Here is a 576,716-nt window from a genome sequence, read left to right as displayed (position 1 = left end):
TAACGAGACCATGACATATGGTGAGGCTCTGCGTATAGCCCTGCGGCAGCACTGTGAGAGTCCACAGTCGCCTTCCCGTGAAGGTAAACTGTTCCTGGCTTTCTGGAAAAGAATGCATTAGCCAAGTCCACCACATAGTGGTATGGTTCCAGTTCTACCGTCCATCAAATCCATGATCAATGGCATAGCTGCCAAGCTGTGTAAAACAGCCACCTGCAGAATATATCTGCACTGGTGTCTACCAGCACCAGCACTTGCTGTACGTTGGTGGGGGACCAGTGAATTGCTAATTTCACATGTGGCCTCCCGTCATCCGGTGTTCCCCCAAGTCGGGCACCTCGGTCAGCTCCCTCATCAAACAGAAAAGGCTTTACACCCCCGTCTGGCTGCAGCACGTAGTCTTTGAGCTGAAGCACCCAGGTGGGACCGGGTCACACAGCAATGTCCTTCTTCCCCTTGGACATTTTCTGGAATTGCTGCTCTGGAGACAACTGTCTCCACAAAGTTAATAGTACTTCATTGGGTTGCTTATTAATTTTCTCTCAGTCAACCCCAGCCAAAATCAAATCTGCCCACATCTGTAAACGTGTCACTGGTTGGTACCCCCTTTCCTCCCATCGGGGAGGGGGGGCCCTGCGAGTGGGGCATCTTCTCCTTCTTTATGGTGCAAACCCAGACCCAGTGGGAGTCTCTCCGGCCAAGATGACGGACGCAGGATAGCATTCACAGCAGCTTCTAATTCCTTTTCCAAGCTCTGTGGCCAGGCCTCCAGGCACTCCACCTATGCCTGGAGGTCCCCATTCATGGCAGCTTCTAACACTTTTTCTGAGCTGTGTAACCAGGCCTTCTGGCACCTGGGGGGCCCTTACCTCTGCTGCATCCCTCAGGGACTGGGTGTGTACGTCTCATATTGCAGTCAAAAACACCCATTCAACTCTGTCGGAAAGGCTCACTCCTTCTCAGTGCTTTGTGCTTCCAGATGCTTCAGCGCCTTCTCCATGCTCGCAGGGGGCCTATCTACTGCTGCTCAGGTTTCCACTAGAGCCCATCTGAGCAGCACAGCTGCCACCAGGTACCACCACCCATGTTGCGGCCACATGGCCGACCTGGACTCAGTTGGGACCAAAGGCTCACTCACTCCAGGATCGTGTTCATGATGCCAATTGTCATGTTCTAACTGAGGTCTGAGGGGAGTCAGTGGACAAGTGGTGGCCAGCTGAAAGAACACTCAAGGAATCGTAGCGAGTTTTGACATAGCATTTTCTCTGTCTCTCTGGGCGCAAGCGAGCTTGGGCACCAGCCTCTTTGTGAACCGTGGGCACAAGCCAGGGGCACAAGCCATAGGTACAGTGTCAGCTGGGTAGTTATACCTTTTACAAACAATAGTGGCTCAGTCAAACACGAGCACACGTGAGTGGTTACCTAAAGCGCCTCATGTGGTGTGGCTACATAACGTGCAGAGTTGTGTGCCTGTGCTCCAAACCTGTTTGAGTCACGCTGTGCCAAAAGGCTGCCTTGGCCTATTCCTGACTAAAGCGCAGCCATTCCCCTTACATAAAGGTATAAGCAATGTGTAAGGGAGTCGCAAGGGATAGTGAAGTAACTACTTCTAGCCAGAAGAGACAGGGAAGGGAATGGCAACTGGAAATGAGAAGGAGAGAGTCATGCAAAGAAGGCTGCACAACTGAAGGGAGCCAAGGGAATAAACAGTCTGATCTCATCCTCCTTCCTCCCTCCGGTCTCCTACTGGGGCATTTATTGGCAACTGGAAGCCTGAAGGCATGGAGCCTTATTGATGTAGCCCATACATTTCAGCTTCCTAGGAAAAAGAAGAGAGTAGAAAAGGGTGGAAAGTATATTTTACATGTTAAATGAAAGAGGTTCTGCTTCTGGAATAGTGGAGTAAGGAGCCCCCACAGACCCATTCCCCAATGAAACAACCTTAACTGGTAAAAATTATTAAGCAATCATTTAAAGTCTCCGCAAATTGGCCAGGCATGGTGGCTCATGCCTGTAATCCCAGAACTTTGGGAAGCTGAGGTGGGAGGATCACTTGAGCCCAGGAGTTTGAGACCAGCCTGGGCAACATAGTGAGACCCTGTCTCTATTTTCACTATAATTTTAAATTTAAAACAATGAAAAAGAAAAGGAAAAGAAAATAAAGTCTCTGTGAATTTTTCCAAGACATACAACAAATGAAGAAATGCTTATTCAAGAAAATCTACTAAATCGCAGTAATAATAACGAGAATTTGTGGCACTTGAGCCATGACCCCCTCCATTTCTCATTGCTCCCTGCCCTGCCTTCAACTCAGAGTGATGGAAGCTCCATCCAGAAGGTGTGGCCAGGAAGATGGGGCTCCCACTTCCCTCAGCTCCAAGTAAAGGAATACAGTATATTACCATGAGGAACAGGTCACCAGCATTTTTCATCATTTCCAGCTCTGAGTTGCAGAAGCTAAATTCCTGGCAAGTGCAGCCAAGAGGTCAGGGGCTTTCTTCTTCCACTCAGTTCTCACTCATAAAAGGAGGCCCCTCCACAGATGCAGCATGCTGAGAATACTGGGACTCTGATTACTCTCACTCCACCTTGCTGATAGAGAGGAGGTTCCATTCAGGAAGCAGCAAGCCTAGAAGAGGAGAGGCTATCACCTCCACCAAGAGTCTGAAGCCATGGCTCAGAGATTTTGCCCAGGAGAAGAGGCAGTCTATAAGAACAGAAATCTCTGAAGCTCTTCCCAAAGGGACTGGCTTTACTTGAAACAAAGTGTGAGAAGTTCAAGTCTAGCATGCTCTTGACAACAACAAAAATTTGGAGGGTAAGCAGTTAAGAGGAGGCTGGTAATTCTTGATAGCAACAAGCTAAGCCATAGGTCTGCTATTTTATTAGAGAGAACCAGGGAAACAGCAAAAAGAGACTTCCTGGGGTTTGAACAAACCTCAAAGACTAGCTTCAAAATCTACTCCTGCAGAGATCTGGATTTAATTAAATCAGACTGTAGCACCATTTATGCTTCAGGGCATAAGTGAGCAATCAGCCAGCAACTGGTAGAGCCTAAAAGCTGGGTGTGATACCAAATGAGGCAGACAGTTTAACAGGTCAGGGAAAGAGACAGAGTCTTGCTAAAACCCCTGTTATTCAAGGGTAACTGGGCGCAGACCTAAGGCTGTATCCTTTGAGGAGTGGCACTAGAGTCTTCACACTGTGGGGGAATTAGACTTCACTAAAATATTCTGGCCAAATCACTAAGCAAACAACAAAAACAAGCCCCACAGAGGGAGAAGGGAATCAGTGCCTACAGCCGTATGTAACTGAAAGCGTCTAGTTTTCACCAAAAAATTATGAGACATGCAGAGAAACAGAAAAGTGTGATCAGCCCACAGGGAAAATTTAGGCAACAGGAGCTGCCTGTGAGAGGGCTCTGATGGCAGATTTAATAAAGACTTCAAAGCAACCATTATGTTCATGCATTCAGTGTTCAAAGATCTCAAAGAAAAATAAACATGCTTAAAGTAGTAAAGAAAGATATGATGATTGTCAGGCCTCTGAGCCCAAGCTAAGCCATCATATCCCCTGTGACCTGCACGTATACATCCAGATGGCCTGAAGCAAGTGAAGAATCACAAAAGAAGTGAAAATGGCTGGTTCCTGCCTAAACTGATGACATTCCACCATTGTGATTTGTTTCTGCCCCACCTTAACTGAGCGATTAACCTTGTGAAATTCCTTCTCCTGGCTCAGAAGCTCCCCAACTGAGCACCTTGTGACCCCCGCCCCTGCCCGCAAGAGAACAACCCCCTTTGACTGTAATTTTCCACTACCCACCCAAATCCTATAAGACGGCCCCCCACCCCTATCTCCCTTCACTGACTGTTTTTGGACTTAACCCACCTGCACCCAGGTGAAATAAACAGCCTTGTTACTCACACAAAGCCTGTTTGGTGGTCTCTTCACATGGACGCACATGACAATGATAATGTTGCATCCAATGAAAAATGTCAATAAGGAGATAGAGAAAAATAACAAAATGGAAGTTCTGGAGCTGAAAAATATAATAACTAAAATGAAAAATTCACTAGAGTAGCTCAACAGTAGGTCTAAACCGGCAGAAGAGAGAATCAGCAAACTTGAAGATAGATCAATAGAGATTATGCAATCTGAAGAACAGAGAGAAAGAAGAATTTAAAAAAATGAACAGCCTCAGAGAATGTGGGTCATCATTAAGTGCATTAAGTGATGGTAGTTTCAAAAGGAGAAGAGATGGCCAGGTGCGGTGGCTCACACCTGTAATCCCAGCACTTTGGGAGGCTGAGGCGGGCGGATCACTTGAGGTCAGGAGTTCAAGGCCAGCCTGGCCAACATGGTGAAACCCTGTCTCTACTAAAAATACAAAAATTAGCCAGGCATGGTGGCGCATGCCTGTAGTCCCAGCTACTAAGGAGGCTGAGGCAGGAGAATTGCTTGAACCCAGGAGGCAGAGGTTGCAGTGAGCTGAGATCGTGCCACTGCACTCCTGCCTGGGTAACAGAGCAAGACTCCATCTCAAAACAAACAAACAAACAAGCAACAACAACAACAACAAAAAACAAAAAAGGAGAAGAGCCGAACAGAAAAAAGGTTGAAGAAATAATAGCTGAAAACTTCCCAAATTAAATGAAAAATATTGATTTTCATATTTACATAGCTCAATGAATTCCAAGTAGGATAAAAACAAAGAGGTGCACACTTATATATCGTAGCAAAAATGCTGAAAGACAAAGATTAATTTTGAAAGCAGCAAGAGCAAATGATTTATCACATACAAGAGAACCTCAGTAAGATCAGCAGATAACTCCTTATAAGAAATAACAGGCCAGGCATGGTGGCTCACACCTGTAATCCCAGCATTTTGGGAGGCTTTGGCAGGAGGGTCACTTGAGCCCAGGAGTTCAAGATCACCCTGGGAAAAGTAGTGAGACCTTGTCTCTATGAAAAATTTAAAAAATTAGTCAGGTGTGATGGTGCAACCTGTGGTCTCAGCTATTCCAGAGCGTAAGGTGAGAGGATTGCTTGAGCTTGGGATGTTGAGGCTGCAGTGAGCTGTGATGACACCACTGCACTCCAGTCTGGGTGACAGAGTGAGACCCTGTCTCAAAAAAAAAAAAAAAAAAAAAAAAGATGTTAGAAAACAGTGGATGATATATTCAAAGTGCTAAAATTAAAAAAATCTGTCAACCAGGAAGTTATATCCAGTAAAACTATCTTTCAGAAATGAGAGTGGAATAAAGACATTCCTAGATGAACAAAAGATGGGATAATTTTTTGCTAGTAGACCTGCCTTATAAGACATGCTAAAGAAAGTTCTTCAAACTGAAAGCAACTGACCCTACATGGTAATTCAAATTCAAATGAAAAAGCAAAGAGTACTAATAAAGGTAATTATGTAATTATAAAAGATAGTATATTTCTTCTCCTTTATTAAATGATTGAAAAAGCAATTGTATAAAACTATATATATATTTCATAGATATGACACAAAAAGTTAAAAGAAAAAATAAACTGGACATTATCAAAATTAAAAACTTATGTGCTTCAAAGGACACCATCAAGAAAGTGAAAATACAACACACAGAATGGAGGCATTAAATAGTTCCTCCCACTTTTATGATTCTCTAAGTACTATTCTTATTTATTTTTGTTTTTATTTTTATCTATGAATGGGTCCTGGCTTCCCTCACAGACAAGTATGTCTTCTTAGTCATCCTAGCTTAGCTTAGCTTAGCTCAGTGGCTACTTCAAAACAATTGTTGATGTTTGAAGATAGTCTGAACCTACCACTGCAGGGAGAAGAAAATTTGAATGGAAGAATAGTTACACGTGGACTTGATGGAGTACTTTGGAAAGTTTGCCAACTCCTATTGTAACCTCCTGTGGGAGCCGGACGGGAGGTACCCTGAGCCAGCTATGACTCCATCAATGTTAATGGATTATTCAATTTAAAAAAAAACAAACAATGCCACAGGCTAAGGAACCTTTCTTTCCTGATAGCCATTTGGCTACTTTGAAGTTCCTGGTAAAATGCCCTACAAAGTTCAGATGGAGAACAAGAAAGCTGGCCCTGGGTTCCTGGGAGTATATGACAGGAGGTGCCATGACTTCCTGGTGGGGTCATATCTGCAGCACCCACCAAAACATGGCACCATGTAGATAGGTTTGTGGAGTGAATGAAATTTCAGGGAAAAATAATTCAAGGCCAGAAACAATCTGCAAGAGAAATTTTAAAATAAAGAGATTTTAGCCTCTATGAGACAACATCAGGAGAAGATATAAACGTCATCTTGGGCTGGGTGCAGTGGCTCACACCCGTAATCCCAGCATTTTGGGAGGCAGAGGCAGGCAAATCGCCTGAGCTCAGAAGCTACACACCAGCCAGGGCAACACAGTGAAACCTCATCTCTACTAAAAAAAATATATAAAAAAAATTAGCCGGCCATGGAGGCGTGCGCCTGTAGTCCCAGCTACTTGTGAGGCTGAGGCAGGATAATTGCCTGAACCCAGGAGGTGGAGGTTGCAGTGAGCCGAGATCACCCCACTGCACTCCAGCCTGGGCAACAGAGCAAGAATCGGGCTCAAAACAAAACAAAACAAAACAAAACAGAGTCATCTTCAGGTGTTTATAGCCTGGGACCAGTGGTGCTGGTGAGAGAACAGGCACAGACCCTCTCATATTGTTTTATATTGTTTTATACTCAGAAAAGAAAAAAAAGCGAAACAAAAGGCAGGTAGCCCGGCGCCTAGGAACCAGACCCGAAACCAGGCCTGGGCCTGCCTGACCTAAGCCTGGTAGTTAAAGATCGACCCCTGACCTAACTGGTTATGTTATCTATAGATTCCAGATATTGTATAGAAAAGACATTGTGAAACTTCCCAGTCTGTTCTGTTTCACTCTGACCACCGGTGCATGCAGCCCCTCTCACGTACCCCCTGCTTGCTCAATCGATCACGATCCTCTCACGCGGATCCCCTTAGAGTTGTGAGCCCTTAAAAGGGACAAGAATTGCTCACTCGGGGAGCTCGGCTCTTGAGACAGGAGTCTTTCCCGATGTTCCTGGCCGAATAAACCACTTCCTTCTTTAATTCGGTGTCAGGAGTTTTGTCTGTGGCTCGTTCTGCTACACTGGTAAATCTCTGAGGGAAAAAGTCCCTCATTTGTAGCTTTGCTGATTTCCATGGTGTAAATACACCTACCATGGCTGATTTCAAACTATTGACATAAACACAATCGGCTCTGACAGCCAATTCATTGCTGGCTGCACCATAAAGTATTTCAACACTGGAGCACATGTGTGTGATCACATTATTTTTCTTTTCTTAGTTTATACCACTCCAGACTTTCTTGCTACTTTGCACTTTGAGCTCCATGATATCTTTTGCCTCTAGCCTTCTCCCAGTGCCTAACTTCCCATGTCTTTTAACATTCAGTTCAGGAATCTCTTCCTTTGGAGCACTTTGCCATGTCTTGACTACTCCAATTGGATTAGGTGCCTCCCTCTGCATTCCTACCATCTCCTGATGTTTCTTGTGTCACAGCACTTATCACAGCTGCATTTTTTTTTTTTTTTTTTTTTTGAGACAGACTTTCACTCTTGTTGCTCAGGCTGGAGTGCAGTGGTGTGATCTTGGCTCACTGCAACCTCCACCTTCTGGGTTCAAGTGATTCTCCTGCCTCAGCCTCCCGAATAGCTGGGATTACAGGCATGTGCCACCATGCCCAGCTAATTTTTTTTTCTTTTGAGACGAAGTCTCGCTTTGTCGCCAGGCTGGAGAGCAGTGGCGTGATCTCGGCTCACTGCAACCTCTGCCTCCGGGGTTCAAGCAATTCTCCTGCCTCAGCCTCCCGAGTAGCTGGGATTACAGGCGCACGCCACCACACCCAACTAATTTTTGTATTTTTTAGTAGAGACGGGGTTTCATCATGTTGGCCAGGATGGTCTTGATCTCTTGACCTCATGATCCACCCACTTTGGCCTCCAAAAGTGCTGGGATTACAGGCGTGAGCCACCGCGTCCAGCAAATTTTTGTATTATTAGTAGAGACGGGGTTTCTCCACGTTGGCCAGGCTGGTCTCGAACTCCTGACGTCAGGTGATCCTCCCTGACCTCAGGTGATCCCCCCACCTCGGCCTCCCAAAGTTCTGGGATTACAGTAGTGATGTGGTTTCGATGTTTGTCTCTTCCAAGTTGCATGTTGAAATGTGACTCCCAATGTTGGAGGTGGGGCCTAGTGGGAGGTTATTGGATCACGGGGACTGATCCCTCATGAATGGTTTAGCACCATCCCCTTGGTGATAAGTGCATTCTCCTCAGTTAGTTCATGCGAGATCTGGTTGTTTAAAAGAGTCTAGGACATCCCCTTTCTCTCTGTTGCTCCTGCTCTCGCCATGTGATATGCCTACTCCTCCTTCACCCTCTGCCATGATTGAAGGCTTCCTGAGGTCCTTACAAGGAGCAGATGCTAACACCATGCTTTCTGTACAGCCTGCAGAGCCAAGACCCTACATAAACCAATTTTCTTTATAAATTACCCAGTCTCAGGTATTCCTTTACAGCAAGAACAGACTAATAGAAATACGTGGTGCAATGCAGAGCATTCAAAAAAAACACCTGGTCTGAATAAGTGCTTGATAAATGTTAGTGATATTTATCGTTAAGTGACATATTTGATCTCATATTCTCTTATTCTCTGTGCTCAGTTTTTTAAATCATTAAATTTTCTCTATTCTAACCTGCCGTTGATTATAAACCAGACCATAGATTTAATATCAGCTTTTCCTAAAGATAAGGAAATAATGCCACATTAAATACATGATAAGGCAGTACAGTTTAATGATTAAACATGTGGGTGTTTAGAGGCAGATCGCCTCTCTCGTAACGACCTTTGACAAATTAATTAACTCCTCTTAGCTTAGTTTCCTCATTCAGAAATTGTAACTGCTCAATATATGTCAATAAATACTCTTACTTATTTATCAGTAGTAACATGCAACAATAATTCACAGGGCACCATACAGAGAGGAGAGAGAACTTCACCCAAACAGAACTCCAGAGATCTTCAGAAGGTCTTACTTGAGTCTTTCAGTTGATTAATGATCAGTGTGCATGTGTGAGGAAACTACCAAGGCCAAGGAAGGAACCATCCTGAAGGACTAGAGGTGACAATGCTCAGCGCTATCCAGGAATAGTGTCTCTTCCCACCAGCCAGACTGGAAAAACATGTTTCACAGGGCATGATTCACTGGATGGAGAATCAGGAAGGTATTGGCTCAGTAGTGCAAATAATTATCCCTAGAATGAGCACAACTCTAGACCCACCTTAAAAATCATAAAGGCAAGACCCAAGAGGATCAAACTGTTTCAAACTGTATCCCAAAACAAAGCTGAAGATTATTTATAGAAATTAAAAAATATCCAGCACTCAAGAAGGCAGAAATCGCAGTGTCTGACATCTAATTAAAGGTTAGGAGACATGCAAAGAGGCAGGAAACCATGACTCAAAATGAGAATAATCTGCCAATTGCAATTGACCCAGAACTGACACAGATGTTAGAATTATCAGAGAGGATCTGAAAATAGTTATTATAACTTTATTCCATATGTTCAAAAGTTAAATAGAAACATGGAAAACATAAAAGAGATACAAATCAAACTTTTACAAATGAAAACCTCAATGTCTATGCGGCACATTGGTGGGATTAATAGCAGATTAAGCCCAGCAGAAGAAAAGATTCGTTAATTTAAAATTTTAGCAGTATAAGCCATACAAAAAAGAAATACAGAAATAAAAATGAATTAAGAATATTATTAATGGGCTGGGTGCAGTGGCTCATGTCTGTAATCTCAGCACTTTGGGAGGCCAGGATGGGTAGATTGCTTGAGGCCAGGAGTTCAAGACCAGCCTGGCCAACATGGCACAACTCCGTCTCTACCAAAATTACAAAAATTAGCCGGGCATGGTGGCACAGGCCTGTAATCCTAGCTATGTCTGGAGGCTGAGACAGGAGAATCATTTGAACCCAGGAGGCAGAGGTTGCAGTGAGCCGAAATCACGCCACTGTACTCCAGCCTTGGCAACAGGGTAAGACTCTGTCTCAAAAAAAAAAAAGAAAAGAAAAAGACAACTTCAATCAGTCTAATATACATGAATTGGAGTCCCCAAAGAAGAGGCCCCCAAAGAAGGCAACAGAAGAGATATTTGAAGAAATAATAGCTGAAATTTTTTCAAATGTGATTAAAATTATAAACCCACAGAACAAAAAAGCTCAACAAACACCAAGCACAAGGAACATGAAGAAAACTGTACCGGTCACCTCACAGCCAAATTATTAAAATCAGTGATAAAGAGAAAATACAATCATGCATTACTTAAATCTGGGGATACAGTCTAAGAAATGTGTTATCAGGTAATTTCCTTGTTGCATAAATATAGAGCATACTTACACAAACCCAGATGGTATAGCCTACTATACACCTCTACTACGTGGTATTGTAGCAGGACGAGCCGCAGACAAAACTCGTCAGACACCGAGGAAGGGGTTTATTTGGCCGGGGGCATTGGCAAGACTCCTGTCTCAAGAGCTGAGCTCCCCGAGTGAGCAATTCCTGTCCCTTTTAAGGGCTCACAACTCCAAGGGGGTGCACGTGAGAGGGTTGTGATCGATTGAGCAAGCAGTGGGTACGTGACTGGGGGCTGCATGCACCGGTAATTAGATTGGAACAAAACAGGATAGGGATTTTCACAGTGCTTTTCTATACAATGTCTGGAATCTGTAGATAACATAACCAATTAGGTCAGGGGTGGATCTTTAACTACCAGGCCCAGGGTGTGTCACTGGGCTGTCTGCTTGTGGATTTCATTTCTGCCTTTTAGTTTTTATTTTTTCTTTCTTTGGAGGCAGAAATTGGGCATAACTCCCTTGGTATATCTATTGCTCCTAGGCTATAGAGCTGCACAGTATGTTACTGTACTGAATACTGTAGCCAACTGTAATAGAAAGGTAAGTATTTGTGTATCTAAATATATCTAAACATAGAAAAGGTATAGTAAAAATACTGCATAAAATATGTAAAAGATTAAAAAATGGAGCCAGGTACAGTGGTGCATGCCTATAATCCCAGCTACTCAGGAAGCTCAGGCAGGAGGATTGCTTGAGCTCAAGAGTTCAAGACCACCTGGGCAACATAGCAAGACCCTGTCTCAAAAAAAGTATTTAAAAATGGTATACCTGTATAGGTCACTTACCATGAATGGAGCTTGCAGAAATGAAAGTTGCTCTAGGTGAGTCAGAAAATGAGTGGTGATTAAATAGGAAGGCCTAGGACATTACTGTATACTACTGTAGGCTTTATAAATGCTGTACACTTAAGTTACTCTAAATTCATTTTTTTAAAAGTAACTGTGCTACAACATTATGATGGCCATGACATCATATCATTGATAGGATAAAGTGATAGAAAATTTTCACAAGGTGACAGAAATTTTTCAGCTCCATTATAATCTTATGGAATCACCATTGTATATGCAGTGTGTTATGCAGCAAATGACTATCTTGACAGCAGCCAGAGAAGAAAGGCATTACATACAAAGGAATAAATGATGACAACTGATTGATTTTTTGTTGGAAACAATGCAAGTGAGAAGACAGTGCAGCAACATCTTGAGGATATTGAACAACAACAACGAAAAAAACACTTGTGAGCCTAGAATTCTATACCCAAAATGATGTTTCTATGGAAATATCATTTGAAGAAATCAAAACAAAGTTGTTTTCAGACATATAAAAACTAAAGTATTCATCACCAGGAGACAAACTTTGTAAGAAATGCTAAAGGGAGTTCTTCTGCAAGAAGTAAAATGATACCAAACAGAAATATGAATCTATATAGAGGAACGAAGAACACCAGAGGCCAGGTGCTGTGGCCCACACCTGTAATCTCAGCACTTTTGGCGGCCGAGGCAGGAGGATTACTTGAGCCCAGGAGTTTGAAACAAGCCTGAGCAACATAGCAAGACTCTGGCTCCACAAAATTTTAAAAAACTAGCTGGGCATGGTGGCACATCCCTGTAGTACTATATACTCTGGAGGCTGAGGTGGGAGGATTGCTTGAGCCTAGGAGTTCAAGGCTGCAATGAGCTGTGATTGCCCCACTGCACTCCAGCCTGTACTTTAGTCTGGACAACAGAGTGAGAACCTGTCAAAAAAAAAAAAAAAAAAAAAAAATCACCAGAAATGCTATCTCTCTGGGTAAATATAATAGAATTCTTATTATTTACATTTCCATAACAGAAAATTAACTATTTAACAAAAATAATATGTGTGACAGCATAAACACAAAGGGCTGGAGAAGAGAAATGGAAGTATCCTGTTTTACAATTCTTATATTGTATGTGAAATGGCATAATGTCACCTAGACTGTGAAAGCTAAACATGTATACTCTAAACCCTAAAGTAATCACTAAAATAACGAAACAAAGCATTCTAGCTGATAAGCTAACAAAGGAGATAAAATGGAATCATAAAAAAATTTAATTACACCGAAAGAAGAGTGAGGATTCTCAGGCTCACTTTCCACATACAAAAAAGCTGATTATGGTGTTTTTTAGAAAAAAAAAAAAAATATTGTCTCTACTGATGAATATGACATTCCCTGGAAGACAAACATAACTATGGTAAATTTTGTTTTCAATATCCATTTTCCCCCTTCTTGCTACAATGTATGAACATATACTAAAATAATCTCAGGAAGTACCCTGTTCCAAGAAACTTAATCTGGCCACAAGTCTCATGCTGATGTTTTGCTACAGCTTTCGAGACATAGAATGTTAAAGACTGGTAGGACTTCACCAAGCACCCAATCCACATCCCCCTACCCCATTTTCCAGAGCGTGGGGCCCAGTGAGGCAAAATGACTTGTTCAAAGCAGACACTGTATTTGCAGGACAGGGGTTGGAGGCCAGATCTCTTGGCTCCATTCAATTCATTCAATTTAACAAACACCCAAGTGAGCCCCTGGGGATCTGGCCAAGGAAAAGGAGTGGTGGGGGTTTTCAGGGAAGAGGTTCTGGTTGTGGGTGACTTCACTGGGTGGGGACTCATTTGATTGTTCCCAGACCTCTGATAATTTGCCTTCATCCCTCGCCCCCTGAAAAGGGTGTGTCCTGGGTAAATTGACCCTGTATCAGGCAAAGCTAGATTAAATTCCTGCAATCCACAAGGCCAAACAAAAGGTATGAATGAACACACAGGAGGAGAGCTTAATTCTGGTAAGGGTCTTAAAAGGCAGGCAATATTTTCACAGGTGAAGCTGGCAGGGCATGAGTAACGCGTGTGCAATGGTCACAGCAAAGGCAGTTTGTATGTTTGAGAGTTAGGTTTGAATCTCAGTTCAGTTATCTGACAAACTCCCTTCACCTCTCTAAACTTGTTTCTTGAGCTATAAAAGTGGGATAAACTATCTCTGTGTAGACTTACTGGGAGGATTAAATGAAAGAAAGTAGGAAATGTGTCTAGTGTTAATGGTGACTATTCTAATTTTTTTTTAAGAGATGGTCTTGCTCTGTTGCCCAGGCTGAGTGCAGTAGCATGATCATAGTTCACTGAAGCCTCGAATTTCTGGGTTCAAGCAATTGTCCCTCCTCAGCCTCCTGAGTGGCTAGGACAACAAACATGTGACACAATGCTTAGCTAATTAAAAAAAATTTTTTTTTTTTTTTGTAGAGACAGGGTCTCATTATGTTGCCCAGGCTTATCTTGAACTCCTGTGCTCAAGTGATCCTCCTGCACTGGCCTCCCAAAGTGCTGGGATTACAGGCAGGAACCACCTCACCTGGCCTGGAATTATTACTGTTGTATCCCAGCATGTACCCATTCGATATTCACAACAACCCTGAGAGGTAAAGTATTATTAGCCTGACGGTTTTACAGATTAGTAAACTGGAGCTTGGAGAGATTAATAACTTTACCTAAGTTGTTTAGTGAACCCTGCTAAGGTATCAACTGCATGGCTGCAGCAGAGGGTGTATGTTGGAGGGCAGTGGAAAGGGGTAAAGTACACGTCAGCTGTGCCTAACCCTGGAAGATGCAGTTACCTCCTAGAGGCCCTGTGCACTTTTTTTTTTTTTAGCTATATGATAATAGGTTATGGTTCTTCTTTTTGGAGGTCATTTTGACCTAAGGTGGCAGCAAGAAGGACTCCCATTAAACTAAAAGAAGAGCTTCTAAACAATGAGGATTGCTAACCAAGCAACTAACAGCATGTTTCTCAAACTCAAGTAATGGACATGCCCCTGTTCAAAATTCTTACAGATTCACCCCAAAGTTGACTTAAATTTTTTTTTTCTTTTTTTGAGATGGAGTTTCACTCTTGTTGCCCAGGCTGGAGTGCAATGGCGCGATCTCGGCTCCCTGCAGCCTCCACCTCCTGGGTTCAAGCAATTCTCCTGCCTCAGCATTCCGAGTAGCTGGGATTACAGACATGCGCCGCCACACCCAGCTAATTTTTGTATTTTTAGTAGAGACGGGGTTTCTCCATGTTGGTCAGGCTAGTCTCGAACTCCCGACCTCAGGTGATCCGCCCACCTTGGCCTCCCAAAGTGCCGGGATTACAGGTGTGAACCATCACGCCCGGCCAACTTAAATTATTTTAATATCACTTGTATACTTACAAGCACAAAACTCAGTATAAATTCCTTATGTTAATAGCTGTTCTATAACTCTAAACCAAGATAAATGGAAAATAAACACAATTACTAACCCTATAAAATTCAAACAAACATTCTAACTTAGTATGCCAGAAGATGTTTTACTGAAGTTAAATTGCCATTTGAAGCCTGAGTATGGGGCAGACTGCTATGGCACAGGCTTTTTTAGTACAGCACACCCAGAGCACTGTGGACTGCAGGCAGCTCCCACCATGCTTCTCTGGTCAAACTCCTGGAAAGTCTTCATTTTGACTGTGCACCAAGTCCCCATTTGACTTTTACTTGGCATAGAAGTATCATCTACATTAAGCCCACCTCTATTTTCCTTGGTTGGGCTATAACAATTAACATAAAGCACTATCTGGTTTCAAAGTGATCAGAAACACAAAGTCAGTGCCCAAATGCCATGGCAGGTGGTAGCCTTCCAGACAATTCAGAACATGCTGATTTTGTTTGGATTACCATCAAAATGAAACATAACATTTAAAAGTTTTCATAGACACATTTCAGGCTCCTCACAATATATTTATTTATTAACCTTAAGGGGTTTATAGTCCCAGGTCTGAGAAACTCTGATCTAATCATTTCCAAAACCCTGGGATGTGTTTATCTGAATTGCTGTAAGGCAGGACATTGGTGCCCTGGGATTGGAATGACTTCATCATACAGCAGCACTTGTGCATATGCTGTTCTGCTGTTTCCCCCTTTCTCTACCTGAAGAGCTTCTACTTATTGAGTAGATTCTTCATCTGGAAGTCTCTCCTGGCCTCCTCAAGCTGAGCAGGTCTCACCCACCCTGCACCCCTACCATACCCTGCATGTTCAGACCCCAGTTCATAGCCCTTGGTAACATAACCACTCACTTACCTTCCTGCCTCACCCCCAGGTTCCCTAGATTGAGAGCTCCAGGAAGGTAAGGAATGAGTCTGATCCATTTTTGGTCCTCACTTCCCTACACAGAGCCAAGCTCAAGTAGGAATACTGAGTGGGTAGATGGATAAATGGATGGATGGATGGATGGATGGATGGATGGATGGATGGGATGGGCTGGGTGATCTCTCAGATTCTCTTCCAACTCTGAGACATTCAGTTCCACCATCCAGCTCAGCATTTTCTTTCCTCATCAACTCCCATTGTTGTTCTTTCAAGGGCTTGAAAAGAGTATATCCTAGAATCATGAGTATTAGAGATATTATCTGAGATGGAAGCACCCTCAGAGGTCATCTGGTGGCTCCCCTCATTCTGCAGATGAAACACCTGAAGTGCAGAGAGGGAAGGTGACGTGTCCCAGGTCACCCAGCTAGGATGTGAACACACCAGGCCAGAAGCCATGTGCCCTGATATCCACTTCAGTGTTTCTTCCAGGACATTGTTTATTTATCATTTATTCATTTATTTATTTATCTTTGGTCACAGCTGCCTTGGGGAAAAGCAATGTTCCCTTGTGACCTCAGCTCCCCATGGCAGTGTTTTGGGAACAAACTGGATTCTCACGGTTTTCCCAATGGTGGCAAGGTGCCCATGTAAGGCAAGGTATTTTTCATAATGAAAAAGAAACAAAGATAGCGTCAGACCTCATTTGTAATTTCCCCATAGCAGCCGGAATCTACAATCTCTTGTTTCCCTTCTCAGCTTATTATGCTGCCCTTGTCCTTGGTGAAGTAGAGCAAGAAGGTGGAGTTGAGGGCTTTAAAAAAATCTGTACTTATTTATTTACGTATGTATTTATTTCTAGATGCACTTATTTTTGCAACATAGGCCAATATAGACATCCTGCAACTCCCGCCTGCCTTTCCTCCTTAATTTAGATATCTTACTTCTCTCCCATGGCCAAAAACACCAGTGTCATCCCCGACCCCCGGACATCCTTCTTCCTTTCAGGCGGGGAGGCAGCTCGCCTCCTCATGCCTGGCCTTTCCAGAGGGCAGTCCTGGCTTTGACCCCACAAACACCATATCCTCGTTCAACATTTAATCACTTCCGCTCCTGACACCCGTTCTGCTCTCCCTCATCCTGCATCTTGGCCATGGCCCTGGAACCCAGGTGGAGAGAAATCCAGAAGGGAGGAGGAAGGAAGCTCAGACGTATGGATCATCTGCTGTGTACCTGGAACCATGCTGAACCCTTTTTGGGCAGGGGACAATGAGGGAAGATCTTTCATTCAGCATATTTATTTATTTTTATTGTGGTAAAATACACACAACATAAAATGTATCATTGTAACCTTTTTAAGTGTACAGTTCAGTGGGATTAAGTATATCCACATTGCTATGAACTGTCACTACTATTCATCTCTAGAATATTTTTATCATATAAAATATAACTGAACTTCTGTACCTATTAAACAATAACCCTCATTCTCCCTTTCCCTGACACACTTTTATACACATTATTATTTCACTCAGTCCTCACATCCACCTCGTGAAGCAGGTACTGTTATCTCCATTCTCTCACCTGAGAAATCTGAGGCTCAGAAAAGTGAAGCAACTTCTCTGAGGTCACCCAGCTCACAAGACTCCAGGCTGAAATTCCATTCTGCCTGACCAGGCTCACCCTTGCTTTTCATTTGTGTGCTCTTTCTCAGGCTGTGAAGGAGCAAGAAGTGATGTGGAAAGAGTGGTCTTTGCTGTTAAAGAGCCTATTCTTTCAAGAAGACCAAGTTTAGTCTGTCTAAATTTGTGACTTCCACATGCACAGAAGTCATGGAGTGAGCGTGGGGCTGTGGTAAATCCAGTCAGGATGCTGCCTCACCATCTAGTCCTTTAAGATTTACTGGAACTGCTCCATGCCAGGGCCTTGCTTGGCCCAGAGAGCCACCAGCCCCTGTCCCTGACTGGGAGGAGTTCACAGCCTAGTGCAGAAAGCAGGGATCTAAACAGAGACACACAAGGCAGGGTGCTGTCCTCTGTTTGGAGGAGCCATGGAAAACAGGGTGGGAGGCCTCAGGAGGCAGAGACATGCGAGATGGCTCTGAAGGACAAGGAGGAGGGTGGCCAGTGGAGAAGACATGAAAGGGCATTCCAGGTAGAGGGAATAGTGGGTCCTGAAACACAGAGTGATCAGGGATCCTGGCAGGGAGCTGGAGGGAGACACGTGGAAGCTGAATGATAACCTAAGGGAACTGCAGGGCCAACCTAAGGGAGTTTGGACTTGATTCCGCAGGCAACAAGAGTCAACAAGCTCCATCTCCAGCTCAGACCTCCCCTTTCAACTTCTATCCATAAACCTTTGATTCACATGCTTCCTTCTCCAATTCTATCAGCGGTGACATTTAAAATATTGAGGGTTACAGGCACTAGCAAGTCCCCCTGGATTTGGATCAGCATCCTGAAGACCCATTACTGTGCCAGTGATATGCCAGGTATTAACCATTTAGTTGCTGGAGAGTGGGAGGATCTGAGGATCCCAGGGTGAGGGCCAGGTAGCTTGGTGGCAAGAAGGCTCAGAGCAGCAGCGGTTTTTTTTTTTTTTTAAATCAGTATTGCACTCCTGGAATGCACCAGCTGAATACCAGCCTTGCCCCGACCAAGCCTAATCCTCCTGGGCTTTCCTCATCTCTGTAAATGGCACCAGCATCTGTCATTTACCTACTCCTGCAAGAAACCAAGGCATTATCCTTGGGGCCCAGGGTGGAAATACAGTAGGGCCCACATGTGATAAGTCTAAATATTTAAAAGTTATGCATCAAGTTAAATAAATTATTTATTAAAAGATAAATTCAGCCTGGCGTGGTGGCTCACGCCTGTAATCCCAGCCCTTTGGGAGGGCCGAGGCAGGTGGATCATGAGGTCAAGAGATTGAGATCATACTGGCCAACATGGTGAAACCCTGCCACTACTAAAAATACAAAAATCAGCTGGGCGTGGTGGCGTGCGCCTGTAGTCCCAGCTACTTGGGAGGCTGAGGCAGGAGAATCACCTGAACCTAGAAGGCAGAGGTTGCAGTGAGCCGAGGTCATTGCCACTGCACTCCAGCCTGGCAACAGAGCGAGACTCCGTCTCAAAAAAAAAAAAAAAAAAGATAAAGTCTTCCCAAAAAGAAAAGAAAAAGAAAAAAAATTTAAAAACACACAAAAAAAGATAAAGTCTTCTTAATTAACTTTACTGAGGTACTGAGGTGTATTTGCATACAGCAAAATGCACATACTTTAAGTACATACTTTGAGGAGTTTTAACAAATGTATATATCTGTGTAATCACTGCCCCAATCAGTTATTGATATAGAATATTTCCATTACCCTAGAAAGTTTCCTTATGCCTACTTGCAATCAATTTCCCCTCCCTTTCACCCCAGGCAACCACCCATCTAATTTCTATCACTATAGGTTAGTTTTGCCTATTCATATCAATGTTCTAAAGTTCATATCAATGGAATTATATAATATGTACTCTTGTGTCTGACTTCTTTCACCAAAAACTATAGATTTTTTATTAGCTGGGTGTGGTGTGACATGCCTGTAGTCCTCACTACTTGGGAGCCTGAGGCAGGAGGATCATTTGAGCCTGGGAGTTCAGGGCTGCAGTGAGCCAAGACGGTGCCATTACACTCCAGACTGGGTGACAAAGTGAGACCCTGTCTCAGAAAAGAAAGATACCTACAGATTTTTTAAATTTAATTTTAATTTTTAAATTTTGTGGGTACATAGTAGATATATATATTTATATATACTTATTTTATATATTATACATTTTTATATATTTGTATTTATATATACTTATATGTATATTTATATGTATATAAATATAAGCATATATTTATGAATATATATAAGTATATATAAATATACATGTAAGTATATATATTTGGTATATGAGATACTTTGATACAGACATGCAATGTGTAATAATTACATCAGGGTAAATGGGGTATCCATCACCTCAAGCATTATCCTTTGTGTTACAAACAATCCAATTATACTCTTTTAGCTATTTTAAAATGTACAATTACATTATTTTTTACTATCGTCACCTGTTGTGCTAGCAAATACTAGGCCTTACTCATTCTTTCTGTTTTTTATACCCATTAACCATCCCCAGTTCCCTCCCCTCTACCCCCAACTACCCTTCCTAGCCTCTAGTAACCATCCTTCTATTTGCTATCTCCTTAAGTTCAATTGTTTTAATTTTTAGATTCCACATATAAGTGAGAACATGTGATGTTTGTCTTTCTGTGCCTGGCTTATTTCACCTAACATAATGACCTCCAGTTCCATCCATGTTGTTGCAAATGACAGGATCTCATTCTTTTTTATGGCTGAATAGTACTCCATTGTGTATATGTACTACATTTTCTTTATCCATTCATGTGTTGACGGACACCTGGGTTGCTTCCAAATCTTGGCTATAGTGGGTAGTGCTTCGATAAACATGAGAGTGCAGATATCGCTTCATTATATGATTTCCTTTCTTTTAGATAACATACTTAGGAACGTGATTGCTGGATTGTATAATAGCTCTATTTTTAGTTTTCTGAGGAAACTCCAAACTGTTCTCCATAGTAGTTGTACTAATTTACATTCCTACCAACAGTGTACAAGGGTTCTCTTTTCTTCACATCCTCAAAAGCATTTGTTATTGCCTGTCTTTTGGATAAAATCCACTTTAACTGGGGTGAGATAATATCTCATTGTAGTTTTGATCTGCATTTATCTGATGATCAATTATGTTGAGCACCTCTTCATAAACCTGTTTGCCATTTATGTCTTTCCTTTATAAATATCTATCCAGATCTTTTGCCCATTTTAAATCAGATTATTAGACTTTTTCCTATAGAGTTATTTGAGCTTCTTATATATTCTGGTTATTAGTCCTTTGTCAGACAGATAGTTTGCAAACAGACAACCCACAGAATGGGGTTCATTCAATAGGATTGTCTCTTTGTTGATTGTTTCCTTTGTTGTGGAGAAGTTTTTTAACTTGATGTGATCCCATTTGTTCATTTTTGCTTTGGTTTCCTGTGCTTGTGGTGTATTACTCAAGAAATCTATGCCCACTTCAATGTTCTGGAGAGTTTCCCCAATATTTTATTTTAATAGTTTCATAGTTTGAGGTCTTAGATTTAAGTCTTTAATCCATTTTGATCTGATTTTTTATGTTGTGAGAGATAGGGATCTAGTTTCATTCCTCTGCAAATGGATATACAGTTTTCCCAGCACTATTTATTGAACAAAGTGTCCTTTCCCCAATGTATGTTCTTCGCACCTTTGTCAAAAATGAGTTTACTGTACATGTATGGATTTATTTCTGGGTTCTCTATTCTTTTCCACTGGTCTATGTATCTGTTTCATTCCAGTATCATCCCACTTTGGTTACTATAGCTCTGTAGTATAATTTGAAGTCAGGTAATGTGATTCCTCCAAGTTTTGTTCTTTTTGCTTAGGATAGCATTGGCTATTCTGGGTCTTTTGTGGCTCCATATACATTTTAGAATTGTTTTTTTCTATTTCTGTGAAGAATGGCATTGGTATTTTGATAGGGATTGCATTGCATCTGTAAATTGCTTTGGCTGGTATGGACATTTTAACAATACTGATTCTTCCAATCCATGAGCATGGAATATCTTTCCATTTTTTGGTGTTTTCTCCCATTTCTTGCATCAATGTTATATAGTTTTCATTGCAACAGTATTTCACTTCTTTGGTTAATTCCTACGTATTTAATTTTATTTGTAGCTATTGTAAATGGGATTACTTTCTTGATTTCTTTTTCAGATTGTTCACTGTTGACATATAGAAATGCTATCAATTTTTGCATGTTGATTTTGTATCCTGCAACTTTACTGTATTTATCAGTTCTAATAGTTTTTTGGTGGAGTCTTTATGTTTTTCCAAAAAAAAGATCATATCATCTGCAAATAAGGGTAATTTGACTTCTTCCTTTCCAATTTGGATGCCCTTTATTTCTTTCTCTTGTCTGATTGCTCTAACCAAGATGTCCAGTACTATGTCGAATAACAGTGGTGAAAGTGGGCATCCTTGTCATGTTCCAGATCTTAGAGGAAAGACTTTCAGTTTTTCCCCATTCAGTTTTATATGAGCAGCAAGTCTGTTGTATATGGCTTTTATTATGTTGAGGTATGTTTCTTCTATATCCAGTTTTTTGAGAGTTTTTTATTTTTATGAAATGCTTTTTCAGCATCAATTGAAATGATCATATGGTTTTTTTCCTTCGTTCTGTTGATATGATGTACCACACTGATTTATTTGCATATATTGGACCATCCTTGCATCCCTAGGGTAAATCCCACTTGGTCGTGATAAATGATCTTTTTGATGTGTCATTGAATTTGATTTGCTAGTGTTTTGCTGAGGATTTCTGCATCAATATTCATCAGTGATATTGGCCTGTAGCTTTTTATTTATTTTTATTTTTGATGTGTCTTTGTCTGGTTTTGGTATGAGGGTAATACTGGCCTCATAGAATGAATTGGGAAGTATTCCCTCCTCTATTTGTCAGAACAGAGTAGGATCGATATTAGTTCTTTAAATGTTTGGTAGAATTCAGTGAAGCTAATGAGTTGTGGGTTTTTCTTTGCTGGGAGATTTATTATGGCTTCAATCTCGGTACTTGTTATTGGTATGTTCAGGTTTTGAATTTCTATGGTTCAATCTTGGTAGGTTGTAGGTGTCTAGAAATTTATTCATTTCTTCTAGATTTTCCAATTTATTGGCATATGGTTTCTCATAGGATCTACTAATGATCCTTTGAATTTCTGCAGCATAAGTTGTAATGTCCCCTTTTTTAGCTCTAATTTTATTTATTTGGATCTTCTCTCTTTTTTTCTTAGTCTGGTTAAAGGTTTGTCAATTTTGTTTATCTTTTAAAAAAAACCCACCTTTTGTTTTATTGATCTTTTGTATTGTTTTCTTCATTTCAATTTCAATTACTTCAGCTCTGATCTTTAGTTCTTTTTTGATGTAAGTCCTTATAGCTATAAACTTCCCTCTCAATGTTGCTTTTACTGTATCCCATAGGTTTTGGTATGTCATGTTTACATTACCATTTGTTTCATGAAATTTTCAGTTTTCTTCTTAATTTCTTCATTGACTCATTGGTCATTCAGGAGCATATAGTTTAATTTCCATGTGTTTGTATAGTTTCCAAAATTCCTCATTATTGATTTCTAGTTTTATTCCATTGTGGTCAGAGAAGATGATTAATTTTATTTTTTTAAATGTTTTAAGACTTGTTTTGTGACCTAACATATGGTCTATTCTTGAGAATGATCCATGTGCTGAGGAAGAGAATATGTATTTTTTAGCCATTGGATGAAACGGTCTATAAATATTCATTGGGTCCATTTGGTCTATAGTGCAGGTTAAATCTGATGTTTCTTTGTTGATTTTCTGTCTAGAAAATCTGTACAATGCTGCAAGTAGGGTGTTGAAGTCTCCAGCTATTATTGTATTGGGGTCTATCTCTCTCTTTAGCTCTACTAATATTTGCTTTATATATCTGAGTGCTCCAGTGTTGGGTGCATGTATAATTACAATTGTTATATCCTCTTGCTGAATTGACCCCTTTATTGTTATACAGAGAGCTTCCTTGTCTCTTCTTACAGTTTTTGTCTTGAAATCTATTTTGTCTGATATAAATGTAGCTACTCTTGCCCTTTGTTGGTTTCCATTTGCATAAGTTATCTTTTTCCATCCCTTTAGTTTCAGTCTATATCAAGCTTGTCCAACCCACGGCCCGAGGGCCACATGTGGCCCAGAATGGCTTTGAATATGGCTTAAAACAAATTCATAAACTTTCTTAAAACGTTATGAGGTTTTTTTGTAATTTTTTTTTAGCTCACCAACTATCATTAGAGTTAGTGTATTTTATGTGTGGCCCAAGACAATTCTTCTTCCAATGTGGCCCAGGGAAGCCAAAAGATTGGACACCCCTGGTCTATGTATATCTTTATAGGTGAAGTGTGTTCCTTGTAAGCAACAGATGATTTTTTTTTCTTTTTTTTAACCACTTAGCCACTCTGTGTCTTTTGTTGGAGAGTTTAGTCCATTTACATTCAATGTTATTACTGATAAGTGAGGACTTGCTCCTGCCATTTTGTTATTTGTTTCTGATTGTTTGTAGTTTTATCTTCCTTCTTTCCTTCCTTTCTGTCTTCCTTTTAGTGAAGGTGATTTTCTCTGGTGGTATGATTTAATTTCTTGCATTTTATTTTTTATGTATCCACTGTATGTTCTTTGATTTGAGATTACTATGAGGCTTTCAAATACTATCTTATAATCCATTATTTTAAACTGATGACAACTTAACACTGACTGCATAAACAAACAAGCAAAAAGAACACTAACAAAAACTCTACACTTTAACTTCATCTCCCCACTTTTAAACTTTTTTGTTGTTTCTCTTTATGTCTTATTGTATTGTGCATGTCTTGAAAAGTTGTTGTAGTTATTATTTTTGATTGGTTCATCTTTTAGTCTTCCTGCTTAGGATAAGAGTAGTTCACATACAATTACAGTGTTATGATATTCTGTTTTTCTTTTTTTTTTTTTGAGACGGAGTCTTGCTCTGTTGCCCAGGCTGGAGTGCAGTGGTGTGACCTCGGCTCACTGCAAGCTCCGCCTCCCAGGTTCATGCCATTTGCCTGCCTCAGCCTCCCAAGTAGCTGGGACTACAGGCGCCCGCCACCACGCCTGGCTCATTTTTTTGTATTTTTAGTAGAGACGGGGTTTCACCATGTTAGCCAGGATGGTCTGGATCTCCTGACCTCGTGATCTGCCCGCTTTGGCCTCCCAAAGTGCTGGGATTATAGACGTGAGCCACCACGCCCGGCCTGATATTCTGTTTTTCTGTGTGCTTACTATTACCAGTGAGTTTTGTACCTTCAGATGATTTCTTATTGCTCATTAACATCCTTTTCTTTCTGATTGATGTACTTCCTTTAGCATTTCTTGTAGGATAAGTCTGGTGTTGATGAAATCCCTCAGCTTTTGCTTGTCTGGCAAACTCTTTATTTCTCCTTCATGCTTTTAGGATATTTTCACCAGATATACTATTCTAGGGTAAAAGTTTTTTTTTTCCTCAGCACTTTAGATATGTCATGCCATTCTCTCCTGGCCTGTAAGGTTTCCACTGAAACGTCCGCTGCCAGTTGTATTGTGGCTCCATTTTACATTATTTTTCTCTTGCTGCTTTTTGGATCGTTTATCACTGACCTTCAGGAGTTTGACTATTAAATGCCTTGAAGTAGTCTCCTTTGGGTCAAATCTGCCTGGTGTTCTATAACCTTCTCGTACTTGGATATTGATATATTTCTCTAGGTTCGGGAAGTTCTCTGTTATTATCCCTTTGAATAAACTTTCTACCCCATCTCTTTCTCTACCTTCTCTTTACGGCCAATAATTCTTAGATTTGCCTTTTTGAAGCTATTTTCTAAATCTTGTAGGCATGATTCATTCTTTTTTATTCTTTTTTCCTTCATCTCTTCTGACCATGTGCTTTTGAATAGCCTATCTTCAAGCTCATTAATTCTTTCTTTTGCTTGACCAATTCTGCTATTAAGAGATTCTGATACATTCTTCAGTATGCCAATTGCATTTTTCAACTCCAGAATTTCTGCTTTTTAATTATTTCAATCTCTCTGTTAAACTTATCTGATAGAATTCTGAATTCCTTCTCCATGTTATCTTGAATTTCTTTGAGTTTCTTCCAAACAGCTATTTTGAATTCTCTGCCTGAAAGGCCACTTATCTCTGTTTTTCCAGGATTGGTCCCTGGTGCCTTAGTTTGTTTGGTGAGGTCATGTTTTCCTGGATGGTCTTGATGCTTGTTAATGTTCATCAGTGTCTGGGAGTTGAAGAGTTAGGTATTTCTTATAGCCTTTACCACCTGGGCTTGTTTGTACCTGTCCTTTTCAAGTATTCAAAGGCTTTTCAAATATTCAAAAGGATTTGGGTGTTTTGATCTAGACCCTATCTGCATTAGGGAACACTCCAAGCCAGTAATGCTGTGGCTTTTGCAGACTCATAAATGTACCACCTTGGTGGTCTTAGATATGATCAGGAAGAATTCTTTGGATTACTAAGTGGAGACTCTTGTTTTCTTCCCTTACTTTCTCCCAAATAAATGGAGTCTCCTTCCCTGTGCTGAGTTGCCTGGGGCTTGGGTTGGGTGACATAAGCACTCCTGTGGCCATTACCACTGGGACTGGGCTGCATCAGACCTGAAGCTAGCACAGCACTGAGGTTTGCCCAAGGCCCACTGTAACCACTACCTGGCTACCATCTATGTTCACTTAAGGCCCTAGGGCTCTACAATTAGCAGGTGATGAAGCCAGCCAGACTTGTGTCCTCCCCTTCAGGGTGGTGAGTTCCCCCAGGCCCCAGGCAGATCCAGAGATGCCATCCGGGAGCTAGGGACTGGAGTCAAAGATCTTAGAAGTCTACCTGGTGCTCTACACTACTGTAGCTAAGCTGGTACTCAAACCATGAGACAAAGTCCTTCCCATTCTTCTCTTCCCTTTCCACAGGCAGAGGGGTCTCATCCTGTGGCCACCACCACCACATGCCAGCAAAGACTACTGCCACGCTACTGCCAATGTTCACTTAAGGTCCAAGGGCTCTTCAGTCAGCTTATGGTGAATGCTTTCAGGCCTGGGACTCACCCTTCAGGCAGTTGGCTTCCCTCTGGCCCAGAGCAGGTCCAGAAATGCTGTCCAAGAGCCAAGGCCTGGAATCAGGGACCCCAAGAGCCCGCTTGGTGTTCTAACCCACTGTGGCCAAGGTGGTATCTAAACTATAAGACAAAAATCCCCTTTACTTCTCCCTCTTCTTTTATCAAGGAGAAGGAGTCTCTCACCATGGCCACCACAGCTGGGAAGGTGCTGGGTCTCACCAGAAGCCAGCAAGTCTCAGAGTTTCACCCAACACCCACGGTGTGTACTACATGGTTACTGCTGCTGGTTATTCAGGGACCAAGGGCTCTTTAGTCGGCAGATGATGGATCCTGCCAGGACTGGGTCCTTCCCTTCAAGACAGCAGGTTCCCTTCTGGCCCAGGGTGTGTCTAGAAATGTCATCCAGGAGCTAGGGCCTGAAATGGGGATCTCACAATTCTGACCAATGCTCTATCCTGCTGTGGCTGAGCTGGTCCTCTTTACTCTTCCCTCTCCTCTCCTTAAGCAGGAGAAAGGGGTCTCTCTTGGAGCCAGGGGATATGCTGCCTGGCAGTGGGGGCAGGGTGGTACAAACAGTCCTTTAGCTGTCCTGGCTGATGTCTAAGTATGTCATGCCCCCCAAGCCCAGCTCAGCACTAGGATTTGTAGTCTTTGTGGCCTAGACTGCCTTTCAAGTTTATATTAGGCTCCAGAGAACTTCAGCCCATGGTGGTGAGGCTTCCTGGAACTCAAGTTCCTATTGCTGGGATGGGTGATACCCCACTGGCCAGGGTTGGTCTGAATGTTCCCTTCATAGGCAGACGTCAGCTGAGCCCAGCCTGGTTTTGCTTTCTGCTGTGAGAGGGCAGCACTGAATTCAATGTAAAGTCTCACAATTGCTGTGCTGTCTCCAAAGCACATAGATTTCTCTGCAGCGGCAATGGGGAAGGGGTGGCATCAGCAACTCAAGACTGTCTTTCCTATCCTCTTCAGTGTCTCTTTCCATGATATGAAGTAAAACCAGGTATTTTGAGTGCTCACCTGATTTTTGGTTCAGTGAAGGTGGTTTTTTGTGTAGATAGTTGCTGAATTTCTTGTTCCTGTAGGGAGGACAATTGGTGGGACCTTCTAGTCTTCCACCTTGCACCATCTTCTATGGTACTTTTTATTGAAAGTAAGCAAAATATCAAAGATGACTGAATTTAATGGATGTCATGGAAAGGAACGGCTCATGGACAGGAATATATGAGTAAAAGGAAATATATGGTTCATCAATAATTATATATTTCATAACTTTTGGACAATAAGGTCAAAAAAAAACCTTTATTGGGACACTGTTAAGTTTTATAGGTTTTTTTTTAGTCATTAATTTCAATTTGGAAAAAGTTTGCTCTGCTAAGGCAGTAGCAACAGGGATTGTCAATAAAAATCTTAAAGTAATGTTAGATTTTAAAAGTAGCATGAATTTTATATATTATGGTCAAATATAGGAACACATAATTACACAATACAAATGATATTTATATGTTAAAATAGATTTATAAAATGGTAAATACATATAATACATTCTACTTTTATTTCATCATAAAAATCACTACCACTCATATAATAATTTTCATTATTCCTTAACACAATAGCTAAGTCCATAAAGAATCAATATCATGTATATGTAGGTCTACAACTAGATCTACATACACAACAATATTAGAGTAGTATGAGTTGTTTAATATTGCAAAATATTTATTAGCTGCCACATGCAACTATTGCAAATAGTGAGCAATTCCTGAATTCCTCCAAAACTACAAATTGGAACACAAAAAGAAGCAAGAAAATGGACTATGCTTTTCTGGAAAATGATACCCAATTAGGCATTTATGTTATGTGAGAGAAAATACTTCACAGGATTAATTGATGTGTGCTTTTCTTACCCAAGAGCTTCTGCCACTCACTTGCTTTCCTTATTCGAGAGCAGTGGCTGTTTCTGGTGTGAACAGCAGCACAACCCACAGAACTTTAGACACAGTCATGTGGTGGAAATGATGGAAATGGTCTCTACCCATGCTTGAGTGGGTGGTGGTTACAGAGGTGTATACACTTGTGCAAGCTCCTCAAACTAGGCACTTACATGTGAGAATTTTACTGTATGTAAAATACATGATTTTTTGTTTTGAGGATGTAGGGCAAGATATGTGGGAAAGTGTTTCCCTGGGGCCTGAAGGTTGGAAGAAGGAGTGTTAGGTGTATGGAACACACAGTAACCATACTTAGCACAACTTCTCAATGTCATCTCTCACTTGGACTATAACAATCTTTTTTTTTTTTTTTTTTTGAGACAAGGTCTTGTTATGTTGCCCCAGGCTATAGTTCTGTGGTGTGAACACAGTTCACTGCAGCCTCAACCTCTTGGACTCAAGGGATACTCTTGCCTCAGCTTCCCAAGTAGCTGGGACCATAGGCATGCACCATCACACCTGGCTATTTTTTTACCTTTATTTTTTGTAGAGATGGAGTTCCACTATGTTGCCCAGGCTGGTCTCAAACTCCTGGGCTCAGGCGATCCTCTCGCCTCCACCTCCCAAAGTGCTGGGATTATACATACATGAGCCACCATGCCCAGCCAACAATGTCTTCTTAATAGGCCTCTCTGCCTTTACCCTTGCCTTCCTCCAGCCTGTTCTCCACATAACAACCAGCTTGATCTTAAAACAAAAATGGCACTGTGTCACTATCTTATTTAAAACCATTCAATTGCATTCCCTTTGCTCTTTAAGATGCAGACCAACAACCTGGAAGTGATTTTTAGGTCTTCCATGACCTGGCCTCTGTGCATTTCTCTGGCCTCATTTCACAGCACCATCACTGAGGCTTCTGTTTTCCTAAAGCTGCCACCCTAAACCTTAACACAGGCTCTTCTCTCTGGCTGAATGGTTTTCTCCTGGATGGCACTGGTTTGTCCTTCATCCTCCTCAGACCACTCTCCTGTTTTAGGCTCTATCACCAGACTCTGTTTAGTAATTTATTTTATTGTGACCAGGTTTGTTGGCTCCCCTACCACCACAAACAGGCAACGACTGCTATAATCATTGCATTTCTAGCTCCTACTTCAATTCCTGCCACAATGAAAGGAGCTAGAAGTACAATGAATATAATAGTCCTTGTGTAAATATTGTTGGATAAATGAATTTATTTCTGGTGTTTATTTAAGATAGGGTCTTGCTCTGTCACTCAGGCTGGAATGCAGTGATGTGGTGACGGCTCACTGCAGCCTCGAATTCCTGGGCTTAAGTGATCTTCTCACCTCAGCCTCCCAAGTAGCTGGAACTACAGGCATACACCACCACACCTGGCTAATTAAAAAAAAAATTTTTGTAGAGACAGGGTCTCACTATGCTGCCCAGGCTGGTCTCGAAATCCTAGCTTCAAGCAATCCTCCCACCTTAGCCTCTCAAAGCACTGGGATTAAAGGAATGAGCCACCAAGCCCTGCCAAATGGATGTTTTTAAACTGGAGGGTAGCAAAGACAGACCTGGGTTTTTGAAAGGTCTCTGGCTGTAGTGAGGAAGGTGAAGGAAGTGGGTGAAACAGGCCAGAGGGAAGTAGCTGCCATTTCTGCACGGGCTTAGGACCTCACTGGACCAACTTCCCCTGTTGAGATCTAATGGTAAAAAATAAGACAGGTTTATTAGAAGTGACTTAAAGGCTGAGACAGGGAGGCAGAGGCCAAGACGGTGATCTTTTGGATGCTCTAACTCTGCTTCAGGCAGAGCCATTCTGCTTTATATAATGGTTGAGATTTCATGAAGGCTTCATTACTGAAAATGAATTCCAGACCCCCTTTTTGTAGCGGAACGAACGTCAGACTGGGATCAAGAGCCCTGAAGTCCAGGTCTGTCTCTTTCACTGTATGCCCATTCCAGAGCCTCAGGGTAGGCAGGGACCTAGATGATATCTGAGGCCAGGCCAGCTCTGACAGGCAGAGTATACACAAGTGTGGTTGAGCCCTCAGGGACCTGCTCCAGCCTGAGTCCTTTCTTAGTCTGGCCTGAATTTCCTTAGAGGCTGAGGAAGGGGTCAATGAAACTGGCAATCATGTAACTGAGAGGTCCCAGGTCTGTATCTTAGCACATGCCTAGGGATATGCCATATGTCCTCCCACCCTCACCCCACCCCTCGCACCCCCAGCTAAAAGGGAGAGACCTGAAAGGATCTCGCAAGTGGGCTATGCTTGGCTGTGAGCCTGGCACTAAAGGCTCAGGGTCAACACTCAGAACCAGGGTCCAAAGCATATGGCTCAATCTAGGAGCATGGCAGCCGACAAGAGCACCAGGATTCAGACCATGGACAGAGCTATGGACTCCCCAAGGCAAGTTTGCAGCCAGCAGCTGTAAGGACAGGCTGTTCTGTCTCCAACTCTATGGGCTGGGGTCAGGGAGGACCCTGGCCCACCAGGGACCTGGAGACAGATTTTTTAAAACCCAGATCGAATCTCTGTCCCATAGACTAAAAAGTATTCTCTGACCCTGTCTGGGCAGCAGAGTTAGTGGTTCTGTCTTCTGTGTAGCTTATGTGATGCTGGACTGCCACTGCCTGTGAATAAGTCCATCTCTGTCTGTGCCAATTCAGTTTTGTATCCCTGGTCCCAATGTGGGATGATGGGGAGGTGGGTTAGGACAGTAACTACTCATTGAATGGATGGATGGACAAGTGAGTGGATGGATGGACCAACAAACTAACTCAATATGTTGGGGAAAGGTTTGAGAGGCCCAACAGGCAGATGGGTATTTGGGGAAACTCCATGCCCTTCTGATACCCTGCTTCCTAGTTTACTGCATTTGCTTATTCATTTATTTGGCAAACATTTACTGCATACCTACTATGTGCTGACCATGGGATGTTTATTATGGGGTATTTAAAGATGAACAAGACAGGGAACTGGTTAAGGACTCTGGAGACTTATTACCCAGATTTGAATCTTGTCCCTGCCACTCACTAGCAGCCTAATGGTAAGAAAGTTACTCACTCCGTACCTCAGTTTCCTCATCTCTGAAATGAGGATAATCATAGCACCTACTTTCTGGGTCATCAAGATATTAAATGCACTGACGATTTTAAGCCCTTTAGAGCACCTGACACATGGTAAATTCTACCTAAGTGTTAGCTTTTACTCTGTGTTTTCAGGTCACACGCCTGAGGGGGTAAGGAAAGGTAACGAACTCAACTGAGAATAACCAAGGTAGAAGAGTGTCAGCAGAGGCACAATTTGTTGAGGGAAGGGGTAGGGGAGGCATTGTGGAGGAGGCAGTCTTTGAGCTGAGACATGTGAATTGAGTTCAGATTGGGTTTTGCACGCTATGAGGTGCACTTCTTAGTGTGACGGTAGCCAAATATCAGTCCTCATATCCTGAAAATTTGAGGTTACTAGGGACCTGGAGGCCACCTTGACCCACTGTTTCCTTTTAGGTTTAAGACCCCTGGTAAAAGGTCTCAGTTCAAGGATACACAGCAAGTTATTTAACAAATTGTTCATTGATTCTGTAAGAATTTACTAAGAACTTAGTAAGTGCCAGGCACTAGACTAGGTGAGGATCCAAAGATGAAACTATGCATCACCTACTCCAAAGGAGCTCACATTCTCAAATAAATAGTGATAGAGGCCGAACATGAACCTAGATTTCCGGCCTCCCGGCTAATGGCTCCTACTTCATGTCAGGACAGTTCTCGGGCTGGAGCATCTTCTATAGGAAACAGGTCATTTGAGTTACTTTCCCCACTTTGGACATATTTATTTATAAACTGTAGATGTCCTGAGGCAGGACCTTGTGTAATCCAACCTCTTTTTCCTTCAGAGCCCAGTGTTATCTAGACACTGTTTTTTTTTTTTTTTTTTTTTTTTTTTTTTTTTTTTTTTTTTTTTTTTTTTTGAGACAGTCTTGCTCTGTCGCCCAGGCTGGAGTGCAGTGGCGCGATCTCGGCTCACTGCAAGCTCCGCCTCCCGGGTTCACGCCATTCTCCTGCCTCAGCCTTCCGAGTAGCTGGGACTACAGGCGCCCGCCACCAGCCTGGCTAATTTTTTTGTATTTTTAGTAGAAACAGGGTTTCACCGTGTTAGCCAGGATGGTCTCAATCTCCTGACCTCGTGATCCACCCGCCTCGGCCTCCCAAAGTGCTGGGATTACAGGCGTGAGCCACAGCGCCTGGCTGACACTGTTTCTTTTTAAACAACAGCACTACCACCGATGACTCACAATGACTTTAATAATCTGCTCTGAAACCTATCATTGTGCATGTTTGTTCATGTTATTTTGTCTTCCTTACCAATTACTTGGCCCCGAGTCTCATTCTAGTTGTTATTCCCTTCTACCCTCCTCTCCCTGCTTCCTGTCCCACCCTCAGCCCTGCGGACTATAACCCCAGCTACATAAGGATCAGTTAATATTTGTTTGAGTGTCCACACTCCCTTAGCCCCACAAATTGCATACTGAATCTAGCCTACCCGCTTCATAAGGGCTGCCATCCTACCCAGAAGGGGGACCAAGCAGAGAGCAATCACAGCTGCCCTGCATTCCTTCTCTGGTTAGTGGCCTCATGATCCACAGAGATGTTGTATCCATGAGGCACAGTACTTGGAGCTGACAGATTTTTCAAGGGCCTAAAAAAAAAACACGTTTAAGAACAACCCTCCCACTTTTTTTTTTTTTTTTAACAGAACTAAAATACAAAAAACTATAAAGTCAAAAGCAATAAACTTTTAATTAAATGTCTACCAACATAAATTTATACCGATTTCATTACTTGTTTATGCAATTTAATTATGATAGTGACTACCATATATCCCCTTCTTCCTTTATAAGTAGAACTAGGTTTTAGGTAGGTGCAAGGGTCACTCAGTAAGACTATACTTCCAGCCTCTTTTGAAGCTAGATGTGGTCATGTGACTTAAGTTCTGAACATGGGAAGTGAGTACAAGTGATACCTGCCACTTCTGGTTGTGCAGTAGGGGATGAGCTCTTCATCTTTTTCCCTACACACTTGTGAGAGCTACTACTATGGACAACTCCAGGGGTCACATTAGCACTGCAGTCCGTGCAAATGATGCTCTTTGTCATTGTGAATGTGGCTGCTTTGTCCCTGTGATGCAGACCTTAAGGCAAGAGCTGGAGTGGATGCTGAGGTGGAAGCCTGTCTACCAGCCCTGTACTCTCACTGTACTAAGAAGTCTCTTTGTTATAGCAGCTTAGGCTATACTGAAGTAATACACTGGTATTTATAAACATTTTATTACATTTGAAAATAATTTGTAAGTTCAAGTTTCTCACTTTCGAAACATTCCACCCATGCACTGCAATTGCCATGAAATCAAATCCTATAATAACTTGAGTGCATGTAGCCAAGTGATTTCTAAAGAAAAATTTTTAAAATCCTTTCAATATTTTTTTCAGCAAAAAAATAATACTTGATGTGGGATACAGACAGACTTTAATATGGGATAGGACCTACAAATATAAATGTATCTAGCATCAATGAAATTCTCAAAAGGGCCTTGATCATTCTCAGTTCCCACAAGGTAGAAATTTCAGAATCACCTGTGATCTTTTCCTGTCAATTTATTCATTCAATAAATAGCATGTGGCAATAACTTTCAGACAATATGTATAGTAGAGAATAGCAAGACTGTATTCAGACATACCTAGGTTCCAGTCCTAATTCTGCTAGTTACTGTGTAACTTTGAGCAATCAATATAGGTCCCTATTTACCTCTAAAATGAGGACAATAATAATGCCTACCTATTGGCCAGGCATGATGGCTCACATTTGTAATCCCAACATTTAGGGAGGCTGCAGTCAGAGAATTGGTTGAGGTCAGGAGTTTGAGACCAGCCTGGCCAATATAGTGAGAACCTGTCTCTATTTTTTTTTTTTTTTTTTTTTTTTTGAGATGGAGTTTTGCTCTGTCACCCAGGATGGAGTGCAGTAGCCCAATTTTGGTTCACTGCAACCTCCACCTCCCAGGTTCAGGCGATTCTCTTGCCTCAGCCTCCCGAGTGGCTGGGATTACAGGTATGCGTCACCACACCTAGCTAATTTTTTATATTTTTGGTAGAGATGGGGTTTTACTATGTTGGCCAGGCTGGTCTCGAACTCCTGACCTCAAGTGATCCCCACCCACCTTGGCCTCCCAAAGTGCTTGGGATTACAGGTGTGAGCCACTGTGCCCGGCCTACTGTCTCTATTAAATAAAATAATAATAGTGCCTACCTATTGTGTAATAAATAACTTGACTGGCCTTTGTCCCTGGTTTCTGGTAAAAAGACTTTAAACCCTTAGAACTTCCTAAGTAGCAATAGTGTCTTTGTTATTTATGAGCTCCTTAGATTACATCTGAGTTTATGCTAACTGATGAGATGACACATGGTGAGGATAGTCACCAGAAAGACCAACAATGTAATTAGAGGGTTGGGTCAATCTCCTAGGAGAGGAGGAGGACTGAAGATTGAGTCCAGTCATGTGACCAATGATCCAATCAATCATGCCTATGTAATGAGACCCCAATAAAAACTCTGAACACCAAAGCTCAGTAGAGCTTCCCAGGTGGTGAACACATCAATGTGCTAGGAGGGTGATGCCATGGGGAGAGGTCATGAATGCTCTCCATTCAGAATACTCCCAGACTCTACCCATGTGGATCTTCATTTAGCTGGTCCTGATTTGTATCATTAGTGGTTTCCTGAGTTCTGTGAGTCATTCTAGAAAATTATTGTACCTTAGGGGGTCATGTGAAACTTTGAATTTACAGCCAGTTGGTCAGAAGCACAGGTGGCTTAGGGACCCCCCAAAATGCAGCTGGCATCTGAAATGAAAATAGTTTTACTGGGGATTGTGCCATTAAACCTGTGGAGTCCAATGCCAACACTGGGTGGTTAGCATCAGAATTAAATTGTATTTCGGTACACCAGTTTGTGTGAGGATGCTACCTCAGAGGGTAGTAAAAGTTAAGAAAATAAACACAAAGCACTTGGCAATAATAGTGATTATCTCATAAGGCTAGAAGGATTCAGTAAGATAAAATTCATGAAGTGCTTAGCTTAGTCATAGTACTTGAGACTGTTGTGAGCCACACACTATGGAACTCATAACTTGTCCATTTTAATTGCTAAGTAATATTCCATTTCATGAAAATACCACCATATATCCATTATTTTATTGATACTTCAGCAGTTTCCAGTTTAGGGTATTAGTAATAAATTTGCAGTGAACATTGTCATACAAACGTTTTTGTGGTGTAAGTATTTTCATTTATTGTGAGTAAATTCCTAGGATTAAAACTAAATTATAGGGTCAGTGTATATTTAGCTTTATAAGAAATGCCAGACCATTTCTGAAAGTGTTTGTGCCATTTTACACTACCATCAAAAATATATGAGAGTTCTGGTTGCAGTACAACCTTGCCAACATTTGATGTTGTCAGTCTTTTACATTTTAACCATTCAGATAAGTATGTAATGGAATTTCATTGTGGTTTTAATTTACATTTCCTTGATGATTAGTGATGCTGAGCACAGAAAATCAGAAAAAGAAAACAGAAAAACAATACACAGAACAAAGAGGTAACAAAAAATAAAAGGTAAGACTTAAGCTTTAATATATCAACATTATCTTAAATCTAAATGGTCAGAATACACTAATTAAAAGACAGATTGGCAGAGTGGAAAAAAGAATGACCCAACTATATGCTGTTTAAAAATACTCACTATTTAATTTATTTATTATTTTCAAAGAGATAGGGTCTTGGCTCACACAGTGGCTCACACCTGTAATCCCAGCACTTTGGGAGGTCGAGATGGGTGGATCCCATGAGGCCAGGAGTTCGAGATCAGCCTGGTCAACATGGTGAAAACCCATCTCTACTACAGCTACAAAAATTAGCTGGGCATGGGGGCATACACCCGTAATCCCAGCAACTTGGGTGACTGAGGCACGAGAATCACTTGAACCTGGGAGGCAGAGGTTGCAGTGAGCCGAGATCGTGCCTCTGCACTCCAGCCTGGGCAATGGAGTGAGACCCTGTCTCAAAATAATAATAATAATAATAATAATAATAATGATAATAAAGAGACAGGGTCTTGCTCTGTTTCCCAGGTTGCAGTGCAGTGGTATGATCACAGCTCACTGTAATCTCAAATTCCTGGGCTCAAGCAACCTCCCTGCCTCTGCCTCCTAAGTAGCTAGTACTACAGGTGAATAGCACCATACCCAGCGATTTTTTTTTTTTTTGTAGAGACAAGGTCTCACTCTGTTGTCCAGGCTACTCTGAAACTCCCAGCCTCAAGCAATCCTCACACCTGGGGCTCCCAAAAAACTCACTTTAAATACAATTATGCACTGCCTAACAACAGGGACACACTCTGACAATGAGCTGTTAGGTAATTACATAATTGTGTGAACATCATAGCGCATACTTAAACAAACCTGGATGGTATAAGCCTACTACACACCTAGGCTATATGCAATAGTCTACTGCTGCTAGGCCATAAACTTGTACAGAATACTATTGTACTGAATAATGTAGGCAACTGTAAAACAATGGTAAGTATCTGTGTATCTAAACATATCAAAACATAGTAAAGGGAGAGTAAAAATGTGGTATATAGGGCACTTAACACGGCTGGAAGTTGTCCTGGATGAGTCTGTGTGTGAACAGTGAGTGAATGTGAAGGCCTAAAACATTGTTGCACACTACTGTAGGTGTAAACGTTGCACACTTAGGTTATACTACCTTTAAAATATTTCTTTCTTCAAAAACAAGTTAACCTTAACTTACTGTAACATTTTTATTTTATAAACATTTAAATATTTAAACTTTTTGACTCTTTTATAATAATGGCCTAAAGCACACACTGTATACTTGTATAAAAATATTTTCTTTCTTTATATCCTTATTCTATAAGCTTTTTTTCTATTTTTAAATTTTTTATTTTTAAAAATTTTTTAAGTTTTTTAGTTAAAATTAAGACATACACATAGTAGCTTAGGCCTACACAGCATCAGAATCATCAGGTTGTCACCAGGCAACAGAAAATTTTCAGCTCCATTATAATCTTATGGAACCACCATCATATATGTGGTCTGTTGTTGACCAAAACATCATTATGTGGTATGTGACTGTATAACAATAAAGGCAGGTTGAAAGTAAGAGGGTAAAAAGGGATATATCATGCAAAACTAACCAACGGAAAGCAGAGTTACTACAATAATACCAGATAAAGTAAGCTTGAGGGGAAAGAAAATTATTAGAGACAGAGAAGGACACTATATAATAATAAAAGGGTCAATTCACCAGGAAGACATAGCAATCATAAATGTGTATGTACCAAACAACAGAGATGCATATGTGAAACAAAAACTTATAGAATCCAAAGGTGAAATACATAAATCCACAACAGGTGGAGACTTCAACACCCCTCTCTCAACAATCAGTAGAACAATGAGACAGAAAATCAGCAAGGTTATAGAACAACTCACCAACATCATTAACCACTGATTCTAATTAACATTTATAGAACACTGCATCCAACAACAGCAGAATACACGTTCTTTTAAAGTGCCCATAGCTTGAGGCCAGGTGTTTAAGACCAGCCTGGGCAACATAGTGAGAACCTGTCTCTTAAATAAATAAATAAATAAATAGGGGATGGGGGAAGCTCAACATCACTAATCATCAGAGAAATGTAAATCAAAACCACAATGAGACACCATCTCATGCCAGTCAGAATGGTGATTATTAAAAGGTCGAAAAATAACAGATGCTGGCGAGGTTGCAGAGAAAAAGGAATGCTTTTATACTGTTGGTGGGAGTGTTAATTAGGTCAACAACTGTGGAAGACAGTATGGTGATTCTTCAAAGACCTAGAGGCAGAAATACCATTTGACCCAGCAATCCCATTACTGGGTATGTATCCAAAGGAATATGAATCATTCTATTATAAAGATACATGCACATGTATGTTCATTTGCACTATTCACAATAGCAAAGACATGGAATCAATCCAAATGCCCATCAATGATAGACTAGATAAAGAAAATGCGGTACATATACATTATGGAATACTATGCAGCAATAAAAAGGAACCAGATCATGTCCTTTGCAGGGGCATGGATGGAGCTGGAAGCCATTATCCTCAGCAAACTAACGCAGGAACAGAAAACCATACACCGCATGTTCTCACTTACAAGTGGGAGCTGAATGATGAGAACACATGGACACATGGGGTGGGGGAACAACACACACCAGGGCCTATCGGAGGTGGAGTGGGGAGACGGAGAGCATCAGGAAGAACAGTTAATGGATGCTGGGCTTAATACCTAGGTTATGGAATGATCTGTGCAGCAAACCACCATGGCACAATTTTACCCATGTAACAAAACTGCACATCTTGCACATGTACCCCTGAACTTAAAAGTTGAAGATTTAAAAATTCATCTTATGAAGCTAGTATTTCCCTTCTACTCAAATCAGGCAAAGAAGTACAAAAGAAAGAAAACTACAGGCAATATCCCTCATAAACTTAGATGCAAAAAATCCTTAACAAAATATTCGCAAATCAAATGCAACAAAGTAGTAAAAGATTTATACAGCTGGGATTTATTCCAGCTATGCAAGGCTAGTCAACATTCAAAAATCAGTCAGTGTAATGTACACATTAATGGGCTAAAGAAAAACTGCGATTCTATCAATCAGTACACAAAAAATTTTCTCAAATTTCAACACCATTCATGATAAAAACTCTGAGAAAAATTGCAGTAAAGGGAGAACTTCCTCAGCTTGATAAAAAGCATCTACCAAAAACCTATAGCTAACATTATATTTAATGGTGAAAGACTGAATGTTTTCCCTCCAAGACTGGAAACAAGGCAAGGATGTCTGCTATTACTACTCTTATTCAACATAGTGCTAAAGTTTTAGTCAGTGCTCTAAGGCAAAAAAAAAAAAAAAAAGGTGGGGGTGATTACAGGCATACACATCAGAAAGGAAGAAAATAGAACTGTCCCAATTTGCAGATGACATGATGGTCTCCACAGAAAATCCTAAAGAATCTACAAAAAACTCATAGGACTAATGAGTGAGTTTAGTAAAAAGTAGGACCCAAGATAAATATACAAAAAATCAACCGCCTTTTTTTTTTTTTTTTTTTGAGACGGAGTCTTGCTCTGTCGCCCAGGCTGGAGTGCAGTGGCGCGATCTCGGCTCACTGCAAGCTCTGCCTCCCGGGTTCACGCCATTCTCCTGCCTCAGCCTCCCGAGTAGCTGGGACTACAGGCGCCTGCCAACAAGCCCAGCTAATTTTTTGTATTTTTAGTAGAGACGGGGTTTCACTGTGTTAGCCAGGATGGTCTCGATCTCCTGACCTGGTGATCCGCCCGCCTTGGCCTCCTAAAGTGCTGGGATTACAGGCATGAGCCACCGCGCCCAGCCAAAAATCAACTGCATTTCTATATACTTGCAGCAGACACAGAAATTTTAAATACCATTTACAATCACTCAAAAAAGAGTGAAATACTTAGGTATAAATCTAACAAAACACACACATGATTTGTGTGCTGAAAGCTACAAAGTGCTGATGAAACAAGTCAAAGAATATCTAGATAAATGGGGAGAGATATTGTGTTCATGGACTGGAAGACCCAATGTAGCAAATATGTCAATTCTCCCCAAGTTGATATAAAAGTATAATGCAATTCCTATAAAAATCCCAACAAGATTTTTTTTGTGGCCACCAACCCAGATCTACCAACAGTATTTTTTTTTTTTTTTTGAGATGGAGTCTCACTCTGTCACCCAGGCTGGAGTGCAGTGGCGCAATCTCGGCTCACTGCAAGCTCCACCTCCCGGGTTCACGCCATTCTCCCACCTCAGCCTCCAAAGTAGCTGGGACTACAGGCGCCCGCCTAATTTTGTTTTTGTATTTTTAGTAGACATGGGGTTTCACTGTGTTAGCCAGGATGGTCTCAATCTCCTGACCTTGTGATTCACCTGCCTCAGCCTCCCAAAGTGCTGGTATTACAGGCATGAGCCACCGCGCCCAGCCCCAACAGTATTTTTTAGACATACTTATCATTCTGAAATTTGTATGGAAAGGCAAAGGAACTAGAATAACTAAAACCATTTTGAGGAAAAAATAAAGTGGGATCAATCAGGCTACCTGATTTCTATATATTTATTATATAGAATAAATATATATTTATTATTTCTATAGATTTATTATATAGTTACAGCAATCAAGACTGCAGGGCAGGTTGAATATCCCTTTTCTGAAATGCTTGGGACCAGAAGTGTTTCAGATTTTTTTTTTTTTTTTTAGTTTGAAATATTTACACATACACAATGAGCTAGCTTGAGGATAAGATCCCAGTTTAAACACGAAGTTCATTTATGTTTCATATACACTTTATACACATAGCCTGAAGGTAATTTTATACAATATTTTAAATAATTTTGGCATGAAACAAAGTGTGGATACACTGAACCATCAGAAAGCAAAGGTGTTAACATCTCCACCACCCATGTGGACGATCTGTGATTGTTTGGCATCACCATCATTCCTGATTCTGAATTTTTACGTTACCGATAAGCAATCATTTTTTTACACTTATTCACATATAAGTACTTAACAGTAAAAAAAAAATGACAAACCAGTAATACAATGAAAAAAACAGTGTATTCAGGTTAAGTAAGCCAGCACAGTAGTGTCACCAGAATACCTGTATCAGCTGTTAAGCAACAACAACAAATAGCAGTAGGCTTTCAGTTTCCAAGTATGATGCTGTTTTGACTAAAAGGTTACTGTACACTGTATTTTATTTTATTTTTAGGTGAGAAGCAGCATCAGAAGCAGTTGAGGGACCAAGAAGTGGGTCCTGTAGAGAGGAAGAAGCATTCCTCTGGATGGCTTTTTTAAATGTTTCTTTCAGAGTCATCTGCCTCATTAACGATGCTTTTTGTCTTAGAAGTCTCTCTTTGATTTTATAAACTGACATGACTTCTTGCTCTGTTATGAATGCATGCTGCTCTAGTCCTTTAATAAGCCCATCACACATTTTTACCATGTCGTCTATAGGCACTTTTTCTGCAGTGTTAACATCATCTTCATTATCATTATTATCATGATCATCTTGATTCAGAACCATTTTTGTTACTTCACCATTGGACAATGAATGAACAACCGAAGCCTCATTATTACTGTTAAAAACGTCTTTGATATCCTCTTCTTCCAGCTTACTGACAGTCTCTGGATGTATATTTTTTGTATATGTAAGGAGGTCAGACATTATTTTTTTCTCACGTGACATATAGAATCCTTCAAAGTTACCATCTTGTTCATCACCATCACTGAACTTGCCAGTAAACTTCTCTGCTGCTTCATGACCAGCAGATGCTTTATTGCCACAAATCTTTAAAAATTTAATGCCGTGTCTTTTCTTAAATTTCTGCAACCAGCCTGTTGAATATTCACAGTTCCCCTCAATTTTTAGTTCATTGTGATAGATCTTTGCTTGTTTCATGATCAGCATACCATTAAGTGGCATGTGTTCACTGCGACGCTGACGGATCCACTCTTTCAATACACGATCAAGATCTTCATTTTTAGCTTTATGAAGTGTTTTTCTATTTTTCATTAATATCTGCTCATCACTTTCAGCATAAAACTTCAACAGTTTATCCTTCTGTTTCTTCAGGTCATATATGGTGGTCATTCCAACACCATACTCTTCTGTAAGATGTTTCACACTTACACCACTGTCCAGTTTCTCCAACAACTTGACTTTCTGTGCTATAGATAAACATAAATGCTTCCTCTTTTTCTTATCACTGGTATTCACAGGGGTATCTTTAGGTCTTTTTGACATTTTCAACAATATATTTACACCACACAGCAGAGAATAAGCAAAAAAATGCAGCGAGTAATGCACATAGGTCTTGGCCCCATGTGGGGCATTGTGGGAAACCTGTTGTTGGCGTGTCCAGCCTGCACACGTGCCATTTAATTACCTTTTGTGGGAATGCATGGGGAAATCCAGGTGTGAGCAGAAAAACTGCAGCAGAAGAGAGTGGGGAGGGTCTTTTTCCCGTTGGGGATGTTGCATGAACTGTGTCTTTTGCACCTGTGTTTTGACTGCAACTCACATAAGGTCAGGTATGAAATTTTCCATTTGTGGCATAATGTCAGTACCCAAAAAGTTTAGGATTTTGGAGCATTTCAGATTTCAGATTTTTAGATTATGGATGCTCAGCCTGTATTGGTAGAGGAATAAACACATAGATCAATGGAACAGAATACAGAAACTAGAAATAGGATCACATGAATATGTCCAACAGGTTTTGACAAAGGCATAAAAGCAATTCAATGGAGGAAACATAGCCTTTTGAACAAATGGTGTTGGCATAATGTAACATACATATGCAAACAAACAAAAAGGAACAACAGCAACAACAACCAAAGTTTTACACCTATTTTAAAAATTAACTCAAAATGTATTATAGACTTAAATGTAAAATAAAAAATCTTAAAAAAAATAGGCAGTAGAATGTCTTCAGGATCTAGGGCTGGGCAAAGAGTTATTAAACCAAAAGCATCAATAAAAGGAAAAGTGGATAAATTGGACCTTATCACAATGACAAACTTTTGCTCTGCAAAAGATACAGTTAAGAAGATGAAAATATAAGCCATACACTGTGAGAAACTATTTACAAAGCACATATTTGACAAAGGGCTAATATCTAGAATATATAAAGATATCTCAAAACTCAACAGTACAAAAAACAATTAATTAGAAAATGGGCAAAAGACATGAACAGACATTTCACTGAAGGGAATATACACATGGAAAATAAGCACATGAAAAGATGTCTTACATCATTAGTCAATAGGGAAATACAAATTAAAATCACAATAAGACACCACCACACACCTATTAGAATGGCTAAAATAAAAGCTAATGCTCATGAGGATGCAGACAAACTGGATCATTCATACACTGGTGGTGGGTATGTAAAATGGTACAGCCGCTCTGGAAAACATTTTGGCAGTTTCTTAAAAAACGAAACATGTAACTACCATGCAACCCAGCAACTGCACTCCTGGGCATTTCTTCCGGAGAAGTGAAAACTTATGTTCACACAAAAACCTGTACACAAATGTTTACAGTACCTTTACTCAGAATATCTGAAAACTAGAAACAACCCAGGTGTTCTTCAGTGAGTGAATGGCTAAACAAACTGAGGTACATTCATACTATGGACTACTACTCATCAATAAAAAGAAATGAACTATTGATACATGCAACAACTTGGATGAGTCTCCAGATAATTATGCTGAGTGAAAAAAATACTCTAAAAGGTTGCATTCTGTATGATTCCATCTATACAACACAGACGTTTGCCAGGAATTAAGAAGCAGTGTAACTACAAAGAGCAACATGAGGGATCCTTGTGGTGATGAAAATGTTCTGCATCTTGACTGTATCAATGTCAGTATCCTGGTTGTGATATTGTACTACAGTTTTGCAAGGTGTTTCCATTGGGGGAAGCTGGGTAAAGGGTACATATAATCTGTCCGTATTATTCCTTACAACTGCATATGAGTGTCCAATTTTCTCAAATAAAACATTTAATTAAAATAGTACATACGTGATTTCTCTTGTCCAAACCCTGATTGATAATTTGAACCCTTCATCAGACTGGAAAACTTCTCTTCTATTCCTAGATTGCTAAGTATTTTGGTCAGAAGAGGTGTTTATTTTTGCCAACAGATTTATCTGTGTTTTTTTAACATAATAATAGCTTTAATTTTAAAAAAAATTTTGTTTTATTATTCCTTCCAATGAAGGCTTTTCTCTTTTAAGGTAAATTACACTGTTTGATTTCAGAATGCAAAACCAACCTTGCATTCCTGGGATAAACCCTACTTCATCATGATGTATTAATCCTTTTATAAATTGCTGGATTTGATTTGCTAATATTTGCTTAGGATCTTTATGTCTATGTTTATGAAATGTTTTTCAGACACCTATGGTGTCTGAAAGGTCCTCAGTAAAAGTTCATTGAATTCAGACTTGTTTAAATGATATTCTAAATGCAACATAGCTGATGTTGTGGTCCAGACACCCCCTCAGGGCCTAGACAGTCATTCCCTCAGCTTCTGGAGTTGGTTGCTGATGATTCACAACTGAGTCCTTCTCTGGGGGCCGCCCTCCACCAAGGGAAGCAGTCTTGCAAAAAAAAAAAAAAAAAATCACAGCTCCTCCCCAGGTGTAGCCTGTATCCATGACTGGTCAATGCAAGGATACGAGTTTCTGGCCCCCTTGCTTTAATGTGGAACTACTCTGAAGGGTCATCCTAGGCGCCAAGCATGCCTTGGGATTGGTCAAGGCCTCTGCTGCAACTGTTTTGCAGGCCAACTTCTTCCCCTGCCTACAAATTCCTGCTTGCTTCACTTTCTTACAGGTGCTGATATTTAAGTTCTCCCTACCTCCACCAATAACCTTGTAGGCAAGCTAATCTCCCTCTTGCGTCCCCCAGGGGCTCAACACAGGACACACCACGTTACCCCGTTTTATTTTTCTTTTCATAGCACTTAACACCTCATACGTGAAATAACCTCATTTACTTAATACTTAAAATACTTATCGTCTGCTGTAAGAATGTAAGCTTACCAGGACAGATCTTTCTCATACGCTATGCACCGCTGTATCAAGCGCCTAGGGAAGGGCCTGCAGAGCTAGCAGGCACTAAATACTGGTTGTTGAATGAACCGATGAGGCCGGCCCCGCGCTTTTGGTCGTGAGAGCACACATCCCCGCTCCAGCTTTTAACACGCACCTGGGAGCTGCGGCTCGGGGTGTGCCCCTGAGTCCCTGCCCCTCAGGCCACGCCCCCAGGCCCAGGGAGAGGGCGGGGCCCCGCGGACGCCGCGGCGGGGACGATGCGGCAACCCGCAGTTCGGCTGGTGCGCCTGGGTCGGGTGCCGTACGCCGAGCTACTGGGGCTGCAGGACCGCTGGCTGCGGCGGCTGCAGGCCGAGCCAGGCACTGAGGACCCGTCGGGGACTGAGGCGGGCGCGCTCCTGCTCTGCGAGCCCGCGGGGCCCGTGTACACGGCCGGGCTGCGCGGCGGCCTGACGCCCGAGGAAACTGCGCGGCTACGGGCCTTGGGCGCCGAGGTGCGCGTCACAGGCCGCGGTGGCCTGGCCACCTTCCACGGCCCGGGCCAGCTGCTTTGCCACCCGGTGCTTGACCTGCGGCGTCTCGGCCTGCGCTTGCGCATGCACGTAGCGTCGCTGGAGGCGTGCGCCGTGCGCCTGTGCGAGCTCCAGGGCCTGCAGGACGCCCGCGCGCGGCCCCCGCCCTACACCGGCGTCTGGCTGGACGATCGCAAGATCTGCGCGATCGGTGAGCGCCGGGGCGCGAGGCGGTACCTGAGAGCCGGGGTCGGAGCTTGAGGCCTGGGGGCGGGGTCTGACGGGGCTGGACCAATGGAGGTGAGGGTAGAGCTCGGGCCGGGAGGAGGCGTGTCTAGCGCGGGTTTTGAATCACAACTACCCGCTGCGTTTGAGTTTTTAAGTCTCTCCTCAGATATCGTATATTCAGAAGCAGAAGGCTCCTCACATCAGTCCAACACGCATTTCTGTGAAGAGAGACAAAGAGAAGTGAATTGCCAGGTTACTTCCTGCGAATCACAATGTCATGGCAAATAAGGGTGCTAATGTTCAAACTTTTTTTTTTTTTGAGAGGGAGCCTCGCTCTGTCACCCAGGCTGGAGTGCAGTGGCGCAATCTCGGCTAACTGCAAGCTCCGCCTCCCGGGTTCACGCCATTCTCCTGCCTCAGCCTCCAGAGTAGGTGAGACTACAGGCGCCCACCACCAGCCCGGCTAATTTTTTGTATTTTTAGTAGACATGGGGTTTCACCGTGTTAGCCAGGAGGCCAGGGCGGATCTCGTGACCTCGTGATCCGCCCGCCTTGGCCTCCCAAAATGCTGGGATTACAGGCGTGAGCCACTGTCCCCGTCCCCAAACTTTTTTTTTTTAAGTATTGGAATCTGTTAAAAGACATTTCCTGGAATCCTCATGATGAGTGCACTGTCTTGAAGCCAAGCACCCCTTCCTTTCATTTGTTTCCTTTTCCCTTCTGGGTACAATCCCTTGTTTCTCCAGAAACAAAATTTGAAAACCAGTGATCTAGTCCAGTTCTCTCATTGCCCTGAGAGGGACACCAAAGCCCGGAGAGTGGAGGGTATCTACTCTAAGACCCTTTGGCTTGCCTTGCAGGAGTCCGCTGTGGAAGGCACATCACATCCCACGGCCTGGCTCTCAACTGCTCTACCGACCTCACGTGGTTTGAGCACATCGTGCCCTGTGGACTGGTTGGGACAGGCGTCACTTCCTTGAGTAAGGAGCTCCAGAGGCACGTCACGGTGGATGAAGTAATGCCACCTTTCCTTGTGGCCTTTAAGGAGATCTACAAGTGCACACTGATCTCAGAGGACAGCCCCAACTGAAGAGTACTCATGTTATAACAGCCAGGATGCTCCTGCCTTGGGAAGCACGAAGTCTGACTTGAGTCACCTACTGAAACCCAGATTTTAGACCTGGCCTGTCATTCACCGATCATGAAACTAAGGACATACCATGAGCTCTGAGCCACTGTTTTCATATGTATCCTGTTTTATTTATATCTTCCCCACCTACCTCAGAGATACTAGATGTGACAACAGTGAGAAAAGCAACACACGCTATATAAAACATTAGCACTGCTATTGACAGCAGTGTCTCAGCTTAGAGAAATTCAGATGTCATAGATTGTCATTTCTCGATTGTTGATGTCATAGATTGTCATTTCTCGATTGTTGCTTCCTCAATACTGTGTCTAACTGAGCAATTCTGGGCTCTAGTTCCTTTGATTTTGTGGGAATCAAATCTCTGAATGGCCCAGGTGAAGGTGATGTGATGTAGTGCTTTTTTCATTCTCAAGAGACCTGGGTTCTTTCTGCAATAAAGGGAAAAGGGAAGAACTTTCGAAGAATAAAATGGGATCTTACCTTCCTAGGTTTGATTCCCCAAGTTTGATAATTTAGCAGTTTTTAGTTGGGTTACCCTGAGCTAGGCTAAAGACTGCAGGAAGGATAAGAATAATTTCTCACACTGTACAAATGCCAAAGATAGAAGTGAGTTTTTCTTATATGAGACCTCTAAATTTGTAAGGCTGCATATTATCTGTTGCTGTGTAACAAATCACCAAAACTTAGTGACTTAACAGTAAACATTATCTCGTTTGTGGGTCAGGAATTTGGGGGAAGCTTAGCTGGGTGTTTCTAGGTTGGGGTCTCCCACGAACTTGCAGTTAAGATGTCAGCTGGAACTGCACTTATTCAAAGGCTTGGCTGGGCTGGAGGATCAGCGCCCCATATGGTGCACTCACTTGCCTGGTTGGTTATGGTTGCTGACAAGAGGCCTCAGTTCCTCACCATGTGGACCTCTCTATAGGGCTGCTTAATTGTTCTCATGACAGGGCAACTGGCTTCCCCTAGAGCAAGTCATGCCAAAGAAAGACAAGCTGGAAGCCACACTGTCTTTTATGACCCAGCCTCAGAAGTCACACAGGCATTTCTGTAGTCTTCTAACAGATGAGCCCTGTTCAGTGTGGAAGGGACTTCACTAGGGCGAGGTGAGGATTATTAGGGGCCATCTTGAAGAATGGCCACCACAGCCTATTAAGAGTGGAAAGAGCCTCAAATGAGAAGTCAGGGGACCCTGGTTCCAGTTCTGGCTCTGTGGAAAAGTCGTTTACTCTCTGGTCTTCAGTTTCTCCTTAAACCAGTGCTGTTCAATAGAAATACAATGCAAGCCACATTGTAATTTGACATTTTCTAGGATCCATGTTAAAAAGGTAAAAGAAATGGGTGATGTTATTTTTATTTTATTTTATTTAAGAAATGAGGCCTCGCTATGTTGCCCAGGCTGGTCTCAAACTCCTGGGCTCAAGGGATCCTTCTGCCTCAGCCTCACAAAGTGCTGGGATTACAGGTGTGAGCCACCATGCCTGGTCTATGATGTTAATTTTAATATTTTAGTTAACCCAGTATACAAAAATATCAATATAAAGCAATATGAATGTTTTCTTGGATATTTTATATTCTTTTTCTCATGCTGAGTCTTCAAAATATAGTGTGTATTTTACACTTATAGCACACCTCATTTTGGACTAGCCACATTTTAAAAGTGCTCATTGGTCACATGAGGACCGACCATTCTCACATCTAAAGTCCTTTTGAGCTCCCAGGGTTCTGTGGTCTCACTGGCTTCTAGGAAGAAAGATGAATCCTCCTACATCTGAGGTCTGATTTTTTTAATGCAAATAATTTATAGCAATTATTCAAGCTGAAAAGGACTTTAGAGGTATATTCCTACCCCCTCATTGTAAAGAGATGAAAGCAAGACTTAGGAAAAACCTCAAAGTCAAAGTAAATTAATGCCAAAGCCAGCACTGAGTCTTAGGCATAAGCCCCTTTCTCATGCTCTTTTTCTGCTGTGCACACTGATTTAGAGCTTGGAACAATATGGTTTATGTGTCATGGACATTCCATCAATATTACTTGATTGATGGTTTATCACCTGTAATTTGGTCCATATTCTTCCTGGGCCTTAGTTTCCCATCCACAGGGCTACTGCTGCTGTTGTAGGGGTGTGGGAGTGAGGAGTCATTGATAATTACTTTGTGTTATTATTGCCAAAAAGGAAAATAATTATTCCAGGAAAAGTGGAGTTAGATTCTCATAGATGGAAGGCCGTGCACAGTGTTTCTACCTATCTGATACTCAGCCTCCCTCTCTAGCAACCCTAACAAATGACCATACAACTTGTTCTTGAATGCTTCCAGAGACTGGAAAAGAAATAGACATGTACTCAGCACTTGTTTATAATGCCACATACGGTCATACTCTGTTAGCCTCTTAAGTATGTGCTCTCATTTGACAGCCTGTTCCATTCTTCTGGACCATAGAGAATCTGTACACAGTTGTAGTGGCTGATTTGCGTGACCTTCCTGAACCTCAGTTTCATTACATGAAACAAGGATAGTGGTAAGAATTAGGTGACATAATTACAGGTAAAGCATTGAGGGTAATGTTGGCCCAGAGTAAAAGCTCAGTAAATCTTATCATTATTATTACCATCTGTCCTCCATGAGCCTTCTCCAGGGAAATTATCCCCAGATCCTTTGAGTTCCCCTCAAGGCAATAGGCTCCGCAAGAGTAGAGCTGCTTCTGCCTTGTTTCCTTCTGCATTTCCAGCATGTAGCACTGGGCTTGACATACACAAGGCTATTTGAAAATATCGATTAAGGGGAATTGAACTATTTAAAGTCTCCTCCCATCCTGCCCATCTCTGTGTGCACCAGCCCCAGCTCATGTGTGTCCCATTAGGTGCAGCGCTCATGGCTGAGCACAGCAGTCTTGGTGTGGACAGACCAGCACAGAGTACAGGAAACTGTTGCTTCCTGTGCTGGACTTGGGGGATACAAACTGGCCCTCATGGTGCTGGCCTGCAGACGTGTTCTCTTTGGCTTATGGGATTTTATGTATGTGTGTATGTATCTGAATAAGTTTAGTAATTACCAACATTTAAAAAATGGGAAATTGTCATGTAAAAATTTGGTTTTCTGGCTTCTCATGAAAATTAGAGAGATCTGGAAACATTGGGCCATCTGCCTGACAATTGGAAGCAGGTATGGTTTTGTTGTTTTGTGTGTGTGTGTGTGTGTGTGTGAGACGGAGTCTCACTCTGTCGCCCTGGGTTCAAGCGATTCTGCTGCCTCAGCCTCTCAAGTAGCTGGGATTACAGGCATCCACCACCATGCCCAGCTAATTTTTGTATTTTTAGTAGAGACGGGGTTTCACCAGGCTGGTCTTGAACTCCTGGCCTCAAGTGATCCACCCGCTTCGGCCGCCCAAAGTGCTGCAATTACAGGCATGAGCCACCATGCCCAGCCAGAAGCAGGTATGTTTTTAAAATTGCATTTTCCAGTTACCTGCAGCACGTCCCCTCTCTTCCCCACTTGTTGACATTAGCTTCCTGGCCCCTGTAGGCATTTGAGTTGGTGACCCCTAATCTAGACATTTCCTTGTTCTGAGACACAGCAGAGTCTCAGTGGACCCATCATAGTATTGGTTTTATACCGTAGTCATTGGGAGCCCTTTAAGGAAGGGCCATGACTTACTCATTCCTGTGTCCCTGGCCCCTGCCTCAGGGCCTGGCATAGAATAGGCAGCAGAAAATGTATGATAGTTTTTAATCTTCACCAAATATTTCTGGCTGTCTGCTTTCTGGACACATGGCAGGATTGTGCTTTGTGGCCCCAACATGGGTGAGTAGGGGCAAGGTTAACTTCTTCTGGTTAATTTATGAATGGAAGTGGCATGTCACTTCTGAGCTGGAGCATTGACTAGCTGGTGCCAGGCCCTTCAGAGTTTCCCTCTGGAACAGTGACCAACAACACTGAAGATGGTGGCTGCTTCCTGAGGGACTGCAATGATCAGAGCCCCCTGCTGACGATGGACATGCATTGGAGTTCAGCCACTTATATGTCACAGCACAACCTAGCCTGCTGTAACTAATGTAATTGTTTATATTAATCAGAACTCACATTTGTAAGTGTAGAAACCCAATTCTAACATAAGCCCAAAAAAAGAACAAGGGTGGGGGTTATTGGAAAAGGTACTGGAGTCTCATAGAATCCAAGAGTAAGGAAGCAGCTGAAGAACAGAACCAGAGTGTGAAGCTCTTTAGGAACTTAGGTATTTTCCCTCCCACTCTCTGTCATGCTTTGTGGCATGTGTTTGCTTCATTTTGTCTCGCTTCAGTCCAGCTTTCTCTATTTCCCAGGCCACCTGGTGGAAAATGGCTGCTGCTGCTGCTCCTACCACTGCTGCTGCTATCCATGAATGTTGGGGTAGAGTCAAGGTTTCTTACTTGAGCAGCTGGGTGGATGGATGCTAAAGATACTGCTGGGATGGAGAACACCAGATAAGGACCAAGTTTGGAGAGGAAGATGATGAGTTCAGTTTTTGATAAATCAAGTTTGAGATACTCATGGGAGAGGCAAGCAGAGAGAGCCAAGAGGCAGTTGGGTCTGGAGCATGAGTGAGATGAGTGAAGGTTTAGGTGCAGAAGCTCTAAGACAGGAGAGCAGAGAACTGATAAGTGTGAGACATAGGCTGTGTGAGGCACAGGCTGGCAAGGAGGAGTAGGCCAAGTAGACTGAGAAGTAGAGAATAAATGGTGCAGGGACACAGAATGGGACATCATGACTGTCTCATCCTCTGGCAGTCTCTTCCTCCGGCAACCCGGCAAGATAGGCAAGGTTATTTTACGGATGAGAAAACCGAGGCTCCAAGAGGCCAAGTGCCTTGTGAGAGAGGTCATGTTGTTGATAAGGGCAGGGTGAGTCTGGGCTCCCAGTGTGGGCTCTGAAGATAAAGTGAGGCAGGCCTGCAGGAGGAGCCCCCAGGAACAGGTGGTCAGTGGGTAGGCAAAACGGGAGGATGTAGAGCAGGAGGCCAGAGTTAGGCTGAGGTCTAGCTGTGGCATCAGGTCAGGCTACTGCTGCGGGTTCCTGGCTCTCCTTCCTGCTTGGACAGATCCCACCTCCGGTTTCCCACTGGGGCCTTTCCTTAAGGAAGGAAGCTGAGCATATGAAGGAGGATATTTAACACCCTGGCTTTCCTCCTTTGAAAAAGCCTCCTCTTGTTTGTTCAGAGTCTTTTCCTCAAAATAAACAGATTGTCCAGAGTCTGGTGAATGAGTGCTGAGGGTGAGGACGTGACCAACTGCAGTTACTAGTCCAGTGTCTTGTTCCCCCACTGAGGCTGGCAGGAAACTGAACAGAGCCAGCTTTGGCAGCATGATCAGGTATCAGGCACCTCGCTTTGTGTAAAAGTCTCTGACAGGGTCTCCCTATGTTGCCCAGGCTGATCTCGAACTCTTGGGCTCAAGAGATCCTCCTGTCTCGGCCTCCTGAAGTGCTAAGTAGGATTACAGGCACGAGCCACCACACCCGGCTGTAAAAATGTACTTATTCTCCAGCCTCTTTTGTATAAACCGTAGTAAGGGATGGGAGTAATGATGTTATCTGTGAAAATAGCCACCATTTACCCATAAGATAAAACTTGTTAAAGCCTCCTGAGTCTAACCTAGTATATCAGGCCCTTTTTCACACACACAAAAAATCCTTTTCGGGATTTAACGGAATCTGTTGTTTCCCCTAGGTTGAAAAACAACTCTAAGACACTTTAAAGTACCTTCTTGGGCTGGGTTACATGGTTCCCAACCTAGGTTTGAGACTTTTGCTTAAGGCAGGTTTTAGAAACCCTTGAATTCAGAAAAGTTAATTCAGAAATTTGATAAACAGAACTATTTAAAAACTAACTGGAAAGATTATATGTTCTTTCTGAATTATTCAGAAATTATGCATCATTTTCCTTCAAGAATGACAGGGTCAGAATGTGGAATACCAAGATACCTCTTGACTTCCTCTCAAGCTCCGTGTGTGGTCAGTGGAGGCCCATGCGAGCTCAGCATGTGTACTGAGAAGTGTTAGTTTCTTTGGGGCCCATCTACCCTGACCACTTCATGATGTTCATCTGCAGCTATTGCAAGGTGTTCAGATTGTGTAAATACAAATGGCATAAAAACTTTAAAATAAGTGCAATTCTCGAAAGGTTAGGTGGACTAAAGCATTCTGTAAAGCAACTGGTAATAATGAGCTAACAGTAGATAATTCATTTGAATTTGAAAAATACAGAAATGAGCCTGTCAAATACCGGCAAGAACTATGGAATAAAACTACTGATGCAATGAAGACAGTTGAAAAGATCAAACAAATGCAAAGCTAAATTTATAATGAACAAATTGAAGAAAAAAAAAGGACTACAGAAAGTTCAGGACATCAAAGAAGTCAGGCAAAACTCATCTTGACACCTCTTGCAGGCAAAGGAAAGCAGCTGGAAGAAAAGATGATACAACAGTTATAACAGGATGCAGACATGGAAGAGGTTTCCTAAAAATCTCATTGTCTATAACCGTTTCTATATTTACATTTGAAAATCTCCTTTGGAGACTTAGAACCTCTAAATTATTGACTTATTTTTTAATATAAGGTCACTCAAATGAAAGGTGATTAAAAAATCATCTACATTGCTGTCTACAAAACATCAGACAATATGGATGTTAGATTGCATCTCATTGTTAACTCTTTACTGATAGATATGTTTGTAAATACAGAAGTGAAATGTGGACATAAAATGGTTATGCTATTTGGTTAATGGTACTAGGCAATATTTCTGTAATTAATGACATTCAAAAATTTATGGCTAGTGATATATATATTAAGTAAAATTTTCTTTGCAGTAAAATATGCCTTTTATTGTTATACAAGGGAGGATATAAGGAACCAACAGTTTGTATGAAAATAGCTCAAATAATATCTTCTATTTTGATTTTAGTATGTCTTATTTTGGTTTATTAGCATCTTAGAACAAAATGGCCTTATATAATGAAGCCCAGTTATGCTGGACTGTTTTGACCTGTTTTATTTGTTCTGACAGATAATTGGGGATGAGAGCCGAATAGTGTTTGCCTGAAATGACTGACACTATATAATTTCTGCTTTGGCAAATACTCAGTTCTAACTTGTGATTCCTGGTAGAACAAGCTTTATTTTTCTAGCCTAGCAGTGATCTAGAAGCAGATGTTATCTCAGTGCCTTTTAAAATTTGTTGTGTGGTTTTCTTTTAAAAAGCCACATAATAATTTTGGAAAACAATGTATGGGTAGAACATCTGTCTGTTATTTGCACACAAAACCACTTTTAATGGGTACAAAGTTAAATTAGGAGGAATATATTCGGATGCCCTGTTGCACAGTAGGGTGAGTACAGTTAATGAATGTTCTTGCTACAAATAAATGATAAATGTTTGAGCTGATGAGCATGCTAATTACACTGATTTGATCGATACACATTGTATGTGAAATAGTACATACACCATATTTACAATTATGTATCAGTTTAACATTTTAAAAAACATTTCTAATGTAAAAAGTATCTCTCAAACTGTAGATTAACTTCTTGATTTATATTTAAATATGAATCTTAAGCAAAATAGTGAAAATAATCATCTTGATTTAGTGTTTTTCTCCCATATGTGAATTGTATATACTTAGGTGAGGACAATAAAATCAACTGAACTGTAAGCTTAGAATAGGACTGAGGGGTAATTTTGCACAGCAGTTTTACTAAGGGTACATTGTTGCTTCAAAACTCTCTCTCTCTCTCTCTCTCTCTCAATAAATGGCCAAAGGGATTAGTACTTTACCTTTGGAGGTCCTCAAAGCGTTATTTGGAGTTGATAATACTTCAGCTAGAACCAAGTTGAATCTGTTTTTTTCTGAGGAGTATTGGTAGCATAAATGTGATTATAAACAAAGTAACAGTTAAGATGTATGTATGCAATGACTGCTATTTATACAAAATTTAAATCTGCAAATAGAATCAGCATGTTTATGGGTTATTAAAATTGTCTAAATTCTTAGGTTTATACTACATGTGTTGATTTACAAATAAATGATTTATTAAGTGATTTTTTAAAAAGTCTCTCTCTGAAAACTCCCATGGAAACCAGATTTTTGTAATCTAAATCTGATTTTTTTAACCAAATTTTTATCATATTATCATACCATTTTATAATATCTATAAAGTTAAAAAAACTTGTACTCCCACCTAACACAATCCTTTTCACTTATGTGTGTTTTCAGTATTTGATCATGAGCAGACATATTTTTACATACTTCTAATATGTGGACAAAATTTTGTATACTTTTTTTCATCATCTGTGATTTTGTTTTTAATTAAGTCTTATGATCACACATAATTTTTAAATTTGTGTATATCTCCTCTACTTTAATCCTTTTAAGTTGGCAAAAGCACCATTCCCAATCACAAATACACAGGAGTTCTACAGTTTTAGGTTTCTGAATGGCTGTTTAAAGACAGTCCTAAATTACAACTTAGTCTGACTTAGATTGTAAAGAATTGAAGACTGAGGTTTAACTTGCTACTATTTTTAAAGCATTTGACCTTATAGATCATCTATAAAATGTGAGAAGTGTTAAATAATCCTTATTTGATATTACACATAAACCACACTAAAATGCCTTTCAATAAGTAAAAGGAACCATTTTAGATAAAGGGAATCCAAATTAGATTGGCACAGTTAAGGCCAAAAATTTAAAGTATACATTGCTACCTTATCATCAACCCTTGCCTTTAAGAAGCAAATGAACACAAAACACAGGTGAACCTTGCTTGGTTCTGAGACAGTGAAGGAATTTCCCCAGTGTTTAAATATATTTACATATCCAGTTATATTAATCTAAATATAAAACCAATCTCCAATAAGTTTTGTTTTTTTTTTTTTTTTTTTGAGATGGAGTCTTGCTCTGTTGCCCAGGCTGGAGTGCAGTGGTGCGATCTCGGCTCACTGCAACCTCTGCCTCCTGGGTTCAAGTGATTCCTCTGCCTCAGCCTCCTGAGTAGAGTAGCTGGGACTGCAGGCGTGCACCACCATGCCCGGCTAATTTTTGTATTTTTACTAGAGATGGGGTTTCACTATGTTGGCGAGGCTGGTCTTGAACTCCTGACCTCAAGTGATCTGCCCACCTCAGCCTCCCAAAGTGCTGGGATTACAGGTGTGAGCCACCACACCCGGCCCAATCTCCAATAAGTTTTAAGATGGCATTCACCATCTTTGGAAAGTTGAACATTACTAACAAAGTCTAATCATAGCTTTAGAAAGAGTAAACAGTGATAGCATTTACTGAATCGCAATTACTATTAAAATTCAAAAAACCAAACATATTCATTTAATTACAACCCCGTCTTAGTTTTAAATCAGGACTGCCCAACAAAATATTCTGTCAGTCATTCATGATCTGAATTCTGGTGTATGAGACCTATCAAATTATGGTACACATAAAAAAGTCATGAGACATTTCTGTTTTGTAATAAATAAGGCAGTGGCCAATTATTACTCGTTAGTAGCTTTTTTGAGATAAGCTATCAAGTCTGCCCTTTCTGCCTTCTTCTTAACGTGGGCAAAGATCATTTTTGTTCCAGGGATGTACTTCTAGGGATTCTCCAAATGCTCCATCAGGGTATCCTCTCCCTAGGTGATGCCTTTGTTCTTACTGGCATCTGTTTAAGAGAATCCAATGGCCTGGACGGTGGAGATTAGGCCTCGTTTTGTACTTGCCTTTGTTTTCCGCGGTGTAGCACTGGGCACACTTCTCAGTACAAATCCTCTTGCCTTTCTCAATATCACCCATATTTAATTCTCTCTTTTGTCGCTGGCACTAGGAAGGTTCCCACTCAGAAGGCGGACGTCCCGCTCTGTGTACTCTTTTTTTTTTGAGACGGAGTCTCGCTCTGTCGCCCAGGCTGGAGTGCAGTGGCACGATCTCTGCTCATTGCAAGCTCCGCCTCCCGGTTTCACGCCATTCTCCTGCCTCAGCCTCCCGAGTAGCTGGGACTACAGGGGCCCGCCACCACCCCCGGCTAATTTTTTGTATTTTTAGTAGAGACAGGGTTTCACCATATTAGCCAGGATGGTCTTGATCTCCTGACCTCGTGATCTGCCCACCTCGGCCTCCCAAAGTGCTGGGATTACAGGCGTAAGCCACCGCACCGGGCCCTCTCTGTGTACTCTTTTAAACCAAATGTCATACTACAAACATTTTCCCACATTCCTAGTCTTTATATTTTTGAATGCCTTAATTTTTTTAACTTTGATCAATTTTTAATAGAGATAATCCATACATATGGAATAAAATTTAAAAGGGTGCAGAATAGTGGCATTGAAATGTAAGTCTTACTCCTCCCCCTCTGCCCTGTAAACCCAGATCCCTTCCCTGGAGGGCTACATAATGAAAAGTGTCTTATTTATATACTTCAGAGTTATTTTATACATATATAAGCACACATGACTATACACATTCTTTTTTATATAGTAGCATACCCTACGCACAGTCTTACACTTGGGTGATGGTTTCAGACCAGTTTATAAAGGGCATCCTCATTCTTTTTAGTGACTATGTAGTATTCCATTGAATGATTTACCATGACTTATTTAGTCTCTGTTGAGGACATTTAGGTTATTACTAATCTTAGGCTTTTACAAACAAAGCTATAATGAGAATTTGTGTGTGTGTGTGTTTCATACATGGTGAGTACAGAGGCTGCATTTCTAGAAATGGTTTTCTGAGTCAAAGGATATGTGTATTTTAAATTTAGTAGACATTGTCATAATTGCCTTCCATAAAAGTTATACCAATTTATACTCCTGTCAGCAATGTAATGATCTAATGCCTGAATTTTAAATTTCCAGCACCTTAGAATGCTTTTTCATTTTTTTTTCAAGGCAAGTTTTAGAGCAGGAATGAAAGTTAAAAAGTTTTAGAGCAGGAACAAAAGGAAGGAAAGTACACTTGGAAGAGGGCCAAGTGGGCGACTTGAAAGCCAAGTGTCCTTTTTTATTTTTAAAGATTTTTGTTGTTGTTGTTGAAACAGGGTCTCACTCTGTCACCCAAGCTGGAGTGCAGCAGCATGATAATGGCTCATTGCAGCCTTGACCTTCTGGGCTAAAGTGATCTTTCCACCTCAGCCTCCTGAGTAGCTAGGACTAGCTAGGCATGTGCCACCACGCCTAGCTAATTTTTTTTTTTTTTTTTCAAAGTAGAGATGAGATCTGGCTATTTTGCCCAGGCTGGGCAACTTCTGGCCTTAAGCAATCCTCTTTCCTCCACCTCCGAAAGCGCTGGGATTACAGGTGTCGTGTTTGGCCTTAAAGCTTTTTATTATAAAATATTTTAAACATACGATAATGAACCATCGTGCAGCTAAAGCCATTCTCAACTCACGGCCAGATAAGTTTATCTAAACCGGTCCCCACTTCCTGCCTCCCCCTGGATTATTGTGACCCAAATAACAAATATGCTATTTCATTCAGAAATATTTCAGTATGTATTCCCAAAAGATAAATACTCTTGGCTAGGCATGGTGGCTCATGCCTGTAATCCTAACACTTTGGGAGGCCAAGGTGGGTGGATCGCTTCAGCTCAGGAGTTTGACACCAACCTGGGCAACATGGCGAAACCTCGTCTGTACAAAAAATACAAAAATTAGCCAGGCATGGTGGTGCACACCTGTAGTTCCAGCTACTCGGGAGGCTGAGGTGGGAGGATCACTTGAGCCCATGAGGTCGAGGCTACAGTGAGCCGAGATTGCACCACTGTACTCCAGCCTGGGCGGCAGAGTCAGACCCTGTCTCAAAAACAAAAAAACCTGACTCTTTTTAAACTCTTTAACCACAATATCATCACCATATGTAGAAAATACTTCTTCATATGGTGATATCAACAAATATTCAGTTAATGTTCACATTTCTCCAATTGCTTTTTTCTTTACTTTTAGTTGTTTTATTCAAATCAGGATCCAAACAAGATCTAGACACTGTATTTGGTTCAAATGTCTCACAAATGTCTCTTAAGTCTTTTTTTATCTATAAGTTCCCCCTCCATCTTTTTATCTTTGCCCCTCTTTTTATTTGTCATTTATATTTGCCCCTCTTGTTATTTGTTGAGGAAACAGATGTTTGTCCTATCAAGTTTTCCACAGTCCGGATTTTGTTCATCGTGTCCTCCTGGTATCATTTCATGTCTCTCTCTATCTCCTCTATTTCCTGAACATTGAAAGGTAGCTCCTGAGGCTTGGTCTGATTCAGGTATGATTTTTTTTTTTCATGTCTCCTGCTAGGTGGTAGTGTGTTCTTACAGCAAGAGGGACGTAATATCAGGCTTTTTTTTTCTCTCTTTTATGTAATGATCATTTCTTAGATGCATTCTCTTATTAGATTCTATCATCCCTCCTTCACTTACCAGATGGAATCTTTCTTTTTTTTTAGAGGTAGGGTCTCACTTTGTCACCCAGGCTGCAGGGCAGTGAGTGACGCAATCACGGCTCACTGTATCATGGCAGCCTTGACTTCCTGGGCTCAGGTGATTCTCCCACTTCAGCCTCCCGAGTGACTGGGACTACAGGCACACACCACTATGCCCGGCTAATTTTTGTATTTTTTATAGAGACAGGGTCTTGCCATGTCAAGGCTGGCCTTAAACTCCTGGGCTCAAACAATCCACCGATTTCGGCCTCCCAAAGTGCTGGGATCACAGGAGTGAGCCACCTCACCCGGCTGGAATATTTCTACAGAACCAACAGGATGAGCTCAAAAGAATTCATCATGACCAGCAGCAGCAGCGGTGTTGTTATTAGTATTTTATTCATTTTTTAGTTTTGTTCATATTCAATGTTTGTACTGAGTAAAAATTGTTTATATAAAAGATTTGCTTTTACAGTTACATACATTGGAGTTTATATTGAGTTTAAATTTTAACATATTTAGATTAAGTCAACAATGAGTAACCCAATAATTTTTTTTCCTTTCAAAGGGGGGTCTGTACATTATTCTAGTTCAAGAGACACTGGTATCAGGCCATAGTGTTACATTTTAAAAATTTCTGTAAACTGTGAGCTTTTCTACTGTGAGCCAGAGAATGTTTCTTTTTTATTTTTGTCTTAATATCCCAGTACCTGACATACAGAAGGAAGCAGAGCTTTAATGGCTTGTCTTATTGTGAGGAATTCCCTGCAGCCTCCACATTGGTCCTCTTTGTTGATAAACATCAACATCCAGTCTGTTAAAAATTATGCTTTTCAATGGTAATTTCACTATTTAAAATGGTTCCCAACAGTAGTCCTGAAATGCTGCACAAGAAAACTATAACGGGCCTTGTGGAAAAGACACATGTGTTACATAAGCTTTGTTCAGGCACGACTCATAGTGCAGTTGGCTGTGAGTTCAGTGTTAATGAATCAACAATATATACGAAATAAGATGTTTTTAAATGGAAACACACATAAAACAAGGATACGCATTTTTCAATAGATGAAAATAGGCCGGGTGTGGTGGCTCATGCCTGTAATCCCAGCACTTTGGGAGGCCAAGGTGGGCAGATCACTTGAGGCCAGGAATTTGAGACCAGCCTGGCCAACATGGCGAAACCCCGTCTCTACTAAAAATACAAAAATTAGTTGGGTGTGGTGGTGTGCACCTGTAATCCTAGCTACTCAGGGGGCTGGGGTGGGAGAATTGCTTGAACCTGAGAGGCAGAGGTTGCAGTGCGCTGAGATGGCGCCACTGCACTCCAACCTGGGCAACACAGTGAGACTCCATCTCAAAAAGAAAAAAGAAAACAGTGTGACCAGAGACAAGCAGGAACCTAACTCTTTATTTCCTCTAGGAGCCATGGTTCAGTGTTCATGATTTCAACAACTTTATAGAACATAACTACCATAAAGTCAAAATAATACTACACAATGTGGAATTTATAGCATATATGAATGTAAAGTATATAACCGTGAAGATAGTAGGGTGGTATTTAGAAGTATACTGTTTTAAGGCAGGGCACAGTGGCTCACGCCTGTAATCCCAGCACTTTGGGAGGCCAAGGTGGGCGTATCACTTGAGGTCAGGAGTTTGAGACCAGCCTGGCCAACCCTGTCTCTACTAAAAATATAAAAATTAGCCAGGAGTGGTGGCACATGCCTGTAGTCCCAGCTACTTGGGAGGCTGAGGCAGGAGAATCTCTTGAACCTAGGAGGTAGAGGTTGTAGTGAGCTGAGATTGCGCCATTGCACTACAGGCTGGGTGACAGAGCAAAACTCTGTCTCAGAAAAAAAAAAAAAAAGAAGTAAGTATACTGTTTTAAGATTCTTTTTTTTTTTTTTTTTTTTACGGAGTCTCACTCTGTTGCCCAGGCTGGAGTGCGGTGGTGCAATCTCAGTTCACTGCGACCTCCGCCTCCCTGGTTCAAGTGATTCTTCTGTCTCAGTCTCCAACGTAGCTGGGACTATAGGCGCATGCCACCACACCCAGCTAATTTTTGTAGTTTTAGTAGAGATGGGGTTTCACCATATTGGCCAGGCTGGCCTCAAATTCCTGACCTCATGATCCGCCTGCCTTGGCCTCCCAAAGTGCTGGGATTACAGGCATGAGCTACCGTGCCCGGCCAAAATTCTTATATTCATAAGTACTAGAGTATTTTTGGCAGGCAGGCTATGATAAAAAGAAGATGCATATACATCTATACAGCAACCACCAAAAATAAGACAAATGGACATAAGCAGAAACTCAATAGTGGTGACACAAATTAAATTAATAATGATAATTCATATATGAGATAAAATTGAATAAGAATAATTTTCCAACTAAAGGTAGAGAAATGAAAATCTGAAAACAGAAATAGAAATCAAACACCATGATAGATAAATCCAAACATGAAACACTAATTTAATGTAAATGGATTAAATACTCTCATGAAAAGGCAGCATTTGTTGACCTTTTATAAATGCAAGCAATTACATGTTATTATCAAAAAACATACTTTAACATTAAAAGACATAGACAATTTGAAAATAAAATGATAAAAAAGAAAAAATATATATCCAGTCTGTTAAGTGGTTGTCCCAGCCCTGCTCACACACCTCCAGACATAGAACACTTACTGCCTCCTGAGGCAGCCTTCCATTCTTGCACAGTTCTGATTGTTAGAAAGTTACTCCTCAAAGCTAAAATGTGCCACCAACATTGTCATAATTCTGCCCCCCTGCACTAAGAGGACTTCCCCGGCCATGCCCTACATCCCTTTCTAGTGGTACTGACCACACTCTATTATAGTTCCTTGTTTCCATGCCTGATCTCATCCAGACTGTGAGCTCCCCAGGCAGGGACTATAGCTGTGTCATCCATGGCCTTTTCAGCCCCCAGTCCCAGGCCTCCCACAGAGGAGGCACCCAGAAACAGTCTGTGGAATCAGAGAATGGATTGTCTCAGAAGTGGTCTCTACTTCAAGTTAAACATTCCTTATTCTTATGTTCTTCATGGCTTCCAGACCCCACACCACTGCCCTCATCTCCATAGGCTCCAATTGGTTAATGTGCCCTTAATCTATGCAGCTTGGAGTTGAAGATAACATGTATGGTATGGTCTGGCCAGGTTCCAGCCTGTGCTGGACCCTGAGGACAGAGATGGATCCAACTTGGTCCATCTTCAAGGAGCTCACTGCCTTGTAGAGAAGACACACCTGTAAACAAGCACATGCAGTAAAGTGTTATACACACGGAAAGAAGCTTGCATAGGAAACTGTGGGGACATAAAAGAAGTACTAAGTCTTGAAAGGGAGGATGAGGGCAGAAAAGGCTGAAAGTGACACTGAATTAGTGAGGACTTTAGGTTGTAGGTAACAGGAAACCCAGCTCAAACTAGCTCAAGTGAAAAGAGAATATTTTAGATCTCATAACTGAAAAGTCTGTGGATAGACTTCAGGCAGAGATTGATCCAGGGACTCAAACAATGGCATCAAGACTTGGCTTTTCTTCCTCTATTCCTTAGCTCTGCTGACCTCAGAATTGGCTTCACTCTCTCCTGTGTGGTGCCAAAGATGGCTGTTGGTCACACCACACTTAGATTCTATAGCTTAGCCACCCCTACTTCCGTATACATTCAGCCTAAGACCCAGGAAGGATTCTGGATAAATCATCACTCCAAGGAGCGTCATGACCCTCTTGGAACCAACAGGTGGGGCTTAGCCCCACCTGAACCATATGGGCTGAGAGCAAGGGAGGGAAGGGTGGCTCCCCAAAAGGAAGAGAGAGGTTCCATTCCCAAAAGAAGGAATTCTGGGAAGGCCAAGACATCAGATGTCCACTATGGCCTCAGAAGATAAGTAAAGAATTGTGGGATAGATAAGAAGACATGGTGTGTTCCAGGCAGAATAAGAAACATGAGAGTCTCTGAGGTGTGAAGCTATTCTGGGGAACTCAAGTGCCTATCTTGCCCCAGACTATAGCAGGTGTTTTAGGTTCTCCATGTATATTTGCCTGGCCCTTCCATTTCAGTGCCATTTCAAATATCTGTTAGAAATAGACATTTCAGGCTGGGCGCAGTGGCACACTCCTGTAATACCAGCACTTTGGGAGGCCGAGGCAGGAGGATCACTTGAGCTCAGGAGTTTGAGACCAGCCTGGGCAATGTAGCAAAAACCTGTCTTTACAAAAAATGCAAAAATTAGCCGGGCATGGTGGCGTACACCTGTAGTCCCAGCTACTTGGGAAGCTGAGGCAAAAAGATTGCTTGAGTCCAGGAAGTGAAGGCTGCAATGAGCCAAGATCATCACCACTGCACTCCAGCCTGGAGCCTGGGTGACAGAGTGAGACCCTGTCTTAAAAAAAAAAAGAAGAAGAAGAAGAGAAATAGACATTTCAGTGTCTATTTCCACCTGCCAGCATCTGTACCTTTTTTCTCAGGACTTTTGGAGGGACCAGGGCTGTCAATCCATATGTCAGGCTGGACATGCTGGAGAATTCATGTCCCCCGAGCAGCCCTCAGCCAATGACTGACTCCCCTAGGCCCCTTGCCTCTAATGAGGGGTAACTCTGGATGTGTGTTCTACCCAGGCCTCTAGGGTTCCCTAGCAGGGCTAATCTTGCCAAGGGTACACCTTATTAAAGGCTCCATTCACTCCTGTGTTACTTCACCACTCTCCTAATTGTGTTTCCCGGGATCACGTCACACATGAACCACTTGTACTCAAATCCATGTCCCAGGGCCTGCTTCTGGGAGAATCCAAGATAGCCCCAAACACATTCTTCTAAAAACAAAGCTTAAGTCAGTGTCAACACTTTTTGTTCTTGTTTTGTTTTGTTTTGCTGCCACACTATCCTATTTACTTAGGTGGGATAACAAATATGCATAACATCTGAGGTACAGCCCCTCCTTCCAGGAGCTCCTGGTCTGAGGGGAAGGCAATAATAAGCATTTCATGGTTTTCAAAGTGCCTTCTCAGCCGTGAGTCCATTTGCTCCTTGGAACCCTGCAAGGTTTGCAGGACCAAGATTCTTGTTGTACAAGTGAGGAACACAGAGGCTCAAAGTGGGGCAGTGACTTGGCCCAGGTCCCAGGGCCGATGATCCTTGGCTGACCCCTTTCTTGGTTTGTGCCTGTGTCAGCACCATCCAGGTGGTCTCTTATCACTAAGAAGAATTAGGGAATCCCTCCTTTCTATGTAGGTTCAGCCAGACCTCCAGTAAAGACACCCATATCTGTTGCTTGTTTTCTAAACGTTGATGACTTTGGAGGTAGAAGATTAGAAGCACCAAAAACCAAACAGCATTCTGATCCCCCCAGGGGCTGCTTCATCTATTGTCCCCTCTTGGACTAGGGGCTCTCCCAGTGAGAGCAACGTTTTCCATGCAGTCAGGGCCATTCTTCCCATATCAGACTGTACCCTCCCCAAGAACAGGGACTTACACAAGGATGATACATATGAAAAAGGGGAGATACGTGGGATGGGAGCAGTCAGGGGACACAGACAAAGGCATCTAATTTAGGGAAGGGGAGATTTCCGGGAGGAAGTAGCCTCTAAGGGTGAGTTAGCCGGCCCCAGAGGGAAGTATGTTCCAGGCAGAGAGAACAGCACAGGCAAAGGCCTGACGATGACAGAGAGCATGTGGGTATTTGAGGAACTGAGATTGTCCCCTCCTGCTCCTTTCTGGGATGAAAACAAAAGCTCGCATCCTCTACCCACATTCCTTAGTTCTTCTACTCCTTCCTCCCACCCCTTGCCTGGGCACCCTGAAAAGGAACAGGGGAGGACCCTACTCATCTGACAGATGCACTGCCTGTGCCGGATCCTTCCACTTGTCCCTGCATGGGCTCACCACCCTTCTCCACCCACAGTACGGCGCCTGACTCTGGAGCTTCCGTCTGAGTGGAGCCAACAGGAGGCAGTGGTAGAAGACCACAGGATGGGAGGGGAGAGAGGGAAAGGTGCTTGTTCCCCTGTCTCTCCCTGCAAGAGGTTAGCCTCTACCAAAGGCCACAGCTCCAGCCCAGATGCCCTCCCCACCACTGCCCTCTCTGAGTTCCAGTAACCCCTTCCTCCCCTTGCCCTGTCAGCCCAGGTAGTTTCCATCCTCACTGTTGCTAGCCAGACATACTGCACTATTTTGTCTTGATTTCCTAAACCCTTGCCACACTCTGAATTACCCATTTTCAGGGTGCCATCTCTTTCCTACCTGGACCCTGGTGATGCACAGCCCTAATCCACAGTTAGAGGATGGATGGGGTGTGCTAAGACCTGCAAAATGCTGGGAACCTGGGAGGAGTTATTGAGTTATTGGTATTCAGCTCAATTCCACCTCACTTGCCTATCCTTTTTTTTTTTTTTTTTTTTTTCCCTGAGACAGAGCCTTGCTCTGTCGCCCAGGCTGGAGTGCAATGGCATGATCTCGGCTCACTGCTACCTTCACTTCCTGGAATTGAGCAATTCTCCTGCCTCAGCCTCCCAAGTAGCTGGAATTACAGGTGCCCGCCACCACGCCCGGCTAATTTTTTGTATTTTTAATAGAGATAGGTTTCACCATGTTGGCCAGTCTGTTCTTGAACTCCTGACCTCAGGTAATCCATCTGCCTCAGCCTCCAAAAGTGCCAGGATTACAGGCATGAGCCACCGTGCCCGGCCCCTCACTTGCCTCTCTCCACCCCAACTCATGAGGGTCCAGAGCTGTTCTAAGCACAACATTTGCAGCAAATAACAAATCCACAAGGATGTATTACTGACCCTGTTTTTAGAAGAGGAAACTGAGTTCAGAAGAAGAAATTGCCCAAATTCATGTAGTTAGAGGCAAGTCCACTGTTTGAACTCCAGTCTAGACTCCAAAGGACCAAATGAGACAGCAAGTGTGAAGATGCTTTTGCAACTATGAAGAGCCACCATACCTGTCTGAGCTAAGAACTGTGGTGTGGTGCCTGACCCTCCCCACAAGGCTGAGTCTTGAAGAAGGTCAGATCTGGCAGGAGCCCTAGAGATCAGACAGTCTCACACCATCCTGTGCAGAGAGGGAAACAGGTCCAGAGAGGACAAGTAGTTCCGCCAAAGATGAATATTTGCTGTTGGAATCAGAATGAGAATCCAGAACGCACATCTTCAGACACCTCATAAACACATCAGTCAGAAGGATGTAGCACTCCCCTTAGAGAGGGATTTGGAAGAGAGAGAAGAAGAGGGGATGGAGAAGAGGGAACGAGCTAATTTCTGGACTGTAGCATTTCAGATTTTGGGAATGCAAGGGATTAAGGACCAAACTGACAAGCCAGGAGGAGATAAGACCCTGGAGGCACAGACACGGGCTCCTCATGAATAACAGAATAAAGTAACTTGATGTGACTGTTAAACTTCCTCTGTGAGTCATACTGCATTTCCCCCTGGTGACCCAGGCTTCTGAAACTGTTGACAGGTACCATCCACACTCACCCTACCTCTCAATATTTTCCCCCCACTTCCTAGACCTTAAGTTAGGAACATCAAATATATCAGAGTCATCTGGTTAGGCATTACTGAAAAATCAAGATGTAACTCAAGGGATGCCATGGTGGAAAAGAAACAACTGGTCTCTGTTCTCATAGCGCTTCCAGTCCAATGGAAAAGGCAGGCCCCAAACAGATAAACAGAAGATTGGGTTGAGTTCTATGAAGAAAACAAACGGAACTGGACGGATGATGGTGCCATTGACTGAGACATAGAAAATTGAAAGGGAAAGAAGTCAAGAGTTCCAGTCCCCACATTATCCAAACAGAGACATCAGGGAGGTTGTTGGATATGGGAGTTCGATGCTCAGAGGAAAGGTTTGGGCCAGAGGTTGAAAAAGTCTCCTACTGACCTTTGAGGCTCTCTCAGGTTCTATCTCTTCTTGGGAGCTTTCTCTGATAACATAATTCCTAGGGGTCTTCCCTCTCATGACTATTATTCACTCACTCATATATTCAACACATTTTTACTAAGATCTCCTCTGTGCTAGGCTTGGTGCTGGGAATGGCTTAGTGCCCTCAATGAATTTATGTTCTAGGTGTGGAGTCAACCGATAGAGGAGACAATTATAACACCGAATGGTAAGTGCTGTGTGAGAGGAAAGCCCGAGGGGTTGTAGGAGCAGAGAAAGTGGGCCTCTGTGCCAGTCAGGTCCTGCAGGAAGAAGATGGCCATCTCATATGGATAATTCAAGAAGGCTCTATTCAGAGATGGGCAGAGAGTGGGGAAACCACAGGGGTTGTGAGGTATCCTGGAGCTGAAAGCACCTGGGCATCACTACCACCCCTAGGACTGAAGAGGAAAGAGAAGGAAGTGGTTACAGGAATCCAGACTCAGGGAGAGCTCTAAGATAGGGCTGAGGGCAGCGGGAGCTGTGAGCCTCAGTTGAAGATGCAGCAAGAACAACAACAAAAGACTTTTTTTTTTAAGTAAGTGAAATATATCAGAATCATCTGTTAAGGTGTTACTGAAAAACAAGGCAGGGGATGGAGGTAGGGAGGCAGGAGAAGGGAGGAATTAGCATTTATAAATTGGATGCTCAGGGAAGGCATCACCAAGAAGGTGACATTTAAGCCAAGACTTGTTTGCGGCATATCTCTAGGTGAGTCTTCCCCTCATCCCTTCAATCAGCTCATCCTACCCTCAAACTCCATCCACCCCACTCCCCCATCTTCCCCATCCCAGGGTCAGGGCCATGTCTCCAATGTCTTTGGATTAGGGAGCTCCTTGAAGTCCCTGTCAGACTAGAGATCCCTAGAGACAGGAACTCTGTTTCCTCCTGCTCTTTCTCATCCAGTGACAATGGAAGCTGCCATTTATTAAGCCTATGCCTCATGCTAGGCCCGACTCTAGGCATATTATAGACATCACCTCATCTAAGCCTCCTGGCAAGGCTCCAGGGCACAGGTGGGGAACATGAGGCAGCTCAGCCCCCTTTCTGATGGCCAGCTGCCTTCCCTGACATGGTTCCTGCCTTATCCTCACCCCAGAGAAGGGGGAGTAGAGGATAGACCTTAAATTCTTTTTTTTTTTTTCTTTGAGACAGAGTCTCGCTCTGTCACCCAGGCTGGAGTGCAGTGGCGCAGTCTCAGCTCACTGCAACCTCTGCCTCCCGGGTTCAGGCGATTCTTCTGCCTCAGCTTCCCAAGTAGCTGGGATTACAGGTGAGTGCCACCACACCCAGCTAATTTTTATTTTTTAATCTTTAGTAGAGACGGGGTTTCACCATATTGACCAAGCTGGTCTTGAACTCCTGACCTCATGATCCGCCCACCTCCCAAAGTGCTGGGATTACAGACGTGAGCCACCATGCCCGGCAAATTTTTTTTTCTTGAGATAGGGTCTCACTTTGTTGTCTAGGCTGTAGTGAGTGCAGTGGCACAATCTTGGCTCACTGCAGCCTCAACCTCCTGGGCCCAAGCAATCCTCCCACCTCAGCCTCTCAAGTAGCTGGTACTACAGGCACATAGCATCATACCCACCTAATTTTTGTATTTTTTGTAGAAATGAAGTCCCACTATGTTATCCAGGTTGGTCTTGAACTCCTGGGCTCAAGTGATCCACCCACCTCAGCCTCCCAAAGTGCTGGGATTACAGGCATGAGCCACTGCTCCTGGCCGACCTTAAATTCTTGAAGGACTGTAAAAGGGAACACAGATCAGACTTCTATTTTATGTCTCCAATGGGTGCAAGGACCAAAGGGTAGAAGTCAACAGGAGGCAGTTTTTGTTAAAATGTGAGAACATCCTAACAATCAGAGCTGCCTGGCTGCCTTGTAGGCATTGAGCTCCCTAGAGGTGTGCAAGAGAAGCTGGACAGCCTCATTTCAAAAATGAAATAGAGGCGGAGTGTGGTGGCTCACGCCTGTAATCCCAACACTTCGGGAGGCCAAGGCGGGCAGATTACCTGACGTCAAGTGTTCGAGACCAGCCTGGCTAACATGGCAAAACCCCGTCACTACTAAAAATACAAAAATTAGCTGAGTGTGGCGGTGCACCTGTAATTCCAGCTACTCAGGAGGCTGAGGCACAAGAATTGCTTGAACCTGGGAGGCACAGGTTGCAGTGAGCTGAGATCACACTACGGCACTCCAGCCTGGGTGATATGTTTCCAAAAATAAAGAAATGGGAGAATCTGTTAGGCTCATGAGGGATTTGACTAGGAAACTCTTGAGAGTTCTTCCAATTTACATTCCAGAACCCTAAGATGATATGATTCTGAGACTTTGGTTCTAAGATTTTATTAGAACAAAAGACAATCCCTATCTTCAAAGAACTCACAATCTAGCAGATGAGGTGGACAAATGGTTACTTTCTATAACTGTCATAGACAGTCCTACAGAGTAAATGCAAGGCCGTGGGCAGGATCTGAGAAGGAACTCTGACCAAGCCAGGACTGCTTCCTCATGGCTAGTCTCAAGAACCATTTGCATCAGAGTCATTTGGAAATCGTGTTTAAAAATGCTGATTTCTGGGCTCTACTCCAGATTTCCTGAATTAGAACCTCTGGAGTGGAGCCCAAAAGTCTACTTAGTAAAACAAGCTCCCCGGGGGATTCTTAGGCAGATTGAAAACTGAGGTTGCAGGACGGGCATAGTGGTTCATGCCTGTAATCCCGGAACTTTGGGAGGTGGAGGTGGGCAGGTCACTTGAGCCCAGGAGTTCGAGATCAGCCTGGGCAACGTGGAGTAACCCAATCCCTACAAAATACAAAAATTAGCCAGGCATAGCGGTGTGTCCCAGCTACTCAGGAGGTTGAGGGAGGAGGATCACCTGAGCCCAGGAGTTCAAGGCTGCTGTGAGCCATAATCACTCCACTGTACTCCAGCTTGGGTGACACAGTGAGATTCTGAAGAAGGAAGGAAGGAAGGAAGGGAAGGGAAGGGAGGGGAGGGAAGGAAAAGAAAGAAAAGAAAGGAAAGAAAGAAAAGAAAGGAAAGAAAGAAAGAAAGAAGAAAGAAAGAAAGAAAGAAAGAAAGAAAGAAAGAAAGAAAGAAAGAAAGAAAGAAAAGGAATGAAAGAAAGAAAAGAAAAGAAAGAAAGAAAGACAATTGAGATTGCATGCTTAGGTGATCAGGATGACTTTTCTGAGAGGTGATCTCCAGACTGAGAAAAAGGAATAGTTGGGTCAAAACAAGGTGGGTACAATATACCCACCTTGTATACTATATACAATATACAATATATCCACCTTGTAGTAGGTCTTTTTAAAACGATAGCACTTCTTAGATATATTCTGAGATTCTGTAATTGAGAGTATGTGCTTCAGATATCCTGGAGCAGACCTTTGCAAGGGAGTGAGAGAGCTGGCCTGAGGCTGTTATTAATTATTCTGAGGCAGTGAGCTGGTAAAAGGGCGCCCCACAGGGTCCCTGGGAGAAATTCTCTGCAACTGTCCCTTCCTTTGCCACTAGCCTCTTCGTTCTTATTCCCCAGCTGCCCCTGGCTGCCCCTGGCTGCCCCAGTTCTCTGAAGCCTGCAATGTCACCAGCAAGGAAACAACAGTTTGAGTGAGCGCATGGTGGTGGGAAAATAAACTGTTCTGGGACAGAGATGAGTAAGGTATGGCTGAACACAAGTTGGTCAGGCACTGTCAGGAACTTTTGAGGCTTGGTGGAGGAAACATTTGCTGGTGCTACTCAGAGACAGAGGGGTGTGTAGCGGATTTTGGGTCTGGGCTCTGCTACCTGGGCAAATCCCTTCTCCAACTGGGCCTCTGCGTCCTGTGTGGAAAAGAGTTTGTGTAAGAATCATATTATTTTGCTGTTGACCCTTTGGTTTTAATACTTTGGACTCAAAGGTCTCATCTGACCCCAACCATAAGCCTGTGAAGAATGTATGGAGGAACTGTACCAACTTTACAGCGAGACCAAGGCCCAGTGAGGGGCAGCGACTCGCCCACCACCACACAGCCACACTGGAGCAAAACCGACTCCTGGAGATCGGCCTCATGCTGGGCTTGCTGAGGCCCAGCGGAGCGAGAGGCTTTCGGTCTCTGGTCCAGGAAGCAGGCGCTGCAGGGGACGGAAGGGTCGGAGCCCACACCCGGGGGAGGCCAAGGAGCTGGGCGGAGGCACTCCAGGCCAGCCCGGGGAGAAGTGGGTGTGCTGGAGCCCGGGCGGGGCAGGGGGAGGAGACGCCCGGGGAAGGGAAAAGGGAGCCGAGCGCGGGTGCGAGCCCAGAGCCAGAGAGCGCGCTGGGCGGTGCTGGGCATCCGCGGAGTGGAACGGGGCTGGTGGAATGCACAGGGTCGCAGCGCTTGGGCCACCCTCGGTCAGAGGGAGCTGTGTCCAGCGAGCAAACGGGCGCCCCGGAGCCTTGCTGAGAGGCAGGTAAGGCACCCACCCAGCTGGGAAGGCTGAGCTGCGGCCTGGGGTGGAAATGAGGGGTCTTCCCGCCTCCCTTCCAAGGGCCACGGCGCGCTTTCCGTGAGACTGTGGAACCGAGGGTAGTGGGGGAGGGGTGGGCGCTGCAAATACCAAGCCAGTCCTCCCGGATCCTCCCCGATCCTCCCGAGCGCAGTGATCGTGGAGCAGCATGTGGGAGTAGGCAGCTGGGCTGTGCGCGCCCCGTCTGGAAACCGTGGGGACTTGCGCCGTTACTCCCAGCCCTCAAGACGGCCACAAGAAAAGTTCCTCCACACCCACAGACGTGCAAGCGAACACTTGCAGCTGGCAGCCAGTGCACACGCAGAAACGACACTTCAGGAACCAGCACAGTCTCATTTGGCCGGAGCCACCGGCTCTGCGGAGCTGACTTGCCCATTCCCTCTACACCTCACTGTGTCCTTCACCCTGTCTGACCTAGTCCCGGGAAACCTGGTGACTCCCAAAAGCATCTTCTGCTGCCAGTAACATAGGTCGAGGCTGGGAGTCGGGAGACTTAAGTTCTAGTTTACAGGCTGCGTAAACCCGGGCAGTCATCCCTCAGCACTGCGCCTTGTGCTCGCTTTTCCTGGGTCACCATTTGTAAAACGGGCCTCCTGCTCCTGTTGCCTGCATACCCCATGGGACAGAAGGGGAAAGGGGGATTGGACCTCGGAGTCTCTTATCTCGAAAATAAATGAGTTTAGTCCTTGCGTGAAAGCCCACCAGAGTATCCCCTCCTAAAATCGTCTCCTGACTCTCCACCAATTTGCATATAGGGAAACTGATGCCCCAGGGGAGATGATTTACCTAAGGTTACAACAGAGACCAAACAGAATTAGAACCCAAGTTTCCTCAGTCCTAGCCCAGGGCTCTCTCCACTTCACCTACAAAGGCATGTTGTAAACGTGTGAGCTCCTCCTTATTTCCTTGCGTCCGTCCACTTTGTCTGTTCCTGATGGAGGAAGACCCATGCTGGGGGCCTAGAAACTGCTTTCAGATTTTCTTGACTCCTTGAGATGACAACCATCACCTTCTCCATCCCTCACTCAGTCTATACGTCTCAAAGCACGTCCATAAACTTAATGTGCGAGTGCTCAAAATACCTTCTAAGAGGGAAGCAAGACAAGAAACTCCACCTTATTGATGAGGAAAATGAGGCCTAGAGGGATATAGACCTAGAGTGATAAAGTTACTTAACCAAAACGCACGGCTAGACATGTTGGCCTAGTAGGGGCAGGAACCCAGGTCTCCTGATTCCCCCTCTGATGTGTTCTCCACCAGCTACAGGACTACAGAATGGTACCCTTCAATGATAAGGGACTACGGGAATGATCAGAGAGGGTAGGAAACAAGGAAGGCTTCTGGAGAAGGTGAGGTTCCCGGGAATCAAGAAGAATAATAAGAACCTCCTGGCTGCTTCCGAGGCTAGGAGACCTGGGGTGGGAAAGGAGGCACAGAGATGGCTGTTCTTGGTAATATGGGGGGAAAGGAAAGATGTGGAGACAGAAAAGGCAACAGTGTGACCAGGCTGCCTGATAATTATCTTGTATGTTTGCAATTTCTAAAACTTTCCCATCTCTTGTCTCCTCTAGTTCTCATGTGTGGTAGGCAGGGCAGGGATCATTATCCCCATGTTATAGATGAGGTTCAAAGGAAGTAAACGCAGTGCTCAAGGACACAGAGCCAAGCATACAGCCAAGATTAGAATCATGAAAGGAACACTTGAACGGCAAGATCACAAGCTGAGGGACTGGGGAGTTGGACTGTGTGTGTGTGTGCAGTGGGTGGGTGTATGTGGCCACACCCTGGGTAGGTACACAGGGAAGAGGGTTGCAAAGCCATTGCTGGTGTTTTGAGGCCAAGAATGTTTGCCCTTTGGATTGAATGGGGTCCAGGTGCAGGGAGCATCTGGGCTTCCAAAGAAGGCTTAGAATTCCTCCTCCTCTGACTCACCCCACCTGACTGAGATGGCTTCTTTTCTTTGAGCCATCCCTTCCCCAGACCAAATGAAATCTGTTTTGCCCTGCCCTGGAGGTTGCTTTTTAAATATTGTAAGCTGTTTTCATGAATGTATATGCATGTGCCAGAGCGGGGGAATGTTCTTAGAGAAGAGGCATTGATTCATTTATTCTTGAATGCCTGCTAGGTATCAGGGCTGGGAAATAAAGAAATGTATGAGGCACAGGACCCTGCCCTCTTACCTCAAAGCACACAGTTACACACACACATACACACACACACAGTTTCAGTACAGTATAGTGCTCTAATAAGGCTTCGTGCAAAGCACTTTTGGGAAAAAACAAGAGGGAGAGACTAACTGGCTAGGGAGTGAGGGAGGAGGAGTCCCAGGAGAAGGTCTACAGAGATGAATTGGAGCTGGGTCTTGAAGGATGAGTAGGAGTTTGCCAGGCGGGTAAAAAGAGGAAGGGCATTCTTGTTTAAGAAAACAGCATGAGCAAAGGCAAGAGATGTGCAAGTGCAAGGAATATTTGGAGAGTGGCCTGTAGTTCTGCGTCGTGGGTGCAGGCCACTGAGAAGAGCTGTGAGGAGATGAGGCCAGTGTCAGAGTCACATTTCAAGGAGCTTCAGTGGTAATCAGAAGAGTTTAGAGTCTGCCCTACTGGCAGAAGGCAACTTATAGTGGAAAGGTCTGTGGAGGGGAAGTCAAGATACTTGGTTTCTGGCTCCAACTCTGCCACTACTGGACTGTGAGACCTTAAGCAGGTGATTCCCATGGGGAGGAGAGTCTATTTTCCCACTGGTTGAATGAGGGGGTTGCACCAACAACATGATCATGAAGATCTCTTCCAGCTCAGATTCTATTCCTTCGTCCTTCCAACTGGATGCTAAGGGCTACTCCTTCAACTCCTCTCCCACTCCACCAGCTCTCCAATCCACAGGAGTGGTAAGACCACCGAGGAGACAGTGGTAAAACTGTGTACCCCAGGAACTGTCTTTGGATCACCTACCTGCTTTATGTGACTTTTTCTACCTGCCTCTCTGTACTTCATTTCCAGACACTGAAGATGCTCATTCTGAAAGAGTAGCTGAAACGGAGCAATGGGAAAGAAAGACCCAAGGGTAGAGTTTCACTTTTCCCCAGAGCAACGTGAACGAAAACCCCACTAAGATCCCCAGTTCATCCCTCAGATCACAGCTTTATTCCCCAACTTCCAAGTTAGGGGTTGGACAAGTGCCAGGCAAGTGCATTTTGTGAGAACCTGTTAATGTGTGGGAAATAGCAGGAACAGAGAGTGAACCTGGCTCATCTGGGGAATCAGGAGTAGGTCTGGAGCAGTGGGGTGCATGGGAGATGAGAGCATAAACGAAGGCTAACTCCTCCTCCCAAGCTTACCAGCCTCCATCTCATTGGATCATTGACTAAGATTGGCGAGAATCTATGCTGCATGAAAAGGCCATAGTAACGAAGTTAGAGGAGATGATGCCCCATGACACTAACAGGCTGTGTCTGGTGTGATGTGAAGCTTAGGTGTGAGGAAACACTGCCATTTGTAGTGGAAAGAGCACCTGAACAGTACCCCAAACACCTGGGTTCTTGTCTGAGTGCTGCCATTTATGGGCCATGTCATTTTGGACTAGTCCCTTCTCCCGTCTGAGTCTCAGTTTCCTCATCTATGAAATGGAGGGGTTGGCCTGGAATCTAGATTCTAGATGATCCTTAAAGTCCCTCTCAGCTTGGCCGTCTGCTCACCTTCCTTCCTCACTGGCCTATCTTCTACTTCAAGGCAAGACCTCTCCAGGGCAGGAGTTCTGTCTCCCCCATCCAAGGATCTTGGTAATCAGGGACTCTCCTGGACAGGGAAGCCAAGGAGCTCAGAAAGAGGGGCAAAACTCCCCTGTTGCTGACTGCCAGTCCCCAGCTTGAGCCCCAGAGGCAGCCTCAGAGCCCCTTAGAGAACCAACCTGTGCCTTCATCAGCTTTCTGCCTCTCCTAACTCAGACAGGAGGCCCTTGCACCCAATCCCTCCCTCCCATACAAACCCAGCACCTAGAGATGTGGAACTATGGCCTCTTTCCTCCTCCTATCAGAATCACAACATCCTAGTCTATCCAGAGAGGCCCTGAGGCATGAGAGGTCTCATGAATCTTTATTCCCCTCATGGAACCCTGCCTCAAAGCCCACCCTACCCTCCACGCTCTCCCCTTCCCCCACCTTCTGCAGAGTCTATCTCCTCCTCAGGCTAGATCATCCTGGCAGGTGAGCTGTGAAGAGGAAAAATGAGCAAATCCCTCAGTTTGGCTTGGCTGGGATATTAGATGTAAGTCAGTCCCAGGGCTCGGAAGCATCTTAACCTGTGAGGAAAAGGTCCACAGCCTTCTCTATCTTGGGATTTGAGAAGCTCTAGAAAGCCCCCAAAATGCCTCTCCCATCAGCCTCTCCAACTTCCCATGGTCTCACAGCATGGTTTCATGATTCGTATCATCACAGGACGTTAGAACCAACTGGGACCCCTTCATTTTACAGATGCAGACAGAAGCTGAGGTCCAGAAAAGGGAAGTCTTATGTCTAAAGTCACACAAGGAGCAGCTGAGCTGGGACAACTCCCTGGGTTTCCATTTCCTTCACCGTAAAGTGAGGGCATATAGCCTAGATGGGCTCTGAAGACCCTTCCAGCTTGCTCTACAAAAAACAACCACCGTCTGTGCGTGTCTAGTGCCAGGCGCTACATGATGTTCTTTAATTTTCACAACAAAGCTGTGCTACAGAAAGTGTTCATTCTGTGGCCATGTTCATATCCTGTCTATCTGAATAGATTGGGTGGTAACACATCATTTGTTCCTATGTAAAATATCAACCCAGCTGCCAGGGCATTCTCCCACTCATGTCAATTCCCTTGGGATTCGAAAAGGACCTTGCTAAGGTAACTCTTAGGAAAGGGAATGTTTTAGGCTGCACCATCAGCTGGTCCCTGAGTGGGAGTCCACATGTTAAACAGGTTTCTCATGAAGTCACCCAGTGAAGACACTGTAAGTCTGGAGGTGCGGGACAGCAATCAGAGGCCCTTTGGTCACTGCACAGTTCCTTTAACTGCAACCCTAGGCTGGCCTGACCCAGCTGCTGCAGGAAGGGGAGGGGCTGTGGAAGGGGGTCAGAGCCCACAGCAGGACTGTTGCACAAACCTTGGGGCCTGGCCTTGGGCAATCCCCCCTGGTTCTGAAGTTTGTGCTTTGTGTCTGGTTCCTTCCTTTTCTGCCTTCTCTCCTGCTTTCTAGCTCTGGGCTTTCCCAGCTCCGAAGTCAATACTGAGATCCCAGATGTGTCCAGAGACATTCTGAAGAGGCTCGGGGGTGGAGGAGTCTTACTGTGTCCACAAAGAGACTCCTGAAACTGAGAGCCAGCGGATTTGCCAGCGGTCTGGTGAGTCTTCAGATTGAGATTTCCCTCCCTCTCCCTGTCAGTTAAAACCCCTTTCCAATGATACCTAAGAAAACTGAATGGTAACTGCCCTGCCCTGGGATGGCGCTTGGGACGACTAGGAGCTTTCACCTTCACTGTATGTGCTGCATCCATTCTTTTTTTTTTTTTTTTTTTTTAAAAACCTATGTGTACATATTTGCTTCTTGAAAATAAAAAAAAGTTTTTAATCCTCTTCTACATAATACAAGTATATGCTCATAGCAAGCCTTGAAGGAGGAGGGAAAGGATGATCATCTTTCTTTGTGGGTGTTTTTTTTTTTTTTTTTTTGAGACAGAGGTCTTGCTTTGCTGCCCAGGCTGGAGTGCAGTGACGTGATCTCGGCTCACTGCAACTTCCACCTCCTGAGTTCAAGCGGTTCTCCTGCCTCAGCCTCCTGAGCAGCTGGGATTACAGGCGTGTGCCTGGCTAATTTTTGTATTTTTAGTGAGATGGGGGTTTCTCCATGTTGGCCAGGCTGGTCTCGAACTCCTGACCTCAGGTGACCCACCTGCCTCACCTCCCAAAGTACCGGGATTAAAGGAGTGAGCCACTGCACCTGGCCTATTTTTTAAAATTGTGCTTAAAACACACACACACACACACACACACACACACACACAACATAAAAAGGTACCACCTTAGTCATTCTTGAGTGTACACTCAGTAGTGTTAACTAGATTCACCTTGTTGTGCAGCAGATCCCCAGAATCTCTTCATCTTGTAAAACTGAAACTCTATACCCACCATACAACAACTCCATGATAATCTCTTTTGGTAGATGAGGAAACCAAAGCCCAACCAGGGAAAGGAACTTATTTCCTTCAGAGTAGGCTCCTCAAGACACTTACACTGTTTGTTGTCTACCTATGAAATTGCCTGAGGCCCCTTCCTCCTTCAACCCTCACTTAGCCATTTCCTCCTCAGGTCTCACAACTGTCTCTACCCCCACTTCCACACTTTGTTATCCTCTCTGCCCCAACTCATGACTCAGCATCTTACACTAAACTATTTCAAGACTCTTGTAGCTGGGCTCACTGCCTCAATTCCAGCTCCCTCCAGTCCACATGACAGCCAGCATATCCTTTCCAGGCACAGATCTGACCATTTTATCTTCTTTTAAAATACCATTCCATGGCTTTTCCCTAGCTACAGAGTAAAGTTCCAACTCTACAGCATGGCACTCAAGGCCCCCCATGATCTGGATCCTCTCTCTCCTGTCCCACATCCTACGCTATTCTTCCACACATCTTATACTCCAACCTCTTTATGCTACTTTCCATTCTTCTAAACATTTACACACTTTCTTATTCTGCCTTTGCTCATGTTTCCTTCATCTTCTCTGCCTTTTAAAAACCCTTCAAGGTCCCACTCAAATGCCTCCATCACTGTGGACACTCTCTGAGCCCTGATCAGTATCCATCACTTACTCCTTTCAGCCTTAGTAGCTCCTTGCTTGTCCCCTGCATTGTATCAGAGCCCCTGGGCGAAGGCACTGGATCTGAGCCACCCCGAACTCCCATCACAGGGTGTGGCCCATATTGGTGATAACTATCTGGATGATTTTTTGAGTTATTTATTTCATCATGCTGCTCCTACTTGCTATTGGCCCACACGAGGGAAGCAGCAGCCACAGAGTTCTTGCCTGACACATGGGGTAGTAGATGAGAACGTATATCTCCTGGATCTTAACTCAGTGAGCTCTTGTTCTTTTCCCCTCCTCCATCCAGACAAGACAGCACAAGTACTAGATGGCAGAGGGCCCCAAAGGCCTTGCATAAAATGCTGCCCAGTCCTGGCTGATTGTGTTCATAGAGCCATTGATGAATATTTATCATGGTCAGAATGATCATCTTTTCCAGGGAAGAGATCTTATGGTTAATAGTCACATTAGTTAACTTTAGTTTGTTAACAGTTCTACCCATATGATGGACTGAATGCTTGGCCCATAGAGAATTCCTTAAAGTGAACATCTCTACTAGAAACTATTGAGAGAAGGAGAGCACCCAGCCAATCTAGAAAAAGGGAATACCCAGCCAGTCTCAGGGTAGTGCCCTGGGAAAGGAGAACACCGAGTCTCAGGGTAGTCCTCCAGCTTGGGGGAAGAGACATAGCCCTGCTGACCAGACGCATGTGGTCTGATGATATCCTTATCAAAAACAAGAGGACAGCCACATATTGCCTTATATGTAAGTGCTGGGGGGAAGGGAAGGCTGTGATGATAAAGGCGGTGTAGTGTGGCTGAGAGGTGGGGAGCACTGAATGGAGGCTTCCTAAAGGAAGTGAGTGTGGGGTCTTGTTTACAGGGAATGACATATGGTTTTTCAGAGACAAGAATGCAAGTCTGTTTTAAGGTGTTCTTTCTGACTGGGCGCGATGGCTCACGCCTGTAATCCCAGCACTTTGGGAGGTCGAGGTGGGCGAATCACAAAGTCAGGAGATCGAGACCATCCTGGCTAACATGGTGAAACCCTGTCTCTACTAAAAATACAAAAAAATTAGCCTGGCGTGATGGTGGGCACCTGTAGTCCCAGCTACTCGGGAGGCTGAGGGAGGAGAATGGTGTGAACCCAGGAGGCGGAGCTTGCCGTAAGCCGAGATTTCGCCACTGCACTGCAGCCTGGGCGACAGAGCGAGACACTGTCTCAAAAAAAAAAAAAAAGATGTTTTCTATATTATAGACTAAGGATCTCTGAGAAGAATGGAAAGGAACATTTATAATCACTTACTATATGCCGGGTACATAATGACTTTATTTCAGGAGACAAGATAGTTGGCGTGCTTGTGTCTTCTTTTTGTGGGCAGGTAAATCCCAAGCCAGACTGAGAACTCCTTTCACTCTCCCGCCCTCAGGCCCAAGCTGTTCTTCTCTTCTCCAGTGCCTGCAGTGGTTACCAACCTGTTCCCATTTCTCTGACCACCTCCTTTCCAACAGAATTTCTACAAATAGCTAAGAATATCTAGTCTTTGGGACACAGGATGCTTGAGAGGGCAAATGATCCAGCTTCTGGCCTCCAGGCAGGATGAAATTTAAACCATCCCCAGGCGTCTTCCGAAAGGTGCCCGTGGAGTCTTTTTTTTTTTTTCTTTTGAGACAAAGTCACACTCTGTGGCCCAGGCTGGAGTGCAGTGGCTCTATCTTGGCTCACTGCAACCTCCACCTTCTGAGTCCAAGTGATTATCCTGCCTCAGCCTCCCAAGTAGCTGAGATTACCAAGCGCTCACCACCACACCCAGCTAATTTTTGTATTTTTAGTAGAGACGGGGTTTCACCATGTTTGCCAGGCTGGTCTCCAACTCCTGACCTCAAGTGATCCACCCGCCTCAGCCTCCCAAACTGCTGGGATTACAGGCGTGAGCCACTGTGCCCAACCTGTCTGTGGAGTCTAAAGAGAACTGTGCTGAAGGAGAGTTGTGATGAATGTCTTCTAATGGTGCTGCACAGTCCTGCTGAGAGCTAGCATGGAAGTGGAAGCAGCTCTAAGGTAGCCACAAAGAGCAGGGCTTTCTGTCTTGGCTCTGCCTCCAATATTCTGTGATCATGGACAAGCCACTTATTCTCTCAAGGCCTCAGTTTCCCTGTGTATAAAATGGCAAGAGTTATATTAAATAATCCTTAAGGTCCTTCTAACCTAAAGTTCAGTGATTTATAGAATCCAAAGAAAGGAGAGATTAATATGGGTTCTGATGGTCGGGGAAGGCTTTGTTGTACAATTTATTGAGTACTTACTTATTGAATGCTGTCATAAGTGATTGCATATAGCAGTGAGTAAAACAAATATAGGCCCTGCCTTTATTGTTTAGTGTATGGCCTAATGGAGAAGACAAACATGTAATCAAGTAGCTAGAATAAGCTATTGTATTAGTCCATTTTCATACTGCCATGAAGAAATACCCGAGCCTGGGTAGTTTATAAAGAAAAAGAAGTTTAATGGACTCACAGTTCCACACGGCTGGGTAGGCCTCACAATCACGGCAGAAGGTGAAGGAGGAGCAAAGGCACATCTTACATGGTGTCAGGCAAGAGAGCAGGTGCAGGGGAACTGCCCTTCATAAAACCATCAGATCTCGTGAGACTTATTCACTATCATGAGAACAGCATGGGAAAAACCTACCCCCATGATTCAGTTACCTCCTACTGGGTCCCTCCCATGACACATGGGGATTATGGGAGCTATGATTCCAGATGAGATTTGGGTGGGGACACAGCCAAACCTTATCAGCCATGATGCTAAGATTTTACCTGGGATCTGAAGGGAGGAGGTCATTTGAGCTGCAGGTGACAGAGCCATCCCCTCTCTCTTTTCTCTTGCCACCAGAGCTTCTACCGAGTCTTCCCCCACCTCAATCCCTGTTGCTATGGAGACTACCAATGGAACGGAGACCTGGTACGAGAGCCTGCATGCCGTGCTGAAGGCTCTAAATGCCACTCTTCACAGCAATTTGCTCTGCCGGCCAGGGCCAGGGCTGGGGCCAGACAACCAGACTGAAGAGAGGCGGGCCAGCCTACCTGGCCGTGATGACAACTCCTACATGTACATTCTCTTTGTCATGTTTCTATTTGCTGTAACTGTGGGCAGCCTCATCCTGGGATACACCCGCTCCCGCAAAGTGGACAAGCGTAGTGACCCCTATCATGTGTATATCAAGAACCGTGTGTCTATGATCTAACACGAGAGGGCTGGGATGGTGGAAGACCAAGACACCTGGGGATTACGTCTGGGGCCTCCAGAACTCTGCTGTGGACTGCATCAGGTCTCAGTGTCCCTGTCTGTAAGATCAACAAGAAACATGGTTAAGGGAGGTCGTCACCGGGGTGGGAGAAGAGGGGCTGGTAGACCGAAGCCTTGTGCATAAGGATTTTTTCCCAGGAAAAGATAGACCTTATAAACAGTGGGAGCCCATGAACAAACATATACAAGTAGCAACAGATAATGACCAATAACTGATTCAGTGGCTGGAGTATTGGGGGCCTGGGGATTGGAGAACGGAGAAGAAGTTGTAGCAGAGGGAAATGAGACAGGAAGATGCTCTGGGGACACATTTTTTATGTGTTATCTTCAGCCATGAGAAGCAGTGATGATTATCCCATATCACAGATATGATTTACCACCACCACCCTGCTCCCCACTCCCATGAAGAAAGCAGGGCAAGTGCTGTGCTGCCCATTTGGGCCTGAGTAGTGCCATGATTGGAACCCAGGAACTCTGGCCTCCTTGCCTAGTGCTTTTCAAAACTCTGTGCCACACAGGAGTGGATCCAGGCCTGAAGTCATACAATTCTGGGGACTCTCTTTAAGAAAAAGAATTCTAAAATATCTTACTTTTGCAAACATTACAAAAATATACTGCCACATTAATATGTTGCTAGGGCCCCTGCTAGGACCTTAAGAAGGAGCTCATGTGAGTCAGGACCCTGAATGTTAGGCCTCGTTAGCTCTATGGTTCATATGCTTCTTGAACCAAGTCACAGGGCACTTCCCAACCACATTGCCAGGCAACAGGACTAAACTACCTCCAAAGCAAGCAGCCTTTTCAGTTTTGATTGAGTGATGTGAGAAACTTTTTTTTTTTTTTTTTTTTTGAGACAGTCTCCCTGTGTCACCCAGGCTGTGGTGCAGCAACCCAATCTTGGCTCACTGCAACCCCCACCTCCCAGGTTCAAGCAATTATCCTGCCTCAGCCACCTGAGTAGCTGGGATTACAGGTTCCTGTCACCACACCCAGCTACTTTATATATATATATAGATAGATAGATAGATATAGATATAGATATATTTAAGTAGAGAGAGGGTTTCACCATGTTGCCCAGGCTGGTCTCGAACTCCTGGCCTCAAGTTATCTGCCCATTTTGGTCTCCCAAAGTGCTGGGATTACAGGTGTGAGCCACCACGACTATCTGAGAGAAGTTTTCTGATGTCATGTTGAATCTGCTTCTAAAAGACTGATATTGCCAAGGTGGGCAGATCACCTGAGGTCAGGAGTTCGAGACCAGCCTGGCCAACATGGTGAAACTCCATCTACTAAAAAAAATACAAAAATTAGCCAGACCTGGTGGCGGGTGCCCGTATTCCCAGCTACTTGGGAGGCTGAGGCAGGAGAATTGTTTGAACCCGGGAGGCGGAGGTTGCAGTAAGCCAAGATCACACCACTGCACTCCAGCCTGGGCAACAGAGCAAGGCTCTGTCTCAAAACAAACAAACAAACAAAAAAGACTGATATCGCACCTAAAATATTATATTAAAAGAAGCAGAGTATGAGAGACAGGTACATGGTCCAGTAGGAAGAGAAGCAGCCCTGATTCTACCACTTAAGGTGATGTATGATCTTAGGCTGGACTCTTCTCTCTCTCATCCATTTTCCTCTTCAACCTAATGAAATAGACTTGGAAGTCTCTAAGGCTCTATCAGTTCTGACATTCTAGGCTTCATATACATTAAGTTGAGCCATATGTAATCGCTGTGTTTGTAGGTTAGAAACAGCTGAGTATCGTAGTTTCATATATGGTTCCAGCTAATACATGCAATGTGGCTGGTGAATACTTCTAAATTCAGAAACTACCCCAGATCTCAGCTAGAACCATCCACTATTCTGTTTGTCCAGTTTCAACTTAAGGGATCTCCATGTGGTCCCTGGAAGTACCCATTGAAACATGCATATCTGTGTATAGCAGAACTCTGAAATAATATTTTGATAGCAGTTATCTCTGAAGAATTGGGTTATGGGTGATTTTCCCTTTCCACATGATAAATTTATGTAATATTTCACTGACTTGACTGTAAGTATGTTACTTGTATAATAAAAGGAAAAAAGGTACTTCTATTTTGAAAAAATAAAAATAAAAGCCTTTGGGTTCTTGAATGGAGGATCATGGAACACATTTGCTGCCATGTGCAGTTATGTTGATGCTCTGCAAACCTGTGCGGAGCCCTGTTGCTCAAGCCCTTCCTCATCTCTTCTTGAGGGAGAAGGTGGAGACTTCCTTAAAGGAGATGTGACATATGGGAAGACAACAGATTCAGAAATTTACAGCGGATAGGACTTTAGACACCACCCAGCCCAAACTTCCAAATAAAATATGGAACGCAATTGGGTGTAAGAATGAATGGTTAGGTGATGAATGCCATAAGGATTTTGAGAAATGAAGTTGACTAGGAGTCAGACACTTGAACTCATTTAGCTTTTAAAACCCTCATAACAACCCTATGTAGTAAGTAAGTATTCCTTACAAGTACTTCCACAGAGGTGTTTCTGCCCTAGCACCTTCATGTACCTTCAGCCCAATTTGGGTCCCATGGTAGAACTTGAGAGGGGTAGAACTTGAACTGGGCTTTGAAAGCTAGGACAGAGCTAAATGGGCAGAGTGAATGAAGGGATCAAGATCAGGGAAGCTTGGAGGCAGATGTTGGGGAGCTCCCTCCTGGAGAGGGCAGGTAGGCTGGGGAGACAGCAGGAAGCAGGCTTCCTGGGGCTACTCCATGACTTCAGTGTCCCCAGTGGAGAAGGCTCCCCTTCACACAGTCCTCACACTCCATGGGCATAATCATAAAATAACACAAATTATTTTGGTTGTGAGTTACAGGCACCTGATGTATATTAGCATAAGTACAAAAGGGAATTTCTGAGGTGTATGGGGTAGCTTAAAGTTTAAAGAAGGAGCTGCAGACACCAGGGCAACTCCAGGGATCTCGGGGCCTGGAACAACGGATATGTCTGAATTCACAAACTAAGAACTTGTTATGTTTCCTTACATACACCCAGGTTGGACTAAATAAAATTCTAGGATTTGAAGGGAGTAAAATTTAAACATTCTAATATCCTATGGTGGCCAGGCGCAGTGGCTCATGCCTGTAATCCCCACACTTTGGGAGGCCGAGGAGGGTAGATCACTTGAGGTCAGGAGTTCGAGCCAGCCTGACCAACATGGTGAAACCCCATCTCTTCTTAAAAAAACTACAAAATTAGCCAGGTTTGGTGGTGCACGCCTGTAATCCCAGCTACTTGGGAGGCTGAGGCAAGAGAATCTCTTGAACACGGGAGGCAGAGGTTTCAGTGAGCCAAGATTGCACCATTGCTCTCCAGCCTGGGCAACGAGAGTGAAACTCCGTCTCAAAAAATATCTATATCTATATCTATATCCATATCTATATCCATATCTATATCCATATCTATATCCATATCCATATCCATATCCATATCCATATCTATATCCTATGGTATAGGCACTTCACACAGCCCTCCTTCCAACCCAGTTGTCTGGAAGCCTGTCCTGCGACCTCTTGTAGGTCAAAGCCTGTAGGAGCTTTGTCTTCAAAGGTTCTGCCCTCTGCTGGCCAAATCTTGGCACATCGCCTTAAGCCCTCAAAGCAAAAACCAATCATGGATTCAACAGGTATTGTTGAGTGCCTACTATGTGCCAAGCATTCGCCTAGGCACACTTGGAATACGTAAGAAAACAAAAACATCCCAGAAATCCCTGCACTAATACTTAAGAGCATTTACTCCATGCCAGGCATTGGTCTAAGCGTTTTACACACTTGAACTCATTTAGCTTTTAAAACCCTCATAACAACCCTATGTAGTAAGTAGGTATTCCTTACAAGTACTTCCACAGAGCCCAGTTGTTTTTGACCTAGCACCTTCATGTACTTTCAGCCCAATTTAGGTCCCATGGTACGCACAGCCCAGAACATGGATCTGAACAGTCTCCAGAGATGAATGAGAAAGTGATTTGGGAAAAGGATGGCAGAGTACTGACACCAGTGGCCTGAAGTCGGGTTTCCTAGAAACAGACCTTGAGACAGAATTTTTTTTTTTTGAGACAGGGTCTCACTCTGTGGCTCAGGCTGGAGTGCAGTGGCCTAATCAGGGTTCACTGCAGCCTCGATTTCCCAGGCTCAAGCAATCCTCCCACATCAGCTCCCCAAGTAGCTAGGACTACAGGCGTGTTCCATCATATCCAGCTATTATTTTATTTTAGTAGAGATGAGGTCTCGCTGTGTTGCCCAGGCTGGTCTCAAACTCCTGAGCTCAAGCAGTCCTCCCGCCTCAGCCTTCCAAAGTGCTGAGATTACAGACGTGAGCCACCACACCTGGCCATCCGACAGACATTTATTGATGGGAAGTATTTTTCAGGAAAAACCTGCAAGGGACAGAGTGGAGTAGACAGGAAAGGGAAAGTACCATACAAAGTGTGTCTCAGTCACATCTAGCCTTGGCCTGATCCACGGGGAACTGTTATATATGGGGGCATAAATCCCACAGCAGAATTACACTCCTTTGAGGCAAGGCAGCTGGCCTTTTGTATCCCCAAAGCAGTCAGTCATTGGTTGTGGGCCACCCTGGCAGGGAAGAGGGACAAGAGGGTTTTGAGGAGGTTCCCATCAGCTGTGGGGAAGGGAGCAGCTGTGAGCTACTGCAGAATAGAGCAGTGGAAGAAAGGTAAGCAAAGGAGTGCTCTTGGTTGGAGACTAGCAATAGCCTCGTTCCTTGGGAAGGTTCTGAAGCTCTTTTTTCATCACAGAATTGACCCCACCTTTTGTGACATTATTTTACTATCCTATATCAGTCATCAGCTGCTAGTTGCTACAGAGGTACTTACTCTCCCAGGGTGTGCTCATATTTGACTCAGGCCAAATCTCTGGGGATGGGGACAGCTCTAGGCTGATGATGGCAGCCTGGTGAAGGGGGCCTCTGGGGCTCCAACAGCATCCATGATAGCTGTGCTGTTGGGGAAACGAAAGTAGAAGCAGAGTGTCACATCTTGGGAACTCCTTCTAGTTTAAGAGACAAGAAGCACATACCAAATAATGAACAAAAATAAGACAATACCAAATAGAACTAAGTAGGAAACAGTATCATTAAGCATCAGAAAGTGTGGGGGACAGATACTAATGTGGTGGTCAAGAAGAGGAGAGGACATCGGGCACAGTGGCTCATGCCTGTAATCCCAGCACTTTGGGAGGCCAAGACAGGTGGATCACTTGAGGTCAGGATTTCAAGACCAGCCAGGACAACATGGTGAAATCTCCTACTAAATAAAAAAAAAAATTAGCTGGGTGTGGTGGCGTGCACCTGTAATCCCAGCAACTCAGGAGGCTGAGGCAGGAGAATCGCTTGAACCCAGAAGGCGGAGGCTGCAGTGAGCTGAGATGGCACCACTGTACTCCAGCCTGGGTGACAGAGCAAGACTCTGCCTCAAAAAAAAAAAAAAAGGGGGGGTGGGGGATGGGGAGGGGGAGAGGGAAGTTCATGCATGTTTCTGGGAAGAAGTAGAATTTGTGGTGGAATATGAAGAACTGGTAGGATTTGGTTAGAAAGCCCAATGAAGGGCCAGGTGCAGTGGTTCACTCCTGTAATCCTAGCACTTTGGGGGGCTGAGGCGGGTGGGTCCCCGGAGGTCAGGAATTCGAGATCAGCCTGGCGAACATGGCGAAACCTCATCTCTACTAAAAATACAAAAATTAGCCAGGCATGGTGGTGGGCACCTGTAATCCCAGCTACTCAGGAGGCTGAGGCAGGAGAATTGCTTGAACCAGGGAGGCGGAGGTTGCATTGAGCCGAGATTGCACCATTGTACTCCAGTCTGGGCAAAAATAGCGAAATTCTGTCTCAAAAAAAAAAAAAAAAGTCCACTGTAGGCTGGGTGTGGTGGCTCACACTTGTAATCTCAGCACTTTGGGAGGCCAAGGCACGAGGATCCGAGCCCAGGAGTTCAAGACCAGCATGGGCAACATGGTAAAATCCCATCTCTACTAAAAATAATTTTTAAAAAAGCCAGGCATGGTGGTGTGTGACTGTACTCCCAGCTACTCAGGAGGCTGAGATGGGTGGATCAACCTGAGCCTGGAAAGTCAAGTGGCTGCAGTGAGCTGTGATAACACCACTGCACTCCAGCTCTCAAAAAATAAATAAATTAATTAATTAATTAAAATAAAATAAAAAATGAAGATCCAATATGGTATGATCCAAGCTCAGTGTTCAAAGTAGGTGGATGGCTTTGCTCTACTCAAACGTTCAGAGACTGAAGATGGCAACTGCCATCTTCAACTTGTAACTTCCAAGGTCGCTCACCGTCAAAGCATTTTCTGGTTAGTGAGGAAAGAAACAGAATAGAATTCCAGGGCCAGGGACTTACTCTCAAGAAAGCAAGGCAAAAGCTGCGTACATCTCTTCTGCTCAGCTCCATTGACGAGGGCTTAAACAACATGGCCAACAAACTGTCTGCAAGGGGAGCTGGCAAATGAGGTGCCTATCTGAGTAGTCAAGTCCCAGCCAAACATCTATCACTATGGAATAAGAAGAGAATGATTTCTGGTGGACAACCCCAGAAATCTTCACCCCACCCTCCTCACGCTCCCCCACAGGCTCCTGTCTTCACCCCACCCTCCTAACTCTCCCCCACAGGATTAGTCAAGATAAAAACATTTATAACCCTGCTGGGAAGGAAGAAGTGCTGTTATTCTAATTAGATCATGTTTTGGAGGAAGGGGGTGAAGACGGGAGCCTTTTGAGAGTATAACTTAGCCTATCCTGGGAGTGTGACTTGTGCTCAATTTTTTTTTTTTTCCTAGCACAGGTGCATCTGGTCTCTCCTCTCATTGGAATAATATCCAAGATTTCGGTTTAGGCATAGGAGAAATAGACAAAGCAAGGCTTTCAGCCAACCTTGTATGGAAAAAGAATCTTCTTTCAGGTGCTGCTAAGAAACCAAGAACATTATTTCCCTGGATGAAATGAGAGAACCATCTGTGGCAGTGGTTGAACTGTGATGGAGAATGAGCTCCTGGGAACAAGAAAGTCAGAAATCATGAACAGGAAAGAAAAATTAATATTTGATGAACAACTGAATTCCTCACTGCACGTTGCCCTGGGACACAGGGAACTGTCTCACCAAGGTTACAGCTCCTTCTTGGGGTGGCTCACAACCAATGAGGGGCTGATACAGGGATCCAAAGGTCTGATTCCGTCACCGATGTGGGGCAATTCTGAGGGGCCATCTTAGTTCCAGAATTCCCCATAGGATCAGCTGAGGTTTCAGTGGCAACCACATTGTGAATTAGTTTCTTCCTGTGCCCACCCCTGCTTTCTCACTTCCTATTTCCCAAGAGTACTTCCCCCAACAACCTTCTGCATGCAATTCTCCATCTCAGTCTGTTTCCAAGAGAATCCATCCCTTCCTCAAGAACTGTGCCCTAACATGGAGTCCATTCCAAAGTCAGTACCAGTGATAATAGAGCAATGGGATGATAGAATGTAGATGAGGCAGTTAGGGGTTCCAGCAAACCAAGAAGACGACAAGGCAGTGAGAGACCAGCAGTGTAGGAAACAGCCAGCTATATTCATTGATTAAGAACTAGCCACTAGAGGGCCCAGCACTGCAGGTTTACAGCTCTGCTGCTACTTTTTATAGCACAGAATTTTGCCCTTCATCTGGCAGACATCCAGCATAATTGTCTACACAGTGGGGGAACATTGTTGGCCATGCTTCCTTCTCTTTTACCTATTCTGGAGACACCAGTGTCCTGGCCTGTTCCGATACCCTAGCACCAAGCCCCCATGCCATTACATATGAGCCTATTCCCATAAATCAAGGCTTCCAAAGCCTGTTTTTCTACCCACTGTTCTCATTGTTCCAAGGGACTCTGAAGAAGTGAAATGTGAAATCCAAATAATTGGTTGTGACCATCCTCACCTAGGAATGGAGAGAATCAGCAACATATTGTCTAGTCCTGCCACTTTCTCTACCCCCCATCCCCCCACCTACCAATTTGTAATAAAGATAAGACACATAGACTTAGATGCAAAATATAGCAGCCAAGGGAGAAAGGGGATATGAGAGCCTTCTCAGAAGATGAAAAAGTTTGAGAACATTGTGTAATTGAGTGAATTAATGAATTATTTCTACCGTGGATTTATTTAAAGACTTAAATTTTCTTCTGCACCCTATTTGGAAGGACAGTCCTTTGTAGGTTGGGGGACTTCCCTTACCTCAGGAGGAAAATACTCGGAGGTCTCTATAAATTTCTCAAGGGTCAGAGTTAGATTGTCTGTGAGAGGGAAAACTCTGAGGATTAAAGGGACAAGAGCTGGATTCTACAAGACCAGGAGGATGGAGGGGTGGTGGAAGTCAGCCCGTGAGCTCTCCCCCATTGCCCTCCTAGTATCTCTGGCAGTGATGACTACAAAGACACCTGGGGGATAATTACCAAACCATAGCTTTGGGACCATACAGGAGTTTTGGGTGGCCAGGTTTACAATGGAAGCAGTAAATGTCTTATGCAAGTGGGCCAGATACCTCTGGCTGCTCCACACCTGCTTGGACAATGAGCACCTTCACCACAACTGCAATGAACTGAGACGGTCCCCCAGGTTTTCTGGATTGGGTAAGCCCTGGGGTTTTTGCATCCCCACAAAGTCTCTGAAATTAGATGTTCCACAAACCTGGCAGGTGGGGGTGAAGCTAAATTTAATTGGATTTCAATTAGATAAAAGTTTGATTTGATTCAGAAAGAAGTAAATAAATATAATGTTCTTCTACTTGCTATAGAGCAAATTAAATGGGTTACAATATTGGGAGCTCTGATATCGCAATAGCAAACCTAGCCTGGCCCAGTTAATAAAAGAATAGTAATACTCTATTGAGGGGTTGCCATGTGTTAGGCAGTGCATTCTTTCATTTAATCCTCACAATATACCTATGAGGTAGACTGAGACTTAGAGAAGTCAAGTGGGTTGCCCAAGGTCACATGGTTAGTAAATGGCAAACCAAGTTTGTTGGACTCCATGTCTAACTTCTACAGCCATTCATTCCCTGTTGTCTAGCCATTCATTCACTGACATCTAATCCATCATTTACTAATGTGTTCAGTCAGATATGCACTCAGACAGTAAATACAACTAACAGTTATTCTGTTCCTTAACCATTGAGACAGATCTAGTTGTAGTTTAAAGAACAAAAGAATCTTAGAATCATAGAATGTTTGCACTGACAGCTGGTCTAGTGGGAAGAGCAAAGCTTTAGAACCAGGTAGACTAGATTGGAATCTTGGCTCTGCTATTCATTCTGTATGTGACCTTGAGCAATTTATTTCACCTAATTCCCAGCTTCCATATCTGTATATCACAAATATATGCACATTCTCACTAGACTAATATGAAGAGTAGAGATAATGTCACATGGAACCAGTACAAAAATGCAAGTCCCAGCACAAAATGAAAATGCTGGCACCTTGTTCAAAAATTACCAATAATTTAAAGATGGTGACAGCAGAGTATTAAACCAAGTGTGGGGGCCCTTGGAAGCATAGGCCATGATGGCACATCCACAGCCTGGCACAGAGTGGGTCTGCAATAAATTGTAGTCCTTTTTCTCTCTAGATCACTGATTATAACCCTCTCCTTTTGCAGATGAGGAAACTGGAGTCCAAAGAAGAGTTTAAAAATGCAAATCAGGGCCGGGCGTGGTGGCTCACACCTGTAATCCCAGCACTTTGGGAGGCCAAGGTGGGTGGATCATGAGGTCAGGAGTTCGAGACCAGCCTGGCCAACCTGGTGAAACACCGTCTCTATTAAAAATAAAAAAATTAGCCAGGTTCGGTGGCACGTGCCTGTGATCCCAGCTACTCAGGAGGCTAAGACAGGAGAATCACTTGAACCTGGGAGGTGGAGGTTGCAGTGAGCTGAGTTCACCCCACTGCACTCCAGCCTGGGCAATAGAGCAAGATCCGTCTTGGTGGAGTGGGGAACACAACTTAGTACCAGAGCCAAGACCACAACCAGACCTCCTTTGCTCCTAGCCAGTGGTCTTTACCCAGCATTTCCAAAGCGTGTGTTCCATATGATGATAATAGATATTCCATGTATAAAAGTTTCCATCAACAAGCAAGTTTATAAAACACTGGATTAAGATTAAACAGACATCTTTTGCAGAGCTCTTCAGAGACTTTTATGTGCAACAGGAATCTGCAAGACAGGGATATAATATGGAACATTGCACAAAAGTATTTGATGTGGGACCCTTTTGCAGGAGCATATTAAGCGTCTCTCAGAACTCTTTCAGAAATGGCACTCTAAACACTGCCCCAGGGTGATGGAAGTTTCCATGGGTTTTGATCTGTGGGGTGTGGTTGTTTTTATTCTAAATTAGAAGCAAATATATTATTTCCACTAGTCTTTTCTGTCAGCATCCCTGTCCCAGCTGACTTGTGAGCCTGAGGATATAAAGATAATGAAAACCAGACTCTAGGAAAAGCATACTTGTTTAGAGTCACCCAGCTGCATCCATAAGGCAGATGCAATATGCCTCTCTCCCAAGAGTAGAACACAGACAAAAGATACACTAGGATCCCAAAATTCTTTCCATTCTGGATAATTCGCTCACAGACGTCACATTGCAAAAGTAATAGCTAAAGTCCCCTATAAAGTCACATAACAAGCTGGGAAATCAGGATTCTTATCTCAGCACCTTCATTTATTAGCTGTTTGACCTAAATTGATCAATTCATCAGCTCGTCAATTTACTTTTATCAAATACCTTCTTGCATCAAATTAAATTAATTTCTCCCTTTGTTGAACTACCATTATTTCATCTGTAGCATTCTCCCCCCAGGACTTTGAGAATCTCTATAGAATGTAGTTTGAAAATCAGCAGATTGGATGATTACTGTAGGTCATCCAGTCTATATGGACGGATGAAATCTATATGGAATCTATAGGGAAAAGAACTATAGTTCCTTTCAGCTATAATAGTCTGTGATTCAAATTTATATACAGTTTTGCGACCTATTGCCTCTGCCTATTAACCAAGGACCCTAGTTCCCTGAGAAATGCACCTCTTAATTTCTGAGAGGCCTGGAGAGTGATTCTCACATGCTGAATTGATGAGATGCCAGGTGACTTGGACACTTCTGGAGTTCCCAGTACATAGCATCTATTACATGGAATGCATGGAGGTGTGGAAGCTCTCTCTCCCCGTCGTGCTATACTTTGTCACATGGGTTTCTAATGGGTAATATTTATGTCCTTTGCTTTCAGTAAAGCAGCTCTTCTGTATTTTGCTGATTCCGTCCTAACCCCAGTTTCCCTCTACAAATTCCTAAGCCTGAGCTGCAGCAAGGCCAAGAAACAAATCTGTATGACAAACCTAATGTTAAATGTTGGCTCATTCCTCCTTGATTTTGAAGATTCTATTACTGGATCCATGTTGCCTATTCACTTTCCTTAAGATGAGTTCTCTCCCAGGAGAGACCCAAAGCCCTCACAAAAAATGGACTTTGGGTGAGTTGGGCCTGCTAGGTCGAATATGCCCAATTGGGTCCTCCAGAAAGCAGATGCCAAAATGGAGTGAGAAATGCCAGAAACGTACTGGGGCGGGGAATGCCTGTGAGGGAGCAGGAGTAGATGGGGGAGCCTCAGATGGTGATGCAGATTTGACACCAGTGAAAAAAAGAGGGAAGGAAGAAGGACTGGGCAGGAGGAGCCTCAGGTTTCAATGCAGCTCTGAGAAAGTCTCAGCCAGGCTGATGAGGAGCCCCAGAGCAGAGACTGCCCATTACAGGAGTCCCATGTTGGGCAGGAATGGCCTGACTTTCATACATCTGCAGAGCTTGGTCAGTGGCAGGGAGAAGGCCAGGGTGAGCATGACCGGGGTATAAACACTGCAGGAGAGCCCAAAGGTGCTGCTGCCTGAGGCCGGCCACTAGCTGCTCTCCTCCCAGCAGTCTCCCTGTGGGAGACCTGAACAACTCACTCCTGGTGGCTGCCACATCACGAATACCCACACCTGTGTGAATTCCAAAAGTGGACATAATTTAAGCTCAAACGGAGCCCCAAGTGTACATTTATTACAATTTTTTGTTGAGTGTACAAAAAGTGTTGCACTTGGCACAGCAGCAGCCCCACCCTCACTAGTGGAACAATCGAAGCGAAAAAGGACTAGTCTGGGAAGGTTTCAGGTAAACAAGTGAGTTTTTCTTACCATGATTGTCAACAACAGCCTCCATTGTAGATTAACACTGTGTCAAGCTTAGTACGAGAGAACAATTCTCAGGGAGCTTAAGTTTGCAATAAAATATTCCTCACAAAAAAAAAGGCGCTCGGAGCAGACTTTTGAAGAGTTTACATGCCAATCACTGGATGCTCCAAGGAGGGAGGAGCTTCTTAGTAGAACTGGCCCTGGAGGCTACCAGAGAGACTTTAAAATTGATCTGGCAGCCAACTGGGTGGTGCAAGGATGTGCTCCACCCCTGGGACCCTGCCAGCCAAGCTGTAGGATTTGTTGAGAGGCAGGCCCAACACCTGTTGTGGCTGCTGGATGAGATTCAAAATATAAGGAGAAAAGACAGAAGAGGAAGGAACTGGAAAAGAGGAATTTGTAGCTAGAAGAGGAAAGACAGCACGCTTTTCAGAACCGTGCCAGAATTCATCCCAGGCTAATCACCTGCCAAAAAAGAGATAGTGTCAGCGGTTAGAAAGAACATTGGAGATGACACTTAATTTCTGCTGCTAACTCCCGGGCTGACCTTTGTCACTCAATGCCCCTCTGGGCTTGTGCTCCTTGGCTGTAATCTGCGGAGCTAAGCCAGACACCTAAAATTCTTCCATTTGAACAGTCTAGGATTCGAACAAGCTTCCTTAAAATAATCTTGGAAGAGCCTAGTATGAAATGGGCGGGGTAGGGGGGAAGGATAAAAAAGAATTTCCTGTGAACCCAGGAGAAATAATATAATATAATATAACCTAATAACCTAAGCTAATCATAGCAAGCATTACAACAGGCAGGGGAATCTGGGAATGGGAGCCAGTAACATCTCTAACGTAGAGGTAATTTCATGATCAAGACATCCAGTGCATTGAAACGTGACGCTGTTCTATCTTTATAGAGTGTGCAGATGGTTGGGAAGGAAAATAGTTCCACCTGTCAGCTGATTCTAAAAGATCTGAGCTTCATATACATTCCATCAACACATGAACCTCTAATGTCACTAAAGCAAAGAGATGGAACTGTCTCTGTCCTTTCCTGAACGCTCCTCCAGTTTTCTCTTATAAAAGCCGTTTCTACTCCCCTTTAAATCTGCATTCGCAGTTTGTTTTCACCTAGATAAGAATGCTGGGAGGGGAAAGCATACTGTTTTTTTTCCCCCAGTCCTACTATTTTAGGATTCTAACAACAACAGGGTTGCATGCTCCCTTATTTATTTCTCTCATTGAGCTAAGAAAATGCCACAGATAAAAAACCAAAACGAAATGAAAAACTGCAGTCAAGAGAAGAACATAATTAGCAGCCAATCAGGAAAAGGCTGTACAATCCCCAGGCCTTTAGATACTTTATCCTCTAGGCTGGGCCCTCCCAGAGAGGATCGGGTTTTCTCTTGGGGTTTCTTTTTGAATTAAGCCACTGAGGGCTACGGTCCAGAAACACAAACTCTTAATCTAGTCCCTGGTAGACAAACAGGTCTAGGGAGATTGAATAACCTTCAGGGAGAGAGTCCTCTGGGATCCATGGGAGACCAGACTGAAGCAAAAAAAAAAAAAAAAAAAAAAAAAAGGATTGTGGTATCAGTGAGGACACAGGAGCAGCCACAGGAGGGCTGTGCTGCCTAAATAAATAATGGCATGTTTGGCAGCAGACCCAATTCTCAGACAGGCCTAGAGCCGACAGGTAGGCTGTCTGCTAACACACACTCACCCTTTGGATCTTAGCTTCAATGTTATTTCCTCTGGGAAGCAGGGTGCCACACACAGTTGAACTGGTTGCCTGCTGCACATACCAAGGGTGTGCTGATCACAGAAAATATATTACAGATTTATATGTTTTTATAAAAATGTCCCGGCAGTTGGTGTTTTAAGGAAAGAGCACTTTTTTCTCTGATTCACAAAAAGGTATTGGACTGGCAGTGACCTTGCTGAGAATCCTTTCCTAATTCTTATCAGAACAGATTTAGTGCCCCTCCTATCTGTTCCAGAAGGACTCCATCTACCATGGTATTTACCACACTTTATTCTAATTGCCTTTTTACTAGTGTATACACAGTCTAGATTATCAGCTTTTGTGAGTCAGAGGCTGTGTCTCGTTTGACACTGTACTCTGGGCCCCAGAACGGTGCTTGGCCCTAGCACAGGCTCAATGGTATTTGTTGAATGAATAAGCAACATATTCTCAGCCATTACAATGCTCTTGCCTAAGTGGACAGAGAGCTTGTCATAATAGCGTACTAGTCATGTCCAGGGTTTGAGTCCTTGCTCTACCTCTAACTTACTACATGATGTTGGCAAGTCACTTCACCCCAGTATTCTTGATGTAAAATAGGGATAACCCTACCCTGTCCACCTCAGAGGGTCATTATGCAGAGTAGTTTAGAAGTATTACTTGGTAAACTTATGAAAATACTAAACACATGGGATGTATAGGCCATTCCAGGAAACTTGGACTACAAGGGGTCCAGGACCAGGAGTGACCTTACATCTGAACATAGTTAAGTAGTCACCTCCGGCAGAAAACTAAAGATTTTTGGGTCAGGCAATACTTTTTTGGTTGGTAAGGGTAGAAACCTCAAAATGTCAAAAGACACATTTTTTGTTTCATATAAGTAAAGGTAAAGTTATAGCTGGACCTCCAGGACAACTGGAAAAAGGCACAATAATACCACAAGGTAGAGTGCATGCTTGTCCTCCCCCCCATCCCCACCCCACCTCCCATTCCACCACACCCCATCTGTCTCCTTTCTGGAAGTCAGCCCACTAACTACAGACTGGCTTCCTCCACACAGCAAGGGATGTGGCTACCAATACCTCCAGGCTCCATCTCACACTTTTGCCATCTGAAGGGGACTGAGCCCCTCCCTTTACCTCTAATTTGCAAAATTTCTCTTTGGCCCTGGCTTGAAGAGACATATTCATCCTTGTGCCAAGGGTGAGAGATTCTATGATTTCCAGCTCTTACTGGAACTACATAGTTGAGGTGGGGGATCAGTGTTCAAAAAGAAGGGAGGTACTGTTCTAAGAAAGGCTGGGTACTAGGATTTCCACTACAGTTTTCTAAAGATCATTCCCCCACTGAGACCTCCCATTAGCAATCAATTAGCTTTGGTTTGGGCTGTGCTCCTCTAGGACCATTCTTTCATATACCCTGAGTTCCTTATAATAGAAGGAAGGGAACAGAAGGGTGCCAAGTGCAGGAGAGGGACAAGCAACTAAGTAAACTCACAGTCTGCTTTCCTCTGCAGACCTGCAATAAATAACCAGAGAAGTGAGCCATGTGTCTAGAAAAATTCATTCCCTTCCTAGGATTCATAGCAAGTGACTTCACCTGCTCAAAGTCAGTCCTAAATTCCTCTGTGCTTTGGCCAGGTTGTGGCTTGAGAGCAATGTTTCTGAACTACATGTCTGACCACTTTCACTTTTTGTACTGTAGCATCCCCTTCTTGTCTCCTTTTAAGCAGTCCAACTCACATATCTTATAAATGGACAAGCCAGAGTCCCAGAGAGGGAAAATTTATTATCTAACATCATACACTAAAAGGGAGCTCATGGTCAAGCCAAGATCAGATAGTAGGTCATCTGACTTGTGTTTTTTCTGTTATACCATCCTTTGTTTTTCTGCATGTTTATAACCTGAGAGATGTAGTTCACCTCTTAATCTCACCTTCTTCTGGTTCTTTTGTCTTTCTGGGCCACTTTTTAAGAGGACTTCTCGAGGTCAGCTTCACTATACTCCTATTTAGTCACCTCTGGATCCCAGTCAGCCAGTGGTCTTATCCTCCACTATCAGGAATGAAATTCCAATACCAGAGACCCCATCCTACTGATGCAGTATTCTCTTCACTGCTCTTTAGCAGGAGCTCACTATTTAAGCTAGTCTTAACTTGTAGCAAAATTGCAGGCATCATCCTGGCTAACTCCTACTTACCTTCCAGATATCCATTTAGATCACTTTATTTCAGAAGGTAATATATAAAATGTATACCAAGAATACTTTCTATAAGCAACTCATAGTACCCCATACGTATTAGTTCATTCTCACACTGCTAAAAATAACTACCTGAGACTGGGTAATTTATAAAGAAAAGAGGTTTAGTCAGCTCATGGTTCTGCAGGCTGTATGGGCTTTTGCTTCTGGGGAGGCCTCATGAAACTTACAATGACAGCAAAGGGGAAACAAGCCCATCTTCACATGGCCAGCAGGAGAGGTGGTGGGGAGGTGCTAAAACAACCAGATCTTGTGAGAACTCTATCAAGAGACAGCACTAGGGGGATGGTGCTAAACCATTAGAAACCACTCCCATGATTTAGTTACCTCCCACCAGGCCCCACCTCCAACACTGGGGATTACAATTTGACATGAGATATGGGTGGGACACAGAGCCAAACCATATCATTTCAGATGGTAAAATATAAAATATGTATGAGGAATACTTTCTATATGCAACTCATAGTACTCCACACCTCCCCCAATAAAACACTTAGCACTCTGGACAATCATTGCCTGCTTACTGTGTCTCTTTTCTTCATTCTACTATAATTTCTATAAGAACAGAGGTCATTCCTATTCCCTTTACTGTTACTTCCTCCAGGAAATGTTGCATAAATATTTGTTGAATGAATGACTAGAACACTGACTCTGTGCTTCCTAATTATTTGCACAGTAGCCATCAAATGACAAAAGGATGTGAAATACTTTATAGGTGAAGACATTATGTAGCTGTTGAGGATTTATTATCCTAAAAGCACTCATTATACCATCTATCACTATAATAAAAGCCTTCTCTGCTTGGAGATGCCAAAAAAAAAAAAATTCAGTAGTCCATCCACGAAAGTTTCCCAGATTCTTACATGATTGGAAGGGCTGTACTACTGCCATAGGCAAACTTCATCACCAGCATCAAACATTGCCTTTGTGACATTTCCCTCACCTCAATGGCAGGTTAGACTCTGCCTCTGGTCTCAGTCCACTTGGTGTCCCTGTCCTAAGTTTTTCCACATGTTACCTCATTTACAACAAGGCTGTGAGAAAGGTTCTATTTTTACTACCCTTTAACAGATGGGAATATCAAAGCACAGGGAGGTTATATGACTTGTTCAAAGTCACAAAGCAACTGAGTGGTGGAGCCAGGATTCAAACCCAGCTCTTGCTCTGAATCACTACGCTATATAAGACTCTTCTTTTGGCCGTGTGCTGTGGCTCACGCCTGTATTCCCAGCACTTGGGAAGGCTGAGGTGGGTGGATCACTTGAGCTCAGGAGTTCAAGGCCAGCCTGGGCAACATGGTGAAACCCCATCTCTATTAAAAAATACAAAAATTAGGCCAGGCGTGGTGGTTCATTTCTGTAATCCCAGCACTTTGGGAGGCCAAGGCGGGAGGATCACCTGAGGTCGGGAGTTTGAGACCAGCCTGACCAACATGGAGAAACCCCATCTCTACTAAAAATACAAAATTAGCTGGGCATGGTGGCACATGCCTGTAATCCCAGCTACTCAGGAGGTGGAGGCAGGAGGATCCCTTGAGTCCAGGAGATAGTTGCACAGAGCCACAATCATGCCACTGCACTCCAGCCTGGGCAATATATCAAGATCCTGTCTCAAAAAAAGAAAAAATAAAATAAAAAGACCCTTCTATTACTTCTACAGCAACCTTCTATCTTGTTTAGACTGCCTTCTTCCTGTTATCATAATAGACCTTGGACTTTTCCAATTCTGTGTGTCTGGAATATGATTTTATGAAGAATTCAGAGGACCCTTATAGATTATTTTATCAAAGACTTCTGTTATAGATGACAAAATGGTGGTATGTGTTATGGAAAGAACATCAGCTTTGGAACAAGGAAGCCCTAAAGTCAAAGTCTGGCTGTTTCAGTTATCGATTACTATATAACAAACCTCTCTATAACACAGCTGCTTAGAACAGCAGCAATTTCTTGTTTCTCACGATTACATGGATTGGCTGGGCAGCTTCTCTGTTGGTATCACCTGAGCTTGCTCACACTGCTGTATTCAGCAGGAGGGCTGGCTGGGCTGGAAGGTTGCCCAAGACCTCACATATCTTGCTTGACTGCAGTGACTTCCATGTGGACTGTCATCCTCCCAAAAGCTAGACCAGCTTTTTAAAATATTGGTCTTGATGAGAGGAGCTGAAAAGAATTTGTGGCTTTATTTAATCTATCTCATTTCCTAGATGGCTTACCTTGGACAATTTACTTTTTCTCTCCTGAGATCAGTTTCTTTGTCTTTACAATTGGGAGAGCAATCCCAATTGTCCCAGATTCTTGTAAGTATTAAAGGAGATAATATATGTAATTATTAAATGAGATAATGTAAAAACCTCCTGCCATACAACCACCATTTTTCCAATGTTAGTTTCCGTTGCATTTCTTGGGCCTGGAGTGAAGCCTTCCTCTTACTCCCCATAATCTCTCTACAGTCCACATAAATCCCTCACTCCAATCAAGATGCAGCTGTACTCTTGTGTCTCATGTTATACAATTTTTCAAAATTATTAGCTTGCAATAATTGTCTGTCTTAGGAAATTCCAAAGTTCTATGTATACATTAACTACTTTCAGGCTTTTCCCCATCCCCACAGGAAAAAAAAATCTAATAGATTAACTTTACATGTAAAATTATTTATTGTTAGGCACAATTTGTAATTTCTGTCTAGTTGGTGTCATAATTCTACCTCTTTATCCCCAATTTAAGAACACATACTGACATGCAAGTGAATGAGAATGTCTTTAGTATCCTTATTTGTTCTAAAGGGAAATTATTTGCAAAATTTGCATCTTCAATATTAGCAACACATTACTTGCCATGCTTCTCTGGTCTAAATCACTTATTTGGGGCTAAGCACACAGAACTTTATTTTTAAAATTCTTTTATGAATATGTCCTACCTTCCTAAGTAGATTAAAACTACCAATAAAACCAAGGACCTTAATATAGACATACATATGTGTAAACATGTGTACATATGTTTATCTTGCAGCTCTATTATAGGGCCCTACACATAATAGAATTCAGTAGTATTCAGAATTTCAGAATAGAAATCAATGCATGTTTCCCAGCTACTCCTTTTTGGGGCCCTGGGGACAATGTTCCATAAAGCAGCTATGGAACAGTGGGGAAAAAAACAAACTGGATTTAGAATCACAGGATCCAAGCTTATATACTTGCTCTAAGGCTGTAGACCAAAAAGTGACTTATTCCTTGAACTTCTCTGGTACAGTGGGAGAAAACAATGCATGAAAAGGCTGGGTACTCCATACTCATTATCTTAGGCCAGTGGGCCTTCAAGTTGTGGAAGTGTCACTTTTTATCAAAACACACAGGCCTGTTCCCTCCCTTCCCTTACTCATTGCGCTGTACCTCAGGATGGGACAGGGTAGGAGAGAGATATATTTAGAAAACATTACTTAACTTTTACAAACATTGTTGGAGAACCACCATAGCCTTAGACTCTGAGATTACTCAGTGTAGTTAACTCTTAACAGCTTTGTGAAGTTGCAGGAGGAAGCTTCTTTCTCCATCTCTCCATGATATTTTGATTACCAAAAGCTGTTGTTATTTAACTGAACCCAGCTACTGTTTTCTCAAAGTAGGGTATTCATCTCCAGGGGGCTGGAAAGAGAAACACTGAGATTCACAGATGTCCTAAGCTCTCTACAGTCGACTTACAAAACCCACCTTGCCAAATTTCCTAACCATAAAATCATTTCCATCAATGCTTTCCTCCTTATCACAGTCAACTCATAAAAGTCCATACATTGGTAGGAGCTCTCATAAGGCCTTGAAGGTAGCACAAGAAATGCCTGGGGCTTGACTAATCTTCAGTTGCATAGAAGCCTGCTTTCTCTGTGATAATCCACACTGACTATTATGGTTATGTTTGTGTCTAGTACAGTAGGAGACACCAGAAAGTGCTTAATAAGTACTTTTGTATTGACTGATTATAATGACCTGTATATTTTGGTTTTTGTCAGGGCAGTGGAGAAAAGCCTCTATTTTTTTCTTCTTTTTTTTTTTTTTTTTTTTTTTTTTTTGGTGAGTGTGAGGGGAATAGAGTCTCGCTGTGTCACCCAGGCTGGAGTGCAGTGGCACAGTCTTGGCTCACTACAACCTCCACCTCCCAGGCTCAACTCAAGCGATCCTCCCACCTCAGCCCCCAAGTAGCTGGGACTACAAGTGCATACCACTGTGCCCGGCTAATTTTTGTATTTTAGTAGAGATGGGGTTTCACCATGTTACCCAAACTGGTCTCGAAGTCTTGGGCTCAAGCAGTCCACCCACCTCAGCCTCCCAAAGTGCTGGGATTACAGGTGTGAGCCATCACACTTGGCTAAAAGCCTCTATTTTAATCTAGCTCTTAGCAGCTGAGAGAGAAGTTTCTTAAGAAAAGGGAAGAGGATAAAGCCTTAGGGAGGTTGTTAGCAATTTAGCATTTCTGAGTCAGGTGGGAGTATTTAATTTGCTCAATAAATAGAACAATATGCTCTCCGGGTATGGTAAAGGCACTGCTACTGTGCCTACAGATGACAATACTATATTGTACACTTAAAATCCCCTGTGTATACCAAGGGAGGACTGTGCAAAGCTAAGGCTATCATAATGCATCTCAGGCCAATGCAACAGTGTTATGATGGGCAACCACAGCATTACTTTTGTTATTAGATTATAACATTACTTCATTACTGTTAAAGCATTATTATTATTATTAAATTATAACTTAATGGTTAGCAGCAGGACCTTTGTAATTAGAGCAGTCTGAGTTTAAATTCCAACTCTTCCACTTATCAGCTCTATGAAATTGAGCAAGTCACTTATCAAAGCTTCATATATAAAATTTGGATAATAATTAGGATCTTATAGAGTTGTGAGGGCTAAATAAGATAATGTATATAAAGCAATTAGCACCATTGCTGGCAATAAATACAAGGGACTCTGTAAATGGTTTCTAGTATCGGAAGAAACTAATGGACTCTGCATATGCAATAGAACACATGCTGACCTTTGAGTCAAGAGAATGAGGTTCAAGCCTCAGATCAGCCTTTAAAAATTGTTGAGATTTGATGGGTGTCCCATCCTCTTTTGCTCTTTTAAATGCTGAAATAATTTGGAAATGGACATATATGTCAGGGAAGAGTTAAAACAGTATCTATTTCCAGGAAATTGAATTAGAGAACATGAGTTGGATCACCCTCAAAGACTAGGCTTTAAACCTGCACATGGGGAGCATTATTTCTGCAGAGCATAATTACCCAAGCAGACATATGGAAGACCAAAGTTGACTTCATGCTGTGTTGACCAGAGCAAAGGACTCAGACAACTGGCACCCAAGAGGGAGCTGTGCAAGAGTAAAGGATGCAAGAAGCAGCTTGGGCTTATGGCCCCCTCCCCTTATCAGAGACAGCATCAGGAATGCACCATCTATAGTGGGAACATCTGAAAGAGTTGGGGAAACTCTTTGAGGCTAGCTTGTACTCAAAGCTCCAAAGAGAGGGGAAAACTGGCTAAAAAGCTCAACTTGACCAAGCACAAAGTACAGGTGTGGTTCAAGAACTGCTGAGCCAAATACTGTCAACAGCAGTTGTGGCAGCAATAGCAACCACTGAGGAACCAGAACAGAATAGAGACATGCAGACAGGAGTGAGCCAGGAATATCATTCAGCATCTTTGCCAATCACATCCCATGGGAGTCTCAGGTTTCTGAGTAGCTTCTCCATCCAACCCTTGGTAAATTCCCACAGCAGCAGAATTTACTGCCTCCAACAGGGCACAACTTTTGTGCCATGAACTTTATGTCAGGGTCTAAAATTTTCCCTGGCCCCACTGAGCACCCCTCACACCTAGACCCCTGCAGTGGCTTCTACATCTACTTTCTCATGAGGCTTTCATCCCAAGCTGGTACTGACTCTCTAGAATTAAATAATTATACACTAGGTCCAATTTGAATTTAGAGAACAGTCTGGCCACTAAAATGACCTATAGATCTCTTGGGAGGGGAACCTTGGCAAACCCTATGACAACTATATATGTTTATGAGATTGTATTAGTCCGTTCTTACACTGCTATAAAGATATTACACAAGACTGGGTAATATATAAACAAAGGGGATTTCATTGACTCACAGTTTCGCATGGCTGGGGAGGCCGCAGGAAACTTACAGCCACGGCGGAAGGGGAAGCAAGCACCTTCTTCACGAGGCAGCAGGAGAGAGAGCAAGTCAGAGAGGGAAAGCAGAAGAGCCCCTTATAAAACCATCAGCTCTCGTGAGAATTCACTCACTATCACGAGAAAGGCATGGGGGAAAACTGCCCCCAAGATCCAATTACCTCCCACCGGATCTCTCCCTCAACACCTGGGGATTATAATTCAAGATGAGATTTGGATGGACACAAAGCCTAACCATATCAGAGATTTAGCCATATTTTCATGTACAGCTGTGGTTCATTAGTTTTCGTTGCTAAGTATTTCATTTTAGAAATACTCTACAAACTTATTTATCCGTTCTTCTGTTGATGGACATTTGGGGTGTTTCCACCTTTGAGCTATTTCCAATAATGATGTTTTTATATGCATTTCTGTTGGGTATACACCTAGAAGTGAAATTGCTTGGTCATAGGGTCTGCCTATGTTCGCCTTTGGAAGATATTACCAGTTTAATAAATTGATTCTCTTATACTTGCATTCAGTAGTGTATGAGAGTTCCTGTTGTTCAGCATTTTAGCCAGTATTTAAGATTAGGAGACAATCTTTTAAAATACTTGTTAATCTGATCCCAGCTACTCAGGAGGCTGAGGCAGGAGAATATCTTCAACCCAGGAGGCAGAGGTTCCAGAAAGCCCAGATTGTGCTACTGCATTCCAGCCTGGGCGACAGAGCCAGACTCTGCCTCAAAAATAAAATAAAAAAATAAGTAAAATATTTGTTAATCTGGTAACTATGTGGATATATTTCGTGGTGGTTTTAATTTGCATTTCCCTCATGACTACTGAGGTTAAGTGCTTATAATCTATTTATTGGACATTAACATTGGCCAATAAATATGAAGCACCTGTTTAAGTCTTTTGAAAATTTTTTTCTAATTAATTTGAACAAGTTCTTTTGGCTTTTTGTTTTTGTGTTTTAGACAGGGTCTCACTCTGTGACCCAGGCTGGAGTGCAGTGGCATGATCACGGCCCACTGAAGCCTAAAACTCTTAGGCTCAAGTAATCCTTTCATCTCAGTCTCCCAAGTAGCTAAGGCTACAGGCGTGTGCCACTACCACACCTGGCTAACATTTGTATTTTTTTGTAGAGTCGGGGGTTTACCCATGTTGCCCAGGCTGATTTCAAACTCCTGTGCTCAAGTGATTTGCCTGCCTTAGCTTCCCAAAGTGCTGGGATTACAGGTGTGACCCGCTGCACCTGCCCTGAACGAGTTCTTTATGTATCCTGGATACTATTCCTTTATCAGATAGTTGAGTTGTAAATATCTTCTCTTATTTTATAGCTTGTTTTTTCACTCTTTATGGTGACTTTGATGAAGACAGCATCTTGATATAACAGAGTTGTTATTCCTCATCCTTTAGATTAGTGCCTTTTTCCTGTTAGTTAAAAAGAAAAAAATCTTCCATAGAGTCTACACAAGACAATGAAGACATTGTGTTTATTATTTTCTTTTTTTCCTTTTTTGAGACAGTCTTGTCTCTGTTGCCCAGGCTGGAGTGCAATGGCATGATGCAGCCTCGACCTCCTAGGCTCAAGCAATCCTCCTACCTCAGCCTCCTTAGTAGCTGGGACTACAGCCGTGTTCTGCCATGCTCAGCTAATTTTTGTACTTTTTGTAGAGACAGGGTTTCGCCATGTTGCCCAGGCTGATCTTAAACTCTTGGGCTCAAGCAATCTGCCTGACTCGGCCTCCCAAAGTGCTGGGATTACAGTCGTGAGCCAATGTGCCCAGCCATGTTTATTATTTTCTAAAAGCTTTCTGGTTTAATTTTTGCATTTAGGTCTTTAATACACTTGAAGTTAATTGGTATGTGTGATGTGCATATTGTGAGGCAGGAATTCAATTTCAGTTTATCTGATGGATACTAACTAGTCTGCCACTATTTACTGAAAAGATCTGTTGTTTTCCCACTGATCTGCAACATCATCTCTGTCATGTATTATTGGTTTATTAAGACAATAGTCTGCTGCTGAGCTGCATATTTGGTTAGAGAGGTCTATATGTGTATTTTTTTTACCATTACAATATTGTCATTATTCCTCTAGCTTTATAATGAATCTTGATATCTGTGAAACTAAGTCCTTCTACCTTGTTCTTTCTCAAGAGCATCTTGGATTTTCTTGACTCTCTGAATTTTTTTTTATTTTTATTTTTTGAGATGGAGTCTTGCTCTGGTCTCCCAGGCTGGAGTGCAGTATGGCACAATCTCGGCTCACTGCAACCTCTGCCTCCCAGGTTCAAGCAATTCTTCTGCCTCAGCCTCCTGAGTAGCTGGGGTTACAGGTGTCCGCCACCACACTTGGCTAATTTTAGTATTTTTTGTAGAGACAGGATTTCACCATGTTGGCCAGGCTGGTCTCAAACTCCTGACCTCAGGTGATCCGCCTGCCTCGGCCTCCCGAAGTGCTGGGATTACAGGAGTGAGCACTGTGTCCGACTGAGTCTTTGAATTTTTATATAGATTATTTTAGAATAAAATTACGAAGTTTCATCAAACACCTGGTAGGATTTTAATTGGAATTGTATTGAATCTATAAATCTGTTCAGAGAAAATTGATTACATGGCTAAATCTTCCATTTCATGAATATAATTTACTTTTTCATTTAGGTTTTTCTTATATCTCCATAGTGCCTTCAACATCTTTATTTGATTTATTCCTAGAAACATTATATTGGATGCCATTTTAAAAGGCATATTTCTTGGCTGGGTCCAGTGGCTCACTCCTGTAATCCCAGCACTTTGGGAGGCTGAGGTGGGTGGATCACCTGAGGTCAGGAGTTTGAGACCAGCCTGGCCAACGTAGTGAAACCCCGTATCTACTAAAAATACAAAAATTAGCCACGCGTGGTGGTGGGCACCTGTAATCCCAGCTACTCGGGAGGCTGAGGTAGGAGAATTGCTGGACCCCGGGAGACGGAGGTTGCAGTGAGCTGAGATCGTGCCATTGCACTCCAGACTGGGCGACAGAGCGGGACTCCATCTCAAAAAAAAAAAAAAAGAAAAGAAAAAAGAAAAAAAAGGCATACTCCATCTCAAAAAAAAAAAAGAGAAAAAAAGGCATATTTCTTAATGTTTGTCCTCCATCTAGAAATTGATTAATATTTTGTGTTAGTTTTGGATCTAGAGATCTTTTCCAAATCTTATTAATTCAGTAGATTCTTTTAGACTTTGAACTTGAAAATCAATAAGCATCACTATGACTATGTTTTTTTTTAAGTGGTCAGAGAGAAAAGATAATGGATCTAGTCATCTTGCATATTATAATGTTAAATTCTAACATGTTACATCACTTAATAGTGACGCAACCAATGGAAGTCATGCTCTCATAATTTCTCCAATCAATTAAGTCCCTCCTTCTCCTGTGAGGGGAAGAAAGTTAGAGAGCTGGGGAAGCTTCTATTTTGTAAGTTGAGGCATGTGACTGGGAGAAGAGAAAAAGTCTTCCACACAACTATGAGACTATAATATAATATAATTTATAATATTAAAGGTACCATTTTGTTATTTCTTTGGGTATCACTTTCCTATTTGGTTAAATAGGAATAACAATACTTGTATAATCACAGGAAAATGCTGGGAGGGTCAAACGAAGATAAAGTATGATTAAGGTGATATTATAATTACTGATTTATATAAATTATTTTGTGATAATCCCTTTATAAAACATATTCACGTACATATGCACTGCATATATCAATTATCTTTTTAGATGGTAACTTTAAAAAAGATTGCTTAAAGACAGGACTTTCTATTTGAAATTATACTGCAGGCCTTAGCCAATGCAACAAGGTAAGAAAACACAAGGTAATATTTAAGGAATTGAAAAGACACAAAACACATTGTTTCCAAATAGTATAATATTTCATATAGAAAATCCAACAGACTTTATGGACAACCTATCAGAGACAATAGGAACATGATTGGTGAATACAAGAGCAATATACAAAAATCAGTAGCTCTCCTATGTACAGAAAACAACCACTTATATAATTTTTAGAGGGTTCACTCACAAGATCACAAATTGACTTACATATTGACCATTTACTGAGTGACCAAATTGTACAATTGGCTAAATTTAACAAAAATGTGTTTAACTGCTTATAAAGTTTAAAGCAATTCATATTAGATACCATGTCAGAGACTATTAGCCCCCCATTACCCACTTTCTTCTTATGTATTCTATGGAAGAGATTGGTAGACTATGGCTCATGGGCCAAATCAGGTCTGCCACCTGTTTTTGTAAATAAAGTTTTATTGGAACACAGCAAACCCCATTGATTTACATATTTTCATTGGCTAGAATGAGATTATAAGTCTTCCCTAGCAGAAAAAAAAGAGTGGGCCGGGCGCGGTGGCTCACGCCTGTAATCCCAGCACTTTGGGAGGCCAAGGTGGGTGGATCACAAGGTCAGGAGTTTGAGACCATCCTGGCTAACACAGTGAAACCCCGTCTCTAATAAAAACACAAAAAATTAGCCAGGTGTGGTGGCATGCGCCTGTAGTCCCAGCTACTCAGGAGGCTGAGGCAGGAGAATCGCTTGAACCCAGGAGGCAGAGGTTGCAGTGAGCTGAAATTGCGCCACCGCACTCCAGCCTGGGCAACAGAGCAAGACTCTGTTAAAAAAAAAAAAAGAAAAGAAAGAAAGAAGGAAGGAAGCAAGGAAGGTAAAGGAAGGAAGGAGGGAAGGAAGGAAGGTAGGAAGGAAGGAAGGAAGGAGTGGATAAGAGAGAGGCAGATTTCATGATTTACTCAGACAATTCATTATCCAGACAGGCAGTACTGCCCAGAACACAGAGTTCTGTTAGAAGGAATCAGTATTGTGTAGCAACTAACACTATCTGCCGGTTGACTTCTTTGGCAATCAATCATCCAAACACACTCTTTTTCTCCTGTGTACGCTTTACATAAAAATAAACCAGCCTGAAGTGAAAGATCTCTGAGTGATGTGCAATCCTTTTTACTAGGTCTGAATATGGATCCTGTGGTCCAGCAACCTAAGGCTAGAAGACAATTATCTGCTCCCAACACACCCAATGTACTGTAGCAGAGAAGGAACAGGATAATTGCAGTGAAAGTTCCCATTTGAGAAAGGGAAGAATGGAAAATGTGTAAATCATCTGTTCAAAGAAGATATTAAATCCTGCTGGGCTAAGTTCTCTGGTTAGCCAGTCTGGCAGCCCTTGAATGTGTCCTCTGGAAGAATCTTCTATTTTCATTGTCATCTAACTGCATATAAGGTTGGCATAGACCAGGGACTGGCAAATTTTTTCTGTAAATAGCCAGGTAGTAAATATTTTAGGCTTTGAGAGTCATACAGTCTCTATCACAACTACTCAATTCTCATTTTAGTATGAAAACAGCTATAGACAGTATGTAAATGAATGTAGCTGCGTTACAATAAAACTTTATTATGGATACTAAAATATTAACTTCACATAGTTTTCACATCATATTTTTCTTTTTTTTAACATCTAAAAATGTAGAAACAATTCTTAGCTCATGGGTTGCACAAAAACAGCAGTAAAATGGATTTGGCCAATGGACCATAGTTTGCTGACCCCTAGGTTAGTCCGATCATGATCCATTGCCTGGAGCTGAAGACACTGCTACACCAAACAAAATTGATATTCCGTTAATCAGGAAGAAGGGAGAAAAGAAGACATATTGGATAGGCATATTAGTAAGTTTCCTATTAGATATGAAAACTGTATAAAGCCATAATATGTGAAGCAATGTGGTATTGGTGCAGAGATAGCTAAATAAGTAATAAAACAACCTAGAAAAAGACCAAGACATGTTAGAACTAGCTGTATAATAAAGGTAGTATTTCAGGCTGGGTGCAGTGGCTTACACCTGTAATCCCAACACTTTGGGAGACCAAGGCGAGCGTATCACTTGAGGTTGGGAGTTTGAGATGAGCCTGGCTAACATGGTGAAACCCCATCTCTGCTAAAACAAAAAACAAAAATTTGTCGGGCGTGGTGGCACACAATGTAATCTCAGCTACACAGGAGGCTGAGGCAGGAGAATCACTTGAACTGGGGAAGCAGCGGTTGCACTGAGCCAAGATCGTGCTGCTATACTCCCAGCCTGGGTGACAGGGTAAGACTCTGTCTCAAAAAAAAAAAAAAAAAAAAATAGCATTTCAAATGGAAAAATTGATTATTTAATAAATGGTGCTAGAAAAATAGGCTAGTCTTATGAAAAAAATATGAAATTTATATATATATATAATATATATAATAAGACCTCTGTCTCTTACCATACTCAAAAATAAATTGCAGATGAATTATAAATCCAAGTCTGAGAAGCAAAACTTTAGAAGAAGGGTTTCTTTTCTAAAAAAAAGAAAATTGTATTATTTAGCTATTGCTCTGTAACAAACAACCCCATAACTTAGTGGCTAAAACAACCATTTTATTTGCTCTCAATTCTGTGGTCAGAAATTTGAGCTGGGTGCTGCTTATAGTGTTTTCACCATGCTGCAGTCATTGGGAGGATCAGCTTGACCAGAGAGGTCTATGATAGCCTCATTCACATGTCTGGCAGCTGGTGCTGGCCATTCACTAGGCCACCATCTCCAGCAGGCAAGCCTGAAGGTGGCTGTGATGCAAGAGGCAAGTTTCAATGCACAAGCGCTTTTCAAATCTCTGCTTACATCAATTTACATCAATGTCGGTTTGGCCAGAGCAGGTCACAGAGTTCATTTAGCCAAGTCCAGAGTCAATGTGGGCGGGAATTACATAAGAACGTGCATACAGGATGCTGTGATTCATTGGAGTCATTATTATAATATTCTATCACAAAAATATTAAAAATGTCTTTATGACATTAGAATTAAGAGAGTATTTTTTAAAAGAAAGCAGAGTGCACAAACCAAAAGGAAAAGACTGCTAAATCTGATTATATTAAACTGAAATCTTCTGTATGATACAAATACCAAGCGAAAAGACAAGTCATAAATTAGGAAAAGATATTTGCCACCAACAAAGCAATAAAGATTGTATCTGGAATATATAAATAATTCCTTCAAATCAATGAGAAAAAGATAAATGACAATTATGAAATGGACAAAGATGTTTTTAAAAAGGCAATTCACAGAAGAGGGAACCCCAAAGACCAATAAATATATGAAAAAAATGCTCAACATCATTAAAAACCAGGAAAATACAAACTAAAACAAAAATGACATACAATTTGGCACTCATCCAAATTGGCAAATAATAAAAACACAGAGTGTTGGTGAGAATGTGGGGAAATGGGAACTCTGATAGGTTGTCATTGGAAGTGTATATCGATACCACTATTTTGAAGGACAATTTATCAGTATTAGCAAAGTGAAGACATGCCTATCCTGTGACCTGATCATCCCACATCTACATATATACCCAATTGAGTGGTTCTCAGTTGCCTGAAAGAAATTTTTAAAAAACATACTGATAGCCAGGTGCAGTGACTCTTGCCTCTAACCCCAGCTACATGGGACGCTGAGGCAAGAGGATTTTGCTTGAGCCCAGGAGTTGGAGGCTACAGTGAGCTATGATCTCACCACTGCACTCTAGTCTGGGCAACAGAGCAAGATCCGGCCTCTAAAGAAAAAAAAAATTCAGATTCCACTTCAGACCAATTAAACCAGAATCTCTTGGAAATGTGAATCAGGTGTTTAAATTTTAATCTCTAATATGCTGCTAAGGTTAAGAACCATTGTCCTAAGGCAACTCTTGCATATATGCCCAAGGTGCACAAGGATGTTCAATGTAACATAGCCTATTATTAGGGAAAAGTTGGAAACAGTGTGAGTGTCTATCAATAAAGGACTGGATACCTTGAGGTTAATTTTTTCTGTGCCTCAAATAGGATAATTTTAACTGTCCTCTTAAATTCACTGAGTATTCTACCTGCTCAAATCTGCTGTTGAACCCCTCTAATAAGTTTTACCCTCAGTTATTATACTTTTCAGCTCTAAAATTTCCATTTGGTTCCTTTTTATGACTCTTTTTTTTATTACTATTCTTATTTTGTTCACACATTGTTTTCCTGGCCTCCTTTCATTCTTTCTTTTTTTTTTCTTTCTTTTTTGAGACGGAGTCTAACTCTATAGCCAAGCTGGAGTGCAGTGGTGCGATTCTCCTGCCTCAGCCTCCTGAGTAGCTGGGAGTACAGGTGCCTGCCACTATGCTAGCTAATTTTTGTTTTTTTAGTAGAGACGGGGTTTCACCATGTTGGCCAGGATGGTCTTGATCTCCTGACCTCATGATCCACCCACCTCGGCCTCCCAAAGTGCTGGGATTACAGGCATGAGCCACCGCACCCGGCCTCCTTTCATTCTTTGTCCATGGTTTCCTTTAGCTCTTTGAGCATATTTAAGACAGTTGATTTCAAGTCTTTGTCTACTAAGTCCAATGTCTGGGCTTCTTCAGGGACAGTTTCTGTCTAACTATTTCGTTCCTTTAAATGGGCCACTCTTTGATTTATCTTTGCATGTCTTGTAATTTTTTGTTGAAAACTGAGCGTTTGCAGCTGGGTGTGGTGGCTCTTTGGGAGGCTGAGGGAGGTTGTAATCCCAGCACTTTGGGAGGCTGAGGGAGGTTGGTTACTTGAGGCCAGGAATTCAAGACCAGCCTGGTCAACATAGTGAAACCTGATCTCTACAAAAAATACAAAAATTAGCTGGATATGGTGGCACATGCCTGTAGTCCCAGCTGCTCAGGAGGCTGAGGCATGAGAATTGCTTGAATCTGGGAGGCAGAGGTTGCAGTGAGCTGAGATGGCACAACTGCACTCTAGCCGGGATGACAAAGCAAGACTCTGACTCAAAAAAACAAAACAAAACAAAACAAAAAACCCACACACAAAACAGTATTTGAATAATATAATGTGATTAATGTGGTAACTCTGGAAGTCAGATATTCCCCCTTCCCCAAGTTTGCTGCTGTTAATTGTTGAGGACTGTAGCCATCCATTTATTTAATGATGCTTTCTAACTGTTTTTGGAAAGAGTGTATTCCTTGTCATGTGTAGTTACCAAAGCTTCTGTTCCATTATCTCAGTGCTTAGTGAAGTGACCTAACAAAGATTTTGTTTAAGTACTCGGGGTCAAAAGGAGAAAAAATACTACTCTTCTGGTCTTTGCATCTTGGTTGTGAGTGGAGACATTTTTTCACCCCTACACCAGGCCATCTACAGGTCTGCCTTTGCCTTTACTTCCTGTACGCATGGAGCCCACAGATCTTCCAGAGCTGCCAAGCCTATGATCCTGTAAGGCCTTTTCTTTTCTTTTCTTTTTGTTTTTTTTTTTTTTTAGACAAAGTCTTGCTCTTGTCGCCCAGGCTGGAGTGCAATGATGTGATCTCAGCTCACTGCTACCTCTACCTCACAGGTTCAAGCCATTCTACTGCCTCAGCCTCCTGAGTAGCTAGGATTAGAGGCACCCGCCACCATGTCTGGCTGTGCAAGTACATGGTCCTGGGAATGCATGGCCATCCCAGCACTTTGGGAGGCCAAGGCAGGCAGATCACCTGTGGTCAGGAGTTCGAGACCCGCCTAGCCAAAATGGCAAAACCCTGTCTCTACTAAAAATACAAAAAATTAGCTGGGTGTGGTCACGCATGCCTATAGTCCCAGCTACTGAGGAGGCTGAGGCACAAGAATCACTTGAACCCAGGAAGTGGAGGTTGCAGAGAGCCGAGATCATGCCACTGCACTCCAGCCTGGAGGACAGAGCAAGACACTGTCTCAAAAAAAAAAAAAAAGCCATAGTGCTCTCTTACCAAAAGTCAACCGCCCTTTTCCTTATTAAGCATTCCCCTGGTTGCTGTAAGTTTTGGATATTTCAGGGTCCCCAAAAAGTTGATTCTGTCAGTCTTTGACAGCTTATGTTTGTTTCAGTGGAAGCACCAATTCTTTGAGCACCCTACTGTGCCATTTTCTATAATGTCACCTAATGATGCTGTCTTGATACTATTTTCCTTCTCTCCCCAGGCCTGAATCGTTGGTCTGTAGTTTTGATCCATCTCTCCTCACTGTCTGTTCAGCCTGCACCTACCCAGTACCTTCAGGTTCCCAGCAGCTGCACATGGTGAATTCTTATCATGAAATATTATACATAATTTTAAATAAATGAACTAGAGCTACATTACCAACATAAAGATATCCCATAAATGTAATTTTGACTGAGACAAGCAAGTTACAAAAAGAGCATAAAGTATAAAACTATTTGTGTAATTTAAAAATACACAAAACTGGCCAGGTGTGGTGGCTCACACCTGTAATCCCAGCACTCTGGGGGGCCAAGGCAGGTGGATCACAAGGTCAGGAGTTCCAGACCAGCCTGGCCAATATGGTGAAACCCCATCTCTACTAGAAAAATCTATAAATTAGCCAGGCATGGTGGCACGCGCCTGTAGTCCCGGCTATTCAGGAGGCTGAGGCTGAAGAATTGCTTGAACTCAGGCCAAGGTTGCAGTGAGCCGAGATCATGCCACTGCACTCCAGCCTGGGAGACAGAGCCAGATTCTGTCTCAAAAAAAAGCACAAAGCCATAGATACATACCAAAATACTGATAATACTTCTCTGAGTGAAAGGACCACATAAAGTTTTTATTTTCTTTATTTTGCTTATATTGTTTATTTTCTATATGTTTTAGTTGTGCATTGCTGCTGTAACAAATTACCATGAACTCAATAACTTAACCAAATACAAATTTATTATCTTATGCCTGGAGGTCAGAAGTTCAAAATGGGTCTCATAGAGTCAAATCAAGGTGTCAGGAGGGATGAAGTCCTTCCGAAGGATCCAGGGGAGAATCCATTTCCTTGCTTTTTCCGAGTTCTAGAGGCTTCCTGATTTCCTTGGCTCATGGGCCCTTCTTCTCTCTCTAAAGCCAGCAATGATAGGTTCTCATAGCACATCACTCTGGCCCTGCTCCCATCATTATATTTCATTTTCTGACCTCTTCTTCCTCCCTCTTCTGCTGTTAATGACCCTTGTGATTACACTGGTGCCACTTGGATGATCTAGGATAATGCTCCTTATCTGAAGATCCTAAACTTGATCACATCTGCAAAGTCCCTTTTGGCATGTAAGGGAACATATTCACAGGCTCCAGGAATTAGGATATGGACATCTTTGGAAGGCCATTATTCTACCTGATACATTATAATAAATATGATATGCTTGATAGAAGGAAAAAAACATGAGTTCAAAGGCTTCTTAAAACTACCTGCATAATGTGCTTGGATTTGCACCAAAGCCAATGATCTTATGAAAATCCTCTAATCATCATCATCCATATTTACATTTTATAGGCCCAAAATAAAGAACAAGTAATAAACAAAAATCTACACAAAGGTTGTATATTCACCCTGCAGATAAAAGACCGATGCACCTGTTCCAACATTATTCATTTTTCCTGCATATAACTTTATATCATAACAGTATAAAAATATTATGTCAAAGGGCTTTTAACTCATCTTCACTGACTATAAAAGAAATGCAAATCGAGATGACCATTTTTTACAATGTTGGAGAGAATGTAGGTTAAGAGGCACTCTCACAGTTGGTAGGAATATAAGCACAGCTCCTAGGGAGAGCAATTTGACAGTATCTGTCAAAACTTAAAATGCACATACCCCTTGTCAGCATTAACTCTGTTTCTAGGGGATTTTCCTGTAGATACTCTCACATGTTCCCAAAAATATAGATACAAGAATATCTAAGGTCCCGTTGTTAGAATGGTAAAATATTGGAAGCAGTAAAAACGTCCATCCGTAGGAGAGTCGTTAAATAAATTGTGTATGTTCTGAGGTTAAGAACCAAGACTGCACCTTAAAGAAAGTGAAAAGACAAGCAACAAACTGAAAGATCCTACAAATATTGAGGATATATAAAGAACCCTTTACCAATTAATAAGGAAATAGTACAATAGTGAAAGGTACAATAGACAATCAAACATATCACAGAAGAAACACATAAGGCTAACAAACATATGAAAATACAATAAACCTTACTGGAATTTGGAAAAATACAAATTGAGATCTCAATGATATGCCATTTTTTATCTTTTCAAATGGTAAAAGGTAAGATGTCTGACAAAAGCAAGCATTAAAGAAAATATGAATCAAAGGATGCTCTGACACATTGCTGAGGGAGTATAAATTGGAACAACTACTTTGTTAAATTGTGTGATATTATCTCATAAATTGAATATTTGCATCCTCTCTGATCTAGCAATTCCACTCTAGATATACATCCAAAGAAAGCTTAGCATATATATACCTGGAAACACTTAAATAATGTTCAGAACAGCACCAATCATATTGCAAAAACTAAAAACAATCTAAATTTTCTTACTGTGTTCACACAATGGAATATTACACAGGAAAAAAATTAAGTCACAAGCAACAAAACTTTAGCAGCAAAGCAAATCCCAGAAGGTAATACAGATTATTAAAGTATTTTTGTAAAGCTAACAATGAATGTGATAAAAACACCCCAACTCCAAAAGGAATGATAAGAACACAATTCAAGAGGATAGGTGTCTTTGAAGGAAAGGCAAAGTGATGGGATAGGGATGGAGAACAAAGAAAGATGTGAGTTATTTGTTCTTGGCTTAGGTGGTGGGTTCATAGGTGTTCATTTATTAGTACAGATAAATGAAAATAAACGAGTAAGATGGCTCTGCATGGATCCAATGATGACAGTGTACCATAAACGAAGGATTCTATTTAATCCAATACTTTGTACTTAGGAAAAACAACATTCCTCAAGGAATGTTCATAGAAGCTTTGCTTGTAATAGCAAAAACCTGAAAATAACTCAAATGTCCTTCAGCTGGTGAATGGATAAACTCCAGCACATCCATTCTGTGAACTACTACTCAGAAATAAAAAGGAAAAAACTTGCAATACACACAGCAGCCTAAATGGACATCAAGGGCATTATGCTTATCAAAGAAAGCCAATTTCAAAAGACTATTCATTGTATGACTCCACTTAATAACATTCTCAAAGTGACAAAACTATAGATATGGAGAACAAATTAGTACTTGTCAGGAACAGGACAGGGTGAAGGTGTGAATTCAGAGGGGTAGCACTAGGAAGTTCCTCTGTGGTGAGGAAACAGTCCTGTATCTTGATTGTAGTGGTGGTTACACAAATCTATACATGAGATTACATTGCATAGAATTATACATACACTACCCCACAAAAACAGTATATAAGAAAGCTACAGTATTCTAAGCATGTTGTTTCAGGCACATGAATGGAAAAGAAAGACCAGTTATGGATCCAAAGTTGAGTATCTGATAAAATGACATTTTAAATTAGTGACAAAAGATGGATCATTTAATAAATATTCTCTGTCCTAAATAGATCTAAGACATATGTAAGTAAGAAAGCAAGCTAATTAAAGCTAGGAGACAGCATGGGAAAATTTTTCTTTTTCTTTTCTTTCTTTCTTTTTTTTTTTTTTTTTTTTTTTGAGACAGAGTCTCGCTCTGTTGCCCAGGCTGGAGTGTAGGGACCGCGGTCTTGGCTCACTGTAACTTTCGCCTCAGGTTCAAACAATTCTCTGCCTCAGCCTCCCGAGTAGCTGGGATTACAGGTGCCCACCACCAAGCCCAGCTAATTTTTGTATTTTTAGTAGAGACAGGGTTTCACCATCTTGGCCAAGCTGGTCTTGAACTCCTGATCTCGTGATCCACCCGCCTTGGCCTCCCAAAGTGCTAGCATTACAGGCGTGAGCCACCACACCCAGCCTAATCATTCTTAAATAATCAAGGAGAAACTCAAAAAATAAAATAAAATATTTATATAGATGACTTCATAAAAATTAAAAATAACACACAGTAAGTAATACAATAAATGAAGTCAAAGTATAAATAACCAACTGGAAATAATATTTGCTATATATAAGACAGACAAAAGTTGATTTCCTTAATATTTAAAGAGGACTTACAAATCAATGAGACAAATTACTAATATAAAAATGGGGAAAGACATGAACAGAAAGTTAGTAACAATAAAAAACTAAAAGCATTGCTGAAAGACATATAGTATGATGTGCAACGTCAACTACAATTTTTAAAATATGAATTAACATTAAAACAATTTTAAATTTGATAATAAATTGTATTGGCTAAGGTTTGAGGGGGAAATAATGAGCTAACTGACATTTTAGAAGGCTAGAGACCCCAAACCTTACAGGTAATTATCATTTCATTTACATGTTTATTAATTCAACAACTCACAATACTTAAGCATCAACCATGTGCCAGGCATTATTGGTCCTGGGTATGCAGCAGTGAACAACATAGATTAAAGACCCCTATCCTTATGAAACATATTCATTCAGGTAGAGAATAAGGAGATGTGGTAGGAATAAGCTTTGAATGAAGAGAGGATAAGGTGGGAGAAACAAGGATAAACTACCTACATCACATCTCTGTATACAGAATCTCTTCCGTCTCAATTTTCTGGCAATATCCTGCCCATCTAGGTTCATCTCAAATGAATCCTACCTCCTCCCTGACTACTTCCCACCTACCATACATTGTAAAAAATAGTTTCTTTAAGGCTGGGCACAGTGGCTCACATCTGTAATCCCAGCACTTTGGGAGGCTAAAGTGGGAGGATCACTTGAGCTCAGGAGTCCAAGGCTGCAGTGAGCTAGGATAGAACCACTGCACTCCAGCCTGGGCAACAGAGCAAGACCCTATCTATTAAACAATTTTTAAATTATAAAACATAATATCACGTAATGTTATTTTTTACATTTCTTTCAATAAATTCAATTGTGCCTTGGACATATCAGATGTTTAGGAAGCAAATGAATGAATTTTTATCAAAGACAGCATGTGAAATATGTAACCAGTAGAGCTGTTACAAGAGAAAGGAGACAGTTTGCAGGGGAGGGGCAGGAGAACAGATGACCAGGTTGCTACTCCAAGATGCAAAATATTTGCATATGAACCGTACCATAAATGTGAATGATCAATACTGTGTCAGCAAATATGAAATTACTTTAAATAGCCCATAATGTAGCTAAAGGAAACAATGAAACACAATAAAGGCAGCCCAACATGCACACCCATTTTTGTTTGACTATTTAAAAACTAAGTATTAATAGGTAAGGCCATGAGCACAAGAAAATATATCTAATTAATAGCTAAATAAAAGTACTACAGGATCAAAGGACTACCCTTTAGGCTTTTCACCACCCTACATTTAATTAACTGAAACTCTTTTGAAGTAGAACCAATTTAGTCTTTTTGAAATAAAATATTTTCCCCCAATGCTATAATTATAAATTCGGAACACAACATCCTTGTCTTAGCAAGTCATAAAAGCCGGTTTTTTTTGCGTATACTTGTAATTCAAGCATTTAGTAAGGAGAGATTGCAGAACATTCAGGAATTAAAAAAACTGAAAATAAGCACAAAAGAGACATAATAAAAAGCCAGAATCACAATGCTCAAATTACATGGTGCTGGGAAATGTGTAATAAATGCACTTTTTAAAGGTTACACATCACCAAACTCCCTTTTCACCAACATGAGGCCAGGGAACTAACACAAAAGGAGAGACAGAATAAATAAATGACATAATTCAAGTCAGTGATTCATTAGGAAACAGTTCCTGAGGGTCAAATGAGTCATCATCCATTTTAAGCAGTAAAATTTTCCAATTCTTATTTGGGGGGACAAGTACATTGCCCTATCCCTACTTCAAGTCAGTATTACAACAGATAAAAAGTAACACATAAAAACATAATTTCAAAATATGAAAATATTTTTTAAAATTCAAAAAGTAAAAAAAAAAATATGAGGGAATAGTTCTGCATCTGTGATGGGTAGAAACCAGAATCAGTTCTAAAATTCTGCTTATGGCTGGCAGCTGGATCCTAAGGCAGAATGTGGCTGTTCCCAGAGCAAAATTGGACACAACAGACTGCTTAGAAGGGCATCCTGTGTAAGGCCCAGTCACTACTAGCATGTTTCAAATTAGGCCAGTTCCAACTTGGGCAACAACAGCCCTTTTCTAAGTTAGTTTTGGCTTGCCAATTGTCAGTACCTATCCCCAGGGTCCCCATAGGAGACTGTGTACCCCAATACCCCTTGGCTGCTCCATGAGCTGGGGAGTCGGCTAGCTTCTGCCCTTCAGATAGGACCTATTAAGGCCACCTGTTGAAGTGGTTGTGTTCTTCTACTCAAGACACCCTGACAATAGGGAGTGGGGCCGGTGAACATATGGGTTGGTCACCAGTCCATGCCTGGCTGATGGACAGGATGGATCCAGCACTCATACTCTGTGGACAGCGGCACAGAATCTGTAGTGGGTGAGAGTGGGGGACACTGTGTCTACACAAAACTTTTCTGCCCCACTGGCCTTTGGGTTCTCCAACCTTACTTGTGTACTCTGCATTGTGATCTATTTCTTTTTTTTTTTTTTTTTGCTTTGCTTTTTCTTTCTTTCTTTTTTTTTTTTCCTTTTAGTTGTAGCTTTTATTTTTATTTTTATTTTTTTTTAATTTATGAAGTATTTATTGATGATTCTTGGGTGTTTCTCGGAGAGGGGGATATGGGAGGGTCATAGGATGATAGTGGAGAGAAGGTCAGGAGATAAACACATGAACAAAGGTCTCTGGTTTTCCTAGGCAGAGGACCCTGCGGCCTTCTGCAGTGTTTGTGCCCCTGGGTACTTGAGATTAGGGAGTGGTGATGACTCTTAAAGAGCATGCTGCCTTCAAGCACCTGTTTAACAAAGCACATCTTGCACCGCCCTTAATCCATTTAACCCTGAGTTGACACAGCACATGTTTCAGAGAGCACGGGGCTGGGGGAAAGGCCGGAGATCAACAGCATCCCAAGGCAGAAGAACTTCTCCTAGTCAGAACAAAATGGAGTCTCCTATGCCCACCCCTTTCTACACAGACACAGCAACAATCTGATCTCTCCTTCCTTTCCCCACACTTCCTCCCCTTCTCTTCAACAAAACCGCCATCATCCTCATGGCCCGCTCCCGATGGTCGCTGTCTCTTCGGAGCTGTTGGGTACACCTCCCAGACAGGGCAGCCGGGCAGAGGCGCTCCTCTCCTCCCAGACGGGGCGGCCGGGCAGAGGCGCTCCTCACTTCCCCGACGGAGCCGCCCGGGCAGAGGCGCTCCTCGCTTCCCAGACGGGGCCGCCCGGGCAGAGGCGCTCCTCACTTCCTCCCAGACGGGGTGGCGGCCAGGCAGAGGCGCTCCTCACCTCCCAGACAGGGCGGCCGGGCAGAGGCGCTCCTCACTTCCCAGACTGGGCGGCCGGGCAGAGGCGCTCCTCACGTCCTAGACGGGGTGGCCAGGCAGAGGCGCTCCTCACTTCCCAGACGGTGTGGCGGCTGGGCAGAGGCGCTCCTCACTTCCCAGATGGGGCAGCCAGGCAGAGGCGCTCCTCACTTCCTCCCAGACGGGGTGGCGGCCAGGCAGAGGTGCTCCTCACCTCCCAGACGGGGCGGCCGGGCAGAGGTGCTCCTCACTTCCTCCCAGATGGGGTGGCGGCCGGGCAGAGGCGCTCCTCACCTCCCAGTCGGGGCGGCCGGGCAGAGGCGCTCCTCCCTTCCCAGACGGAGTGGCCAGGCAGAGGCCCTCCTCACCTCCCAGAGTGGGCGGCCGGGCAGAGGCGCTCCTCACTTCCCAGAGTGGGCGGCCGGGCAGAGGCGCCCCTCACTTCCCAGAGTGGGCGGCTGGGCAGAGGCGCTCCTCACTTCCCATAGTGGGTGGCAGCCGGGCAGAGGCGCTCCTCACTTCCCAGATGGGGCAGCTGGGCAGAGGTGCTCCTCACTTCCTCCCAGACGGGGCGGCCAGGCAGAGGCGCTCCTCACTTCCCAGATGGGGCAGCCGGGCAGAGGCGCTCCTCACTTCCTCCCAGACGGGGTGGCGGCCAGGCAGAGGCGCTCCTCACTTCCCAGACGGGGCGGCCGGGCAGAGGCGCTCCTCACTTCCTCCCAGATGGGGTGGCGGCCGGGCAGAGGCGCTCCTCACCTCCCAGACGGGGTGGCCGGGCAGAGGCGCTCCTCCCTTCCCAGACGGGGCGGCCGGGCAGAGGCGCTCCTCCCTTCCCAGACGGGGCGGCCGGGCAGAGGCACTCCTCACCTCCCAGAGTGGGCGGCCGGGCAGAGGCGCTCCTCACTTCCCAGAGTGGGCGGCTGGGCAGAGGCGCTCCTCACTTCCCATAGTGGGTGGCAGCCTGGCAGAGGCGCTCCTCACTTCCCAGATGGGGCAGCTGGGCAGAGGTGCTCCTCACTTCCTCCCAGACGGGGTGGCGGCCAGGCAGAGGCGCTCCTCACCTCCCAGATGGGGCGGCCGGGCAGAGGCACTCCTCACCTCCCAGACGGGGCAGCTGGGCAGAGGCGCTCCTCACCTCCCAGAAGGGGCGGCTGGGCAGAGGCGCTCCTCACTTCCCATATGGGGTGGCAGCCGGGCAGAGGCGCTCCTCACTTCTCAGACGGGGTGGCGGCCAGGCAGAGGCGCTCCTCACTTCCCAGATGGGGCAACCGGGCAGAGGCACTCCTCACTTCCTCCCAGATGGGGTGGCGGCCAGGCAGAGGCACTCCTCACCTCCCATACGGGGCGGCCGGGCAGAGGTGCTCCTCATCTCCCAGACGGGGCAGCCGGGCAGAGGCGCTCCTCACTTCCTCCCAGACGGGGTGGCAGCCGGGCAGAGGCACTCCTCACCTCCCAGACGGGGCAGCTGGGCAGAGGCACTCCTCACCTCCCAGAAGGGGCGGCTGGGCAGAGGCGCTCCTCACTTCCCATATGGGGTGGCAGCCGGGCAGAGGCGCTCCTCATTTCTCAGACGGGGTGGCGGCCAGGCAGAGGCGCTCCTCACTTCCCAGATGGGGCAACCGGGCAGAGGCACTCCTCACTTCCTCCCAGACGGGGTGGCGGCCAGGCAGAGGCGCTCCTCACCTCCCATACGGGGCGGCCGGGCAGAGGTGCTCCTCATCTCCCAGACGGGGCAGCCGGGCAGAGGCGCTCCTCACTTCCTCCCAGACGGGGTGGCAGCCGGGCAGAGGCGCTCCTCACATCCCAGATGATGGGCGGCCGGGCAGAGGCGCTCCTCACTTCCCAGATAGGGCGGCCGGGCAGAGGGGCTCCTCACATCCCAGACGATGGGTGGCCAGGCAGAGATGCTCCTCACTTCCTAGACAGGGTGGCGGCGGGGCAGAGGCTGTAATCTTAGCACTTTAAGAGGCCAAGGCAGGAGGCTGGTAGGTGGAGGTTGCAGCGAGCCGAGATCACACCACTGCACTCCAGCCTGAGCACCATTGAGCACTGAGTTAGCGAGACTCCGTCTGCAATCCCAGCACCTCGGGAGGCCGAGGCAGGCAGATCACTCGAGGCCAGGAGCTGGAGACCAGCCCGGTCAACACGGCGAAACCTCGTCTCCACCAAAAATACAAAAACCATTCAGGCGTGGCGGCGCGCGCCTGCAATCCCAGGCACTCGGCAGGCCGAGGCAGGAGAGTCACAGGAGCCCGAGGCAGGGAGGTTGCAGCAAGTCGAGATCATGGCAGTACAGTCCAGCTTCGATAATAGTGGGAGACCAAAAAAAGAAGGAGAGGGAGACCGAAGAAAGGAGAGGGAGAGGGAGACCGAAGAAGGGAGAGGGAGAGGGAGAGGGAGAGGGAGAGGGAGAGGGAGAGGGAGAGGGAGAGGGAGAGGGAGAGGGAGAGGGAGAGGGAGAGGGAGAGATCGAGATCGAGATCTATTTCTTAGCATCAGGCCTGTCTTCTCTACAGCTAGCACGAAATGCCTAGCATAAAGACATCCACATAGCCCCTGGCTCTCATTGTTCCCTGACCTGAATTTACTCAGCCACTTCATGTTTCTAAACCCTCCCAAATCTTCCTCCTGCCCTCAATCCAGCAGTCAAAACATCTTTTCTCCCCCATGACCTCTCAGTTGTCATGGTAACCAAAAGACAGGTACAAAGAAAAATAATACATAGCAAGGCTAGATGCAAACTTGGATTATCCCCAGATAACTGGCTGAGACCACATTTCTTTTCATCTTGAAAACATGTAATAAATTAGCAACAATCTTTGTGGTTAGCTTTAACGGTTTAACATGCTTAGTTTAAAAAGGTAGAGAAAAACCGGCTCAACCTGTTTTAAAGAGGCCTCTTGGCAGCCTTTAAGGTTGCCTGCTTTAATTGCCTCAAGTTTTTAAAGACCTTATGGAAAAAAAAAAAAAACTTCAAAAGTGACTTACAAAATAATTTAATTAAATTCCAATCACTTCAGACAAATAATATTCCATTTCTTTTTTATTTTATTTATTTATTTGAAATAAAGTCTCACTCTGTTTCCCAGTCTGGAATGCAGTGGCATGATCACAGCTCACTGCAGCCTCAACCTCCTGGGCTCAAGCATTCCTCCCCCTCAGCCTCCTGAGTAGCTGAGACCACAAGTGCATGCCACCATGCCCATCTAATTTTTAAATGTTTTCTAGGGACGAGGTCTCCCTATGTTGCCCAGGCTGGTCTCAAACTTCTGGACTCAAGTGATCCTCCTGCCTTGGCCTCCCAATGTACTGGGATTGCAGGTATGAGCCACCACACCCAGCCCCCATTTCTTCATAAGAAGGCTGCTTTGCATAAAAGCAGGTTGTCCATAGAGATCCATCCTTGCTTACTTTGCCATGATTGAGATCAAACATAGAAACAATTTCTCCAATTGTTCAATGAGCAAATATTGTAAAGAGAATGGACTATACTCTTGGGACTCATTTTATACCAATTATTTGGAAAGGTACTTCATCAGGCCAGATTATTATTGACTCTAACATAAAAGTTCATGCACTCGAATATAAGAATTGAGGGCTGGGTGCATTGGCTCACGCCTGTAATCCCAGTACTTTGGGAGGCCGAGGCGGGCTGATTGCCTGAGGTCATGAGTTCGAGACTAGTCTGGCCAACATGGTGAAACTCTGTCTCTACCAAAAAAAATACAAAAAATTGGCCAGGCCTGGTGGCATGCGCCTGTAATCCCAGCTACTCGGGAGGCTGAAGCAGGGGAATTGCTTGAACCAGGGAGGTGGAGGTTGCAGTGAGCCAAGATCACGCCACTGCACTCCAGCCTGGGCGACAGAGTGAGACTCAGTCCCCCAACCCCCCACCCCCCCCCCCCGCCAAAAAAAGAAACAAAGAAAGAATTGAGCCCCTGTTAATCTCTTTAATCTCTTTATTAACTCCAGTCTCTTGAGGTTCCTGTGGGTGCTGTATGATGTGTTTATGTCTTCCCCAGGACATCTGGATGTCACAGTGCATTCAGGAGCTTAGGATAGTGTGGGCTCTCTCTCTTTCTTTGGCATGTTCCTCTCCACCGCTCTCTCTTTGTTGTTTTTCCTGTTGCAGGCACTTCTCCTTTTTCCCATGCTGGCAGAGCTCTACTTTTGGGTAAGTTCCATCTTCCTGCTAAGTCTCTCTAGCTCCAGGCCTACAGAAGGGAATTGGGACTGATCTAAGGCACTCATTCACCTTGCCAGGGATTAAATAGGCATATATCTAATTTGGGCAAATAGACCTGAGTAGAAAGCATCCAAGGACCTCTGGCAAGGTTTCTCAAGCTAATAAGTAGAGACACACAATCCTTTTCAGTCCTTGGACATCATTGGGTCCTGAGGATGGCAGATTTCTGAGCCATTGAATGAATCAATCCTGGAGTGGTGTTGTCCCAATGTAGAACTTCTTGTTATGGGAAGTAGTGCATTCCTCTGTGGTTGAAACCAATTGAGTTAAGGTTTGTTGTTACTTGCAGCTGAAACATCCTAACAAAATTTCTCACAAGTTTTTCATGGATAGCTAAGAAATGAATACAAATGATCAGTTTTCTATCCAATTTGTAAGAAACATTACTGATAGAAATAATACCAAATAAGGCCGGGTGCGGTGGCTCATACCTGTAATCCCAGCACTTTGGGAGACCGAGGCAGGTGGATCACTTGAGGTTAGGAGTTTGAGACCAGCCTGACTAACATGGTGAAACCCTGTCTCTACCAAAAATACAAAAATTAGCCGTGCGTGGTGGTGCATGCCTGTAATCCCAGCTACTTATGAGGCTGAGACAGGAGAATCGCTTGAACCCTGGAGGTGGAGGTTGCAGTGAGCCAAGATTGCACCACTGTGCTTCAGCCTGGGCGACAGAGTGAGACTCTGTCTCAAAATAAATAAACTAATTAATTAATAAAATAAATATTTAAAAAAAAAACACCAAATAAAACTGATGGCTAAAATTGCACATGGTAAAATTGGTAATTTTTAGAGAAACAAATCTGCTTCACAGGACTTATTTATGTATCTCATGTTTTATTATGGAAAAATTCAAAATATTCAAAAGTACAGAAACTAATATTATGAAGTCCCATGTACCTGTCTCTTAGTTTCAACAATTACTAACTCAAGGCCATTTTGTTTCACCTGTACGCACACCCACTTTTCCTACCTCCAGAATATTTTGAAGCAAATCCAAGACCTCATATTTATTTTACAAATATAATGAAATACCATTATCATACCACAAATTAGTAACTCATTAATATCCTTAAATATTCTGTCAGTGTTCAAATTTCCCAGATTGTCTCATAATTTTCTTTGATGGTAGATTTGTTCAAATCAAGATCAAACAAGATCCACAGATTGCATTTGGTTAACATGTTTCTTAAGTCTCTTTTGATTTATAGTTTTCTCTCTCCCTATTTTTTCCTTGCAACTTATTTGCTTCTCAAAAATAAAAAAAAAATTTAAAAAACTACTCCAGAAAAAAATTAGATTTTGTGAAAATAATGACCACAAAAGAAAGTGCACAATGGCGATGCAGAATGGATTTCTTGTCCATTTGATATGAACAAAATATGATCAATGAATCAAATCTGTGTTGTAAAGTGTAAAGACAGAGGAACTTATTTCAAATATAATTTTTAAAAAATAAAAGGGGAAATTTGAAGGAAATAGTTTAAAACACAAAATTTATCATGGCATTAAATAATTAGATAGATGTTACTCCATAAAGCCTTTTCTTCATCAATATTGACCTAATTTTGATGAAACTGTTTATACTTAGCATGTCCTTAGCATTGAAACAGAGGTGTAAAAATGGTAGTATTAGAATAACGGAGTCAGAATACCTAATATTGGCTGGGTGCGGTGGCTCATGCCTGTAATCACAGCACTTTGGGAGGCCGAGGCAGGCAGACTGCTTGAGCCCAGGAGCTCAAGAGCAGCCTGGGCAACATACTGAAATCCCACCCCTACCAAAAATACAAATGTTAGCCAGTCTCATAACCCGGTCTTTAAATAAATAAATAAATACTTAAAAATAAAATAAAAAAAAAGTTTTAAAAAGAATACCTGTCTATGAGATATCCAAGTGAAAACAGCTAACAGGGTTGGGAGGTCAGAAGACAAAGTGGTGTTATGGTTTGAGAAACATCATCAATTAATTCATAATTGAAGCCACTGGACTATAATAAATTACCAAGGATTAAAGTGAAGATTAAGAAAGGGGCTTCAGGCCGGGGGCGGTGGCTCACGCCTGTAATCCCAGCACTTCGGGAGGCCAAGGCGGGCGAATTGCCTGAGGTCAGGAGTTCGAGACCAGTCTGGCCAATATGGTGAAATCCCGTCTCTACTAAAATACAAAAAAATTAGCCGGGCGTGGTGGTGGGCACCTGTAGTCCCAGCTACTCGGGAGGCTGAAGCAGGGGAATTGCTTGAACCAGGGAGGTGGAGGTTGCAGTGAGCCGAGATTGCGCCACTGTACTCCAGCCTGGGCGACAGAGCGAGACTCCGTCTCAAAAAAAAAAAAAAAAAAAAAAAAAAAAAAGCCGTTGGGGGGGTGGTGGCGCTTCAGAAAGAACCAAAAAAATACCAACATTTAAATAAGGGGCTGATAGAAGAAAAGTCAGCAATGAAAATAGGAACAGCCATAAATGTAGGAAGAAAGAAAGGAGAATATGGAGTTCTGGATGCTGTGTCAGCCTTGAGAATACACCTCAAAGACTTTCGACTCTAGGGAAGGTAATTGATCAGGGCTTCCACTGCTAGACTGAAATCTACCGCTGCGCTTGCAACAGGACCAGGCTAGGCGCTGATCTAAGTGTTGGATAAATTATGCAGATATGCTCAGTAACTTTATGGGATACATGCTATAGTTCCTAAATAAGTTACTATGATAAATTCTTAATTATACACTATATGGTTTGTATTTTCTAGCTCTTGAGCTGCATTTTTTCCCCCTATTGCCACCCGTGGCAGCTCTGCTAATTACCTACCTAATATCCATTATTCCTGTTTTTCTTACCATCAGAACTTCTGTTTTGCTCAAGGCAATAGCATGTGCAGCCAAAAACTTGATTTCCCAGGAGTGGTCATAGGACACAGTTCTGGCCAGTGAGATGTAAGAAAAAGTCTACGGGGGGTGCAGAGCGGCGCGGAGCGTGGGAAAGCGGCAGTTGCTTTCTTCATTTTAAGAAGGGGCGCAGGCGAACTTGGCTGAAGTGAACTTTTTGCCTTTTGCCCTTCCCCCTTCCTCTTGCCTAGAATTCAGGTACAATGTGGAACGTGGCACAGTCATCTTTTGACTATGAGGGTGAGAACCACGTTAAGGAAGAAAGAGCAGAAAGATAAAAGGAGGCTGGGTGTTTGATGACGTCTTTGACTACCTACGCTTAGTCTGCCTTCCCTGGGACTTCTTGTTATTTCGAAAAGAAAATGAACCTCTCTTTGTTAAGCCGCTTAGTTTTGTTTTAGTCACATGCAGCTGAATGCTATCAAGATTGATACATACTTTTGGCCATTTCACTCCTCACTAATATTCCTAACTAAAGGGTGGGCAGAAAAAGTAAAGATAAAACTCGTATGTGTATAAATACCATCTATATCTATACCCATATCTATGTATATATGAGTATATTATAACTTGTTCCAAGTTATGATTTGCATAGTATTTTTAAACAATAAAATCCACAGAAAATCATATCTTTTAGTCCTCACCTTACCAAATAATGTAGTTTTTTCCCTGTTGCGAGTCCAGAATGAGTCATTTTCTTTTAATACTAGAAAATTTCCAGCGTTTAGCTGAGGATATAACATCATCATCAAATCATAGTTTCTCACCAAGAGCTGGCTCCAACAGATTCAATTTCCCTTTGTCTACAATATGCCATGCCTTCTACACATTATAATAAAAAAGGGATCTTGAATTTCATCAGAAAATGAAAAACTATTAGGGATAGAAAATTGACTACAGGCTACCAGTTCTTTTATTGAATAAATAGAACACACACACAAACACACAAGAATTATAGGAAAGCAAGATACCCTACAACAGCATAGTATAGTCATCTAGCATCCACAAACACAGACATTTAATAAAATAGAAAGCAACAATTTCAAAATGAGCTATCAGGTATGCAGAAAAGAAAATGGGCTGGGCGCAGTGGCTCACGACTGTAATCCCAGCACTTTGGGAGGCCAAGGCGGCTAGATCACGAGGTCAGGAGTTCCAGAGCTCCTGGCCAAGATGGTGAAACCCCGTCTCTACTAAAAATACAAAAATTAGCCAGGTGTGGTGGCGGGTGCCTGTAATCCCGGTTACTAGAGAGGCTGAGGCAGGAGAATCCCTTGAATCCAGGAGACGGAGGTTGCAGTAAGCCGTGATCCCACCACTGCACTCCAGCCTGGGCAACAGAGCAAGACTCCGTTTCAAAAAAAAAAAAAAAAAAAAGAGAGAGAAAAGAAAATGAACAAAAACTGGAGAAATCAAAGTTTAGAATGACACACATATATTAAGTGGCTCTAGGTACAGAATACTTTATCCCTAAAACTGAAAGGTTATTTTTGACCTTCCAAATGTAGCAGACTTAACTTTTCCTTTCAAGAGAGAAAAAGTTTCTTTACTGGTGATGTTTGGAAATGCCAAGATGTGGAGCTGGCAAATACTGCTTTTATAAGTGGGAAAATCATTCATGCTACAAGAGTACCAGGACTTTGATCTATTTACCATTCTTCTCTCTCATCCCTAGAACAGTGCATAGCACAACAGTAGGTGCACAATATAAAGTTGCTGAATAAATAAATGATCTTTTTTTTTCAGAAAGAATTGAGAAAAATGACTGGCAGATGGTAAAGAATTTGTTTAAAGTCAAGGAATAGATAACAAGTCATTATTAAAGGGATCTGTTTGTTTGGTTGTTTAGCATCCCTTTTCTTCATCTCCCAGTGACAGAACCCTGCTCTTCCTTTGTGGAAATGTCCCTTAACTATTCATTTTATGCGATTTTTATGGGGTAGTTCAACATATTACCCTCCTGGCATGGCCTTAGGGGTAGTGGGCTTATAACCCGATCTGGGCCAATTATTCCTTGAAATTTATATCTACTGAAGCAGAGAGATAAATCTTGTCTTTCTTTTTGGGGTTGCTAGCTGGGGTGATGTTTGCCTAGAGCTCTATGTAGTCACAACTGTCTTATTTTGAAAAATAAGTAAGGGAGGTTGGGAGGAAACAGAAGTGGAGCTGAAAGGTGAAGACAGAGTCCTCATGTTGGGATCCAGGGGTCCCTGAAGCTAACTCCACTCCTGCCTTTCTCAGGCACATATGCCAAGACATTTAATTTTTTAAATTTTGAATTATATATAAAAATAGATATTTGAAAATAAGTGTATAGTTCAGTGGCATGAAGTACATTCACATTGTTGTACCAAAATACAATTTTCTACTTAAGCTAGATTAAGTTTGTGTTGTCATTTGCAGTTTAAAAAACGGTAGATTTTTTGGGTTCGTTTTTGTCTTTTTATTATTGTGTTATAGGAATTCTATATATATTCTGGATACTACTTCTTTATCAGATATATATTTTGAAAACAATTTCTCCTAACCTATAGCTTACCAAATTAGATTCTTAAGACTGTCTTTTGATAAGCAGAAGTTGTTAATTTTGATGACAACTAATTTATCAATTTTATATTTTTGTGATTAATGCTTTCTCTATCCTAAGAAATCTTTACCTATTCCCAAGTTGCAAATATATTCTACTTGGTTTTCTTCTAGAAGCTGTATAGCTTTATTATTTTATTTTATTTTATTTATTTATTTATTTTTTTAGAAACGAGATCTTACTCTGTCACCCAGGCTGGAGTACAGTGGCACAATCAATCATAGCTCACTGCAGCCTGAAACTCCTGGGCTCAAGCAATCCTCCTGCCTCAGCCTCCTGAGTAGCTAGGACTACAAGTGTACCACCAGGCCCAGCTAATATATATATATATATTTTTTTAGATTTTTTTGTAGAGAGTGTCTTGCTATGTTGCCCAGGATGGTCTTGAACTCCTGGCCTCAAGTGATCCTCCTGCCTTGGCCTCCCAAAGTTCTGGGATTACCTGAGTCACTGAGCCCAGGCTAAAATTAATTTTTATATTTGGTGTAAGATACAGGTTGAGGTTGATATTTTTCCAGATGTATATTCTGTTTTTTCAATATCATATGTTGAAGGAATTTTCCATTTCTCATTGGCTTGCTTTGATGCTTTTGTTGAAAATCAAATGAATGTGGGTCTATTTCTGGGCCCGCAGAAATAGTCTGTTCCATTGATCTATTTGTCTATCCTAATACTAATACTGCACACTGAATTCCTGCATATTTATAAGTCTTGAAGTCAGATAGTGTAAATTCTCCAACTTTATTCTGCCCTGAAAGGGCTCAAACTAACTTAGCAATTTATTAGTTGTTATTGCTCCGTTATTAGATAATCATATCAATCTAATAGATATTACTAGATAGTATTATTAGGTGTATAGTTGTAGACCCTGGAATTCAAAAAGAAGAATATGCCTTCTTTGTTGTTTTTGTTACTCACCTCAGCAATATTTCTTCCATGTCAGCATGATAAAAGAGGTTTGTAGCAGACATTTGTAATATTGAGCTCTCAGCACACAAATATCCTTCTTGTTTTGTTTCCTTTGCCTAGCATGCCATATTCCTTTTTCCTAACTCCTATTTGTTCTTCAGTTCCAAGTTAAACTATAAAAATAAAACTATTTACATGTGCATAAAAAAACAAAATGTTTAGGAATACGTTGAAGACTTATAAGACCTCTGCACTGAAACTTACATTAACATTGCTGAGAGAAATTAAAAGTCTTCTTAAATTAGAAAGATAGATCATTTTCATGGATTGGAAAACTCAGTATTCTAAAGATGTCAATTATTTCTAAATTGATCTAGGAGTTAACATAATCTCAATCATAATCCTAGCAGGCTTTTTTTGGTAGAAATTAACAAGTTTATCCTAAAATTTATATGGAAACACGAAGGACCTAGAAAACCCAAAGAATCTTGAAAAATAAGGACAAAGTTGGAGAACACAGGGCACCTAAATTCAAGACTTACCAAGTTTAGCTATGATTTCTTCAAGGATACCTTTTATGCCCCTCCCAGTCTGGATTAAGTGCCCCTCCTCTGTAATTCCATAGTATTATCTATGAAAAGCACTTATCAGTGCATTTCAATAATGTGTTATTTGTCTGTATTCCTCGTCCTGGGCTTCTTAAGGGCAGGAACTAGGCTTGTCTATCTTGTTTATCCTGAATCTGAAACACCTAGAAAGATGTAACACGACAGACATACAAGTATTTGCCACATTAAGTTGAACTTAAATAATTTACATAAAAGAGTTAATATTTTAAAAGGAAACTCATAAAGGTTCATCTTCTGCTTGAGAACTGCTTAACCAGGTGACCAGGACTAGTTTATTGGACTTGGTCTTTAAAAATATTAATATTACTATGACAGAACTAAAAAGATTAAGATCATGCAATTTGATTCATAAGACATTAGTTCAACCGTTAGGAATCAAACCCTCTAAACATTTATAGTACATTGCTCAGCAGTTGTACTCCAAAGAATTTAGGTATGGAATACTGCAGAAGGCAAAAATGGCTTTATTCACAAAGATGTTCAATGTTATTGCTATTTACATAGGAAAAACAGAGACAAGCTAAGAAACCTATAAATGAGAATAATTTTTTTAAAAATACCATGGTAGATCAACTTGACATAATATTTTACAGCCATAAGATGATTATCAAAATAGTATAGTGTTCCCAAAATGGCAGATGAGGTTATTTGTATTAACCTTCTTGTTAAAACTAAATAATAAAGCTCAGTTATTATTTTTAACCTTCTTTTAAATCACAAAGAAGAAATGACAAGTCAGTAAAAAGTTACCAGGCCAAAAATGAAAGGAAAACGTTATCCCAAAGATGTAACTGTGCAAGATGTGACTTTTGCCCTGAGAGTATTTGCCAATCTTGAAAATTTTGAACCTTAATTTTAAAACTGTCACTGGCAAGACAGAAAGCAAAGCCAAGGTCCGCGTAAGCTTGAGGGTCTAACAGGAGAAACTTCTCACAATATTGGAACCCCAAAGAGCTACGCAATCCAAGTAAACTATAAACTAGAAGAGAAATATTTTACATAGAATTACAGCCAACATAGGGTCACCCGAGCACCAGATAATTTCAAGCCTTAAAGTAGTTGAACTACCAGGTACTTGGCAATTCCTCTCTAGAGAAAAGAACTTTCTCTATAAAGAGAAACAAATGCAAATCCTCTCTACAGAACTTTCATTGCAAGTCTAAATTTATTCCCACAAATATTTTTTCAAATACAATGTCCATCACAGACACACACACACACACACACACACACACACAGCTCGCAAAGAAACCAGACTGCAGAGCAGGAGCTAGCAAAAACATTAGACAAGGGAAACAGACTCATAAAGATTTTAGATTTTAAACAACGAGGCTGGCTATAGGTTTAAAAAGTGAAAGACAAGTTTGAAGATCTCTGTAGAGAATAGGAAACTAAGAAAAGTGCTGTAGTAAATTTACAAATGAATCTAAAATAATTCTAGAAATAGAAAATACAATAACCTTAATTAAAAACCCAAAAGTAAAGCTTCTGGATTGGTGGAACACATTGAGCCGCTAGGAGGGTGGTGTGCCCTGAGAAGCCACGGAAGCTCTGCGCCACCCGTGCTCCCACACCTTGCCCTATGCACCTCTTCCACTTGGCCATTTCTGAGTTGGAGGAGAAAAGGGTCATGTGAAGATAGAGGCAGAGGCTGGAGTTATGCAGCTACAAGCTAAGGAACACTTGGAGCTACCAGAAACTGTAAGAGGCAAAGAAAGATTTTCCCCATAGGCTTCAAAGGAGTTTGGCCCTGCTGACACCTTAACGTTGAACTTCTGGCCTCCAGAACCCCAAGATAATAAAATTCTGTTGATTTAAAGACAAACAACCCAAATGTCAGATCCCTGCTCTAAATCCATGGCTCTCAGCTTTGGCTGCACATTGGAAACCCATGGGAAAGCTTAAAACAAAAACCAAGCACAAACAAGAAAACCCCACTGATGACCATGCTCCAACCCAGATTAGTTAAATCACAATCTTAGGGAGTGAAGCCCAGCAGTTGATTCCTTTAAAAGATGTGCATCCTAAGTTGGGAACCATTACTCTAGATCAGGAATGGGCAAGCTGTGGCCCATGGGCAGCTGGCCTGCCGCCTGCTTTTGCGAATAAAGTTTCATTGGAATACACACATGCACACAAACAAAACCAAGGGGTCTGTTTAGTTACTTATATGCTGCTGGAAAGAGAATTAGTAAACTGGAATAAAAGAAATAATAATGATTAGAGTATAAATTAATGAGATTAAAAAATAGAAAAGCAGTAGAGAAAATCAATGAAACCTAAAGTTGGTTTTTTGAAAGATTGACAAAAATGATAAAACTTTAGCTAGATTGACCAAGAAAAAGAGAGAAGACTCAAATTACTAAAATAAAAAATGAAAGAGGACATTACTACTCACCTTACAGAAATAAAAAGGATTATAAAGGAATACTGCAAACAATTGTATGACAACAAATTAGATAATTTAGATTAAATGGACAAATTCCTACAAGGACACAAACTACTGAAATTGGCTATAGACAAATGAAGAGATCTATAATACATGAAGAGATTGAATTAATAATGAGAAAACTACCCACAAAGAAAAGTCCAGGTCCAGACAGCTTTACTGCTGAATTCTACTAAACATTTAAGGAAGAATTAATGTCAGTTCTTCACAAACTTCCAAAAATTGAAGGAGAAGGAAACACTTCCAGACTCATTTTGTGAGGCCAGTATTACTTTGATACCAAAACCAGGCCAATATATCACAAAAAAGATAACTACAAATGAATATCTCTATTGAGTACGAACAAATAAATCCTCAACAAAATACTAGCAACTAAATCTAGAAACATATGAAAACAATGATACACCATGACCAAGTGGGATGCAAGTTTGGTTTAACTTCCCAAAATTAGTAATTAATTATATCATACCAATATAATTTAAAAACTCATATGATCATCTCAATAGATATGGGAAAGCATTTGACAAAATCCAACACTCACGATAAATACACTCAACAAGCTAGAAACAGAAGGGAACTTCATCAATCTGATGAGAGCATCTACAAAAAACCCCACAGTTAACATATACTTAATGGTGGAAGATTGAATACTTTCCCCCTAAAATCAGGAACAAGACAAGAATGTCTGCTCTGGTCACTTCTATTCAACACTGTACTGAAGGTTCTAGCCAGAGCCAGTAGGCAAGAAAAAGAAGTCAAAGGCAACCAGCTTGCAAAGGAAGAAATAAAAAAATAAAATAAAAAATAAAAAATAAATAAAAAAATAAAAAAATCCCTATTCACAGAGGACAAGTATTCGCAAGTCATATATCTAACCTATATCAGGGACATATATCCAGAAATATAAAGAACATTTAAACTCAATAAGAGATAAATAACCAATCACAAGTGGACAAAATATATTAATTTCCTTCTCAAAGGAAGATATAGAAGTAGCCAATAAGCACATGAAAAGATACTCAACATCTTTAGTCATCAGGGAAATTCAAATCAAAACCACAACGAGATACCACTTCACACTCACTAAAATGGCTAGAATAAAAAAGTCAGATAATAACAAGCATTGGCAAATCTGTGGAAAAATTGGAAGCCTCATACACTGCTGGAGGGAATGTAAAATGGTACAGTCACTTTGAAAAACAATCTGGCAGTTCTTCAAATGGTTAAACATAGAGTTACCATATGATCCAACAAATCCATTCTTAGGCGTATACTGACAAGAAATGAAAACTTTTTTTTTTGTTTTTTGAGATGGAGTCTCCCTCACTCTGTTGCCCAGGCTGGAGTGCAGTGGTGCCATCTCGGCTCACTGCAACCTCTGCCTCCCGAGTAGCCATTCTCCTGCTTCAGCCTCCATTCTCCTGCTTCAGCCTCCCGAGTAGCTGGGATTACAGGTATGCTCCACCACACCTGGCTAAGTTTTGTATTTTTAGTAGAGACGGGGTTTCACCATTTTGGCCAGGCTGGTCTCTTACTCCTGACCTCAAGTTATCCACCTGTCTTGTCCTCCCAAAGTGCTGGGATTACAGGCATGAGCCACCACACCTGGCTAAAAACATTTTATACAAAAAACTATACATGAATGTTTACAGAAGCATTAATCACAATAGTCAAAAGACAGAGATGACTCCAATGTCCACCAATACGGCATATGCATACACTGGAATATTATTCAGCTGTAAAAAAAAAAAATGAAGCATATGCTACAACACAGATGAGCCCTGAAAACATGTTAAGTGAAAGAAACCAGCCACAAAAGACCACATATGATATAATTCCCTTTAGATGAAATGTTCACGACAGGGCAATCCACAGAGACACAAAGTAGGTTAGAGGTTGCTTAGGCCTGGGAGTGGGGAGATAGGGTGTTAGGGGGCTGATGGCTAAAGGGTATGGGGTTTTTTTTGGAGGTGATGAACGTTTTAATTGACTATAGTGATGTTTGTACGTATCTGTGAATGTAACAAAAACTATTGAATTGTATACTTTAAATGGGTGAACTGGTCACACTCTGGGCACACTGTCTATGAGTTAGCCCTGCTCTGCAAGGAGCAGTAAAAAATAATAAATAATAATAAATAAATAAGTGGTTGAATTGTACAGTATATGATTTATATCTATGTGAAGTGTTAAAAAATGTAATGAGGCACCAACTCTCAGGTGCCGACCCTGCACTTCACAAACCTAAGCGCAAAGGCCTCCTCACATTTTGCACCTTGAGTTCTTTGCCTTACTTCACTATATTCCTGGGTATGTTCTGCAACCATCCCCCCTTTCACAAAGATAACCATCTTTTTATTTGTTGTTCTTGTTGTATCCCTTTGCCTCAGAGGTTTTTATGTAAGAGGGCTAAAAGTAGAAAATTGCTTGTGAGATACTTCCTTTCTGGGCTCTCTCTTTTTAATAGAGTTCACTAGAGTTTATGACAAATATGTTTGTGAGCAATAAGAAAATACTTCTCTTTTAAGAGCAATCACAGAGCAGAATGATAGATTTTTGTCAAGATTTAAGTCTTAAAGTAGGCAGGTAATGAGAGAGAGAGGCCCTGAGCTCTGCCTGGTGGTAGCATTTCAAGGAATGGGCAAGATTTTAGAGGGGATGGCTATGTGGCAAACCTAGACAGACGCTTTGGGGTTCCTAACCTCAACCAAGTTTCCTGGTAATTGCTTACAAATGGCATGCAGGGAGAAAGCTGTCAGACTTCCAGTGTCAGTGGCCACTATGGCTCTGGACAATGCAGATGCTTGCAGAAACCTTAATGAACTCGAGCTACAGACCCTTCCTGTTTTCCAAGTATCAGATAAGGCCTGGGTGGGGAGGAAAATTCCAGATATTAATGAAAATTCAAATTCTTGCTGCCCTAACAGAATGAGAAATTCCAGTCTTTTAATCAAATTTTTTTTCTCTTTTTAGAGACAGGGTGCTGTTCTGTTGCCCAGGCTGGAGTGCAGTGGCACAGTCAAGGCTCACTGCAGCCTGGAACTTCTGGGCTCAAGGGATTCTCCTGCCTCACCCTCCCAAGTAGCTAGGACTACAGACATGAGCCACCATGCCCAGCCAACTAAAAAAAAATTTTTTTGTTGTCGTTTTTTAGAGACAGGGTCTTGCCATGTTGTCCAGGCTGGTGTCAAACTCCTGGGATAAAGCGATCCCCCTACCTCTGCCTCCCAAAATGCTGGGATTAGAGGTATGAGCCACCACACTTGGCTAGATTTTTTGTTAATAATAAAGAAATGTGTATTTCTTATACAGTGGGGGTTTTTCTTTTAAACTTTTTTATTTTGAAATAATTTCACATCTGGGTGTGGTGGCTCATACCTGTAATCCCAGCACTTTGGGAGGCTGAAGCAGGAGGATTGCTCGAGCCCAGGAACACAAGACCAACCTGGGCAACATGGCAAGATCTTGTCTCTAGAAATAATTAAAAAATTAGCCAGGTATGGTGGCGGGCACCTGTGGTCCCAGCTACTCAGGAGGCTGAGGTGGGAGGATCATTTGAACCCAGGAGGTCAGGCTGCAGCGGGCCATGATCGCGCCACCTCGCTCCAGCCTGAGCAACAGAGCAGGACCCAGTCTCAAAAAAAAAGAAAGAAAGAAAGAAAAGAAAAAAATAATGTCAAAGTTACAAAAATAAAAATAGTGCAAACAATATCCATATATATATTTTATATATATATTATATATATATATTTTTTTTTTTTTGAGACAGATTTCACTCTTGTCACCCAGGCTGGAGTATAATGTGCGACCTTGGCTCACTGCAACCTCCACCTCCCAGGTTCAAGCGTTTCTCCTGCCTCAGCCTCCCAAGTAGCTGGGATTACAGGCGCCTGCCACCATGCCTGGCTAATTTTTGTATTTTTAGTAGTGACAGGTTTTCACTATGTTGGCCAGGCTGGTCTTGAACTCCTGACCTCAGGTGATCCACCCGCCTCGGCCTCCCAAAGTGCTGGGATTACAGACATGAGCCATTCATATATTCTTTACCCAGATCCACCCACTATTAACATTTTCCTCTATTTGCTTTGTCCTTTGCTATTCATTTAACTATGTAATATATATGTTTGTATATATATACATATATAATAAATATTTGTATAGACATACACATGGCATTTTTCTAAATCATTGGAGGGTAAGTTATATATATTATGATTCTAAAATATTAGGTCCATTATATGTAATATTTGTAACATATATATGTAGTAAATATAATACAGTCATGTGCTGCATAAGGATGTTTCGGTCAAAGAACAGCATATACAATGGTGGTCCCATAACATTATAATGAGGCTGAAAAATTCCCATGACTGAGTGATGTCTTGATGATCCTGACCCAGTGTAGGCCTAGGCTAATGTGTACGGTGCTTATAAAGTCTACAGCAGTGTACAGTAGTGTCCGAGACCTTCCCATTCACTCACCACTCACTCACTGACTCACTCAGAGCTACTTTCAGTCCTGCAAGCTCCATTCATGGTAAGTGCACTATATAGGTGTACCATTTTATATTTTTTATATCATAATTTTTATACCAAAAGTTATACCTTTTCTATATTGAGATATGTTTAGATATCCAAATGCTTACAATTGTGTTACAGTCCCCTACAGTATTCAGTACAGTAACCTACTGTACACGTTTGTAGCCTAGGAGCAATAAGCTATACCATATAGCCTAGGTGGGTAGTGGGCTATACCATCTAGGTTTGTATACTCTATGATGTTAAGATGACAGAATCACCTAAGATGCATTTCTCAGAATATATCCCTGTTATTAAGCAATGTATGACTGTATACGGGGACCAAGAAGGATATTGTTTTTCATAACCACAGTTAATGTTGCCAGGCTTAGCAAATAAAAATGCAGGATGCCGTGGGCAAATTCCAACAGAAATGAAAGCTCTGAGCTTTCCCAGACTAGGGGAACTACTACACTTCCTCTGCTGAACACACTTAGACACTGTTGTTGGATTTGATGAGTTCTGGGTCTCCTTGGTTACCCTCCAACGTCCAAACAATAAACCTAATCCGCTGGGCAAGATTTCTGGTAACCAGTAAATATCTGCAATGATCTTGCTGATAAAAGTGAAGGTTACTTGACTCTTTTTTTCCATCTCTTGAAAGCTCTGTTGATTTGGTAGTGTTTCTCAGAAATGAACTGAATAAGAACTGTCTTATAAAAAACACTGTTTAACAAATTTAAATATAAATCATCATTGGATCTTGTTAAAATGTAAATTCTGATGCAGCAGAACTGGACTGGCGTATGAAATTTTGTATTTCTTAATAAGCTTCCAGAGGACATCACCACAGTTGTCCTCCTAATCACACTTTGAATTGTGACAGTCAACAGATATTTCAAATATGCAGGTACCTAGGCCCTATGCCAATGTATTGATTCAGAATCTCTGGAGGCAGTGTCCAGGAATATTAATTTAAACAAACTCCTAGGGAGATATGAGAACCACTGGTCTATGGGTTTGAAATATCCTCTACCTTATTCTCAACTTGTTTATTTTGTTTCTGAAAGCCCAATGCAGGTCCCTCCTGCTTGATGCTTTTTTCATTGAACACCTCAGATGTAAATTCATTAACAGTTGTTGGCAGCACTTGCTATTTATCATGGGCTTTCTTTTCTTACATATATCCTGTCTCCTCAGATGTTATTTCTCGAAATGAACAATTATATAGATTCTTGTAGCCTCAGCTCCTAGCTTAGCAGAGAGTAAATGTCTAATATGTATCATGGATAATAATGGTGATGGTAGTGGAAGATGAATTTCTCTCCAGGACACGTAACTGTTTCCCATGCCTTGTGTGATTAAAAGAACAAGAGTCCTGCTGACTCCACAAAAGAAACAATCGCTTAGCAAAAACTGCAACTCCCAACTATGGCGTGTTTTTCAGAAACTGGTGCCACAATCCTTTTGTACCTTGGTAGTTTGGATTTTATTATGGTAAATGGCACTTTAAAGGAAATAAAGTAATACTTTGAACTTATTATGTCTTTTATCTGTGAACCTCAAAGCAGCCTAATGCCATTTATTAAGTTACTGTACAGCCATGATGTAAATATTATCATACCCTCCTTACAAAAAAGCTGACTAGGGAAAGAGTTGTAATATACTTGGCCAAAATCATAGCCATTCTAAGAAGGCCAAACCAAGAAACGGAGGAGTAGCTAGGTGGCTGACAGGTCAGCACTTCTCAGCATTTCCCAGACCTCAACTTAGGTGAGCATTCCATAGGACAGACGGCTAAGAAGTAACGGAAGACTATTTCAATTTGGGTGAACCAATTTCCTCTTCCTCCGTATTCCCATTACCATTGCTCTTGGTATCCTGTGATGCTTATACATTCTTATATTAAGGTTAAATGCCGACCCATCTTTCCTCAACAACTTCCTCATCTATTTTTCAGTAATCTTGTTCTCCCTACCTCCTAGTTTACTATAGCAGCAGAGCTATTAGGTTGGTACAAAAGTCATTGCCGTTTTTGCCATTACTTTTAATGCCATTATTTTTAATGGCAAAAACCGCAATTATTTTTGCACTGACCTAATAAAATAACTGCCAGCTGAGGGGATCTGAAATGAGATTGGAACCCTAGTTTGACCGCTCACGAACTCGGCCTCAGGAGAGGTGTCTCAGGAAGTCAGTTTCTTCTTTGTGTGTGGAACGGGAAAGGACTACGCCCCTCTACCTTACTGAAGGATTGAAGCGATGGAACGCGATTCGTAAACTGCACAGCACTAAACGGATACCACTTTGTCCCCTTACTATGTCATTCCTTGTTTAATTTAATGCCAGGGCCACACAGCGTAGCATAACTAATAGGGATAGGGCGTGTAGGGAACTACCTCGAGGTAGATCTTTTTCTTTTGAGGAAAGGGACGGCGCGGAGCTGCTGGGAGTCGTAGTCTCGGCGGCGTCTCCGCTGGGCTCAGACAAAGGAAAGAACTACAACTCCCGTGAGGCAGTGCGCGGACAGCTCGCACAGCCCCTCCTTCCCCAACCGGCGCGTGCCCCCAAGACAAACTGGGGGCCTGCGGCGCGCCCTCGGGACCTGCAGGGCAAGCGCAAAGGCAGCTTACTAGTGGTAGCCGTGAGAGCAGATCGAGGAAAGGAGACCCTTGGCAAATTAAAAAAATAAAAAGAACCGTGCACTATTGCCTCACCACCCAGACGGGATGTAAACCCGCACTACTTCGGAGGCGTGGGGAGCGCGCTCCCGAGCTCCAGTCTAGAGCTTCGGGGACTTAAATCAGCAGAGGCGGGAAGGGGCGGGGCCTAAGGCGCGGGGCGGGGCCGTAGGCGGTGCGGGCGGCGGCGGCGGCGGCGGCGGGGCCAGGACCCAGACATCTGGGACTGTTGTTGTTCTCTCGCGGCGCGACCGCCTCAGTCACTTCGCCCAGAGACCCGGACCTGGTTCGCTGAGGAGCAGGCGGCCATAAATCCCCTCTCTCACAGTTCCCTGACGCCGCGGCAGGAGCTGTTACAAACACCCTGCGGTTGGTCTCCGATGCCCTTCAGTGAGGTGGGGACGCCTGGACCCTGGTGAGCGAACCCCAAGCCACCCCCCACCCCAACTCAGTGTCTTCGCCGGCCCCCGGCCCGTACACCTGTCTGGTCGCCATGGCTGAAAACACAGAGGGGGATCTGAACTCCAACCTGCTCCACGCCCCCTACCACACCGGGGACCCTCAGCTGGACACGGCCATCGGGCAGTGGCTCCGCTGGGATAAGGTGGGTACCTGGTAAGCCCGGCAAACGCCGTCGCCTCCCCGACACGGTCTGCTCTTTCCTGTGCCCACCCAGCGCCCCGCGGGCTGCAGAGGAGATGGCTCGGGACACCGAGCGGGGGGCAGCGGAGCAGGGCGTTGCCACCCACCTATGCGTGGGGTTCCTCCTTCGGACTGCCAGAGCCGGGCGGCAACATCTGCATCGCTTCCTTCTGCAGTGCTCTCAATTGTAACCTCCCTTCCTCTTTACCCTCTTTCCCTTCAAGTGCTGTCTTCCCTCTTTCTTCCAAAAAAAAAAAAAAAAATCATCATTATAAGTTATACCCTAAACAACGATTTCCTTTCCCTTTTTCTCCCTTGACTTCCTTCTCCACATACCTGAAAGTGGTTTCTGGCACCCTTACTGGGCGTTTCTAACCGCTATCCGCTTTAGTTCTGGTCTGGTGTGTTTCCTCCTTTTGTCGCTAGGTAGTCGCTGGTCTTTTATCACTCCCTGGTATTGTCTAGTATCACCTTTTGCTCTTGGGAAAGGCAAGGCGCTTACCTCTTCTTTATCCTGCTAGCAGCTATTTTCTGGAATTAATCTGTTCAAGGAATCGTGTTTTCCAGGTTTCATATGGTACTCTTAATACAGGATTGTTTTTGCCTTAACCATTACTTCTCTACCAACACCTCCCCACCCACCCTCCGCCCCCACCTTCAAGTTGTTGTGGTAATTAAACCTTGTGCGGGCATTTGGGATGGATTTGTGACAATCAGAATTAAAATGCAGCTATCTTACTTGTAAAAGAGGTCCCTGGTGGCTCCAACAGAGGAAGATAATCCAAGCTTTTGCTTTGTCACGTGCACAAAATACCTTTGTTGAAGTAGAGAAGGCAGCACATTTAAAATGGAATTAATGACACTGAATTAAGGAATTTGTATGGTAGTATGTGACATCATGTTGTACAAATGAATTTCCTTAAGGCTTCTCTTTCTGAAAGTTTTGTTTTTGCTTTATTCATTCATTCATTTAGCAAAAAAATATTGAATGCTGAGTGCGTGTTTTAGGTCTTGTTAGACCCAGGAAATACCTGTGAGGAAAATAGAAAGGGTTCCTGCCCTCAACAAGCCTCAGTTAGCAGATGAGGAAGACCAACAAATAAGCAACTACAATGAGGTATTTGGTGTTAATTGGTCATATGTGTATTGGACGAATAATTCTTCCTCTGCAGTCTAAACTAATGCTTCTCAAACCTTAATGTGCTTACAGATCACCTGGGGATCTCGAAATACAGATTCTGATTTAGGAGGCCTGGGGTGCGGCCTTGGATTCTGCCTAAGAATGAATTTACGGCCGGGCGCTGTGGCTTACGCCTGTAATTCCAGCACTTTGGGAGGCCAAGGCGGGTGGATCACGAGGTCAGGAGATCGAGACCATCCTGGCTAACATGGTGAAACCCCGTCTCTACTAAAAATACAATAAATTAGCCGGGCGCGGTGGCGGGCGCCTGTAGTCCCAGCTATTCGGGAGGCTGAGGCACGAGAATGGCGTGAACCCGGGAGGCGGAGCTTGCAGAGATCGCGCCACTGCACTCCAGCCTGGGCGACAGAGCGAGACTCCGTCTCAAAAAAAAAAAAAAAAAAGAATGAATTTCCAGGTGATACTAATGCTGCTGGTCTGTGGACCACACTTGGAGTAGCAAGACTTTTTGTTCTCTTTAGGTGCCAGTTTTAACTATACTTTTGCTAATGAGTCTCCTGATTGATTTTTTTTTTTTTTTAAACAGGGTCTCACCGTGTTGTCCAGGCTGAAGTGCAGTGGCGCAATCTCCGCTCACTGCACTCACTGCAGCCTTGAACTCCTGGGCTCACGTGATCTTTCTGCCTTAGCCTGCCGAGTAGCTGGGACTACAGGCACATGCCACCACGCCCAGCTAATTAAAAAAAAAATTTTTTTTTTTTAGAAATGGGGTCTCATTATGTTGCCCAGGCTTATCTTGAACTCTGGGCCTCAAGGGATTCTCCCACCTCAGCCTCCCAAAGTATTGGGATTATAGGCATGAACCACCACACCCGGCCCCTGAATTATTTTTAAAAGATTGTTTGAATGAATTTATATTTATTGATTGTCCATTCTATGCCTATATATTGTTGGGATATACTGAAATATTAAAGAAACCTGTAAAATGCACATAAAATAATAATGCTAGAGTGGTTTTGGTGGCAATTAAATGGTTTGTAGGCAGTCAGTTCTTATAGTTCAAAAGTAGGGGTAAACAGTGGACTGAGATGCTCAAGGAAGACTTCGTTAGAAGATAAGATACATATAAAAAGAATGAAGAGAGGTCAGGCATGGTGGCTCACACTTGTAATGCTAGCACTCTGGGAGGCCAAGGTGGGCAGATCACCTGAGGTCAGGAGTTCGAGACCAGCCTGGCCAACATAGTGGCCATAGTCTCTACTAAAAATACAAAAAAAAAAAAAAAAAAAAAAAAAAAAAGCCAGGCGAGGTGGCCTGTGCCTGTAGTCCCAGCTACTCGAAGGCTGAGGCCAGAGAATCACTTGAACCTGGGAGGCGGAGGTTGCAGTGAGCTGAGATCGTTCCACTGCACTCCAGCCTGGATGACAGAGTGAGATGCCATTTCAAAAATAAATAAAACAAAACAAAATGAAAATAATGAAGATAAAACTTCATTGAAAGTGGAAGATAAATTCTTAATTTGTATTTAAAGTGCCTCTGAATATAAGGCATTAGCTGAAACCTGTGAGAGATAGAAAGATGAAATAGATATGGATCATATCTTTAAAGAAAATAGAAGGGAAGGAAAAGCATAAATAATAGGGGCAGGTAATAAGTATCCTTAGAGGAATAGATTAAGTAATTTGTTAATTATTTAATAAATTAATAAATTTCTTCACTGATCCTCTCTTAATAGGAGAGAATACATTTAATGGAGAAATTGTATCTACTGTAGATTGATACTATAGGTAAGCTAGACTGTCTCAGGGCACTGAAATTTAGAGTGCAGAAATGTAAAATAAGATCAGACTCATGGCATTTCTTACATTATATATTGATGGCATGTGTAGTCTTTTAACATAGAGAAACTGATTTTAACACTGATGAATACCTATTTAATTAAAAAAGGAACCAAATGCCACCAATTCTTCATGACTCAGATGAGGCATATAATAAGTTTTAAATTGATTAGAGGTCAATTTGCTACTTGCATTGGTCACTAAAATTACTAATCTTAGTCTCGGTTGGTGTATTTGAAAAGTCTTTATGAAAAAATGTTATTTGTGCTTGAACTTTCAGAATTAGTTAAAATTAGACTTGCTAACATAAGGAGAACTATGACAAGCATAAAGAGAAATTTTAATGTGTGTATTAAGAACTTTTATTTCTGCTGTTGCGCAGGGTACATAGAAAATTTTGGAAGGATGTGTAAAGACCAGGTCATAGAAGGGCTTTAGTATGTCTTGAAGGGCTTAAATACACACAGGTGTGCGTGTAAATGTTAAAAAGAAAACAATGCAACAAGACAGGTGTTTATTGGGGCAGTTTGGGGTACTCCATGTAGTTTCTATGGGGTGGCTTTCTGTTGGTAAATTTACAAGTCCAGAATGTGACCTTCCATTCCTGAGCCTTCAGCCTAATTTGTTAGCCTACCTTGTCTCAGGATGTACTCACTGTGCCCAATGCCACAGAAACTGATGTCTGAATTCAGAATGTTTTATTAATGTATGGTACAGATGTAATAGCTAAGTAGATTTGTTTCTATTCAGGGCATTTTCTAGATGTACTGTAGGAGAAGTCAAAAGAAGATTTTTGGTGGTCATGAAATCAAATCACAGGGAGTCAGATATATGACACAAACATTTAACAGCATCAACCTGTAAATAAGTAAATGCACACATCTCCACAATGGGACTACCCTGCCACTAGAACCCAACAAGTCCTAGATCAAGGCATTTCTCCTCCAGGCAGCGAACAGATGACTCTACTATCAGTGCTCTCTCCTTCTATGCTCTAGGGCTAAGTCACTCACCTCCTTCCTAGTTCTTTTTTTCAGTGCTTTCATACATTCTGTCAAATTATAGACCAGTTTTGCTGGCCCAGAAGCAGGTTCTCCCAATATAGTGTGTCCTGTTCTTTATCCATTGTGAATTTTCTTTTTAAAAGCAGTCCTATATGTAAGATGTTAGGCACTGGCAAAGTGGATGGGTCAGTGGCTGGATGGGGAATAGAGCTGGGACACAGGGCAGAGCTGCTCAGCCTGCTACAAAGGTGTTGAACTTCCTATATATCGACAACGATGTGGAGGCAGGAATTGGCCATGGCATTTTAAGAAATAGCAAGTAGAGCACTGTGGTCTCAGACTGTAGGTCTGTGTTGAGAAAGAGTATCATGTAAAGTTCAAGTAGCGTAGGCTTATAAAAAGCCTGAAAATAGAAATAAAATACTTCAATCTAAGCCAGTGATTCAAACATTAGTCTAACGGTAGAAGTTTTTTTTCAATGTCACTCGCATGATTTTCTGTGCCTCCTAATGTAGCCCAGATAGAAAAGGTGGTGAGCGAATTTCCTTTTAAGTCATCATTATGCGATGGGAAATACACCTATGACATACCTCTACAAAGGTGGTCTACTCCAGGGTCATTGCGTAGAGACCCAAAGAAATTGTGGACATTATCCAGTTGGGGAGCTTAGATGGGAGCTTGGATCTGCCACCTAGTTCAATCCAATTTTTATAATACTAGTTTATATAACATTTTTTGTTCACATTTTTCTAATACTGAATTTGACATTTAATCAATGAAGAGTACACAGTATACACATATGGCTTTATTACTTTTGGGAAATGCTAGTCCTTATTCCTTGAATTTATTTTTGTAGTGTTTCAACTTTGGTAAAATGCTCTAAGTCTCATTTGCTATTCATAGCAACAGTGTGTTAGGCAGGTAGTAGTTGTCCCCATTTTTACAAGTAAAGAAACTTAAGCTCATAAAAGAAAAGTGACTTGCTCAAGGAGATACGGCTTTTAAGTGGTAAAATTGGGACTCAAACCTAGGTCATCTGACTTTTACTGTATTCTTATCACTATGGTAGACTCCATAAACCAAATGTTTAATAAATGTTAGTGACAACATAAACTAAGTTTCAAGGCCCTCACTAAAACCATTTTATTGGCTTTTATAAAGCTGGAGTAGGATGTAATATTATGCAGAATAAATTGCCATGGGTTTTTTTTTTTAAGAGCCGAACAGTTGCTTTGGTCTCCTTGGCAACACAGTATTCTCCTTCTGTCCAAGAAATTTAGTACATATAAATGAATATTTGAATTTTTCTTTTTAGAATTAAAATTCATTTTTTTCTTTTTACTTCCAAATTTCCTACATTTTCTCCTGTTTTCATCATTTTATCTGCAATTTTTTTTTTGAAGAAATACATGCTTATGATTTTAAAAAATAGTACAGAAGGGATTATAATGGAAAACAATGATCCTAACTGCCTCTTCTTTTCCTCAGTTTGCTCCTTATAAGTCATTTTAAGTTTCTTTTTAGTTATTTTTGTGGTTACCATGAAAAGACTAAGTAATATACTAGAAGCACTATTTCTTGATGTATTTTAAAGCTTTAGATATTATCTGCCAGATATATCCCTGTGCTATAAAAAATGGGAATTCACTCACTATTCTCTATGTCTCCTAAATTTTGATAGTTATGCTATTAGCATTAGTCATTTCAAAAGTTTAAACAATATAATTAATGCTAGCAAAGTTTGCAGGACAATAAGTGTAACTAACAAACAGGGCTTCCAACTGGCCATTCTATTTAAGAGGAGACTGGCAGAAAACATATTGTATACATAAAAACAGAGAAAACCCATACCAACTTATATAAGGTACCTAGCGTAGTCAAATACACAGAAACAGAAAACAGAATGTTGGGTACCAGCGGCTAAAAATCTATTGATGTTAGTAACTAACTAATGATCAAACTATAAAAAGGAAATAAGCTGCATGAAAAATAAGTAAAGCAATGGATACAGGAAAAAAACTGAGTTAAGTCAGGGAACACAAGAACTTAATGTTTTTTGATTAAATAAGACAATTATTCCATCAAATAAGGAAATATGCTATGAAAAAGGAACAGGAAACAATAATGAGCTCTTGGAAATTAAGAAAAAAACGTTACACCCCACCCCTGCCAAAAGCAATAGAAAATATAGAAGTTAAAGTTGAGGAAACATAGCAAAAGGAAATAGGAAATATGAGGAAGCTGACGTGGAGTAACTTCCCCAGAAATCCAATGTAAAGAAATCCTAGATGACAATAGTGTACTAATCCACACTGGGGTTCCAGAAATATGTCTTGAAAAAGAATTCAGCATCTATGCCATAAATAGTAAAAAGCTGGAAGATGTTAGTAATATGGTGAAGATGGCGTGTTGTTTCTGGTCAACAACATTAAAAAAAAAGAACAGAAAAGAAAAAGCAGTTACCCAAGGAAGGGACGGAGGGAGGTGGAAGACAGGAAGAAAGTAGGAAGGGAGGAAGGGAAGGAAAGAATGAAGGACCCAAATAAGCAAGGAAAGACAAAGCTGAGTAAGTTAAGTTATGGTCTAAAAATGAAGCCAACTAAAATCGGGCATCATTTTGAACAATTAATTGATGGATCTTAAGGAAAGAAAAACAGATCTCCAGAACTTTTTCATCTTGCTAAACTGAATTTCTGTACCCATTAAATAACTCCCCATTTCTTCGTCCCCTAAGCCTCTAGCACCCACCATTCTGCTTTCTGTTTCTATGAATTTGACTAATCTAGGTCCCTCATATAAGTGGCATCATACAATATTTGTCTTTCTATGACTAGCTTATTTCACTTAGCATGATGTCTTCATGGTTCATCCATGTTGAAGACAAGATTTCATTTTGATTATAGAACAAAATGTACATGTTATCAAGTTATTTTGGGTTTGGGCTTATTGCACTTTGTTTCATGCTACTTTTTGTACGTGGAAATTGCATCTACTCCTCAGTACCCACTGACCCCTTCCTCCAGTTCTTTTTACATTGTAGGTTTAGTCCTTTCGTTCCTTTACTATCACTGTAATAAGTTCTCAGGGAGGGGAGACAAGTGTTTAAGTCTTTTATCTTGACCCAAAAGTCTTTATACTTTTATTTCTTCAAATTAAAAATGTACTTGAAACCAAAAACAGCTAAGATGTCCTTCAATAGGTGAATGAATAAGCAAATTGTTGCATATCAAATATTATTCAGTGATTAAAACAAATCAGCTGTCAAGCCACAAAAAGAGATGAGCTATCAAGCTGTGAAAAGATGGAGAAACCTTAAATGTAGATTGCTTACTGAAAGAAGATGGTGTGGAAAAGCTACAGTGTAGTCATTTTTCCATAGATATATTTGAAAAGGAGTGATTCATATTTGAAAGCCCTTCCTGTCTCACCTGACAGTTTTCAAAATAGGTAGACTAGCACTTCTGTTTGTTATTTGGGGGACTTCTTTGCCCTGTTTTTTTTTTTTTTTCTTTCATAAAAGCTGTTTGTTCAGTTCCTTCAAGTTTTCTTTTCTTTCTTTTTTTTTTTTTTTTTGAGACGGAGTCTCGCTCTGTGGCCCAGGCTGGAGTGCAGTGGCGCAATCTCGGCTCACTGCAAGCTCCGCCTCTCGGGTTCACGCCATTCTCCTGCCTCAGCCTCCCGAGTAGCTGGGACTACAGGCGCCCGCCACCAAGCCCGGCTAATTTTTTTTTTTTTTTTTTTTTTTTTAGTGGAGACGGGGTTTCACCATGTTAGCCAGAATGGTCTCGATGTCCTGACCTCGTGATCCGCCCGCCTCGGCCTCACAAAGTGCTGGGATTACAGGCGTGAGCCACCGTGCCCGGCCAGTTCCTTCAAGTTTTCTACAAGGCCATTAGAAAACCTATTCGGATATGTCTTTGATCTAAAATTATTTTCCCGGTCGGGCGCAGTGGCTCACGTCTGTAATCCTAGCACTTTGGGAGGCCAAGGCAGGCGGATCACCTGAGATCAGGAGTTCGAGACCAGCCTGGCCAACATGGTGAAACCCCATCTCTGTTAAAAATACAAAAAATTAGCTGGGCATGGTGGCACTTGCCTGTAATCCCAGCTACCCAGGAGGCTGAGGCAGGAGAATCACTGGAACCCAGGAGGTGGAGGCTGCAGTGAGCCAAGATCGCACCACTGCACTCCAGCCTGGGTGACAGACAAAAAAAAATAAATTTTTAAAAAAGTATTTTTCCTGTCTCTTCCTCTCCTCTTATTTAAAAAAATCAAAGAATATGGAGAATCTAATAAAAAGGAATTTATCATCATTTGATTCTTCCAGGTTTTACTTGTGAGATACATTGAATTAACAAAAGAATATACATCTTATTATATTTCATTAGCTCAGGGTTTTTGTTTTGTTTTGTTTTGTAGAGAAACAGGGTCTCATCCTGTCACCTAGGCTAGAGTGCAGTGTGATCATAGCTCACTGCAGCCTCCTGGGCTCAAGTGATCCTCCCATCTCAGTTTCCCGAGTGGCTGGGACTACAGGCACAAGCCACCACACCTGGTTACATTAGTTTAGATTTCAATGATAATCCCTGGATAATCTAAATCAGAATTCTTTCATCCTTCCTTTTGGAGAGACAGCACAATTGGCTTGTCTCATGGAGAAACCTGTTTTTACCTAATTTATGTCTGTTTGGTTTTTTAGAAATATTTTCCCTCAAAATAAAAGGTTGATTAGTAATTTAGTGCAGATTTTACTGAAGGAGTATTGTTTTCATTAGTCAACTGTGGTCTGCATTACTACTAATTAGTACTGAGGCTGCTGACCTCTAGTGTCGGGAGTTAATGGAGAAAATGATCTATGCTGGTGAAGAATAGACAGGAAGGCAGTGAGATAGTGTTGCCAATCCTCATAAGATCTTTTACACCAAGTCATTTAATGAGGAGTGTATCTTACCAAACAAAACAATGGAAATGGTCATATTTAATGCCTTAAAGAGTATGAAGACTATAATATGGTAAATGAAAAATACCATATCTCTCTGATTCAAAGACATTTTAATGTCTACCTTGTTAGAAAACCTCTTTAATGTAAGTAGTGGTTTTATGTTGTGTTTCTGCTTCAGAATTTTTTCACGTCATTTTCTCTCTGAAATATTTCATTATTTATGTAAGTAAAAATGAGGGAAAAACCTAAGTGTCCATGAATAAATAAATGATAACATAAACTGCAACACTCTGGAGTGAAAAGAATAGCATGGCTCTATATGTATTAAAAGGACCTCCAAGATATATAGATATAAAGAGAGATATGGATACATAGGTATATAGGTTTATATTTTTTTAAATTTTATTTTATCATAGTAAGAACACTTAAATGAGATTTACCCTCTTAACAGATTTTCCAGTATTCAATATAGTATGGTTAACTGTAGGTACAGTGCTGCACAGCATATCTCTATAATGAATTCATCTGGCTTAACTGCAACTTTATGCCCCTTGCTTAGCAACTCTCCATTCCTCCTTCCCTCCCAGCATCTGGCAACCACCATTCTACTCTTTAATTCTATGAATTTGACTATTTTAGATACCTCATATAAGTGAAATCATGCAGTATTTGGCCCTCTGTGCAAGATATACATGAAATAAGCAAGTTATAGAACAACATGTACAATTTGATGCCATATATATAAAAAAAGAGTTAAAGCAAAACTGCATTTTACAAGTATGTAGATGTGTAGTAAAGGTCTGGAAGAATGTATTACAAGCTGTAAGTGGCACCTCTAAAGGTGGGGTCTGGGAATGAGAGTAATGGTCAACGATGTCGGTAGCTTTATCTGTATTATTAGTATTTTTAAAATAAGAGAAATGTGTTACTGTAATTCATAATAAAGTAAAATTTAAAATATAAATAAAAATTAAGTGGTCAACTGTCTGACATTGGCTTTTAAGGGCAATAGGAGTTCAAAGTCAGGAAGATTTTTTGTAAGAGGTAGAATTTGAGCTGGGACTTGAAGGGTAAGTAGGATACGAATAGATAATGGATATGGGGGCAAAAATTTAAAATGGGCACAGTAGAATAATAAAATGGAAAATGACACTGATGAGGGAAATGAAACTGAGCAGGAGGCATGCAGAAACCATGAACAGATTTCTTAAGTATAGCGTATGTATTGTGCTACTATGGCCAGTAAGTATAGGTGAAGGAAAACTAGTGTTTATGAGTGATCATGTACCAGACATGGTACTTAATAGATGCTTTCATGTAGAAAGTCTCTTAATTCTCCCAAGGATTGTTTGAGATAGTTGTTTCCATTTTTTTAAGCCTATGCACAAACCCAGGCTCAGAGAAGTGTAGAGAGAGGGAACTATTTGAATCCAAGAAGGTTTCAAACTCCTCTGCCCTTTGGGATCTGACCCCAACCTTTCTAATTTTTACATTTGATGTAATGAGAATTGAACTCTATTGCTGATTCTTGGCTGATTAATCTGGCTGCAGCATGTAATTAGGATGAGATGGAATGGAGTCGTGGAGGGGATCCTAGAAACTCTCATAGAAATGTAGATATAAAAGTTTTACATAAGGATGTTTGCTTTGTAAGAAAATCAGGAAAAGAAGCCATAAGACTCACTAGCAAATTGATCTCTGTCTTCTTTTTAAAAAGACAGAAAATGATAGCTCCCATTTCGTTAAATCATATATTTTGCTAACTTTGAATCACATCTTTTAAAAGAAATAAATTATAATTTAAATTCACATGTCCACCTCTCTGATTCCATTTTCCTCCCTTCTTCCTTTCTTCAAAGTAACCAAGGCATATCTAGGAATACTAGGGTTTTGTTTGATTTTCTTGTTCAGTTAAAATATCATTTTGTTTTTCACTTAAATGAAGATAACTGTGGGAGGCTGGGTGTGGTGGCTCATGCCTGTAATCCCAGCATTTTGGGAGGCCAGGGCAGGAGGATTGCTTGAGCCCCAGAGTTTGAGACCAGCCTGGGCAAAATAGGGAGACCTCATCTCTACAAAAAGTAAACAAAATTAGGTGGGCGTGGTGGCATGTGCCTATAGTCTCAGCTACTTGGGAGGCTTAGGTGGGAGGATTGCTTGAGCCTAGGAGGTTGAGGCTGCAGTGAACTGTGATGGCACCACTGCACTCCAGCCTGGGTGACAGAGTGGGACCCTACATCAAAAAAAAAAAAAAAATTTTTTTTTTGACAGATATTGCCTAGTTGCCTTACAGAGAGTGTGCACCGATGTATTCTTCTACCAACAATATATAGAAGTGCCTGCTTTCTCAAATTCTTGACTCTACCATGCAGTATCAAATATTTTTCTTACCATTGTGAAAAATAAAAACTATATTTTATTTTAGCTTTAATTTCCATTTTTCTTATAAGTGAGGTATATTTTCATATACTTAAAAGATAGCTGTATTTCCTTTTCTATGAACTATTCATATCTTTTGCTAGCTTTTCTATTGAGTTATTAATCTTTTCTCCTGTTTTAATGCTAAAGAAATAAGCCTTTGATTGATTTATCATATATTACAAATGTTTTTTCTCAGTTTGTCTTTTGAATTTATATATGTAATTTTATCATGTAGAACATAATTATAATTTTATTGACAGCATAGTATTTCACTTGGTAAATATATCATATTTAACCATTTCCTTTTTGCTGGATGTCTTAAAGTATTCTGATTTTTAAAAACTATTTTGAATAATGCTGAGAGCATCATTTTGCATATAACTTTTTCCCTTAAATTATTTCTATAACGTGTAAAGATGACATATACATGATATAGAGATATTTAACTTCTGGGAAATGCAGTCAGACCATAATTTTTGCCTATTTTTCAGAAGAATATGAAATTTGGGCTTTATTGAAAAAGAAAAAGCACATTATTGTTTCCTTTCTTGGTAGTTTTCATGCTGATGGGCAGGGTTCTCCTGTTGGTAGTATTTTCACCATTTCAAAATATGCATTAAATATCAAGCCATGAATCTTTTGTCTGGTATACAGGTATACGTTAAATTAAGCATAAAACTATGGAATCTCAGTTGACAGAAACCTAGATATTATCTTATTTAAGCTCCTACTCAGAATAAAAACATGTTCTGTAGTATTCCAAATAGGCAACTTCCATATGAGAACATTTCTGGTATAATGGAGTCTTGTCTTACTTAGGAGTTAGATTCCAAAGTCAATAAATAATGATAATGGTATAAAATTTTAAAATCACCCTTGTAAACCCTTAAATTGTCCAAGAACTACAAGATACATGATTTCAAGTATCTATCCTTATATAGTAATATATGAGAATATGTAACATATGTAGTAATGTGCCATATATAATAGAGCACATACACAAAATACAATTTTAATATTTAGGAGGCAGGGCTAAATACATATGGTGGAGTACATGTAAGTTAAATGTAATAAAGCCATACTATATAGTGTAGTGTTATAGGGTAGAAAGATTTCTGCTTCTAGAAATGACAGATGAGGTAATTTGGACAATCTTCCTCCAACAACTGGAAAAAATAGATAAAATATAGATTTAAAAATCTGTTTGAAGGTGTTATTTAATGTTAGTCAAGAGTTTCCAGTTCAAGATTTGGAAGAAGAAGGAAATTCCAGGCCATAATCTAGAAGAAGACAGAAATTCAGAGAGCTGAGTTTAGTGTTTAGGGCCACTTTTGCCCAGGGCACATTTATTGATCAGGATAGGCAGCTAAGAAGATTGGCAGTTTTTTTGTTAGCCTTGCTAGTATAGCGGGACAAAAATTGGAATCTAGGCCCTATTGTGGGTGGAGACCCTGAAAACACTCTTACTTTAGATTAGAAGTCCAAAGGGCTGCCCTGTGAATACTGGTGAACTCAAAGTAAACACTCCGCGTACAGACTATATTCCAGTTTTGAGTCATTTGGATGGCTTGGAAATTGGATTAAAGTGAACCTAGATTGCTAGTGCTTTCAGATGCCTAAGAAAAGCAAAACAACAGACAAACAACAAGTTTCCTGGAGGGAGGTAGCTTCATCTTAGTTTCCAAATTATTCCTACTAATAATATTTTAAATATAATACCTAATATTACAAAAATAATATAAATATAATAGTACAGAGTCAAAGATAACCAAACATATAAGGAAGCAAGTCAACATAAACAAGAACCTGCAGAAACAACAGATAATGCAAACTGACCTGCAAGGGCTCCTATATTTATCAAATGTAGACTTTAAAATAACTAAGATTGTCAAGATCAAGAAGATAAAATAGATTAAAATTGAGCAGAGAGCAGAAGTAAGAGTAATCTCATAAGTTAAAAAAATTGGTGGAGAAATGAAAATAATACAAAAAGTAAATTTTTAAAAATAGAAATTCTGAAACTGAAGAAATACAATAACCAAAATTAAGAATTCAATGAACAAATTTAACAACACTTTAGAGAGGAATCAGAGAGAGAATCAACAAACTACAAGATAGGTCAGTGAAAAATATTCAGAACAAAGCATGGAATGACAAAAGGATGGGGGGGAAGTGGGGGAGTGAAAGAGAGGCTATGAGACATAAGATGATACAGGAAAAGGTCTAACATGCTATTCATTGGAATCTCTTAAGGAGAGGAAAGAGATAGTTACTATGAAATTTCCTAAACTGATGAATGACATTAATCCACAGGTTAAGAGTTTGGGGTTACAAAGAAATATAAATCATTCTATTATAAAGATATATGCACACGTATGTTCATTGCAGCACTATTCACAATAACAAAGACATGGAATCAGCCCAAATGCCAATCGGTGATAGACTGGATAAAGAAAATGTTATATATATGTATATTTATATATCTCCATAGAATACTATGTATACATAAAAAGGATTGAGATCATGTTCTTTGTAAGGACATGGATGGAGCTGGAAGCCATTATCCTCAGCAAACTAACACAGGAACGGAAAACCGAACACCGCATGTTCTCACTTACAAGTGGGAGCTGAACAAGGAGAACACATGGACACGGGGAGGGGAACAACACACACTGGGGCCTGTCTGGGAGGTGTGGGGAGGGAGAGCATCAGGAAAAATGTGGGATTTAATACCTAGGTGATGGGTTGATAGGTGCAGCAGATCACCATGGCACACATTTACCTATGTAACCGGCACATGTATCTGGAATATAAAATAAAGGAAAATTTTAAATAAATAAGAGTTTGGGGTTAATTTGTATTCTGTAAACTTTTCTCCTTGATTACATAAGTAATCCTTCCCTATAAAGATATAAGGAACAATCACATTTTTTTTAGTTTTATTTTTCTGTGCATTTATGTATATTTTACAAATTTGGAATTGTATTGCACGTATGGTTTATATACTTACCCCCTTAATATATCTAAGTGTTTTTGCATATTAAAATTCTATTGCGATTTTTTAATACATTATTTTAATGTATTATTACATCAGCCTTTTTATTTAACTAGTTTTCTATTAACATGTGGCTTGCTTACTTTTTTATTATTATTACTTTAGTGAATATCCTTATGACTAAATCATAACGTGCATCCGTGATTATTTCTTTGGGATAAATTTCTAGAAGTAGAATTGCTAAAACAAAGACTATTTAATATTTAAGCTACTTAAAACATTGGCAAATTGTCATCTGAGATGTTGATTGATTTATAGTCCCTCTGTAGCAGATTGTATTTTTAAAGACGGCTGCACCTATATATTCCATTCCACATGCTCTTCTTATTGTGTGATTTTGGTACTCCTCAATTGAAAGGTGGGATCTGTGTTCCCTCTGCTGGAACCTGAGTGAAACTTTGTAACTGTCTAAAGAAATATAGTACAAAGCAGGTGCGGTGGCTCATGCCTGTAATCTCAGCACTTTGGGAGGTTGAGGCGGAAGTATTGCCTGAAGCTAGGAGTTCAAGCCCAGCCTGGGCAACATGGCAAGACCTGATCTCTACAAAAAATTAAAAAGTTAGCCAGGCACAGTGGTGTATGCCTGTAGTCCCAGCTACTTGGGAGGCTGAGGTAGGAAGATTGCTTTAGCCTGGGAGGCGGAGGCTGCAGTGAGCTATGTTTGCACTACTGTACTCCAGCCTACGTGACAGAGTGATGCTCTGCCTCAAAAAAATAAAAATAAAAATAATAAATACAGTGCAGTGGAAGCTAACCTGCCTTTCAGGGCTAGGCCATAAAAGGTAATATGACTTCCACTTGGTTTGCTTGCTCATGGGACACTTGCCTTTGGAACCCAACATTGCAAGGAAACCGAGGCCACAGGGAGTGGCCTCTGTAGGTGTTCCATTTGATGGCCTCCACTAGGCCCCAGGCTATAGTCAGCATCACTGCCAGATAGACAAGCCTACAGCAGGACACAGACAAGCCATCCTGGCTGTGCCCTTTCTGAATTCCTAACCCATAGAAACTGTGAAAGATAATTAATGATTATTGATTGAAACCATTAAGTTTAGAATGGTTTTTTACTAAGCCATAGCAATAAATATACTCTCATTCTCTAGTACTAGGCTTATTCATTTTAAAAACTCTTAATCAAGTTTTAGGTGAAAAAATGGTATCTTGTTTTGATTTTCATTTCCTTGGTTACTAGAGTTAATTTTCATTCCCCAGCACTGGGCTTACTCATTTTAAAAATTCTTAATAAATTTTTAGGTGAAAAATGGTATCTTGTTTTAATTTTCATTTCCTAGGTTACTATTGGTGGGGGAGAAGCAATGGTTAGCATGCTTGTTATAGATATTATTTCAAACTCAGTAAGTCTAATACTGAACTCATTATCTCTCTACTCCCAACTTGTTCCTCACCCTCCTTGCTCCACAATCCAGCTCCTACTAATCTTTCACTTTTCAGTTCAAGTATTACTTACACTGGGTGCAGTGGCTTCACACCTGTAATTCTAGCACTTTGGGGAGGCCAAGGCAGGAGGATCACTTGAGCCCAGGAGGTCCAGGCTGCAGTGAGCTGATATATCCCCACTGTACTCCAGCCTGAGCAACAGAACGAGACTCTGTCTCAAAAAAAAAAAAAAAAAAAAAGACAAAAAACAAACAAAAAACCCTACAAATACACCAAAGTTTCAGTGGCTTACACAGTGAAAGTTTATTTCTTGCTCACGTTACAGCCCAGGGCTGGTCCATGAGGTAGGAGGTAAAGGAGGGGGATTTTGCTCCGTGAAATCATTTATTCCATCTTGTTGCTACATACTCCTCTAGGTCCTTAGAGTCCTCTCTGTTTAATGGGTAAATGGGGAAAGAGGAGTGGTGGGGGAGTAGGTCTGGGGCTAGGCATGGAAGTGGTGCACATCTCTTTCATATCCAGTGACCACAACTCTGTCACATGGTCTCATTTAGCTCCAAGGGAGGCTGGCCATGGTGCCCAGGAAGAAGAGTAGAACATGATTCCTGTTTTTTACAGGTGAGGATACTGGAGTGAAATTACCTGTTCAAGGTCATAAAGCTAGTAATAGATGCTACTGGAACCCTTGAACTTAGTATACTTAGTGCCTTACATGATCACTTACTGACAAAACCTGTAGAGTTTGAAAAGTTAATCTCAAAAATCATCACATCTGCTTGGAATCTAAAGTCTAAGGAAAGGTGAAGTGACTTGTTCAGGATGATCTAGCTAAGCAATTGCTGGCTCAAGATCAGGGCCAAACCTTCTAGAATTACAGTTCAGTGATCTTTCTCTCCTGCAGTGGTCTACTGAGCACATTTGCCAATAATTGGATTCTTTGTTGGTCAAGAAAAGTGTGATGTGTCAGAATATTTGTAGAAAGACAGTAAACATTTGAAATATTTTATGTTGACTACCTTATATGAGAAATATTTTTTACTTAAAACTTAACAGAGACAAGTTTGACTATGTCATTGACCAGTAAAATTGAGCTCAATGTATGTGCTTTGTTAAAATTATAGTTTTTTTAAAAAAAAGATAGGTATTTTTTGAAACAAAATAATTAACTTTTAAAAATTTTTCACACTAATTTGGTATATCTAATATTCTTAAATGATAATATTTCAAGGATTATTTTCTACTTTGGGGGTATTTAGTACTTCATTTCGTAGATATCATTTTTGTGTTTATTAAGCAATTATTCAAATAAATCTCATTTTATATGATGAGTATATTTTATATTCAGGTTTTTTATCTAAGCCAAATTTATGTTAACTTCTACAAATTTTTTAAAGATAGGGATATTAAATTTAGAATTACACAAAAATTATTTAAATAGGAAAGAATGATTCGTTTAGCATGAATATATTTTGGACTTAATAAGGAAACATCTGATTTAGAAAAGCAGTTCTGCTCCAAGACTCTAGACTTGGATCTTCAAATTGGCTTACCCTCAGAAGTAAATGTCATCTGTGTTTACCTTTCAGATTTTCAGATTGCACTTTCCTATTTTAACTTCTGGTTAGAAATAAACTTTAAAATTTGTTTGTCTTTCATTCAAGATGAGGAGCAAAATAATAAATAGATAAACAAAATAAAAATGTTTTTCTCCGTAGTTATATAAAACTGGTATTTATTATTTAGACACAAGTCTCTGTCAGTAACATTTAAAAATGTTATGTACAATTTTGCAACTTTAGAAGTATTTGAGTTCTTAAGAGTCAATTTTGTATATTGGCTCCCCTTTAGATGTGTAACAATATTAGAATTTGGGATTTTTTTTTTAGACAGAGTTTCACTCTTGTTGTCCAGGCTGGAGTGCAAATGGCATGATCTCGGCTCACTGTAAGCTCCGCCTCCCACGTTCAAGCAATTCTCCTGCTTCAGCCTCCCGAATAGCTGGGATTACAGGTGCCCACCACCATGCTTGGCTTATTTTTTGTATTTTTAGTAGAGGCGGGGTTTCACCATGTTGTCCAGGCTGTTCTCAAACTCCTGACCTCAGGTGAGCCATCCACCTCAGCCTCCCAAAGTGCTGGGATTACAAGCATAAGCCACCGTGCCCAGCCTGAATTTGGGATTTTTACTATATATTATGTTCTTTTAGATCTGTTCCAATCTTCTAAACAATGCGATTCATGTTTTTGAGTGTATTTAAGCTGTTAGGTTTTGTACTAGAATACTAATAGAGTAGATTCAAATTGTGTTAGAATTATTAAAATAGTAGGTTTATAAGATAAGTAGGAAAAAAGATTTACAGGCAAACTCTTCGATATGGTTTGGCTGTTTTGTCCCCTGTAAATCTCATGTTGAAATGTGACCTCCAGTGTTGGAGGTGGGTCCTGGTGGGAGGCATTTAGGTCATGGATGTGGTTCCCTCATGAATAGCTTGGTTCTCTGCTGGTGATAATAAGGAGTTGTCACTCTGTTAGTTCACATGAGGGCTGATTGTTGAAGAGCCTGGCAGCTTTTGTTCCCTCCTTCACCATGTGATAGGCTGGCTATCCTTCCCTTCTGCAATGACTAAAAGCTTCCTGGGCCTCACCAGAAGTGGAGCAGATGCTGGTGCTATGCTTATACAGCCTGCAGAACCGTGAGCCAAATAAACCTTATTTCTTTATAAATTACCCAGCCTCAAGTATTCCTTTATACCAATGCAGACAAACTAACGCACTTCTCATTGGCAAACTTGATTACTTTTTTTACACTCTTTTATAAACATTTATATTTATTATACATAAATAATATAGAAGTCCCTAGTTATGAACAGAATAGGTTCAGAAAACTTGGGCAAGTTCAAAATGATCCTTCATAAGTGAATGTTAATACTTTCATTGGTCGGCAGGCAGAGTTGATGTGAATTTTGGTCTGGTGTGTAACGTTCTTCACATCTGTGAAAGTTTGTAAGAAGTTAATTTTTTTTAAGTGGTTTTAGAAAAATGAATTCTTTCATGTTTTCTTTGAATTGGGGCCTTATGGTTCTACAATATAGAAAAAAGAAAACTCCACAAGTATTATGTAAGAAGATTCTTTTCTTCATTTCAGCCATGTAAAGTTGAAGCAAACCACAGGATTAGAACCTAAAGGAAAATTTTTGGTATACAGGTAAAATTTGAAGATAATGTATGGCTTTTTTCTATATTCTGCACCTTACTGATTTCATACTAAACAACTAGCTTTATTACTGATGAAGTACAGAGAAATGCTAGTAGTCACTAATATCTTTTGGATTTTCTGCAGGATTACTTTTTTGGAGTACTAAAATTGTTAGGATTCTAAGATATGCTAGTTAAAAGCAAATTTATTTCAGATTGAATGCATTTACTTTCTAAATAATTAATTTTCATTTTATATAATAGGTCAGTATGTATATTTCTTTTTCTTTTTTTTTTTTTTTAATTGAGACGGAGTCTTACTCTGTTGCCCAGGCTGGAGTGCAGTGGTGCAATCTCGGCTCACTAAAACCGCTGCCTCTCTAGTTCAAGTGATTCTCCTGCCTCAGCCTCCCAAGTAGCTGGGACTACAGGCACATGCTACCATGCCCAGCTAATTTTTGTATTTTTAGTAGAGACAAGGTTTCACCATGTTGGCCAGACTGGTCTTGAACTCCTGACCTCAGGTGATCCGCCCGCCTCGACCTCCCAAAGTGCTGGGATTACAGGCGTGAGCCAATGTGCCCAGCCTGGTATGTATGTTTCTTCAAAGCAGGTCAGTCAAATAGTTTTCCTACTGTCTTCCTCCTCTTTTTTTTTTTTTCCTGACTAGGCTTCTATCCCCAAGTAATCAGTGAATTGTAAATAAGGGAGCACATTCAGAAAGCAACCAATAATTTGCATTTGAGAGAATGCCAATATATGTTTTATAGATTCAGGTCTTATCAGTAGCTTTCTGTGAATGGGAAAAGGAGAGCAATTTGTGAGGTAAAAAATTATTCACATAGACACACAAGTAGTGGTTTTTCTCAGCCATCATGAATACCTAACTAGTTTTTAACCATAAAGAAGTAATATATACATAAAATATCCAAACAGCATCATGGCTGTCCAATAAAAATAAGTCACTTTTCTACTTGAAACCCCATGCCTAATATCCCCTTCAGAGGTAATCACTATTTTTAGTCTCTTATATTTGCATGGAATACTTCTAGATGATATATAAATATACACATACCTCTTTTTATAGAAATGAAAACACTGTATATACTCCTCTGCTCTCCTTTTCATTTTACTATACCTGAGTTCTACATGAAAATTTCATTTAAAAATAATTAGTTGGCCGGGCGCGGTGGCTCACGCCTGTAATCCCAGCACTTTGGGAGGCCAAGGTGGGCGTATCATGAGGTCAGGAGATTGAGACCATCCTGGCTAACACGGTGAAACCTCGTCTCTACTAAAAGTACAAAAAATTAGCCGGGTGTGGTGGCGGGCGCCTGTAGTCCCAGCTACTCGGGAGGCTGAGGCAGGAGAATGGTGTGAACCCGGGAGGCGGAGCTTGCAGTGAGCCAAGATCGCGCCACTGCACTCCACCCTGGGTGACAGAGCGAGACTCCGTCTCAAAAAAAAAAAGAAATAATAATAATAATTCGTTTATAATTCTTTAGAATCTTCATATATTATAGTTTATAAAATCGTAGTGATATAATGACTTTAGCAAAAAATACAAATGTAAGTTCATCTGAATGGAGAATATGTGATAATTATGGCTGCTAGATAACTTTTTAGGTTATATTTTTAAAAGTTTATAACATCAACATCTAAATTAATGTCTCACTGTTAAATAGTGGAGAAATCTGAGTGTAAAGTAGATTTCAAATGCCTGTTGTCATAATTATTTAGCTCTTTTTGCCATACAAATGTATTTATTATGTCTAATAGATCATGATTCTTTATTCATTTTTATTTTTCTCTAATTTACAAGCTTTTCAACAACCAGGAATTAGGTTAGTACTGGTTGTGAAGTCTGTAACTGGGAATGGAATTTTTAGGCCCTACTCTAGTAGCTGTGCTGTTAAACATTAGGAAGTATACTCAGTAACCAACAGCATTTATGTCTGGTGGATCATTTATATATGTGTGTGTGTGTATACATATGTATATACACATACATATATGCATATGTGTATATACACATATATACTCATTAGATATATATACATATACTATATATACATACTACATATATGCACATATATACATACTGTATATATACACACATATATACTATATACACATTATATATACTATATATACATACTATATATATACACACACTATACTTGTAATAAAAAGGAATATCATTTTGCTTTGTAACTGAAGTTAAATTGTTATCAGAAGCATTATTAACACCCCAACACAATTATTTTGTTTGTTTGTAGTGAGACGGTATAGGCTTTAGAGCCAGCCCAGCCTAGGTTCCCATCCTGTCTAAATTTCCAGTGCCAGCTCAGTGATACTAGCCTCCCTCTCTAAATCTTAGTTTCTTCATCTACACAATAGTAATATTAATGATAATACTACCCATACAGATGCTGCAGTGAACATTCTTATATGAATAAATATTATTGTTCATGTGAAGGTATTTTTGTGGACAGAAATCGATGGGCCAAAAGGCATGTGCAATTTAAAATTTGATAATTGCTGTAAAACCACTGTAAAAAGACTATCCCAATTTACATTCCTACTAGCAGGGTATTACAGTGCTATGTACTCTCTAAACGTGAAGAGTCTATTCAATTTTTGCCATTCTTATGCCCATCTTTAAATGTTAGCCCTCTTCCACTCTCTTTGACCTTTCTATGAAATCTCATGGTATCTTAGACATGATAGTATCCCAGATATTGTTATTCATATTTTTCCCATAATAGCTATTCATATTTTTATGTAGGTTATTTGTTAGTGTGTGCCATTTATGAAACAGAAACTCCTTGAGTCTGGATTTTATATATCATCCATTAGTTTTAAGCAGATTAAAATTTCAGTTACTCTCATTCAGCTTATCATTAGTTTGGCCATGTACTCTGGTTACTTTAATTTCTACTATAACCAGAAAACCATTTTGTTTAAATTGTATATTAATATGTTTTTATGTATTTCTAAGGACAAATATACTGTAATATTTAGCACCTTTTATGTGCACTGGTTTATTATTCTGAATATTCATTATCATTGTATATACTATAGATGTTGAAGAAGTAAATAGAATGGACTCAATTCATATTAATCTTGAAGAGAGAAGTTATGTTTCATCTTATTTCCTTAATGTTTGACTTTTCCAAAAAGAAAATACTGGAAAATTCCATGTAAGTCTTACTGTTATTATAAATGCATTTCTATTTGAAATTTGATATTCTTTTGTGAAGCACCATTTTCAGTGACAGGTATTCTTGAGATTTATGAAAATAAGTTAAAGTACATGACAATGAAATACGGAATCCCAAATATAGATGTTGGCATGCCCTGCCTCACAAACCGTGTTTGGAATGAATTTGTATTCTCATTCTTAATTAAGTTCACACTTAACACATGAAACGTTTTTATGGTCAACTTGTGCCATAGATAAATTGAATCGTTTTCTGTGATTTTTAAGGAGTAGAATTCATTTTGAATGCAGAGGTCTAGGTGGGTAACTGGTAAGCATGTTTTGATGGTATTTATCCAGTAGTGTCTCTATTTCTCTTAAAACTTAATGTATTAGCCAGGCGTAGTTGCACATGCCTGTAGTCCCAGCTACTCAAGAGGCTGAGGCTAGATCACTTGAGCCCAGGAGTTTGAGGTTACAGTGAACTATGATTGAAACCTAACATAGACTCTAACTTAATTGATGTCGTTTTTTACTAAGAGGTTTATTTTGGATTCAAAGCTCTTAAATATCAATTATTTTAAAAGAACATTCTTTGATATGCTATACAAATACTATAAAATTAAAAGATATATAAATCACCCTCAACAGGCCCTTTCTCCTTTGGGGACTCAGTGAATGGCAGGTATTATTTTATTATACATACAAAGAAGTAGCACTGTGGAATTTATATTGAATGTTGAACCTTGTGATATGTACATATTGACCCCTCAGAAGGGCTTAATATTAGGACTCTGCTTGGATTCCTGGTTAAGTTTTAATACTTCTTTTTTATAGAATCCCAAAACAAAAGAGCAGATTGAAAACCTGTTACGGAATGGGATGAATAAGGAGCTGCGAGATCGTCTTTGTTGCCGAATGACTTTTGGGACTGCAGGACTTCGTTCTGCCATGGGGGCAGGGTTTTGCTATATTAATGACCTTACAGTAATACAGTCAACACAGGTAAGTATTATAAAGTATTAAGAGTGTACTTTTGACTGGACATGGTGGCTCATGCCTGTAATCCCAGCAGTTTGGGAGGCTGAGGAGGGCGGATCACGAGGTCAAGAGATCGAGATCATCCTGGCCAACATGGTGAAACCCCGTCTCTACTAAAAATACAAAAATTAGGTGGGCATGATGGCGTGTGCCTGTAGTCCCAGCTACCCGGGAGGCTGAGGCAGGAGAATCGCTTGAACCTGGGAGTTGGAGGTTTCAGTGAGCCGAGATCGCGCCACTGCATTCCAGCCTGGCAACAGAGCGAGACTCCGTCTCAAAAAAAAAAGTGTACTTTTTCTCAGTCTGGTTTTTTTTTTTTTTTGGCTTTATAAATTAGGTAATGCCATTCTAAATGCATACACACACAAAACTTTATTTCCCAGAAGTTACTGTTATGTAAGTAAAAACTGTAGACTCAATTCTGACCTTTAGTCTTGCCCAAGATTTTAGAAGTCATTTATGTATCTTCATGGTCACAGACTGACTTTCTGATTAAGAGTTATTTTGGTTGCCATTGTCAACTTCTTAACAATGTTGCTTTGCATTTGAAACCAAGAAATGTATATTAGCATATCCAATTAATACAAAGAAACAAACTTAGATAGAAGAAAATAATTACTCATTTTGGCATATGGCCATTTATAAAGGTTAACCAGAGTATTTGGAAAATTTATTTGAAAATATTTTCCTTTATCACATATTCTTTATGTGGTTTTCTATATCCACATGAGAGTTAATATTAGTTGTGTAATATGATACAATTTGTTTTACTTCTCTCCATTGTTATGCAGCTCACTCTAGAAACAAATTGCTTCTCTTTGCAGTGAATCATCCTGTTTCAAATAACTATACTTTTGAGGCCAATAATGTATTTAGCTTATACTAAAAATAGTTCTGGGCTAGAGAATTGTTCAGTAGACATAATTCCAATTGATATTCCCAAACAGTAAATCATCTTTAATCTTATTCTGAGAGAATTCTCTAAAGCCAAGGCCTAATGCAGGGGTAGGAGAGAAGGAATGACAGGATGGTTGCATAGGTAGGATACCTGCCCTCCTTCCTCACCCACCCCTCCCCCTATTCCTCAACCAGAGATGCTTTAGTTCATTCTTTTCTTATACATTTAGTCTCTTCATATGCTTTCATTCGAAGTGAAGATTTCTTGACTTTACAAAAAGGGGTGGGGGAGGTGTTTGAAAAGCAATTTCTACAGAAGTGCACATTTTCACTGGATATGGGATTCCATGGTGTGAAGTGGAAAAGCCGGATGGAATCTGATTCTTAAGCCCTAGCCCTTTTCAGACTCTATTAGGTTGGTGCAAAAGTAATTGAGGTTTTGGTCATTTTTTTTAACGGCAAAAACTACAATTACTTTTCCACCAACCGAATACATATAGGGAAATAAGATGCATTCTGATAGCAGAGATTAATATGAGGGTCTATGAGGTTTTAGGATAGTATCATCATTAGAAATAAGTTGTTGAATCTAGCTGATATACTAAGCATGCACTCACTCATAGCTTACAGGTTGGGAAAATTAATTGTACTTGAGAGACTCAGGCACCAGAAGTCACTGGGGCTTTGTTTGATGCTACCACATACTTATTTAGCAGTGCCTGCCATATAATAGGTCTTCAATAAATCAGTATAACTTAGTTTTAGTTGAATGAATGGCCTTAGGCATGACATTACATGGAGCTTTAATCTTATTGTCTCCTATTCTTAAAAGAAATATTGAAAGAGACCAAATTAGAAATGGTATCTGCGTTTGTTTCTTTTCAGGGTGTTAGGATTACATGTCCCATCTTTTATGTGGAACTAATTTTAAAGGACTGTAATAATATAAAATGTTAAAATGTTATTTTTAGATATTATCTATTAAAGTTAACAATTCATAAGATAGTTAAATGGTTTTAGTTTGTCATTGTGATGTTTTCAGTATGAAATACTTTATTTCATTATTTTGTCATCCATGACTGCAAATTTTCCTAGTCTATGGTATTATTTTTCTGTGAGATTTTAAAACCAAAGAATTACAAATGGGATCAACCATCATAAGAAATGTTCCTGAAGAAGTGTGTTGCTGATTAAAAATGTTTACATCATAAATAGGTCAAATCTTTTCGTTAACTTCAATCATATGATCTAGCAAGGACTTAAGACAATTAAAATTCTGTTTTCTAGAGCCTTCAGACAAGAAACAATTTATGTTGGCTCTTCTAATCTTTTTTTTTTTTTAGCTTATTGACGCTCATGTTTCTTCTTCTTTTCCTAATGTTTTACTTATTGTATTGGATTTAGTGGTTTAGTAGTGGTTACTAAATCGGTATTTCCATGGTATTAAATGTGTCTGAAAATCCAGGACATATTTGTCATCTTACATTTCTGGATTGAACAGTATTGCTCCCACACTGGTAAACATGGGCATAAAGGCAGAAGCCACTTCCCTAGGAGCCAGTCAGCTGCACAGCAAACATAAAAATAAGAGATTCTGAGTCATATGAAATGCAGGCATCCATTAGGACTAATCTTTTGTGTTTATTTGCTTCAGGGGATGTACAAATACCTTGAGAGATGTTTCTCAGACTTCAAGCAGAGAGGCTTTGTGGTTGGGTATGACACTCGGGGTCAAGTAACTAGCAGCTGCAGCAGCCAGAGGTACAAAGTTAATTGTTTCAAAGATTAAGTTGAAATAGAATAAAACATATTTAAAACATTTTTTTGTCCAGTAGTAGGATTTCTGAAACAGTAGACTGTCAGATAGAAATGTGGTCACATGCTAATATTTACTTTAGAGCTGAAACAGAAGAAAAAGTGTCTCAAAGAAAAGCTTTAGATTTTACAGAAAGAAGTAAAAATTTAAAATATTTAGAGTTCATATTTAGAATGACATCATAGCTTATAACTTTAATATTTTGGCTAAGGCACCGGGTAGTAGTAATTATGTAGCTTATATTCTCATTATATGCCTATTAGATTAGTTTTAGGGTGTTTTTATAAATAGACAATCATGTAGTGATATCTTTCTTCGGGGGTAATAATGCATATTGAGTTTATCAAAGTCTCTTATATCATTTTTTCCATTATTTTTGCCTTTTGCAGATTTTATTTCTTAGTAAAAGAGCCATCAAAAGATGAATGAGGGAAAAAGAGGAAATTGAAATATCAATTATGTTAGTTGTTAAACTCTTCTTTTAAAAATAACATTTATTTAAAATTTTCCAATTAGGGCATGAAGTTTAAATAATCCGTGATTATAAGAAAGTGATATATTAGGATACTATTTATTCAGACTAATTATAATATGAAACATTTATGTGGAAGGTTGGTTTTTAAAAAGTATGGTAGGCGAAGGACTAAGTGAAATCTCTCTTTTTTTAGGCTTGCTAAACTCACTGCTGCAGTCTTGCTGGCCAAAGATGTTCCTGTGTACCTTTTTTCAAGATATGTTCCTACACCTTTTGTAGTAAGTGTGTTGTGTTGGTGATCATATAGCTTGCTGCTCTTGAAAACATTTCTTAAATCAACTAGGATTTAAATCTTTTTTGTGCATGTAGTTCTGTATTGAGTAATATAAGGGACCAGTGGAAGGAAAAGAAATTTTGCTTTGAGTTTATTTTCATTCAACAGACATTTGTTAAACTTAGCTAAGAACTTGATCTATAAAAGTTGACAAGTCTACTGTTATAGTGGAATATGTTAATATCTTCTTTCAGAAATTGATTCATTGGGCAGACAAAAATGATGAAGGATAGATTTGAACACATTGTTAACAGGCTTGATCTGGGTGTGGGTGTGTGTATGTGTGTAAAAATTCTCTATTGAGTGACAGTAGGATTTACATTATTATTAAGCAGAATCACAGTCTCAGCAAATGCCAAAGAACTGCTTATCAAGCCATATACCTGGACCCCAATGCAATAAAATCAGAAATAAAAAAGCCCATAAATCCTCCCCGGTTTGGAATTTTAAAAACACATTCATAAACTATTCATGGATTAAGGAAGATAACATAATGCAGATTAGCAATGACAGTCCTTGCTTTGCACGGAGCGTGGGGGCTATAAAGACAGCTGTACAAGCCAAAACCATGCCAAGTGATCTTAATCATCAATGAGAAAAATTATGACTGTTCCATGACCTTTAACATTTTTTTTTTTGCCAAAACATTAAAAACACTCTTACTCTTGGTTAAAAATGTATAGGGAAAAGAAAAAACAATGATAAAACGAATGTTTATTTAGTACACTGTAATTTAAAACATTAAGAAACATTGATAACTAAAGTACTTTATTTCTTTGTAAAAAGAACTTATCAGGAGGCCAGGGGCAATGTCTCATGCCTGTAATCCCAGCACTTTGGGAGGCCAAGGTGTGTGGATCACCTGAGGTCAGGAGTTCGAGACCAGCCTGACCAACACAGCGAAACCCCATCTCTACTAAAAATACAAAAATTAGCCAGGTGTGGTGGTGCACGCCTGTAATCCCAGCTACTCAGGAGGCTGAGGCACAAGAATTGCTTGAACCTGAGAGGCAGAGATTGCAGTGAGCTGAGATTCCGCCGCTGAACTTCAGCCTGGACAGCAGAGCAAGACTCCATCTCAATAAATAAATAAATTAATAAAACTTATCAGGAAATAAACAGAGCTTGCTTCTTGTGGTTATAATTTATTTATATTACAAGCAAGCATCTTTTCTGTGCCTTGGCAAATTGTTAATATACCTTTCTGAGTTTGGATTCACTTCCAGCATCTTATCCTTTGTTAATTTCAATGTCGTGAAATATCTCTGGAAGTTCCTTTAATGTGAAGGTTTTTTTGTTGGTGTCACTTCCTCTGGGACATCTTCATCCTTCTCATCACAGCCTCGTTCCTCGTTTAATCCATGTGTTCCCCTTCACTACACTTCCCTGGTAGTATGTCTAAAGTCTCTCGAATGGCAGCAGTGTCAGCATTCCCACTTGTTTTTTCTATAACTCCATTTATGTTTAATTCAAATTTCCTTCTATTATTACTCCTTTTTGTTTCTTTGCTGCACTTTCACCTTTGTTGGCCAATTCCCACTTTCCATTATCCATTTTTGTACACTGTCATGTGGGTCTATTATTGGGAGAAAAGGAGGCAATAGAGCCACATGTTTTGCAGTTTGTGTGAGCGCTAAGTAACAGATGCTCAGTGACCAATCACTGATACCCTTTTAAAGAGTGATATGATTGATTACTCATCATGATGTGGCTCTGTTATAAATGTAGGGATGTGTGGACTAAAGAGTTAGAAGCCAAGTGTGTACTTGAGGCAGTTATGATTAATATTGCCATGGTAACTGAAATTTGAACGTGTTGTTGGGAGACTGGAGCTATTTTAACAAAAGCATAGTATCAGTAATTTGTGTATAGGAACTGAGCAAAGCAAGGACTGCCTGTAGGTATTTAAAAGTGAGCAATAATGAAAATAATACATAGCAAAAATTATGGGATATAACTAAAGCCCTACTTAGAGGGAAATGTATAGCCTTAATGAATATGTAAGGAAAAAAAGATTTTAAAATAATGAGTTGGCTTTCACTTAACATGTTTGTGCTAAAACAAAAGAAATCCAAAAAAGTAAAAGGAAGGAAATCTTATAATAAAGGTATGAGGAAAAATCAAGTAAATAGAAAATAAAGAGGGTATCAACAAAAGCAATATCATACTATAATGCTTTTCCTGTTATTTAATCAAAGTTATTCTCATATGTGTAAATAGCTAGGAAGCAAAATGGAATTATGGTGTTATTTATTTTTCAGCCATATGCAGTTCAGAAGCTCAAAGCAGTTGCAGGTGTGATGATTACTGCCTCTCACAACCGCAAGGAAGACAATGGATACAAGGTAAACCTTGGACTCCTGACCTTTGCTTATCTTATAGTTCATCTTTTTTATTCAAATAATATGTGCTGAGTATGTTTTCTATACTGGAGAGCAGAGCTAGACATTGGGAACAGAAAGTTAAAAACACTGAGGCTGGTCCTCAAAGGTTGTGTATCCCTCTCACAACCGCAAGGAAGACAATGGATACAAGGTAAACCTTGGACTCCTGACCTTTGCTTATCTTATAGTTCATCTTTTTAATTCAAATAATATGTGCTGAGTATGTTTTCTATACTGGAGAGCAGAGCTAGACATTGGGAACAGAAAGTTAAAGACACTGAGGCTGGTCCTCAAAGAATGTGTATCCCTAATGGTATTTATTACTTCTCAATGTGTACAATTACAAAAATGTCTTCTTTAGTTCTTTTATTCCTAATTGTCCTTGATTTCTCTATCCCTTCCTAAATCCATCCTCTCTACCATTTCATAAAGTCACATTGCAGCAAGTACTTGAAAAATGAATCGGAGTTTTCAACAACAGAACCAGAGGAGTAGTACCTTATCCTCACTCTCCTCTCTCTCCGACTTTCTGCTGGAGCTGCTTCTTGGCCACAGGATTCCACTTGATGGGTCAGCCTCTGTGGCAGAAAGCAGAATGGAGAAGAGTGAAAAGTGGCTCTGGAGGGGAAATAGAAGAACACAGCACAGTATTGAATCACCATTTGGGGCTTCTGGGTGGGTGATAAGCCTGCGTTCTTGTATTTGTTTTTCTTCTTATGTTGGAGGACTGCAAACATACCGAGCTCTGTTTTACTGGCAGAAAGATTTAAATGCTAATCTAAGATTTTGGCCCTGGCCAGCTAAGTGAAGAATAGTGTTACCATTCATAGGGACAGAGGAGAAGCATGATTAATTCAGTTTGGGACATATTAAGTTCAAGGTGTTTGGGTCAACCAGGTAGCAATGTCCTATAGGTAGTTAGATATATGGACTTGTAGCTCAGGGGAGAAATGTGGACTTAAGTTATAGAGTTGTACGTCACCACACATATTAGAGCATATAAGATTATTTGGACATCCTTTACTTGCATCAGTAGCCCAGAGAAAGTATAGAGCAGAAAGGAAAAAGGTCAAGAATGGATCCCTAGGGAATATTAACTTTAAAGGAAGGGAAGAAGAGAAGCTGGAGTTAGGAGAGTCTTCTACAAATTCTATGTCTAAAATAGAGGTTGAATATGTTTACCTCTGCCCGTATCATATCCTCTACCATCACCATTCTGAACCATTGTTGTCTTCTTTTGAAAGACTAAACGAGATTGGTGTCATAAAAACCAAAGAGACAAAAGAGTGCAAGGAATTATAGGTCCACTGTCAAAGAAAGCCAAGAACCCACATCTCTTCTCTGATCATCTGACTACATAGCCAACTGCCTACTTGATACATTGGGATGTCTAACAGACACCTCAAAATTAGTGTCTCTAGAACAGAGTTCTTGATTCCCCCACAACATATACACCTAAGAGTAGTCCTCCTTCAGTCTGTTATCTCTGTAAATTAACATTACCACCCACCCAAACAAAAACCAAGGATCATTTTTGATTACTTCCTTTCCCTAACATTTTATCTACTAACAGGTTCTACAGATGCTATGTCTAAAACAGAGGTTGAATACGCTTACCTCTGCCCATATCCTCTACCAATCACCATTCTAAACCATTGTTGTCTTCTATCTGAACCAAAGCATCCTAACTGGTCTCTTCCCTGCTTCCATTGTTCTCCCTGCAATCCATTCTCCACAAAGCAGACAGATGATCTCTTAGAATATGAACTTTCCTGCTTAAAGTTCTTCAGTGGCTTCTTATTCTTTTGATAAAATCCAACCCCCTTGCCTTGGAGCTTATAAGTCTGCATAATCTGCCTCATGCCTGTTTCTTCATTCCTTCCCTTCCTGCGCTCACTGCATTCCAGTCATACCGCTGCTCCCTTCTGTTCTCCAGCTCCTCCAACATAGCAAGCCCTTTCCCACCTCTGAGACTTTGTAATTTTTTTGGTCGTCTGCTTGGATTGCTCTTCCCCAAATCTTGCCAACTTGCTTATTTTTATCCTTTGGGTTCCTACTCGGATAGTGCTTCCTTGAAGGATCTTCCCTGGCTACCTTATCTAAAATGGCTTCCATCAGTGACTCTTTCTTGCCATTTTATTTCTTTCACAGAACTTATCACTGCTTCTTCCTTTTTTTTTTTAAGAGATGGGGGTCTCACTTTGTTGCCCAGGCTGGAGTGCAGTGGTATGATCACTGTAGCCTCAAACTCCTGAACTCAAGGGATTCTTTTTTTTTTTTTTTTTAATACTTTAAGTTCTAGGGTACATGTGCACAACGTGCAGGTTTGTTACATATGTATACTTGTGCCATGTTGGTGTGCTGCACCCATTAACTCGTCATTTACATTGGGTATATCTCCAAATGCTTTCCCTCCCGCATCCCCCCACCCCACAACAGGCCCCAGTGTGTGATGTTCCCCTTCCTGTGTCCAAGTGTTCTCATTGTTCAATTCCCACCTATGAGTGAGAACATGCGGTGTTTGGTTTTTTGTTCTTGCGATAGTTTGCTGAGAATGATGGTTTCCAGCTTCATCCATGTCCCTACAAAGGACATGAACTCTTCCTTTTTTCTGGCTGCATAGTATTCCATGGTATATATGTGCCACATCTTCTTAATCCAGTCTATCATTGATGGACATTTGGGTTGGTTCCAAGTCTTTGCTATTGTGAGTAGTGCCACAATAAACATACATGTGCCTTTATAGCAGCATGTGCCTTTATAACAGCATGATTTATAATCCTTTGGGTATATACCCAGTAATGGGATGGCTGGGTCAAATGATATTTCTAGTTCTAGATCCTTGAGGAATCGCCACACTATCTTCCACAATGGTTGAACTAGTTTACAGTCCCACCAACAGTGTAAAAGTGTTCCACTTTCTCCACATCCTCTCCAGTACCTGTTGTTTCCTGACTTTTTAATGATCGCCATTCTAATTGGTGTGAGATGGTATCTCATTGTGGTTTTGATTTGCATTTCTCTGATGGCCAGTGATGATGAGCATTTTTTCGTGTGTTTTTTGGCTGCATAAATGTCTTCTTTTGAGAAGTGTCTGTTCATATCTTTTGCCCACTTTTTGATGGTGTTGTTTTTTTCTTGTAAATTTGTTTGAGTTCTTTGTAGATTCTGGATATTAGCCCTTTGTCAGATGAGTAGGTTGCAAAAATTTTCTCCCATTCTGTAGGTTGCCTGTTCACTCTGATGGTAGTTTCTTTTGCTGTGCAGAAGCTCTTTAGTTTAATTAGATCCCATTTGTCAGTTTTGGCTTTTGTTGCCATTGCTTTTGGTGTTTTAGACATGAAGTCCTTGCCCATGCCTATGTCCTGAATGCTATTGCTTAGGTTTTCTTCTAGGGTTTTTATGGTTTTAGGTCTAACATTTAAGTCTTTAATCCATCTTGAATTAATTTTTGTATAAGGTGTAAGGAAGGGATCCAGTTTCAGCTTTCTACATATGGCTAGCCAGTTTTCCCAGCACCATTTATTAAATAGGGAATCCTTTCCCCACTTCTTGTTTCTGTCAGGTTTGTCAAAGATCAGATGGTTGTAGATGTGTAGTATTATTTCTGAAGCCTCTGTTCTGTTCCATTGGTCTATATCTCTGTTTTGGTACCAGTACCATGTTGTTTTGGTTACTGTAGCCTTGTAGTATAGTTTGAAGTCAGGTAGCATGATGCCTCCAGCTTTGTTCTTTTGGCTTAGGATTGACTTGGCAATGTGGACTCTTTTTTGGTTCCATACAAACTTTAAAGTAGTTTTTTCCAATTCTGTGAAGAAAGTCATTGGTAGCTTGATGGGGATGGCATTGAATCTATAAATTACCTTGGGCGATATGGCCATTTTCACAATATTGATTCTTCCTATCCATGAGCATGGAATGTTCTTCCATTTGTTTTTGTCCTCTTTTATTTCCTTGAGCAGTGGTTTGTAGTTCTCCTTGAAGAGGTCCTTCACATCCCTTGTAAGTTGGATTCCTAGGTATTTTATTCTCTTTGAAGCCATTGTGAATGGGAGTTCACTCATGATTTGGCTCTCTGTTTGTCTGTTATTGATGTATAAGAATGCTTGTGATTTTTCCACATTGATTTTGTATCCTGAGACTTTGCTGAAGTTGCTTATCAGCTTAAGGAGATTTTGGGCTGAGATGATGGGGTTTTCTAAATATGCAAACAGGGACAATTTGACTTCCTCTTTTCCTAATTGAATACCCTTTATTTCTTTCTCCTGTCTGATTGCCCTGGCCAGAACTTCCAACACTACGTTGAATAGGAGTGGTGAGAGAGGGTATTCCTGTCTTGTGCCAGTTTTCAAAGGGAATGCTTCCAGGTTTTGCCCATTCAGTATGATATTGGCTATGGGTTTGTCATAAATAGCTCTTATTATTTTGAGATACGTCCCATCAATACCTAATTTATTGAGAGTTTTTAGCATGAAGGGTTGTTGAATTTTGTCAAAGGCCTTTTCTGCATCTATTGAGATAATCATGTGGTTTTTGTCTTTGATTCTCTTTGTATGCTGGATTACGTTTATTGATTTGCATATGTTGAACCAGCCTTATATCCCAGGGATGAAGCCAGCTTGATCATGGTGGATAATCTTTTTGATGTGCTGCTCGATTCGGTTTGCCAGTATTTTATTGAGGATTTTTGCATCAATGTTCATCAGGGATATTGGTCTAAAATTCTCTTTTTTTTGTTGTGTCTCTGCCAGGCTTTGGTATCAGGATGATGCTGGCCTCATCAAATGAGTTAGGGAGGATTCCCTCTTTTTCTATTGATTGGAATAGTTTCAGAAGGAATGGTACCAGCTCCTCCTTGTACCTCTGGTAGAATTCAGCTGTGAATCCATCTGGTCCTGGACTTTTTTTGGTTGGTAGGCTATTGATTATTGCCTCAATTTCAGAGACTGTTATTGGTCTATTCAGGGATTCAGCTTCTTCTTGGTTTAGTCTTGGGAGGGTGTATGTATCCAGGAATTTATCCATTTCTTCTAGTTTATTTGCGTAGAGGTGTTTATAGTATTCTCTGATGGTAGTTTGTATTTCTGTGGGATCGGTGGTGATATCCCCTTTATCATTTTTTATTGTGTCTATTTGATTCTTCTCTCTTTTTTTCTTTATTAGTCTTGCTAGCAGTCCATCAATTTTGTTGATCTTTTCAAAAAAACCAGCTCCTGGATTCACTGATTTTTTGAAGGGTTTTTTGTGTCTCTATCTCCTTCAGTTCTTCTCTGATCTTAGTTATTTCTTGCCTTCTTCTAGCTTTTGAATGTGTTTGCTCTTGCTTTTCTAGTTCTTTTAATTGTGATGTTAGGGTGTCAATTTTAGATCTTTCCTGCTTTCTCTTGTGGGCATTTAGTGCTATAAATTTCCCTCTACACACTGTTTTAAATGTGTCCCAGAGATTCTGGTATGTTGTGTCTTTGTTCTCATTGGTTTCAAAGAACATCTTTATTTCTGCCTTCATTTCATTATTTACCCAGTAGTCATTCAGGAGCAGGTTGTTCAGTTTCCATGTAGTTGAGTGGTTTTGAGTGAGTTTCTTAATCCTGAGTTCTAGTTTGATTGCACTGTGGTCTGAGAGACAGTTTGTTATAATTTCTGTTCTTTTACATTTGCCAAGGAGTGCTTTACTTCCAACTATGTGGTCAATTTTGTAATAAGTGCGATGTGGTGCTGAGAAGAATGTATATTCTGTTGATTTGGGGTGGAGAGTTCTGTAGATGTCTATTAGGTCTGCTTGGTGCAGAGCTGAGTTCAATTCCTGGATATCCTTGTTAACTTTCTGTCTCGTTGATCTGTCTAGTGTTGACAGTGGGGTGTTAAAGTCTCCCATTATTATTGTGTGGGAGTCCAAGTCTCTTTGTAGATCTCTAAGGACTTGCTTTATGAATCTGGGTGCTCCTGTATTGGGTGCAAATATATTTATGGTAGTTAGCTCTTCTAGTTGAATTGATCCCTTTACCATTATGTAATGGCCTTCTTTGTCTCTTTTGATCTTTGTTGGTTTAAAGTCTGTTTTATCAGAGACTAGGATTGCAAACCCTGCCTTTTTTTGTTCTCCGTTTGCTTGGTAGATCTTCCTCCATCCCTTTATTTTGAGCCTATGTGTCTATCTGCACGTGAGATGGGTCTCCTGAATACAGCACACTGATGGGTCTTGACTCTTTATCCAATTTGCCAGTCTGTGTCTTTTAATTGGAGCATTTAGCCCATTTACATTTAAGGTTAATATTGTTATGTGTGAATTTGATCCTGTCATTATGATGTTAGTTGGTTATTTTGCTCGTTAGTTGATGCAGTTTCTTCCTAGCATTAATGGTCTTTACAATTTGGCATGTTTTTGCAGTGGCTGATACCAGTTGTTCCTTTCCATGTTTAGTGCTTCCTCCAGGAGCTCTTTTAGGGCAGACCTGGTGGTGGCAAAATCTCTCAGCATTTGCTTGTCTGTAAAGGATTTTATTTCTCCTTCACTTATGAAGCTCAGTTTGTCTGGATATGAAATTCTGGGTTGAAAATTCTTTTCTTTAAGAATGTTGAATACTGGCCCCCACTCTCTTCTGGCTTGTAGAGTTTCTGCCAAGAGATCAGCTGTTAGTCTGATGGGTTTCCCTTTGTGGGTATCCCAACCTTTCTCTCTGGCTGCCCTTAACATTTTTTCCTTCATTTCAACTTTGGTGAATCTGACAATTATGTGTCTTGGAGTTGCTCTTCTTGAGGAGTATCTTTGTGGCATTCTCTGTGTTTCCTGAATTTGAAAGTTGGCCTGCCTTGCTAGGTTGGAGAAGTTCTCCTGGATAATATCCTGCAGAGTGTTTTCCAATTTGGTTCCATTCTCCCTGTCACTTTCAGGTACACCAATCAGACATAGATTTGGTCTTTTCACATAGTCCCATATTTCTTGGAGGCTTTGTTCATTTCTTTTTACCCTTTTTTCTCTAAACTTCTCTTCTCGCTTCATTTCATTCCTTTGATCTTCCATCACTGATACCCTTTCTTCCAGTTGATCAAATGGGCTACTGAAGCTTGTGCATTCGTCACGTAGTTCTCGTGCCATGGTTTTCAGCTCCATCAGGTCATTTAAGGCCTTCACTACACTGGTTATTCTAGTTAGCCATTCATGTAATCTTTTTTCAAGGTTTTTAGCTTCTTTGCGTTGGGTTCGAACTTCCTCCTTCAGCTTGGAGAAGTTTGATGGTCTGAAGTCTTCTTCTCTCAACTCATCAAACTCTTTCTCCGTCCAGCTTTGTTCCATTGCTGGCAAGGAGCTGCGTTCCTTTGCAGGGGGAGAGGTGCTCTGATTTGTAGAATTTTCAGCTTTTCTGCTCTGTTTCTTCCCCATATTTGTGGTTTTATCTACCTTTGGTCTTTGATGATGTGACGTACAGATCGGGTTTTGGTGTGGATGTCCTTTCTGTTTGTTAGTTTTCCGTATAACAGTCAGGACCCTCAGCTGCAGGTCTGTTGGAGTTTGCTGGAGGTCCACTCCAGACCGTGTTTGCCTGGGTATCAGCAGCAGAGGCTGCAGGACAGCGAATATTGCTGAACAGCAAATGTTCCTGCCTGATTGTTCCTCTAGAAGCTTCGTCTCAGAGGGGTACCCGGCTGTGTGAGGTGTCAGTCTGCCCCTACTGGGGGTGCCTCCCAGCTGGGCTACTCGGGGGTCAGGAACCCACTTGAGGAGGCAGTCTGTCCGTTCTCAGATCTCAAACTCTGTGCTGGGAGAACCACTGATGTCTTCCAAGCTGTCAGGCAGGGACATTTAAGTCTGCAGAAGTTTCTGCTGCCTTTTGTTTGGCTATGCCCTGCCCCCAGAGGTGGAGTCTACAGAGGCAGGCAGGCCTCCTTGAGCAGTGGTGAGCTCCACCCAGTTTGAGCTTCCTGGCCACTTTGTTTATCTACTCAAGCCTCAGCAATGGCGGGTGCCCCTCCCCCAGCCTCGCTGCCACCTTGCAGTTCAATCTCAGACTGCTGTGCTAGCAATGAGTGAGGCCCCATGGGTGTGGGAGCCTCCGAACCAGGCACGGGATATAACCTCCTAGTGTGCCATTTGCTAAGACCATTGGAAAAGTGCAATATTAGGGTGGGAGTGACCCGATTTTCCAGGTGCCGTCTGTCACCCCTTCCCTTTGCCAGGAAAGGGAATTCCCTGACCCCTTGCGCTTCCCGGGTGAGGTGATGCCTCACCCTGCTTCAGCTGACACTCGATGGGCTGCACCCACTGTTCTGCCCCCACTGTCCGATGAGCCCCAGTGAGATGAACCTGGTACCTCAGTTGGAAATGCAGAAATCACCTGTCTTCTGTGTCGGTCATGCTGGGAGCTGTAGACTGGAGCTGTTCCTATTCGGCCATCTTGGAACCACCTCTGCTACCCTGAACTCAAGGAATTCTCCAGCCTCAGCCTCTTGAGTAGCTGGGGCTATAGGCGTGTACCACTTGCCTGCCTTTTTTTTTTTTTCCTTCTTCCCTCCCTCCCTCCATCCCTCCTTCCCTACCTCCCTCCCTTCCTTCCTTCTCTTTCTCTTTCTTTTATTTTATTTTATTTTTATTTTTTTAGACAAGGTCTTGCTCTGTCACCAAGGCTGGAGTGCAGTGGCACAATCACAGCTCACTGCAGCCTCAACCTTCCAGGTTCAAGCAATCCTTCTGCCTCAGTCTCCCAACCACAGGCATGAGCCATCATACCCAGCTAATTTTTTTGTATTTAATAGAGACAGGGTCTTCCTATGTTGCCCAGGCTGTAGGTCTAGTTTCTTTATGATGAATTATCTTATTTATTTGACCCTCCTCACCCCCATGCCCTAAATGTAAGTTCGTAGGTAGAGAGACCTAGTCTGCCTTGATATTCATTGCTGTTGAACATATTTGGCCATAGTGGAACCTCAAAGATTTTTTTTCCTTAATATGTAAGCACAAGGTTAAAAAGTTAAACAGTAAAAAGTATCTGTCCCATCTCTGTCCCCTAGTACAGTTTCTCAGAAGCAAATACTGTTTCTAGTTTTCATTTCCGTTCAGGGATAGTCCACATATATATAAATATATATGTGTTTGTCACTTCTCCATCTTTTTCCCCATAATGGTAGGGTACTATATAATAGTGTTCTGTGCCTTGCTGATTGCACACAACAATATGTCTTACAGACTGTCTTTTTCTTTCTCCCTCTCCCTTCCCCTCTTCTCATTCTATGTGTATGTATGTATATATATATGTATGTACATGTATATATACACACATATAGATGTACATATATATACATACATGTATATATAGTCAATATGTATATTTTAACCTTGTGCTTGTATATTAAGAAAAAAATATGTGTGTGTGTGTGTGTGTGTATGTATATGTATATATTTGTATATGTGACATTGTATTTTTTGGAGAGCTCAGAAGTAGAGAGGGCTCCTCTGTCAGAGAGTGCAGTGAGCTGTGATCACACCACTGCACTCCAGCATGGGCTACAGAGTGAAACTCTGTTTCAAAAAAGAAAAAAAAAAAGAAGATGAATGTAGAAGAATGTTTATTGTGGCACTGTTTATACATAGCAGAAGATCAGAAGCAAATGAAATGTTCATCGATAGAGGATTGATTACATAAATTATGATTCATCTATATAGATTTTTAAAGATGAATGAAGCAGATATACATATGTATGAATGGCATGAATATATACACATATGAATGATATGAATATATATGCATGAATATATATGCTTTATTCATAAAATTAATTTCATCTATGTATTTTTTAATGTGATTACTAGAAAATTTAAAATTTTATATATGGCTTGCATTTGTGGTGCACATACCTCTTTTGGGCACTGCTGATCTATAGGATAGATTTTTAGAGGTGGAACTTTTGGATTTTTTTGTTTTTGTTTTTGTTTTTGTTTTTTGAGATGGAGCCTCACTCTGTCACCCAAGCTGGAGTGCAGTGGTACAATCTCAGCTCACTGCAACCTTCGCCTCCCAGGTTCAAGCAATTCTTCTGCCTTAGCCTCCTGGGTAGCTGGGACTACAGGCGTGCACCATCACGCCTGGCTAATTTTTGTATTTTTAGTAGAGACAGGATTTCGCCATGTTGGCCAGGCTGGTCTTGAACCCCTGGCCTCAAGTGAGTCTCCTGCCTCGGCCTCCCAGAATGCTGGGATTACAGGTGTCAGCCACTGCACCTGGCCTACAGGTGAAACTTCTGGATCAAAGGGAATATGCAAAGAAAGTTTGCATTCCCTTTTCAAGGTGGTCATACCATTTAATAACCTCATCAACAATAAATGAGGGCCTTTATCCTATATCTTCCATGATTGTATTATCAAAGCTTTTAATCTTTGCCAATCAGATGGGTGGAAATGTTATTTTTAATCTGTACCTGTCTTATGAGTGAGGTTGAGCGTCTTTTCATGTATTTATAAGATATTTGTGTTTCCTTGAGAAGTCTGTTAAAGGATTTTTTTTTTTTAACAAACTTTATTTTGTAGAGCTGTTTTAGATTCACAGCAAAATTCAGTGGAGGGTTCAGAGATTTCCCATACACCCACTTGTCTCCACATATGCGTTAACAACATCCCCCATCAGAGTGGTACATATGATGAGCCTACATTGACATGTCATTATCACCCAAAGCCCATAGTTTATGTTAGGGTTCATTCTTCATTTGTACATTCTTTGCTTTTGACAAATGAATAATGACACGTATCCACCATTATAGTATCATACAGAGTATTTACACTGCCTCCGGAATTCTCTGTGTTCTGCCTGTTCATCCATTCCTCCTCTTTAACCCCTGGCAAACACTGATCTTTTTACTGTCTCCATAGTTTTGCCTTTTCCAGAGTATCATATTGTTGGAATATACAGTATATAGCCTTTTTAGATTGACTTCTTTCACGTAGTAATTCCCTCCGTGTCTTTTCATGGCTGGATAGCTCATTTCTTTTTTAGCACAGAAGAAGAATATTCCATTGTCTGGAGGTACCACAGTTTATTTCTCCATTCACCTACTGAAGAACATCATAGATTCTTCCAAGTTTTGGCAGTTATGAATAAAGCTGCTATAAATATTTGTGTGCACATTTTAGTATGGACGTAAGTCTTCATTCCTTTCAGTAAATATCAAGGAGTGTGAGTGCTGAATCATATGACAAGAGTATGTTTAGTTTTGTAAGAAACTGCCAAACTGTCTCTAAAGTGGCTATACCATTTTAAATCCCCACCAGCAATGATGAGAACTCCTGTTGTTCCACATCCTTGCCAGCATTTGCTGTTGTCAGTGTTCTGGATTTTGGCCATTCTAATAGGTGTGCAGTAGTATCTCATTGTTGTTTTAATTTCCATTTTTCTGATGACATATGATGTGAAGCATCTTTTCATACACTTCTTTACCATCTGTGTATTCTTTCTGGTGAAGTGTCTGTTTTGCTTTTTTATTGTTGAGTTTTAAGAATTCTTTATATATTTTGGATAACAGTCCTTTTTCAGATACATCTTTCATAAATATTTCTCCCAGTCTGGCATATCTTTTTATTCACTTGGCAGTGCCTTTGGCAGAGCAGAAAATTTTATTTTCATTTTAAATCCAGCTTATCAATTCTTTCTTTCATGGATCATGCCTTTGGTGGTGTACCTAAAAAGTTATTGCTGGCTGGGCACGGTGGCTCACACCTGTAATCCCAGCACTTTGGGAGACCAAGGCGGGTGGATTGCCTGAGGTCAGGAGTTTGAGACCAGCCTGGTTAACATGGTGAAACCCCATCTCTACTAAAAATACAAAAAAAAAAAAAAAAAAAAATCAGCTGGGCATGGTGGCAGGCACCTGTAATCCCAGCTACTCAGGAGTCTGAGGCAGGAGAATCGCTTGAACCTGGGAGGCGGAGGTTGCAGTAAGCCGAGACTGCGCCATTGCACTCCAGCCTGGGCAACAAGAGCGAAACTCCATCTGGGAAAAAAAAAAAAAAGTGATTGCCAAACCCAAGATCCTCTAGACTTCCTCTCATCATATCTTCTAGGAGTTTTATAGTTTTGCATCTGTTGAACTATTTGTTCATTATTCTTTCGCTGTTTCTTATTGATTTATGGGAACTCTTTATATGTAAAAAGTAGCTCTTGGCCATCTGTTTTGCAGACATTTCCTCCCAGTCTTCTTGACTTTATTTATGATATTTTTCCATGCATGATATTATGGTATTTTTTCCCATTTGAAAACAAAGTTATTTTGGCATTTGTATTGGTATCATATTTTATTTATATATTAATTTAGAGAGGCTCGATATTTTAATAATTGAGTCTCCCTATTCAAGAATAGGGTGTGTCTTTCTATTCTTTCAAGACTTCTTTTAGATTCTTTAGTAGCATCTTAAACATCTTTTCCAAGATAATTAAATCATTTATTGATTACACATGATAATGGATGATACACAAGCTTCATTCCCATTTATAATTTTACCTGGTAACACTATTCAATTTAGATACATTGCATAGTATGTGTCAACAATCATTTTTATAACCAATAATTCCATGATTTTGCTTGGGTAATCCCTTTTAATGGTGAAGTTCAGGTCACAACAGTGATTATCAGTTCAACTACACCAAGGTTTCTGCAGACAATGATTTCTCTACCCAAGCAAGTTCTACATAAACTCCAAATAGAACCTGGCATCACCTTGAAGGAATTCTAACTTCACACTGTTGGGGAAATTTACCAAGATGGCTTCAGAGTAGACTAACTTTACACAGCACATTTAAAAAAAAAAAAAAAAAAAGACACATTTATTCAGCATCATGATCAGACTATTACATTTAGCAATCAACAGCATGGGTGCAAAAAAAAAATCCATATTAAAACTCTTTGTTGGAATGCTTTGCACTTTCCACAGAACAAGAACTAAAATAACTTGTTATACAATTTGTCACAAATACAGTCCTCGAGTTTTTTGCCCATACACATGATTATTTGTCTAAAATATGTCTTCTTTGTCGCAGCTAGGCCCCACCACCACTGTGCTTGGCTGAGTTCACAGATCTGTTGTAACCTATAGCTTCCCTGTTACTTCTCTGGCTGTCCTCTCATGCTAAGCTTTGTTTCCTGTCAGTAATTAAAATCTGCTGCTGCTGCCATAGCTACTGCTGCTATTGGAACCACCATAGCCACCTTGGTTTCATAATTAGTAAAGTATTGGCCTCCACCACCACAGGGGCCAGAGCTTCTGCCTCCAAAGTTTCTTCCCTTTATGGGTCCAAATGCTTTTTTTTTTTTTTTTTTTTTTTTTTTTTTTGAGATGGAATCTAATTCTGTTGCCCAGGCTGGAATGCAGTGGCGAGAGCTCGGCTCACTGCAAACTCCGCCTCCCAGGTTCAAGCAATTCTTCTGCCGCAGCCTCCCGAGTAGCTGGGACTACAGGTGTATGCCACCACGCCTGGCTAATTTTTGTATTTTTAGTAGAGACGGGGTTTTGTCACATTGGCCAGGCTGCTCTCAAACTCCTGACCTCAGGAGATCCACCCACCTCAGCCTCCCAAAGTGCTGGGATTACAGGCGTGAGTCACCACTCCTGGCCAGGTCCAAAATTTGAAGACTGATTGTTGTAATTGCCAAAATCATTGTAGCTTCCACCACCTCCAAAATTGCTTCCATCATTACCAAATCCGTTATAGCCATCCCCACTGCCACCATATCCACCACCACCATGGCTGCCACCAAAGCCACCACAACCACTGAAGTTTCCTCCACGACCAAAGTTGTCCTTCCCACCAAAACCACCTCCACGACCACCACCAAAATTTCCAGAGCCACTTCGACCTCTTTGGCTGGATGAAGCACTAGCCATCTCTTCTTGCTTTGACAGGGCTTTCCTACCTTCACAGTTGTGACCATTCACAGTGTGGTATTTTTGAATGACAGTCTTATCCACGGAGTCATGGTCATCAAAGGTTACAAAGACAAAGCCCCTTTTCTTGCTACTGCCTCAGTCAGTCATGATTACAGTCGCTTCATTTTTTTTTCCATACTGTTCAAAATAATCTCTTAGGTGATGTTCTTCAGTGTCTTCTTTAATGCTACCAACAAATGTCTTTTTCACAGTTAAGTGGGCACCTGGTCTTTGAGAATCTTCTCTTGAAACAGCTCTCTTTGGTTCCACAACTCTTCCATCCACCTTGTGTGGCCCTGCATTCATGGCTGCATCCACCTCCTCCACAGTGGCATATGTGACAAACCCAAAGCCCCTGGAGCACTTGGTGTTTGGGTCTCTCATTACCACACAGTTCGTGAGCGTTCCCATTGCTCAAAATAGCTCCTCAGGCTCTCATCGGTTGTTTCAAAGCTCAACCCTCCAATAAAGAGCTTCCTTAGCTGTTCAGGCTCTTTAGGAGACTCTGACTTAGACATGACAGCAGGGGGAAGAGAGACTTTAATGATGCTTCCTCAGCAGCATCCACGGGCAGAAAGGAGTAAGCTGATCTAAACGTTTTTTTAAACTAGATTTTTCACATATTTTTTAACGTTTATTCCTGGACACATTTTGTTGCATGAATTTTTATGTTACTATATCAGATAGGAATGCTTTCTGGTGCAGATTAAGTAAAACCAACAAAAGCGGCTTAAGCTGATAGGAGTTCATTTTTCTCACGTAACAAAACGTCCAGAGGTAGGTGGCCACAGGCATGGTTCTGTCACTCCATGATGTCAGGCTTTGTGTCTCTGCAGTTTTTCTGGCATTACCCTCAAGCATGGTCATCACATGGTGGTTGCTGTACCTCCAGGCATCATGTCCATAGACAAGGCAAGGAGAAGGGGACAGAGAGAAAGAATAGGATTTTTTTTTTCTTATGTTTTATAAATTTTCACGTGAGCTTTCAGGACTTACGGAGAGAATCTTTTTTGTGGCTTGAAATGTGGGAGCATCCCTCCAGAACAGTTTTGTTTGTTTCAAACATTCTGGGTTTTTTGTTTGTTTTAAAAATTCTGCTAGAACCTCAAGGGTTTCACTGACTGGGGGCAGTTTCTGTGTTAATTTATTGTTTCTCATCCTAAAATAACTGAAGTGCAGACCTTAGATTTGAAAATTTTTTTGATTACCCAGAACTCAAGAAGAGACATGCTTCCTCATGATCTCTATAATAGTGGGCAGGACTTTTTCTATTCTGCATTTTCACTGAGAGTGAAATGCTTCAAGGATGCCATTTTTATTTGGGGGTCTCAGTTCCAACTCCCTACCTTGCACATGGGCATTACAATCCAAGAACCAGACAAACGGACAGTTCTCAAACCCCAGGTAACAACAATATCAGTCCCACAGGCTTATCATTCTGCTTTTTAATTATTTTTTTCTCACTGCCTGGAGTTGTCCCTTTCCTCTTGTGAATTATGCTGTGCATTTAAGATAATGTTTTTTCTGTTTTATGTAGCATTTTGAGGTGTTTATAGAGAACAGGTTTTTAGGTCATCTGGTTAACCATATTCTTTGCATAGAGATTAGTACATAGTTCAGATTCAAATGTATTCTTCTTTCCTTCATTCAGGATGCAATAGAGGGGATTTGTGTCATATACATGGTAGAAGTCACCATAGATATTCTCTAACCTTCCAAATTTGAAATCCTATAAATTAATAGAATTACATATTCATGCTTTTTTGGTAACTGTTCCTAATGTCTTATTGATCAGGCTACTTGACAAACTGAAAGCTCATTGAAATTTATATGGATAATTAACACGTTAATTGTTAATAAACTATATTTTGTATGATACAAATTCTACTTTATAATAGAAAGATGACTTTTTTCTATATCACATAATATAACTACTTTATAATGTTAAGTTAAATAGTATCAAGTTTTAGGGAATATTCTGTGGTTTCTTGGATTATCTTTAGTAGATAGGTATAGGTTTAAGAGTATAATTGGACACTATGGCATATGCATATTATAATGTTATCATAATAATTAGCCCTGCTTGTATTTTACTCATATTGTTACTAAGGAAAATGTTACTAAGGAAAATTTTCTAAAAGAAAATCATATATAATCATATATAATCATTTGATTGAAGAGTCCCTGTAGAGTCATTACTATCTATATCTTTTAATATTTATTAAATTAGTCCTCCTATGTTGACATTTTTTACTTGATCAATTTGATATGCTTTATTTTTATTTTTATTTTTTATTTTTATTTTTTGAGACGGAGTCTCGCTCTGTCGCTCAGGCTGGAGTGCAGTGGCGCGATCTCAGCTCACTGCAAGCTCCGCCTCCGGGGTTCATGCCGTTCTCCTGCCTCAGCCTCCCGAGTAGCTGGGACTACAGGTGCCCGCCACCAGACCCGGCTAATTTTTTGTATTTTTAGTAGAGACGGGGTTTCACCACGTTAGCCAGGATGGTCTCGATCTGCTGACCTCATGATCTGCCCGCCTCAGCCTCCCAAAGTGCTGAGATTACAGGCGTGAGCCACCGCGCCTGGCCTCAATTTAATATGCTTTTTAATAAAGCTGAAGATCTCTACTATAGGTAAGAAAAGATCTGGCAAGCATTTTAAGTAATTATGGTTATATTTACTTATCATCTAGGTTTACTGGGAAACTGGTGCTCAGATCACGTCTCCTCATGATAAAGAAATTCTAAAATGTATAGAAGAATGTGTGGAACCCTGGAATGGTTCCTGGAATGATAATTTAGTGGATACCAGCCCGCTGAAGAGAGACCCTCTGCAGGACATTTGCAGGAGATACATGGAAGATCTGAAAAAGATCTGTTTTTACAGGTATCCAAGTGAGAATATCAGATAATACTACTTCAGAATAACATTAAAGAATGAGGAGAAGAAAAAGTGATAAAAAGTGTTATCTATTTATTAGATTAAAATTATAGCTAAGTAGTACTCATAAGAGTCAAAGAGTGGAAATAACCCAAGTAACCGTTAACTAATGAATGGATAAATAAAATGTGGTATATCCATACAATGAAATATTATTCAGCAATAAAAATAAATGAAGTAATTACATACTACAACATGGATAAACCTTGAAAGCATCATGCTAAGTGAAAGAAGCCAGTCACAAAGAACCACATATTGTATGATTCCATTTATATGACATATGTAGAATAGGCAAATCTATAGAGACAGAAATAGATTAGAGGTTACTTGTGGCTGGAAGGAATGAAAGGGTTGGGGGCTGGAAGCTATAGGTTATAAAGTTAGTTTCTTTCTTTCTTTCTCTCTCTCTCTTTCTCTCTTTCTTTCCTTTTTTTTGAGACAGAGTCTCGCTCTTGTCACCCAGGCTGGAGTGCAGTGGTGTGATCTTGGCTCACTGCAACCTCCGCCTCCCGGGTTCAAGCAATTCTCCTGCCTCAGCCTCCGAAGTAGCTGGGACTACAAGCAACCACTACCATGCCTGGCTAATTTTTGTATTTTTAGTAGAGACAAGGTTTCATGATGTTGGCCAGGCTGGTCTCGAACTCCTGACCTCCAATGATCCGTCTGCCTCAGCCTCCCAAAGTGCTATTACAGGTGTGAGCTACCACGCCCAGCCTAGAGTTTCTTTCAGGAGTAGTGAGAATGTTCTAAAATTGATCATAGTCATGGTTGAACAACTCTATGAATATAGTGAAAGCCATTGAATTGCACACTTTAAATGGGTGAATTATATGGTTTATGTATTATATCTCAGTAAAGCTGTTAAACAAGTTATACTTAAATATATGTATTTCCTCTATGTTAGATCAGTATATTTCTTTTAAGATTTTATTTTTCCTTAACCATTTCCATATTTCCATAATTATCTCTGTAACTCTTCTGTAAATAGCTAACACTATTGCTAGGAAGAATCCTGACTAGCTGAGTGTATTTTTCCTATCCTACAAAATAATTTTAGCTTTTTCTCAACTTTATTTTAATTTCAAAAATATACCCATCAAGCTATCAATTGTTTGCTTCTCTATCTAAAATGATAAGTGACAGTAAAACTAGCTAAATGCTACCAGCTCTAATCAATCTAAAAAGAATTTGATTCCTTTTTTATCCTTTCTGTCTTTTCTTATTTATATTTTTGTTTTTTAAAGAGTATATGGGCAAAAGCAAATTAACAAGTGAACCTAACTATCAAGCTGAAGGCATAATTACACAGAGAAGAATTATTTCAAGTGACTTTACAGTTATTGACTATACATTTCTAATGGGATATGTCCTAAGGATGAAGAACTACAAAGAAACCTCAAATTGTATTTGATAGCTGTACTGTTAGTGGTAATATTGATGGTTTTACAGATGTAGATATAAATAAATATATAGACATACACATACATATTATAAAACAAATGGGTAATTATGTTAATGTCACTAGGATCTAAGATTTTAGTTTAAGAGGAGCAAATGTAAAATCAAATACAATAATTTTAAAAGTATAATTTTAAATTTGAATTTGAAATATGTTTTATTTACCTAAAATGCTAAAACACTAGTTCTATTACTAAAAAGGCCTATGCCTACCCCTAAAGCCCAGATTGTGGTTTCTAAATACCATTTCCTAGTAAAAGGAACCAGGGCTCATTGGAAAAATGGATTCTCATCAAGGACTGGGGCAGAAAATGTACTAAATGAGGCTGAGATAACTTTGTTTTCCTTCCCATAAAGCAGGCTAGCTTTCAAAGATACTGGGGTCATATCAAAAGGATCTGGGAGCCAACTTGAAAGGACTCCCACTGACCAAAGATTAGATAGTTGGGCATCGAAAAGAATAATCACCTTAATGAATTAAAACATTAAACATAAAAAGCCCATGACTGTTAGTAATACTAAAAAAGCACTTTATTGGTCACCTTTGGGAGTTGCTGGACTGAAAATCACACATGCTGAAATTTGATAAATTCTAAATTTTCCTTCTGAAAATCAATAAATGTTTGAAACTTTCTCTTAATTTGTTCTGCCTTTTCTATATGAACTGAATTTTAGGGCTAATCAAATGGTTGATGAAGGATCATTATTTTTAAAAGAAAAATACAATAAATGCAGAAGAAATAATAGAATTTTCAAAATCACTATGTTGTGACCTCTAATAAATAATATATCTAAGTAATTCTCATCAAGGGCTGCTAAGACCCATAGGTGAAATGTTGATGGGAAATTTTTTGATGGAAGGATTAGGCTGACACTGGTGAATCTTAGTTTAACAGCATTAAAAGTAGAGTAGAAATTGTGTGCTTCCACCTGTGAGTCAATAGAAAATACACAGCACCTATTCTTGCCCAAAGAATTGAAACTGAATCTAATGTTACCTCTAAAGGCAGTTGCCTATTTACAGAAAAAATAGGATAGAAGAGCATGTTAATACCAAAAGGATGCAGTCTACATACTGGAGATACAGGAAATTCAATAGAACAAAAGGGCAAGTTTCTTCAATAAATGACATTTGGGTTGGGGAAGGGAGGGAGGAACATTTATAGATTAAAAGAGACTTGAGAGGCATAACAATCAAATTATATGGAACCTCGTTCAGCTCCTGCTTCAAGTAAAACAACTGTTAAAAGTATTTTTGAGACACTTGGGGAAAATTTGAACACAGATAGGGTATTAGAGGAAATAAATTATTGTTGATTTTGTTAGATGTAATGATGGTAATATGGTTATGTTTTTAACTACTAAAGCATTTTCATGTAAAGTAATATATCTTGAATAAACAAGACTAGATTGACAGACTATGGAAACATATTGAAGTGAGGTAATGGGTATATGGTGTTAGATATTCTGTCTTCCTATGCATATGTTTGAAAATTGTCATAACATTTTATTTTTATTATTTATCTTATAATAAATTGTGTTTTTTATGGGGAATAGTTAGTAAATGGTAGGTTAGGATGTAGAAAGTTTTGCTGTGGAAAAGACCAAAGAAACAGAGACTAGATGCTAATGGAAATGATGGCGGCGAGAGAGAATTATCCACGTATTAAAGTTCTCAAGTGAGAATTGATGGAGACCAGAGCAGAAGTAGAGGGGTTGACCTTTGATACAAAGAACGCTTCCTCATTATTATCAGATGGAAGAAGGAAAAAATATGGGTTGTCGGTTTGGTGTGGGACGATTAGGAAGTTTCCATCAAATGGCTCTGCGTCTCAATGATGTATGAGGTGAAGGGGGAGGAAAGGAAGAAGGAGAGAAGAGAAGGTACTAATTAAGTCACCATCTTGGAGAGTAAAAAAGTAAGCTTTTTGGGTAACAAAGTAGGATTGCCTGGCAGCATTGAGTATCCATTCAGAGTGAAGCTGTTCAATCCTTTTGTGAGATTTATTCTAGCAATATTCAACTATTTTGGTGCAAGCCTGGAAAAGGTACACATTTGGGTTCAATAAGATTTGGGGTATTGGAAGGTCAAAGTAGCCAGAGTGACATATAAGAAGGTGAGTGTAATTAGGTACTTTGTAATCTAAACTGGAAGTGAAGAAACAGGGGGTCTACTGGCAAGCGAGAAAGACCAGTTAGGAAGTGTTTGTGATGGTCTAGTGAGAGATAATACTTACTTAGACGATACAAGCTTAGCTTGTTCAGGGTATTGGCACAGCATATGGAAGGCAGCTGTCCAGGTCAGGAAGTTGAGCCACAAAGGGAGAATGCTGTTGAATTAAAACTCTTGATCTTTAAGTTAGTACTCTTGATTTGTTTGTTTGAATATCTTAGACCTCTGCTGAAAGCTTTAATCACATTTTTCAGAATTTGATTGTTTTTAATTATATCAAAGGTAAGAAGTTTTGTAATCATGATCTTATGTTGATTTTCCTTTACAGGGAGTTAAACTCGAAGACCACCTTGAAATTTGTGCACACATCTTTTCATGGGGTCGGACATGACTATGTGCAGTTGGCTTTTAAAGTGTTTGGTTTTAAGCCTCCAATTCCAGTACCAGAACAAAAAGATCCTGATCCAGACTTTTCTACTGTTAAATGTCCAAATCCTGAAGAAGGAGAATCTGTGCTGGTATTTTTTTTAATATTTAAATTATTATTAGTCTATTAAACCATCAGAATAGATAAAACTCATTGACAATTCAAAGATTACTTACAAAAGCAGAAAGGACTGTAGTTTACATCTTTTAATTGTATCGGAGTCATAGGCTGTGTTTTGTTTGAAATGTCTATGGTGGGTGTCCCTACTTTTGGCTTCTTATTTTAAACTTAGCTGAATTCTATGCCTTCTAAAACTCCTATCACTAACATTGTGCCTACATACAGGAACGTTAACATTGAATTTAGGTTCTTCGGTACAATCCAGCTTTTTGGGTCACTGTTTCAGGAACTTTCCCTGAGACTGGCAGAGAAAGAAAATGCCCGGGTAGTGCTAGCCACAGATCCTGATGCAGACAGACTGGCAGCAGCAGAACTTCAGGAGAAGTATGTAGAATCTGTTGTTTGATTAAAAGCTTGAACTTTGAAAAGCAATGTATTTTAAGTCTTACAGGCTCATTGAAAATAATGAAAAGATAAGAAAAGAACATAAATTTCCTGTAAATCCATTATCCAGAAATAACCACCTAAGTTGATACTTTGACAATTCTTTCCTGTCTTTTTAATTGAAATATTTAAAGATGTATTTGTTTTTATTAAATTATGATCATAGTTTTATATCTTGATTATTTTCCACTTCAATTGTACAAAGTGCTTCAAAAAATGCTTACAGTGTACGCATTTTTCCCTGACTTTATATATTGTTTGAAAATATTAATTTTTACAAAGACATAATATCCCAACAGATCGCTTTATGATGTAGTTATTTCCTAACCTTTTTTTTTTTGAGACAGAGTTTTGCTCTTATTGCTTAGGCTGGATTGCGATGGTGCTATCTTGGCTCACTGCAGCCTCTGCCTCCGAGGTTCAAGCAATTCCCTGCCTCAGACTCCCAAGTAGCTGGGAGTACAGGCATGTGCCACCACGCCTGGATAATTTTGTATTTTTAGTAGAGATGGGGTTTTGCCATGTTGGTCAGGCTGGTCTTGAACTCCTGACCTCAGGTGATTCTCCCACCTTGGCCCCCTAAAGTGCTGCGATTACAGGCGTGAGCCACCTATTTCCTAATCTTAGTCCTCTGGGCTGCTATGTATTTTTACCATTATAATGTGACAAATGTCCTTAAATAGAAAGGCTTAATTATTTATCATAATTTTTTCTCTCATTAAGTAAAAGAATAAATGTAATGATATAATAATTTTCCAAAAGATGTTATACCATTCCTACTGTAAAATCACCCCTGGTCAGTTGGAAAAGAAGTAGTAATAAATGTTTTCTCAAAAATCCCATATGATAGTTTTTGATTTTTCCTAACTGAAGGATGGTAATTTGTAGGCCTTGGAGTCAAGAAGTTTTAATGAGAAGAAAGGTCTTGACATTGTATTTTCCTTCTCTCTACAGTGGTTGTTGGAAAGTTTTCACAGGGAATGAGTTGGCAGCTTTGTTTGGATGGTGGATGTTTGATTGCTGGAAGAAAAATAAATCAAGAAATGCTGATGTGAAGAATGTTTATATGTTAGCCACCACAGTCTCTTCTAAAATTTTGAAGGCAATTGCACTTAAAGAAGGATTTCATTTTGAAGTAAGAATCAATAATATCTGTGTGCTACTTTTTAAAACCTATTTCTGTATGTTAAAGACATCTCCCCACCAAAACTGACTTTCATTGATTTCATTTGTAATTCCCTTATTTTTCTAATTCTGTTAACACTTGTTCAGTCTCTTTTGATAATTTAGACACCTTGAGCCAAAATTCATCCAGTACGGTATATGAATTTCTGGGACTAAGATGAGATATTCTTTAAAAATTACATTAATACTTATTATTCCATACAACAAGTATCTGGTTTTCAGACAGGGAAAATATAGCTCCTGGTGACCCCATCAGTAACTCAGACTTCTCTCCAAAAAGTTGTGGGTGTCATCAACCCCTTGTTTAGGCTCTTCAAGCATGGTCTTAAGGAACTTCAAGCAGTCTTCTAAATTGCATTGTAAAACCCAATGATCCTACATCCAAAAAAACAAGCAGTGGCTCTCTCTCAGCCCAGATCATTAATCTTATGACCTTAAGACTCTTAAGCTGACCATTTTTGCAGCCATGGGAACTAAGTTGCTTTTTCTCTGCCATCTTTGCCAAATATCAGTGAAAATGTCCCTGGACATTTTTCTTGAGCCATAGTCAGGCTACAGGTCTTAACACTAATTGACCGAGTAAAAGAAAATTGTACCTGGCTTTATGAAATAGAGCTTTCAACCTTATGCTTTCTAAAACACAAATAGCAAAATAGAAGATACTGAAAGTTTACTCACGCCTAAGATTCTGATGTTTTCCTAGTTTATGTCTATAGCAAGAAGAAGTATAATGGGCACAAAAGAGAAAAAAGAACAATTCTAAAGACCACTATTATAATTTTATTTGCTTGTTTTTGTTGTAGCAGGGACGTTTTTGACTTTTTAATTTTTATTTTGTAGTAAGGTGGTAGAAAGGTGAATTAGGAAACAAGTTAGTAATGGTGAGCTTTAGTATTAGGGTGTATCACATACTCTTTCTGTTGACTTTGAAACTCTTTCTGTGTCTTTAAAGTGAACAGTAGCTCATCAGATGAAAAGTCCTCAAATCTAATTATTTAAAGAAGTACTTAGTAACTGTCTTGGTGGTTTTATTAATAGTTAGGACACAGTGTTATGAGAAGGTACACTTGGTTCAAGCTTATGTTATGCTAATATTAAAAGTGCATCGCTAAAAAGCTTCATGACCTTTGATTACTCAGGGAGAGTAAATCCACCAACTTTCATAGGCACTCTTATATTAGTGGTCATAATATAGGTTAAAGGACAGTTTCTGAGAAGCAGAAACTTGAAATTGAATCTTGACTCCATCTCTTATATTATATTGCAGTATAATTTTGGGCAGATTGACTTATCTTTCAAGCCTGTGTTTCAGCAATAGTGTTTTTGAGCATTAAAAAAAGATAACAGGGCCAGACGTGGTGGCTCATGCCTGTAATCCCAGCACTTTGGAAGGCTGAGTCAGGTGGATCACAAGGTCAGGAGTTCAAGACCAGCCTGACCAACATGGTGAAACCCTGTCTCTACTAAAAATACAAAAATTAGCTGGGCATGGTGGCGCACCTGTAATCCCAGCTACTCAGGAGGCTGAGACAGGAGAATCGCTTGAACCTGGGAGATGGAAGTTGCAGTGAGCTGAAATTGCACCACTGCACTCCAGCCTGGGTGACAGAGCGAGACTCTGTCTCAAAAAAATAATAATAATAATAATGTAAAGCACCTGGTTCAGTCCTTAATAGTAGGTGATCATAGTGTATATGCTTATTCATGTTACTTTGTGACTATATGAAGCACCACTTATAAATGCTGGTTTATATTTGGTGTAAATCACCTAGTACCATAATCTATAAATAGTAGGTCAGTAGTAACAGTGTGTGTATTTATGGCACTTTATTACTATATGTCTGCTACTCTTTATAAATCTTTGTGGACTGAAGATTATAGTAAAGATCATTATATGAATGTTGTGTGCATGTAGTGGCAGATTTTTCTCTAATAGGTATTTGTGAGACAGTCACTTAACTAGAGTGGCCTCCTCTGCATTTCAGGAAACATTACCAGGCTTTAAATGGATTGGAAGTAGGATAATAGACCTCCTGGAAAATGGGAAAGAAGTCCTTTTTGCATTTGAAGAGTCTATTGGTATGTAGTAAATATTAAAATCTTCAAAATTTGATTGATAATTTTTTAAAATGTAATTCTGTAGGAGGAGTTTTTTGTGTTCTGGTTTCATATTTTGAGTTGTAAAAACTACAGAGAATGAGAAATATGTAGATACATTTCTTATCAGAAAAAAAAAAGAACGAAAGTGTCCCCTAAATACATTCAGTATTGATGAGTTTCATCTATTACTAGGCTTTTAAATTTCCTGGTCCTTCTGAAGAAATGTAAAACTATTGAAATTATAGCCTTAAGTTTTCCTCTTTTCTAGTGATGGTTTTCAATCCTCAGGTTTTCTCTGTGGAACTTCAGTTTTGGATAAAGATGGGGTGAGTGCAGCTGTTGTGGTTGCTGAGATGGCATCTTACCTGGAAACCATGAATATAACATTGAAACAGCAGCTGGTTAAGGTTTATGAAAAGTAAGTTCTACTATTATGAATTTCACATGCTAGATTTTTCTTTTATTCTCCTACCCTTAGTTTTCTAAATTTGTTTCTGAAGAATAGTCGATCCTTTTTTTAAAAGTATTAAAATTATGTGAATTAAGGACTGCCACTTTCTATAAAATACTGTAGTAGTCTGATCGTCTGTAATATATGCTTTTTTAAAGAGTTATCTGAAATCTAATTTTAGCACTTTGAATCTTTGCACAGATATGGCTATCATATTTCAAAAACTTCCTATTTCTTGTGTTATGAACCACCTACCATCAAAAGTATATTTGAAAGGCTTCGTAATTTTGATTCTCCAAAAGAATATCCAAAATTTTGTGGAACATTTGCTATATTGCATGTACGGGACATTACCACTGGATATGACAGTAGCCAGCCTAATAAGAAATCAGTAAGTACCTTTTTTTTTTTCCAAACAATTTAGAAAATTTCATGGCTCATGTCACCAAAAAGTCCAGAGGCAGGACAGATTTCACATGAGATTCAATCCAGTTTCCTCATGTTTACCAGTTTATTATAAAGGTGACAATTCTGGAACAGCCAGATGAAAGAGATGTATAGGGCAATATACTAGGGGTGGGGTTGGGGCCTGGAGCCTCCCAGCAAGTCCGCGTGTTTACCAAGCTGGAAGATTCTGTAAATACTTTAAAAAAAAAGTTTTTAACAGTTTATAATAATTCATACTGAAATAGGATATCAGCAGGACTTGTTTTCCAAGCACTGGTCATGACCCCACTGATCAAAACAGGATCTGGTCAAAACAGGGTGCAGTAAAGAAACCAGCCAAAATCAGCTAAAACCAAGATGGCAACAAAAGCAACCTCTAGTTCCCCTCACTGCTCATTATATGCTAATTATAATACATTAGCACGCTAAAAGACACTCCCACCAACACCATGACAGCTTACAGATGCCATGGCAACACCCAGAAGTTACCTTATATGGTTTAAATGGGGAGGAACCCTTGGTTCCAAGAACTCTTCACACTTTTTCTAGAAAATTTGTGAATAACTTGCCTCTTATTTAGCATATAATTAAGGAGAAGCTATAATATAGCTAGCCAGCAATCCATAGTGCTACTCTGCCTATGAAGCAGCCATTTTCCTGTACTTTGTGGCTCTGATAAAATTGCTTTCCTTTTTTTTTTTCCTTGAGACGGTGTCTCGCTCTGTCTACCAGGCTAGAGTGCAGTGGCATGATCTCAGCTTACTGCAACCTCTGCCTCCAAGATTCAACTGATTCTCCTGCCTCAGCCTCCTGAGTAGCTGGGACTACAGAAGCATGTCACCACACCTGACTAATTTTTGTATTTTTAGTAGAGACAGAGTTTCACCATGTTGGCCAGGCTGGTCTCGAACTCCTGACCTCAAGTGATCTGCCCGCCTCGGCCTCCCAAAATGCTAGGATTACAGGCATGAGCCACCGTGCCCAGCAATTGCTTTCCTTTTACTTTACTCTGTTGATTCATTCTTGAATTCTTTCCTGTGTGAAGCCAAGAACCCTCCTGGGCTGAGCCCCCCAGTGTGGGAGTTCACCTGCATCAATACTATAATAAAATGGTGAAACTTCAGGCCTGTGAGCTTCCTTAAGACTAGAACCCATTGTTTTGCTCCAGAGCATTTTTCAGTCTGCTAACTTGTCTCTCTGACTTTGATCCTATCCTTATCACTTCCCAAATAATCATGTATACTACCCTCAGGGTAAGATGTGTGGAATGGAGGTGGGGGCAGAGAGAGAGAAAGAAAAAGAAAATGGGCAATGATGCTAGATAATGTTGAAAATAACTGTAAAAGCCTATAATTTCAAAGCCATACATCTTTCTAATTTTAACTTCCTTTTCCAACCTTATTCCCTATACGTCCAGCCAAATAGAACAGCTTACTTACTTACCTACATGTATACAATTTTTTTAAATTTCTGCATTTTTGGTCCAGTTGTTTCCTTAGTTTGCCCATTTTTCCAATTTCTACAGGCCCATACCTCAGCCACTATAAGACTTAAGGCAAATATCACCTGTTCCATGTGACCTCTAGGCCTCATAATTAGATACTTTCCTCTTGTGCCTTCATTACATAGTGTGCCTTCCTCCTATTACTTTCTGTTTTATGTCGTCATTGTGTTGTACATGGCATGTTCCTTTCTGATGTACTTTTGTGCCTCACCAAGTTGCTGCCTATGTTGTAGCTGCTCAACAAATACTTAAATGCCATAGATTGCTGATTATATTCATTTTGTTATTGTTGTTATGATGATTATTAGCCCAAATTTCCATTTGTAATGTTCTTATGTGGTCTCAAGATTCTGGGGACATAATGTATTTTGGAAAATCTGTAGTTTATTGTGTAGAATAGTACCCATATTCCATTTTTGCATATTTATCCAATCAACAAATATTAGTTCCTGGTGTTGATATCCTGTGTATGAGTATATATGTGACTATTTTTCTATCTTTGTAAATTGCTGGAAGAGAAGAATCATGTTTTGCTTCTTTTTATTTCTCTAGTTTGCTGTGCTCAAGTAGCCTTTGGTATAATGCTTTTTTCCCTCTTAATTCTCTTTAAAGTGTATGATATTCATTATTCAGGGTGCTTTTTCATCTCTTCTCTTCTGGTTCTTACAACAAGTTTGTAAGGTAGGTAGCATAGATGTTGTTATCCCCAAGGTTGCATAGTAAGTGTCAAAGCCTTCCTGAATTCTCTCTTTTCCATGTTTCAGATTAACTGATGTTCATCTGTATATTCATTTATCAGAATCCTTCTGTGCTACAGGTACACTAGGGATATAGCAATGACAAAAACACTGCACTCAAGAAAAAGTCTAGTGGGGAAATTGACAAGTAAATAGCAATTTACAAAATGATAAGTGCTACAAGGGGAGGCATGCATAGGATGTCATGGAAGAGACTTTGGGGGCTTATGCAAGACTTGCTAGAGAACTGTTCTGAACTGAGTTCCCGAGTATGATTAGGAGTTAGCCAGATGCAGGAGGAGCAGAGGGTGTTTCAGGCAAAGGGAACAGTAAGTACAAGGTCCAGAGATGAAAAAGCATATTCTCTTTCAGAGAACCACAGGTAGTTGTCTATAACTGGAATGAGGTGAGAAGAATGGCCTGCATGATGAGTGGGTTTTGAGGGGCAAACTTCCAGGCAGGAAGATCAGTTAGTACACTATGTCAGCAGTCTAGATGAGGTGTGATGGTCGCCTGAATTCAATATAGGAGCAGTGATGGAAAGAACTGGATAAAGTTGAGTTAAATATAGAAAGGACTTGCTACTCTATGGGCTGTGGGTGAAAAAGAAGGGAAGATCTCTGTGTTAAGTCACTGGTATATGGTAATGTACTGACCAAGAGAGGGGTCTCAAGGACAGGACTCATGGCTCAGGACAGCTGAGGAAAGGTACCACTGTCAACCCCTCTGGCCTAGTACAACCCTCACAGTCGCCTCGAGATGCCTCGACAGATGGATGTGTGGACTAGCAAGAGTACCAGTGTTAATCCATATATTTAGTGTCAGTAAAACATCACTTCTTTTTTTAATTTTTATAAAAAATAGAGTTCTTTCTGCACCCCAGTACATGCAGGATATGTGCACTCCTCTTTGGAGACGATTGATAAACTGCGAAAATGCTTCGCAAATATAGAGGCAGTTTGGACTTTGGAACTTGGCTTCCGCTTCTTGTTCTACCACTTAGTTGATTGTCTTGAACAGGTTGTTTACTCTCTTTGAGCCTCGTCTGTAAAATGGCGGTAATACTTAATTTGCAGGATTATTGTTGAGGCCCAGAGATCATGCATGTGAGGTATATAACCCCATGCCTTAACTATTCAGTAAATGGTATGTTTATGAATTATTACATATAGGTAATCTTCATTTGTACTTTATAATTCTTTTAAAATATGTTTTAAACTTTCAATTGTGGTTAAAAAAACACATAACATAAAAATTAACTATCTTAACCATTTTTAAGTGTATAGTTCGGTAGTGTTAAGTATATTTATATTGTTGTGTGACAGAGCTCTAGAACTTTTTCATCTTGCTAAACTGAAACTCTCTATCCTTTAAGCAATAACTCCCTGTACCCCCTGCCCTGGCAACTGCCATTCTAATTTCTATTTCTATAAATTTGACGACTTTAGATACCTCATATAAGTGGACTATATTTTACAATTCTTGAAAATGAAACAACATGAAAAAATGCCAAGTATAATTAAGCTGTTGTTGCCATTTTGCATAGGTGCTGCCTGTGAGTAAAAACAGCCAAATGATTACATTTACTTTTCAAAATGGCTGTGTTGCTACCCTTCGGACAAGTGGAACAGAACCAAAGATAAAGTATTATGCAGAGATGTGCGCATCACCTGACCAGAGGTGAGAATTGATTTTTTTAGATATACATACAAAAGCTTTATTGAAATATAATTCACATACCATACAGCTCACCCACTTAAAATGTACAATTCAGTATGTTCAAAGTTGTGCATCCGTCACTATAATCAATTTTAGACCATTTTCATCACCCTTAAAGCCCGTAGCCATGAGAAATTACTTCCCATTTCCCTCCTTTGCAGCCCTCAGCAACCCCAATCTACTGTCTTTCTCTATAGATTTGCTTCTTCTGGGCATTTCATGTAAATGGAATCATACAATATGTGGGCCTTTGTGACTGCCGTCTTTTACTTAGTACAATGGTTTCTAGGTTCCACCATGATTCAGTTGTAGCATGAATTTATTCTTTTTTTTAAAGTTTTGTTTTTTATGGCCCAACAGTATTCCATTGCATGGCTATGCCATGCTTTTTAATCCATTGATCATTTGATGGACATTCAGATTTTTTGCACTCTTTGGCTGTTTTGAATACTGTTATGAACATTTACATACAGGTTTTTGTGTGAATGTATGTTTTCGTTTCTCTTAGGTATATACCTAGGAGTGAACTGCTGGGTCATATGGTAGCTCTGTGTTTAACCTTTTGAGGAACTGCCAGACCGTTTTTTAAAGCAACTACATCATTTGGGAATTGAATTTTAAAATTGTATTGAATTTCTATTCTTGGAAAGATTCTCTGAGCTTTAAGTATTACGTGATTAACATAAGGAAATTATCATCAAATAATTTATGTTTATTGTCAAATATTCATTTTCTATGTCTAATATGACTTGACAATCTGCTCAGTTCATTTCCTTTTAAGAGGATGAATTGTGACTAAGTTAATTTCATAAACATATTCAAAGGCTACTTAAATGTATTAAAAGTACTGTCTCCTATAATATTGTAATTGCCCAATATATATTTGGGAAGGAGATTTTTTAGAATTGCTTTCAGAGTCCAAGCATGCTATACTATTTTGTATTTCCCCAAATCTTTGCATTTAAGGATAGATTTCATTTCCTTTGGGGGGATAAAGATCCCCTGAAGTCATTCAAAGCAGAATCTAAAGTAAACCAAATTGGGTAATGCTACATCTGGTTGAAAATGAAGGAAGATTATTAAAGTAATAAGAACTGATTTATTGTGTAGCTTTTAAAATGACTGTAAAGGCAGTTTAAAAGAGGCTTGCCTTGAAATGTTCTGGGCAATGGCAGCACCTCAGTGATGACTTTCAAGGGCCTTCTTTTAAGTGCATATTTTTTTTTTAAACATCACATTATTTTAGTCACACCTCCTTCTGCTACCTGAAAGATATATCATTCCATAACATCTGTACCGAATATTTTTCAAAGTATTTCAGGAAGCCATTTTCTCCTAACACCTGGTGTTTGTGTTCAAAGCCATTTGAACTTCATTCTCCTGACCTAGGAGAATTCTTTAGATATACCATCACTCCTCTGTTTATCATATGCCAAGGAACTCCTATTAATGCAGTTCAACTTCAGTTTGTGATACCAGTGTTTTCTTTGTGTGTAATTTTTTTTTTTTTTTTTGGTCTTGTTTTGTTTTAACCAAGTGCATTTATCTTTTGTTTACCAATTGTTTAATGACTCCATCAGGACCTCTTAAAAAATAACACTAATTTAAATAAATTTTAAGCCTATGAAAATAAATAATTCCAAAACTCTTCATCTTTTCCTCAGTGACACTGCTTTACTGGAGGAAGAACTGAAGAAACTCATTGACGCTCTGATTGAGAATTTTCTTCAGCCCAGTAAGAATGGACTGATCTGGCGTTCTGTTTAGGGGTACAGCAATACATCATGACACTGTGTGGGCATATGGAACAGAGCAACTGAGAACTGCATACATTGAACCTTGTGTTAGCATTCTCTCTCTATCTCATCTGGCCAAGTATCTTTTTCCTTTTGTTTTCTTTCTTTTTGGTCAGCTGGCTAGACTAAACAAAGCATAAGTTTGAAATGAAATGGTCTAGAGGGAAATGATTCAAATTTTTTCATAATTCAAACAAAAGTTATTACACTAAAAATATTATAGTAACGTATTGTTCTTCCGTTAACAGAAACATCACAATTCAAAAGTGAGTTTCCTTATTATAGTGTGATTAAGCCTAGTTCTGTATCTTGTAATTGTGTATAGCATGGTAAAAGAAAAAAAAAGACAGGTAAATGTTATATAATTATAGGGTTAGTTAAGGAAATTAGTCCATAAAATTGGCAAGAAAATGGTACTTTCCTTGATTGTTATGAAAAAGTGTCATTGTGACATCACAGGTATTAATTTACAAATTAGAGTATTTGAAATAGGATATTTAGCATTTCTGTAGTTTAAAACAGATGTTACAATGTGTGATTTTGGCATGTCTGTTTCAGGTGCCCTTGGTGCAGTATAAATTTACTGTATGTATTTAAAATTCTGACGTTTACTGAACATAAAACAATAGTGGCAACACTCCTATTGGCTTTGTTCTTGTCAAATTTCTCAGTGCCTTCTCAGGGTCTGGTATGAACAGAAAAAACAGTGTTCCTGCATTTACCATAATTCAATCAGTCAATTTTCAGATAGCTAAGGAAAATCTTCCAAAATCTGTAGGTGCTTCCTCTATATCAAGTGAGTTTGCTGATTTTAAAATCTTAGGAATATAAATAAAGATCTTAATAAAAGCAGGCTTAATGTAGTTAAGGATCTTCATATTAGAATTGTGTCATTTATCAAACCTTTTATTACAGAAAAAAATCTGAACTGAGAAAGGAGCTCTGAATTTATTTGACAGTCTAACTTCTGAATTACATTTTTGTAAGTAGATTTATTCTTTTATTTTATGAAGTAATGTTAATTTTACTAAGAATAAAACATCCAAATTTTAAGTATTATGAAATACTAAAACTACATGTTTTAAAACAGAAGTCCAGTTTATTCTAACATCTTGCTGACTTCTATAGAATTTCTGATTGCATGACTATTATTTATCTATTTTTAGTGTAGGAAATAATTTTTTTCAAAAAGTCACTTTTGGGCTGGGTGCGGTGGCTCACGCCTGTGATCCCAGCACTTTGGGAGGCTGAGGCAGGTGAATCACACGGTCAGGAGTTTGAGACTAGCCTGGCCAATATGGTGAAACCCCGTCTCTACTAAAAATACAAAAATTAGCCAGGTGTGGTGGTGGGCGCCTGTAGTTCCAGCTACTCGGGAGGCTGAGGCAGGAGAATTGCTTGAACCTAGGAGGCTGAGAATGCAGTGAGCTGAAATTGCGCCACTGCACTCCAGCCTGGGCAACAGAGGGAGACTCCATCTCAAAAAAAAAAAAAAAGTCACTTTTGGCTGATCATGCAGTCTTCTGAAAAGATTTAATAGAGAAATGCTGTTTAGGCTGGGCGTGGTGGCTCACATCTGTAATACCAGTGCTTTGGGAGGCTAAGGCAGGAGGATTGCTTGAGGCCAGGAGTTTAAGTTACAGAACTATGACCGCACTGCCGCACTGAAGCCTGGGTGACAGAGTGAGACCTTATTTCAAAAAAAAAAAAAAAAAAAAGAGAGAGAGAGAGAGAAAAAGAAATGCTGTTTAATCTTCTTAAAATGTATCTTGTCCTACATAGTTCTCAGAATACACATGGGGTATAATTAGGAGATAACAATAACAAGACCTAAACAAATTGCTTATAGGAGATAGCACTGTAATTAGAGAATTTATTTCATATAAAATAATATTATAAAGTTTAAACTAATTAGAATGTTCCCTAAATCATGGTTTAGTTTGTTGCAGCTATCAGCTAACATTTGGTTGAGCTCATATAATCCAAACCTAATTGTCCAAATATTGTATTGCCACTATTGTTAATTTGTTCCTTCCTTACTTTCTTATTGTTGGATCTTATATGACTATATGACTGTAGATAATAGACAGCTAGCTAAATGTAGAGCACCATTTTTCTCAATGAGTTTGTTTTCAAAGGCTTTGCACTGGAGAAGAAATGTGTAGAATTTTTGTTTTATTTTTAAAATGTGTAAAACATCTTTTGTTTTATATGCTTTTGAGAATGTAGATTGTAATTTAGGAAATGGTGTATATTCTGCAAAGTGGTATAATGTTGTATATATGAAAAACAGGTATATTTGGTTTAGTTCTGTGTTTCAGTGACTGATAAACAAAAATGAAGCTAAAATGAATCAACGGCTCATTCATAGTTACTAAAGCCATGTCATGACTGTCATTCTATTATGAAGAGAACAGTTTTATTTGAGTGCTTTAATATAATGCAACATTTAAGTCATCTTAAGGTGAAAAGTTATTGAAGTGTTCTTATCTCAAGTTAACAAAATTTTACAAATGTTCCTGAAGTGTATCGATTGAGGGAATTATTTTATTCTAGCCTGTCATGAGTCTGTCTGAGCATGATACTTAACATGAACTTGATGTAGTAGGTGCACATTTGCCTAACAGGATAAATTCAGTGATAGCCCAAGCTGGCCAGGAGAGACAGAAGTGCTGGCTAGGAGGTCTCAGCCTCAGGCACTACATTGTTTATCTTTTTCTTTTTGAACAATATTGTGAAAATGATTGCATTCTCATTGAGCATGAAAGTCAAAACTGGAATTTTCTAGAGCTTTGGAGAAAAGGAGATAATTAGTAGGGCAAGATCAAAGCATACATTGGAAATAAACAGTAGAAATAAGCAAACAATATAAGGAGACACAGGAAATGCTTCTTGTGAAGGGCAAATGTAACACCACAACAGTAGGGAATAAACTGTGTCCCACCTGTTTACTTGTGTTTATTTGTTGTTATGATGAGTATGCACCTACCATTTTCCTTTATTGTGATCACTAAAATGAGGCCAAGGTTTAGGAGGTGAGAAAAAGTATCCCTTTTACAGATTCAGTTCCTGCTAGGATGTTGTATCAGAATCATGTGAGAACTCAGGAAGAGATAGAGCAGAAATAAAAAGGAAGAAAATGTAGATTAGAAAATAAGACTTCTGAGAAAAAGTTCAAGGAATAAAGATTGTTTGACTCTGGAGAGGAGAAAGCTGTTGAGATAGTTTGCTAAGTTTGCTAATAAAGCTTTATTGAGTCTTTTATTGAAGGGTTCAAAGTAAGAAATACTATGCCATAGTGTTCTCCATCTCTAGTGAAGACAGAACCAGAGGGAATAAGGATCTTTTTTTTTAAAGACAGCATGGAAAGTTTAAGATTTAGGAACTTCTTGAGGATAAATCTTCATAATATCTTCTATTCAAAATCTTTTTTTTATTTTTAAGGGAATAAAAATTTTAAAAATTAAGAGATATACAGATGACTTTTTAAGGGTCCTGCTTTCCAGCACATTTTTTTAAAAACTCAGGTTAGAACAAAAATGTCATAAAGGGCACTAAAAGTAACATTTGGGTTTCGCTCCATATCTAGAAGAATTTAGCTCACAAAACAATTTTTGTGTGTTTTGAGTAACTGATGCATAAGTGCAATGAATAATTTACCTGCTTCACTGTTATTTTTAATTTAACCTGGCAAATTAAGTGAGACTTGAACAAAATTTTGTTCATCTTGAAGAATGTATAGTGGCTTAGGTTATTTGAGGTTTTCGTTTTGAATATATATGTTGTTATTTGGATGTAGAAACTTTAGCAGATGGAGAGGTTCTAAAACATTGGATACTTTGGAATGTCTTTATATAGGAAATACACCTCCCATTTCTTAAGCAAGTTGCTTCTGGAATTGATGCAACAGGGATATTAGCTGTAGTTTAATGGATAAGTTGTTCTATGAGCTGCTGCTATCAGTATTTTTTTCCACATTTTCCATTGATATTTGTGATGCTTGAAAAATCCAAACATCACTTGGATACATTTAATTTTATGCCTTTTTCTCTCTACCTCCCTCTTTTCCTAGGCACCCTTGCACATTTTGTTACTGTGAAGGACTATTGCCCTGTTACCTCACTGATAAGAAATCTCAACTGTATTCATTCAGAATTCTTTAAGCTTAGTCATAAACTACATTTGTCTATGGACCTTTGGTTATTTTGTTAAAGTTGTCATTATATTTAAGACTTATTGTAGGAAGTAATTTTAAATCTATTTCATAACCTGTTTTGGTCTGTCTGCATACTGCTATATGTTAATTTATTACGGCCTTTTACAATTCACTTGTCGTCTGAGATTGCCCTAGAAACTGATGAGGAATGAGTCGTACTAACCAAAATGAATGGGCAATTGACCTAACATTCTACTTCAGGTTTCCTTGTACTTGCGGAGCCAAAGCACAAGATCTAAGGAAGTCTTATTCACATTTGTCCCTCAGAGCATCTTACCCTAAGCCATAGAGATATAAATAGTAAGATGAGAATTGCTCATTGTCTGACTCCTTGCACAGCATGACTTTAATTCTAGTTGGAAACAAAGTTAGTGTTGACTATTGGTTACCTTAAAGTATTCACCATACTATACATTCATTAGGCCATCTTTCCTCTTTGTTTATTCAAGACTATGTACTTATAAAGGAGAACCTATAAGAATGTGTAGAGTGACCAAATAGGGACAAAGTGACATACCTAGAGTTTACTGCTCAAATTTTTCCACTAGCGTAACCCTAAAGCAGAGGGGCATGATGAAGGGGGAAGGGGTTCTGAGAGCAAAATCAGAAGCAGCCTACCACTGACATGAAGTGTGTTCTGCCTTTAAAATGTAAGTGAATTTTGCATTCTCTATAATAAAACTTTTAATATAAAAATGATATGTTTAATCTTTACTGAAACTTATGCCACCACAAAGGAGCACCATGTTCATCACGTGGCTGCTCAGTTTTCTCCCCCAATGCCCTCACCCCCAGTGGCTGCAAATCCTTGAGCTACACACACTGGCTGTAGTGCAAGATATATAAACATAGGCCGGGCTCAGTGGCTCATGCCTGTAATCCCAGCACTTTGGGAGGCCGAGGCAGGCGGATCATCTGAGGTCGGGAGTTTGAGACTAGCCTGACCGACATGGAGAAACCCTGTCTCCACGAAAAATACAAAATTAGCCAGGTGTGGTGGCACATGCCTGTAATCCCAGCTACTCGGGAGGCTGAGGCAGGAGAATCGCTTGAACCCAGGAGGTGGAGGTTGTGGTGAGCCGAGATCGCGCCACTGCACTCCAGCCTGGGCAACAAGAGCGAAACTCCATCTCAAAAAAAAAAAAAGATATGTAAACATAGAACATAACTAGACTATTTCCTGCCCTTAGAATCTGACCTTCAGAAGGATTAACGCCAAACTAAACTGACCTGAAACAGTTTTGTTACTATTGGCATTCCTTGACTAAGAAGGACCACCTGATTCTCAGTCCCGAGAGTAGGAATCGTGGTTTATTATTTTTCATATCATACCACCTAGTTCAGTACCTGTTATAGAGTATTTAATTGCTGATAATAGAAATTAAGGGATTTTTAAAAGTAGCAAATAGTTTAAGGAACAATCAAAAAATGAATTTTCTAATTCAGTTTTTTGAATGAAGTCCCATCACTGAACTTTATAATGTAATGTTTATTAAGCAGACATCCCCTTAAATACTCAGCTTCTTTGGAGAGAGCAAAGCATATCTCTCTGTGGAAATTGTATATAATGCCTGGTATTTTACACTCAAAGCAAGGTGTTGGCCAGGAAGGTAAAGAAATGGTGTCTATGTAGACTAATACCACTAGTCTAAGTGTCATTTTGAGCCTAGTAGCACTACCTTCCAAGTGAGTCACAACTAATTTGATCCTATTTGGTATGTTTTTGTCCACTGTTATGATTCATCATGTATCTTACAAGAGCCACTCAAGCAAGACTCTGCTTCTGTGTATGGTGAGGCCTTGTTGTTTCTAGGCTAGAATAAACTCTTTGTATGCCTCATTGAATATGCCAGATAAAATATATGCAGTCAAGAATGAATTATTTTTCTGACTAAAGTGTGTAGCAGTAGTTCAAAATTGTGCCCTTGTTTTAATAGTTTCTGTCAATATCTTCTCATTTTTCCCTACAAAAACACCAGGGTATATTATAAGTACTGCCTGTGAGAATTTGCACTTTATGTATTTGTGTGTGGATTTCTTGTGGTTTTAGCCAAATGGAGTGTTATCAGTAATAAACAGGTCTCTTCATAGGCATGAGTTTCTGTGTAATTTTTATTTGAGATACTGTGTAGTTCATAAAGCTTGCTATCTAAACAGGAAATACTCTTGAAATACACACATCACATACCCTAGAATCCACTTTGCATCTAAATGAATATTCTGGCTTAGTACTCAGGAAATATTTCTTGATTGGTTTATCAGAAGTCCCAGATGTGAGAACTAACATTAAAGTTCTTATTTTTCTTTTCTTTCTCTCCTTAAGCTGATCTAATTTGTTTGCCCATGTTAGCGCCAGCTACTATAATAAGAGAAAAGTTTAAAGTTTGGAAATCTCTCACAGTAATAACTGTAGATCTATGCTTCAATATTGATGGAGGACTGAGTTTCCAAGGGTTCTTATGAATCTGTGGTCCTGGTCTCTGTTGCCTGCCTTTCCCAGATCAGGCTCAAAGGGAAGATGACTGAAAGGAATGTTCTATGAGGTCCTTTTATCAGCTTCTAAATGGAATATTCTGAGAACCATGCTGACCCCGTCCTTAACCACTTTCCCTAGTTTATTGTTCTTTATAGCATATAAACAAGTGAACAAATCAATTTAAGTAGTAGTAGTATCTGTCTTCATGAGCATAGCTTTTTCACTACTTTACCACTGCCTGGAACAGTGTATGGCCCTCAGTAGGTACCCAATAAATGTTTGTCAAATGAAAGAACCTATCTCATGTTTCTTCTTGCAGAAGAAAAACACTAAATCCTTGATTCCGCATATGTGCAGAGTTGCATGAGAAATATGCAGTGGCGATACCACCTGTTTTAGAGACGTGTTGCTGCTGTTGGGTCATCTCTGCTCACAACATACCTGCTGAAATCTCAAGCTCCACATTTTCTTCCTGCTTTTCCTGAGTGGCCGTATATCTCCCTGGTTTGAAACCTCCAAATCATCTTCGATTTCTCCTGCCACTGGGTATGTGCTATTTGATGCGTTCTTTAAATTTAACAGTCTCTGAAAGTAAAGGGCAAGGCCATTGACTTGAGACCCACGTAAAGAGACCAAGCAGCTAACACAACCTAAAATAATAGGGTTTTATTTTTGTTCTCACTAAAGGAGAAGAGTTGGTATATATATAAATGGAAACGTTTTGGAGGGGGGATTATAATAAAAATTTGGTATTCACTATCCTTCCTCTCTATCTTCCCTAAACCAACACTTCCTCTCATTTCTGTTAGTGCTGTGACCATTCTCCTGTTTGTTTTTATTTCCCTCTCTTTACCTCCATTTCTGATCATTAAGTGGTCCAACCTTGCACATAATTTGCTTTAGATTAAGTCTTTGACCTTTATCCTTCTGCTTCATTCATTCATTTAATACATATTGATTAATCTGGAAATGAGAAACAAGGGCACTCCAGAAGGCTAAAAAGTAGGAAAAAAGACACAACCATGTTACTGCCTAAACAACCGGTTAAGGACACCATGCTACTGCCCACACACCACCAGATAAATCACCTTTATCTATTCCTTATGACTTTGGATTCAAAGTAACTTGAGAGAAGGCCCAGTTGGCTGGATTTTTGTCATTGCCTGCCTCCTAGCTGCAACTGGAGGCTGATAAAGGAAGGATATGACTCCCTTAACTTCCTCCTGAGTTCTAGTAAGAGGCAGGACACTAGTTACCTTTCCATTGAGACACAGTTGGGGAGTTAATTTGCCAAATTGGAAATAATAGTGCAAAAAAAAGTGACAAACATCCACCACAGTGCCAGTGCTGAGTGTTGGAGAATAAACACTGGCAAAGGGAGAGGGGAGGATATTTTAAATACTGAACATGGCATATGTGTGCAGAGCACAAGTGATTTGTTGTTGCTCTTGGAGTTTGAGAGTGGGTGTGGGTAGGGATGTGAGTGGAGAGGTGGAGTGCTCCGTGTGCTGCTCCGCGGAGCTTGGACTTCAGTCAGCAGCTGACGGGAGTCATCGAGGGATGATGGTGGCGCGACAGAATTTCCACTGGAAAGAAGTTTAAAGGGCATCTTACCTAACTGTCACCATTTTCTATGATGTGACCTCCAGTGGGGATACATGTTTGAACCTCTCCCGGGACAATGGGCCAAAACAAGTTCATTCTCTTTTAAATAAAGGCAAGTAGAGAGCTCTTTCTGGTGTTCAGCTGACCTCTGCCTTCTGCAGCTTCTACATTTTGCACTTGGAAACTCTGTGTTATAAAAACAGTCCATTTCCTTTTCACTCAGTCCTCCTACCTCCCAGTCTAAATATGTGTAGTTCAGCTGCTGTTCCTTATATAACCAGTTTTGGGTCCCCCTCCCCTTCCTGATCACCTATGGGCAGTTTGTTTTCAAAAATCCAAGTCCAGAAATTAATACTCACGGAATGCTGGCATCAGTCCAGAGTAGAGAAAGGTGTGATTTCTACCTGAGATGAGAGGCAGCACAACAGATGGGGCAGAGGGGCCTCAGCCGGCAGCACTGCTGGACTTCTCTTCACTTTGCCAGAGATTGGTCTTCCTTTTACTCTCACTCAAGCACCACCCCTTCCAAAAAGCCTTTCCTGACTGTGGCCCTAACCAAGCTGGCAGGGCCCCACCTCTCCTTCTCCATTTGCCCCTCTGTTGTAGCACTTCCCACACCAGACTGAAATGATTGGACTGCCTCAGTGAATTGTGGGCCCCCTGAGAGCTGGAATCAGCTGAGTCGGTGCAGTACCCCCAGCACCCAGCACCTAGCACCAAGCCAAGCAATATCATGAGTCTTCGGCAAAATAAAAAAGGGGAAAAAAAAGTGGAATTTGAACTGGGTTTTTAAAGGCAGGTAGGCTGTGATAAGCAAAGGTGTGGCGAGGGGCACGTGGCATATATGTAAATTCAACTCCAGACAGAGGGGCTATCTGAGTGAAGCCTGGGAAGCCTGGGAAGCCTGCTTGTGACTTGCTAAATGGCTTCCAGCCAGGCTTCGGCTAACCTGAGCTAAATAAGGAAAGCCAGAGTGGGCAGATGGCCCACTCACATGGCTGTTGGCAAGAGGCCTCAGTTCCTTATCACATGGGCCTCTCTGTAGGGTTGCTTGAGTGTCTCCGTGACAAGGCAGCTGGCGTCCTCCAGAGCGAGTGATCCAAAGAAAGAGTAAGGCACAGGCCACAGTGTCTTTTATGACCTAGCCTTGGAAGTCACACACTGTCATTTCTGTACAAGTCTATGGTAACATATAGCAATCCTGCAATCCTCCTACAGTGTGAAAGGGACATAGGGTGTGAGTACCCAGAGGCAGAGATCACTGGGGGCTATCTTGGGGACTGGCCACAACAGAGGGAAAGATTAAGTGATCAATTTTAAACAAGTCATGTTTGAGACACCTGAGAGACATCCAAATGTAAATATCAAGTAGGCAACTGGAAATATGAGTCTGGAGCTCAGAAGAAAGTTCTGAGCTAGAGATATAAATTTGGAAGTTATCAACATACCAAAGTCTTTAAAGCTGTGGAAGTGGCTGGACACAGTGACTCACACCTGTAATCCCACCATTTTGGGAGGCCGAGGAGGGCGCATCGCGAGATCAGGAGATCAAGACCATCCTGGCTAACACGGTGAAACCCCGTCTCTACTAAAAAATACAAAAAATTAGCCAGGCGTGGTGGCAGGCACCTGTAGTCTCAGCTACTCGGGAGGCTGAGGCAGGAGAATGGCGTGAACCCGGGAGGTGGAGCTTGCAGTGAGCCGAGATCACGCCACTGCACTCCAGCCTGGGCGACAGAGCAAGACTCTGTCTCAAAAAAAAAAGAAAAAAGCTGTGGAAATGAGTATGATCACCTAATGAGGGTGCAGACAGGAGATGGAATCTTAGCCTTTTGGAACTCCAACTTGTATTCTTTTTACTTTAAAGTTATAATTTAATCTAGTTTTATTAATGGTAAAAACTTTAAGTAAAGAAAATTAGAGGGAAGGATACAACAAACACCCAGGTACCCACCACCTAGAACAACAAAGGTCAGCACTCTTTCTCATTTATCTCACATATTTCCCTTTCCTTTTAAGTACTTCTCTATCCAATTTCATGCTTTGACTCTTATATTGGTTCAATTTATTTTAATTGGTTAGCTTTTGCCAAATAACAAACTATCCCCAAAGACTTAGTGGTTTAAAATAGCAAGTATTTATATAGCTCATAATTCTGCAAGTCAACATTTGTGCTAAGCCCAGGTGAGTTGTTCATCTGGTCTTGGCTGAGTTTACTCATGGGTCTGAGGCCAGCTGCTAAATTGGCTGGTTCCTGGATAATGTAGAATAACTTCCGCTGGGATGGCTCATCTCTGTTCCATGTGATCTCTCTCCAGCAGGCTAGCTCAGGTCATTTCATATGAGTAGTGGGACAGGACTTCAAAAGAAAGAGCTGAGATGTGCGATGCATGTTGAGGCTTAGACAGAGAATTTGTACCATCTCTCTGCTGCATTCCATTGGCCAAAAATGTCATGAGGTCAGTTCAGGTTTAAGGGGAGGAGAAATAGTCTCCCTCCACCTCTTGATGGGGGATGCTGCAAAGTCACAACTCAAAGAGTATGAATTCAGGGAGGATGGAAAGAGTGTGGCAAATTTTGTAATCTACCACAGTTTACTCTTTGACCATAATTATTCACATTCCTCCCACAGGAAAAATATGCTTACCACTATTTCAAGACCCCCAAACACCTCTTGCAATTATGTCATCAGGCTTGAAGACCAGGATCTTGTGGTTCACATCAGGTTTGTATGCGACATTATGGATATTGTTCTTCTTGATCCTGACACCGATGAATTAAAGACAAGTTATTTGCCTCCCACATACCTACTGTACATTGAGACAGAGGCAGGATATCCTCAATAGACACTTCCATTTAAAAAAGCGAAGAACGCCGGGCATGGTGGCTCATGCCTACAATCCCAGCACTTTGGGAGGCTGAAGCAGGCAGGTCACTTGAGGACAGGAGTTCAAGACCAACCTACTAAAAATACAAAAATTAGCCAGGCGTTGGGCAGCACACCTGTAGTCCCAGCTACTCGGGCGGCTGAGGCAGGAGAATCACTTGAGCCCGGGAGGGGGAGGTTGCAGTGAGCCGAGATCACACCACTGCACTCCAGCCTGGGCAACGGAGCAAGACTCTATCTCAAAAAACAAAAACAAAACAAAACAAAATTAAAAAGGGAAGAATGAGAGACACATAGCAATTCTCAACTCCAGCTGGGCAAAGGTTTACAAGTCTCACTATCCCAGGAGAGGGTGTATTTCTTGCTCAGGTCTAGATTCTATTCCCTGGGAGGGGGTTCCTGCTCCACTGATCTCTGCGGCTCTTGACTATACCCTTTGGAACATATTCCTTGTCTGTCACCTTCCTTGGCTACTTCTGAAGATGTGGCCCATATTGGTAGCTGAATAATTGGTACTTTGAATAATTTCAGTCTATTCCATACTCCAAATGACACAACTGTTTTGTGACATCTCTCTAGATTTTATTACTGGTATTTTTGAATTGGGCTTCTGTGAGATCTCACTCTTAAGTTTCCAAGAAGTTTTTTTTTTGTCTAGAGGTTGACTAGACATCATTTTAATTCTTGCAGAGGTCTTTATAAAGTGTCATTATGAAACACAGATTACTGTTTTTCCAGCCTCTAGTAATAATTTCCCATCATTTCCCCAGACTTCACTATGTTTGCTCTTGCCATTTTCCCAGTTTCCAACCACTCCCAATCTCAAAGCCAATGTCACAAATTTTAGGGTATTGTTAAAGGCCTAACATCTCACTTTCAGACACCAATTTCTGTATCAGTCTACTTTTGCTGCAAAACAAATTACCCCAACACTTAGTGGCTTAAAATGGCAGCTATTTATGTATCTCACTGTTGTGTGGGTTAGCAGTTTTGACTGAGGTCAGCTGGGTATTTCTTCTGGTCTTGAGTGAGTCCACTTATCTGTTGGTGGTCAGCTGCCAAGTTGACTGGGTGCTGGTTAATTTCTGATGGCCTCGGCTGGGTTGGCTGAGCACTGCCGCACATGATCTCTCACATTCCAGCAGGCTGGCTCAGGGTGCTCCCTGGGTGCCTGGGCAGAGCCCCAAAAGAGAGAGCCAAAGCATGCAAGGCCTCTGGACACCTAGGCTCAGAACTGATGCACTGTTCCTTCTGTTGCAATTTATTGGTGAAAGAAAATAATAAGGACTTCCCAGATTCAAGCAGGAGATACAAAGTCATATAGCAAAGGGTGTGGATATGGAGAGGAATAAGGATCATGGCTATTTTTACAATTTGCGATACCTCCTCAGAGGCCACCCTCATCACAAAGTGGGAGGCCATCCTTCCCTTCCAAATTTTATCTTTATGTGACATATGTACGTATCAAATATATATAGTTTTTTCCCCTATGAGTTCTATATGTTTTTAAATGAACTATTTCATACATACTACATAATTTGTGCAGTATAAATGTAAGGTATAAAGAATAGGATGCTTTTGTACCTACCATGCAGGGAAAGAAATGCAATTTTATCAATATATTTTAAACTCCCTGTATGCCTCTCCCAACCTAATATTCACTTCTTACCTGGACTATGCAGCTCCTTCCTGTCTTACCTCCTCCCATCAGCTCTACCTGCTGAAGCTAGCATGATACTAAAAAACAAAAATCAAATAATTCCTGTACTTAAAACTATTCAGTTGTTTTCCATTGACCTTCGAATAAAATCCAAATTTATTTATAGAGTAGGCCCTTTGCCATCTGGCTCCTGTTTACACTTAATGCCTCATTTTTGCCATTCATCCTTCAATGTGCTATGCTTATTCTCAAAACAGATCATTGAGATTTTGCCAAAGAAAGTGGCTTCCGTAGTTCCATGCACTTCCTCTTTTGGAGCATGTGTCACTCTTGTTATTAGCTGTTTGCTTCTCTGTCTCCACTACTTAACTTGTCCCCACCTGGCTCTGAAGGTGAGGATCCCAATGTCTGCTGTGTCCCTCTGGGGCCAAGCACAGCAGCTGGCACCCAGGATGCTCAGTAATAGTTGAATGGATGAATGAATGCTAGACTCTGAGGACAAAGAGAAGCTTCACAAAAATTTCCTAGCCTATGTGAAGAACAGATATATTGAATTAATAAATTGATCTCTCTGCTAAGCCAACAGCAAATGTGGGACTAGGATGGTGGGTTTGAGTTGGCTTATAAGTTCCACTAGGGGTCACTGTGGCAATGCCTCGGAGTCTCTTAAAAAACCACATTATTTCCATGGAAAGACTCTACCTGCTTCGAATGGAAATGTGATTTTTCAAAGGTGGTAGTGGTTTTATTTTGTGTTTTAATAAGCTCCCCATTCAGTCCACTGGAGAGAGCTGTATGTGAGCCACCCGTGAGTCTGAAGGACTTAGTAACCCCTGCTGGTGCCCAGTTTATGCCTGTAGTGGTTCTTCAACTTGGAACCACCATAACAGCTTTCACAAACATGATTTAATTTATCTTCCACGTCAGGTGTTGGCAGCCAGGATAGAGATTGTTATTATTTCCATCTTAAAAATGATATTTCTAGAACGTTAAGTAATTTTCCCAAGGAATCACAGCTGGTACCTACCTAAGCAGGGACTTGAATCTGGGTCTTTCTAATACAAATGTATTAGTTTACTAAAAATATATTGAGTTCCAGGCTCTGTAAAAGATGATAGAGATGCAAAGACATGCCCCTCAAACTTAATGTCTTAGAAGCAAAGACTGTCAAAGCGGAAAGGAACTTTGAAGATCACCTAATGGAGTGTTCTCAACTCGGATGTGTGTAAGAATCACCTCAAGAGCCTGTTATAAATGCAGATTTCCTGGACTTTGCCTGTCTTCCACCCTCTTACAGTCTGATTCAATGAATCTGGGTGGACCTTGGAATCTGAATTTTTCATAAGAACATCCACATAATTGTGGATGCAAATACCTGAATAATTCTGATGCAAATAGACTGTGGACCACACTGAGAAACACTGATCTGTTGGTTTCATCCTTTCATAATATAAAGGAGAAACTGAGGCAATGTGAGTCCCCTGGAAATATTCCTTGGATGTAGAAGGGAGGCTAACCCAGGAACTGATATTGAGCAATGTGAAGTAATGATGCAATGGAAAGAGCATTCGACTGAGAGCTGGGGGCCCTGGGTTTACCGTCTTGCAGCTGAGTCACTTCATTTCCATAAGCTGGTTTTCTCAACTGTAAAATGCAGGACAGTACATACTTCATAGGCTTATTGTGAGGACAGGCAATTCAAAAGATTTGGAAGGAAGACTGGCACTAGAGACACTTGATAAAGAGATTAACAGGATTGTTTTGAATGCTCTTTCTACTTTATTTATCTATTCTCTTATTTTCATTTTTATTTTCTTGGCTGGGCGTGGTGGCTCACGCCTGTAATCCTAACACTTTGGGAGGCCAAGGTGGGCAGATTGCCTGAGCTCAGGAGTTCAAAACCAGCCTGGGCAACATGGTGAAACCCTGTCTCTACTAAACAATACAAAAAAATTAGCCAGGCATGGTGGTGGGTGCCTGTAGTCCCAGCTACTTGGGAGGCTGAGGCAGGAGAATTGCTTGAACCTGGGAGGTGGAGGTTGCAGTGAGCCAAGATCACGTGACTACACTCCAGCCTGGGTGACAGAGGAGGACTCCGTCTCCAAAAAAAAAAAAAAAAAAAAACCAGAATTATTTTCTTGAGACAGAGTCTTGCTATCTTGCCCAGGCTGTAGTGCAGTGGCACAATCATGACTCACTGTAGCCTTGATCTCCGAACCTCCCCAAGCCCAAGAAATCCTGCCTCCTCTGCCTCCCAAGTAGCTTGCACCACAGGCATGCACCACCACTCCTGGCTAATATTTTTATTTTTGTCTCTCTATGTTACCCAGGCTGGTCTTGAACTCCTGGGCCTCCCAAAGTGTTGGGATTATAGGCATGAGCCTCCATGACTAGTCTATTCTATACTTTTAAACGAGTACTTGCAATTGCCAGGCACTCAGCTAGGAACCATCTCACCTATATGAAGTATATGATCTAGTGTAGCAGAGAGCCATTAATTATACAAATAAGAAGTAATAATAATAGTTGTTATTATTATTATTATTATTATTATTATTATTATTCTGAGACAAGCTCTCACTCTGTCACCCAGACTGGAGTGCAGTAGCGCAATTCTGGCTCACTGTAGCCTCAACCTCCTGGACTCAAGCAATCCTCCCACCTCAGCCTCCTAGCTGGGACTACAGGCACACATCTCCACAACCAGATAATTTTTAACTTTTCTGTGGAGACAGAGTCTCACTGTAACCCAGGCTGGTCTCGAACTCCTGGCTTCAAGCAAACCTCCTGCCTCAGCTTCCCAAAGTGCTGGGTTTACAGGCGTGAGCCACTGTGCCTGGCCCAAATAAAAAATTATAATTGTCATAAATGCTACCAAGGGAAAATACAGGGTGTGTTTTGAATAATATGAAGACTTGAACCTAGTCTGCAGACAAATAAAATGTCCCTGAGGAAATGACTCAAAGGATGAGTAGGATTTAGTCTGTCAGAAATTCCGCATGAATCAGGAAAGAGCTTGCCAAGAGCAAGAAATGAAAAGACAAAAGGCCAGCATGGCTGGAGTGGAGCAAGCAGAGGAGAGTGGCACAAGCTGAAGCTGAGGGTGGTTATTATTTCCAGAGAAGCCTTTCTCTTTTCCTGACTTGATAATTATTTGAAAATCTTGATCTTTTTCCTCAACTATTTTCTGTCAATTTTTTTCCATTTTAATACTCAAAAGCCTTATTATAGTAACATTTCCTCAAAGCTAATATACATTTTTCACTATTTTGACATTCAGAAATAGGGATGGTCTAATAATACAGGTTGAAAAAAAACTTGCTATTTAGCAAGTTGTTCCAAACAGGAATGTAAGTTGAGCCCTCACAAACTTACCAGTGCTCAGAAAATACCTATTCCAATGTCGTCATGTAATTATTTACACTTGTAGCATAATTTCATTAAATTTTAGTTTGTTTTAGTTAAACTTGGAACACTGCTATTACTCAAAGTGACTTCAAAAATTCCTCTCTGATCCAGAAGTAAAACAAAATATTATAGTTAGGAGGTTCTGATTGTGGGGAAGATGAAACAGATATATTCTACCCTGGCAATTGTAAAACCCGGACAGAATACACAGAACAGGCATTTGAGGACTCTGTCTTCCTGCTACTTGGCCCTGGATACATGCAGTCATGAGGAGTACATAGCAGAATGGGGTAAGTGAAATCTCAGGTTTTCTGTGAGAGGACCTAAAAGGGGAGCCTCAGGGGACTGGAAAGTATCAAACATCATAGAGAGACAAGCTCAGGAGAGCAATGCCGTAATTCCTGGGTTCACCTCTGAGCTGTGCATGCATGGATCTGATACTAAATAGCATACCATAGGCTTGAGTACCGAGGTATGGGATAAAGGGATAAACCACCATCCAGATCCAAGACTGCCCCCTGAGTATGCACCACTGAAAGAGGTCTGAATAGTATTGCAAGGCTTTGAAAACTGAACTGTCATTGGAACCACAGCCACAAAGACAGGTCACAGTTCATGGCCTGCATCCAGCTGGGTCATTTGCATGCTAAAATGAAAGTATGAATATTCTCCGTAAGATTTAAACAAGATCTAGACATGTATAATATTCAGAATGTTTAGTATTTAATCCAAAATTACTCAGCATACAAAGAACAGAGAAAATCTCAATCTACATGAGAAAAAACAGCGAACAGATGCCAATGAAGAGAGAACATAAGTGTTGAAATTGTTAAAGACTTTAAGCTAGGCATTATAAAATGCTCCAAGAAGTAAAGGTGAACACTCTTGAATGGAAATGGTATCAACAAACAAGTAGAAGACATAAAGAGAAACCAAATGGAAATGTTAGAGCTGAAAGTATAATAACCAAAATAAAAAACTCACTGATGGACTTAATGGCAGAATACGGATGACAGGAAAGAGTCAGTGAACTTGAAAATAGACCCATAGAAATTGTCTAATCGAATAAGAGAAAAAGATTTTTAGAAAATGAACATGGCCAGATATGGTGGCTCATGCCTGTAATCTCAACATTTTAGGAGGCCAAGGTGGGAGGATCGCTTGAGCCCAGGAGTTCAAGACCAGCCTGGACAACATAGTAAGACCTTATGTCTACAAAAAAAGAAAATTAGCTGGGTGTGGTGGCATGTGCCTGTGGGTCTAGCTACTCAGGAAGCTTTGCCAGAGCCCAGGAGATCAAGGCTGCAGTGGGCCGTGATTGCACCACTACAGCACTCTAGCCTGGGCAACAGCGTGAGACCTTATAGAAAGAAAAGAAAGAAAGAGAGAAAGAGAGGAAGAGAGAAAGAGAGAGAGAAGGAAGGAGGGAGGGAGGGAGGGAAGGAAGGAAGGAAGAAAGGAAGGAAGGAAGGGGAAAAGAAAAAATGGAAAAAAAGAAAAAAGGTCAACTCAGAATTCTACATTCAGTGAAAATATACTTCAGGATAAAAGTAAAATAACTACAGTTTTAGATGAAAGAAAATTAAGAGAATTCATTGCCAGCAGACTTGCTCTAAAAGAATTTCTAAAGATATTGACTCAGCAATCGAAAAATTTGCCACAGGAGAAAAAAAAGCCCAGGCTTAAATGACTTGCGTGGTATATTCTTCCAAATGTTTATAGAAAAACTAACTCCAATCCTTTACAAACTCACACAAAAATATAGAAAAGGAGGGAACACTTTCCCACGCATTCTATGAGATCAAAAGTATGATACCAAAACAGACAAAGATATCAGATAAAAAGAAAATCATAGACCAACATATCTTATGAATATAGATACAAAAATCCTCAACAAAATATTAACAAACCAAATCCAGCAACATATGAACAAGACTATATATCATGGCAAGTGAGATTTATCCCAGGAATGCAAGGTTGGTTCAATGTACAAAAGTCAATCAATATAACACATCATGTTAAGAAAATAAGGGGTGAAAACTACATGATCATCTCAGTAAAGGTAGAAAATGCATTCTACAGATTAAAAACATTCAACAAACTAAGAACAGAAGGGAACCACCTCAACCTGATTAGGGTATTAACAAAAAGCCTTCAGCTCACATCATACTTAATAGCAGAAGACTGAAAACTTTGCCCCTAAGATCTGAAATAAGATCAGAATGCCTTCTCTTACCACTTCTATTCAACATTATACCGGAGATTCTAGCCAAGTCATTTTAGCTAAATAAATAAATAAAAAGCATAGAGACTGGAATGGAAGAAGTAATCTATTTTCTGATGTTATGATTGTCTATATGTAAAATCATAAGGCATCCACAAAACACACTATAGACCCATTAAATTAGTTTAAAAGGTTACAAGATTTAAGCTCAATACACAAAAATCAATTGTACTTCCATACAGTTGCAATGAACAATCTGTTCATTGTAATGAAATTACAATGTAATGTAATGTAAAATGAAATTAAGAAAAAATTTCATTTACAATAATATTAAAAAACCACACAAAGCCATTTATATGAAATGCCAAGAATAAAAAAAATCCATATAGATGAAAAGTAGATTAGTGGTTGTCATGAGGGAGCGACTGCTAATGGGTACAGGGTTTCTTTTTTTTTTTTTTTCTTTTTCTGAGACGAGTCTCACTCTGTCACCCAGGCTGGAGTACAGTGGTGTGATCTCTGCTTACTGCAACCTCCACCTCCCAGGTTCAGATGATTCTCCTGCCTCAGCCACCCAAGGGATACAGGGTTTCTTTGTGAGGTAAAGAAAATGCTCTAGAATCAGTTTTGTGATGGTTTTGCAACCCTGTGAATATATTAATACTAAAAACCAACTGATTGTACACTAAAGGTAAATTTTATACTCTGTGAATTATACTTCAATTTTATAAAGAAGACTATACTTAGGAATAAATTTAACAAAATTATGATATACAATTTTGTAGCTCTATCTGCTGAAAGAACCTGGGGGCAGCAGCATCCCAGTCACAGTAAGCACACCAGCACCCGAATCTTGGTTTCTTAACACTGTTTTCCATTAAAAGGAACCAGCACTCCTTGGAGAAATGCCTGATTCTGGGACTGGGGCTGGGAAAGAAACTACAGGATTACCTGGAATAGCTTATAACTAACAATGTATAGAATGACAGGAATAAAGGGGACATATCAAAGGGACACAAGAGCCATATTGAAGGAGTTAGTCAACTTGTGTTGGCCAGGACAACTCCATCAAATAAATAGTTAATTATAATTCATTCAATAACATGTATGAGCTCATACATATTGATATAAGTAAATGAATAAGTTAATAACTGGGACAGAAGAATATAGAGAATATATATATTCTCTGTATTGCCAGAGAATGCCAATAAGTACTAATAACCTGCTAATTAATAAGTAGAAAATACTTTTTCATTAACTTTATGCTGGAGGAACCAGGCATACATCATTTATGCCAAGTACTGAAAGTTAACACCACCAGCAATGGGACAAATCAACATACTGTGCCTCCTGACATGATGCACTGAGAACAAAGAATTATTCCTGTCGTGTTTCTGCCAAAGTTGCATCTACTCATGAGGAAACATCAGACAAACTCAAATTGAGAGATCGTCCAAAAAATAACTGGCCTGTTATCTTCAAATATGTTAAGATAGCAGAGACTAAGGAAAGATTGAGGAACAGTACCAGATTGAAGAACACTAAAGAGATATGACAACCAAGCACACCAGTAGTCCTGGATAGGATCCTAAATTCACAACACATTTAAATGGTACAATCAAGAAAATTTGAAGAAGGTATGTGGACTCGAGGTATTAGTATTTTGTCAGTGTTAGTTTCCTAATATTGATGGTTATATTGTGGTTTTGTAGAAGGTCTCTAAGAATCTTATGGGTGTACCTTATATTTCAACCAGGAAAAAAAAATGCTTCTAAGAATCTTAGGGCTGGCTGGGCATGGTGGCTCACACCTGTAATCCCAACACTTTGGGAGGTCAAGGTAGGGGGATCACTTGAGGCCAGGAGTTCGACACCAGCCTAGGCAACATGGTGAAACCCTGTGTCTACAAAAAATACAAAAATGAGCTGGGCATGGTGGCATGTGCCTGTAGTCCCAGCTACTCAGCAGGCTGAGGCAGGAGGATCACTTGAGCCCAGGAGTTCAAGGCTATAGAGAGTCGTGATCGTGCCACTGCATCCAGCCTTGCAACAGAGCAAGACCCTATCTCCAAAAAAATAAAAAGACTTTTAAGACTGTTGTACCACCACCCTGAGTCTCAGCCCAAGTTAGAGAAGGGCACTTCTTGGGAAGAAATATAGATATCATTTTTGTTTAACGGAAAGAACTCCAATAAAATTTACAGGAAATCCTCAAAGGTTTTAAGATAATTTTATCAATAGAAGTACTGCCCACTTGGGCTAAAGAGACAGAGACAATACAAAGCAGATACCTTTGGGTTCCTTTATCAGTTTCCTACTGTTGCTGAAACAAATGACCACAAACACAGTGGCTTAAACAACACATATATTGTCTTACAGTCCTGGAGTTCCGAAGTCTGAAATGAGTTTCACTGGACTAAAATCAACGTGTCAGCAGGTCTCTGTTCCTTTTGGAGGCACTAGAGGAGAACCTGTTTCCTTGCCTTTCCAGCTTCTAGAAGCGGTTCACAATCCTTGACTGGCGGCCTCTTCATTCATCTTTAAAGTCAGCAATATAGTATTAAGTATCTTTAAATCTTTCTGACTTTGCTTCCATTGTCACATTTCTTTCTATGACTTTTAAGGACCCTCGTGATTGCATCGGGACTACCAAGATAAACCAGCATAATCCTCCAATGTCAAGATCCTTAACTTAATCACATCTGTAAAGTCTCTTGTGCCATGTAAGGTAACACAGTCATGGGTTTTGGGAATCAAGACATGCACATCTTTGGAGGGAGGGCATGATTCTGCCTACCACAGTCCCTAATCTTCTATGGTCAGAATACCTTCTATGGGAAGGCTACTCAGTTAGAAAGGGTTTGTGCAGGCTAGGAGCCTTGAAGCTTAAGGTTCAAAACCTTCTAGGTAAATCTGCCTCTGTTATTGATTAAGAATATGGAATCAGGATCCACGTGACCTGGGTTCAAGTCCCTTCTCTACCACTTACTGTGTATGTTGATTGAATTGATATTACAGATTGGGTTTTCTAGAAGCAGAGGCACAGATGGAGTTTGAGGTGCAAGATGTTTATTAGAGATCAGCATCTACGAAAGGGAAAGGAAGTAGGAAAAGGCAGAGGAAGAAGTCAAAGAGGCTTGACGAAGCCTTGATCAAGGTGGCAGGTGCGCTGGAGCTAGTATTACCTGTAAGAATTGTCTCACGATGGGCCAAAATGGCTAGGCCTTGATTCCCTCACCTTGCTCCGTTGCTGGATTAGGGCTGCCCCAAGAAGGACATTTCCCTATGCGAGACTGCTCTCTACTATAGGACAGACCCTAAAGCAGCTGACCGCTGGAGACTCTTCTCATCACTTTCCCTGCAGCTGTGCAGCAAGTCCTTCTTCGAAGGGGGATCTGCACAGTACATCTCATGTCTACACAAGCAGTGGTGTGCTGGAGCTGGCTCACCCCAGTTCACAGGAGTTGTTAGCATCTTTATCCAACCACAGTCAGTGGTGACATTTTTGCATGTTGAAATTAGCCACTGTGGGAGAATTGACACCACAGAAATTGGCAAATGCCACAAATCAGAACTTTATTTTTTTCCTGGAGAGCTGGTTTACCAGCACACCTCGAATGTGATCCACAAGTGATTAACATTGAGTAGGTTAATGATTGTCCCTACAACTCAATCTTCTCATCGGTAAAGTGGGGCTAATAATACTGTAAGAATACTAATACTACCTAGGCTATAGGGTCAGCATGAGAATTAAATGAGTTAATACATGTAAAATACTCTGGACAGCAATTAAATGAGTTAATATATGTAAAATACTCTGGATGGCGCCTGCCACACAGGAAACACTCAGTAAGTATTAACTACTATGTTTACTGTTCCCATTGTTATTACAATTATTGCTACCTTAAAAACTTCCACTGGATTTTCATAGAGGACAAGCACCTCAATTTCTTAGTATGACATGCAAAGACCTTTCACAATCTGATAGTTTCAAGCACAAGGAACTTTTCATCATTTCTGGAACTCAAACTGTTTTCCACCTCCAAACCTTGTCATGCACATGTACCTTCTGCCAGGAAAGCCCACTCCTCCCTTGCCTGTCAACTTCCAATTATTTTCATCCTTTTGAACCAGCACGCATCACCTCCTCTCTGATGCCCTCTCCACCCACTACATGAGGGTTCCTTCTTCAGCGTTGCCATTGCGTATTGCACAACCCTCAGTTACCCTGACAGCACTTTATTGTGATTACTTGTTTACATACCTGTCTCCTCCTTTGAGTCCAGGATTGGATCTGCTATTTCTCTGTGTAGGCAGCACAGTAACATAGGTGCTAATAAATATTTGTTGAATGAATGAACATTGCCTGGGAAATGCATAAGAGGGGGGAAATAGAGTACATAGCCTAGTAGGCTATAATAATAATAATATTTTTATTTGCTTAAGTGACTCTAAATATATTGTGTAAAGCAGTGACTTTAGGACCCCAGAGTTTCGGGTTCTGTAAGTCCTAGATTTGTCATATACTCACATCCTGACAGGGTCCTACTTATCCTTCAGATGGCTCAGATGTCACGCCCTCTGTGAGGGTTTTCCTCCCCGCTGCCCTCTTGCCGCTCTTTGCCTGCGCACCTATTCACATACGCATAATTGACTCTTCTGGACGTCCCTGTGGGGATTCAGTGGTGTTTGTGTATTCCCACTCCATGGTACAGAGGGGCGGATATTTTGGGGATCCTGTCAGCATGATGTTAACCATATTTGGGGATAGTCACAGCCTTAGACCTGTGAATTCATCGCTCACCCCGCCCTCGCCTCAATTTCCCCTAGTGTGATGGGCACAGTGGAAACACCTTCCCAGGGTCGCGATTTAGTGGAGGGTGGCGGTGACTGATGTTGCAGGAAGCCCCCACGCATTCCGAGGAGCTGAGGGCTAGAGAGCGAGGTGAGGCGTCGAAACAAGGAAGGAGTCAGGGGGCGTGGGGCGAGACTGAGCGGCGGACGGGACGGGCCTGGGCCAGAGGGCGGGGCCTGAGCCGGGAGGGGGTGGAGACAGGGGCGGGGCAGGCCAGGGCGGGAGCGGCTGGCGCCGCGCGGCCAGGACTGTCTGAGGAGAAGTTCGCGAGCACTGGCTATGGGTCCTGGGACGCGGCTGGCGGCGCTGCTGGCGGTGCTGGCGCTCGGGACAGGAGACCCAGAAAGGGCTGCGGCTCGGGGTGACACATTCTCGGCGCTGACCAGCGTGGCGCGCGCCCTGACGCCCGAGCGCCGGCTGCTGGGGCTGCTGAGGCGGTACCTGCGCGGGGAGGAGGCGCGGCTGCGGGACCTGACTAGGTGAGGGCGCGGCGAGTGGGAGCGACCGAGGGGCCTCAGTGGGAGACACTGTGCCGTAGGGTGGGGTGACTCAGGTTGAGTGTGACCTCAGGCTCATTGTCATGCTGCGTGGGACCCCAGACCCACTATCGCACCGTGCGACTGAAACATTGTGGCGTGGGGTGGGGAGTGGCTCTGAGGGCCAGTGTGACCCCCTAGACCCATTGTCACTCTGTGTGGGACCCTGACACTCCGTGGCATGAGGTGTTGGCGAGGGTTGGGTCACACTGTGTGGGACTGCAGACTCCATCACACACACAGTGGCACCCCCCATATCCAGCGTCACACAGCAAAGTTGATACACTGTGGAAGAGCGGGGCGGGGTGACTCTAGAACCTCACAATGTGCTGTGCGAAGCTGTGTGAACCCCAGGCCCTGTGTCACAATGACACAAACACAGTGGACAGTGCTGTGACAGAGACACTGTCAGAGTGAGATGGAGAGAATACGGTGATGCTTTAGCTACGCAAGTATTGACCTTTCAAGGGGCGATCGTGAAACATCGCATGACCTAGTGAGCTGATGTTTAGTGTTAGGAGTCAGGTGACAGTCTTCCACCATATGTGAGATTTACATGTCATTGGGACTGGATGGGCACGACACTGTGGATATCATACTCTGCATGTGAATGATGCTGAGTAACTGTACAGGTCGCTACGTGAATAATGCTTCAGTTCATTAATTCATACAACACATATTTTTGAGTGCCTACTAAGAGCCAGGCAGTGTTCCAGGCAGTGGGGATAAAATGGTGAACAAGAGCCAACTCTGCCCTCAAGGAGTTTGGGTCTGTAGCACCATGACTGTTAATCAGAGATGTCCACTGCCCTCTATGTCTTCAGTTCTTCCTTCTCTTTACACATGTAGAAGCTCTCTAAATACTAAATAAATGATAACTGAGATGTTATATGTGTGTCAACATATTTGATATCAAAAAAGCACTGTGAAAAAACATACTTGATGCAGAAGATACTGAGTGTAGCACACAGCAGTGGATGCTCAGCTAATACAGTTTTGGGATACAATCACAGCTAATATAGTTTTGGGATACAATCAACAAACTCTAGTGCTACACACTGTGGCATAAAAGATTGTCAGACTTGGGATGCTGAGGCACCATAGTCGTGTATGGACTTAGCAGTGTCCAACTGACAAAAATGAAAGATAAATGATTGTATATGATACCATCTGTATGAATATGTGCTGCGCCTTCTCTGCTTGGGATATCAAGAAGCCTACAACACTGACAGAGTGTTTATGACCACGTCACTATTTGGATATATTAATATTGTACTTATATCATGTGACCTTCTCATTGAGCGAAGACAGCACAATGCACTGCTTTTAAAACTTTGTGTGAGTGTATGTGGTAATAATACTGATTCTGGGGTGACATGAGAAGAAGGTATGTGGAATGGGGAGTGACTCTGAGGTCCAGTGTGACCCCCAAACCCATTGTCACCCTGTGCGAAACTTTGTGACCCCATGACTGTGACAGAGAGCTATGTAGAAGAGAAGCATTTTGTGGGTGGAAAGTATTTGCGAGAGATCTTGTTAATAGTGACTGAATGAGCTAATTTGGTGCTTGTGCTTTAAGTATGTGGCTTGCATATAAACAGCTTGAAATAGTGTGACAATATATACAATATAGGTATGTATTAATTTTAACAATAAATGAAGATCATTTCAATAATTATTGTTACTCTTTGGAATAGCATAGTTGTCTAGTATTCTATGGGTCCATGTTGACTGAGCCAAATGTTTTCTTTTTGTTCATAGCCCAGAGTCATTGGAGTCCAAGCTTATTAGTGGAAATAGGACAGAATTTTTTCTCTTTGATTTCAGAGCCCAGCATTCTCCCTGCTACCCATGCTTGTGCTCATACCAGTAATCTCTTTGGTTAGCTCAGATGGAGACGGGAGTGGGGGGTCAAAATCCCCCTGCTGGTCTTTCAGGTTACATTCTCAGAAGAGAGCACTCGAAGCATTTTGGCCAAAGCAGCTGGCCAACCCCATTCCACCATGCTGGTCTCCTTCACTGTCTTTCTACCATTGTCATTGTCACAACTTTGTCACAGCAGGAGGTCTCATACAAACCGTATCTCATTTGATTCTCTGTCACACACAATGCTTTGAAATAGATTTGTATTACACTGTTAACTATTGAGAAATCAGTTAAAACATGAGAAAACTAAAGTCTAGTTGCTCACTCAAGATTGTATTAATAAATCTAATAGGTAGCAAATCCAGGATTAGGACACAGTTGTTTTGATTGTTTATCCAACTTTTTTCCTATTATGCTGTGTTATCCCTACCACTTCTTTTATCTGTTATACCAAGACATAGACCAAGCCCCTAACTAATTGAGGTTTTACTAGTGGCCACAGTACATGGTGGTTAACAGTGAATTCAGGAGTTTAGCAGACCTCTATTTGAATCATTGGCTCTGATCTTGGACAAGTTACTTTACCTCTTTGAGCTTTAGTTTCCTACTCTGTAAAATGATGATAAAAATAGTACCTACCACCATAGGGTTTTTGGAAGGATTAAGAGTACCATGTAAAAGTATTTATCATTGTGCCTGGCATGTAACAATTGCTGGACAAATGCTAAGCCTTTATGCTTATTATTTTATTTTATTTTAAGACCATCTAGTGAAACTAGGCCCCACTTTTGGCTCTAAGTATTAACTAGGATTGTGACAGCCTAGATAAAAAAACAAATCAGAAAAGTTCTCAATTATTTTCTCAGGTGACTTATGAACAGTTAATTTTGTAGTTTAGTTTGATATTTTGAAGACTGTCATTCTGTCATTCTGTTCTCTAGTGACTGCTCTAAAACCCAGTGAAATGTTTGCTTTTTAAGAGACAGGGTCCTGCTCTGTCACCCAGGCTAGAGTGCAGTGGCTCTACCACAGCTCACTATAACCTCAAACCCCTGGCTCAAGTGATCCTCCTGCCTGAGCCTACCAAGTAACTAGGACTACGGGTGCACACCACCATGCCTGGCTGGGGTTTTTTTGTTTTTGTTTTTGTTTTGTTTTGTTTTGTTTTGTTTTGTTTGGTAGAGACGGGGTCTTGCTCTCTTGCCCAGACTGGTCTTGAACTCCTGACCTGAAGTGATCCTCCCTCCTCGGGCTCCCAAAGTGTTGGGATTGCAAGCATGAGCTACTGAGCCCAGCCTTTATGTTTGCCTTTTAAAAGAAGAATTTTGGCAGTTCTTGCTAATTTTTCTATACTCCCAGTCTGGTGATTTTATGTAACTTGAGAGGCTATTTCCAAGGCTCTCAGTTGAGATAGAAAAATGCAATATTCTTGAGGTTGAAACTACTCCCTACTCCAAGTTAATGAATAAAAATTATAATTGTTATAGTATATATAGTTATATGCCAGTATGGTACATATACTAGTTATATATATAAAAAGAGTTTACCCTAGCTTTTGTTGTTGCTGTTTTGCAGTTTAAAACACCACCAAGAGTGAGAGAGAAGTGTCAGCAGCATTTTTTTCTGTGCTGAGGATTAAGCATTAAGAATGTCCCAGAAGAACTGATACAAAACCATTTCTGAATTCCAAAGGCAAAACATATTGAAGTGAAATAGCCCATGTATTGTGGTTGGATAACCTGCCCAGGCTATGTTTAATGCAGGGATTGGGTTGCAAATTTTATGTGCAGATTCTTGAAGGAAAGGATCTGATTTTCCATTCTCAGCAGTATTTGTTAAAGCAAAAAGACATTTAGGAAACCCTGAGGTTTGAATTCAGTATCCAGTAACTCAGTTTCCAGTCTCTGGAAACCGCTATGTGCTCAGAGGCTGGGCATAGGGCCAACTTTTGGATTCTAAGCCAACCTCAGTTATCAGTTGAGAGATTTTTTTCTTTGTGTGACAGAAAAATGGCATATCTAAACACTGGATTGAATTGATGTGCTGCAATAGAGATCAAACCCTGACCTAAACAAATCAACCCCAAAATGCAAAGAGGGGTGCTAAGAAAACAAAGAAGTAGATAGCACTTTTGATTTGATGCATGACTTGGGGCAAATATTCACCTCTCTGCTTTACCATTTTACCTTTGTGCCTCAGTGTCCTCTGATTCCTATTAAACATTAGTCCTCAAGCTAATGAGGAATCTGTTTATTTAGTTGTGGAGGGGGTGATGAGAAGAAATAACAGTATGTGCATGCTGAAAAGATCCATAGAAATCTAGACTAGATCAGTTCCTTCATTTTAGGGATGAGGAAACTGAGTGATAGTTGGAGGCTGGGTCAGAATAAGTCCCAGTTCCTTCCTATCCAGCTGTCTTATAAAATCACTGCCCTCTCAGCCTTAATTGTTCCTGGACACCTATTCTTTAAGCTGAACTCAAGCCTAACTCTCCGCTTGTTAAGATTTTTCATCAAGCAGTGGAATATCTTTCCCTAAGTAGTTCCATATGGAGCCAAAGCAGGAAACAATGGGTAGTAAAGATCCCACACAGGCTGGTTTCATTTCAAAACCCTAGAGCTTCAGCTCACAGACTGCCTTGTCTTTGGGATCAGAGACACCCTGGGACTTGACAGGCTTCCCATTTCCCCACTGGGAGACCCAGGTCCAGGTTCTTGTTCCTTAGTTTATGTTGAATTGAACATTTGGCTCCTTGGAAGCCTCGAGGCAGTCGTCTTCTATTTCAAGCTTCATTTCACAGTTGAGGACCTCACTCTTTAGAAATCCTCAGATCAGACTCTGCTCCAAGGGGTTGAAATCCTACCACCCTGCCACTTCCTCTATTTTTCACTTCCATCTCTGTCTCCTCGCAGAAGTCGCCCACTCTTACCGAAGGACTCATAGTCTCCTGTGCTCTTGCAGATGTTCATTTTTTTTCACTTTGCACAAACTTTTTTTCCTTCTACTTCCATTCTTGTTATACTGTTTTTGAAGTTAATAATTTTAAAACGAGCGGGAAAACTCTTGGAGAGCAGGAATAGTACCCTTAATCTGCCCTGTTATAGATAATAAATTTCAGTAATATAAATTCCATTGGTGTTTTAGAAATGGAATTAACCAGAGTATACCAGGAAAGGAAGCAGCATCTTTTGCCTATATAAACACTGTTGAAGGACACTGGAGAAGGGAAATTAACTAGAAAGATGATCACTTCAGGCCCCACCATTTCTGCCCTTTTCTGCAATTGTTGCCAAGCTAGAAAGGTTGGAAGTGTGCTGGACAATCCCACCTCTTATTCCCCTTTACAGTCATCACCACTTCCTAAACTCCTTCCTTGAACCCAGTCCATTCTCCGTCGCTGTCGTGGTTCAGAGTCTCCTTGTCTTGTGCTTGCAGTTTTGAAGTGGCCTCCTCCCCACCCTCTCACACATTTATATATGTGAACAAGTCATAGTTTCAACAGTACTACTCTCACTTAAAGCCTTCTCTAATGTGCTCTGGCCAAATTAATCATCCCCTCTCCGTCCTCCCCACTAAGCCTTGTTCTTTTTTCTTTTTTTTTTTTTAATTAAGTATTTATTGATCATTCTTGGGTGTTTCTCGGAGAGGGGGATATGGCAGGGTCATAGGATAATAGCGGAGAGAAGGTCAGCAGATAAACACGTGAACAAAGGTCTCTGGTTTTCCTAGGCAGAGGTCCCTGCGGCCTTCTGCAGTGTTTGTGTCCCTGGGTACTTGAGATTAGGGAGTGGTGATGACTCTTAAAGAGCATGCTGCCTTCAAGCATCTGTTTAACAAAGCATATCTTGCACCGCCCTTAATCCATTTAACCCTGAGTTGACACAGCACATGTTTCAGAGAGCACGGGGCTGGGGGCAAGGCCATAGATCAACAGCATCCCAAGGCAGAAGAATTTCTCCTAGTACAGAACAAAATGGAGTCTCCTATGCCTACTTCTTTCTACACAGACACAGTAACAATCTGATCTCTCTTTCTTTTCCCCACATTTCCCCCTTTTCTTTTCAACAAAACCGCCATCGTCCTCATGGCCCGTTCTCGATGGTCGCTCTCTCTTCGGAGCTGTTGGGTACACCTCCCAGACAGGGCGGCCCGGCAGAGGCGCTCCTCACCTCCCAGACGGGGCGGCCGGGCAGAGGCGCTCCTCACTTCCCAGATGGGGCGGCCGGGCAGAGGCGCTCCTCACTTCCCAGACGTTGGGCGGCCAGGCAGAGGCGCTCCTCACTTCCTCCTAGACGGGGTGGCAGCCAGGCAGAGGCGCTCCTCACTTCCCAGACGGGGCGGCCGGGCAGAGGCGCTCCTCACTTCCCAGAAGGGGCAGCCGGGCAGAGGCGCTCCTCACTTCCCAGACGGGGCAGCCGGGCAGAGGTGCTCCTCACTTCCTCCCAGACGGGGTGGCGGCCGGGCAGAGGCGCACCTCACCTCCCAGATGGGGCGGCCGGGCAGAGGCGCTCCTCACTTCCCAGACGGGGTGGCCGGGTAGAGGCGCTCCTCACCTCCCAGATGCGGAGGCCGGGCAGAGGCGCTCCTCACTTCCTCCCAGACGGGGTGGCGGCCGGGCAGAGGCACTCCTCACCTCCCAGACGGGGCGGCCGGGCAGAGGTGCTCCTCATCCCCCAGATGGGGCGGCCGGGCAGAGGCGCTCCTCACTTCCTCCCAGATGGGGTGGCGGCCGGGCAGAGGCGCTCCTCACCTCCCAGAAGGGGCGGCCGGGCAGAGGTGCTCCTCATCTCCCAGACGGGGCGGCCGGGCAGAGGCGCTCCTCACTTCCCAGAAGGGGCGGCCGGGCAGAGGTGCTCCTCATCTCCCAGACGGGGCGGCCGGGCAGAGGCGCTCCTCACCTCCCAGAAGGGGCGGCCGGGCAGAGGTGCTCCTCATCTCCCAGACGGGGCGGCCGGGCAGAGGCGCTCCTCACTTCCTCCCAGACGGGGTGGCGGCCGGGCAGAGGCGCTCCACACCTCCCAGACGGGGCGGCCGGGCAGAGGTGCTCCTCACTTCCCAGATGGGGCGGCCAGGTAGAGGCGCTCCTCACTTCCCAGATGGGGCGGCCGGGCAGAGGCGCTCCTCACTTCCTCCCAGACAGGGTGGCGGCTGGGCAGAGGCGCTCCTCACATCCCAGACGATGGGCGGTCAGGCAGAAACGCTCCTCACTTCCTAGACGGGGTGGCGGCGGGGCGGAGGCTGTAATCTTAGTACTTTGGGAGGCCAAGGCAGGCGGCTGGGAGGTGGAGGTTGCAGCGAGCCGAGATCACGCCACTGCACTCCAGCCTGGGCAGCATTGAGCATTGAGTGAGCGAGACTCCGTCTGCAATCCCAGCACCTCGGGAGGCCGAGCGGACAGATCACTCGGGGCCGGGAGCTGGAGACCAGCCCGGTCAACACGGTGAAACCCTGTCTCCACCCAAGCCTTGTTCTTAAATCTGGTATTGCATCTGTAATGCAATTATTTGCGTCTTTCTTACTCACTAAACTGTGGATCCTTGAAACCAAGATTATTTCCTTATTCAGAATTTTGTCCCTAGCTCCTAGGAGAGTATACTTCATTCATTCTTTCATAGAAATATGTATTGAATTTAGGTATAGAGTGATGAGAAAAAAAGTTATTTTCTTATCCATGAAATCCTTGAGTATTGGACCTCGTCTTGCCTTTGTATCCCTAGAATCTAGCATGAAGTCTGACATCTAGCAAATAACTCGTGTAGATTGACTTACTACAAATATATCTCAAGCCTCTGTGCCTTTGTACACTAATGGTACCTGTTGGCTTGAAAAATACTCCTCTTCTTTGTTCTAGCTCCTTAAGAAACCATATAGCATAATCAGCTGCGAACCCAGGTTTTGGAGTTAGTCAGACTTGGGTTCCATCCTGGCTTCGCCCTTTACTGACAGTGTGGCTTTGTTTCAGTTTCCTCTCCGTGGAATGGGTAAAATTAAATCTACACTAAGGGTAGGTCGGAAGGTGGGGGGTGATTAAATGAGACAATCTATTTACAGCACCCAACAGGCCAATACATGGTAGGAGCTCAATAAGTAATAGCTTTCAGTATTTTAACAAATCCTTCAAGATTCAGATCAAATGCCATCTCTTCTTGGAAGCCTTTCCTTCCCCCTTCTAACTCCCACCTGGGTGAGCTGCCCTGCCTGCACAGCTGCAGCATTATATGCTCACTTCTGTTATAGCAGAGAGGTCCCCAACCCCTGGGCCAGGGACCGGTACCAGTCCATGGCCTGTTAGGAGGCGGGCCCCCCAGCAGGAGGTGAGTGGCGGGTAAGGGAGCATTACTTCTTGAGCTCCACCTCCTGTCAGATCAGCCACGGCATTAGATTCTCATAGGAGCATGAACCTTATTGTGAACTGCACATGCCGGGGATCTAGGTTGTGTGCTCCTTATAAGAATCTAACTGGTACCTGATGATCTGAGGTGGAACAGTTTCATCCCCAAACCATCCCCCAACCCCCCTGGTCCGTGGAAAAAATTGTTTTCCATGAAAGTAGTCCCTGGTGCCAAAAAGGTTGGGGACCACTATATAGCACATATCACAGTGGTTATAATTAATTCAACAGTGTTTTTGAGTTTCTACCAAATACTAAGTATTGCATATACAGTGATGACAGGAGAAAAAGACTTTGTGATCCCTTTGAGAGCTGGACTCTGTGTTGCCTTTATATCTCTAGCATGGTGCCTGAAATACAGTAATTGATTAATATAGACTGACTCATTCAGTGAACAAAAGAGTGGACCTACTTTTGTTGTAGCTATAGTTTTCATATTCTTTGGGCTTGCATGGCTTTTTGGTTGGACTATTATGTGAATCTCAAGAGGTTCAGCATGTCAGTGTTAGCTACTCTTAATGTACACACACCATGCCAGCCTTCCCTAGGTGTAGTGGTTGTATCAGGAGGTGAGATCATTCTACTCCTTTCTTTCAGATTTTATGACAAGGTACTTTCTTTGCATGAGGATTCAACAACCCCTGTGGCTAACCCTCTGCTTGCATTTACTCTCATCAAACGCCTGCAGTCTGACTGGAGGAATGTGGTACATAGTCTGGAGGCCAGTGAGAACATCCGAGGTAATGAGGAGGAGGGGCTGGATGGTAAGAGAGAAGGTTCTATCTCCTGACTTGGTGGCAAGGAGAGAGATTCATTTGGGATGTGATTTCAAAGGGTAATGGAGTAGGTGGGTATTACTTAATATCCTTAGCTCTAGCTAGCACAAAGAATTAGGCCCCCTTGCTAATCGGTTTATATGATTGTACCTTAGAAAGCACTTTGATATCAATTGTCTCATTTGATGTTCACTACCATCCTGTGACAAAGTACAAGCCTTCCATTTATATATGTATAGAAAATAACGGTCTTCTAGTAGTTTCTGTTTCATTAAATTGTCACTACAGTGTCATCTATAGCAAGATCACTTTCCTAATTTATTCTACTTTGTGCTTTAAGAAGTTTGTTGACGGCCGGGTGTGGTGGCTCACACCTGTATTCCAGCACTTTGGGAGGCTGAGGTGGGCTGATCACTTGAGGTCAGGAGTTCCAGACCAGCCTAACCAACATGGTGAAACCCTGTCTCTATCAAAAATACAAAAATTACTGGGGTGTGGTGGGATTACGTGCCTGTAATCCCAGCTACTCGGGAGCTGAGGCAGGAGAATTGCTTGAATCCGGGAGGCAGAGGTTGCAGTTAGCCAAGATCGCACCACTGTACTCCAGCCTGGGGCGACAGAGCGAGACTTTGTCTCAAAAAAAAAAAAAAAAAAGTGTTGACTTTTGGGCTGGGCACAGTGGTTCATGCCTGTAATCCCAGCACTTTGGGAGGCTAAGATTGCTTGAGCTCAGGAGTTCGAGACTAGCCTGGGCAATATAGCGAAACCTATTAAAAATACAAAAATTAGCCAGGCATGGTGGCGCATGCCTGTAGACTCGGGAAGCTGAGGCACAAGAATCGCTTGAACCCAGAAGGTGGAGGTTGCAGTGAGCTGAGATTGCGCTACTGCACTCTAGCCTGGGCGACTGAGCAAGACCCTGTCTCAAAAAAAAAAAAGGAAGTTTGTTGATTTTTGGAAAGCTAACAGTGAGAAGAGTCTGGGTGCGGTTGCTCATGCCAATAATCTCAACACTTTGGGAACCTGAGTTGGAAGGATCACTTGAGGCCAGGAGTTTGAGACCAGCTTGGGCAACATAGCAAGACCCTGTCTCTACAAAAAAATTTATTTAAATTAGATGGATGTGATGGCGTGTGCCTGAAGTCCTGCCTACTCAGAAGGCTGAGGTGAGAGGCTCACTTGAGCCCAGGAATTCAAGATTATAGTGAGCTATGATCATGCCACTGTGCTCCAGCCTAGGCAACAGAACAAGATCGTATCTCTATTAAAAGAAAGAAAGAAAAGAGAAGAGAAAAAAAAGAAAAGAAAAGAAAAAGAAAAAGAAGAGTTATCTTCCTAAAGAGTGAGACTCCTGTAAACATACAGGATAGGACAATATAATGAAGCTGTATGCCTTAATTTTTATTCCTCATTCACTCATTCTGAATGTTCCTCATTCAGAATTGCATTAAGCATCCACCCTGTGCCAGGAACTGTGCTTGCCTCTGGGAACACAAAGACAAATCCAACTTGATGTCATTAAATATTTGAACAGGTGGTCATGCCTTGCATGTATTAAATGCCCAACTCCTGTTTCTTGAATGGTAGGTTGATGTTTTTACTACTTTTACAGCTCTGAAGGATGGCTATGAGAAGGTGGAGCAAGACCTTCCAGCCTTTGAGGACCTTGAGGGAGCAGCAAGGGCCCTGATGCGGCTGCAGGACGTGTACATGCTCAATGTGAAAGGCCTGGCCCGAGGTGTCTTTCAGAGAGTCACTGGCTCTGCCATCACTGACCTGTACAGCCCCAAACGGCTCTTTTCTCTCACAGGGGATGACTGCTTCCAAGTTGGCAAGGTAACAATATTCAAGAGAGGGCCAATTGCTTGGCTCTGGTTTCTTATGGATAAAATAACTATGTACTGATTGCTTTTACTTCTTTTTAATACTTACAGTAAACTTGGAAATTTGATATCATTTCCATTTTCAGAGAAAGAAAACAAGATTCAGAGAGGGTAAATAACTTGCCCTAAGATTATGCAATTTTAAGTGCAGAACTAAAGTTTGGACCCAGTCTTTTGACTCCAAATCTCAGGCCCTTTCCATAGTAGTTAAGGTGTTTATATACTTAGAACACTCTTGAGATTAAAAGGGGTATTATTAATTATGCTAGAACAACAGACATGAACTGGGAAAAATGGTCCTTTGTTCACCCTAACTATAGCACCCTGCCAGTGCATGAACCCCTGGGTAGAAAGGGAAAGCAGGGGGTCAGGGACGCAAGGTTGGGGAAAAGGATAAGAGATGGTGATGGAAAGGTAGGATAATGGAAACAGCCTCCTGAGACTTTCTGGAATCCAGCGCAGTATTTCCTAAGCATTTGGAAGTACAAAATTAAAGTAGTGTCCAAAATCTAAGGCCATTCACTTTAACATTACTTGAGGAAATAGACTTCAGGAACACCCCCGCCCCCCATCTGAGGTATTTAACTGATCTTTGATTATAAGTTGTAATCACACTTGAGATCATTTCGTAATATATTCTTTGCCAGCCTTTGCTATAAAAAGCAATGGAGCAAATCCATTTTAACTTTGAAGATGTTTATTGCAGTAAGGTGTATTTTTCCTGACTCCTACAGTATTCGTCAGCAGATCTGGGAGTGGGTCTTATGTGTCCTGATTCTAAGTTTTGGGAGTCAGTCTTCCAAATTAAGGCTGAGTGGGCTGCTTGAGTCTCTATACTTACTGTTTTCTCTTTTCTGGGATCCTGAGCGGAATCGGAGCTCAATCATCATATTCGTGGCTGGTTTAAATTTAAGCCAGGTAAAGTAGTTTAATGTATGGTATTAACATATTAGTGAGGCCTTTCTGAAAGTAAAACCGTATGTTGAAAATTTAGTAAGTCACTTCCTGGAAGTCTTACTGGCAATCTTTCTTTCTATATTTATTTACTTATTTTGAGAGATAAAACTTTTCAAATATAAGAAAAGAACATAAAATAATATAACAAGCAATTATATCTATTATTGTAATGAATATATGTTCAAATTTTGCTATGTTTGTTTCATTTTTTAAAATATATATATAAAAAAAAGACATGTTACATACAGCTAAAACCCCACTCATCCTCCTCGCCACCCACCCCATCCCTTCTGCTCCACCCTTGCCCAGGTAGCCGCGATCCTGAGCCATATAGTATGTGCCCTTCTAAGTCCAGCTTCTTTCATTCAGCACATTATATCTGTGGAATTCATCCATATTGTATCATTTGTTAGTAGTTCATTTCTTTTTATTGCTGAGTAGTATTCCATTCTATGAATATGCCACAAACTGTTGATCCAGTCTCCTGTTGACAGATTCTTGGATTGCTTCCAGTTTGGGCTACTGTGAATAAAGCTTCTATTAACATCCTTTTATGTCCTTCTGTGGACAGTTATTCTCATTTCTCTTGGATGAATACCTTGAAGTGGTATTGCCAACTCACAGAATAAGCTTCAATAATTATCAACATGTGGCCAAATTTGTTTCATCTACACTTCCCCAATCCCTTCCTCTATGGATTATGAAAGTTCTAGTTTATGAAATTCTTTTTGTTTTCTTAGGGTTTTGCTCTGCCATCCAAGTAAGTGCAGTGACACAATCATGGCTCACTGCAGCCTTGATCAAGTGATCCTCCCACCTGGGGGGGCTCAAGTGATCCTCCCACCTCAGCCTCCCGAGTAGCTAGGACTACAGGTGTGCCCCACCATATCCAGCTAATTTTTTAATAAGGGTCTCACTGTGTTGCCCGGGATGGTCTTGAACTCCTGGCCTCAAGTGATCCTCCTGTCTCAGCCTCCCAAAGTGCTGGGATTACAGGCATAAACCACAGCACTCAGCCTATCTTCTGAAATTCTTAATTGTCTAATTCCATCATCATGCTATTGTGTCTGTTGACTCTTGCTCTTGATGGATTATTTCCTGATATAGTTTTCATGTTTGGGAGCTTATTTTCAGCAGGACATTTTCCCCCTAAGAGAATCCATGTGCCCAGAGTTGTGGGAATATCCCTCCAGAGAGTTTTGGGTGTTCTTCTTCCAGAAACTCTGGTGCTCTCACTCGCCTTAGATCCATTTTTATATTTATTTATTGACATAGGAGTTCCTTGACCATATGAATATTGCAGATTCAAACCCTATACTCACCAGAAGTAGAGGCTCAAAATTGAGAATATTCTTACACACAGCTAGACAGAAACAAACAAATCTTCTTGTCTCATTAAGAGAGCAGGCAAATTTTTTTCTGGTCTACCTTTTCTCCTAAGGTATAGTTTTTTATAGAATCCAGTTTCATGAGGGTGTCTTAGTTCCAGTTCCTGGGCTTGGGGCAGGTCTAAGCATGGCTCATCTTCTATCCTCATATGGGCATTATAACCCAAGGTTACTGAACACCAAGGTTACTATGATTAACACCCACCCCCATCCTAGGGAAAGTCAGCATCTGCTCATAAGCTTATGGTTTGGGCTTTTAGCCCTTTTTTGTTTCTGGTATCTGATATTTTCTGTTTTTTTTTTTCTTGAAAATATATGATAAGACGCTTTTTATAGTTTATTCAAAGTGTCTGAATTTGTGTTCAGAAGGATTACAGTTGTTTCAGTCTACCATATTGCTGGGACTTGAAGTTACTCATTGAAATCTTAATTAAACAAATTAACTTGGCATGAAAAGTTCAGTCATTTTTAGCATTTTTCAGCTCAACCTTTTTACAAATAGGACTTGAGGTGCAGAAAAAGAAAACAACAGGTTAATGGCAGACTTGAAGGAAAAATGATTTATTATTTAGGCTGCAGAATTGCAATATCTCTAGGATTTTTCCCTGTCAGGAAGTTACACCCTAATTAGATCATTTTGTAAGAGTTCTTCCTAGTCTGTAACTTTACAAGTCCATGTTGTCTCCAATATCAACTTCCAGGAAATTCCACTTGCAGCTCTGGTATTCTAGTTAACTGTAAACTATGAGGAGACAGGAGCTATGTCTGGTACATGTTGCCATGTTGCCAGCATTCCAGCATTTAATACAGAACAGATCCATTGAGCTTCCATGGCATTCCCATGTCTACCTTCATTATGGTGTCTAATGCATTGTGTTACAATTATTGGCTTACTCACGTGCCCTCTCTTGATTTAAGCTCTTACAGGACAGGGCCACTAGGCACATAGAAAATACTTAGTAAATATTGAATAAATGAATGAATGAATGAATGTAATCCATTCTTCACATTGCTACCAGCAATATCTTCCTAAAAATATGACATTCAAGACTGTAATTTGCTTAGCCCCTGCTGCTGTTTCAAGTTTACTTTTTGTTTCTCTTCACCATAGCTACAGCCACGATGGACTACTTGAGCACATTCTTGCTTTAGATTTCTGTTTCTGCCATTCCCTCATCTTAAAATGCTTTTCTTCCCAGTCTCTGCTCACTGAAATCCTTTTCCTTCTTCAAGGAAGGCCTGTCTCAGATGCTACCTCCTGCATGAAGCTTTCTGAGATTCCCAAGTCTCCTTCCTTCCCTGTGCCACCACAGCATAGTATGCATTTTCCTTGGAGCACTCATGACATTCTGTCCCAAATTAGAGTTAATTGAGGTCATGTTCTCTTCTCCTTCAGATTATAAATTCCTTAAGTGCAAGAACCCTTATGTCTCCTCTCCACCTAGTACAATGCATTGTATATAGTAGATGCTTAATAAATTGAATTAAAATGAATTTGAAATTAAAACCTGCTTTCTTGGATTCCAAAGTCCTTCTTATTCTTTGAATTGTCATTTTCTTTTTCTACCTGTGGAATAAGGCTTTAGCAATGGTACTTGCGTTCTGTGTAGGTGGCCTATGACATGGGGGATTATTACCATGCCATTCCATGGCTGGAGGAGGCTGTCAGTCTCTTCCGAGGATCTTACGGAGAGTGGAAGACAGAGGATGAGGCAAGTCTAGAAGATGCCTTGGATCACTTGGCCTTTGCTTATTTTCAGGTAAGGGAGTAAGTGAAGCTCACTGCTTTTATTATACTAAGTGAAATCCTTTATAACTGCTTTACAATTTCTAAGCATTTTCACGTCTTCATCTGTTTCATCTTCCCAATAGGACCAAATGTGAGTCAAGCAGGGAAGTTATTTTATCATTTCCATATATCACATGTGAGTAAACTGAGTCTCCAAAAGACTCTTAACTTGTCACAAAGCTTATAGACCTAGGATTAGACTGTTAGTCCAGTGCTCTTTCCAATGCATTGACTACTTTACAATCATTATTTTCCATATAGGAAGCAGTTTGTCACCTGTAGCAGCAGCTGCTTTATTCACAAATAGTTAATGGGTTCCTAGTAAATGTAGATCACTTTTTTGTGCTCTCAGCAACTCATAATTCGTCACAGATATTACCCATGATATTGCCATGGACAAAGAAGTTTGATTATGAGCTTTTCCCATCTGCAGTTGAGTCCAGCTGTAATGTGACTCGTGTCTGGTTACAGAGCTGGAGTCACTGTTCCGTAGTACCAGCCACAGTGCCTCCTCCAGGTGTTATTTTTCCTTGGCACTGTTGATGTACTTACTCCCTGTTGTGCCTTATATAGAAGTTCATTTCCCTAAATAAAGCAGCTGCCAATAAACAAAACTAACCAATAACTGGGTAAGGTATAGCTTTTATATAGCTAACCCCACTTCCCACCCGAGTTGTACAGTCTTCAAAGGTAGGCTGCAAAAATCTCCACGGAACCAGTTCCCTAGAGTTTCCAAAACTAGTAAACAATTTCTGCTCCCTACCTTTTTTTTCCTTTCCCCATTTTCTTGAGAAAGGGGAGGAGGATGTGGGTGGTCCAAACCCATGTGTTGCTGCCCAAACAGATTTACTCTCAGTGAGGCAAACAGTCCTGTTCCTTTCGTGGAAGTTCCTGGCGAATGGATCTTTGTTGTAAAACTGTGTATGTGTTGGCCGGGTGTGGTGGCTCATGCCTGTAATCCCAGCACTTTGGGAGGCTGAGCTGGGCAGATCACCTGAGGTCAGGAGTTCAAGACCAGCCTGACCAACATGGAGAAACCCCATCTCTACTAAAAACAAACAAAACAAAAACAAAAACAAAATTAGCCGGGTGTGGTGGCACATGCCTGTAATCCCAGCTACTCAGGAGGCTGAGGCAGGAGAATCGCTTGAGCCCGAGAGGTGGAGGTTGTGGTGAGCAGAGATCAAGCCATTGCCCTCCAGCCTGGGAAACAAGCGAAACTGCATCTCAAAAAAAAAAAAAAAAAAGAAAAAAAGAAAAAAAAACTGTGTATGTGCTCTTCCTAACTCTCCTGCTAAATTGCTGTGTGTTAAAGCCAAATAGAATAACTGTGATGTAAGAAAGGGTGAGAAGTAATTGAGTTTTAATAGAGGAGGGAAATGGAGATTCGACGTGGAAAGACTCAGAGAAGAGAAACTAAAGCAGCTTACCCTGAAAGATGGAGTTTCAAATGTTGTACCCAATTATTGATTAGTTTTGTTTTGTTTCCCTCTAACTCTGATGGCTTGGATTTCTCTTCTACTCACTTTCCACATCCTGTTTTGTCTGGTGAAATCCTGTTTATCTTACAAGGCACACCTCGAATGTCACCTACTTTGTGAAGTCTTCCTGAGTTCTCCTCACTCCCCAGGCTTTCCTCCTTGGTGCTCTTACAGCATGTTTTTATTCCCCAGTAACAGAACACATAAGGCATTATCTTATAGATGGTTTATGTTCCTCCTCACCCCCTAGTAAATTAGAAGTAAATGTCCCTGTGGACCTTTCATTATCACATAAAATTTAATGTATTTTATTTCATTATATATTTTAGTAAAAAAAAATTTTAATAACTGCTAATAATGAGAGATGGTAGAGTACAGTGGTTAAGCTATGGGCTCTGGAATCAGACAGTCCTGGGTTCAAATGCTGTGAAAACATAGGCAACTTATTTAGCTTCCCTGGGCCTCAGTTTTCTTATTTGTAAAAGAGGAATAATGATGCTCACCTCAAGTGGGTTGCTGTGAGGATTGAGTGAGCTAATACAGGCAAAGCCCTTAATAGAATGCGTGCATGGCACATGCTACTTACTGGATAAATGTCAGTTCTTATTACATGATACATACATATATATGTTTTCTTTTCATTTAATATTGCTTAGTGTACCTATTTCCAAAGAAACATAACTGAGACACCAAAAGTAACTCTTTGTTCTTTGTAAAATATAATTTTACTTTATTACAAGACTCTCAAGTTTTAAAAATATGTGAAATTGTATTTTGGTTCTTTTCATCTCACGAAGAGTTTGAAAAGCTATGACCTTGAGTTAATATTTGACATTACAAGATATTCATAGATTACTCAAGTATTCCTTGTTAAATGTAGAACAGAGTAATTCACGATATCAAATAATTAGAAACAATGTATTTGTCCAACAGTAGTGGAATGGTTAGGTTCTCTGTGGTGTATCTTCTGGATGGAATAAAATGCAGCCATTAAAAATGCTGTCTGTGAAGACTATGTGATGATATCAAAATACTCCTGATAACAATGTAAAGTGAAACAATCAGGATGTGAAGTGTATAAAAATATGCTTATAACTACGTAAAAACTATATATTATCCAAAGTACTTCAGTCCCTGGATTTTGGTGTAGTAATTTTTTTCCATTTCTCATATGTTTCATAATGTGCTTATTATTGCTTTTATCATTAAAAGTGAATTGTTAATATGCTAAAGTAAAGTGATTGGAATGAAATACATTTCTATCAGTTAACCATCATTTGGCAGCACCCAGAAGAGGACTGCTGGATACCCATCCGGGATTCTGTTCCCCAGATTTGTCTGGAAAGCCCTATTTCCTTTTGACTATGTTGAGCCCAAGGTTGAATGGCTGCAGGGAGAGTTAATTCCTGTGCACTGGGCAATGTTTCCATTTTAGTTCTTTCTTTGCCTCCCTCCACTAACTTTGTGGACTCTGGGAAGAACAGAATCTGGAGAACAAATTATATTTTTACTAGGGTTTTTATAGTTCCATATTGGGTTAAATATATTTAACTTTGGTTATATTATTAAATATAATATAACAAACAACAACACCCTGCAATTACGTGGTTTTGCACGCTTTAAGATTTGAGGGCATGGGGGGAGGAGCCAAGATGGCCAAATAAGAACAGCTCCGGTCTACAGCTCCCAGCGTGAGCAACACAGAAGATGGGTGATTTCTGCATTTCCAACTGAGCTTTGAAGAGAGTAGTGGTTCTCCCAGCATGCAGCTTGAGATCTGAGAACGGGCAGACTGCCCCCTCAAGTGGGTCCCTGACCCCCAAGTAGCGTAACTGGGAGGCACCCCCCAGTAGGGGCGGACTGACACCTCACACGGCCGGGTACTCCTCTGAGACAAAACTTCTAGAGGAACGATCAGGCAGCAGCATCTGCGGCTCACCAATATCCACTGTTCTGCAGCCACCGCTGCTGATACCCAGGCAAACAGGGTCTGGAGTGAACCTCTAGCAAACTCCAACAGACCTGCAGCTGAGGGTCTTGTCTGTTAGAAGGAAAACTAACAAACAGAAAGGACATCCACACCAAAAACCCACCTGTACGTCACCGTCGTCAAAGACCAAAGGTAGATAAAACCACAAAGATGGGAAAAAAACAGAGCAGAAAAACTGGAAACTCTAAAAATCAGAGTGCCTCTCCTCCTCCAAAGGAACGCAGCTCCTCACCAGCAATGGAACAAAGCTGGACGGAGAATGACTTTGACGAGTTGAGAGAAGAAGGCTTCAGATGATCAAACTACTCCGAGCTACAGCAGGAAATTCGAACCAATGGCAAAGAAGTTAAAAGCTTTGAAAAAAAATTAGATGAATGGATAACTAGAATAACCAATGCAGAGAAGTCCTTAAAGGACCTGATGGGGCGGAAAACAAAGGCACGAGAGCTACGTGACGAATGCAGAAGCCTCAGTAGCCAATGCAATCAACTGAAAGAAAGTGTAACACCGATGCAAGACGAAATGAATGAAATGAAGCGAGAAGTTTAGAGAAAAAAGAATAAAAAGAAACGAACAAAGCATCCAAGAAATATGCGACTTTGTGAAAAGACCAAATCTACGTTTGATTGCTGTACCTGAAAGTGATGGGGAGAATGGAACCAAGTTGGAAAACACTCTGCAGGATATTATCCAGGAGAACTTCCCCAATCTAGCAAGGCAGGCCAACATTCAGATTCAGGAAATACAGAGAATGCCACAAAGATACTCCTCGAGAAGAGCAACTCCAAGACACATAATTGTCCAAAGTTGAAATGAGGGAAAAAATGTTAAGGGCAGCCAGAGAGAAAGGTCAAGTTACCCACTAAGGGAAGCCCATCAGACTAACAGCGGATCTCTCAGCAGAAACTCTACAAGCCAGAAGAGAGTGGGGACCCATATTCAACATTCTTAAAGAAAAGAATTTACAACCCAGAATCTCATATCCAGCCAAACTAAGCTTCATAAGTGAAGAAGAAATAAAATACTTTACAGACAAGCAAATGCTGAGAGATTTTGTCACCACCAGGCCTGCCCTAAAAGAGCTCCTGAAGGAAGCACTAGACATGGAAAGGAACGACCAGTACCAGCCACTGTAAAAACATGCCAAATTGTAAAGACCATCGAGGCTACAAAGAAACTGCATCAACTAACGAGCAAAATAACCAGCTAACATCATAATGACAGGATCACATTCACACATAACAATATTAACCTTAAATGTAAATGGGCTAAGTGCTCCAATTAAAAGACACAGACTGGCAAATTGGATAAAGAGTCAAGACCCATCAGTGTGCTGTATTCAGGAAACTCATCTCATGTGCAGAGACACACATAGGCTCAAAATAAAGGAATGGAGGAAGATCTACCAAGCAAATGGAAAACAAAAAAAGGCAGGGGTTGCAATCCTAGTCTCGGATAAGACAGGCTTTAAACCAACAAAGATCAAAAGAGACAAAGAAGGCCATTACATAATGGTAAACGGATCAATTCAACAAGAAGAGCTAACTATCCTAAATATATATGCACCCAATACAGGAGCACCCAGATTCATAAAGCAAGTCCTTAGTGACCTACAAAGAGACTTAGACTCCCACACAATAATAATGGGAGACTTTAACACCCCACTGTCAACATTAGACGGATCAACGAGACAGAAAGTTAACAAGGATACCCAGGAATTGAACTCAGCTCTGCACCAAGCAGACCTAATAGACATCTACAGAACTCTCCACCCCAAATCAACAGAATATACATTCTTTTCAGCACCACACCATACCTACCCCAAAATTGACCACACAGTTGGAAGTAAAGCACTCCTCAGCAAATGTAAAAGAACAGAAATTATAACAAACTGTCTCAGACCACAGGGCAATCAAACTAGAACTCAGGATTAAGAAACTCACTCAAAACCGCTCAACTACATGGAAACTGAACAACCTGCTCCTGAATGACTACTGGGTAAATAATGAAATGAAGGCAGAAATAAAGATGTTCTTTGAAACCAATGAGAACAAAGACACAACATACCAGAATCTCTGGGACACATTCAAAGCAGTGTGTAGAAGGAAATTTATAGCACTAAATGCTCACAAGAGAAAGCAGGAAAGATCTAAAATTGACACCCTAAAATCACAATTAAAAGAACTAGAAAAGCAAGAGCAAACACATTCAAAAGCTAGCAGAAGGCAAGAAATAACTAAGATCAGAGCAGAATTGAAGGAAATAGAGACACAAAAAACCCTTCAAAAAATTAATGAATCCAGGAGCTGGTTTTTTGAAAAGATCAACAAAATTGATAGACCACCAAAAAGACTAATAAAGAAGAAAAGAGAGAAGAATCAAATAGACGCAATAAAAAATGATAAAGGGGATATCACCACCGATCCCACAGAAATACAGACTACCATCAGAGAATACTATAAACACCTCTACACAAATAAACTAGAAAATCTAGAAGAAATGAATAAATTCCTCGACACATGCATGCTCCCAATACTAAACCAGGAAGAAGTTGAATCTCTGAATAGACCAATAACAGGCTCTGAAATTGAGGCAATAATCAATAGCTTACCAACTAAAAAAAGTCCAGGACCAGATGGGTTCACAGCCGATTTCTACCAGAGGTACAAAGAGGAGCTGGTACCATTCCTTCTGAAACTATTCCAATCAATAGAAAAAGAGGGAATCCTCCCTAACTCATTTTATGAGGCCAGCATCATCCTGATACCAAAGCCTGGCAGAGACACAACAAAAAGGAGAATTTTAGACCAATATCCTTGATGAACATCGATGCAAAAATCCTCAATAAAATACTGGCAAACCAAATCCAGCAGCACATCAAAAAGCTTATCCGCCATGATCAAGTGGGCTTCATCCCTGGGATGCAAGGCTGGTTCAATATACGCAAATCAATAAATGTAATCCAGCATATAAACAGAACCAAAGACAAAAATCACATGATTATCTCAATAGATGCAGAAAAGGCCTTTGGCAAAATTCAACAACCTTCATGCTAAAAACTCTCAATAAATTAGGTATTGATGGGACGTATCTCAAAATAATAAGAGCTATCTATGACAAACCCACAGCCAATATCATACTGAATGGGCAAAAACTGGAAGCATTCCCTTTGAAAACTGGCACAAGACAGGGATGCCCTCTCTCACCACTCCTATTCAACATAGCGTTGGAAGTTCTGGCCAGGGCAATCAGGCAGGAGAAGGAAATAAAGGGTATTCAATTAGGAAAAGAGGAAGTCAAATTGTCCCTGTTTGCAGATGACATGATGGTATATCTAGAAAACCCCATCGTCTCAGCCCAAAGTCTCTTTAAGCTGATAAGCAACTTCAGCAAAGTCTCAGGATACAAAATCAATGTACAAAAATCACAAGCATTCTTATACACCAACAACAGACAAACAGAGAGCCAAATCGTGAGTGAACTCCCATGAACAATTGCTTCAAAGAGAATAAAATACCTAGGAATCCAACTTACAAGGGACGTGAAGGACCTTTTCAAGAACTACAAACCACTGCTCAAGGAAATAAAAGAGGATACAAACAAATGGAAGAACATTCCATGCTCATGGGTAGGAAGAATCAATATCATGAAAATGGCCATACTGCCCAAGGTAATTTACAGATTCAATGCCATCCCCATCAAGCTACCAATGACTTTCTTCACAGAATTGGAAAAAACTACTTTAAAGTTTATATGGAACCAAAAAAGAGCCCGCATCGCCAAGTCAATCCTAAGCCAAAAGAACAAAGTTGGAGGCATCACACTACCTGACTTCAAACTATACTACAAGGCTACAATAACCAAAACAGCATGGTACTGGTACCAAAACAGAGATATAGATCAATGGAACAGAACAGAGCCCTCAGAAATAACGTCGCATATCTACAACGATCTGATCTTTGACAAACCTGAGAAAAACAAGCAATGGGGAAAGGATTCCCTATTTAATAAATGGTGCTGGGAAAACTGGCTAGCCATATGTAGAAAGCTGAAACTGGATCCCTTCCTTACACCTTATACAAAAATTAATTCAAGATGGATTAAAAACTTAAATGTTCGACCTAAAACCGTAAAAACCCTAGAAGAAAACCTAGGCAATACCATTCAGGACATAGGCATGGGCAAGAACTTCATGTCTAAAACACCAGAAACAATGGCAACAAAAACCAAAATTGACAAATGGGATCTAATTAAACTAAAGAGCTTCTTCACAGCAAAAGAAACCACCATCAGAGTGAACAGGCAACCTACAGAATGGGAGAAAATTTTCACAACCTATTCATCTGACAAAGGGCTAATATCCAGAATCTACAATGAACTCAAACAAATTTACGAGAAAAAAACAAACAACTCCATCAAAAAGTGGGCGAAGGATATGAACAGACACTTCTCAAAAGAAGACATTTATGCAGCCAAAAAACACATGAAAAAATGCTCATCATCACTGGCCATCAGAGAAATGCAAATCAAAACCACAATGAGATACCATCTCACACCAGTTAGAATGGCGATCATTAAAAAGTCAGGAAACAACAGGTGCTGGAGAGGATGTGGAGAAACAGGAACACTTTTACACTGTTGGTGGGACTGTAAACTAGTTCAACCATTGTGGAAGTCAGTGTGGCAATTCCTCAGGGATCTAGAACTAGAAATACCATTTGACCCAGCAATCCCATTACTGGGTATATACCCAAAGGATTATAAATCACGCTGCTATAAAGACACATGCACATGTATGTTTGTAGTGGCACTATTCACAATAGCAAAGACTTGGAACCAACCTAAGTGTCCAACAACGATAGACTGGATTAAGAAAATGTGGCACATATACACCATGGAATACTATGCAGCCATAAAAAATGATGAGTTCATGTCCTTTGTAGGGATGTGGATGAAACTGGAAACCATCATTCTCAGCAAACTATCGCAAGGACAAAAAACCAAACACCGCATGTTCTCACTCATAGGTGGGAATTGAACAATGAGAACACATGGACACAGGAAGGGGAACATCACACACCGGGGACTGTTGTGGGGTGGGGGGAGGGGGGAAGGATAGCATTAGGAGATATACCTAATGCTAAATGACGAGTTAATGGGTGCAGCACACCAACATGGCACATGTATACATATGTAACAAACCTGCACGTTGTGCACATGTACCCTAAAACTTAAAGTATAATAATAATAAAGTTGAAAAAAAAACAATTCAATAAAAAAAAAAGATTTCAGGGCACTTTAAGAAGGTTTATTTTCATTTATTTTCCTACCTTGCCTGGTAAGGGTGGTCATAAGTCATTAGTAAATGAGGAGACTGGTGAGACCTGATTTGCAGTGAGGCCACAGATCCTCTGCATTTCTGGTCTGCTGTTCCTTTCAGTGAGCCTTGTTATCTACTTATGATAAGAATATTTTATAGTTTTTTTTTTAAAAAAAAACCATTTAATGGTTTGTTCAGAAGAGATATCCTCAGTGAAGTTAATGGTTTCTTTTCTTTTTTTTTTTTTAACAGGCAGGAAATATTTCCTGTGCCCTCAGCCTCTCTCGGGAGTTTCTTCTCTACAGTACGTAATGGATAAAAGATAAGCCAGCCACAGGTCTGACTTATGGGGAACTCCCTTCTGCTCCTGGCCTTTAATTCCTGCAAGAGAAATACAGCTATCTACTATCTTTTTTTTTTTTTTGAGATGGCGTCTCACTCTGTCACCCAAGCTGGAGCGCAGTGGCGCGATCTCAGCTCACTACAACCTCTGCCTTCTGGGTTCAAGTGATTCTCCTGCCTCAGCCTCCCGAGTAGCTGGGATTACAGGCGCCCACCACCACACCTCGCTAATTTTTGTATTTTTAGTAGAAACGGGGTTTCACCATGTTGGCCAGGCTGGTCTCAAACTCCTAACCTCAAGTGGTCCCCCAACCTCGGGCTCCCAAAGTGCTGGGATTACAGGCATGAGCCACTGTGCCTGGCCCTATCTTTATTATCTTAATTTCATAATCCAGGTCACATTTCAAATTTTGGTGAAATCTTACATGCTGTTCAATGCATCAGGGGGAAATTTTTAAGTTAGTTGGAAAATGCTGAGAAGATATCAAACTGTCCCTTCCTTCCTCCACCCGGTCAATGATATATTAGTGTTGCTTCAATGGGAAAAAGTCCAGGAGTGGGAGCCCGTTTCTTCAGAGACATTTTAAAGACTCAGATTTTGGAAGCAGACCCAAGAATGAATGAAATCAGTGTGCACTATGTACACAAGAAGGAAAGTGACTCAGCAAGATAGCTCACTTCAGCTGCTCACAGGGAGATACCAGTTTTTCCCTTTAAATCAGGTCTGACTCTGTGATGTATGCATCCTGCCCAGCCAGTAGGTCACAGAATTAAGCATCACCGCCCTTCAGGGAGTCCCTTGCTGACAATAAAATGAGTTAACTCAGCTATCTGCTTGGAAATGTTTGCCTCAAAGTTATATGTATATATTTGCTTAACATTTTAGTGGTAGATGGCTTCCTAGGTTTTTCTTTAATACAGTATTTGTTTTGTTTTGCTTTTGCTTTTGGGGGTGTGGTTTGTTTGTTTGTTTGTTTTTTGGTTTTGTTTTTTGAGATAGAGTCTCATTCTGTCACCCAGGCTGGAGTGCAATGGCATAATCTTGGCTCACTACAGCCTCTGCCTCCCAGGTTCAAGTGATTCTTGTGCCTCGGCTCCCAAGTAGCTGGGATTACAGCCATGTGCCACCATGCCCAGCTAATTTTTATATTTTTAGCAGAGATGGGGTTCTGCCATGTTGGCCAGGCTGGTCTCGAACTCCTGGCCTCAAGTGTTCCACCTGCCTCAGCCTCCCAAAATGCTGGGATTACAGGCATGAGTATTTAGTATTTAGATACTAAAATGAGATACAAAATCACTATTTTGTTTTAATATTTATAAAGTATTTCATGTAGGACTTTATAATTGCATGTATACATAACTTTTTAATGAATCCATTTAGTAACATTATTCCCTTCTGATAATTTAGCAAACAATAGGATAAGGAAGTAGCTGTGTATCTACAAACACATGAGTAATTCGTGGTGCAAACAAAATTATAATCCAGCCCTTCTTTATTTCTTTGCACTTGATCTATTAAAATCTTTGCTATCCACTCAAATTGTGTGCTTTTATAGGTGGATAATAGAACATGGCAAGTTGAGATTCCCAGTTTTATTTCCGGCTTTGCAATATTTTCATTGGGGTTTGGGCTTATAATTTCCATTCTCCAAAACTTCCTTCTTCTCTTGTTAAAACAGAATGGTAATTTCTGCCCCTTCCTCTCCTCCTTTGCCAGGGTGATGGTTGTGGTTAGAAGCACACTGGGCTCCTCAGAGAAAGATGCTTTGGGAGCATTAGAACAATTCAGCACCTCCTTCTGAGATGCATTGACAGTCATGCAAAGAGGCCAGCAGGCCACAGGTAGCTCTGCCAATGCATGGGGCATCTTGCAGCCAAAGTGGGTACAAACAGGTGGGCACAAATAAGACACAAGATTTATTGGGTTTCCCAAGGGCCCTGTGGGAATCCAGTCTAGAGCCAAAGTCTATAGTCCCTCTGCACCATACTTCTTTGCTCTGGGTCTAGGCCAGTTAGGAGATTTGAAAGATCTAGTGGAGCCCAGAATGAATTACCTTCCAATTCTCTGGGGAAGAATAGGTTAGGTCCTTTTGCAATAGGCTTTGGCTTTCTGGACTTCTCTTTCATTGCACTTATCATATTTTGTTGTAAGTGATAACTTAATGTCCTTTTTCTCCATTAGACTCTAAACTCTGGGAGGTCAGCCTGTAGCACAGTATCTGGTACATAGTAGATGTTCATTGAAGATTTACTGAATGAATGGGTGAAAGAATGAATGAATGAATGAAGCTTCATCTTCCCCATATATACCATCGCAGTATCCCAGAGCAGCCATCCTCATGATCCCTTGGCCTGAGTTTTAAGTTCCACTTTGCTTCCCAAAGCCCTTTGCATCTTCAGATCTACCAAGATCAAGTCAGTCTTTTAAAAAAATACCAGGTAGTCTTCTGGGAGTGAGGGCCTTGCATCCTCCTGTGTGTTGACATGAGGAGTTATTCAGGAGATCCAGTTGCCCATCCTGTGCAGCAGTGAAGCTGGAGGAAACCTTGGTGGCACTCCCTGAGGCCAGTATTTGTTAATCCCTATTTTATATTCCCTGCTCTGATTTCTTCCAGGCCCAGATAATAAGAGGATGGCCAGGAATGTCTTGAAATATGAAAGGCTCTTGGCAGAGAGCCCCAACCAGGTGGTATCTGAGGCTGTCATCCAGAGGCCCAATACACCCCACCTGCAGACCAGAGACACCTACGAGGGGCTATGTCAGACCCTGGGTTCCCAGGTAGGATTCCTCAGGGAAAGAGAAAGGGGGAGAGGCCTGGCTAGAGTTTGAGAAGCTAGAATTGGGATAACATGAGGGGATAGAGCTGATGCATTAAAAACAATAAAGCTCACTTGGGCAGCATCAGAGTGACCACATTCTGTATCTCTTGCATTCCAATTTTTTTAATGCCATAGTTCCCCTAAGTTGAGTTTTGCTCCTAGACCCTTCTTCTCTTATGCTCATCCTATTCTTTCTTTCCAGCCCACTCTCTACCAGATCCCTAGCCTCTACTGTTCCTATGAGACCAATTCCAATGCCTACCTGCTGCTCCAGCCCATCCGGAAGGAGGTCATCCACCTGGAGCCCTACATTGCTCTCTACCATGACTTTGTCAGTGACTCAGAGGCTCAGAAAATTAGAGAACTTGCAGAACCATGGGTGAGTGTCCTGAGAACCTGCCAAGAATTTCTCTTTCATCTTCACATGCCTGGAATTCAGGAGTGTGAGAATAGGCAACCTGAACAACTAGACACCTCAAAGAGCCAAGGAGTTCAGAATGCCAACCATTCCATAAAACTAATCCATGGTGGAAAAAAATCACAATAGTGCTTGCCTCTGGAGGGAAAGGATTAACTGGATGATGTGCAAGAGGATTCTCTGGGGTATTGAAAATGTGCCCTCAATATCTTGTTAGGGACATGGTACATGTGGCTGTATGCATTTGTCAAAACTCACCAAATGGTCCACTTGAGACCTGTGCATATCATTGTATGTAAGTTTAACCTAAAAAAAGACAAAAAAAAAAAGAACACTTCAAAAGTGTCAACCATTCCATGTAATTGGTAGAGGTGGGGAAAAGGGTGAAATGACAGCAGCAAGGAATAAAATCCTAGCACAAATTTACAGAGTTAGAGTAGAAAGCTCAACTTCATTATTTTGTTAAAAAGGAAACTGAGGCCCAGAGAGGGGAAGGGACTTGTTAAGGTCATACAGGTAGCTAGAGCCACAGCTAGAACTTAGAGGTACAGTAGTCCCCCTTATTTGCAATTTTACTTTCTGTGGTTTCAGTTATTCTCAGTGTAGCGCAATAAGATATTTTGAGAGAGAGAGGTCATTTTCCCATAATTTTATTACAGTATATTATTATTATTCTATTTTATTGTTAATCTCTGTGCCTCATTTATGAATTATAAATTATAACTTATATAATTATAAATTAAACTTTGTAATTCAGTTATAATCATTATTATAATTTCATTATAAAAAGAACCAAAGGAGGCCAGAATGATCAGGGCTAGTGGGCCCAACGAAGGTGCAGGGCTTCAACTGAGTCTTCAAAGATGGGCAGAATGTGGCGAGAGAGAGAAGTGATGAGTGAGTGTGCTTTGGGAAAGGGACAGTGACTAGGAAGCAGATATTCAACACAAGCCACTGAGGCATCTGTCTTCAGTTCCCATGGGGGAGCCACTACCATGTGAGCCCAGGGCTGATTCCCGGGAGAGCCACAGACCAGACAGGCATCAGCAGCCCCAGAGAGATGCTTCTAGGGGAAGGAAGTGTGCCAAGATCTGTGCATGCCAAATGGACGACACAGCCATGAATGATTAAATAGGCATCTCTGGGTGGGTCACTTCTCCCGTTACCATGGCAATAGGGCTGTTTTAAGGAAAAATTTAGTTATAATTTAGTTATAATGGAATTATGATTATAATTAAATTACAATCACGGTTAAATTAAATTTTGATTAAAGCCATCCTACTGTCTTCACTCGGAGACCCAGCCTGACAGAGCAGCCTCTGTATGGGACATTGCCAGTCTCATGGAAGAAGAAAAAGACAAATGGCAAACATGAGCTGGTTCATAAAGCTTCTGCATGGAAGTGCCAGATGTTACTTCCACCGATGTTTCACTGGTCAGAGCAAAGCATGTGGCCACTACTGCAGTCAACAGCAAGATTCTAATTCTTCCACAGGGAAAGCACAGCAAGTCGCCAAGCCAAGCTGGATGTCCATGGGAAGAGGACGTTTAATCCTCCCCCTAGGAAGTGTGCTAAATATTAAAAAAAAAAAAATGCACCTCTATAAGCATGTTGCCTCTTTAAAGATATTGTCTCAGAATTATTTCTGTCAAGCCAGACATTGTGCCCTTAACATGTGCAGTTCATCCAGGCAGCCATTAGTCATTCATCAACAGAATAGAGCCCACTGTGTGCCAGACACTGGCCTGGGTGCTGGGCTTTTACGGTGAGATGAAGTATTGGTTCTTTCCTCTTGGAAACTTAGTGCACAATGGAGAAAAACAAATATTTACACTACACTATGATACATGCTATCATAGAGGTGTGTGCAGAGAGTTGTGCTATGCACATAAAAAAGCGAAGCTTCCTCTAAAGAAAAGGCAATTGGGTGAAGAACATATGGGGAAGGGAGGAAGAATCAGGGAAGGCTTCACTGTGGAGGTGACATCTATCAGAGAAAGAAGGTGGCAAAGGGTATTCCAGAAAGACAAAACAGTATGTGCAAGGGCCTGATATGTAGTATGTTCAGAGACTGGGCAGAAGCTTGGTAGCTGAAGTGTGCAAGGGATGGGGGTGAGAGGTGATAGGAGATGAGGCTAGATGTGAGACACCATTAGCAGATGCTATAAATGCCATGCCGGGGAGTTTGGATTTTATCCTGTAGGCAGCAGGAGAGCTGTTGGACAGTTTTAATGGGAGAGTGGCATGATCATGTCTGATTTTTAAGGAAGACTGTAACAGCAGACATGGATTGGAGGGAGAAGAGGAGCAATCATCATTTCATTTAAAAGCCCCTCCAGGAAACTCTAGAATCTTTGCACAGAAGTTTTTTGAGATAATTAAGCCCCACTGGTGAATTGGAGCAAACAGGTTCAGCTTTGCAGTGAGCCAGCAGTAGTAGCTTTTGGCCAGCAGCTGCTTTTTCCTTAGAACAGCCCTGTTGCCATGGTAACGGGAGAAGTGACCCACCCAGAGACGCTGATTTAAATGTTCATGGTTATGTCGTCCATTTGGCATGCACAGATCTTGGCACACTTCCTTCCCCTAGAAGTGTCTTTCTGGGGCTGCTGATGCCTGTTTGGTCTGTGGCTCTCCCAGGAATCAGCCCTGGACTGACATGGTAGTGGCTGCCCCATGGGAACTGAAGACAGATGCCTCAGTGGCTTGTGTTGAATATCTCTGCTTCCTAGTCACTGTCCCTTTCCCAAAGCACACTCACTCATCACTTCTCTCTCTCACCACATCGTGCGCATCTTTGAAGACTCAGTTGAAGCCCTGCACCTTCATTGGGCCCACTAGCCCTGATCATTCTGGCCTCCTTTGGTTCTTTTTCAGAGCACTTTTTGGAGCCATATACAATTACCTACTCCTCCTCTGAACTCTTAGCTTTTTCTCACTGGTTGTTTGGTACTTAATTTTTAAACGTATTCTGCCATTTATGTGTTGTTTGACATCACTGACAGTTTCCTGGATCAGCATCCTGTCTCCCCAGTCAGACTGTAAACTAGCAGGTATCATCTTTCTGCAAATGCCTTGCCCCATGTTCTTCCCATTGCTGCCGGAGTAAATCTTTAAAAGGTCAGGTCTGACCACTCAAGCCCTTGCTGAAACTCTTCAATGGGTCACTTTTGCCCTCAAGTGCTTACAAGTCTCCATGGCTGGCTGCTGCCAACCCCTTCTACCACATCTTCCCCCAGCACTTGATGCTCCAGTTGCACACTCTTCTGTCTGCCTGGAACGAACTGCCCTTGACTTCTCACCTGTATGATTCCAGTGTGTCTTGTGGACATCCTGGAAAGACTTCCTGTCCCTCATAAGAATGGGCTATGTGCCCCTCTCTCTATTGCCATGGCATTCTATACTTGCCTATTATGGCCCCATTAAGATGTCTTAGGGGCAGGGACATTGTCTGGATTAACATTGTTTTTGCAGTGCCTAGCACAGTGCTTAGCACAGAGAACAACCAATAAATATTTGTTCCAAAAAACGAGTGACCGGTAGGTAGACAATTAATGATTGTTACAGGAATTAAGTATAAGGTGGCTCCTTAATTTGGGATGGGGGGATTCCTTAGGTTTTTATTTATTTATTTATTTTTAAACCATCGATTTTGCCCTAAAAGAACAGAAGGGAGCATCTCTCTTCTATGAGTTTCTCCTCTACAAATGGCTCACGACAGGACACCAGAGACAATGGATGGAGGCAACATCAATCCCCTTCTGATTTCCTGCTTCGTAAGATTGTAGAGCCGCGTGATGAGAGGAACTCGCAAGCACATGTTGTTCATGTGCTGCATTTTATAGATGGGGAAACAGGCCCAAGGAAAGGAAGAGGCTTTTCCAAGACTGTCTATCTGGTTTAGCAGGAGGGACAATGACATTATGGAAGCTTCAGAGAAGGGAAAGAGCTTCTGTCTGTGTAGCTCATTGCCCCAGGCACTGCTCTGCCTGCCTGTGAAGCACCAGAGCTGGGTCTGAGCCCTGTGAGTACCTTTAAGCACAGTGCCCTGTTTCATTCATTTGTTTATTTAACCAGTACTAAGCACCTACTCCACCACCAGGCGTTGAATGGACCCTGGGGATACAGCACTGAAAAAAGGCCAAGTCCTTGCCCTCATGAGCTGACATTCTGATGACAGAGGCAGAAGTAGACATGTTTATCCTCATATAAATAAATAATATTTCTCTTTCTGTCCCTGGATTTTGCAATTAGGAGACACTTTATTTAAAAATAATTTAGGCCCGGTGTGGTGGCTCATTTCTATAATCCCAGCACTTTGGGAGGCTGAGGTGGGAGGATCGCTTGAGACCAGAAGTTCAAGACCAGCCTGGGCAACAAAACAAGACCCTGTATCTACAAAAACATTTTTTTTTTAATTAGCCAGGTTTGGTGGCATGTGCCTACGGTCCCAGCTATTTGGGAGGCTGAGGTGGGAGGAGTTGGAGGCTGTAGTGAGCTATGATCGTACTACTGCACTCCAGCCTGGGCAACAGAGCAAGACCCTGTCTCTAAAGATAATAATAATAATAATTTAAATGCTATACCTAGACATTCAGAACAAAAGAGAGGCATTTAGTTAAACTAGTGTCATCAAAACTGCTGTTGTCTTTTCATAATCAAGGCAGTTGCAGCTATGAAAATCTCACAAGTACCCTCAACATTTGTAACTATTATATATCAGTTTTTTTAAAAAGTAGTTGTAGCAAAAACAGACTCTGATTCTCTGTAAGGAAAGGCTTTCATTCGAATATTCAAAAGGAGCAGGCTGCCTCTGAGTGTAGAGAGTTTCCTGTTGTTGGAGGTGTTCATTTAATTTGACAAACACTTACAAAGTGCTTACCATAGGTCATGCCCTGTGCCTGACCCTGGGAAACAAAGACTAATGAGAAATAGCCCCTGGTCTTACCTAACTCACAGTCTTGCAGATACAAAAGGGATTCAACTAACAGTTAAATTCAACTCAGCAAACTTCTATTGAGTACTTACTGTCGACTAGACACAGTGTTAAAAGTTATTTTCAACTCTACTATCTTTGGTCACTTAAGATCTTTTATTTTCAGGATTGATAGCATCACTAAATTAGTCCCACATGCAAAATGTCCTCTAATTAAGGAGGAACTGGCATCTGTTATGTTTATGCTTAAGCGAGGAATATGTCTGTGGAAGTGACAAACCTTTCCTTTTGCATCATAACCACTTGGACTTTGTCTTACATTCTTCCCACCAGCTACAGAGGTCGGTGGTGGCATCAGGGGAGAAGCAATTACAAGTGGAGTACCGCATCAGCAAAAGGTAAGAAGGGCTCTTCCTTGGTCATACCTGCTGCCCACCCTCAGGCCCATAGCATAGCTGACTGCCAGTCAGCAACAGCCATTCAGGGACCGCCAGAGGTGGAGAATCCCTAGTTCATGTTTATAACTGTACATTCTTTTTAAGAGGGAGAAGTTTCCACTCCCCTTTCCCAGATTGTTAGATCATCTGAGGGTTTAACTAGAAGGCCATTCGAGAGAGACTTGGAAGAGCTCCTCTGCCCTAAACGAAAAAATAAGTCTATAGTTGTTCTCCTAAACAGGATTGCTTTTCCAGAAGATACAGTCCTGTCCACATTTGTAGTTTAACTTTACAAGATTCCATTCCCACCTCCTGACTCATATTGAAAGCATGACTTGCCAACAATGAGACCAGAAGGACAAATAGACTCTCTGGCCCTGATGGCTTCTGTAGAGGAGCAGATTCAGCTGTGAGAGCCCAGCTTTATCCCACCCCTCCAGCCCTGCCCACCCCCAACTACAGCCCTTTACTTGCATCCACCAAAGACATGTGAGACAGTGACGTCAGCATCCTTGGGGAGAGGCCAGACCTCAGGATGGGGATTAGTTTGTGCTGTCTGGGAAGGGAGGTGAGTGATGAAAGCTGTGATTCAGAATCATTTGGCTTAACTTACTTGGTCTGGTACATTAAGGGCCTTTCATATTAGTAGTTATTCTCTAACCTATGGAAGGTCCCTATGATCTCAGCTTCATTGCTTTTTCTAACCTTTCTGATATTCTAGTGTCGGAGAGAAAATTCAGCCTTGGGTTAATTGCTTCCAGGGGAGCAGGTGGTATTTTCTTCCCTTTTCAGAACAAGAAACTACTTTCTTTCTCCACTTGCATCACTCTTCAACTCTTTGACTTTTGGTTCTGTCCTCACAACTTCGCTGGAGCTGGTCTCCCAAAGGTCACCAGGGAACTTCTAATTGCCAAATCATTTTCCTGCTCGCATACCTTCACTGACTACCCATTATCCATAAAGTAAAGTCCAGATTCCATATCACAGTGTTTTCAGCTTTCTATGTCATGCCCTGAGCCTGATTCTCCAGCTGTATCTCCCTTTACTTCTTCCTATCTCCTTATTCATAATTTATTGCCACACCTCCATGTCTGTGCTTATGCTGTTTCTTCAGGCTGGAATACTCCTACATCTTTTCCATCTACTGAAATTTTATGCACTCTTCAAAATTTGGCTTAAATGTCACTATCTTACCTGAGTGCCCCACTGGAATGAACTTCTCCTTCATCTGTGCTTCCCAGCACTTTAAAGTCTGTTTCTCAATTTTTCTCTGTACCTTACTTTGTTCTTAGTTATATTTGTGTTTGTCCTTTCCCGCATAATCCATGGGCTCTTAGAAGGCAATAGCTCTGTCTTGGCAATCTCTGTAAACCTAAGAGCATGTGGCATAGCACTCTGCTTGCGCTCTGTTTGAAAGAATGAACACACTAATCCATCAAAAGCAAAGAGCAAAGAAATGGTCTTCCGTATCATGCCAAGGCTCTTCCCTCAGAGCCTTATCATCGCCCCAGGAAACCCACTGGCTTTAGGGAGCACTTCCTCATTTCCCAGGGACGTAAATTCTGATTCCAAAATTGCCACTTTGTCAGAACCCCAACAAGACATTCAGGAAAAGAGACTGAACTCTGCTGTTTGGCCTTTGCCCTATCCTGGCTTGTCTTGCAGTAGAGCAGAGATTTTCCTGTGTTTAAAAGTAACACTAATGTATAGTTCACAAAGTGTCTTCATAAGCATTGCCTCTCACAGTCTTTATAAGTCTGTGAAGTAGATGTTATTATCATCCCAATTTTATAGACAACACAGTGACCCTTAGAGAGGTTAATGGTTAAATACTTGACTTAGGATCATAGAGGATCAGGGACTCGTCACATTTCTCTAAATCCCAAGCTTTTCCCACTGTACCTGGGTCCCTCTGTTCAGATGTCTCTACACCATAGCAGCTTTGAAGGCAGGGGTTTTGTCTTATTCCTCTTTGTATCTCAATGCTGTGAGATTGTTGAGGTAGAGAACAAAGTGGACTGGGCAGACAACATGAGGAATGAGTAGGTAATTAGGCATTTATGTCTGTCTTCCCTCCCTCTCTTTCTTCCTTCCTTCCATCCTTCCTTCTGGCAATTAACATAATTCATTTGTTTATTCATTCATTCAGAGACATCATTTAGTCATTTCGGGCATCAGATCATTGATGCTTCAATCTGTGGTGTGTTTTAGTGCCTGGCTGAAGGACACTGTTGACCCAATGCTGGTGACCCTCAACCACCGCATTGCTGCCCTCACAGGCCTTGATGTCCGGCCTCCCTATGCAGAGTATCTGCAGGTGGTGAACTATGGCATCGGAGGACACTATGAGCCTCACTTTGACCACGCTACGGTAATGGTGGAGTCAATGACCAATCCCCTGGGGTAGGGAGCCAGGGCATTATTTATTTCTCTGAGGCAGAGCTCTTGTAGGCTTTCAGGGAATACTAAGTGAAATCGTGGAACAAAGGTTCTTGTTCCAGAAATATTGGAAAGCCTTAGTTCCAAGCATATTGTTGCTGATTCATTTTCTTGTCTGCCACCATCTCCCTTCTAAAATTTGCTGGTGAGGGAAGAATGTGGCTTGTCATGGAATCATCTGACTGCTCCACTCAGGGACTTCCTAGTGAGGATTGTCCTTCCTCCAGTAACTCTTCTAGCCTCATGATCTCAACTGGCCATCTTTGCTGACAATAGCAAATAATTTTTTTTTAATTTGAGATTCATGGGGTACATGTGCTGGTTTTTTATTTACGTATTTATGTATTTATTTTTTTCTTTATGGGCAGGATCTTGCTCTATTGCCCAGGCTGCAGTGTAGTGGCACCATCATAGCTCACTGCAGCCTTGAACTCCTGGGCTAAGTGATCCCCCCATCTCAGCCTCCCAAGTAGCTCTAGGACTACACCTGGCTAATTTAAAAAAACATTTTTTTTGTAGAGACAAGATCCTGCTATGTTGTCCAGGCTTGTCTTGAACTCCTGGGCTCAAGCGATCCTCCCACCTCAGTCTCCCAAAGTGCTGACATTACAGGAGTGAGCCAATGCAAGCAGCCATGCTTGTTATATGGGTATTGCAAGTGTAATGGTGGGGACTACACTTCTAGTCATCATCCAACTATTGAATGTTGTATCTGATACGTAGTTTTTCAACTCTCACTCCCCTTTCACCCTCCTCCATTTTGGAGTTTCCAGTGTTTGTTACCTCCATCTTTATGTCCATGTGTACCCATTGTTTAGCCCCCACTTATAAGTGAGAACATGCAATATCTTATCTTCTGCTTTTGAGTTAGTTCACTTAGGATAATGGCCTCTAGCTCCATCCATGTTGCTGCAGAGGAAATGATTTCATTCTTTTTATGGCTGGATAGTATTCCATTATGTATATATGCCATATTTTCTTTATCAAATCAACTATCAATGGACATTTAGGTTAGTTCCATGACTTTGCGGTTGTGAATAGTGCTGCAATAAATATCTGGGTGCAGGTGTTTTTTCTTTAATATAATACTTTCTTTTCCTTTGGGTAGATACCCAGTAGTGATTTTTGAGGATTAAAATGACCTCCCCAAAACTGATCTATAAATTGAACCCCAGCTTTATAAAAATTCCAGGAGGTTTATTTTTGTAGAAATTAACAAGCTGATCCTAAAATGTGTATGGAAATGCAAAAAACCTAGAGCAGCCAAAACAATTTTGAAAAAGAAGAACAAATTGGAGAGCACACACTATCTGATCTCAAAATTTAGTATAGAGCTACAGGAATGAAGGCAGTGTGGTACCAGTGTAAGGAGAGACACATAGGTCAATGGAACAGAACAGAGTCCAGAAACAAACTAACACATTTATGATCAATTGGTTTTGACAAAGGTGCCAAGGAAATTCAGTGAAGAAAATATAATCTTTTCAATAGATGATATTGGAACAATGTAATATCTATCTGCAAAATAATAATGACTTTACACCCTTACCTTACACCACATATGCAAGTTAACACAAAATGGATCATAGATGTAAATGTAAAACTATAAAACTTCTAGAAGAAAACGTAAGAGAAAATTTTTGTGACCACAGGTTAGGCAAAGATTTCTTAGATAGGACACCAAAGTATGATCCATAAAAGAAGAAAAAAACTGATAAATTGGACCTTATCAAATTGAAATTCTTTGCTTTTCAAAAAACATCATTAGAAAAGGAAAAGACAAGCCACCAACTAGGAGAAAATATTTGCAAATCATATATTTGGTAAAGGACTTGTATCCAAAATATCTATAGAACTTTTATAACTCAGTAGTAAGATAATTCAGTTTTTTTAATGGACAGAAAGTTATTTGAGTAGGCACCTCTCCAAAGAGGATAAATGAGTGGCTAAGAAACATATGGAAAGATGCTCAACATCATTAGGGAAATGCAAATTAAAACCACAATGAGATAGCACTGTACTCTCTTATGATGGCTACAATAGAATAAGATTATACCAAGTGGTGGTGAGGATGTGGAGGAACTGAAGCTCTCATACACTGCTAGTGGGAATGCAAAATTATACAGACACTTTGGAAAAAAGTTTGACAGTTTCTTAAAAAGTTAAAGGTTCACCTACTTATGATCCAGCCATTTCACACCTATGTATTTTACCCAAAAGAAAAAGAAAATATGTCTCTACAGACATTTGTACACAAAAGTTTATAGTAGCTTTATTTGTAATAACCAAGAACTGGGGCCGGGCGCAGTGGCTCAAGCCTGTAATCCCAGCACTTTGGGAGGCTGAGGTGGGCGGATCACAAGGTCAGGAGATCAAGACCATCCTGGCTAACACAGTGAAACCCTGTCTCTACTAAAAATACACACACAAAAAAAATTTAGCTGGGCATGGTGGCAGGCGCCTGTAGTCCCAGCTACTCGGAAGGCTGAGGCAGGAGAATGGCGTGAACCCGGGAGGCGGAGGTTGCAGTGAGCCAAGATCGCACCACTGCACTCCAGCCTGGGCAACAGAGTGAGACTCTGTCTCAAAAAAAAAAAAAAAAAAAAAAACCAAGAATTGGAAACAGCCCAGATGTCTGTCAACAGGTGAACGGATAAACAAATTTTGATATATCTGCACAATGGAATGCTATAGGAGAGAAAGCAGATAAGTGGGTTGCCTGCAGTTGGAGGTGGGAGCAGAGATTGACTGCTAACTGGCATGAAGGAACTTTTCAGCAGGTGGAAGTGTTCTGTGTTCTAAACCTCAGTTGTGGGAATGATTGGACCACTGTTAAAATTTACTAAAACTCATTGAACAGTAGGCTTACAAGAGTGAATTTTATGGAATGTAAATCATATCTCAAACTGTTCCATGACAAAAAAAAACAATATGTCTCTTCAGCAAGTAATTGGAACTCTGGCCTTATGATTTGGTATTCCTACAGAATAATTGTCTGTAATATTTTATATATTAATTTCTATATTTCACAGAGAACTCAAAGGTGCAATTAACCCCTCATATAGTGCTTTCACTACTGACAAGTAGTTCTGTTTGGTTAGTAGACAATTCTTTTATATAAGTATCTAATAAATTAGTAAAAAAAAAATTGTATTGAGTACCTGCCAGCAAAGACGGGCACATACTCTAGTAGGTGTATATGAGAACTGTATACCATCCTTGACGCCCCCATTTTACTTCTATTTGTATTAATAGTGGAATCCTGCCTGTCCCTCTGGTGCCATCTGCATAAAATAATGATATGTTCTGTTTTTTTTGTCTCAGTCACCAAGCAGCCCCCTCTACAGAATGAAGTCAGGAAACCGAGTTGCAACATTTATGATCTATGTGAGTCTTGCTCTGGGCTTCTTACTTCATGACTGACTATAGCTCTATTTTATTTTATGTTTTCAAAGCAATTTCACGTATTGATTTTATCTGGTACTTAGCGCAAAAATCTCCAGGAATTTTGCGAATTTCAGACGGCATTTTTGATAGGCACTGTAGAAGATGTAAAGAAATACAAGACAAGGTTTCTACCCTCAAAGAGGCTGACAGTGTGTAAATCTAAATATGACCTTGGTATGGGCAGTGGATTAGGATGGGAAGTGGAACAACACAGGAGGAGGATCTGAGAATCTGTGTCCTTGAGGTCTCATGGACTAATCAGTGTTGAAAAACAACCCATAGATGAGGTTGTGGGGCTGTGGGGAGGGAGAGGGATGAGGAATGAGGCAGCAGATTTACAAAAGGGAAGAACAGAGACACTGAGAGAAAGTCAGCGAGTGCTGCCTCTGATATTTAGTGAAAATTCTCTTCCTTATCTCTCTATAAAATCTTCAGTAAAATCTCCATGACTTCCTTTTCAAAATAAACCAATAAATTGTACTTCTCTCCTAACTCCTGGCCTGATCAGGATTCGGCCCCAGTCTGTATCATCTCACCTATCCCGTTCCCTTCAGATCATGTGGGTTTACTTTATTCTCCATGGACAAGCCATAATTCCAATCACCTGTCACTGGAAGAGAATATTAGAATTAATCACTTATTAGAAGAGATACCTTACTGTTAACTGAAGGGACAAACATATATAAGGGCTCTATATAACAACCAAAGATGAAGTCCTTGTTTCAGGCTCATTAGAATAGCAGACATCCCCCACCCCAGCTTTTCCTCTTCTATTAGGACTGTCTCTGGTCTCCACAGGACAGCCAAGAAAGGGCAGTCAGAGGCCAGCATTCTGTGTAGTCTTTAATGCCAGCAATTCCAATGTGTTTCTCTATGTGGCTCAGTTCCGTACTTCCTATGGAACTGGAAGACTTCCACTTACAATGGTGTCTGGCCTCATTCTGATCATTCTGAGGTCAGCTATCAGGCAGGGGACACATCTTGGAGCTGCAGTTGGTTGCATCTCTGGTTGATCGCTCCAGCTGTTATGGGAGGTCACAGACGGCGAAAGAATGAACTACTGCCAAAAAACAGGGCATCCAGGGCACAATATATCTCTGTTCTTTATCCTCTCAATATCTCCTATGGCTGGTTCCCTGATTACAGGGCCCCAGTTACTATAGTGAAGGTAGCATGGGTATAAGAGCCCAGTAATTTTAAGTGGCAAATGCGTGTGTGTGTGTGTGTGTGTGTGTGTGTGTGTATGCACTCTCATGCACTTTCACATGCATGTGCATTTGGGTTTTAAGTATTTGAGACACAGTGGAATGGAATGCACTTTGGGTTTGGAGTCAGTTGACCTAATCCTGATTTTGCCACTTACTATGTGGCCTCAGCACAGATTACATCTATTATTCGAGCTCACTTTTTGCCCTGTGCTTCCTCACAGTGTTGTTGTGAGGATCTGATGAGATAATGTAAGGAAGGATGTCACTCTGGAAAGTTCCATACTGTATGTTTCTGTCATTGTATCCTACAGAGCAATTAAAGGAAAGGGTCTCATAAAGGGGAATCAGTATTGTGGCACCAGGGAAGTGCTAGATTATGCCCAAATATTTCATCTTCAGGTTGGGATTTCTCGAGACAATTTCAAGACAAACATTTCTCAAGACAAATGTTAAGGTTTGTGGGAAACCTAAGACTGATATTATAGGGAGAAAATAATCCTTAAGAAGTACAGAGGATTGAGTTGAAGTCCAGCTGGTGATTTTCTGCTCAGATTGGACATAAGATCAGTCCCAAGCTGGGTGTGGTGGTGTGCACCTGTAGTCCCAGCTACTTGGCAGGCTCAAGCAAGATTGCTTGAGCCCAGCAGTTCGAGTACAGCCTGGGTAACAGTGAGACCCTGTCTCTATTAAAAAAAAAAAAAAAAAGATCAGCCCCAGTACAAAATAGTAGAAGGTATACAGAGGGAAGATTTCTCTCGCTTTCCCACTGTTCTCACAGCCCATGCCGTGCTCATGAGCTTCATTGCATGCAGAATCCGATTTTCTTTTTAATGTGTTGGCTATGTCATTCCTTTCCACCATATTGTAAAACCACAGGTAAAAGAATGCAGGAAAGTCCAGGTTGCCCCTTACTGACACGGTCTAGAATAGAATAATCTAATTTGTTACCTGAACACAAGGAGCCAATTGTTGTTCTCATCAGCTTTCCCAGTGTGCTACAGGGGGAGCCAAGGAATGCTAATAGTCACCACTGCCATTTCCAGGTTCCAAATCACCACGTCAGTTCACTTGCATCTACCTCCTATACCTCTTGCTCTGTAACACAAGTAAATGTGCCGGGATCTGACTGCCATAAGATTACAGAGCATGAACCTTCTGGTAGATAATGCTAGGCAGCGTGAGGTAAAACTGGCACTCTTGTGTGATGCAACTGCTGAAAAAATAATTTAGCAAAATGTATAAGAAGTATGAAACTTATGCATGTCCTTTTGACCCCATAATACTAGTGCTAAGACTCTTTCATATGAAAACAATCCAAATGCAAAATGATTTTTTTTTCATTAAGTTGTTCAGTGCATTGTTGTTTATAATAGTAAACATTTGGATATGACCTAAATTTCCAAAGGTGTAGCATGATGGTTATGAGCAGGGACTTTGTAGTCACATGGCACTGGCTCAGCTCACATCCTGGCTCTGTCATGGAAGAGTCACGTGACCTTTTATAAAGTGCTTAAGCTCTCTGAGACTCGATTTCTTCGTCTGTAAAATGTGAAGAATTAAAAATAGTAACAATTGTAACCCCTAGGATTGTTCTGAGGAATAAATGAGATAATATATTTGTAAGGACATAGTGTAACGTTTAGCATATAGTCAGTGCCCAATAAATATCAACTATCACTATGTAAACTATAACTTTTTTCTGGATGGTACAATGATAATTATTGTTATTTAAAAATATTTTCCTGTTTTAAAACAGTTTACAATTATTATATATTTCTGTGACAACCAGAAAAAAAGCTTCACATTAAGAAAACATATCCATAGTCTTAGAACAGACCAGTGATGAAACTCCTTAGCTTGGGTTCCCTGGAGAGGAGCAGAGTGATCTGGAGAATATGCCAAAGGTGTAATAAGTAGTTCCTATGATGCCCAGCTTTCAAGAAGAATCATAGTCTAAACTGGTTTTCAAGCCACAAGTCATGATCCATTATAGGTTGTGAGATTAATTTAGTGGTTCTGATGAGCATTTAAGAGAACCACACTAGAATAGAATAAAATAAAATAGAGAAGATGCGAAGCTATCTCAGATAGTAAGAATGTTTTATGACAATTATCTTTCAGGGTGTGTGTGTGTGTGTGTGTGTGTGTGTGTCTTGGGTCATTATTTAAAATGTATTTTTCCCTAAGGGTCTCAGTCAAAAAGTTTGAATCTACTTATTGTAGCCCTCAATAAGGATGTTAGCTGGAAGGGAAAGAAAGGAGGAATACCAAAACATTGTCCTCTTGTGGCCCTGTAGGCAAACACCAATGCCATTGAGTAGGCTCTCAAAGTTTCTCCTGAGTTGGATGATTGTCTTTCAAGTATTTCTCTCAGAGTTGAATAGAAGACCATGGGAAGGAATCTATGCAGAAATGACATCATATGACAGGGTAGGGAAGTCGCTGGCTGTTTTAACTCTGGCTTTTTCGTCTGGTCTTGTAGCTGAGCTCGGTGGAAGCTGGAGGAGCCACAGCCTTCATCTATGCCAACCTCAGCGTGCCTGTGGTTAGGGTGAGTGGGGCCCTGGTCCCAGAAGATGGGGTTGAGGGAGTGCAGCCTTACCCCCTAACCTTCACGCTGTCTGTGCTTGCAAGCCCATTCCTGGGAGGAGGGCCAAAAAGAGGTCTTCCCCAATTCCCAGAATCACACATCATCCCATAGTCTACTTTACTACCACACACACGCTCATCGCTTGCGCCTCTATTTGTTACTTTATTTACACTTATATTGCAAGTAGATGATTAGACGTCTGTCTTCCCTGTCACAGTACAGCTCCTCAAGATGAGAGCTCTGTTTTATTTACTTGGGATCCTCTACAGCATCTAGTTCCTTCCATCATTAGTTCAGTCCACATTGAGAGCTAGAGGCACGGAGGGTGCAGAGGGAAATTCATAGCCTTTTGATCCGGGAGTTTACAGAGACGTCAGCAGGCATTATGATGTTGCAACAGGGATTTGGAAAGGATAGGCACCGAGGAGAACCGAGTGTAAGAGGTTTGCTTCATGAATGAGTATTTCCTCCAAATTTCAGATCAGTCCAACTCCCTGGCAGCCCTTACCTAATTTAGGAATGAAATGAAGATAACTAAACGAGATCATTCCTGTAAAGCAGGTAGTACAGTGCCTGGCGCATCCTGAGCATTTGATAAATCAATGCCAGATATCTCTGAATGCTCAGGAGCTTGGCACCTCTTGTAGCCTTGGGAACATAGAGACTGCCAATGCATCCTGGAAAGCTCTTCATGATCTGGGGTTTTGTCTACTTTGAGGGCCAAGATAGGGCAAAGAAGCCATGTATGGGGGAAAAACATACAGGATTTAGCGTCAGAACACCTGGGCTTGAGTCCTCACTTTGCTCCTTCTTTTGTTGCGTTATTTAAAACCCTGGGCCTCCAGTTCTTTGCTAGGAAAATGGGGATTATGATACTGCCTGCTCCCTGAAGGTGTTAATCATAAGTGCCTAAGGGAGGAAAAGCTTCTGAGTTAATGATGTGCTTGGCTGTATGAGGAATATTTTGTTCCACCTTGTGGTTTTGTTGGGTGTTTCTCCTCAGTGATCCAATGACAAATGTGCTCACCTTTCTCCCAGAACTCACCATGCTGTCTTGTTCAGGTCTGTTTTATGTCTGTTTCTTGTGAGCTCCTGGAGAGCAGAACTGGACGTGATTTGTCCCTGCAGCCCCAGGACCTGGGGTGCAGGGGACTCTGTCAGTGACCCATGCATGAAGGAGTAAATGGCAATTTATGCCATTTTGTGCCATTTTATGCATACATTGCCCCCAGACTGCATGGAAAGGCTTCTTCAATGACATGCCTGCATTTGTCCTTAGTATGTGCTTCCCGAGGACTGAGGTTCTGGGCTGACCCTCCCTGGGGCTGGGCCCTCTTGTTTCAGAATGCAGCACTGTTTTGGTGGAACCTGCACAGGAGTGGTGAAGGGGACAGTGACACACTTCATGCTGGTTGTCCTGTCCTGGTGGGAGATAAGTGGGGTAAGTCCTGCCTTTCCGGGCATGAGAATGGGGTACACAATGCAGAGTAGAGTGAAACAGGGGATGGGTGGGACCTAGCACAGCCATCCAATTCCAAACACTTCATTACAGTGCCACATTATATTGAGAAGATCAGATTATGAATGAGGTGCCCCCAACAGACTGGGAGCCTATAACAGGCAGGGGTTCCTGTTACAGAGTGACTGTCAGTAAAGGTTTATTCACCTGACCAGATAGGCCTTGATTCCTGAACACTGCCAGAGAGGAATATGGTGTCCCACCCACACTCTACCCCAAGGAAAGATGTGTCAAGCCATTGTCTCTCCTGTTTAGTGCTCCCCATGAGGAGGTGGGAAAACAAAGAAGAGATCAATAAGCAGATGGACATGTTTATGTCACATATACATCCAGGAGCACTTAGCTCTGAAGACAGAAAGAGAAGTGGAAGGGGGCTTATGAGCTGAGGTGGAGGCTGCCAGGAGATGCCACCTGTTTTTCTCTCAGTACTCTGGAATGGCTTCATGGGGGACATGGGCTTCTAAAATGAAGGGTGAGTGATCTTAGTTCCCAAACGTTTGAAAATGAGTTTACAGGAGACAGGACCTGTGACTTTTTTCCAGAGGACAATGTCCTCTTTGCTATTTATCTGCTGGAAGAAACAGCTTGTAGTCCATAGTGAGGCCAGGACTAGGATGAGCAAGTGAGTTACCTAGGATGCAGAATTTAAGGGGGCACTCACACGCGCCTATGAGTGCGCACCAGTCTGCAGCACTGCTGCTGTCTGTTCTGCTGAGCCTGCTGTCTCCTTCCCTATTCTCTCCCAGTGGCCAACAAGTGGATACATGAGTATGGACAGGAATTCCGCAGACCCTGCAGCTCCAGCCCTGAAGACTGAACTGTTGGCAGAGAGAAGCTGGTGGAGTCCTGTGGCTTTCCAGAGAAGCCGGGAGCCAAAAGCTGGGGTAGGAGAGAAGAAAGCAGAGCAGCCTCCTGGAGGAAGGCCTTGTCAGCTTTGTCTGTGCCTCGCAAATCAGAGGCAAGGGAGAGGTCGTTACCAGGGGACACTGAGAATGTGCCCCAGCCACGGGAGTCAGAGTAGGATGCACAGTACAAAGGAGGGGGGAGTGGAGGCCTGAGAGGGAAGTTTCTGGAGCTCAGATACTCTCTGTTGGGAACAGGACATCTCAACAGTCTCGGGTTCGATCAGTGGGTCTTTTGGCACTTTGAACCTTGACCACAGGGACCAAGAAGTGGCAATGAGGACACCTGCAGGAGGGGCTAGCCTGACTCCCAGAACTTTAAGACTTTCTCCCCGCTGCCTTCTGCTGCAGCCCAAGCAGGGAGTGTCCCCTTCCCAGAAGCATATCCCAGATGAGTGGTACATTATATAAGGATTTTTTTAAGTTGAAAACAACTTTCTTTTCTTTTTATATGATGGTTTTTTAATACAGTCATTAAAAATGTTTACAAATAATTTTTCCCAACTGAGAATATTCGTACATTATAAAGCTGAGTGGAAAAAAAGGGAGAGTGCAGTTGGCCCTCCACATCCATGTGTTCCCCATCTGTGGATTCCACCTTGGATTGAAAATATTTGAAAAAAAACCATGGATAATAACAGACTTTATTCTGTACATGCTCAGTACAGATGCAATAGATTGTATTGTATTCCCTGAACAATACAGTATAACATCTTCTTACATAGCATTTACATTGTGTTAGGTGTTATAAGTAATCTAGAGGTGACAAAGTATATGGGAGGATGTGTGCAGGTTACAGGTTATATGCAAATACTACACCATTTTATACAAGAGACTTGAACATCTGTAGATTTTGGTATCCTCTTGAAGTCCTGGAACAAACTCCCCATGGATGCTGAGGGATGACTGTACAGCATTTTATTTATGCTATAATCTCGGTGCAGCTCACCTCCCACCACTGTCCCCGGCTACGTTCCAGATGCTGGAATTCTTTCTTGTCCCCATCACCACCATGCCCATCACCACCACCTTCACTCCCACTTCTCAGGCCTTGACATTTGTCATCCCCTCAGTCTTTCCACTGCTGAGCTCTTTTCATCATTCCACTCAATGCAGTGGCTAAATATTACCTCACAGAGCTTCCGTGACCATGCCACCACCCAGCCACTTTCTTTCATATGAACTGACTTTGTTTTCTTTATAACACTTATCAGGATTGAAATGACTTTGTTCATTTGTTTAATTTTGGTCAGTTGCCTTCCTTGCAGGGAAAGTGCTTTGGGGCTGTGCTGTACTTTGTAAATGCCTCTATTCCAGCCCTCAGGTCACTGTATTTCAATGTTTATATATTTGCCAGGCTGCTCCCACTAGGCTCTGTGCTCTTCATTCCTCTTGGTAGCCCCAGAAGAAGGTCTGGTTCAACATAAGTAGGCATTCAGCAATTCTGCAAAGGCATCCTTTGAGCTGTGCTCTGGAGGACAGGTAGACTTTTTATAAGCAGAGTGTGATGAGAAGTGTTTCCCAGCAGTAGGTCTAGCAGGGGCTAAGTCTACATGGATGGGTGATTGTGATATTTGGGCACTTGTGCCAAGAGAACATTTCAGGCCACTTGGCTTAGGATCCTTCACAGGGCTGTGGGCATGTATTGCTCATAAGGAAGCCACATAGTGCAAGGACTGGGTGGTTGGATGCCTGCCATCTCTGCCCCTTCCCCGCAAGCCCATATGACCTCAGCTTCCCAGAGCTCTGTGGCCCCAAGGGAAAGGCTCTGATGTTCTAATACCCAGCTTCCTCAGAGTCTGAAGTGCACCTTGTCACATTCCCAGGATTTCTGCAGAGCACACCAGGATTCTGGAAATCCTCTTACTAAATTACTGCCACTACTCACAACCTGCCTCCTCCAGTTCCAAGAGGAACAGGCTTGAGACGAGACAGAAAGCGACTGTCTTGGAGGCTTTCTGTCTCCCTTTTCTTCACAGGGGAGGCTGCTCCGTTTTCTTCACAGAACCTGGACTTCTCAGAATTACAGGATGGGTCTGAGCTAATCAGAGCAATGGCACCATTCTAAGAGCTTCATGCATTAAATATTTAATGCTCATTCCAACCCTATGATGTCAATACAGTTATCCCCATTTTACAGATAAGGAGGCAGTTTTATAGAGTTAAGTCACTTGTTGAGAGTACCACAGACCGGCCCCAAATCTTGTGCTTTTAATAATGTCTGAGATGGGGCAGTTATCAAACATCTTGACCAGGCGACTGAGACCCAGGAAAGTCTGGCTGCAAATTAATAACTGCTTAATGAGTAATCCTCAGGGGAAGGCCCTGGGCTCAGTGGGTGCTGTGGGGATACAGAGGATAGAGCCCTGGAAGCTGGGCCGGTAGGGGGATAAGACAAAATGCATCCTGAGTTCAGTGTCATTGAAGCACAATGTGAAAATGTTGCACACAGAAAGAGATGAACTACCACTGAATGCTGCCGTCAAGAGGTAGGGGAGCCTTGGGATTTGGGGTAGTGAGAAAGCCTCATTTGTTTATTCAAGTCACACTGACAAGGTGCCTACTCAGTGCCAGGCCCTTGCTGGCACTAGGGAGGGAAAGGAGAATTAGATGCTGACCCTGCCCCTAGAAATGGAGCAGACCCTCGAATCATCATGAAACCATGTGGCCATGAGTGGAGACATGAACAGGCTGCATTAAGAGGCTCCCCTCACCCCTGGAAGTTTCATGAGAAGGAGGGACTTGAGCAAATCTTGAAGATGAGCAGGGTCCCTAGAGGCTGAGAAGGAGAGACCAGGCTGGGCGTGTACTAGGGGGCATGTGTAGGGACAGCAACACCTTACTTTTGGCCAGCATGTTCATTTTAAAAACGCTTTACCACTCCACTTGAACTTCATCTCCCCAGGGAGGAGAGCATACATAGCAGGTACTGTGGAAAGTGAGGTAGGAATGGTTAGTGGCTTCCTGGGGCTTCATGGTAGAGCTGGGGCTGGTCTGTCTCCCTTACCAGTTCTTCTTTCCACCAGATGGCTTTCAAAGCCACATCACTCCTAGAGTGGAAAGGCCTAATTCTTATATTTGCACTAATTATTATGTTTGCCTAATTCTATATTTGCACTAGTCTCCATACCCTCTGAATCTGACTAGTCCTGATAAAGTGGCGTGGCCTTGGGCCCCACTTAGTAGATAGATAGATATCTAATTCTAAGTAGAGTCAACTGTGGCTTGGGGCATTGATTTTTTTTATAATTTTGTTTCTTTCTTTCTTGAACTCCTAAGCTCAAGTGATCCTCCTGCCTCAGCCTCCAAAGTGCTAGGATTACAGGCATGAGCCACAGTACCCAGCCTGTTTTCTTTCTTTCTTGCACTGTTCTGTGAGCTGTTTTCCAACAGCCTTGTCCAACCTGGGTTTCTGGCACTACACTATGTATCACTTGCAAGCCTCATTCCACATAATATTCTTCTTTATTTATTTATTTATTATTATTATACTTTAGGCATATCTCCCAATGCTATCCCTCCCCACTCCCCCCACCCCACAACAGTCCCCAGAGTGTGATGTTCCCCTTCCTGTGTCCATGTGTTCTCATTGTTCACTTCCCACCTATGAGTGAGAATATGCGGTGTTAGGTTTTTTGTTCTTGCGATAGTTTACTGAGAATGATGATTTCCAATTTCATCCATGTCCCTACAAAGGACATGAACTCATCATTTTTTATGGCTGCATAGTATTCCATGGTGTATATGTGCCACATTTTCTTAATCCAGTCTATCATTGTTGGACATTTGGGTTGGTTCCAAGTCTTTGCTATTGTGAATAATGCCACAATAAACATACGTGTGCATGTTCCTTTATAGCAGCATGATTTACAGTCCTTTGGGTATATACCCAGTAATGGGATGGCTGGGTCAAATGGTATTTCTAGTTCTAGATCCCTGAGGAATGGCCACACTGACTTCCACAATGGTTGAACTAGTTTACAGTCCCACCAACAGTGTAAAAGTGTTCCTATTTCTCCACATCCTCTCCAGCACCTGTTGTTTCCTGACTTTTTAATGATTGCCATTCTAACTGGTGTGAGATGATATCTCATTGTGGTTTTGATTTGCATTTCTCTGATGGCCAGTGATGATGAGCATTTTTTCATGTGTTTTTTGGCTGCATAAATGTCTTCTTTTGAGAAGTGTCTGTTCATGTCCTTCGCCCACTTTTTGATGGGGTTATTTGTTTTTTTCTTGTAAATTTGTTTGAGTTCATTGTAGATTCTGGATATTAGCCCTTTGTCAGATGAGTAGGTTGCGAAAATTTTCTCCCATTTTGTAGGTTGCCTGTTCACTCTGATGGTAGTTTCTTTTGCTGTGAAGAAGCTCTTTAGTTTAATTAGATCCCATTTGTCAATTTTGGCTTTTGTTGCCATTGCTTTTGGTGTTTTAGACATGAAGTCCTTGCCCATGCCTGTGTCCTGAATGGTAATGCCTAGGTTTTCTTCTAGGGTTTTTATGGTTTTAGGTCTAACGTTTAAGTCTTTAATCCATCTTGAATTAATTTTTGTATAAGGTGTAAGGAAGGGATCCAGTTTCAGCTTTCTACATATGGCTAGCCAGTTTTCCCAGCACCATTTATTAAATAGGGAATCCTTTCCCCATTGCTTGTTTTTCTCAGGTTTGTCAAAGATCAGATCGTTGTAGATATGCGACGTTATTTCTGAGGGCTCTGTTCTGTTCCATTGATCTATATCTCTGTTTTGGTACCAGTACCATGCTGTTTTGGTTATTGTAGCCTTGTAGTATAGTTTGAAGTCAGGTAGTGTGATGCCTCCAACTTTGTTCTTTTGGCTTAGGATTGACTTGGCGATGCGGGCTCTTTTTTGGTTCCATATGAACTTTAAAGTAGTTTTTTCCAATTCTGTGAAGAAAGTCATTGGTAGCTTGATGGGGATGGCATTGAATCTGTAAATTACCTTGGGCAGTATGGCCATTTTCACGATATTGATTCTTCCTACCCATGAGCATGGAATGTTCTTCCATTTGTTTGTATCCTCTTTTATTTCCTTGAGCAGTGGTTTGTAGTTCTTGAAAAGGTCCTTCACGTCCCTTGTAAGTTGGATTCCTAAGTATTTTATTCTCTTTGAAGCAATTGTTCATGGGAGTTCACTCACGATTTGGCTCTCTGTTTGTCTGTTGTTGGTGTATAAGAATGCTTGTGATTTTTGTACATTGATTTTGTATCCTGAGACTTTGCTGAAGTTGCTTATCAGCTTAAGGAGACTTTGGGCTGAGACGATGGGGTTTTCTAGATATACCATCATGTCGTCTGCAAACAGGGACAATTTGACTTCCTCTTTTCCTAATTGAATACCCTTTATTTCCTTCTCCTGCCTGATTGCCCTGGCCAGAACTTCCAACACTATGTTGAATAGGAGTGGTGAGAGAGGGCATCCCTGTCTTGTGCCAGTTTTCAAAGGGAATGCTTCCAGTTTTTGCCCATTCAGTATGATATTGGCTGTGGGTTTGTCATAGATAGCTCTTATTATTTTGAGATACGTCCCATCAATACCTAATTTATTGAGAGTTTTTAGCATGAAGGTTGTTGAATTTTGCCAAAGGCCTTTTCTGCATCTATTGAGATAATCATGTGATTTTTGTCTTTGGTTCTGTTTATATGCTGGATTACATTTATTGATTTGCGTATATTGAACCAGCCTTGCATCCCAGGGATGAAGCCCACTTGATCATAATGGATAAGCCTTTTGATGTGCTGCTGGATTCGGTTTGCCAGTATTTTATTGAGGATTTTTGCATCAATGTTCATGATGGATATTGGTCTAAAATTCTCTTTTTTGGTTGTGTCTCTGCCTGGCTTTGGTATCAGGATGATGCTGGCCTCATCAAATGAGTTAGGGAGGATTCCCTCTTTTTCTGTTGATTGGAATAGTTTCAGAAGGAATGGTACCAGTTCCTTCTTGTACCTCTGGTAGAATTCGGCTGTGAATCCATCTGGTCCTGGACTCTTTTTGGTTGGTAAGCTATTGATTATTGCCACAATTTCAGCTCCTGTTATTGGTCTATTGAGAGATTCAACTTCTTCCTGGTTTAGTCTTGGGAGAGTGTATGTGTCAAGGAAATTATCCATTTCTTCTAGATTTTCTAGTTTATTTGCATAGAGGTGTTTGTAATATTCTCTGATGGTAGTTTGTATTTCTGTGAGATCGGTGGTGATATCCCCTTTATCATTTTTTATTGCGTCTATTTGATTCTTCTCTCTTTTTTTCTTTATTAGTCTTGCTAGCAGTCTATCAATTTTGTTGATCCTTTCAAAAAACCAGCTCCTGGATTCATTAATTTTTTGAAGGGTTTTTTGTGTCTCTATTTCCTTCAGTTCTGCTCTGATTTTAGTTATTTCTTGCCTTCTGCTAGCTTTTGAATGTGTTTGCTCTTGCTTTTCTAGTTCTTTTAATTGTGATGTTAGGGTGTCAATTTTGGATCTTTCCTGCTTTCTCTTATGGGCATTTAGTGCTATAAATTTCCCTCTACACACTGCTTTGGATGCATCCCAGAGATTCTGGTATGTTGTGTCTTGGTTCTCGTTGGTTTCAAAGAACATCTTTATTTCTGCCTTAATTTCGTTATGTACTCAGTAGTCATTCAGGAGCAGGTTGTTCAGTTTCCATGTAGTTGAGTGGTTTTGAGTGAGATTCTTAATCCTGAGTTCTAGCTTGATTGCACTCTGATCTGAGAGATAGTTTGTTATAATTTCTGTTCTTTTACATTTGCTGAGGAGAGCTTTACTTCCAAGTATGTGGTCAATTTTGGAATAGGTGTGGTGTGGTGCTGAAAAAAATGTATATTCTGTTGATTTGGGGTGGAGAGTTCTGTAGATGTCTATTAGGTCCGCTTGGTGCAGAGCTGAGTTCAATTCCTGGGTATCCTTGTTGACTTTCTGTCTCATTGATCTGTCTAATGTTGACAGTGGGGTGTTAAAGTCTCCCGTTATTAATGTGTGGGTGTCTAAGTCTCTGTGTAGGTCACTCAGGACTTGCTTTATGAATCTGGGTGCTCCTGTATTGGGTGCATATATATTTAGGATAGTTAGCTCTTCTTGTTGAATTGATCCCTTTACCATTATGTAATGGCCTTCTTTGTCTCTTTTGATCTTTGTTGGTTTAAAGTCTATTTTATCAGAGACGAGGAGTGCAACCCCTGCCTTTTTTTGCTTTCCATTTGCTTGGTAGATCTTCCTCCATCCTTTTATTTTGAGCCTATGTGTGTCTCTGCACGTGAGATGAGTTTCCTGAATACAGCACACTGATGGGTCTTGACTCTTTATCCAGTTTGCCAGTCTGTGTCTCTTAATTGGAGCATTTAGTCCATTTACATTTAAAGTTAATATTGTTATGTGTGAATTTGATCCTGTCATTATGATGTTAGCTGGTTATTTTGCTCGTTAGTTGATGCAGTCTCTTCCTAGTCTCGATGATCTTCACATTTTGGCATGATTTTGCAGCAGCTGGTACCAGTTTTGCCTTTCCATGTTTAGTGCTTCCTTCAGGAGCTCTTTTAGGGCAGGCCTGGTGGTGGCAAAATCTCTCAGCATTTGCTTGTCTGTAAAGTATTTTATTTCTCCTTCACTTATGAAGTTTAGTTTGGCTGGATATGAGATTCTGAGTTGAAAATTCTTTTCTTTAAGAATGTTGAATATTGGCCCCCACTCTCTTCTGGCTTGTAGAGTTTCTGCCGAGAGATCCGCTGTTAGTCTGATGGGCTTCCCTTTGAGGGTAACTCGACCTTTCTCTCTGGCTGCCCTTAACATTTTTTCCTTCATTTCAACTTTGGTGAATCTGACAATTATGTGTCTTGGAGTTGCTCTTCTCGAGGAGTATCTTTGTGGCGTTCTCTGTATTTCCTGAATCTGAATGTTGGCCTGCCTTGCTAGATTGGGGAAGTTCTCCTGGATAATATCCTGCAGAGCATTTTCCAACTTGGTTCCATTCTCCCCGTCACTTTCAGGTATGCCAATCAGACGTAGATATGGTCTTTTCACATAGTCCCATATTTCTTGGAGGCTTTGCTTGTTTCTTTCTATTCTTTTTTCTCTAAACTTCCCTTCTCACTTCATTTCATTCATTTCATCTTCCATCGCTGATACCCTTTCTTCCATTTGATCGCATCGGCTTCTGAGGTTCCTGCATTCTTCATGTAGTTCTCGAGCCTTGGTTTTCAGCTCCATCAGCTCCTTTAAGCACTTCTCTGTATTGGTTATTCTAGTTAGACATTCTTCTAAATTTTTTTCAAAGTTTTCAACTTCTTTGCCTTTGGTTTGAATATCCTCCCGTAGCTCGGAGTAATCTGATCGTCTGAAGCCTTCTTCTCTCAGCTTGTCAAAGTCATTCTCCATCCAGCTTTGTTCCATTGCTGGTGAGGAACTGCGTTCCTTTGGAGGAGGAGAGGCGCTCTGCTTTTTAGAGTTTCCAGTTTTTCTGCTCTGTTTTTTCCCCATCTTTGTGGTTTTATCTACTTTTGGTCTTTGATGATGGTGATGTATAGATGGGTTTTTGGAGTGGATGTCCTTTCTGTTTGTTAGTTTTCCTTCTAACAGACAGGACCCTCAGCTGCAGGTCTATTGGAGTACCTGGCCGTGTGAGGTGTCAGTCTGCCCCTGCTGCGGGGTGCCTCCCACTTAGGCTGCTCGAGGGGTCAGGGGTCAGGGACCCACTTGAGGAGGCAGTCTGTCCGTTCTCAGATCTCCAGCTGCATGCTAGGAGAACCACTGCTCTCTTCAAAGCTGTCAGACAGGGACATTTAAGTCTGCAGAGGTTACTGCTGTCTTTTTGTTTGTCTGTGCCCTGCCCCAGAGGTGGAGCCTACAGAGGCAGGCAGGCCTCCTTGAGCTGTGGTGGGCTCCACCCAGTTCGAGCTTCCCGGCTGCTTTGTTTACCTAAGCAAGCCTGGGCAATGGTGGGCACCCCTCCCCCAGCCTCACTGCCGCCTTGCAGTTTGATCTCAGACTGCTGTGCTAGCAATCAGCGAGACTCCGTGGGCATAGGACCCTCTGAGCCAGGTGCGGGATATAATCTCCTGGTGCTCCGTTTTTTAAGCCCATCGAAAAAGTGCAGTATTCGGGTGGGAGTGACCCGATTTTCCAGGTGCCGTCTGTCACCCCTTTCTTTGACCAGGAAAGGGAACTCCCTGGCCCCTTGAGCTTCCCGAGTGAGGCAATGCCTCGCCCTGCTTCGGCTCGTGCATGGTGCGCACACCCACTGACCTGCGCCCACTGTCTGGCACTCCCTAGTGAGATGAACCTGGTACCTCAGATGGAAATGCAGAAATCACCCATCTTCTGCGTCGCTCACGCTGGGAGCTGTAGACCGGAGCTGTTCCTATTCGGCCATCTTGGCTCCTCCCCCAGATAATATTCTTTACATTAAAGTCTATTATCATTATCATTAGTAACCACATCATTTATGATAGGCCAGGCACTGTGCTGAGAACTTAGGTGTATTTGTCTCCTTTAAGCCTCAAAATGAGATGAGTTCTATTATGCCCATTTTATAGATGAGGGAAACTGAGGCAGAGAACGTATAACTTGCCTGAAGTCATCCAAGTATAAAATAGCAGAGGCAGGATTCAAATCCATGTCAATCTGTCACCAAAGACCTTAACTAGCCCTCCGTTGTCTGCATTCCATGTTATTTTGCTGTCACTTCTGTGCTTCCATTGGCAATAATCTTTTGGTGCCAATAATTTTAGGGCGGGGGGTGTCTGCAACATTTTCCCAGGTATTGAAAAGGTCTATCCCTTGTGCCACTGATGCCTAATGGTTAAGAACTCTTGTCAGATGTAGATATTTGTTGAATATAGAAATGAATCAGTTCCACAAATGTATGGTGAACACTGGTTGAGTGAGCTGCCCGTGCTAGCTGCTCCATGAGAATCCAAGAAAAGAAGACAGCCTGCTCACTGCCCTTAAGGCAGAGCTGGTCCATGCCCAAATGTAAGCGAGAATTGGATAGAATCAAGTGGGAAGCTGTGTGCTGCTCATCCTAAGGATTGTGGGAGCTTGGAGAGAGGGCAGGGCCCTATGGCCGGAATATGCTGAGGGTATCCATATTGGAGCCCCAGGAACACATGGAAAGAGTAAGAATGTGTGCCTGTAGAGCACAAGGTGCAGCAGCCACCCTGCTTGTCCCTCTTTCACACACAACAGGGGAGCAGAGAGAGCTGTCTGGGAGGAGGAAGCAAGAGAGTGTTGATTCTGGGGGACTCTTGTCCAGTAATGCCAACGGCAGCACAAACTGCCTTTTCATGGAACCACTGAAAGAGTCTCCTGTTGGGGGCCTTGGCTGCTCAAGCTGGGAGAAGCCAAAGGAGCCTGAGTGTAGGGGCTGGGGTGGGGAGAGAGGGACATTTACCTGCAGATTGCTGTGTACTCAGTAGAACTATGAAATCGGCTAAGGGCTAGGGGGAGGAAACAAACATATGTGCCTACTCTTTACCATGGATCACTCTCCTGTATCATATTCACAACAGTTATCATCCCTTTTGGCAAAGGAGGAAAGTGGGGTTTAAAGAAAAGACATCACTGAGTTCACACATCCAGGGGCAGAACCAGGATCTGGAGCTTGGGGGGAAGTCTCCCCCTTCCCCTAGCTGCTTCTAACCTCTTTCTGGACTTTTCTCTCTTCCCCACTGTGGACCCCCACAATTTTCTCCCCCTTCAGAATCAGAGCCTGCCTCTTTCCCTTCTTTCTCTCTGCCACATCCCTCTTTATATTCACTTCATTGGTCACAGGACCCCTCCTATCAAGTGCTTGATCTGCCCATTCTCCCTAAGGTTTGAGTGACAGAGTTTCCCTGTCCTTGACAGGGGCATATTTGCATTAGAAATGGGTAGCCTGGTGTAATCAAGGATTATCTCAAAGGAACGACTTGCTAGGAGTGGATTCTAGGCACCAGATGCCTGAGTGGTGACAGTGTTTTTGGTTAAGGGTTCAAGGGCATCGCTCAGATGGAGCCCCATAGATAATGACATCTCTACCATCTTTAAAGCCCACCACATTTTCAGATGGAGCATAACTAAAAAATAATGACCACCATGTCTCCTGTTCATCTGCTTATCACCTTATGGGACTGGAGGGCAGTGGTTAGTTCCCCTGCCCCAGAAAAGTAAAGCAACTTGCCCATAATTACACTGTGTGTCAGTGTCAGCTCAAGACTAGAAGCAAGGTTTCCTGGCTCAGAGACCCGTGCTTTTTCCAAAGCGCCATAGGTGCTTCTTGGAACAGTTGCACAGTGGGCAAATAATGGTACCAACCCTTGATGGTATTTTAATGAGCACAGACTGCATGTATGGCCTGTCATTTATTCATTCAGCTAAGCATTCCTGATGTTGCCTCTGGGTCAGGACCTTTGCTGGGGCTGAGGATGCTGAGATGACTGATTGAGTCTCTGACCTTGCAGAGCTCCCAGAAAGGAGAACCCACAGTGACTATACTAGTGAAATACTAATGAAAATACTGACATATGTGAAAATAGTTACAATCTCAGCAAAATACTAGTGAAAGAGGAACATATAAAATGTTATTGATAACGGCAGGAAGCAGACAAATGCCTAGGCAGATAGGTTCGGGTCCCCAGTGAAACACAACCTTCAAGCCAAAGACAGTTTAAAGTCGAGCTACAAGTCCCAGGTAAATCCATGGACCAGATTGAGAACCTGTTTTCCCATTCAGTGTGCTTTCCTCTGATTGCTCCCCACCTTTCACCTATTTTACATATACCTACCCTTTCCTAATTTTTTTTTATACTGTGAATGGTGTCTTTGCTTTAACCTTTTTTGCATACTCACAAACCAGTCAGCACACACTCCCCATTCTGAGTCCATAAAAAGCCCCAGACCCAGGCACAGAGAGATAGAGAAACCACCTGACTGCAGGGGTTGGGGACCACCCCCCACATCCAATCTCCACTGAGATCTTTTCCATCATTCATTAAAATTCTTCTCTGCCCGTCCTCACTCTTCAAATTGTCAGCATATCCTCATTTTTCTTGGACACGGGGCAAGAGCTCAAGAACCCCTGAATGCAGGTACAAGCTGTAGCACAGGTGGGTCAGTGGGCATGGCACCTCCAGAGGCAGGTCTGTGGCCACGTGAGGCCTGGGCAGGGGGCATCGCTGGCCATGGAGGTCCCCAGTTGACAAGTAGCTGGGAAAAATCCTGTATCATTACCAAAGTCGGGAGAGACATGATTATGTCTTTCATGTGATGGGGATCATGTGAGTTTTGGTTTGCATATTGAAGGATAAGGAGGTCCATATGTGCATATGGAGGTGTGAAGGCTTATCACCCTAACTCACAGGTCCTTAGATTAACATTTGTCCAACTCTTATGTAGGTCGATGCAAAAGTAACTGCGATTTTTGCCATTACTTTTAATGGTAAAAAAACACAATTACTTTTGCACCAACCTAATAAAACCATTTGTGCTCTTTTGATAAACCTAAAACTTTCTTTAGTGTTACAAATTCAGATATATCACTCTAGGAGAAAAGATTTTGTCTAACTTTATGATCTGTAATCTGTTTTTTGGAAAAACATTATTTTTCCATTTACCAAATAAAAAAATACATTAAATCTTCTTTTAAAAATTGTACATGGTCCCCTAAGGGGCCCCCCTCCCAATTGTGAGAAACTCTCACAATTCTCTCTAGATTCTGGGGTTCTAGAATCTCTATTTTTTACTCTCTTGCAACAAAAAGGGGAACAGGAATTGTCAGCGGGCTCACCCTGAAGGAATGGTTTTATCCTGCTGCCACTGTGTGAGCTGCTAAGCCTTGTGAACGCTCCAGGGCCTGGGGCTAGAGAGACCCTCCCTCCCTATCCAGCTCCCTGGGTCCCTCTGTCTCTTATGATGTTGGGGTGGGACAGGTAGGGCAAGCCCCAAGTCCCTGGGCCAGCCAGCATCAGCCCACATTTCTGACCCTAAAGCCCTCCTTCTCCCTCCACATTTGCAGTCGTGAAATGCAAATAAGGAACCACTTCACACTTCCTAGGATGGATACAGTTAAAAAACAGAAAATAAGTGTCACTACGGATGTGGAGAAACTGGAACTCTCATGCGTTGCTGGTGGGAATGTGAAATGGTGCAGCCACTGTGGAAAACAGATTGGTGATTTCTCAGAAAGATAAACATAGAACTGTCATCTAACCCAGTTATTCCACTCCCAGGTATGTATCTGAAAGAATGGAATGATAGCTGTACACCCATGGTCATAGCAGCTTTATTCACAATTGTCAAAAGGTGGAAGCAAACCCAGGTGTCCATCAAGAGAATGGCTAAACAAAATATGGAATATGCATTTAATAAAATATTCAGCCATAAAATGGAACAGAATTTTGATACACACTACAACATAGATGGACTTGAAAGCATTATGCTAAATGAAATAAGCCAGACACAAAATAAATATTGTAGGATTCCACCTATGAGCTACCTAAAATAGGCAAATTCAGAGACCAAAAGCAGAATAGAGGTTGGGGATGCAGACAGGAGTTATTGCTTAATGGGTACAGAGTTCTTGCTGGGGATGATGAAACAGTTGGGGTATAGACAGTGGTGTGGTCCACAGCCTTGTGAATGTAATTAATGCCACTGAACTGTTCATTTCCACATGGTTAAAATGAGAAATACTGTGTTAGGTAGAGTTTACTATTTAAAACAAAAATCGTGGTTAAAAGTTTTTTGTTTGTTTTGTTTTGTTTTGTTTTTTTGGAGACAGAATCTTGCTCTTGTCGCCCAGGCTGGAGTGCAGTGGCATGATCTCGGCTCACTGCAACCTTTGCCTCCTGGGTTCAAGCAATTCTCCTGCCTCAGCCTCCTGAGTAGCTGGGATTACAGGCGCCTGCCACCACACCTGGCTAATTTTTGTATTTTTATTAGAGACGGGGTTTTGCCATGTTGGCCAAGCCTCACGATCTGCCCACCTTGGCTTCCCAAAGTGCTGGGATTACAGGCGTGAGCCACCGTGCCCGGCCAAAAGTTTTTTGAGAAGGATGTCCCCAGGCCAGAGGAGGGTGCAGCATGGGCCGCTCTCAGGCCCCAGGGGCACACAGGCTTCCACTAATTCTGCCTGAGCAGCCCCACTCAGCAGGAGCAGGGGTAGAATTGCTGTGCCTTGGCCTCCCCGCCCTGTGGGGATTCCCAGTCAGGATGAATGAATCCCCTTATCTTCTTAGCACCGTGGCATTTACTGTTTTTCACCTTCTCTACTGCAGGCAGCAGCTTTTACTATACTTGGATACTTAGGTCTCATTTAACCCTCATCACACCTAGTGAATTAAGGATTATCCCCCCATTCTGGGATGCAGAACCTGAAGTTCTGAAGGAAGTGATGTGCCAGAGGTCACCCAGCTAGTAGGAGGCTGAACTGAGCTTGGAGCATTACTCTCACCATCAGGTCCTAGTCCTCCATGCCCCTGCCCCACCCCTCCTCTCCTTCTGCTGTGGCGTGGGACTAAAAAGGTACTGGTCTGGAAGTCAGGTGGCCTGAGCTCTAGTCCAGATTGTGCTAAGGTGTGACCCTGGACAAATCACTTTCCTTGTCAGACCCTCGAATTCCTCATCTGTAGGAGGCACTGCTGATTTGTCTGCCCTCCCCACTCCAGAGGAGTTAGGAGGTCTCAAAGGTTGTAAACGTGCTTTATAAATATAAATGATACACACTGTATCATGTCAGTTATTCTAAGCTTGTTTGATTAGTCATTCTATAAGTCATTACGGAATGGCATCATTGTCATTAATCAGGAAGAAACTTTCTCTGTCGACACTCCATTCACTCCTCAGTCACCTATTGCCTGCACCTGGAAGAATCCAGCCTCTCTGCTAGTCTTGGGTTACAAGGTTTTGCCTGGCTATGGGCTGGAGTTTTCTAGCAAACTGCTGGGAGAGGAAGCCAGCTCAAGGAATAAGGGAGCCTCTTGAGTTGACATAACTTTCTGAGCCCTGGCCCTAGACTGAGAATGCATTGATTCTGGATGCTGATGGGGTGGCCAGCTGGAGCAGCAGAGTTGGCTCCAAGATTGCAAACAAAACAGTGACTGCAGGGAGGAGTGTGACTGCGTTTTGCTTTCTCTGCTGCTAGTGTAGGCTCTCTTCTTGCTTTTCCCTTGGTAAAATCTTGACCTTTCACTTCCAACCCCCACTTCTCATGACAGGCCCCTGCATCCAACTTAAGGGTTCTTGGCCCCTCGCTTTTGAAATCTAACTAGTCTCTTTCTTGTTCATTCCACCTCCAAAATATTGAGACTATCCTGTTCTCTCAGCCCAGTGGCCACTGTTCTAGTTAAGTATACCTGTGTCTTTTCCTTGCCTGATTACAACTGCCTCTTTACTGACCTCTTGGCCTCGTGTCTGGCACCCAGCAATCCATCTACACAGGCTACCAGAGTGACTTTCCTTTATAAAAAAGACCTGACCTTGTCTTTTTATATGGGGTCATCCCTACTTAATAACTTCTGGAAACTCCTTATCCACTTAAGGCCTTTATGCCCTGACTCCCACCTTCTCTCCTGGCTCTTCTCCTATCTCGGCCCATACTCCAGCCACAGTCTTCTTCCTAGGCTGACTTTCAAGTCTCCAGCACTTGTCTGTGCTGTTCCTTCTACCTGAAATGTCTTGCCCTTCCTCCTCCACCTCCAGTTTGTGATACTTCAAGGCTCAACTCAAATGCTACCTCTTGGCTGGGTATGGTGGCTCACGCCTGTAATCCCAGCACTTTGGGAAGCCAAGGCGAGCAGATCACTCGAGGTCAGGAGTTTGAGACTAGCCCGACCAACATGGTAAAACCTCATCTCTACTAAAAATACAAAAATTAGCCGGGCATGGTGGCAGGCATCTGAAACTCCAACTACTCGGGAGGCTGAGGCAGGAGAATTGCTTGAACCTGGGAGGCAGAGGTTGCAGTGAGCCAAGATTGTGCTGCTGCACTCCAGCCTAGGTGACACAGGAGACTCTGTCTAAAAAAAAGAAAAAAAAAATGCTACCTCTTGTGAAACCATTCCTAGCCTGTTTCCAGATACGTTTAGTTACTGCCCACCCCCAACCTTCTTACAACGTGGTCACTATTTCTATCACTGTCTCTCTAAACAATGAGCTCATTTTAAGAGCCTCATTATTTACCTCTGTCTACAAAGTCCATTGGATGCCTGGCACATATTGGGTGCTCAGGTTTGCTTAATAAGCAAATGCTCCTAACAGTATGTTAAGAGCATGGGGCTATGAAGTCATGCCCCATTCCCCTCATGCCTTTGTCTTCAGTCCCCCCAGTCTCAAGATTCTCTCCCCCATCAGATCTACATCTGCCTCCAAAATGTGCCTACCTTCCTTTTTTGGGAAGGAGTTTCCCTTGGACATTCACTAGTGTCTATGTGACAGAGGGCCTTTGGTTTGTCCCAAACATGCTCCTTCTGGCTTTGTGGCAATCCTTCATTCAAGGATCCTGGGGTCTCCTTCTTTATTCCCTTCCTGAGTTCATACATGCTGATCTGTAGGCTCTGCAAGGACACTGTTATGGCCAACACATAGTAGGTGCTCGTTAAAGCCATGTTAAGTGAACAAATGAATGGTCCCTTCTCTTCTGGGGTGTAATGGAATACTCAGTAGACTTGGAATCAGAAGACAGATGCTGCCACTCTGGCCGTGGCTGTAGGCAAGCCATTTCAAATGTCTGAGCTTTTGCTTCCTTGCCTTTAAGTTGGGGATAGTGCCTGTACTTCACAAGGATACCAAGGATGAATGGAGATGAAAGTGCCTAAAACACAACCAACCACAAAGCTCACGAGCATTTAATTCATTCTCAGCCTCCTCCATCAAGTGTAAAGAGGGTTCATCTTCACGGTCATCCTCCTCCTGCTCTTTTAAGTCAAGTATCTGGGCCAAAATGACTTCTGCCCAGGGTCCCTTGTAGCATGCAGGAGCAGCATGATGTGGAAGCAAGCCAGGTTTGAATTCTGACAGTCACTTCCAAGCTGTAGGAATTTGGACCTGTCTGCCTACCTGTAAAAGGAACATAACAGCACCTACCTCATAGAGTTGCTGTGAAGATTAAATGAGATGTGTCAAGTGAATTAGATGACATTCAAAATTTGAGTGAACCTGATGAACCTGAGTGCCCCTGAAAACCACACAGGTGATCATGCTGCCCTCTCGTGGACAAGAGGGCACATAGCCCAGCAAAGGCACCCACAAAGTGTTCCGGTGAGAGAAATCAAACCACACATAAGGAACTTCTCTCCTCTACTAGGGAGCTCATGAATTACCCTGAAATATTTCATCATCAACTAAACCAGAAATTTCAGACATTGATGCACTTGTTAAAATGCAGATCAGTTCTGATTCAATAGGTCTGACATGGGGACACAATTCTCTAATGAGCTTCCAGGAGATACTGATGCTACTGGCCCACAGACTGCCCTGAATAAAGTTCCTAACAATGTAACAGTGTCATAACAGGAACTACTTATTAAATGTCTTACCATGTGCCAGTAAGTGAGAAAGCCAGTTAACCTAGTTTAACTTGTATAATCCTCAAGACCCTGTGGGGTAGGTACGGTTTATCTCCATTTTTCAGATGAGTAAACTACAGCAGAGAAAGTTTGTTGCCACACCACACAGTGTAAGGGGTGGGGCTTGGGTTCTAATTTAGACACACTGGCCCCAGAGCCTGCTAGGAAGAAGCCTCCAACAGTGTGGAGGACCACCTAGGAGGGAGGAGGGCAGCAAAGGTACTGATGTGATTGAAGTGAGAGATCATTTAGTGAGGCCTAAGCTAGGGCACTGGCTGTGGGATGGAAAAGAGGGGGACACGGAAAAGAGGATGAACAGGATTTGGTGGTAGACCTGAGGTGGGTGTAAGAGAAGTCATTCACTGTGGGTTATCTGGTTTGGACAACTGGAGAGATGGTGACACCTATCACTTACTGAGCCAGGAAACACTGGAGGAAGAGCAAGTTTCAGGGGGAAGGTGGTTTCAGCTTTAGAAACAGTCAATACGAAGTGGCTTTTGGTCATCTGGGAGAGACAGGAGGAGGAACCTGGGCCTAACTGTTCAGAGCTCAGGAAATGATTTGGGTTGTAGATGAAGTTTCATGTAAGTGAAGCTATGGTGACTGAGATCATGTGGACAGTACACAGACTGTCCTGCTCTGGACCAAAGTCGACACAGCCAATAATTAGGAGAGATGGGACTGGAATCCCATCCTGGCTGCAGAGGAGGGTGGCTCTGACCATCCCACTGGGCATTCTGGATCAGGGGACAGGCAGAGCATAACATACTGAAGGGCTATAGGGAAAGGGGTTTCTGGAGTTCCATGACAACTAAGTCCAATGAACTGTCCCCTGCCCCAATATCAGCAGAAATAAGGAAAATTCCACAGAGAAAGACCAGATCAATAAAGGTTGGGAGATATTTATTTTCTTTAAACAAGGTCATAAATAACAAAAAACAAAGTAGGTCCCAGATTCTGGACCATGCAGCAGGACAGGGGTGGGAGGTTGTTGAGTGAAAAGGTGGAGGGGCTACACATCACCTAAGACAGTCACAGAAAAGATGGGCTTCAGGACACTGCCCCTTCCTGCCCTTGGAAATGGCGTGCCTGGGCAATAGGGACAGGCCGCAGTGCTGTGTCGAGGCAGCTGGAAGAAGGCAAAGACTGGGGATGCCAGGCTGTAATGTTTCTGTGTGGAGTGATGTGAAATCCACAAATGGCAAAGAGAAGCTGTAGGTTTGAAGAGGCAAGGGGGCACTGCACACCTCCAGGAACCAGTTATGAAAATGGTTAAATTTGATGATTAAAAACAATTCCATAGGCTTTGGCCTGTGGCTTTGTGCATGGGCTGTATTTAACCTGGGTTGCTCTGTGGCAGGTGAGGGCTCAGGAGGCCCCTGGAGCAGCCTGGCCTCAGCCCAGGGCAGGTGCCCAGACATGTGGGAGTGGGACAGTGGGCTCTCCCAGATGGGAGGCCATGTGCTTGGACTGGCTGGACCTGATTTTCAGGCTGGTTTCTTGTGATGCTATCCACCACCACCGCTCGCTATGGCTAAGGATGGGATCTTGGCCTCTCTGGGTCTTCCAAACCTGGAAGAGTACGACTGGGATAAAATGGTACCCGACTAGTGTTTTATTTGAAAGGGAAAAATAAAGACCACCCCATGCATTGTCCATCCCATAAGGCAGGGCTGGGCCATGCCAAGACAATCTCAAGGGATGGAGGTCCCTGAGCCTGGGAAGACATTTGGACTCAGATGTATCTCCTGATGCTAGGAAGAGAGGGGCTCAGTATGGCAAATCTGGAGGCTTTACCCTAGGCAACGCAGGGAGAGCAGGCAGGAGCTACCCCAGTACAGGGAAGGGAAAGGAGCAGGGGAGCCCTGGACTGGGGAAGCCAATGTTGGTCAAGGGCCCTGGAAAACAATGCTTTTGGCAGAATACATGAAAAGGTTGGTACATCTCGGGGTGCCCGTCTACAGGGAGCCAGTGTCACATGGCTGGGCGGGATGGAGAGGAGACAGTGGCATCACAGTGGCCTCTGGTGCGACATATTTACAACAGAGCTCGATGTTGAGGAGAGGTGGACAGCAGGTCACTAACAGCCAGGAAACACACTGGAAGAACAGAAAAAGAAGGAAAAACAAATGTAACTATCAGTAGCTTTCCCTTGCTTATCTGTATCCTCCAGGAAGCCCTCCCTAATGACCACCAAGGCCCTTGCAAATCTGACCCATTTCACAGCCCTGACCAGAGCTGGACCCAGGGTCTGCTCTCAGTGTGCTGCTCATTTGCCCAAGGCTCCAAATGGTCGAAGGGCCCCAGCCAAACACTGTTTAGTAAGAGAAATTAGGTCTTTATTGTTGGTTCCTGGGATCCATCAATGGTCAGTTGTTAGAGGGATGGCTCAGCATAGGGGTGTCGCTTCTGTGGTTCACTGTCCCAGGGTCTTGCCATCATCTCCAGTGCTTACCCTGCCCTGTCACTCTCATCTCCCAGGCCCTGGAATTCAGAGTTCTCTAAGGCAGAAGCCATTTCCTTTTCTTAATATTTCTTCTGCAAACTTTCTGAGAGTGGGGAACAAGTTTCCCCAAACCCCCAAACAAATTTCCCCAAATCAGAGAAGAGACTTTTCAATGGTAGGAATGACTCCTCATCAGGGTTGTGGGCTCTCTGAGGATCAAAGGCCTTCTGCAATACAGACTAGGAGCTGGCTGAGGTGGGTCAATACCACCTGGTTTGGTCAACATGCCTCTCTTCTTCCTCAACAAAGAGCCCAACTGTGTTTCCCTAAACAGATGAAGAGCTACCTAGGATGAGAGACCTGGCCCTGTTTCTTCCTCTAGACCAATAGAGGGGGAAATTTTCCCTCCCTTGAGGCATTTGGTAAAATCTGGAGACATTTCTGTTTGTCAGAACTGTGTGTGGGAGGGGTACTACTGTTATCAGGTGGGTAAAAGCCAGGGATACTGCTAAACATCCTACAATGCACAGGACAGTCCCCACAATGAAGAATTATCCACCTCAAAATGTCAATAAAGCTGAGGTTGAAAACCCTGCTCTACGGCTTCCAGGATCACCCCTGCAGAGTGGCTAATATTCTGCCAGCTTCGGAAAGGGAGGGGAAGCAAGCCTGGCAGAGGCACCCATTCCATTCCCAGCTTGCTTAGTAGCTAGCCATGGGAAGACACTGTGCAACACTGTAGAAAACCCTGTCCTAGGCCAGGCGCGGTGGCTTGTGCCTATAATCCCAACACTTCAGGAGGCTGATGCGGGTGGATCACTTGAGGCCAGGAGTTCAAGACCAGCCCGGCCAACACGGAGAAACCCCCATCTTTACTTAAAAAAAAAAAAAAAAAATTAGCCGGGTGTGGTGGCGTATGCCTGTGATCCCAGCTACTCGGGAGGCTGAGGCACTAGATCACTTGAGCCCAGGTGGCAGAAGTTGCAGTGAGCCAAGACTGTGCCAAGAAAAAAAAAAAAAAAAAAAGCCCTGCTCCATGGCCTGCCCAGCTTTCCTTGGCAGCAGGGCAGAAGAAGCCAAAGAAAACTTATCTAGGAGCCTGGAAAAGGACTGATTCCTATCCCAGCCTCTTCAAAGGGGCACCTCAAAAACAAATGCACATCACAGTGGGGAGTGAGACTAGGCACAATTTAATCACAGCCTCAGCATCAACCCACAGGAGCACAGCACAAAGAAACAACCAACCATGGCTTTGTAGAAACAGACACGCCAGGCTCTTCACTGAGGAAGAGGAAGAAAGGCATGGTGACCAAACCAGGCAGGGGTAAGGCAGAGATATTTATAGTCCTGCAAATATCTGTTTGTCAGAGTTGGCCAGCACTGCTGGGGTTCTTAAACCCTTGTACCCGCCTTACCACTGGAATCCACCGATGGGTTCTGCAAACCTGTGCCGGATCAGGAAAGTGGCAACAGCTTCAGCTACCTGGAAATGGGAGAGATATTCCAGGCCATATAAAGGTTAGTGATGGGGCTTAGCCTTGGGCTGTGGGCTACTTGTTATATGGTTAGGCTCTATGGTGCCCTCATCCCACCCACAGGTCTGAGTGGCTTGAAATTAAAAGGACCTAGGCCCTCCCTAGCAGAGCTAGAAGACTCCTCCCCACCATCCTTGCCAGGGATAGCTCCATAGAGCTCAAGAGGAATGACGTGAAGGGCTTATTTGTGCCCTTAGTTACAAAATGGTGTTTTCTCACAGGAGGAGCCCATATTAATTCCTAACTGTGCCTGTGGTTTAGGGAGCAGTTTCTACCCTAATCATCCCTCTTCCATCTGGCTTTTGGGGGTATTGGAGAAGTAGAGCTTAAGATCTTAACCACAGGGCCCTGGGATGAAACAGCAGGGTGTCAGTAGCTCCTCAGCACATATACACAAAACCAATACCATAAGCAGCTGCCAGGGAGAAGTTGGAGAGCTGGTGGAATTGCATCTGCATAGGCTCCACAGCAGCTGCTGCAGGCAATGCAGGCTGAGACTCAGAGACTTGTCTTCTGTGACATCCAGGGTTATTCTCACAGTTGTCCTTTTACAGTCACTGAGCACCAGACTCACCTTGTCAGGGGCATCCTCATGGACTGCATGGCCACACTGGGGTAGGACCTGCATCTGGAACTTCCCTGGAGAGGAATCAAAGCAAGGCAACTTCAGGGACCAAAACAGCCCTCTCTTATGCAGCCTCATAGGTCATTCCAGGAGCCCAGGACCTACCTCCCCATTTCCAACCTCACCTCAATACTCTGGACCCAATTATCAAGTCTTGCTGAGGATCGTAATACAAGTAATTGTAACCTTGTGCCAATCATTTCCCTTCACTTTTTCCTTCTGTCCTATTTAGTGTACATTTACTGTGGGCCAGAGACACACAGAAGAAACAGTTCTTGTCCTCAGGGGATTTACAGTCCAGTAGGGGAGTAAACACAAAAACCAACATTTTAATGCAGCATGTCATTCCTATGATAAAACTGGGCACATGGGGCTGTAAGAGCATAAGAAAGGGAAGTTCACAATCCAAGAGGGACCCAGGAAGGAAGGCAGGCTTGAAATGGCTTGGAATACAAGAAGCTTGGCATGGTGCTTATGAGAGTGTTTAATAATAAGGCTGGAGAGGTAAGCAGGGGCCAAACCATTAAGGATTCTGTAAGCTACGTTAAGGATTCAAAATGTATTATTACAATAATAAGTTACTATCTGAGCACTTAAGCATGTGCCAGGCATTGTACTAAGCACTTCCTCATACTGTCTTACAGAACACTGTAAGCTCATAACTAACGCGACAATGATTGAGAATGAACAGCGATGACTGATAAAGAAGATCCCTAAGGAGACTAAAGGATATGAGACCCAGAGCCCCCATAAGTAGAGACAGCAGATTTTCTCAGCCTCAGATTCTCTATTTATAAAATAAAGGAATGGGCTTGAAAGTTCTTCTGGTCATTACATCCTATGGTTCTTACCCCAGTTACACAGGATTCAAAAAGTTTTCAGTGTACTCTTCTATCCATTTTTAAAGTTGATTCTCAAAATCTACCCTATACAATTGTGCACAAAAATACTGAAATTCTTTTCTGAGATGATGAAACTGAGGCCATGATTAGTCAAGTGACCTGCCCAAGGCCACTTCGTTAATTAGTGGAGGAATAAGATGATCCCATTTAGTAAAGTCCATTCTGTACCCCTCCTCCTGCAGTAAGCGGCCTCTCTCTGGGTGCTCAAGCCTAGTCACCTCTCCCTTCTAGCTCCTAAAGTACTGTTGTTAATGCACTTGGATCCAAACACAGAGCAGCACATGGCCCTCTTGTAAGTTTCAAGTAAGTTTACATTTTATGTGCCACTGGTGCTTGCCTCCCCAGGAGTGTGTCATTTCCATAAGAACAGGGGACAGTGGTGTTATTACTTGCTCTATATCCCTAATAAGACCTAACACAGGGTTGGGCACTGAGTAGATGCTTAAGTCTTTAGCGAATGAATGATGAACAAATGACTAGATCCAAAACTTACAACTCCAATCTCCCTGTTCTTTCTGTTACATCAGCTCTGATGACTAGGGACGCATTTGTCCTTCCTCTTTGGAAGAGTAGGTATAATCAGAGAGAACTCACATACACCAACAACACTGTGCCAGGTACACATAAAATAACATGCTCATGGGTAATCCTCATGATTATTCTATGAGGTGGGAATATTTCCAAACTCTTCTCTCCCACTGCACAGATTAGGAGCCTTAGGTTCAGAGAGCCTAAATTATTTACCCAAGGTGTACTATGAATAGGTGGTAGTTTTCCAGGATTTCGTAACTAAGTCAGCTGGTTTGAACACAGTGCTGGGAAAGCTGTGGTTTGGAATCTATGCAGCCTTAGCCATTTCCCTTTGTTTTATGGAATGTTCCTTATCCTCGCCATTTACTCTCTATACTCATAGGAGGCTTCTTTAAACCAGAAGGTGGTCTTGATATAATCCATACTGAGGAAACAGGAGGACATCTCGTAAGGAATCGTAATTACTTCCTGAATATAATGAAAGGCATCATTTGTTAGACTACCCGCATTTTTTCCATTTAAACTTCATGTAACTGTACTCAGATATATCATTATCTCCATTTTACAGATGAAGAAACTCAAAATTAAATAAGTTAGGAATTCACTCACACCGCAAAACTATTAACAGTGATTCAAACCCAGGATTGTCTGATTCCAAGGCTGGTGATCAACAATGATTTCAAAGGCTATCCCAGTCCATGTCAACTGCCTTCAGGCAGTCTCAGGGGCCATGTCTGATTCTTCTGTCTGCCCAGCATCATGCATAGGTCTTGCACAGAAAGGGTGCCTAGGAAAGGTTTCTTGAATTGAACTTAAGTGTCTTAGATTCAATTTTGTGGCACTGATGTTGGTAATTACGGGCTTAGACATTTATAAGCATCTACTTAAATAAGTGTCTAAGCCCATAATTACCAACATCAGTGCCATGGAAAAAAATCACACGTTCCCAGCTCATGGTCCTATTCCAGGCCTCAGGATACAATGTAGTTAAAGGAAGGCAAAGCCATGAAGGTCTGGGACCAGAGTCTTATATGTGAGAGCCTTTGAACAACTATTATGAGAGAATATAGCTCCTTTTGCTGTGGAAAGCTTGAGGATAGCTAAAAGAACAGTTTGAGACATCCAGCAGGTTTGCTACATGGGCTAGGACTGGATCTCAGGAGAGAGGGGTGAGGTGGATGTTTAGCTTTGGGAGTCATCAAGGTATAAATGGAAGCCATGAAATTGTCCAGGGAGAGTAAGCAGGGAAGAAAGGTCTAGAACAGATTCTGCCTGAGCCTGAAACTTTGGTCTTGGAGTTGGCACCTCTTCTTCCCATAACCCAAAAGTTGCATGCCTACTGACTTCACCTTCACTGAGTCTTTTACCCGTACTAAAGCAAGAGCCCCCACAAAATTGGACCCGCTGCCTCCACTGTTATCTAGCTAACATACATGCATCTGTACACAGTGCTCAGCATGTCACTTTCCTACTCATTATACCCCACGATCCGCTGGAGGCCGCCATCAGTTTTTTCATTTTACAGATTAAGAAGACTAAAGCTGAGGCAAGTCAGATAACTCGCCCAGAGTCAAAAAATTACTGGAAAAGCAGTATTCAAAACTCAGTTTTCCGAACTTCAGAGACCTTACTTTTACCATCTTACCATGCTGTCTTCTAAACAGGTATTTATACCTTTTTATATCTGGATTATCTTGAGCCTTTCCCTTTCCTAAAACTTCTAACAATAAGAAAAATACTGGCCAGCTGCAGTGGCTCACACCTGTAATCTCAGCACTCTGGGAGGCCAAGGCAGGTGGATCACTTGAGGTCAGGAGCTTGACACCAGCCTGGCCAAAATGGTGAAACTCCATCTCTACTAAAAATACAAAAATTAGCTGGGCATGGTGGTGCATGCCTGTAATCCCACTACTGGGGTTGACTGAGGCAGCAGAACTGCTTGAACCTGGGAGGTAGAGGTTGCAGTGAGCCAAGATTGGGCCACTGCACTCCAGCCTGGGCAACAGAGTGAGACTCCAATTCAAAAAAACAAAAACAAAAACAAAAACCCCATAAACAAAAAACTGATCAATAGTCAGAATATCTTTTTTCACAGTATCATACACCTATACAGTACTTCATAATTTTTAAACACATTGCCTCATTTTAACTCTTATAACTGAGACATAGGTAGTATTATAATCTTCATTTTTGGATGGATTTTTTTTTTTAAACAAATTAGAGCTCAGGAAAGGGAAATACTTGCCCATAATCATATAGTGTGTTAGAAGTAGAGGCGGATGTCCAACTTGGGTCGGACTCTAAAGCTCATGCTTTCTCCGTTATACCTCACTATCTCAGGATGTTAACTGCCCTATCACCCTTTCCTCAGAAAAGGGTCCGGGGGCATAATTTCTTGATAACTTACCTTGCATCTGGCCAATGGTCAGATCTTTATCCAATCTATCAACACCTAGAAAACAAGAGAATTCATTGTGAAATAGATTTTGCTGTTCAAGTACTAACTAAAAAGTGTTACAAAGTTGTAAATATGATGACATTCTCCATTCATGTTTATACCAATCCTAACTTCCAGAGCATACTCTCACCACCAGATAAAACTTTTCAGGTTAAGATTCCCCTATAATTACTATGTTAAACTGGTTCTGAAAACAGGGTTTTACTATTTTAATTCTCATGATAATCAGAATATCCTTATACCACTGTATCTAGCTCTAGACTAAGAAGGACTTGAGCTTGACCAAGTAGACAGGCCAGGCCAGAATTAGGTCATCCTTTATGCTTAGATGAATGCTTATGCTTAGTTAGGTTTAGAGACTGGGTGTGGGAAGAGAAAAGGCATAGATGAATGAGGAAGGTACTCTACTTTGGATGTCACTACTCATTTGGTGAGAAGTTTTAATGAGGTCATATTGAGATGACAATATACCAACACTGCTATGGACTGAGTTGTGTCCCCCTAAAACTCATGTTGAAGCCCCAATTCCCAATGTGACTGTATTTGGAACTAGGGCCTATAAGGACGTAACCTCAGGTCATGAGGGCAGAGCTCTGACATGATAGGATGAACGTCCCTAATTAACATCCTTAAGAGAAGAGACACCAGAGAGCTCACATTCACTCTTTCTTGGCCATGTGAGGGCACAGAGAGAAGGCAAGCCAGGAAGACAGCCCTCACCACAACCTGACCATGCTGGCACCCTGATCTCAGACTTCCAGCCTCCAGAACTGTGAGAAAATAAATTTCTGTTGTTTAAGCCACTCTGTCTGTGATATTTGGTTATGGCAGCCTGAGCTGACTAATATATGCACATATACACTTACCAGCCAAGAGCAGCAATTTAGGAATGGGACAACTAAGAAAGAGATTGGATAAGCCTCGGAACCAGCCGTCCCAGTATTTTTCTGTTTTTGCCAGTTCAATTCTCCAGGTGTATGGATGGTCTTTCTTGGTCTGGAGGAATAAGAGCAAGTTCTGAGTCTCCGAGGGCAACCCCTGGAGGAACAGGATTAAAAACTAGATCCCTGGGAAAAGGAAAAGGAAGGAAACTAGCACTTATTAAGGACCTACTGAGTCCTAGACATTTTAATATACATTCAATCCTTCCAACAGTCTTGTTATATGGGTCATTGTAATATTCATTTTAAGATAATTACAAGTTTACTTTTTATTGCTATTAGTTTCTGTGAATTTAGGAAACTTTCTTAAGATCACAAAGCTAGTAAGTGGTAGTGCCAAGATTAAGCCTTTCTTATACTTGGTTGGCAAAAGGATGTTTCATCAAAAGAATAACTACAAAGAACATACTGCAGTATGAAAAAATGCTTATAATATAAGCAAGAAACAGATTACAACATGTCATCTAAGTTAGGATTACTACTGGAAAAATGTAGTATAGTAAAGTACTAAAAAGGAAAACTGAAAATAGGTTGATTTGTTAGTAGAGCATTTTTTCTTATATTTTATGATAATGATATAATGTTCCTGCAATAGTAATTTTGAAAGGAAATATGAGACAAATACAACAAAATGTCAACATTTATTAAATCTTTATAGTAGATAAGCACAGAGTATGCAATCAAATATTGGCTGAAAAAATAAATAATTCTCTATAGTTTTCTGTACCATTGAAATATCTGAAACATTATAATTGAAATAAATATACTGAATCAACCACAATATGAAAATCTAAAAGTGAACACGAGATAGTAACATATTACCTTAAAGATCACTGGATGCTTAAGATGTCCATACTACCCAAAGTAATCTACAGATTCAACATAATCTCTATCAAAATTCCAATGGCTTTTTTTTTTAGGAAATAGAAAAAAATCATCTTAAAATTCATATGGAATCTCATGAGACACTGACTAGCCAAAACAATTTTGAAGAAGAACAAAATTGGAGAATTCACACTCCCCAATTACAAAGCTGAAGTAATTGAAACAGCTTGGTACTGCCGTAAAGACAAATAGAGCAGTGGAATAGAATAGAGAGCCCAAAAATAAACCTTCACATAAATGGTCAAATGATTTTTGACAAGACTGCCAAGACCACTCAATGGGGAAAGAACAGTCTCTTCAACAAACAGTACTGGGATAACCAAACAGATATGCATATTCCAAAGAATGAAGCTGGGGCCTTATCCCATATCCAAAAATTAACTCAAATGGATTAAAGACCTAGTAAGACTAAGACTATAAAACTCCTAGAAGAAAACATGGAGGAAAAGCTGGACAGTAGACTTGGTAATGATTTCTTGGATATGACACCAAAAAGCAGTGAACAAAAGCAAAAATAGAAAAATGGTAATACGTGTATGGAATGGGAGAAAATCTTCGCAAATCATGTATCTTATAATGGATTAATATTCAGAATATATAAAGGACTCCTACAATTCAGCAACTAAAAACATTGAGTAACCTGATTAAAAAATGGTCAAAGGGCTTGAACAGACGTTTCTCTAGAGGTGATACAGAAGTGGCCAATAAGCATATGAAACGATGCTTAACATCACTAATCAATAAATAAATGCATATCAACACCACAATGAGATACCACCTCACCCCCATTAGGATGACTACTATCAAAAAAGAGAAAAATAAGTGTTGGTGAGGATGTGGAGAATTCGGAACCCTTGTGTACTGAGTTGTAAAATGGTTCAACCAATAAGAAAAACATCAAGGCAGTTCCTCAAAATATTAAAAACAGAACTACTGTATGATCCAGGAATCCCACTTCTGGGTACATATCCAAAGAATTGAAAACAGAATCTCAAAAGAGGGATCTGCAAACCCATGTTCATAGCAGCACTATGGATAACAGCCAAGAGGTGGAAGCAACTCAAATGGCCACTGATGGATGAATGAATAAACGAAATGTGGTACATACATATATAATTCAGCCATAAAAAGGAAAGAAATGCTATCACACGCTGCATAGGGACTGAACTTTGAGGACATTATGCAAAGTGACATAAGCCAGTCACAAAAAGACATATAATATATGATCCCACTTATATGAGGCATCTAAAATAGTCAAATTCATAGAAAGTAGAATGGTGGTAACCAGGGGCCTTTGGAAGAGTTTTGGAAAAGGGGAGTTTTTGTTTAATAGGCATAAAATCTCAGATGTTTCACAACAATGTGAATATTAACTGTACACTTAAAAATTACCAAGATGGCATATTTTATGGTTTTTGTTTTGTTTTTGTTTTTTATCACAGTAAAAAAAAAAAAAAAAAAAAGAAAGAAAGAAAAAGAAAAAGACTGCCAGATGGGAAACCAAGAAACTTGGGTCTTCTAGTCCTATCTTTGCCACTGATTTTCTCAGGTCCCTTCCCTTCTCTGGGCCTTGGTCTTCCATCAGTAAAAGGAGACATAAAGGTATCTTATGATTCAAATATTCTCACTAAAGAACTAATTCTATTCTCCACTGTTAATATTTACCAGGGGTAGGACACTTTAAAGGAAATACTGCCATTTCAACCTGGAACCTCAGCCTGTCCTATTCCCCACAACACTATGAGCCATTTCTAAGAGATCAGCTCCACCGTCAGAGACAAGGCATAACCTCACAAGCCCCTCCTACATGCACACTAAACTTCACAGGGAAATGACAAATTTAAGGTAAGAGAACCTCCAAAAAGTAATATTAAGTTTATCTCAAATCTTAAAATTTGCAAAACTAAAGAAAAAATTCTGGATAGAATTAGGATTTCTTCTGTATTTAGGTTATTGGAAATAAATCCTTTCTCCAAAGAGCTGGATCATAAAGTTTAGTTTAGATGCCTATTAGATGCTGTGAAAATGGTAATAAAGCAGGTTGATATAATGAGATCCACTTGTTGTTGGGTGGGAGAAACAGAAAGTCGGCTAACAATCTTCCTGGGATGTTTACCTGGGCGAGATGCAGTTCTCCACACAAAGGCATCCACCACAGGCCTTGCATTATCTCCCATTGTTTCACTGGAAAAGTGTTTAAAAACATAACGCTTTGTGTCAGTCAGATCTGACTGAATGCAAGTCCCAAAGCCATTATTAACTAATAACTGTGGGTCCCTTGGGAAAGTTAATTTCTTCCAGCCTGGTTTTTTTTTTTTGAGACAGAGTCTTACTCTGTCACCCGGGCTGGGGTACAGTGGCGCAATCTCGGCTCACTGCAACCTCTGCCTCCCGGGTTCAAGCGATTCTTCTGCCTCAGCCTCCCGAGTAGCTGGGACTACAGGCGCACACCACCACGCCCAGCTAATTTTTGTATTTTTAGTAGAGACGGGGTTTCACCATGTTGGCCAGGATGATCTCAATCTCCTGACCTCGTGATCCACCCACCTCGGCCTCCCAAAGTGCTGAGATTACAGGCATGAGCCACTGCGCCCGGCCCAGACTGTTTTCTTAGCTGTGAAATTGGCAACACAAGATCTGAAAGAATTGTAAGGATGAGCTAAAGATACTCATGTATATAAAACAACAGGAGCGTGGTCTGGCACATAAACAAGTATTAAAATTTTTAAAAAATATATAGGATGTCAATAACCTTGAAAAAGAAGAACAAAGTTGGAGGACTTACACACTGTCTGATTTCAAGACATACAACAAGGCTACAATAACGAAGACAGTGTGGTACTTGCATAAGGGCAGACATATAGATCAACAGAATAGAATTCAGAGTCCAGAAATAAAATCTAACATTTATAGTCAACTGATTTTCGGCAAAGGTGGCAAGACAATTAAATGGGGAAAAAGGAGCCTTTTCAATAAATGGAGCTGGGACACGCTGTTTATTGGGTATCTACATGCAAAAGAATGAAGTTGGTTCCATTCCTGATATCATACACAAACATTAACTCAAAATGGCACATAGGCCTAAATGTAACAGCTAAAACAAGAAAATTCTTAGAAGAAAACATAGGTATAAATCTTCATGACTTTTAGGCAAAGACTTCTTAGATATAATACCAAAAGTACAAGGGACAAAAAGAAAAATAGATAAATTGAATTTCATCAAAATTAAAAACATCTACACTTCTAAGAATGCCATCAAGAAAGTGAAAAGACAACCCACGGAATGGGAGAAAGTATTTGCAAATTAGGGATCTGTATCTAGAATATATATAGAACTCTTACAATTCAGTAATAAAATCAAATAACCCAAGTAAAAAATGGGCAAAGTATCTAACAAACATTTCTCCAAAGAAGATATATAAGTGGACAATAAGCACATGAAAAGAAACTCAATATCAGCAGTCATTAGGAAAATGAAAATCAAAACCACAATCAGATATCACTTCATATACACTAGGATGGCTATAATCAAAAAGAGAGAAAATAACAAGTGTTGACAAGGATATTGAGAAACTGGAACACTCATAAACTGCAAGTGGGAATGTAAAAGGGTGCACCTGCTTTGGAAAATGGTCTGTCAGTTCCTCAAAAGGTTAAATATAGTTACCATATGATCGATCAGTTCCACTCCCAGCTGTGTACCCAAGACAAATAATAAAAGCCTATATCCACACAAAAAGTTGCACACAAATGTTCAAAGAAGTATTATTCATAATAGACAAAAAGTGGAAACAACCCAAATGTCCATCAAGCGATGAATGGATTAAAAACTGTGGTATAGCCATACAATGTCACATTATTCAACCATATAGAGAAATGAAGTATTTGATAGGTGCTACAATATGGATGAACCCTGGTAATTTTATTCTAAGAGAAAAGAAGCCAGTCAGAAAAGACCACATATTATATAGTTCCATCTATATTTAATGTCCAGATTAGGCAAATCTATAGAGATTAGATTAGTGGTTGCCTAAGCTGGGAGGGTTGGGGAGAAATGGGGAGTGAATACTCATGGACACTCCTTATTAATGTGCCTCAGTTCACCCTCTCAACAGAACTGCCGGAGTTTATGAAACCACATAATTGGGCTTATAAAAAAAATACAAAGAAAAAATGAGTTAGAATTAAAAATCAAGGATCTGGGTGTGTTTTAGCTTTAACTTTTATGTGTGACCATGGGCAAGTATCTGTACCTAAGTTGTAAAATGGTGATAATACCTACAATGCAGAACTAAAATGAGAATTAGAGATGATAAATGTGAAGCATTCAGCATAGTGCTTAGCACATAATGGGTAAAAAGCAATTGATTATATTAAGAGTCTCAAATCTACTAAATGCATGCTTGATTACCTTGGGCAAATCTCTTAACTTCTAAGCCTCAGATTCTACACCATAATATGGGAGAAAAGATCTCTCCACACCTCATAAGGTGTTGAGAGGACCAAACAGACCATGCGTTATTTAAACCTTTGTAAACTCTAAAGAGGTACAAAGTATTACATTTCTGATCACTGATTTTAAAGATGGCAAGAAGATCCTCAAATTTAAAATACTGTTTAAAAATGTATTCTCCTTCTTGCTAACAGCAGCATCTCCAAATGCAAAGGAGTAGGTCATTACATGTTCATTACCTGCCATTAGTAAGATGTTTATAATCGAATCCATCCCTAGTCTGCTGTTCATGAGCACTAAACATTTTCAAGAAAAAAGCACTTGTTACCACTACTTGCCTGGCAAGTACTCATAAAACACTATTTATACAACCCTGAGCTAAATGCAGAGGGAAATTCATGCAGAACATCAGTTTCTGCCACAAAATACACATTTTTTGTTTGTTTGGAATACAGTTCTTGCACAGAGGACAACATGAGTCAACAGGTGACTAGCAAAGGACCATAGTATTTCTGAGTGTGACTTATAAAATCAGTTCTATGACTTAATATGTACAACTTCAAAAAAAAAGTGCTAAGGTGTGTCATACAGACTTTCAGTGCTGTCTTGGAAAGAGAGTGATACTAACTGAGGTCAGAAAGCTTCCCCAAGGAAGTTGGGTGTGGTGGCACACACCTGTAGTCCCAGCTACAGCTACTGGGGAGGCTGAGGTGGGATGATCACGTGAGCCAAGGAATTCAGCCTGGGCAACATAGCAAAACCCAGTCTCAAACGAAAAAAAAAAAAAAAAAAAAGGAAAGAAAATTAAAGAGCTTCCTCAAGGAGAAAAACTTTGAAAGACAGATGGACAGGGTAAGATCTGCATGAGCTTAGGCCAGGCATGGTGGCTCACGCCTGTAATCCCAGGCGTGGGATTACACCTTTGGGAGGCCAAGGGTGGATCACGAGGTCAGGAGATTGAGACCATCCTGACTAACCCGGTGAAACCCCGTCTCTACTAAAAATAACAAAAAAATTAGCCAGGTGTGGTGGCGGGCGCCTGTAGTCCCAGCTACACGGGACGCGGAGGCAGGAGAATGGCATGAACCCGCGAGGCGGAGCTTGCAGTGAGCTGAGATCGCGCCATTGCACTCCAGCCCGGGCGACTGAGCAAGACTCTGTCTCAAAAAAAAAAAAAAGATCTGGATGAGCTTAGAGTAGACTGGTAGGAAATGGAATTTTTGTCATGGGAGGAAACACAGGAACAGAAGAACAGTCTGTTTTAGGAGAGGGTATATAGCGTAGTTTTATGTTCCAATTGGTCAGAGCTATCAACAGTGCTTTACATCTTATAGTTAAGCTAAGTATCTCTTATGATAGTGTCTTTGCTCCCTAAAATATCTAATGGCAAACAAAAAGAACAATGTTATCACCCCTTCCCACCCACACACAGTTTGAACCATTCCATACCGCATCTTTTCAAGAATGATTTTACCCACCTCCATGTCATCTTCCTTTTTCCTCTTGCTTATAGACTCACTTCCTTCCTCATCTTCTTCTTCTTCCTCTATGATTCCTTCCACTATAGATTTTGAGCCTTCTGGACTTGTAATTCCTTCACACCTAGGTTTTTTTTAAAAAAGTGCTATTACACACCTCTGTCCAATACACAAATTATCTCAGAGATACTCATACTTACAGCCTTTTATAATCAAATGTTAGTTAAAACTTAACAATCATCCTGGTAGGAGGATAGAATTGTGCATTTCCAGGGCTGTGGAAAATCATGGCCAATGTATAACTATTCTCCAAGGGCTGGTTTCCAGTTCTTGCACCAATACTGACCCACAGAAAGGGAGCAACCACTTCCTCAGGCATGAGTTTTATTGGCATAATCTCATATAATCTTCATAACAATCCTATGAAGTAGCCCTGAAGAGTTAAGAAAATTGTCCAGCATCACCTAACTCATAAGTGGATAAGGCTGGGATGCAAATCCAGGCTCAACTAACTCCAAAACATGGTGCTTTTCTGCTGAACCCTGCTTACAGTAGAACAAGGCTCAAACAGAATGATAAAAGGCCTCACTTTTTAATTAGCTGACAGAAACCATCTGAACCAACCAATTATCTTGTTGTTTTTCTCTTAAAAATTGCATCTCTTTATTATATTCTTTGGTAGAAAAATTATTATTATATCAACAGCTGGTACCATACTTCCTTTAGAGAGAACTTGATGGAAAAAACACATTGACAAGCTCTAAAGGTAAAAAAATCCCAAGGGCCTGGGCAACAACTAGTGCCAAGGTTTGCTCTGCATGATAGAGAACAATCTGTTATTTTGCCCTTGACAAAGATAGAGAAGGAAAAGGAGAGAGAAAAAGCAAGATAAAAAGAGACTGGGATAAATTCAAAAGTCAGCGGTAGATTTTTAAGAATGATAACTTCTCCCTTTCTGTCTTCTCTGCCAAACCTTCAGTGAAGTGTACATTCACAGATCTTTTGTTAAGTAGGTGTTTTATATGAAACTTGAGGTGCCAAGTTTCACATCTAGTATACAGTATAGATGTGATAAAAAAAAACAACAGTGTAACAAAGAAACATATGCTTTGAATTTCTATAGCCTGTGGATTAGGAGGTTCAAGGCAATTCCACCTAGATTATAAGGGGCAGGAAAGCTCCAGCTATCTATGTGACAGTTAACACACGTGCACATACGCACTCTCCTACACATAGGTTTATTTATTAAGAGAAAACATCACTGGAAATAAAATTTTAAAATCACTCAACTATCTGCATATATGCCATGTAAAATGCTTTACTACTGATTAGACAAATTTGAGGTCTCAGAATATTTAGGAATTGAAAAGTGGGCAGTCTCACAGCTTATTCAAAGTCTTGCATTTTGACTGCCTGATATTTCTACTGAAATTGCCCTTTTAGGCATAAAACCCATAAGATAGGCCTTGAAGTCATATACACAGGAGTTTGAATCTCAGCTATGTCATCCACTAGCTATGTCATCCACTAGCTATGTGATCTTGGGAAACTACCTCTCTGAACTTCTATTTCCTCATCTATAAAGCAATACTTATCTTAAAGAGGTATTGTAGGGATTAAATGAGATAGTGCAAATGAATTAATGAATCTAGGTAATAAACATCAACGGCTCCTGACATTAAAAAAAAAAGACAATTGGCTGGGCATGATGGCTCATGTCTGTAATCCCAGCATTTTGGGAGACCAAGGTGGGCGAATCATGAGGTCAGGAGATAGAGACCATCCTGGCTAACACGGTGAAACCCCGTCTCTACTAAAAATATAAAAAATCAGTCGGGCATGGTGGCACATGCCTGTAGTCCCAGCTACTCGGGAGGCTGAGGCAGAAGAATTGCTTGAACCCGGGAGGCAGAGGTTGCAGTGAGCTGAGATTGCGTCACTGCACTGCAGCCTGGGCGAGAGAGACTCTGTCTCAAAAAAAAAAAAAAAAAGACAACCAGACATTATGTACTTCCTGATGGCAGTACACAACATCACCTACCAAGTATTCTTGCAAACAAAACACCTGAACCCGATGAAGCTTGTAGATTTAACTATTTACACAGAATATAAGGAACAAAGGAATATGTTAAATTATGGCCTGAGAATTCAATCAGCAAATCCAGATCATGGGAAATTCTATGGGGCAAACAAGGTTTCCTCAAGAAATACATTGCAAGGAATCAAAAAAGAGAGGGAGATAGAAGTGGAACCTTAGATTAAAAGATGCATGAGAGGTGGATCAACCAATTGCTATCTACTTATTTTGATTTTGACTTTAATTGTAAAAAATTATAAGACAATCAGAAATGTGAATATTGATTAGATATTTGATGATATTAAAGAATTGCCAATTTTTTTAGGTATAATAATGTCATCGTGATGATGTTTAAAGAGCCCTTATTTTTAGATCATATGAAAATCTTGCAGAGGAAACTATATTTGTTTGGAATTTGCTTCAAAATATTTTGTGACTAGGGGAAATACATAGGGGCACAGATGAAACAAATGAGACATGGTTATGGGTTAATAACCATTGAAAATGGACAACGGGAACACTGGGGTCCATCCACTGTATCACTCTTCTTTTATATGTGCAAAATTTTTCCATAATATAAGGTTTTAAAAATGAGACAGTGCATATAAAATACCTTGCACAGTGCCTGGCAAATAGTAAGCACTCAATGCCATTATCATTTTCATCTAACTTCTGTCTGTTCTATTGGGCAACATTTTCTCAATTCATCTAAAGTTTATTTTGTGACTATACAGCAATACCCAGAATGCCATGTAATTCTATCAGGAAAGATCAATTGGGCTAAATGATCTTAGCTCACTCTTAGAATCTGGCTTTCACTCAGGCTATGCCAGAGCTTTTTTATTATAATTCCCTCACAGCCAGGTTTGGCTTAGAAGGAAACTGTTACTAGAATGAAACTCAGCTGCTATCACTGAAGTTAACATAATTTGTAATGTCTATGCTCTGGGATTTGCTTTTTAACACACAGAGTTTTGCTAAGGTAATCCAGTATTAAATGAGGAGGAAAAAAAAGAAAGGGAAGGAAAGGAAGGAGAGAAAGGAAGGAAGGCAAAAGAAAATCTGTCTGTCCCAACTGAACTCACCTGTAAAATTACTTAAAATAATAAAGGCATTTACTGGAATGGTAGAATCGGTGTAAGACAAAAGAAGCAATCTGTAATTCCCTCACCATGTTTCCGCCTCTAACCAGACCAAGGGAGAAGAGTAAGACCTACTGTTTGACTTGGCCAACCATTGAGACACGGGCAGACTCCAGATTTCGAATCTGGCCACTCTTCACACTGGGAAAGAAAAGAAGGAAGAGAGAAGGTTATTCAGTATCCATTGTATCACATCATTGGAATCAAATAAATAATTCTACAGATTATGTGAGACCTAATAAAAAGTAGTGATCACCAGTGTTTCTTACTATAGAGATTGCCACTATTACTCACCTGGCTACATGGTTTTATAAGTAAAAATTAAGTAAAAACATCATAGCCATTTCAGTTCTGCAGATATTTATCAAGAGGATACTAGGTGCCAGGCCTATATTCAAGAAGCACATAATTTGGTAGGGAGAAAAAGACACATATAATGTCAATATAATAAGGCAAGGTTCAAAGAAGGCACTTGATCATGAATGAGGAGGTCAGAGCAAGTTCCCCAGAGGTCACAGCTAAACTGAGGAGTACAGATAACAAGTTTAACCAGAAAATAAAAGAGGTTAGTTAGAGCATTCTAGGCAGAGGGCACATTATGAACAAAGGTGCTGTGATGTGAAAGTCGGCAGGATAATGATTTTAGAGGACTGGGTGCAAGGAGAAGCAGGGAGGAGATAAAAGGGGAGCATGACAGAGTAGGATTGGTAGGCAGGCGCCAGCTTCTCCAGGGCCTTGTGTGCCGTGCTACAGGGCTTAGGCTATCTGAATAAATTAGTCTTCTCACATTTGTCCACCTAAGTACAACTAAGGGCAAAGCAAAATGACTGCATTCCCAGGGTGAACTGGAAACACTGCCTGAAGCAAGCCACCAGGAGAAAGCACTTCTTTAAATCTCATTTCTTAGTTTAAAAAATCATTCAAAATTTTAAAGCCCCCCTCCTCAGATAATGACATTATTTCTTACTTTAATGGTAAACCGAGGCAATCAGAACTATTACCTCATCTTTTAACTACCAAATGAATCCACAAATTCACCAATACTTGTAATAATATACTCTGCCTTGATGCCTGTTTAATACATGAAATATCTCTATTCCTATCAAGGCCAACCTTGGGCACTAGTTCCCATCCCCTCTTGCTTCTGAAAAGATACTCTTTCTTTCAGTTATCCTGTCTCTCTTCTGTGTCACTTTTTTTCTCTCATGGATGTCACAAGCATACTCCATTATCTAGCCCTTAAAAACATTCCCAATGCCACATTCACTACCTATTACTCCATTTCTCTGCTCTCCTATACAGCAAAGCTCCTCAAAAGAGTTATCTTGCTTTCTCTACTTTGTTACCTCTCATCCTTTCTCCAACTTATATATGATTTTTATCTCCCATTTATTTTCAGATATTTATTTTGTTAAGGTCACCTCTATCATGCCAATTCCAATGGTCATTTCTTGGTCCTCATCTTACTTGGTCTCTCTGCAGCATCTGACACAGTTGTTCTCTCCCTCCTTCTACAAACACTTAATATACTCACCTGGTTTTCCTTTTACCTCATCAACCGTGCCTTTTCAGTTTCCTTGTTGGATCTTCCTCTTCTTCCCAAGCTCTAAATATTGTGGAATATCCCAAGACTCAGTCTTGGATCTTTTTCCCATCAATATCAAGTTCCTAGGTCTTTACATTCAATCTTTCACTTTTAATATTAACTATGTGATGACGATTCTCCAATTTATCTCTAGTTCAGCCTCTTCTAACTAGTATATACAACTGCCTACTTAACATTTCCACTTACATATGTAATAAGCATTTGAGTTTATCCAAGCAAAACTGATTCTCTGCCCCTTATTTGCTCCGATATCTACTTCTTTCTGTTTCTACCATTCATCCAATTGCTTGGGCTAAAAACCTAGAAGTCATCCTTAAGTCCCTTCCTGCCCTCCCCCGTCTCTATCCCAACATCCAATCCATAAACCAGTCCTGTCAGCTCTACCTTGAAAATACATTAAAAAATGACTCTCTTCCTCTGTTGCCATCCTAGTCTATGTTTACCATTATTACTCTCCTTTACTATAACAGTATCCTAACCAACTTCACACCTCATTCCCCACTTCTTCTTCTATTCGATTTTCCTCAGAACAGCCAGAGTGGTGTAACCAAGATGCAAATTTGTATCTGTCTGACCTCAAAGCCCAGGTTTCCCCTAACTTTTTTGTTTTGTTTCGAGACAAGGTCTCACTCTGTTGTTCGGGCTAAAGTGCAGTGGCATGATCATAGCTCACTATAACCTTGAACTTCTGGGCTCAAATGATCCTTCCACCTCAGCCTCCTGAGTAGCTGGGACTACAGGCACATGCCACCACACCCAGCTAATTAAAAAATATATATATTTTTTGTAGAGACAGGGTCTCACTATGTTGCCCAGGCTGGTCTCAAACTCCTGGCCTCAAGTGATATTCCTATCTCAGCCTCCCAAAGCACTGGGATTACAGGTGTGAGCCACCACACCTGGCCTAAAGCCCAGGTTCTTAATGACTATACCCCTGCCACCTCTCATTAGGAAACCTATGAGAGCAAAAGCAGTAATTCATTGGCCTTATATTTCAACATAAAAAAAAAAATCTGGAATAGCCAAAATGGCCATCAGTCATAAACTTGATTCAGATATCCAGCAGAATAAAAAACAAAATTACCAAATACCTCATAGTATAATAATTTTCAGGTTCAGAAAGATCAATGACTCTCATGAAACCCAGAACATCTTAACATTTAACAAACAGAACCCTTATTCTATCCTGTATCTGGCAAAAGAAACAAGACTACTTTAAGAGAAGGCCTACCGTGATACCCAGGCTGCATTAGGTATATCCCCTGGCTTCCTTCATTGTGTTATGTTTATGCGTTTCCTTGTTTGCATCCCCAGTTTTTTGATGATAGGAACTGAGCCTGATTCATCCCCCAGTTCTTAGATCAGGTACTGACACATCTTAGGCACTAGAAAAAAAAATTTACCGAATAAATTTTTAGAGTTTGGAAAAAGGGCCAGGCGTAGTGACTCATACCTATTATCCCATGACTCTGAGAGGCCGAGGCGGGTGGGAAGACTGCTTGAGCTCAGGAGTTCAAGACCAGCCCAGCCAACATGATAAAACCCTGTCTCTACCAAAAAAAAAAAAAAAAAATCAAAAAACAAAAATTAGCTGGGCATTGTGGTGCACAGCTGTAGTCCCAGCTACTTGGGTGGCTGAGGCAGGAGGATCACTTGAGCCCAGAAGGTCAAGGCTGCGGTGAGAGCTGTAATCACGCCACTGGACTCCAGCCTGGGCGACAGAGTGACACCCTGTCTCAAAAAAAAAAAAAAAAAGTTTGGATAAAAGATGGATGGGCTTTAGACAACTGAGCCAAGTCTAGAATAACATTCTCACTGGTTGTTACTGCGGAAGCAGGCAGGGCACCTGAGATACAAGCCAAGCTGGCAGCAGCTACATTCTTGATGCTATCTGCCCAAGATAGATCTTTGATATTTCTGTGAGAACAGGAATCCTGCATCACAGTAGTGAACAGGAAGTGGTAGAAACAACTTCACCAACACAAACATCATTCTGACAAGCCATATTCTTGCATAAGACCACTTGTCCTAGGAAAACGCCTAGGATATATTTACCAAGTCCTAAATTTCCACTTGATATCTGATTCAGTTAACAGATATATTCTGCCTGCTAGGGCAGTATGCCATATGCTATATGAAAGTAGAAAATAAATACAGAATAGCTTCTTCCCTTATGATGCAGGAAGGGCATTAAGACAGACATTAATGAAAATTAACAATATGAGCCATATCCCTCAAGGGAGGATTGGAAAACTTAAGGGTATACAGTGCAATATAATACAGACTTAAAGGTCTCTAGTAATTTTGCTGAAAGAGTCATCTCGGTGGTTTGGAGAACTTAAGAGAAAATGTTCTGAAGAAGAGACTGGAGATGGAGTTAGAAGAATAGGAAGGAAGATAGGATGATGAAGACATTTATCCAAAGACTGATCTCCTTGTGGGAAGGGACAGTGTTTTATTCATCTCTGAATCTTCACTTGTTAGCACAAAATAAGTGTTTAATAAATACTTTATCAAATGATTAACTGAATTAATGAATAAATTCATTCCTTTGCTTAAATGGAATTCTGTCACTGATTTTTATAAAAACTATTTACCCGTTGAGTTTATTTACCCAAAATCCAAATAAATTTGAGGGAATGGAACCTATAGCCATCTTCCATTTCTCCACCATTTTATCTGAAACACAGAAAGTAAATCTAAAACCATGGAGCATCAGAGGTGGATGATGCCTTAGAAACCACCTAGTATAACCTCTCACCTCAGAGGCAGAAACAGCTAGACAGCAGATGATCAATAATTACTAAGATTCCAGGAGGTACTATAGTGTATTGGGAAAACAACAGGTTTCAGACAACTTAGCCAAATCTAAAATATTTTTAAATATTCAAAAAATTCTGCTGTTTATATAATGTTTCCTCATATGCTATTACAATAAGGCGTGGCAACTGAAATTGTATTCCTTCAACTTGGTGCTTGACCTAAAAAAGAAGAAAAGCTACAATCTAACATTTAGAATAAAGGCAACAGTGGCTGGGCACTGTGGCTCACACCACAACCCCAACACTTTGGGAGGCTAAAGTGGGAGGATTACTTGAGGCCAGGAATTTGATTACTTGATTACTTGAGGCCAGGCTAAAGCAGGAGGATTACTTGAGGCCAGCCTGGACAACAGAGCAAGACCTCGTTTCTACAAAAAATTTAAAAATTAGCCAGGCTTGGTGGTGTGTACCTGTAGTCTTAGCAACTTGGGAGGCTGAGGTGGGAGGATTGCTTGAACCTAGGAGTTCAAGGTTGCAGTGAGCTAGGATCATGCCACTGCACTCCAGCCTGGGTGACAGAGTGAGGCCTTGTCTCCTAAATAAATAAGCAAGCAAACAAACAAACAAATTAATTAAATAAAGGCAACAAAGATTTGTTGGTTACCTCCATTCAATAGCATTCTCCAGAGACTTGAAGGTTTTAGGACGACCCCGTAAGAAATTCTGCATGCTATTAAGTGCATCCATAGCTGTACCTGGATGTTAAACAAAAACTGTAACCACATATTTAACTTAGTCTGAGCATTTACACTTACTGAGTCAACTACTATATATCTGCTCTTGATGACAGCAGAATTTAGTGATGCTTGCTGAGAAATAAAGATGGCCCTCAATAATTTTTGCCTCTGGGGTATTCACTTCTTTATGTCATGCCCTCACACTGAAGACGATGACTTGTATTCACAAGCAGCAGTGTGACTTCTGAAGCTGGGTCAGAAAAGACATGGCAGCTTCTTTTTATATGATTAAATACAATTATGGGACATACATAGGATTGAAATATTATGCAGCCATAAAAAGATGTTAATGAAGAGTTTTTGATGACATGGAAAAATGGTTATCTTGTATAAAACTTAAAAAAGATATAAAGACAGAAGGATATATTTCAAGATGAATGAAATCAACAATAAACTAAGACAAGGTAATAATCTACCAAGGATGTCTCTTATAACTGAAATCCTGATTTGGTCAGTGCTAAGAAAACTCACCTTCTACAACATCAATCATGCACAGACCCAAGAGGCTTGGTACCAGGTTGGATGATGCTGTGTGGACTGCAATAGCACCACCCATGCTATGTCCAATCAACATAATTGGAGGAGGAAGGTCCCCATACATGGCTTCAACCACATTGCCAACGTCTCTGCAAAGAGAAGAGAAAAAGATCTAAGAATACTTTCTGGCAACACTGTAAAAACGATTTTCTTTCCTAGTTCCTTTCTTTGGTGTGTAACAGTGCTGGGAAACTGTAAAAGTCTATTGGGCCGTCTTACAAACATACCTATGTAAACCTTCTAACATGTCCCCAGCATCAATATGTGTAGCCACACACCTAGCTCTCCTGATAAATGGCAGGTAAAGGACTAAGAACCCAAATTACTGAATTTTCCTTTACATCACACTTTCACTGTTCCACATATGTAGTACAATTACATAAACATATACCTTTATTTTGAACCTAAGATTGAAACTCTGGAAAAATCATTTAACTGCTCTGTTTCAATTTTCCCATCTATAAAACAAGACAAAAAATTTATTAAGCATTATAATGTAGCAAACCTCAGAATCACAAGATGAGCCCTAGCCTCAGTTTATTTTTCACTATGTGATCTTGGATTAGTTACTTAATCTCTCAGAAACTGAGTTTCAACATCTATAAAGAAAGATAAAAATATCACTGACTGCTCTGGATTGCTTTGAGGATTAACTGAGAAGTGAACAAGAAAACACCTCGAAAGAGTAAAATGCTTCACAAATGTTAATTATTATTTACAATTTCTCATTTGTTTGAAGGATGAACATAAATGTAAGTACAGTGCTCTGAGAAACTAGAAAGGTGTTCAGAGCTCATTTTATTGGCTTTGGTTCTAATCTTCAATTATTAATGGACCTGTTTAACAAAGTCTAATTTTAAAGCTTTGAAAATTAGAACTGAAGTATGAAGTTTGGTTTTTAATTGCATGTAGGCCTTCCTTGCTATAGCAATAGGTGGATAAGAACAGTAAGGTGTGTTTTTGGAGACCCACTGGCTCTACTGCCTTATTATATATATATATATTTTTAGGCTAGTTCTACCCCCTTCTTTTGGGAGTGGCTGGTTTAACTTCAAAAGAAAGTTTTATCTTGTTGAGTGTCACTACATACCTTAAGCACTCACACAGTGTTAACCAAATATAGCAAGTGTCAATGTAGGAACACAGACTTTCATATATAGTCTCTACAGTATTTATAACAGCAAAGGCAAATGTTATTAGTTCTGTAGGAACTGATTTTTAAAATCTCATACAACAACTGCAGGAGTGAATAGGGTAGCCTCGGCAATTGTAGACAATCTGAATGGGAGATAGGGAGGCCACCAAACTTTGTAAGTGAAAACAAATAGTTTAATATTCGTTCGGACTTAAATTTAAGATTAAGACAGAAGGTGAAGCAGTTCAGGCAGTCATCCAAAGCGATAACAAATAGTTACTAAGATGAAAAGTCCAAGCTTCTTTGACACCAGTGCTGCTTCTATAGTAACACAAAATTCTCTCTGGGAGACAAAATGATATGAAAGAAAGAAAAGAGAACTAATACTTATTCAGTGCTTCTTTTTCAACTGTGCTCTAAACTTTCTTATAACATCACCTAATGTAATCCTTCAGCAGCCCTGTCTAGAAGGTTCTGTATTAATCAATTAATCTCACTGGGTCTATAAAAATATTATTGCATTTTCTCACTGGGTCTATAAAAATATTATTGCATTTCTACCAAGTAAAAAGAGCTGCAGATTCTTGCTACCTCACTGAAACATATTTTCAATGTTTCAATGGGTTAACGAATTTATGCCTAGTGTTCCACTACTGGAACACTAAGCATGTGGGAGTTATTTATATCCTACTTCCCAAGGTCATCACCAAGTTCTGATTGCAAAAATTCAAAAAACTGCAACCTCAGGCATAAATGGTAAAGCCATCTCCCCTTGGCATAGGGTACTGTGAATTCAGAGTAATTTCATGAAGTCAAAACCATGATGCCTTTGCTCAGAGGCCACTAGAAAATATCAGGAACAAAGATTCAATAATATGTGGTCTTTAGTGTAAGTAACACAGAGGAAATTATTATACATACAGTTTCTAAAAAATAAAACAGGTAGTATTCCAAAGCTAATTCTGCATATTAAAATAACAGACCAGAAAAAATTATATGCTCAATTAATTAATCGAAAACAATATTGGATATAATTTTGGGGGCAAACTGTTTTTTTTTTTAAAGAAAAGACTAAAGTTTAAAACATGTTTATATTAAATATCAACATGTAATTTCCAGAATAATTCTTGAACAATTCCAAGAAACTTTCGGTTGGTAACAGATAAATAATGAGTAAAATAAAAGGATGCTACGGACGATTATCTAAGTCCAAGTCTCCTTAAAATACACGTTAACTGAATTGAAGGGGTTCTGCAGTATCTGCCTCATGCACAAAGGTAGAGAGGTCTGAAACACACCAACTGAACATCGTAGCTGAGCTTAAGAAAGGCATATTTACCCAGGTAGAAGGTAGTTACGATCAATCACTTGATCATCTACCACCAAGAGAAATTTATTGTTATTAAAATCAAGCAGAGCATTCGGTCAACAAGTACCTTACTTAAGTCCTGAAAATCCAGAGAAATACCATAAAGATGAAGTAGCAAGGGTTACCTACAAATCTAGACTGTAACTGGATGTATTACAATTTTGGTGGATGCTTTTTAAAGGGATTCTGTCATATTTTAATGCTAGGTTAATTTTCTGAGAAGCATTACTGTGTATCACAGAAATTGGAATATCAGAATGACCCAAGCTCAAATTTTGGCTTTTTCACATACTTTCTTATGTAGTATTTAGGTTCTGCAGTTGATAATAAGTATGCTCATTTTGAGATTTTTTTTTTTTTTCCACAGTAACTGAATTCAGAAATCACACAAATGTTTTACTGCTTGGATAATTTCAGCAAGAATCCAATTTGTTCACCCTTTTGATTCTTGGTCATCATCTTCATCTACTGTGGATGATTTTTATCATTTAAAAAATTTTTTGGTGCCAGTTATCAACTTACTACCTCAACTCCAATTCATCCTTCATTGCCTACTCTACAAAAATAGATGTGAGGCCTGTAAATATTTTACCCTTGCCAGTAGGCAATGTTAAGCTATGTTAATGGAGGGTGCTAGAGAAACACAGAACTTCCCCCAGTATCCAACTCCTGCCAATTCCTGCACAATTCCTCCAGCACAAGTGGCTTCTCCAGTACTCTAGCCCTCCCCAACCCAGTGTTTTTGTAGCCAAGTGCCTCTGGTGAGATACCTCCCCACGAATAGCTTTCCCTATACCCTAGAGGGCAGAATTCTGTCAGGTTCCAAAGGGCAGATTTTCAGCAAGTTCTAACCTTCGGTAAACCATGGTCGTGCATTCTCCAACAAGGTATGGATCTCAACCCTGGGTGTACTCCCTCAGCCCAAGGGAGTAGTGGCTGTTCCTTATATCTGCTATTCCTATATTATTAAGAGTTTTTGTTACTTCTTACTACCAATCGCTCATTCCAATACCCTGTTATAGTGAATAATTCTTTATATTCAACTTTACTTATTCAAATTACTACATGGTTTCTCTTTCCTGATGAGCCCCAGACTGAAACATTATTATTTAGTCCATGTTTCCTTAAGGTTCTCAATTAATTCTTCAATCTCCTCTAGAATGTCAACCAAGCTATCATTATCAATTTGTCTGACTGCCTGGACACTCAGATGATGTATTTCACTTTTTTGTTAAAAGTCAAGAAACCCTTTACTTCCTTAAAAATCATTCACAAATCTTCCTATAGGTATCACTAACAGGCTTGACTGTTTGAGGATATATTGCTCTCGTATTAACAAAGGCAGTAGGAATAATTGGAGGAACAGATTCTTACCTCTCTTTTCATAGTTTTTAAGGCATATGTTCATTGAGTGGAATGATATTCATACTATATACATTATTTCTTTCTCTCTCTCTCTGCCAAGGACTATAGTTGAATGACCATAAATTCAATCTACTGACTGTGTGACTTCATACAGTTATTCAACCTATATGAGCCAGTTTCCTCATCTGTAAAAGGGTATATCTGTATTACAGAGTTAATAATGAGGATTAATTTCAATAAATGATTACACAAAATAAGCTAATGATTTATTATTAATAAATGCTTAGTTTATACTTTAATGAAAGTTGGCAGATAAAAAGTACACAAATAACACCTACCATAATAATAAAACAATTATCTCCAGGTAGACAGTGAAAAAATAATAATATTAAAATTATTGCCACATCAGTTTGGGCTCTGAAGGAAAATGTTTATTCTTAAATAAACATTTTACTTAAAGCTGCTAAAGTAAAAGAGGGCAAGATACTTTTGGCCAAAGTGACCAAATACCTGAGAGAGTATGTATTAAAGCAGAGTGGCTAGAAGAATCCTATTTATGCTATAGGTCAGTGATTCTCAAACAACAGTCATTGAACTGGCTCCATCAGATTCCTGTACAGAGCTTTACCAAAATATAAATGCCCAGACTCCACTGCTAGAAGTAGGTCTGGGACAGGGTCAAGTCATCTGTATGTCTAGTAACTTCTCAAGTGATTCTGATGAGTGAGCAGTTTTAAGAGCCACTGTATATGTTACATTCATTTTTTACTTTAGGCCCAGGGTATAACTGTCATTTTTTAATATCATGTTCTCATCTTTCTATGACATAAGACGAAGAATGTGTGCAGGATACCTGAAGGAGACACTCTCAAGGCCTCTTGCATACAACTACTTTTCCAAGCGTGAGTCCATCATAGGTACCCAGATTCAATGCAACTCCATCAACAGAAGAAAACTTTTCAAAAGCCTTCACAAACTAAACTGTGCCTTGAGGAATTTTCATGTGCTTTATATGATGACCATTATATTGGACATACCAAGAAAGATGCAGGTTTCTTTCAAGATTAAATAGTAAGGAGAAACCAAAAGTAGAGGAGAGAGAACAGAAGTAAAATTTTCCTTGTGGTAATTATTCTCCAACAATCTCATCAGGAAAGTGATAAAGTTATAGTACTATTTATAATAGTGATGGGAGACAGGCAATGTATAAGAAATATTTGGTTACTTACTTTGCCATTGTTTCTGCAGACAGATCTTCAGGATTCTTGACTTTTGTTTCACCTAAAATGAAAATATTTTTAAAATAAAATTCCCACAGGAATTATAAAAGCAGAAGTATTCTCTTTTAAAAATATCATCTTTGGACAATGGATTAGGGACTTTACAATTTTACACAATGAGTTTAGCAAGGATTTTCTTCAGAAAAATCTTCATAGTTATCCTAAGAAGGATAATTACAGTAGCCTAGCAAAGATTTATCCACATTCCTTATATATCAGCATAAGAATCTGACTTTAAAGGACATTTTCTTAGCTTAACACATATAAAATACAAAAATAAATATTATATATAAAACTTTAATATATATACACACACATACATTTGTAAAGACTAGAAGCTAGGACTTCCTTCAAAATGCCCAAATCGAGTTGGGCGCAGTGGCTCACACCTGTAATGCTAGCACTCTGGGAGGCTGAGGTGGATGGATCACTTGAGGTCAAGAGTTCGATATCAGCCTGGCCAACATGGTGAAACCCTGCCTCTACTAAAAATACAAAAATTAGCTGGGCATGGTGGCACATACCTGTAATCCCAGCTACTAGGGAGACTGAGGCAGGAGAATTGCTTGAACTCAGGAGGCAGAGGTTGCAGTGAGCTGAGATTGTGCCACTGCACCCCAGCCTGGGTGACAGAATGAGACTCCATCTCCAACAACAACAAAAAAAAGCTCAAATGGAATAGACCAGGTAATTTTATGGCCACGTTGAAATTTCTAATAGTTACGACTATTCAAAGGGGCTTGATGACTATAATCCAGTTAATGGCTAATTAAGAACTTTACTCACCATGACTTCGCAGATCCAAAGCTACAATCCTACACTGAACTCTACTAATAATCGCTGCCTAGGAGAAAAAGGAAAAGTAGTTAAGACACATCTAGGATAACAAATTTCACCCAATTCCCAATATAACTTTGTAAAATGAACTGCCATCAGAATTCAAAGGACCCAAGAGAATCAAAAGACTTTCTAGTTTTAAGCAAAATGAAAGAATGATGATTTTCTACTAGTTTTGGCATATATTGTGGTTCTGTCCCAACTTCAAAATATGGCTTTCTCTACCTAAATCCCTCTTTCAATCTTAATTCTTCCTATCCTTTCTTGACACACACAGTTAAGAGCCTTTAGACAATGACCCTCTGAGCTCTGGTTTTCATCTATATTCCTTGGATATCTTTTCCTTATTCTGGAGAGAGAATCCCTTAGATAAGGACGGTAAGTCAGTTTATATCTTGGCTCAGGACATCACAGAAACATGACATTCAAATCATGAAATTTGCTGAAAGTAGCAGAAGTCATGGAATCTACTAAAGATTCACTTAAGACAGATACTGCAGAACATACCAGCTTGTGTACCTATTAAAAATTTATTGAAAAAGAAATCATAATATCATGGGGGAGGTACAATTTTAGAGGGTGAAAAAAATCAGAAATAATTGAGGATCTTCTTCCTCAACTAATTGTGACAATAATATATCACAATTAGGGCTAGCAAATGTCACCAAATTTTAACTTTTAAGAATAAAATAAGAGAACTGTCTAGTCTAGCCGTCACATTTTATGAATGAGAAAACTGAGGCCAATAGAAAGAAAATTATTTGCCCAGGGTCACGTAACAAATTAGGAGTAAAAACAGAACTAGACCCAAGGTAAGTTACCAATATAAAAGTCAACGTAAATCACAAAACAAGTCAGATTCTTAAGTCATATTTTTAAAATCCCCTAGAAAATCAAGTCTGATTCTATTTCTATTATTCTAATGAATACCTTTTAAAAGCAACAATGGAATGAAATTCTACTATACTTTGCTATTTGTTCCTGAAAGCTATTTGCTAATTTACGGGAGTTATTTAGTGACAGTAAAGCCTTCAATGACAAAAACAAATCCATATGTTAGAAATAAAATTAAGTGGCAAAGATAGTATGAATTTGCTTGATTGCTCTAGATAAAAGAATAGAACCAGGTTTACAAAACAGAAACAAAATATATATTTGAAATTCCAACCTTTAACTTGAAAGCAATGATTTACAATCATAGGTGCCTGTCAGAAAATCACTACAAATATTAAAAACAAAATTTTCATTTATTTATTTAACAAATCTTTCTAATAAAAATCTGGCACCAATGGAGTAATGGGGTTACAGGAGGGAAAAATACTGGCAATACTTCTGCTCTCATGATATCTACATTCTACTATGGTGGAAGAAGACTAGAAAAAAAAAATGAGCAAAGTAAATTCACAGACTAACACATGCTTTAAAGATAATAAAAAAGTCAGAGCAGATCTATGGTAGCTACTCCAGATCTTGTCACAAATAGTACAACTTTGCTACTTCTGAAATGGATGAGTGGAAAACAGCTATTTAAAAACTAGACTTAACCAACCATTTTCTCACTAGAACATTATGGTGTTTAGCAATAACTGCAACAATAGCAGTAGGAGCTAATGTCTACTAAATCTATGTGCCAGTCAGCAATCTAAGTGCTTCAGATGAATTACCTAACTTTCTCCTCACAACTCTTTACTACTTAGACATAATTTTCAGCATTTTACAGATAAGGGCATTTTACAGAGAGATTAAGTAACTTGCCCAAGGCTAAATAGCTAATAAGTGACAGAGCCAATTTTCAAATCCAAGCTGCCTGGTTCCAGGTGGTTTTCAACCCTGGCTACATAACAGAATCAATCACCTAAATACTACCGCCCAGGGGCAAACCCACCAGAAATTCTGATTCAAGTGAACTGAGTTAGGAGCCAAAGTTATTTATACATTTTCGACTTCTCCAGGTGATTCTAATGTATACCCAAAATGAAGGCCCACTATCCTAACCCTAGAGAACAGAGACAAGATTGGAAGTAAGAACTGGGTAGTAATAACATGCTTCTGTATCACTTTGTAATCTCACCAGATTATCTCAGATAATCTCATATTATCTTCTTAAGAAGTCAGCTGGGAAAATATTAGCACAGTTTTTTTGGCTGACAAAACAGGTTCTCAGAGGTTTATCAGGTATCGGTGAAAGTGTGGAGAAATAGGTATCCCCACAAATACATGATATCCTCAAACTTAATTTTGGCCAATTTGATAAGTAAAAAGTGATATTGTTTTTAAAAAAATTTGGTGGGTACATAGTAAGGGTATATATTTGTGGAGTACATTAGATATTCTGATACAGGCAAACAATGCATAAACATCACATCGGACCATCACTTTAAGCATTTATCCTTTCTTTGTGTTGAAAACAATCTAATTACACCCTTTTAGCTATTTTAAAATACACAGTAAACTACTGTTGACTGTAGTCACCCTGTTGTGCCATCAAATACAAGATCTTATTCATTCTATTTAAATATTTTTGTACTCATTAACCATCCCCAATTATCCTCCACCTCCCACCTCCCTCTCCCCATCCACTACTTTTCCCAGCCTCTGGTAACCATCCTTCTACTCTCCATCTCCATGAGTTCAATTGTTTTAATTTTTAGCTCCCATAAGTAAGTGAGAACATGTGAATTTTTTCTGTGCCTGGCTTATTTCACTTACCGTAATGACCTCCAGTTCCATCCATGTTGTTGCAAATGACAGAGATCTCATTCTTTTTTATGACCAAATAGTACTCCTTTGTGTATATGTACCACATTTTCCTTATCCATTCATCTACTGATAGACACTGGTTGCTTCCAAATCTTGGCTATTGTAAATAGTGCTGTAATAAACATGGGAGTGTAGTATCTCTTCGATGTACTGATTTCCTTTCCTTTGGCTATATACATAGTAGCGGGATTGCTGCTTTATATGGTAGTTCTATTTTTAGTTTTTTTTGAGGAATCAACAAACTGTTCTCCACAGTGGCTTTACTAATTTACATTCTCACCAACAGTGTATGAAGGTTCCCTTTCCTCCACATCCTTACCAGCATTTGTTATTGCCTGTCTTTTGCATAAAAGCCATTTTAACTGGGGTGAGATGATACCTCATTATAGTTTTCATTTGCATTTCTCTGGTGATCGGTGATGTTGAGCACCTTTTCATATGCTTGTCTGCCATATGAATATATTCCTTTGAGAAATATCTATTCAGATCTTTTGCCCATTTTAAAATTAGATTATTAGATTTTTTCCTATAGAGTTGTTGAGCTCTTTATATATTCTGGTTATTAATCCCTTGTCAGATGGATAGTTTGCAAATATTTTCTTCCATTCTGTGGGTTGTTTCTTCACTTTGTTGTTTCCTTTGCTGTGCAGAAGCCTTTTAACTTGACATGATCCCATTTGTCCATTTTTGCTTTGGTTACCTGTGCTTGTTGGGTATTACTCAAAAAAAGTCTTTCCACAGTCCAATGTCCTCGAGAGTTTTCTCAATGTTTTCTTTTAGTACTTTCATAGTTTGAGTCTTTAATTCATTTTTATTTGATTTTTGTATATGGCAAGAGATAGGGGTTTAGTTTCATTCTTCTGTATATGGATATCCAGTTTTCCCAGCATGATTTATTGAAGAAACTGTCCTTGCCCCAACATGTGTTCTTAGCACCTCTGTTGAAAATGAGTTCACTGTAGATGTATGGATTTGTTTCTGGGTTCTCTATTCTGTTCCATTGGTCTATGTGTCTGTTTTTATAGCAGTACCATGCTGCTTTGGTTGTTATAACCCTGTGGTATAATCTGAAGTCCGGTAATGTTATTCCTCCAGTTTTGTTCTTTTCTATCAGGATAGCTTTGGCTATTCTGGGTCTTCTGTGGTTCTACATAAATTTCAGAATTGTTCCATTTTTTTGAAGAATATAATTGGTATTTTTGATAGGATTGTGTTGCATCTGTAGATTGTTTTGGGTGCTATGGACATTTTAATAATGTTGATTCTTCCAATCCATGAACATGGAATATCTTTCTCTTTTTTGTGTCCTCTTCAATTTCTTTCATCAGTGTTTTATACATTTCATTGTATTTCACTTCTTTGGTTAATTCCTAGGTATTTTATTTGTAGCTACTGTAAATAGGGTTACTTTCTTGATTTTTCAGATTGTTTGCTGTTGGCATATAAAGAATGCTGCTAATTTTTGTACATCAATTTTGTATCCTGTAACTTTATTAAATTGATCAGTTCTTTTTTTTTTTTTGAGGCGGAGTCTCGCTCTGTCGCCCAGGCTGGAGTGCAGTGGCGCAATTTCGGCTCACTGCAACCTCCACCTCCCAGGTTCACGCCATTCTCCTGCCTCAGCCTCCCGAGTAGCTGGGACTACAGGCGCCCGCCACCACGCCCAGCTAATTTTTGGTATTTTTAGTAGAGTCAGGGTTTCACCGTGTTGGCCAGGATGGTCTCGATCTCCTGACCTCGTGATCTGCCCACCTCGGCCTCCCAAAGTGCTGGGATTACAGGCATGAGCCACCACACCCGGCCTTAAATTGATCAGTTCTAACAGTCTTTTGGTGGAGTCTTTATGATTTTCTAAATATAAGTTCATATCATCTGCAAAACAGGATAATTTACTTTTTCCTTTCCAATTTGGATGCCCTTTCTCTTGTCTGATTGCTCTAGCTAAGACTTCCAATAATATGTTGAATAACAGTGATGAAAGTGAGTATCCTTGCCATTTTCCAGATCTTACAAGAAAGCTTTCAACTTTTTATTTATCATCCTTTTAGTATGATACAAGCTGTGGGTCTATTGTATATGGCTTTTGTGTTACATTCCTTCTATACTCTAAAGTTTTTTTTTTTATCATGAAGGGATGTTGAATTTTATCAAATGCTTTTCCAGCATCAATTGAAATGATCATATGGTTTCTGTCCTTCATTCTGTTGGTATGATGTATCACACTGATTGATTTGCATATGCTGAACCATCCTCACATCCCAGAATAAAACCCACTTTATCATAATGAATAATCTTTTCTTCTTTTTTTTTTTTGAGACGGAGTCTTGCTGTGTCACCCAGGATAGAGGGCAGTGGCATGATCCTGGCTTACTGCAACCTCCATTTCCCAGGTTCAGGCAATCCTCCCACCTCTGCCTCTTGAGTAGCTGGAATTAGAAGTGTGCACCACCATGTCTGGCTAATTTTTGCATTTTTAGAAGAGATGGGGTTTCACCATGTTGGCCAGGCTGATCTTGAACTCCTGACCTCAAGTGATCCACCCGCCTCAGCCTCTCAAAGTGCTGGGATTACCGGCACGAGCCACTGTGCCCAGCCTGAATAACCTTTGTAATGTGGTGTTGAATTTGGTTTGCTAGTATTTTGCTGATGATTTCTGCATCAATGTTCATCAGGGATATTGGCCTGTAGTTTTTTTGTTTTTGTCTGTCTGGTTTTGGTATTAGGGTAACTAGCCTCGTAGAAGGAGTCTGGAAGTATTCCCTCCTCCTCTATTTTTCGGAATAGTTTGAGTAGGACTGGTATTATTTCTTTTTTAAATGTTTGGTAAAATTCAGCAGTGAAGGCATCAGGTCCCATTTTTCTTTACTGGGAGACTTTTATTACAGCTTGGATTTCATTACTTGTTATTGGTCTGTTCAGGTTTTGGATTTCTTCATGGCTCAACCTTCGTAGGTTGTATGTGTCTAGAAATTTATCCATTTCTTCTAGATTTTCCAACTTATTGGCATATAGTTGCTCATAGTATCCTCTAGTAGTCCTTTGAATTTCTGCAGTATCAGGTGTAATGTCTCTTTTTTCATCTGATTTTATTCATTTGGGTCTTCTTTCTTTTTTCTTAGTCTAGCTAAAGGTTTGCCAATTTTATGTTTCAAAAACCAACTTTTTATTTTGTTGATCTTTTCTACTTTTTTGTTTTGATTTCATTTTTTTCTGCTCTGATCTTTATTTTTCTTGTCTCCTAATTTTGGGTTTGGTTTGTTCTTGCTCTTCTAATTCTTTAGGATGCATCGTTGGGTTGGTTATTTGAGGGTTTTCTACATTCTTGATGTAGGCTCTTATAGCTATAAACTTTCCTCTTAGTATGGCTTTCACTGTATCTCACAGGCTTTGGTGTTGTGTTTCCATTATCATTTGTTGCAAGAAATTTTAAAATTTCCATCTAAATTTCATTGGCCCACTGGTCATTTAGGAGCATACTGTTTATTTTCTATGTTTTGTATAGTATCCAAAATTCCTCCTCTTATTGACTACTAGTTTTATTTCATTGTGGTCAGAAAATATACTTGACATAATTTCAATTTTTTGAATGTTATCCAAGACTTGTTTTGTGGCCTAACATGGCCCATCCTTGAGGATGATCCATGTGTTGAGGAGAAGAATGTGTATTCTGCAGCTGTTGGATGAAGTGTTCTGTAGGTAATTATTAAGTCCATTTGATATACAGTGCAGATTAGGTAAATTTTTTTTGTTGATTTTCTATCTCGATTATCTGTCCAACACTGAAAGTGGGGTATTGAAGTCTCCAGCTCTTATTGTATTGGGTGGGGCCCATCTCTCCCTCTTCAGCTCTAATAATATTTGCTTTACCTATTTGGATGCTCCAGTGTTGGGTGCATATATAACTGTTACATCCTCTTGCTGAATTGACCCCCTTATCATTATATAATGACTTTTGCCTCTTTTTATAGTTTTTGTCTTGAAATCTATTTTGTCTGATATACATATAGCTACTCCCGCTTTTTAGTTTGCATCAGCATGGAATATCTTTGTCCCTCACTTTATTTTCAGTCTATATGTGTCTTTACAGATAAAGAGTGTTTCTAGTAGGCAACAGGTCAGTGGGTCTTGTTTTTGTATCCATTCAGCCACTCCACATCTTTTGATTGGAGAATTTAGTCCATTTACATTCAATGTTAGTATTAATAAGGACTTACTCCTGCGACTTTGTTTTCTGGTTGTTTTGTGGTCTTCTCTTCTTTCCTGTCTTCCTTTAGTGCAGGTGATTTTCTCTGGTGGTATGTTTAAATATCTTGCTTTTTATTTTTTGTGTATCTGTTGTATGTTTTTGGTTTGAGTTTGCTTGCAAATAGTATCATAACCCATTATTGTAAAGTGGTGACAATTTAAAACTTATTTCATAAACAAACTAACAAACAAGCATAGAGAAAACCAATAAAAACTCTACATTTTAACTTCAGCACTCCACTTTTTAATTTTTGTTGTCTCTACTTCTTTTCTTTTTTCTTTTTTAAGACACGGTCTCAAGTTGCCTAGGCTGGAGTGCAGTGGCGTGATCTCAGCTCACTACAACCACTGCCTCCCAGCTCAAGCAATCCTCCCACATCAGCCTCCCAAGTAGCTGGGTCTACAGGCACACACCGCTACACTTGGTCAATTTTTTGCATTTTTTGTAGATATGTGGTCTCACCGTGTTGTCCAGGCTGGTCTCAAATTCCTGGGCTCAAGCAATCTGTCCACCTCGGCCTCCCACAGTGCAGGATTACAGGTGTGAGCCACCATGCCCAACCTATTTATAGCTATTGTTTCTATTTATATATTATTGTACTGTTTATGTCTTGAAAAGTTGTCGTAGTTAATATTTTTGATTGGTTCCTCTTTTAGTCTGTCTACTCAAGATATGAGTAGTTTACACACAACAATTACAATGTTATTCTGTGTTTTTCTGTGTGCTTATCAATGAGTTTTGTACCTTCAGATGATTTCTCAGTGTTCATTAATGTCCTTTTCTTTCAGATACAAGAACTACCTTTAGCATTTCTTATAAGTCTAGTGTTGATGAAATCCTCCAGCTTTTGTGTGTCTGGGAAAGTCTTTATTCTTTTACATGTTTGAAGGATATTTTGACTGGATATACTATTTTAGCATAAAAGGTTTTTTTTACCCTTCAGCATTTTAAATATGTTATGCCACTCTCCCCTGGCCTATAAGGTTTTCACTGAGAAGTCTGCTTCCAGATGTACTGGAGTTCCATTGTATATTATTTGTTTCTTTTCTCTTTCTGCTTTTAGAATTCTTTATATTTGACCTTTGGGAGTCTGATTATTAAATGCCTTGAGGTAGTCTTATTTGGGTTAAATCTGCTTGGTGTTCTATAACCTTCTTGTATTTGAATACTGATATGTTTCTCTAGGTTTGGGAAGTTCTGTTATTGACTCTTTGAATAAATTTTCTATGCCAATCTCTCTACCTCCTCTTTAAGACCAGTAACTCTTAAATTTGCCCTTTTGAGGCTATTTTCTATTGTAGGTGTGCTGCATTGTTTTTGTATTCTTTTTCTTCTGTCTCCTTTGTGTATATTCAAATAACCTGTCTTCAAGCTAATTCTTACTTCTGCCTCATCAGATATGTTGAGACTCTGATGCATTCTTTATTATGTCAATTGCATTTTTCAACTCCAGAATTTCTGTTCTTTTTAATTATTTCAATTGCTTTGTTAAATTTATCTGATAGATAAATTTTCTGAATTCCTTCTCTGTTATCTCGAATTTTGTTGAGCTTCCTCAAAATCGCTATTTTGAATTCTGTCTGAAAGGTCACATATCTCTCTCTCTCTGGGATTGGTCACTTGTGCCTTATTTAGTTCATGTGGTGAAGTCATGTTTTCCTAGACAGTCTTAATGTTTGTGAATATTCATCAGTGACTGGGCTTTGAAGAGTTAGGTATTTATTGTAGTCTTTGTAGTCTGGGCTTGTTTGTACCCATTCTTCCTGTGAAAGCTTTCCAGGTATTCAAAGAAACTTGGGTATTGTCATCTAAATTTTTGGTCACTGCAGCCATAGCTGCATTAGGGGGCACCCTAAGGCCCTAGCTCTTGCAGACTCACAGAGGTACTATTTTGGTGGTGTTGGCTAAGATCTGGAAGAATTTTCTGGATTACCAGGCAGAGATTCTTATACTCTTCCTTTATTTTCTCTCAAATAAATGGGGTCTCTCTCTGTGCTGAGCTTCCTGGAGCTGGGAGTGGAGTGACACAAGTACCCCTGTGGCCACCAGCACTAGGACTGTGCTGGGTCAGACCTGAAGCCATCACAACACTGGGACTCACCCAAGGCCTACAGTAACCACTGCCTGGCTACCTATGTTCACTCAAGGCCCTAGGGCTCCATAATCAGCAGGTAGCAAAGCCAGCCAGGCTTCTGTCCTTCCCTTCAGGGCAGTGGGTTGCCCCTGGTCCCAGATGAGTCCAGAAATGCCATCCAGGAGCCAGGGCTTGGAATTGGAAACCTTAGGAATCTACCTGGTGCTCTACTATACTGCAGCTGAGCTGGCATCCAAGTCACAAGACAAAGTCCTTCCTACTCTTCCCTATCCCTTCCACAAGCATAGTCTCTCCCCATGGCTACAACTACCCCAGGCCCATGGCAAGTGCTGCCTGGCTACCACCAGTGTTTATTCATGGCCTAAGGGCTCTTCGGTCAGCTTATGGTGAATGCTGTCAGGCCTGGGACTGCCTCTTCAGGGCAGTGGTCTCCCCTCTGGCCCAGGATAGGTCCAGAAATGCTGTCCAAGAGCCAAGGCCTGGAATTGGAAACCCCAAGAGTCCACCTGGTGCTCTACCCCACTGCTACCTAACTGCAACATGAAGTCTTCTTTACTCTTCCCTCTCCTTTTCTCAATCAGAAAGACTCCTTCCTCATAGCCACCACAGCTGGTAATGTGTTGGGTCACACTTGAAGACAGCACATCTCTGAGTCTTACCTCAGGACCCCAGCAAATACTGTCTGAATACTGTTGCTGATTATTCAGGACCCAAAGGCTCTTTAATCAGCAGGTGACGAATCCTGCCAGGACTGGGTCCTTCCCTTCAGGGAAGCAGGTTCCCTTCTAGCTCAGTATGTGTCATGCTGTCTGGGAATTAGGGCCTGGAATGGGCCTGGTGCCTTATCCTACTATAGCTGAGCTGGTATCCAAGTTGCAAGACAAAGTCCTCTTTACTCTTTCCTCTCCTCTTTTCAAGCAGAAGGAAGGAGTCTCTCCCACAGCTGCAAGCTGCTCCACCTGAGGTTGGGGGAGAGGTGGTGTAAGCACTCGCCTGGCTGCCCTTGGTGTCTCACAAGGTTATGTGCTGCTCAAGTCCACTGGCTCCAACACCAGCACAGCACCAGGACTTGCCCAAGAATTGCAGTCCTTGTGGCCTAGTCTGCTTTTCAAGTTTATTTAGGACCCCAGGACCCTTTAGCGTGGGTGGCAAGGCTTTCCAGAACTCAAATTCAGAACACTGGAATGGGTAATTCGCCTCTGGCTAAGGCTGGTCTAAATCCTCCCTCTGTGGAAACTGACTGAGTCCTGCCCAGTGTTGCTTTCCACTGTGACAGGGCAGCACTGAGTTCCAATGCAAAGTTACACAATCACTGTGCTCTCCCTCCCCCAAGCACACAGATCCTCTCTCCATTCCACGCAACCACTCCCAGTGGATGGTGAAGGGGTGGTGTCAGTAATTCAAGACTGTCTTTTCTATCCTCTTCAGTGTCTCTTTAAGTGATATGAAGATAAATCTAGGTACTGTGATCATTCACCTGATTTTTGGTTCTTATGAAGGTGCTTTTTTGTGTGGACATTTGTTCAATTTGGTGTTCCTGTGGGGAGGACGATCAGTGGAGGCTTCTATTTCACCATCTTGCTCTGCCGCCCCTCTCAAAAGTGTTATTCTTTTATTTTACTTTATATTTTGCTAATTAATAGTAAGGTAGTCCCATTTTTATAAATTTATCCATTATCTATATTTCTTCTTCTGTCAACTAACACTTCTTACTCTTGCCCATTTTTCTTCTGGATTGCCTTTTTTCTTACCACTTTGTAGTTTTTTCTTCTTTTTAATATAATGAAAATATTAACCCTTTGCCTATAGTTTGTTTTGCACATATATGAAATATTTTTTATCTAGCACATAGCTTGTGTTTTAACTTTACGGTATTTTGTCTAGAAGTTTTTGTTCTGGTAAACTCAAATTAATCTTTTATTTATGGCTTTCACTTCTTTTGGCTAAGTTTAAGAAGGCCTGCCTTAAGGTCGTATCTGAATTTTCTTATGATTTGTTTTTTAAATTCATTTGTATTGTTTAATCCATTTGTATTGTTATTTATATTGTGTATTAAATTCCTTTTTATACATGGACTTATTTCTTTATTCTTCCTGCCAATACCATACTATTAACTGATAGACTTTTAGATTATGTTTTGGTATCTGAAAGACCAGATTGCTCTTTTTTTTTCCTCTTTTTCAAAATTATCTTGGTTATTCCTAGGCATTTATTATTCTGTGTGAATTTCAGTTTGTTTAATTAACTCTCATGAAAAAATCCCACTGGGATCTTAGCCAGTTTAGCTAGATTCATACAGGAACATAACTTATTTCCATATTCAGATTTTCCTTTAAATCCTTCTGTGACATTTTATTGTTTTCTTCATAAATGTCTTACATTTAAAAAATAAGGTCTATTCCCAAGTATTTTATATTTTGTTGCTTTTATGAATAGGATCATTTTTCCTATTACATTTCCAGATCTGCTAAGTGCTAATTTTAGAAAAAACAGATTTTTTAAACATCAACTTTGTAAACTACTGCTTAACTAGCAGTTTGTCAGTTGACTTTCTAGAGAGAATATCTTCACATAATAATTGTTCTAGCTATTTTTTCAAATATTTAAAACTTGTTTTTTTGTATTGTTTGACTAGAAACTCCAGTATAACACTGAAAATTGCACCCTTACTGTCTTAGTCCATTTATGCTGCTATAAAGAAATATCGGAGCCTGAGTAATTTATAACGAAAAGAAGTTTATTTGGGTCACAGTTCTGCAAGCTGTATAAGAAGTATGGCACCAGCATCTGGTCCTGCTGCTGAGTGCATCAGGCTGCTTCCACTCATGGTGGAAGGCTAAGGGTAGCTGGCAGGTGCAAAGGTCATGTGATAAAAGTGGAAGCAGAAAGAGAGGAGGGAGATGTCAGATCTTGTTAAATAACTCTTGGAAGTAGGAGAGTAAGAACTCACTCATTACCATGAGAATGGCACCAAGCCATTCATGAAGGATCCACTCCCATGACCTAAATGCTTCCCATTAGGCCTCACCTCCAACATTAGGGATCAAATTTCAACTGAGATTTAGAGTGGTCAAATATCCAAAACACAGCACTTGTCTTATCCCTGAGTTTAAAAGGAATGTGTCAATGTGTCTGTTTTACCACTAAGTATGATATTCATGCAATTTTCTAGTTTCTGTATGAATTTTATAATCTTTAGGAAGTTTTTAATCTATTCCTAGTGGCCAAGAGTTTTCAACATGAAGGGATATTACAGTTTATCAAGTCCTTTTTGGGGCATCAAGTGAGGTAAGAGGTGAATCATACTGATAAGATTTTCTAATGCTGAGACATTCTTGCATTCCTTGAACAAAACCTACCTGGTCACAGTGTATTATTATTTTACAACACTATCAATCTGCTGTTATTTTCCTTAGGATTAGGTGAATGAGCAAGTGAATGAGTATTTACGTATGTATGTATAAATGAGATGGGGTCTTGCTCTGTCACCCAGGCTGGAGTGCAGTAGCATGATCTTGGCTCACTACAACCTCAAACTCCTGGGCTCAAGCACTCCTCCCACCTTAGGTTCTCAAGTAACTGAGACTATAGGTATGTGCCACTATGCCCCACTTCTGTATCTATTTTATAAGAGAGACTGACTTAGTTTTCCTGTATTATCATTGCCTGGTTTTGGTATTAGACTAATAATGCCTTCATAAATAAATCAAATAGCTTAAAACAGTATTATCCTAAGTAGTTTTTTACATGGTAGAAAATGTAAATGAACTTCTTCCTTTTTGAGAGAAATTAATACTCCATAAGATGTCAAATATTTAGAACTGAGTAATATAAGAACAGCCTTCTAACTAGTCTCCCTGCCTCCACTGTGGTTTCCTGCCCAATCAATCATCTATACTAGTATTTTGATTTTTCTAAAGCTCTTCAATAGCTTCCTATTGCCTGAAACAGTGGTACTCAATTACAATCAGGTAAATGTGTATCAAGATACTTAACTCACCAGAACTTTACAGTGTGAATGTGTGTCAAGCAATACATGCTTTCTATACTCCCTAATTTTGACATGCCTAAAATATGCTTAATGTGGATGTGCGTGGGGTAAATGTTGTGTTTAAAAATAGCTCCCATGGCCAGACACAGTAGCTCATGCCTGTAAACCCAGCACTTTGAGAGGCTGAGGCAGGAGGATTGCTTGAGGCCAGGTGTTCAAGACCAACCTGGGCAATATAGTGGGATTCCCTCTCTATAAAAAATAAAAATAGCTAGTGTGGCAGTGCGCACCTGTGGTCCCAGCTACTCAGGAGGCTGAAGTGGGAAGATCACTTGAGCCCAGGAGGTCAAGGTTGCAGTGAGCCAGGATTGCGTCACTGTACTCCAGCCTGGGTGACAGAGTGAGACCCTGTATCAAAAACAAAAGCAAACAAACAAAAATAGCTCCCTCTACTGTTACCCAGAAGTAAAAGGAAACTAAAGGTACAATTCCCTAGCTAGGTATACAAGGCCCTTCTATAATTTTGCTCCAGTGATCTCTCTAGTCACCTCTTTCCCTGCTCTCCACCCTCATCATATATTATACAAGTACAACCTCAACTCTATTCAAACTATAGCCAAGCTACTTATAATTTCCAAAACATACTTCACTGTTATACTCTTCAATGCCTTTGTGCTTACCTTTTCTTGGCATGCCTTCCCTACTAATCCAACTTCTATTTAGTCTTAAAAACCATTTCAGATGTCCTCTCTTACGAAACTTTCCTTGTAGTCCCCTCATCTACCACAAGTTAATCATTCCTTCCTCTGCATTACCTTTGTATCTTGCTGCAAACTCATCTAACAACTGAGTGCTTATAAGTCAAGCACTTTACCAAGAACCTTACATCTTTTGTTGAATTTTCACAACCACTCTACTAACTAGGAGGTATTATACCCATCTATCTAAAATTCAGATAGATTAAGCTGCTTTGACATTCAAAACCTACTCTGAGATAAAAGTTTCTTAAAATGTTTGCTGTATTTTTTGTATACATGTGCCATTTCCATTTTTCCTACCTTCCCTATTAGATTTAAACATCGTTAAGAACAGGAAGATGGAACATATGTTTAATTCTCCACTGTATCCACAGCACCTGTACAATGCCTGGTACACAGCAGGGGTTTAGTAAGTATTTGCTGATTGGCTGATCTTATTAAAGAGTAAAGTCTCTCTTTTTTTTTTTTTCTTGAGACAGTCTCACTGTTGCCAGCATGGAGTGCAGTGGCACGATCTCGACTCACTGCAACCTCTGCCCCCTGTGTTCAAGCGTTTCTCCTGCCTCAGCTTCCCTAGTAGCTGGGACTACTGGTGTGTGCCACCATGCCCAGCTAATTTTTGTATTTTTAGTAAAAACGGGGTTTCACCATGTTGGCCAGGATTGTCTCGATCTCCTGACCTCGTGATCTGCCCGCTTTGGCCTCCCAAAGTGCTGGGATTACAGGCATAAGCCACCATGCCGGACCCTGAAGTTTAATTTTTTGAACCTTAGTGACTCAGCACAAAGCTTGGGATATAGAATATACTCAGTAAATATTTGCTGAAATCAACTGAAATAACTAGAAGAAGAAATAGGAATCGGCAGACACTCAGGTTCAATTCTTGGCTTCAATCAATACACACTTGTCTGGTCCCAGATTCTTCAGAGGTACCAAAGCTGAAAACCACTGGAGGCTGGCAAAATCTAGCCTGCTGAGGCTGCATGTGCTAATGAGATCCCACTGTTCCTCTCATCTCTCTTCTGGCTCAGCCAAACTTCAGTTTCTGCTTCATTCTGGATTCTCCCACAGCAACTAGGTGGTCTGTTATACCTAGTACTTGCTGATGGGAGAACGCTACAGAAGCCATACATTATTACCCATTATATATGATAAACTTGACTACTGTAGCAGCAACTACAATCACTAACTTATTGAATATAAACAAGGAATAAAAGGTTCAAAAATTAATTTTCTAGATATTTAAAGACTATCTAGATATTTAAAGAATATCTAGAATATCTAGATATTTCTAGATATTTAAAGACTATTAAACTTAAATTCTAGATATTTAAAGACTTTAAAACAACATAATTTTCTTCTAATAGTTATATCCCTTTGATAGTTCCACAAAAGTGGTTACAGATAAGTTTCCCAAGTGCTTTATGGTTGTTTGCTTGTTTGTTTGTTTGTTTGTATTACTAAAGACAAGGTATAAATGGTTTCTCTTCATACATAATAGAACTTCTGGTGAATCTGGATTTGGGGGATTTCCCCTCCCAAACCACAAAACATTTAGATGGAAAAGGAGTTCTACTCAGGATCAAGGATTTTGTAGAATTATGGACAAGAAGGAACTTGGAAGAATACATTCACAATTAAATCCTTTCAGTGAAATGATGCTTGCTTTTCCTCTGCAAAGGACCTGGGTTGCTTTGTAATAGTCCTAATCTTTAGAATTTCTGCCTATGTGTGTCAAAAATAGGTCTCTATAGTTTCTGCCCTGAATCTTTCCTCTTAGGTGGCATAAAAGCAGTCTTCAAAGAAATATGCACACTGGAGTCAGAACAAGTATGAGTTTTCATGCTGTCATTGGCTCTCTAACTTCTCTAAATTTCAGTCCTTATCTGCCTAATCTCATAGTATTACAGAAAAGTTAAATGGGATAATCCACTTAAGCACTTAGTATAGTACCTGGCACAGAGTAAATGTTTAAAAGATGTGGCTGGTTTTTTTCTTATTGAAGGGCAGGCTTGGTGGCTCACACCTGTAATTCTCAGCACTTTGCAAGGCTGAGGGAGGAAGACTGCTTGAGGCCAGGAGTTTGACACCACCCTGGGGAACACAGTGAGACCCTGTCTCTACAAAAAAATTAAAAATTAGCTGGGAGTGGTGGTGCACACCTGCAGTCCTAGCTACTTGGGAGGCTGAGGTGGGAGGACCACTTGAGCCCAGGAGTTGAGGTTGTAGTGAGCTATGATTGTGCCACTGTACACTATCCTGGGCGATAGACTGAGATCCTGTCTTAAAAATACATAAATAAAATACAACTGAAAACAAATATTATGTCTCCCAAGTCTTTCTTTTCTTCAGGCAAACCCCTTTCAGTTCCTTTAATTGTTCCTTAAATGCTATTGTTTAAAGTATTCTAATCTTGATTGCTCTTCTCTAGACAAGTTTCAGTTTGCCAAACTTGTCAGATCCAGAAGTAAATATGAACTTTTTCCTTGAAAATAGTTTCCAGTAAAAGAAAAAAACAGTCTTTAAATTATGAAAGTAATAAACATTTAACTGAAAACCTAGAAAATAGAAAGATGGAAGAAAATTACTCATAAGCCTAGGAGTTCATGTCCAGCCTGGGCAACATAGCAAGATTCTGTCTCTTAAGAAATAAATACATACATAAAATTCTTCGAGTGTACAATATGTGCTAGGCATAATAAGCCATGGAATTTGCCTCCAAAAAACTTTGCAATCTATTTGCGAAGTAAATGACTAAAGCTACGATTTGAAATGTGGCTAGCCCAAACTGAGATGTGCTGTAAATATAAAATTTTTAAATTTACAGTATAAAAATAGATGTAAATATCTCAATAATAATTTTTATATTGATTAGGTAATCAATATAATTACTTCAACATGTTGAAGTGATATTGTGGATACAATAAATATATATACATTAAAATTAATTTGTTTCTTTTTATCTATTTAAAGTGTCTACTAAGAAATTTAAAATGACATATGTGGTTTGCACTCTATTTCTTTTTTTTTTTTTTTGGTGTAAGAAATTTTTTTTTTTTAATTATTATACTTTAAGTTTTAGGGTACATGTGCACTCTATTTCTATTGGACAGTACTGGTCCAGAGACATGACAGAGCCTGGTACTTATGGACAAGTCACACAATTTATCCTAGAGTAAGAGAAAAAAGTAGCAAACAAGACAAAGGCCAAATCATTTAATAGTGGTTGAATATGTGCCTATGTTTAAAGAACTGTTTCAAGCCATTTGGGAAACAAAAAAGTATAAGACATTATCCCTATTTTCAAGGAATTCATGGTCTAAAAGAAGAGACAAGATGGGATTTAAACTTAACCCCAATAATCTCCGCTGCCAGGAACAAAGTGCTATGTTCAGGGACTTCCTCAACTCCACAGCCATCTGGCTCCAGGTACCTAGTGCTGCATTCCCACTTGCTCTCATTTTCTGTCCTTCAGGCTCTCTAGTGGTAAATGGAGGATGCATATCTGCTTGACACACACACGAGATGACAACTTCATTTTAAACACAGATGTTGCTAGTATCTTCCTTAGCAGTATCTCTCCTTGCACATGGGCTGTCCCACCCCAGAGTCAAGGGTATTAGGAAGATCTATAATTGACAGCATTCACACAGACACATATCTTCTACTCTGGACCACAGTATCATTAGCCAAATATTATTTACTTCCTTGTAGCTAACAAGCACCATTAAAATATAAAGAATCATTTCAAAAAGGAAGAAACATTTTCCAAGTTCTTATGAGATATCTCCATGTGCAAAGTATTACATAAGCTCTATATGGGAGACAAAGTGATAGACATTATCTAAAGCACCTAAATAAAATGTCTGGTTCTCTACACAAAATGAAGAGTTAGGCTAGTCAAAGAAGTAAACAATAATTGCACTATGGAAGTTTACACAAATTGGGTTATTCTTGTCATATCCCATTAAAACAGAGTTGAGAGGCCAGGGAGAAAAAGCATTCAGGGCACATAACATTGCTGCAAGAACGTAAGTAATTCTCTGCAAGCCTGGCTGCTGAAACTCCCTGCTAAAATATGAAACCAGTTTTATCTAATAGCTACTGAAACAAGCTGCTGTGACTCTAAGACTACTTTTACTCACCACAGTTACTTATCAATCAGAACTTGCCAGCTTCCAAAACCTTTTTTAACATTTTAAAATTTTTCTTTCACATTTTCCATCACTCCCTATTATCTTTTCTTTTTCTCCCCAAACCTTTACTAGTGCCAATTAACTTTCTCAAAGAACAATACGTAACATTTCTCCTTTTTAGAAAACCTCCAACCTTCTCTTTGTTCTTCAGACATACTGCAGAACATACCACCCAGTCTGTGTGTATGCCTGGAATAGCAATTCTTGCTTCCCAAATAGAATGTGTTAACTTCCAAGATTTGTCCCTATACTTTAATTAGTTCAAAAGTGCTAACATTAACTTGTACTATCAACAACCTACTTACCGTGAACACAGCCCAAGAAAGGGCAGAATGACCTCCTCCATGCAGAAGGAGCAGGACTGGACCCTCTGAACCACTCTTGTAGACTCGAAAAGTGTATGAATAGTTAAAGATAAAACATCTATGTTTTTGCTCACTAAAGTTTTTCATTATTTAATCATAGTAATACCGCTAGAAACTTACATGCAAAACTGCAGACTGACAAATGTAAGAGATATAAGCAGACTTTTCTGAGACACCAACCCTCTGTTTGAAGCATGAAGCCCGTGTGACCATTTTGTTCAATGAAAAAAAAAAATTTTCCCTTTGCCCTCATGAGGACATAACCCCTGGATTCTAGAAACGAAACTAGTTCAACTTACTTGACTCATGAAACCTTCCCCTGGGCCCCTAAGACAGTATATCAGTTTCAAGAATTTAATTCTTAATCCCTTCTCCATGCATTAGAGAATTACAGCCAAGAAAGATATTGGCATGGACTTACAGGCAATATTCCATAAAGAACAAGTGAGGAATAAGGTGAAATAAGTAGCAGGAATAAAGAACATTTTAGAAACTACACAAGTCTTTTAACTTAGACAACATCATAAGCTCATTAAAGAATAAACCATTTTGCAAAGGATATATCCTTGCCAGTTTCATTCTCTACTTCTACATCTTCCATGGACTCAAAATACTGACTCCAAGGAACAGGGGAAAAGTCCCGCTTTCTTCCAGGGCTGAGGAAAAAAAAGAGAGAGACATTTCAAGAAAAATTATGCATAAAGAGATAAAATCTTGGTCAATAAACGCTAAATGTAAGCCAGTAATGAAAACGGCAAAGGTATTTTCTCTTAAAGATATAAAGAGTTCATCACAAAGTATCATATTAAAAATGTATTTAATGTATTGTATTACACAATAATGTAAATGTATTTAAATAAGTATTTTAAAATGTATTTAAATCCAAACATAGATTTAAGAGTAAAAATTTTAGGATTTTTCAAAATTCATTAGTATATTTTAATCACAAATAAATTCTGTGTTCATATACACACAAAACCTGCTAGTTTTTCAACTTGCTCTTGGCTGTAGGCTCATTTCCATCCTCCCAACTGACTTTAATATCATTCCTACCTCAGTCAATAGTCAATAGTCGTGGTCACTATTACTCCTTTACACATTTAATTCTCCATACTCTTTCATGCTTCCTTGTCATTCCCAAACAATCAATATACAAACTCCATGGAAGGCAAACTGGCTATCAGTACCTTCAACTTACAGGAATTTATCTGAAGAATTGCTCACACAGAAGTGAAATGACTTAAGTATTCAATGAAACATCGTTTGTAATAGAGAAAAGTTGGAAAAAATCTAATATCCATCAATAGAGGACCGATGAAAATAAATTGTAGTATATAGAAAAATACTAGTTAACTGTAAAAATGAACAAATATATTAATAAAAATCTTTATATATGAATATATAATTCCAAGATTCATATATATAACTCCAAGATAAACACGATATGCGTGCTATCACTTGGGTAAAATTGTGAAATATATGTAGGTGTTTATGTATGTTTTCAACATCTCTGGAAGGATACTGATACAACATTTATGGTATCTTGGAAAGGAAAGTATGATTGGGAAATGAGAGGAAAAATTTTCAATCTCTGTTCCTTACTATCTTTTGATTTTTGATCATGTATTATTAAAAAATATAAAATTATTCTAAAACAAAATAAATCAATAAGTGTCTATTCACAATTTACGTCTTCAACCTTGGATGGAATACAAGAAAGAAATTCCAAGCTGTCCCAATTTCCAACCTATTCTTCTTCCTAGTAATGGAGGAAATTCAGAATTCTATCAGCAGCAAAACATCACCTCTTGCCAGACATCTTCCTGTATATGCTATGGGGCTGATTGGAGAATATCTACAAAGTATGATACAAAGCTCTTTTTAAAAACTTAATATAAAAGCACTCCTGGTTGACTATAATACTGGAAAAATTACAACAGAGCAGCTGGGTAGTAAGGGATATATTCTTTCAAAAGTGAAACATTTATTGAATGTCTACTCTGTTCTAGGCATTGAACCAGGTCAGTATTTCTGAATCTAACAATGAAATCACCTGGAGAATTTTATACTCATGCTTGGGTCTCACCTCTAGAAACATATTTAAGTGGTCTGTGTTATGACCTGAGCACTGAGGATTTTTAAAGTTCCCCATGTTGAGAGAGGCACTATAAATATAAAGATAGAGTACATGATTTGGAATGACAGAGGAGTTCAAATTCCTTATAGGTCCTATCATTTCTCTACAAGTTCCTAACACATTATGAACTTGGTCAAATTATTCTGCCTTGGATCGCAGAGACTGAATAAAATTACTTTTAAAGAATCTAATACATCTAGCATTTGATAATTGCTCAGTAGATGGATAATCCTATCTTTTGAAATAAAAATGACATTGTGAAGTAAACAGTAACTTCAGCCTCGACCTGCTTTTTTTGCTTTTCTGGTTGCACTTGAAATTCTATGGGAAAACTAAAAGCAGAACTTATAATTCTACTTACTCACAAGTTACTCACAAATCTACCTATCCTACACTAATTTGATTATAACGATAACATGGCATGCCAAACATGTTATAATGGATTCTAAGGATCCATGGATGAATTTTGATATCTGGACCTAGGAAATCATCATAGTAATAGTACATAATATTCACTATGCACAAACGAGTCACTGTGCCAAATACTTCACAGACAGGATTCCATTTAACCCTCACAAAACTTTTTATGCCCATTTAACAGATGAAAAAACAGATTTAGACATAAAAGTAACTTGCCAAGGCCACACAACTACTAAATGGTAGTGACAAAATTCAAATCCAGTTCTGCCACTCTCCAAAGCCTCTGCTCTTTACCCCAATGCTGTATCACTTCTTTCATCCTTTTATCTTCTCATGCTGTCATTTATGCTTCTGAAAAGTAATAAGGCTTAAGTGCACATTATTAGAGGTTTTCGTTTTGTAGTCTAAATATAGCTGACTCTGCCAATGCCAAAGAACCTTCACAAGTTAGCCAGGTACCAGTTAAAGAAAACTTACTTCCTATAAATAGAAATTATTCACAGGAGAACACCCTCCACTTCTAATTTCCTTCATTTAAAAAAAAACAAAAAACAAAAAAGGCCTGTAGCCAGGCGCGGTGGCTCACGCCTGTAATCCCAGCACTTTGGGAGGCCACAGCGGGCAGATCACGAGGTCAGGAGATCGAGACCATCCTGGCTAACACGGTGAAACCCCGTCTCTACTAAAAATACAAAAAATTAGCTGGGCATGGTGGCCGGCGCCTGTTATCTCAGCTACTAGGGAGGCTGAGGCAGGAGAATGGCATGAACCCGGGAGGCGGAGCTTGCAGTGAGCCGAGATAGCACCACTGTACTCCAGCCTGGGCTACAGAGCGAGACTCCATCTCAAAAAAAAAAAAAAAAAAAAAAAAGGCCTGTAGTTCTGCCACTCAGGAGAGACTGAGGTGGGAAGATAAATTGAGCCCAGGAGTTCTAATCCAGCCTGGGCAACAAGTGAGGTCTCATCTCTTAAAAAATAATAATAAAAATAAAAATAAACAAAAAAACAGGTTCCAGGGACTACCCAACTTATTTCTACCAAATGAGTAATTCCCATTTATTTAAGGAATCAATAATTCTCCATCTCCAAAGGTTGCTCCTACTCCCACAGAGATTTTCTAGTATACCCCTAACACCTTCTTTTAAACACATAATTGGGCCAGGCGTGGTGGCTCACGCCTATAATCCCAGCACTTTGGGAGACCGAGGTGGGCAGATCAGCTGAGGTCAGGAGTTCGAGACCAGCCTGGCCAACACGGCAAAACCTGTCTCTACTAAAAATACAAAAATTACCCGGGCATGGTGGCACGCGCCTGTAGTCCCAGCTACTTGGAAAGGCTGAAGCAGGAGAATCGCTTGAACCCAGGAGGCGGAGGTTGCAGTGAGCCAAAATTGTGCCACTGCACTCCAGCCTGGGTGACAGAGCGAGACTTCGTCTACACATACACACACACACACACACACACACACACACACAAAACACATGATTGTTTATAAACTAGAAGACTTCAATTAATTTTGTAACTGTATTAGACATTACATAGGTGGCAAGAATCTTACATTATTTTTGTATTTTAGTCAGAACAGAATATTGTGAATTTTAGGGATATAGTTTAGATTGATTTTAAAAAATAGCTTTAGATTCTTATTTTATGCCTAGATACGTTATAGTCATTATAGTTTGTGTAGGCCTTTTTTAATTATAATTTTTAGATTAATTACTAACTTCCCCCCTCCAAGAGGTCGTAATGAAAGAATTTTAAAGTAGTGAAAGAACTTTCAAAAGCATAACAAGTTTAAGTTACTGATATGGTTTGGCTATGTCCTTACCCAAATCTCATCTTGAATTGTAGCTCCCATAATTCCATGTGTTGTGGGAGGGACCTGGTGGGAGATAACTGAATCATGGGGGCAGTTTCCCCTATACTGTTCTCATGGTAGTGAATGAGTCTCACAAGATCTGATGGCTTTATAAGGGGAAACCCCTTTCACTTGGGTCTCAATTCTCTCTTGTCTGCCACCATGTAAGACATGCCTATTTCTTTCCACCATGATTGTGATGCCTCCCCAGCCACGTAGAACTGTGAGTCCATTAAACCTCTTTTTCTTTATAAATTACCCAGTCTTGGATATGTCTTTATCAGCAGCGTAAAACAGACTAATATAGTTACATTTTAAAAGGAAGAATTTATTGTTGGGTGTGGTGGTGCACCCCTGTAGTCCCAGCTACTTGGGAGACTGAGACAGGATGATCACTTGAGCCCTGGAGTTCAAGGCTGTAGCGCACTATTATCACACTCGTGAATAGCCACTGTACTCTAACCTGGACAAAACCATGAGACCCTGTCTCTCTCTCTCAAAAAAAAGGATTAATTCATTCAAAAAATATTTACTAAGAACCTATTATGTGTATAAGGCTGGAACTGACATAGGATAATGGGGGATGCTGGGACAATTATAAAACTAGAGAGACAACGCATCTGCTGTCAAGAAGTTAGTATTAAGTACATAAATATCTAACAAAATGTACAAAGAGTTAAATACCCTAAGAAGTACAGCTAAACTGCAGTGAATGTTCAAAGGAGGAAAGAAAGATTACTTCCAGCTTGGAGAAGAAAGACAGGCTTAAAAAAAACACACACAGACACACTTAAGCTAGACGTTGAAGGACAGAAAGAATTTGCGCTGATAGAAATAGGGATGGAGAGAGGGATAAGACATTTCAGGCAGATAAGGACCCAGACTGCTGCCTGTCATAGGGAACACTGAAAACAAACAACAACAAAATAGCTAACTGGAATGAGGTGGGAATAGTACAGTATTTTTGAAAAGCTAAAAGAAGTTGACACAATTAGATAGTGGAGAAAGAATGTTAGCCTAATAAAATGGGGAATATATGTTCTTTTTCTGGTTATTTGTATGTGTGTGATTTTTTGGAGGGGTGCAACAGTCATGGATGATATCCTAGAAAATGAAGAGCCAGTCTATGGCCATAACACCCTGTATGCACCCAATCTCATCTGATCTCGGAAGCTAAGCAGGGTCAGGCCTGGTCAGTACTTGGATGGGAGAAAATGAAGAGCCAGGCTGGACGTGGTGGCTGATGCCTGCAATCCCAGCACTTTGGAGGTCAAGAGGGGAGGATTACTTGAGCTCAGGAGACCGAGGCCAGCCTGGGCAACACAACAAGACCTCGTCTCTACTAAAAACAAAAAAAAATTAGTTAGGCATGGTGGCATGCACCTGTGGTTCTAGCTACTCAGGAGGCTGAGGCAGGAGGATCATTTGAGACCAGGAGATCAAGGATGCAGTGAGTTGTGATCACACCACTGCATTCCAGCCTGGGTGACAGGGCGAAACCCTGTCTCCAAAAATCAAACAAACAAGAAAAGAAAATGAAGACTCAATAAAATGTAGAGATAAAAGTATTTCAGAAAGATCAATCTGGTTACAGGCACAAGATGGACTTGATTCTGGGAAAAAATATGTTGCAATAACCTGGCTAGAAAGGGATGGGATCAGTTAATAGGGTTGACAAAGAAAAAAGAGAAAAGAATGGGAGACTTAACTGGCAATGGAATTAAAAGCAAGAAAACATAGAATGACCTTTCAAAGGCAATGAACAAATCTTGGAAATGTTCAGGATATGAAAGATGATTGACAGCAGAATCAAAGTCAATTTTAAAGTTTTGAACAGAGAAATGAATAATTAAGTCCTACAATTTATAAATAAAAATCTACTCTGGTAGGTAACTGTATAATTTTTTTTTACGTTAGAATACAATTTATTTCAAACCTAACAAAATAAATAAATAATTTCCTCCCCCCTCCTACTGCCAAAGGAAGAAGTTTGGCAGAGAGGAGACAAAGTGGTGCTGTGAAAGACACAAAGAAAATATGGTGTCTGCCTGAGTCACATGAATCAAATGTGTTTATGGATCTTTTGCTATTATCACAGACCATGTTCAGAATTTGATGAAAGCTATGAACCCTCAATCCAGAGGTTTCATGCATGCACATATATTTTGCTATAATTCCACTGGCTTCAAGAAACCTATCTACGAATCCCAAATTAAGAACCCTTAGCCTATAATTTGACCTTAACAACCTATTTCCAGCAGAAAGAGAAAAAGAATGAGGAGATATTGCATTCTTATTAGTTCCTGAACCTGAATTCATTTTCCATTTGCTACCAACTAAAGGTTTATTTTCACAACCCAGTTCTGCCTTTATTAAACTATGGGACTTTGGGCAGTCACTTCAGTTCTGTAAGCCTGAGTTTCTTCGTGTTAGGGGATTATAGTACCAATTTTATAGGTGTTATTATGAGGATCAAAGATGCCCTTTCATCTCTCGGTTACTCTCAAATTAGTCAGTTCTATTTATCATAAAACTAATCATTTTCTAAAATTATCTTATTCCCACATTTGTTATTATCCTCCAGTCACCCCAACTAATTCACCACTAATGTGAGATCCATTAGAGCAAGAAGGTTCTCCATTAGTTCACTGATGTATTCCCAGCCCAGAGCCTGATACACATCAATGACTAATATCTGTTGACAGTCTGAAGTGAATTAATGTGCATAAAGCACTTAGCTGGGTTTCTCAATAAATATTTATTACTATTATTAAATAGCTTTGAGGCTAATAATCCTTACTTAATTCTTATAAACTTTCTAGTAAAAGCAAATGGGATACTACACCAATCAAGACTGTGGTACAGGTATAAGAACAGACATAGAGATCACCTAAATAGAATCAAAAGTCCAGAAATAAACTAGTATTTATAGTCAATTTGTCAGAGGCATTTGAACCAGGGTGACTCCATTTTGACTGAGGGCTAGGAAAATGAGGCTGGGACTTGCCGGGCTGCATTCTCAGAAAGTTAGGCATTCCTAGCCTCTAGGTGTTTATGGTTAAGGGAACAAATTAATAATGTTTACTATCTCAGTAAACTATCGCAAGAACAAAAAACCAAACACCGCATATTCTCACTCATAGGTGGGAATTGAACAATGAGAACACATGGACACAGGAAGGGGAACATCACACTCTGGGGACTGTTGTGGGGTGGGGGGAGGGGGGAGGGATAGCATTAGGAGATATACCTAATGCTAAATGACGAGTTAATGGATGCAGCACACCAGCATGGCACATGTATACATATGTAACTAACCTGCACATTGTGCACATGTATCCTAAAACTTACAAGTATAATAATTAAAAAAAAAAAAAATGTTTACTAAACAGACTGACACTTGGGAGCTTCCAGCTATCCTGATATCTGGAGAACAAAGGCATTCCTAATTTTGCTTTAAAGTTTATAATATCCATTCTTGCAAAATATAGTAATTAAGAAATTAATACTTTATCACAAACCCTTGTAGCAGAACACATCTCCCCATATATACAAGCATTATACCTAGAGTGGATATGTTCCTCCTCTTACTTTCGGGAACGTCCTACTCTGTCTATGGAGTAGCTGTTCTTTCACCACTTTACTTTCTTAGTAAACTTGCTTTTACTTTGCACTGTGGACTCGCCCTGAATTCTTTCTTGAGTAAGATCCAAGAACCCTCTCTTCAGGTCTGGATTGGGACCCCTTTCCTGTAACAAACTGATTTTCAACAGAGGGGCCAAGATAAATTCAATGGGGGATATGATATCAGGACAACTGGATATCCACATGCAAAAGTACAAATCCAGACCCCTTCCTCACACCATATAGATAATTAACTCAAAGTGTATCATAAACCTAAATATAAGAGCTAAAACTATAAACCTCTGAGAAGTAAAAAGCGAGTAAAACGCTGTGATCTTGGGTTAGGCAACAATTTCTTAGATACAACACCCAAAGCAGAAGTGATAAAAAAAGATACAGGACTTGAACTTCATTAAAATAAAAACCTTTTCATTAAACTATATGCCATTTTCATACTACGGCTACATAGAGAGAGAAGTAAGCATAGTTTCATGGATAAGAACATGGGCTCTGAAGTCAGATTCTTTTAGTCTAAATTTCATTTCTAATAATTACAAGCTATGTGACTGTTGGCAAATTAATCTGCCTCAATTTCTTCAACTGTGAGCTTTGCAAAGTGATTATTAGTAAGTACTTCCTGTTAGGCATTATAGAAACACTGTTTAAAGTTGAGCCACATGGTATACCAATTGTACTTCTTGTACAACTTTTTGCTTTTTTCCAGAATAATTGTCTTTTTAATTTTGCTTGCTCAGTTTTCTATTAAAGTGTCACTAATTGTTTCCCAAAACCTTTTGATAGGCAAAAGACATTAATACGCTTTTCCCTAAAGAGGAAACACAAACAGCCCATAAAGATATGAAAAGGTTTCCAATTTAAGATACATAAAATTTAAATTACAGTGAAGTATCATATTTCACATCCATCACGTTGACAAAATATAAGAAGCCAGACATTAACAGGTATTAACAAGGAAAAAGGGAAGACTATTTGGAAAACAGTAAGGCATCACCTAATAAAATTAGACAGGTGTCCTTCAACCTGGTAATTTTACTTTACAGAGAACCTCCTGCACACACAGGCATCAAAACACATATATAAGAATGTTTGTAGACACATGTCTATAAAAGCAAAGAATAACAAGCAAGCTAAATATGCATCACCAATAGAATATACAAACTGTAATGTATCTGGGTAATAGAATATAGCATAGCAGTGAAAATAAATTTGAAAGTTACATGAATCTGAAAAATACTTAGAGAAAGAAATAAGCACAGAAGACTGAATCCTGTATAATTCCATTAATAATGTTCAAAAACAGGCAAAGCTAAATAATGTATTTTTAATGTATACATGCACAGGTGGTAAAACAATAAAGAAAAGCCAGGCACTGATTATCATGCAATTCAATACCAGTGTGGGAAACAGAGATGCTCTTGAGGAGAGACAAACAGTTTTCTAAGGTGCTGATAATGTTTTATTTCTTAAGCTAGGTGACGGACACGTGAGAACTTATTATTCTTTGAACTGTACATATATACTTTACTTTTCTGTATGAGTATTTCACAATTTTAAACAAATAAAGCCTTTGAATTCTGTAAAACTTCTCTGAATATTTGGTCATTCATATTAAATAATCTACTAGGTATTTTTCACTCAAATTTCCATTTCTGGCACCCTCCATTCATCTGCCTCAAATGGGACTGCCTGCTGTCTGATATAATGAACTGCTAACATTTTACTATCATCTCAGGAATTCTTCTTGCCTTTCACCTGTGTTGAATCCCTTATCCCATATCCCATATTTTTCTTGTTGTAGTCTCTTATTTTGATGAAACACATCCTCCATCAGCTTCATGAGAAAGGAATATTAATTTTGAAACTTTGCATGTTAGAAAATAGTGTTGCCCATTTTCACACAATGACTGACAGTCTGCCTGAGTATAGACATCTTATATTAGGGACTGTTTCTGTCTATGGTAATTAATAGATCCAACTTGAGAAATATTGGCTAAAATTATATGTAAGTATGTGTGTGAAAAATATTATATAAATAGATGTTATATTTATACAATCATAGTGTATAATTATTAAATAATTATATATAACGATCTTATATATTGTAATTATATAGTCATTTGTTCTTCTTAAACGCATAGATGAGCTGGCAAGAAAGTAAGGAACAGGGAAGATCCAGGCCAAAAGTTAAGTAAGGTGGGAAGCCAGAGAGGCACTTAGACCATTAAATCTGGCTTTTACCTTGATGGCATTTGCCAACTGTCTGAACTTGAAGTTTTGCGGTTTCCTGGGGCACACAGAACAGGACACAAAGCCCAAGGTGGGAAGTCTTGTTGCGGAGCCCAGTAGGAAACCTTTCTCCCATCAAGCTGGGATCCCAAAGAATCATAAGCTCAGTTAAAGGGCCACAGGAAGCTTATAATCATGGTGGGAGGTGAGGTGGGAGCATCTGTGTCACATGGCGAGAGCAGAAGCAAAAGAAGGGGGAGGTGCCACACTCTTTCTAAACAACCAGATCTGGAGAGAACTCAGGGCAAGAACTCACTCGTTACCAAGGTGATGGCAATAAACCATTCATGAGAGATCTGCATCCATGATCCAACACCTCCCACTAGGCCCCACCTCCAGCATTGGGGATTACATTTCAACATGAGATTTGGAGGGTGCAAACATCCAAACCATATCATTCTGCCCCTGGCCCCTCAATTTCATCTCCTTCTCACATTGCAAAATACCATCACCTCTTCTCAATAGTTCCCCCAAAGTCTTAACTTGTTTCAGCATCAAGTCCAAAGTCCTAAGTATCATCTAAGACTCATCACCTTCCACCTATGAGGTGGAAGCAGCCCGAGATGTACTTATGAGACTGTAAAACCAAAACAAATTATTTACTTCCAAGATACAATGGTAGTACATGCATTGGGTAAACATTCCCATTCCAAAATGGAGAAACTGGCCAAAAGAAAGGTGCTACAAGCCCTATGAAAGTCTGAAACCCAGCAGGGTAGTCATTAAATCTTAAAGCTCCAAAAATAATCTCTTTTGACTCCATGTCCCACATCCAGGGCACACTGGTGCAAGGGGTGGGCTCCCAAGGCCTTGGGCAGCTCTACCTATTGCTTGTAGGGTATAGCCCTGCCAGCTTTTCTCAGAGGTTAGAGCTGAGTGCCTGCAGCTTCTCCATGCTCAGGATGCAAGCTGCCGGTGGCTCTACCATTCTAAGGTCTGAAGTGTGGCAGCCCCTTTCCCACAATTCCACTAGGTGATGCTCCAGTGGGGTCTTTGAGGGGGGCTCCAACCCCCCATTTCCCCTCAGCATTGCCCTAGCAAAGTTTCTCTGCAGGGGCTCTGCCCTTGCAGCAGGCTTCTACCTGGGCACCCTGGCTTTCTCATATATGCTCTGAAATCTAGGCAGAAGCTGCCTAGCCTTCTTCACTCTCGCATTCTATGTGCACGCAGGCTTACCAACCACAGGAAGTGGTCAAGGCTTACAGTGCTTGTGCCCTCTAGAGCAATGGCCCAAGCTGTGCCTGGGGCATTTTGAGCCCTGGCTGGTGCATGAGTAGCCAGGATACAAGGTGCAGAGTCCTGAGGCTGAGCAGGGCAGCAGTGCCCTGGGCCTGGGCCCTGAAACCATTCTTTCCTCCTAGGTCTCTGGACCTGTGATGAGAGGGACCTTCCCAAAGACATCTGAAACAACTTTGAAACCTTGTCCCCATTGTCTTAGATATTAACAATTGGTCCCCTTTTAGTCATGCAAATCTCTCTAGTAAGTGGTTACTCCAAAGCCCTCCTGGATTCCTCTTCTACCAGAGGGCCAGGCTGCAAGTTTTCCAAACTTTTACAGTCTGCTCCCGTTTTAAAATAAGTTCCAACTTTGTTTTTTCTTCAGACAGGGTTTCACTCTGTTGTCCAGGTTAGAGTGCAGTGGCATGATCACAGCTCACTGCAGCTTCAATCTCCCAGACTTCAGTGATCCACCTGCCTCAGCCTCTGGACTAGCTGGGACTCCTGGCATATACCACCACATCCAGCTGATAACTTCTTTTATTTTTAGTAGAAATAAGTCTCACTATGTTGCCCAAGCTGGTCTCAAACTCCTGAACTCAAACAATCCTCCCACTTTGGCCTCCCAGTGCACCCGGCCTATAAAGTCCAACTTTAAGTCATTCCTTTGCTCCTGTATCTGATACCAGGCTGTAAGAAACAGCCAGGTCACCTCTTGAATGCTTTGCTGCTTAGAAATTTCTTCTGCCAGATACTCTTGATCACTCTCAAGTTCAACTTTCTACAGGTTCCTATGGCATGAACAACACAATGCAGGCAAACTCTTTGCTAGGGCATAACATGGTGACTTTTACTCCAGTTCCCCATAAACTCCTCATTTCTGTCTGAGACCTCATTAGCCTGGCTTTCACTGTCCACATTTCTATCAGCATTTTGGTCAAAATTATTTAACCAAGTCTTTAAGAAGTTCCGAACTTTTCCTCATCTTCCTGTCTTCTTCTGAGTCCTCCAAACTCTTCCAACCTCTGCCCGTTATCCAGTTCCGAAACTGCTTCCACATTTTCAGTTATCTTTATAGCAACGTCCTACTCTTCAGTATCAATTTTCTGTGTTGTCCATTCTTGTATTGCTATAAAGAAATACTTGAGGCTGGGTAATTGATAAAGAAAACAGGTTTATTTTGGCTTGGAGTTCTGCAGGCTGTACAAGAAGCATGCTACCAGTATCTGTTTCTGGTGAGGGCTTCAGAAGCTTACAATCATGGTGGAAGGTAAAGCTGGAGCAGCCACATCACATGGCAAGAGTGGGAGCCAATAGCAGGGATGTGCACCACTCTCTTTTAAACAACCCGATCTCGACTGAACTCAGAACCAGAACCCACTCATTACCAAGGGGATAGCACTAAGCCATTCATAAGGGATCTGCCCCCATGATCCAATACTTTCCACTGGGCCCTACCTCCAGCACTGGTGATTACATTTCAACATAAGATTTGGAGGGGACAAACATTCTAACCCTATCAAGGGACCAGAAGGTGGGTCCTCTAGGGATGAGAATGCATGCTGCTAGGTGGCTTTCTAAAAATTTTTTTTCCAGTCATCTGCTTCATTAACAATGGTTTTTGTCTTGAAAGTCTGTCTCTCATTTTATAAACTGACATCATTTCTTGCTCTGTTTTGACTTGTGTCATGTCAGCACTCAAAAAGTTTCAGATTGTGGAGCAGTGCAGATTTTCAGATTAGGAATGTTTAGCCTGTGGCTGAAGTTTTCAGAACTGAGGAAACATCAAACTACAGATTCATGAAGCCCAGTGAATCACAAGATTTAAAGAGAAGTAATACATTACGGTAAAACTGTAGAACATTAAAGACAATTATCTTTAAAGTGGCCCTAACCCCCAAAATACTAAATGACATATAAGCAAATTTGCTCATTTCAGCACTATTTGAAAGAGAAAAGGACGAAAAAAACCCAATGGACATCAACAGGAGACTGGCTGAATACACTGGGTTATGTCCACACAACAGAATACTATGCAACTGCAGGGAAAATAATGGAAAAGATTTCTGTGTACTAATAAGAAGTGATCAGAATATCTTAAATTTAAAAAACCAATAGGCAAGCCAGGTGCAAGCCAGGTGAAGTGGCTCATGCCTGCAATCCCGGCACTTAGGGAGGCCGAGGTGGGTAGATTGCTTAAGCTTAGGGGTTTGAGACCAGCCTGGGCAACATGGCGAAACACTGTCTCTATGAAAAATACAAAAATTAGGGGCCACAGTGGTGCACACCTGCAGTCCCAACTATTAAGGAGGCTGAGGTGGAAGAATAGCTTGAGCCCAGGGAGTCAAGGCTGCAGTGAGCCATGATCATGCCACTGCACATCAGCCTGGGTGACAGAGTCAGACCTTGTCTCAATAAATAAATAAATAAGTAACACAATATGCAGAACCATATGTATGTTATTTTATTTATTTATTATATTTTTAAATTTTAAATAGAAACAGGGTCTCACCACATTGCCCAGGCTGGTCTCAAACTCCTGAGCTCAAGTGATCTGCCTGCTTTGGCCTACCAAAGTGTTGGAATTATAGGTGTGAGCCACTGCGCCTGGCCAATGTTATCTTTTATATAAGGGGGAAATATAAATATATGTTTACATATTTTGAAGTGCATTGATAAAAGCAAAGACTAATGAAAATAGTTACTTGTAGGATATTACACGCAAAAAAAGCTATACTTTTCTGAATATATATTGTTTTATACTTCAACATTGTAGTCATGTAAATAATTTTTGTTTTATAAGCATGTTAAACACTTTGTACAAATCAATTACCACAATTAACATAAAAGAGAACAAATTACCTTAATGATGTATTAAGAATTATTCCAAGTGACTTTAAAAACAATTATTTGACTGCACATCTCTAGTGGGATAAATATACTTTAAGGAAAAAAAAGAACTGAAAATAAATTTTAAACAGTATTCAGTAATCACATTGTTGGTTATTTTTAATGGTAGCACAGTTTGTTATTTTGAACACCATATACATACATATTCGGATAAAGCAAATAGGTAGTTAGGTTAATGTCATTAGGAACCAAGACTTTCGTTGTAAGAGAAGAGATAATTATATGAAAATCAAAAGAGTAAAAAACCCTATAATCTTAATTTTGAAATGAAAATGTCAGGGTGAACTCTTGATTCCTTTTGTCCTTCCTTTCGAAATATCAGTATGGGTTGGGCGCAGTGGCTCACCCCTGTAATCCCAGCACTTTGGGAGGCCAAGGCAGGTAGATCATGAGGTCAGGAGTTCAAGATCAGTCTGGCCAAGATGGTGAAACCCCATCTTTACTAAAAATACACAAATTAGCCGGGTGTGGTGGCAGGCGCCTGTAATCCCAGCTACTCAGAAGGCTGAGGCAGAGAATTGCTTGAAACCCGGAGGCGGAGGTTGCAGTGAGCCAAGATAGTGCCACTTTCACTCCAGCCTGGGTGAGAGCGAGACTCCATCTCAAAAAAAAAAAAGAAAAAGAAAGAAATATCAATATGAACTCATGATTCTAGATATGTCTACTACAAAGGCCTATAAGCAATAACCAGAATAGTAGCAATGAGTTAGTCTAGTGCCCAGACTGAGAGGTCTAAATACCATTTCCAGCTTCTGGAGGCAGCCTGTATTTCTTGGCTTACAGGTTCTTCCTCCACTTTAAAGCCGGCAAGCAACACAGCATCTTCAAATCTCTCAGGCTCTGACTTGCTCTTCTGTTTCCTTCTCTTTAAAAGACACCAGTGATTACACTGGGCTTACCCAAATAATCCATGATATTCTCTTTATTTTAAGGTCAGCTGATTAGCAACCTTAATTCCATTTGCAACCTTAATTCCTCTCTGCCATGTAAAATAACACATTCACAGGTTCCAGGGATTCAGACCTCAGCATCCTGGGGATGTTGTTATTCCACCTGCCACAGGTTGCTAAAGTCATTGTATTATTTCAGAAGAACAGCAGAGATATTGATTAAACTTGGACTTTTATATTACCTATACATGTTAAAATGTGTAGGGCAAAATCCTAAGGAATCCACTAAAAAACCACAGGAACAATTTCAGTAGGGTTTCAGAAAATAAGAGCAATATATAAAAATCAATTGTATTTCTGTAATTTGCAATTAACAATCCAAAAATAAAATCAAGAGGACAATTCTATTTACAATACCGCTGATAAGAATAAAATAGGCAGGAATAAATATAGCCAAATAAATGCAAGATTTAAACACTGAAAACTATGTAATACTGTTGAAGAAATTAAAAAAGACATAAATAAAAAGAAAGACATCCAGTGTTCATGGATTGGAACACTGAGTATTATTAAGTTGGCAATACTTCTCAAATTGACCTACAGATTCAAAGCAATGCCTATCAAAATTACACCTGGCTTCTTTGCAGAAGTTGACAAACTCACCCTAAAATTCATATGGAAATTCAAGGGACCCAAAATAAGTTTTTTAAAAAAGAACAAAGTTGGAAACATTATACTTCCTGATTTCGAAACTTACTACAAAAAGCTACAGTAATCATCAAAAGACAGTGTAGTACCAGTATACTGATCGATATATAAATCAATGATATAGAATTGAGGGTTCAAAAACAAACACATACATTTATGGTCAATTGACTTTTGACAAGGGTGCCAAGATAATTGAATAGGAAAAGAAACCTTTTCAATTAAATCATACTGGGATAACTGGATATCCACATGCAAAAGAATGAAGTTGGACTCATTCCTCATATCATATATAAAAATTAACTCAAAATGGATCACAGACTTGCATGTATGAGCCAAAACTAGAAAACTCTTAGAAGAAAACTCTAAGCCCCCTTTCACAGGCACCTAGTACCTGGAATTCTTGAGCCTTTACAGGATAGTGATATGGATTAGCTTGCACTTTCATTCTCTTTCTACAAGTAGTTTTCAGTTTTCTCTTCTAAATATTTATCAACTTGCTATCTTCCTAAATTTTGTTAGCATCTTATATCCCTACTCTTCTTTGTCCTCTAGCTTTATTCCTTTTCCAAATTACTATAACTTAGTGAAGTTTGAGGAGACAATGGAGACAAACACAGGAATTAACTTCTACACCAAGCCTCTGGGGTAGCTATTATTATCCCCATTTTCCAAACAAGAAAACTAAGGCCAATGGAGTTTAAATAACTTGTCTAAGACCATGGGAAGTAGCTGAGCTAGAATCTGACTCTCAGGGTTATTTCCTTACTAGTTTTCAATACTATCCTCAAAATAATATTAAGTTCCCCATTCTTGAAATCATCAATGCTGGCAATGAACACCCAGAAAATCCCTGGGAAGAGGACTGGTTCCTGCTGTAGCGATAGTAATGATTGGCAGAAGAACCTTGTAGCAAGGTTGAGCACCATGTAGACTAAGAACAAAGTGAAGGTTTAGAACTGTTATGATCATGATCGGAGGGAGCTGAAGAGTGAAGTGAGAAAGAAGAATCAAGGAAAACTCTCAAGTTTTCCTGATGCCATTCACAGAGAGAGAATACAGAAGGCCTTCTTAAAGAGTTCTAATTTATTAAATACTGATTTACCATGTGCTTGAAAATCCTAGCTCCCATTACTATTACTTTTCTGTGTTGAGCATCATGGAATCCAAAAATGGAAACAGAAGCATTTCACAAAATGTCTTGCATTAAGCAGAACAGGACACTTACAGCCCAATATATGATGTGCTTTCAAGCAAATAAATGAAATCTTACCTCATTTAAAACCATCTTCAGATAAGATACTTAAGCCATAGGAACTTCCAACCTACTGAGTCAGACCACATAAAAATATACTTTGCTTAAAGTGCATGGATAAACACAGACTGCTGTAGCACAGGGAGAACAGGTGTAATCTTATACCTTTGATAATAAAGAATTGTACTTTGCCTAAATAAGAAAATAAATTTTCTAAATTTTATTTCCACCTTTCACCCAACAGGAAAACAACATAATTATTAACTTCTTTTTCTACAACTCGAAAAGTTTAAAAAAAAAAAAAAAAAAAAAGAGGATATAATGACAACTTTTCTAAAATGATCTGGCCTCAAACAAAAAAAAAGCCACTGAAACACCGTTAATGAAAGCAAGAGAACAGACAGAATATAGGCTTTCTGATGTTTTGCAAAGGCTAATGCAGTTGCTTACCTTCAAAATCAACGTGTGTGGCATTACCCAATAATCAGCATTTATGTAAGCTACTATTCTGCCAAAACAGGAAGAAAACAAGCAGGTTTGAAGTTTAAAAACCAATGAGGTTCATATAGAAGCCTCTAATGAAGTATATTTGAGACCAACAGCCATACGATCCCCTCCCCAGACTCATCTGAATGTCATGATGATCTAGAATAAAAGACATACTTCAGACCAGGCGTGGTGGCTCACACCTGTAATCCCAGCACTTTGGGAGGCCAACGTGGGTGGATCACGAGGTCAGGAGTTCGAGACCAGCCTGACCAACATGGTGAAACTCCATCTCTACTAAAAATACAAAAATTAGCCGATTGTGGTGACATGTGCCTGTAATCCCAACTACTCAGGAGGCTGAGGCAGGACAATCGCTTGAACCCGGGAGGCGGAGGTTGCAGTGAGCTGAGATTGCACCACTGCACTCCAGCCTGGGTGACAGCATGAGACTCTGTCTCAAAAAAAAAAAAAAAAAAGACATACTTCATAAGCAAACAGTAAATATAATTAGGGCAATCATTTCAGAGCTTCTTTCTAGTCACAATTTGCTTATATAAGCAGCTAATTTAATCTCAATTCAATTGAAGAGACATTTGAGTATGTCCTGCATGGCAGGCCCTGACATACTTCCTAGGCACTAGGGAAATAAGCAGACTAGAAGTTCCCATTGATTAAAATTTAGTCCTTGCCTTCAAAGAGCTCATGCAGGGGGGAAATAGGTAAACAGTCACTGTACACTACGGCTATGAAATAATCCATGAGAGCTCATAAATGGCACATCCAGTCTTTCTTGTGGAACACATGTTAATATAATCAGATGGGAAAAGGATTCACAAGGATGATATCTGGCGTGAAGATTTTGTTAAATCAAATGCTATAAAAATTTAAAGTACCACCCTTACTAAACATCAATCTGGTTAGGAAAGAGACAAAAGTACAAATACTCTAATTAACCACAAAAGATTAGAATTCCCAATAATCAGTGAAAAAATGTTAGTATAGAGATTTTCCAACTTAAAAATGAGTTGATGGTGGGAATACCAAGACACATTTAGCCCAACAGTGTTATAAAATATTGGTAAATTCTATGGGTAGCTCCACTCCCAAGCCTACTTACCCACAACATGCTAAAATGTTATTTTTTATGAAACCCAGCTAATAATATAGTTCAGTTAATTAACACAGAAAAACTCAATTAAAAGTGGTTTTTATATATAATGAACAATGGTTCTTATGCTTAAGGAAAAGCTGTTTAATTAAAGGAATGAAAAGGACTAAATGAAACAAGCTAGACATGTATATGTACTAGGCACTTTATAAGCATTATACAAATTTAATCCTCACAACCACCTAAGATATATTTCTTAAAAGAATAAAGACAGAGAGATATAAATATGGAATCACAAAAGAATATTAATAGGGCACGAGTTCATTTTTGCAAGCTTTCAATAATCATATTTTTAAAATTTCACTCTAAGTCTATGGCTCCTCCCTCCCATTTACTTCTCTATTAAATTCAGGATGGACAATTCTAAACTATTGCTATTGGGAAAATGTCATGTTTCCATTGCATCTGAGTGTCATTCATTCACTCAACAAATGTTTATTGAGCTCCTACATGCTAACTGCCTTAGGACAAGTAAACAACATACAAAAGGAGTTTACAATTAAGAAAACTAAACAAGTAGATCACAATCTTGTTGCTAGAATAGACGAAATACAGTATGTACAAGACACCATCAATTTGTAAAATGAAAAGCTAAGAAAAAAATTTGTAAGATGAAAAACTAAGAAAAAGAACTATCAAGTATGACACAATACTTTATCACTTAGAATTCATTTTACATTTTTTATATAAAAAAGAATTCATTCTATTTTTCTACAGAAGAAATAGCTCTTTTATACTTACATAGATCCATTATATATTACTTATGGAGACTATATACAATATATATAAATGAAAGCAGAATAAAATACTTAAGGTATTCCTGACCATTTCTTCATAGTTGGAGTCCCACTCACTTTTGAATCACTCGGACCAATATAGTTTTCTGTACCTCACAAGAACATTGGTGATGGAATGTTTCATATAACTAAACACCAGTTCATATGCCAGCTTTACAATTATTTAGAGCTATCTTACTTTTTTTGTTGTTGTTTTGTTTTGAGACAGGGTCTCCCTCTGTCATCCAGGCTGGAGTACAGTGTCACGATCATTGCTCACTGCAATCTCAACCTCCTGGGCTCAACTGATCCTCCCACCTCAGCCTCTCCAGTGGCTGGGACTATAGGTACATGCTACCATGCCTGGCTAATTTTTTAACTTTTTGTAGAGATGTGGTCTCACTATGTTGCCCAGGCTGGTCTCAATTTCCTGGGCTCAAGCAATCCTCCCACCTTGAACTCCAAAAGTGCTGGGATTACAAGTGTGAGCCACTGCACCAGCCCGTACTTTTTTTTTTTTTTTTTTTGGTAGAGACAAGGTCTAGCTACGTTGCCCAGGTTGGTCTTGAACTCCTGAGCTCAAGCAATCCTCCCACCTCAGCCTCCCAAAGTGTTGGGATTACAGACATGAACCATGGTGCCTGGCCTCAGCCTTACTTTTGACTCTCACTTTAGGAATGTTGCTCAACCCACCCGATTGAACACCCATGCCTCCTCACAAGCATTCAGTTCCTAGTGGTTAAAAGAGCACTCCAGTTTTATCTCTAAGAAGTTCTCAACACCTATACGTTTTGTAAATTTTGATTCTGGTTTTGGTGTTCACTTATGTTCAGGCAATGAGAACCATGTTAGAATTGTTATCTGACCAACAGCATTGTTAAGACACTATCTCCCAATGCTTTAGGAGGCCAAGGTGGGCAGATCCCTTGAGGTCAGGAGTTTGAGACCAGCCTGACCAACATGGTGAAACCCTGTCTCTACCAAAAATACAAAAATTAGCCAGGCATGGTGGCACACGCCTGTAAACCCAGCTACTCGGGTGGCTGAGGCAGAAGGGTTGCTTGGACCTGTGAGGCGGAGGTTGCAGTGAACCGAGATCGTGCCACTGCACTCCAGCCTGGGTGACAGAGTGAGAACTCTGTCTCAAAAAAAAAGACATTATCAATTTAAATGTACAAAAGAAATGTATCTTAGAATTGAGGAAATACAGTAAGTTTCCATTAGACAGTTCTCCAATTTAAATAATATTTCTACACATATATCATCTCATTTTCTCCTCAAAAATTCTATGAGGCTAGCATTATTATCTACATTTAAAAAAAAATAAAGTCAAGTTTGTACCAGTTAAGCAGTAAGTAGTAAAGCCAGGAAGAGAATCCTAGTTTGTTGATTTTAAAACCTACCTTCTTTCTACTACAAGACAGTAGAAGTATAGAACTAACAGTATTGATACTGGGTTGGCAAACCACAGCCTATGGGAAATCCAGCCCACCACCTATTTTTGCATGGCCCAGGATCAGAGAATGATCTTTACATTTTTAAAAGGTGGAGGGCAGGGGGAGGAGAGAGACTAATGATATGTGGAAATTATGTGGAATTCAAATTTCAGTGTCCATAAAGTGTTGTTAGAACACAGACACATTCAGTTACATATTGTCTGTGGCTACTTTCACTCTGCAACAGCAGAGCTGAGTAGCTGCAACAGAGACTAACATGGCCCACAAAGCCTAAAATACTATCTGGCTTTTAATAGAAAACATTTGCTGATTCCTGGTAAAATGACAGGTGCCCCCAAAGGACAGAAAATAGAAAAATCAGTGCAAGCTGGACTGATCAGAAAAAGCTTCAGAACTTTATTTTAAATGAATGAGTGCTACGTGTCCATTAAATTAAATTTTACAAAAACATTTAACTGTGTTACAGTAGAAAGCACAAAGAAACAGAGGTCCTTGCACTACAGGAGTTCTAAATGTAATTGAGGAAACACAAAAATCTGCACAAAATTATCTTTGATAAGTTTGACACAGTAACAGTGAAAAAGTACAATACCAATGCAAACAATTGATGAGTGGAGATGCCAAAATTGTTATAGGTGCTCAGAGAAGAAAGAGCAAATGAATGAACTAAAGTAGTCTGAAAGTGCTTCATGAGTTTTAAAGATGGGTAGGAGTTGAAAAAGTGAAGAAAATGGAAGGCATTGCCAACAAAATAAACTTGGCAATTGTTAAGTGCAAGAAACACTTAGGAAATTAACACTGCTTAGGACATGACTTTGGAGCGCTTTTAACACTAGCCTTTAATGGTGGACCGCTTGCTCTGGTCCCTAAACTTGGTGAAGGTGCTTGGAAAACAGTCTTCACTCTTAGAGAATAAGTGATAAATTGGGCAAGGGCAGAAAAACTGAATACTATAAAATAAGGCTAGTGTGAAAATAACTGCTAATTGACATTTGCTGTCTTATAATAATGGACTTGCTTTCAGGTTTGGGGAATCAAAGAGGAAGACATAAATTGTCAAATTTTGATAAAATAAAAGTAACAAGCCTGAATCTGTACATATCATGAGACTTATTACAAGCCTATTACAAGACCTATTACAAGACCTACTACAAGAGTTTCAACCACATAATTATTTTAAATCTCAAAGTAACATATTGTAAACACAATACATTTTACCTAAAAGCTGGTATTGAAATAGAGATTCTATTATTCTATGAAGTATAACCGCTTTTAGGAGAAAGGGAGTATAGCCCTGGTTATACCATCTTAAGGGAACTGGTGGGGAAATAACGTTGTTCTTATAGAATGGGGTTAAATAGGCCAGGATTTGGGTTTCTCGTTCAGTTAGCACTAAAGTAGACAGCATTCTAGGCACCAGCAAAATTCAGACACAATTCCTACCCTTATGAACCTCAACAGTTTTGAGGAATACACAGTTGACCAATAATTACAATTCAGAGGACTAAGGAGAATAGAGAATGTTCTGCTTGTCTACAATGTGATATGGCTACTAGGAGATAATGACCAAAACCAACAAAATTATATGATCAAATCCTAAGGAAAGCCAGGAGAAAGGAGAGAAAGGGGAGAAAGTGAAGGAGGAAAAACCTTCCTTGCCTAAAGAACAAGAAACGAGAAATGTAAGTTGTATGTTTTTACATGAATGTCTCAAATCTAAATAGGAATAATACATCAACATCTAGGCTGCTTAAGTCTGTTAAGAGAGTTATTGATGAGTCATGAATGGGCACAGTAGCAGTCTTAATCACTGTTGTCACAAATTCTGTCAAAGTCTAGGAGTCTGGTAGTGGAGGCTAAATACTGAAGTTTAATTGCAGCCAGCTATTTAAATCAAGGCACCACTGTTTTTAAAATGTCCTTATTAGCGGTACTTTGAAGAGAATGAAAAGAAAGCAACCAGATGGCTGGCTGAGGGTTGTGGTAGGTCTGAAGTGTTCCTTACTCCAAGGCATGCCATTAAGCAGCAGACTTCAGGATTCTAAAAACTACATCATGAATCATGCTGTTAGAGATCATCTAACTCAAATCTTACTTTATGAAAGGAAACAACTAGGTGTTCATTACCTACCAAGCATGGTTTTGAACAGTACCATTAAAGTATTCTCATTTTAAGATGACTCAGAAATACTAAATAACTTTCCCAGAGCCATTTTTGGTAGCACCGGAGCTTGGATTTGACTTTTTATTTTATAATTACTATTTTTAGAGATAGGGTCTCATTCTGTCTCCCAGACTGGAATGCAGTGGCACGATCACAGCACACAGCAACCTCAAACTCCCAGGCTCAAGTGATTCTCCCATCTCAGTCTCTCAAGTAGCTGGGACTAACAGGTGTGCACCACCATGCCTGGTTGTTTTGTTTTGTTTTAGTAGAGACAAGTTTTTGCTATGTTGCCCAGGCTGGGGAGCTTGGATTTAAACAAGTACGTCAGGTGCCAAAGTGTTCTTTCTTTCCATGATAATGAGGCTCAGGAAGAGAAAAATAACTGACCAGAGTCGTACAACTTGTTAGTGGCAGAGAAAGGATCTCTACTTAAACCTGGAAAAAGTCCATGGCCAAAAACACATGTAGAAGCATATAGGAAAAGGACTGGTAAGTAAACAACTTCAGTCTTCCGGTGTGGTTTGAAATGATTGGAATTTTCAATATAATCTCTTATTCAATCTTCAAAATGTATTGGTAGAATATACCTGAAACTTGTAATCAATGTTGTATTTGAAGAATATCTAAGTGTGGCCACCCCCTTAATAGAACTATTAATTAAAAGTTTCTTCTCTTAAAAAAAAAAAAACTATTTTGTAGTTTGAAGGAAACAGTCTTTCCCAAACAACTAGAGATATTTTCTGAAATCTGACATCAAGTAGCATAACAAGGAAGGCTCATTAGGTTTAAAATAAAACAAAAGAGCAAATTACCCAATTTTGGAGATACTAAGAAGAAATATATTTGCTGGCAATAAGCAACAATGGAAAAACGGACTTTCACTCAGAAGTTCTGAACTGAATGTCAAGGGGCTCAAATCTGGCAATAAGGGGCAGGGGAGTTGGGGGTGGGATTATTACTTCCTATACTTACACTGCAATGAAAACAGTAGCGAAGTTGAAATCAGAAGATTAGACTTCTCTACTTGTTAACCTCAGGATTTGGGCCAGATGCTGTTTATTCTCCATTCCAGACATTACCTGCCCACTTCCCACTCTCTCTTCCCTAACAGAATTGTAATACTTTTGTTTAAGCAGCTAGTGGAGATCTCTTGTTGTCTCTCCTCCAGTCCAAGGGAATGAATCAAAACTGGTCTAAACCAGTCATAGTTAATCCCATTCCCTACTGCCAGTGACTGGTTTTAGGATGGATATGTGAACAGTTCTGGACAATAAGACTTAAGGGAAAAAAATCTGTTGGGGTGCTTGCATTTCTGGGAAAAAATTAAAAGACAAGCTTAGCTAGGAAAGGACTTTGGCCCCCGTTTCTTTTTATTTGTAAAGATAAGATAGAAGTAGAGTGGCAGTAGCCATCCTGCAACCATAAGGTGACAACCATTCTAAGGATGGCAAAAAAAAGGATGCAAAAAGCCTGGGTCCTGAATGAAATTGTTTAGCAACTGAATGAACCCTGGAACATCCTATCGATAACAAATGTCCTTGTAGTTTAAACTACAGTAAACTGATAACAGCAAATTAGATTGTTTCACATCAATATAATGTTGCTAATGTGAGTTTGGGGATTTTTGTAGATTTAATTGTATTTAAATAGTAAATCTAATGAGTTTCACAATTATTTAAGAGTACTATTGAATTTAAGTAATATTAGATTGAATATAATTTAGGTCAATACTTGGAATCTGAAATATGTTTCCTTCAAAAGGGATTCATACAAATTGAAAGATACCATATTTCTTCAAGGAACATTCAACATCATAAAAATGTTTATTCTAAATTAATGTTTGTATTTAATGTAATCCCAATAAAAATACTATCAGGATTTTTTTCTGGCACTAGTCTATGGGATTAGAAAGTTTATTTGTGAGAAAAAAACAAGAGGAACCACGAAAATCCTAAAAATGAATGAGGGGGAAACAACCTCTACTACCCATCAAAACATATTAATAAAGCCTCTAATTAGAAGTACAGTAGTGGCACATAAAAGAAACTCCACAGACCCGGATCTATATAGAAATTTGGCATATGACAAACGTGTCATTTTAATCAGTGAGAAAGACGACTTTTTTTTTTTTTTTTTGAGACAAAGTCTCACTCTGTGTCCCAGGCTAGAGTGCAGGGGCATGATCTTGACTCACTGCAACCTTTGCTTCCTGGACTCAAATGATCCTCCAGAGTAGCTGGGACTACAGGCACACACCACCACACCCAGCTAAATTTTTGTGATTTTTGTAGAGAAGAGGTTTCACCATGTTGTCCAGGCTGGTCTCCAACTCCAAAGCTCAAGTTGTCCACACGCCTTGGCCTCCCAAAGTGCTGGGATTACAGGCATGGACCACTGAGCCTGGCCAGGACTATTTCTTTATTGTAGTGAAATTTACATAATGGGTAAAGGACTAAAAAATTTAATAAATGATGAAAACAACTAGATAGCCTTTAGATAAAAATAAAATGTCTTCTTTTCCTAATTTTGCATATCAAGATAAACTTCAAATGGATTAAAAAAAAAATTGGCTCATGCCTGTAATCCCAGCACTTTGGGAGGCTGAGGTGGGTGGATTACCTGAGGCCAGGAGTTCAAGACCAGCCTGGCCAACATAATGAAACCCCATCTCTACTAAAAATACAAAAATTAGCTGGGTGTGGTGAGGCATGCCTGTAATCCCAGCTACTTGGGAGGCTGAAGCAGAAGAATCACCTGAACCCGGGAAGCGGAGGTTGTAGTGGGCCGAGATCACACCACTGCACTCCGTCCAGCCTCGGTGACAGAGCAAGACTCTGTCTCAAAAAAAAGGACACTACACAGGTACCAGGAAAAAATATAAATGATTCCTTTATAACCTGAAAAAAGGAAAAGCCTTTCTGTGACTCAAGATCCAGAAGCAATACATGCTGGGAGGAAGGGAAGATGCTAATGAGTAAGGAGTTTATGGGAGGATGAAAATGTTCTGCAATTAGTGGTGATAATTGTACAACCGAGTGAATATACTAAAAATCACTGAATTGTACATTTAAAAGAATGAATTCTATGGCATATAAATTATAACTTAATTTTTAAAAAATCTAATGAAAAAATAAAAAAAAACCAGAAATACTGGGATTTGATTATTTTAGTAACTCAATTTGTGACCTTGAGCAAATCACTTCACTTTGCCCTTTATTTCCCCATCTGTGTGAAATAGCTCATTAAAGCCTTCCTAAGAGGCCTGATATCCACAATAAATTTAAGAAGATGGATGAAAGACTATCTAACCAGATACGAATAAACATACAGCTTGTGGGGACAAAAAAGCTGATAACATAAGAAACTGAAAGGAGAGCTTCCACATAAACTATGAACCTTCTTCACAGTTCTCAATGTATAATTATCTACTAGCTATCATTCCTTAAGAGCTTATGTGTCAGTTTCAGGAACTATAAGTGCTTTTTATGTATTATCTTATTCTCACAGCACTCTAAGGTAAGCAGAAGTATTCTCATTTCAGAGATAAGAAAATAGACTATGAGAAGTTAAATGACTCGACCAATGTAAATACCTAAGTTGGGCTTCAAACTTAGATCTATGTCACTTCAAATACCAAACCCTTCAATGCAAGCTATAAAAAGAACAATGGACTAAAAATACGAAGTCCTGGGTTTGAATGTTGTTCCTGCCACGTAATGATTCTGTGATCTTAGGCAAGTCAATGAACATTTCAGTCTTCTCATTTATTAAAAGAAAATATTAACTCCTGCCCTAGTTTATCCCATAGAATATAAAAAGGGAACACTATACACATGTCAGTTAAATCACTACAGAGCTGGGCATGCTAGCATGCATCCTCAGTCCTACCTACTCAAAAGGATGAAGTGGGATGACTGCTTGAGCCCAGGAGTTTGAGGCTGTAATGCACTAAGATTATGCCTGTGAAAAGCCACTGTACTTCAGCCTGGGCAACACAGCAAGACCCTATCTCTTGCAAAAGAAAAAAAAAAAGGAATTTAAGAGATAATAATAGAAAAGTAGAACTTTTTTTTTTTTTTTTGAGATGGAGTTTCGCTCTTGTTGCCCTGGCTGGAGTGCAATGGCGCGATCTCGGCTCACCACAACCTCCGCCTCCCGGGTTCAAGTGATTCTCCTGCCTCAGCCTCCCGAGTAGCTGGGATTACAGGCATGTGCCACCACGCCAGCTAATTTTGTATTTTTAGTAGAGACAGTGTTTCTCTATGTTGGTCAGGCTGGTCTTGAACTCCCGACCTCAGGTGATCCACCCGCCTCGGCCTCCCAAAGTGCTGGGATTACAGGCATGAGCCACCACACCTGGTGAAAAGTACAACTACTGATAAACCAAAAACATGTTGAATAATGAATGGCTTTAATATTTTATAGTTCCTCTAATAGTAATAGTACATACAAAAGCAGTGACTTTCAAAAGATACTTCTCTCAAGCACACCAGAGGTGCAAAGCAAATAGGGATCTCAAATCTACTTTAGTCAGAGCAGCTCTAAAAGCTTTAATAAAGAAGTTCAAAACCACTATGTTTTTGGCAACATCCATTGGCATCTATTAAAAGGAAGAGTGACACCAGGATTTCAGGCCTTACCCAAGAGAAAATATTAGTGTACTGAAAAGTGAATGGATTCTAGAGACTAAACTTAGATTGAATCCTGCTACATACTAGTTGGGTTACTTTTAATCTGAGTCTGAATGTCTTTACCCACAATGCAGGAAAATATTCACCATGCAGGTCTGTGGACACATTAAATAACATAAAGCTACCATTACAATGTCTGGCACACAGTACTTACTTTAAAAATTGCTACTATTAAATTATCCAACAATACTTTGGAATTACTAAATCTAATCTGAAAAACTGAATTATGGAAACTCACGAAAAATCACCAACTCAGAATATGCACCCTGAATATGCAAACGTGCCTAAATAATGTTTAGTGAAATTGAAGGCAAGAGATCATGAAAAATATTTGAGAGAGTAAGCCACACAAGAGACTATCAAGAGAACAGGACTAACTTGTGAGTAACAGATAGACAGAGTGGAAGAATGGAAGTTAAGAAAAAAGCAAGTAAGCATAAGGAGACATAAAGAATGCTTTGAAATTGGTGTGAGACTTCATAAATTACGACTGAAGAAAAAGACTGAATCCTAGATTATATGCAAATGAGTAAGATACACAACTCAAATTAAGTATTCCCAGATGACAACTATGACTCCAAAATACACAATGGGTCTCAAGGTCAAGAGACCCAAGTCCTAGTCCTTAACGGCCCTACCGCTAAGCTTCTAGGGTACCTTAGGAATATCTGAGTCTCAGTTCCCTCATTTATTAATATATTCCCTTATAGAATACAGAACTCTCTGAATATTGGGTTCCTCAACTACATGATGAAGTGGTGAAATGAGACCATGTCTATGCTTTCTCTCAGCTTTATGATTCTAAGGAAAAAGAGAATCTATATTATTACTACCATGAGACTTAGATGAAGCCTGCTTATGTACCAATAAAGTAGAAAAGAAAAATACAGGAAAATAAGCCATTTGAGGACCACACAATTATTCACCAATATATGTTCTTCTCTTCACAATACTATCATAAAGGCCTTTCTAAAGAACTTTCTTTTCCAGGATAAGCAGTTAACTAAACCAAGAAGACCAAAGCATCTATTTAAAAAGGTAAGTTGTCCAGGCACGGTAGCTCACTCCTATAATCCCAGTACTTTGGGAAGCCAAGTGGGGCAGATCACTTGAGGCTAGGAGCTCAAGACCAGCCTGGCCAACATGGCGAAATCCCCTCTCTACTAAAAATACAAAAATTAGCCGGGCATGGTGGTGCATGCCTGTAATCCCAGCTACTTGGGAGGCTGAGGCACAAGAATCACTTGAGCCCCGGAAGTGGAAGTTGCAGTGAGCCGAGATTGTGCCACTGCACTCTAGCCTGGGCAACAGAGTGAGACTCTGTCTCTAAAAAAAAAATAAAATGAAAAGTAACAAAAAATAAAAACGATAAATTACTAACAATTATACAATCTTCTAATCAGCAGATTTTCCTTTTATTTTCTCTCAGTATCTTCACCCAGTTCTTCAATCTTCAGAGAACTTGTTTCGCCAAAATGAGAAGCTGAGCTCTAATTAAGCTTATCTAAGGAATGTAAAATTATTAAAAATCTGATTTTCTTATGTATTTGTGTAGAAGGGGGTTGGTATACTGAAAAATCAAATTTTAGTTTAAGAAAGGCAGCAACTAAGATATTTAACAACAATTAATGTTACATTAATATTAAACTCCAGGTTAATTTTCCCAAATAATGTTATGGGTCAGTTTCCAAATTCTCTTTATTCATGTTATAGTCCAACTTTTCTGTCTTCCAAAGCCAAAACAATCTTCACTTTACCTTCTATGTAGCCTTGTACCTCTATTGCGCGTCCATCTCTCTATCTCCTCCTGCTAAAGTTTTCTCATTTTTCTACTGCGTATCATAGCAGGTCTCCACTCAATTCTTAGCTTCCTTCCCTGGTTTTTCCACCCATTTTTCCCATTCCTTTACCCCACTGTTTTATAGGATTCTCCTTTCTTTTCATCCCTAGGACTTATTGTCACAGTACTGCATCTCCTACTCTCGCCTCCTTTTTGTAAGTTTTTACACATATTACTTCTTCAGAACCTAAGGTTTCTCTTTCTGTAGTCCTTTTTCAAAGAATATCTACCAATTCATCTCTAGAATCCCAAATATACTCTTGAGTCCTCATACCTAAGTATCTTTCCTACTCCTTTGCTCTTTACAGTCACTAATTCCCAGAATCCTGTCTGAAACTACAAATAACCCCTCAAAACCAAATGCCTATTCAATTCTCTCCACTTTCCAGCAATTACTTCTCCCATGTTCACCTCATCCTTTCTCCTCGGCCCAAGTATCCCCTAACCTGGCACAAGCCATTTAATGATCTAAAATTCCAAAACCTATCTCTTCTACATGGCTCTCCTTCCTTTCCAGCAAACTATTTCCCCAACTCCCAATGCTTCGCTAATTCAAAGTCTTAGGCCAGTACGTCGCTTCCCTCAGATCTACTAGCCCAGCAAAAACTGATTGCCCAAATCTTCCTCTAAGCTTCCCAGACCTTACAACTGCAGCACTTCCATTCACCAAACCGTATTTATAGCCATCTCTCAATCTTTAGAGCCTATGGTCACTTTGTAAATTCTTCAGTCCTCTCCTTCTTCTCTCTCCCTTATCCTGTCCAGCTTCTCAGCACATTCCTATTACCCTTAACAATCTTCGTGGCTATGTTCTCCACCTTACCTTAGGCCTACTCCCCAAACTTTCTCATTCTCCCTTAAGAGACCTAATCTCACCTCTCATTCGCTGAATCTGTCTTTACACCTCTGGGAATTCTCTAGAATCGTCTGCTTCCTAGTTCTCCTCTTTCCTTCTCCAGCCCTGTCTCGAGTGTTTTCTACCCCCCTCAGCTTTTCTAGTATCTAGTTCTCACAGTGTAGATATTAGAACTCTGATAATATCTACTCCTCCCAAACCTTTCCTTAGTTGTTGGCCCAATTCCCCTCAACTTTTCTCTCAGTCATTCCACACTTCCCTCCACCTTCCCTGGCCGATTCTCCTCCACCTTTGCCACCGTTCTACTCCCTTTTCTAAGCCTCCTTTACTGTGGAGGTGATTCTCAGATCCCTTATGTTAGTCTCTCAGCTTCCCCAACCTTTGCCTCATTCCCCTCTCCCTTCAATTTTTATTTTTATTTTTATTTTATTTTATTTTTATTTTATTTTATTTATTTTTCCTCCAATTTCTATTGACTTGGCGCCTCCCCTAGTCCCCCAATCTGCCTTCTACTCCATCTAAATATCTCCAGGCCGCCGTCAACATTTTCTCCTATCGGTAGACTCCTTTCCCGTGCCTCTCTGAACGCCCAGAGATACCATTCTCCAACGGCTGGGGCCTGGCCCATAGGGAGAAGGGGTATGGGTCACGTACCCCATTCGCATCTTGGCTCCGCTCTGACTGCCCCCGCTGCCGGGTAGAGGTGGGCGAGAGGGAAGGCGGCCGAGGTGCATGCTCTTTTCGAGGGCCGACATCGAGGGGAGGCGGCACGCACGTAGTCAAACAGTAGGCGAAGCTTCGTCCCACGTTGAGTGTGGCCCAACCGGTCACGACTCGCTCCCCTAACGACGCCCTGTCGCCTTTGGACAGCACCCAGCTACCCCTAGCACCGCCTACCGCCCACCGGCTCCGCAAACTCCACCCACTCGCTTCAGCGCTTCCACCGGAAGTGCGCAACAGCCCTCACACAAAGGAAGCTGGGTAGCAGAGTATGCGAACTCCGCAGACTCCCGTCTGGGAATCAGACGACTTTCACCGGAAGGAGGAGCGCTCTTCAGGGCAATGCACCCTGGGCAATGGAGTCCTCAACGGGCGTATCCCTATGCGCTTGCGCAGCTGGAGGGGCCCCCAGCCAACCCCGCAGAGGTATTGTAGCAAAGCGTCCTGGGTATTGTAGTCTATTGGCAGGAAGGCGTCTTGGCGCCTTCTCTTCGCACCGTTTTCCGGAGACTGTTAGAGGAAGAGTCGCTTTTTCCTGCCTCCCAGGCTGCCCAGCGGCGCCGGTTGCCGGGGAACGCAGGCGCCGTGGGGAGGGATGGCGGGAGGATACTGCTTAGGTGCTGGAGACGGAGTTGAGCTGGTGAAGAAGAGCTCGGGCTCATCATGAAACAACGAAAAGGCCAAGGGTCTGGGGGTAGCCGTGGGCGCAAAAAAAGAGGTAACCTGAGCGATCAAAGATTGAGGAAAGCCTAATAGGAGAGCAGGTGTAAGGAATTTTAGGGAGACCCGCACCCCCGCTGGATAAACAAGAAAAGGGACGTAAGAAGGGAAATAGCCAGGGAACCAGAAGGTTAAAAGGAAGGGCAATTGGCCCTGCAGAGAATGGAAAGGAATTAGGGGCTGGGGTAGGGGCCACAGAGTGGCGATTAATGAGATGAAGGTTACCAGTAGGATGACTGTAGAGGAGAAGAACAAACAATGATGGGATTGGTTTTGATAACGAAGTGAAATGTATGTCTGTGTAGCTTTAGAGGTCCACAGGGACAGGAAGAAACATAAATTGGCAAAGGGATTATATCATTTCTTGTGTGATTGTGGGCAAGAATCACGTTTTATACATTACTGAATGACCAAGGATTAGTACAAAGCAGGACTCGGTAAATGTTAATTGAATGAATGAAGCATGAAGGGCTGGCTATGAGCAGGAGTTGGGAAAAATAATTGTAGAGTATAGAGCCGGGAAGAGTGGGGAATGACAGGTGTGATAGGATTGGAGTGGGGGTAAGGGCATGAGGATCTCCTGAAGGACCTGAGATCGTGAAAGAGTGTGCAGCAGAGAGTCCTCATCAGGTTAGCAGCTCAAGGAGACACAAGCTTACCGAGTAGGGGATGTTAGCTGCAGTGAGAACAGTCAACCTAGGAACCCAGGGCAGATCAGGAAACTTGACATTGAATCTCTACAAGACTGCCTCGAAGGGAAGAAGGACAGTGGGTGACCCTGCCTTTTTGCATTGTAGGCAGTTTAGTGAGAAAAGAAGTATTGGGAACAGTGATAGGACATTAGGCCATTGGGTTGAGGACTGAAGCTACAATCTGGGAATTACTCTTATCCAAGCTGTTTAAAGATTACTAAGGCAGTTTTGAGATACTGACTTTCCTGCCAGGAAAGATAGGAGGATCTGAGACTGAAGCATACTAGTGCTCCCTGTGTCAAAACAGTTAAGCATGTTTGGTTGATAAGTGGAAAGTCAAAGTAGAAATAATATAACATAGCATAGAACAGAATATACTTTTTGCTATACCATTTCCATATGTAGAAATGTATACACAACTGTATAATTTTTATGTTGAAACTATCCATAAGGATTATGGTGGGTCTTTTCTCCACTATAGAGGGCAGAGGGGTGTTTGCATTAGAAGTCCAAATAATTCGTCCTGATCTGATACATTCCATATATTTTCTTCTTTGAGGCATAACCACTCCTCAAAGAAAAGTCAAAGGAAAAAAAAGGTGTACATAATATAGGAATGGTTTCTTAAATCTCCTTTAAGTTTTCCTGAAAAGGTACTATGAATGAAAGACAATCAGGATCACTAAAGGAAAATTTTTTAGAAAGTCATGATTAATTGCTTTGTTTACACTTTAATGTCTTTATGAAATCCAATAAATACTAAAGCCAATAAATACATGAATCCAGCACTGTGTTAAAAATAGTGGCAGAATCTGAAGATTAGATAGTCTGTGTCCTCGCTGACTGTGTGATCTTGGCAGGAAAGAAAAGTTACAGACAATGTAAGACGTTCTTCATTGAAATGCTGAGTTGTATGATAATAGTCTAAATCGTTTGTGAGTGAAGGGAGTTGTTGCTGTTTTCTCGTTAGTGATTTTTTTAAAAGAGAGTTAGATAAAGATTACGTATCTTAAAAACCATAGATGTTGCAATAATTAAAACAACTGTACTTAGAAAAATTTCAACCATACTTAGAAAAATTTCAACTACTTCTGATACTTGTATTTTTCAAATAGTAACTCAATTAAAGAAAAGTTAATATTAGTATGTCTTTGTTGGTATGTTCTTAACTTAGAGTAAATCAAATCAAACCCTAAATACTAATTAGTTATCAGAGTGGCTTACATGACCAGATAGATTATTTGGTGGTCTGATTTGATAGTTACTTCTCATGTATTAGAATACTGGGTAAGATAAACTTTCTTTCTAAATGGTGATAAATTGCTGAACTTAAGACTAAAGTGTTCTGTTTGTTTTCATTCAGAAAGCATATTATATGTTTTCTGTATTTAGTCTAAATTTTGACTCAGTTTTCTTGGATTCCTCTACAGGTTTGAGTGACATTTCTCCATCTACAAGCCTGCCACCTCTGGTTGAAGGCCAGCTACGCTGCTTTCTAAAACTTACTGTTAATAGAGTCATATGGAAGATTGCAAAGCCTCCCACTTGTGTACTTGTCCGAGTGAGATGGTGGGGAGAAACATCAGATGGAACCCTCTTTTATCCCAGGGATGCATTGCAGACTGAACCAAAAGCTGTGAGAACAACTACACGTTACGCTATTCGTTGTGGTCCAAAACAGTTTACCTCTTATCTAACAGGTATGTTATTGTTTTATCATTGCACCTGCAGACATAATACAAAGCATGTGGTTATATTGTCAGCAATAAGTGTTGTTGTGTACCTAGCATATATGGGCATTCTTAATTATTGAAGAGTCAAAGAGTTTTTATAGGAGAGATTTTTCTTTGTAAATTTATTGAGTGTTACGGTGTGCCAGCAGTTTTGAAATGTATTACTTCTAATCCTTACAATAACCCTGAAAGATAGGTGTTTTCTCTGTTTTATAGACAATTAAACAAGTTTGGAGAGATGAAATGAATACTTTCTAAGGTCACAAAGTTGATAAATGGCTGAATTAGGATTTGAACCCACTTCTGTCTGTCACCAAAACTCATGCTCTTTTCACTACACCATGCTTTTTTAGGTAATAACTGTAGTCTCAACTCTGGGGTTTACATTATACTCAAGGAAAGAGGATATAGATGTAAAATTTACCAATAGTACAAGATAATACATACTAAATGCCAAATGAATGGTTTAGTGAGTTAGTATTACAGATGTTCAGAAATGGAAAGCATCCCTCTGTAGGGAACCAGAAGCCAAGATGTCTTCATTTTTGTACAAGGAAAGTATTCTGAGTGTACTATGTTATTTCTTTATTCAGGTCAAGCTTTCACATAAATACATTTTGGATGATGGGGTTATTTATCGAGTCAATTCAGTTCAAGTCAATAAAATTCGAGCATTTATCATGTAAACATGGTTGGGCTCAGAATATTGGAGAGCCAGGGGTGAGTTAAAGATTAACTTGTCCTTGAGTAATTTACATTCTCTCAAGAAAAAATTTTTGAAACATCAACATGTAAAGAACAAATGCTGTAATTCAGTCATTCAAAAAATTTGTTTAGCACATACTAGACATTGTTTTAGGCACAGTGGGGTTTACAAAAAATCCAAAAAAATTAATCAGAATGATACCGAACTCTAACTTCACAAAAAAGTTTAGTTATTAATAGTAGGTTAAAAGCAGTAAGTGTGATTAAAAGATATAAATAATCTTGGTACTGTAAACTTACAAATTAAATCCTCAGGTAGTATTTTTATATAATATAACAAATGAGGAGGATTAGAAATTCAATAAGAGAGAAGGTATTTATTAACATGGTAATCAACAGGTCAGACATTTATCTGAACATCTTATGGTATACTGGTGCATTGGACTTGGCATCCAAACATTTACATTGGTGTTACCAACTGCATGATTTTGGGAAAGTCTCTTCCCATTTCTGATTCCTGTTTCCCCATCTGTAAAATGGGATCATATAGTTGCCCTTCCATTTTCTGGGTATTTGCACAAAGAAGCAACCCGGTTGAACGGGTTGAAGTATAAACAGTCCAGAGTTTGAACTCTGGCTTCAGGACTAGATTGTTAGGTGATGCTGAGAGGTTCCTTAGCATCTCAGGGCCCCAGTTTCCTATTAGTTAGTTGGGAAAAACAGCACTTATCTGTCAGGAATTATTGTGAATACTAAATGAAAAAAATGTTTGTAAATTGATCGGTCTAGTAGCTGACACATTGTAGGTACAAGTCTTATAAAAATATTAAGACTCAGGCAGTGTGTACAGAGATTTAAGATGTATTCCCTGCCCAAAAGGAACTTAAAGATTAGTTGAAAACAAAACTGACATACATGAAACAGTAGTGAGCAATGCCAGACAGTATATAATTAAATGTCTGATTACTTGATACATATAGTAATATCATATGGATAGTCTAGGAAGTTAATAAGGGCTAATCTTATGTTATTAAGAAGCCAGAATCCTGCTTCTACTCTATGCTCTTGCTGTTTGACTTTGAGCAAGCCATTTCATCTTCTTGGGCCTTAATTTTCCCACCAGTAAATTGAAAGAGTTAAAACATCAAATGTGCCAGCACCCAAATTTTGTAATTCTAGTTAAGAAAGAAGGCCATGGAAAAGGTAGAGTTTCAATAGGAGACACATGAGGTGAACCTTATAAGTGACAGTCCAACTGTAGACGTGACATGGTTGTTTTTTTTTTTTTTAAAACAGAGTCTCACTCTATTGCCCAGGCTGGAGTGCAGTGGTGCAATCTTGGCTCACTGCAAGCTCCGCCTCCCACCTCCCAGGTTCACACCATTCTCCTGCCTCAGCCTCCTGAGTAGCTGGGTCTACAGGTGCCCGCCACCACACCCGACTAATTTTTTGTATTTTTAGTAGAGATGGGGTTTCACCATGTTAGCCAGGATGGTCTCAATCTCCTGATCTCGCTATCTGCTCGCCTCAGCCTCCCAAAGTGCTGGGATTACAGGTGTGAGCCACCGCGCCCGGCCGACATGACATGTTTTTTAGAAAATGAAGCAATAAGAGGCTGAATGTGGTGGCTCATGCTGTAATCCCAACACTTTGGTAGCTGAGGCAGGAAGATCACTTGAGGCCAAGAGTTCAAGACCAGCCTGGGCAAAACCCTGTTTCTACAAAAAAATTAGATTCCACATGCATAGCAAGACCCTGTTTCTACAAAAAAAAAATTTTTTTAATTAGCTGGGCATGGTGGTGCACACCTGTAGTCGCAGCTACTTGGGAGGCTGAGGTGAGAGAAATCACTTGAGCCCAGGAAGTCGAGGCTGCAGTGAGCCATGTTCATACCACTGTACTCCAGCCTGGGTGACAGAGTGAGACCCTATTTCTAAAAAAGAAAGAAAATGACAGAAAATGAAGAGATAAGACATCAAATATTAGTTCACAAAAGTGTGTGCTCTAACCAAAAACTTGGAAAAAGTATGCTATTTCTTAAGCTGTGTGGTAGGTATTCGCGTTATTATTATTTTATTTACTCTTTTGTGTACATATTTCACTTAATATAAAATGCAAAAAGTAAACTAATGAATATGTTGTCACATATTAGCATGAACCATATTTTTTTCTCAAGCTGTTTTTATTACACTTAAGATATTAAGACAAGTACAAAATAACCTTGTAATTAGGATACTGTATCAGTCAAAAAAGGAGAAGTCACTATTGTATGAAGAGATTTACAAATGAGTAAAATATATAGGCTGTGCCAGAATTAACATTTGAAATGAGATGGGGTTGCTCTTTTTTTCTAGGCTGGAGAGAGGTAGTAAGAATAATTATATGAGTTCCTCAGATAAAAATAACATATAAAAAAAGAAGAGGAAGTATATCACATTTTACAGTTTTTGAAATACTTTCAAGTCTATCATCTTATTTGATGTTTAAAATCATTTTATTTATTTCTTCATATCTATTTTATTTTATTTTATTTTTGAGAAAAGGTCTCCCTCAGTCAGCTGGGCTGGAGTGCAGCGATGTGAACACAGTTCACTGTAGCCTCAACCTCCTGAGTTCAAGCAATCTTCCCACCTCAGCCTCCTGAGCAGCTGGGAATATAAGCACATGCCACGACACTCAGCTAATTTTTGTATTTTTTGTGGAGATGAGGTCTCATTGTTGTTCCCCAGGCTGGTGTCAAACTTCTGTACCCAACAATCCTCCTGCCTTGGCCTCCCAAATTGCTGGGATTACAGGTGAGCCACCATGCCTGGCCACTTTCTTCTTGTCTATTTTACCTTATTCTAAACAGAAGTTAAGGCAATTGCAAAAAGATGTTAAATAGAGATTTCTGTTTAACTGAGAAAATCTTTACATTTTAAATCTTCATAACTTTTTGTTTACAGAAAGTGAAAATACAGTAGGAAAAATAAGATGAAGCCTCTGCAGAGCACTAGAAAGCATGCTCTGAGGCCCTGTACATTTGCAATGGGTATTATCCTGATTTTCTGAGTGACGAATTTGAGGTTCAAAGAGTTAAAAGTAACTAACCCAAGGTTACCCTGGCACCAAACCTAAATTCAGAGAGGCACTTGACTCTGAAATTATTAATACTTCTATTGTATTATACTGCCTTAGGAAATAGAAGGATTATAGGATTCTGAGATATGCCTCATACTCTTACATCTTTCTTTCTTTACCTTTTATTCTGTTGCAGAAAATAGCAGCCATGAAAATGTTTGGAGCATGGAACGACTAGAGTAGAAACCCAGAAAATTATGGCTACACTACGTGATTTTTACCTCTCTTTGATCAGATAGGATTCAGTTAGTAGGAATGTGAAAGACAAATGGGAGTAGGAATAGTGCTGGACAATAGGGATTCTAATTCCACAACAAGTGAAGTATAAAGGTCAGAAGTCTACTAAGAATTAAGCTTTTTGTCCTAGAAGTGATGAATAGTGTAGTGGACTTGTAATTAAGTGTAGTAGACTTGTAATTAAGTGTAGTGGACTTATAATTGGATAGAACTGAGTTTTAGCCCAGTTCTGTCAATTTAAAGCTGGGTGAACCTAGGAATATACATGACTTTGCGGAGCCTCTTTTATCCCCAAATGAAGACAGAAACACCTGTATCATAGAGTTGTTAAGAGAATTAATGAGACGTGGAAGACCCTCTGTTAGTAAATAGCCAATGAATAAATGTTAGTCCATTTCCCTTATTCTTCATGTGTACATCATTTTATAGTCTACAAAGCATTTTTATATCTATTTGCTCATATGACTTTCAGATAACCCCCATGAGTGGTGTATTAGTCCATTCTCATGCTGCTATAAAGACATACCTGAAACTGGGTAATTTATAAAGAAAAGATGTTTAATTGACTCGCAGTTCCACATGGCTGGGGAGGCCTCAGGAAACTTACAATCATGGCAGAAGGGGAAGCAAACACGTCCTTCACATGGCAGCAGGAGAGAGAAAAATGAGTGCCCAGCAAAGCAGGAAGCCCTTTCTAAAACCATCAGATCTCGTGAGAGCTAACTCACTATCATGAGAACAGGATAGGGAGAACCGCACTTGTGATTCAGTTATCTCCCCCTGGTCCCTCCCATGACAGGTGGGGATTATGGGAATTACAATTCAAGATGAGATTTGGGTGGGGACACAGCCAAACCATATCAAGTTGTTACACAGGGATTATGATATGTCAAGTAATTTGCCTAAAGTCATTTACCAACCATTCAGTAACTACCATGTGGGAAGACACTGTACTAGTGTTCTGCTTGCAGCGACCCCAGTTCCTCAAACAGCAGTGATGCGAATATTATGAGCCTAGTTTACAGACAACCATGGCTTATACAGAAATAGCTTGTGAATATTGCAGTCAGAACACAATCACAGGTCTTCTAATAATAATTCCTACATGCTTTTCACTAAAATATTGAACAAATGCTGAAAACGAACCATTTTCTCAACTTTGGTTAAGAAAATACCAGAAGTTAAACTGTTCTGAAATGATCTGAGATTCCTTATGCATACATTATATTTCTTCTCATCTGGGCATGAAGGTATTAGTCTAAGTGACCAAAGAGTATAGTTGAGAAGTTTATTTTCATTTCTCTTGGTTCCAAGTGCTCTCAATAGCTCGGTGCTCCAGATATAACCCAAGAGTATGCAATTAAATTCTCCTGGGAGGCAGGGACCAACCCTTGCAGCTATGCAAGGGCAATCCTTTGTCAATTCAAAACTAGAAATGGTGAGAATGAAAACTGAGATTTGTTGCTCTGTGTGTCAAAACCAAAGCCTGAGTTCTTGGCAAATACATTTAACAATACTCTTTTAAGGATATTTTTCTTATCAAATACTTGCTATGCTAAATATTTTTGTTCAGTTGATTTATTTTTTCCTCAGTGTGTGGTATTTGTTGTTCTTCTGTGAATCTTTATTGTTCTTTTGATCTTGGGTTCATACTCCTCTACCCCCAGAATGGTATGATAAGTGATTATTTGAAATTAAAATACTTTTTTATGTTAAATTACTTTTTCCAGATAGTTTTGTTATCTCTGTTGTAGTTTTTAAATCAGTTGTATTTTCTATCAGTTGTATCACTTTTTTTATTAGGAAATACATGCACATGGTAGAACATTTTAAAGGTATGAGAGGTTACCAGTCTTTTGTGTATCTTTACACAAGAATATATTTACTTATAAAATATATTCTGTACTAATAAAAGCTCTTTGCATAGTTTCTTTTATTTACACAGATTATATATATATATATATATATATATATATATATATATATACAGTCAGCACTTTTCTTTCTACTTAGCAATTCATCTTGCATGTTGTTCCATATCAGTATAGATAGAGCTACTTATATTCTTTTTATTACTTTATTTTTCACCATTTTGCCATTATTAAAAAAACACACTTTATTAAATATTCTGGTACATAGATCAATTTACAGTTTGTAAAATAAAGTTTAAGGAGTAGGCTAGCCTTGGTGCCTCATACTTGTAATCCCAGCAATTTGGGAGGCCAAGGTCAGAGGATCACTTGAGGCCAAGAGTTTGAGACCAGCCTGGGCAACACAGTGAGACTTTGTCTCTACAAAAATAAAAAAAATTACCCCAATGTGGTGGCGTGTGCCTCTACTCTCAGCTACTTGTGAGGCTAGGACGGGAGGATCACTTGAGTCCTGGAGTTCGAGGTTGCAGTGAACTATGATTGTGCCAGTGCACTCTAGCCTGGGCGACAGAGAGACCCTGTCCCAAGAAAGAAAAAAAAAAAAAAAGAGTAGAATTTCATGGAAAAAGGAATGTGCTTTTTTACTTTTTTGAGTTATTGCTGAATTGCTTTCTGGTTAGCCATCCTATTAGCAACTTATTGAAGTACCTAATTTCCCTCACTTTCACCAATGCAATGGTGTTATCCAACATAAAATATTTTTTTTCAAGTTAGAAAGCTCTTCCTCATATACCCCTCTACCCACTTCTTAAAAAAGAAAATAAAAGTAAATGAAAAATATCCATGTTGTAATTGTTTCTGGTTAGATATGGCTGTGCTGGTGCTGGAAGTAATCACCAAACTTGACCATCTTCCGATTGGTAGAGTTCAGATCAATGGACTAGCTCAACTTTCTCCAACGCATCAAATCAATGGATTTTTTACCATTGTTTCATCAACGTCTAAGAAACTTGGAGAACTCCAGGTAAAAATATATTTTAAGTATTTGCTGCATAGAATAAACTTTTTGGGCAGAAATAATTGAGTCTGTTTGTAGAATGGATAGGTCCATGGCTCCTGTATATCATGCTAATTTCCACCTCATGCCTTTGCCCATGTTTTTACCCAGTAGACCTACTTTTGTTTCCCACTTATCCAAATCCTCTTAGTGCCTTAGTGCCATCTTAAGTTCCGAGAGTCCTTCACACCTCCTACTGCATTCATTCTTTTTGTACTATTTTTTACATTCATAAAAGCATTAATTATATAATCATTGTACAGTTACAATTCTACATAGTTTCCAAAATTGTTTATTAGTAGGCTCTCTTTAATTCCTCTTCCTTTTAGTTTCTAGATTCCCTCAGAGGCAAGCCTTTGTTTTCTGTTTTCTTTGTTTTTCCCATAGCTCATAATATAGTACTGAACAATAATTACTTGTTTGACTCATGTAAGTGGTATCTTTGATGTATTCATTTATTGATTCAGCTTACTTTGTAAATTTTATTTCTAATTGACGCGTGATACACATATTTTTAGAGTACAATGTGAGGTTTAGATACATGTATACATTGTGTAAGGATCAAATCAGGGTAATTAGCATATCCATCATCTCAAACATGTATTATTTTTCTTTGTGGTGAAAACATTCACAGTCCTCTCTTCTGGCTATTTTGAAATATACAGTTCATTATTGTTAACTGTATTCACCCAACTGTACAATAGAACACCAGAATTTATTCCTCCTAACTGTACCATAGTACCCATTGACCAACCTCTCCCCATCCTCCCTCCCTGCTACCTTCCCTAATCTTTGTTAACCACTATTCTGCTCTACTTGTATGAGATCTACTTTCTTTAGATTCTATATGAGTGAGATCATGCAGTATAATATTTGTCCTTCTGTGCCTGGCTTATTTCATTTAACATAATGTCCTCCAGGTTCATCCATGTTGTCACAAATAGCAGGATTTCATTCTTTTTTATTGTCAATAGTATTCCATTGTGTATATATACATTTTTTAAATCCATTCATTTGTTGATGAATGCTTAGGTTGATTCCACATCTTGGCTATTGTGAATAGTGCTGTGATAAACAGAGTATAGGTATTTCATTGACATACTGATTTTATTTCCTTTGAATATACAGTCATGCATTACTAATGATGGGGATATATTTTGAGAAATGTGTCCTCAGGCAGTTTCATCCTTGTGCGAACATCAGTGTACTGACACAAGCCTAAATGGTATAGCCTACTATACACGTAGGCTTAGGGTATAGCCTATTGCTCCTAGGGAACAAACCTATATAGCATGTTACTATACTGAATACTGTTGTAACACAATGAAGGCAGTTATAACACAATGGTAAGAATTCGTGTATCTAAGCATATCTAAACATAGAAAAAGTACATAAAAATAACAGTATAAAAGTTAAAAGATATCAGTATAAAAGATAAAATAACAGTACAAAAGATAAAAGATATATACCGCTATAGAGCAGTTATGGATAGAGTTTACAGGACTAGAAGTTGCTCTGGGTGAGTCAGTGAGTGAGTAGTGAGTGAATGTGAAGGCCTAAGACATTACCATGTACTACTGTAGACTTTATAAACACTGTACACTTAGAAGACTATACTAAATTTACAAACCAATCTTGTTCTTTAATAATAAATTAACCTTAGCTTACTTTAACTTTTTTTACTTTATAAACTTTTAATTTTTTTTAACTTTTTGACTCTTTTGTAATAACAATTAAAACACAAACACATTTTACAGGTGTGCAAAAAAATTTTTATATCCCTATTCTATAAGCTTTTTTCTATTTTCATTTTTTTTAACTTTTTAAACATTTTTGTTAAAAACTTAGACACAAACACACACATTAGCCTAAGCCTACACAGGGTCAGGATCATCACTATCACTGTCTTCCACCTCTACATCTTGTTCCACTGGAAGGTCTTAGGGTCAGTGGCACACATGGAGCTGTCATCTCCTATGATAACAGTGCCTTCTTCTGGAATACCTCCTGAGGACCTGCCTGAGGCTGTTGTACAGTTAACTTTGTTTTAATAAGTAGAAGGACTACACTCCAAACTAAAAAGAAAAAGTATAATATAGTAAATTGTAAACCAGTAACATAGTTGTTTATTATCAGTATCAAGTATTATGTATCATACATAATTGTATGTGCTATACTGGCAGTGCAGGTTTGTTTACATCAGCATCGCCACATAGAGTAACGCATTGCACTACCACATTACAACACTATAGTCACTAGGCGATAGGAATTTTTCAACCTTATTATAACCTTATGGGACCACTGTCATATATGTGGTCTGTCATTGATGGAAATGTTGTTACCTGGTGCATGACTATAAAACAAATAGTGAGATTCCTGGATCATATGGTAGTTCTACTTTTAATTTTTGTGAGGAACCTTCATACTGTTGACTATAATGATTGTACTAATTTACATTCCCACCAACAATACATGAGTATCCCTTTCTCCACATCCTCACCATCATTTGTTACTTTTTGTCTTTTTTGATAATAGCTATTCTAACTGGAGTGAGATGATATCTCATTGTCATTTTGATTTGCCTTTCCATAATCATAGTGATGTTGAGCATTTTTTCTTTTTTCTTTCTTTTTGAGATGAAGTTTTGCTCTTGTTGCCCAGGTTGGAGTGCAATGGCGCCATCTCGGCTCACCGCAACCTCCGCCTCCCGGGTTCAAGTGATCTCTTGCCTCAGCCTCCTGAGTAGCTGGGATTACAGGCATGCACCAACACGCCCGACTAGTTTTGTATTTTTAGTAGAGACAGGGTTTCACCATGTTGGCCAGGCTGGTCTCGAACTCCTGACCTCAGGTGATCCTCCTGCCTTGGCCTCCCAAAGTGCTGGGATTATAGATGTGAGCCACCACGCCCAGCCCTGTTGAGCATTTTTTCATATGCCTATTGACCATTTGTATATCTTCTTTTAAGAAATGTCTATTCAAGTTTTCTGTTCATTATTTAATCGAAAAAAATGTTTTGTTGCTGTTAAATTGTTAGAGTTTCTTATATATTCTGGATATTAACTCTTGTCAGATGCCAAGTTTGCAAATATTTTCTCCCACCCAGTGGGTTGTCCCTTTGCTGTGTTGATTGTTTCCTTTGTTGTGCAGAGCTTTTTAGTTTGATGTACTCCCATTTGTCTATTTTTGCTTTGTTGCTTGTGCTTTTGAGGTCTTACCCAAAAAATCCTTGCCTGGACCAATGTCATGAAGCATTTCCCCTATGTTTTCTTCTAGTCGTTTTATAGTCCTAGATCTTACATTTAAGTCTAGTCCACTTTTAGCTTATTTTTGTGTATGATGAGAGGAGTCTATTCTTATTCTCCTGCATGTGGGTATTCAGTTTTCCAGCACTATTTATTGAAGAGATTAACTTATGTTTTCTTCATACACTGTTACATGCCACTAACTTAGGATATACAGAGATAAGAGATGGCCGTTTCATTTAATTTTCCAGAACCCTGTGTAATACATACTGTGTGATAGATATGCATGAGATACAAGGAAAGAACATAGAATGGTCCCTCTTCTGTGGGGTACTCATTGGGAGCACTTTCTAGAAAATTCTGAATATTCAAACCCCTTAGAAATTCCAGGGGGGTTATACCTTGTCAATTGTATTCTAAAATGTATAGAGAAAATTAAATACTAAATAAGAAAATAGTCTAAAAAGGATAAGGAAAGAACATCTAACATTACCAAATGTAAGAATTTATTAATATTATAAAATCATAAGCATATAATTTTGTCAGTGGAACAGATTCCAGAAATAGATCCATCTAACTGAAAAAAAACTTAACATTTATTGTTTTTATCCTATTCTCATTTATAATATATTAAATGTTAACATAGTGACACTTTATATTGATGACTTAATGGTGAAGTGAGTCTGGTTTAGTCATGCTTTTCTGTTGATGATATAAATTTGCATCAGCACTGCCAGACAGTTTGGCATTATGTTTCAAAAGCCACATGAGTTACTGTATGTTGTTTACCTCATTATTCCACCCCTGGGAATTTACCTTAAGTAAACACTATGAAAAGAGAAGGAAGCTATATGCTTCAGTCTAGTATTGGAAATACATTTTTAATATTGGGAAAATGAAAACAATTTATTCAACAATATTAAAGTTATAGTCTATTTGTGGAATCTTTTATATCCATAGAAGATAAAATTACATAGTTATGATTGTATAGCAGCTGGAAAAATGATTTTAGATTGATGACAAAGGAAAATTCAAATTTGCATATGTGCATATGATCGATGACTAGGGAAAAGACAAGGAAAAATGAAATCGGGAGGAGTACAGGGTTCTAAGTAAGGTGGGTTTTCTTTGGGGTTTTTTTTGAGACAGAGTCTTGCCCTGTCACCCAAGCTGTAGTGCATTGGCACTATCTCTGCTCACTGCAACTTCCGCCTTCTGGATTCAAACAAGTCTCCCACCACAGCCTCCAGAGTAGCTGGGACTACAGGCGCACACCACCATGCCCGGCTAATTTTTGTATTTTTTGGTAGAGACGGGTTTTCACCCTGTTGGCCAGGCTGGTCTCAAACTCTTGACTTCAAGTGATCTGCCTGCCTTGGCCTTCCAAAGTGCTAGAATTACAGGCATGAGCCACTGTGCCCGGCCACGAGGTAAGGTTTTATGTTTTTCTTTTTCTTTCTTCCTTTTAAGAGAAGGGATCTCACTATGTTTCCCAGGCTAGATTCAAGCTTTTGGCCTTAAGCGGTTCTCCTGCCTCGGCCTCCTGAGTAGCTGGGACTGCAGGTGTGCTCCACAGCACCTAGTTTTTTTAAAAAATCAAGATATAATCCACATACCATAAAATTCACCTTTTTTTTTTTTTTTTTTTTTTTTGAGATAGGGTCTTACTGTGTGCCCAGGCTGGAGTACAGTGATGCAATCTCGACTGACTCAGCCTCGACCTCCTGGGCTCCAGCAATCCTCCTACCTCAGCCTCCCTAGTGGTGGAGACTACAGGCACACACCACCACCCCCAGCTAAGTTTTTGTTGGTTTTTTTTGTTTGTTTGTTTGTTTTTTGAGACGGAGTCTTGCTCGGTCACCAGGCTGGAGTGCAGTGGCGCGATCTCAGCTCACTGCAACCTCCACCTCCTGGGTTCAAGTGATTCCCCTGCCTCAGCCTTCTAAGTAGCTGGGACTACAGGCATACGCCACCATGCCCAGCTAATTTTTTGTATTTTAGTAGAGACAGGGTTTCACTATGTTGGTCAGGATGGTCTTGATCTCCTGACCTCATGATCTGCCCACCTCGGCCTCCCAAAATGCTGGGATTACAGGCGTGACCCACCGCACCTGGCCAGTTTTTGTATTTTTTGTAGAGACAGGGTTTTGCCACGTTGTCCAGGCTAGTCTGGAACTCCTGAGTTCCAGCAATCTGCCCATGTCAGCCTCCCAAAGTGCTGGAATTACAGCTGTGAGCCACCACACCCAGCCAATTCACCCTTTTAAAGTGCACAATTCAGTGGTTTTTACAATCATCACTACTATTAAATCTAGACCATTTTTTCACCCCAAAAAGAAACACTGTACCCAATACAGCCACTTCTTGTTTCTCTCTGCCCCCGCCCTTGACAACTACTGACCTACTTTCTGTCTCTGTGTATTTGCCTGTTCTGGACATTTTATACAGATGGAATAATATATGTGGCCTTTTGCGATTGGCTTTTTTCATTTAACATAATGTTTCTAAGTTTCATCCATGTTATAGCATGTATCAGAAGTGCATTCCTTTTTGTGGATGAATAATACTTGACGATATGGATATATCCCATTCCAAAGTTGATAGACATTTGGATTGTTTTGACTTTTTGACTATTATTAATAATGTTGCTATTAGCATTCATATATAAGTTCTTTTGTGAACATATGCTTTCCGTTCTCTTTGGTATATGCCTACAAGTGGAATTGCTCGGCCATATGGTAACTCTCTTTTTAACTTTTTAAGGAACTGCCAGACTATTTTCCAGAATACCTGCACCATTTTTTGTTCATATTTAAATGTCAACTCATACAATAATATTTGTGTATTTTTTATTTGCAGTCATTGGATTTGTTGAAGAATTGTTTTTAATAGAACAGTGGAGACTTTTGTCAAATTTTGAATGACTGAGGAGTACAGAAATAAGTAGTGGTTACAGTGAAGAAATAGAAGCTATAATTAAAGATTTGTTTCCTCTCTTGTTCCACTATCTTGGAGCCTGTGGAGGCCTGCCAGGAACAGGACTCTTAAAGGCAAATATGTCTAGAAGGCTGCTGTCAAAGACCATTTTTGCTGGCTATAAGCAGGGTCTCTGGAACCATTGGGAACCACAGCTCTTCTTAAAATTGAAGGTGTTTATTCTTCACCAGCTCTTGGTATGGTCACTCTTTTAAATTTTTGCCATTCTAATGAGTATGTACTGATATCTAATTGAGATTTTCATTTGTATTTCCTGATGACTAACATGTTGAGTATTTTTTCATGAGCTTTTTGGCTATTGTTTTATCTTCTTCAGGAGTTCACAGACTGCAACCCCCAGGCCAAATCTGGCTCATCACCTATACTTGTAAATAGTTTTATTAGGACGCAGCCACACCCATTCATTTATATATGGTCTATGTGGCTTTTATGCCAAACAGCAGAATTGAGTAATGAGACCATATAGCATGCAAAGCCTAATATATTAGCTCTCTGGCCTATTCATAGGAAAATGTATCAACCCCTGATACTTTCTGTGGATTGTTTGTTCAAGTTTTTTGCCCATTTAAAAAATAAGCTTATCTTTTTTAGTTTTGAGAGCTTTTTAACATTAGGGCTATAAGTATTTATTCATTCATTCATTCATTCATTCATTCATTCATCATTTATATTCCCAGCCTTTGGCTTCTCTTTTTCTTTTCTTTTTTAATAAGTAGAGACTTTGGGCCAAACTTGAGGACTGCAACTCAGAAGCATAGATTCAAGTTGCCCTGAATATATACTCCCTTTGTTTAATTTTTTTCTTCTTTTATTTTCATGATTGTGTCTTTTGAAAAACAGAAGTTTTTCTTTCAATGAAATCAGATTTATCGATCTTACCTTTATTTTGAGCCACCATGCCCAGCGATCAATCTTACCTTTTATGGTTTATGTTTGTTATAAACTTAGGCCTACCTAAGAAATCTTCCCCTAATCCAAGTTTGCAAAGATTTTCTCCACTGTTTTCCCCTAATATTTTTATAGTTTTGGCTTTTACTTTTAGGTATAATTCATGTCTGATTAATTTTTGGGTATACTGTAGTGTGAAATAAGGTCAGAATTTATTTTTTTCTATAATTGTATCTGCTTGTTCTGTCACTATTTATTGAAAAGATTGCCCTTTCCCACCCCATTAAATTTTGTTTGAATATAATCAGTTGATTATATATATGAGTCTATTTCTAGACTCCTTTCTGTTTCATTGATCTGTATTTCTTTTTGTTTTTAATGGAATTCTTGTTGCAGATTAGTATTTCTGTCCTTAGGATAGTAACACTGTATTACTGCAGCTTTATTGTAAACCTTGAAATAGATACTCTGAGCCCTCTAATTTTGTTCTTATTGAAAATTTTTGTCTATTTTAAGTTCTTCACATTTCCTTATAAATATTAGAATCAGCTTGTTAATTTCCATAAAAAAGTCTGCTGGGATTTTTGTTGATACTGTACAATATACAGATAAAATTCAGAGAATTAAGTTCTTAGCAATATTGAGTCTTCCAATCCATGAACATGGTATATTTCTCCATTTGTTTAGCTCTTTAATTTTTTTTCTACAATCTTTTATACTCAGCATCATGCAGGCTTGCATATACTTTGATTTATCCCAAAGTATTTGTGCTCTTCGTTGACTCTTGAGAATTTTCTCTATAGACAGTGATGTCATCTGTGGATAAAGACAGATTTACTTCTTTTCTAATCTATATGCCTTTTATTTCTATTTTCTTGCCTTATCATACTAAGATCTCCAGTATAATGTTGAATAGAGAACAGATATTCTTCCCTCATTCTTTCTTTTCATAGGAAAGCATTTGGTCTTTCACTTGTTTTTGTTTGTTTTGTTTTGTTTTGTTTTTAAGAGACAGAGTCTCACTCTGTCACCCAGGCTGGCATGATCATAGATCACTGCAATTTCAAACTTCTGGACTCAAGCAGTCCTCCTGCCTCAGCCTTCTGAGTAAATAAGACTACAGGTGCACGCTAACTGTTTTTTAAAGTTTTTTTGTAGAGACAGGGTTTCGCTATGTTGGCTGGCTGGTCTCAAACTCCTGGCCTCAAGCAGTCTTCCTTCCTCAGTCTCTCAAAGTGCTGGAATTACAGGAGAGCCATCATGTCTGGCATCTTTCACTATTAAATGTGATGTTAGATATAGGTTTTTCATATTTGTCCTTTATCAATTAGAAAAGTACCAAGTTTTAAGAACACTTTTCCCAAATTTTCTGAGAGATTTTATCATGGGTATTGAACTTTATCAAATGTTTTTCCTGTATGTGTTAGGATAGTCATTTGGATTTTTTTCTTTTGGTCTGTTAATATGACCTATTTTATTGATTCATTTCTAAAAACAAAACCAAACTATCAGTCTTATGATGAACACAATGGAGTCATGTAGTATTAGCCATTTTATATATTATTGTGATTTAATGTTTCAGTGAGGATTAAATGAAACGTTACATTTTTGTTCAGGAGGGATATTAATCTGTAGTATTGTTTTGTTGCATTGTCTTTGATTTAGATGTGTGGGTAATGCTGCCATAAAATGATTTTAGAAGAGTTCGTCCTCTGTTTATTGGAAGAGTTAACGTAGAATTGATTAAATGTCTAGTAGAGTTTACCAGTGGAGTTAACTGGTTTCTGGATTTTTCCTTATGGGGAAGGTTTTTAACTACCACTTTAATTTACATAGTAGATTCAGGGCTATGTAGGTAACCTTTCTTTTTGAGTGAGCTTTGGTAGTTTGGTTTTCAAATAATTCGTCCATTTCATTGAAGTTGTTGAATTTATTGGCACAGAGTTGTTTATAACATCCCTTTTCTGTCTTTAAATGTCTAAAGCAATTGTGATTATATCTCCTCTTTCATTCCTAATATTAGTAATTTGTTTTCTTATTTTTTTCTGGATCAGGCTGGATAGAAGTTTAACAATTTTATTAATCTTTTCAAGGAGCCAGCATGTGATTTCATGAGACTTAAAGTATCTTAGACTGCTTGATATTTTTCTACCAGTGACTTGAGTTTGGTTTTTTCCAGTCTTTTCATCCTCCGTGTATTTCATTTTATAGTTTCTATTACTCTATATTCAAATTCATTAATCATCTTGTGCAGTATCTTACCTGCTTCTAACCCCATCAGTCATATTTTCATTTCAAATATTTTCATCTCTAAAAGTTACATTTCCTTTTTTAATGTACATTTTCTTTTTTTCTTTGCAGTCACATTTTCTTTCACATCCTTAGGCATTAGAAGCATCTATATGATAGCAGTTTTAAGGTCCCATCAATTTTATCACCTATCATTTGGTGTCTGTTTCTATTGATTAATTGCTCTCTGGTTATAGGGAATGTTTTCCTACTTCTATTAAATTTTTATTGAATACCGAACATTGTAAATTTTATAAATCGTGCACTTTATTTTTTTCCCCCGTTTAATGAGTGTTGTCTGCCAGGCATGGTGGCTCATGCCTGTAATCCTAGCACTTTGGGAGGCCAAGGCAGCTGGATCACTTGAGGCCAGGAGTTTGAAACCAGCCTGGCCAACATGGCAAAACTCCATCTCTACAAAAAATACAAAAATTAGCTGGACATGGTGGCACGTGCCTGTAATCCCAGCTACTAGGGAGGCTGAGAAGGCTGAGGCAGGAGAATCACTTGAACCTGGGAGGCAGAGGTTGCAGTGGGCCAAGATCATGCCACTGCACTCCAGCCTGAGTGATGGAGTGAGACCCTGTCTCAAAAAATAAATAAATAAATAAATAAACAGTGTTGGATGTTTACAGGCAGTTTAGGAAGACTTCTCAGTACTAAATTCATGAGCTGCCAGATTGAAAAAGCCTCCTGTGGGCCAGGCGCTGTGGCTGATGCCTGTAATCCCAGCACTTTGGGAGGCCGAGGCGGGCGTATCACCAGGTCAGGAGTTCGAGATCAGCCTGCCCAATTTAGTGAAACCCCATCTGTACTAAAAATACAAAAATTAGCTGGGTGTGATGGGGGCGTCTATAATCCTAGCTACTCAGGAGGCTAAGGCAGGAGAATCGCTTGAACCCAGGAGGCAGAGATTGCAGTGAGCGGAGATTGTGCCATTGCACTACTCCAGCCTGGGTGACAGAGTGAGACTCCATCTCAAAAAAAAAAAAAAAGAAAGAAAGAAAGAAAAAGTCTCCTGTGGAATTCGTTTGGATCCTGATTCATAGAAACCAATTGTAAAAAATCTGAAACAATCAGGGAAATTAGAATGTTGACTCAATTTTTGATAATTTTGAAGAATTGTTATTAACTTTTTAAATGTGATAATGGTATGGTGTTTATGTTTTTTTAATGAGTCCTCATATTATTAAAACTATATTTACAGAAACGGCACGATATCTGGAATTTGGTTCACAGTAATCCAGTAACAAAGCAGGGCTTGGAAAAGGTATAAATGAAACATGATTAGCCAGATGTGGATAATTGTTGAAGCTGGATAATAAGTACCTGTAGTTGTTATTTATTTTTTTCTAATTTTGTATGTTTTAAATTTTTCATAATAAAAAGCTTAGAAATTTGTTTTTGTTTGTTTGTTTTTTGAGACAGAGTCTTGCTCTGTAGCCCAAGCTGGAGTGCAGTGGTGTGATCTAAGCTCACTGCAACCTCAGCTTCCCAGGTTCAAGTGATTCTCCTGCCTCAGCCTCCCAAGTAGCTAGGATTACAGGCATGTACCACCACATCCAGCTAATTTTTTTTGTATTTTTTTTTTTAAGTAGAGACAGGGTTTCACCATGTTGGCCAGGCTGGTTTCAAATTCCTGGCTTGAAGTGATCCACCTGCCTCGCCTCCCAAAGTGCTAGGATTACAGGCGTGAGCCACCGCACCCATCCACAGAAACATTTTTCTTGATATCAATTTTTTTTTTTTTTACAAAAGGAAAGTGTCCATTAAGTACAACATAGTGAATGAAAGCAGACTTTCAGCAAGTTATATCATTGTGACATTTTAGAACACTGAAAACAAAAACAAGATTCTATAAACTTCCAGAGAACAGGAGAAACAGTCACACACAAAGAATTAAGTAGAGTGGCTTCAAACTTCTCAATAGCAACATTAGTGTCCGGAAGATAATTCAATAATGCCTCCAGAATGTTGAATGAAAATGGCCTAGAATTCTCTCTCTCTAGGCAAACTATCTAGTGTGAGAGTAGAATGAAGTTTTTGTATATACAAAGTCTCAAAAATTTGTACCTCTCCCACACTCTTCCTGACGAAGCAGTTGAAGGACTTTCTCTGCCAAAATGAGGGAGTAAACTTAAAAAGAAGACAAGGTGGGATATTGCAAACAAGAGATACAACACAGGAGACAGCCGAAGAGAATCCCTTGATTTGAGGTGAAGCAGCTGTACACAAGGCATAGATGGCAGCTATTCCAAATTGTAGTATGTGCTAAGGCTCTGGCAGAGATTTCTCGAAAAAAAAAAGTTACAAAACACCTATTGTGTCTGAAAATCTTAAGAGGAGAATTCGATAACTGGCAAAAAGTTCAGAATTGAATTAACAGTAAGAACAATAAAAACAAAGCAAATGTTAGCATGCATCTACAGTCCCAGCTACTCAGGAAGCTGAGGCAGTAGAATCACTTGAGCCCAGGAGTTCACATTCAGCCTGGGCAACATGGCAAAACCCGATCTCTAAAAAGAAAAAAAAATTTTTTTTAACTAAGCAAATGAGAAAACAAGACAGCATTTTGGGAAAATGTTGTGCAGGAAAGGAAAAGTAATCAGTACTTCTAATTGTTCAGCTATAAATGGAATACATGTTCATACTATAATTGTAGTTAGATCAATAATCAGTGTTTACTATATTGGCACATTGGGAGGATGGAGGAAATAAGTGGATGTGGGAGAGAGCTAAATTCTTATCTCCTGTATTAGGAAGTAAAAAGGTAATGCCTGGAAACTAGAAGAAGTCAAGGTATAGACATGATCATGTTATTTGGAGCTATAGAGGTAAATACCACAGGAATCAGGTATAGAAATTGAAAGTGGCTGCCTGTGAGGAAAGAGAAATGGTGTCTATGTAAGGGACTTGTTTTATGTAACAAAATTATCGAACTGTTTGAATCTAAATGTGCATGTGTTATATTAATTTTGATACTTTAAAAAGAAAAACATGCAGTGAATGATGGAGCTTGAATTCTTGTTATACCACTGCTTTGCTGTCCCCAAGGACAGTATTGAGTTGACTAAGCATGGGATCTCTCCTTACAAGAGGGGTAAGTGTAGCCAATAAGGAGCTGATAGAATGGAGATGAAGGAAGAAAGGTGGCTTTACATTGTTGCTCTGAAGGGGAAGATCAGGTTTGGTCAGACTAGGGAGTGAGGGACTGCAAAGAAGGCAGATATAGTTCATTACAATCAAGCTGATTGAGAGAGGAAGCTTTGTTGTATTCCATTATTGGTATAGATCAGATGTCAAAAAAAAAAATGAGTCAAGCAGACTGGCTGTAAAAGAAATCAACTGCCAAAAATATATTCAGACATTTGAAAAGTATCAAAAGTATCAAACTTATGCTATTATATAAGCATGTAACATAATATATACACATATATAAATATACACACATATATCTTATATATACACATATAAGATATATGTGTGTATATATACATATATAAGATATTTACGTATATATACACATAAACATATGATTATTTTAAGTTTGAAATTGGGAAACAGGAATACTTAACTATAGCTTTTTTCTTTTGAAATCATTCATTTGATCTGGCTAGAAATGTGATACGTTTGCTTCTATGCTAGGTTAGTACCAAGTATTAAATATATGATGGGCATTACATCATTCATTTTTAAACCCTTTAATTATAAGATTTAGTTTTTATTCAGTTTCATAACAGATCGTAACCATTCACAAACATGAGTATTTCCAAACAAAGGTAGAATCTTGGCAAAATAGTTTTGATAGTTAGACACTTGCAAAATTTGTGAAATTTAAGACATTTGTAAAATTTAAGATTTCAACATCACAGTTAATCCTAAATATTGTACTGTACTTTATTAACCTCCATATGTTACACTTCCAGTATAAATTAAGAAAGGTAAGTTGAATAGTGTTAGTTTTCATAAAGCTTGAAACCAAAAAAATCTTTTTGGGTTATCAGTCTTTAGCTCTACAATTTTAGGAATGTATTTCATGCCATCAGTTTCATTTCTGGAAATCCTGTTTCAGCATGGAAAAATACAAAAAAGTAGGACAGATAGTTCCTTGCCAATAAAACTTTCCAATGATACAGTCATCAAGTAATGAGTAAATTGAATGAAATATGGTTCCTTATTAATGCCCTTGCAGATAAGCCATCAGATTTTTTACATAGGCAGTAATGTCAGTTAAAATGGCCCTGTATTTGACCAGTCTGTGCTAGTGATCTGAGGCTGGGATTTGTCCTTGGACAACATAAACCAGGAGACTTCTTTAAACTAAAGCTCAAAAACATTTTTTAGCACCATACCTCATACTAAGTCACCTAATATCCATGTACTAATGATAGGCTACATACTGCTTATCCAGTTTTTCAGGGGTGTTGTTGTCGTTGTTGTGGTCATTGTTGTTGTTATTTAAGGCAGGGTCTTGCTCTGTTGCCCAAGCTGGAATGCAGTGGTTAGAATGCAGTGGAATGACTCACTGCAGCCTTGACCTCCTGGGCTCAAGTGATCCTCCCACCACAGCCTTCCTAGTAGCTGAGACTAACAGGTGCACACCACGACACCTGGCTAATTTTTGTATTTTTTTGTAGAGACAAGGCCTTGAGACATTGCCCAAGCCGGTCTTGAACTCTGGGCTTAAGCAATCTTCCTGCCTCTGCCTCTCAAAATGCTGGGATTATATGTGTGAACCACTGTTCCTGGCCTGCTTTCCAGTTAGCAAGCAAAATATTGACCAAGGGAATTTTTTTATTTTATTTTATTTTATTTTTTGAGACAGAGTCTTACTCTGTTATCCAGGCTGGAGCGCAGTGGCACGATCTCAGCTCACTGCAACCTTCGCCCCAGGTTCAAGCGATTCTCCTGCCTCAGCCTCCCAAGTAGCTGGGATTACAGGCATCTGTCACCACACCCAGCTAATTTTTGTATTTTTAGCAGAGGCAGAGTTTCACCATGTTGGCCAGGCTGGTCTCGAGCTCCTGACCTCAAGTGATCTGCCCACCTCGGCCTCCCAAAGTGCTGGGATTACAGGCGTGAGCCACCTCGCCCGGCAGGAATTTATTTAATTCATATGTTAGTTATATGTGTGTGTGTGTGTGTGTGTGTGGTTTGACTTTTAGCCTTGTAGACAAAGTAAATAAGACAGTAAATAGCTTTATGGTTATCTGTCTTTGCAAAGTGTTGCCACCTTGGATTTAGATCTTGAAACAAGTTTATTGTCAACAAAGACCATTTCAGGATCATCATCCTTTGTCATCAATCTTTAATAAAGTTTTCAAGACTTTTTTCAGTTCAGAGAGCTGTATTTCCTTGATGATGTGTTTGTCATGAGCATCACATCCAAAAATTTTTCCCTTACATAAAAGTTCTCATTGATACTTTAAATGGCTACAACTCTTGGGAAGTTATTTTTAATCTGTGTTCTCATCAACTACAAAGAAGAATGCCACAAGTTATTTAACATTTTCACTCAATTGACCTTTTAAGTTTGTAGCCATACCACTAACATGCTGAGTAACTAATTTTGGTTAGACGTGTACATGCAAATCATGCTATTACACACAAATTCTGCTGCATTCACTGAACATTCTTTTATAAATTTTACCATTGATAAGAGACTTTGACACCCTAAAGCTTTTAATCTTAATATGTAACTGCATTTCACAGGAATACCACTCATTATTTACTTAAAAAAAAAACCCCGTTTAAATGTGTACTTTCTGTTTATTCAGTTTTCATTATTTGTCTGTTCTACAGGCCCATCATAATTCTTACTAGAGTTTGTTTCCTGATGCTATCTTCTGACACAGTCATATCTTGTTTGTATATTTTACCATTAGAAATATTCTTGTTGAAGTCAAAATAAAGTATAAAGACAAATCTCCAAATTTAAAGCATTTTATTTGGGAAGCAAGAATTGCAATTCAGGACATGTAGGTAGGTGGTGGTGTTCAGTATGTTCAAAGAACAAAGAGAAGGTTGGGAGTTTTATTAGAAAGAAAAATTGGGGGGAAAGGACTTCCTGTTCAATAAATGGTATTGGGATAACTGGCTAGCTACATGAAGAAGATTGAAACTGGACCCCTTAGTTACACCATATACAAAAATCAACTCAAGATGGACTGAAGACCTCTTGTAAAACCTAAAACTTTAAAGACCCTGGAAGCTAGGAAATGCCATTTTCGACATAAGAACTGGCAAGATTTCATGATGAAAACAACAAAAGCAATTGCAACAAAAGCAAAAATTGACAACTGGGACAATTAATCTAAAGAGCTTCTGCACGGCAAAAGAAACTATCAACAGAGGCAACCTACAGAGTAGGAGAAAATATTTCCAAGCTATACATCTGACAAAGGTCTAATATCCAGAATCTATAAGGAACTTAAACAAATGTACAAGCAAAAAATAACCCCATTAAAAAGTGGGCAAAGGACATGAACAGACACTTTTCAAAAGAAGACATACATGTGGCCAACAAACATGTGAAAAAATGCCCAATATCACTAATCATTAGGGAAGTAAAAATCAAAACCACAGTGAGAATGGCTTACACCAGTAAGAATGGCTATTATTAAAAAGTCAAAAAATGACATATGCTGACAAGATTGCAGAGAAAAGCGAATGCTTATACACTGCTAGTGGGAGCATAAATCAGTTCACCCATTCTGGAAAGCAGGGTGGCAATTTGTCAGATATCTAAAAACAGAACTACGATTTGACCCAGCAATCCCACTACTGGGTATTGTAAGAATTTGCCAGTAAAGTGATCTGGACCTGAAGATTTCTTTTTCAGAAGGTTTTAGCTAAAAATTAAATTTGAAAAATAATTATAGCTTTAAATAATTATACTTTTGGGGTACATACCCAAAGGACTATAAATTGTTCTATCTCAAAGACACATGCACATGTTATGTTCATTGCAGCACTATTCACAATAGCAAAAACATAGAATCAAGCTGAGGGCCCATCAATGGTAGACCGTTAAGAAAATGTGGTACGTATACACTATGGAAAACTATGCAGCCACAAAAAAGAATGAGATCATGTCCTTTGCAGGACATGGGTGGAACTGGAGGCCATTATCCCTAGCAAACTAACGCAGGAACAGAAAACCAAGCACCACACGTTCTCACTTATAAGTGGGAGCTAAACAATGAGAACAGATGAACAGAAATAGAGGAACAATAGACATGGGACCTACTTGAAGAAGGAGAGTGGGAAGAGGGAGAGGTTCAGAACAAAAAACTGTCGGGTACTGTGCTTAGTACCTGGGTAATGAAATAATCTGTACACCAGACCCCCAAGTCATGAGTTTACCTATATAACAAATTTGCACATGTACCCTGAACCTAAAATTAAAATTTTTTTTAAAAAAGAAAAACTGTACGTATTGTGTTCCAAAAAAGCTTATTGCACTAGAGAAGCTTTGGGGAGCTGGCAAGCTCTTTTTGATGAGTGACCCTCTCATTGGTAGGTGAAACTGCTCTGAGGGTTACAGCAGGCCATTTCTGCATCCAGCCTTGCAGAGAATTGCATTCTTGGAGCAATCTATATACCCTGAGCACTTTTTTTCCCCTGGCCCCTCAACTGATTTAGTTGGATGTGTTAAGAAGGACCCAATTTGTATAATCAACTTTCACATTCTCTTCCACAAAGAAATATGCTTTTTTCTTTCATTTGTTTTGAAATTAATGTCTCTTGTTCTCTTTCATGAACACAAATATTTCACTTTCCTTTTGATTCTACTGTAAGAAAGACAGCAGCCTATAGCACCCATAGATATTAAGGAAATACTGTGAACAACTCTACACATATTAATTTGACAACTTAGATGAAATGAGCCAATTCTTTAAAAACTGTAAACTACCAAAACTCACTCAAGATCAAATAGATAACCTGAATAAAGTGATAATTATTTTTAAATTTAATTTTTAGCTTAAAACCTTCTGAAAAAGAAATCTCCAGGCCCAGATCACTTTACTGGCAAATTCTTCCAAACATAAAGAAGAAATAACACCAATAACACAGTCTCTTCCAGAAAATAGAAAAGGAGAAAACAGTTATTTTAAGGCCTGCATCACCTTAATACCAAAACCAGAGGGCAATATAAGAAAAGTATAGAACAATATCCTTAATGAACCTAGACTTAAAATTTTTCAACGCAATTTTAGTAAGTTGAGCCAGGCATGGTGGCATGTGCCCATAATTTCAGCTACTCAGGAAGCTGAGGTGGGAGAATCACTTAAGGCCAGCAGTTTGAGACCAGCCTGGGAAACAGAGCAAGACCCCTAAAATATATAAAAATATATTTAAAAAAATATATATATATAATATATATATAAAATAAAATTAGCTTGATGTGGTGGTGCACACCAGTAATCCCAGCTGCTTTGGAGGCTGAGACAGGAGGATCACTTGAGCCCAGGAGTTCAAGGTTACAGTGAGCTATGATCACACCACTGCACTCCAGCCTGGGTGACAGAGTGAGACCCTGTCTCTGAATTTAAAAAATAATAAGCATTGTTAAATAGTTGACTTTTTAAAAAATGCTGCATTGACCAACATGATTGTGAAAATTATACTTACTAATTTGCTCTTTCTGATACTGATAGATGTTGTAGGTATAGTAGATAATTGTAGGCAACTTATTGTTAAAGCGAACCTTGAGTCATTGCTGGAAGACTGATGAGTGTCCTTAAGGTTGTTCTCTTATGGATGTGAGAAGCATATGGTACATTCATGGTATATGTGGATGGCGTGGGCTTTGGAAGAGGGGTAATACATTTAAGTGATAGAATGATTGTCTAGAGATAGCACCAGAAAGGCGAAAGTTAACTTCCTTTAGCCTGGCAAGTGTAGGTGGTTTCTATTGGAAGAGACTTTGAGGAAATGGGGACATTTAAAGAAAAAAATGTTTCATTAAAGTGGTAAAGTAATTTGTATAAAATAGAAATTCTACAGGACTCAATGAAGGGATTGGCAGAGGAGTGAGCACCAGGATGAATCATGACTGGGGAGGTGAATGATTGAGGTGGACAGGAATGAAGATCTGGGAGCTAAATGCAACAGGAGGGTTAAAGTAGATGGTCTCTTGGACTGCTAGGAATTGACAGAACATTCTGTTTTATAACGTCAAAGTTTGACCAATACTTTTCCCTCTGCTTCTAATGTTCTACGTCCATCCCCCTCAGCTTTTTCTGCCTCATTCATATTTAAGATTCTAAGCTCAAATGTTTGTATTTCACTCCTGGAAATCATCCCTGGCACTCCTTCCTCACCTTTTCCCCAGCCTCAGACCCCTTCTTAGCATTCCCATACAACCTAGTACACATCCTTATCTTAAAACTTACTATTTTATATTAAAATTACTTTTTTTTGTTAATTTTTTATTTATCAGTAGAAACTATTTCTTAGCCCACATATTCGTGTTTCATAGTTCAGGAACACAAATCAGTGACAAACTTCTACGTAATTTAGCCCAAAGAAATTCTTTGTGTTTCAAAATCACTTTGTATTCTGAAAGATATCAGCCTTCTTCATCTCCTCAAAATCATTCACGGAATCATAATTTCTGAAGAAATCTGTGTGTGCCTTCTTTCTTGGTTTAGCCACAGCAAACAGAGAGAGATCTGCAACCCCCGGGGATACAGCAAATGTTCCAACAATATGAAATTGCAGGCACTTGGCCAGAAGGCCACATATCTAAGGTTTTGCCAAAGCACTAGAAGCCGTAGTCGTTGTACTTGATAGGTATGTCACCACTGCCCTTCCTGGCCGATAGAGAAGTGGAAAAATTACTTTTTTTTTTTATTTTTTTTTTTATTTTTTTTTTTATTTTATTATTATTATTATTATTATCATTATTATACTTTAGGTTTTATGGTACATGTGCGCAATGTGCAGGTAAGTTACATATGTATACATGTGCCATGCTGGTGCGCTGCACCCACCAACTTGTCATCTAGCATTAGGTATATCTCCCAATGCTATCCCTCCCCCCTCCCCCCACCCCACAACAGTCCCCGAAGTGTGATGTTCCCCTTCCTGTGTCCATGTGTTCTCATTGTTCAATTCCCACCTGTGAGTGAGAATATGCGGTGTTTGGTTTTTTGTTCTTGCGATAGTTTACTAAGAATGATGATTTCCAGTTTCATCCATGTCCCTACAAAGGACGTGAACTCATCATTTTTTATGGCTGCATAGTATTCCATGGTGTATATGTGCCACATTTTCTTAATCCAGTCTATCATTGTTGGACATTTGGGTTGGTTCCAAGTCTTTGCTATTGTGAATAATGCAGCAATAAACATACGTGTGCATGTGTCTTTATAGCAGCATGATTTATAGTCCTTTGGGTATATACCCAGTAATGGGATGGCTGGGTCGAATGGAATTTCTAGTTCTAGATCCCTGAGGAATCGCCACACTGACTTCCACAAGGGTTGAACTAGTTTACAGTCCCACCAACAGTGTAAAAGTGTTCCTATTTCTCCACATCCTCTCCAGCACCTGTTGTTTCCTGACTTTTTAATGATTGCCATTCTAACTGGTGTGAGATGGTATCTCATTGTGGTTTTGATTTGCATTTCTCTGATGGCCAGTGATGGTGAGCATTTTTTCATGTGTTTTTTGGCTGCATAAATGTCTTCTTTTGAGAAGTGTCTGTTCATGTCCTTCGCCCACTTTTTGATGGGGTTGTTTGTTTTTTTCTTGTAAATTTGTTGGAGTTCATTGTAGATTCTGGATATTAGCCCTTTGTCAGATGAGTAGGTTGCGAAAATGTTCTCCCATTTTGTAGGTTGCCTGTTCACTCTGATGGTAGTTTCCTTTGCTGTGCAGAAGCTCTTGAGTTTAATTAGATCCCATTTGTCAATTTTGGCTTTTGTTGCCATTGCTTTTGGTGTTTTAGACATGAAGTCCTTGCCCATGCCTATGTCCTGAATGGTAATGCCTAGGTTTTCTTCTAGGGTTTTTATGGTTTTAGGTCTAACATTTAAGTCTTTAATCCATCTTGAATTGATTTTTGTATAAGGTGTAAGGAAGGGATCCAGTTTCAGCTTTCTGCATATGGCTAGCCAGTTTTCCCAGCACCATTTATTAAATAGGGAATCCTTTCCCCATTTCTTGTTTTTGTCAGGTTTGTCAAAGATCAGATAGTTGTAGATATGTGGCATTATTTCTGACGGCTCTGTTCTGTTCCATTGATCTATATCTCTGTTTTGGTACCAGTACCATGCTGTTTTGGTTACTGTAGCCTTGTAGTATAGTTTGAAGTCAGGTAGTGTGATGCCTCCAGCTTTGTTCTTTTGGCTTAGGATTGACTTGGCGATGCGGGCTCTTTTTTGGTTCCATATGAACTTTAAAGTAGTTTTTTCCAATTCTGTGAAGAAAGTCATTGGTAGCTTGATGGGGATGGCATTGAATCTGTAAATTACCTTGGGCAGTATGGCCATTTTCATGATATTGATTCTTCCTACCCATGAGCATGGAATGTTCTTCCATTTGTTTGTATCCTCTTTTATTTCCTTGAGCAGTGGTTTGTAGTTCTCCTTGAAGAGGTCTTTCACATCCCTTGTAAGTTGGATTCCTAGGTATTTTATTCTTTTTGAAGCAATTGTGAATGGGAGTTCACTCATGATTTGGCTCTCTGTTTGTCTGTTATTGATGTATAAGAATGCTTGTGATTTTTGCACATTGATTTTGTATCCTGAGACTTTGCTGAAGTTGCTTATCAGCTTAAGGAGATTTTGGGCTGAGACAATGGGGTTTTCTAGATATACTATCATGTCATCTGCAAACAAGGACAATTTGACTTCCTCTTTTCCTAATTGAATACCCTTGATTTCCTTCTCCTGCCTAATTGCCCTGGCCAGAACTTCCAACACTATGTTGAATAGAAGTGGCGAGAGAGGGCATCCCTGTCTTGTGCCAGTTTTCAAAGGGAATGCTTCCAGTTTTTGCCCATTCAGTACGATATTGGCTGTGGGTTTGTCATAAATAGCTCTTATTATTTTGAGATACGTCCCATCAATTCCTAATTTATTGAGAGTTTTTAGCATGAAGGGTTGTTGAATTTTGTCAAAGGCCTTTTCTGCATCTATTGAGATAATCATGTGGTTTTTGTCTTTGGTTCTGTTTATATGCTGGATTACATTTATTGATTTGCGTATATTGAACCAGCCTTGCATCCCAGGGATGAAGCCCACTTGATCATGGTGGATAAGCTTTTTGATGTGCTGCTGGATTCTGTTTGCCAGTATCTTATTGAGGATTTTTGCATCAATGTTCATCAAGGATATTGGTCTAAAATTCTCTTTTTTTGTTGTGTCTCTGCCAGGCTTTGGTATCAGGATGATGCTGGCCTCATAAAATGAGTTAGGGAGGATTCCCTCTTTTTCTATTGATTGGAATAGTTTCAGAAGGAATGGTACCAGCTCCTCCTTGTACCTCTGGTAGAATTCGGCTGTGAACCCATCTGGTCCTGGACTTTTTTTGGTTGGTAGGCTATTGATTATTGCCACAATTTCAGCTCCTGTTATTGGTCTATTCAGAGATTCAACTTCTTCCTGGTTTAGTCTTGGGAGGGTGTATGTGTTGAGGAATTTATCCATTTCTTCTAGATTTTCTAGTTTATTTGCATAGAGGTGTTTGTAATATTCTCTGATGGCAGTTTGTATTTCCGTGGGATCGGTGGTGATATCCCCTTTATCATTTTTTATTGCATCTATTTGATTCTTCTCTCTTTTTTTCTTTATTAATCTTGCTAGCGGTCTATCAATTTTGTTGATCCTTTCAAAAAACCAGCTCCTGGATTCATTTATTTTTTGAAGGGTTTTTTGTGTCTCTATTTCCTTCAGTTCTGCTCTGATTTTAGTTATTTCTTGCCTTCTGCTAGCTTTTGAATGTGTTTGCTCTTGCTTTTCTAGTTCTTTTAATTGTGATGTTAGGGTGTCAATTTTGGATCTTTCCTGCTTTCTCTTGTGGGCATTTAGTGCTATAAATTTCCCTCTACACACTGCTTTGAATGCATCCCAGAGATTCTGGTATGTTGTGTCTTGGTTCTCGTTGGTTTCAAAGAACATCTTTATTTCTGCCTTCATTTCGTTATGTACCCAGTAGTCATTCAGGAGCAGGTTGTTCAGTTTCCACGTAGTTGAGCGGTTTTGAGTGAGATTCTTAATCCTGAGTTCTAGCTTGATTGCACTGTGATCTGAGAGACAGTTTGTTACAATTTCTGTTCTTTTACATTTATTGAGGAGAGCTTTACTTCCAAGTATATGGTCAATTTTGGAATAGGTGTGGTGTGGTGCTGAAAAAAATGTATATTCTGTTGATTTGGGGTGGAGAGTTCTGTAGATGTCTATTAGGTCTGCTTGGTGCAGAGCTGAGTTCAATTCCTGGGTATCCTTGTTGACTTTCTGTCTCGTTGATCTGTCTAATGTTGACAGTGGGGTGTTAAAGTCTCCCATTATTAATGTGTGGGAGTCTAAGTCTCTTTGTAGGTCACTCAGGACTTGCTTTATGAATCTGGGTGCTCCTGTATTGGGTGCATATATATTTAGGATAGTTAGCTCTTCTTGTTGAATTAATCCCTTTACCAATATGTAATGGCCTTCTTTGTCTCTTTTGATCTTTGTTGGTTTAAAGTCTGTTTTATCAGAGACTAGGATTGCAACCCCTGCCTTTTTTTGTTTTCCATTTGCTTGGTAGATCTTCCTCCATCCTTTTATTTTGAGCCTATGTGTGTCTCTGCACGTGAGATGGGTTTCCTGAATACCGCACACTGATGGGTCTTGAGTCTTTATCCAATTTGCCAGTCTGTGTCTTTTAATTGGAGCATTTAGTCCATTTACATTTAAAGTTAATATTGTTATGTGTGAATCTGATCCTGTCATTATGATGTTAGCTGGATATTTTTCTCATTAGTTGATGCAGTCTCTTCCTAGTCTCGATGTTCTTTACATTTCGGTATGATTTTGCAGTGGCTGGTACCGGTTGTGCCTTTCCATGTTTAGCGCTTCCTTCAGGAGCTCTTTTAGGGCAGGCCTGGTGGTGACAAAATCTCTCAGCATTTGCTTGTCTGTAAAGTATTTTATTTCTCCTTCACTTATGAAGCTTAGTTTGGCAGGATATGAAATTCTGGGTTGAAAATTCTTTTCTTTAAGAATGTTGAATATTGGCCCCCACTCTCTTCTGGCTTGTAGGGTTTCTGCCGAGAGATCCGCTGTTAGTCTGATGGGCTTCCCTTTGATGGTAACCCGACCTTTCTCTCTGGCTGCCCTTAACATTTTTTCCTTCATTTCAACTTTGGTGAATCTGACAATTATGTGTCTTGGAGTTGCTCTTCTCGAGGAGTATCTTTGTGGCGTTCTCTGTATTTCCTGAATCTGAATGTTGGCCTGCCTTGCTAGATTGGGGAAGTTCTCCTGGATAATATCCTGCAGAGTGTTTTCCAACTTGTTTCCATTCTCCCCGTCACTTTCAGGTACACCAATCAGACGTAGATTTGGTCTTTTCACATAGTCCCACATTTCTTGGAGGCTTTGCTCGTTTCTTTTTATTCTTTTTTCTCTAAACTTCCCTTCTCGCTTCATTTCATTCATTTCATCTTCCAGGGCTGATACCCTTTCTTCCATTTGATCGCATCGGCTCCTGAGGCTTCTGCATTCTTCACGTAGTTCTCGAGCCTTGGTTTTCAGCTCCATCAGCTCCTTTAAGCACTTCTCTGTATTGGTTATTCTAGTTATACATTCTTCTAAATTTTTTTCAAAGTTTTCAACTTCTTTGCCTTTGGTTTGAATATCCTCCCGTAGCTCAGAGTAATTTGATCGTCTGAAGCCTTCTTCTCTCAGCTCGTCAAAGTCATTCTCCGTCCAGCTTTGTTCCGTTGCTGGTGAGGAACTGCGTTCCTTTGGAGGAGGAGAGGTACTCTGGTTTTTAGAGTTTCCAGTTTTTCTGCTCTGTTTTTTCCCCATCTTTGTGGTTTTATCTACTTTTGGTCTTTGATGATGGTGATGTACAGATGGGTTTTTGGTGTGGATGTCCTTTCTGTTAGTTTTCCTTCTAACAGACAGAACCCTCAGCTGCAGGTCTGTTGGAGTACCTGGCCGGCCGTGTGAGGTGTCAGTCTGCCCCTGCTGGGGGGTGCCTCCCAGTTAGGCTGCTCAGGGGTCAGGGGTCAGGAACCCACTTGAGGAGGCAGTCAGCCGGTTCTCAGATCTCCAGCTGCGTGCTGGGAGAACCACTGCTCTCCTCACAGCTGTCAGACAGGGACATTTAAGTCTGCAGAGGTTACTGCTGTCTTTTTGTTTGTCTGTGCCCTGCCCCCAGAGGTGGAGCCTACAGAGGCAGGCAGGCCTCCTTGAGCTGTGGTGGGCTCCACCCAGTTCAAGCTTCCAGGCTGCTTTGTTTACCTAAGCGAGCCTGGGCAATGGCGGGCGCCCCTCCCCCAGCCTCGCTGCCGACTTGCTGTTTGATCTCAGACTGCTGTGCTAGCAATCAGCGAGACTCCGTGGGCGTAGGACCCTCTGAGCCAGGTGCGGGCTATACTCTCCTGGGGCACCGGTTCCTAAGCCCGTCGGAAAAGCACAGTATTCGGGTGGGAGTGGCCCGATTTTCCAGGTGCCTTCTGTCACCCCTGGAAGGGGAACTCCCTGACCCCTTGCGCTTCCCGAGTGAGACAATGCCTCGCCCCTGCTTCGGCTGGCGCACAGTGCGCTCACCCACTGACCTGCACCCACTGTCTGGCACTCCCTAGTGAGATGAACACGGTACCTCAGATGGAAATGCAGAAATCACCCGTCTTCTGCGTCGCTCGCGCTGGGAGCTGTAGACCGGAGCTGTTCCTATTCGGCCATCTTGGCTCCTCCCCCCCTACTTTTTTTTTTTAACTTCCCCTACAAAATGCTATGATCCTCTGAGGCAGAGGATATTTTTGTGGGGGAGGAGGAGGTTTTTTTTTTTGAAACAGAGTCTTGCTCTGTTGCCCAGGCTGTAGTACAGTGGCACAGTCATAGCTCACTGCAGCCTCAATATCCGGGGCTCAAGCAATCCTCCTGCCTCAGCCTAGCGAGTAGCTAGGACTTCAAGGTGCATGCCACCATGCCCAGCTAATTTTTTTTTTTTTTGCAATTTTTTGTAGTGACAGGGTCTCACTGTGTTGCCCAGGCCAGTCTCAAATTCCTGGGCTCAAGCAATCCTCCTACCCCTGCCTCTCAAAGTGCTGGGATTACAGTATGAGTCCCTGTTTTAGTCCTCTCTTTTCCTCAGGGAGGTAGCACAGAGCCTGGCACAGAGCTGGTGTCAACGAGTATTTGTTTAACTAAACAAAGGAGTTAGGCCCCTGTGTTTTGGTTGTAAGATGGGCGTGGCAAGTGTCTGGACTTTCTCTGACTCTATTCAAGGGCCAATGGTAGTACAGGCCTATGAGTTAAAGCAAACTCTGTGGCCAGTCAGCAGCTCATTGTTAAGGCCAGGAACATTACCTTTATCCTCAGTGTCTCCTTTGTTTCTAGAATGCAGAGGCAGTCTTTGGCAAGTGATGAATGGTAAGGGAACACTTCCTGACAATTATGTTTGAGCAACCAGGATTTTATGTGATGCTGTTACAGTGATCACTGCACAGAGTATTCATCCCACCGCATTGCTGTCATTTGTCTTTGTACAAAGATCTTCATGATGAATAGATTTGAAGGACTTTATGTTATGGTTCATGAACAGAATTCTCATCAAGACCCAGGCATGTTTTGTTGAGTTTGTGCTTTGGCAGTTCTTCTGGATAAAATATTTCATTGACCTTCCCGGAGACATCATAAAACATCTAACTGCAGTTTTTCATTTTTGTCAGGGCATTCATTAGTTGACGGTCTTTGGGTACTTAAACAATTCCTTCTGCTTTCTTTGTCATTGAAACTGAACTTTCAGCGCTGCTATTCTTTTCCTTTGGAGTATACCCTTCACTTTCTTCCTTAAGGTTTTGCTTTAAAACTCCATTTTATTTTTCATTCCTCCATTAGGCTTTTCTCCATTGGGCTTTTCAGAGGACTAGAGAGCCTTTTCACAAAGAACTTGAACTCACAGGAAGGAGATGATAAGGAAACTTAAAGTAATTACCTTTTCATCTTAGTTGTCCTCCCTCCTCACCCCTCTTCATCTCCAGCATAGAACTAGGACCTTATTTTTCCCAAGCAACTAATAATAAGAATGCAGAAAATGTTATGTCCTTCTTTTATTCATCAGACCATTAGCATTATTAGGCATATTAGACTTGCATACTATTTATACAGACACTATGCTAAGTAGTCGATAGAAAAATGAAGAAGATAGCCAGTGCTTCAAGGAATGCATAATCTAATCAGGATAATGAATGAAAGGTTGCAAGTACCTTCTCTAAGTCTTTGCTTTAAAAAAAAAAGAATCTTCGAATTAGGGTAATATACTTTCCTGATGGCCTCGTATAATCACATTATCTTCTCTATATGAGGAACTTAGCACAGTTACTGGCCTGTAGTAAAAGGTTCAGTAAATGGTGATTATACTAATGGATAGATACAGATTAAGTAGAAACATGAAGAAGGCAGTGGACATGGCATCTCTACTTAGACGTAAAGAAGGAATACTGGGGGAAATTTTATATACAAAGGCATAAAGCAATGAAATATAAGGTACCTTTAGAGAACCATAAGTAATTGGTCTATTGGAACAGAGGCATGAAGGAAAGAAGCTTAGTAAGAGATGAGGGTTCCGAGGTAGACAGGAATTTAGATAATTAATGGAGGACATTAATCTTGTAAGGAATGGGGGACATTCCTTACAATCTTGTGAGGAATGGGGGACATTCCTTACAATCTTGTGAGGAATGGGGGACATTCCTTACAATCTTGTGAGGAATGGGGGACATTCCTTACAATCTTGTGAGGAATGGGGGACATTCTTTACAATCTTGTGAGGAATGGGGGACATTAATTAATATTAAGCAGGGGAGTCTTAAAATTAGTTAATCAATGCTAAAGAAAATTTCTCACATACTACGTGTCTCTCTTAGGTCTCACTTGCCCTGGAACCTCTGTCAGAAACTTACGACAGCTACCATCCACTTCCAACCACTGACATGACAGAAAATGTGCTTTTATCTAAGCAGGGATTCAGAGAGAATACTGAACCCAGCAGTACCCAGTTTCAGGTTCCATCAAGGCCTCGCGACATACATACCATCAAAATTGATGGAAAAGAGTTAGCAGCCAACAGCAGTAGATCAACCACTCCGAGGTAATTACCATACCTAATACCAGTCAATCTGTCAGTTAACTGCACTGTACTTGTGATTTCTGTCTTTCATTTATGGTTGAGTAAAAGATTAACAGCAGAGAGAGGCACAGTCCTCATTTAGCAGATAACTGTGAAGTACCCACTCTGCTCCTGGTTTGATACTAGGTGCTGGGCCTAGAAATAAGTAAGACATGATTTCTGTTTTCCAGGACTACTCACAACCCAGCGGAGAAGCCAACATACAGATAAATGACTAAATGTTATCCAGATGCAGGGCGGATGTTCATGAGGGAAAAGAGGGACAGGGAGCTATTCTGTGAAACAGAATGGAATAAGAATCAGGTTTTTGTTTTAAGTAATTATTTATGAAGCATTTGCTTTGTGTCAGGCTCTGCTGAGCTCTTCGTTTTATTGTCTCGTTTAAGCTATGACTCCCTAACTGTAGGTAAAGCATCTATTATTTCTGTAATTTGGGAGATGAAAAAGAGATTTACAAAGTTGCATTGCAAATAAGTCACCCTTTTTGAGGTCCAAACTACCTTGCCAAAACCACTGGTCTACTTTCTGTCTCTGACAAAATAGAATGTTACCATAATAGATTATATATTGCTGATGTTCTCCTTTTTTAAAAAAAAACAGGGGAAAAGACCATGTATACTTTGCAGAGAACCCTGATACAATAAAGGATTCTTCCTTTGGACTACAGCACCATCTTAATTCAGGACAGAGTTTAGAGTCTGTAACTCTGAAAGGCAGAGCTCCACGGAAGCAGATGTCCCTTTTGAACAGTTCTGAATTCCAGCCTCAAATTAGAACAGTTGCCAAGAGTCACAGTGACTCATGCATTCTTTCTTCAAACAACCCCCCTACCAAGGATCTTCTTTCAGGTATGTATTTATTTGTGAACTGAGTCAGACTAAACTACATTTACTGGGATTACTCTGCTTGTTAGCCAGCCTACAAAGAGAACCAAGACTCTTGTCTGAACTAAGTCCAATAAAAACAGGCAGTCTTGCTAGAGTCCAGCATCTCACACCATTTAAAGACAGCCGTATTAAACCACCAAGGCATTTCTGAATAATTACTCGGTGCTTATAATCGTAAGTTTGGGGAAGGAATCGTTTAAAAGGAATTGGATATGAGGGGAAAACCTTTATCATAGAAAAGGATTAGTCCTTATTTTGTCCCGAATAATTCAAGGCAGGTAAGGTTTTTGTCTCGTGATCAGCATTTATTTATCCCACTGTATGGAGACTAGTACAAAATTCATTCCACATTCTGAAAACTCTTAGTCTTAGTGAGAACATTCAGTACACAGCTGCTGATCTTAATCCTGGGAATTAAATAATGACTTGTGGCCAAATAGAAGAAGAAAGGAGACAGTTTACCCTTATAAGGGCTTAGACAGAAATAAAAAAGCAAACAGGAACAGAATTAGATTACCTCATGTTAAGGAGTGGTATAATAAAAGCAATTGACTTACATTACACTGTAATGGTCAACCATGTATCTCTTTGACCTCAAGATCATAACAGGAATTTGTCTACATCCCTACAAGTAAAATTTCCAAAATTAAAATATCTGTAGCATCAGAAAAGTCTTTTAAATAACTATTTGGGTACGTAATTTACATTCTTAAGGACATTTTGTAGAAGAACAAAAACACTTTGTTTATAGTTTTTCAACTGAAATGTCTTAAGATTCCCTACTTTAAAAAATACACAGGCCAGGCACGGTGGCTCACATCTGTAATCCCAACACTTTGGGAGGCTGAGGCGGGCAGATCACTTGAGGTCAGGAGTTCAAAACTAGCCTGGCCAACATGGTGAAACCCTGTCTCTACTAAAAATACAAAAATTAGCCAGGTGTGGTGGTAGGCGCCTGTAGTCCCAACTACTCAGGAGGCTGAGGCAGGAGAATCGCTTGAACCCAGGAGGCAGAGATTGCAGTGATCCAAGATCATACCACTGCACTCCAGCCTGGGCAACAGAGCGAGACTCTGTCTCAAAAAGAAAAAAATATATATATATATTTTCCAAAAATAAACTGTGTGTATATATATATATATGTATATTCCAAGATTATAAACTATTAATTTTAGTCTTTAATGCAAAGACTGCATTAACAAGAAGGAAAATTGACCCAATGTACTCAGCACTTGTCAGCTCACTTGTGTAGACCCGAGCACCAGACTTTAGGAAAGATATTTGTTGACTCAATAAGCAGTTATCTATTCAGCACTACCAAATGTCTGGTGCTCTTCTAGGTATCAGGGCTACAGTAGTTAAATATATATATATATATATATAAACTCCTGCTGTATGGATTTTATATTGATTGGAAGACAAAAAGACAAATGATAGACTAAATAAATAACTGTGTGTTACTTGGTGATCATGGCAATGGCGATATATGAAACCAGAAGGTGAGAGAAGGGGATGTTAATTTTACATAGGTTGGCAAAGGAAGACCTCATTAAGAAGATAACATTAAGCTACTCAGGAGGCTGAGGTAAGAGGATCACTTGAGCCTAGGAGTTCGAGTCCATCCTGGACAACACAGCAAGATCTCATCTCTAAAAAAAAAAAAAAAAAAAAAGTAAAGAGAAAGAAGAAGGTAACATTAAAGATCTAAAGGAAGGAAAGGAGATGTGTTCCTTCTTTTTTTTTTTAACTTTTTTTTTTTATTATACTTTTAAGTCCTGGGTTACATGTGCAGAATGTGCAGTTTTGTTACATAGGTATACACATGCCGTGGTGATTTGCTGCACCCATCAACCCGTCACCTACATTAGGTATTTCTCCTAATGCTATCTCTCCCCTAGCCCCCCACTCCCTGACAGGCCCTGGTGTGTGATGTTCCCCTCCCTGTGTCCATGTGTTCTGGAGAGGAGATGTGTTCCTTCTAAGGAGAGTAACCAGACTGGTAAAAGGACCAGCAAGAGATAGCCTGGAGAAAACAGCTGCCACTTATTGAGCACTAATTATGTGCTAGCTACTATGCCAAGTGCTTTATATACATAATCTTACAAAAGTCACGTGAGGTAGGCATTATCCCCATTTTAAAATGAAAACACAAGCTCAGACTTAGGCAGCTCCTGTGCTATCAAAGGGGGCAGCTCTCATTTATTATTGTCTCAGACTTTAAGGTAAAGTCCTATGCTTCATCTTATTGTAGGTTCATTGTTTACCTAGGCCTGTTTTGTTTCGCTTTTGCTTTTTAAATCAAGACCTTGCTGGCCAGCTATTCAAGCCAAACAAAATATGCCATGCACAACCCATGGGCTGTCAATGTGCAACCTCTTCAATAAGAGTTACTAGGATCTGTGGATTTAAAGGTAAAACAAGGTAGATTTCCACTCGGTCTGAGTTAGTAGTCTGACTTGTGCACAAGTGGGAGAGGGACCACATCACTGTAAATGGTCAAGTGTGGGCTGGATAACCTTCTGATGTGACTTTTACAGATGGGGTTAAATTATCAAGTACATAGCTGGATAAGATCTTTTTTTTTTTTTCAATTTTATTTTAGATTCAGGAGGTATATGTGCAGGTTTCTTTCCTGGGTATATTGCATGATGCTGAGAATTGGGGTATGAATGATCCTATCACCCAGGTACTGAGCATAGCACCCAATAGTTTTTCAACCCTTGCCCCCGTCTTCCCTACCCCTCTAGTAGTCCCCAGTTTCTATTGTTACCATCTTTATATACCTGAGTACCCAGTTTTTAGCTCCCATTTATAAGTGAAAACATGCAGTATTTAGTTTTCTGTTCCTGACTTAGTTCACCTAGGATAATGGCCTCCAGTTGCACTGGATAAGATCCTTAAAGGTCTCTTCCAACCACAAAATTAAGTGGGCCACTTTAGTAAGCATTGAGTTGAGGTCATATGAGGGACACAACAAATACATAAACCTAATGATTTTTCTGGTCTTTGATGTACTAATAACATACCAGAAAAGAGGGTACAAAGCTGTGTCAGTCAACCAGCTAGTATTTATGAAACACTAACTACACAGCAGGATCCTGTTCTTCCCCATTTTCAAAATAGCAATGATACATTAGATTCTTCTCATACTTCACGTCTCTGACTATCATATCCTTTAACCAGCCAGAGAAAAATCTGCTTTAAAAGGTTAATATGATTAGGTTCTGCCTACCAAGATAATCTTCCTGTCTTAAGGTAAGCATTAATTACATCTGCAAGTCCGGGGAAGCTGGCTCATGCCTGTAATCCCAGCACTTTGGGAGGCTGTGGTGGGAGGATCACTTGAGCCTGGGAGGTCGAGGCTCCAGTGAGTCGTGATCATGCCAGTGCACTCCAGCCTGGGTAACAGAGTGAGACCTTGTCTCAAAAAAAAAAAAAAAAAAGTTTTAAATAATTACATCTGCAAAATCCTTTCATGGTAATACCTAGACAAGTGTTTGAATCACTAGGACGAGGTATGAGTATATGAGGCACTGGGGACCTTGGGATAGCCATCTTAGAATTCTGCCTATCACAGTGAGTGATCTTTATTTTTTAGTTTAGTTGTATTGCCACATCACACATTGAACATATGATATTTAAGATTTTGGATTTTTTTTAAGTTTTTAAGCTGTATTTTGACCTCTTTATAGTAACAAATATTAGATGTTTCGATGTTTATGGACTTTGGGAGGCCGAGGCAGGAGGATAGCTTCAGGCCAAGAGTTCAAGACCAGCCTGGGCAACATAGCAAGATACCATCTGTACAAAAAAAAAAAAAATAAGCCAGGCATGGTGGTATGCATCTATAGTCCTAGCTACTTGGGAGGCTGAGGTGGGAGGATTGCTTGAGCTTGGAAGTTCGAGGCTGTAGTGAACTTGATTGTACCACTGCATTCCAGCTAGGGCAACAGAGCAAGACTGTCTCTAAACATACGTAAATAATGAATAAGACTATGGATATATTTGACTTGTTTTTTTTCTTGGCCTAACCATCATATTTTATTTTTAGAAATTATAAAATTAGACTAGGAGTTGGGCACTTTCTAAGCACCTGTGGAACCTCAAGAAAATAATAATACCTCCTGTATCTGTTGGAACAATACTATTGGGCCTGAGCTTTTTTATTTTATTTGTTTTTATTTAGAAACAGAGTCTCACTATGTTGCCCAGGCTGGAACACTGTGACTATTCATAGGTGTGATCATAGCGCACTATCACCTCAAACTCCTAGACTCAAGCAGTCTTCCTGACTTAAGCAGTCCTCCTGCCTCATTCTCCCAAGTAGCTGGGACCATGGGCACATGCTGCCGTGCCCAGCTAGTACTCAGCTTTTAAAAAGAAGCCTAAGAACTAAGTAGGGTCACAGATAGTATAGCAGTTAAAAGCATAGGATGTGGAATCATCTGGTTACAGATGTATTGCATGTACGACTTGGTCAAGTTACCTACTCTCTGCCTCAATTTTTTATCTGGAAAACAAAAGAAGTCATAGTACGTATCTCAGAGGACTGTTGGGAGGATTAAATGAGTAATACATGTTAAAATACTTAGAATAGTGCCTCGCATGTGATACACATTCCATAAGTGTATTCTCTAATTTCTGTTGCTGCTATTGTTGTGGGACCCCTTAAGGGATGGGGTAAATTTTACCTATCAGAAAGTCGGAAAAGTCAGGTTTTATCCTGACTTTTCCATTAACCTGCTGTATGAGTCATGGAAGCTTTTTAGCACTCTTTTCTTCATCCATAGAAGTATAAATTTGGTATCTGGATACAAAAACAATAAACATTACTAACCTTATTAGGTACAAACACCAGTTGGAAGAGTCAGTATATGGATATAACAACCCCCACAAGAGGTCAGTCTCCGGAATGGAGACTTCATTCATTGTTATAATGCCAGCATCTAAAACAGTGCACAGTAGAAACTCAGTAAACATGTCTTTTGCGTAAATGTCCTCAAGGAATTCTCAAGCTAATGGGGAAGGCAGATAAGTAAACTATTACAGTACACACTGGTGAGTCCTCTGATAGAAGGAAATGCACTAAATATTCTAAATGTTTCTGCTGCATTTTGGACTTTTCTGTTTTCTACATTTACCCTCTTCAGCTCTGTTAGAACAAGGCAATAAACTGCGTAATGCCATGGTGATTTCTGCAATGAAATCAAGCCCAGAGACCAGCATGTTGTTGGACCAAGTTCATCCTCCTATTGATGAAGATTCTCTTAGAGCATCAACACAGTAAGTTACAGGATAGACAGAACCCTAACAGTTCATTTCTTAATAGTTGTTAACCTGTGTTTTTTGTCAAGTTATGGACTGGATAATCTTGGAAACGCTTATCAAATAATTCCTGATGTGGTGGGAAAGAAGCCTACACTAGGAGTTCAGATACTAAAAATCTTATCCTAGCACTGGTACTTGCAGCATATGTAAATGGGTAAATTCTTTACTGTCTCCGAACTGGTATCCTTGGATGTAAAATGGGGATATTCTCTCCCTACCTCACAGAAATGAGATGGGATTCTGCTGTAGGAAAGAGCTTTGCAAAGTGTAAAGTTTTATTTAAGGCAGTTAAGTCTAAAGTATGTTAAATTTTCTGAGTCAGACCAGCTGCATGTACGAAGTGATTATGATTTAGATTTTTTCCATCTGTTAGCCACTCAGTGAGAAAGTATTTTTCCACACCTTAGAATCAGAGCCTTGTCTAGGAATCAGTTTAAAGACCACATTGAAGATCACCTCCTCCCTTCAACTGAGAATGCATTTTGGAGACATGACACAAAAGCTGATACCAGAGCTATACAGCTGCTATTAGGCAGGTAAGCACTATTAACTGGCTTTCTTCCTTTTAAACTCTTCCTCCAATTCATATTATGCATTGTTATCAGATTCATCTTCCTAAAGTAACATGTCCTTAGACTAACCAAGCCCTTCCCTATTCCTTAAACTATCACTATTGCCTACTAAATAAAACTCCAAACTTTAGCCCTTTACTTTTGGCTTCACTTGCAGAAGATCCCATTCTACCTTACCGTTCTTATCTCCCAACTCTCTCCCCAATACCAGTGTTAACATGGTATGATGAAAAGAGCATGGATTTTAAACAGATACAAGTGGAAATTCGAGGGTTATCTCTAATTAGCTTTGTGGCCTTAAGCAGGTATCTCTGAACTTCAGAGGCATTGGTAAAATTGGAATTGTACCTAACTTTGCAAAATTGTTGTAAGGATTAAAAATGATGTATATAGAGGAGTAACACAATGCTTGACACATAATATTTTGCGGGGGTTTTTTTGTTTTTTGTTTTTTTGAGACGGAGTCTCACTCTGTTGCCCAGGCTGGAGTGCCGTGGTACAATCTCGGCTCACTGCAACCTCCTCCTCCCGGGTTCAAGCGATTATCCTGCCTCTGCCTCCCAAGTAGCTGGTTCTACAGGCATGCACCACCACTTTTGGCTAATTTTTGTATTTTTAGTAGTGATGGGGTTTCACCGTGTTGTCCAGGCTGGTCTCGAACTCTTGACCTCAAGTGATCCACTCGCTTCAGCCTCCCAAAGTGCTGGGATTACAAGCATGAGCCACAGTGCCTGGCCGACACATAGTATTTTTACTGTTGGTGGTTGTTTATGTTAACATTATGAATAACATGTGCCCTCCAACCAGACTCATCTATTTATTGTCTCTTGAATAAAAGATACTGTCTACATTCATGTCTTGGAAAGTTAATAGAGCATAGTGGTTAAAAGCGATATGTGCCAAAGTTTTAAAGGTTATGGGAGAACATGTGTTTCAAAGGCTCCAAAAGCTCGCACCTATAATCCCAGCACTTTGGGAGGCCAAGGTGGGCGGATCACCTGAGTTCAGGAGTTCGAGACCAGCCTGGCCAACAGGGTGAAACCCTGTCTCTACTAAAAGTACAAAAATGAGCCAGGCATGGTGGTGCAGCTACTGAGGAGGCTGAGGCAAGAGAATTGCTTGAAACCTGGAGGCAGAGGTTGCAATGAGCCGAGATCATGCTACTGTACTCCGACCTGGATGATAGAAGGAGTAAGACTCCATCTCAAAAAAAAAAAAGAAAAACAAAACCTCCAATTAGTTTGATTTGAAGTTTAGATTTCTATTACAGGGAAGTAACAACACAACATACTCCAAAAAATACTTGCAAACCGAACCCAGCAACATATAAAAATAATTTTATACTATGACCAAGCAGGATTTATTCCAGGAATGAGAGTTAGTTTGATACCTGAAATTCAATATATGGGATCCACCATTATCTATATCTGTATCTATAAAGAGAGAGAGGTAGACAGATAGATAGATTTTTTTTTTTTTTTTTTTTTTGAGACCAAGGCTCACTGTATCACCCAGGCTAGAGTGTAATGGCTTGATCTCGGCTTACTGCAACCTCTGCCTCCTGGGTTCAAGCAATTCTCCTGCCTTAGCCTCCCAAGTAGCTGGGATTACAGGTTGAGCCACCGCACCCGGCCTCACCATGTCAATAGAATAAAAAACAAAAACCACATGATTATCTCAAGAGATGCAGAAAAACAGCCAGTCATGATGGCACACACTTGTAGTCCCAGCTACTTGGGAGGCTGAGGCAGGAGAATCCCTTGAGCAACAGTGAGCCATGATTACTACACTCCAGTCTGGGTGACAGAGTGAGATCTTGTCTCAAAAAAATAAAAAATAAAATAAAAACTATAAAACATTGTTGAAATAAAGAAGATTTAAATACATGGAAAAAATCCTATGTTTATCTTTCAACACAATATCAGCATCCAAGCTGACTTCTTTGTGGAAATTGACAAGCTGTTTCTAAAATTCATAGGAAATTGCAGGGGACCCCCAACAGCCAAAACAATCTTGAAAAAAAAAGAAAGTAGGACTCACACTTTCCAATTTTAAAGCTTACTACAGAACAACACTAATCAAGTCAGTGTGATACTGGCATAAGGATAGACATATAAATCAATGGAATAGAATTGATAGTTTAGAAATAAACCCATCTGTCTGTGGTCAACTAATATGAATTAGACAAGGCTGTGAAGACCAATCAATGCGGGAACAAATAGTATTTTCATCAAATGGTGCTGGAACAACTGGATAGCCCCATGCAGAAAAAATGAAGTTGGGACCAGGCACGGTGGCTCATGGTGTAATCCCAACATTTTGGGAGGCTGAGGCAGTAGGGTCATTTGAGGCCAGGAGTTTGAGACCAGCCTGGGCTACATAGTGAAACCCCCATCTCTACAAAAAATAAAAATAAAAAAGATTAGCTAGGTATGGTGGCACATGACTGTAGTCCTAGCTACTCAGGAGACTGAGGCAGGAAGATTACTTGAGCCCAGGAGTTCAAGGATACAACGAGCTAGGATTACACCACCGCATTCCAGGTTCAGTGACAAAGCAAGACCTGTTTCTAAAAAAAAAAAAAAAAGAAGTTGGACCCTTATCTCACACCATATACAAAAATTAACTCAAAATGGATCAAACAGCTAAATGGAAGAGCTAAAACTATAAAACTCTTAGAGAAAACATAGAGGTAAATCTGTGACCTTGAATTTGGGAAATGATTCTTAGATATGACACCAACAACACAAATAAAAAAAGATACATAAATTGGATTCCATCAAAATTAAAAACGTATGTGCTTCGAAGGACACTATTAAAGTGAGAAGACACCACAGAAAGGGAAAAAATATTTACCAATCTTACATCTGATACAGGACTTATATCTAGAACATATAAATAACTTATATGACTTAATAATTAAGGAACAAATAATCCAATTAAAAATATGGGCAATGGATCTGAATAAACATTTCTCCAAAAAATATATTAAGATAGCCAATATGGCTGGGCGTGGTGGCTCACGCCTGTAATCCCAGCACTTTGGGAGGCCGAGGCAGGCGGATCACGAGGTCAGAAGATCGAGACCATCTTGGCTAACACAGTGAAACCCCATCTCTACTGAAAACACAAAAAAATTAGCCAGGTGTGGTGGCAGTCGCCTGTAGTCCTAGCTACTAAGGAGGCTGAGGCAGGAGAATGGCATGAACCCAGGAGGCGGAGCTTGCAGCAAGCCGAGATCGTGCCACTGCACTCCAGCCTGGGCGACAGAGCGAGACTCCGTCTCAAAAAAAAAAAAAAAGCCAATATACATATGAAAAGATACTTGACACCATTTGTTATCAGGAAATCAAGACAATGAGATACTACTTCACACCCACTAAAGTCAAATAGTCGATGCATTAATGAGGATGTGGAGAATTTGAAACCCTGGTACACTGCTGGCAGGAATGTAAAATGATGAAGCTACTTTGGAAAATAGTCTGTCAGCTCCTCAAACTCGTACCTATAGATTTACCATATGACAGAAAACAATAAAATTTTTAAACAAATATTTACCATGTGACCCAGCAATTCAACTCCTAGCTATATACCCAAGGGAAATTAAAACATATATCTATGTAAAAATGTGTACATGAATGTTAATACCAGCATTATTCAACTGGATAGCCACATGCAAAAAAAAAAAAAAAAAAAAAAAATGAAGCAACCCCAAAATTGAAACAACCTAAATGTCTATCAGCTGATGAATGGATTAAGAAATCTGGAGTGTCCATACAGTAGAGTAGTGTTTTCACCTTTGGCCATCAAGGTGAAGTACTGCTACATGCTACAGCATGGATGAACCTTAAAAACATGCTAATTGAAAGAAGCCAGGCCGGACGCAGTGTGGTAGCTCACACCTGTGATCTGGCAGGCCGAGGTGGGAGAATTGCTTTAGCTTAGGAGTTCAAGACCAGTCTGGGCAACATAGGGAGACCCCGTCTCTACAAAAAGTAAAAAATTAGCCTGGTGTGGTGGCGTACACCTGTGGTCCTGCCTACTCAGAAGGTTGAGGTGGGAGGATCAGTTGAGCCTGGGAGGTTGAGGCTGCAGTAAGCTGTGATTGCAACACTGTACTCCAGCCTGGGTTGCAGAGCAAGACCTTGTCTCAGATAAAAAGAAGCCAGTCACAAACAAATATATATACTTCTATTTCATTTAGATGAAATGTCCAAATAGGCAAATCTATAGAAACAGAAAATAGATTAATAGTTCCTTAGGGCTGGGAGTGATGATGGGTAGGGTAGTGATAGCTGAAGGTTATAGAGTTTCTTTTTGAGATGATGAAAATGTTTTAAAATTGAGTGGTGATGGTTGGTCACATTTATGAACATACTAAAAACTATTGAATTGCTCACTTTATTTATTTAGTCTTTTTATTTTTATTTTTTTGAGACAGAGTTTTGCTTTGTCACCCAGGCTGGAGTGCAGTGGCGCAACCTCAGCTAACTGCAACTTCCACTTTCTGGGTTCAAGCGATTCTCCTGCCTCAGCTTCCTGAGTAGCTGAGATTGCAGGCGCATGCCACCACACCCAGCTAATTTTTTGTATCTTTAGTAGAGATGGGGTTTCACCGTGTTGGCCAGGCTGGTCTTGAACTCCTGACCTCAAGTCTTCCACCGGCCTCGGCCTCCCAAAGTGCTGGGATTACAGGTGTGAGCACCATGTCTGACCAAATTGCTCACTTTAAATGGGAAGATTGTATGGTATGTGAATTATATCTCAATAAAGCTGTTTATGGAAAAAAAAAAAGATCAAGAACTCAGAACAGTGAATAAAAAAAGATACACCAAGACACATAATTATGAAATTTTAAAATACTGAGAGGCCATATTAAAAGCTTCCAGAGAGGGAGAAAGAATAAAGGTCACATATACAGTATCAGGAATTGGAATGACATCAGGTTTTCTACCAGTTCCTTGGAATTCAGTGCAGAAATGTCTTAAGATTTCTGAAGTAAAATTATTTTCAACCTAAAATTCCACTCCTAATCAAACTATTAATCAAGTGTGAGGGTAGAGTAAAAATAACTTTATTTATCCATAGTCTCAGAAGTTTACCCGTCTTGCACTATTCCTCAGAAAACCACAGGAAAATATCTTCTACTGAACGTTTATTTTAGGAAGAAAGAGTAAGACGTATAGTCTAAGAAATAGGGGCTGCAACACAGAAGAGGGATAGAAGGAGATTTTGGGTGTATATCATAGAGAGCAAACAGTCCATATGGGGGCATCCCTGACTTTAGTAGGGATGTTTCTAAGGAGTGCAGAGGTGGAGGGGAATGGAACATATATTGACCAAATTTTAAGTTCTCTCGAAGGAAATTTTCAATTCTCTTGAAGAGTTCACTCATAAAGTAGTAATAGGGTCAAAGAAAACTAAGCAAATGAAAATTAAGGCAGCTAATTTATACCAGGGATAATTAGTTGTATAAGAAAAGAGGTGCAATAAATTATACTGTACTTGGCTCTGATACAATATTAACCCTGAAAATTAATTTAACCAAAAAATTTGTAATATAACTAAATAGAGAAGATGGGTAAAAGGGAAATGTGTGGTTCAAGTGTAATGGTGTAAAGAGAGTGGGTCCTTCATTTTTCATAATAGGAAGTTCATAGATCATACAGAAAAGTGAAAAATCAGAAAATAACAGTATATTAATGTGTCACTTCAAAATATGGAGGTAAAGCCAGGCATGGGGGCTCACACCTGTAATCCCAGTATTTTGGGAGGCTGTGTCAGATCGTTTAGTTCAAGACCAGCCTGGGCAACATAATGAGGCCCAGTCTCTACAAAAATTTTTAATTAGCCGAGTCTATTGGTGTGCACCTGTAATCCTAGCTACTACTAGGGAGGCTGAGACAGGAGGAACCCTTGAGCCCAGGAGTTCGAGGCTTCAGTGAGCTATAATCACACCAGTGCACTCCAGGCTGGGCAATAAAGCAATACCATGTCTCTAATAAAATTTTTAAAAAGAGAAATATGGAGGTAAATACCAGAAGAAGCATCCAAGGGAATTGAAAGTGATCACCTCTGAGGAATCAGTCAGCTACTGTTTTTTATTATAAGCCTTGTAGTCCTATTTGACTTTCAAAATAGGTATGTGTATTCTTTTATTTAAAGTTATGTCTAAGAAGAAAAAGAAGAGGATAGTCCTGAGAACAGGCTTATTTTGTGGCCAAGGAACACAGGCAAATTTTAGCCCTTTTAGTATGTCATAGACAGGTGAATAAATTCAAATAAATATTAATTTCAAAAAAGAGTAAAAAGTGGAAAAGTCTTAATAACTTTAAGGGTGTACAAAGTGGGGAATAACAAGCAACTGGAAAAATTTTCATAACTTTAAGGGTATACAAAGGGGAGCGTATATGTGGCAAATAATACAGTTATATAAAAGAATAAAAAGTAGAGTTTCAAAAAGAAGCAGGTCTCAAACTCCTGGGCTGCAGAAGCTGCAGAGAGGCCATGTCGACTGGGAAGTTGTTAGTTGGATTATGGCAGTTAGGAAGCTGTTCTGACCTTTGAGAGTTACTATAGATTGATGGTTTTCAAGGAGGGGTGATTCTTCCCCACCCCAACCCCATGAGACATTTACAGTGTCTGGAGACATTTCTCGGTTGTCACAACTGGGAACATGCTACTGGCATCTGGTAAGTGGAGGCCAGGGATCTGAAATGCATAGGACAGTCCCAAAGATAAAGAATTGTCTGACCCAACATGTCAGCAGGGCTGAGATTGAGAAACCCTGCTGTAGCCTAAGGAAAGGTGAGGAAGGGAATGTTAACTATTTGCTTGTTCAAAATAATATAAGAACACTGTCTAATTTGAAGGTAGTGATTATATACTATTTTCTTGAGAAATTAAGGAAGCTTGAAAGGAAGCAACATGGAAAGAAATAATAAATAAAATGTGTATCACAGTACCTGGCATCATGTTCATTAAGAAATCATTAAGTTCACTAACAGGTGCTTATTAAATGTTAATTACTGTAGGAGAAACAGGAATATATGCATATTTTGCCCTCAAGGAGCCTAAACTTTGAGGGAAAATATGGAATTTATACAAGGACCTGAAAGAAAGTTAGAAAGTAAAAATTGCTATCAAAAAAGGGACCAGTAATCCCAGCACTTTGGGAGGCCAAGGTGGGTGGATCACCTAAGGAGTTAGAGACCAGCCTGGGCAACATGATGAAACCCCATCTCTAAAAATACAAAAATTAGCTGGGCATGGTGGCGGGCGCCTATAATCCCAGCTACTAGGGAGGCTAAGGCAGGAGAATCACTTGAACCCAGGAGGCAGAGGTTGCAGTGAGCCTAGATCATGCCATGGCACTCCAGCCTGGGCAACAAGAGCAAAACTCCACCTCAAAAAAAAAAAAGATACCAGCGTGGGATTTCCAAAAAATAAAAGGAGTATTTGTTCCTTCAAAATAATGAGTTTATAGTTACTTATATGCTTATCTTCCTATTAGTTTGTAAACTGTGTTTTATTCATTTTTTATATTCTATATAGAACTAATATCACCGTAATTAGTCCTAAATGCACGTATTTTTGTTTATTGGAAGTGGGTGTATCTGTGAATTTTTTGCAAAATCAATATATAATATTTAACTCATTGAATTATACCCTTTTTTCTCCCTGTCAGACTATAAATAATACAAGAGTACAGATTGTGTTAGCTTAGCCACCTCTGTATCTTCCAGGACCTAGCACATAATAGGTGACCAATAAATGTTTGTTGAATACATGAATGAGATCACAATCAGTGTCAGTAGTGTTTTTTTGAATACTGGTTGTTAGCATCCCAGAGGAGGGGTAGTATAATTGGGAAATATTTATTCAGTAGTCTTTTGTTTAATGTGAGTCTTTTGTTTAACATATCTCCTTCCACATTTAGAACCTCAGAAAGTTTCACTAAAGAGAGAATAGTTCAGCTGAAACTTATATTAAAATTCTTCTGCTTTGTTTTCTTATCTCTGCAGTGCTGAATTATCCCAAGGCAATTTCTGGGATGGGCTAGGCTCTCCTCCAGATTCCCCATCTCCTGGGAGTGATGTGTATTGCAGCAGTGAGCTGAATGACCCTCAGTATGACCAGAGTCTTCTGGAGAACTTATTTTATACAGCACCTGTAAGTCACTGAACCTGAAGCATTGAGAATTAGAGAACAAATGTATTAATAATATTAGTAGCTGCAGGCATGATACCACTTGCCAGACAGCTATGCATTTTACATAACTTACCTTACTTAATTGTAATGACAACCTCAAGAGGAAAGTATTATCTTCATTTTACAGATGATGAGACAGGCCTAGTAGGATTTGAATATTTTGTGCAAGAACATGTAGCAAATAAGTATTAGAGCCAGAATTCAAATTCAAGTTTGCCTGAGTCCAAAGCCTATGGTTTAATTAATATAGTATATTGTTTCCTTAGAGCTTTTATAAGGAAGAGCTGATATAGTTATACCCTCAGAACCATCCTTAACTGGTATCTGTTAAAAATATTCCAAAAATACTTGTTACTCACAGGAGACAAAACTCTTCTGGCCTGTAAGACAGGGATTCTCTTTTCTGGCCGCTCTGGTTTTTTCAAAGTTCTTTTTTCTATCAAGCCTTATGCTCTTTTCATTGGCTTAGCATCTTCTAGAGTCTATACATACTAAGTCCAATCCCTATTCCACAAGTAGTTACTTTTATGTGTGAAGGTTCGTACTCCTGATTTTCCTTTTCTCCAGGTCAAAAAAAGATACTGAAATACAAGGTAGTTTATACCAGCCCGGTAGTAAGCCAGTGAGGGCTACCACAGTTTGGAAGAAGCAGGGAAAACTTTTACATGAGATTGTGGGGAAAAACCATAATGAAGAATAAAGGGTTTTAACTGAGATTGAAAGATAGTGTTTTGAGAAGCAGAGAAAAGATACAAAATTGGTGTAGAAAGAATGACCTGTGCAGAAAAGCACATTTTGCGCTACAAGGGACCCAATTGACTAGATGAGAATTTGTGTGGAAAAGGATGAGAATTTGTGTGGTAAGGCAGGCTGGCACATTGCAGCCAATCTGTGAAAGGCTTTTCATGTCAGATGAAGAAGAAATCACATATCACAAGAGTGTTTTAGGAATCTGTGTCTGGCAACCCTACAGTGGGGCAGACTGAAGAGGTAATAACGAGAGGCAGATAGGAAGCCACTGGGCTACGGGAGGCATGAGACAGAATGCCTGAATGAGAGTACCTGCAGTGGGATTGGGCACGAGGAGGTGCGTGGGAAAGACATTAGGAACTGTTAGGATTTCATGACTTCCCACCTTCACAGTATCACTGATACTGTGTTCCCTATACGATAAAGAGGAAATATTTATTACACATTTATTACCCATTTTCTGTGTGCTAGACCCTTCATATCTTATCTGTCATTTATTAAATACTTGGGGGGTTTGTTTGTTTTGTGTTTTTATGGCTGAAACTAATAGAACACTAAATACTGTTTTTAATTCATTATTTTGTTTAATTCTTTTTTTTTTTTTTTGAGACGGAGTCTCTCATTCTGTCACCCAGTCTGGAGTGCAGAGGCATGATCTCGGCTCACCGCAACCTCCACCTCCCGGGTTCAAGCCATCCTCCTGCCTTAGCCTCCCAAGTAGCTGGGATTACAGGCACATGCCACTGCACCTGGCTAATTTTTGTATTTTTATTAGAGACAGGCTTTCACCATGTTGGCCAGGCTGGTCTTGAACTCCTGACCTCAAGTGATCCACACGCCTCAGCCTCCCAAAGTGCTGAGATTACAGGTGTGAGCCACCATGTCCACCTCTGTTTTATTTAATTATTTTACCAGCCACATGAGATAGTATTATCTCTCTTTTACATAGCATGAAGCAAAAGCTTAAAGAGGTTAAGTACAAATAATTAAGTGGCAGAACTGGAATTCTCACCGCAGTCTATCTGACAAAAAGCCTGTATGTTTTTCTACTAGACCACAATGTGTCATCAGCCTTGAGCATGCTGTTAGAATATGACCCTGACTGACCTCTCTAACTTCATCTCCCACTTATACCCTTTACCCACCGGAGTCTCCAGCCATACTGGAGTCTCAAGCCACTCCTGAAACATTTTAGCTCTTTTTTTTTTTTTTTTTTTTTCTGTAGAGACAGGGTCTTACTATGTTGTCCAAGTTGGTCTCAAACTCCTGGCTCAAGCAATTCTCCTGCCTTGGCCTCCCAAAGGGTTGAGATTACAGGCATGAGCCACTGCACCTGGCCTTAGCTCTTGTATCTCCCTATTTTTTACTGGTACTAATCCTTCTACTTTGAATGTTGAAATGCTCGTATCCATCTCATAAACTTCATTCTTGAAGATCAACTCATCACCTCTAGAAGAAATCATCCCAGACCTCTCCAAGCAGAATTTGTTGCCTGAACGCCCACATATCTTGCACATATTTCTATTATAGCTCTTAACACACTGTATGATATAGTGTCTTGTACACAGGAATGTGTCTTCATTCTTTTTATTACCAGTACAGCAAAGGCCTGACAGATACTGAGTGCTCACTCAGTGAATACTAGTGAATAAATGAATGTGTGAATGGTACTAGATAATCCCCCATGCTGTTTGAACAAAATAATTTTAGAAAGTGTTTGTTGCCTGAAAGAAGGAGTGAACCAACTGACCATGAGACAGTGGGAAAGCCAAGGAGGAGTTACAATGTTCATGCCCTTCCCCAGAGTCAGTGTTTGACATTCTTAATATTGAATAGCATTCACAGCATGATTAACTTGTATTTTGGTACCTGAAATTTTTAGCTGTTGAGCAACGTAGTTTATGTTAACCTTAATTCCTTTCAGCCGTTGGACCCATCTAGATTTTGATTACCTTGTCAATAAGCTTTTATTATTATTATTATTATTATTATTATTATTATACTTTTAAGTTCTAGGGTACATGTGCACAATGTGCAGATTTGTTACATAGGTATACATGTGCCATGTTGGTTTGCGGCACCCATCAACTCATCATTTACATTAGGTATTCCTCCTAATGTTATCCCTCCCCCAGCCCCCAAACACCCTACAGGCCCCGGTGTGTGATGTTCTCTGCCCTGTGTCTAAGTGATCTCATTGTTCAATTCCCACCTATGAGTGAGAACATGCGGTGTTTGGTTTTCTGTCCTTGTGATAGTTTGCTCAGAATGATGGTTTCCAGCTGCATCCATGTCCCTGCAAAGGACATGGCCTCATCCTTTTTTATGGCTGCATAGCATTCCATGGTGTATATGTGCCACATTTTCTTAATCCAGTCTATCACTGATGGACATTTGGGTTGGTTCCAAGCCTTTGCTATTGTGAATAGTGCCGCAATAAACATATGTGTGCATGTGTCTTTATAGTAGCATGATTTATAATCCTTTGGGTATACGCCCAGTAATGGGATTGCTGGGTCAAATGGTAATTCTAGTTCTACATCTTTGAGGAATCGCCACACTGTCTTCCACAATGATTGAACTAATTTACACTCCCACTAACAGTGTAAAAGCGTTCCTATTTTTCCACATCCCCTCCAGCATCTGTTGAAACAAGTCTTTTTTTAGAAATAACTGTGCATATTGATGAGGATCCTTCGAAATGGAGCCTTGTAAGACAGTGTTGTCCAATAGAACTTCCTGTGATGACAGAAATGTCCTGTACCCACATTGTCCAATTCAGTAGCCAGTAGTCACATGGGCAAGGACTTCATGACTAAAACACCAAAAGCAACGGCAACAAAAGCCAAAATAGACAAATGGTATCTAATTAAACTAAAGAGCTTCTGCACAGCAAAAGAAACTACCATCAAAGTGAATGGGCAACCTACAGAATGGGAGAAAATTTTTTGCAATCTACCCATCTGACAAAGGGCTAATATCCAGAATCTACAAAGAACTCAAACAAATTTACAAGAAAAAAACAACCCCATCAAAAAGTGGGCAAAGGATATGAAAAGACACTTCTCAAAAGAAGACATCTATGCAGCCAACAGACACAAGAAAAAATGCTCATCATCACTGGTCATCAGAGAAATGCAAATCAAAACCACAGTGAGATACCATCTCACACCAGTTACAATGCAGTCATTAAAAAGTCAGGAAAAAATAGATGCTGGAGAGGATGTGGAAAAATAGGAACGCTTTTACACTGTTAGTGGGAATGTAAATTAGTTCAACCATTGTGGAAGGCAATGTGGCAATTCCTCAAGGATCTAGAACTAGAATTACCATTTGACCCAGCAATCCTATGACTGGGTGTATACCCAAAGGATTATAAATCATGCTACTATAAAGACACATGCACACGTATGTTTATTGCGGCACTATTCACAATAGCAAAGCCTTGGAACCAACACAAATGTCCATCAATGATAGAATGGATTAAGAAAATGTGGCACATATACACCATGGAATACTATGCAGCCATAAAAAAGGATGAGTTCATGTCCTTTGCAGGGACATGGATGCAGCTGGAAACCATCATTCTGAGCAAGCTGTCACAAGGACAGAAAACCAAACACTGCCTGTTCTCACTCATAGGTGGGAATTGAACAATGAGATCACTTAGACACAGGGCGGGGAACATCACACACTGGGGCCTGTAGGGTGTTTGGGGGCTGGGGGTGGGATAGCATTAGGAGGAATACCTAATGTAAATGATGAGTTGATGGGTGCCGCAAACCAACATGGCACATGTATACCTATGTAACAATGTAACAAACCTGCACGTTGTGCACATGTACCCTAGAACTTAAAGTATAATTAAAAAAAAAAAAGAAAGAAGTAATCTTACAATCATGCTGTTCAATGTAGCTGCTAGCCACATGCCACTGCTTAAATTAGTTGACATTATATAAAATTTAAAATTTATTTTTCAGTTGTACTAGTCAATAACCATTTTTAAAAGCTGCCACTCAAAGGATAACTTAAAGGCAAAAATCTTTATAATTTTGCCTTTTAAAAGTTGTATCGTGGTGGTGTGGTGGCTCATGCCTGTAATCCCAGCACTTTGGGAGGCCAAGGGGGGCAGATCACTTAAGGTCAGGAGTTCAAGACCAGCCTGGACAACATGGTGAAACCCTGTCTCTACTAAAAGTACAAAAATTAGCCAGGTGTGGTGGCGCATTCCTTTAGTCCCAGCTACTTGGGAGACTGAGGCAGGAGAATCACTGGAACCTGGGAGGCGGAGGTTGCAGTGAGCGGAGATCACGCCACTGCACTCCAGCCTGGGCAACAGACCGAGACTCCATCTCAAAAAAAAAAAGTTGTATTGCTTCCAAGAAGACATTCTTATCATGCTTATTTAAATTAATTTGTCCTATCACAGATCAACACATTATACCCCCTGACACGCTGAAAAAAGGGTAGTTTTAAATGATAGACTTAAAATAACTTTGGGTTTGTGTCCTGAATTTATATTATATTAGCAAGCTTTATGTCTTTTTTTAAAAATGGAACCCAATAACTATAATGCCATCTTCTCTCTTTATTTTACATTTTTTGATGTAGAGGGCTGATCAGTCCATTGCAGTAGCTGCCTTTTCTCAAAATAAAAATGAATTGCAAGGGGCTTAGCCATTGGTTCTCTCATTAAGAAAATTTGTGACTATAGTAAACAGTTCATTTTAGCAAGATTAAAAGCAGAATGAATCATTTGTAGTATAGAATGGTGACAAAAAGTAGTCTTGGCTGGGTATGGTGGCTCATGCCTGTAATTCCAGCACTTTGGGAGGCTGAGATGGGCAGATCACTTGAGCCCAGGAGTTTAAGACCTGCCTGAGCAACATGGCCAAACTTCCTCTCTACAAAAAATACAAAAATTAGCCAGGTGTGGTGGCACATGTCTGTAGTCCCAGCTACTTGGGAGGCTGAGGTAAGAGGATCACATGAGCCCCAGGGAGGTCAGGGTTGCAGTGAGCTGTGATTGCGCCACTGCACTCCAGTCTGGGCAACACAGTGAGACCCTGTCTCAAAAAAAAAAAGAAAAAAAAAACGTAGTCTATCCAAATAATTAGGTGACATCGTCAAGTCATTTGGCCTCAAACTATGGTAGAAATACAGGCTTTGAAGCCCATGGAGATCAAAATCTGGCTTTACAGCTATGGATCATAAACAAGCTGCCTTACTTTTTTCAGCTCTGATTTTCTCACTTGTAAAAACTGAGATAAAGGAACCTTGTTGGAATGTGGTGAATATTAGAAATATACATGTAGCATTAAGCATAATACCAGACATATAGTCTATAGTCAATAAATAATGGTTATTATTATTGATAATTTGAAAGAAGAATCTACCTTCCTTTATTTGCTTTGAACTGAACTTGTAGGTTATTTTTGTGAACTTCAGATTATTTTTGTATAACCAGGAGAAATGTGGGATTATCTCCCTGGTGTCAGTTCTTTCTTTAAGAGAATGATGTATGTACAGAGAAGAACTTGCTTTCTTTAGAGAAATGTTTCGTAGCTACAATTCCCAAAGCAGCAATCATTTAGTGTCTGTTTCTTCCTCTCCATAGAAATCTGATACCAGCATCAGTGATTTCCTCAGTGAAGAGGATGATATTGTCCCTTCTAAAAAAATAAGCCAGTCAACAGCTCTTGCCAGATCATCTAAGGTTCTGGAGTCAAGTGATCATAAGCTGAAGAAGAGGTCAGCAGGCAAGAGAAATAGGTGAGCTGCTCTGACTGTTTATTTAAAGGTAAACACAAAGGAATGTTATTTTCACAAGATCTCCCAAGGTGAAATGACCCATTTGCCCAGCACCATCAGAGTGATTAATTACAATAACTCAGTAAACATTGTAATTCTTAAAAATGTAATAATCTGAAAAGATGGCTAAATTTGTTTTCCATAGGTTTTGGGGAACAGGTGGTGTTTGATTACCTGAATAAGTTCTTCAGTGGTGATTTCTGAGATTTTGGTGCTCCCATCACCCAAGCAGTATGACACTGTACCCAATTGGTAGTTTTGTTTTGTTTTGTTTTTTTGAGACGGAGTTTCGCTCTTGTTTCCCAGACTGGAGTGCAATGGCACGATCTCAGATCACTGCAACCTCTACCTCCCAGATTGAAGCAATTCTTCTGCCTCAGCCTCCCGAGTAGCTGGGATTACAGGCATGTGCCATCATGCCCGACTAATTTTGTATTTTTAGTACAGACGGGGTTTCTCTATGTTGGTCAGGTTGGTCTTGAACTCCCAACCTCAGGTGATCCGCCCACCTTGGCCTCCCAAAGTGCTGGGATTACAGGTGTGAGCCACCGCATCCGGCCTCCAATTTGTAGTCTTTTATCCCTCACCTTCTTCCCACTCTTGCCCTCAGTTTCCAAAGTCCATTGTATCATTCTTATGCCTTTGCGTCCTCATAGCTTAGCTTCCACTTATGAGTGAGAATATATGATGTTTGGTTTTCTGTTCCTGAGTTACTTCACTTAGAAAAATGGTCTCCAATTCCATCTAGGTTGCTGCAAATGCCATTATTTCATTTCCTTTTTATGGTTGAGTAGTATTCCATATATATATATATATATATATATTTGAGGCCAAATGACTTGGACAATGTCACCTAATTATATGGATAGACTACTTTTTTTTTTTTTTGAGACAGGGTCTCACTATGTTGCCCAGGCTGGAGTGCAGTGGCACAATCACAGCTCACTCATATATATATATTCATATATATATACATGAAATATATACACGTATATATATATATATATACACACACGTATATATGTCTGTGTATATATATACGTGTGTGTGTGTGTATATATATATATACGTGTTTGTGTGTGTGTGTGTATATATATATATATATACACACATATATGTATACCACAATTTCTTTATCCACTCATTGATTGATGGGCATTTAGGCTGGTTCCATATTTTTGCAATTGCAAATTGTGCTGCTATAAGCATGCATGTACAAGTATCTTTTTCATATAATGACTTCTTTTCCTCTGGGTAGATACCTAGAAGTAGGATTGCTGGATCAAATGGTAGTTCTACTTTTAGTTCTTTAAGGAATATCCACACTGTTTTCCATAGCAGTTGTACTAGTTTACATTTCCACCAGCAGTGTAATAGTGTTCCCTTTTCACCACATCCCCACCAACATTCTTTTTTTATTTTATTTTTTATTGTGGCCATTCTTGCAGGAGTAAAGTGGTATCGCATTGTGGTTTTGACTTGCATTTCCCTGATCATTAGTGATGTTGAGCATATTTTCGTACATTTGTTGACCATTTGTATATCTTCTTTTGAGAATTGTTTATTCATGTCCTTAGACCACTTTTTGATGGGATTGTTTGATTTTTTTCTTGCTAATTTGTTTGCATTCCTTATAGATTCTGGATATTAGTCCTTTGTCAGATGTATAGATTGTGAAGATTTTCCCCCATTCTGTGGGTTGTCTGTTTACTCTGCTGACTGTTGCTTTTGCTATGCAGAAGCTTTTTAGTTTAATCAAGTCCCATCTATTTATCTTTGTTTTTGTTGCATTTGCTTTTGGGTTCTTGGTTATGAAGTCTGTCTAAACCAATGTCTATAAGGATTTTTCCATTGTTATCTTCTAGAATTTTTATGATTTGAGGTCTTAGATTTAAGTCCTTGATCCATCTTGAGTCGATATTTTTATAAGGTGAGAGATGAACATCCAGTTTCATTCTTCTACATGTGGCTTGCCAATTGTCCCAGCACCATTTGTTGAATAGGGTGTCCTTTCACCACTTTATGTTTTTGTTTGCTTTGTTGAAGATCAGTTGGCTGTAAGTATTTGGCTTTATTTCTGGATTCTCTATTCTGTTCCATTGGTCTATGTGTCTATTTTTATACCAGTACCATGCTGTTTTGGTGACTGTATCCTTACAGTATAGTTTGAAGTCAGGTAATGTGATGCCTCCAGATTTGTTCTTTTTGCTTAGTCTTGCTTTGGCTATGTGGGCTCTTTTTTGGTTCCATATGAATTTTAACATTTTTTTTTCCTAGTTCTGTGAAGAATGATGAGGGTATTTTGCTGGGAACTCCATTGAATTTGTAGATTGCTTTTGGCAGTATGGTCATTTTCATATTATTGATTCTACCAAGATAGGTATAATTTAAATGGTTAAGGAAGAAAGCAGAATTCTAGGTTGTATGTGTACTGTGATCACAACCGTGTAGAAAATATGCATAAGGAAAGCAAATGAGAAGGAATACACAAAAGTGACAATAGTAGTTACATTAGAATAGTGGGTAACTGAAATAAGGTCTGTGTCCCTTCTAGAAAAACCTGAATTTGGAGTTTCAGTTTCTGTACTCATATGTATTGTATGATGTATGTGTGTGTATATATGTTGTATGTGTGTATAAGTGTGTGTATATATATAGTGTATATATGTATGTGTGTATATATATGTATATATATGTATGTATGTGTGTGTGTGTATATATCTATATAGTATTTTTAAATTTTTTTTTAACCTGGGAGCATAGATTCAAATTACCCTGAATATACACTCTCAAACCTTTAGATTATATATTTTTTTACATTTTTTGAGATTTCTTGTACTATAGGACCAGAATTCTGATAATTAAAGCTGTTTCCAATCCTTGATAACTTGTGAATCAAGATGCTTGGCTGGGCGTGGTTGTTCACACCTGTAATCCCAGCACTTTGGGAGGCTGAGGCAGGAGGATTGCTTGAGTCTGGGAGTTCAAGACCAGCCTGGGCAACATAGTAATATCTCATCTCTACAAAAAATACAAAAATTAGCTGAGTGTGATAACCCATGCTTGTGGTCCCAGCTACTTGGGAAGTTGAGGTGGGAGGATCATTTGAGCCCAGGAGGTCAAGGCTGCAGTGAGCCATGATCGTGCCACTGCACTCCAGCCTGGGTGACAGAGCAATACCTTGTGTCAAAAATAAAAATAAAAAAATAAAAACTTGCTGTCCTCACTTTTTCCTCATCTTGCCTATGCAAACTAGATTGTTTCATGTGAAGCCTGTAGCAGTATGCCTCACTGCTTGTATGAACTCCTTTCAGAAATCTGGTTGAACAACAGATGCTCTCAGAAACTCCAGAAAATGCCCAAACGATGACACTAAGTGTGGATAGACTGGCCCTTTTGGGTAGAACACATTCAGTCAGAATCATCATCGAAACCATGGGAGTTCCTCCAGATAGTCCTCAGATGACCCCTGGCAAAAAAAGCTATGCTGGTCCACCACCTAAGGTGACTACAGCAAAAAAGCGGTATGTCTCTAACATGAGAAAGCTAAATTTGACATTTTTGGAAAGTGTGTCTGATGGTAATAATCAACAATTGCATAATACTGTGATTTGGGATGTGTTTTCATATGCATCATTTAATCTACAGAAATATATTGAATCCCCGCTAGATCCCAAGAACTGTTTAAGTATGGGACTAAAGAAAATTAAGATACAGACTCTGTTCTTACATATCTTACAGTTAGCAGGAGAGAGAAACATTTAAATGGCTATCTGTAACATAAAGCTTTAGGGCCCAAAATAGATGTTTTGTATTAAAAGTGCTGTGGGAACACAAGAAAGGGAGCCTTTGATTCTCTCTGACAGGATTGGTGGAAGCCTTTGAAGAAGAGGTAGGGCCTCTGAGTACTAGAGGTCCTGAAAATAAGATTTCAAATATATGTTGGATTTATCAGACGGAAATTAGGTTTATCGTTTGGTTAGTTTTTAATCATTTTTTTTTGGTTTTCTTTTTAGCACTTTCTTTGTAGAATATCACTTTCCTGTGGGCTTTTCGGAAAGCGGATTGGGAAAGACAGCTTTGATCACTGAGGTTGTTCGACTCGCCTCCAGTAAAATTACAGATGGAAGTAAGAGACACACTGGTTTTCTGCACCTTAGACATTCTGACTTTGGAAGAATTTTTGAATTCCTAATTACTCATTTGACTTTTTTTTTTTTTTTTTTGACATGGAGTCTCAGTCTTTCGCCCAGGCTGGAGTGTGGTGGCGCAATCTCTGCTCACTGCAGCCTCCACCTCCCGGGTTCAAGCAATTCTCCCATCTCAGCCTCCTGAGTAGCTGGGATTACAAGCGCATGCCACCACACCCAGCTAATTTTTGTATTTTTTAGTAGAGGCAGGGTTTCACCATGTTGGCCAGGGTGGTCTCAAACCCCGACCTTAAGTGATCCATCTGCCTGCCTCGGCCTCCCAAAGTGCTGGGATTACAGGCATAAGCCATCACGCCCAGCCAATATTTTCAGGGCTGTGCAACCATCACCACAATCTAATTTTAGAACATTTTCATCCCCCCTAAAAGAAACCCCATACTTACTAGCCTTCACTTCGCATTTCCCTCTTCCCCCAGCCCTAAGCAACTGCTAATCTTTCTTTCCCTATCAATTTGTCCGTTCTGGATGTCTCATATAAATGGAATCATGCAACTTGTGATTTTTGTGACTACTGTCTTTGACTTACCATAATATTTTTAAGTTTCATGTTGTAGTATATATCAGTACTTCATTCCTTTCTATGGCTGAGTAATACGCCATTGCATAGATATACCACATTTATTTATCCTTTTCTCAGTTGATGGACATTCGTGTTATTTCCACTTTCTGGCAATTTTGCATAATGCTGCTATGTGAACATTTGTGTACGTGGTTTTGTATGGACCATGTGCTTTCATTTCCCTTGGGTATATATCTAATGGTAGAATTGCTGGGTCATATGGTAACTTTATGTTTTAACTTTTTCAAGAACTGCCAGACTGTTTTCAACAGTGGCTGCACCATTTTCCCACTAGCAGTATATGAAGGTTCTAATTTGTCTACATCCTCATCAACACTTGTTACTTTCCATTCTTTTTTATTCTGGTCATCCTGGTGGATGTGAAGTGACATCACATTGATTTTGATTTGCATTTTCCTGATGGCCAATCATGTCAAGCATCTTTTCATGTGCTTATTGGCCATTTATATATCTTCTTTGGAGAAATGTCTATTCAGGTCCTTTGTTCATTTTCAAATCAGGCTTTTTGTTATTGAGTTATAAGAGTTCTTTGTATATCCAAGATACAAGCCCCTTATCAGATCTATGATTTGCAAATATTTTCTCCCATTCTGTGGGTTGTTCTTTCACTCTCTAGATGGTATTGTTTACAGCACAAAAGTTTTTAATTTTTATGTGCTCTAGTTTATCTGCTTTTTTTTTCTTTTGTTGCTTAGGCTTTTGGTGTTGTCTTTTTTTTCTAATTTGTTTTAAATATTTCAGATACAGAAAAAGGATAATATAATAGACATTTATGTTCCTGCCACCCAAAATTACAGCCACTTTTCTAATATGTTCTGAGGATAGCTGTGCCTTGGTTCTCCAGTTTGATCTATGAATAGTTAGTTCATCAGTATTAAGTTTATTCTCTGGGAAGTAGTTGGAGAAATAAAAGATGTGGTCCTAACACTCCTACTACATAGTCAAATAACTTTTCCTTTACAGCATAGTAATATAGGATTTTTAAATTTTTACTTTGCTTTGTTTTGTTTCCTTTTTGAAATAGATAATCCATTCACATGGTTCAAAATTGAAAGGTTGCATCCTTGCAGACAATCAAGGTTGTTGCTTTTATATCCTTCCTTAAGCCATTGTAGATAGATAGATAGATAATGTGTGTGTGTGTGTGTATGTGTGTGTGTGTGTGTGTGTGTATATATATATCAGCAAATATGTTTATTCCAGGGGTGTCCAATCTTTTGGCTTCCATGGGCCACGTTGGAAGAAGAATTGTCTTGGGCCACACATAAAATACACTAACAGTAATGATAGCTGATGAGCTTAAAAAAAATCGCAAAAAAATCTTACAGTGTTTTAAGAAAGTTTACAAATTTGTGTTGGGCTGCATTCAAAGCCGTCCTGGGCCACTTGTGGGTTGGACAAGCTTGGTTTATCCCTTCCCCCGCCTCCTGTCCCTCACGTTTCTCAAGTGTTAGTGCACCATACACAAGTTGAGTGTCCTTTCTTCAAAATGCTTAGAACCAGAAGTATTTAGGATTTCGGATTTTTTCAGATTTTGGAATATTTGCATATACATTAATAAAATATCTTGGGGATAGGACCCAAATCTAAACATGAAATTCACTTATGTTTCATATAGACCTTATATGCATAGCCTGAAGGTAATTTTATACAATATTTTTAATAATTTTGTGCTTGAAATAAAGTTTTCACTGCATTTTGACTGAGACCCATCACATGAGGTAGGGTATGGTATTTTCCACTCTGGCATCATATTGGCATTCAGAAAGTTTTGGATTTTGGAGCATTTTGGATTTTGAGTTTTGGGGTTAGGGTTGCCCAACCTGTACATGGTTCTACACATTACCTTTAACATTATATCTTAGGAATTTTTGCATATCAGGACGTAAAGAGGAAACTCACAGATGAGGAAAGAGGAAACTGAGAAATTAATTAAGTAGCTTGTATGAGATCACACAGCTGGTTTATGGTAGAACTAGAATTTCAACCTAGCACCATTTCGATTCCAAAATGTGCCTTAATCTATATTGCTTCTTAAACATTATTATTGTTGTTGGCCACAGTGATTGATCTTCTCTACATTTTTCTGAGAAGGATTATATAGGAAATGTGGAATAAGCATTGAGCCAAGAATTGCAAGACTGGGTTCTAGTTCTGATTATACCACACACTAATCATGTGCCTTAGGCAAAATCACTTTCTTACCTGTGGGCCTCTTTTAACAATAATATGGATTAGACTAGGTATTAATCTGGATCCCTTTCAACTCTTGAAAAAAATCTTCTCTGAGACACTGTTAGCAAGTTATTTATCTGAATTTCTTCTTCACTTACTGCCTTAACTCACTTTCAGTGGTAAAAAATAATGAGCTTAAGAAACAGAATTATATAAGAAATATAGTAACAGTGCAAGAACATACCCAAGTAGTAAGGAGAAATTGAAATAGGATTGTTTGTACATAAGGAATTTTACAGTGTCCAAAGTGCTTTTTCCTTTATTACCTCAGTTCATCCTCCCAGCACACCAATGAGGTGCAGGTGTTATCTTACTTCCTTTCCCAGGTAGGGTAACCAAATAAACTGATCTAGTGGATGTGGGCTTCCTGGCCCCAGACCTTTTGTTCATAGTTCCTGTGCGTTGATCCACATAGCAAGGTCCAGATCCTGTCCAACAGTGCCAAGAAAAGTGTAGAGTCGCCAGTTAATATGGCCAGAGATGAATAGAGAGATCAGTAGGTTAAAATGGGCCATTTGAATGAATGCTAGAAATAGCAGATTCTCTTCATAACTGGGCCTCTTGTGAAGATTCTTCAGATTCATGATCCATTTTAATGGCCTTAGCAGTGAATGGACAGGAAGATCATTTTATAGGTGATAAATTGTTTCTGCGGTGGTAAGTAATAGTAAGTAATAGAACTGGAGCTTAAACTTACATCCTTTGATTCTGGTCTCAAATTATTTTTATTTTATTTTATTTATTTATTTCATTTATTTATTTATTTATTTTTGAGAGAGTCTCACTCTGTTGCCCAGGCTGGAGTGCAGTGGTGTGATCTAGGCTCACTGCAAGCTCTGCCTCCGGGTTCACGCCATTCTCCTGCCTCAGCCTCCCAAGTAGCTGGGACTACAGGTGCCTGCCACTGCGCCCAGCTAATTTTTTTTTTTTTTTTTTTGTATTTTTAGTAGAGACGGGATTTCACCATGTTAGCCAGGATGGTCTTGACCTCCTGACGTCATGATCTGCCCATCTCGGCCTCCCAAAGTGCTGGGATTACAGGCGTGAGCCACCGCACCCGGCCTCAAATTCTTTTTATTTACCAGTTAAAACTCCATAGCCATGAGCACAAACTCAAATACCACCATCACTTTATCCACTTACACTTATAGTTATAGCAGAAACCCCTTCCTTTCCACCCAAGAGACAGACTACTTCGCCTGACACTACTAGCTAACATCAGTACCTGATACCTTGTTTGTGACAGTGAGAGTGTCCAGAAGATAAGCTTATTTTTGTATTATAGTTTTTTATTGCATTCTTCTATGTATCCCTCATTGTTCCACCTCCAGCCAGCCCCCTTCTTTTAGTATACTACCTACCAACTAGTCTTTTAAAAACAGTCCTATTACCTAAAACCCAGTGAAGTATATGGATATGTCTCCTTACACATCCAGTACTCATATGATTGACATTCATTTCTCATAGCAAAGCAGAGCAACATAGCACTGCCTGTCTTCTGTGTACTATCTCCAGGGTTTTCTCTTTGTCCCTGCTCATTCAATCCTACAACCCTAGCACTTTCTGTGAAAGCACACTGACTAGATTTCTGCAGGAGATTTTAATTAAATTTGAAAGGGAGGCAGGTGGTATCAAGGCATGAATTGATGATGACTTCAGTTGGGTGGTGTGACATGTCTGTCTGTCTGGTTCTCCTTACAGAGGTGAAGTTCCAGCAGCGATTTGTGTTTCCAGTACAGTTTGGTGGCCCAATGATAGAGCACTGGTGGAATTCCAACCTCACTTTCCAAATTTATGTAAAGAAAACTCCACAGAAAAAGGTACTTTGAGTGATTTTGGCCTTTGCCTTACCTTCACACTAGGGATTTGGAGCATACCTAAAATTATATTCTTGCCTAAACTAGGAATCTTCAGGTGCAGGCAGTACTAATAATCCATTGTTATTATTATTATTATTATCATTATTATTATTACTACTACTAATCTCTGCTGTTTGTCATGGGCCAGATATAATACTAAAGGCTCTACACAAGCACACTATCAATTTTAATCACTACAACTCTGTGAATTAGTTACATTATTATATTTGTTTTACAGATGAAGAAACTGAGATTTAGTTAACATGTCTAAGATCACTCAATCTAATAAAAAGAGCCAGGACACCATCCCAAATCTGCTGTCTTTAGATCTCAAGTTCTTAACCTCTTTATTGTGCTGTTCCCTTCTAGAGAAAGGTAGCTATATTGATACAGGCTATTAGCCTTAATTTGAGATTCTACTTCCTGTTTGCAGGCAGAATACGTAAGGTATCCAAGCCCAAAATAATATAGTTGTGAGTAGCAGTTTTGATCAACTAATTCCAGTTTATAAAATTGCTTGCAGCTGGCATAACATAAATCAATAAACTATAACAAGCAGTTTTTACTTCCTTCAATAAAAGATTAGTCTTTATAATCTTTTGACCTCTTATTTGGTATGGATAGCATGAAGAACATCTTGTTTTCTTTTGTTTTTTTCAGAAGACATATACAATACAGGTCCTTTTTGGAAAATTATAGCAAAATGGGAACGGTGGGAAAGGCACATCATTTCATAACCTCAAGATAAACTCTATTAGCATTTCAATGTATTTACATTGAATCATTTTCCTATACCTAATTAATGGCATTTTTTTTCTTTTCTTTTTTTTTTTTTTGACACAGTCTCGCTTTGTCGCCCAGGCTGGAGTGTAGTGGCGCGATCTCAGCTCACTGCAAGCTCCGCCTCCCGGGTTCACGCCTTTCTCCTGCCTCAGCCTCCCGAGTAGCTGGGATTACAGGCTCCCGCCATCACGCCCGGCTAATTTTTTTCTATTTTTAGTAGAGACAGGGTTTCATCATGTTAGCCAGGATGGTCTCGATCTCCTGACCTTGTGATCTGCCCACCTCGGCCTCCCAAAGTGCTGGGATTACAGGTGTGAGCCACCACGCCCGGCCGGCATTTTTTTTCTAATTATAAAAGAGTTTTACATATTTTTGTAGAAAACTTGAAAAATAATTTTTAAAAGGCAAAAATTGCCTGTAATTCTGTCATTGTTAACATTTATGACGATCTGCATTGTCTTTTTCCAATGAATACAGTATGTTGTATAATTTTGTATGTAGGTTTTATTCTTCCTTTTTATCATTTAGCATCTTGAGGGTTTTTATTCATTTTTCTTCAAAAATATCTATTTAATGTTTTCCACGTAATTTTCTAAGTATTTGAAGGTTTATGATATATTTGAATTAAACCCTTTTATCAAACATTATAACAAATACAGTTAATATTATTAGAAACTTTTAGTAAATGTCATTTTAATAGCTACATGTTATGCCATCATATGGATGTGCTATATAATTAGCTTAATAATTCCTGATTATTGGACAACTAGGTATATCTCATTGTTAACTACTTTTAACATATACATATTTGTGTATAAGCTTTTTGTGCATTGTTTCTTATTTCTTTGTGTGTGTGTGTGTGTTTGTGACACAGTTTCGTTCTTGTTGCCCAGGCTGGAGTGCAATGGCGTGGTCTCAGCTCACTGCAACCTCAGCCTCCTGGGTTCAAGCGATTCTCCTGCCTCAGCCTCCTGAGTAGCTGGGATTACAGGAACCCGCCACCATGCCCAGCTAATTTTTTTGTATTTTTAGTGGAGACGGGGGTTTCACCATGTTGGCCAGGCTGGTCTTGAACTCCTGACCTGAGGTGATCTGCCCGCCTCGGCCTCCCAAAGTGCTGGGATTACAGGCATGGGCCACCGCGCCCAGCCTGTTTATTATTTCTTTAGTACAAATTCCCAGAAATTGAATTACTGGGCCAAAGAGCATAAATATTTAAAGCTTTTAATATTTGTTACCAAATGTGCCATCCAAAAGCATATTGCCAGTTTATATTTCCAGCTTTACTCATATGACAGCCTCTTGTTTCTCCATAGCCTTGATAGCATTAGATATATTAAATTTTACAATTTCCCTAGTTTTAATAGCAAAAATTTGTGACATCTAAATTTTATTTTTTATTTTTAATAGTGAAGTTGAACATTTTGAGTAAGAATTAACTCTTAGTGATAGAAAAAGATAATCTTCCAACCACTTTGTGGCTTATAAAACCCTCTGTAATCTTATAGAGAGAAGTAGCAAAAGCCAGAAGAGAGACCAAAGTATGACAGAAAGTGGGATCTCAGAGTTGTCTTAGATAATTAAGCTTTTTTCTTCCTGAATGGTTTCCTTTATAAGCTATCATATGTTGTCACTTTAATTAAGATCCCCTGTGGCTTCTCTTTAATTAACCTAAATGTTCTCCTTCTTTCTCAGCCAGAAGTCATTGGATCTGCATCACTTTCTTTGCGAGCTGTCATTCAATCAGAGCTGCTTTCTTTCAGTGATCAACTTCCACTGCAACAAGAAAATGGTCAGTCTCCATTTGGCCCCCTCAAGGTATGTAGATAATACATTCAGAAAGTCAGAAGTATTGGCTGAGTATGCATTATTGGCTGGCACTGAGGATATAGCGGTGAACAAGAAAAGCAAGGTCTTTGATCTTGTGTAGCATCTCTTGAAATAGAACAGTGGAAGTACTATGAAGGAAATAAATGGTATGATGTGATAGTGAGTACCTGCGAGAAAGCAGGAGATGGTGATCAGGGAGGATCTTTCTATGGAGGTGGCATAGAAGGTGAGATTTGAAGAATAAGAGGAGAAAGTAAAAAACACAGAGACCATTCCAGAGAGAATAACAGGTGCAACAGCCCTAAAGCAGGACTGGGCTTGGAGTCATCAAGGGATAGAAAGTTGCCAGAGGATAGTGAGCAAGAGAGAGAGTGGTAGAAAGTAGGATTGAACAGTCAGGTAGAAGCCATATCATCAGAGCTTTGTTGGTAAAGGTAAAGAGTTTAGATTTTAGCCTAAGATCCAAGGAAAGGATATTGAAGCATGGGACTGACATCATCTGATTTCCATTTTACAAGATTACTGTGTGGAGAATAGACTGCAAGAGGAAAGAGGGAAATGGACTGTGGCATTAGTCCAGAAAAGAGATGATTGATAGTGGCTTAGACTAGAGTAATTGAAATAAAGAAGGAGAGAAGTAACTAAGTGTGCCTGGTAGAATGAATTCTGGTATATAATTCATTGGAGAGAGGGTTATTTCCTTGTATTCAGGTGAGTTAGGATTTCTTAGATGACAGAATCTGAGTGTGTGGCTTCAGTATAGCTTTGTCCTGGTGAGTTTTAAAAGTCAGCCGGGTGCGGTGGCTCAAGCCTGTAATCCCAGCACTTTGGGAAGCCAAGGCGGGCAGATTGTTGGAGCTCAGGAGTTCTAGACCAGCCTGGGCAACATGGCTAAACCACATCTCTGCTAAAAATACAAAAATTAGCCAGGAGTGGTGGCACACACCTGTAATCCCAGCTACTCGGGAGGCTGAGGCACAAAAATCGTTTGAACCCAGGAAGCAGAGGTTGCACCATTGCACTCTAGCCTGGGTGACAGAGCAAGACTCTGTCTCAAAAGAAAAAAAAAAATCATCACAGCCATGCCTAAAACATCCTGATGGCTCCCAATCACCCGAAGGATAAAGTACAAGGCTTAGTATATGACCCTGGCCTACCATTTTAACCTTCTCTCTTACAGCTTCTCTACCAATAACTATGTCACTCTATGTAAAGAGTCAGTAAGGTATCATGCTGGTTCATGCCTCTGTGTTTTTGTTATTGATTATCATACTGCCTTTTCTTCTTGAAAGCCTTCTCTCTCTTTTTGGTCTTAGTAAATACCACTTTGCTTTAAAGACTTACACAATTATTATTGCAAAAAATTAACATCATCTACTCTTTTGCTATCCAAGTTATAGTTTTTGCCTGCCTGGTTCATTCTGGACTACGAAGTTTAAAATCAGAAAGGGGTTAAAAATAGGATTGATCAACTAGAAATTTTTTCTGTTCTGGCTCTTTTGAGAGAAATACTATTCTGGATAGATTGCTGTCTATATTCAATAGAGTAAAAGAACCTTGCTGTGTAACACTTAGGATTTCAGATCAAAGAAACAGCAAGAACCTTTTACCCCTAGTAAGTGAGTCTCCTAACAGTTAGTGACCACTTCTGTTCTTCAAATTCATCATTTATCCTGCATCCCTTTTCTTTTTTACTTTTTATTTAGACTTTTTTTATACCCTTTACTGAGACTCCCCAATTCTTACTATTTGTCACATTTTCTTTATAATTGTCTGTCTGCCTCTTCTCTGTCTCTCTCTCTCTTTCTGTCCCTTTATCTCCTCCCCCCATACATGTACATACACATTTTTTTATGAACTATTTGAGAGTAAATTGTACATCATGCCTCTTTCCCCCTAAATTCTTTAGTTTATATTTTATGTATTTCCTTAGAACAAGGACATCATCATGCATAATACTCTAGAGTTATAAAAGTCAGCATAGCATTGATACTATATCTGCAGTCTATACTGAGATTTCACCAATTATACCAGTGCCTTTATAGCAAATTTTTTTTTCTAGTCCAGGATTATCTATTGCATTTTGTCAGATCTTTCTAATCTCCTTTAGTCAGGAACAGTTCTGCAGCCTTTCCTTATTTTTCAATATGCTGATATTTTTAAGTAATGCCAGTTATTTTAAAGAATGTTCCTCCACTGGGGTTAACCTGAATCACTTATTACTGTGATGATTGTCAAATGGTGATTTCTAACTCTACCATCTCTTTTGCGTTTATTAATTGGCATTCTATATAGAGAAGCTGTTTCTTCTCTCATATTTATTTTATATCAGGATGGATTCATGGATTCTTATTCAATAGGTTATAATCCATTACTGTTATTCATTCTGATGCCTAAGTTGTCCTAGATTTAGCCAGTGGGAGCCTCTTCAGCTGGATTCTGGGTCCTTTAAACATATCTCCATTCTTTTCTGGGAACTTTCTTATATTCTGGCATAACTTGATCTTCCAGGCTCATCTTTTGTTATTGATAAATCATCTGTCTAGTTTTTCTTAGTCTAGCAGGTTAATGTATATGCATTCTGTTAATATTCTTACTATTAGAGTGTTTGAGGATGAGTTAATTCATTTCCTAATAATCTGATGTTATTTCCAGCCTCAAAATTCTAATTCCGGTTCTAAAGGACATTCTTATTGACTCTTCTCCTTTTGTGTTTTATAGGTAACCATGGAGCTTATTACAGATAACAAAGATTTCACTGGTATCAATACCAAGTTAAGTGGCAACACCCATTATACCCCACTTTGTGCTCCTACAAGTCCAAATAAGGCACTACCAGAACTTAACCAAGATATGACCAAAAATCTACAAATCTTAAATCAAATTCATGAGGAAACTGCAAAGAAAGCACAGAACTTGGTGCTCCCCAACCAAAAGTCACCAAGCCCTGTAGCACCACATCCTTCAACCTTTGTAGCTACACCAGCCTCCCATAATTTAGTCAATCAGACAAATAGGACAACAAAAGAGAGTGCTTTGCTGTTGCATGTGCTGTTGATGGTGCCAGATGGGAAAGATTTTATTAGTGGAGAATCTGAGAAACAATCACCATGCAATGTTTATTTAAACTGTAAACTCTTCAGCACAGAGGAAGTCACCAGATCTGTCATCGCATGGGGCACAACACAGCCGGTCTTTAACTTTTCTCAGGTAACTGTACATTCCATATCCATTAGAGGAATATAGGGGTGAGAGACAAATGCTTCCCAAATTATTATTTCGTCTTAAATCTAGAATGTTCAGACTAGAAGGAACCTTTGTAATTATCTGGTATACAGATTCAGTCCCACTATTGGATGGGAAGAGGGAAAGGCATTGTCAACATTTTAAAACTGTTTGTCTTTATTTCTATTCTGTCTGAGTTCACATGGTTTCTTACTGTTTCTTTTGCCTGAGTTTTGGGATTCTATTCCTTTCTGCTTTCTCTAGACTTTGATTAGTTAAACCTCCCCATCTTTCTCCAATCTCTCCTTCTTTATTATTTTATTTTATATATTTCTCCTCACATTTATTCTTCTGCCTACTTCAGTATTCATCTTAACTTGATTTTTCTGTGTAATGTGGTGCTTAAATTGTTTTCTTTCTTGGTTTTTGTAACTTTACTGTCTTAATTTCTTCCTCACTCAAAGCTGTTCTTTTTCAGTCATTGGGCCAGAAGGAAAACTAGGAAAAGGGTGGTAACCCCAGTACTTCTTCCTTTAACTGTTGGTGCTTCCACTCATTACTCTATTGCTGGCACTCTTCCAAATCAACTCACTTTTCCCCATGGTCATCACATCTATCCACACAGCTTCAGCACTCATTTTTATGAAGATAACTTCCACGTCTACATTTCTATATAAGCCAGACATTTCCTTTTAGTTTGAGATTTCTATATCTAACTGCCTGCTGATCATTACCACCTGGATATCTCAGAAGCAGTTTACACTTGGCACCTAACACATTGCCTGGAACGTACTGGGTATTCAATAAAGATGTGTAAATGAAAGAACGAATTCAAACATGTTCAAATCTGAATTTATCACTTCTTCCAAATCTGTTCTTCCTCTTTTTGTCTGCCCTAATTCAAATTATAATTTACTCAGGCACCTAAGTAGAACCTGTTAGTTGTCCTTGACTCTTTCTTATGTAATTACTTACCAAGTCTAATAGATACTACGAACTTAATTATCTGGAACACATCCCTTTACCTTCACTGTACTGCCGCTGTTTCCATTCAAACCTTCACCCTCCTTCCAAATAGCCTTCAGACTGGTATAGCTGTTTCCCGGCTCTTTTTATGTCCATTTCCTCCTTTATGCACCAATGAGAATGACCTTTCTAAAACACTAACCTGAACATTTTACTTCCCTGCTTAAAGCCTTTCCGTGATTCCCTATATCCTTCAAGATGGAATGTAAATCTTTGGCATCCAAGACCCTTTGAAAACTGACTGTATGTACTTCTCCAGCCTCAGCTCCTGCCACTCTTCCCTTTATACTAGATAGCCCAGCTGTGCTCAGCTACTTAGATTTTCCTGAATATTCTCTTCTCCTACTTCTGTATCTTTATATGCACTCTTTCTTCTGCCTTGAATTTCCTTTAAGCCTTCTTGACACCACTTAAGCAGAGCTTTTTGTATCAGTTAACTCCTGCTCAGCCTTGAGATTTAAGGTTACTTTGTCCCAGAAGTAGTTGCCTGCAACTTCCTTATTTGGAGGTTAGGTTGCTGTTCTAGTTTTACCTTTTTTGGTTTCAAGGTACAGAAATGTGTTCAGGATATAAACACTAGGTTTGTATCCACCTTGTGTTTCTTAGGTGGATACAAAAGTAGCTCTGCTCTGTTTTCTGGTGTCTTCCTCTCATCATCCCTTTTCTAATTTCACCCTTTTTGCCTCTCCTGTTTTCTATTGGTTTCAACATTGGGGCTTATTGACCTTCTACTGTTACAGTTGTCCCTACAGCTTGGGTTTCTTCAAATTGGTGGGCCCTTGATTCTACCACTAATTTGACAAAGGTGCTTTTGGCTTAGATCTCTGATTCTCTTTGTGACTTGTCTTTTTCAACTATCAACTGGCCAATTCTGGAGTAATTTTATGTTGAAAATCCAGAGGAGCAGTTGGCTTTGCTCTTTACTGTGACACCTGTTGGGCAGAGCTTTTGGCACTTGACCATTTTATTAAATGCTATCCAGCCAGTGAATTGGCTGCCCTTTGATAAAATACTCAACTCTTGTCAAGTCAGTAGCATACTTGTTTCAAAAACATCTTTCTTTCAGTGGGGTTTACTAGTAGATCACTTTGCCTTAGAAAGGGTTGGACGAGTTTGGCAGGCACCATGTTTGACATATTTAACAACCTTCTCTGTGTCCTCAAAGCTCCACCTGTATGAGCTTTGTCATCAGAGAACTCACTGTTTTGTATCTGGCCTTTATGTGTTAGTCTCTAACAGCAGACTGCTACTTCTCTTGAGGATACAGAGTAAGTTTTATTTGAATGTCTTTAGCTCATAACACTGTGTGTTAACAATAGGCTTTCTGTAAATGCTTATTGAATGAAAGTATAAATTAATATTTGTCTCAGGTATGAGTTTTTTGTTTGTTTTGGTTGTTCCTCTCTCTTAGGTGATTCCTGTCTCTCTGTCTTCCAAATACCTGGAAAGGCTTAAGAACAATGTGATGGTAATTGAAACTTGGAATAAGGTGCGGAGCCCAGGACAGGACAAGCTGCTCGGGCTGGTGAAACTTCCCCTCCACCAGTTTTACATGTCATTCAAGTAAATAGGACCTTTTGGAGTATTCTTTATTGTGCATCTTTAACTTTGTTTGGACTGAAAAGGAATTCTTTTGATTTGCAAACATGAATAGCCCAGTAATCCCTTGAAGGACTTTTTCCAGTTTCAACACAGTTGCTGCTCTTTCTCCTATTCTAAAGCAGTCTTACAGATATTGCTTACCATGTTTCAGGCACTATGCTAAAAACCTTGCAACATCAAGTCATTTAATCTTCTTGACAACCCTCTGAGGCAGGTACTTCTATTTGCTTTTTTGTACAGATGAGTTAACAGAGATTCAGAGAAGTTAAATTACTTGTCACATACATCATAAAGTGAAGGATTAGGACCCAAGATAGCATGGCTCTGGAGTCCACACTCTTCACCAAAAAACTCTATTGCCAAAAGTTACCACCTCATAAACGGTAGTTTACCGTTCTGTCACGGAACTTCAGTATTGTTCACATCAGCTATTTGCAAGTTTTATATTGTGAATATTATCTTTTAGACCTTCAGATTTGATTGCTCCACCTCACTTTTAACACATAGGTGGGGTATTGATTAACCTGAAGGTTATTTCGTTCCTCAATACAAACTGTTTCTTTTTTTTTTCTTTTTCTTTTTTTTTTTGAGACGGAGTCTCACTCTGTCACCCACGCTGGAGTGCAGTGGCGCGATCTCGGCTCACTGCAAGCTCCACCTCCTGGGTTCACACCATTCTCCTGCCTCAGTCTCCCGAGTAGCTGGGACTACAGGCACCTGCCACCACACCTGGCTAATTTTTTGTATTTTTAGTAGAGACGGGGTTTCACCGTGTTAACCAGGACAGTCTCGATCTCCTGACCTCATAATCCGCCTGCCTCAGCCTCCCAAAGTTATGGGGTTACAGGCATGAGCCACCGCGCCCAGCCCAAACTGTTCCTTTTTAATTTTGACTCAAGATTCTGATTTTTAATTATTTTAGCACTGACCTCTTTCCTAGCAGCCTTCTCATAGTTCTGTGTTTTAAATGTTGTGTTTTACATTTTACAAAGAGCACCTTTGTGGGCATTAGCTCATTTGAACCTTACTATGACCCTATAAAGTATTGTTATTATCCCTATATTACAGACGAAGAAATTTGTCCTTTAACTTGCAGAAGTCACTTAACCTCTCTGACTCTCTTTTCCTCATCTGTAAAATGAGGGTGATAGTAGATTACCTATCTCTCTTGTGGAACAATCATGAAGATCTAGAGAGAAAATACATGGATATGCCTTCTGTGAACAGCTAAGTATTAATACTTACAACAGTAACATTGGAAATCATGGCCAGGCTGGGGAGTCCTGCTGGAATCGTGGATGCCACTGTCTGCTGTAGGCTATTAGTTTTCCTTTTTATCTTAAATTATGATGTTAGTTTGGTCTAGTGTTACACTTCTTCCACTTCACTTCTCATTCCATTAGATCTCATTCTTTGCTCAGAGTGTGTAAAATAATAGTAGCTACCAGTTACTGGGCATCTTCCATGTACCAAGCATCATAGTTGGTATTTTGTATGTTATCTCAGTTTAGTCCTAACAACCACCCTTTGATGGAAGTTTTTTCATTGTGTACGTTTTAAAAATGACAAAACAGACTCAAAAATGTTAAATGAATTGCTTGAGTCACACAGCAAATAAGTGGCAGTGCTAAGATTCAGCATGGCATTATAAATCATTTATCAGAGCTTGAATCCCAACTTAACCTCCTACTAGTTGTGTATCCTTAGCTAAGTTACTTAACCTCTTTAAATTTGGCTTTTCTCATCCATTAATAGTGGATAATACCAACCTTTGCAGCGTTAAAAGGATTAGAAATACTATAAAATGCCTATCACATACTAAGCACTCAGTAGATGGCAGATATTGGCAATATTATCCAAATCTTATCTGTCAGACACCAAAGTCCACATTCTTCCTAGTAGACCACACTTCCTCCCTGTAAAATAATGCAGTTTAGCAAAGCTCCATGAGATACTGCTGAAATCACAGACACTGGACTTGGGTCCATAATGCTACAGAGACATATCAGACACATTCCCTGCCTTCAAATTGCTACATTTTGAACTTCTCTGCCTGGTAATTTTTATTTGGTAGGTTACTGACAGATGCACACATTTTTTAAAACCACTATTACTTTTCCAGTTGCAAATCTATTTTTAACAAACTGAAAAAATGAGTCAAGAAAGAAATGAAACAACTCTATGACATGATTGATGCTTGTTATTTGCTTATTCACAATTTCTCCCCCTCTAGAGATCCTAAGATTTCTCGCCTGCTGCTGGATGCCCAGTACCCAGTTGTTGCTGTCGACTGCTACATGCCTGTGATTGATGTGTTTTCAGGCCACCAAAATGGGAGTCTTCGAGTCTTTTTAGCTATGGGTTCTTCAAATCAAATAATGGCGCTACAAAGATTAAAGAATGAAGAAGGAACACTCCCTCCCTTCAGCCCTAGGCCAGCCCATTTCCTGGACCAGCCAACTGCAGCATCTGTTGCTATGGTAGTAAATGCTATGGTTTACAAAAAGTCATTATTTCATTTTCTCTTGCATATTTTAGTGAATTTATTGCCCAAATCCTTTATTTCTGTAATGAAAGGCTCAACAAAAGAACATAACGTGCACTCCAGTGCTTCCTATAAATCAAAGGAATCGTTGGTAATTTTCTGTTATGATTTAAATGGATCTCTATGTCCCTCTTAGCTCCCTGAATTTATAAAGAAAATCCAATCGAACAACCAAATCTTAATTATCTAATTTACTAGCTTAATTGCCTTTAAAAAAAAATTGGGAGTGGAGAGTGATCCCAAATGTAAGCCAGCAAGATCTTATTTTGCTTATTGGTTGAGCCCATGCTGGAAAGTCATCGTGAAGTGCTTGCTTATCTACTAGTAATTTAAAAGTAATTTGTTTTTGTATGGTGCTGTCCAGTTGAGAAAGCACATTGACATACATTCTCATGTTTATTTCCCTAACAATTACCTGAGGTGGGTCATTGTTATTCTGTTTTATAGATGATGAGACAGAATCAAAGAGGTTAGGTTACTTGTCCGGGGTCACATAACTAAGAATGAGAGAATTGGGATTCAGACACAGGTCTTCTAACTTCAAGTTCAGTCTTTATTGTACTGTATCATGTACTACTGTATCTTCTATTTGTTGTCTTTACTAGTACAGCCAAATCTCAGTATCCATACCATTTAAGTATGTTATATTCTTAAGTCTGAACCCAAATGACAAATTTAAATGTCTCTAGCAGGGAAAGAACTATTAGGAAAATAACTTTTAGCAAGTTATGGTTTATTTGTATATTATGAACTCCAAATTTTTCTTAGTTATTTGTTAGATTTTTTTTTTTTTTTCGAGGTGAGGTCTCGCTCTGTTGCCCAGGCTGGAGTGCAATGGTGCCATCTCAGCTCACTACAACCTCCACCAGCTGGGTTCAAGGGATTCTCCTGCCTTGACCTCTCGGGTAGCTGGGACTACAGGCACCCATCACTGTGCCTGGTAACTTACATATTTTTAGTAGAGATGGGGTTTCACCATATTGCCCAGGCCAGGCTGGTCTCGAACTCCTAACCTCAAGTGAACCACCCACCTCGACCTCCCAGAGTGCTGGGATTACAGGCATGAACCACCACACCTGGCCAGTTATTTCTTAGATATTATTGTTTGTCAATAGATAATTGTATTTTTCAAGTTGAAAATTACATAAAAGCACAAATAAAGAAAAACCACATTAATATCCCCAAGTCTGTTTAGGCGTTGTATGGCTGTCATCTTGCAGTGTAGACTCAGATTTTGTTAAATTCCATAGTAAAGGTTAGAAAATGTTTCTCACTACGTGCACAGAGGAAATCCTTGAAAGATTTACCTGTGGGATTAGATGTCTATAAAAACAATTGTTTTTCCTCCTATACTCATGCCTCTCATCCAATTCACCATTTGCAGAACTGAATATCAAATTGCTATGATACTATAAGGCCAAATTAAGTAGCTGTTGTGACTCTGAGAGATTTTTTTTTCCCATTTTTTTTGCCCGAGGGAATCAAATTGCAAGTTTACTGTTTTTCTAAGGAAAATTTTTGAGCAGATATTGCTAAAATATGCTTTCAGATTTCAAACCAGAGACCTAATACAGTCTCTGTTCTAGATTTTTTGGATTAGTAGTTAAAATGTTAAACATATGTATATCATATAGTCTCAACTCTTATCTGAATGCTGAATTCCCGCTTTGAATTTTCCTGAATAATTCGTTCTCTAAGATCTGCTGTATAGAACAGGGGTAAAGAACACTGGCTCTGGAGTCAGACTACGTTAAGTCTAAACCTGGTTCCACTGTTACTAGCTCTGCATGTTAAATCACCTAATGAAGGTGAGCTGTTTGGTATAGGCCTGGTTCATAGTAAATCCTCAATAAATACACGATTATTTGTTGTTACTACCTTTAGTAACAGTGTCTTCACTACCTCCCAAAGTAGTCCTTACCATTATTGGACAGTCCTGGTGTTATCCCCAACTGATTTGGAAATAGTAATTAGTACCTGTTTGCTATTCTAAATGGCCAGGCTGGCTGAGGAGTCCTGCTGGAATCGTGGATGCCACTGTCTGCTGTAGGCTATTAGTTTTCCTTTTTTTCTTAAATTATGATATTAATTTGGTCTGGTGTTACCCTTCTTCCACTTCACTTCTCATTCCTTTGCTATTCTAAATGTAGAATTTATTCTAAATTTACGATTTATTATTTTTCCTATGAAGGGAATAGCCTTCTATTCTTAGTATATTAAGAGCTTTTATCAGGAACAAATGTTGAATTTTATCAAATGCCTTTTCAGCATTTGTGTTAATCATTTTTATTGTTCCATTAATGCACTGAATTACATTTATGGATTTCCTAATATTAACCCAGTCTCATAGTCAAGAGTACATCCTGTTTAGCCTACTTACAATGAGCAGTTGTGAGAGTTACAATGAAAATTAAGTATCTACTTTAGTATCAACTAATTATACTTATCTCTTTATCTATGCTCAGACTTCATGGAGAAGCAGAAATATTCTAAGCAAGTTACTCTTTAAAGCTCACCAGTGTTTCTGTTTCATTTAATAGGCAGAGGACCGAGGAAATGGACTGATGGAGCACTGCTTTGAGATCCATATAGAGATGGTTAAAGGGCTAGCCCCTCTTCAGGCAACAGTCTGGGGAGAAGCAGATTGTTATATCCAGTACTACTTTCCAGTTCAACACTCTCAATCCAGTGCGCTGAAAGGACCTGAGTTCCTTGAAAATGGTAGGTTTAGATATTAGGCTTTCTTATTCTTATATGGTTCTTTTATTAGATTATACTTAAGAATTTTTTTTTTTCTGAGTGAATTTTGTGTTGTTGAATATTTCTAGTCTTACTGGGCAGTAAAACAGGAGATAGGCCAAGTTTTTTTTCTTTTTAAACTATTTTTTTAGCTTTTTATTTTGATATAATTTCAAATTTACAAAAACCTGTAAAAATAGTACAAAGAACTTTGGTATACTCTTTACCTAGATCTACCAATTATTTGCATTTGCCCCATTTTATATCCTTTACATGCCCACTTACTCTTATCTATACACATAGTATAAGTTGATTCTTATTCCTCGCAGTAGTTATGCTCTGTAAAGCCACCATGAATGCTGAATTAAGGAATACTGAACCATTGCTCCCAAGGGAAATATGTACATCTACATATCTCACATAGATCATTATCTTAACTCCTAAAACAACTTACCCTGGTAGACTTTGTTTTCTTTATTTTATGAAAGAAAAAACGAGATTCACAAGCATTAAGTGACTTGCTTGGGGCTGCCCCACTAACAAGTGCCAAGGTTGGGATCCAAACCCCATCCTACTGTACCCAGATTGGAAGCTTCTCACTGCCCCCTACTGTCTCCATCTTCTGGTAGTCTCCGAGAGCTGAAACAAGAAGTCAAACTCGCTCACCTTGTTCTCACCTGGAAACAAACAGACCAGGTGACTCGAATTTTTTGCCATTCAGTGTATGTTCCAGAATGATTGCCAGAGTGCTGCCAGTGTTGATTTTGAGGTTCAAATAAGAGAGTTGTATATACTGAATATATAAAGAACTCTTACAAATCAATCATTTCTTAAAAACCAATTAAAAAGTGGGCAAAGGATCTGAATAGACATTTCTCCAAAGATATACAAATGGCTAATAAGCACATGGAAAAATACTGAGCACCATTACTTATTTGGGAAATGCAAATCAAAACTACCAAGATACCATTTCATACTCGCTAAGGTGGCTATAATTTTAAAAAAAAAAAAAAAAACCCTAACAACTGTTGACACTTGTATGGCAATATATGAATTGTCCACCAGCAAGGTATCTTTTTCTTCTATATTATCATGGGACCTTAGGGAACCATAGCTATAGGGAATTACTAAGTAATATTCACTGGAAGAACATGAAAGAAGAAGAAAACACTAAGTCATATGTTGGATTATTCTGAAATGCTTTTCTTTTCCAAAGGAATTACTCTGAAGCCCTTCAGAACTGCAACCACACTCTGCGTTCCGGATCCCATCTTTAATAGTGAACACCATCACTCTCTCCTGTTGCCAGCTGAAGTTCCAGTGCAAAGGCTCCTACTAAGTGCCTTCTCTGCACAGGGCCTTGTGCCTGGAGGTGGAGTCCAGTTTGAAATCTGGTGCAGGTACAGTGTGGAGACCCCAGTCCTATGCCTAGGAAGGAAGTGCACAATCATAAAGCATCCTACTCCTAACCAGCCTAGGTTGAATTATTGTAAGGAAGCTAAGCAGCCTCTTCTGCCCTGTTTTATATTATTTGGATTTGACAGTGACTCTTGTCCAGTTTTTACTGAAATCTGTTACTAGGATCTTATGACCCATTGTATCTCATATTTCTAATCACTACTTACATCGAAAGTGAAAGTTTTATTTATTTTATCTCCTATTGTGTATTAAACATATCAGTCACCTTTTTTGTGCTTCCCTTACTGCCTTATTTAGTTCAGGCCCTTTTCATATCTTTCCTAAGACTGTGGTAGCCTCCTAACTGGCCTCCACTTATAAACTCATTTCTTGTAACCTATTCTTCCCACCACCAGAGGAACATTTATATTTATTTTATAAATATAATTTAATAATATAATTTATATATAACAAATATATAAATTATTATATTTGATTTATATTATAAAATATAAATCCACTCAATGTTACAGACATTGGTAGATTTCCAGGAAAATACTGGCATAAATACAGATATTCAACCCACCCCTTTACATCTGCACTACTGACAAACCAACTAAAGTGCTTAAGAGAGTATAAATATAAGAGGAAAGGAAACAGCATCAAGAACAGAACTAGGGATGAGTACCATCCACATGCGAGAACACTTTCCTAAATACAATTAATTGTCAGTCGAGTACAAAAAAGATTTTTAAAAACACCTAGGTTTGAGTTACAACCTTGCGATCTAAGAATGGACTGTTTTGACATGAGAAGGAAATAGAGTAGGTACTGACAGATCCTCATTACCCTGGTAAATTAGAGGGGCTTCAGCATGAAGATGAGAGTAAGCCATAAAAGATATCGGGCCTACTCCACTTTGAACCACTTTTGCTGCTGCAAGATGGAAGCTTTCAGGAGTGGCCACCCCCGACAGGTTCAAAGCATGTACAGTTACCACACAGAAAACTTGAGGGAAGCTGGGCTTTGTCCTGAACTCCGGGTATAATTTATGGAGTTCCTCCTCCACGTAATGAGTGGTAAATTTAGCCAGACACCATAGCTGCGTACTACCACACAGAACAATCAAGCACCAAAGATAACCAGGTAGTGAAGGCTGATCTGTGGGGCAGACTGAATCATTTATCACCTAATTCTTCTGACAACTTGTGCTTTTGTGGTTTACAGATACTATTATCCTAATGTGAGAGACCAGAAGGTCGCCAAAGGAACCTTGCCATTATCAAGGATCTGTGCTATGGTAACCACCCAGCATCGTGAGGATTTGGGAATACAAACCTTTAATCTCCCTTTAACCCCCAGGACTGAGAACAGGAAAGAATTGTGGAACCAGTCATCAGGTAATTGAAAACAAGTTTGTCTTTTTCTTTCAAAATCAGTATACATAAAAATATATAAAATAGCCGGGTGCGGTGGTTCACACCTCTAATCCCAGCACTTTGGGAGGCCAAGGCAGGCGGATCACCTGAGGTCAGGAGTAAGGCGGGCGGATCACCTGAGGTCAGGAGTTTGAGACCAGCCTGACCAACATGGAGAAACCTCGTCTCTACTAAAAATACAAAAAAATTAGCCAGGCATGGTGGCCCATGCTTATAATCCCAGCTACTCGGGAGGCTGAGGCAGGAGAATCACTTGAACCCAGGAGGCAGAGGTTGCGGTGAGCCAAGATCAAGCCATTGTACTCCAGCCTGGGCAACAAAAGCGAAACTCTGTCTCAAAAAAAAAAATATATATATATATATACACACACACACACACACACACACATATATATATATAAAATATACAGTATACATAAACATCTCTTTTCTCTCTAAATTAGTGATTCTCCACATTTTGAGGGATTTGCCCTTTTGAGGATCTGATGAAAACTGTAAGACACCTTGTCTTTAAAAAAATGAGTATAGAATATACACTGCCAATTTTGTATACAATTCTAGAAAACTCATAGCTCCATGGAGTCTATATAAATGTTGCTTGTCTCATTTCACCTTTAACTTCAGCAAGCATTTTATAAGCCCTCATGCCATAAATTCTAAGCATTATATGGTACACTCAGAGAATTGTTATTCCAAGCCAACATGAGCAGATGGGGGATTGGTAGAAGATAGCATGAACCAGGAATTCACTGTAAGGGAGGAGAAGGCTAGGGTTTAAAGTTGGGAGAGGATTAATTCGAATTTGGAGATTTGAATGATATTACATCCTAATGCTTCCAGCAGGATGGTGTACCCTCCAAATTTATCATCAGATAACGAAGTTTAGCCTCCTCTATCAAGTTGCTGTACATGCTTGCTAAAGAGTATCTGCCAAAACAATAGGTTTTATGTCACCATAATTAAGATTGAGTTGTTCCTCCTGACCCTCCCTGATCAGCTTGTTCTGTTATTCCGTAAAGCTCTCCCTGAAATGTGACAGTAGGATGAAAGAGGTTTTATAAAAAGGTAGCATGAGAAGGATATTTCAGGTGGTGATGGTAGGAGGGTGATAGAAGTATGTAAGGTGTGGAAACCATTTGAAAGTTTAAAAAGAAAATGGCTAGAGCCCATCTCAATTCTATAAACATAATTGGGGGTAAAAAAAAAATCTGGAGTTAAGTTCTGCCTTCAGTAGTTGTGTAATCTTGGCAAGGAATTAAATCTCTGAACCATAATTTCTTGAATGTAAAGTAAATTAGTAACCTGTTAAACCTTTATTAACCCTAAAGAATAACAATGTGATTATGACAAGGACAGATTCTCTCATTGCCCTTATTGTTCGTTGTAGTGTTTAATCCTCTTCCATCCTTCCTGACCAGAACTTTGTGGTTTGGTGGAACAGAGATTCTTCTGATCAACCTTCTTTCTTTGTGTCCTCATTCTTCAGGTTTACTGGATGTGGGCCTAAGGTACAGGCGTAGTCCAAGAACAGCAGAGGGAGTTCTTGCTGCCCGAACTGTTTCCATCTCAGTCCAGATTATCAGAGCCTGTGGTCTGCAAGCAGCAGCCAAGTAAGTCCACCTGAGACAAGCAATTCTCAAGCCTTTTACACTACAATCATTGTAAAATAATGCTCAGATATGCAAAACTTTCTTAGGTATAATTTCCAGTTCACTAACCACAACTCCTCTTTTTCTGTTAAGAAAGCATTTCAGAATATGAGTAAATCACTTGCAAACGTTGCTATTTTAACTGTTATTAGTAACTTAGCTCCTTGACCTTGCCCAACAATTTTACCCTGTGCCTTTCTAACAGCTTAGTCTTATGACCATACCCTACACCGTCAAACCATGCCATACCCAATCGCTGCAACTCCTGTGTAATCTCACTTCATTCCTTTCAGTCTCTGAGTACTACCTCCTATTTTTCCAGCTTGCACCCCTTTAGTCTGTTCTCAACATAGTAGCCAGTGAACCTATGAACACTTAAGTCTAGCTTTGTCACCCAGGCTAGAGTGCAGTGGTGGGATCCTCATTACTGTGTTGGTCAGGCTGATCTCGAACTCCTGACCTCAAGTGATCCACCCACCTCAGCCTCCCAAAGTGCTGGGATTACAGGCGTGAGCCACTGCGCCTGGCCTATGTTTGATCTTATTCAGAGTAAAAGCCAGAGCCCTTAAAATGGCTATGAGACCCCATATGATCTAAACCACGCCCCCCACTCCCCCATCTTTGTGATCTCATCTCCTGCTAGTCTCCCCTCTGCTTACTCCACTCCAGCCACAGCCCCCTTGTTGCTTCTGAACACACCAAGCATATTTTCCTCTCAAGGACTTTGTCTTGCTGTTTTCTCTGCCTGGAACACTATTTCTGTAGAAAAACAGCACGGCCCTTTCTCTTACCTCCTTCAGGTCTTCACACATACTTCTCTCTGCCTTGAATATTCTTCTTCCTTTTGTCTACTTAACAAACTCCTATTTTCCTTCAAGACTTTGCAACATCTTTACAGTCTCTCTTTATTTCTTTGTACGTGTAGGTAGAGTTGGTGGTTTTTCCTTTGTTAACACCTTGGTTGTAGCACATATTCTGTTTCAATTATTGGCATACATGCATTTTTCTCCCACTAGGCTGTGAGTTCCTCTAGTCAGAGATACTGCCTGAGCTCCTCTCCGTCCTTCTAACCTCCTAGCATAGTTCTAGCATATAACAGGCACCCAGTAAGAAAGAGAACTAGATCAGGCTCCTGCTTCAGACTGACACCCTTTGAACAAAGAAACAGACAAGTGCTCCCTAACTTTTTCCCTGTTGTAGCTGAGGGTCAAACTGTTCACCTATAACTTTATGGTCTCCAAATAAGAAGTTGCATTATTGTGTGAGATCTGTTGCTGAAGAGCTAAGATACTCAGTGTAGTTAATATTGTTCCTCACTAAATTCTCCACATAGACTCTTTCAGTTACTGCCCAAGAACATCTTAGTGTTAGTGAAGGTGATGTCAAGACAGGTTGGTTTTGGGTTTTGTTTTTATGTTTGTTTTGGTTTTTGGTGTGTTTTGTTTGTTTGTTTGTTTAGTTTCAACTTTTTATTTTAGATACAGGGGTACATGAGCAGGTTTGTTATATGGGTATATCGCATGATGCTAAGGTTTGGGGTACAGATCCCATCACTGAGACAGTAAAGCAGTTTTATAATCATACCACTTCCTTACATTAAAACTTGATGATTTCCCATTGTCGATAGCAGTGATCTCATAATTTTAATTATGCAGTCCTATTAATAAAAAAAGTAGCATACCCTTTAAATATGTACATATTTACTCGTGTATAAATCATCTTCATGTACTGCTATACTCATATACAAAATATATTCTAAGATATACCATGGAATAGAAAAACTTTAATATATGAGATAACCAATATAGTTTATCCTATGAACCTCCTAAGTTGTATACAGCCTTCTTTAGGGATCATTGGTCCATATAATAAGGTCCAACTTCCTTAGCTTGGCATTCAAGCCCCTTCAAAATAAATCTGAGTCTTAAAAGAAGAATAGTAGTTATCAAGATACCCAAAAGGGGTGAAAATTATTTTGGTGAAAGAGGAGAACACGTGCAAAGGCAGGGAGGCATGAAACTTGTGTTTTTGGAGTACCTCTTCAGTCTCAGATCCAGCCAACATCAGAATTCTTCAATATGGCATTAAATTAACTAGTATTTAATTGGCAGAGAAAGACTCAGAATTTAGATACTCAGTAGATCTCAGAGAGGGCAGATAATAGGTCAGAAACTCAGTAGTTGCTCTGTCTGAGGACTCATGAGGAAAGTCAGATTGGATGACAGGCAGTTTGTTCTAAATCTCCCATTTGGTCTGTGTCATATATTCAAGGAGGGAAAACAAGAAGCCAGGCCAGTTCTGACACAACAGTCTTCTGGTAGGTTGGGAGAGGTTCATAGGATGTGAGACAATGCATGGTATAATGGAAACAGAACTGTTCTAGAAATCAGACACTGTAGCTTCTAGTCTCACCCCCATCTCCTACTAGCTGTGTATGATTTTGGGCTGATTTCTTTACTTCCATGAGCTTCGATTTCTTCATCTGAAATGGAAATTTTAAATACCTACCCTGATTTTATAGGGATCAGTGTAAAAATTAACAAATATGAAGTCATTTTATAAACTACAAACTATTGTACAAATATTCTGATTACTTCCAGTTGTATAGATAATTGTGACCTTTATTTGCCAGTAAAATCAGGGAAGTAAATTTTGCATTGCCTCTTACTGAAAAGAATTCTTGATGTTCTAAACTTACCCCTCTTGAATCCTTACGCTGGCATCTAGATAGCAGGTGCTGTAAATTAGTCTTCTCTCATCAAGAAACACCAGCCTCCATCTTACCTGCCAGTGGTCTTCCTGAAAATACATTGTTGGTGCCTATGTAAAGTAGGCACTTCTTATTGACTTGCTTCTTCTAACTCACCTGATCTTTAACTCAGAGTGAATAGAAACTTTCTTGGACATAGCCAGTAGTCTTTAAATGCCATGAAGCTAAGGAATTGAGGCTACTTCACTACTATATATCCAGCTGAGCCCAAGGCATGACACACAGAGCAGCCAGATACCCGGCAAATAACGACTGAATGAGTGAATTCAAACCAGCTTGGGGCCCAAGCCTTTCTGCCATCTCACTGCCATCTCTGAAAGTTCCCTATTAAGAGTCTTTCACTGTCCATATGCAAGTTCTGTCCTTTGTATATATTATCTAATGTTATCTTTACAACACCCTATGAGTATTTTATCCTCATTTGGTTTTTTTTTTTTTTGAGATGGAGTTTTACTCTTGTCGCCCCGGCTGGAGTTCAGTGGTGCAATCTCAGCTCACTGCAACCTCCGCCTCCTGGGTTCAAGCGATTCTCCTGCCTCAGCCTCCGAGTAGCTGGGATTACAGGCGCCCGCCACCACGCCAGGCTAATTTTTTGTATTTTTAGTAGAGATGGGGTTTCGTCATGTTGGGCAGGCTGGTCTCAAACTCCTGACCTCAGGTGATCCGCCCACCTCAGCCTCCCAAAGTGCTGGGATTACAGGCGTGAGCCACCGCACCCAGCCTATCCTCATTTTTTAAGCTACTGCTAGCATTCAATTTGTTTTCACCCCATTTTTCCTAGGCATAATATATACTTCATGGTATACTATTGTATGGATGCACATTAATCTTCTGTTAATGATAAATCATCTATTAATGATCATTAATGATAATGAAAAGGAAAAAGTTTTTCTTTTTTTCTTAGAAATGAAATTGCAGTAAGCGTCCAAATATATAATATACATCTTTAGTATTTATATACTATCTTATATTAACCTCATCTTAGTGAAGAGGAAACTGAGACTTAAAGGAGGTTGAATAACTTATCCAGAGTCACATGGTAAGTAAATGGTGGAGCCAGCATTCAAACCCAGATCTGTATAACTCCAAACTACTACTTTCTAGTAAGTACAGTAAGTTCTTTAACAGGAAGGAACCCATAAGTCTACTTTAGGGATATCAAGAAATGCTTCAAAAATAGGTGACTTCTTTGCCTAGATGTCAACTTTATCCCCTTGGGGAGTTTAGGGAAAGGGGGTTTGTCCCATACTGTAGCTACACACAAGTGACTTGACTACTCTTTATGAGTGTCATTAAAGGCGTGTAGATTCCATTTCTACATCATGGAACATCTGTGCTGAGAAAGATAAAAGCAGCCCCAGACTTCTGGGAATTGGGCTGAAATTCATAGGTAGGCTTTGGTGTTTTCTTGTTGAGCATAAATAATCTTACAGAACATCAGCATCAGACAAGATCACTGTATGACTATGATGAAGTGAGACAAAAACAAGACAGCTCCATCATCACGTCTAAGCACAGACCAAAACGAGGTCACTTATGCAAACCATAGAAACACCCAACATCCTCCTGTCTGGCTAAAATGAGTGACAGTTGCTGCTTCACCAGTTATAGCTTTAGCCCTACTCTAGTATTCCCTCCGTCTAGGTAAAATTCTTTAAGAAAATCAATCCAAAGCAAAGCCCTGCTCCTTTAAGCCCTCACCCAAATCAGCTAACACAAGTCCAATGAGATAAGCCCTTTCTGATACTTCTCACTGAGATGTACTATGGTTCCCCATGGTGTATATTTTCCTTAATAGCAATGAGCAGTAAACCCAGCTTGTTCAACTAGAGTTGGTTCCTTTGGTCCTTGACTTAAGAGCATTGACAGGACAGTGGGTCATCCTCAGAGTCACTCTGATGGACAGATGTTATCCCCCTCCACCCCCACATACATATGCCATGATATCTAGGTTACTAAGAAAGCCCACTGTGGCACTGCCAAAAGCCTAGATAGAAAGCATATAGTTGGTTTTATTCTTGGTGGTCTCATAGAAGTAATGAAGTTATTTTCTAGGAAATCAAGCTGATTTCTAATATTACCATGGTATCTTCTCATTTCCACCCCCTCCTCTACAGGGCTTTGGCTGAACAGGAACCCGCTCTACAGTTTAGTGCCACAGTCGGGGTCAATGCCTCTGTCACCACTCATCTCTCCTTCCTGCCCCAGGGAGAACAGCGCCGAACTCACCCTGTGGCCTGTTCCTTCTGCCCTGAGTTCTCCCATCACGTTGAGTTCACATGTAACTTGGTGACTCAGCACTGTAGTGGAGAGGCCTGTTTCCTAGCAGAGTTGTTGGAGTTTGCAGAAGTTATTTTTGCTGTCTACCATGAAAATACCAAGTCAGGTGAGCACCATATGACTTGTCACAGTCAAAATTAAAAGAGGCTGCATTGTGAATGGTATAGCCCTTCCTAGGAGATACATACTGAAGTATTTAGAGGTGAGGAGTCATAATCTCTGCAACTTATTTCTGAAAGATATAGCAAAAAAATAAGGATATGTACTAAGTATGTAAGAGAAAGATAGTGTAGAGAGAAAGCAAATGTGTCAGTACACACTGAAGGGTGTGTAGGAGTTCATTATTGTATTTTTGCAACTTTTCTGCATACCTGAATTTTTTTCAAAACATTTAATTTAAAAAATGGGCTGGGCATAGTGGCCCAAACCTGTAATCCCAGCACTTTGGGAGGCCGAAGTGGGAGGATCACTTGAGCCCAAGAGTTCAAGGTGCAGTGAGTTATGATTGCACCATTGCATTCCAGCCTGGATGAGAGAGTGAGACCCTGCCAAAAAAAAAAATTGAAGGCATTCAGGCTTTGATTGGGGCATGAGCAAGAGCAAGATAATCTCTAATGCATTTTACAAAACTAAGATTTAGTGCATATAAGGGGAGGTTTGTGTGGATATACTGTAAACAAGCCCCTTGATGAGTAGACCATCAAATAATTTTTCTTTTTTGCTTGATTTAACAGCCAGTGATATAATCAGTATTGAGTCATGCAAAGAGTATCTGCTTGGAGTAGTAAAAGTTCCAACAAAAGAGCTGCTGATCAAGAGATCTGGTAAGGATGCTGGATTATCACTTTCTGATGCCACTCTTTCCCTTTCACTTCCCTACAAGAGGTCATCTTCTCTGTCTCTCTTGTAAGATATTCAAAAGAAAACACAACCCCTTAACACATGCTTCTGAACTCTCTCCAGTACCTCAAATGTTTTTTTGAAACTTTTTTTTTTTTTAGTTTAAAGATCTTAATATATTTTATTTGCAATCGGGAATACTTCATTTCATAAAATAAAATGTGTTCCAATGAGCTGAGCAGAAGAGGTTGATTTTATAGATGGAGAAGTCCTGAAGAAAGGATAAACACGACCAGGTGTGGTGGCTCACGCCTGTGATCCCAGCACTTTGGGAAGCCAAGGCGGGCAGATCACCTGAGGTCAGGAGTTCGAGACCAGCCTGGCTAACATGGTGAAACCCCGTTTCTTTTTTCTTTTTTTTTTTTTTATTATTATACTTTAAGTTCTAGGATACACGTGCACAACATGCAGGTTTGTTACATAGGTATACGTGTGCCATGTTGGTTTGCTGCACCCATTAACTCGTCATTTACATTAGGTATTTCTCCTAATACTATCCCTCCCCCTGCCCCCCACCCCGTGACAGGCCCTGGGGTGTAATGTTCCCCACCCTGTGTCTAAGTGATCTCATTGTTCAATTCCCACCTATGAGTGAGAACATGCAGTGTCTGGTTTTCTGTCCTTGTGATAGTTTGCTCAGAATGATGGTTTCCAGCTGCATCCATGTCCCTACAAAGGACATGAACTCATCCTTTTCTATGGCTGCATAGTATTCCATGATGTATATGTGCCACATTTTCTTAATCCAGTCTATCATTGATGGACATTTGGGTTGGTTCCAAGTCTTTGCTATTCTGAATAGTGCCGCAATAAACATACATGTGCATGTGTCTTTATAGTAGCATGATTTATAGTCCTTTGGGTATATACCCAGCAATAGGATGGCTGAGTCAAATGGTAATTCTAGTTCTAGATCCTTGAGGAATTGCCACACTGTCTTCCACAGTGGCTGAACTAGTTTTCACTCCCACCAACAGTGTAAAAGTGTTCCTATTTCTCCACATCCTCTCCAGTACCTGTTGTTTCCTGACTTTTTAATGATCGCCATTCTAACTGATGTGAGATGGCATCTCATTGTGGTTTTGATTTGCATTTCTCTAATGACCAGTGATGATGAGCATTTTTTCATGTGTCTGTTGGCTGCATAAATGTCTTCTTTTGAGAAGTGTCTGTTCATATCCTTTGCCCACTTTTTGATGAGGTTATTTGTTTCTTTCTTGTAAATTTGTTTAACTTATTTATAGATTCTGGATATTAGCCCTTTGTCAGATGGGTAGATTGCAAAAATTTTCTTCCATTCTGTAGGTTGCCTGTTCACTCTAATGGTAGGTTCTTTTGCTGTGCAGAAGCTCTTTAGTTTAATTAGATCCCATTTGTCTATTTTGCCTTTTGTTGCCATTGCTTTTGGTGTTTTAGTCGTGAAGTCCTTGCCTATGCCTACATCCTGAATGGTATTGCCTATGTTTTCTTCTAGGGTTTTTATGGTTTCAGGTCTAACATTTAAGTCTTTAATCCATCTTGAATTAATTTTTGTGTAAGGTGTAAGGAAGGGATCCAGTTTCAGCTTTCTACTACATATGGCTAGCTAGTTTTCCTGGCACCATTTATTAAATAGGGAATCCTTTTCCCATTTCTTGTTTTTGTCAGGTTTGTCAAAGATCAGATGGTTGTAGATGTGTGGTGTTATTTCTGAGGCCTCTGTTCTGTTCTATTGGTCAATATCTCTGTTTTGGTACCAGTACCATGCTGTTTTGGTTACTGTAGCCTTGTAGTATACTTTGAAGTCAGGTAGCGTGATGCCTCCAGCTTTGTTCTTTTTGCTTAGGATTGTCTTGGCAATGCGGGCTCTTTTTTTGGTTCCATATGAACTTTAAAGTAGTTTTTTCCAATTCCGTGAAGAAAGTCATTGGTAGCTTGATGGGGATGGCATTGAATCTATAAATTACCTTGGTCAGTATGGCCATTTTCACAATATTGATTCTTCCTATCCATGAACATGGAATGTTCTTCCATTTGATTGTGTCCTCTTTTATTTCGTTAAGCAGTGGTTTGTAGTTCTCCTTGAAGAGGTCCTTCACATCCCTTGTAAGTTGGATTCCTAGGTATTTTATTCCCTTTGGGGGAAGGACGGGGGGTGAATCCAGCAGCATATCAAAAAGCTTATCCACCACAATCAAGTTGGCTTCATCCGTGGGATGCAAGGCTGGTTCAACATATGCAAATCAATAAACATAATCCATCACATAAACAGAACCAACGACAAAAACCACATGATTATCTCAATAGATGCAGAAAAGGCCTTTGACAAAATTCAACAGCCCTTCATGCTAAAAACTCTCAATAAACTATTGATGGAACATATCTCATAATAATAAGAGCTATTTATGATAAACCCACAGTCAGCCGGGCGCAGTGGCTCACGCCTGTAATCCCAGCACTTTGGGAGGCCAAGGTGGGCGGATCACAAGGTCAGGAGATTGAGACCATCCTGGCTAACAAGGTGAAACCCCATCTCTACTAAAAATACAGAAAATTAGCTGGGCATGGTAGCAGGTGCCTGTGGTCCCAGCTACTCTGGGGGCTTAGGCAGGAGAATGGCGTGAACCTGGGAGGCGGAGCTTGCAGTGAGCCGAGATCGCACCACTGCACTCCAGCCTGGGCGACAGACCGAGACTCTATCTGAAAAAAAAAAAAAAAACCCACAGCCAATATCATATTGAATGGGCAAGAACTGGAAGCATTCCCTTTGAAAACTGGTGCAAGACAGGGATGCCCTCTCTCACCATTCCTATTCAACGTAGTGTTGGAAGTTCTGGCCAGGGCAATCAGGCAAGAGAAAGAAATAAAGGATATTCAATTAGGAAAAGAGGAAGTCAAATTGTCCCTGTTTGCAGATGACATGATTATATATTTAGAAAACCCCATCATCTCGGCCCAAAATCTCCTTAAGCTGATAAGCAACTTCAGCAAAGTCTCAGGATACAAAATCAATGTGCAAAAATCACAAACATTCCTATACACCAATAACAGACAAACAGAGAGCCAAATCATGAGTGAACTCCCTTTCTTGAAACATTTTAAGTCTTCTCCTAATCATTCTGAAGGTCTTCTAATAAAACAAAGAAGCTCAAGACATTGGACTATCATCCTTCTCTAAGAAAGATGGTGATGATGATGATGATGATGAAGAGTATGGCAATATCCATTACATTATGTAACACTTTGTAAAATATTTTCTCAGATCTTGTTTGAGCTTCATGATAACCCTGACAGGTAAGGATATAGGATCTTATTATTTTCATTTGACAGATGAGAAAACTTAAAGAGATTTAGTGGTTTGCCAAAACCACATACCTGGTGAGTGGGAGGACCTGAAATGAAATCCAGATTCACTCATTATTTTTCCCTATTTTTTCTCTCACTGAAGAAGGAATAAGGCTATGGGATAAATGCCCCCCAAAATAGACACAACCACCAAGGCAGTCTGGAAATACTGATCCCATCCTACTTACTAGTAACTGGGTGACCTTGACCAAGTGATTTGACCTCTCCGAACCCCCATTTTCTTATCTTGTGGGATGGATACAGTTAATCCTGACAAGTCTACAAAGTAGGAATTCATTAAATTGGTTATATAAAGTACCTGACACATAGTAGGTGTGTAATAAGTGTAGGTTTTCCTTCTGTTGTCCATCTTCCTGCCTAGGATTGTATAATCTAGTTTGCAGAATTCTGTCACACATCTCCCAATTTTATTGTGAGTTAGTATTTGAGCACTACCCTAATAAACAGGTACTGTGTATGTGCCTGCCAGAGAGAAGTCTGCACAAGTTTATATGGGATTCAAATCTCCCTTCTGTCACTTACTGTTTGTGATCTAAAGAAAGTTACTCCATCTTTCAGATCCATGGTTTCCTCATCTGTAGAAATGGAAATAGTAAGATCTATTTCACAAGATTATTAAAGCATTTAATAAAATCTTACATGTGAAAGATCTTGGCACAGGGCTGGGCACATAGGACACCTCAATTTCCTTCCTTCTATAACTTAGCTACAGTTTGTTGAGAGAACAAGCACCATCTGGGAAATCATATCTCTGTGAATTAAAATTAACCCCTTGGATATAAACCTTTTAGATAATTAAGGATATATCATTTGTCTTTGTTCTAAAGTGAGCACTCTATTTTGTTTTTTCCTACCTATAACCTCAATTATAGAATCGCAGAGCTAAAGTAACCATCTAATAATCTATGCAGTTCTTAAACACTGAAATGGCGTGAAATTTTGTGTCTACACATATTTGTTTATTTTGGGGAGCATAATAGCTTTCATTTGAGCCAAAAAGGTCTGTGACCAAAAAAATGTTAAGAACCATTAAGCTGTGGGGAAACAAAATCTTAGAGCCAAAGCCCTAGGCTCTTAGACTATCAAGCCGAAAAAGAGCCTTAGAGATCAAAATTTTCAGCCTCCTCATTTCACAGAGAAAAACTAAGAACACCCAGAAAAGTTAAATACCTGTCCAAAAGTCATAAAACCTTAAGTAATCTTCAGCAAATTAATCTCAATAAGCCTAAATCTTCTCATTTGTAAAATATACTTAGTAAAACGTTTCTCAGAAATTTGATGTGAATATTATCATTCCACAATGTTTTATATAATGCCAAAATCCGAAAGAACCTGAAAATAGAAGTTTTTTAACTCATTGAGGAGCCAAATCTGACCTCAGCTGATACAAGACTTAGGCAACTGCCTATTTATGTAAACTTTTATTAAAACACACTGTGCCCATTAATTTACATATTGTCTGTGGCCACTTTATTACCACAGTAGCCCAGCTGAGTAGCTGCAGTAGAGACCATATGGCCCACAAAGCCTAAAATATTTACTATCTGTGAGCCCTGATATATAATATTATATAATATTCAGTTTATGTACTCTATTACCTTTCTAAAACCTGAGAAATTCTAAATTCAGAAATAAATCTGGCCTTACAGGTTTCGGATAAGATAGTGTGAACCTATACTAGGTGGAATGTAGACTTTAGAGCCAGCTAGACCTGGAGTCAAATTCTAGCTCTCTTACTTGGTAGCAGTAATAACTTGGACAGGTCTCTGAGCTTCCACTTTCTCATCTGTAAAATAAGGATTATTATCCCATTTAGTCCTCAGAACTTCTCAGGGTTATCAGAGGAATTAAATGAAATAATATCTGTAAAGGGCTAGCAGAATTTCTGACACATACTAGATATTTAATAAAGAGTAGTTTTTGGCCAGGTGCAGTGGCTCACTCCTGTAATCCCAAAACCTTGGGAAGCCAAGGTGTAAGTATCACTTGAGGCCATGAGTTCAAGACCAGCCTGGGTATCACAACACGACCCTATCTCTACAAAAAAAAACAAACAAACAAACCCAAAAACCTTTTTTTGGAAAATGGCCAGGCGTGATAGCACACACATATAGTCCTATATTCTCAGGAGGCTGAGGCAGGAGAATGACTTGAGCCCAGGAGTTCAGAGTTACAGGTGACACTGCACTGCAGCCTGGGCAATAGAGAAAGATTTTGAAATCTAGCACCTGGTCCTTGGTATGTGTTCTCTAAGTGCCGATTCCCTTGGTAGAAGACTTGGGTCTAGACTCCAGATCTCTTTTGACCCCTGCCTTTTCTGTTGTGCTCATAGTACCATAAACATTTCACACTTTTAAAACACTTCTCTCTCAAAGCTCTTTCTAAACCATTATCTCATTGGACAATCATAACAGTTTTGGGAGACAGCACTAGCATCAGTTTTCCCATTTGTGAGGTAAGGAAACCAAATCTGAGAGAAATTAATGGCTTCTTCATAATAAACCACTAGTTCTAGCCATAGCCAAAGAGAACTCAGATCTTCCAACTCCTAGCCTTTGTTCTTCCCGTCTAATCTCATTGCCTCTTAGTGGTCAGATGAACACAAACTCCAACTCACTGTGGGTATGTTTTCTGTTCTGTCTTGAGCCAGGATGATGGGACCCTATGGGGTGGAGAGTAAGTAACTTGTTTTTTGTTTGCTTTTAAGACTATAATTGAGAATCTTTCTTTTCTCCCATAAGGGATCACAGGATGGTATCCTATCATTTTACCAGAAGACGGGGGCCTACCTCATGGCTTGGAGCTCATGCAGAAGATCGTGGGTGGTCTGGAGCTTTCGGTTTCCTTCACACATCGTGGAGATAGAGAACGGGTGTTGGAAGCTGCTGAGCTATTGGGCTGGAGCTTTGAGAACAGCTTGAAAGATTTTGTCAGAATGGATGAAGGGGAGCCAGCCACTGTCACCATCTCCACCCCAAGGCTGTGGCTGCCCATCCATTGCGTGCTGCTTGCTGGCCACAACCACATTCATAAGAATACATATTGCTACCTTCGCTACAAGTTCTATGATCATGAAGGCTTTTGGACCCCTCTCAAGAAGCCTAAGGAATCTCTAAACAAAAAGCAGATTATGGTCACTTTCAAGGCATCCAAAAGAGCAGAAGTCACCAGGGGCCCATCACTGCTTTGGTACTTCAGGGAGGAGAGGCTAGAGATCCAAGTGTGGCGAGCTTATGGCAATGACAGTGTGGAGAGACCCCATCAGACAGACAGCTGGATTGGCTCAGCCTATGTGGACCTGGCCAGACTTGGGGAGAGGTCAGCAAGGACACTAACTGTCAGTGGTAAGTGAGGAGCCCGATTCAACTCTTGTAGTTTGAGCACCTGCTCTGTGTCAAACACTATGCGAGACACTCTGTCAGACATTACTTTACTTGACCCTCCCAGCAATCCTGTGAGATAGGTATTATACCCATTTTACATTCATAAAAAAGGAGGCTCAGAGAGATTGAGTTACCTGCCCAGGGTCACAGACTAGTAAGTGTTCCTTCCATTATTGCACACTGAAAGATTAATAATAATTTAGTAGTGCTTCTTGTAACTAAAGAGATTTTATATATATATACTTTAAGTTCTGGGGTACATGTGCAGAATGTGCAGTTTTGTTACATAGGTATACACATGCCATGGAGGTTTGCTGCACCCATCAACCCATCACCTACATTAGGTATTTTTCCTAATGCTATCCCACCTCTAGCCTCCCACCCCCTAACAGGCCCCAGTGTATGATGTTCCCCTCCCTGTGTCCATGTGTTCTCATTGTTCACCTCCCACTTATGAGTAAGAACATGCAGTGTTTAGTTTTCTGTTCTTGTTTGCTGAGAATGATGGTTTCCAGCTTCATCCATGTCCCTGCAAAGGACGTGAACTCATCCCTAAAGATATTGTTTTTAAAGTTCCACCGCCTGCTTAAGAAAGGGTGTTACCTCATTCCAGTACTGTGGTGGGGTCAACATAGGTTGAAGAATTGGCTCTGAACTTCGTAGCACTAGAGTGCATCCAAACTCATCAGATTTTTGCATTTAACATAGTGCTTAGAACATTGTTAACACTTATGAAATAATGAATGAATTTAGGGAACTACTTCTAACCACATATATAAGAGCCTATCTGATCATCTAGAATGCTAGTTTATTAATTATATGGAAAAGCATACCTACTGAGGGGACCAGGGTATTCTTCTTCTCTGTTCACCACATCTTGGAACCATGAAGAAAATCTATATGGTAATAAACAGAGCAGAAAAGAAAAGGGTAACATTTTGCAGGTGGCATTTTTGTGCTGGGTGCTTTTCTTTCAAACATTTGTTTAGTACTTGATACATATGCTTGGACCTGGGAATTCAAAGATGAGTAAGAACTAGTTCCTAACCTTAAAGAGTTTACAGTCTAATAGGAGAATACAATAGTAAGTAAATAATTACAATGAAGCATCAGAACTATGAAAAAGGTATTCTTGGTGCTATGGGAATGCAGGGACACAACACCTCTAAGGATAGCATCTCAGTGAAAGTGATACTTGACCTGAGTTTCAAAGGATGTAGGTATAAGTCAAGGAAAGGGGGAAAGAGAGATATTCTAAAGAAGGGAACAGCATGGGTGAAAGTACAGGAGAATGAAGCAGTTTGATAGATTTTGGGGACTATAGTAATTTCAGACAGCTGCATCTTAGGATACATAGATTGGGAAGTGATTAGAGATGAAGCTAGGGAGGTAGGCAGGAGTACTGTGTTGAAAGCCTTCTTTTCTCAGCTGAAGTTCGGACTTTTTTCCTGAGAATTATGGAAAACTAGTACATTGGTTTCTGAATACAAGAGGAGTGTATAGCTTTGCATTTAGAAAAATAAAGCTAGTGACTGTAGTTAAGATGAATTAGAGGTAGCCAGACTAGATTCTTTACAAATATGATCTTTATTCAGCTTAACATTGCTGTCCAGTTAGTTGTTATTTCCCCCACTCTACAGTCAAAGAAACTGAGTCATGACCCTTTGTTAGCCCTATTAGCCCTGTGCTCTGACCCTATTGTTGAGTGGGTGGACCAGGCTAGAGGAGAACTGAGTGTATCTAGGTGATCATCCCAAATTCTCTGGTTCTTTCTGGACCTAACAGGTGTAAATCTGGCTCTGTTGAGCACGTCAAATGCCATGTGCTCTGTTTTATCTGGGTAGGCCTAGAGTCCCTTCAAAGGGACTACAGAAAATGTCCTTGAAGTGAACCAAGTTCACTTAAACTAAAGTTTATAAAGACAGGCTTTTAGCTTCATTCTGCTGAAGAAAGTAGGTTTAGGACACTGAATATAGATCTAAGTATAGGAACTCAAGCACAAATACTTCTTTTTATTGAGTGCCACCAAAGGTAGTATTTAGCTTTTCAGATCATCCATTTCTCTCATACTTCTCCATATCCCTCTTGTCTGAGCTTTTTATCCTCTTGTGCAAGGGTCTTATACAAGGCATGTCATTTGATGTGTTTGTTGAATGCATCAAGCCATCCATCCAACCTTACTTCCATGTTTTGTTAATTTTCCTGAGGATAAGGATTTAACTGTATTGCTTTTTGGTGTCTTCCCGCCTGTAATGACCTGCCCTTATTTTCCTTTGATAATCATAATAATTTACACATTGCTTTGAGACGAAAACTGGTTATCTAAAATAGGAAAGGTTTCATATTATTGCTATCTATGAATCAGTTAACTCCATTTTCCTGAATTGAAGTGAGTCTAATGAAGCAAACTTTGAGATTCAGAAGGAACTATTAGTACCTTCTGTTTTATAAATCTCATTTTAATATTCAGCAAGTTAGTAAAATTCAAGTCTCTGGGCTTAAATCTGCCACTTACTGCCAGAGTGATGTTGGCAGTTTATTTAACTCCTCTGAGATTCTGGCTTATGAAAAACACTCAACAAATATTAACTCCCTTATATTTATTTCTGGTCTCCTGCTAACCTCCTGCTTCCCCTCACCCCCCCCCCCAAAATAGTGCCAGAACCGTAGTGAAACATAGCTAAATTGAGTGTCAAGACAGCCTCCTGATAGGGAGAAGGTTGAAAAACAGGAGCCCATGAGACACGAGGAAGAGAAAATAGGCCACTCTTGATTTCATCAAATTTTAGACTTCTCTAAGTCTTGTTGCCTCTCAACCCATGAATCCCTTCTGCAATAGCTCTGCCTCGTAGTCATTTGGCTTTGGCTTTAAATCAGAGATCTTACTATTTTCATTACTTTGTTTGTTTGTTTGTTTTATTTTGTTTTGTTTTTTGAGACAGTCTTGCTCTGTCACCCAGACTGGAGTGCAGTGGCGCAATCATGGCTCACTGCATCCTCAACCTCCTGGGCTCAGGTGATCCTCCCACCTCAGCCTCCTGAGTAGCTGGGACTGCAGACACACACCACCACGCTCAGCTAATTTTTGTGTTTTTTGTAGAGATAGGGTTTTACCATGTTGCCCAAACTCTTGAACTCCTGGACTCAAGCAATTCGCCCACTTCAGTCTCCCAACGTGCCGGGATTACAGGTGTGAGCCACCACACCCAGCCTACTTTTCATTATTGAAGATAGTTAGGGCAGGGTAAAAGTTTTCATGTTTTCTACCAGCTTCATAGTTTCTTTTGCAAATCGGTATATTGGGGTTTGTAGACCTTTCAAAGGAGGAAGGACCACAGCACCCTCAGTGAGTATTTCCTCCAAGCTTGGTCTTGGTTCCTGCTTGACTAGCCTTATTCTTCTCCATCTTCTTTTAGGTGTGTATCCTCTGTTTGGACGAAATGCTTCCAACCTCTCAGGAGCTGCCTTGCGAGTTCATGTGGTTCTTTCCTCTCTTTCCTCACACCTTGAGCCCACTCATGAGCTGGACTCCATGGACTGCAGCAGCCACAGTGAGTCTGAGCAACTCCCCAGAAGGAATGATGAGGTCCAGCTCTCTCCACCAGAAGTCATCTCCTGCCACCAGAAGTCTCCTGCTTCCACCCAGGTCCCCTGCAGCAGCACCACAGCTGAAGTCTTCCTGACCCACGAGGGCCCTGCTGAGTTGGATGGAACGTTTGCAGTCAGCATCCTAGTAGAAAGAGCAATGCACTTGAGCTTGAAAGGTATGCTCTCCTCATCTACCCAGGAGCATGTCTAACTCTTCAGGGTGTGCTCCTTTCTTCACAAATCTTTCAAATCATGGCAGGATCTGTTAATTATCTCAACTGATAAATATTTATTTCTCAAGCCTAAAGGTTTAAGCAACATGAAAGCTTTTCTGAACTTGTTGCATATCGTAAATTCCCCAGTCCAGCCACCTGAGTATCGACCTAGATAGATACTTCTCTTTTCCTTACCCACTGTCAAATCATCAAATCCCTAACTTGTTCTTTCTTAAATTTCTCACAGATTTGTTCCTTCTGCATTCCTGCCAACTCAGGCCTTCCTAATGCACCTAGGGCCAGGTGTTTTTAACATTGGGTCCTTAAACATCCAAGGGATCCGTGAAAAGTTCAAACTCCGGGTTAGTGGCCTTGGATAGGAAAATAATTACATCTTTATTTTTAGCAACCTCTAGCTAAAATTTAACATATTTCCTCTCATTATGAATACAGGCAGTAGATCCTAGTAATAGTACCTGTGATATTGTCAACAATAGAAATCACAGGTATTTCCATATCACATCATTATTGCAGATATCTTAGAATATCACTTATAACTGTGATTTCTTTGAAATTACAATAGGGGGTTTTTTTTGTTTGTTTTGATTTTTTTTTTTTTTTTTTTTTTTGAAACAAAGTCTTGCTCTGTCGCCCAGGCTGCAGTGCAGTGGCACGATTTCGACTCACTACAACCTCCACCTCCCGGCTTCAAGCAGTTCTCCTGCCTCAGCCTCCTGAGTAGCTGGGATTACAGGCTTGTGCCACCACTCCTGGCTAATTTTTGTATTTTTAGTAGAGATGTGGTTTCACCATGTTGGCCAGGCTGGTCTCGAACTCCTGACCTCAAGTGATCCACCCACCTCAGCCTCTCAAAGTGCTGGGAGTACAGACGTGAGCCACTGTGCCAGACCTACAATAGTTATTACCTATAGTTAGACCTTGTTAATAAAGCACATATATTACTATATCACAAAGTTCTTTTAGTTTTGGTAACTCTCTGTAAATATAATTGGATTTCTCTGTAATCCTATGTATTTTACATTATGCATTTTAAAGAAACAGCGTTAAAAGAAGAGGCCCATAGACCTTGCCAGATTGCCAGAGTCCATGGCACAAAGAATTCCTGCTCTACCTTTATTCAGCATTGTAATCTCCTAAAATTTCCCCTTTGCCATCACCCTTCTCTTTTGCCTGGCTACTTCCAGCTCCTCTCTTAAGACCCAGCTCAGGCATCACCATTTCCTGGAGGGCTTTCTCAATATAAAGGCCCCCTTCTATTTGCTCCCCTGGCACTTTGCCCCGTATTATATCATATATCACATAGTACTGCAGTTGTTTCCATGGTTTTCTTTTCAACTAGATATGAACTGTTCAAAAGCAAAGACCTCATCTCATTTGTTCATTCATCATGCATTCATTTATTTTACAACAAAACTTACTGTATTTGCTACATGCTAAGCCCTGTCCTTGGTGCCAGGGATAAAACAGTAAAAAAAAAAGACAGACAAAAATTGTGCCCTGTGGAGATTACATTCTAGTAGGAATATATTTATCCCTGTGTCCCTAGCCAATAAATTGTGTGTGTACATATGTGCGACTTTGAGCAAGGTATTCTTTCTCTCTGTCTTGAATTTCTCATCTGTAAATGGCTGTGATTAACAATGTTCAGATGTGTGGTGTCTATGAGAGCCAGTCAACCATGGCCTTATGAATCCAGAAAGTTTCAGTATACATCATTTGATTTGGATTTGACCTCTCTCTTTGGCTCCTGTCATCTCTGTATTGGTGTCTCTCAAACTGTGCCGTGTGTCCTTACTACTTTGGAACAGAAACAAAACCTGTGCTCATTGTAACTATTATTTATCTCTCATTCCTACTCCTCCCCGTTTATACTACCAACAGCCATTACTCCGGGGATTATAAGCTTCCATAATGATCCTTGATGTTCTCATCCATTTCAGCCATTGTGTATCAGAAACCTTGAAACATTCTATCTCAAGACAAAGTCTTCTTCAAGTGCAGTGTGAATCACAAAATTGAACAATTTTTACTTGTTTTTAAAGAAAAAAAAAATTTTTCTGCCCCACCAAAGCAGCCATTTTTGACAAATTTTTTTTAAAGACCAAAAAAATCAATAGATGAATGAGTTTAAGGAAAGTATTAAAAAGCTTCTTTTATTTTTGGAAAGATTTTTTTTGTAGTTGCATTGAAAATAAAATTTAATATACAAAAGATATGGTATATGTTACATTTTAGGAGAATTCCCATATTGTTAAAAAAAAAGCAAAATATACTTATAAATTTTCAATGAGACAGTGAATTACAGTTTTATAATATCACTTGGCAAAATTTTATAATAATTTATTGAGCATCATCTGCTGTGTGCTGAGTTCTATTCTAGTCTTTGTACATTAATTATGAGTTAAGTATCCCAAATCCAAAAGCACCAACATGGTGCTCAAAGGAAATGCTCATAGGAATATATCAGGTTTCAGATTTTCAGATTTGGCATACTGGATAAGTATAATGCAGATATTACAAAATCTGAAATACCTCTTGCCCCAAGCATTTCAGATCAGGGTTATTCCCTGTATCCCCTTTAATCCTTACCACAAGCAGGATTATAGTTTGAAGAGATTACAATACATAATCATTTCACAAATGAGGAGACTGAAGTTCAAAAAGGTAAAATGACCTGAAGTTACATAGTTAATGCGCTCTGCAGAGCCAGATGGGCAGGTCTATACTCAAAGAGAAAATGGGCAGGTCTCTATACTATAGGTCTACACTCTATACTCAGCACAGTGCCTGACTGACACATAAATGTTTGTGGGAGGAAGGACTGCAGGGCTTATCACTGCAGGGTGGAAATCAGGATACAACAGTGATGTCTGAAAGTCAGATGTCTACCCTATGCTTGCCTTGACCTGGCTAAACAGAAAGAGGCTAAATAACAAGTGATTTATAGGTCTGCAACTCTTGCCAGAAATGTGAGAGGCGTTATGTCTCATATTCATAAAACAGGAGGACATTATGTTTGCTTTGCTGCATCATGAAGATCACAGTGCTGGGATAAACAAACAACACACAGTCCCTGTCCCCAAGGAACAGACAGCCTAATGGAGAGACACGTTAACATTTTTAGTACAGAGGAATAAGTGATATGAAAGAGGAAAGCTCTGGGGGGGTGGGTGTGGTAGTATAGGAAAACTTGAGAACACAGAGGGCGTTTTTTTGCTAATGGGGTGGTCAGGGCAGGCTTCCAAGTATTGGTGTCACTTTAGCCTACTCTTGAAGGAGGAGGAGCAAGTTTGCTGAATGAAAGAGGAAAAAGGCATTCTAATGAGAAGAAACAGCATGCTCAAAAGCTTGGTAGTATGAGAGAATGGGACATTGGCCAAAAAAAGGTCATTGAATGTGAGTAAAAAGTAGTGAGAAATGGGGCTGGAAAGACTAATTAGGCTACATGGGCAGCATTTTGTATGCTACATGACTGACACTGCAGGTGAGATGAAACCAACAAAGTCTTAATCTGTGGAGAGACAAGGTCATATTTGTTGACCAGACATGAAATCTTGGTGGCAGTATGAAAAAGATACTGGAGAATACCGAAAGCAGCAATCACTGAGAGGGCCGTCACATTAGTTCAGGTTATGAAGCCTAAACAAGCAAGGTGGCAGCAAGAATGGAGAACAGGCGACAGAAACTTTCTGGTAGGAGACCATGATTCTACACTGTGTACTTCTGACTTTCCTCTTGCCTTAATAGTGTTCTCAGTGTCTGTCCTTTTTATGCCTTGGAAGCTCTTTCTTAAGGAAGGAAATGAGTGGTTCCTTCATGCAAACCTTTATGCAGAGGATTCACGAACAGCCCCGAATTAGGAGCTTTGCCTTCAGCAAAGCTTAGTTCTGAAGCAGCTCTGAAATGGTCTGTGGTCACCACTGTAGTCCTGGTTCTGAAAATAAAAGAACTTCTTGGATACTTTTGTTAGAAAAAGCTCTGAGGAACCTTCCATTAAGATCAGCTTCAATACTCCTAAGGTTTGTATACTTATATTAGACAAAACAGGTATTTCTAGCCCTGTTTTACAAATGAGACAAATAAGGAACAGAGAGGTAAAATGATTTGAAGTAGCGTAAGTTATACTCAGTGAAAAACAAAATCAGCTTCAATATTATCAACTTTTAGAGGCATTCTTTAGCCCAACAAGGCAGAGTTCAGGACACCTCTGGGTTCCCATGTGCTTTTAGCATAGTCTTTATCTTACTGGGTTGTAATTATCTGTCTGTGTCTGTCTCCCGCAGATCAAGAATCAAATCTGACTCACCTTGTACATGTGTGACACAGAGGAGGTGTCAGCTAATGTTAGCTTAATACACCTGCTGGGCTAAGTTTTTATTAACATAAAAAATTGGACATTGCTTAAGGGGAAAGTTTCCATCCATTCATTCCAGGCCAAAGGGAGAGCGCTTCTGTTAACCAGATGGAGATAATTAGAATGATTGCAATGGAAAAAATCTAAAGTAGGAGTCAGGAAACCTTCGTGGTTCTTCTAAATGCTAGTTAACCAGGTATGTGATGAGCAAGCCACTTCTCTGTTCCTTGGTTGCGTTATTTTTATAATAGGGATAGAGATGCCTATCTTATGCGATTTTCAGAGACGTTATCAGCACAACTTTAGTGTGTAAGAAAACAGTGTGCAAGCTATAACACATTATCTAAATATGAGAAGTTGTTATTTTAATCTCACTGAAACAATTACACCTTTCTTGATGCATAAAATTCTTAAATGGCATAACTGGTTCACCTCAGGTCTTCTTAACTGCTCTTAATGTGTGTCCCAACCCTGTGGGGGGTATAGCAGCCTTCTTTTGGGCTGCTTCCAAAAGTATTTCAGAACTTGACCTTTTTCAGAATGTAAACAGGCCCAGATGAATTTCCACCTACAAGAGGAGAGCCAGAGAAACCTGATAGACCTGCTCTCCCAAGCTGATTTCTTTTTCACCCACCTGTTTGGCTAAAAGGAATGTGTCTGTTCAAGACTAAATAAGGAACTGTCTTCTTCCAAAGTCAAAATAGTTTTGTTTCAAGGCCTTTAGCAAATAGTAGCTTTAAAAATAAACTGGAGGATGGCCAGACGCAGTGGCTTACACCTGTAATCCCAGCACTTTGGGAGGCTGAGGCAGACAGATCACTTGAGGTCAGGAGTTCAAAACCAGCCTGGCCAACATGGTGAAACCCTTTCTGTACTAAAAATACAAAAATTAGCTGAGCGCAAGCCTGCAATTCCAGCTACTCAGGAGGCTGAGGCAGGAGAATCACTTGAACCCAGGAGGTGGAGGTTGCAGTGAGCTGAGATCATGCCTCTGCACTCCAGCCTGGGCGACAGAGTGAGTGAGACTCCGTCTCAAAAAATAAATAAATAAATAAACCAGAGGGACAGGGGGTAGTGCCATGAGAGATGTGAGCAAGATTGATATATATCTAGAATTAGAATTTTACTGTAGAAGGTAGTTTGAGAGCACTTATTTCTGATGAGAAAACTGAGGCCCAGGTAGCCAATATGAAGTGGTGTATCCAATATGTCACACTAAAGCAATGGCAGACTATGTTGGAACCTAGGTGTCCTGCCTCTAGGAACAGTGATTGGTCCTCTCTGCTGATCTTCCTCAGAGCTTTCTTGAGAAGATATTGCTATCTTCTGTGGGTATGTACTGCAAGCAGACAAGGCAACTCCTCTCTCTAACCCTGGGCAACTATCTGTAGACAAAGGGCAGTGGGAAGTCAGTGAACATTTAATAAGGGCCTTGGGAATACTGTGTGCATTCAAAGAGCTCTCAGTCTAGTGAGAGAAACACAGATTATTATACAATATGTGAGAGTTGCTGTGGTAGAGCCAGGTTATCTCTTCCTAGTTGTGAGGATTTATGACATTTTATTGGAAGAAATTAGTTGAAGCTTAAGACCGAAAAAGGAAAATGGGAGAAAGAATGAGAGATGAAAGCTATATCAGGCAGAGGAAACAGAACCCACTCCAGCCATTTTAAGCAGAGAGGAGTTTAATATGTAATATTAAGGTACTTTAAGTCATTAGAAGGGCTAGAGGAGTGAGCTCTAGGCTAAACTTTCAGGAGGGAACCACTAAATCTTTTAAGTTCAGAATACAGTGCCAAAACTGAAATCTAAGAATCAGAAGCTCTCGTCATAGCCATTGCCACAGGGCCTCTCTGCACCCAGGGACCAAATGCTAGATCAAAAAACACAATGTCTCTACATCATCATCCTTGTTATTAGCAAAAGCAGAAGGAAAAGAAAGATGTCCTCTGCCTCCTGCCTGCCTTCCAGATCTTTTGTGAGGGCATCTGATTGGTAGAGGCCAATTTGCATCCATACCCTAGCTGCAAAAGAGTCTGAGAAATGTAGCTTTTAATGCTTCCAATCTGTACAATAAAGGAGTACAATGCAATAAAAGTAGGTGGGGGTGGATGCTCAGCAAGTCAATCCACATAAATACTGTTCAGTTTCACTAAAGTAAAACTTTTAAGAAGCTAGCTCACTGGGTACTATTAGTGATATTTTATACATTTACATTAGTAATATGAATACTATTTTATTGATTTCCATTAACTGATTTTTTGCCTACTACCATTAAATTAGAATTACCTTTCCCTGTTCTTTCAAAAATATGCTTGTAACTCCTACTGCTTCCCTTGACTAGCCTTAAAAAATTTTTTTCTTTAATATGCTTGTAAACTGGTTTGGCCAAGTTGTAGCCAGTGATTGTTTTGTTTTGTTGTTTTGCTCCTCATATAGTTATTCTCTATATCTTTAATACTTTCCCGGTTCTAAGGCTCCTCTGCCTCTTGGTTCAGCCTTTTTCCAGGTCCTGCTTTGTTGGCAACTTGTACATGCCTCAGTTCTCTCCTGCTTTGTGGACGCCACTAGATCTTCCTTCCAAGGCTAGCATTTCTCTTCAGTTCTCCTTCCCAAGCTTCCTCACAAAATCTCCATTCTCTTTTCTCTTCCCATCACCCAGTTTCTTTCTTTATTATTTCCAGTACAAATGACTGAAAAAGTAATGTCATCTGGTCTGGTTTTGTGCCCTGGGTGCTAGAAGTCACAAGATTAAATAATAGCATGTCAATTTTTTAACCAAGATTTGGGAACAGAAATGCTGTTTTTCATTTATACATTTCAGATACAAATATGGTTGTATTATGGAATATAATATAAAACCTTCATGAATTTCTAAAATGAAAGACAAGCCTACTAGTGATGTTCTGCTTATTGTAGTTGTTTTAAGGCAACAGGGACTCCTACACTTCAGAGTTTAATGTTTACTCTTCTCTGAATCATTGTTACTTTGGTGGGAAATTTTGAAAAGAATTGGTCTATGACATGGTGCTGTAAATTCTTCTAGTTGTGGACTAATTTTGGTGACCATCCTTCTGTCTCTGCAGTCTCTTAAGCAGATTGACTATGATGCATGTCACATTCAAGTTTAATTGTGTAATAAAACAGTTTTCTTTCTGTTCAAAAAAAAAAAAAAAAAAGAATTGGTCTAATGGAAATTCTTTACGTTGAGAAAAACATATCAAAGCAAAGCTGTAGCTACTTTTCTTTCCCTGAAAGAAATTTTAAGTTGGAAGCTCTAACTGGGGGTATAAAGTTCAGTGATTCCACCTAGAGAGGCTTGTCAGAGTAGATGGAACTAGAACCTGTCTTTTAAAGACTACTTGTTAAATGTTTTTTTCTTTCTTTCTTTCTTTCTTTTTGACTTTTTTTTTTTATACTTTAAGTTCTAGCGTACATGTGCACAACGTGCAGTTTTGTTACATAGGTATACATGCGCCATGTTGGTGTGCTGCACCCATTAACTCGTCATTTACATTAGGTATATCTCCTAATGCTATCCCTCCCCCCTCCCCCCACCCCACGACAGGCCCCAGTGTGTGATGTTCCCCTTCCTGTGTCCATGTGTTCTCATCGTTCAATTCCCACCTATGAGTGAGAACATGCGGTGTTTGGTTTTCTGTCCTTGAGATAGTTTGCTGAGAATGATGGTTAGCTTCATCCATGTCCCTACAAAGGACATGAACTCATCCTTTCTTATGGCTGCATAGTATTCCATGGTGTATCTGTGCCACATTTTCTATTTTTTTTTATTATACTTTAAGTTCTAGGGTACATGTGCACAACGTGCAGGTTTGTTACATATGTTTACATGTGCCATGTTGGTGTGCTGCACCCGTTAACTCATCATTTACATTGGGTATATCTCCTAATGCTATCCTTCCCCCCTCCCCCCACCCCACAACAGGACCCGGTGTGTGATGTTCCCCTTCCTGTGTCCAAGTGTTCTCATTGTTCAATTCCCACCTATGAGTGAGAACATGCGGTTTTTGGTTTTCTTGTTCTTGCGATAGTTTGCTGAGAATGATGGTTTCCAGCTTCATCCGTGTCCCTACAAAGGACATGAACTCATCCATTTTATGGCTGCATAGTATTCCATGGTGTATATGTGCCACATTTTCTTAATCCAGTCTATCATTGATGGACATTTGGGTTGGTTCCAAGTCTTTGCTATTGTGAATGGTGCCACAATAAACATACGTGTGCATGTGTCTTTATAGCAGCATGATTTATAATTCTTTGGGTATATACCCAGTAATGGGATGGCTGGGTCAAATGGTATTTCTAGTTCTAGATCCTTGAGGAATCGCCACACTGTCTTCCACAATGGTTGAACTAGTTTATAGTCCCTCCAACAGTGTAAAAGTGTTCCTATTTCTCCACATCCTCTCCAGCACCTGTTGTTTCCTGACATTTTAATGATCGCCATTCTAACTGGTGTGAGATGGCATCTCATTGTGGTTTTGATTTGCATTTCTCTGATGGCCAGTGATGATGAGTTTTTTTCATGTGTCTGTTGGCTGCATAAATGTCTTCTTTTGAGAAATGTCTGTTCATATCCTTTGCCCACTTTTTGATGGGGTTGTTTGTTTTTTTCTTGTAACTTTGTTTAAGTTCTTTGTAGATTCTGGATATTAGCCCTTTGTCATATGGGTAGATTGTAAAAATTTTCTCCCATTCTGTAGGTTGCCTGTTCACTCTGATGGTAGTTTCTTTTGCTGTACAAAAGCTCTTTAGTTTAATTAGATCCCATTTGTCAATTTTGGCTTTTGTTGCCATTGTTTTTGGTGTTTTAGTCATGAAGTCCTTGCCCATGCCTACATCCTGAATGGTATTGTCTAGATTTTCTTCTAGGGTTTTTATGGTTTTAGGTCTAACATTTGAGTCTTTAATCCATCTTGAATTAATTTTTGTGTCAGGTATAAGAAAGGGATCCAGTTTCAGCTTTCTACATATGGCTAGCCAGTTTTCCCAGCACCATTTATTAAATAGGGAATCCTTTCCCCATTTCTTGTTTTTGTCAGGTTTGTCAAAGATCAGATGGTTATAGATGTGTGGTATTATTTCCGAGGGCTCTATTCTGTTCCATTGGTCTATATCTCTGTTTTGGTACCAGTACCATGCTGTTTTGGTTACTGTAGCCTTGTAGTATAGTTTGAAGTCAGGTAGGGTGATGCCTCCAGCTTTGTTCTTTTGGCGTAGGATTGTCTTGGCAATGGGGGCTCTTTTTTGATTCCATATGAACTTTAAAGTAGTTTTTTCCAATTCTGTGAAGAAAGTCATTGGTAGCTTGATGGGGATGGCATTGAATCTATAAATTACCTTGGTCAGTATGGCCATTTTCACGATATTGATTCTTCCTATCTATGAGCATGGAATATTCTTCCATTTGATTGTGCAGTGGTTTTTTATTTCATTGAGCAGTGGTTTGTAGTTCTTGAAGAGGTCCTTCACATCCCTTGCAAGTTGGATTCCTAGGTATTTTATTCTCTTTGAAGCAATTGTTCTTGGGAGTTCACTCATGATTTGGCTCTCTGTTTGTCTGTTTTTGGTGTATAGGAATGCTTGTGATTTTTGTACATTGATTTTGTATCCTGAGACTTTGCTGAAGTTGCTTATAAGGACATGGATGAAACTGGAAACCATCATTCTCAGCAAACTATCGCAAGGACAAAAAACCAAACACCGCATGTTCTCACTCATAGGTGGGAATTGAACAATGAGAACACGTGGACACAGGAAGGGGAACATCACACTCCGAGGACTGTTGTGGGGTGGGAGGAGGGGGGAGGGATAGCATTAGGAGATATACCTAATGCTAAATGACGAGTTAATGGGTGCAGCACACCAACATGGCACATGTATACATATGTAACAAACCTGCACATTGTGCACATGTACCCTAAAACTTAAAGTATAATAATAATAAAATAAAATAAAAAGAGATTTTGGGCTGAGATGATGGGGTTTTCTAAATATACAATCATGTCACCTGCAAACAGGGACAATTTGACTTCCTCTTTTCCTAACTGAATACCCTTTATTTCTTTCTCTTGCCTGATTGCCCTGGCCAAACTTACAACACTATGTTGAATAGGAGTGGTGAGAGAGGGCATCCCTGTCTTGTGCCAGTTTTCAAAGGGAATGCTTTCAGTTTTTGCCCATTCAGATGATATTGGCTGTGGGTTTGTCATAAATAGCTCTTATTATTTTGAGATACGCCCCATCAATACCTAGTTTATTGAGAGTTTTTAGCATGAAGAGCTGTTGAATTTTGTCAAAGGCCTTTTCTGCATCTATTGAGATAATCATGTGGTTTTTGTCTTTGGTTCTGTTTATATGATGGATTATGTTTATTGATTTGCTTATGTTAAAGCAGCCTTGCATCCCAGGGATGGAGCAAACTTGATCATGGTGGATAAGCTTTTTAATGTGCTGCTGGATTTGGTTTGCCAGTATTTTATTGAGGATTTTTGCATCGATGTTCATCAGGGATATTGGTCTAAAATTCTCTTTTTCTGCCAGGCTTTGGTATCAGGATGATGTTGGCCTCATAAAATGAATTAGGGAGGATTCCCTCTTTTTCTATTGATTGGAATAGTTTCAGAAGGAATGGTACCAGTTCCTCTTTGTACCTCTGGTAGATTCGGCTGTGAATCCATCTGGTCCTGGACTTTTTTTTGTTGGTAGGCTATTAATTATTGCCTCAATTTCAGAACCTGTTATTGGTCTATTCAGGGATTCAGCTTCTTCCTGGTTTAGTCTTGGGAGGGTGTATGCGTCCAGGAATTTATCCATTTCTTCTAGATTTTCTAGTTTATTTGCGTAGAGATGCTTATAGTATTCTCTGATGGTAGTTTGTATTTCTGTGGGATCAGTGGTGATATCCCCTTTATCATTTTTTATTGCGTCTATTTGATTCTTCTCTCTTTTCTTCTTTATTAGTCTCGCCAGTGGTCTGTCAATTTTGTTGATCTTTTCAAAAAACCAGCTCCCGGATTCATTGATTTTTTTTGAAGGGTTTTTTGTGTCTCTGTCTCCTTCAGTTCTGCTCTGATCTTAGTTATTTCTTGCCTTCTGCTAGCTTTTGAGTGTGTTTGCTCTTGCTTCTCTAGTTCTTTTAATTGTGATGTTAGGGTGTCAATTTTAGATCTTTCCTGCTTTCTCTTGTGGGCATTTAGTGCTATAAATTTCCCTCTACACACTGCTTTGAATGTGTCCCAGAGATTCTGGTATGTTGTGTCTTTGTTCTCATTGGTTTCAAAGAACATCTTTATTTCTGCCTTCATTTCATTATGTAGCCAGTAGTCATTCAGGAGCAGGTTGTTCAGTTTCCATGTAGTTGAGCAGTTTTGAGTGAGTTTCTTAATCCTGAGTTCTAGTTTGATTGCACTGTGGTCTGAGAGACAGTTTGTTATAATTTCTGTTGTTTTACATTTGCCGAGGAGTGCTTTACTTCCAACTATGTGGTCAATTTTAGAATAAGTGTGATGTGGTGCTGAGAAGAATGTGTATTCTGTTGATTTGGGGTGGAGAGTTCTGTAGCTGTCTATTAGGTCTGCTTGGTGCAGAGCTGAGTTCAATTCCTAGATATCCTTGTTAATTTTCTGTCTCGTTGATCTGTCTAATGTTGACAGTGGGGTGTTAAAGTCTCCCATTATTATTGTGCGGGAGTCTAAGTCTCTTTGTAGATCTCTAAGGACTTGCTTTATGAATCTGGGTGCTCCTGTATTGGGTGCATATATATTTAGGATAGTTAGCTCTTCTTGTTGAATTGATCCGTTTACCATTATGTAATGGCCTTCTTTGTCTCTTTTGATCTTTGTTGGTTTAAAGTCTGTTTTATCAGAGACTAGGATTGCAACCCCTGCCTTTTTTTGTTTTCCATTTGCTTGGTAGATCTTCCTCCATCCCTTTATTTTGAGCCTATGTGTGTATCTGCACGTGAGATGGGTCTCCTGAATACAGCACACTGATGGGTCTTCACTCTTTATCCAATTTGCCAGTCTGCGTCTTTTAATTGGAGCATTTAGCCCATTTACATTTAAAGTTAATATTGTTCATGTGTGAATTTCATCCTGTCATTGTGATGTTAGCTGATTATTTTGCTCGTTAGTTGATGTAGTTTCTTCCTAGCATTGATGGCCTTTACAATTTGGCATGTTTTTGGAGTGGCCAGTACTGGTTGTTCCTTTCCATGTTTAGTGCTTCCTTCAGGAGCTCTTGTGAGGCAGGCCTGGTGGTGACAAAAATCTCTCAGCATTTGTTTGTCTGTACAGGATTTTATTTCACTTTCACTTATGAAGCTCAGTTTGTCTGGATATGAAATTCTGGGTTGAAAATTCTTTTCTTTAAGAATGTTGAATATTGGCCCCCACTCTCTTCTGGCTTGTAGAGTTCCTGCCAAGAGATCTGCTGTTAGTCTGATGGGCTTCCCTTTGTGGGTAACCCAGCCTTTCTCTCTGGCTGCCCTTAACATTTTTTCCTTCATTTCAACTTTGGTGAATCTGACAATTATGTGTCTTGGAGTTGCTCTTCTCGAGGAGTATCTTTGTGGCGTTCTCTGTATTTCCTGAATTTGAATGTTGGCCTGCCTCACTAGGTTGGGGAAGTTCTCCTGGATAATATTCTGAAGAGTGTTTTCCAACTTGGTTCCATTCTCCCCATCACTTTAAGGTACAGCAGTCAGATGTAGACTTGGTCTTTTCACACAGTCCCATATTTCTTGGAGGCTTTGTTCATTTCTTTTTACTCTTTTTTCTCTAAACTTTTCTACTTGCTTCATTTCATTCATTTGATCTTCAATCACTGATACCCTTTCTTCCACTTGATCAAATGGGCTACTGAAGGTTGTGCATTCGTCACGTAGTTCTCGTGCCATGGTTTTCAGCTCCATCAGGTCGTTTAAGGACTTCTCTACACTGTTTATTCTAGTTAGTCAGTCGTCTAATCTTTTTTCAAGGTTTTTAGCTTCTTTGCAAGGGGTTCAAACATCCTCCTTTAGCTCGGAAAAGTTTGTTATTACTGATGGTCTGAAGCCTTCTCTCAATTTGTCAAAGTCATTCTCCATCCAACTTTGTTCCATTGCTGGCGAGGAGCTGTGTTCCTTTGGAGGAGAAGAGGCACTCTGATTTTTAGAATTTTCAGCTTTTCTGCTCTGGTTTCTCCCCATCTTTGTGGTTTTATCTACCTTTGGTCTTTGATGATGGTGACGTCCAGATGGGGTTTTGGTGTGGATGCCCTTTCTGTTTGTTAGTTTTCCTTCTAACTTTCAGGACCCTCAGCTGCAGGTCTGTTGGAGTTTGCTGGAGGTCCACTCCAGACCCTGTTTGCCTGGGTATCAGCAGCAGAGGCTGCAGAACAGCAAATATTGCAGAACAGCAGATGTTGCTGCCTGATCCTTCCTCCAGAAGCTTTATCTCAAAGGGGCACCCAGCTGTATGGGTGTCAGTCAGCCCCTACTGGGAGGTGTCTCCCAGTTAGGCTACTCGGGGGTCAGGGACCCACTTGAGGAGGCAGTCTGTCCGTTCTCAGATCTCAAACTCCGTGCTGGGAGAACCACTACTTTCTTCAAAGCTGTCAGACAGGGACATTTAAGTCTGCAGAAGTTTCTGCTGCCTTTTGTTCAGCTATGCCCTGCCCCCAGAGGTGGAGTCTACAGAGGCAGGCAAGCCTCCTTGAGCTGCAGTGGGCTCCACCCAGTTTGAGCTTCCCGGCCGCTTTGTTTACCTACTCAAGCCTCAGCAATGGTGGACATCCTTCCCCTAGCCTCACTGCCACCTTGCAGTTCGATCTCAGACTGCTGTGTTAGCAGTGAGCGAGGCTCCATGGGCATGGGACCCTCCGAGCCAGGCACGGGATACAATCTCCTGGTGTGCCGTTTGCTAAGGCCGTTGGAAAAGTGCAGTATTAGGGTGGGAGTATCCTGATTTTCCAGGTACCATCTGTCACGGCTTCCCTTTGCTAGGAAAGGGAATTCCCCGACCCCTTGCGCTTCCCGGGTGAGGCAATGCCCTGCCCTGCTCCGTGGGCTGCACCCACTGTCTGACAAGCCCTGATGAGATGAACCCCGTTACCTCAGTTGGAAATACAGAAATCACCCCTCTTCTGCGTTGCTCACGCTGGGAGCTGCAGACTGGAGCTGATCCTATTCAGCCATCTTGGAACCTCTTTCAAGACTACTTGTTAAATGTTAAACTGCATGTGGAGAGGAATAAAATCTGCGGTTCCTGAGTGTGAATTTGTTCATCAGAATGCTTTCTGTCCAGAGGGACAGACTGAGGCCCCTGGAGGAGTACTTACTGAAAGGAGCAGCGAGATAGAGAAAAGGGTGGAGCCTCAAAGATGAACTTCACCTACCAGGAGAAGTGGGAGTATGGATTTGGAGATTTTTTTTTTTTTTTTTTTTTTGAGACGGAGTCTCGCTCTGTCACCCAGGCTGGAGTGCAGTGGCGCGATCTCGGCTCACTGCAAGCTCCGCCTCCTGGGTTCACGCCATTCTCCTGCCTCAGCCTCCCAAGTAGCTGGGACTACAGGCGGCCACCACCATGCCTGGCTAATTTTTTGTATTTTTTAGTAGAGACGGGGTTTCACCGTGTTAGCCAGGAGAGAATTCTTGAGCTAGACAGTTATAAAGAAGACAAACCGGTTAGAATACACATACAGAATCTGTTCCCTGGAGCATGTCGATTATGTTTAGGACATACTTCTATTCTTTTCTGCTCTGCTCATCTCTTTTCCTTCATCTGCAATCCTGACATTCATAGCATTTTAGAGCTGAAAGTGATCTCATGAAATATATAGTCTATATTTTGTAAAGTGTCTATTATTCAGTGCTATCCAAAAGAACTTTCTGCTATGATGGAAATGTTCTGTGGCTTCAGTGTCCAGTATGGTAGCCACTAGCCCCATGTGGCTATCGAGCACTTGGAATATGGCTAGTGCAACCAAGGAAGTAAATTTTTTATCTTTAGTTTTAATTAATTTAAAGGTGAATGGCCACATGTGGCTAGTGGGTTATCTTCCTGGACAGCTCAGTTAGACTATCTAGTATCATCAGCCATCTTCATTTTACACTGTCTTAAGACAGAGTAACTTGACCAAGTCTCCCACATTGAAAACCTGATCTTGTAAAAATTAACATTAGGTATTCTCACCAGCACCCAGTATTTTACATTTGTTAACCCTGTAGTAGAGGCAATATAGGAGACAGGTTAGAGCATGGACTCTGGAGCCAGAATGCTTGAATTGGACTCTCAGTTCTACCATTTAATAAATATGTGACCAACTAATTTAATTTCTCAGTACCCAATTTTTAGAAATCTGTATGATAGAAATAATAATGATAGAAATAACAATGATAGAAATAATAATAGAAATCTATATGATAGAAATAATCAATATGATAGAAATATCTATCTTATAGGGTTGTTGTAAGGATTAAATGAGTTGATATATATAAAGTACATAGAACAGTGCCTGGCACACAGTAAGTGATATGTAAGTGTTACTTACTCTTAGTATTTATCTTAATCCTTACAATATCTTTGGAAGTATAAGTATAATATGCCCAATTTTACAGTTGAAGAAGCTGTGGCCTAGATACTTCTTGCCCAAAATCACATTGCATGTATGTGGCAGAGCTAATATTTGGTCATCTGACTCTTAGGTTTAGGACTCTTTGTAGTTCTGTCCTGTCTTTTGCCTCTCAACACAGTATTTTCCATCTTCCCACAAAGTACAGAACATGAGAAGTCACTTCTTTTTGGGGAATATTTATGAACTGAGCCTTAAAAAGACAGGGTAATAGCAGAAAGGTCACTGAAAACATTTCATCAATTGATTGATTGATTGATTGATTGATTGACGCGGTCTCACTCTGTCCCCCAATCTGGAGTGCCGTGGTGCAATCTCAGCTCACTGCAGCCTCTGCCTCCCAGACTCAAGAGATCCTCCCACCTCCTGAGTAGCTGGGACTACAGGCATGTGCCACCATGCTTGGCTAATTTTTTTTTTATACGTGGGATCTCACTATATTGCCCAGGCTGGTCTTGAATTTCTGCGCTCAACCTGTCCTCCTACTTTGGCCTCCCAACATGCTGGGATTACAGGCTTGAGCCACTACACCCAGCCTGAAAACATTTCAGACACAGGGGGATAGCTTGAGCAAAGACCCCATAGGAAGAAGAGGGCCAGGAATAGTCCTGCTTGTGCCTGTATAATCTGAGGCTTCTTGTGTACCCTAAAGTACGGTCACTGCACTGTATTCTATTTCAGGGAGCCCCTTGACAGAGCGGAAAGTGTCGATACCCAGTTGTTGTGTATCCTTTGCAACAGCCGATGAGTCATCTCCTGTATACACCCAAGTGGTTGAAAACACAGATTCCCCCATCTGGAATTTTCAACAGCAGTCAAGGTTTGTGTTATTTGTTGTTTGTCAGCCTTCCAGAATCTGCTTTTTGTTCTAAGACACAAAGTCAGAGCAAGGAGTATAACCAACACAATTTTTAAGCAGACCTGGAAAATGCTTTTCTTATCCAAGCAATTATTTAATCCTAGTGTTTATGAATTCACAGCAAGCAGTGGTTTAAAGGTTTTGTTTTAGTGTTTTTAACTCTTCTCAGTATGCTCAAAAATTATTCAGTGAGAGGACCTCTCTGTTTTAGGCACTTGGAATTAAAGATGATTAAGATACTCCATGCAATTGAGGAGTTCATGGTCTTACCTGGGAAAAAATATCAATAACAAATTACCATCAAGCTGGGTGTGGTGACACATGCCTGTAATCCCAGCTACTGGGGGAGGGGAGGGGTGGCATTGGAGGATGGTGGAGCCCAGGTGGGAGGATCACTTGAGCGCAAGAGTTCAAGACTTGCCTGGGCAATATAGCAAGACCATGTCTCAAAAAAAAAATTGTAATAAAGAGAAATAAGAAGAGGATGCTGGTAGAGCTCAGAAAAACAGATTATTTAGGACAACCTAGAAGTTCAGGGAAGGCTTCATAAATAAGACACCTCAGCTAAATATTGAAGAATGTATATAAGTTATCCAGGTGAATGAGAGTCAGAAAGATATTCCGAACAAAGAGAACTAATATCAGAAAAGGCTGTGGATTTTCATCCTTGGAAAAGACTTCTGGTGTAGTGGAAAGACCCTGGGCATTTGAACCAGAGACACTTGGCCTCCAACTCCATCTCTGTAATTTACTGACTGTGTGATCAAGTTATATAACATCTCTGAGCCACAGATTCCTCATCTGTAAAGTGGGGATCATTTTTATAAGGTCATTGTTAGGTCCAAATTAGATGACATTTAGGGCCTCATGGTACATAGCAGGTATACAACAAATGTTAGGTCTCCTTTGGGAGGCTCAAAAAATAGGAGGTAAAGTCCTGTCAGCCACTGTGCGGTGCCACTCAGATTTTATTAGGACAAAGAGGGCCGATTAAATGTGAGGGGGCTGGCATAGGAAGCCAAGAATTAAACTTTATTAAATGTGATGCAATGTTATGATAATAGTAACAAAATCATTATTAGAAGTTATACTGTGTCACCTTTTATAAAGTTTAATTCTTGTCCACCAACACTAGCCATACCCATGGTGTCTGGTCTTCTGTTTTCTCACAGTATTTGTGTACTTATTGAGTCTCAGCAGTTGGTCACATGTTCAGTGATTTGTAATCTGAGAGACTGGCCTGAGTCAGAAGCTAGAACTGCAGTGAAAACTCAGTGCTATCTATAGTGAGCTACTGAAAATTATAGAAATTCTGACCATAGTGGCCAGAGTACTTCATATAAAATATCAAATCCTCCCCAAAAGGCAGGAAACCAGAGGACTGAGCTTCTAAGTGGAGGTGACTTGTTCATTCACAACCTAAAAACCTAACCCAATTACAAAACGTCACAAACGTGATGAAGGGACATTAGCAATCTCCTGATTTCATCTCTTCACTTTACACTTGAGGAGACTGTGGCCCAGGGAGGCTACATAGTCTGTTGGTAACAGAGGCAGGATTGGAAGAAAAATGAATAATGGCACTATTTATAATTCCTTTATCACAAAATTGTTTCCTTTGATCTTCATAGCAACTTGCACGTCAATAGTATTATCCCATTTAACAGGTAAGAGAACCAGGCCTGGAAGAAGCTAAGTGCATGGCCAGAGTCACTCAGGTGATAATAGCAGAGCTAGAATTCAGAGGTGAATCTTTTGATTCCCAGCTAGAATTAGAATCTCTGACCAATATTTGTTTCACTTTAGCACCGTGCCGCTCATTGGTCGGGAAGTAGGCTCTATTCACTTCCCCAGTGGTGTTTGGGGAATGAAATCAAGCCTCTTGGTTTTCTCTAGATCTCCATCTTACTTACCTGGAGCACTGGCACCTGGTTTGGAACTTTCCAAAGCGTTGTCACTTAAAACTGTAATTTATGTAATATATAAATGTATTGGAGGTGTTCAGTGGATTCCACTTCAGCTTCTTTATCTGGTGTGAAAGTTAGGCATTTTCTTATTTTGTTGCCTTGCCTCTGCATGGTGTAGCATTGAGGTCAGGCAAGCCAGGGTTCAAATCCCAGCCCTACTACTTACTGACTCTTAAGTGACCTCAAGCAAACCATTTTACTTCTCTGAGCCCAACCTTATTATCTGTAAAATAAGGATAATAATGTCCATGTTATAGGCTTTTGTGCAGATTAAATGTATATGAAACACGTGGGGCCATGCCTGGCCCAAGGTAGGCACTCAATAAATGTTCTTTTTCTCCTCCTCTTCCCTTCTCTCCATTCTCTCATTCTAAGGCATAAGCGGAATCCTTACCCATTCCAATAAAACTCTTAAACGCATGTTGAGGAACTTCTTTTCCATACTTCCTCCTCTGTCTTAGGGAAACTTTGGGAGTGGTGGGGAGGAAATGTTGTGTCAGGGGAGCCTGTTTTCAAGTCTTGGCAAGTTACTTCACCTCTCTGAGCGTCCATCCCCTCATTTTAACTGTGAAGATAAAAATATATCCTAGAAGATGGCTAAGAAGAAATAGTGTTGGGAAAGTGCTTTGCAAATTACAAGATATTCTTCAAATCTAAGTTTTATACTACAGGAAGTTCCTATACACTTTGTTTATAGTGGTTGTTTTTCTTAATAGGCTATCAAAAGAGCTGCTTCTGGACCCACAACAAACCCTGGTCTTCAAAGTTTGGCATAAAGGAGGTATGAACTCTTTTACAAGAATATCTGCTTGCTTATAAAAATAAGCTCACATCCTGTTAACAATTTACCATTCCTTTTTATTTTTTTCAAACCAAGTGAAGCATTCCCGACAGTGCTGGGAATGCAGATATATGGTAGAGGGTAATCCCCCAGAAGGCCACATTATTCTCTTGTAAAAAAAAATTTTTTTTTTTGAACAAGATCTTGCTCTGTCACCTAAGCTGGAGTGCAGTGGCATGATCATCTCAGTCTCCTGAGTAGCGGGGACCACAAGCGCGTACCATTATGCCTAGCTAATTTTTCTTTTTTTTTTTTTTTTTTTTTTTGAGACAGAATCTTGCTGTGTCGCCCAGGCTGGAGGGCAGTGGCATGATCTTGGCTCACTGCAAGCTCCGCCTCCCGAGTTCACGCCATTCTTCTGCCTCAGCCCCCCAAGGAGCTGGGACTACAGGCGCCTGCCACCACGCCCGGCTAATTTTTTATGTTTTTAGTAGAGACAGGGTTTCAGCGTGTTAGCCAGGGTGGTCTCGATCTCCTGACCTCGTGATCCACCCGCCTCAGTCTCCCAAAGTGCTGGGATTACAGGCGTGAGCTCCTGCACCCGGCTGCTAATTATTTTTTTGTACAGACAATTTCTCACTATGTTGCCAGGCTCTAACTCCTCTATCTCTAACTGCTGGGCTCAAGCAATCTTCCTGCCTCGGCCTCCCAAAGTGCTGAGACTACAGGCGTGAGCCACCATACCTGGCCTATTCTCCTACAGAATTCAAGTACTTAAAAATTATATAATTTTGTTTGACTACCTGCTTAGTGCAGAAATCCAAGTACATTTCAGTCTTTCCTGTTGTATCTGTCAACCATCATAATGTACAGCCTGCCACATACAAGTGGTTTCCCCCCACGTTTGTATGATGATATTAAGCCTTCTGTTGACTCTGGCTTATTAACCAAGACCCTTGCATTTTCAGGTAGTACACAAGAAGAGAGTCTAACCACATATTTTTTCTTATTTTAAGAACCTTCCCCAGAGGGATGTGCTGATGTTATGGTCTTTGGACCCAGTTTTATTAAGAGGCATAACACAGCAACATTAGGAGGCTTGACTCTGAAGCCAGATTCTTTGGATTCAAATGCCAATTCTGCCCCTTACTTTAGCAGTGTGACCTTGGGTAAATGACTTATCTGTGCCTATTTCCATATCTATAAAATTGAGGCTAATAATAGTACCTACTTCATAGGGTTTTTGGAGAATTAAGTAAGGGCCTGACACTTAGTAAATAGCATATCAGTTTTTCTTGTTTTTATTACTGAGCAATAATGTGCTAAGAACTTTACAAACTCTCTAATTCTTGACAGTAAAAATGAAATTAGTCTAATTTTATAGCTGTAAAAGCTGAAGCCCAAGGAAATTTGGTGGCTTGACTAAGGTCATATAGCTATTAATTGGTGGAGCCAGTATTTGAACCCAGTTCTTACTGGCTGTACAGCCTTCACTGTTTGTACTTCACCATGCTAGTAGGATTGGAAAACTTGGAAAATTGAAGTGATGAGGATGTCTAACCATCTCACAGCTTAGAAGATTTTGTCTCACTAAATCTCACCTCTAAGTCTAGCTTCTTTAAGATTCCAGCTAGGCCCTGATTTCCAAATCTTGATTTATTTTGAGTCACCCACACAGCCTACAGAGTCACAGTTTTTTGTTCACCAGTGGTGATTTTTGGAGCTAACCTCAAACCCTAGTAAAGACCTGAGAGAAATCAGAGTGTAAAGGGAATTGACTGACCTTTCTCTCTCCGCCTGTGCTCCTGTTGGTGAGTGCTGCTGTGAGTCCCTTGTTTTGATGATGAGTTCTATGTTGCTGCTTTGGATTCACTTAGTTCCTCCACTGCTACCCAACCTCATAAATACAGCAAGAGTCTGAATCAACACAAGGAATTCTTGCTGTATTTAGCTGGGCTCCACCCTCCTTTCTAGGCTTTTTCTCTCTTCTCTCTAAAGTACCACAGAGATTCTCAAGCAGACCAGGGTTCACAATTCAGCACTTATTTTAGCAGGAAAAAGAGAATAAACTTTGGTCTTATGCAGACCTGGGTTCAAATCTTGGCTCTGCTGTTTACTATAATAACTATGTGGCCCGAATTAAATCACTTCACCTCTTTCCTGTTATCTTTCTTATTTATAAAATTAGAATAATAGTACTGGCCTTGCAGAATTTGTGAGGATTAGAGATAATATATGTAAAGTACTTGGCACATAATTGTTGCTTAATAAATGGAGCTATTTTTATTATTATGTGTACTATGTGTCAGGTACTATGCTAGGACTATTGGAGTGTAGAGAATAAAATACATTCCCTACCTTCCAGGACTTCAAGAGGGTCTTAGTAAGATCTGGTCATAAATGAAAGTGAGGAAAATGCCTAGACCACACTGACCACTACTCAGTGTATGTAGATGTCTCTCTCCCCTTAACCCATTTATGCCTGGTGTTCCATTATTGGAACGCTAAGCTTGTGGGAGTTATTTATATCCTACTGCTCAAGGTCATTACCAAGGTCTGATTTTTTGCAAAAAAATTTGCAGACTCCAGCATAAATGGGTTAATTCTATCATTTCCACACAAACTCAACACATCTAGTATGGCAAGTACTCAAATCCAACCAAGCTGTGTTCAGCAGATATTTTATTTAAGTTTCTATTCTGTGCCAGGCACCATGCTAAGTACTAGGGATACAAAGATAAAATAAAACAGGCATGATCCCTATCCTCACAGAGCCTACAGTCAGTGTGGGACATAAAAAGTACAGTGTAGTATGATTAGACAAATACAGGGTACTCTGATAGGAGATGTCTAACCCAGACTTAGGATGTCAGAGGAGGCTTCTGGAGCACACCTGAGCTGAGGAATGAAGGGGCAAGATTTACTGTAGTCAGAGGGGAAAACAAATACAAAGTCTCAAGTCAAGAAAGAGTTGAGGGAAGTTCTTGATGACTAGAATATTAACAGCAAAGGGAGAATGGTGGATTGTCCTGTTAATCCGATGTTAAATTTAACTCTTCCAAGCCATTCCTTTTCTCCGTGATCTGCTTAGCCAAAGCACTCCTCAGGTATGTTTAGGATGTACCTACCTTCATTTTAGGCAGAACCCTCCATCATACTTCATCCCCAGTGGGTAGGAATTACTTGACCCCCACTCTGGGGAATACAGCTTCAAGTGTTTGTAGAATCGAAAACTTTCCAAGTTGAAAGGGATCTTTTTTTTTCTTTTTTGAGACAAGATCTCACTTTGTTTCCCAGGCCGGAGTACAGTGGTAGGATTATGCTCACTGCAGCTGTGAACTCCTGAGCTCAAGCAGTCCTCCCACCTCAGCCTTCCAAGTAGCTGGGACTACAGACATGCACCACTATACCCCACAAATTTTGTTTTGTTTTGTTTTGTTTTGTTTATAGATGGGGTCATGCTATGTTCCCCAGACTGGTCTCGAACTCTTGACCTTAAGCAATCCTCCCTCCTCAACCTCCCAAAGTGCTGGGGTTACATGCATGAGCCACCTGCTCAACCAAAGGGGATCTTGAATCTGGTTCAGTACTTCTCATTATATGTGTGTGACTGAGGCTCAGGGAGTTAGAGGAATGTGTTTTCCAGTCAAAGCCATACCTAGATTTGCTATTGTGGCACACTGCTCCTTTGTCCCGCTCTAGGTTGGCCAGTTTACTTGTGTTTTCAGTGAATATTTATCAAGTTTTTCATGCAGGAAGGTGTTATGCCAGGTATGGAGAGTGTAGGGAACATAGTGTAATACCTTTTCTCATCTTTTAGCTAGGTTCCAGTCTAAAGGACAGCAAGCTGTCCAAACAAATGTTATGTAGTATGTGATGAATTTAGTGTCACCAGGAATGTGCCCAAGGAACTGTGGGAACTTCACGATTACTCCTCTGGAAAATATGCATTCCTTGATTTATTAAGCAGTTTATAGACCTACAGTTGTATCAGTGTTTGGTAGATCCAGCCTTTGATTTCACTATACAGAATGGAGCCTATATAAAATAGAAATTCATGAAGTGACAGAGACCTGTGTGTCCCCAGCTACTTCATGTCAGAAATGAGGAATAAGTAGCAAAGAATATGAGAATGAAGGTCATTGCATGGTAGCTTGTCCAATAAAAAGAGAATCTTCTCAGTCATTAAGGGCAGCCCCTTTACCATATAGAGAAGAGCCTGAGCCCAGGCTCATTTTGCACCCTAAACTGTTCTCCAGGGAGTTGTTTTTCCTTTTTAATTTGTGTCACTTTGTTCTTAATTAAATATAATACATATGTAGAAAATTTGGAAAATATAGGGAAGTATAAATAGGAAAATGCAAATCTCTCATAATTCCGTAATTGCAAGACATTACTGCCCTGAGAAAAATCACTGAGACATGGTAGCCTAGGAAAAATAAGTTCTTAAGTTTAGTGTTATTTTCTAATTGCCTATATCAAGAGGACTAGCTAGGTGGGGTGGCTCACGTGTGTAATCCCAACACTTTGGGAGGCCAATGCAGGAGGATCACTTGAGGCTGGGGGTTCAAGACCACCTGGGCAACATAGTGAGACCCCATCTCAACAAAAAAATTAAATTAAAAATTAGCTGGGCATGGTGGTGTGTGCCTATAGTCCTAGCTACTTGGGAGACTGAAGAGGGAAGATTGCTTGAGTTTGCGAGTTCTAGGCTGCAGTGAACTATGATCATGCTACTGCACTGCAACCTGGACATCAGAGTGAGACCCCATCTCTTTCAAAATGAGAGAGAGAGAGAATGAAGTGCAAGCCTGCCAGCTTTTTCCCACCATACAGAAAGGGAATTCCTAACAGGGAAGGCAGGCTTTGGTTGCCATTCCCTCTCAACTTCATTATCTGTCTTCTCTGATGGCTTTGGGATCACTAAACTCCTCCATCCCCTGAATCAGCTTCTCTGTGTGCACCCTCTAATCTCAGTGGCAGGACATACCTAGCCACATTGCCCAGCTCTTCTCTTTCCTCTACAGATGAGGAGAGGGTGATCGGCTTTGCCTCGGTGGACCTCTCCCCACTTCTGTCTGGCTTCCAGTTTGTCTGTGGCTGGTACAACATCACAGACTTCAGTGGAGAGTGCCAGGGGCAGATAAAAGTTGCTGTCTCCCCTTTGGAGAGTTTGATACACTTCAAAGAAGAAAGGCAAGCAAGGCGTGGAGTGGAGACCTCAAAATCACTGGTATGTATGGAGATTCACATCCCTAACCAATACGAATTGTACTGACCTGTAAGAACATCCTTTACTCATGTTTGGCACTTTCCAGCTTATAGAATACGTTATATACTATTTGTGTCTTGTAACAACCTCCTGACCTTTTGGGGTGATGAAAATGTTCTGGAATTAGTAGTGATGGTTACACAACTTTGAATACACTGAAAACCAGTGAATTGAGCTTTTTAAAAGGATGAATTGTATAATACATTAATTATATCTCAGTTTCCAAATAAAACAAGGTTGTCATATACAATCTGAAACTCTATCAATTGACTTGTTTTTCAACTCTGTTACATTGATATCATTAGTCTTTCATTTAAAAAAATAATTGAAAGAATGTGAAGAGGGGAATTGATCACAGTAAGCACAGAACTCTTTCAAGGAGTTTAACTGTAAAAGAAAGAAGAATTTCCCAGACTATCAAAAATACGGGAGCTCTATCAAGGCAAAGACTATGTTTTCTATTCATCTCTCTGTCTCTCGTGCCTGGCCCAGGGTCTGGCACAGAGTGGTCATCCATAAATACTGAATGAAAGCGTGCATAAGAAAACAGAGTTCATTGGTCCCTATATAGGAAGGTCATTTCTTCAGCCCAACCCTGGTAGTCCTAAGACAAGAAATTTCACAGCTAGATTATCCTCATGTGTAAGGTAAATGTAAAATGATATCCATCCAGGCATTTACAGTGTATTAATAGCTGGAGGAACAAGAGCATAAATATAGATAAAGCAACTGAAAAGCAATCTGATAGCATAGTCTGTAAAATGAGTATAATAATAATACTTGCCTCATAAGATTATGAGAAAATGTATGTAAATTGTTTAGCACAGTGTTTAACACAAAGTATTCAGTAAATTAAATGCACACAATAAATTTTACAAATTTATTTATATACTGCTTTGTTACGAATGGGTTTATGGTGACAAGCGTACCGTTTTTCTTGTGTTTACAGATCCCAATATACAGTCCCTTTTCCTTCCCTGCCTCTGATATGTATGCTGCATTCTCCAGCCACATGACAAGGCAGACCCTAGACCAACTTGCTCATGCCTCCTCAAAGGAACTTGATTTCTCGTCTCCTGGGAGGTGAGTGGATTCTTGATGATGAGAAGAAATGGGGTTAAAAAATGGAAGTGTGTGAACTGGCTTATCATTTCTCTCTTTCCTTTATTAGAGGAAAAAACAAGACAGGGTAAGAGCTTTGTTGATCTTCTGTCACAACTCCAAAAACCCCAAGATCCTATGAAAACAAAGTTGTTATAAGATAGGAGCTAGAATTTGTACTGCTATCAGAAGGGTCACTTCAGTACAAGGGACAAGTTTCTGTTATCCTCAAAGGCCTTTAACCTTTATCCCTAAAGTCAGTCATCAGCTATGTGAGAAATACATCTTCTTTCCCCTCCTAAAACTATGTGCCAGTTTATTTTACAAAAAGCAACTGGTCCATCATTTTCACTAAGCCAGCCTTGAACATGCATATGGCTCTCAGGGCTAGAGCATGTTCCATCCTATACAAGGATAGGGTCTAAGAATAAGGTTGCTGCTTTCCATTCTACCTCTTTACAGGCCCTAGTACCATTGAAGCACCCCGCTGCCTACACCAGAGTCTTTCCTATGTCTTTCTCTTCAGCTCAGGGAAAGGGCAAGGAATCTTCCCCTACAGCAGCCCTTCCTACAAGAGCAGTTACTGAGCAGACCCTTTTATTCCAAGAAAACGCGAATATCATGTAACCACTCTAATGCCCAATTCGGGGCTATATAGTTTTCTACTTGATCACCACATGAAGAGATCCTTGGTCCTCTGTACAAAGAGAGCTATGTATCTGTCAATTCCTAGGTCCCAGATTTTAGATAATTCCTTTGTTATCTCTTTTATAAGTGTCACTTTGACCATACCCAATCAGTGGAACACATGGGTAGGATGAGGGTATCTCTAGTGCCCACGCTTTAGTAATTTTAAAAGCTAAAAGTTTAATGGCTTGCCTTTTGTCCACATAAAGATGTCCCCGTTACCACTTCAGAAGGGCCACATCAAAGTGTCATATTATATACAGACAGCCATTTAAGGCTAGGCTATAATTCCCTCTCTAACCATCTTACCAGAGATCCAGCTCTTCCTGACCCTGCCCTGCTCAAGGGACAGGGTGGTGAAGTGGGCTGTGAGGTCAGACAGATCTGGAATCCTATCCTGGCTTTACCACTTACTATCTACATGTGACCTGAGGCTAATTACTTTAGTTTTCTGAGCTTTAGCTTTCTAATTTGTAGGATGAAAATAATATAGTACCTCAAGGGCTGTTATGAAGAGTACATGAGAATAACTCACTTTTATATGGACTTTATATACATTAGCTCATTGGGTTTTCACAGCAGCCTTAAGAGAGAGGTTTTATTACTAATAATACATGCGAAATGCCTAGAACAGCAGTTTCCAAACTTTCTGGTCTTTGTGCTTTATTTTTAATAACCAAAAACTGTAAACAACTCAGGTGTCCATCAACAAAGAGGTGAACAAATAACCAAATTGTGGTGTATACATACAATGAAATATTAATACTACTCAAAAATAAGAAGAAATGTATTATTGATAGACAACAAAATGAATATCAAAATAATTATGCCAAGGAAGATAAGCTAGATGAAAAAGAGTACATTAGACCAGCCATGGTGACTCAGGCCTTTAATCTCAGTGCCTTAGGAGGCTGAGATGGGAGGATCACTTGAGGCCAGGAGTCCAAGACGATCCTGGACAACATAGTGAGACCCCATCTCCATAAAAAAATTTAAAAATTTGCCTGCCTGTAGTCCTAGCTACTCAGGAGGTTGAGGCAGGAGGCTCACTTGAGCCCAGGTACTTAAGGGTACAGTGAGCTATGATCACACCACTGCACTCCAGCCTGAGTGACAGAGCGAGAACCTGTCTCTTAAAAAAAATAAAAAGTACATTGTATATTATTCCATTTATGTAAAATCCTAGAAAATGCATCCTAACCTATAGTGACAGAAAGCAAATTAGTGGTTGCCTAGGGACAAGGCAGGGTGGATAAGGAGGAAAGGAGGAAGGAATTGCAAAAGACAAGAAGAAACTTTTGGAGGTGGTAGATATATTCATTATCTCGTGGTAATGGTTTCTTTGGATGTATACATGTGTTAAAATTCATCAAATTGTATTCTTTAAATATGTAAAGTTTATTTTATATCAGTTACACATTAATAAAGCAGTGATTCTCAAACATTTTCACTTCAAAACCCTTTTATACTGTTAAAAATTAGTGATGACCCAAACAGGTTTGTTTATGTGGGTTATATCTATCAATGTTTACCATATTAAAAATTGAAACACAAACTTTTAAAACGTAATAAGCAAAATCAATTGTATTTCTATATACCAACAATGAATAACCAAAAATGAAATTGAGGCTGGGCATGGTCTCTCGTGCCTGTAATTCCAGCACTTTGGGAGGCCAAGGTGAGAGGATTGCTTGAGCTCAGGAGTTCAAGACCAGCCTGGGCAACAAAGTGAAACCCTATCTCTACAAAAAATCAAAAAAATTAGCCAGGCATAGTGGTGCACACCTGCAGTCCCAGCTACTCGGGAGACTGAAGCAGGAGAATTGCTTGAGCCCAGGAGGTCGAGGCTACAGTGAGCCATGTTCATGCCACTGCACTCCAGTCTAGGCAACAGAGTAAGACCCTGTTTGCCAAAAAAAAAAAAATTGAAAAAGGTCTAAATAAAATCAAAGACATCCCATATTTATGGATTAAGAAACTTAATATTGTTACGATAGCAATATTCTCCACATTGATCTACAGATTCAACACAATCCCTATCAAAATTCCTGCTGACCTTGTGGAAATGGACAAGCTGATCTTAAAATTAATATGGAAATTCAAGGCACATGGAATAGGCAAAACAACCTTGAAAAAGAACAGAGTCCCTAATTCCAAAGTTTACTACAGTGCTACTGTTAAGCAAAACAGTACTGGAATGAGGATAGAAATTTAAATCAGTGGAATTGAATTGATAGTCTCAAAATAAACCCATGTGTCTGTGGTAAACTAATTTTCAACAAGGATGCCAAGACTAATGAGGAAAGACTAGTCTTTTCTATAAATGGTGCTGGAACAACTAGATATTCACATGCAAGTGATTGAAGCTGGACCCCTTCCTCACACCATACACAGAAATTAACTTCAAATGGGTCACATATCTAAATGTAAAAACTAAAACTATAAAACTCTTCCTAGGAAGCAGAGGAGTAAATCTTCATGAGCTTGGATTAGACAATGATTCCTTAGGAAATGACACCAAAAGCACAAGTAACAAAAGAAAAAAAATTAGATTCATCAAAATTAAAAACTCTCACAGCCATTAAAAAAAAAAGAACAAAATCATGTTCTTTGCAGCAACATAGATGCAGCTGGAGGCCATTATCCTAAGCGAATTAACACAAGAACAGAAAACCAAACACCACATGTTCTCCCTTATAAGTGGCAGCTAAGCATTGGGTACTCGTGGACATAAAAAAGGCAACAAAAGAAACTAGGGACTACTAAAGGAAGGAGAAAGGGAGGAGGACAAAAGTTGAACAACTGACTGTTAGGTAATATGCTTAGTACCTGGGTGATGGGATCATTCAAACCCCAAACCTCAGCATCCTGCACATACACCCCCAGATCTAAAATACAAATTGAAATTATAAAAATAAATAAAATTTTAAAACTAGGAATTTTTACACTGCAAGTGATACCATCAAGAAAGTGAAAAGACAACCCATAGAATGGGAGAAAATATTTGCAAGTTATAGATCTTTTTTTTTTTTTTTTTTTTTTTTTTTTTTTTTTTTTTTTTTTTGAGACGGAGTCTTGCTGTGTCATCAGGCTGGAGTGCAATGGTGCGATCTCGGTACACTGCAACCTCCATCTCCCAGGTTCAAGCAATTCTCCTCCCTCAGCCTCCCTAGTAGCTGGGACTACAGGTGCACGCCACCACACCGGCTAATTTTTGTATTTTTAGTAGAGACGGGGTTTCACCATATTGGTCACTATGGTCTCGATCTCTTGACCTTGTGATCCACCTGTCTCGGCCTCCCAAAGTGCTGGGATTACAGGCGTGAGCCACCGTGCCTGGCCAGTTAAAGATCTTATATCTAGAATATATAAAGGGGCTCACACCTGTAATCCCAGCACTTGGGGAGGCTGAGGTGGGAGGATCGCTTGAACTCAGGAGGTCAAGACCATGTTATTATTTTTTATAGAGACGGGCAACATGGTGAGAGCCCATCTCCAAAAAAGTTAAAAAACTACTCGGACTTGGTGGTGCACATCTGTGGTCTTAGCTACTTAGGAGGCTGAGGTGGGAGTATCACTTGAGCCCAGGAGGTCAGGGCTGCATTGAGCCATGCACTCCAGCCTGGGAGACAAAGGGAGACCCTGTCTCAAAATAATATATAGAATATATAAAGAACTCTTACAACTCAATAATAAAAAGCAAATAACCAGTTTAAACATGGGCAAAGGATCTGAATAGACATTTCTTCAAAAAAGATATACAAATGGCCAATAATCACAGTAAAAGATGCAAATCAAAACCACAATGAGGTACCACTTTATATCCACTAGGGTGACTGTATTTTAAAAAAAAAAAAAAAAAAAAAAAAAGATATCTCAAGCCTTAGGACGGGGTAGATAAATTGGAGCCCTTATACACTGCTGGTGGGATAGTAAAATGCTGCAGGTGCATAGGAAAATAATCTGGAAGTTCCTTAAATATGGAGTAACCATATGACCCAGTAATTCTGCTTCTAGTTATATGCCCAAAAGAAATGAAAACAAATGTCCACACAAAAACTTGTACACATATGTTTGTAGCATTATTCCTAATAACCAAAAAGTAGAAGCAACTCATGCCCATCAACTGAGGAGTAGATAAACAAAATGGGGTATATCTATCCAACAGAATATTATTCAGCTGTAAAAAGGAATGAAGGACTGATACATGCTGTACTACAGATGAAGCTTGAAAACATTATGCTAAATGAAAGAAGCCAGTCACCAAAAAACACATATTATATGATTCCATTTATGTGAAATATCCAGAATGGGCAAACCTATTGAGGCAGAAAATAAATTAGTAGTTGCCTAGGACCAGGAAATGTGGAATGGTTCTAATCGGTATGAGGTTGTTTTGTGAGTGGTAAAAATATTCTAAAACTGATTGTGGTAACAGTTATGTAACTCTGCATATACTAAAAACCATTGAATAATACACTTTAAATAGGTGAATTGTATGGCATGTGAATTATATCTCAATAAAGCTGTGAATTAAAAAAAGAAGATTGTTGGAGTCATGTTCTTGAATATCATGCTCAGGAATTTGAGATTTGTTTAAAAGCCAAAGCTAGAAAGGAATGGTGGTGATCACATGGCGTAATATATGTTGAATGCTTACAACAGGGCTTGGCATATAATAAGGATGCCAAATATATTGTTGTTATTGTTGCTCTTGTTATTATTACTTCAGATTTATAGTTTTTGGTTTTGGGGGGATTTTTTTTTTTAAGCCAGAGTCTCACTCTATCTCCCAGGCTGGAGTGCAGTGGCATGATTTCTGCTCACTGCAGCCTCCACTTCCCAGGTTCAAGTGATTCTCCTGCCTTGGCCTCTGGCGTAGATGGGATTACAGGCGCCCGTCACCACACCCGGCTAATTTTTGTACTTTTAGTAGGGACGGAGTTTTGCCATATTGGCCAGGCTGGTCTCGAACTTCCGGCCTCAAGTGAACCACCCGCCTCAGCCTCCCAAAGTGCTGGGATTACAGGCATGAGTCACCGCCCCCGGCCAGATTTATGTTTTAGAAAAATCACTCTGCTAGTTGTGAAGAATGGATTAAAAGGGGGTAGGCAAGATTGAAGACAGGATTATTTTGGAGACATTTATAATCCAAGCAAGAAATGAAAAGGCCAGAACTGTGATAGTGGGGATAGATTTGCATTCCATTTCAGGATAGTGATTTGTTTATTGTCACACTAGCAGTGTTCTCATTGATTGGGAATTTATTTTGCTCCTTTTTTTTTTTTTTTTTTTTTTTTGACAGAAGTGGTACCACAAGAAGCCAAGCATCACGCCATGAAGAGCATGTGCAGAACATTCGCCGGTTTCATGAATCCCTGCATCTTCAGGGAGAGGCACTCTTGCCATGTGATGACAAACTGACCACATCACCTTTGTCCTCCCAAACCTCCATTCTGACTTCTCTCAGGTGAGGCTCTGCTGAGAAAAGACACAGGAAACCATAGTGGGACACAAGGTGAATGAGAAATGGCAATGTGCATTACTGCTTTTCCATCACCTGCCACCGCCCTAGGAACATTAATAGAGGGCTCTTTTGCATGTTAGTATCAGGTTGGACCCTGGAGCCTCCTGGGATTCCTCATAGATGAATCTGTATCAGCTTGGGACCTTCCTTTCCTTCAGGGGGCTCTGTTATTGATCCATCTGTAAATGCAGGAGCTTCAGATTGTTCACCAAAACTTAATAATAACCACCCTCACAACCTCACAACCATTGACTTCTTCCAGACCAGCCTCTGTCCTGTTAACTGTTTTCTGTTCCTTTCTTAGTTTAGTTAGCACCTGAGCCAGAGAATCGCTGTGAGAATTGAAAGGGCAATGATAAATCAGCTAGATCAGCCCCTAGCTTATCTAATGAAAAGTGTGGCACAGTGGAAAGGACACAGCTTCAGGGTCAGATAGACTTGACCTCCAATCCTTGCTCTGCCCATCTCAGAGGAGGAGATAGCCATGTTTCCAAATAATTATAATGCAGGGTAGTAAGAGCTGCAGTTTTCCTGGCCAAGAGTAGACAGGGGAATCCCTAATATTCTGGACTGTTCCTGGAAAGATTTAAAGAAGTCACATTTGAACTGGTCTTTGGAGGACATTTTGTGCAGAAAGAACTTATGCCAAGGCTCAGGGGCAAGTCAAGTTTGGGGAAATGCCAGCAGTGCATGTAGGAAAAAGCTGAGCATAAGATGCGAGAAGCAGGGTGAGTTCTTTAAGAGTCAGATCATGAAGGTCCTTGAATGTCAGACTAAGAATTATTACCCTTAGAACAATTATTCTTAAGTGAAAAGTGATGGAGGAAGGAAAGGAGGAGAGTATGTAAAATTTAAGGAAAAACTGTTTAAAAGGGGTGTGTGTGTGTGTGCGATGTAGATAAAGGCTTCCTATGCTGCCCAGGCTGGGCTCGAACACCTGGCCTTGCTTGCCTCCTTATTCACCAGGACAACAGGCCTGAGCCACTGCAGCTTCCGGCTTTTTTTGTTTGTTTGTTTTTGTTTTTATTTTTCTTGAGATGGGGTCTCGCACTATCGCCCCGGCTGGAGTGCAGTGGTGCGATCTCGGCTCACTGCAGCCTCTGCCTCCCGGGTTCAAGCGATTCTTCTGCCTCAGCCTCCCAAGCAGCTGGGATTACAGGTGCCCGTAATCACACCCAGCTAATTTTTTTTATTTTTAGTAGAGACGGGGTTTCACTATGTTGGCCAGGCTGGTCTCAAACTCCTGACCTCGTGATCCCAAAGTGCTGAGATTACAGGCGTGAGCCATTGCACCCGGCCAAAAGACTTTACATTTGAACAACAACAACAACAAAAACTAACCTATTCTTTGATTTCATAATGCAAACTCAGAAAAGAAACATCGACTAAATCTTTTTGGTTAATGAGACAAGTTAAAAATTGATCAATAGTGCTATAGACCAGCAGTCCCCAACCTTTTTGGCACCAGACACTGGTTTTGTGGAAGACCATTTTTCCATAGACAGGGGACAGGGTGGGGTTGGGGTTGGGGGATGGCTTCCAGATGAAACTGTCCCACCTCCCATCATCAGGCATTATTTAGATTCTCATAAGGCGTGCACAACCTAGATCCCTCACATGAGTAGTTCACAATAGGGTTTGCACTCCTATGAGAATCTAATGCTGCTGCTGATCTGACAGGAGGCGGAGCTCAGGGGTAACGCTCACTTGCCCCCGCTCACCTTCTGCTGTGCGGCCCAGTTCCTAATAGGCTACGAACACAGCCCAGAGTTTGGGGACTTCTGCTATAGACTATGGGAAACTGCCCAAACTTATTTTACAAAGAAGTAATATGTTCAGATTCTTATCTTCATATTAGTAAGATGCTAGAGATTGTAGGCTGTTTAAGTGAAACCATTGACAATTTGGTTGTATTTTATTGGGTCATTCACATAACCTATTTGGAACCCACTTAAAAAAAGAAACTCCTTCACCTTCGAGTAGTTTCTCTCAACTTTGGCACTATTGACATTCTGGCCAGATATTTTGTTTTGAGGGTCAGTTCTGTGTATTGTAGGTTGTTTAGCTGCATCCCTGGCCTCTACCAACTACATACCAGTAGCACCCCTCTCCCACTTGTGACAACCCAGAATGTCTCCAGACATTGCCAAGTATATCCTGAGGGACAATATTGCCAAGTTGAAAACCACTGCCCTAGGACAGTAGTTCTCAAAATTTAGTGTATATCAGACCCATGAAGGGCTTATTACAGCACTGATTGCTAGGACCCATCCACACAGTGCCTGATTCAGTAGGTCTAGGATAAGGCCTGAGACTCTGCATTTCTAACAAGCTCAGGTGATGCTGCTGCAGCTGGTCCTAGAACTAGGTTTTCAGAGCTACTATCTAGAGGAATTCTTTACCAAATGGGTGTGAAACAAGGTAAGATCAATTTGCATTACCTCCTTGGATTCAGAGAGCCCTTAAACAGTGCTGCATTTGAATCACAGCTATCATTTCAGGCCTGCAGAGCAAGTATTAATAAACCTGTGTTTCACAGATGAGCAAATTACAGCTTGGTGTTCGTAGGTTGACATGCCATGGTTCTACATGGTTCTACACTGGTCTAACAAGACCAGTAGGTTTGCTTATTTCCCAAAGCTACCCCAAGTTACGTTTGTTTGCATGTTCCTCCTGCAGATATTTATCCATGTGGCATATACCACGATGTAGACACCTAAGTGATTTGGTACACACCACCATGACTTGAGTCTTGGCCTCTAGTGATAGAATAAGGATCAACTTTGTCCTCTCATTTGGATTTTCCTCTAAGACACGCAGACTGTTTCTAACAAAAGGATAGAAAGACTTTCATTTCATGTCACAGGTATTTGGTGTCCATGTTGTGTTGATTGTACCAGGCACATTGAGTGTACTAAGGAAATAGAGAAGTTTGAGATATATCTTCTATTCCGAGACACCCATGGCCTACTTAGGGAAACTGAACTAACATATAATGAGACAATTAAGGGAAAATCTAAGAAAAGGTTTGATGTGTGAAATGATGAGTGTGAAGGTGTTTAAGGGACAGGTGGTGCAACGATTTGGGATAATGGACTTTGAAAAGAAGAAATGTGAGCTGCAACCTTAAAAGTTGAATGGAATAGAAACAGAGCAGGGAGTTGCTTGAACTGAGGTTCCAGTATCAGCAGAAGTATGAGGAAGGAACGAACCTAGCTGGAACAGAGCCCATCTCATATGGAAAAAGCATAAGACTTGGAGTCCCAGATTCTGAGTAGCTACATACTGCTCCCTGCTCTGGACAAGTCATTTAAATTCTCTGAAACTCAAGTTGCTTATTTATAGTTACTGATCTCATATGATTAGCTGAAAATTAAACAAGATAATGTGTTTAAAAGCATAAATGTAAAATCCTATGCAAGTGAATGTTGATGTGATTTCTTATTGGAGAATGCGGAGAATGTGGCCCTATTAAAGGCTTTTAAACAGATTTTTTAAATCACTTATTTATGTCCTTTTATCCACCCAACATTCTTTTGTTTTGTGCCAAGCACTATGCTGGGTGCAGTAGACGTAAAGGAATCAGCCCAGAGCTCACTGTACATCAGGGGAAATAGGTGTTAAATAAATGAGTGATGTGATGGAAGAGTGCAGAAAGAACTATGGAGCACAGAAGAGGAGCCCCTAAACTAATTTAGGGAAGGCTTTTTAGAAGTTGCTTGCCTGAAGGATCAGTAATGGTTATGAAGTAGCAAAGGACAGTGTTAGCACAGAGTAGGGCTTTATTCTGTCAAAGTAAAGAGAAATAAGGACTGGAATGATGGTCAAGAATGGTTCCTTTCTGAGGAAGTGGCATTTTTGCTGGACATCAGATGAGGAATCGCATTAGACAGACAAAAGAGGGAGAAAGTTGCCCCTGGCAGCAGGATTGTAGTCAGAGGAGTGAAGGATGAGTTGGTGGATTGGAGAGAGAGGGCCTTAGTATATTAATAGACGAGGTGAGAGGTATTAAGGCTTTGGCTCAAGCGGTAGTGTCCAGGGGACATAAGAGATGTTTGTAATCTCCATGAATTACCCCTTTGTCTTCTTCTCCCCCTTTTGTTTATAGGAAGAATCTGAGTGAGCTTGATCAGATCCAGAGGTACTTCAGCCAGAAGCTCACCAAGCCTTTCCTGCCCCTCAGCCCTCAGACTCAAACGGCCATCTCACAGCACCAGGAGAGCTGTAGGGACCATCTTGGGCCAGGTGCCAGCAGCCTAGACCCTGGGAGCCAGTGTATCCTGGAGAAATCCAGTAACCTGGTGTTGCAAGTCAGCTCCTTAATCACGGGTATGACTCAGATCCTTTCTTATTGAGATGTTATGGTCACTAGGTGCTAATTCAAAAAGCATTTGAATGTATTCCTTCGGACAAGGCCCTATGACAAATAGAGAGCAATTGTTTTCACCCTCTTCCCTTTTTTTTTTTTTTCAACCATCTTGCTTTTGAAAAGGAGGGACATAATTGTATGGCACAGCAACATGGGGCAATGGAAAGAGCATTGGACTGACCCAGATCCTTGATGGGCTTCTGGTACAGACTTAGAGTCTGACTCTGAACATGTCCTTTCCCTTGGACTTCAGTTTCCCCAGCCAAGAAGAGAGTGGGGTAGATTAGATGAGTGGTTCCTCAATAGCAATTCTTGAACTTGTGCCACTCTCTGAGAAAATAATAAACAATAAACATATTTAAAATTCTAATTATCAGAGCCCAGAAGTCTGCACTTTTAACAAGCACCCTAGATGATTCTGGATGTTAGGGGTTCATAGTCCACCCTTTGAAAAACCCCTTTGGAGCAGTGGTTCTCACTTTAGCTGCGTATTGGAATTATTGAGGGACTTTTAAAAAACCCCATGCCCAGGCTGTACTGTAGGTCAACAGAATCTCTGAGGTGGAACCCAGGCATCAGTATTGTTTCTAACTCCCCAGGTAATTCTAGTGTGTAGACAAGACGGAGACTGCTCTAGAGCAAATATTGGCAAACCTGCCTGAGCATAAGAATCACCCGGGGCACTTACTGTGAAATAGAGATTCCTGGGTCCTACTCCATCCTTCTGAATCAGGATCCAGGATCATGACCTAGAAATCTTTATCAGGCAAGCTTCAGAGAACACTGGGAAATCAACTAGATCAGCATCTTCAGCCCTCACTTGTTTCTGCTTGAGCGAAATGCATAGATTCTACACAGAGATGAAGAAGTTCAATTTTCTTTGTCTAACGAGAGAGAAAAACACCTTGATTGACACTAAGTATAAACCTTCTTTCTGTCTTCTTCCAGATACCTAACCTGTTGGTATCCATGGCCTCAGATAAATGCTCTGTGTTTGACTTCCACTTGCTTGGATATTTTCAGTCAAGTGTTTATTGAGCACCATCTGTGCCAGGCACTATTCTGTTATTTGTCCCAGGAAGATACAGTGGTGGATGTGACAGGCATTATCTCCCTTCATCAAGCTTATATTCTATAGTCAACCAAAGAAAAATCCTCTCACAAAGAAAGTATGACAGCAAAACAGATGAAGGCTTGTTTGGAGTAGAGGTGGAAACAAATAGGGGAATCTTTCTAAAGGGGCATATTAAAAGAGGAGAGAGAAGGGAATTGTGGCCAGGCACGGTGGCTCACACCTGTAATCCCAGCACTTTGGGAGGCCGAAGTGAGTGGATCACTTAAGGTTAAGAGTTCAAAACCAGCCTGGCCAACATGGCAAAACCCCGGCTCTACTAAAAACACAAAACTTAGCTGGACGAGGTGGTGCGCACCTATAATCCCAGCTACTTGGGAGTCTGAGACACGAGAATCGCTTGAATGCAGGGGGCAGAGGTTGCAGTGAGCCGAGATTGCTCCACTGCACCCCGGCCTGGACAACAGAGTGAGACTCTGACTGAAAACAAAACAAAAAAAAGAATTGAAGCTGTGGGGCCTAATGTTTATCCTGGAAGAAATGGGAAGTTCTCAGCGAGCAGACGGCTGAATGAGAACTGGTTTTCACAAGGAGAATGAATTTAAAAAGAGAAAGATGATTAGATCGGGGAAACCATTCAAAAAATAAAAACAGCAAAAGCCTGCCCCTGCCTCCATTATGCTCCATTATGCCTCAGTATGCTGTTTTTACAAAGCCATCAGACAAATGGATATGAGTGAAACTTGAGAGAGAGTTACTGAGTGGGTTTTTTCTTTTTTTAAGCCAGAGCTATATGCTAGGCTGGGCGCTAGAGATACAGTATGATTCTGACATATGGTTCATGCCCTGAGAAGCTCACAGTCTGATGGGGTAAACATACAATTACACAGTGTCATATTCTTAAGTGCTTCCTTATAGAACAAAGCCATATAGCAATCTTATTTAACTCATGAATCTGGGAAGGCTTCCTGGAGGAGATCCAATAGAACATGGCCTTGAAGGCTGGGCAGGTTTATAAAAATCAAGAAGACTGCTCTGAGACAGAAAGCATGTTCAGGCCAAAGGATTAGGTCAACTAAACATGCTTCCCCATGCCTATTCCTATTTACAGGTAGTAATGTTCCATTTTCGTCTATCTACCCATTCCTTTGAGGCCTGAAAATCGTCAATATATAATATTGAACAGCCAGCACCTCCTGTAGAATGAGCCCTCTGTTAGGTGCTGTGAGGGAGATGTGACCCCTATTCCCCAGGAATCAAATTTGCCTTCAGTTCCTAATTTTCTCCTCTCGAATAATCTCGCAAACATGTATCATTTACTGGGTCTATTTATTAATTGATTCATTCCCATTCCATCCCAAAAATAATTTGAGATGACTAGTAGCTTCTGTTTATTAAGTGGTTATATATTCACCACACAATGTATGCCCCTTTCTTTCGTCTATTCTCTACTGTAACCTTATGAAGTGGGTGGTGTTGATTACACTGTACAGACCAATAGGCTCAGAGAGGATGGTTTGCTTGTGATCACAAAGTTAACAAGTGACAACAGAGATTTGAACCCAAGATTGACCAGCTCCAAAGCCTATGCTCTTTCCAACATACCCTGCTGCTTCTATTTTCTGTGTAAATCTTCCCTGCCTTATCATGTGGGTGATAGATATTTCCTTGCTTTTATTTTCCAAGTAAAATAGGTAGTTTTAATAACTGTCATCAAATAGGTAAATAAGTGGATTCTCATTTTGATTTTTAATATAGGTAGTTACTGAAGTAACTGGACGCATGAACATGCCCACCAGGACTCCCAGCTCCCAAGGATTCCTGAGCATGAGCAGATAGTCTCTGAAAGCATTTCCACAGATGTATCCACAACTATAGATTAGATTCTTGTCCTCTGATATTAGAATAAAGTACTAAAAATTGTATTGCCTTGAATATAGTCTCACTGAATCTTGGGTGGACTAATTTTCTTTATGGCTTGTTCAAAGTCTGATTGCCAGAGTGCTTCTGAAGCTAGAGGCTAGTGTGGGAAATTTGAGGGGTCTGTGGCCCTACCTTGTAATAAGAGTGACATGTGTTACTGTTCAGATCTGCAGACTATCACCAGGGATTCGCAAGCAGCTTTGAGTTCTCACCGAGCCAGGAGTAGAAGCAACAAGGCCACCACCCTCCCAGATGCTCAGGACACAGAGGCACTGCAAGAACAATGCACAATGCCAGATGAGCCATTGGCAAGAGCTCCAGATAAGGGCACAGATTCCCCACCACCCCCTCCTCTCGAAGAGACTTCAAATGGAGGAAGAATGCTCCATGAGTCCCTGAGGCATACAGTACCCATTACAAGGATGCAGAGCAGTGAAGACACTGAGGCAGGCCCAGCCTACAGTGATGAGGACTATGAAGAAGACATCATTGAGCCCAGGACCTTAAATGAGATCACCACGGTGACAGACAAAACTAGCCCTTGGTCTAGTTTCATATCAGACACAAGTGAGGTCATCAGCCCTCAGCCTGACGAGGTGCAGAGGGAAGGCCCCTCTTGTCCTTCTCCAGGGCCTTTCTGCAGAGAGGAGCTTATGGTCAAAAGTAGCTTTCTCTCCAGCCCAGAAAGGGCTGTCAACCCCCACCTGCCTAGGCAGGGTTCTCCTAGCCAAAGTCTTGTTGCTTGTGAGTGTGAGGCCTCTAAGGCCACGGTTGCTGGCGAGTCTGCCTCAGCCAACCCTCAGCCGATCCCATGCCCGACACTCTCAGGAGCTCAACAGAGCAGCACGTTTGTTGGATGGAGCTCACCACAGGCAGATCAGAACAAGGAGCCTGAGTCAGAGGCCCCAGCTGAGAATGAAGCTGCCACCAGTGAGCTCAGTGACTCTGCTGATAGCTTCAAGAAGTTGCCGCTAAATCTAGCCTCCCAGAGCAGAAGGGAAAACCATAAGGGACCACCCATCGACTCCTCTGACATCAGGCAGAGGCAGGTGACAACTGGATCAGAGACGTCCACAAAGCAGAGCCTCCTGCTGTATCCTTTGGCATTTCCTACAAGTGGTTTGGATGCAGGTACTTAGACTAGCCTAGTGTGAGTGTGAGCAAGTGGCCACCCTCATGGAATGCACTGTGGGGGCATGGGAAGACCATTCCTTCAGAAGACCCCACCTGCATGACAGGTGCTACAGTTTTACCATTAACACCAGCCCTCAGAAACATAATACCTTGAACTGGGTTTAGGCATTGGTAGTATATTAGCCTAGTCTACCCTGATTTATCCAATTCATCTGTTGGGTATTTTACCACCTGAAAGCAAGGCTCGGGATCTAAGGAATGAGACTGTTTATCTCAGTTGAAAGAGAAAGCAGAGGGTCTAGAGAAAGAGGAAAGAAAATCACTGCCATTGAGCACTTTATGTACATTTTTCATTCAGTCATCACAAATCTTTTAGGTAGGTATCATCTCTATTTTGCACATATAAGGAAACTGATGCTCAGTTATTGTGACTTTCCTACTTTTTTTTTTTTTTTTGAAGAGGCAGGGTTTATTCTGTCACCCAAGCTGGAGTGCAATGATATTATCATACCTCACTGCAGCCTCAGATTCTTGTGCTCAGGTGATCCTCCCACCTCAGCCTTGCAAGTAGCTAGAACTACAGGTATGCACCATCACACCCAGCTAATATTTTTTTAAGAGTTGGGGTCTTGCTGTGTCACCCAGGCTGGTCTCAAACTCCTGGCCTCAAGCAGTCCTCCTGCCTCAGCCTCCCAAAATACTGCAATTAGAGCATTTGAGCCACCGCGCCTGGCCAGATTAAATTTTTTTAAAAAAGCAAGTGATGGAGCTAAACAGGCACCATGGAGATGGACTTTCCCAAGGCCCCAATAAGGTACTGTTGATGGGAACAGGGGGCACCTGACATTCCCCACTCCCTCCTTTTAAACACAGATTGGCATGTTGTGGGGAAAGGAAACCACTTAGGACCATCTACAGCCTTCACACCTGTAGCCTAACCAGCTGATCAGATCAAGCTCACCTGCTATCCCAACAAGCAGGGAATATTGTATGGCTGGCAGGTGAAGCAGGCTGCTTTCCTAGACTAAAGATCTTCCTCTACTAGAAGTCAGGGAGCCTGACTTTGACCCTTCTAGACCCACAAAATTATTTTTGTGATTATAGACATATAGTTTAATCTTTATGAGCCCATTTCTTCACCTATAAAATGGAGGCGGAAATCCCTTACCCACCAAACTATAAGCTCCCCAGGTCAGAGACCTTGTCTTTTTCTGCATCCTCAGGACCTAGCACTACACAGAGAAGGGATTGGTAAATGTAGATTGGATTGAACTATCACAGTTTCACAACATTGTTGAGAAAACCAAATGAGTGGAAACATTTGTACACACCACACAGTATGATTCTTGATGCAGATCAGAGACAAACCTAGGGGTGGGAGAGTGGGCTCAGGAAAGGATTAAAGCATGCAGTGGCTGGAGGCTGAGCCTAGAAAATAGACCTCCTCGTGTGCAGTTCTCCCTGGCCTTACCCATCCTGGATCCTGGCCCCTGATGTTGCTGCCTTTGCAGTCAGTATTAACTGTGCTCAGAATATGGCCGATGGAGGAGCTGCCACATGTGTCCAGACCCTAAGCGCTGCTTTAACTTAGGCCTTCCTGACTATTCTTTCAAAAATAAATTGTGCCAGGCCCTGTGCTGGGTGCCAAGGACAGATTTGAATGAGACCTTACCTCAAGAAGTTCCCATTATGAGATAGGAGACAGTCAAGTAGATAGACACTGACAGTTTGTTGTGCCAAGTACTGTGATGAGACATGGACAGAACGCGAGGACCACGAGGAGGGAGCTGCCCTAACTCTGCTTGGAGCCATCCCAGAAAGAGAGGCAGGAGAGCCAGGCCTTAAAGATGAATAGGCATTGTGCAATAGAGACAAGGAAAAGTTCTAGTCAGGACAAACTGTGTGTGCAGAGGCCTCGCTGGGTGAAGGAGGCTGCCTGTGGGCAGTAGTTCACTGTGGCTAGCGTCCAGGGATGAGGGGATAATGCGAGGTGAGGCAGGGCCTGGATCTTAAAGGACTTCTATGCCTGGCTGAGGTACTTGGACTCTGTTCTAAAGCAAAGAAACTTCACTTTCCTCATCTGTAAAATGGAGGTGATAATAGTACTTACTGGGTTGTTGTGAAAATGAGAATAATCATGTAAACTGCCTAGCACGATACCTGACACATGAATAGTGTTCACTGGTAAGCAAGAATGGGGTATGGTCAGATGTACATATGAGAAAAGAAGTCACCCAATGCCTGGTAGAGGGCAGGTTAAGTAAGGGAAGACTAGAAGCAAGGAGGCTAGTTAGGACACTTGCAATAATAACAAGAGATGAAGAAAGTCTGACCTGAAGTATAGACTGCTTTATGATGAAGACGCGGGGAACAGATCTGAGAGGATTAGATAGAGGGGCAGGGGATGAGACAAAAGGAAATAGAAAATGTAATTAGAGGTTTCTGTCACAAGTTACCCGGCAGGTGATATCATTTACTGGATAGGAAACAGCACATAGACAGGTTTAGGAGACGATGCAGATTGCCGTTTGGGGCATGTGCCTGTAGGACATCCAGGAGGAGTTGCAGGCCTGGAGTTGAGGGCTGAGCTCAGCCATAAAGGTAGGCATCTCTGGGAATCGATGAGGGCAGCAAGAAGAGCCTGGGAAGGGGGAACCAAACACACAGAGGCAGACTCTGGGCATCTCCAGTGTGCAAAGGAGAAGCAGGACAGGGCATGCCCACAAAGGAGGTGAGGAGAGCTGGTCAGGAGGTGGGAGAAGCAGTGGAGAGAGGTGCCGTGGGAGCAGATGCTGCAGAGTTTCAGGACGTCATGGTCAGCACTGATGCTGCACACAGGTCCGGGAGAATGTGGCTGATATGTATCACTGGTTTTAGTGTTAAGGAGGACCTTACAGTGGTGGGAATGGAAGCCAAACTTCATTAGTCAAAGCAGCTAATGGTGAGGACAGTGAGAACAGGCAACTTTTTCACATAAACTGAGGAGATAAGAATAGCTGACATTTATCGAGGCACCATTCTAGGCACTTTACATATATAAATTCATTTAACCCTCAAAACAATAAGTACTAATACATTTAAAAACGGAGAAATTGAGGCACAAAAAGTGAACTTCCCTGAAGTTATCCATCTAGTAAATGACAGAGAGCTGGGTGGTAACTAGAAGACAATGCAAGGTCAGGGGTTTGTTTGTTTGTTTCCCTAAATGGGAAACTTGAACATTTTTATGAACTGAGGAACAGGAACTTAAAAGTTCATGAGGCCAGACATAGTGGTTCACGCCTGTAATCCCAGCATTTTGGGAGGCCAAGGTGGGAGGATCACTTGAGGTCAGGAGTTCAAGACCAGCCTGGGTAATATGGCGAAATTCCATCTCTACTAAAAATACAAAAACTAGCCAGGCGTGGTGATATGTGCCTGTAATCCCAGCTACTCTGCAGGCTGAAGTGGAAGAATTACCTGAGCCCAGAAGGTCAAGGCTGTAGTGTGCCATGATCACGCCACTGCACTCCAGCCTGAACAACGGGAGTGAGACCCTGTTTCAAAAAAAATAACAAAATAAAAGGTGGTGGGAGAAAGTGGCTGTTAGAGCAGGACCCTAAAGCACACATGAGGCAATGGGCTGGGAGGGAGACTTCCATGCTTCAGAGCCAGCCCGGACACCTCACAGCAAAGTTCTTTCTTCCCTACAGCATCAGCTGGCTGTCTGGCAGTCCCCAGCAGTTTCAGCAACAGCAAATAGATCCTACCTCACCTGGGCCTCTGCAGAAGGCCTGGGGTCAAAGGGTCTTTCCCTTCAGAATCTCCATTCCTCCCCCACCTCTCTACAGAAAAATCAGGGACTTGAACCAAAGCAAGAAATCAATGCATTTCATTCATTCACAAGGTATTTATTGAGTACTTACTGTCTCCCAGGTACTATGCTAGGTGACAGGAATATGGTTATGAAAAAGACAGATCATCTCTGCCTTCTTGAAGTTTAGAGTCTAATGTAGAAGAACAATGATAAAATAGAAAATGTGGTAAGCAAATTGGAGTGAGAACCATACTTATTAAACAGAAACAAAAAATTGGACCATCAAAATAGTCCCCTCTTTACCCACTTCAGAGTTCAACTAAACTGAATCAGTGATTTGATTCAAAAAATACCTGTGGAGCACCATATTCTCAACATAGCACTGAGTACCTCGGGAAGATATGGAGGAGAAGTGCAAGATACAGTACCTGCCTTCTAGGGCTCACATCGAGATTGGACCAGCTGTACTGGTCCCTGACGTGAGGACATGTCCCGTCATGGACAGCCCCTGATGCAGAGCTCTCATTTCTGGATGTGAGCAGAGAAAATAGGCAAACAGGCCCTCCCTCAGTGCAGGGCACCTAAATGCAGCCTAAGGCACTGCCCCCTGGAGCCACATCCCCATCCCCACATCCCCTGAATGACTTCTAATAGGTCTTTTTCTAACCAGCAGGCCCTTAGGCAAGAATCATTCAACACCTGCTACCTGCCAGCCTCCTGAGGGGCTTTCAGGAAGTAGAGGTAACAGAAGGAAACTGTCTGTGCCATTGAGAAATTTAGGGAAGATTGAGGAAAATAATCATATCAGACTAAATAAACATTCTCCTGTGTTGCAGACTGCTCTAGGATGTGAGGAAGGAGGGATCACTGTGGGCTAAGATTAAGAGAAAGCTTCTAGAGAAGGCAGGATTTGAACTGATCCATAAAAAACTTATATGTGTTAGGAGTGGGCAAGCCTTCCAGTCAGAGGGAGCCAGCTGAGCAGAGAATTTATGGACAAGAATAATTGAGGGAAGAACATGAGTAGGGGCAGAGTGAATGGTCGGTGGAGATGCTGGCCTCCACTGCAAGAGGGGTGGACTTCTAGGTATTTTTGTCCCTTAACTACCATTGTAGCCCAGGGCCCATTGTGGTGCCCAACTTCTTTTTGCCTCCCCAGCAGTTGGAGGCTTCCCTGCGGATGCTCTCACTCTCAGCAACGTTGCCACCAGCAGCCACAACAGATCAGGTAAGAGAATGGCCAACTGACCTTTCTTCCATAGAGTCATCATCTCTTCCACAGAAGTGTGCACAGAATGCAGTGCTGCCCCAGGTCATCCTCCTGGAAAGGCTGCAGCAGAGGTCACTCCTCAAGCTTGTACTGAGCATATTCTGTGGGCCCAGCAGTGGGCAGGGAGCTCAGGAAAAGTGAGGAAGAGCAAATGTGCAAGAGCAGGGTATTGTCAGCCAAGACTGACATGGGGAAGAAAAAAGCTGTGCAGAAGCGTGAAAGCAAGAGGCAGCTAAGAAATGTGTATTGAGTGCTGTGGGAGTCCCCGCCAAGCAGGTAGATAGGAGCGGAGATGCAGCCTTACGGGAGTACAACAGTAAGATCTGGATGAGGAGAATAATATCAGTCGTACAACTATTTGTCATTTACAAAACACCTCATAACTATTCATTCAGCTGAATTAGGTGGTTGGAACTCTGGTACAAATCCCACATCTCCTCTTTTCTGCCTTGGCACAGCACCTGACCTTTCTTGCAAGTGCCAAGAAAATAAACAATAATAATAACTGCTTTTGAGAACCTACCCTGTATCAGGTGTCATGCTGGATACTGAGCATATAATAGTAAATAAGACAGACAAATTCCCTGTCTTCATGGAGCACAAATAATGAGCAAAAAATAAAATATTTATAGACTGATGAGATGAGTACCAGGTGCTGTGATAAAGAACAGGGTCTCTCTGAGGAGGCTGTGTTAAAGATGGTAGTTACGGTGGTGCTTAGCATGTACCAGGCACTGTTCCAAGTACTTTGTATTAACTAATTAAATTTAGCAATCTGATGAGGAATATACTATCATTATGCCTATTTAAAATGAGGAAACTAGGCCAGGCATGGTGGCTCACACCTGTAATCCCAGCGCTTTGGGAGGACAAGGTGGCAGGATCACTTGAGCTAGGAAGTTCAAGACCAGCCTGGCCAACATGGCAAAACCCCATCTCTACTAAAAATTACAAAAATTAGGCAGGCGTGGTGGCACGTGCCTGTAATCCCAGCTACTTGGGAGGCTGAGTCACAAAAATCGCTTGAGCCCAGGAGGTGGAGGTTACAGTGAGCTGAGATGGCACCACTGCACTCCAGCCTGGGCGACACAGCGAGACTATATAAAAAATAAATGAGGAAACTGAGGCTCAGAGCTTCACATACTGACCTACAAGCTATGACTATTTCTGTGTATATATAAAGAAACTGAGATGCCTAAAGGCTGAGTCACTTACCCAGGGTCACCCAACCAGTAAGTGAATCTAAATTTTTTCTTTTTTTTTTTTTTTGAGACTTATTCTGTCGCCAGCTGGAATGTAGTGGTGCGATCTCGGCTCACTGCAACCTCTGCTTCCCGGGTTCAAGCAATTCTCTTGCCTCAGCCTCCCAAGTAGCTGGGACTACAGGCGTGCACCACCATGCCCAGCTACTTTTTGTATTTTTAGTAGAGACGGGGTTTCACCATGTTGGCCAGGATGGTCTCATTCTCTTGACCTCGTGATCTGCCTGCCTCGGCCTCCCAAAGTGCTGGGATTACAGGCGTGAGCCACTGCGCCCGGCCTGAATCTAAACTTCTGACTCACAACTCTCTGCTCTTCTATTACACCACCTGAAAATCATGACATTTGACTTATGGTACATTTTCCTAGCCAGTTAGATTTTATTTAGCAGTTAACATGTATACATTTTATATGCTTTCCCAGAGGCCACATTAATGAAAAATGGGGTCAGTACAGAAGTATCCTGAGAGTTGTAGTCCTAAAGTTATAGTCCTGGGATACAATCCTAAAGAGAAGCATCAGATGTCTGATCCTCTTACTAGTTTCCTTTCCCCATCCTCTTCCAACCTCCTCAGCACCATTTCAAGATGTCTCATTTTATTTGGCACAGGAATTAATCTTAAGTTCCCACATATCTCTGTTGGTTGTTTTTTTATTTTTCCTTGAGACAGGGTCTCACTCTGTTGCCCAGACTGGAGTGCAGTGGCATGATCACAACTCCCTACACCCACAAACTCCTGGGTTCAAGTGATCCTCCGCCTCAGCCTCTCGAGTAGCTAGGACCACAGGTGTGCACCACCACAACCAGCTATTTTTTTTTTTCTTAGAGACAGGGTTTCACTATGTTGCCCAGGCTACATCTCAGTTTTTATCAGGTTTGTAAATCCTCTCGTAGAGGAGGAGAGGTGTCAGTCCTGTCCAGGAAGATCTGCAGTTTTGTGGCCTTTCTTCCTACTCTGGTTTGTGGTCACCAGCTCATCTCCTTCCTCTCTGTGCTTTCCCTTGCATTTCCCACACACCCATCACATTTATGCTGGGGTCATAGGGCTGTGTCCAGGCTTTGGAGCAAGACATCCTTGGAGTGAAATACTGAATCTGCTAGTAAGTGATCTTAGGCAAGTGACTCAACCTTCCCGAGACACACTTTCCTTAAAAGTAATGTCAGGCTAATAATTCATACCTAATAGGATGATGGTGAGAATTACCCTAGAGGAAAAAAGCAGGCCCTCTTAGCTCCCTTTCCCTCCAGCCCTCCTATCCTCCCTACTCCCACAGTATAGTGGATACAAGTCCCTGTGTGACATGAGACAGGTCTTCAGGCCTCTCTGAGTCTTGGATGAAGTGTCAGCAAGTCATGCCCCACAGGAAAGGTCTCTGGGCCACTTTGAATGGCCATCCCTCACCTGCCAAGCAGTATTGCTGTTCCTGCTTTTGTGTTTTTGCCTTTGTGATACGCCAACTCCTAGGGGCATTTTTAGTATTTTTAGTAAAAATACTAAATATTTTTACTCCTAGGGGCATTTTTGTATTTTTGGTAGAGAGACAGGGTTTCACCATGTTGGCCAGGATGGTCTCAATCTCTTGACCTCGTGATCCGCCTGCCTCAGCCTCCCAAAGTGCTAGGATTACAGGTGTGAGCCACCACGCCCGGCCTGAATCTAAACTTCTGACTCACAACTCTGTGCTCTTTTATTACACCACCTGAAAATCATGACATTTGACTTATGGTACATTTTTCTAGCCAGTTGGATTTTAACATGTATACATTTTATATGCTTTCCCAGAGGCCACATTAATGAAAAATGGGGTCAGTCCAGAAGTATCCTGATGTATGTCTTTGGTCTATTAAATACTAGATACAAAGTATGGGAGACGGAGAAATAAGAATTTCTACTTCAATTAAAGAGCAAGTCTACTTTTGAGAAGATAATACTTTTCAGCCTTTTTTCTTTGTTGCCCTTAAAACATTCCATTGTTTGCTGCTCTCAGAGCCACTTATGTCCTTAGGACCTCATTCTGGGTCCTGGTTCGGATGACCAGTCATCATGGTTAGCCCAGAACTGTCGCAGTTTTAGCACTGGAACCCAGAATCCAGGAAACCTGGGGAGGTTAGTCATCCTGGCTAGTGATGGGCCTCTGTCACTACTTGATGGGTTATTGCAGCACATTTTCTCAGAATCTTACACTTCTGGCTGGCTGCCAGCCAGCACTGGATGGCCTAAGAAATAAGATCATGTATGTATTTAGGACACTAGCAAGTAGAGATACCAAAATTTAAGAGGAAAACATTTTTAAGAATTATATTTTTTAAAAAGATTGAAATCGTTACCATGGGATAAATCACATCATCAACTGATTTTCTTGTATTTATTTTAGATTTAATTTTGAAATATTATTTGAGCAGGAGCACCATCATCTTGTGGCCTTTATTAAAAAGGCCTCACTTTGAAGAACTTGAGACAAAAATAGTCTTTTCTGTTTACCCACATACTTACTATTGCTGTTGTTCTGCATTTCTTCTTCACGTCCTGATTTCTGGCTGGGACCATTTCCCTTCAGCCTGAAAAACTTCTTTGGAATTTCACATAGTGTGGACCTACTGGTAACTGGTTATCCAGCTTCAATTGTCTGAAAATATCTTTATTTTTGAAAGATTTTTTTTCTACTGGATATAGAATTCTAACTTGAATTTTTGTTGTTTCTTTTAGCATTTTAGAGATACCTTTCCACTGTCTTCTGTCCTCCATTGTTTCTTATAAGAAGCATTGTTCTGATTGTTCTTGCACTGAATGTAACATGACCTTTATTCACTTCTTGTTTGATTTTCTCTTTATCTCTAGTTTTCAACAGTTTGATTACAGTGTTCATAGTTGTGGAGGTAGGGAATGGGATAGAAGCAGGGGAATGGGATAGGGGAGGAGGAACATAAAGATCTGTTCAACAGTATTAGAGATGTTTCGGTTTTTAGATTGGGTTGTGGGTTTACAGATGTTCACTTTCTTGTGCTTCATGATTTACTGTTGTTACATAGATTCATTGGTATGTTATACAAAGAAATCACATAATCATGTCATTAAAATTATACAGTAATTGAACGATAACAAGACGGAGACACCAACTCCTTCCACAAATTAGGCTGTGAATATGGAGCAGAGAAATAGGACAGTGGCTGGAGTGGCACGCGAGACCAAGGGAGGTTGTTTTGTTTTTTAATATGGGAAGGCTGCAGCTTTCTATGTGCTAATGCAGTGATCCCATAGAGAAAGGTAGAAGGGGAAGACACAGGAGCGGGAGAGAAAAAGGAGAGAGGGAAAAGAAAGGGTGTGGGATTTAGAGCACACATGGAGGTATTGGCCTTTTGAGAGGAAAAAGAAAACTCACCCAGTATCATGAAGGAAGGCAGAGAAGATGGGTGCTAAAGCAGACAGGATTAGAGATTGGTGGTAGGGTTTCAAGTTGATGGAAGCTCCTGTTTTCTCAGTGATGCTTCAGGCACAGTCAGCAGCTCTAAGTGAGAGGGAGGGAGGCAAGTGCAGGAGCCCTGTCCTGTATCCGCATTTGAGAATTCCACCTCTTCTGCCTCCTCCTAAGGCCATCCTTGGCCCTCACAACTGAAGAGGAGCACTTTGAGAGGCTGCAGGGCTCTTCTCAACCACTGTCCTGGGACTGCTATACTAAAGCTGATCTGCTTCTGGGTCAGGGCTAACAGCCCCTCCCTGAAACAGGAGAGGGCTCGTAATTGCTGGATTGATTGCTCTGGTTTCCCCATATGATCAAAGATAAGACCTGATCTTTCACTCCACATTGAAATGATATACCTGAGCCAAGGAACCTCCCAGTCTCCTCTAGAAGCATCTGTGAAACAGATTTCCCCTCCTCCCACAGTAGAGTGGATACAGGAGCCTGTATGACATTCGTCAGATCTTTGGAGTTTTCTGGGTCTGCTTCCTCATCTGTCAAATGGGGTTATCAGGCCTCACAGGGTGATTGTACTGTAGAATACCGAGTGCCACACAGGTAGAGTATAGGGGCCAGCCCATAATTCCCACCCCATGCTACCTCAACTTCTGGCTGTCGCCTCTGCAAAAAGAAAAGGGGTGAGAACGATGGCTGGTTTAGCAGGACTGCGGCACAGCGATCCATTTGCAGTTCCAAATTCATTATAAATCAACCAAGTTCCGCTGCCCCTGCTTTCTCTTCCCTCTTGTGATGAAGTAACTCTTTACTGGGACAGCTTCCTGATTTTGTTAAAAGTTTTTTGTGATTCTGCTTGCTCAGCTGCTGATGGACAAACTAGTTTTATCAACTTCCACACAGGGGAGGAGAGAGGTTGACGATGAGAACGGCAGTAATTTGCTTTACATGTTGTCTTCCTCAGACTGTGTCTTCTGCTCTGTAGATTTTCTCTCTTGGGAATATCTCAATCACTCTGATGATTTCAAATATGACTTTGAATGACTCTCAAATCCTTATCTTCAGTCTAGTCTTCCCTCCCATGCCGCAGACACGTACGGACCCAACTGCATCCTAGACGTCTTGTCCGATGTGTCACAAACAATTCACTCTGTCCAAAACTTGAGCTTGTCATCTTCCTTTGCATACTTCCTCTGCCACCTGCATCCATATCTCAGGAAATTCAGCCGCCATCCATGTAGTTACTCCTGCCAGAAGCACAAGAATCTCTCACCCCTGCTCCTTTATCCCCCACGACCCACAGCCAAGATCCATATCACCAAGGCCTGTTAATTCTGCCACCTAAGCATCTTTTGAATCACTTCTCACCCTGCCCTGTCTAGCTCAATCATCTCCCCACTATTTCTTTCTTTTTTTTTTTTTTTTTTCCCCGAGACAGGGTCTCACTCTTGCCCAGGTCAGAGTGCGGTGGCGCGATCTCAGCTCACTGCAACCTCTGCCTCCCGAGTGCAAGCAATTCTCCTGCCTCAGCCTCCCCAGTAGCTGGGATTATAGGCGTGTGCCATCATGCCCAGCTAATTTTTGTATTTTTAGTAGAGATGGGGTTTTACCATGTTGGCCAGGCTGGTCCCGAACTCCTGACCTCAAGTGATCTGCCCACCTCAGCCTCCCAAAGTGCTGTGATTACGAGCATGAGCCACTGCGCACAGCCCCCCCAACTATTTCTAACCAATCTCACTTATACTTGCACTTTTCCACCACCATTTATTCTCCACACTGTAGCCAGTGTAATATCACACTCTAATCAGACCTTACCCCACTTTACCACTGGCAGGGGGAACACTCTTTAAGCCTGTCAAAACCCCAAAAAAACTTCCATATTCCTAAGTCAATTATCAAATCTCAGTGCCCAATTGCATGTGACACAGTTGATCTCTCTCCTTTGAACACTTTCTTCACTTATTTCTAAGGCATCACTTCTTGGTTCTCCTCCCTCACTGGCTGCTCCTGCTCTGCCTTCTTTGCTGGGTCTCCCTCATTTCCCCTACTTCTTCTATATGCTGAAGACTCCTGATGGTTAACTTGGCCCAGACCTAACTCTACAACTGTAACTCTACAACTGGCTACCCAGCATCTCCACTTGAATATCTAATAGATGTCTCAAATTTAACATGTCCAAAATTGAGCTCCAGATTTTATTCCCAAATCCATTTCCCCCTCAGTCTTCTTAATTTCGATTAAAGGGTACAGCTGAACTCTGGAGGGGGGTGGTGTTTTTTGTTTGTTTGTTTGTTTGTTTTTTGAGACAGGGTCTCCCTCTGTTGCCCAGACTGGAGTGCAGTGGCATGATCTCAGCTCACTGCAACCTCAAACTCCTGGGCTCAAGTGATCTCCTGCCTCAGCCGCCTGAGTAGCTAGGACTCTAGTTGAGTTGTTCAGGCCAAAACTCTTGGAATCCTCCCTGATGCCAGTTTTCAATTAAACAGAAAATTCTGGCAGCTCTATCTTTAAAATATACAGAAATGTGCTTCTCACCACCCTGGTCTCAACCATCATTATTTCTGGCCTAGATTATTGCAGTAGCCTCCTGACTTGCCTTTCTGCTTCTTCCCTTGCTCCTCGCAACCCATTCCCCATACAGCATCCTGTTAACTTTTTAAGATGTTAAATCAGTCATCAACTCAATCATGTGACTTCTCTGCTCAGAATCTTCCAATAACTTCCCATCATTGAATAGGAGAACTAGAGCTGGGCCTGAGGACAGGCAGGCCAGAAAGTAGGAAGATAGTTTTGACCTCAAACTTGAAATTTGCATCTTTTAACAAATGTGCAAAGCCATAATCCTGAGCTAGGTGCAGAAGACAGGAGCTTCCCTCGGGGAACTCACAGTTCCCTGGAGAGCCAGCCTTATATCTAAGTTCCTCCAACTCCTACCAACTGCCTGTCATGCTGAAAGAGCTAGGACCCTCATGCTGTGGACCCTGCCTTCAGGGAGCTCACAGTTCTTGGAAAGGCACTGGCCTCCAAACCACTCATTTCCTCAAATGACATTTGCCTATATTAGCACTGAAGTAAAGCAAAGGGAATGAGTATAGGAAAAGAAAGACAGAGCCATGTGGGGTGGCTTAAGTTGAATTCAATAAAGATAAAGGAAAGGCTTTTCATGCTGTGGATTTGAAAAAAAGAAACCTCAGAATCAACAGAAGTTGAACAGCAGAAGATACAAGCACTGTGTGCTAGAGACATGGTCAGAAATGCGAAGAGATGGGCCTGGACTGAAACAAGATAGGAATTAGAAGCAAAGGACAAGAAGCAGCCTGTCATCTGAGCCTTGGCCTCCCTGCCCTGCCCACATGGCACTTCTCTACCATGAGGTGAGCCCTGTCTTGCTCTGTGCCTTCCTGCGTTAAGCCCACGCTCTGCCCACATCATGAATGGGCCCCTGGATTAACCACAGGCATCGGGCCAGACACTGTTATTCATAAGGAGTGAGTGTAGGAGGCAGGAAGTATGAGACAAGGCCAGGCATGAGGGTACCCTTAAAACCTTGAGTTTTCCACCCCCTCCCACCCGATGTTCTCACTTGTACTCAGCCAGACCACAGCGCTTCAGACATCACTAAGGATCGAGGTGCCAGCAAGCCTGATTTTTTTTGTCCTGTCTCTGCTTATGACTTTCTGAGGTCCTCAGCAACATGTCTAAACCAAGGGATAGAATTTTTCTATCCTGGCACCTTTAATCCCACTACTTGGGAGGCTGAGGCATGAGAATCACTTGAACCCGGGAGGCAGAGGTTGCAGTGAGTCGAGATGATGCCACTGCACTCCAGCCTGGGCGACAGAGTGAAACTGTGTCTAAAAAATAAAAAAATAAAAAATAAAAAAACTATCCTTTGGTTTCCTTTCCACAAACCAGAAGCAGCTGAAAGATGAATAGTCCTGGTAGAGAACCCCAGCTCTCCACAAAGCCACCAGATCAGATCAGTAGGGGGCCTGAGGAAACTTCCTGATGCTGGGTTTCTTCTCAGCCTGTGATCCAGGCCTGATGGCTGAGCTGCCCCTCTTGGAGCAAGAGGTCCTGACCTATTGCCTCATTTCTTTAAGCCACCAAGTCCCTAGCTTTCTGCAGAGCCTAAGAGGAGACCTAAAGGTCAAAGTATCTCTGATAAAGGCCATACAGAGCTTTTAGAAGATAAGCAACTTGGCCAAGGGTGGATAGAGGTCAGGAGAAACAGCCAAAATTGGCTGGCGCCCACCCTGACCCAGACTGCAAGTTGGCAGGCACTTTTTAGGAAGGGGCTCATGGGTCTGCTGGGCAGGTGCTAGTCTCAGGTTGCCTGAACCACTCTGAGGCCAGAGTCCAGGAGGAGCCAGGAGCTCTTCTTGTAAGAGTATAACTTTTAACCCTTCCCTCTCAAAAACTGGACTTTTGAGCCCTCTCTCTGGCAGAACTTGGGTTCAGAAGATTGAGGATCATCTTTTGAACCAGGCACTGTTTAAAACAAACAAACAAAAAAAAAGGGTTGAGGAGTCTTGCCCTAGTCAGGCCACTTCATGGCATAGACTGAGGTCCAGGGTGAGGGAGTGACGTAGGCCCTGTAGAATGGGCCTGTCCGGGAAGGCTTCTTGGAATAAGGAGAGGGTGGCATCAGGTGGGGTGTGGCACGGAGGGAGCATATTGGTAATAAGAACCACATGACCAGACCTCTAATTTAGGCATGGAGGGTGAGCTCAGAGCATGAGACCAGAGCCATGCGGCAGCCGGGCTGAGCAGGTCAGATTTGGGATTTGCCTCTCAGGGCTGGGCCTCTAGTCTAAGTGCCTTGTCCTCACTTCCCCTCTGCTCCTACTTGTGGCTGCTGAGTTTGCTGCTCTCTGTAGTGTCAAGGAAGTTCTAGTCCAGGCCAGACTCTGAGAGCCACCCCAGGGGAAGGCAGCCAGCCAAAGGGGTGAAAGTTGAGCAAGGCAGGCAGCTATATTGAGCCCTCACTTGGCCTCTGATGCAGCAATCCATTGGCAGGTCCACCTAGCCAGCCAGACCCAGGCGGCTGTTTACTTTCAGTTTTCAGCTCCTGAGTCAATGTTTATGTCACTTAAAGGGGCTACTGTGGAAAAGAACAGAACTTTAGCCCTCATCCCAGACCAGAGGCTCACTGTTACCAAAGAAGGGGGGAAGACAGTGGGGCGGGGAGAACTTGCCTGGCCTAGCACTGCTTATCCCAGTACAGGAGGTCCTGTACCCCAGCTCTACTCAGGACTTTTGGGGCCTGACCCTTTGCCAGGGATGGGGTCTGAGAACAGCAAGGCTTCATTTTGCTCTTGGTTCTGCAGCTGCTATTGGCTCTAGCTCCATCTTAGCCTCTGTGTTTCGTAAGTTACTATACCTGGTCAGAACCTTAGCCATATCTGAATTTTATTTGAACCCAGCATAGACCTGGATAAGAAGACCAAACAGAAGTTCTTAGATCCACTTGACAGTGAAGCTAAGACCCAGAGAGACCCAGAGTAAGAAAGTGTCTTGGTCTTGAGTGACTGGGAAGTTAGGTTGGGCCACAGACCAGTGTCCCTTCCACTGCACTCCATTGCCTGTCCTCTGAGAAGGTCCCTCAGATACTTGGAAGCAGGAGTAAGTGGGGGCACCTGCACCCACCAACCCCTGGGAGCATGTGGCCTGTTCGAGGGATCCATCTGGGGGCTAGAGTGAAGAGAACCTAGAAGGCAGTGGCTGGGATCAGATCACATTCCAGGCCAAAGAAGAGGGCCAGGCCCTCCTGAGAGAGCTTTTGGAGAAGAGGCTGCATCACAGGGAGCAGACCAGAGAAGGAGCCAAGGGCCGGGATAAGCCCGTGGTTTATAGAGTGCCTCCTCTTGCATTATCTGCTCATCCTGATCCCATTTTCAGATGCACAAACCAAGGCCCAAAGATAAAGTGGGTTGCCCAACACCGCTTGGCTAAGAAGTGGTAGAGCCAGGACTAGAACCAGCTCCTCATGCAGGGTTAGCCACTCAATTTGAAGAGCCCCAGGAAGCCCCACATTTTCTTTCCAAACCACTCCTTACACCTTCCAAGTGCTCCATTTTCTCCCCAGCAAAGTCCGATCTTTAGCATTGAAGGCTCTTTTAAGACACATCTATTATCAGAGAGGCCTATCATGTTCATGACCTGGGTGTCCAGGTACTCAGAAAGGAACAGGTCCCATGTATGGATGAGGGAGGATTTAATGGGGCAGCCTGAAAGCCCCTGGCCTGCTGCCGTGCTTGACACCCAGTCCACAGGAAAGCCAGTTCTGTCCTTCAGCCTAGTACAGTCATCAAATACCCCATCCCTGTTCCCTGGGAAGGCCCTTACAGATCAGCTCGCTGAAGTCCAAGAAGAATAAGATCAAATTCCCCCCAGACATTCTGGAACTTCCCTCAACCAGCATCAACCCCTTCTTCTAGTAACAGGTTTGTCTTGGCTGCTCTCCATATCCTTGGCAGCTCAGCCTATCCCACCCCCACCACTTTCCTAGCAAAGAAAATTCCTTCCTCACAAAAGCTGCGCCTCCATGCGGCATACCCTCTCTCTTCATCGTCTGTTCACATTCCACCTTCATGTTTAAGTTCCCGCTCCAGGGACTTCACCCCATGGATGACACCCGCTGTCTAGACTCCAAGGCACCTGCAGCCCCTCCAGCTATGACGATCTTGCTTCCATGTGTGTTCCTCCTGCCTCCCCAGGAAGGTTGATGCCTCCCACAAAGCACATGCTCTGCTGACAACTGTCTTGTGCCCTCAGGTCTGCAGCCAGAAGTGTGGGAGTATTTCAGAGGAATGGATGATACATTTGAGGGTATCCCTGCTCTGGCCAATTTCGCCTCTGGCCAACCCCACCAGGGTTGTGTGTTAGGGTAGCAGTCCTGATGAAGGAAGAATCTTCACTACTAGTCAAGATGGTTTCTAAACCCTATTGAAGTCAACAAAAGCAAAATGCTGCTGAGTGTGAGTTCTCTGTCATTCCACACCCCGCCCCTGCCCTGTATACAGAGCCAAGCCCTGTCCTTGTCCTTTTTCTGGTTCCTGGGCCTGGGCCTTGCAGATAAGGCCCCCTAGGTCATTGAGTTAGGGTGTCAGTGCTGGAAAGTTGGTGACATACACGATTCAGCTCCAGGGCAGATATGGCCCAACCAGTAGGTGTAGCTCTATGCTCATGCTGTTCCCTCTAATGAAAGACCTCACCTGACACCCAGCTTCTGTTGAGACCTTGCCTATCTTGGAGCCCACCTCCTTGTGAAGCCTCCCCAGACTTTCTCAGCTGTTACTAATTGCTATTTTCTCAGTGCTCACAAGCTCTAAGCCTCATCTCTGTGACTGTTGGGTAGCTCATTGTCTGTCTCCTCTCTAGCTGAGCAGCCCTATGACAACAGGAACCACCTCTGCCTGTTGTCCATAAGAGTTGATCAAGTTGAGTAGATCTTAGGCTCCTGAAAAGTTTGATGAGTCACCAACAGAGGTGTTTTGTTTTGAGACAGGGTCTTCCTCTGTCACCCAGGTTGGAGTGCAGTAGCATGATCATGGCTTACTGCAGCCTTGAATTCTTGGGCTCAAGCGATCCTCCCATCACAGCCTCCCGAGTAGCTGGGACCACAGGTGTGCACCACTACACCCTGCTAATTTTTTTTTCCTTTTTTTTTTTTTTTTTTTTAGAGACAGGGTTTCCGTATGTTAACCAAGCTGGTCACAAATTCCTAGACTCATGCGATCCCCCTGCCTTGGCCCCCCAAAGTGCTGGGGTTACAGATGTGAGCTACCCAGCCCAACAGATGTCTTTTTATGGTCATTTCATGAACTGAGGTAGTTGGCCCTTCCAGCCATGGAGAACAAGACTCATCTAAGTCTCTCTAAAACAGAGAAGACATCTCTTCTAGAAGATGGGGAAACAAATGCCTGGTTTTAGGATTTGAGATAGAATGCTATGCTCTTAGGCCTGTTTTCCCATCTGGCTCATAAAACAAACATCTCCCTACTTCCCCTTCAGAGTAGCAGAGAAAGAAATGGAAGGTAAGATACAACTGATGACCCAGAAAATCTACCTACAGTACAGCTGGGGGACAGGAATGGGACTTGTGTCACCCTAAATCCCAAATAGCTCAGGAAACAGCCATCTTGGATCTTGGGAGTAGAGAAAGATATACACAAGCTTAAAGTGCTACAGAGAGCCTGAGAGAGTTTAACTTAAGACCTGGCGTATGGTAGGCCAACAACCACTGGTTCTAGAGTGAATGAATGAGAAGCTTACTATAATGAATCTCCTCCCCACCCAATTTAAACCTGTGGTTACCCTGGCCTGGTCCCACCCACACTGGTCTAGCAGCTCCCAAGCTCCTGTCTTGGAACTGGCCTCACTGGGATCCCAAGCCTCAGACCCAGTCCGTGCCCCACAGGAGCACCCAGTGTGGAAGTGGGAGAGCAACAGGCAGAGGCTGGCCCACTGGCCTCCCCTGGCCTGAGGCATCATGGAGTACAGGTGCTTCCTGTATTTTGGAAGGAAGAACTGCAAACACCAGCAAAAAGTGGGTTTCCTTCTTCCCTTCTAGCCTAGACCTGCCTAGAAGGCAGAGAGATATATCTTCTAGTCTCTGCTGTGCAGCCCAGCCCTAGCATCACTTTGCTCTTGGTTATAAGGAAAGGCTGCCTGTGGGCTCATAGCACTGAGAGCTTCCCAGATTGTAGACATTCCCTTGGCACTTAGAATTCTAGACTGGCAGGGACCCTCAAGTTATCCCATCCACCCTTCTATTTCATGGGTGGGAAACTGACATCCAGGCAGTAGATCAGGGATGCCTGACTCCACTCCCCTTATTCATTCTGGCAATTCTAATTCTTTAGGCAGATCTCTCTGCCTCCCAGGGCTTAACTCTGAGCTGAGAAAGCCAAAAACGGAGTTCTGTTTATTTCTGTGCCCTTCTCAAGTAGGTATTAAAAAGGGTTGAAGACATGAAAGAAAGAATAACTGAATGTTACTGATGCCAGAAGCAACTCTCGCTGGGCCTCAGTTTCTCATGAGCAGAATTGCAGGGGGCAGGTAGTCCCAGTCTCTAGGGTCTCCACCAAGCTTCTTCTCAGTGCCCAGGAAGTGATACAGTGTGCTCTCAATAGTCCTTCAGCTTGTGACAGCCTCAGTTCATGGGACTTGATGGCAGGGAAGAGCAAGCTGCATGCCATGAAGTCAGCCAGGTTTGCCTGTGGAGGCTGCTCCCATCTCCTTTCAGAACTGCCCCCTCCCCTATCAGGCCCCCACTTCTTCCCCAGGGCCTTGCTCTCAGCCAGCTGTCTGGGATGGCTTTCCTGTATAGCTTCGAGTTCCTTCAGCACAGGAGCCTGACATGGAGTAAGAAAAAAGAAAAATGAGTTAGAGGAGTCCAGAGGACCATGATACCATAGCCCACAGGTTTAAGTACCTTAAAGGCGGAATTAGTGATGCCCTGTCAGCCAGAGTCAGAGAGATCAAAGTTTGGTAGCCAGGCAGTAGGTAGGTGCTTTATGTCACCTGGCAACTCCAGGAGCTCCAAAGGGCCAAACAGAGAGTGTATTATTCACCACCATCTCCCTGAGAGTTGGATATGTTCCCGGCATCACACATGGGACTAAACCCAGAGGACAAATGACTTGTCTAAAGCCATGCAACAGGAGAAGGGATGAGGATTCAAACCTATCCTGGAGGTGACGCTCCCTCCTTCTCCAGAGGCACAGAAAGAGTCAGGGCTGGGGTTCACATCCCAGCTCTGCTACTCAGAGCTGTGGGACCTTGAGTTGATTCCACCTGAATGTAGTTTCCTTATCCACGACATGGGGAGAATGATGTACCCCCCATATGGGGTCGAGGTAAGGGTCATGCAAGATAAGGTATGTAAAGCACTTTGTAAACCAGGCAGCTCTACATAAACATTAACCAAAGGACCAAAAGATGAGAGAAACCAGCATCATCCATTGGTGGTGCCATATCCTCAGTGCTAACCTAGCTGACTTCTTCCTCTCCAGGACAAGAGCGAAGCCACCAGGGGAGCCCTCTCCCAAAGGCCTTGTCGCCCCAGACCTAACTCGCTCCCCCCCAACCTGCCTGAGGAAGAAACCCGCAGGATTGCACGGATATTTTCTTCTCGGTACTCCCAGAAAGACTGACACAGCCTGAGGGGCTGGGGGAAGGAGACACCTGCCCACCCTCCCTCAGCTTTGTCCAGCTTGCAGGAGGCACCAGGTCTGGCTCCTTCAGGGCTGTCACAGTCCTGAAACCACCACTTGCCTAGGCCATGGATGCCTCAAGAGACCGGGTCAGCCCAGACTAGAGGAGTGCCCCAAACCAGTCCAGTGTCCACTTGCCAGAATTTCAGCTCGTTTCTTCTGTGGTGAGGCAAAGGCTAGAAACAAAATGGAATCCGCGCCCAAGTGGGACCCAAGCAGGCATCTTTCGGTGGAGAAACGCCTCCCAGTGTCCTTGACACAGCTGACTGCAGGCATGAGCCCACCCTCTGCCTGAAGATGCGGGACCATTTTTGCCTTAAAAGTTGGGGAGGAGGGACATGTAGATTGTGTGCATTGTGCATAGTCAAGGAAATCCTAGGGCCACCTCCAGTTCATTTGTGTGGGAACAAGGATATTTTATAGATACAAATTATTTTTATGCTGTATTGAATTAATCAATTAGGAGAGGAAGGGGAAATCACCTCCTTCAAACTTTTTATCTGATTGTCTAAAATTCTAACCATGCTTTTAACTTATTGTTTTTACCCAGCTCTGAAGGTCATTGTTCTTGCCTGTGTTTGAATAAAATCATATTGGTGTTTGTAATCTATGCACAAGTGTTTCACTGGAGTGGGGATGCTAGGAATTCGTGTGTGCCCTAACTGCCAGAGAGAAAGATTAACAACCATACACCCCACGCAGACGAGGATCAATCACCATGAGACTTCTGGCTCCTCCAGAATCAGGTTGGTCCAGATGACAGCGACACCCGGTATTTCCTTTGCTGATGCTTGAAATCCATCAGACAGAGCCCCGTGGGGAGGACAAGAAAAGGGCCATGGATGGGCACGGTGGCTCACACCTGTAATCCAAACACTTTGGGAGGCCGAGGCAGGCAGAGCACCTGAGGTCAGGAGTTTGAGACTACCCTGGCCAACCTGGCAAAACCCCGTCTCCACTAAAAAAAAAAAATACAAAAATTAGCTGGGCGTGGTGCACGCCTGTAGTCCTAGCTACTCAGGAGGCTGAGGCAGGAGAATCACTTGAACCCAGAAGGTGAGGTTGCAGTGAACTGAGACCGCGCCACTGCACTCCAGCCTGGACAACAGAGCAAGACTCCGTATCAAAAAAAGAAGGGGGCACGGGAGCCAAATGTGCAGAGTGAGCAGTGTGGCTGGGCAACAGGCTTTCACCCCCAAGTACATGTCACTTCACTCAGTCCTCAAAATAACTCTGTAAGTTCAGTGTTTTGCCTCTGTTTGTGTAGTTAGGAAGTGATTAACCACACAAGAAATCCCCAGAGGTATTGCAAGGCTACTGCTTTCAGTGATCAAAACAAGGTACAGCCAATAAGTGCTCTGAATTTAGGGACTTCATGGAGAAAGACCATGTGGGCTGGAGCAGTCAGGGAAGGCTTCCTAGAAGAGACAGGTCTTGGGGTGAACTGGCCCAGGGTGTGGACAGCTATAGAGAGAGAGCCAGGAAAGCCTGTGAGCGGCGTGCAGCTGGAGATAGAGACCAGTCTCGCTGCGTCTGAGCATCTGTGGCCTCATCTGTAAGACAGAGATAATCACCCCAGCTTCATGGGGTTGTGAGGAAGATCAAATGAGATGACATTTGTGAAAGTGCTTCACCTACTTTTGGCACACGGTGGAAGCTTAGGAAATGTCAGCCCCACCCACTCTCCTGACTGTCGGGAGCAAACCAGTAGAGAGGCAAGCACGCAGCCACTGGGGCAGGCAGAGCACTCCCGGGCCTCAGAGGGTGCAAAATGATGCGGGAACCTCAAGGAAGGAGTGGGTGCCACCTTCTTCGTGACAAGCCCTCCCCCTTCTATTTATCTCTGCTCCTAAGCCTGCCAGCCCACCCCTCCCCAGCACCACAGAGGCCGGCCTCCCTCTCAAGTCACCAGCACGGAGCATTCAAGGCCCAGGGCCCCACTTCCCTTGGGGCCCAGGGAACCTAAAGAGGGGCAGTCAGGGCCCAGGCCTGAGGGGGAAAGCCCCAGATAAAGAATATTCCTCCAAATCCCACTCCAGCTCCCGCAGGCAACCTAATCGGGGGTCAGGAGGACACGCTCCTACCCTAGGCTAAGAGCAGCCTCTGATGACACAAAAGGACCCTGAGGGTCAAGACCTCCCACCTCCACTTCAAAACAGTGTGTTATTTATCAATATCTTGTCCCCGGAAGTTGAATCTATCTCCCAATGCCAACTCCGAGGTAAATGACTTGACCAGGCATGTGGCATGGATTAAGGCATGAGATAGGTGTTCCCACCACCAGAACGAGCCAGTGGCTGCCTCTCTTCCCTTTGAGCACTCCCTCCACAGAGACCTGTGAATAGGTGTTTCTGATCCCTAGGCTGGTTGCATCCCAACCCAGAGCAGGCAGCCTTGGGACTTCTAGCATGGGCTGGCCTCAGGACATGGAGCCAAAGCAGGCAGACCTGGCCCTGCCCTCAAGCTCCCAAGCCAAAGAGAGCCTGGCCCTCCCTCCCCCTGGGTTTCTCCAGAGCCTGCTGCCTCCTGGTTTGGGCTTCTACTCCATTCTTCCCCCACAGACTCCCTGCAATTTACTCCACCACCTCTAGACTAGCAACTACAGATGGAGCTCAGAGCCTACTTCCTGAGCCTTCCTAATCTCAGCAGCCCTGACAGCTACTTCCCTCTTAACACTAACGCAGCTGCTTATTCTGCTGACATTAAGATCAGGGCCTGGTCCAAGGAAGAGGACAGGTATAGCCCAAGCTTTGTACTTGAACGTCCGTGCTTCTGACCACCTGCCCTGTGACCCTGGCTCTGTGCCCCAGTCCAGAAAAGACTTCTGCCTACTCCTCCTCTGCCCTACCCAGTTAACTCCCTTTCCTTCCCTCCCTTCTGCTTCTCACTCCTCCCCTCCCTTCTCTTCCTCTTCTCCCCTTCCCCCATCACCTGGGGCCCGATTCAGCTATGCCCAGCCCTTACCCTGAGTGCCCACAGATGGAGCCTCCAGTAGCTTCTGCGGGGCACCCTTCCACCCGGCCCCAGCTCCCTTGGCTCCAGCAGTGTCCGCTGCTAAAGCCTCCAAGTGTCATGTCAGAGAGAATGGTGGCCACAGTAGATAAGCCCAAAATGCCTTACAGTTTACAGGCTGGAATCAGGCCCCACCACATGCTGGCTACATGGACCTCCCTGAGATTCCATTTCCTCCTCAGTAAAATAAGTGGTAAGATTTTAGGATCCCCAGCACTAAAAAGAAATGAAATACTGATACAGGCTCCAACATGGATGAACTTTGAAAGCATTACTATACTAAGTGAAAGAAGTCAGTCACAGACAAGCACATATTGGATGATTCCATTTCCAGGAAGTGTTGAGAACAGGCAAATTTATAGAGACACAAAATCGATTGATTAGTGGTTGCCTGAGGCTGGGGAGTGGGGGAAGGGAAATGACTACCGACGTGTATGGAGTTTTTCCAGGGTGGGAGGGTAATGAAAATGTTCTCAAATAGATTGTGTTGGTGGTTGCACCACTCAGAATATACTAAAAACCATTTGAATTGTGCACTTGAAACAGATGAATTGTATGGTATGTGAATTCTATATCAATAAATCTGTAATTTAAAAAAATTTAGGTCGGGCGCGGTGGCTCACACCTATAATCCCAGCACTTTGCCAGACTGAGGCAGGAGGATCACTTGAGCCCAGGAGTTCAAGACCAGCCTGGGGAACACAGCGAGACCTCGTCTCTACTAAAAAATTTTAAATTACAAAAAAAAAAAAGTAAAAAAATTAGAATCCTAATAGTACCTGTCTCATAGGATTGTGGAAAATGGTAGTAATGTATGTAAAATATTTAGCACATAGTAGGCACAAAGAAATGACAGTTATTATTATTCAGAGACCTGGGAGAGCTGTGCCCAGCCTATCGTGGGAGGCCTTGACCTTTGGACTCAAAAGTGGCAGCAGGTCCACCCCCTCATACACCCTTGTCACCAAGGAAGTGTCCACAGCTTAAAGGAGCTATATTAAAGCACCCCAAGTCAAGAGGACTGAACCAGACCTGGAACTCACTCACCTCCCCTCTCACCTCACTGCCCTCACCAGCCAGCCTCTTGTCAAGTGATCAGGCTGTCAACCAACTTCTCTAGGATAAGGTTTCAGGTCAGCCCGTGTGTATAAGACCAGTGCCAAGCCAGAAGCAGCAGAGACAACAGTGAATGACAAGGAGGGGCCATCCGATCCCTGCTGCCACCTCCTGGGATGGAGCCCTAGGGAGCCCCTGTGCTGCCCCTGCCCTGGCAGGACTCACAGGTAAGACCGCTTTCTCCTCCCTCATCACTTACCCTCTCCCTCTCGCTTCTCCTTGTTCTCCCTTTCATTGGAGGCTTTCAGAGAGCAGCCCCAAGCAGCCAGGGCTCACTAGCTGCAGCATGTCAGACCTGATAGAGATTCAGTCCAGCCCCCACCTTATGAAAAGGGAGCTGCGGCCCTGATGAGGGTACTGTGGCAGGGCTGGGGCTTGAACCCAACACCCGTGTCACTCACTCAAGACTCACAACCACTTTGCCTTGCTGGCTGCCTCTGGTGGGATTTTGCAAATCCCCATAGACTGGAAGTGGCTTTCTTCTTTGCCTGCCCCAGAATCTCTGTGATTCCTCCAGAACATAAACCCTTCTCTTTCCATGAGGACCCTGGGGCCCTCTTCCTGAGTAGGGATGACAGGGGCACTTCTGACCTGAGGCGTGGTCCTGGTCATTTGCTGGGAGCTTTACAGAGCCCATGGTCTCTTCACCCAGACAGCTTCTTCAGTGGGCTGCTGTGAAGGCTTTGCCAGGAGGGTGGGTTGGAGTTGGGGAGGCAACTGGTATTGGGTAGGATGTCTCAAAATGGGGTCCTCTTCCCCCGCTTCAGAGCTACCACAGGGAGTTTTCCTAAAGCAGATTCCTGGGCCCCACCCCAGACCTAAATCAGGATCTCTGGGGCTGAGGGCTGAGAATCTGCTCTGTAAACAAGCAGCTCAAGGGATCCTTGGCTCTCCCTGAAGTCTGAGACTCTCTGGGCAGTGAAACAGGCACAGCTTCAGATGTCAGACAAACGTGGACACCAATCTCAGCTCCAGCACTTCAGCTGTATGACTAGCGAAAGCTCTGTAAGCCTCAGGTTCCTGGTTTATGAAATGGGGATAATAATAGCAACTACTTGTAGCCTTATGAAGGGATCGAATCAGTCAGTGTCTATAAAGCCCTCAGCACGGTATCTGGTGCAAGAAGCAACCAGCAAACATTAATGGACCATGCAGACTGGAACATCCCATCCCTCAGTAGCCCCAGCAGAGCTACAGGAATGAGGATTCCACTTTTGACTTCTTCCTCCACTGGCCAGTGGCAAAAGGCTGCCGGCTGTTAGGGGTCTAAGGGAGACTGGAGTGAATTGGGAAGAAGACTGGGGAGTGCTGGCCTCAGGGCAGCTCCTACCTGCGCCCACCGCTGTGGCTTCGCCTCGTCCCCCAGCTTGACTACTGAAAGTTCTAGAGCCCCAAGGTGGGCTTTTGACCTGAGTCTACGTCCATCCATTCCATTTCCCATGAGTGGCTAGGAACTGCCCCTCTTGTCAAGTGATCATGCTGAGGCCAAGAGTTCAAGACCAGAATAGGCAACATAGAGAGACCCCCCCATCTCTACAAAAAACAAAAAATTAGCTGGGTATGGTGATGCACACCTGTAGTCCCAGCTACTCGGGAGGCTGAAGGTGGGAGGGTCACTTGAGTCCAAGAGGTCAAGACTGCAGTGAGCCTGGATTGCACCACTGCACTCCAACCCAGGTAACAGAGCGAGACCCTGTCTCAAAAAAAACAGGAGGCAGTTTGATATTGGGGAGAACAGGTGCCTGAGCCTCGGTTTCCTCATGTATACAGTGCAGATACCACTATCAGCTCTGCCTACCCATGGTAAGGAGGGGAGGGAGAGGGTCAGGAGGAGGATTGCAAAATTCAAGGGATAAGAACGTGGCCTATTTTTATAGGCCAAATTCACGCAGCTTAAGTATGGCACCACCCAGGCTTCTCCCTTTCTAAAGCCCCTCCTGAGTGCGGAAGAGTTCCTGGGGGCCAGGCCAGACATCGCTCCATCAGCCTCCTCTGGCCTGTCTCCTGCAGCCCCACCGCTGCACTGAAGCCCAGGGCTGTGGAGCAGCCTCTCTCCTTGGACCTCCTCTTGGCCCTAAAGGAACTGGGCAGAGCCTTCCAGGACCATGGTTGGACTGAAGCCTTCAGACGTGCCTCCCACCATGGCTGTGAAGTTCCTGGGGGCAGGCACAGCAGCCTGTTTTGCTGACCTCCTTACCTTTCCACTGGACACAGCCAAGGTCCGCCTGCAGGTAGGTGCCCTTTGGCCAAGGGTCATTGATCACATGGAAGGAGGGGCTAGTTCTCTCCCATATCCCCCATGACATGTGCCCACATGCCCTTCCTCACTCAGAACCCTGACGAAGACTCTCACTCCACTGCTTAGGACGCTTCCTTGCCTCCTCCCATCACCATCTACCAGGACAAAAAAATCTAAATTCTTTGCATGATGTGACAGGGCCCTTTAGGGGCTGGGCCCTACTTTGTAAAGCATACAGTGTGAGGTAAAAGTAAGGAATTAACTGTGTGACCTCGGGCAAGCCACGAAGCACTTATAAAATGGGAAAAACAATCTGTCCCTCTGATTTACTCTGAGGATCAAACACCAAGCCGTGTGTATAACACTGCTTTGTGAACGGTAAAATGCTGCCCAGACACCAGTGATTTCTACTGTGACCAGCCTGGTTGTTCTCAGGCCCAGCCCAGGCAGGCCCAGCCCCAGCAGGGTTCCTGTGCACGTAGCCCCTTCTTGCCTTCCCTTCCGAGTCCTCACCCCCTGCTATTGTCCCTCAGATCCAGGGGGAGAACCAGGTGACCCAGACGGCCCGGCTCGTGCAGTACCGTGGCGCGCTGGGCACTATCCTGACCATGGTGCGGACCGAGGGTCTCTGCAGCCCCTACAATGGGCTGGTGGCCGGCCTGCAGCGCCAGATGAGCTTCGCCTCCATCCGCATCGGCCTCTACGACTCCGTCAAGCAGGTCTACACCCCCAAAGGCGCGGACAGTGAGTGACCAAGTCCCTGAACGCCAAAGGGGTGGCCGAAAGTATGTGGGTCAAGAGACCAGGGAAGTCTAGACTCAGAGGCAGAGCCAGGGGCGGGGGGAAGCTGGTACCGGACGCTCATGAGGAGGCTCTGAGTGGACATCAAGGAAGCTGCAGGGGCAGCCCCGCAGAGAACAGCATGTCCCAGAGAGCTGCTTAGTAGGGGACACTGGCCCACTCTCTCTGCCCCTCCCAGACTCCAGCCTCACTACCCGGATTTTGGCTGGCTGCACCACAGGAGCCATGGCGGTGACCTGTGCCCAGCCCACAGATGTGGTGAAGGTCCGATTTCAGGCCAGCATACACCTCGGGCCATCCAGGAGCGACAGAAAATACAGCGGGACTATGGACGCCTACAGAACCATCGCCAGGGAGGAAGGAGTCAGGGGCCTGTGGAAAGGTAGGTCTGGACTCTGGATGCAGGCGGCCTTAGGCAGAGCTTTCCCTCCCCTCAGGCTGGGGCAGGGACCCCAGCAAGGAGGGGACTCGCAGCATGGCGTGTTCCAGTGATTCTGAAAGAACATCACAACCAAAGATACTTCACTGACCTGCCACAGCCCCTCAAACTCAGTTCATTTTACCAGCCCTTTGCCATGTGCAGGTTGCTATGAGGGAGCCAGAAATGAATTTAAGACACCTTCACACGCCCAGGGCATGAGGACAGCAGAGGAGATAAGTCAAGATGCAGCTACACCGCAGGCAGGATGTGGTAGGGGTTGCCCCAGAGGTGGAGATCCAGAGGCGGGTTCTGCAGAGAAGGTGACACCTAAGCTGGGCCTGGAAGACTGAACAGGCTCTAGGTGTGTGGAGACGGAACGGGAGGGGCCCTCAAGCAGGGCCCGGAGGAAAAAGAGGAGCATCAGAAAAGTATAGCTGTGAGGAGTGGGTGCAGGGAGATGCAATGAGGAAGCGCTTCCTTGGGAGCAAAGCTGGAGGGCTCCCTTTGTGTCCACATGGCAGCCACTGATGAATGCAGGACTCTCTCCGCATGTGAACCAGAGGTTGCAGGAACATTTGCAGAAGAAACTGACCCAGTGAAGTTTAAGGGCAGGACACCTCTTAAGTGGGGGCTCTTCAGTCACTTGTTGGGCACCCTTCAGAGCTTGTCCCCTTACCTGTGAAACCAGGGGTTTGGTCCTGACAGTTTCCTAGGGCCCTGCTGGCACCACATTCTGTCACTGTTCCAAGAGCTCAGCCTCTCGCTGAACGACTTTCTTTTCTGGCTGCAGCTGGGTCTCGAGGAAGCATATTTTAATTTTGACAGCTATTGCAGATCACCCTCCAAATGTGGCCAAATGAACACAAGTGGGCCTCTCTCTGTTCTCTGTCTCTGAGAAAAACATGGATAATCTGAGAGTTGTTAACCCTAGAAAGGAAAATGTGGAATCTGCTCAACTGTGGTGGGATCCTCTGGCTGAGACCATTGGAATGGGGCAGTATGGCCCCAAAACTGGGGCCCGTGGCCTTGCAGCCAGGGCGTCCATTTCTCCCATTTCCCATTCATCCGTTCCCACCGCCTTCCTAACAGGAACTTTGCCCAACATCATGAGGAATGCCATCGTCAACTGTGCTGAGGTGGTGACCTACGACATCCTCAAGGAGAAGCTGCTGGACTATCACCTGCTCACTGGTGAGGCCCTGGGCTCCAGGCAGGCAGCCCTCCCTCAGCAGGGAGGGAACCCAGAACTCCATGGAGTGGGCACCACCCAGAGGCAACTGGGTTTTAGAAGGAGCAGAGAGAGAAGCAGTGCCTAGTAAAAAGTGCCTGGTACATTGTGGTGACAAGCAGGAAAGACCCCTGGGCTGGGAGGCTGGAGACTTGGGTTCCAGTCCCAGCACCATCTCTCACTGTATAGCTTTAAGCAAGGGTCTCTCACCTTCTCTGACTTCAGTTTCCTCAAACAGCCTGCATGACCTCCCACCTCTGGGTCAGCCCAGGCCTAGTTTGCCAGTACTTACCAAGAGCTTAGCCCAGGGCACTGTGAGAGATATGGAAAATACTGTCCTATGCTCAGGGAGTTCACGGTTGAGTTGGGGACAAACAGTACATACATATGGACAGAACACAAACGCACTCCTTGATATTTGCTTGTACTTCCTCTGCAGACAACTTCCCCTGCCACTTTGTCTCTGCCTTTGGAGCCGGCTTCTGTGCCACAGTGGTGGCCTCCCCGGTGGATGTGGTGAAGACCCGGTATATGAACTCACCTCCAGGCCAGTACCTCAGTCCCCTCGACTGTATGATAAAGATGGTGGCCCAGGAGGGCCCCACAGCCTTCTACAAGGGGTGAGCCTCCTCCTGCCTCCAGCACTCCCTCCCAGAGAACAGGGGCTTCTTTCTTTTCTAATGTGGCTACTGTGGGTCAACCTGGGATGTAGCAGTGAAGAGTACAGATGTAAATGCCACAAAGAAGAAGTTTAAAAAACCATGCAAGTAAAAGAAAAAAAGTGAACCATACCTGACGGGGAGAGTTAGGGAAGCCTGACTGAGAATAAGCATTCTAGGAATAGGTAAAAGTACTGCCTGTCTCCAGAGGAAGTTAGCAGTCCTGAGACCTCCCGGACCTCCTGCCATGGCCATTGAGCACCACACTGACCACAGCCGGTGCCTTCCTCACTGTCTCCACACACTCCACGTTTTTTTGCACTTACTGCTCCCTCTGCGTGGAATGCCTCATCATCTACAGGCTGTCAATTTTAGACATCCTTCAAGACCAGTTCAAATGCCACCTCCTCCCTAACACTCTCAGGTGTAAATTTTCCCTCCTGCCTGGGAACTTCTGCAATGCCATTTGACACCATTTTTATGGTATTTATCACCTCCTGCCTTGTATTATAGTATTGGTAAGCTTAAATTATTCCTCATGCAAAGGGCAAGTTCCTGCAAGCAAAAGTGGCTCAGACGTCTTTTATCTCCCACAGTCCCTTGCACAAAGTGAGCACTCGATAATGCAGGTTGTTTATGATTATCACGATAGCTAAGTCACTCTATATTAGGCCTCGTGCTGAGCACTTTACACGCGTTATTCCAACAATCCCTTGAACTAGGTAGTATTGTCCACATTAACTAAGGAAAAGACTGAGTGTCAGAGGAGTTAAGTAACTTATCCAAGATCACAGGTTAAAATGGTGGAGCCATGGCTCAAACCCAGACCGTCAGACACCACACCCAACAATGTTGTTTATCCTACTGGTAAGCTCTTAGCTTGGCCCTTTCACCTCCCACTGCTGATGTCTTCAACAGAGAGGTTTTTGGTGCCCAGTGTTAGAATGGACCCAACAAGTGAACAAGAGCTACTATAGGTTCTCAAGCCTGGGAATGACGTAATAAAACTATATTGCAATTGACAGACTGTTCTTCCGAAAAGTGCCTCTATCATTACAGTCTTCAGCTGTAGCCACTTGTCTCAGTTACTGCTTTCACTTGTCCAACATTTCTGGAGCATCTTGTAGGTGCCAGGCCCTGGGTTATGCTTCCCTCAAAGAGCAGCAGATAAGTTGGTGGTATTTACTGAGCATTTATTGATGCTGGGCCCTGTGCTGAGTGCTGTCCAACATTAAATCACCTAATCTGCACGACTAGCCCTACAAGGCAGATACTGTTATTTTCCTCATTTTACAGATAAGGAAACTGAGGCTTAGAAAGATTAAGTGATGTGTCCAGATTGTAAAGCTAGAAACTGGGTGAGCTTGGATTTGAACCCAGGTCTGACTCTGGAGTTTACATTTGTTGTCACAGTGCTATAGTCCCCACGAGAATCAAGAAAACCCATGGCGTGAGGTCATGGTGCCCAAACTGAGTCCTCCAGAGCAAAGAGCAACCAGCCAGGGAAAGGAGAGGAGGGCACAGTCCAGGCAGAGGGAGCAAGAGGAGCAAAGGCATGGAGGGAAGAGGGCCTGGCATTGTCAGGGAATGTGACTAGCTGAGTCTGGTGGGAGCAAACAGGCCCAGGAGGTGGTTAGTGGAGGGACAGGCTGAGAGAGGGGCAGGGGCCAGCTCTTGGGCTTCTCTCTGAGTTGGTGAGCCACAGCTGAGGTGGGGACACTGTGCTATGCCATCACAGCACAGCCAGCCTCTCTGGAGATGAGCTAAATCTGGTGCCACACTGTCTTCACCCTGCAAAGCCCGAGCTACTCCATGTCCTGGCAGGGGGCCATGTTAGGGCTGGCCACCTGGGGTGTAACTGAGCCCAGAAACACCCAGCAGCAGGGTGGAGTCAGAACCGCACCTCTGACACTAGCCGCAGGTCTTTGGTTGAGCTCTTAACCTCCCTGGGCCTCAGTTTGTGAAAGGGAACCTGGCAGCAACATGGCTGCCTTATAGAACTGTGAGAATTCGCTGCCTAACACAGTAACCTGTCTCAAAACATGAGTTTTTTTTCTTTTCTTTACTCCGACTTCTGCCTAAATCCCCTTCGCAGAAAAAAAAAAAAAAAAAAAAAGAGAGAGAGAGAGAGACTGAAAGGATTCAGAAAATGCTTGTGATGAACAGAAGTCTGGATCCTCTGGCACTACCACTGTGTCCCGGGAGAGCACACGCATCTGTTGTGGTCTCCTAGCACTCCACCTGATGTGTTGGTTGTTTTTCTCATCAGATTTACACCCTCCTTTTTGCGTTTGGGATCCTGGAACGTGGTGATGTTCGTAACCTATGAGCAGCTGAAACGGGCCCTGATGAAAGTCCAGATGTTACGGGAATCTCCATTTTGAACAAGGCAAGGCCACTGGTAGCTAACGTGTCCGAAACCAGTTAAGAATGGAAGAAAACGGTGGATCCACGCACACATGGACACAACCCACACATGTTTACAGAACTGTTGTTTGCTTGTTGCTGATTCAAGAAATAGAAGTAGAAGAGGAGGAGGGATTCTGGTCTTCAGTGCCATGCCTTGAGAACACCTTTGTTTTGCACTGACAAGATGGAAAATAAATTATATTAATTTTTGAAACCCATTAGACATGCCTAATATTTAGGCAAGAGAAAATAAACCAAGATAGATCCATTTGGACAAAATGGAAGGTTGGAGACGTGTATCCCCATGAAATCTGGTTAGATAATGAATGATAAGCAGGAAGGATGGCAAGCACGGGACAGGAGGGGCCCACAATAGAGTGGGAGATCAGCCATGGAGCCTGGAGGGACACCACCCAGCAACACAGAGCTGGCAACTGCAGCTGCACCGTCACACTTGCATCATCAGCCTATTTGTAATGTGTCTGCCACAGAGAGTCCTTTGGGATTCTAGGAAACCCAAGGAACAAGAGAAAAAACTAGAGCCTGTGCCAAAGAAGCCCTGCTGGACCCGTGTGAGGCTGGGGCTTGTAAATATTCCCTGATGACACTGAAGAATCAAGAGGGCAGCCCCCCCTTTCCAACAAAATGGAGGGAGCCATCCCTTCCCTGTCCGCCTCACCAGGGGTGCTATGACACGCAGGTGAGAAGCTGGGCATGAACGCACTTTATAAAAGCAAAAGCTCTGTGTAAATCTAACTACAAGGACAATGCCTTGGGAGAGATTTTGTTGGGACAGAGAGGAGTTGCCAGGGAAGAAGATTTGAAAGATACGGTTGTCTAGAGGTGAGACCAAAGGATCCAGGGACTTGGGGACCAGAGGTGACAGTGGATGACGTGAAGCCACAGGAGCCCCGCCCCCATGCAGCCCCTTCCCCACCCCCGCCACCACGCGCTCAATCGTGAGCACCTCAAAGGGTTGTTGGGCTTGGGGGAAAAGAGGTGGATTCCTGGGCAAGAACCTAAAGTAGCAGGACTCGGAATTCTTGGGAAATTACTATGACTCAATAAAAGAATTCACACCTTAGGTGTGGGAGTAAGAACAGCCACTTCTCTGCCTTTTCTTTCTTGGAATTTTCCTTTCTCACTTCTATTTCAGGCTTTCTATGTGTCAGGGCGGAGCCAGATCCAGCCCCACATGCCTACACTTCATCTGCCCCCTCTCACCCCATTTAATTGCAGGCAAGTAGCTTTATTTTTTGAGGGCTCCAGCTCCTGCTTCTGCAAAAGGCAGGGTTGAACCAGACGACCGACTTCCAAGCTTAAGACTGTACATCTTTCAAATTGATAATGGGGACCCAAAATGCCACTATCTTTTTCTACTTCTTGGCAGCCTTGTGTAGCTCTGACGATTGTCAGGACTGGGTTCAAACCTCACCCCATTCTACCTTACCAACCACCTAGCCACAGGGAATCCTTGCACCTTGGTGTGCTACCAGAGAAGTGGGAATAACAATCCCTGCTTCACAGGCTTGTTGTGAGGGTTGACCTAAAACTCCTTGGAAAGCAGACATGTGGTGTGCACCTGCTACCTGGGAGGCTTAGGCGAGAGGATTGCTTGAGCCCAGGAGTTCAAGGCTGCAGTGAGCCACGACTGCACCTGTGAATAATGACTGCACTCCAGCCTTGGCAACAGAGCAAGACTCCCTCTCTGAAACAAAACAAACAAAAAATCATTGGCATACAGGAGGCGCTCGGTAATGTGATTTCCCTGCTTCCCTGCTCCTACCGCTCCAGACCCTGGGAAAAAGCACTTTCCTAAATTTAAATTATAACTTGAGATCATCTATGTATACAAACTGGAGAGTTCATACAAAAGCAAAAAAAAACTATATTTTGATTTAGTGTCTGGCTTGGTTTTCAAATAAAACCCATATTTTAAAAAGTTTCCAGTTGGTGCAGTGGCTCACGCCTTTGGGAGGCCGAGGTGGGCGGATCACTTGAGTCAAGAGTTCGAGACCAGCCTGGCCAACATGGCGAAACCCTGTCTCTACTAAAAATACAAAAAAAAAAAAAAAATTAGCCAGGCATGGTGGCAGGTACCTGTAATCCTAGCTACTCGGGAGGCTGAGGCAAGAGAATCACTTGAACCCGGGAGTTCGAGGTTGCAATGAACCAAGACCGCACCACTGCACTCCAGCCTAGGCGAGACTCTGTCTCAAAAAAAAAATTAAAGTGAATTGAATTAAATTAAAAGTTTCCCTTTTTAGCCAGGCATGGTGGCACGCACCTGTGGCCCCAGCTACTCGGGAGGCTCAAGTGGGAGGATCACTTGAGCCCAGGAGGCGGAGGTTGCAGTAAGCTGAGCTTACACCACTGCACCCTAGCCTAGGTGACAGAGTGAGACCCCATCTCAAAACACAAAAACAAAAAAAAAAAGAAAAAGGAAAAAAAAGTTTCTCTTTCTTTTGACTTGACTGACATGTGCAAATCACTCTCAAACTCCTGGTCTCAGTTTGTAAGTTTCTAGGGCCGGGAACTATGTCTTCCATGAATTTCCATATGGCAATATTAACACACCACCTACCCAGAGGATACAATTTAGATGATGATTCTGAGAAAGGGAGGATAAAATATTCTAAGAGATATTTTGACTGGGATCAGGAGCCTACTAACTGCCAAGTCCAGCATTTTGGAGAAAGAAAAACGAGATTGGTGAGTCTTGTGAGGTTTCTAGGCCAAAATACTAGATCTCTTTCTCCACTTTTTTTTTTTTTTTTTTGAGTCAAAGTCTTGCTCTGTGCCCAGGCTAACACAATCTTGGCTCACAGCAACATCCACCTCCCAGGTTCAAGTGATTCTCCTGCCTCAGACTCCCAAGTAGCTGGGACTACAGGTGCATGCCACCACACCCTGGCTAGTTTTTGTATTTTTAGTAGAGACGGGGTTTTCACTGTGTTGACCAGGCTGGTCTGAAACTCCTGACCTCAGATGATCTACCCACCTCAGCCTCCCAAAGTGCTGGGATTACAGGCGTGAGCCACTGCTCTCAGTCTCCTTCCCCACTTCTTAAAGGCAAGAGATTCAACCAGATGATCTGAAGCTCTTTAGTTCTGTGATTCCAAGGACTGAGAGACAGTTTCTCCCAGGCTACAGTGTGAACACCTTTTCAACGCTGGCCTCAACTTATGCTTCTAGGAAACCAGAAACATGAATTCATGAGAAGGTCAGATCACCAGCTGAGGCCAGCTTCTAAGTTCTGTGCACCCATTTCCCCACCACACTCCTAGAGACACCACCTCCAGTCAAGTGATTCAAAAGAAATCTGCTTTTTCTCAAACTCTTCTAATATGTCAGGCAAAAATGAGATAGTTAGAGTCCCGACTCAGTCCCATTTGTGACATAATGGATAATTCACATAAATGTTCTAAGTAATGGTAATTTTTTTTAAATAATATTTTATTCAGAAGGAATGAATGTTAAGTAAGGAAATATTATAGCTCTGTAGATGAGTTTGTTTCAGGGCACTTTGAAAAGCACAGTGTGCTACACGAATGAAAATATTCATTGTACATACATTGTAAGCCATATGTTATATTAGGTGCTGGGGTGAACAAGACCAGTCCTGGCCTCAAGGAGCTCACTGGGGTGGAGGATGTTGGGGCGGGAAAGACAAACCGCAAACCATCAGTCACCATACTGGGTGATCAAAGCTACAAACAGAGGTGTGTACAAAGCACCCAAGAGGAGGTACACAGATAAGGGACATCAGACCTGGTTGGGGGGCCAGGAAGCTTCTTGGAGGAAGACACCTAAAGGTCAAGTAGGTGTTATCCAGGTAAAGAAAGTTAAGTGAAAGTTATTCTAGGCAAAGGGAACGGTTCGTGCAAAGGCCCAGAAACAAGATAAAAACATTCAAGGTACATCCAAGGGATTGTCAGCTGTCAGTATGTCTGGGTTGCAGACTTAAAGATCTACTGGGGAGACTGAGGCAGGAAAATCGCTTGATTGCTTGAACCCAGGAGGTGGAGCTCGCAGTGAGCTGAGATCGCGCCACTGCACTCCAGCCTGGGCGACACAGCGTGACTCCGTCTCAAAAAAAAAAAAAACCTCCTTTCCATTTTTTTAGGTATATACCCAAAGTGCAAAGTGGAATCGTGGAATCACTTGGTATGGATAATTCTATATTTAATTTTTTGAGGGACCATCATACTGTTTTCCATAGCAGCTGGACCATTCTCATTCCCAGCTGCAGTGTATAAGGGTTTGTTTCTCCACATCCTCTTCAACACCTATTTTCTGGTTTTTGATAGTAGCCATCCTAATGGGTGTAAGGTGGTCTCTCCTTGTGGTTTTGATTAATGGTTAGTGATGCTATGGCTGTTTTCATGTGGTTATTGGCCATCTGCATATCTTCTTTGGCGAAATGTCTATTTAAGGCCTCTGCCTATTTTTGAATGAAAATTAAAGAGCTACAATTTTATGTAACTTGGATGAATCTCACATAGCGTTGAGTGAAAGATACAAAATAGTACATACAGTATCATTCCATTTATATAATGTTTAAGAACAGGTAAAACCAATATTTGGTGTTAAAAATCAGGATACTGGTTATTCTTTGGGTGAATAGTGACTGACGGTAGACACAAAGGATCACTTCTGGGTGTTAGTAATGTTTCCTCATGTGTGCTTATTATACAGGGATGTTTGCTTTATAAAAGTTTTTCATGCTGTATACTTAGGATTTGTGCACTGTTTTATATGTGTTTTACTTCAATAAAAGTTTACTTTAGGCTGGGAGTGGCGGCTCATGCCTGTAATCCCAGCACTTTAGGAGGCTAAGGCGGGAGGGTTGCTTCAGTCTGTAAACAGATTTTTTTTTTTAAGACAGGGTCTCACTGTTACCCAGGCTGGAGTGCAGTGGCGTGATCACAGTTCACTGCAGCCTCCAGACTCCTGGGCCCAAGCAATTTTCCTGCCTCAGCCTCTCAAGTAGCTAGGACTACAGGCACCTGCCACCAGGCCCAGCTAATTTTAAAATTTTTTATAGAGACAGGGGCTCACTTTGTTGCCTAGGCTGGTCTTGAACTTCTGGACTCAAGTGATCCTCCTGCCTCAGCCTCCCAAGTCCATTGGGATTACAGGTGCTAGCCACCATGCCTGGCTACTCTTGCTGGTTTAATGATGGGAAATCTTTCACCAAAAGTTTGCAAATTTTCATATGAGTGTCTGGACAATTTGTTTAAAGACCTACAAAACGTTCAAAACACTGGTGAAAAAGAAGTACAGAATAGAGAGAAATTTTGATCAGGCATTTACTCTGAGAAGCACAACACTGTGTCTGTGTCTCAATGATGTGGTTACACAACCAAAACAACCCAACTGTGGTTTTCTTCTCAATATCTTACACTGTGAAAGCCTTCTTGATTTGGAACCTGTGACTTGCAGCAGAGTTCTAAACAAGAATTGTATATTGCTTGTTTCCATGGCTCCTCTCACCAATGAATCCAGTACATCAGAGTACAGCTCCTCAGCATATTAGACCAGTTATCCAGAAGTCATCCCCAGAAGTCATATCCCCATTTCTTTTGCTTTCCAAAGGTACAAGATCTCAAAAACTGTCAGATATATTTCAGCGTTGTTATTCTTGCTATATTATTATTATGTCTTGGAGTTATGATCCTTGAAGTAATTCATACTTCACATGTGCTTACAATGTTGAATGGTGGGATGAGAGAAACCTTTTCCATTTGATAAAATAAAACCACAAGGAGAGTTTGCTTGTGTCGTATGGGTGCCCATAAAGCATTGGAAATATTAAGGAGCAAAGTGGGTTTGCAGGATTTCTGTGGATATGTCACCATGCTGTACCATCTCATCAACGCAAACAAAGTGTGGTGATGCTTCTGATGAAAAAGGAAAACCTGATTTGACTTCCTGCTTTGAGCAGATGAGAGGGCAGAGTCATTTGAAATGGTTATTGAGGAAGCAACCACAGATTCAACAACATAACAGAAATCTTGTGTTGCTACAACAGAAACAGACTGGGTTCCTCTTGAGCTATGCTTGTAATTCCACTGCTTAGTTCTGAATTCAATGAGTTTGTAGGAAACAGTCACACTACAAACCTTGCAGAAAAGAAAGCCTTCAAAAACTCTTACTTTCCAGTAGAAAACTATATATGTTCTTAACTTTATTCACTCATTCTAGGAAGTTGCTTTAACACTAGATATTCACATTCAGGCTAGTTTTTCCAGTTTTCTTTACCTAAATCTTAAGTTCCACTTCTTGAAAAGAATGCAATGTTTAGAGATGGCATCTTATCAGAATGGAGAGATGGTCACCTTCCTCACTTCTCTCTGCTAATCTTCATTGGTATTAATTTTTTCACATAACTTGTTATTCACCCTTTGTGTCTTTTTTCTTAAAGGTAGTTTATACTGCCAGGCACTAAAAAGAATCCTGCTGGTGCAGAATAATTTAGGCTTAAATTATGTTCAAAGTGTGTTGTGTTGTAGTTTGGGTAATATTTAGTATTGTCTGGTGTCTTCATCATTATAACACATCCTAATTCAACAAAGAGCTTTTTAGCAAAAAGCACTTCCTATATTTTTTACCTTAGGACAATCTGCATTTTTTTAATAAATCTAAGGATAAACTTTATAGACTTTATGATAACTGGTAACATAATGTCATTATGAATATTATAATGGTGATTTTCGATGTTAGTTTGTCAAACATATATCTGGTCTAATTTTATATTTTGTTACCTACACTCTGGAGGATAATGGAGATTTTATTCTTCCTGTGATAAGGCTTCTTGGTATTTAAAGTAGCAAAAGTATAAAACAGTGAACATCCAGTATTGAGAAATGATATGATGGAACATTAAAAATTTCTGTGGATATTTATAAATTATATGTCAGTTAAACCTTGTCAAAGGTATGCAAATCAGCATGCCTTAAGCTTGTTTTAGAAGGTCTCAACTCAGACTATGAAGATTCAGTGACATCTTATAAGAAGCCTTGGAAAACATTCTCTTTTTTTTTTTTCTGAGACAGAGTCTCACTCTGTCACCCAGGCTGGAGCGCAATGGCATGGTCTCGGCTCACTGCAACCTCTGCCTCCTGGGTTCAAGCGATTCTCCTGCCTCAGCCTCCCCAGTAACTGGGACTACAGGCACGTGCCACCACACTCGGCTAGTTTTTGTATTTTTAGTAGAGACGAGGTTCCACTATGTTGGCCAGGCTGGTCTGGAACTCCTGACCTCGTGATCTGCCTGCCTCAGCCCCACAAAGTGCTGGGATTACAGGCATGAGCCACCACCCCGGCCATTGCTTTTTAACCTATTTCGAATTTATTCAAAGTGCAACAAGCCATCCTTAAGAGAATGCTAAAATGGGCCAGGCGTGGTGCCTCACACCTGTAATCCCAGCACTTTGGGAGGCCGAGGTGGGTGGATCATTTGAAGTCAGGCGTTCAAGACCAGCCTGGCCCACCTCTACTAAAAATAAAAAAATTAGTCAGGTGTGGTGGCAGGTGCCTGTAGTCCCAGCTACTCCGGAGGGTGAGGCAGGAGAATTGCTTGAACCCGGGAGGTGGAAGTTGCAGTCAGCCAAGGTTGTGCCACTGCACTCCAGCCTGGGCAACAGAGTGAGACTCTGTCTCAAAAAAAAAAAAAAAAAGAGAGAGAGAGAGAATGCTAAAATGGTCTAATTTGTATTTTGGTTTTTTTCCTTTTATTTTTCAGAGACAGAGTCTTGCTCTGTTGCCCAGGCTGGAGTGCAGTGGTGTGATCACAGCTCACTGCAGCCTCAACCTCCCAGGCTAAGCCTCCTGAGTAGTTTGGGTGATCCTCCCACCTCAGCCTCCTGAGTAGTTTGGGTGATCCTCCCACCTCAGCCTCCTGAGTAGTTGGGACCACAGGAACACACCACCATGCCCAGCTAATTTTTTTTAATTGTTTGTAGAGATGGGGGGTCTCCCTATGTTACCCAGGCTGGTTTCTGATTCCTGGGCTCCAGTGATACTCCCACCTTGCCCTCCCAAACCACTGGGATTACAGGCATGAGCCACCACACCTAGCCATTTTCCCCCCATTTTTGTTAACAGTTTTATTGAAACATAATTCATATAGCATACAATTCATCCATTCAAAGTGTACAATTCAATGGTTTTTAGTATATTCACAGAGTTGTGCAACCACCACCACAATCAATTTTAGATCATTTTCACTGCCTCAAAAACAAGCCCCCATACCCATTAGTTGTCATGATCAGTCTCCCCATTCCCTGAAGCCCTACCATCTGTCTTTATATATTTGCCTGTTCTGGACATTTTATATACATGGAAACACAATGTGTGGTCTTTCATGACTGGCTTCTTTTACTTAGCATGATGTTTTCAAGGTTCATCCACGGTGTAGCATGGATCAGTACTTCATTCCTTTTCTTCAATTTTTTTTTTTTTTTTTTTTTTTTTGAGATGAAGTCTTGCTTCTGTCACCAAGGCTGGAGTGCAGTGGCACAATCTCGGCTCACTGCAAGCTCCGCCTCCCGGGTTCATGCCATTCTCCTGCCTCAGCCTCCCAAGTAGCTGGGACTACAGGCGCCCGCCACCATGCCTGGCTAATTTTTTGTATTTTTAGTAGAGACGGGGTTTCACCGTGTTAGCGAGGATGGTCTCGATCTCCTGACCTCGTGATCCGCCCGCCTCGGCCTCCCAAAGTGCTGGGATTACAGGCTTGAGCCACAGTGCCCGGCCACTTCATTCCTTTTCATTGCTTGGATATACCACATTTTATTAACATATATCCATTCTGCAATTGATGGATGTTTGGGTTATTTCCATTTTTTTGGCAAAAGTATTTTTTAAACAATGTTTAAATGTAAGTCTGCTGCTCACTTTGGGTTTTTCTTTTCAAAGAATTTTTAAAAACTTTTTTAGAGATGTAGGGGTCTCACTATGTCGTCTAGACTAAACTCAAACTCCTGGGCTCAAGTGATCCTCCTGCCTCAGTCTCCTGAGTAGCTGGGACTATAGGTGTGAGCCACTGTGCTTGGCTTCTTTTCATAGACTCTTTATGGAAAAATAGAATTTGTTTCCATCTTGGTAGCAATGGTTACTGCATACCTTCACTCTGATTTGAGAATTTTTGGACAAGATCTGCTTCTTCTCTGAGTATGGAGAAGGCAAAAGGCAGGGAGTGGACCTCCTCAGAGAAGTCGAGGGAAGAGGATCAGCAGGCTTCTAATCAACCAAACACAATTGCTTTGCCAGGAACATCAGCAAAGGGAACCAAAGGAGAAATTTCTGCTAAAGGTGAAAAAGCGCTCTGCCCAAAGAAGGCGGCAGAGTATAGGGACAACCCCAAACCTCAGAAGAAGATACTAATCCCTTCATTACCCTCTAAACCACCACCTGTTAATCGGATTCACCGGGACAGTCTGTGAGCCTGGTGCCTATAATTAAAGACAAAGCCACACAGGCCTTTGGTGCCAGAAATAAGCTCCTATGTGCCTTTGCCTGTCCAAATCAAAAGGATTTTCCTAGCACAGCAAAACAGGCCAGAATCCAGAAATCATTACCAAAAAAATCAAAGGTGGACAAAGGGGAAATATCCCTGCAAAGCCCTGAGGAGACACATCCTTCTGAAGTGGCTCTTCCCCCTGGGGAGGGGTTGCCTGTCCTAGAAGAGTCTGCTGCTCTCCTTGAGGGAGTTAATACAGTTGTGGTGACAACTTCTGCCCCAGAAGCTTCACTGGCCTCCTGGGCCAGAAATGCAGCCAGGGAGAAGGCACCAGAAGCAGTGGGATCTCCACATGAGGCCCATGGTGTCAGGTGGCTAGTGTCAGGGAGAAGTCTCCCTGCAGTCACAGATGGTTGGGTTCACCTCCAGTTTCATGCTAGACAAGCCTGGGTTCCAGAAAATCAAGAAGGGACAGTGAGTGCACTCTTTTTGCTTCCTGCCTCCAATTCTCTACCCCCATACCTTGAAGACAATATGTTATACCCCAAATGCATTCACAGGTACAAGGTCTTAATAAAAAGCCTCCAGTGGGAATAGAATATCAGGAAAAAGACCACATCTGTGGTAATTAATGGCAGAAAGGCTGGACAGTTGATTCCGTGGTGCTGCTGACAGGTGAACTCTGGTCCTCTCCACACCTGCTTATGGGCCATGCACACTGGTGGGGTGGCAGATGTTAGCCTAAGACCCCTAGCAGTGACTGCTGCTTCGTGGGTGGACATAAAAGACTCTTACATTTAAAAATGGAAAAACATTTTACAAATTACCATAAATTCTAGTTAACACATAGAAAAACTCATTCATACTACCCTTCTAAAATAGAAATGACTTCAGCAGCTCTTTTAAGTGGGAACCTCTTCAGCTGAGCATTGTGAAGGAGTTGAGAAAACAAACAGTAGTTTGCTCCTGTGCTCAATTTCCCTGACCCGAATACTGACTACTTTAGGAGCTGCTTCATTCCAATTGCAATTTCATAAAATGTAAAGTATTTTAAGGCAAAGAAAGGCTGTTAATTCTCTCCTTCCCCAAAACACGTGATTTTTCAATATTCAAAACAATATTTTTTCAAAGTTCTCTTAATAACCTGCGATTTCTATGGTTTGACTCCAGGATAAAAACACGAGGCACTTTGTATTACTTTGCTTATAATTCTTTTGTATATTTCCGGTATTTAAAATGTTTAACCTTACTTCCCATTCATACATACATAATATATTGAATATGAAATGTGTTTATTAGCAGATTCTCCATAAACAAAAATAAGATGTGTTTATAAAAGAATTCATCTATTGTGTTTAGGGAACTGTATTTATTGCATGCAAATTATTGTTAGTGTTCTTAAAGTAGGATTAAACCAAAAAGCATGACTTTTCTTTTGCATAACTCATTTGTTTGTTTCTTTATCAGTTGGAGGCATGGGTTGGATAATTTCTTTTTACTTATTTATTATTATTATTTTGAGACAGTCACTCAAGCTGGAGTGCAGTGGCGCCATCTCAGCTCACTGCAACCTCCGCCTCCCGGGCTCAAGAGATTCTCATGCCTCAGCCCCTGGAGTAGCTGGGATTACAGGCGTGTGCCACCATGCCCAGCTAATTTTTGTGTTTTAGCAGAGATGGGGTTTCACCATGTTGGCCAGGCTGGTCTCTAACTCCTGGCCTCAAGTGATACGCCTGCCTCAGCCTCCCAAAGTGCTGGGATTACAGATGTGAGACACCACACCTGGCCCATCTCATTTGTTTTTAAAACCACTTTATTTATTGATGTACAAAAAGCTGTACATATTTAATGTATCCAATTGAGTGTAATTAATTTTTAATATTTTTTGTACTTCCTAAATGTATAGTCCCGTGAGTCTGGGAATTGATCTGTTTTTCACTTGTGTTTTAATGGCAGTTTCCAACATTGTTTTGTCATTACAAGTGGGGGATTTTTTCCCCTTTAATTAAGATATTAAAAATAATGTGCTGATGGCCGGGCATGGTGGCTCACATCTGTAATCCCAGTACTTTGGGAGGCTGCGGCGGGTGGATCACTTGAGGTCAGGAGTTCAAGACCAGCCTGGCCAACATGGCAAAACCCTGTCTCTACTAAAAATACAAAAATTAGCTGGGCACAGTGGCACATGCCTGTAATCCCAGCTACTCAGGAGGCTGAGGCAGGAGAATCGCTTGAACCCAGGAGGCAGAGGTTGTGGTGAGCGGAGATTGCGCCACTACACTCAAGCCTGGGCGACAGAGCGAGACTCCATCTCAAAAAAATAAATAAATAAAATAATAATAATAATAATAATAATAATAATAATGCACTAAAAGGAGTGGCGGAGTTGGGAAATTCATAACCATCATAATATACATGTAATAGGTTTGGGAAAGAATCCTCAAAAATGTTAAAGCGAGGGAGGAAAGTTTGTTGAGAAGCAAGTTGTTTTCATGGTCTCATAGTGTTGTTCCCTCCTGCCCCCTCTGGTTGTTGGTGGTCAGAATTGTTTAGTGTAATAAATAATATGGACATTTAAAAAAATTGTTTTTTGTTTAGTTGCCGTATGAATTAATATAAAATTGAATTTGATGTTTACAAACCAAGGATTTTGATTTTAGGTTAGAATTACACTTAGAATCATTAAGACTATGTCTTCAGATCAAAACATTCTAGCGATAAACCTACGATAGAGACATATTCTGGACAGGCGTGGCGGCTCATGCCTATAATCTCAGCCCTTTGGGAGGCTGAGGTGGGAAGTATTGCTTGAGATCAGCCTGAACTACATAGCGAGACTCTATCTCTACAAAAAAATTTTTAAATGAGCTGGGTGTGGTGGTGCCCGCTGTCATCTCAACTACTCTGGAGGCTGAGATGGAAGAATCACTTGAACTCAGGAGTTTGAGACTGTAATGAACCCTGATCTCTGATTGTGCCACTACATTCCAGCCTGGGTGATATAGCAGGACCCTATCTAAAAATAAATAAATAAAAATAAAATAAGAGATGTAATCTTAGGCAAGCTAGATCTTAAATTATGCTAGTATACTTTTAAAAAATAATTGAATAAATTGAAAAGGTTTTCTTCGGTCATTAATTCGTTTAGTATCTCAAATGTTAATTAGAATAATTGGTATCACTTTTTAGATTTTTTGAGTTACCTTCCTTAGGAAGTCTGTGCCATGTTATCATTTAATTTAGTTCTTCTATAGTATAATTGTTTACTAGTTTAAAACTGTACCCTAAGTGACCAAATATCTGGCAAACAAAGAATTTGAGAATGTTATTACATAAATGCTTTCACTGACTTTTTCTTCTTTATAAACTAGTTATAGCCAGGCACTACACATAGTAGCTACAGGCATGGTTTGTGCCTTAATCCCAGCTACTCAGGAGGGTGAGGTGGGAGGACTCCTTGAGTCCAGGAGTTCAAGGCTGCAGTGAGCTATGATCATACCACTAGACTCTAGCCTCGACAACAGAGCGAGACCTTATCTCTAAAAATAAAAAAAACAAAACAGACTATGTGTGGCTTAACTTCTATAAATATATGTCTTCCTTAAGAGTGTTAATATAAGCATGTGTTCAATACTATGGCCTATATATAGGATTTAATATTTTTCACCAGGTTGCCTGTGGCATTGTCAGTGCTGCGTTTGGGGTAAACATAATATTTAGTTTTCTACTTTGTCTTACATGAGGTACAAACTAAAAGTATGTTATAAAGATTTGTCTATATAAGAAAACTAGGGCCAGGCGTGGTGGCTCACGCCTGTAATCCCAGCACTTTGGGAGGCTGAGGCGGGTGGATCACCTGAGGTCAGGAGTTCAAGACCAGCCCCGCCAACATGGTGAAACCCTGTCTCTACTAAAAATATGAAAATTAGCTGGGCGTGGTGGCGGGCACCTGTAATCCCAGCTGCTCGGGAGGCTGAGACAGGAGAATCACTTGAACCTGGGAGGCGGAGGTTGCAATGAGCCCAGATCATGCCATTGCACTCCAGCCTGGGCAACAAGGGTGAAACTCGGTCTCAAAAAAAAAAGAAGAAGAAGAAGAAGAAAGAAAACTAGGTGGAGTGTGGTGGCTTGCACCTATAATCCCAGCACTTTGGGAGGCTGAGGTGGGTGGATCTGTTGAGGCTAGGAGTTTGAGATCAACCTGCCAACATGATGAAACCCCATCTCTACTAAAAATACAAAAAATTAGCCCGGCATGATGTGTGTGCCTGTAATCCTAGCTACTTGGAAGGCTGAGGCAGGAATCGCTTGAACCTGGGGGGCAGAGGTTGCAGTGAGCCGAGATCTTGCCACTGCACTCCAGGCTGGGTGACACAGCACAACTCTATCTCAAAAAAAAAAAAAAAAAAAGAAAAGAAAAAAGAAAACTAATATATCAAAATAATTTCTAGTTAGTTGGATTCACTCACTTATTCCTCCAATGACTGTTATTGAATTATCATATATTACTAGTGCTTTTCAGTACATACCTTCTACAATTTTTCAACTGAAAAGTACTTCATTGATCAGGGCTCTTTAAACTCATCTTCATTGCATTGTTTTACTAACTATAGTTATTATTCATGTATAATAATAACAATAATAATAATTTTTTTTTTCTAAAAAAAAAAAAAAAAAAACCAGGATGTGTTACTTACCAAGGAGAATTCATTTACAATGGTTAATTACGTGACAAACATGTCAAGTAATTCCATCTGGCTTTGTGTCACCATTTCCCCACCCTTTTTTTAGAAACCAAAACCAAGAAGAAGAACAAACATCAAAATGGACATGGAAATCAACAAATATATGATTCAATTTAATCTTCTAAAAGGTTTTTTAAATTATTCTATTTTATTTTATTTTGAGACAGAGTCTCTATCTGTTGCCAGGCTGGAGTGCAGTGGCATGATCTCAGCTCACTGCAACCTCCATCTCCCAGGTTCAAGCGATTCTCCTGCTTCAGCCTCCCAAGTAGCTGGGACTACAGGCAAGCGCCACCACACCCAGCTAATGTTTGTATTTTTGGTAGAGATGGAGTTTCACCATGTTGGCCAGTATGGTCTGGATCTCTTGACCTCATGATCCACCCGCCTTGGCCTCCCAAAGTGCTGGGATTACAGGTTTTTTTTGTTTTTTTTTTGTTTGTTTGTTTGTTTTGAGACAGGGCCACCCTGTCACCCAGGCTGGACTGTAGTGGCACAATCATGGCTCACTGCAGCCTCAACCTCCCAAGCTCAGGTGATCCTCCATGTCAGCCTCCCAATTAGCTGGGACTACAGGCGTGCACCACAATGCCCAGCTAATTTTTGTATTTTTTCTAGAGACAGGGTTTTGCCATGTTGGCCAGGCTGGTCTTCAACTCCTGGCCTCAAGTGATCCACCCGTCTCAACCTCCCAAAGTGCTGGGATTACAGGCGTGAGCCACTGTGCCCCATCTCATCTGCTAAGTGGGTTTAAAGAAATTCAGTTTCATGTCAATTTTTAAAATGTATGGTCATCAAATTTGACTTCTTTTTAAAAATGCAATCAGATAATTGTATACTTGTTTGATGAGGGGAGGAAAGTTAATATAGCCAATCTACTCAATATTTTTAGCAGAAATTATCAGAGACTAAGGAAATTAAGTTTTTCTCATGTTGGTTTTAATTACCTAATGTTTTCAGTTTTCTCTTTCATTCTTGTGTCTTTTTTTCATTTTCAGTGTTTCAAATACAGTTTGTATTTAAAGATTTAGAAGTTCCAAAACTGTAAGCACAGTGGATTGTTTCCTGGGATGATATTAAAATTATACAACAAAATATATGAAACTTTGTCAATTTGGTTATTGGCACATACAAAATATTTACAAATAAATGTGTGTGTGTGCGTGTACACACAATTCAATGAAAGAGATGTGAAACAAGTTTTCTTTTCTTTTTTCTTTTTTTTTTTTTTTTGAGACAGAGTCTTGCTCTGTCACCCAGGCTGGAGTGCAATGTCACAGTTTTAGCTCACTGCAACCTCTGCCTCCTGGGTTCAAGCGATTCTCCTGCCTCAGCCTCCCGAGTAGCTGGGACTACAGGCACCTACCACCACTCCTAGCTAATTTTTGTGTTTTTAGCAGAGACAGGGTTTCACCATGTTGTCCAGGCTGGTCTCCAACTCCTGACCTCAGGTGATCTGCCCGCCTCAGCCTCCCCAAGTGCTGGGATTGCAGGCGTGAGCCACCTCACCCAGCTACAAGTTTTCAAAATACAGTTATCTGTACCCATACATTCTCCAGTTTGTCCACAGGACATCTTATGACTTGGGCAAGCTGCTAAAAATCCAAGAGTGCAGCGTTTGTATGTCTATAGGATTGCTCAGATCTACCCCCACCCTAAAAGAACTTAAGAGAATTTCTTGAGGCCAGGCACAGTGGCTCACACCAGTAATTCCAGTACTGTGAGAGTCCGAGGTCAGAGGACTGCTTGAGGCCAGGAGTTCAAGAGCAGCCTGGACAACACAGGGAGACCTGTCACTACAAAGAATAAATAAATTAGCCAGGCTTAGTGGTTCATCCCTGTGGTCCCAGCTACTAGGGAGGCAGAAGTAGGACTGCTTGTCCCAGGAGGTCAAGACTGCAGTGAGCTGAGACCCAGCCACCTGCATTCCAGCCTGGGCAACAAAAAGAGACCCTGTCTCAAAAAGTAAGTTAAATAAATAAATAATAAAAATAGTTTAAACCCTAAACACATCTTCTTTTTCAAAGAGGACTTCTTGAGGACTTCATGCTGCGTCCTGTTGATCTCCACTTCCCTTTTTCAGCGTCCACACTTTTAACAGTCTCTTTTGCCAAGGATAATAAGTATATAGTTTCTGGAATCTAGATTCTTCCCTGTTTGGACAGCCAGGGGTACAATTTTTGGTCTGCAGGCCTTTGCATCTGTTCTGCTGTTGCTCAGCAATCTCACAGCAAATTTGCCGAGCCTCTCCGGAATGCACAGCCAGACAGAGCTCAGCGCAAAAGCTAGAGAACCTGGCGGAGGGAGACTCACAGTGCCACAAAAAAATCTTTATCTTTTCTTTTCTCTTTTTTTTTTTCTCTTTCTTTCTTGTCTTTCTGTCTTTCCTCTCTCTCTCTGTCTTTCCTCTCTTTCTTTCTTTTTTCCTACATGGCAAGATCTCCTCATGACAGAAATAATCTGCCTTGACTTCTGTTTCCACGCTGCTTCTGCCAGGACCATGCGCTCGGCGTGTTTTTCTTTCCGCTATAATTATCCAGGCCCATCCCAGCCCTGGTCCCCTCAGCTGTTCCCTGGCAGTCCCTTCTGCTGGTGAAAACACATATGGTGCCGGCCTGACCAGGGTGTAAGTCAGGGCTGGCCACTGTGTGATGATCAGGCAGATGACTGAACGTCTGTGGGACTCCGTTTGCTCATTGTAAAATGGAGATTAATACCAGCCTTCTTCTACTCCCCAAATGCACGTGTTTGTCCCGGCCACAGGGCCCAATTGTTGGCTGTTCACGCGTCAGTTACCCCCACAGGACGGGTCAGCCAATTAAAGGCGAACCAGGCCGGGTCCATCTCCTGACTCCTTTTCTCATCCCAGGGCTGGACAGGCGGCTGGACAGGCAGCTGGCCTGGGCCCGGCTCTGCCTTGTCACGTGCGGGGGCCGGCCCGTTTGCTCGTCTGTGTATAGGAGCGTGAGGTCACGCTGGGTGCTCCCGCCCCGCCGGGGCTTTTAGTGTTCCTGGTCCCTAAACGCCAGGCCGCTCCACCGCGGGAGAAGGCGCGAACCCCAGCAGAGCCCAACGGTCGTTGTCGGTTGCCGGGCCACCTGTTGCTGCAGTTCTGATTGGTTCCTTCCCCCAACAACGCGGCGGCTGTAACCAATCGACAGCGAGGCCGGTCGCGAGGCCCCGTCCCGCCCTGCAGGAGCCAGCCGCGCGCTCGCTCGCAGGAGGGTGGGTAGTTTGCCCAGAGTGGGGGGCTGGGCCCATAAAAGAGGAAGTGCACTTAGACCCGGCCCCGCTGGACGCTGTTAGAAACCGTCCTGGCTGGGAAGGCAAGAGGTGTGTAACTGGACAAGACTCGTTTCTGGCGGTCAGTCTTGCCATCCTCACAGAGGTTGGCGGCCCGAGAGTGTCAGGCAGAGGCGGAGAGTGGCAAGGGAGTGACTATCTCGGGGAACGAAGGAGTGAACATCTCGGGGAACGAAGGAGTGAACGCGGTGATGGGACGCACGGAAATGGGAGTGGAGAAAGTCATGGAGAGAACCCTAGACGGGGCGGTCCCCGCGGAAAGGCGGTGGCTCCAGGGTCTCCTCACCCAAGCAGGAGCTGGCAGGCCCCGCCCCACTCGGCAGGCCCCGCCCCACTCCGCAGGCCCCACGCCGGGCCCCGCCCCCGAGGCTTAAGCCGCGCCGCCGCCTGCGCGGAGCCACACTGCGAAGCCACACTGCGAAGTCCAGCTGCGCGCGCCTTGGGATTGACCGTCCACGCTCGCCCGGGAGGTCCGACGCGCCCTCCGCCAGCCGACAGACACAGCCGCACGCACTGCAGTGTTCTCCCTGTGGCTCGGTGAGCCTGGCCCCAGCCCTGCGCCCTCTGCGCCCCCGCCCACTTGTTCTGCGTGCGCTGCCCGCTCTTCCATTTACCTGCTCTCCCACCCAAGTTTGTACTCTTTTCTTTCTTTGGGTTTTATTTTTTGTTTTAGTTTGTTTGTTTGAGACAGGCTCTCGCTCTGTCTCCCAGGCTGGAGTGCAGTGGCGCGATCTCGGCTCACTGCAGCCTCCACCTCCCAGGTTCAAGCGATCCGCCTGCCGAGTAGCTGGGATTACAGGTGCCCTCCACCACGCCTGGCTAATTTTTGTGTTTTGTGTTTTGTTTCGCCATGTTGGCCAGGCTGGCCTTGAACTGCTGAGCCCGAGCCATCCGCCCGCCTCGGCCTCACAAAGTCCTAGAATTTTAGGCATGAGCCGCCGGTCCCGGCCTGTACTAATCGTTTCTGTCCTTGGTTCTTTATTTCTCTTCTCTCACTCTTTTTCTTAGTCCCTTTTGTTCTTTCCCTCTCCCGTTCAGTTGGCTGTAGTTTTCACTCCCTCCTTTCCACCACGATGCCCAGCCCTGCCTTGGATGGGGACCATCAGCTATGACCACAATGACCTCTCCCTCACCAGGCAGCTCCAGGCAGTGTTCCTGCACCGCCATTCCCAGGGTTTGGGGGCTTTTTCTAGTGGGCTTTCAGCTGCTGGATCTGGCCTCTGCAGGGCCGGCTCCCAGCCCTTCCAACCTCCTTACAGCCCGGCCTGGGACCTAGCCAATTCCCGGAGAGTCTCTGTCCCATCGTGACCCCCTCACAACTCTCCCACTCACCAAAGTCTGATGACTGTGCTAGGGGGTGCTTATCGAGAGTACTGAGTGTTACAAAAGCAGAAGTCTGGACGAGAGCCAATTTGTGATATTAAGCAGGTGGGGTGGGGGTGGGGAGTGTACCTAGGTTCATTTTCCGCCCTGCTTTTCCCCTTTCCAGTGTGTGCACTTAACCAGTCCCTGGGCCCTGTTCCCCATCCCCCTCCAAGGCATGGACTGGGTGGGCTTGTGTGTCTTGGGGCAGGTGGCCCTTTCTAAACTCTCTGCCTTTGCTCACCCACAGGACACATAGTATGACCATTAGGTGTTTCGTCTCCCACCCACTTTCTATGGAAAACCAAGGGGATCGGGCCATGATAGCCACTGGCAGCTTTGAAGAACGGGACACCTTTAGAGAAGCTTGATCTTGAAGGCCTCACCGTGAGACCTTACAAAGCTGGGTAAGAATCCAGTCTAAGGAAGAGGTCTCTTGCTGCCTCCTAACCCTGTGGTCTAGGGGCAGGAGTCAGCAGGGCATTAACAAAAATAATTACCATCCCCACCCCCGACAGTGAAGTGGCTCTTTCCAGTTCACAGAGCACTCTCACACCTCCCCGCTCTCATTCTGGCCCTTCAGCTGACTCGGACAAGCCAAGGATCTTGGTCCCATTTTATAAAGGAGAAAACTGAGGCCCACGTGGAACAGTGATTGGCCCCAGGTCATCCTGGGAGCCAGCAGAAGAGCTAGGACAGGAACCTATTGTTCTAACTTCATTTTGATGCTAGCTTTTGACTATCCCTGAAACCGAGATTGGTAATCAGCCCGGCTCTGAAACTGATTATTTGCTGGGGACTGTAAAATAGGATTAACTATTTCTAGGCCTGCATTTTAATTGCTGTTAGTAGGGCCACCTTACCCACCCTCTGAAGGACCTGACTTGGCAAGCCCAAGGCAACATTCAGAATATGGCAGCTGAACCTCTGTGCACTTGTCTTTGGGCAGCAACTGGGTCTTATTCTTCTCTGGCCTTCACAACATCCTGCAACCCAGCTCAAGGTCAGGAATGTGATAGACTCATGTCATCATATCTCTGACGCCCAGAGAAGGGATACCATTTGCCTGAGCCTTCTCTGGACTGTTTAATCAGCCTGCAAGAACTTTCCTTGTGAAAGGCCCTGCCTGTGCCTTGGGCTGAGAAAACAGCAGGAAGGAACTGAGGAGCTGGGCAGCAGTGCAAAGCAAATACCATCAGCTTTGGTGCCTGTAAGTGTGGCTCTTACTCATCTTACATGGAAGTAAGGGCAGCCACCTTGCAGGGCTACTCTGAGGATTGAGCTAATACAGTGCCCTGGGCGTTGGGGTGGGGAAAGTTGTGGAGCACCTCTTGGGGGAAGGGGGTGTCAGAGCAGGGAATCTGGGGAGTCCGAGGGCACCTTCATCAACCCACTCTGTCATTTGAGCACCAGTCTTCACTGAGCCTCATGGGCAAGCTGGAGGGAAACAGGAATAAGGTCAGGCCCTGTTCTGTAGGTCCCAGTGTAGTTGCTATGGTGAGTATCTTCATTTCCCTGGTTGCCCCAGCCACCTGGAGTGAGAAGCTCAAGAGGAAGCTGGGTGAGCTGTTTGTTTCCATGGGTCTCTGTGTTCACAGCTGACTCCCTTCACCAGCCAGCCCTTTCACCTGAGCCCCAGCAACAAAGGCAGGCAGAGCTCAAAGCAGCTGCTCCAATGAAGTCAAAGAAATAAGTTCAGGGGAAGAAGCAGGTCACCCTACCCCACTAGGGTGCTGGGCTCACTTCCTCCTGGGACAGTGGAGGAGGGTGTGGTTCCAACTCAGAACAAAATGGGGCTTTTGGTTTACCTTATCACTCTTCACAGCTCTGACCTGGACCCCTCATCCCTGCCTGTCTTGTGGTTTAAGTGTGGATCCCCCTAAGTTGGAGGAAAGGAAACTGGCCCAAACAAAAAGGAGAGCAGTTTTCTCTGCATCACGTGGTAGGCCAGGAGGAGTCTAATGCCCCAGCGTTTACTCTCAGCCCCCAAAATCACCTAGCTAAATGTTACCTTATCTAAGAAGTCCTTAGATGTTTTTTTGGTGTTTTTTTTTTTTTTGAGACAAGGTCTCACTCTCTCACCCAGACTGGAGCACAGTGGCACAATCACAGCTCACTGCAGCCTTAACCTTCTGGGCTCAAGCAATCGTCCCAAGTAGCTGGGACTATAGGCATGCACCACCATGTCCAGCTAATTTATTTTTATTTATATTTTTTAGACAGGGTCTTATTATGTTGCCCTGGCTGGTCTTGAACTCCTGGGTTCAAGCAGTCCTCCCACCTCTGCTTCCCAAAGTGCTAGTTTTTCGTTTTTTTTTTTAAACAGAGTCTTGCTCTGTCGCCTAGGCTGGAGTGCAGTGGCATGATCTCAGCTACTGCAACCTCCACCTCCTGGATTCAAGCGATTCTCCTGCCTCAGCCTCCTAAGTAGCTGAGAATACAGGCGTGTGCCACCACACCCAGCTAATTTTTGTATTTTTAGTGGAGATGGGGTTTTGCCATGTTGGCCAAGCTGGTCTCAAACTCCTGACCTCAGGTGATCCGCCCGCCTCAGCCTACCAAAGTGCTGGGTTTACAGGCGTGAGCCACCACACCCAGCCCAAGAAGTCTTTTCTGATCACCCACTCTTCCTTCTCTCCCAGTGGCATTAGTTGTTCCCTCCTTTGCATTTTGAGAGTATGTCCTGTAAGCCCCAAATGCAGCTTGAATCATCTGCCCATCCAACCCCTGTGCCCAACAGTAAGCCTCCTCTCTAGGGTAGATATTATCTCCTGCATCTCAGTGAACCACTGCCCAGCAAAGCAGTCTTGCTAAAACAATGACTCTAGAGATCCTAAGCTGTGTGGGAACTGGAGGAGAGAATTAGACTGACGGTCTGGGAAGGGATTGAATTAGTCATCTTGTACCTTTTCTTCTTGACTTAAGTTCCAGACCTGTGGAAACCATTCCTGCTTAGACATGCAGAACATAAGCCTGTGGGTCTGTGCCTGTCGGGTCTCAGTCTGGGTGAAACTTTTCTCCACTTCTGTCAGCTCTCCAGATGGACCACAGAAGCAGGAATGTGGGCATCATCAGTGAAATTTCTGCATCCAGCAGAGAAAGGGCTGGTCCAGTGGCTGTTTATGAGGCAGCGCTAGGAGAGCTGTGATCCAGACTCTCCCTGCAGTGAAAGGGAGGGAGCCCTTCATGAAGTATTGACTGCTTGAGCAGGAATTGCTTCACCAGCACCTAACTGAGTGCCTCTCAAGCTCACATCTATTTTCCCTCATGAGGCCACTTGGAGTCTTGCTGAGGGACTTGGTGCTATTAGGGAAGGTGGGTTTGGGGATGGTGAGCAGGGAGGGCCTGGGGACATTGTGGCTAATGGGGCTTTTCTCCTCTTGGCTTAGATTCTGGCAGAGTTCCTCTATCTCGTCTTGTTGCTGATTAAAGGTGCCCCCGTCTCCAGTTTTTCTCCATCTCCTGGGAGGTAGCAGGAAATCAGCATCATGGTTGGGTTCAAGGCCACAGATGTGCCCCCTACTGCCACTGTGAAGTTTCTTGGGGCTGGCACAGCTGCCTGCATTGCAGATCTCATCACCTTTCCTCTGGATACTGCTAAAGTCCGGTTACAGGTGAGGGGATGAAGCCTGGGGGTCTTGATGGTGTCTACTCTGTTCCCTCCCCAAAGACACAGACCCCTCAAGGGCCAGTGTTTGGAGCATCGGGATGACTGGAGGTGGGAAGGGCAACATGCTTATCCCTGTAGCTACCCTGTCTTGGCCTTGCAGATCCAAGGAGAAAGTCAGGGGCCAGTGCACGCTACAGCCAGCGCCCAGTACCGCGGTGTGATGGGCACCATTCTGACCATGGTGCGTACTGAGGGCCCCCGAAGCCTCTACAATGGGCTGGTTGCCGGCCTGCAGCGCCAAATGAGCTTTGCCTCTGTCCGCATCGGCCTGTATGATTCTGTCAAACAGTTCTACACCAAGGGCTCTGAGCGTGAGTATGGAGCAAGGCTGTAGGCCCCTTGGCCCTTTTTTCTCAGTGATGATTGATCTTAGTTCATTCAGCCATATAGCTTTTTAGGCCCCACGATCCCTAGGAAGATCAGGGGAACAGAGAACTGGAAGGGACCCTGGTCCTCCACATAGTTCCTGAGCACCTGGGCTATACCAGGCTCTGAGCAGGGCGTCATCCCATCACAGTCTTCAACACCATCTTGGGAGTAGGTACTATCATCCCAGTGTTATAGAAGAAGAGACTGAGGTGGGAAGGCAGTGGGGTGAGGAGAGACTTGGCCAAGGGCACACAGTAGAGTGCCAGAAAACACACAGTAGAGAGCCAGGACACTCATCTCCAAGGCCAGCATTCTTCCCTTTCACCTCCTTAGTATGCCATGCCAACCTTCCATTTTACACATGAAGAAACAGAGCCCCAAACAAAAGGTTGTCTTTCCCGAGATCACATGGCAGGAAGAAGTAAAGCTGACCTGAGATCCCAAGTCTTAGGAATCCCAGTCCTCAGAAAGCCACTTCTCTCTGAGCCTTGGTTTTCACATTTGTCAGATGGAAATGATTGTGATTTCTCTGGGCTGTTGAGCAGGTAAATGAAAATGTTTTATGAAAGAAAGCACCAAGTTTCATTTAGGTCTTAGCCCTTGCTATGTCCTTAGCAAGGAGTAGATTTTCATAGAGATATTTTGTTTGATGTGAGGAGTTCTTACAGCAAGAGCTTGTAGAACGCCAAAAACTTCTGGATTCTATTCCCAAAAGCAGGAGATGACAGTGACAGGGTGGTTTTGGTGAGGAGAGATGAGGTAGAAAATGAGTGCAAGCCCACTGGCCACTGACCCCATGGCTCACCCACAGATGCCAGCATTGGGAGCCGCCTCCTAGCAGGCAGCACCACAGGTGCCCTGGCTGTGGCTGTGGCCCAGCCCACGGATGTGGTAAAGGTCCGATTCCAAGCTCAGGCCCGGGCTGGAGGTGGTCGGAGATACCAAAGCACCGTCAATGCCTACAAGACCATTGCCCGAGAGGAAGGGTTCCGAGGCCTCTGGAAAGGTGTGTACCAGTTGTTTTCCCTTCCCCTTTTCTTCCTCCCCGATACTCTGGTCTCACCTAGGATCTCCCTCCTCCTACAGGGACCTCTCCCAATGTTGCTCGTAATGCCATTGTCAACTGTGCTGAGCTGGTGACCTATGACCTCATCAAGGATGCCCTCCTGAAAGCCAACCTCATGACAGGTGAGTCATGAGGTAGACAGTGCTGGGTCTTGCCCTTCCCCCATGCCAGGAGCAGGTGCAGGGGTCTAGTTGACACCAGAAGACCACATCTTTCATCCTATTTGCCCTTTGCAGGGAGAGTAAGATTATATCTCTTACTTGCCATATTGAAGCCAACTGGGATGAAGCTCCCACTTTGCACATTGAGGAACTGAGGCTAGATTGGCAAAATGACTCTTTCAGGTCCTCAGAAGAGGTCTCAGCTGGAGTCCCTGTCTCTTGTTTTTGTTTTTTGTTTGTTTTTTGTTTTTTTGAGATAGAGTCTCACTCTGTCACCCGTGAAATCTCAGCTCACTGCAACCTTCTCCTCCCGGGTTCAAGTGATTCTTGTGCCTCAGCCTCCCAAGTAGCTGGGATTACAGGTGTGCACCAGCACACTGGCTAATTTTTGTATTTTTAGTAGAGATGGAGTTTCACCCTGTTAGCCAGGCTGGTCTCGAACTCCTGGCCTCAAGTGATCTGCCCACCTTGGCCTCCCAATGTGCTGGGATTACAGGTGTGAGCCTCCGCGCCCCATCCTGTTTGTTTTTTGAGACAGGGTCTTGCTCTGTTGCCCAGGCTGGAGTGCAGTGGGGTGATTAATGGCTCATTGCAGCCTCGACCTCCCTGACTCAAGCAATCCTCACACCTCAGCCTCCTGAGTAGCTGGGACTGACTACAGGCATGCACACTGTGCCTGGCTAATTTTTGTATTTTGTAGAGACAGGGTTTTTGCCGTGTTGCCCAGTCTGGTCTTAAACTCCTGGGCTCAAGTGATCCACCCACCTTGGCCTCCAAAAGTCCCGGATTACAGGCATGAGCCATTGTGCCCAGCTTCTCTGTCTCTTTAAAATCATGAAAACTCTTAGCTACTTAAGTAATTCTCCTTCCTTCTGGAATGATGGGTGAAGATCTTGACTGCCTTGCCTGCTCCTCCTTGGCAGATGACCTCCCTTGCCACTTCACTTCCGCCTTTGGGGCAGGCTTCTGCACCACTGTCATCGCCTCCCCTGTAGACGTGGTCAAGACGAGATACATGAACTCTGCCCTGGGCCAGTACAGCAGCGCTGGCCACTGTGCCCTTACCATGCTCCAGAAGGAGGGGCCCCGAGCCTTCTACAAAGGGTGAGCCTCTGGTCCTCCCCACCCAGTTCAGGCCTCTTGGCTATGCATGTCTATCGTGGGTGGGAGAGAACCACCTGGAAGTGAGTAGCAGCCAAGTGTCAGGCTATTTCTGATCCTGGTCCTGGCATTTCACCAGCATTCACCTATCCCCTTAATTCCTTCCTCCCAGAATTGCTGCCATCACTATTTATTAGGTGTTAAATGGAGACTCAAAGGGAATTCATGCTTATAGCCAAGCAGCTGTGAGCTCAGTTCATTGAGTCCTCCCAGCCTCCTTTGGGACAGAGCAACTGGGTTGGATTAAATACCAGGCCCAGTGAGGGAAGCAGGAGGTGGAGGTGCCCCCATGACCGGTGTTTTTTCTCCTCTAGGTTCATGCCCTCCTTTCTCCGCTTGGGTTCCTGGAACGTGGTGATGTTCGTCATCTATGAGCAGCTGAAACGGGCCCTCATGGCTGCCTGCACTTCCCGAGAGGCTCCCTTCTGAGCCTCTCCTGCTGCTGACCTGATCACCTCTGGCTTTGTCTCTAGCTGGGCCATGCTTTCCTTTTCTTCCTTCTTTCCCTTCCCTCCTTCCCTTCCCTCCTTCCCCACCTCTTCCTTCCACTCCTTTACCCACCACCTTCCCTCTCTCTACATTCTCATCTACTCATTGTCTCTCAGTGCTGGTGGAGTTGACATTTGACAGTGTGGGAGGCCTCCTACCAGCCAGGATCCCAAGCGTCCCGTCCCTTGGAAAGTTCAGCCAGAATCTTCGTCCTGCCCCCCGCAGCCCAGCCTAGCCCACTTGTCACCCATAAAGCAAGCTCAACCTTGGTGTCTCCTCCCTCTCTTGTAGCTGTTACCAGACAGAAGTCTTGGTCCAATGGCTTTTTGGTACCTGGTGGGCAGGGGAGGAACCACCTGACTTTGAAAATGGGTGTGATCCACCTTCCACCTCCAGCATCCAATCTGAAGCCCGTGTAGGTCATCTGGTCCATTTCTCTCCAGACCCAGGCCCTGTACTAACATGGGGAGTGCAGGAGCCACCTGACAGACAGCAGTGCCTCCCCTTCCTTTGCCACTTGAGCTCTTACTCAGAATCTGGTACTCTAGTGCCTGCCATCCCAACCCCCCACCCTGGCTGCAGGCCTGTTTATCTGCACAACAAGAGTGCTCCTGTGTGCCCTGCGTCTCCTGCAGTTCCAGAGGAACATGAGACTCTTAGATGCTGTCGACTTTATTTTATTCCATTTTACAAATGGAAGGAAGACCCACCTCCCCCAAAGTCCCAGACCTCGTGAGAACAAGTCAGGCTCCTTCCACCCTCCACAGCCACACCCACAGAGGAAGTGTTACTGAACTGGGTGGAGCAGGCCCTGACTCCACAGAGGGTGGGTGGAGGCTGCAGGGCAAACATCCGGTCTCTGCCTGAGGATACTTTCCATTTGTGTTTTTTGTTGTTTTGAGACAGAGTCTCACTTGCTGTCACCCAGGCTGGAGTGCAGTGGTGCAATCTTGGCTCACTGCAACCTCTCCCAGGTTCAGGCGATTGTCCTGCCTCAGCCTCCCAAGTAGCTGGGATTATAGGCATACACCATCACACCTGGCTAATTTTTGTGTTTTTAGTAGAAACGGGGTTTTGCCATGCTGGCCAGGCTGGCCTCAAACTCCTGACCTCAAGTGATCCACCTACCTCAGCCTCCCAAAGTGCTGGGATTACAGGCGTGAGCCACCGTGCCTGGCCAGGATATTTTCCATTTGGAGTCTCACCACCACAACCCCCCTCCACCTGCCCCTGCCCCAGCTAGGGATCCGAGGAGGCCGAGAGAAGCCAGGGCTTTGGCTGCACAGGGGTCTCCGCTTCTCTGTCCCTGTTCTTACCACCTGCACTCAGAGGCAGGTGGGCAGGGCTACTACAATTTCAAGGAGTGGAGACTGAGGTCCTAGAATCCCAAGGCATCTCCTGTAGGGTTGGGCCCTTAGAATTATGTCACTCGGATCCAGTTTGTAGGTGTCTGAAGAAACTGAGGCCTGACACAGGTGAGGCAGGCAAGAACACCCAGAAAGTCCACTACTGAACTGGGACCAGGACCCAGTCCTCCTTCCCCTTGTGGACTCCACCAGAGACCAATGCTGGGGTCCTTGGGGAAGCCTGTTTGGCAGCTGTGGAGCTAGGTCCTGAGAACACAACCACCCTCCCTCTTCCCTCAGCCTCAAGCCACTGAAGCCACTGCTTCTTCGCCTCCTTATTAGCCCAATAGTCAGAGCTGGAGGCTAGACCCTTCAGTGCTTGGGTTGAGGGCCAGGGTGTTAGACTGGTTCTTGGAGAAGGAACGAGGGCCCAGGATTCTTCAGCTTCCTTCTTAGTTTTTGACAAATTGAGCTGAGGCCCCATAGTCCTCAGGAAGGACAGGGTTGAGTGCCATAAGGTGGCAAACCAGGGTAAAGGTGACAGGCAGCCCAGCCAGGCTGCAGGGGGTAGCATATACAGAGGACCTGGCCACTGCTTTATGTACCTTCTCACACTAATCCTGTGAGGCAGGCTGTTGGCTCTGCTCTGGACGGGAAGGAGGAGGGGCAGTTTGGTAGGGTGTGTCAAAGCTAAACAGGCCGGGTGGGCATGAGCAAGTCAGCTGGTTCATTCAGCAGCCTTAATAGACACAAGGCTACCCAACTTCACTGTGGTTCTGGGCGTGGCCTTGGGACAATGAGCTGGGAACAGTGGTAGGAACCACGGGAAAACATACCAGTGGGCCTCATTCATTCTGATCACAGGTAGATCACTTCTCTTTGGTCCCCAACCCTTTAATGCCTATTAAGTGGGCATATGATAAGCCCTGCTTTGCCTAATTCAAGGTAGCACTGAAGATCACTGTAATAGGAATCTTCTGTAATAGGAAGGTAATAGGAATCTCCTGAGGGACTTTCAGGCCTGAGACCCAGGCTTCCTTCATGATAAGGAGTAGGCTTTCCTGCTGCCCTACAGGAGACCTAGAGTTCAAGAATTTCACAGCCCTGCCTCTGCACTCCAATTCAGGGCTTACTCTCAGAACAGGGCAGCTCTCACCATCCCACTCCACCTGAGTCCTGCCCCCAGAGTATTTCATGCCTCACCGTCTGGTTTCCATGAAAGGCCTGCAAGGTAGGGGCTGTAAGCTTTAAGAAATGGGTTCAGAGAGGTGAAGTGATTTACCCCAAGGCACACAGCTGGCTAGTAGCACACCTGGCATCCAGAACAGATGTGTCTGACTCCAAAGCCCACATGCTTTTAACTACTGTGCTGAAATGCTTCCTGGAGCCCTGGTCCCAGAGTCTCCATCTCAAGGTCTTTCGGCAGCTGACTTCATGGTGATATTTTTTTTTTTTTTTTTTTTTTTAAAGATGGAGTCTCCTCTGTCGCCCAGGCTGGAGTGCAGTGGCATGATCTCGGCTCACTGCAACCTCTGCCTCCTGGGTTCAAGTGATTCTCCTGCCTCAGCCTGCCAAGTAGCTGGGATTACAAGTGCACGCCACCATGCCCGGCTAATTTTTGTACTTTTAGTAGAGACGAAGTTTCACCATGTTGCCCAGGCTGGTCTTGAACTCCTTACCTTGTGATCTGCCTGCCTCGGCCTCCCAAAGTGCTGGGATTACAGGCATGAGCCACCACGCCCAGCCCATGGTGATTTTTTTAATGACAAAAGTGCTACTGAACCCCCATTTAAAAAAAAACCTTAAGCTGACGTGATTTGAACGGTGGAGTCCCAAGCAATCTGGAGAACATGAGGCCTTTTCTGGCACCTCTGAAGGCATTCCATGGAATCGGCTACCTACTCCCCGTAAGCCTGGATCTATCCTCACCCAAGCTCAGACTCTAGAAGGGAACCTCCCTGGCATGGAAGGGGAGCATAACACACTTGTTGACTTTGAGGAGGCAAGTGTGGTCTACGCAGGTCCAGTTGGACCTGGGCGCTGGAACTCCAGGCCTTGGGGGCAGCAGTGCTGTTACCCCTTCCTGAATCTAAGCAGTGAGTTCACCAAGCACTTTCACATCAATGATGTCAGTCCTCACAACATGCCTGTGATGGGGGTTATGAGCTCTGCTTTACTGACAAGACAGGTGTGGTAACTGGTCCCAGGAGAAAGTGGCAGGGCTGGGCTCAGAACTCAGGTTTCCTGCCTCCCAGATCACCCTGCCCAGACCCTATCACAGACCAGGGGATTGAGGCCAGAGAGGTGGAACCAAAGCTGTTTCCAGTGCATATGTGTTCTCTATGCTGCTTCTCTACTCAGGGCGAGTCTGTGGGAAGTGAACTTCAAGGTTTTTGGGGGGTTTTTTGTTTTGTTTTGTTTGAGACAGAGTCTTGCTCTGTCACCCAGGCTGGAGTACAGTGGCGCAATCTCAGCTCACTGCAACCTCCACCTCCTGGATTCAAGTGATTCCCCTGCCTCAGCCTCCCGAGTATCTGGGATTACAGGCCCTCGCCACCACGCCCAGCTGATTTTTGTATTTTTAGTAGAGACAGGTTTTCACCATGTTGGCCAGGCTAGTCTTGAACTCCTGACCTCAGGTGATCCACCTGCCTCGGCCTATCAAAGTGCTGGGATTATAAGCATGAACCACCACACCCGGCCTTTTTAGTTTTTTTTTGAGACGGAATTTCACTTTCGCCCAGGCTGGAGTGCAGTGGCACAATCTCAGCTCACTGCAACTCTGCCTCCCAGGTTCAAGCAATTCTCCTGCCTCAACCTT

The 576,716-nt window shown here is 41.3% G+C and overlaps 9 protein-coding genes, 3 long non-coding RNA genes, 1 other non-coding gene and 4 pseudogenes across 35 annotated transcripts; 11 read left to right on the top strand and 6 right to left on the bottom strand.

Moving 5' to 3' along the window:
* Positions 1 to 40,645: 40,645 nt before the first annotated feature.
* Positions 40,646 to 46,924, bottom strand: LOC129054357 (uncharacterized). 2 transcript variants are annotated; one of them, XM_054546056.1, is made up of 3 exons: positions 46,656 to 46,924; positions 45,812 to 46,020; positions 40,646 to 42,630 (listed from the first exon to the last, which is right to left on the bottom strand). In XM_054546056.1, the coding sequence occupies exon 3, from the start codon at positions 42,243 to 42,245 to the stop codon at positions 41,196 to 41,198; it is 1,050 nt and encodes a 349-aa protein (XP_054402031.1). In that variant the 5' UTR covers positions 42,246 to 42,630; positions 45,812 to 46,020; positions 46,656 to 46,924; the 3' UTR covers positions 40,646 to 41,195. The 2 variants fall into 2 exon arrangements, with proteins under 2 accessions (XP_054402031.1, XP_002822290.1); XM_002822244.3 differs by lacking the exons at positions 45,812 to 46,020; positions 46,656 to 46,924 and adding an exon at positions 45,051 to 45,257.
* Positions 45,320 to 50,112, top strand: LIPT2 (lipoyl(octanoyl) transferase 2). Of its 2 annotated transcripts, none has more exons than XM_002822243.6 (2): positions 45,320 to 45,785; positions 46,663 to 50,112. In XM_002822243.6, exons 1-2 carry the CDS (start codon positions 45,320 to 45,322, stop codon positions 46,890 to 46,892), a joined length of 696 nt encoding a protein of 231 aa, XP_002822289.1. In that variant the 3' UTR covers positions 46,893 to 50,112. The 2 variants fall into 2 exon arrangements, with proteins under 2 accessions (XP_002822289.1, XP_024110516.1); XM_024254748.2 differs by having other exon boundaries at positions 45,320 to 45,823; positions 46,663 to 46,782.
* Positions 50,113 to 51,288: 1,176 nt separating this feature from the next.
* On the top strand, positions 51,289 to 54,975 carry LOC112135434 (probable ribosome biogenesis protein RLP24; annotated as a pseudogene).
* Positions 54,976 to 56,471: 1,496 nt separating this feature from the next.
* On the bottom strand, positions 56,472 to 56,769 carry LOC134762119 (cytochrome c-like; annotated as a pseudogene).
* Positions 56,770 to 71,249: 14,480 nt separating this feature from the next.
* KCNE3 (potassium voltage-gated channel subfamily E regulatory subunit 3) lies at positions 71,250 to 84,068 on the top strand. The gene is made up of 3 exons (XM_024255418.3): positions 71,250 to 71,755; positions 77,027 to 77,171; positions 81,528 to 84,068. Exon 3 carries the CDS (start codon positions 81,568 to 81,570, stop codon positions 81,877 to 81,879), a length of 312 nt encoding a protein of 103 aa, XP_024111186.1. The 5' UTR covers positions 71,250 to 71,755; positions 77,027 to 77,171; positions 81,528 to 81,567; the 3' UTR covers positions 81,880 to 84,068.
* A 41,550-nt stretch (positions 84,069 to 125,618) lies between these two features.
* Positions 125,619 to 142,691, bottom strand: LOC129048712 (uncharacterized). Of its 4 annotated transcripts, XR_008511289.1 has the most exons (3): positions 142,289 to 142,691; positions 132,866 to 133,044; positions 125,619 to 126,164 (listed from the first exon to the last, which is right to left on the bottom strand). It is a non-coding gene; the product is annotated as an uncharacterized LOC129048712 (long non-coding RNA). The 4 variants fall into 4 exon arrangements; XR_008511287.1 differs by lacking the exon at positions 132,866 to 133,044 and having other exon boundaries at positions 125,619 to 126,252; XR_008511288.1 differs by lacking the exon at positions 132,866 to 133,044.
* Positions 142,692 to 142,764: 73 nt separating this feature from the next.
* On the top strand, positions 142,765 to 209,145 carry PGM2L1 (phosphoglucomutase 2 like 1). 3 transcript variants are annotated; one of them, XM_054523767.2, is made up of 16 exons: positions 144,121 to 144,329; positions 162,156 to 162,215; positions 165,290 to 165,408; positions 166,245 to 166,412; positions 169,000 to 169,106; positions 169,830 to 169,914; positions 172,232 to 172,315; positions 188,953 to 189,146; positions 193,160 to 193,349; positions 193,665 to 193,762; positions 194,777 to 194,957; positions 196,993 to 197,086; positions 197,396 to 197,525; positions 197,760 to 197,949; positions 201,793 to 201,926; positions 203,630 to 209,145. In XM_054523767.2, the coding sequence occupies exons 4-16, from the start codon at positions 166,290 to 166,292 to the stop codon at positions 203,730 to 203,732; spliced, it is 1,713 nt and encodes a 570-aa protein (XP_054379742.1). In that variant the 5' UTR covers positions 144,121 to 144,329; positions 162,156 to 162,215; positions 165,290 to 165,408; positions 166,245 to 166,289; the 3' UTR covers positions 203,733 to 209,145.
* Positions 185,838 to 186,793, bottom strand: LOC103891871 (heterogeneous nuclear ribonucleoprotein A1-like; annotated as a pseudogene).
* Positions 205,263 to 227,641, bottom strand: LOC129048711 (uncharacterized). Of its 3 annotated transcripts, none has more exons than XR_008511285.1 (5): positions 227,533 to 227,641; positions 226,768 to 226,905; positions 226,501 to 226,602; positions 210,895 to 211,038; positions 205,263 to 205,451 (listed from the first exon to the last, which is right to left on the bottom strand). It is a non-coding gene; the product is annotated as an uncharacterized LOC129048711 (long non-coding RNA). The 3 variants fall into 3 exon arrangements; XR_008511284.1 differs by lacking the exon at positions 226,501 to 226,602 and adding an exon at positions 213,507 to 213,646; XR_008511286.1 differs by lacking the exon at positions 226,501 to 226,602.
* Positions 210,826 to 295,506, top strand: P4HA3 (prolyl 4-hydroxylase subunit alpha 3). Of its 7 annotated transcripts, XR_008511280.1 has the most exons (16): positions 227,312 to 227,570; positions 236,482 to 236,624; positions 238,273 to 238,496; positions 242,499 to 242,648; positions 251,721 to 251,772; positions 254,426 to 254,589; positions 254,833 to 255,009; positions 260,316 to 260,380; positions 262,631 to 262,790; positions 266,183 to 266,245; positions 269,996 to 270,064; positions 271,448 to 271,544; positions 272,369 to 272,506; positions 285,535 to 285,748; positions 293,898 to 294,047; positions 295,334 to 295,505. XR_008511280.1 is itself a non-coding variant. In XM_063728207.1 (14 exons), exons 2-14 carry the CDS (start codon positions 214,698 to 214,700, stop codon positions 272,006 to 272,008), a joined length of 1,581 nt encoding a protein of 526 aa, XP_063584277.1. In that variant the 5' UTR covers positions 210,826 to 210,999; positions 214,691 to 214,697; the 3' UTR covers positions 272,009 to 272,279. The 7 variants fall into 7 exon arrangements, 4 of the variants coding, with proteins under 4 accessions (XP_063584277.1, XP_009245108.1, XP_002822285.1 ...); XR_008511282.1 differs by lacking the exon at positions 293,898 to 294,047 and having other exon boundaries at positions 295,334 to 295,506; XM_063728207.1 differs by lacking the exons at positions 227,312 to 227,570; positions 272,369 to 272,506; positions 285,535 to 285,748; positions 293,898 to 294,047; positions 295,334 to 295,505 and adding exons at positions 210,826 to 210,999; positions 214,691 to 214,783; positions 271,878 to 272,279.
* Positions 290,970 to 371,371, bottom strand: PPME1 (protein phosphatase methylesterase 1). 2 transcript variants are annotated; one of them, NM_001133505.1, is given in 14 exon segments: positions 290,970 to 292,182; positions 293,945 to 294,012; positions 294,639 to 294,703; positions 298,530 to 298,574; positions 299,447 to 299,576; positions 306,338 to 306,461; positions 309,632 to 309,697; positions 314,589 to 314,679; positions 315,193 to 315,347; positions 320,357 to 320,408; positions 321,194 to 321,251; positions 339,596 to 339,688; positions 340,218 to 340,311; positions 371,079 to 371,209. In NM_001133505.1, coding segments are annotated over 14 exon segments (1,161 nt in total). In that variant the 5' UTR covers positions 371,180 to 371,209; the 3' UTR covers positions 290,970 to 292,163.
* LOC112135633 (small nucleolar RNA SNORA7) lies at positions 293,130 to 293,268 on the top strand. The gene has a single exon (XR_002916891.1). It is a non-coding gene; the product is annotated as a small nucleolar RNA SNORA7 (small nucleolar RNA).
* LOC134762101 (uncharacterized) lies at positions 297,139 to 309,722 on the top strand. Its single transcript, XR_010141736.1, has 3 exons — positions 297,139 to 297,786; positions 302,075 to 302,251; positions 309,607 to 309,722. It is a non-coding gene; the product is annotated as an uncharacterized LOC134762101 (long non-coding RNA).
* Positions 371,372 to 371,554: 183 nt separating the features above from the next.
* C2CD3 (C2 domain containing 3 centriole elongation regulator) lies at positions 371,555 to 539,091 on the top strand. 7 transcript variants are annotated; one of them, XM_024254765.3, is made up of 33 exons: positions 371,555 to 371,862; positions 373,987 to 374,256; positions 381,089 to 381,246; positions 408,789 to 409,012; positions 409,652 to 409,899; positions 415,089 to 415,221; positions 415,674 to 415,802; positions 423,863 to 424,010; positions 430,417 to 430,571; positions 433,925 to 434,134; positions 434,627 to 434,739; positions 439,338 to 439,456; positions 441,974 to 442,096; positions 444,830 to 445,318; positions 447,771 to 447,922; positions 450,195 to 450,441; positions 453,047 to 453,227; positions 454,462 to 454,645; positions 455,871 to 456,043; positions 457,569 to 457,692; positions 462,619 to 462,887; positions 463,516 to 463,605; positions 469,768 to 470,370; positions 473,826 to 474,173; positions 490,902 to 491,040; positions 493,763 to 493,827; positions 498,855 to 499,060; positions 500,049 to 500,182; positions 506,193 to 506,357; positions 510,523 to 510,743; positions 513,944 to 514,871; positions 519,825 to 519,936; positions 534,672 to 535,480. In XM_024254765.3, the coding sequence occupies exons 1-33, from the start codon at positions 371,808 to 371,810 to the stop codon at positions 534,810 to 534,812; spliced, it is 7,056 nt and encodes a 2,351-aa protein (XP_024110533.1). In that variant the 5' UTR covers positions 371,555 to 371,807; the 3' UTR covers positions 534,813 to 535,480. The 7 variants fall into 7 exon arrangements, with proteins under 7 accessions (XP_024110533.1, XP_063584274.1, XP_054380785.1 ...); XM_054524808.1 differs by lacking the exon at positions 534,672 to 535,480 and adding an exon at positions 539,005 to 539,091 and having other exon boundaries at positions 371,610 to 371,862; XM_054524809.2 differs by having other exon boundaries at positions 371,610 to 371,862; positions 535,423 to 535,480.
* Positions 539,092 to 541,055: 1,964 nt separating this feature from the next.
* Positions 541,056 to 549,517, top strand: UCP3 (uncoupling protein 3). The gene is made up of 6 exons (XM_002822231.6): positions 541,056 to 541,231; positions 541,773 to 541,983; positions 542,219 to 542,422; positions 543,551 to 543,652; positions 544,129 to 544,309; positions 546,618 to 549,517. The coding sequence occupies exons 1-6, from the start codon at positions 541,106 to 541,108 to the stop codon at positions 546,730 to 546,732; spliced, it is 939 nt and encodes a 312-aa protein (XP_002822277.1). The 5' UTR covers positions 541,056 to 541,105; the 3' UTR covers positions 546,733 to 549,517.
* A 5,802-nt stretch (positions 549,518 to 555,319) lies between these two features.
* On the top strand, positions 555,320 to 557,481 carry LOC100457857 (developmental pluripotency-associated protein 4-like; annotated as a pseudogene).
* Positions 557,482 to 564,670: 7,189 nt separating this feature from the next.
* Positions 564,671 to 572,817, top strand: UCP2 (uncoupling protein 2; the record flags this gene model as incomplete). Its single annotated transcript, NM_001133339.1, is given in 8 exon segments — positions 564,671 to 564,808; positions 565,884 to 566,040; positions 569,023 to 569,247; positions 569,404 to 569,614; positions 570,484 to 570,678; positions 570,759 to 570,860; positions 571,823 to 572,003; positions 572,375 to 572,817. Coding segments are annotated over 6 exon segments (930 nt in total). The 3' UTR covers positions 572,490 to 572,817.
* Between the last annotated feature and the right edge of the window lie 3,899 nt (positions 572,818 to 576,716).

This window comes from Pongo abelii, chromosome 9 (genome assembly GCF_028885655.2).
Source record: "Pongo abelii isolate AG06213 chromosome 9, NHGRI_mPonAbe1-v2.0_pri, whole genome shotgun sequence".
In the NCBI taxonomy this organism is placed as follows: domain Eukaryota; kingdom Metazoa; phylum Chordata; class Mammalia; order Primates; family Hominidae; genus Pongo; species Pongo abelii.
This window is presented reverse-complemented; position numbering and strand designations above follow the sequence as displayed.

Bases quoted from the DNA above. Each gene is read 5' to 3' on its own strand.
- LOC129054357 (XM_054546056.1), bottom strand. From the start codon at position 42,245: ATGTCAAAAAGACCTAAAGATACCCCTGTGAATACCAGTGATAAGAAA.
- LIPT2 (XM_002822243.6), top strand. From the start codon at position 45,320: ATGCGGCAACCCGCAGTTCGGCTGGTGCGCCTGGGTCGGGTGCCGTAC. The intron at 45,786-46,662 runs GTGAGCGCCGGG...CTTGCCTTGCAG, and splicing joins TCGCAAGATCTGCGCGATCG to GAGTCCGCTGTGGAAGGCAC.
- KCNE3 (XM_024255418.3), top strand. From the start codon at position 81,568: ATGGAGACTACCAATGGAACGGAGACCTGGTACGAGAGCCTGCATGCC.
- PGM2L1 (XM_054523768.1), top strand. From the start codon at position 166,290: ATGAATAAGGAGCTGCGAGATCGTCTTTGTTGCCGAATGACTTTTGGG. The intron at 166,413-168,999 runs GTAAGTATTATA...TATTTGCTTCAG, and splicing joins CAGTAATACAGTCAACACAG to GGGATGTACAAATACCTTGA. The intron at 197,950-201,792 runs GTAAGTACCTTT...CATTTTGCATAG, and splicing joins GCCAGCCTAATAAGAAATCA to GTGCTGCCTGTGAGTAAAAA.
- P4HA3 (XM_009246833.2), top strand. From the start codon at position 227,371: ATGGGTCCTGGGACGCGGCTGGCGGCGCTGCTGGCGGTGCTGGCGCTC. The intron at 236,625-238,272 runs GTAATGAGGAGG...CTACTTTTACAG, and splicing joins GGCCAGTGAGAACATCCGAG to CTCTGAAGGATGGCTATGAG. The intron at 255,010-260,315 runs GTGAGTGTCCTG...TCTTCCCACCAG, and splicing joins GAGAACTTGCAGAACCATGG to CTACAGAGGTCGGTGGTGGC.
- PPME1 (XM_054523834.2), bottom strand. From the start codon at position 371,179: ATGTCGGCCCTCGAAAAGAGCATGCACCTCGGCCGCCTTCCCTCTCGC. The intron at 339,689-340,217 runs ATATCCTTTGCA...AACTATTCATAC, and splicing joins AGAATGAAACTGGCAAGGAT to ACTTTTCGAGTCTACAAGAG. The intron at 299,577-306,337 runs GTGGGTAAAATC...TTATTCCTCCAG, and splicing joins AAAAGGAAGATGACATGGAG to ACCAAGAAAGACCATCCATA.
- C2CD3 (XM_063728204.1), top strand. From the start codon at position 371,808: ATGAAACAACGAAAAGGCCAAGGGTCTGGGGGTAGCCGTGGGCGCAAA. The intron at 424,011-430,416 runs GTAAGTCACTGA...TCCTCTCCATAG, and splicing joins ACTTATTTTATACAGCACCT to AAATCTGATACCAGCATCAG. The intron at 470,371-473,825 runs GTAAGTGAGGAG...ATCTTCTTTTAG, and splicing joins AAGGACACTAACTGTCAGTG to GTGTGTATCCTCTGTTTGGA.
- UCP3 (XM_002822231.6), top strand. From the start codon at position 541,106: ATGGTTGGACTGAAGCCTTCAGACGTGCCTCCCACCATGGCTGTGAAG. The intron at 542,423-543,550 runs GTAGGTCTGGAC...CCTTCCTAACAG, and splicing joins AGTCAGGGGCCTGTGGAAAG to GAACTTTGCCCAACATCATG. The intron at 543,653-544,128 runs GTGAGGCCCTGG...CTTCCTCTGCAG, and splicing joins GGACTATCACCTGCTCACTG to ACAACTTCCCCTGCCACTTT.